This window comes from Perissodus microlepis, chromosome 19, assembly GCF_051167445.1.
Source record: "Perissodus microlepis isolate ML-2025 ecotype Zambia chromosome 19, ASM5116744v1, whole genome shotgun sequence".
Classification (NCBI taxonomy): Eukaryota; Metazoa; Chordata; class Actinopteri; order Cichliformes; family Cichlidae; genus Perissodus; species Perissodus microlepis.
In genome coordinates, this window is record NC_140479.1 from 29,279,385 (window position 1) to 29,856,100 (window position 576,716).

Here is a 576,716-nt window from a genome sequence, read left to right on the forward strand (position 1 = left end):
GAGAGAGCAGATTTCTCCTGTTTTGGCTTCCCTTCATTGGCTTCCTGTTAAATCCAGAATTCAAAATCCTGCTCCTCACATACAAGGTCTTAAATAATCAGGCCCCATCTTATCTTAATGACCTTGTAGTACCATATCACCCTATTAGAGCACTTCGCTCTCGCTCTGCAGGCCTACTTGTTGTTCCTAGAGTATTTAAAAGTAGAATGGGAGGCAGAGCCTTCAGTTTTCAGGCCCCTCTTCTGTGGAACCAGCTTCCAGTTTGGATTCGGGAGACAGACACTATCTCTACTTTTAAGATTAGGCTTAAAACTTTCCTTTTTGCTAAAGCATATAGTTAGGGCTGGACCAGGTGACCCTGAATCCTCCCTTAGTTATGCTGCAATAGACGTAGGCTGCCGGGGGATTCCCATGATGCATTGAGTTTTTCCTTTCCAGTCACCTTTCTCACTCACTATGTATTAATAGACCTCTCTGCATTGAATCATATCTGTTATTAACCTCTGTCTCTCTTCCACAGCATGTCTTTATCCTGTCTTCCTTCTCTCACCCCAACCAATCACAGCAGATGGCCCCGCCCCTCCCTGAGCCTGGTTCTGCCGGAGGTTTCTTCCTGTTAAAAGGGAGTTTTTCCTTCCCACTGTCGCCAAAGTGCTTGCTCATAGGGGGTCATATGATTGTTGGGTTTTTCTCTGTATCTATGAAGCGCCTTGAGGCGACTTTTGTTGTGATTTGGCGCTATATAAATAAAATTGAATTGAATTGAATTCACTGTTCAGTTTACTTTTTTTGCATCCTGTGATTATCATGATGATTTTTATACTTACAGCGTGTTGTATATTTGTACAAAACAATGAGCGGTAAGCAATTAAAACTCACTTCAGGCTAAAGAAGAATTTAAGCAAATATAGTTTAAAAAAAACTGGAAAAAGCAATGTGCGGAAAAATCAACAACGGAGTCTGCTGTGGTCCCTGAGCGGTACATGCTATTGGCCTCGAAGCATAAATGCTCCTTGAAACATATCACCTCCTGCGGTATCTTTCTTCTCACCCTCCCTGTAGCCTCCGTATAAGCAAATCCTAAGAGGAGCAAACTGCCCACTCTCTTTAAGGGGAAAAAGTAGAACAGTGAAAAACAGAATGGGGTTGTGTTTCTATTTTTATTTATATATTTATTCATTGGGCATGATCCTTCCCACGAGTATCAGTCTTCTTTTTTTTTTGCATACTGCACAGACACATTTTTTGGATTAAAGTGTCCCTGAGATGCTGTAAAATGCCGCAAAATAAGCTTGAAGAGGCAAAACAACTCCCCGAAGAGAACCCCAAAAATTTGTTTGTCATCCAGAATGTGGGCTTCGACGCTCGGGGATGGAGGGAGGGAGGGAGGGGGCAAGCTATCAGCTATCAGTATGTACTGTAGAGTGCGAATATTCTCCAGAACTTGTGGAGTGTAACTTTTGTCTGGTCTAATTCGGTGATTTTGGGTGTGTGACAAATTTCCTTCAGATTAAAAAAAAACTAGGCTGTGTCTTAAAAATAATAATAGTACATGTCTGAAGCGCCAATCAGACCCACTGTCCTCAAAACCCAGATCAAAATAGATTTTCTTTGTTCTGTTTTTGTTTTTGTTTTTTTTGTTTTTTTTATTAAAAAAAAAGAAAGAAAAAGGGACCAACATGAGCACATTAGACAGCAGGTAGCCTCAAACAGCTCACGCTGGCTGCAAGATGGTCTCTTCATTTTACCATTAGGAGACAGACACCGTGAGTCAGCCTGGCTCTGTTTTCACCGCTGCTCCTTCTGCCTCCGTGGGGGCCCTTAAAAAGATTTTCTCAGCTGCCTCACTGATTCTCGTTTAAGTTGATTGTGGTAGTTACTCTTTTTTTTTTTTTTTCTTGGAGGTGTGTGTGTGTGTGTGTATGTGCGTGTGGGGGGATAACCTACTTTCAGAAAAGTGTGGTTATGGTCTACCCACCGATGCAGGCTATGCACCATTTTACGCGGGGTTGTTGTTTCCATTTTATGGCAGTAACGAAATAGCCTATCGATTTAAGTTGTCCTATTTCAACTTTGGTCAAGATTGGATTTTTTAAACGAGCTGGGTTGGGCATCTCCGGCAGCCCGCCTGGGAGCTGAGGATCACAGCGGGGACTGACTCTCGGGTCGGAGTGCGCAAAGCAGCGCGCCAGTGATTCAGCCGCAGTTTCCAGACGGCGCGCAGGTGGAGGCGACGAGGAGAGGAAGCAGCAGCTCAGGACGTGCTGATGAACCGCACGGGGATGTTCAATACGCACACGATTTGTTCCACGTAAAGACCGAACTGCTTCTTTTTTTTCTTCTTCTCCCTCCGCGGTGTGATTTTGGTAGCGGTGTCTTGGTCTGGCTCAGCTGTAACCCATTTCCCCTCCAAGATAAAAGTTTGCCTGCTAAAAAAAAGAAAAAAAAGGAAAATGATGTTCTGGTCCGCTAATGTTTTTTCACGCAGTGTTGTGGATTCCGGCGTCAGCGTAAGTGGACAGTCATCACTTGAGAAATAGCTGCGATTTTTTTTCCGCTCTTAATTTCAGTGCCAGTTTCAACAAAAACAGCGGGCTTTTATTCTCCGCACATCATCTCTCGCCCAGGATTGCATCCGTTTGAATTAATGTCGCACTCCACAATGGACTTCCTCGGACTGTACTTTTTACAGCTGGCTCTCATCGGTAAGTTGATCAACACTTGAACAATTGATTGTGGTCGAAACCAATGCGCCGTCCTGTGACTGCCCACTGCAGCTCGCATTCGGCTTGATTTTATTTTATTCTATTATTCTGTTGTTACTAGCTTTTGTTAAGTCTTTCTTAGTGCGAATGATCTTTAAAGGTCCATATTCGCTTGCTTGTGTCAAAGTTGCATCATGAGATCATTCTTTTGTTTTTTTAACCCCTTTGCAGAATAAGCCGGTTTGTTAATGAGATACACGGATGCACGACAGGGTCACAAAAAGAGGAGAGATTGTGATTTTCTTTTAAAGACCACACAGAAAGCCCGCAAGTAACATCCTATGTGTGACTGGGGAGTGATGAAACAGCGGGACTCTGACAGGCTGCTCACATTTTCTCCATTCGAGAGATGCTCGCTTGTGTTTTTTCGCAGTCTTATTTTGTTCTTTTTTCTTTTTCCCACCCTGCGGGCAGAAATCACCTTTGTGCATCCCATGTATTTAAACCGTTTCCCAGCACCGGCAGATGGATGTGATGATAGATTACCAAAGAAAAGATAAAGATGCCACCAAGCTGCCGCTGCTGCTGTTATCCAGCTTCGCTGCGAAAATGCCAATGCAGACAAGTGTATGCCAAACTGTTGGCGTGCGCGCCCGCATGTGCCACTTCTCACGGCTCGGTGAGCGTGCGTGTTGGAGGAAAGGGCATGGTGGTGGGGGGTTCCGCGCTTGTGCACCTGCCTTTGTGTTGTCAGTGCGTGAATAGGGAGGAAAAAACAACGTGGTGGTGGTTTGCTTGCGTGCATGCGTGCGTGGTGGCAGGAGAGGAGTGTGTGTGAGCGCGCACACGCTTGAAACAAGCCAGTCAAACAGGGTGTGCGTGATCACATCAAACGCTGAAATCATGAGCAATGACCACCAGCACTGCAGACGCACACTCGCACACACGCACGCACACATGGACACTCAGCTTTTTTCCATTCCTCCACACTTACTTGGGCCAGGTGGTGCAAGTCAGTTTCAGTGCCAGCTTTGTTTTGTGTTTGCCAAACGCAAGAGTAGACACCCTGAGTTTTTTTTTATTGCATTCTATTGTGAAAAAAATATTATATGGAGGGAAAAAAAACTTCCTGCAGAACGAATGCTGGCTGGAAACAGGATGTACAGACGGAGGGATTTGTGTTTGTTAGATTTATAGCCTCAGTGTTGACAGCTCTCCATCCCGCAGTTCATTTCCTTTTTGCTGCAGATGTGATTTCAGCCACACTCCTGGTGCACTGACAGCAGCCTTATACACTGGGAGTGAACTGGAAACTCGGGTCCTAGACAAGAGCTTCCACCACCATGAATCCTTAACAAACACTTTCAGCGGTGCTAATACCCCCCGCCCCCCTTGCTGTCTTCCTTCACTTTTCCCATCATATGTAAAACCTGTGTCACCACACTGCTGTCAGTCAAGATATGAGCAGGGTGGGTAACTGGAAGCAATATGTGCTCGGTGGAATAGTCACTCCTCGTCTTTTCTCTGCAGATATTCTCACCTTGTCAAAAAGATGTGTCAAAACGGCAGAGTCACTTAGCCGGGGCCTCGTGATCCCGTCCATCAGCCACACAGGGAGAGACGGAGGGGAGATGAAAGGCAGGAAAAGCAGTTTATGCTTAGAAAAGGGGAAGGAAGGTGGCTGGTTTGAATCCTGAGGCGTAGACTGGCTTAACTGAACTTAAGAAAACCAGCAGACTTTATGAGGATTTTTTCTTTTTTTCAGTTTAAGAGGACACATCGGCTATGTGGGATTGCATGCAGCTTTTTTCCTGGGGCTCCCTTGCATATAAAAGCATGCTTCTCTACAACTTGCTGGGCCAAACCTGAGCTTTAAAAGCTGCCTGTGGTGTCCAGGGCTGTACTAATATCTTTCCAATCTAATGAATGTTTCTCTCTTACGAAGCGTGCTGTGTGAAGTGGATGTATGCAAGATTAGTGTGCTGTGTTTTTGCATTTTGTTAACTTTGCAGGGCTAAACTCGCGGCATAAAAAACGACGGGGGGAGAAACAAGCATCTATTTACTTCGGCTTTAAATTAGCATATTTACCGCTCAGTCTTGTGATGCTTCACTGATTATCTGCCCGCACAGCTCTGAACATTTTGCAATCATTACTGCAATTAGTTGACCAGGTTTATCTGCATATTATTCTTCTCTAAGTGGTGTGGAGCAAATGAACATGCCCTGCCTTGCCATTTCTGACATGGGAGAGGGTTTGTAGTGCTTAGCATACTGTGTGGTCTAATCTTTTATACATGGTAGTGCTTAGCTGGCAAATAATAATGATGGTAAACTCGAGTGGCTATGTTTTTGCCTAACATGTGTTTGTAGCGACTGATTCTCGCAGCGGTGGAGGAAACTATAGATAAGATGTGTCAAGGTGAAGGGGCTGGCTGGGAGGACAGTGTCACATCCTGTAAACAGAACCAGCAGATTAAGAGGAAGGGCATCCATCCACTGGCACTTTGTTTTATCAGCCTGCTTTGTCTAATGGCTGATTAAGTTGAATCTTTTTTAGTACAGTAGCTGTCATAGTGTTAGTCAGCTCCACAAAAAGAATAAGATAAGAATTTGCATACATAAAAAACTATTTCTGAAAGTAATGCAAAGCCACAAGATATTATTGATTTGCTAAATGTTGGTAATTTGTGGGAATTAATAATTTTCCTCATCACAACAGGAATATCTGCTATTAAAAAATATTGAAAGTTGCCTGAAACTCATCAATAAGAATGATGAGCAGCATGAGAACGTTTGACCTTCTACAACAAAAGCATGTTGTAAATAGCTCAGTGGGTGTAGGTTAGTCGGTGGTTGTGCTAGTAGATTACCCGTTAAAGCAGAAAGACACTGGAACTGTATAGCTAATATATGCTTTTTAATATTTATTAATTACAAGTAATGTTATTTTTGCAGTCTTGACATTGCATGTGACAGATTTTCATAGTCTAACACAGGCCTAGTCAACACTCCATATAAAGTGCAGAAACATAAATGAAACATCAACTTAAGCTTTGTATGCCGTGACAGTTTTATTTAGTTTTAACAGCAAGGACTTGGCCATTGTCCAATGTGGATATCACTTTGGTTTGTCCCTTTCTCCCTCCCTCTACCTGCCGAAACAGCACCCTCTCTGGGGACCTGCTGATTGCAGTGCTAATGTAACAGTGTTTGTCAAACAGTGTCCTTATAATTCATCAATCTAATTAAAAAGCAAATCAGTGTCCCAATAATAATCGTCAAGCGTTGATGGTAAACAACAGAGCAAAGTATAGATCTCACTGCCTTGTCCCTGATTAAGTTTACTCATTTATCTCATTCCAGCACATTAGTAACTGGTGGTCCTGGTTTTTGATAGATGAGATCAGGCAGTAGACTCTGTGTGGACTTTGACATTGTGAGGAGGAGGAAGAGGGCCTGGAGAGGTGGAGGTATGCTCTGGAGAGAAGAGGGAAGAAAGTGAGGAGAAGCGAGACAGAATATATGTGTGTTAATGGGAGGGAGACAGGTGGAAAGGTGAAGATGCAAGAAGGAGATATAGTGAAGGTGAAGCCATCCAAAGCAATGGATGGTGCTCAAGAGAGGTGAAGAAGAGAGTGCAGGCAGGGTGGATGAGTGTAGACAAGTGTCAGGGTGATTTGTCTCACAAGGATAGCAGCAAGAGTAAAAGAGAAGCTTGACAAGGCGGTAGTGAGACCTGCTGACATGTATGGTTTGGAGACACTAATGCTGACAAAAAAAAGGAGCTTTTCATTAGGAATGACCAGAATGAAGAAGATTAGAAATGAGTACATCAGCGAGACAGCTTAGGTTGAGGAGTTTGGAGACAAAGGTGGAGAAACAAGTCTGAGATGGTTTGGTCATGTAAAGAGGAGGGACGGTGCATATAATGGACAAAGAATTTTGAGCTGCCAGGCAGGAGGAAAAGATGTAGTGAAGGAGAATAAGCAGCGGGTGATATAGAGGCAGATGATCCACTGTGGTGACCCCCAAAACGGATCATCTGAAAGAAGAAAAAAATGGTCATGATTTTTTGATCTTGTGGCCACACACTACTAATTTCGTGGCGGCAATCTTGTGATCACTCAGTAACATTTGATTTCCAGACATAGGTGGCCTGGGGACTCTCACAAAATGTTCAAATGTTTGATTCTGAAATTGTAGCATGGAATTAGATCTGTCATAATCACACAGTCTCACAATAAACACAGCAACCGATAATATTTAACTGTGTTTACGCCATCAGCCGTTCTGTACTGTAGCTAATCACGGTTGTTGATCGTGTCAGCCTTTCAAATCACTGATTGGAACAAAACACACATTTTGATTTTATATTTTGAGTGTTCTAGATCAAAGTTTCCCAAAAGTAATTACAGCGTTGAGGCTACTGAAAGTAAACCTGCTGATTTCCATTTCTTGCTTGGTAATTATTTACTGATTAACTTTCCAGTCCACTTGAACAGATTTTTTTAAAGTAGTGCTTCCTTACCTCAGATTAGTATTCACAGCCATTATAATGTGATCATGGGGACGTAAGGAGGAGCACTGCAAGATACAATAAGTTTTTATGCTGTCTTGCCTTTTTTATAATTGATTTATTTTTTGCTAATCGCAATCAGTCTAAAAGATGTTGCCTTAAAAAGACTTTGAAGTTACAGGCACGTATAAGAACTCTCAGTTATGAAAAGTTACCCTTTTAGATTAAATAATAGAGCTGGAAATGAGCACAACAGGTCCAGCGTCTCTACATGTGAGAGTGTGTTTTGTGTAAAGAAACAGGTTCCTCTGCTTTTTCTGATCTGTGTGATTACTGAATGTAAGGAGGAGGTGGAGACTTTAAGTATCAAAGCTGTCAAAGGTAGTAATTCACCTTGAACCTCTTATGTATGTTGGCCTTTTATTAGGAGATCTGAATAGAAGTAAACAACTTACCCACCTTCTTTGAGAATTGTCATTATAGTATTTCCACTGTCAGTTATATCATTATATCGAGGGCTACACCGGTCTCTGGACATCACACCCTACATTCAGTGACTGCCTTTGTTTCAGTATTAAATAAATTCTATAAAAGGAAAGCTGAAAAGAAGCCATGCTGTAGGAGGACAGAATTCTAGCCCAGATTATTAACACCCTACAGCTGCTGTTCAAGCCTTTGCCTGATTGGTCTCCCAGAAGCAATGAAAGGGAGCAACATGTGTGCTCAAAAAAGTAAATCAGTCACATACTTAGTACTGTGCCCGTGCCGACTGAAGTTGCACACAAAATTGGAAAAACTGTTATTGTTGTGTTTGTGCCTCTCTGATGAATGCATGCCCGTTATTCTTTCTACTTTTAGTGGTGGTTTGGTCTCCACAGTACCTTCCCTCATCCCAGGCAAGCAGGGATACATGGGTGCATTAACATTTATTAGACCAAATGCTTGTCAAACATGCTAGTTGCTAAACGTGAGCCCTGCAGCCAAACGGTCTTTTATGGCACAGCGTTGGTGGCTGTTTGCGTTGCTCTCCACCTTTCCAGACAAATTATGGGAATTGAACGTACTAGGAGGCAAACATGCTCCAATAACCATTTTGTGGCCCACTGATACTGTTTTTTCTTTTCTTTTTCTTTTGCAGTCTGATTTTTTTTTTCTAAAAACTGTGCCTGACAGCACATATAAACAAAAAATCAACTTACCTTCAATGCAACAATTTTATTTTCTTGGTTTCCTTGAAATTCCTCCCAAACTGCAGTAAGTTACTGGATCTTCACTCACTTAAACAACTGAAAATAAAGTGCTCCTTCACTTGAAAGAGGTATAAAGAACTAAATGAAAATGAGTTACTGTACAGCCATCTTTACCTGACATGTCTGACCTTAACAAACAAAAGCAAGTGCAACAGATTTTTCTTTAACTGTTCTGACCTGTGATCTATGGGTGGCTGTAGCTCAGGTGGCAGAGCAGGTCAGCCACTAATCAGAAGGTCGGTGGTTCGATCCCAGCCTGCCTCCTGGCTGCATGCCAAATATCCTTGGGCAAGATACTAACCCCGTGTTTGCCTACTGGTGGTGGTCAGAGGGCCCGGTGGCACCTGTGTCCGGCAGCCTCGCCTCTGTCAGTGCGCCCCAGGGCAGCTGTGGCTACAATGTAGTGAATGGGTGAATGACTGAATGTAGTGTAAAGCGCTTTGGGGTCCTATGGACTAGAAAAGCGCTATACAAATGCAGGCCATTTACCATCCTTACTGCTCATACTGACACTGCTGGCTTGCGGCTGGTTCTTAGCTCCAGATGGTGCTAGCTTTGGTACTCTTTGTTAGTTTCTTTAAATCTTCCACATTCGGCTAGGTGAGGGTGATTTTTTGCATACATGAAATGGACCATCTCAACATATGGGAAGCTGACTGGATGGTCCGGGCTGAGGATACTGAACATCATCCAATTCTGGTCCCTGGCTCGTCGATCGTTGCAGCTCTAATTGGAGGCTCTAGGGCTGTGCTTGCCCGCTGTCCATCGATGCTTAGATTGAATGCTGTGTGGCTGAAAATTTAGCATGAATAGGAAAGTAAGAAGTGTGAAAAACAACAAAAATCAATTCAACAATCAATATCAAATTTCAGATCTGCTAAAAAGATGTTTTATGTATATGGTCTTTTACATGATGGGGCTAAGCTAAGACCAGCACAGACTGTTGGTTATTCCACATGTAGATGGGGCAAAGCTCTGTGCAGCACCTCTGCACAGCAGCCAGTTTCTTAAACAGTTAACGAAAAGTTTTGTTTAAATGAAAAAACAACAAAAAAGTAAAGAGATGAAATACATTTGAAAAGTTTGTGGGAAAAAGCTGCAGTGCGTCAACACCGTTACTAAAAACCCACGTTGCCGTTTAATTCACAGTTATGTAATGTTGTTAATTATCACACCTGTAATGAAGAGTAAATGTAAAGAGTTTAGCTGTGGGAAACATAATCACAGCTTTTAGAAAGTTTCACAGGACAAATATTCAAGTGTAGAGGGAGAGTGGAAGAGATTCCACAGAAGATAAGCTGAACATTTCACTCCATGCAAATAGCTTCCTAATTATCAACCCACGCTCAGTCTCACACGCAGACACACTGAACGTCCTCCAGTGTATACAAACCAAACTCCTACTGTTGCTGTCAGCAGTTTTTCAAACTAATCACTTTGCTTTGGGTGGGAATGAATAATTTGCTCCCTTCATGTTTAGTAACCTTGCATTGTAACTGCTAATATCGCAGTCATTTCCCCGCGTGCATTTATTCGGACAAATCTGAAGCCCGCCCCTGAAACATGCATAATTCATACTCACCCTCCTCTCTCTCCAGGTCTCTGTAGCTGGCGCGGCATTGCATAGTTTCCCGATTTCCCTTACTTGTAGATACTTCGCTGTGCCTTCAAGTTCCACTGACAGAGAGAAGCGAGAGAATATTGTCGGAGAAATTACAGGAGCAAACACAGCAGAGAGAGGAGGATGTGAATGTGAATAAGCCATGTGACAGCCAGAGCAGGGATTTATTTTTCTGTGAGGATGGAGCTGTTGTTGGGCATCTAACATAGAGGAGATACGTAGTCTCTGTAGAGAGTCTCACCCTAACTGACTTTCTCTTTGGATTCCCGGCACATCGGCTCAGTTCTAAGCCTCAAATTTACTCAGCTGGCCCTTCAAAATCTATTTATACACTTGCGATTGTTTTTCATGCAGAGCACCTGTTGCTCCGCATCCCTAAAGTGGAGATTTAGAGATGGCTTTCCCAAATCTGCACGCTCAATCTTCCCATTTGCAGATACGATTTTTGATGCTCACTCTGTCTTGTGTGATTTATTGGTTTCATTTGTCTAGTTGCTGTGATAATGCTTTGGAGTCACATGGGGGGGGGGGGGGGGGGGGGTGCTTTAGGGACTCTCATTATGACTCAGTGATAGTGACACACTTGGATACTTGTAGGTGTGTTTCATCGATGGTTGACGTTTATCGCCAGCTGTCTTGATGATTTTCTCACTGCTCTCTGCTATCTCTGACAGAAAAAGTATGATTTTAAGAGTATGTGGATGCAGTTACAGGCAATGGAGGTACTGGAGATAAACATTCCCTGAAATAGAATGAATCAAACTCTTGGTAGAGACCAAAATGACTTCTAGTATTAAAACCCTGTCATTTCCATTTGCTTTTGTCGAGGGATGATTATACCACATAGAAAATTACCCTGCCCTTGTGAGCTAAAAGGATATGGCATTTACTTCCACTGTATTCTGTAAGTTTGTAATGAAAAGGCTGCAGGATGGTCCAAGCAGATTGTAAGAAAGCCTAAAAGGCTGCAATTAATCAGAAGGAAAAGGTTTTTTTTTTCCTTAGTTTGAGGGGGTGGCGTTGAGTTGGCAAGGCAGAGAGAATGAGAGGTGGTAATGAAACAAGCTAGCAAGACTCCAAGGCCCTTCATCAAACGCTCACACTACTTAAAGCCTGTAAATGTGTCTGTCAGTGCTTATTTAAGTATAAGGAACTTTAAGTGTCTTATTGCAGCTGGTGCAAACCATTATTCGATCCCATACTATAGAGGCTCTTATCACTCCACAATTTTATTGAGAGAGGTGACAGCCGTTTCAAACATTCTCACATATTCTCATTTCACACAGACAGGGCCAGCAAGAATATATCTGATTATCATGAGGCCTCAGCTTCCATTCCCATGATCCCACACATTAATCATACATGCTGTGCCAGTGTCTGTCTGAAAGACTGAGCATACATATTTATTTTTGTCACTTTTCCAGTGTGAACACAGCACAGACTATAAACACTATAGAGAATATGGTTGTCGCATGGAAAAGGAGCAGGCTACCTTTCTTCTACCTGACAAAAATGGAAATTGGACAATTTAGCATGTTTTTTTGTTTGTTTGTTTTTTTGGTCAGTGGGAAAACTGCTTTCAAGGTGGTGCACTGATCCAACCTGATCCAAAAGTTATCTGCCAACACTGAGTACTGATCCAATAGACTTTCATCCCAACTATGAGGAAGAAACTGGGACTCAAACACCAAACTAAAAAAAAGATTTTAAAAAACTAAAAGTGTTTTAAGTTTTAGAGCTGATATCTCCAAACTGCTGTCGTTTCGCTGTGACACATCTTCCTCCATGCTACTGAACCGAACTGAACTAAATGAATCGTCCCTAGATCGAGCTGTTGTGCAACCAATATCCAGTCCAGCGTCTTAAGCCAGGATCTGACTAATAGAGATGTTAAGAGATGGGAATCACCACAATATGATAATATCGCAATGCTTCACTCACGATATGATATTATTGTGATTCTAAACATTTTGTGATATGATGAACATTGCCATAACACATATTGTGATTTATTGCCTTTTTAAAATGTTTTTCAAACTTTTTTTAGTATCTGTTTAAGATAAACTTATCTCATTTCAGTTATATTTTTATTTATTTAACTGCAAAATTAGATTGTCAAGCATCCGCTGTCACCAAAAATGTTTTCTATAAAACAGTCTGCTATCAGTCTGCAGCTGAATGAGGTCAAGTTGACAATTACACGTAATCTGTTTCTGATCATACAGCAATTAACTGTGAAAACTGTAACTTTGTTAGTGAAAATCACATATCTATTGTTGCCTACATAGACTGAAATTCGCATTTAACAGAAATTTATTTATTTATTACATTTTTTGTCAGTACCCTTTTCTGCCCTATAGCAATATAAGCAGAAAACAACAAGCTGTGCTTAAAGACTAATGGAAACATTTTGCCCCTGTTTGCATTTTTTAATTTAGTGGCGAGTATCTGCAAATTGTAGGCTGTTTACCTTACAATATAAAGCACCTTGAGGTAACTATTGTTGTGATTTGGTGCCACATATAAATACAGTTGAACTGAATCAGTACCTTTGTCAGTCTCTCTTAGACTGACAAAGGTATTGATGGTATGTCAAATGTCACTTCACATCAGACTGCAACTGTTTACAGAAATGTTGGCACCTATTATGCGACCTGTGCAATTGCCTTGAGATCAGAAGTGACACCTTCAACCTCTGGAGATGCAGTTGGTCGCAAAATGTATTAAAAAATACTTCTTTTTTTTTTTGTATATGTAAGAAGGTTGCTGGCCTATTTTTACTAATGTGACTGAGCCATCAGTGTGCTCTGAATTAGTAGAAAGGTTTGTCAAGCTAAGTGTGTCCAGTGTTATTTAGTTGAGCCAATTTGGTGAAAGTTTGTTCAGGTAACATTGTCTCAGGATGGTGCAGTATGAGATGAGGCGTTTTGTTCATAATATTCCAGAATATTTGAATTTAGCTAACAAATATCAGTATTTGCTAATGTTTGTCCCTGTCTTGAAATAATACAAAAAATATGATAAACTGTGCTGTAATTCTGTTTTTTCACTCCTACCAAATATATTAGAAACTTGAAGCCATTTTCTTTTTTCTCATATAGCAGAAATTGTTCACGTCTGACAGCCTGTGTAATGTGAAAGAAGGTGCACATGTACGTTTCATGTGGTTTCAATAACTTTAATACCATAGATTGTCACAGTTGTATGGTATATAGCCATTCGTTTTCTTAACATATACCAGAAACTGCTTGAACCCAAATGTCTTAAATCTTTTTATTCTGTCTGTCGACCGTGTGTCCGCTGAACCACTCAGCCAGCTTTCCCGTAGAGGACATGAGTGCATAATAAGAGTGAACCTCTTTATTATAGACATCAGCTTTACAGCATCACCTGTCAATTAGTGTAGCAATTCAATGACATGTTATTTTAAAAAAAATGAACAGCATAAAATGTCTGTCAAGTGCAGTTAGACCAAAAGTCAGTAGATTTCTCTGTGGTGCTGAAACATAACGCTTGTTAGAACCTGACAGAAAGTTTGTAAGTGGTTAAAAGTTTGGGGAAATGATCAAAAGGCTGAATCCTCTGCTGCCAGGTTTCTGGTTGGTTGGTATGTTTGTTTGGTGTCAAACTCAACTAATCAAAGATGTTTTAAAAAAAACTCTTTCACCCAGCAGCAGCAAATTTGAACTTTGCTGAAACTTGAACTGAAATTTGATCTTAAACGTAATCAATCCACGACTAAGCAAGAAAAAGAAATACATGCGAGACACAAACAAGTACCCAAAGAAAACCAATCTTTATTAATCTTTTCCTACTACAGCCCACATTTAACTCAGGTTGTGTTAAAGAAGTAGCTCTTCCACTTGTCATCTTACGTTTCCCTGTGAACCCCCGGCAAATGAGAGCAGACTGCTTCATCCAGAGCAGCAGGCGAATCGTGACGATATCCTGCACCGGGATCTGAGGAGCTAATTGGTTTCTAATCAGGGCTTCAGTTTCTGTGGTGGCGTTCTGCTCAGTCTGTCGAGATAGAAATAGAGGAAAAGTGTGAAATCGAGATTCAGGAATCAGGTTCAGTGCCAGGCTGTCAACTGACTAAACCATGGAGAGGTGGAAGAGGATGGGGATGTGTAGCAATGGGCCAAATTGCTGCAGGCTATCTAACAAGGCAGTCTCAGATGTGTGCCAAATAGCATTTATGAGGGCTAATGAAAGAGCTTGTAACTCAACACTCTTACAAGGTTTCCACTCTGTTGTCTGCAGCAGGCCACCCAGCTGATTTACACTCATCACATGTGCACATGGAAAAAAAAAAGAGTGATGGGGGGAAATTAAATCAGAAAAATGTTCAATATTTGTTAAAGAGGGAAAAAACTCAAAATAGGACAATCTGTATTTTTCTGCAATCTTTTTCTGCAGCTTGCAAAAACTCTGCAATTTGCAGGGATGACCCTGTGAATAGTCAAGCAAATCATATTAGGGATATGGAACAATTTAAGTATACTAGTAAGTGAAGAAGAAGTTGGTATTTCCGGCGAAGCATAGTTTCATGTAGAATTTATTTCTATAGGTTCGTCATCTCTCTAAATTAGCACTGTGGTTGACCTGAAGTTGGGGTGTTTGAGTGATTAGTACAAATGAGTGCAATAAATACTAAAATAGTATTTGATAAAGTTTGTGTGCATTAGATAATGAGGAGAAGCTACAGTATTTGCAGCACAAAAGGTTTTTCAAGCTAACCTGTAAACATTCACTTAGAAAATGTACAATTCTGTTGCCTACACATTTGTGGATGTGACTGTTGCAGGAAAGGAACTGTGTCTCATTTTTAATCCTTTCTTTTAGAGACTTGAACGTAAACTACTTGCATGTGTGTGTAATGAATGTAAACATGATAGTGCTGTCTGAAACTAGACATGGCAGGTTGTGCACAGACAGATTTAACAACAGCATTTACAAGATTCCTTGAAATAATATTTATTTTAATTTGATTCAGTGTCATTTCTTTAGCTAGTTGTTTTAACACGTATTTTAACAGCTCGATTTGGTCTTGCTTTCCCTTATATTGTCCTTGTGCCTAACTGTGTGCCTAATTCCTGCTTAATGTGCCTTTTAGCACACATGTATCTAAACTATATTCCATATTGGTGTTAAAATGTTAAAATGTTTAGCTAGCTGTTTGCCCACTGGCTGGTAGGTTATGGTGGTCTGGCATCAGTAAGGCTAATGGGATTTTCATTAACCACAATCAGTTGCTCTCTGTCCCTTGCACACTCTCTCCTTTGCAGGGTAAATGTAAATCTGCATGACTGGGATTGGAAAGCATAAAACTCTGTTGGTTCTTCAACATAAGTGACCCCTTTCACAGGGCACAAATAGCTTCACAAACTTTGATAGCTGGGCGGTAAGATGGCAAGGCTAGCAATAAATAATGGAGTTAGGCAGAATGCATAAACAGGGCCACAACGTGTCAGCAATAAAGGAGTTGTGTTTATGGCAGTTTTATCACGTTAAACTGTTCTTTTTAAAATATTAATACGTTTATGTCCTGCAGGCCTTGAGATGGATTCCATGTGAAAATCATATGCAGCTTTTTGCCAGGCTCCATATAAGCTGAGAATAAGACGGGGCAACCCCGTCCTATCTCCGCTCAGTGGATCATCTCCCTTTAACTAAGCTGATAAATCCTGCCTTCAAGGTCTTTTTGTCCTAGCACATCTAAATACTATTTTTTTTTTTTTTAGATTTATGTCAGCAGGGATTTTAGAGTATCTTGATTGACACTCTGCACACAATATAATAAGGAATTAGTAGCTTTTCCTTCTTGTTTCATGTGGTACATGTACCCATTTCACCAGCGGGATCGGAAACTTGATTTGCAGTGTCTCATAAATGGTCAAGGGAGTGGACATATTACATATCATGGGGATTGTGTCTTTCTTGAATTTGAGTTTGTGATTAGCCATTCTGCTGCATTCTAGATGGTGCATAGGGATTAGATGAAACCCTGATCTTTTTGCCTTTTTGCCTTGAATATATTATACGTTGAAGATTAGTTGAACCAATATAACTAAGGTATGGAAGCTTAGTAGCACAAGAATGAATGTAAATAGGATTCTGTGGCGATGAAAGGTACAAAGTGGTCTAATTAAATCCCTCTCGATGTGAATTCAATTTCCCCAGCCCTCACGGCATCCTGTCAGTGACAAGAGAGCTGCTTCTCTTTGTCTTCCTCTGAGCAAATTGCAATTAGGTGGTGGGTGTATGTTGGCTTGCCAGTCAATCACAGTCAAAGCCCATGTTTTAAAGATGATGACAGTGGCAATATATACAGACTCTAATGCTTTTGGAGTCTCTTGTTTAGAACAATAGACAGTTAACAGAGATATTGATTTCTTTTTATATGCTTGTTGAGTAGGAGACTCGGTTCATTTAGAGACTGGCTATTTGCTGCTCTCCCTCATCGCTCTTAGGGTTCCTCAGAAATATCACTCACACAGCTGTTTTGTAGTGTTGCAGTTTCTCCAGGCAATTAACACTAGCGCCTACCGCTAAAGTGATTTTCACGACTTTTGAAACTGAAAATATTTTTTCCACGTTATCGTTATGGATGTCGGTGGTTTTACAGTCTGTCAACAAGGAGCTTTTGTTTTTAATTAATGTAATCTGACAAACTGTAAAAGCAATGAAAGCACCTACTAATGTGGGGGAGAGCAGTCAACACCTACACTCGACTTAATCTGACTGAGCCTTTGGAGCAGGAGTACGTGAAAGAAAGGGAGACCATAGTTCCACACCACTGCTGCCTCAAACCACAGACACACACTTACAGATACACACACAGATTTTCTTCAAATCAAATTACTGATGCCTGTTACGATAGCCAGCGACGGCTCGGCCTCAACCATCATCTGCGTTTGCCTTCAGAGAGCCTCATTTATTTTGAGTAGACTTTTTTTTATGACACGCTCCCTCATGTGGAACACTGAATATAAAATATAAGACCCTTCTGCCTGGTGACTTTGGGCCATGACGAGATCAAACAACAGAGCAAAGGGAAAAGGATTGGAGAGACGGAGAGGTGAAAGGAGAAAAAAAAGAGTGAGGGGAAAATATTGGAAATCTTTTCCAGATGACTGCTGGCTCGCCTTTGTCCCCTTGGTCACTACATGTCTTATCTTTAGTTCCTTTTAACTCAGCCCATCGGCCTTTCCGTGTGATCACGGATCCTTGCCCTGCATGGCTTTAGGCCTCGCTACTGAGCTGCGTGAGGATCACTGAAGCTACTGAAGTGTGACCCAACCTTAGTGCCACTGATCTTAGGTCACTCGCCGTCACGCCAGTGACATTTCACAGATTCCAATTACTTGATAATCTGCTGCATCATTCATCCCCCAGATGAGTCATGTATTAGATTTCTCCCCAGTGCTCAAGTAGCTACATGAAACCCAGCTTTTGGAGGATTCTTAACTTTTTGAACACCATTAAAGTACTGCTACTTTTTTTAGCCTTTTTCTGCTTTACCTAATAGTGCTGCTATCGTGAAGATGAAGGATTATGAGGAGATAGCCTCTGAGGTCAGAACCACTTGACTTACTCAGCTACTGCTTGATGATATCTAAGTAAGGTAATAGACACAGCCTTCCGAAAAGTGAAGCTTGGCCAGCAGCATAGCAGGTTGGTTATCATCAGCTCCTACAAGGTGGCAGATAAAGTAAAAGCCCCTCCTCCCCCGTCAGCTGCCATGACCTCATGTCTGATCAGCAACCCGAACAACCCCGAGGTTACGTGTTCACAGAACAGAACAAGAGGCTGTCCAATCTTGATAACCACTAGATTGGATGAAAGCCATTGAGTCACAGAAGAATACTCTTCTGTGGACGCCAGCTATCACAGGGTTCACGAGGTTTTAGTTCCCATCAATATCGCTTAAGGACTTACACAGTGTACCAGTACTCCAGTGTTCTGGGAGCCAGGTAGTACTACGCTCCCAAGCCGAGGGTGCTAAAAGCCCAAAATGCATTAAAAGACCAAGAGGCTGGCCTAAGACGCGGAGCCAAGAATCTGCCAGGGCCAGAGCCATGATAGATGATGAGGTGTTACGAAGGTTTTATTGAGGCTGTAGCGCAGCTTGTCGTGACAACCAATATGAATGAGATCCTTGGCATCTCTGGGCACTGTCACCCCTCCGGTCCCGTTTTTATTATTACTTATTCACGTACAGCAATAATGTTGGTGTAATTTCTGCTGCTATCAATTTGCAACCTTGGCTCGTAAACAGTGAATTATACAACAAAAAAAGGGGGGATGGCAGCTAATCACCACTACTATGCTGAGGATATTTACAGCCTGCCTTTGCTCCCTGGAACTGTTTTACACCAGTGAAGGGAAGAAAACATATGGAAATATGTGAACACACATCTTGACTGTAGCAGTTCTCTGCTGGTCCTCTTGATTAGTTAAATGATAAATCCACCCTCCCCGCTACTCACAGTATGATGGTATTTGCATACAGTGATTAGAGGGTTTTTTTTATAATCACTGGTGTATTAACCATGCGGTCTTTTTCTAATTTAGCAGGGACTGCTTACAAGAATGTGTATATTGTATGGTAGACAATATGCCATTATGCCGAGGTGTGTTTGTCAATAACATGAATGCTTAATGGAGTGTCTGTTCGCTAACCCCGTCCCAGCCTTCCACTGATGTATTATGTTAAGACAAACTTGTGAGCATGTTTGCCTTTTTACTGTTCAGCTTCTTGTCCTTTAGCTAGTTTTATTAATATAAAGTATACAGTGTGGTTTTGGAGTTTGAGTTTAATGCTTGTTGGGAAATATTGGCTAACTTTACACTGATGGAGTTAAGGCAGATATTAAAATAGCTCTAAGGACTGAAAGAAGTTTTCTAAAGGTCTCTTTAATTTTCCTCACTTATCTGAAGTGTGCTCCAACAAGGAATGGCTGTAGTTCAAAAGGCACAGTAGGGCTTCCATTAATCAAATGAGTTGCTTTTTCAGGTGGGATGCAGGTGTAAATTAGTACAGCTAATGCTGTACTACATAAAAGCTGTTCATCGGCATGGAACTGAGGCAGCAAACCCCTAACTAACAGCCTTGCAAGGCTGGCAACCAATCTAACCATTCAACAACATATCTTTATTTATATGTTTTTATTGTAATATTTGAAAAATAACTTGAGTTGCAGTGGAGTAGAGATATCTTATACATAAATGCAAACACTCAGGTAAGGCGGATGTACAGTCCCTCAAATTTGTACTCAGTTACAGTAAACTTAAACTTACAGTAAATTTACTTCATGGCTCACTACCACTCATTTTCCAGAAACTTCCTTTTAGTAATTGATTTGGGGCGTCAAATCTTTTAACAATATAAAGAGACAAGAATCATTCAGAACATGACATACAGCTGCAGTCTCTGGACAAGCCTCAGCCACAACCTTAGGCTTCAATTTTCATACTGATATTGTCACATTAGGGCTGTTCGATATAACGATATATATCGGATGACGATATAAAAACGTCTATCGTTTCATTTTACGCTATCGTTTGTTTCGTGTTGTCGCAAAATAAATGTTTACGGCAATATTTTTTTTCACTGTTTTGATGGTCACTGTAGTGGCTATATTAATTTCTTAAAGTTCTCTCTTTCTCATATATTTAATATAACCACACTACGGACGGACAAGCGCCTGTTTTTATGCGTTGTCATTAGCAACAACGATGGTAAAACCACCGCGTGTCCGCTTGTTTATTTTCCACATAAACCTTTCACAATAAAGCTCAAGATCCTGTTGAGACTTTTCAAAAATAAACTCAATCACGTGAAAGAATATGCAGAGTATTTACGGATGAGAAGCCAGAAAGAGCCGCCAGGTGCTAAAAAATAAACCTTAGACTCAAACGTTAGAACAGGCTTTTCCCCGCAGCACGCCGTGTAATAAATACTCACAAAGAAAACGGAGGCTGTTACAACTTATGTCCAAAAATGTATTGTTTCATGCATCGGTTAAAACACTCGACTCCGGGTGCACGACGCCCAGCTGGAAACACTTTACGCAAGTCGAGCTGCCCGAGATTCAAAGAAATTACAGAAAATGTTACATTTTTGTGATTTATATCGTTATCGGACGATAGATGTCTTAATATCGGGATATGAGATTTTGGTCATATCGCACAGCCCTAGGTCACATCATCTGTGATAAAACTGGTCAACTGTGATATAAAAGCCTAGTTCCCAAGCCAAAGGAGCTACTGCAACACCTTCCATCAAAGCACACACTGCTGAGTACAACCAGCCATGTGAGGAGTAGATACTAGTAGCTGGTGATGAGCAGAGATGGGCAGTAACATGTTACTGTAATCCGATTACTTTTTCAAGTAACGAGTAATATAAGGGATTACTATTGCAAAAAAGTAATTAGATTACTGTTACTTTCCCATAAGCACGCTGCATTACTGCGTTACTAAGCCGTCGTGATTTTGTTTTTGAGAGTGTCTCATGACAATGACGCAAGCACATGGATGCCCGTAGCAGCAACAGACGTGTGTATATCAAGATTATATCAAGATTAAAACTCATAAAACAATTTTTAAAAAGAGACTTTCCACTTGATTCAAATTTATATCTGGATTATGCATAAAAAATAAAATTGGGCTGAAAGGTCTATTGCTTTATTACGTATTCAGGTTGTGTATCATGTTATTAAAAGAGTAAATAAGTAACAAAGCAACTAATTACATTCGAAAATAAGTAATATATATATATATATATATATATATATATATATGCTCCCTACTGAGCCTGGTTCTGCCGGATGGTTTGTTCCTGTAAAAGGGAGTTTTTCCTCCCTACTATCGCCAAGTGCTTGCTCACGGGGGAGTCCTTACCTTACATACATATAATGCACCTTGAAGCAACTGCTGTTGGGATTTGGCGCTATATAAATAATCTTGAATTGAATTGAATTGCCTATGCTACGTTCGTGTTTATAATTGACTAATGCCGTGTCACTACTATATTGGACTACATTACTGCTGCTGCTGTTGGCACCTTGTGATAGTAGATTCAATATTTGAATCATGTTGTCTGTCATCAATGAAAATAGCTTTTTGGAGAAGAGAGATGGAACATGCCGCTTATTTGGTTTGCACTAATAAATGCTGCTGCCTGTGAGCCACAATCACCGATAAAACATTATTCGGAATTTTATTTTCCTTTTCATCACATGTATCATTATTGCATACTTTTTTGGAATTGCCTTGATATAATTTTGAGGCTATATCGCCCACCCCTGTTGAAGTCCCCTCTTTATAATTTCAGTTCAGGGCATTGTGGTGAGTGTTCTGCTCAGATTAACAACCCAGTTTGTTGCATGAAATGGTTTAGTGATTAAATAGTCCACATAAACTAAAAATTATGTTTTTCTGCTGGCCTGGAATCAAACCAAGGCAGAGCCTTCCACTAGGGGAAACTAGTTTTTTAGGGAAAAGCTAATTTTGACAGGCAGCAGAAAACAGCTGCTTGACACTGTGTGTTTCAGACGGCAAATGGAAATGCTTTCATGGACTCAGTATCAGTTAAATGTTCTGCCAGTCAATGAAAGCATCCCCAGATATATTTAGATAGAATGATTTAGGCCTACTTTATTCACACATTGTTATGGTTCCTGCTTCCATCTATATTTGTGCTGCCGCAGAGACCTAAGGAAGAAATGCACGACTGTCCTCCTTGATCATGTCCGACATTTATGGTCAATCCTATGATCTGGCGCCATGTTCCTATGCACTCCTCGCTTTCTTTAACAGGACAGCTGAAATTTCCCTCTTTGCATATTAAATCCTCTGACCAGAGTACTGTCGCAATAATCCCCAACCGTGTTATTAGGGGCCATTGAGATCTGCTAGCATGTTCAGCTACGCTTGACTGGATGATTCCCATTTATACCTAACTTTCTTATCCTCCCTGCTGTCTGGGAAGACAAGAGCTGCCAGGTTCATCCGTTTGCCTGTCTCCTGACTTGTTAGAAGCCTCTGTCAGCCTTGTTACTGAGCCTACTGATCCATGGCCATAAACCTGTGCAAAGGTGGAGAGGTATTAGCGAACCAGGGCTTTACACAGCTGTTGGATGGGGTGGCTTTAAGCCCAGCATCTCTCTCAATTCATTACTGACACTGTTAGCAAAAGCTGAACTAGTGTCAACCTAAAATAGATAAACAAATGCGTATTTCCTCATGTCTGATTCTTCCTTTTGAGTTTTAAAACCTGTTTTGCGCGCTCTCTTGTATTGACAATGTTGGATTGTATCAGAATCATTTTGTGTAATGACCCCACAGTAATGGCCTATGTGTGCATTGCTCAATAAAAGCAATGAACTGGTACCGTTTCTCAGCCCTATAATCTCCAGCTGTCCTCTAGTACTGCTTTATTGCATCCACGTCTGCTGGCTTTAATATCCTGGTTTGTTAAATCAGTACATTTCACTGCTGGCTATGCTGATTTGTTTCCAGCGGTTGTTGTAATTACCCCTGGTGGAATCAGTTTTGTTGGTGATGTTTACCAGACAAAAACACTGGAAAAACAATTTACCCGAGGAGATGAAGATGTATTTGACCTCATGGGAAATCTTTACTAGATCAACACCATTAATTACTGACAAAAGATTCCCGTTCGATATGTGTGTAAAGCCAATACGTGTTAAGGACGGTGTGCGCATGTGACTTATTTATATTTAATGAAGCCTGAAAAGTGGAAAAAAAAAATGTTTATTTTTCAAAGGTGTGTTTTTTAATATTTATTCACGATCTTTGCTTTACTTCCTTTATTTTTTTTTCTCACTTTGATAAACCCATCTGGACATTTCTTTGTAACAGCTCGTGTGTGATTAATTTCACTCTCCTCACTGCACACTTCATCAAATAGATGTTACCTGTAGCTGGTACAGTTTTATCTCTTTGCTCAGTGACTTTCATTAACAGCAGGTAATGTTTGCGAACAAAGATGCAGCTTCCAGTGTTTATTCCCTCATCTCCCGATGCTCTTGCGAATGGAAAGCACACCCATTGTGGCCACCTGCTCTGAAAATAGCTGGTGTAAAACCTCAAGCCATAAGTCAGCTGGCACAGTGGCAGAAACTGAATTGTTTCAAAATGCAAAGTACGTTGAACGGTGCGGGGAAAAGGCAAGAAAGTGTGAAGATGCATGAAACACTACATTTTGGCTTTTTGGCTCAGAGTCCCATGAGAAATATCCCCCACTGGCCATCATTCTTCATGCACTAGAGATATGCACAGAGACAAAAATAGAGGAGATGGGACACTGAAATAGTGAATTCAGCACCAAATGAAAGAGCTGAGAGAAGGATTAAAAGGTGACGCAGAGGGTGAAAAGGACACAAAGAAACAGCGAGATGAAGAAAGAGAAAGTTGAGAGAAAGTGGACAAGATTAATTAACTTATTTCCAAAAACAGATCCCATTAAAGTTACTGTCAGCACTCACTGACTTGTTCTCACTGAGGCTGAATACTTTATGAGCTGTGTTTTTAGGTTCTGCCACATGAACCTAAAAACCGGGCATTATCTGCATGCTGTTTGCTGTTTTCTTTTATGGCTTTCCTGAGCTTGCTCCAGCAGCGGTCAGGTATCTGTTGCTACACTATTACAGAGCGCAGCAGATAGCAAAATGGCAGGTAGATCTGTAAACAGAACATCTGAGTGATTCAGTATAGCAGGCAGGTGTATAATACCAAAGAGCAATGGAGTCAGAGAGGAGGAGGTGGCGTGCGGGGTGAGAGGCCAGCTGCTGGGAGACAGCAATGAAAGATTGATCAAGGAGGCAGATGCCTTTTCAAGGTGAGATCTCAGTTCTGAGGGAGGGTGGGACCTCATCCTCACCTCCTCACCTCCTCAGTTCAGATTTTTTTCTTCTCTTTTCAGTACTCTGGGAGAAAGAAGATCTCAGAGAAGAGAATAAAGCTGAGCTGGAGCAGCGGGAAGTCTCAGATTAGGAGAGTGGGCTGTTGTTTTTTTACCTGGTGGACTCTAGTAATACTCTAACACCTTCCCATAGTAGTTTTTTAATCATTTTCTCTTTAAAACTTGTTTTATTAGTTTTAATCTTTTAATTTCATGCACATTGCATCAAGCAAAAATGAAATTATATGCAAAAGTGTTTGACATGAAGAAATTTGTTTAACATTTAAACGTATTTTCTGCATATTCCAGCATATAAAATACCATATAACTTTTGTGTTTACACGTCTGTTGCTGCCGGACGTCGCATGTTCGTACCTCATTGTCAGGAGACACTCTCACAAACAAAATCACGGTTTAGTAACGCAGTAACGCAGCATGCTTATGGGAAAGTAGCAGTAATCTAATTACTTTTTTGCAATAGTAATCCATTACTTCACTAAATACTTTTAAAAAGTTATCGGATTATGCGTTACTGCCTCTGATCTCTGATCATGATACACGATACATATCGCGATATGTTTGAATAACCTCCAAAAACAAATGTTTTTTTTAACCATATAGTCACTCAAATTCCATATATACTATAAACAAAATCAGAATGAACTGAAATGTTTTTTTAACCATCAGTTGTGCACAGAGATTTTTCCAAAATGACACTACTGTCGCAGTAAGTCTCTTTCTGTGGTCAACACTGACCTTTAACGAAAGATCATAGCAACAAAAAAGGACATCAAGCAAAAATTCATGAGACAAAATAAAGCAATTAAAATTGAAAAGGTGCTCTTTTGTAATTATAACATATAAAAATTGTAAAATAAAAAATGTGATGACCTCAAATTACAAACACATATGTCTAGATAATGACTATTAAAAAAGCTGACCAAGAACAGTCACAGGGATCACAGCTGGTTAATTTAATGTTTTTTTTGGTGTGTGGGGAGATGTTGACATGCAGAGTTTAAGAAAATATCCCCCATACTATTAGACCACCATCAGCACCCTAAACTGTTTATACGAGGCAGGACAGAACTTCTTCTGTTTTTCCAATTTTGGTTAGTTCAGGTAATTGTACCATCACGTTAGCTGGCAGGAGTGACATCTGGTGTGGTCTTCTGCTGCTGTAGCCCATTTGTTTTTACATTTGAAGTTTTGTGCGTTCAGAGATGCTCTTCTGCACACTCTGGTTTGTAACAAGTTGTTATTTGAGTTACCTTTGCCTTCCTTTCAGCTTGAAGCAGCAGCCTGGTTCTGCTCTGACCTCTGGCATCAAACAACCACTCAGAACAGCTGCTCTCTTTTTTTCAGTCCATTGTGTGTACACCCTGGAGATAGTACTGTGGGAAAATCCCAGTAGGTGAGCAAATTCCAAAATACTCAGACCATCCTGTCTGGCACCAAGAACCATATATTATATAAATCTTTTTTTTTTTTTTTTGTATTTTTCAAAGCAGCCATGGCCCGCTGAGGCTTTTTAAACATTTGTAGAACTCTATTATATCTGTCAGCATCATCAAGCACAATGACAATAGAGCCTCTGGGTGTGAATCTTCACCTTCCTTCATATTTACTGCAGCACCATTTGATCTTTTACAGCTTCCTTCAGTCCCCTGCACTGCTTCTCATTTAAAACCATGTGGGGGTTTGATCTCACTGTGACAAAGCTTTTCTGACACTTAAAAGGGCATCTCACCACTGTTCAGCTCTCACATGCATTCCTAATAGTGAGAATGATAGTTAGCAGTAAGTGCTAATTTCACATAATTGATTTTTCCACTCGGTTCCATTTAACACAATCTAAAAACCTTAATTGGACTCTATGTCAGTCTGCACATTGTTTTTCACTTCCTACTATGTTCCCTTTAGAGCTTCGGAGGGAACATATATAATGGATCACGACAAAGAAGCTGGATGCAAGAACCAGGTGCATCTGTGGTTATCAGTTTGCAGGTTCAACTCAGGCAAGTGTGGTTGGAGAGAGCAAGTTAAGAATTTTATATATTCCCTGTCGTGCTTCCAAGGTGCCTTTAATCAAACCTCTTAGACTAAAAATATTCTTTAGGCCTTTTTAAATGTTAAGTGTTAAAAACTCGTCTCTGATTGCCAGGAGATTCCAGGAGTTGGTTCCTAACAAACGGTTATAATTCACCCGCCCCACAACCACCACATAACTTTAGTGATTTATTACTTCTTCTACAATTCCAACTTCTAAAGAACGAGTCTGGACTTGTTGCTTGCTTTTTTCTGATAATGTTATTAATATCTGTCAGCGCCAGGGCTAGTTTATTTCCAGTAAACTACAGCCTTACAACAACTATCCTCTGGCCATTGTGGGTATTCTTGGTTACTGAGACTACTACTACAGAAAAGGCTGTGTACTGTTAGAATAGCATTGAAAACAGAAAATGATTAGGGTCATAGTTAAATAGTTAGAAACTTACCAGAAGGCACCACGTGACTCCACACCACCACTGCACACTCTTGTGTTCTCCTCTACATGTGCTTCTAGACAAGGTTGAGAGTTTTGTAAACAACGGACTTGGAGATGCTCTCCTTCACAAATGTGAGGTTGTGATGACACCACTTATAACATTCCCAAGATAGGTTTTTCACTGCATTAAAGTTTGTGAAAATAAATAAAAACATTTTCATGGCACCACATATCTGAAAAAATGTAATTTAAAAAAAACCCCACACAGATACTGATATACTGTATATGTACAATAGAACAAAATATCAATACAGCCATAGGGTTGGACAATATTGTGATGAGGTAGACCAGGTCATCTACTAATTGGAAGGATGGTGGTTCAATCCTTGGCTGCTCCAGCCAAAGTATCCTTGGGCAAGATACTGATCTCATGAAGTTGCTCCTGATGCGCTCATTTGAGTTTGAGTGTTTGATAAAAAGCAATAGGTGAATAAAGTGCTTTGAGTGCTCCAAGGAAAGGGAGTGGGAGAACGCAATATAAGAACCAGTCCATTTACCATAGTTGTGGTCTATGTGCTGTTTATTAATTAGGTCTACTGAGTCTTCATCGTGTGTTTCACGAGGTTGGTGCTTTGGGGATGCAGCTATGTGTGAGTTGGTGGTAGGCTCATCGACAGCCCTGTGTAACGATCTATTGAAATGCTGTAAAATGTACGCAGGCTATGCATGTTTTCCTATAGCATTACAGTTCTGAAAAATAAGTTCAGCTTTAATAAAAACAGTGTTTCTCCGTGAAAAGATAATCATGGAAAAAATATCAGCTACACATGTCCTAAGCATATGCTGGTACACAGGAAAGTTATTTAAGTGGTAATGAAACACGGACACCATTTTTCCTGGAAAAGCAAACATATCTCCAACAACCACAAAGCTTTGCAACCATGAACATGAGCAGCAGTGCGCTGGCTGCTGCTCAAGCCAGATTTGCAAAATATCTTGCTGATAATTATGACCACTGACATGATTATGCCTTTAAGTATTCACAGGCAAAGCGCTAACAAAATGTCAATAGTAAGCTAATTTGCTTTTAACCTTTTAAATCTCAGAGGGGTACCTGCTTGAAAATGACAGGCCTAAAAAGAATGGATTATTTCTCTACAATTACAAACTCTGTGTAAACCATCTTGGTATCAAAATAAGCTAACGCATGTGAGACTTAATAATAGGTGTAAGCATTACAGCAGATGCTACGGTATCAAAGTAACTGAGGATGGAAGACAGAAAAGTTGAAATTTCTTAGGTATTGAATAGCAAAAATTAGCCGTACTTGTCAGACAAATACACAACAGTTTACTGGTGCGTAAACAGGCAAAGAAGGCAGAAAATAGTGATTCATGATGGGAAACTGCTCTTGAAGCACACTGGGAGATGGAGCAGTGCAGGAAATGTGGTTTTATTGCGGTGGATTTTTTTAGGAAGCGAGACCGCAAAGGTAAGACAGAATTCATGCTAATATTTTTCAAAATTGAAGCATAATTTTGGTCTTTTTTTGCTGCTGCTTCAGTGAATTTTGGTTGGATCCGAGATCTGTGCTTTCAGCAGAGATATTGTTTGGCGACGTACATGCCATCGGGGTGAACAGGTGACTATGTACTGTGTGTTTAAATCTTTTCATGGCATCTGTTTAACTGATGCACAGCTTGTGTAATCACGTCCCCCCTTTACATTGGGATTCAAGAGGTTAATGCAAAATATAGGGTGGCAGAGCATGAAAGAAGATTGTCATAATTAAAAGTTTTCACCCTGTGTATTTCTCAAGGATGTCTCCTCTCCGGTAACTTGGGAAATACTAGCTTCCTGATCTCTTGCTAGCGGTTATGTTTGTGATTAGCATACTTTGCATATAAATATATAAGGTTTTGGAATATTTGTTGACTTTTAATTGCCTGAAAACAGTATAAATACATAATTTTTATACACTAGTATCTGAACATTATTGTGTAAAGTTTCTTGCAGCTGAGAAACATGTGTCTGTGATGAGTAAGGACAGACATTCCCATCAATAGCACATTACTACACAGAGTCAGTGTGCATAGAATCTTAATAGACATGTGTATATGCATAGTACTACATACTATATAAATCATACACATTAAAATACACAATAAATCACAGAAGCACACTTTTAAATAGCTGCCAAAATGAGTAATGGTGTGACACTGCTACAGAAAAAAGGCTTTTAATTTACACCCTGCAGAAGCTTCACACGCGGTGTGTTCACCGCAGTCTAAAAGGGCATCCAGCATTGCAGACGACTCTGTGGGAGATCAAAGATGTACTTTTTGTGACATGGATGGGGAGGTAGTCTTGGATTTTTTTCATTTTCATTTGTCCCTTCTTTCTGACATAACCCCCCCCCCCCCCCCCCCCAAAAAAAAAATAAAAAAAATAAAAAATAAAGATACTGTACAAAGAATTTTTTCTGTGTGAAATTTTGACATAATGTAATTATTTCAGATGTATGAAATTGTAACTGAAATTGGACAGAAACAAAAAAGCACCCTTACTGGTTTCTTTCCAACATGTATCCCGTGGATATAATCCCGAGGACTGCTGAAAAATCTAGCAGGTGCAGTAGTGATTATCGAGCCTCCTTATGCCACAAGTGGTTATGTATCCAAGGAGGAGTACATGTCATGGTGTTGTAGGACCTGTGAAATCCACTACGCATCTTGGTTTAAAGTTCAGAGAAACAGCTGTTAACAAGGAAACAAGCATTTTCGTTCCTCCAGAAACAGTTACCTGCATGGAGAAAGGCGAATAAATCGACCTTAATGCAATTGTCTCACTTTCTGCTTAGTCATATGTGCTCAAGGAATTTATATTTATACTGCAGATGGTTAAAGCTGTTGTATCTAAATGGAATAGATTCAGTTTTAATTCAATTCAATGTAATTTTTCATTTTCATTTTGTTTTTTACTTTATTTATATGGTTTTGCAAGTTATGCATTTTACATAAATTAAGCACGTTCTTGCATTCGAGCCAACACAAAGTGTGAAACTGGTGTTACACAGGATAATTTTATTTGCTTGATGAATAGGGGTGAATGGGGTAAACGTGTAGACTCTGTAGCTCTGACTTTGGACACTCATGGTAAATCTCTGGTTCACTCCTGTTTTTATCACTTGAGAAACATTGCTAAGCTGAGTCCCTCTGTGTCACGCTCTGAATTGGAAATTGTCATACATGCATTTGTTGCATCTCGTTTGGATTATTGTAATTCTTTGTTTACTTATTTATGTAAAGCCTCCTTGGAACGTCTGCAGGTTTTTCAGAACGCTGCTGCAAGGCTCCTGTCCAAGTCATCCAAGTACTTGCATGTTGCACCCCTGCTGATCCAGCTGCACTGGCACCATCCCCGCACCAACATACATCACTGATCTTTTACATCCATACATGCACAGCAGGTCCCTGAGGTCATGAGATCAAGGTTTGTCGGTTGTCCTTCGTATGAGGGTGAAAACTGAAGGTGGCCCTCAGACTCTGGGACTCTTGAGATCTGTGGACTCAGTGGTCTCTTTGTGATTTTTATCTTGAAAGGTGCTTTACAAATAAAAATTTACTTACTTAGACATATGGATAACATGAAGCAGCCTAAAAAATACATTTTTGCTATAATTTTAAGCTAAGTTTGTTCTAGCTTCGTGTTACTGTAGGCAGTTTACCTTACATTATAAAGTGCCTTGAAGCGACTGTTGTTGTGATTTAGAATAGAATTGAATAGAATAGAATAGCTATGGGCAAAGGAGGGCTCAATCCAGCCAACTGAGTTGTTTTACCCACCCAAACCAGCCAGTAGTCTGCTGATCGTCTACAAAACCTCCCCCTGCAGAGCCATTTAGACTTGAGGTACAAGCACACAAAGAAGCAGACTGCTGTGAGTTTTAGATGGTACAGAGATCCCAAGAAATAGCCAGTATAAACTTATACACATGGACCTATACACAGTCCATGTTAAAAAAAAGAAAACTATAGTATCCACTATGTCTGTGAAGGTTCTCAGTCATCCAGGTCATCATAGTCAAAGGAGCTTGCAAAGAAAAGCGTCTGGACTTCTTTAAGTTACTTGAAGACGTTTCACCTCTCATCCGAGAAGCTTCTTCAGTTCTAAGGTCAAATGGTGGAGAGTCCCAGATATAAACCCAGTGGGAGTTTCCCCCCACAGAGGGACAAAAGGACCCCCTGATGATCTTCTAATCGCCTGAGCCAAGGTGTGAAACTGGGTGTGGGTCCCAATCAGCCAGAGTTTCGGGTGTGTTCATTGTGAAACCTGGCCCCACCTTATCATGCGAATTCCTGAGGTCAGATGGCCCAGGATGTGAGTGGGCGTTAAGGCGTCTGGGAAGGGATCTCAAAACTGGATTATAGATGGCAGAGAGTTGGTGTCGTAAACCCCCGCCTCTGTTCAAAGATGGTCGCTCACAGTGGACATAGATGCTTCTTTCACTCCTCTTTCAAACCATCTGTCCTCTCTGTCCAAAATGTGAACATTGGCATCCTCGAAAGAGTGACCTTTGACCTTTAGATGCAGATGGACTGCTGAGTCTTGTCCTGTGGAGGTGGCTCTTCTATGTTGTGCCATGCGCTTGTGAAGTGGCTGTTTGGTCTTTTTCCTGGACTGCGCTGTGCACATTGAAGAGAACGGCAACCTCAACATCAAAGTTTACCAGAAGCCCACACACACGGACCAGTACCTCCTCTTTGACTCCCATCACCCTCTGGAACACAAACTTGGAGTAATTAGGACCCTACACCACCGGGCAGAACATGTTCCCTCTAACCCTGAAGGGAAAAAGAAGGAACACATGCATGTAAAGGAAGACACATGCAAAGGAACACACTCAAAACGTGCGGCTATCCTAAATGGGCGTTCTTAAAGTCAGCAAAGAGGCACAGAAAAGAGGATCAGACACCAGCGAGGGAGGATAAGAAGGACAGACGCAACAACATTGTCATCCCCTATGTAGCCGGTGTATCAGAAAAACTTAGGAGAGTTTTCTCCACGCATGACATCCCGGTGCATTTCAGACCCAGCAACACGCTCAGACAAAAACTGGTTCACCCGAAAGACAAAACGCCAAAACACAGACTTAACAATGTGGTGTATGCTGTACAGTGCAGCGAGGAATGCCCAGACCTCTACATCGGAGAGACCAAACAGCCACTTCACAAGCGCATGGCACAACACAGAAGAGCCACCTCCACAGGACAAGACTCAGCAGTCCATCTGCATCTTAAGGATAAAGGACACTCTTTCGAGGATGCCAATGTTCACATTTTGGACAGAGAGGACAGATGGTTTGAAAGAGGAGTGAAAGAAGCATCTATGTCCACTGTGAGCGACCATCTTTGAACAGAGGCGGGGCTTAACGACACCAACTCTCTGCCATCTATAATCCAGTTTTGAGATCCCTTCCCAGACGCCTTAACGCCCACTCACATCCTGGGCCATCTGACCTCAGGAATTCGCATGATAAGGTGGGGCCAGGTTTCACAATGAACACACCCGAAACTCTGGCTGATTGGGACCCACACCCAGTTTCACACCTTGGCTCAGGCGATTAGAGGATCATCAGGGGGTCCTTTTGTCCCTCTGTGGGGGGATACTCCCACTAGGTTTATATCTGGGACTCTCCACCATTTGACCTTAGAACTGAAGAAGCTTCTCGGATGAGAGGTGAAACGTCTTCAAGTAACTTAAAGAAGTCCAGACGCTTTTCTTTGGAAGCTCCTTTGACTATAGTATCCACTAACTCCAGATGAATCAGTATAGCATTGTTGGTTATTGTTTATGACAATATTCTCTGCTTTCAATATTTCTGTCTAGTTTAGATTCACCTGCTGTTCCTGTGTTCTCAGGTTAACACATTTGATGTGTGGATCATTACCTGTCTTTTCTGGTTGGTAAAAATGGTGATTACTTCTGTTAAACCTATCTGAGAGTTTCACGTATTTGCATCTTTTTTTGACTGGCTGCACTGAGAGATGGATGCACATTATGGTGTTGAATCTTGATTTTTCAATTGTCTTGTGTGCTTTTACTCACAGACTGCATCAAACGAGAACCCTAACAACAGGAAAATAAGCTCCATATGAGCACTTTCGGTATCATGACATTTCCTGGTGGCCTGGTGGTGATACTGTATCTCCACATACACTCTCTGCTCTCCAAATAATATCAATGACATGCAGGTGCGCAACTCAGAGACATTCACTGCGAATAAATGTGCAGATGTTAGAACAGCGACAGATGTTCAGTGACATCACACAGCTGCTACACTGGAACAATTTAATGGTTTTTTTTTAATATTAGCTTAGTCAATTTGTCTTCTTATCTTTTTCATGGATAAGGCACAAAAACTCTCATCTCAGAGATGTCAGCATCCGACGGTGAACTCAAACCAGAAAACCTAAGATCACTTAGTCAGCTATTCTCAGTTCCTCGTTTCACCCAAGTTGGCCACAAGGATTGATAAAGAAAACTGTACTCAGATACTAATCAATACTAAAAATTAAAACCTTAACGATACCACCAATAGTATCTTTGCCTCATCCAGTTGATGAATAACTTCAAACGGCCTTGTGACACGTAGGCTCAAAGCCCCTCCCTCACTACCAGCTAGCATAATCCATGCATCCATCTTCTTCTGCTTATCTGGGTCCGGGTCGCGGGGGCAGCACACTAAGCAGAGAAGCCCAGACCTCCCTCTCCCTGTCCACCTCCTCCAGCTTGTCTGGGGGAACACCAAAGCGTTCCCAGGCCAGCCAAGAGATCTGGGTCTGCCCCGGATCATTTATTAGTAACGCGTTTCTGCTGTCTTTAGTATCTATCACTCAGTGACTGCCTAATCTGATGCAGTTTTCATGAAATCAAAAGGTAAAAATAGTTTGATCCCAGCAATGCAATTTTTTTAAAAGAAAAAGGTCAAATAAATATTACAGTTACACTTGTGGCGTTTGTCTGATGATGACTAATCTGGTATGATACTGCACTCTGTCTCACAGTGGAAGTGCTAGAATTTTAAAAACCTTTAATCTCTTGGCTTACTACAGTCTGTTATGAACGAGTGAGGATTTGCAGTTGTAGCTCGTCAGATGGTGGAGAGATGAGACATCTGAAGGACAAACGATGGAGGTGGGTGGTGTTTTGAAGACACCACAGCACCTCTGGAGCTTAAGGTGTGTTTCATGATGAAGATTAACTCTCCTGTGACTGCATCTATTCTGGAAATGTAATCTCTTTGTCACTTTCACAAACGAAACTTATACTGTACGCGTCTTGTGAAAGCAGTGTTTAGTCTCTTTCGCTCAACATGCAGCGTTACCATGGTTACTCACTGTATATCACAGCTATTCATCTTTGAGTTTAAAGTTAAAGCTACAGTTTATAGTATATTCAATTTTTTTTCTAATGGCGTGTCCATCCTCCTATCATTGTCCCTCCGGTTGTGCTGTGTAAGAATTCTCTTCTTCTCCACTATATCATAATACGTGTACCTCTATCCTTCCCTGCCTGAAGTTAGAGTACAGTTAATCTCACCCTTCCCCTCTTCTGCCTTATATTTTGAGACGCTTTATCTTTCTCTTTCAACTTACAGTATAGGAGCCAAATTCCAAACCTCTCTCCAAGTATAAGCTTAATCTTTCCATCAACCCTTTCCTCTCTATGCACTTCTTCCCTAATTTGCAACAGAGTTAATGTTAAACTACCCAAAAAGAAGAAGACTCATAGCCTTCTGTTAGAAGTGTAAATGTGCCGAAAAGTACTTTTGCAGGAGGGTTTAAGAAGGATGAGTGGGGTTAAAGGGTTGGATTTTAATCTTATCCACGTCAGTGCTGCTATATTTCCATTTGGTTGCTGTGCTACACTGTGAGTGTCACTCACTGATTAACTGATCCGGATAAGGCTCAAGTGGTTTTACATTAACAGGACAGCGTTTGATAAACAGTTTTTCACCTTGTTGACATGAACGAAAGGCTCTAAAGTACTCACCGCATGCTACTCTTCATCTAAAATTATTGTAAATTGTCAATCAGTTTTTTATTTTACTAAAACGTAATCAACAATTCATGGTAGCTTAACTGAGAGGAGACAAATATGGCTGCTGTTCTGGTTCCATTTCCATCAAGCCTGTGCTGGGTTGACTGTTGGGGACAAAGCAGCTTGGATTGTTAGAATGTGCGGTGCTGTAATATAAAAATGATAAAGCCGGTATGGAGTAGCAGAGTGGAAGAATGGTGTATGAACCAAAGAAGAATACATTCACACAATAACGTATACATTTCTTCATACAGCAGGACAGTAATCAAATATCAAACATTGTAACTGCTTTATTTTAATAACAGAAGATGGTGTTTCTTATACACTGACTGCGTATAAAAGATGACCTGTCACCCATTGGTTGGTGAAGTCCCACTGGGAGCCTTACTGTGAGTGTTTTCATTGACCATGTTGGTGATTTGAACATATGGCTACCCCTCCCCAACTCTCTGGTCCTGGTGGAGTACACTTACTCATTGAGAATAGCCTGATCTGGTTCTCTGTCTGTTATGGTTGGGTCTTACCTTTAAAATATGAAGGATCTTGAAAAGACAGCTGTGTTGAACTTGGGCTATAAATTTAGTTCAGCTGAATTTAAACTGGACGAGACAATCGGAGGATGAAAGGGTGATGGTAGCAGCTTGTCAGCTGGGAGAAATGTTGGGATCGTTACTCAAAAAAAAGCAATGTGTTACATATTACAGTAAGACAGTAATTCGTTACACTACTCGCTACTTTACTTTCTGTCATTCTTCTGGGTCGGTGACCCCGTGTTTTTGATTTTTTTTACTCTTATTTTTGATATTATGAATTATGACCGTTTGTGTTTTGGTTTCCCAGTGTTTATTCTGTGCTCCCTCTGTTTTCCGTCGTCTCTGCCTGTGTATGCCTGTGTATCCCCTGTAATGCAGTCAGGTCTCTGTGTTAAGCCCGTGTCTCTTAGTCTGTCTTTGTGTTTGTGTTTCCTGTTTTATTTTGAAAGTCCGCATCTGATCTCAGTGTGTTCAGCTTATGCTTCCTTGTCTCATCAGTTCTGATTTCCCCCAGCTGTGTTCTCCTTCTGTGTCTCATTCCCCTCGTTACTTCCCAGTGTATTTAAACCCTGTGTTTCTCTGAGTCAGTGTTGTGTTGTCCCTCATGCTGTGTGGATCTCCCTGTGGCTCACTGTGAGTTTAGTTGGTAAGTTTGCTTTTGTATGACTTTCCCCTGCCAGTGAATAAAGCTGAGTTCTTTGTGTTTAAACCTCGTGCCTGCATTTTGGGTCCAACTCCTGCCTGCCACACTGCAATTCATGACACGTTCGTGTTACTCTATCAAATGACATGAAATGTATTGTCATAAAATTACCAGTTCCCCACACAAATCCATATCCTAATGAAGACACACACAGAATCTTTTTCTATTTACAGATGAAAACAGGCAAAATAACAGAAAGCCAATACCAAGGGACTTCAAAGCAATCGCCACAGTGATTCTGCTGTAGGATTGATAAAAATGGATGCTGCAATGCCACAAGGCTGACTGCTTATCGCTGCCGTTATTACCTGTTCAGGATCAGGCTCAGGCTCTGGTCTGGGATTTTTGACAGCTTTAATATGATTCTGGGTTCTTTGCTAGCTTTGTGTTGGCATGCTGTCTGTGCAGATGCTTGTGCTCTTTTGCTTCCATGCAACAGAAATAAAATTAAAGCCTGCGGGCCAGAATCAGCCCGACAAAGACTCCCATCTAACCCATCTGCCCCACTGGACTGCTGGAAACTGAAGGAGGGCATACATTTTAGACTTTTAATTGCAGTTTTCACAAGTTTTACAGCTTCTCCTAATGATAACTTCTCCCATGGCCGTACTACATCTAATACCACAAGTTTTCTTTTTCTGTTAATTAACCAAAAAATTCAGTTTTATAATTACAGCACAGTCTGCACAATGTGCTACCAGGACAAACAAAAAGGAAATTTGTTTGTTTGATGTTTTTATTTTTCTTTGCTATCCGTACAGATATTTGAAGAACATTTGTGTCACAAGTAACAACATAATTGTCACGGTAATGTAATCACTGAGTTTAACACAGCAACACACTACATTCCTGCATTACTGAAGAATGTAATGTGATCACAGTAATGCGATTAGGCCTACCTTAAGTCATACACTACTTTTACACCTCCTTTCCGATCGGGACAATTAATTTTAAAAAGTCTACATTATGTTGAGCTGAGTAAGAGTTGAATCCAGCAGCTGATCATCACATCATTACGACGATGTTTAAGATTAAGAGATCCTTAAGGTTATTTTCTTCCAGACTATCTTTTTGCAACCAGAGGAGTCAGAAGTGTCTTACATGCCAGTTGAAGTCACTGCTGCCTTGGTCTTACTTTTCATGCATGGATACTGTATCAATCTTTTATGTACAATTTGTCCTCTGCTGTGCAGAACAGTCTGAAAGTTACAGTTTAACACTCAAATATTCATCTATGGATGCTGTCACATTTTAAACAACTAATAAAACTTTTCCAGTGAGAGAATTTAAGAAGCCAGAGTAAAGTCAGTTTAGTGCATGATGTCAAATTTAAGGTTACCATGAAGGTCAAAGTAAGAACATTCATCCAGTGATACAATCTGAAATGCCGCATTTTGTCTCTCTCTGGTGTCACGCAGAAATAAAGTTGTATTTACTCACCATCTATAACTTTTTCTCTATCTTGTGCCCTCTCTGTCACTTGAACCTTGTGTCCATCTTTCTCTATTCCATTTTCTCCTTCAACTTTTTTACCTCTGTTCCCTCTGTTCCCTCACAATGACAATATTATTTACAGTTGTTTGAGTTCATATCGTTGACCCTCCCAGCAGTGATAAGGTTATGGGCTTTCTGTGCTGGTGGCTGGTTGCCCACCCCCACCAGAACACACACAGACGAAGACACACAAACACTCACGCACAACTGCTCGAGCATCGGCTGTGAATCATGGTCTGACCTGGAGAACAGGGGACGGACCTGTAATTAAGGCCTGGTGCTATCATTCCTCTTCTCACCTTTGGTCCCCTCCACCTTCTTCCTCTTTGTCTTTCTCTTCCTTCCTCTCTCAGTGCCTTTTCTTTCTATTTCCCCATGTTCCATTCTTTCCTGTCAAATTGTCTTTTCCTCATTTTTCCTTCCCCCTTAAACCCTTTCTGAGATTTGTATTTATGCAAATAACAGACTGGCAGTTTTATCAGGCAAAATTGCAGGCTGGCTATTGTAGCCGAGTTTCATTCTTCCTCACTGAGATGCGCAGGCTCATCCCGTTTGCCCAGATGAAATTGAAGCGTTGGACACTAGCAGGGGATCTTTTATTGTCATCATTACTCTAAGCAGCCACTGAGAGGGAATTGAGATGTGAGAAGAGCATTGTAATTTATGGGTAATGAAGTTCTTCGAGTGGTTACCTCCTGTTGCTTCCCGGTGCCTGGTTTTGTGTCACATTTTATCCAGACTATTGCAGCACTGCACACTCCATAAACATTCCCAGTAGCTCTTCCTACATATACATATGAAAGAGATTCAAACACCCCACAAGTCTGGAATTTACACAGAAGACCTCCCGAGATGGTTGACCTCTCCCCTGCAGCCTCACCGTGTGAAGTTTACTCACATTTAAAGTGGAAAACTTTGGATATAAAAGCTGTTTTTAACTGTTGGACATCAAGGAGGTTTAGAGCCCTGCTCCATGTTCGAGTGCACCTCAGTAGAAGTCATAGAGAGGATGCTTTCTTTGTGTTAATGCCTCTCTTCCCTTCCTTCACTTGCATCTCGTCCTTGCCTCTTAGCTCCTCCCAGCTGGAATATGTGCTGCAAAATAAGAATACCTTTTTTCTACAATGTTAATCTTAAGCTACATCACTTAGCTATGACCAAGAGCTGAAAAATAAAGGCAGTGGGTACCACCGGAGCTTTGGCTCATAAAATGTTTTGTGGGAGGTTTTTTTTGTTATTTTTTGTAACTCGTCCATCTGGATACTGAAATTAGTGGCTTGGGCACTATGACTGACAGGTTTCCAACACAGCCAGCTGGAGGCGATCAGTGTCTGCTGTCTGCTCACCTCCACTACTTTGAGTCATTAACTGGGCCTCTATACTGTGCTTATATTGGTCCCTTTTGGAGCCTTTTTAATGGATTATCTAATTATCATTATTATAACTTGTTGTCTAGAATAGACCGTGCAAGAAATATTTGGTTCAGTTCTGGTGAGTGAAATATTATGGTTTTATTCTTAAACAGACAACATGTGTTTTTGCACATTGCACCTGCACTTGTTTGTAGATGTACTTTGGTGATCAGGCTACTAAACATAGCTTCTGACTCCAAAAACCCAGTGTGGGAGCAGCCAAACCACTGATGTCTGAAGCTTCAGAATACAGAGTACCAAAAGTAATCGGTGGCATCCCTGTGGGTCCTTTTTTTATATACTGTGGTTATGGCATGATGCAAAGCTGGATCAACTGTCAAGTGAAGTTGATTTTAATAATTTCTTAATATGTCTTTTAAATCTTCTAAGTTACGTATGGATCAGTTCTTTTATTTCCATTATAATTTCTTAGGCTTTATAACTGTGGCTTTACGTCAAGCTGCTACATCTTGAAATCATTTTTCCTTTTGCATGTTCTCCCTGTGTCTGTGTAGATTTCCTCCAGGTGCTTCAGCTTCCTCCCACATCCAAAGATGAGCATGTTAGGTTAATTGGCCATAGATGTGGTTGGGCATGTGAATGCCGGTCTATTTGTGTGTGTGTGTGTGTGTGTGTGTGTGTGTGTGTGTGTGTGTGTGTGTGTGTGTGTGTGTGTGTGGTAGCCCTGGACTGATACACTGGCATCTTTTCCTGGGTCTACCCTGCCTCTAACAAAATGCCAGGTTCCATGTAGCCTGCACAGTTGGTCACAGCTTGTGTTCGTGTTTCGCACAGAAAGCCCGTGCATGCTTGAGCATCAGCACAATTGTCTGCGCCAACTGTAGCATGAGCATGAAAATGCCCTTAAATAATCAAATGCCTTTGACTGAAATATGGTCTCAAGAAACAGATGAAATTGAGAAATTGGTTGCTGTGAAATTGTATTGTCTTTTTTTTTGTCTTTTGGATATATGCAGACTTTCAAATGACACTAATCCAGTAGTGAATTCATAATAAAATCCTACACTTAGTGTAACTCCTTTGCGCTGCTCTTGTGGTGCTCGGCCTACGAGCAAGTGCATAATCTGCACTCTTCATTATTTAAAAAAAAGAGTGACATCATTTACATATCAGAATGTCAACAGGGTATTTGCATATTTTTCATGAACTCTGCTCAATTAATGACTTTGCTGTGAGGCTGTAATAGGAAAGACCCCCTGCTTAATATTGATATGTGTTAGGCCATTATTCTACTGAGCACAGCCAGTCAGCCATGCTTAATCATCAAGTCAATTCAAATATTTATATTTGTAGCTTGATGGTGGGACATGGGTACACGCCTAATGCTTTTTCAATATGGTTCAGTGTGACTGATCGGGCAGTGGATTGGATGATGACTGTGTGCTGATGGAAATTATTCAACATGTATCAAAGTTGGCAAGTCAACAGGAGAGGTTTAAATAAATAAGCTATTCCCCGCAGCCCCCGGTGCCTACTCCGAGTCTGTGTGTAGGTGGACGGCTTGTGAGGGAGATGGTGCGTATGTGCGTGTGTGTGTGTTTGCGTGGGCAGGCAGGCCGCTCATTAGCATATTCACTTCAGAAATTCAGAACTAAAGATGGCATCCGTGAACCTGCTTTCGCTCTTAATCACACCTAGAAAGTGTGCACACACACGCATTCCTCAGCATGCATGCAAACACAAAAGCCACACAGCCTGTCAACACAGAGACACTCCTTAAATCACACACTCTTAACACAGACACTACATGCACACTTATACACATCTTTGCCACACTCAAACTCTCTCTCACTCATATTCGCGTTTCACATTAGAGTCCCCAAGTGTGCTGTTTGATAAATCTTCCCCTTAAGTCTATTATCCATGGAATACTCTGGTGGCACGAAAAAGCTGCTTTGAAGTCTTCCACCCTCTTCCTGCTTATTCTTCAGTATGAAAACACAGATGACGCTCTGCAACTCAGCTGCCTACACGCAGCAGATGCACAATATTCTGCTTGAAGAGTTCACTTCCAAAGTGCAAGATATGCATTTTGGAAATCGTTCAAAGGCGTGTTATCTACCGGTGCAAGGGAAAAAAAAGTGCACAATTTGTTTTGTTTGTTTGCTAACAGACATTTTGTAAGAGTGGGTGTTATCGTGCTACTTGAAACTCTTATTGAAGGAAGGCTTATAATGCTTCTTCCAAGGCAAGGAGCTTGCAAGGCTGCATAGTGTAGTTCATAAAGGCTCGTTTTGGCCACTATCAGAAGTGCTGTTCTTAGCACCAACCAGAAAGTGTGTAAAACAGAAAAGAATTTAAATTTTTTGATTGAATCTTGATTGAATTGAACTTCACCTTATATGTTTTGCTACATTGGTGGATGTAATATATTCCAAATACTTTGCTCTTCAGTACAGTTTGGGGGTACTGGTACAATTGGCAAATACTGTTTTCTCAAATACATGTACTTGACAGCTTAAGTTACTTTGTCCACACAATACAGAATCAAACAGTAAATGTCTAGTAACCCTCAAGGGTAAACCTGATTAGCAATCTAAACACCTAAATTTAGCTAACAAATCATTTAAAAGTGCCAATTATAACTTAGTTTTAATTTAAAGAACACAAATGGCTCTTTTAAACTGTATATGACCCAACAAAGTTTGTATATTTAGATTTTCTGCATTGTTTTCCCATTATCTCTTTCTCCATCAGCTCTTTCCTCCCTCATCTTCACCTTACCCTCCTCCTCCACACCTGAAGCCTCATCTCCCAAACTGAAATCAACTCTATAATAAAAGAAACCATACGTAAATATGGTTATTCATCCAGATATTGGCGCTTTTACATTTTGCTAGCAGATTAAACATACGAACCTGAAGAGCTGGCCAAAAGCCAGCTATAACAACGTTAGCTGTTATAAGCTAACGTTATGCTAGCTAACATTAGCAAATCACACGTTACATCTGATAAACAGTGTGATTACATTCTCACATTGTATTAGAGTTTATTAGATAATTGCCTCAGTCTGACAATATTAGAGCCACTTCTAAGAAAGTTTTGGTAAAGACCTCGATACCTGTCACATTGCTCACATTGTGCACCACAGGTAATGTAATCACACAGCCATATCCATTTATGGCTGGCAACAGCAGATATGACCTTTTTTTTTTTTTTTTTTGCCTGTCCCGTTTGGCTCTTTTGCCATCAGAATTATTGTCTAAAGGCAAAGAAAGATGCCCAACGGATTTACTTTACCAAATTGACCATCCCAGCCTTGCCGTAATGGTCCATTTGATTCACCTTTTATTGTTTATTTTATTTTCACTTGCTGAATACGGGACAGACTTGACTGGGGGAAAGAAGGGGAGAAAGAAAGAGGGAAAGAGAAACAGCTGAGAAGAGGGACGGGGGAGAAGGGCAAAAAACAAAAACCAACAGAATGGGCAGAAAAAAAAAATGCATCTATCGATCACCTGGATCACCTGTTGAGAAAGAAAAAAGAAAACAAGCAGAAGAGAACAAGAGTAATAGAATAAACAACATCACAATGATATATGGGAATATGACAGTAAATACTAAATATTAAACATTATTGTGCAGCACATAAGATCAACAGAACACAGTGTGCTTTGAGGTAGGAGCCAAAAGGGGTGTAGTTTGTGTGTGTGAGCACCCGTGTGTACACCTGTGAGCATGGACGCGCTTGTTTTTAAAAGGTTCCTTCATGTAATGATCTGCTAGAGGGTGTGGGGGGGCCACAGCCCCGTCCTCCAGGGCATGAAGCAGGTATGGAGGAGATCAAAACTCCAGACATCCAGAGGCCCCCAGAACACAAGAGACCAAGGAAGACCAACAGAGGGGCAGCCGCGCCACTGTCCCAGAAAGAGCTGAGGAGAGTCCCAGATGAGGGGTCACTCAGCAGCCGCGGAGCAGAAGCCAGGGGGGGTTGCAGTGACGTGCCCGTGAGCTCCGCCGGCAGCCAGCTGTGCCTGAGTGACCGAGCCCCAGGCTGAGAGGCCGAGGGCACCCCACCCCCGAAGTGGCCCGAGCGAGCCCCAGGCTCCAGGCCCCGACAAGCAGCCACCAAGGAGTGAGCCGGTGTGTACCTGGACGCCCATCCCCGGACACAAAGAACCACCAACGCACCGATGTCTGAGGGCGTCTGCCACTGGCAGGGGAAGTGGTGGTGGGGGGAGATAGGCCTCCAAACCTTGGAGGGCCTGAGATGTCCCCAGAGAGGTGGCGTCTGATACCCAACCTGACATATAGACACAGACATACAGGCACACACAGATACAAACATCCATTCCCACCCTCATGCTCTCATATGCACTTACTCCACACTCAACCAACGTGGAGACAAACATAAAGAGACGCTGTACACACGATCACACTCCCCAAGCGTACTCTATGAACCGGGTCTAGGTACCCTTGCCCCTGGAGGGGGGAACTGCACCCAGACCCAGGTGGTGTAACCCTTTTCCCTGCGGTGGGGAGAGGCAGACCGCCCCGACTCCGCAGCAGCAGGGAGGCCCCACATTCCAGACCACAGTCGGATGGCCAACTCCTCCTTCTAGCCCCCCTGCTCCAGCAGGCCGCAGAGAACGGGGGTGAGAGAAGACTCCAAACCTCCCTCCACCCGCTCATTGTAGTGTTGATGCATGTGTGTTCTAAGGTGCATTTAAAACCCAGGAGGGCATGGAGCTACCTGCCAGGGAGCAGCAGGTAAGCGCATAGCCCCTCCTGATAGCCCTCAGTGTCTACGTGTATTTAAAATTGAGAGGTGGGCAACGACGCCAGGGGTGAGGTGTACACCCTGATGGTCTTTTGGAGTCCGTGTAGCGTGCCCACCCCCAAGATCCTATATGTATGTGTAATGAGAGTGTGAGTAATGTGAATGTCTAAGTTGTGGGATAAAATTGAGGCAGAGGCAGCCAGAAGGGGACAGAGGGGGGGGGGTGCCTCCCCTGCACCCTGGTGACACACCTTTACCCCAAGGCCCTGCATGTGTGGGTGGTTGTGGTGGAGCGGGAAGACGGAGGCAGCTGGAGATGGGGAGGGAAGGAAGGGAGGGGCAAGTGACCCCTCCCTGGGGCCAGCTCCCCCGCTGACCCCAGTAGGCACCCCCATACTCCGCGACCCGCCAGGGAAAGGGGGCCCAGGCCCATCCAGACCGGGACCCAGTGCAGCAGCGCCGCCCGGCCCCACAGAGCCCGGGACAGCCCACCCAACCCCACCACAGAGAAAACTGCACCCACCCCACCATCCACTCACCTTCCAGACTACACAAGACAATAGACGCCCAGGCTGAGATCTTCCTCCACCTCTCCTGTATCTCCCCCTCCTGCAGAGAGAGTTCCCGAAGAGAGGAAAGCTCCTGCAAGATGTGACAACCTCCCTCACCAGTTGAAGAGCCCCCCAGGTGGCTCGACGCACCGGCGGCACCCTGCGCCAGGGCCGGGCCCCCATGCACCCACCCGCCCACAACCCCGGCAACACACCAACCAGGACCCAAGCCCCTGAGGCCTGGCCAGGGCCCCAGCCCAGAGACGGAGCGCCCCCAGAAGCTCACGCCCATCCCGGACCCACCCAGGGGCAGCCAGGCTACCAGGTCAGTAACCCACGTCCGTCAGCACAGACCCTCCCCTAGCCCCGCTGCATGCAGCCACGAGGAAACCGTCACCTGAGAGCCAACAGAGCCCCTAATTGGACATGACCGCTACCCCGGGTTGAGCCCCCCAAGAAAGATGCCTCCAGGGAACCCCCCGACGCCCTAAGCCTGTCCCTACCCCCACACCAATCACAACAGTGAAGGCGGGACCAAACTATGACTCCCCACCCCCACTAGGTGATGGAGCTGATCAAAGGAGCCCAGAGCAATTGATCTGATGTGGTGGCAGAGGCTGTATCAAGACTAATGTAATCTAATAGATGATTTCTATATTGGTTAGAATTAAGATTATTTTTATTTTTCCAGTTCATGAGGACTGTTTTCTTGGCTATGCATAGGGCAGTGAAAACCATATGGGCTATATTCTTTTCTGTAGTGACATTATCTAAGCTGCCCAACAAACACACTAAAGGGGAAGTTGGAATGTTACATTTCAGACACTTCGATAAGTCTTCACATATCTCGCGCCAAAACTTCTGAACTGGTGGACAGAACCAAAGAGCGTGGCTATAATTGTCCGGTGAGTTGGTTTGACAGTGTGAGCAGTTGTTGGTAGACGTAAAGCCCATCTTGAACATCCGATGACCTGTATAGTGCACTCTGTGTAGTATTTTGTATTGAATTAATTGAAGACTGGGATTTCTGATTAGATGAAAGGTTTTTAAATATATCTGAGACCAGAAGTTTTGGTCTAAGTTAACAGATAAATCTGCTTCCCATTTTGCAATAGGAAGTGATATTGATTCATCTGTTTTAGAAAACATTCTGTATATTTTGGATAGTAATTTGGGGGTTTTAAGAGTAAGAAATTGAACCACACTTGGTGGTGTTTGTAGTTCAACTTGACCCGGTTTAAATTTCTTTTTTACTATGGATTTAATTTGTTGATATTCTAAAAATCTTTTCTTGTTGATCCCATATTGTGTAACTAGTCCGTCAAATGAAATAAATTCTGTTCCTTCTAGTATATGTTCTAAATATTTGATTCCTTTACCACTCCAATCTGAAAAGTTTATCATATTATTGTTTTGTAATATGTCAGGGTTGTTCCAGATAGGTGTACGTTTGCATGGGATTAATGAAGACTCCGTCAATTTTAGAAACTCCCACCATGCTGTCAGAGAAGAGCTGATGTTGACGCTTTTGAAGCATTCATGTCGTTGGATGTTTGAGCTGATAAATGGTAGATCTGAAATCTCTAGATTATTGCAAAGTGCTTGTTCTACATCTAGCCAAGGTTCATCTAAGAGGGTATGTTTTAGCCATCCTGAGATAAACTGAAGCCTGTTGGCTAAGAAGTAGTGCTGAAAGTTAGGTAGCTCTAATCCTCCTTTATCCTTGGTCTTTTGTAGTGTTTTTAAGCTGATACGTGGGGGTTTATTTTTCCAAAGGAATTTGGACATACATGAATCTAGAGATCTGAACCAATCTTGTGGCGGTTTAGTTGGGATCATTGAGAATAAATAATTTATTTTTGGTAAGACCATCATTTTTATAGCGGCAACCCTTCCCATGAGTGATATGGGTAGACATTTCCACCTAGCCAGATCACCTTCTACCTTCTTTAAAAGTGGGATATGGTTTAATTTAGTTAGATCTGCAAGCTTGGGAGAAACATTAATACCTAAATATTTTATATTTCCCGATTGCAGTGGTGCAGAAGAGGAATTATGGAGGGAGCAATTAATCGGTAGGACTGTAGATTTTGACCAGTTAATTGAGTAATCTGATATTCTTGCAAAAGAGTTTATCAATTCAATCACCCCAGAGATATTGGTTTGTGAGTTTTGGAGAAAGAGTAACACATCATCCGCATAAAGGCTGATTTTATGTTCCACGTTCTTGCATTTTATGCCCTTAATTACTGAATTCTGTCTAATTGCTGCTGCTAGTGGTTCAATAAAAATTGCAAACAGTGAAGGGGAGAGTGGGCATCCCTGCCTGGTGCCCCTCAAGAGACAGAAGCTGGAGGATGTCTGGTCATTTGTTCTGACACAAGCTGTTGGGGAATTATGACCCAACAGCTTGACCTTTAACTTCAACTTTGGTGTACGATACATTTGCCAAAGTTCACACTGTGGGGATAAAGGAGCCCTAACAGAGGCTAACCGTGGCTAATGGTGCCACTAACAGAAGCTAACACCAATTCCAGCCCTTACCAAGAGAAAATTTCAGGATATCATGAGCTAAGTTGACTTGTCAACTTGTATTGAACTGTACAGTCTCCTCAAGAGTAAACAGATGTGAATGCTTCACACCAAGCATTTTGACAAATGAGGTATACAGCAGAAAGACATGCTTCACTTAACTACGGATGAACTGCAGCCATTATGGGATATATACATCACTACAAAAACTGTATCAACAATTAAAGTCCAGTGACCCAATTTTTTATTATTCTCGTGAAAACATTATGATTCTTATAGTTGTGGCAGAACAGTTCAATGGTGGTGAATACTACACATATGCTTAGCCCCCAAATTAATATTCATATTAATCTGCTGTTTTTAATGCTAAAATTCTGATCCTTGTTTTAGATTAGGCTTTACTCATTTATTACGTTTTTAACAACATGTCTTTATTGCTGCAAGAATCCAGGAAACAACATAAAAACTCTGTAACAACTCCTGCTGGCAGTTTCTAAGTGTCCTCAATGATAAAATAAATTTTACAGCCGAATTTGCAGTTTCAGCTTTCTAGTCTTCTAATTTCTGGTAAATCCATAAAAATTGCTTTCGTTTTTATTTTATAGCACTCATGTAAATTAGGTGTGTGAGTAAACTTAATAACTGAGAGGAATAATAGTCAAAACCACAATAATTGCCCACAGGTAAATAAGAGAAGAAAATAGCTCCTCTCAGGAGATTTTGTAGCCAGTCAGGAACAAAACCTCTCAAATCTACAAACTTTGTTTCACGGTTTTTTCCCTGCAGGAAAAACAAAGACCTTTCTACAAAAATAGGATAATAAATAGGAGTGTGTGCCTTTGAAATATGTTCTCATTGATGTGAAAGTTAAACACATTGTGGGTAACATTTTCTTTTATCGTACTTTCTATTGTTTCAAAGTTAATTAACCAAAATTCTCGAATATCACTCCAAATATGTTCTCAAGGGAGTCCTCTTCGTTGCTCAGCCGTATAAGGACTTTTGGGCTGAGTTAAAGCACAGAGTTAAAAGTGGTGCTTTCCACAGATACTTGACTGTTGCGCAGCTGAAAGGGAACACACAGATAGAAGCTAATTTTTGTTCTCTTGTGCTACCAACCAGCAGGATCTATGTTTAATGGAGGCAAACAGGCACTTGGACAGAAACAGAGACACTGATATGATGAAAGCTTTTTTACCACTTGGCACAGCGTGGGGGATACAACGTCACAGTGAATTTAAAATATAATGATATCTCCCTGATGTTTTATGTGGCAAATGCGGGAATGGTGGGCATAAAAGAACACTTATTTGTCATTGTTGAATAATTAACATCACCGTCTTGTTAGAAAAAAACCTTTTGTTGTCTTCTCACCGACTCGGAGGCAATCTAAGCCACCAGACCTCCCATTGGCACTGAGTGCATTAAGCGAATGCTCTTCCACTGCTGAAATTGAGCAAGTCACTCAGGCATGCTGATATCTCTATGAGTTAGATGTGTAGTTTTGCCTTTGCGCTCGTATAGCAGGGCATCAGCTAACGTTTAGGCCAAGTTATATGAAAACATGTCCACAGACAGCTGCTGACTTGAACTTAAAACTGTAGACTTACATTGGCTTATATACAAACCGCAATTGGGTTCAGGCACACATTCTTGCATGGATGCTGCTGAAAAAGAAGAAGAAAAGCCACTTTGTTTTTATTTTTTGGCTGGATGACATAAAAAGCCAAAAAAGAGAAAGTAGTGCTTGTGATAAGTGACCAAGAAACCAGCCAAGAATTTTCCATCACCTGAACAAACAGATAAATGACTGTGAAACCCGTTAATTGGTGTGAGAGGTAATAGTTGTTTTCACTCACACTGCCTACAGTACATATGGTTTAGAACACACAGTTTTCTACCTGTAGAGATAACATTTTTATTCACAGCTTGTATTGCATTACAGTTTTACCATGTCTCATTTGAGTAAGAAATGGCACTAGTATGAATATTTGGCTTGTAGAAAAACATTTTTTAAAGTCAAGTATTCGTATTACATTCGAAGTAACCTATAAGAAGGACGATGTATATGACATGTGTATATATTTTTTTAATGTAGCGTAATAAAAAGTTTAGATCTAAGTAAATGTACAGACTGGTATGAGGGGCCGTACAAGCCAAAATTCATTCTTTCACTCTCACATACATATATTCTTCTTTCACATACATATACTTTCCCTCTCACATAGTTTTATTTTAATTTTTATATTTAGATATTTTTATTCTCATGTTTACACATATTTAACACACACATTGCAATATTGTGCTCTCTTATACATGTATTTTAATGTACATATTTACAAATTTTGACTCTAACATACATGCATTTTCATTTATGCATTCCTACATTTTGCTCTCATTTACATGCATTCAATATGCATTTAATCTCACAAATAATATATGTATGTAAGAAGAGAATGCATACATGTCTGAAGAAAATATATGTATGCAAGAGAATAATGTATGTGAATGAAAGAGTATAGTGGAAGTAAAGAATGAATTTTGGCCCCTCATAGACTGGTTGTACCTGGTAGACTAAGGAGCCTCAAAAAAGCCTAAACATTTAGCCTTTTTGGATTTCTAATCATAATTTGAATAGAAATAGCAGCTGCACTGACAAAGCTCTGACACTGCACCTTGTAGCATTCTCACCGACCTCATTAACCCGCCGCAGATATTACACAGACATTTCAGAAAGTAAAAATACTACCTATTTCTTCTTTTAAAAGACTTGGCACCCAATCTTTATAAATGGCAGAGATCTTCATTTGCAATAAAGCTGCTCAAGTGAAACCCAGCTAACCTCGGGGACTGTGGAAATACCTAATCTGTTCAGCTTGGGCTGCTGGATCAACTTTTGTAACCCCCACAGCTCAGTGAGTCGAGTCCCCTTTTGTTTTAGTACATTTCCTCCTTGAGCTCCAGTACATCAAGATCAGGAGTGTGAGTACAGGTTAGGGCCACGGCTCCATCCCAGGACTTAGTCTGAGCCCTCATGGTCATTAAAATTTAAATAGAAGTCACTATCAAAGCTCAAGCTCTCTGTCACATTGAAAATGGTTGTGCACCAGAAGAACATAAGGATTTATACTAAAAGCGTTTAAGGTCATCCACTCATCGTGGTCAGCTTGAAGGAATATGGTATCCCTGCAATGCTGTACATCCCACTATGTCTTTGTAATGCCAAATGACTTTTAGTCCCCCATCAGATTTCCCTGTTGGCTGCAAGGGCCCTTTTCCAGAGATATGCTGTGGAAATAAGGGCATGGTTTGCAGGCAGTGGGGCAAAACGCAACAGACAAATAGCACAGACAAGGAGCACCTTGTACAGACGGACCGGACATGCAAACAGGTAAACAGGAAAGGGTAAGAAGTCATATAGAGGACATGTCAGAGACGGTTTAGCTGACAGATTTATCCACAATGACTTTCATTGAGTTTTCCAACCCAAATAAACTTAAATTCTTTGATCAACAATATGACAAGCCATCAAAGAAAAAGACCTCAAAGGTCAAAGCAGCAGCATGAATATAGATGTAATAAATATTCCCATGTCCCTCAAAGTGCTGCATACTAAAATAATGGAGTGAAGAAAAGTTAAGGTGCAGTTATATGGCAGAGAGAGTTTTTCTTCAACGCACTAAAACAAGCTAATATTAGATAGAGTTATTCACATTTCCATCTCAGTAAGCCTTGGCTAATATGTAAGGTAGATGTAGTGGATTCAAACTAGACAGACTGAAATCCCTTGGGGCAAAAACACATGTACAAATAGGTGTACAGGATTAAAGAAAGGCAAACATACAGGCATGAAGAGAGGAGACAAACAGCAGGATGGACAGTGCCCAGAAGAGGAGATAGATGGGATAGACTGACAAACTTAAAGACAGTGTGATAAGACTCTGAGGAAAACACACACGCATAGAGACAGACAGCAGACAGCCTGGTCTTTTCATGGCTCATTCTGCAAGAGATCAGGGGAGGGAAACGGCCTCTCAGCAGATGGAATATTTATCATGTCTGGCTCTGGATTCGGTACGCAGTCACAGCTGAGAAGCAGTGAGACGGCTGGGACAGATCTGGGCTGCACAACACACACCGAGCGGATTGGGACATGCCGCGACTTGGGCTTGCCGTGCCCATGATGGTGATGAAGGCCTTGTCACCAACCTGTCACTCGCCAGCCGCATTCAGCTCAGCCAGGCCCTCAGCCAGAGACGGCACAAAATGGCCCACTAATGAATACAAGAGAGTGCTTAGCGGTTTGCTAGCTGCCAGGTACAAGTTGCAAGCAAAGCTAGTTAAAGGGGTTTTGTGTGTGTGTGTGTGTGTGTGTGTGTGTCTTTTAACACACACACGAACCTGTGGGCATTGCTGCAACTCTCTCTTGCTTCCTGTCATCTAGTGTAAGTGGAGTCTGTTGACAGCTGAAGTAGGAAAAATGTCAACATAGACATGCATGATATCAAGACAACAAAAATGACCCACTAAAGTAAACAAACACAAACAAAACAACTCACTAATGGCATCTCAGATGTACAAGTGACAAAGCTACAAAATGTGAAAGTTTGCCTACAAGTAGGTGTCATTTAAGCTGCTGTCATTTCCTTGAGTTTTTGACAAAAAGGGGCTCTGTTATTTCAGAATTGTGTGCAAACTTTTAGCGGTACAAAAACTTCCCTGATTTGAAGTCACATTGTGTAACCTGACAATGATAGAAGTTTTATAACCTCAAGGCCAACCCACACTTATACTACTCACTAAAGCTTGAGTGATGCATTGTTAGTCATCTGTCTTGTGGAGAAGATAAGACTCCATTGTAAACAATGTGTCTATCCATGCTTACTCCGAGGGACATGCGTTACAGTATATGGAGTTTAATAATACCTGTAGACGTTCTTTGTTTTCTTTCTTTTGCCTTAACTGTCATCCCTGTAATCACCCAATTTTCCTGCCTTTTATACTCTGTAAAAACACACACACACAACAACAACAACAACAACAACAACAACAACAACATTCTGCTCATTTTCAGCCATGATATTATCCATTTTAATGGATGTTTATGGGATTTTCCATAAATTGTCAAAATCCACGGATGATTAAAAATATCGAAAAATATCCAGAAAAAAATTAACACTGAAAATTAATTTGCATTAAAAAAGTATGATAATGCTAAACTATTGGTATTTACAAAGAGAGCATAGTGACCTGAATCCATGCAGATTGTTGCGGCTCACTCTGTTTCATATGTATTGTATGTATTGAGAGTTCCTTACATAAAGATGCAAAATATATTAAGGGGAATTTTTTTAATCAGGCATGCTAACTAATTAACCAACCTTTGCCACGTGCGGTTTACTACAAATTGCACCAAAATTGACACCAGAAAAAGCGTGCCTTATTTTGAGATATATATATTGCACAGCGCAACTTTTGTACATCGCCCATAAAACTATGCAGACCTGTATTTGGGGTTTGGGGTTTACTCATATTCAGTTGAGTAAACCTGCCCCACGGTCCTGTTAATGTGTATTTGCACATTTTTTTCAGTGTAATTTATGATTTAGTAAACGAATTACAAATATTGCTCAAGACTTGTGTCCCACTATAAAGCTATAGAGCGGTGATGACGGGATAAAAAGAGGATAAAGACGTGACTTGGCAGATCTCTGCTGGTGAGAAACTCCAAAGTAATGCGTCCCTATAGTAATGGGTAGCTACTGTGTTTTTTAACCACAACTTTGGAATCATATGATATTAAGCATGCATTGATGTATTCAGAGGGAGGTCCCAAATTAGGCCTTAAAATCCTATTCTGAGATTACAAGTTGCCAGCTTTTGGGCTATATGGACCTATTTGGGAAGTTAGTAAGGAGTCTGGCAGCTGATTTATTTGGATCGGTTATGGTTTCTGAAGCCTGATTAGAGTGAGTGAGTGCAGTCTAGCTGGAACTGATGAATGAATGGCAAATTCCGAGTTTGGATGGGAATTCTGTGTAACTAGTCTAAAACAGGACTAGTTGTTGTTGTAGGCTTTTTAACCTCTTCAGGGGTTAAACCTGTTTTAGTCGTGCTTTCTCATGCCCAGTAATTTGAGTCACAGCCAAAATCCATCAAAACAAACAAAGCAGCCTCACAGATCTGCCAGTGTGGCTATATACAGTCAGTCGTGACCTGCTAAATAGCCCCATTGGTGACATTACTGTGTTTTTATTATGAAAGTATCACCTGTTGAAAGGATTTTTATTAAGCTATTAGACTTCTAGCAAAAATAAAGAGGGACAAGTAAACTTACTTTACTATGAGATTGATTTCTAAATACAGCATGAGTTATCCAAAGTTTAGATAGTTAACTAAGTTAACCAATTTATCTAAGTTGACAATGACTGCAGAATGGCAATCAAACATAATTTATATAAAAAGAGAATATAATGTTCATTGTATATTTTATGTGACTGGAAGTTGGGAATCAGTCAGTCGTCACACTGCTGATGGATTATTTAGTGTAATTTAATTTTCAATTGAATTCAGTTTCGTTTGTACAGCACCAAATCACAATAACAGTCACCTCAGGGCACTTTATATTGTAAGGTAGACCCTACAATAATACAGCACCTGTTCTGGTGTTGGTTTAAGCAGTGAATCTTTAGACAAAATAGGTTAATTGACTTACTCTGTCATTTAATTTAATTTGAAATAACAATAAAACAGAGAAACTGAAATAAATCTCAGCGAAACATGATGCAATATTTCTCACAGGAATAAAGGATTTCCAATTTGATGCTGTCAGAGTGGAGTGTTATGATCTTTTACCTTTGTTAAACAGGGAAATGAAATGTTCACAAAGCTGCACTGCAGAATTGAAACAACTCTTTCAAAGCATCAGTGCCTCTCAACAGGTTTTCTAAGCCAGACAACAGCACTTGTGGAGATAAGTTCCATGCCACGTTAGGACTTAAGGATAAAGCAGCAGTGTTCTTGAGAGACATTTCTCATGTAATGATTTCTTGCCCCAGAATCCAATTTAAACAAAGGAATTTAGTGATCCATTTCCTGGAGTTAAGATAAGAAGAACAGTTTAACATGGTGGCTAACGGCTCTTGTAACTTGAGCTCATTTGCAGCCAGACAGCATCTCCTGCTCCTGCTCTCCCTCCGTACTCACCATCTCCTCCTCCTCTTCCGTCCTTACCCCTTTTCTTCTCTTTCCTCCAGGGCTGTGGGCTAGCAGAGGCTGCACTGGTCAGCCAAATCAGTCCAATTAGAGAGGCTCATTTGGGGCTGTTGGAGGAGCTCAGGTGCTCTACTGGGGTGGTAAATCTCTATTAAAACCACAGCCTTTACTGTCCTCTTCATATTAATACCTACCCTTCCCAGCTTTCAGTGTCATCAAGGTGATCAAATCCAGCCCTTCCCTTTTTGTTTCTGTTCACTCTCCTTCCACTGTTTCCTGTATAAATAGGGCATCTCCGTGCCAGCAGTCTACCTCCACCCAGAGGCAAAGAGCACTGGTTAGCAGACTAAGTCTGGGCCAGCTTGCTTATGTGGATTATCCATCATCCTGTCAATGCTTTTAATTCAACGCAGTGCAGACGCCTTTAAGGGGACTTGACCTGAATAAGTTGTTGTTTGTATTTTGATGTAAAGGTCATTCCATTTACTAATGATGCACTGAGGGACTGTGATTGGTGCTAGCCTTGCTGTCCAGGGGTTCAGAGGGCAGGTGTGCTCTGGCGGGGTGCCCTGTTTCAGACAGCTGGGTTCAGCAAAATAGAAGCATAACACAGCAGCAACCCGGCTTACCGAGCACATATGTATCTATTTGTTGGAAAAGTAACCAACACAGGAATCTCAAAGAGTGTTTCCCTACAACACCTAAAAATCAATACTATAATCGCAACAAAAGAGCATCCAGGAGTCAAAAGAAGATAAAAATAAAAAGAGCACAATACAGAACTTGTGTGTGTGCTTGGGTGACTGAGTGGCCCTTGGTCTGTGTCGCAGGAATGTGCGAGCACGTATATGTGGATTTGCGCTACCCGAAGTGCATACATATAAATCTGCAGCAACAGATCCTCTGTGCATAAACATAAGATCACTGAGTGTTTTGTGAATATTTTATTTGCCTTTATGATCATGGGTATGTAAATAAGAATCCAAGGATTCTTACGAGCCCTCGGTGTAATCGCAGGAGAGATGACCTGATCTGAAGGGAGGGGAATTACAATAGAGGAGCCGAGGCGTCAGGTACAGCTAACAAGGCCAGCGCTGCCAGCTATGCAGATTGTGCACCATCACTCGTCCTCCGCAGGGAACCCGCCCACCCCATAAGACGATGACTGCAGAATGTTTAAGGCAAACTGACAGTTCATTATATCAGTGACAGACATCTATCTCTCACACCTATACACTCTCTAGCACTTACGTTGCTTAGTATTCAGTGTAATGCGAGCAAGAGGGATTTTCAAGGTGCTCTAATTGCATGACGGCTGTAATATAGCTGGATTTATGATTTATAATCCTCAATCAGTTTCTCAATCAGTTTACTAAAGTTTCTAAAAAAGTTTGAACTGGGTTCAGACTTACTGTGTGTAGGTTGTTATAAACTGTCTATGCCTGTTTTTAATTACAAGCAAAACTTATAAATATGTCTATTTACAAAATATACGTAATGTGCTGTGCATAGTTGCTGTAGAAGGAACTCCAGCAATTTAGTCACTTTAGTCACACAGTTGGGAACTAGAATAGAAAAGTTAAAGCACCTGAGGTTTAAGATGACCTTTTTATACATTTAAAGATAATTAAAACAAAGAATTTGTACATTGTTATCATACAATTCAGTGTCACTTTTTAAAAAATGTTGACATGTGAACCTTTAAAGTGGTAATATGGTCATTGTAATATCAACAGTAAGTCATGATCAGAAAACCTGCTTTAGTGCATTGTTGTGTTACCATACTCATACATACATACTCATCTATTTACATTTATTATTATTAGATAAAAAAAAATCTCATTTCCAAGAGAGACCTGGCATGACATTTGAGGGCTTGGTTCACTAAAACTTTGAGTAGAACACTGGAGTGATATATGACTCATTTGCCCAGAGGCCGAAATGTCTTCACTCTCATCTCACCACCTACTCAACAGATAAACTCCAGTGATAGTTTATATAGTTTGTATAATGTATTCATTATACAAACTATATATACATTCATTCAGCAGTTTTTGGGAAGGCTGCTAGACATTTATTTCAGTAATTCCATCTCATAATTATGTAAATGTTTTCATTCATTTTGCTACGTGGTTTTGTGTAGTCCAAACACAGCCTTATTAAGATATTCAAAAATATAAATTATTCATACAGTGTAAACAGTTTTTCAACACTAAATTATCTTCAGGTCCAGAAATAAGTTGTTAGTGGTTCCTTAATGATTTCTAATAGTCTGTTGCTCCCAGTTTAGTATAAATTTGAAATTAAAAGCAGATTCTACTGTAAATTTAAGGCATTACAAAAGATGTACTTTCAACTGCAAGGTGAGAAACTGACATTTTCTTATATAAAATAATGGGCAGTTTTGACTCGCTAGAAGAAAAATAATTTGTATAAAACAAAACAATATCTTAAATACAGTTTATTCACTATCAGACACAGCTTCTTATAGAGGCAAAACGTGTTTGTCAGTTATAGAACGACCAAAAATAATTATTAGCGGTCAAAGCGCTCTCCTGGACATTGCAATGCTCATATTGTCAGGATTTCACACTTAAACAGACAGTCAGCTTTACAGGTACCAGAATTCATCTCAGAAGGTAAGTTACTTAAGAAACTTAGCTTTGTGCACTTTTTGGCAAATCCATTGATATATTTGAAACTTTGTTTTAGATACATAACATGCATTAACATAAAAATGGCACGTATATGTTAATATCAAAATTCATACTGTTTGTGCTGCAAACAGTATGAACAGTTTCTAAGTCAGGTAGCCAACTTATATATTTTTTGAATTTAAAAAAATCATTTATTATATTTGGTGCCAAGCATTCAGACACTGCACACATAAGTGAAAGTATGATTGTTCATTTATTTTATTTTACATGATGATACATTACAGCTTATATCATGATGCTGTTGAAAAATCTAGGCTAATTAACACGGTCATTAAAAAAAAGATTTTTTTTTAATCTCATTGGAGCACTTAGGCGCACTGGAGGGATTAGTGTACTACAAGCCTTATTTTAAGGGCACGATTGCATTTTCAAGGGCGAAAATCACATTACGAGAAGTGACTCAGGGAAAAGTCTTGTCCCCGATGTACCAGGCGATGGTGCAGCAAACCTCTGAATATTTCTGAGTCCTTTGGCTGTGTAGAGATTTGTAATGTTTTGTCAAGAAAACAGTTTATCGACGGCGAAATACCCGGCCGATCACACAGCTCCTTGCTCACTGGAATTGTGTTTCTATCTCATCCTGAGATCCCGCGGTGAAAAGGTACTGTTATGTAAAGTGTGACTGCCCAGCTATATCCATGCCCACACACTATCCATCTAGTCTCTGCACACCTACCCAGCCGTGCCAATTTATCTACCCATCTCTCCTTCCACCCATCCATTTTACTCTCTGTAGCTTCTCTGATCTGCTACCCTATCATAATCAGCCAGCCCTCAAAGGCAAGGGAGGGTTTTTTATCTCAATCAACCATGCTCTCCTCCACTATCACTGACACCATCTATGGACCTCCTCTGCAAAATTAGATGCCGTATTTTATGTATGTATTCCCAGCCCCTGCTGACATAACCACCTGCTGACCCACGATCAGACCCATCAGCTTGGCCATGCCTTTGCTTTCAACCACTGTGCTTTGATGAGATTATTTGTATTTGAGAACAACATGTAATTTCCTGGTTAGGCACAGAGGAGTATATTTCACCTGGCTTCAGGGTAAACACAGCACAGCTTGATAGTCCAGTCCAGTTGAAGATACTTCCAATGTGAGAAGACAGTTATGTCTTAGAACTGAAGGTGTGGGGGTGTTTTTGCATAGGAGTTTGTTTTTCTAAAAATAATTTCATTGCTTTAATTATTTTCTTGGATAGTTCAGTAGCGAATAAGCGAAAACATGTAAATAAGATGAGCTTAAGTGTTTCTAGTAAGTAAGTATTCTGCACAAATCTCCCTCCTGAACAACGATGAAATGTAATACTCCTTCTAGTCCCAGTAAGACAACAAGCAAACACATTTTTTTAAAAGAACCTATTTATTTAACTTTTGGGTCACTGGTTAGCGAATGTATGTAGTCAGTTAATTTTTAGCAATAAAGTACGTGTGCTATTACTTGAATCTACAGTATGTAAGACTGTCTGTCCCTGTCTGTATCTCTGTGTCTGTGTCTAATCCATGGCTGTGGGAGAGCGACAGGGACACTGTACATCTGAGAGTTTCTGGGAGATAATTGGGACCTTTTCTCAGGTGATTACCATTCAGAAGGAGTTAGGATCAAAGCGAGGGCACCCTGGCAGCTGAGGAGAGAGGCCACGGCTGCCTTCAGTAATCTTTTCAGATAAAACGCCCCCCCCGCCTCCCTGCAGGGCTCCGACTGTCCCAGTCTTTACCTGACTGTTCATCACTGTCAACGCAGACCCACGTTAGACTTGTCGATTCAACTAGATTTCAAAGATAAGATAAGGATTGCGTGATGTAGGAGCAAATTTTAGCTTGAATAAGTCATGTATGAGCCAGTTAAATATATGACTATTTATTACTTAAAGGAGTTTGAGTTCAGGAAGTAGCCCTGTGCACAGGAATGTTATAACTTGTGATTTTTCTAGTTATTAAGAGCATCTTTTAAAGACATTATTATCCAAAATGCAAGATTACACCTGATGGATACGATGTATTCATTATTCCACAAGCTACATATCATAATGGTAAAAACATCTGTTAATAAAACCGGTCAAAAGTAATTGGTGATAAGCTTGGTTCTGCAAAATTTGTGAGAAGGGAAAATCTTTTCATTTGTCGTACAAAGAAGATCAAACAGCCAGGCATTTGGGGGTTTTTTTTCACTGATACCGTCTGGGTTACCCAATACTACTTGTATATCATCAAAAACATTCATTAAATTCAAATATGTAACTGTAGCTGTCATGTTGTTGTTGAATAGCACTCATTATAAAAATAAGTGTATTTAGCGGGACAACCTGCTGGAGTTTCTAGGTGAGGTGATTAAAATGGCGATGTGAATTGTGCGGCATGGCAAGGTGTGTTTGATTTGTACAAGGGTTAGCTGTCAGGTAGTAATTGGAAAGCATTGTGCAGTCACTTAATGTTTTTATAATTTCTCAACACAGCACTGCTGTTGTTGTTGGACATAAAGATACCTAAGGAAGAGACAGAGCTTTGTTCCCACGCTGCTTCAGTAATGTTGAAGTCTGGGCTCTGCGGAGGCCAATCCATGACTGATAGTGTTCCATTGTATGTTTCTACTGCATTGGCAGTGTGTTGGGAATTATTGTCACGAAGATGAATAACATAAGCTGTTGCAGTGTTGCCGTTACACCACTGCAGTACATGGTGTGAGAGCCTCCACCATGTTTTGCAGATGCTGTAGGCACTTGCTGTTGTACCTCTCTCCTGACCTGCTCTGCATATATTGACAACAATTGGAACCAAAGATTTTTGTTTTGAATTATCACTCCTCGATACCTGTTGCCACTGATTTGCACTCATGTTCTTGTGTAATTCTGCATGCCTCAGCCTTTTCTCCCTATTCGTTCCTTCCTTCCACTGAGACCATTTTGGACGAGGCTTCTGGAAACAGTATCACGTGAAAGGGCAGATTTATCGCTCAGGTCCTGTGTTAAGTCTTTGCTGATTTATTGTCCTATTTCTTAAGGACATGACTTTCTGATACTGGTTATCTGCTGCAGAGGCCTACCTTATCTTCGTCTGTCCTCCACCTGTCCAGTTTCCTCAATGTTTTTAAGGACACACTGCACACCATGCTGACAGAGTTTAGCTTTTTGGGAATTAACTTGTTGGTGCTATTTTATATCTGTCGAACTGTGTTACAGAAGAAATGGGAACAAATTATGTGCTTTTGTGACAGATTGCTACAAACAAATGCAGGTAAGGAACTCCCCAAAGGTTGATTCTGTTCTTCAGACTGAAGAAGTCACTTGGATGAGTGACGAAACATTTCTCCCATTGAAAAGGTTACGTTCTAGCATGTAACACATGTTCATGCCCAGATAACACCAATAAAAATGTTGTACTTCCGCTCCTGATATAAATTAGCCACTGAAACTTAAATGTAAAAATTGGAAAAACGTTGCATATAGTGTGAATCCTCTGGCTGATTTTATAGTAGCAACTATACGGATGAAGTGTTGTGATAGGGCATATTGTGTTTTATGGAGGTCGTTATCACAATGGCGCACTTTGGTTCAAACCCTGATTCTGTCTCTCTACAGCACATTCATCATTAATCCCATTCTGCTCTAAAGTTATTGTGGCATTATGTGATGCTGGATAGAAGGTCAGCCTTGGGGTTAGTTGCATGCTGTCATACACTATGGAGATAAAGTGATATAGTGCTTCCACAAGTTTATTTCAGAATTCTATGATAACCACAAAAAGTGAGTATCTTTACCTTTATGTCTGCAGTAACATGGTTTTCTATTGTTAAGAATCAAAGTAAAATGAACAAAAAGGATATGAAGTTTTATTCCGCTTGTCAAATCATCTTTAATTACGTAATTTTCAATAGTGTTACAAAATAATGACTGCTCAAATGACTGATTTAATTAGGATAGTCATAATTACAGCACAGAATTCATCAATTTATCACAACTTCAATAACAGACACATTGATATGCATGATTTCTTCAGCCTGTCCATACAGAGACGTCACAGATGGAAGTAATTCCAAAATGCGATTCCGCCTCAAAGGCATTTTGTCCTTTTCCTTTATTTGAAAAGACAAGTTGAGTGTTTTTTCGCCAGCTGGTTACATATGAGATAACGCTGCCGCAGAAACATATCAACACTTAGAGGCCACCGGGACATTTCCAGTCTTCATGTCTTTTTCATTCTTATCCTCTTCCAGTGTGTCTAGTCACGTACGTAAAGCAGGCAGCACTATGAATGTAAATGCATGTAGACCTTATCTCAAGGCATGCCCCATCGAGAGACCTTTGGCAAAGCGAGGGAACCAGGCTGCATTATTCACAGCCACAAATGAAACTGTACCCCCATGAGAGATAGCAAACCCAGGAGAGAACACACACACTTGACCTGGCCTTCTGTTCATGCTGTTTTCACATCTTTCGGCCCCTATGAATCCCTGCAACACTGTAGAGGTGCATACTGAGCAACCAGCCATATCCCCCGTGGACTGGCTCCAGGCAGCTTGAATTAGCAATGGGAAACGTTTGTTTCAAAACACCGTGATAGATATCGGTGAAAAAAAGTTGCCACTAAAAGACGCAACCATTTCCTGAAATGTGTCAAATGCCCTTGACGTGGTGAAGATTCTCTGACACGCAGGGTGCCAATGAAAAATGTTTGCTATAAAGTTTCTGCCAGTGGCTTAAAAGCTTGTATTTACATTGCCATAAACCAAAACAACAACAACAACAGTTGATTGTGATCCCATTTTGTTGTGTTTCTAGGAAGAATGGCTACTTTTGAAGCCAATTCATTTGTATTCTTCTCTTTTAGTTTTTAGAACACAAATAAGGCAACGTGTCACTGAAACAACCTGCAGGGGTAGACACCAAAGAGATGAGATTTTCTTTTATCAAATTGTTTGTTGTTGTGTTTTCAGTTGCAGTTGCCTTTAATTATACTACTTAACATTTCATGGTTAACTTGTGAGTTTTTGCTCAAAAGGATACCATTATTGCTGCACCTGAACAAATACTTATGATACCATTCAGTACCAAAATATCAGATTTTTTTATGCGGTAACGTGCTTAACTGTAGGCAACATATGTACAGAGGTGCCAGTACCTCGAGAACTGAAAGGGGCAGCAAGTGTTCTAGTCTATCTTTACATGCTAGAAGAAGGTCCACAAGCATAGAAAAAACTGCAAATGGAAGATGGTGACAAGTGTCAAAATATCTGTCTTTCAAGTCATTCATAAGAAAGAGCCGTTCAGGGTGAAGCATTTAAAAGACCAGCATCCACATTTGCTCAAAGAATTGAAGTTCACTAAGTTTAGGTTGACAGTAGTAACATCCAAAGTGTTATCTCAATCTTCTTGCAATGAAATACACGTTAACATTTTCTTTGTGACAGCTGACAGTGTTCCACAGGCTGAAACATTAGCAATGTTTGCAATTGCTAACATTAAATGCTTAAGCTAACATAATGTAACTGCAACATTAGCAGGCTACTCAACCATTTATGCTAGCCTTCATGTTGAAGTACGTGGGGTCTTGACGATAGTAATTCTACTAGTATTGGCACCAACTTCTAACTTTTCTTGTATTGTGATGTTGCTATCCTGAATGTAAGTCCAGGTAGTTAAAGTAAAGAACAAGTTACTGAGTTTGTAGTTAATAAGCTATAAGTAAAAAAGTCAGTCAATGTGTGTGTGAATAAATGAGTGTGTAAATAACAGAGTTAGCGAGAAGTTGACTGAATGAGCGAGAGGAAGTAACGGTGATAAGTAGAGCAATTTAAAAGACATTTCTCGTTTGTCTATATTGCCTCCAGAAGGGAGGCCAGTAACCCTCCAGGCTTTTGCCCTGGGCTAGGATATCCTGCTGCACCGTGGCCGTTCAGGGATGCAAGGACAGCAGTGACAATCCTCAGGTGAATGCAGAGCCCAAGCTTTAGTCAATAAATCACTGGCTGTGACTGATGTGCTTGACCATCGAACCCAAGTGTTTGAAAACGTGGCACTTTTTCTATAGAGTCACGGTCTGACCATTCTTGTCTCAAGAGTATCGGTAAGATAAATCTCAGCATTTTGCTTGCCCGATTTGCTCTACTGTAGCCGACACATTCATGCGTTAGATTTGGGTGTTGATTTCACTTAGTGAAAGAGTTGTCTTTACCATTTAGCGATGAAAGCGTGAATGGGTTAATTTGCCTTAAAAACCTCACTATCCCAGTACTATGAAATAAATTCTGGGTTTCACTGGAAACTTTTGTGTTCTCTCTTGTTTTCACAAAAAGTTTTTACCACTACAAACATATGCAATTCTAAAATTAATGGATTTGAACAAAATCTACTTTTTTTGCCATGACATTAGCAACATAACTATTCAATTCATTTTTTTAAAATTCTTTTTTTTTTCATATAATAGCAAATCGTACCAGCAGTCGCTTCTAGGCACATTATAGTAAAGACCAAGGCCCTCTCTCGCTCTGGGTAATAGATCCTTTTCAGGACAGCGGAACAGTGAGTGAATTTGTCACACATCTAATACAACTAATAATTTAACATGCATTACTGGGCATGTGGCAGGTTTGAAATAGGCAACAGCTGTCTGCTTAGTTTAAGTTCGGCTAATTTGAGTTAGTGAACTGGATCACCTTTATTGCTGTGTCTGGCATGTTGATGTGTTTGGAGCATTTTAATGCTGTTGTCTAACAAATAATGTGCGTTGCTGCGTGGTGCAGCCCATCCAAAAAACTCTGTGCTCCAGTTCTGGTAAGTGAAATTCTATTCGTTGAAATTACTGTATATACAGTCGCTGGTTCTAACGTAGTGGAATCAACAGCACAATGCTGCACGGCATAAATGAGAACTGACAGCATGTTGATTGTGCTGGGTGTTCCATCTCTGGCCTGAATATGCAGCTAGCACAGAGTTACAGTAATCTTCTGCAGAAACCTATGAATCTCCTTTCATCTTTAATGCATGTATTCATCAGTACATATGCACTGTATGTGACCAGATGGCTCGCGTGTGTGTCTGAGGAGTGTCATTTCCACCCGCTCGCTCTGTTTCTGTCTCGTCACAAAAAAATAAAAAATATGATCACTTCAACAGAAGAATACTAAGTGTTGAGTATCATGTGTGGGGGGAAAGGATTTGAATTGCAAAGAGGTAGGAATTATAAATAAGAAGTGACAGTGACACTGGCAGGGAATGGCTTGAATGCTTGAAACATTTGGATTTGTAATTACATCTCCTTTGCAATTCAAATCATTTCTCTTGCACAGTCTATGACTTTCTGCCACCTTTTCAGCATTGAGACCCATTAATGTCCATTTCTGGAGTGCTACTTTAGGCTGTTTGCACAGTTTTGGGTCCCAAGGTGTGAAGTTTCATACACTTCAGCAGCTTGAAGCCAGGCCTGCAAGGAAGTTATTGATTTGCAGCAACTACCAGTAACAGATTGAAATGGACCTAGCCCTGCCTGTGAGCGCTAATTCTCCTTCCAACTCACCTGAATCTGATTTTCCGTGTTTCTCGTGCTGCTGTGGTTGAGCAGTACAATGTAGAAATTATTCCTTTTGAATAAACATGACTCACCGGTATGTAATTTATTAATAATATAATACACGATAACATTTAAAGTAAGAGGATCAACATTCAACTCTGCTGCTTTCTGAAGCTTTTAACTTTTAACTAATTGTTTTAGATTTTTGGGATGCAAATTTTCTCTTTGACCCGACAGGTGGCTGTTTTCAACAAGGGAAAAGACTGATAAATGGATTCACACCCACAATGTGCCAACAGTAAAGTGTTAGTGACATACCAAGCAACGTAAAACACTGATTATTTTGCAGAGGCCAAAGCTGGCCTGAAAGTAGTAGAAAACATTTACCCAATAACCTTTACTAAAACCTTAATTTGTTAGGTATGCTAACAATCAGCCCATCGTGATAACTAAACCTCGACTTGAGAGACTAAATAATCACCGTCTTCCTGTCCTGGAAGTAGCTGCCTGGCAACTAATTTAGCAGAACTGTGGTGCCAGCATATAGAGTTGCCTCATAATGGGAAAAAATCAAATACAGAGCATGACCTTTGAAGGTAGATGAGAAGAAATATCTTTATGGCTTGTAATTCTGGAAGTTAGTTGTTTGGTTTGTAAATGAGGATTAGCAGCCCTCCAAATGCTATCAAATGACATTCATCAAAAGTATCAAAAGAAAGAAAATCCACTTATCCATCAGCGTGACCTTTGCTGAGGTCACACTGATGGCAGAAAATAATTTAACTCGCACTTGCATAAGTTTTGACTGTACTCAGTGGCACCTCAGGCTTCTGTCTGCAGCTGTGTCAATATGAAGCAAGCTGCTGTTGCAGATGAGTGCTTTCAGCAAACTCACCCTAGAAGAAAATTTCTGGAAAAATAAATGGTTTACTCAGTTCAAGACAGAAACTGAGCATAATGTATGAAGGCACATGATGCCGTTCGTCATTGTTTACGAGACATGTCCTCCCCCCAAATCAAGATCTGATAAGTCAGTCCTGACCTACAGGATATTTTATCACAGCCACTCGAGCTGGTTGATGCTTATGATGATACATGCCTGTTAGTATTTCATATTCCTCATCATTACACCGGCCTTACAAGCCATCATTTATGAGATATTACCCAGTTTAAGCTGTAAGAGAGAGGATGCCTGTATTCAAAGCCAACTCTGAATTTTTGTAGATCCAGTGTGACAGCTCACCAAAATAAAAGCTTCAAATGACAACATGAGTAATTATATAATTTATATATATATAAATTATATATATATATAATTTATTATATATATATATATATATATATATATATATATATATATATATATATATACACACACACACACACCTATGTGCAAAAATCCATGTACACACATGCCCCATATTTATTTATTTGTCCAGAGTCCCTCATTAGTAACTGATGTTACACTTGCATCACATACACAGATTCCTTCACTCCACAGCTGCAGCTGACAGGCCAGCGGTCTGTGTCATTGTCATCATTGCAGTCCATGGCAGGCCACTTCAGTGTGTGATGAGTGTAAATCCTGCATCAGCGCTGACTCCTCTCACAGGCCTGCCACTGCTGGCACACGGTGTCACTCCTCATCATGTCCCCAGACGGACAGCTCACCACTTTTCCTTGTCCCGCTGCCATCCACCAACTGCCTGGCAGCTTTTAATCTGACCCCCTCCCCCCTGTTGGTGTGCAGGGATAGTGGTAAGTAACTAATTACTCCAGTGAAATTACCTTTTGTCTGTGTATTAATCCTCCTGACCTGCTGTGGGCAAAGCTACGGACTATCATTGATCTCGGAATAATGTGATGCTGGATTAACTTTGATTATTTTTTTAAAAAAAGGTCAAACCTTAAAATGTTAACATTCATTTGGTGTCATCAGCTAACATCATGCATCAAAACAGTAGTTTTAAATTGAAGATAAAAATCAACTTTGCTATTGCTCAGATGTTTCACACATAGCAGGTTTGAAAAACACTAAGATAGTTTTAAACATTTGGACATTCTATTTTAATGCCTGAAGGTATGGCACTGTTTGTCTGTCCATCATTTCACTCCAGACTAAACTAGTTGATGGCTTAATATGAGCCACCCATGACTTCCAGAGGTTGAAATCTAATGGGTTTTGTGATCCCCTAACTTTTCATCTGCAGACAGGTCAGAATGCCCGTAAAATATCTCAATATCTCCGGGATGGATCGGAGCAAAAACTAGCACAAACATTCATAGTTCCCATAGCATGCATCTAAATGACTTCGGGCATCCTTTGATTTTCACCTTTCCCTCTAGTGCCATTACTTTGACATTACTATTTCTCCAATAAAATATCTCCTTACCACTACTTCACTGCCATGAAATTTCATACAGAACAGACATTCATGGCACCCTCAGGATGACTTTGGATTAACTTTTGCGATCACTCACTTTCTGTTTAGCAGTTACTGGTGTGCACTTCAGTGTTTACACTCCTTAATGTAAATTCATACAGTTGGTGTTTTCACGCTGAGCGTATGGCAGCATTCAATGCACTTCAAGTATGCAGAATGTGTATGTATAACAAGGAAAATGATGGCCGGTTTGATGCTGCATATGCTAACGCTGACGCTCAGTTCTGGCCTTAAATAGTTTTCATCTGACCGAATTTCTAGTCACAAAGAAGAGCATACACAATTACTGCTGATGCCAATGGTACTGCTAGTTTCCTAGCAAATCGTAGCAGCTTTTCATTGACGTGAAATGTGATGTGCTGTTGTTATGCCATATTAATTTGTCATTACCACTGTGGAGCAATTTTGTATTATGTAAAATAGGGGGCTTAACAACTTGCAAAAGAACTGTAGCTAGCACAACAATCAGCACTGTCTCAAAATAATTGCTTTACACAGACAAGTATGGGAATTGGTGTACTATCCATCCATCCATCCATCCATCCATCCATCCATCTTCTTCTGCTTATCCAGGGCCGGGTCGTGGGGGCAGCAGCCTAAGCAGAGAAGCCCAGACCTCCCTCTCCCCAGCCACCTCCTCCAGCTTATCTGGGGGAACACCAAGGCGTTCCCAGGCCAGCCAAGAGATATAATCTCTCCAGTGTGTCCTTGGTCTGCCCCGGGGCCTCCTCCCGGTGGGACATGCCCGGAACACCTCACCCAGGAGGCATCCTTGTCAGATGCCCGAACCACCTCAGCTGGCTCCTTTCGATGTGGAGGAGCAGTGGCTCTACTCTGAGCCCCTCCCGGATGGCTGAACTTCTCACCCCATCTCTAAGGGAGAGGCCAGCCACCCTTCGGAGGAAGCTTATTTCTGCCGCTTGTATCCGCGATCTCGTTCTTTCGGTCACTACCCACAGCTCGTGGCCATAGGTGAGCGTAGGGACGTAGATCGACCGGTAAATTGAGAGCTCTCTCTCTCTTCACCACGACGGACCGGTGCAGCACCAATCTGTCGATCTCCGGCTCCCTTCTCCCATCACTCGCGAACAAGACCCCGAGATACTTGAACTCCTCCACTTGGGGCAGGAACTCATCCCCGACCCGGAGTGGGCACTCCACCCTTTTCCGGCTGAGAGCCATGGCCTCAGATTTGGAGGTGCTGATCCTCATTCCCGCTGCTTCACACTCGGCTGCGAACCGTTCCAGTGCGAACTGGAGGCCATCACCCAATGAAGCCAACAGTTGGTGTACTATAAGGACATATAATGATGATTATCAACAAATAAAAAAGACAATTTCTTTTTCTTTTTTTTGGTTTATGGTCAAATATCAAGGAGAAACTAATGACAGAAAATGTTAACCTGCAAAAAATAGGTTAACTATGTCACTGCAGGCAAAGGAGCTTGCAAAGAAAAGCGTCTGGACTTCTTTAAGTTGCTTGAAGACGTTTCACCTCTCATCCGAGAAGCTTCTTCAGTTCTAAGGTCAAATGGTGGAGAGTCCCAGATATAAACCTAGTGGGAGTATCCCCCCACATAGGGACAAAAGGACCCCCTGATGATCCTCTAATCGCCTGAGCCAAGGTGTGAAACTGGGTGTGGGTCCCAATCAGCCAGAGTTTCGGGTGTGTTCATTGTGAAACCTGGCCCCACCTTATCATGCGAATTCCTGAGGTCAGATGGCCCAGGATGTGAGTGGGCGTTAAGGCATCTGGGGAGGATCTCAAAACTGGATTATAGATGGCAGAGAGTTGGTGTCGTAAACCCCCGCCTCTGTTCAAAGATGGTCGCTCACAGTGGACATAGATGGCTTCTTTCACTCCTCTTTCAAACCATCTGTCCTCTCTGTCCAAAATGTGAACATCCTCGAAAGAGTGTCCTTTATCCTTAAGATGCAGATGGACTGCTGAGTCTTGTCCTGTGGAGGTGGCTCTTCTGTGTTGTGCCATGCGCTTGTGAAGTGGCTGTTTGGTCTCTCCAATGTAGAGGTCTGGGCATTCCTCGCTGCACTGTACAGCATGTACACGTACAGTACATGTACAGTACATGTACAGCATGTACTGTACGGATGAGAGGTGAAACGTCTTCAAGTAACTTAAAGAAGTCCAGACGCTTTTCTTTGCAAGCTCCTTTGACTACGATGACCTGGATGACTGAGAACCTTCACAGACATATGTCATTGCAGGTATGTCAGATTTCTGAGCATGTAGTACACAACTGTCTTTGAATAATTTCCTACCTCTAAAAGCTGATTTTAGAGGTACACGCTGGAAGCAATTCATCTCAATATGGCAACCAGGAACCATAGAAAGTGAATGACATTTCAAGCACATTATTCATAGATCAGCGATAGTCTGTAGAAATAACCACTGGTGACTGCAAAAGAAAGCGCACGTCCACTGTGGAAGCTGCTTTACAGTCTTCTCTGTAATCACAGGTTGTTTCTGTATAAGGGTTTCTAAAGATTTCATTTTCCTTCTTCTTTTTTGATAATGAAGCTTTTCATTTCGACTTACTAGCCGAGAGTAATAATGTAATAAAGTCTTTTGTATCCGGAGAAGACAAAAACATTGTAACTCACCTCCTCAGCATTTTCTATCTGGTCTCAAGACAGAATTAGTGCACATTATTAACACTGTATACTAGTCACTTTGTGTTAAGGCCTTTACTTCTCTTTCATATACCTATCTTGCCTCTGTTAGTGATTTCTCAAACTGTCCCATCTGATTTCCCAAAAGAGCCTTTGTGCAAACCACCTTCATTTTATTGTGAGCTGATGGCGTCAGTGCTCAGATGTTTCATGGAAACCAGGTCGCTGAATTCTCTGAGGAATGCACACACACGCGCACGCACACACACACACACGTATTCACATATACCTACACATGGTTTAAGGAGTCTATTTTAATGGGAATTCATCAAGCACTTATTTTTAGTTGAGGGCAGTCACTTTACTGGTAACACAGCATAGTACCTGCTGCCAGCTCACAGCAGTAGGATTCCTTTATCCATATTGCAAAGCAAGATGTTTGTGGGAATCTCTCAAAAGATAATTGATTATTCACCATCTGTTACTGAAGTCTTATCACAGGAATCTGTGGCAAACCAGACTGTGATGCAGGGTTTTTGGACTCATACAGAGTCAGACAAAGATAAATGTTTAGTAAAACTTAAAACTCCTCTTTTAAATCCTTCAAAAAGTAATTGTCCCTCTATAGTTCACATTTGGTGTCTATGTCTTAGCTGTTGACATTTTTTCCATGTTTATGGTGCAGTGCTCTAAAATACATTCAAATTTGTTTTAACTGCAACTTGAACTTGTAAATTAAGCATTAGTCAATGTTAACCAATCAATTTTTTTCTTCCAGATGTGCACGTGTTACAGAGACACTGTACACGATGAGTCACTCACAGTCTGGTATTTTATGTCTCCACTGTTTGTTTAATTTCTCTTGCATTGTCATGTTACCTTCATTCCAACATGGTTTTCTTTGCAATTAATTTCCGAAGTTTAAATCATGCGCACAGAGAAACTCCTCAGTAAAATAGACAAGTGATAGAAATTAGTCATTAAATTTCAGGGGTAAAGTGGTTACTTGCATGAAATCAAGTGTATTGTTTACCTTGGTTCAAAATCTTTTTTTTGCACTAGACATTTATGGGAAATGGAGTGCAGTAATTGGTGGACAAACTAAATATGGCTGTTCCTGAAGTGAGTCAACAGCGATTTGCAGGAGAAGCACAGTAATGCTTAGCTGACTTGAAATGGTCATCTGTCCAAACTGTGCTTGTTTTTGCAAAACTAAATGACCAGGCATGCACTGGTCTACTGCCAAACTGCTTCAGAAATAAATTTAGACAAACTTTATGGATTTTGTGGCGCTAAAACTGATGCTTAAAAGTATTGGTTGGATCTAATCTTCATCATACACTACTAGGTCAGTTTCAAGAGCACAAATTCTTCACTGGAACCAGATTAAAATACAGAATTAGGCAAAAATGGTCAATGTAAGGGTACCTGCTAATTTTCAGTTACTCTTCCAAAACTGTTTTGATTACACTTGAGGAAGTTGAAACAATGAAATACAACTGTAAAATTTCAAATTTGTCATATTATCTGCAGTTGAGCTTTGGATGTTTACTCTGACTGTGGATTTGGTAACAGGAACTTTTTAAATAGTTTTTTTTAAGCATATTAAAATATCCTACAAATAATGCATTTTATTTTGTTTTGCAATAAGCTGTTGAAAGTCCTGTGATTAATCAAAGTTTTTCCAGTGAAATACCTGTACAGTAACCTTTCCTTGTCATTGGTTGGCTTCCTACAGTGAGCCGGCACTGTCTCATAAATAAATTAAACAACTTGACATCGATAGACTGTCTATGTCTTTTTGTAATGGCAATGTTAATTAATGAATAGGGATGGAAATGAGAATTGATAAGAATTTAATGATTTCAATTCCACTGTCGATATCACTCATCAATTTGATTCTCATTGGGTCCTCACCGCTTTGAGAGTCACCACCATCTCTAAGCAACATATCAGAGACATTACATTCATGCAAATTAATTGCTCTGTGGTCAAATGTTTGTGCATGTTGGAGGCATTTCCCATCTTTGTTGTGATGTGTGTTGGGGTCATTATTTCATAAAAAGTAATAAAGTTGCTATTATTAAGTAACCATAAACAGAAGAGAAGACATAAGCATAACAGCTATCTTAATAGTGTACACATTTTATATATTTATGTAGAGAGAGAGAGAGAGCAAGAGAGACGCGCCTCCCCCACGAGGACTGTATCAGAAACATCGGATGCTGAAAGTCTTTTGTAACTCAGTTGGTAGCTGTCTTTTTTGTTTTATATATCGGAAAAACGAACTGAGAGTTATGAGTGACAGAAAAAGCATGGAAACAATCTGTTAGAGGGAGTAGCACAAGATCCCTCCAGCAGTGGTCTGATCGATCCGCATTAAAGAGGTCTTAAAAGGGGATTAAACAGGGGATATGGTGATATGTTAATTTTGTTCTGTTTTCTTTTTAAAAACTGTTCAGTTGTTTATGTTGATACAAATGCTCAACACATCTAAGTGCAATCAAACTTGCATGCCTCTTCACAGAGAGAATATGTGTAACTTCTGTTACAGTTCATGTAACGTGGGTGTTTTACCAAAGCGAGCCAAGAAGTGGGCTTTAAAACCAGAATTTTCAGCACCTGCGAGCACAGAGTAATTGAGTCATTAGTTTTGATCAAGGACCCTATCAGCCTCTTGCAGATATATTACGGCCATTTTGTAGCAAAAGTAAAGAGTAAGTTAAATTCTCTTGGTTTTATTCTTTAAATCTGTTTCCCTCGAGGTTACTAAGTAGAAAAAAATTCCTCTCGCACTGAAAGAAATTAAGTAGCACTTTGAATTGAACTGAAAAGGAAATGGAATTAAACATAACTGACTGCAACTGAGTGTGGCTAATAAAAAGAATTATCAAATTAAAATGTTTTTAATCACACTCCCTCTAATTCTATGTTATTCCATATAATCCATGACCTTCCAGCCACAATCAAATGGCAGTATTACCTTATTCACTCAACCCTTCACATCGGCACTAAATCCCATTGATATGTACAAGGAAGCATCAATTACATTTTGTCTTTTCATTTAATCCCGCCGGGTACACGAGCCGTTAATGTTTAAATCAAAATCAATACATAACTTAATCATTCAAACTCATTTCTAATTTGTTTGTCACAATCGATTGCTTTGGCCTGAGCGTGCTGTCTGCCCCTCTCCCCGTCAATTAAGGTGTGATGTGAGCAGACTGTAGCTGCTGGATCGCAGGGACAGCGGGAGGTTTATGACCAGCCCTGCTGACATTATGATCTATCAAATGTTATGACCTTGGGGATATTAAGTAGAACTAATAAAGAAGTAGTACAAGTAGAAATGAAATGACAGGAATGATTTCTCATTCCACGCACAGTGCTTGTTCAGGGGAATATAATTAGAGCATGGGTGATCCTCATCTGCATAGGTACATTTTTATTATGAAAATATCATTTTAAAACAAATTCTTCCACGTGCAGTATTGCAGCTGCTATAAAGTCTCAATCTCATATATAATACATGCATTCTCTTTGTAGTCCTAGACTAAATCTGCTTGATGACTGAAGGAGCACCCATAGGAGCGCTTAAAAACCACTGCAGGGGTGATATCAAAGAAATAGTTTGATTGCTCAAACAGACTGGTTGATTCAGATTCTAGTCATAACCTTTGACATTAACTAGTAATTTGTAAGAGTGTTGCAAAAACCGCCTTGAAGAGAATGGAATATTGACCTGGCAGATACAGTAATTTACCCTGAATGAAAAGCCTTTTATAATAAGTTACTAGAATTAGCTTCGATTCTTAGAATAGCAGCTGACTTTAAAAACTACAACTGAAAGCTGCAGCATCTTGACGGCAGATGAAACAAATGTGATATCATAACAGCGTCTCATATAAAAATCTGTGTTTTTATTGACAGCACTCATTCTTCCATGTTTGCTGTTCCCATGTGAAAACACTGTGTCAGCAATGATTAACCGATGCAGCAATTATGGCTTACATAAAGCTATGCCATGACAACGTCAAAAACAAATCTGTACCATATGCATTGGTGAAGTGCTGCTCAGAGGACACAGCAGCAAATTTTTTTCATGTCATGTACTTGCAACGTGTCAAGCTAATTTCAAACTCATCCTTTATTAGTTCCCCTGAAACAAATTAAATGAAAACCTGCCTACGTCATTCATATTCACAGATGTTAAGGTATTTCCTTCCAGCAGCTTGGGAATCAAGAAAAACGAACTGCGATGTCAGTGTTTTGAAGGCTTTGAGGGCTTTAAGTGGTACTAAGTTAGAAAAACAGGAAGAAATAGTCACCTCCTCTTTGTAATCAGGGGGGATTTTTACAAGAAAAATGGCTTACTATTACAAGAATAAACGAATTGCTGTCAAGGTATCTCCAATTGCAACTGCAACTCCAAATTTGGTTATTTGGAGACTTTAATTAAATGATTTTATCCTCTGCCATTCAAGAAAAGCCTATGGATATGACTTTATCAAAATCTATTCCTAAGCACCCTGGATAAACTCACCTGAATAGAAAGCCCTTTTTTTGAATGGCTGACACTGCTGAATTCAAGACGATTGCTTGATAGTGATAGTGACACGTACTGCCTGCTCAACTCTCACCCCGTCTTCTACCGACTTCATTTCCCCTTCTGAGATATGTAGAGGTCTGCCTGCATACAAGGTGGAAGTAATTTTCTTGGAATATGGTCATAAATCTAGCCAAGCACCGAAGCTTTCTGAAGAATGCAGGGTTTATCAGTAAAATAAGGACTGATCGTTTATCTTAACTTCAGCAGAACACGCCGCACACTGTGATGAGGCTGATTGTGTTAGAACTCACAGCAGATTTAAAGCTCATAAACACTATCATCATCACGAAATCAGGAAGAAAGTCATTAGCCAGCATTGCAGTGATTCACTTTGTATATTCACACTGTTGCACATTATTGAGATATGAGCCCATTGTGCCAAATGTGAACTTATATCCCCTGAACTTTACCTTCACAAAATATATTGAGTGTCTTAAGTTCCTTTGATATATTTCTCTGTCTTTTCATAATAATAAAATGTTTCATCTTCTTAAACACTCCATCAACTTAACCTGCAGTACAAGTGCAGTTGGTGGTGTACCATCTGGAGAAGTCTCTTTCAAACTACATGAGAAATTTGTTAAAAGAACTATTATTATAAAATTGACAAAGCAAACTTGTGAGATGTTCTATTTTTTTTTCTATTGAGTTTCCTCAACAGAAAGAAAAAGAAAGTAAGACAAAAAAAAACAAAACAAAACTGAATTATTGTCTAAAGTTTTTGCCTTCAATGACTGAATCACTTCTCTACTATAAAAAGTATGAGATTGTAATGTTTTGGCTTTGAGTGGGTGTACAATAGTGGAAAACCCTCTGCTTTTTAATATCGTTCGTAAAACCAAATAGATTTTTTCACAAGTTATTTTAACGATATTAATTATTCCCATTAAAAGGTTTCTTTTGTTTTAGTTTGAAAAGTTATCAAAACGCAACATGGTTTAACGCCATACTATAATAAAACGTGTGTGTGTGTACTTGTTTAGAAATATTTGTGGAGACCAAAAATTGGAATGTTACTATACTTGTGGGGACCAACAGCCACTTGTGAGGACAAAATTGCCTGTTCTCACAAGTTTGAAGGCATTTTTGAGACTCAAAATGTGATTTTAGTGTCAGGGTTATGATTAGATTATGATTAGGTTTAGGCTAAGTGTTAGAATTAGGCATTCATTTTTGATAGTTAGAGTTGAGGTAAGCGGCTGGGAAAAGCATTATGTCCTCACTAAGATATCAAAACGAGAATGTGTGTGTGTGTGTGTGCGCGCGCATAATCCTGCTGTAGATTTTTTTCTTGCTTTAAGAGGGTTATTGCCTACAGGCCTAGAGAACAGTCGGTGAACCCCAGGTAACCTCTGGTTGCTAGGGGAAACATATCTTACAAGATGAGTGGTTGCTGGATGTTCCTGCCTGTTGCTAGGTGAAATCAGTCAAAAAGACATGGCTGCAGCAAAAACCTTGTGATTGCTTTCGTCCATAGTTTGCATGGAAGAAGCTGACTTTAGCAGCAAGTAGTTGGTGAGTGTTTGCAGAGAAGTTGGAATCTTCCATTCAACCTACAGGCGACCAACACAATATGCTAACAGCCAAAGCAATTGCAAGCAGGTTTTTTGTGCAACAAAATTCACTTCTTTGGAAGCAACTTCAGCTAGGGAACAACTCACCAATAGGTTCCCTAGAAAGTGGAGATTTTTCAGTTTGGGGATTTGGATATTTGTTTTTTGTTAAATGTTTTTCCTAAAATTGTGTTAAAATATAGAACCATCTGAGCTTCAGCGCTCTGCAAACATGTTGCGTAAAGTAGTAATCATTATGCTGACCCCTCTTTTTTGCCAACTGAGCAACTTTGTTGATAGGTTTAGTGACTGTTGGTAGTGATTTTTGTTTTTTAAACCAGCCAATAAATTTTCTCTGGCAACCCCGCTACCTGGTTGTGAGAGTGAAGTGCACAGCACTCAGATTGAGGTTGCAGACTACATGAAAGCAAAATTATACATAGAAGGACAAAATAAGAAAGACATTCTGACTATTTCACTTGTAAATATTTCACAGCCATTAAGAAGATTTTGACAAAGTGTATAAAGTACAACCATCTCCCAACCAGACCTACCAATTTGTAGCTCAAAAAACTGTATTCACATAAAACTATTTGGTCTTTTGTACATATATATATATATATATATATATATATATATATATATATATATATATATATATATATATATATATATATATTTTAGTATTGATCTCTGCGATTTAGAAAGACTAAATGACTCACTTACGGATGATACCTACTACAGCATGTTCTTTAATTGGAGACACATCTTTTTAGAGGCTTTACAATGATGTGTTGCCTGAACCTTTACAGATAAAACATTCCGTGTCTCTCTTTTCACTTCTAACAACCCCAGAACCCATCTGCATTCAGAAGGTGATGGAGCGATATGGCAAGTGAACTTAGAAGCAGTCTGGCAGGGGCAATGAGCAGCGGCCTTCATCTTTGAGTGGAATCGATTGCTTGTACAAGTCAAGGGAAATGAAAGCGATCTGACCACCTTTGGATTGGGTAGATCACTCATAGACAGAATCATAACAAGAGAGAGAGCTTATGGCATGAGTGTGTGTTTGTGTTTCAGATTGATCAGGTGTACGTGCATGGTTATGGGGAGAGATTTACTGGTTGAGCATAAAATGTTTTGAAATATGTAAATAAGATATCACATTTCTGATTGAAGTCATTTTAAGATTGTTGGATTGTGCGGGATAAGTGTGTGCATGACCAATCGAATTCACAGAAGTAAATGATTGCATCAGCATTCTTAATACTGTGAAATTAAAATTGTTAGCATGCATCAGCCTAGGAGCCGTTTGGGTTATCAAGCAGTGTTTGAAATCCCATATCATAATGGGAAGACCTCCCCACTTTGTGTGAGGATTTGCCAGATATGAAGTGGTGAGACAGAGGGATGTTTGATTCTCTCCCAAGCACTCTCTAATTTGACTTCCTCGCTTTTATGTACACAGTTCAATGAAAACACTATGGAAGCATTGAATGAATGAATGAATATCTTTATTCGAGCAACCGAATAATAATAAAGTTATTGTAATGTACAATTGTAATATACAATTACACACACAATAAAAAAAAAAAAAAAAAAACAAGTTTAGCTCGAAAAGGAGTGGGATGAAGACAAGCTTTTTAACTCCCACCCCTACAATCTTATCTGAGTTTTAAATTTTGTAGTTACGCAGTACATTTAAATATTTGTGACATACAATTACAATTATAAAATTATCACATTGTCATAATTACAACATACAGTAGTGTAAATATTAAGCATCAGTAATACAGTCTTTGTTACCACCGTTGAGTATCACAGTCATCACCATCATGGTCATTACATCCTCTCCATATATTATTTATATTTTAGCTATGAAAATATCAATGAAGTTTGCTTCCATTGTATAGTAGTAACTTTATCAATTTTACTTTTGAGAATTAATTCTGGTCTACTGTTTCCTAATAATGGAGATAGCAGTAATAACAACAGCATAAGACAATATCAACAGTGTCCATTTCAACTCTACAAGATAATTGTTTATATAAGTATTTGTTGTTAACATTCTATATATAAACAAAGAAGAAAGAAAGAGAAACAGAAGGTTGTTTGAAAGAGACCATTCATTTTTATTTAAATAATTCTAGGTGAACAGTTGAGTACAAATTCAACTAATATGGGTAATTTACTCAAATACATGCATCCTCTTAGTTTTAAGTTGTGTAATAACCATTCTTTAAAGATAGCAGCAGTGTAGTACAGATGTAGAGCTTTAAAAGTGCATTGACAATAGCATTGTAGTGTCCCTTACCAACAGTATAAAAAAAAGTTAAGTTAACCATTAGTCAGTTGTTTATTTTTTTATTTGTTGTGATAATATATGTCTAAGATGTCATTAAATGGGCTTTGATTTAAATGTGATTTACAACAGATCGGTTATTAAAAACAGAAAGCCCTTGAGCATTTTACAGGCTCTGCAATTTTCTCCTTGGACTCTAATAGCAGTCAGCACATCGTGATAGGTCCTTTAATTTTCCCTGCCTTTTAGTAAGCTAGAGCTTATTCTGGTTTATAAGTCGTTTTTAAAAATTGATTTAAAGATTATTTATACATAGAGTGTACACAGACTATGTAAAAGATGTGTTTACAAGTGGAAATTAACAGATCGCTGTCTGTTAACGTCTCTGCAATGAATACTCACCAGCCACTATATTGAATCTAACACATTTGTTGGTGCCAAACAGGCTGATCTGTGTTTCAGAAACTGCTAATCTACTGGGATTTTCCAGGGTTTACAAACAATGGCCTTAAAAAAAACATAGAAACTATGCACTATATGCTCTGACCTTTGTTGTTGTCAAAGGTCAGACTGCTTCAATGTGAATGCAACAGTCATTCAAATAACAGTTAGTTACAACCAAACTATACAGAAGAGCATCTCTGAACAAGCATGTTATGTTGACAAAGATGTACAGCAACAGAAGACCATACCAGCTCAAAAGAGCTCACTTAGCACAGGGTTAGTAAAATTAGACAATGGAAGACCAAAAAATATTGTGAGGTCTGATGAGTCTTTATTTTTCTGCAACATTCAGATAAGTGTCCAAATTTGGCATAATCAACACTATCCTGCCTTCTGTCAGTGGTTCAGGCTACTGCTGGGGATGAAACGATGTGGGAGATATTTTCTTAGTACAGGTTAGTACCAGCTGAGAGTCTGTTTGAGTGTTGTTGCTGACCACGTCCATCCCTTATGCCTACACTGTGCCCATCTTCTGAATCATCTGTTTCATGTCACAAAACTCAAATCATTTCAAACTGGTTTCTTGAAAATTATATACTCAAATGGCCTCACCAGATCTCATCTTTGTGATGTGGTGGAATGTGATATTCACATCTTGGATGTGCAGCCAACACATCTGCAGCAGCTAAGTGATGCTATCACATTAATATGGAACAAAATCCCTGAGGAATCTCTCCAGCACCAAAGTATAACCTGATATTATCAAGGTACCTGCAAGAGTGGCCAGTATGTGCATTTTGCAGACTTAAAAGACCCAAGCTTGATTCAGCAACACCACCTGCTGAGCTGCTTTGCACAGTCTGCTACATGTGCTGCTGGCTGTGCTGACAGCATAAACAAACTAATAAATATAATGACCAATATCGGATGTATCTGTGATAGAAGGAGCTCTATTTTTTCAGCCACGGTATGAGATTATGGTTAGCACGCTCTGTGTTAAAAATTAAAAAATTTGTCCCTGAACTAGGCACTACTGTTTCTGCTGACTGGTATTTACTGCAGATTGATGCTGACTGAGTAAAAATGAATGAGAACAGTTTAAAAGGTTCTCTTTTTTTGGAGGATTGTAATGTGATCAGCGCTGAAAAGGAATCTGCAAATGCCTGCTAAGATACCTGCGAATAAAGAGATGAACTAGATAATCTAAAGAGGGGCAAGTAATTCAATTAGGTCTCCCTGGACATCAAATTAGTACCTATAAGTGGGTGAGCTACATTATAAAAGTACATTTTGAGCCTTTTTCATTTTAATGACGAGCCAAAAACTAAGAAGAGTCACAAGTGGTAGTTTAAAGCAATTCAAAGTACTATTCAAACATGGCTAATGCTTCCAGAGCTCAATTTAAGGAACTATTAGAGCTGAAAGGAGTGCCATCTATGACCGGGTTAGTGGAGGGCCAGAGATTTAACAGAACTAGACAGAGGTGGGGGTAGTAAGGGCAGCCAGGGTGGCTTTGCTGGAAATGGAGGCCATAGATCTGTTTGTTTGGGGATTAGGCTGGGATTAGGCCTCTAATTCCCTTCCCTCGTGTGCATAATTGAAAAATGTGCCTCATCTAAGGAAGACGAGAGGCCGCAGTCTGAGCCCCTTGCATCGCTTGATTTTGAGGTTGTCGAGCTCTGAGCGAAGAGGAGGAACTTTTAACAAAGACTTTCAGTCAAACCAACGTCCACAATTGATTTCTGCTCAGCTGCACAGAGTCGGTCTGTCCTTCCATCCATGTCTGTGAAGGATGAGCTCTCTGACTGCAGCAACAAAGCGACAGACAGCAGCATCTAACCAGCTTTTTGTTCCTTGGCTCTGAGGAGAGAGCGGCTGTCATTGCAGTCTGTAATAGAGAGCCTGTCCCCTTGGATTCTTTGTGTTTTATCCCCACATTTCTGCACCCTTTCTTTCCCGCTGGATTCTTCTGGACTAAGCACAAGCATCTGCTGGAAATTTCCTGTGTGGTTTTTGTTTTTTGCAGCGCATGATGCAATGCAGAACGGTATAACTGTGCAATTGTATGGCTAATGCCGAGCTGTACACGGATTCAAGAACAAGGACTCCACTCGCAGAGTGAAAATCCATTGTAATTGTGTTTTATATCCCACTGCTCTTTGGATACACGTGGCACTGAATGACGACATTGCACAGTGGATGATGAAGAGACCAGAGATGTATTACTATAAATCACATCAGATGGTACTGTAGAGCGCCATGTGACTTGCACAGAAAAGGTATATTTTAGAAGATCTCACCTCCTACTAGATGGAGGGTAATATGTTTGAAATACCATAAATCCAACCAGACTGTCCAGACTTTAGTGAGAAATGTTGGGTTTATCCACGATTTCTCTCTTTTTATGTCAGCATAGTCAAATGTGTCCTGGAATCATTTCTGCCTTTTATCTTAACTCCTGACAATACACACCAAGCACTTGCTTGCAGATTGAGCCGTCGCGTTTTCTCGTGCTGTCGAAAGCACAGGGTACACTGATAACAGATATGATTACACTTTGACATCTAAATGTTTCTCATCTCAGGCCCAAATAGACTCACTCATCTCTGGTCTGCAGCCGAGCATGAGCTCTACCCGCAAACATATTCTTCTCAGATCTTTCTTAAAAAACTCTCTGTCCCTGAGAACATGGAGCTAGTTTAATTTTGAAAATACTTGGGTTTAGTAGTCAGCAGTATTTTAAAAAGGTAGAAAATTCTGTCTGTTTAAATATTAACACTTTCCCTTCCTTCAACTATTTTCATGGTGCCTGTGAGCCAACAGTGCTCTATACCCACAGTAAAAGCCTCTTTGCAGGCACCCTCTTGTGAATTTATAGCTTTAACCAAATGAATATAAAGCCGGTGGTTGTTGAAGGAGTGTGTGTGTGTGAGCCCGGCAAACTTTCCCAGTATGAATAAAGGTTAAGGCACTTAAACTGAATTAGGCTGAAAAAGAATTAAAATACATTTTTAATACTTTTGGGAATCCCAGACGCAAAGCACAATCGATCATATCGTACCACTTGGCCAGCCAAGATAAGGAAGGTGTTACTAAGACACTTGATCTCCTCTACTTGTGAATTAGGCTGTTAAATGTTGCATTTGTCTTCGCTCAGAGCTAATTAAATACACGCATCTGCCCAGTGAACCACAGACATTTAATTGAAATGCAGATTTGAAAAAGTAAGTCTGTTAGAATGGCAGGACTGTTTTCACCTTTTAAAAGAGTGTGAAAGTGTGTGATTAGATAAGAGCGAGAGATGACCTTTTTGAGTTTACCCATACACCTTAATTAAAATTCATCCTCCAAGGCCAAATGACTTTTCTCATTTAGTTGATGATGTATTCTGTTGAAAGGAAGGCAAATTAAATTTGACCAGCGCTACATTTAGCCAGTGAACAGTAAGCGCAGTGTAGGAAGGTTTTATGTGTCGACACAAAGTTATGAGGACTCTTAATTTGGTATGAGCTCATTGTTAACCACCGAGTGCACAACCTAGCTTTATAGTAGTAGCTTTATAAAACAAGTGGAAAAGTGTAATTTAAAAAAAAATGTAATTAATGAATTATCTATTTCCTGTCCACCAACCCCTGAGAAATATCTCCCTTAATTGCTAAATACTTCAGCGGGATAGTTTAACATAAAAGGATTCTGAAGACCGTTACAATGGTTAGAGTGACCCAAAACATTAAAATTACCAGGTATATTTTATTTATCAGTCACATTTTATATACTACATTCATATTGTTTGAAAAAATAGAAACATGTTAAAACAGCAAATAGTATTCATTTTAAAAACATTTTTTTCTTTATCTTTGCTATTTTAAACACCTGCAGGTTTTCCAGCTTCTGATTATTCAGTGATCTGTACAGCTGCCCTAACAATGTTCTCCAGTTGTCTTTTTTGCTATCAAAATTTAACAGTTAATAACTACTAATACTATTATTAATAATATTAATAAAATCTCAAAAGACCAAGCAGTAAACAGTGTAGTCTGTACATGTGCTCTTGGGCTTTAGTACTGCCATGATTTATGGCCTCTTCATTCCTAAAAACAAAGGTTTCCTCAAGCTTCTTCAGGTTCCCCAACTCTAACTACTGTATGTCAGTTTTGTTGCTTAATACGGTTAGTTTGAAAAATCTTTACACATTTTGCCTTCATTCAATGAAAGCCTTTAGAGTGATGACAATAAATAACATGAAAAGGAGAGAGAGAGAGAATGATGGGATGAAGCAAAGGTCACCTGACAGATTCGAATTGTGGATATTATGGATACATGTCTGGGAGTTTGTGGAGTGCAGGAGACACTATTCTCAACTGGGTGCAGATAAGTGTGACCTTCACACGTGATCAGAATTGAATACATTTCACATTTCTGTTTCAAAATATTGTGCCCTTCTTTGAAATGTTCTGGGGGAAGGATTGTACATCATACATCTTTACTTACTTACATAAAAAATAAGAATTAGGTGCACAAGTTTGAATTCACAACCTCAAGCTCATACAAGCTGTTGATCATGGTAATAAAGGCATAAATATAGCCTTTGTTACCATGATCAATCCACATGAAACACTACTGTTCTGCAAATATGAACACTTCAAAAAATCCTTATAAACAAGCATTGGTGACAGTGGAAAGAAAAATTGAAGAGGGAACATAAGAACAAAGATTACAAACAATATGACATTTCCTGTTTATCCAAAGCTGACCTCAGCACATTGCTTTATTTAACTGATGTAAATAGGAATAATACAGACATAATTCATATACGCTGTTTTTCTAGTGAAGAAAAAGCCCTGGTGTTTCTAAAAAGATTACTTACAAGTACCAAACATGGAAACATTAAGGCTTCCCTTTTGAAATGCAGCCTTTCTAAATCCCTTTGATAATGACACCCTTTCACTTTCTAAGGAAGATAATTAAATGTTTAATTTCTAACTGACTTCTGTTCTTGCCAGATGAAAATATATGAGTTGCATGGGTGACTGTATATAACCTCCATGCAGTACAGCTGCAGGTTTTCGATGTGCATATTATGGTCTTATCAAGCCGATGACAATAGACACGCTGCATTACGGTGGCTGCAGGGAGGCTGTAACTGGAATGGACAAGGTCAAGTGTGGCACTCCCAGTTTTAAAGAGAACATAGTGTGTTTTCTCCTAGCCTAACTATGACGGCAACACAAAGTGACATGTGTTCATAATACTGGGGCCATGCTTCCAGATAAGTATGAGGCTATGCATCAAAAAATTACCTGTACGTGTTTTCCTAGCGAGCAAATGAGGAGACGTGAAGTGTCTTAGCTGAGAAAACATGTTTACCAGTCGTGGGAAATGAGAGGAGTAAATTTCACGAGAGAGCGCAAGTTTGTAAATATGTTTACTCATGGAACTAAGCTACTCTGATAAGGGTTTGTCCTGAAATGCAGTGGAAGGCAATGGGGACCCCAGGCCTATTGGCACTTTGGCATCAGGGGTCACTCAAAGTGGACTTTTCTGAGTCCTAAGGGTGATGTGAAATGAGCACAAACAACCAGTCCGTGTACACAATTGTATGGCGCACTAGGGTTAAGATAAGCATCTCACATGAGATACACGGGAATCTAATATTTCGCTGTTAGGCTAATTAGTATTCTAAGAAAAGGTGTTGTGACGCAAAGGCTCAGTTAATTTGCATTATTCATCAGGACTCTGCATACTTGCTGTGGGAAGCCTCCGTGTGTTTGTCTAGAGCCCATGGGAAACGCCTCACAAGGAGTTCCTGTTGAGCAGAAACTTTTTTGCTTGCAACCCCAAAAAACAAAGTGCTGTCTTTTCAAAAAAAAAAAAAATCAGCCAACTTAGATGCTCTTGTCTAAAATGGTGAACTTACTTGACTACCGGTAGATCAGAGAGACTGTCACATCACCAAAAGGTCAAAGATGTCCTCGAGCAACCTAGCTAATCCTTTTCCTGTCAGTGTGCATAAGACTCTCACCTAATATGGATGTACTTTCTTTTTCCAGCCTTAACACTGTAACACAGGTTTAGAGGCAGCACTGTATATATCACCTCTGGAAAAGCTTTTCCCTTATAATGCCCCTTTCTTACCATTAATAGCAAAACTCAGTATAATCAATCAGATTAGTTGACAGGTGTTTATCATCATCTTGTTTTATCATCTGCTTGTTTGTTTGGTTTTAATAGTTATTCTATTCAAAGATAATTTTGCCAATTCTACAGGAAGCTGTATCTAAATATTTTTTGATATGTAAAAAAACCTGTTAACCATTTTTAACTTGTGTTTCAAATTTTCAGCAGAACTTTGTGTACTAAATGACATTGTTGTAGTGGTAAACATGGCTTTGGCATTCAGCAGAAGTATCATGCGTCAAATTGATTTTGTGAGTAAAGAAAGGCTTTCTGCAGTGTGAACCTGTGGCTAGACTGAAGGTTTCTTAGGGGGCAGTGGATGGATCTCTGAAACATCTTGTGGAAAGTGGATCAGTTGTATCCAAAGCACAATCAGGCAAGCAAAAAGTGACCGCCCTATCAGAAGATCAATACATCAAGCTTCGTTCACTGAGAGATAGAAAAACAACTTTGGTGCAGAATTTGCTTTTTGAAGATAGCAACACTCCAATTAAGAGTCCTGTGAAAAGAAGGGCCTGTCTCTGGGGATAAGCAGACTTTGTGCTCTCAGGGGATAAGCGGTGTCTCCTCTAAACCAATTCTCAGGAGGGAACAAAGCCTCAGACATACCAGCATTTTACAGTGGCTGACTCAAAGTCCTATTTACCGATGATCCGAGTAACATAAGCATGTATGTAAGGAGACAAACAAGAGAGAATGATACCTGCATACATAGATCAAACACAAAGAAAAATACAGCCATGGGTATATACGATGTGGTAAAGTCTTCTGTGCTGGGACACCTGCACCAAATTAAGCGTCCAAATGACCTCACCTTTGGAAGAGGTACTCGAAGACAAAAAAAGGTCAAGGATTGTCCTGAACTTTCTACTGAGTTTAACCCCACTGAGCATCCACAGTCCCACCAATGTAATTGAGCATTGCGTGGCACATCTGATATACAGGTTTACTTTTGTCCATGATGCGCTTACCATCAGGGTCATCCTTCACATGAAAACCAAAATAGTTCCAAACGCCAGATCTGAATGAGGGTGGGGGAGGTTCAATTTCGGCTAGCGCTGAGGCAGTTGCCATGTTGCAACGAGCTTAGCTTCTGTCTCGCTAGCTTGCGCTGCGCTCAGTGGCTCTGCGCTCGACAGTGCAGCCTAGGCGGAGTAGTGGAACGCAGATCCACTGAGCGCTCAACACAGACAGCATCATCAGAAGAAAAGTTGATAAAATAAATTAAAAATTTTGTATTGTTCGATACATATGTGTACCGAACCGAAAGCACTGTATCGAACGGTTCAATATCAATATGAGTATTGTTGCACCCCTAATATATATATACTATATACTATATACTATTGTTAAGGTTCAATGCAGGGGACTCAAACGCGGGACTCCTGAATCAGCTGAACACAAGGATTTATTTACAGAGTTCACCAGGTGAATATACAGAGAGTGCCGGGCAGTGCTATATACAACAATGTGAGGGACGGGGCTCCAGGCAAATCCAAGGGGGATCGCTCTCCAACTCTCCACATACACGACTGCAGTTCCTTTCTTCACACTTGACACACGTGGTAGACAACGATCCAGCGAAGAACAGCAGTCACCTCCTGGCTTAAATGCCGTTCACCTTGATGGGCATCAGGTGTGTTCTTTTCTGTGGGCGTGGGCCAACGGCGTGAACCCACAATGAGTTCCGCCCCGGCGACAGAGAGGAGGAGAGAGAGAGCGCGAGAGAGAGAAAAGAAAGAAAAAGGCCGATCAGCGTCTCGCCGATCCCCCAGCCCGTGACAATTATGTACTGCATTTAACATGCTAATGTTCATATCAGATAGTATTATGTACCCCAGATATTTTAATAATTACATTCATTGGTTTGGGAATATTGTCTATTGAAGCGTCAACCCTCTCTGAAGTAAACCAGTATAACAGTGTATCATTTCAGAGCCCGGTATTATCATATGCTTTCTTATTGTAATTTGTAAGTACATTTCTCAGTCCTTTGAGAATTTCTTACCCTGTCTGTGGACCACGGTGCATTGATAGTATTAGCCTTATTGTTCAGCGTTAGAGTTGTCAGCTCTAAAAGTATCCTCCAACAATAACTTCATCTGTGGGGATCCGAATCTGTAAATATACAGACAGCGGTGTGGCTTAAGTGGAGAAGAAAACAGCATAAACTTTAAACAGACCACGCATGAGCTTTATGAGTGTACCAGCAAGTCATTTTACTTCTTCATCGTTGCCTTTTCCTTTCAACAAAATTGCTCTCTCTGTGCTGTCTGCACTATCAGCAGAGTAAAGAGTGCAAACCGTAACTTTGTCAATTCTGGGGCCAAAACCACCAGTTACTTATTTGCCCACCAACCAAACTCTGTTTATCTGTTGTGCAGCAATTTTGAGATGTACTCAATCTCAGGTCAGTAATAACGCTGTTCCAGGCTGACTCACAAAAAGAAAAAGAAAAGAAAAAAGCCTGTGCGCTGCCTTGTGATGCATAAAATCTGTACATTTCTTGAGGGGAGGATTTTTAGCTAAAATCCAATAGATTCTGCTAGATTGTGATTCAGTGAATCATGATGTGCCGGATACCATAGCAGAACACAATCTTCTCGTTGTCATATTGTAAACAGATGGGGAAAGGGGATGAAACATGACGCGGCATCAATAAGCACAAAACAGCCTATTTTAGACTTGCATTTTCGTGGCTCTGCATGGTCTCTGCATTGCAGGACCCCATTGTGCTGCAGATGGGTAGAAATAAACAAGCAAGATCGCGATTGTTTATAATGACGTTTCTCTCAAGAGATTCCGAATGGAGTCATTCCACTGTGATGCTTTTCTACCAGGGATTTAGATATGCCTGTTTCTTTCTTTCTTTCTTTTAAACCAGGAGGTATTAAAAGTAATTATGCCAATAAGATAAACATAATTAGCACAGCATGAAACTTCATTCCTTTTCCTGTGAATTTTCCAACCCTAATTATGGCTCAACAGTTTTTTAGGCCTGTTCCAAATAAACATACGCACTGTTGGAGTTAATGTCTATCTATTTCGCTTAACAAGTCTTTATTTACATTTTAGTCATCATCAGTTATCACCGAGTTACTCTGTACTTGGAAAGAAGGCTTTAAGGAGGGCTATTTAGCTTCACTGTGTATTCATTAGATCTACATCAAACTTCATGCAACTCTTTAGCCCTCAATCTTTGCTTATATTGTCCTCTAACTTCTGATTTGCGGTACACTCGACATTGTTACGTGGCTGCTTCTTGGGCTTTTTCACAGTTGTCAAAAGTACGCGGATGGTTTCCAAACTTCCCTCTCTAGCTGCCTCTCGGTGGTGACAGCCAACAATGTTCCATCATATCGGTGACTCCCTCGCAGAATCAAGTCAAGTCAAATCTATTTATAAAGTGCTTTTAACAACCAGGTTTGTCCCAAAGCGCTTCACAAAAGGAGAAGAAATGACAGAGAACAAATAAAAATGAATAAAATGCAAAAAGGATGATGGTCGGACGGGAGATGGTGGAAGATTGAGGATGGCATCTGGTAATATCAGGCAGATTGTATACGTACACCTGTATATGCATGTGTGTGGGTGTGGGATGACTAGAAAAAAGGGTGTTATAGACACAAAAAGCTACATGCAGAGGGATTTGTCATTTGTCTCCTAGCAACCATAGCTGTCCTCATCTTGCAGGTTTATATGGGAGAAATCCTCACCTTCATCTTGGCTTTGCTCCTTTTGATTTTTGGTGGCTCACAGATTAGAAAAGCACAGATAAGCAATAAACTACCGTATTCCAACTGTGAGTGTGATGTACATCGGGACTACATGCATGTGTGGGTTTTAATCTCTGCAGCATTCATCTGAACATAATTTACTTTCATGTTTTTATCAAACAGCAGCTTAGCTAATATACAGCATTTCTGTTTGTAGTAGGCCAGTTTCCACATACAACAAACATAAGATGCAGTTTTATCACGTGTTGAAAATAGGATAAAAAGTGAATTCAATGTCTTTAATGTTGTAGGAAATGAAACCAGTTCAAAATAAATGACCAGAAACGAGAATTTCAGGAGCAGGACAACATTGCACACACTTCCAGTTGGGCGTCTATAAATGCCTTCCTGTCCTACATGCCAGTTTGTTCTTGTTTTCATGCCCCACCCTCCCCCTTTCTCAGTTTCTCACTTCCTCTTGTTAATCCCAGGGGTGCTGTCTGGCCCGGGTTCTCACTGAGTCCTTCCCCAAATCACAGTCTCTAGCCTAGATCTTTGCTCACTCCTGCCATTCTCTTTCAGTAAACATTGTTAAATTATATTTGAGGTCGCTCTTTGCTGGTGAAGTTCCAGTTAGAAAATATAGATTCATGCTGATGTTTACAGAAGATTCTTTTAATACTTTGTCCTTATTCTTTAGTCTGGCCTCTAAGTTCAAGAGGCAGTGTGGCTGGGACACTGTAAGCACTGTGGCATCGTCACCATCGGCATCTGCAGACACTAAGAGGCAGTTTCTATTTGGTTGAAGTGGGGATGGGGTCAGCAGTGACATCTGTGACAGAATGCAAATTCTGTCTGTTGCACTGCATTGAAAGTGAATGCTACCACTGAGTGCAAATTAGATGTGCAAAATTATAACTGCAAATGTGGTGATCTTCTACAGCTATAACTACTGTGTCTCAGTTTCATACATGACGTGGCTTACGTTCGTCCATCCTTTAATGCCTTTACTGTGCATGTGAACTGGTGCAAGCCAGTTTCAACTTTGCTGCATAACAATTTTCCAGATGGTTCATAAAGAAATAGGCTTTTGCAAGATTTACTTGCAGGATATAATAAAACTGATCTTGATTCAGACTTGATCTGCTCTTAGAGAAAACGGCATCCAGTCCTGATAAACTTATTAACACTGTATCAATATTTAAGTGTGATCAGTGTTGGTCAAGTTACTTGAAAAAAGTAATCAGTAACTAATTACTGATTACTTCCCCAAAAAAGTAATCCCGTTACTTTACTGATTACTTATTTTCAAAAGTAATTAATTACTTAGTTACTTAGTTACTTTTTAAAAACACGATTTACAACCTGAATAGGTGATAAAGCGATAGATCTTTCAGCCCAATTCTACTTTTTCTGCATAATCCATCATACAAAATGTAATCAAATGGAAAAGTCTCTTTTTAAAACTTGTTTTATTAGTTTTAATCTTTTAACTTTATGCATCAAGCAAAAATTTAATTACATGCACCATTCTCTGACTTGAATAAATTAGTTTAACATTTAAACCTATTTTCTGCACATTCCAGCACATAAAATAAAATATTTTTTGTGTTTACACTCAGTCTTTCAAATAGATGCAAGTAAAACACAGCAGAAAGTAAATAAAATCAAAGACTCAGCGGTCCTGTTGCTCTATTTTCACCTGTAAAGCAGGAGTGGGGTAGGCGGAGGTTTACCCTGGTGCCAGTGTGGCGCAGCGGTCAGTGGAAGAATCCGCGAGTTTCTCTGTGAGTTTCCTATTACGTCGTTGCGCACTCGGAGCTTGTTTAGGGGTTTTTTCGGTGTAAAAAGAAGTTTTCTTCCCACTAATGTTTTTGTCACTTTTTATGGAATCAAACTCAAAGTAAGGTCAGTGCTTCCACGCTTTAAACGCTGCACGCTCATACTCTCTCCGTACTCGATATATGATCCATTGTTGATCTGCACACAGCTGTTGTCACGAACGTCGCACTCGCTTACGTCACTGTCATGAGACATTCTCGCAAAAAAATCACGGTTTTAGTAACGCAGTAACGCAGCGTTCCTACGGGAAAGTAACGGTAATCTAATTACTGTTTTTGCAATAGTAATCCCTTACTTTACTCGTTACTTGAAAAAAGTAATCAGATTACAGTAACGCGTTACAAGTAACGCGTTACTGCCCATCTCTGAGTGTGATGCTGTAAACGCCCATAAAGAAATGAATACAGAAGCATGCACAGTGTTGTTAATTTCTTTTTTTTATTTATGGGGTTGAATAAACTTTTAAATTCTTTATATCGGCTTTGTGCAAAAAAGGGTAGAGGTACTTGAGGGTGTTAGCAGTAGTGAAACAAGAGAGAGGAGAGTGCACGGGGTTTGCAGTATTCGGAGACATGTATCCATTTACAACATCGGCATTTCTTCCAGCTCACAGGCTTCTGGAAAAATTAAGACAAGGGGGAGAAAGAAGAAAAGGTGTTCATAGTGGCGCCCCAGTGCTGCGGTGCTGCTGCCTCAGCCCCGTGTGTCACTCCAAGTGTCAGCCTGATTAATGAGCCTGTGGCTCCCAGGAGTCCATATCATAGGGACAACACAGATCAATACGCTATGAAAACTAGTTCCAGAGGTCCCTGTTCATGGCCTCTGTAGGTTCGTCTGTGATGTCAGGTGACTGAAACATGCGAACAATAATTCTGCATGTTTTTAATGTTGCCTCAGACGTAGCAGTTTAAATCAGTCATAGATAAAACAGCAGCTAAAAATCCCAGGAGGCATCAAACATGTGCTGTGGCTTGATTGATATTAAACTCACAGTACAGCGTTTGAGTGCACGCTTCTAAACCGAAGTGCCCTGCGGCAGTATCTTGGCTCGTTCTCAAGACAAGATAGTGAGCTCTTAAGAAGCGTCTCTGTGTGTGATTTAGACTCTTTACTCTCACTGTCTTGTTGCATCTTTTTTAATGAACTTTTTCTGGTGTTTGTATCAATATCCTGGCCTGTAAAGACAAAGCATCGAAGGTCTAGCCGGGGTTTTAATTGCTTTGGCAGGAGCACAAGTCTGTCTCCTGCTCAGATTTGGGACCAAGTCGGGGTCGATAGCTCACAGTCGATATTGCTTTGTGTCAAGGAGAGAAGGGGGGAGGGTGACAGTGTCGGTATTTACGACCCTGTATTGGAAAACGATTTTAAACAAGAGAATGATTGTTGATATTGAACATCCATGCATTCTAAATGGGGCAATTTTATTCCTGCTATTTCGGGGACAGTAAGTGATGCCGGTTTACTTCCTCCTCACTGTAAAAACCTGTTTTGCTGCAGGCTGCGGTCAATGGACTCTCGCTGCATCACATTCATCACATTTATTTTGAGCTTTCCTGAAAACCCATAGGGGTGAAACTGATAACATTTTCTGCGTGCTCTTCCCTGAGTATCCGTAAAAGTTCCGTGCCCATAAAAATTCAAGGAACTTCAATCAGTTTTCGCTCCTAAAATTTCCAGAGTGACAAAGATTTAAGTTTCTAAACTGTGCTCGGGTGTTTGAAATCATCACAAAACTCAAGCAGGCTGAACATTTTCTCGTCTTGGAAAAAAAAGAATGAAATTGCTCTTTCTTTATTTCTTTTCTCAGCTTTTTCTCTCTGTAAATAATCTTTCTGTGTTTGCTGTTGTTGTGTTAAGGCTCCTTACGCCTGCTTGATGGAAACTTTGATTCTGCTTTCAAAGTTTGTGTGAAGGAAAGAGCCGGTCAGTAATACAGTTTAACACTGTTTAATTTTCAGGCAATCTGAAATATATAAAATATACATATTGCTTTGTTTTCTAAGTAGTATTCTCTCATCTGTCTTCACACACATAGAAACTTGAGTGACATCTTATTCTTAATCCATAGGGTTTAAGATGATGTTGACCCATCTTTTCCAGCTATAAAAGCTTCAAGTCATCTGGGAAGGCTTTCCACAATGTTTATGGGTGTGTTTATGGGGCACTCACCAATGTGCATCAGATACTGATGTTCAACAAAAAGGACTAGCTTACAGTCTCTGCTCTAATTCATGCTAAAGGTGTTCTGTTGGGTTGAGGTCAGGACTCTGTGCAGGCCAGTCAAGTTCTTCCACACCAAACTCACTCATGCATGTCTTTATGCACCTTACTTTGTGCACTAGTGTGCAGTCATGTTGGAACAGAAAGGGGTCATCCCTAAACTACTCCCGCAAAGCATGAAATTGTCCAAAATGTCTTGGCAGGGTGAAGCATTAAGGGTTTTTTTTTTTTACTGGAACTAAGGGACCAAGCGCAACTCCTGAAAAAAAAACCCTACACTAAAATATCCGTCCACCAACCTTACACTTGGCACAGTGCAGTCAGACAAGCATGGTTCTCCTACCAGCCGTCAAACTTGAACACTTCCATCCAATTGCCAGACAGAGAAGCACGATTCGTCACTTCAGAAAACACATCTTCACTGCTCTATAGACCAGTACTACACTACTGCATCTGACACTTTGCATTATGCTTGGTGATGTAAGGCTTGGATGCAGCTGTTCAGCAATGAAACTCATTCTATAAAGCCCTCTATGCACTGTTCTTAAGCTAATCTGAAGTCTACGTGAAATTCGCAGGTATGTAGCGAGGCTCAAAATTTGAATCACTGTTGTTTTTACTAGCAAAAATCATCAACCATAGCAATCAATCAACCAACTGTACAGGTGACTTTTGCCAGGCCTGTGGTATTTCTTCCACTTCGTTCGTGTACAGAACTTAGCAACAGAATGATATATACATGATACTCGCAAGCTACATAGTAACTTGTAAGTATCAAGAGGACAATTTGAACTAATTCATTTGCCTATGATCATATACTACTTTTCCTTTATGTTCATGGTTAACTTAAAAATACCTTTCTATATCCCAAATTGCACAGATAGTCAAAGCCAAACAAAACTGACAGAGTCCCAACGGCAGAGAGTCCACATGCCCGTTCATGTGGAATGGCAGCCTCTGTGACATGAACACCAGGACACAAACCTTGCCCAACCTTTTCAATTTAAGCGCCTGATGTAAAATGATCTGAAATGCCATACAGAATGGCACCTCAGCACTACAAATGCTTATTACAGGGACATTACATCATGTATAAATCTATATGAGTTAAACGCATGTCGGTTCAGGGGCTGTAAAGATACACACACGCTCGAGCCATTTTCTGCTCAGCACAATCTCACCACAACGTTTGCCTCTGACCATTTAGATCGAAGTTACATATCCCTGAATTATATAAGTGTAGAAAAAGTTGCTTGCCCATGGGACTCCTTTGAATAAGCCCATGGCATGGCCTCATAGTAAAAATATTAACTTTAAGCTTTATTCGGGTCAGCGGCAACTAACATCCTTTCTGGGGCTGGGATGTGCATGTGTGCATGTGTGTATGTGTGAGGGGGAAGATAAATAAATAAACATGCATGGAGCACTTTTAAGAGCTTATTTCAGTCAAATCTTTTGGGAACATTTTATCAGACTTCCCTACTCACTCTTGTAAATTAAGTGCATTAAATCAGTTATTTTCCATTGGAGCTGAAAGTGCAAAGGTTCTAATATACTTTGCAAGAAAAAAATGCATGGCGGCACAAAGCCTTTGTCTACACTTTTTCAGAAAGTTTGCCTCCACTATTACACAAAATGTTTGGTCTCAAAGATAAGCTCTTATGAAAAACCACTGTTCTTCATATAGTTTCCACAATAAATGGAGAACATTTGTCACAGCGAGCAGGCCAATATAGCTCTATATTTCCTTTTTGTGAAAAAAAAAAACTAAACAAATTCTTATACAGCAGCTCTCTTGTGTTATGTATGAGCACAGCAGGATCACAGCCCCCAGACTCTTCCTCTGTATGCTGTATGTGCTAGTAATATGTGGTTATATATGGAAATACTATGGCAGCAAAAACACACACAATAGAGCATTCAGGCGTTCAAGGAGGAGAGAGAGAGATCGGTTGGAAGAAAAGAGCTAAATTTGTTTAAAAAAAATATGAAGATGCAGAAATGAAGTTTGTTTGGCAGATTCTGATGAGAAGCGACATCATAAAACCGAGTCCCAGATAAAAGTAAGAGATAGTGACTGGACCCTGGAGTCCGTAGATGGCTGATAGAGACTTTGGATGAGACACCCTGAGCAAGGGTGACAAGGGGGGGGGGGGGATTCACAATAGACAGCTGGAAAGGCAGAGTGACAGATCACACATTTTAAGAAGTGTCAACAAAAACAGATAGTTTTTTAGGCTTAAGTAAAGATGTAATCTTGATTGACGTAATTTTGATCACGTTGGATAACATAAGTGACAGAGAAAGTAGAGCAGCAACAACGGCCCATATCACCGACATCCTTGTTATCCTTATTTCTCCGGCGGTGTCAGTAATCCGTGCAGGAATATTAAAGCAGCTTCTTATAACCTCAGCTCCTTCCTCATATCAAGCAGACTCGTGCATTTCCTGCAGCTGTAAAAAAAAAAAAAAAAGAATCCATGTAACTTTTGTCTGTTTATCCATTGTCACTGCATGAGCAATAACTGCTGGCCTCTTACGATGCAACACAAAGGCTACAGGCTAAAACATCAGAGAAATCTAAAGCATTAAATATGGCATTCAAACCCTTGGAGTCGTTAATCCTCACATATTTCCACCCCGAGATCTACTTTACTTACGGGCTATGAAGAGTGAAGTATGCAGAGTGGCCAAGAAGAGTGAATACAGGAATATAGAAACAGTCTTTGTGTGTGTGTGTGTGTGTGTGTGTGTGTGTGTGTGTGTGTGTGTGTGTGTTCCTTTGGAGTTATGATTTGTCAATTCCTCCGTGAGACATAGTTTAATCATTTTTTACAAACCTATACATGCAGAAAATAAGGGGGGCTTATAAGGGTCAATAAAATAAAATAAAAACACAGACAGCTTCGTAACAGAGAATCGAAACTGCAGACCTTGCTAAACAACACAAGCACAGCTTGGCTCTGTGGGATAATCGCCTCCAGTCTGCTCTCTGTGTTGACACACAGCACAGAGGAGTCGATGTGGGAGAGGGTGTCGGTGTCCAGGGTTCCGCTTTCTTACTTCACCTCGGAGCCAGAGCTTGATCCAATCTGCCTTTCCCACTGAGCCGTCGTGAGGCAGCTGGCATTTTATTCAAAATTGATTCCTCATTGTGATATGAATTTAAAAATTGATATTCACAAGGGACGTTAAAGGTTCAATTTTCACATTAATTTACTCTTTAAAATGAAATATTTACTTTTCTAGTTTTTGTCCTCTTCTTTGGAAAAGAGCTGAAGTATTTTATTTCTGGCTTGGTCTTCTATGTCCCCTTGGCAAAGTCCAGCAAAAAGAGACCCAGGATGAAAATATCCACTTACGATTAAAACATTCACGTGCAAAACTCCTTTTTTTTCCGCTCTTGGTAATGGCAGAGCTCCTCCGCATGCAGATGGGACCTCGTAATTCCAAGCTCGTGAATTGCTTCCATGAGGCATCTGCATACATAAACTAAAGCTGCATTCACAATAGAAAAGATAATCAAAGTTTTATCTGTTTGTGGTGTACAGAAGGCAATCTTTACTGTTTAAACAGAAGGAAATGATTGACTCAATGAGGGTTTTCATAGCGGAGAGTTTGGGGTCATATTTGGGTGGAAGATTAAAAAAAGAAAAGGGCATAAGAGTTATTTGTACTCATCTATGAAAGGATCAAATGTGCATTGAGTTGTTAAAACCTAATGTTTCTGCTTTAATTCTTCTAACAACCGTTTACCACCAAATAACAGGTGTTTTCTCTCGTGCTACGTTTATCTGTCCAAAAGTTCCCAATCACTGTTATACACTAAAGAGGATGTTTTGGCAAAAGTGTTCTTGTAAACCGCACGGGAACTGGGTATTAAACCCCCACATCTTTACGGTAATTCAACATCAAAGACAGATCAGCTGGAATTTGAAAGCACCGAGTGGGTGTGAAAGGACTTTAAATACAAGCATAAAATATAAATGATAAAATAAGACATTGTAATGCGTAAAGACACGACAGTAATCGCTGAATACAAGTGTTTTTGCAGTTAGTGGATCGCTGACTCAACACAGATCCTGACAAACACCAAACTGTTTTCCAGAGCAAAGCCAGCACTACCAGTGCTCTTAAAAGCTCACTTGATATATGTGCACAGCTGCTCCGCAGATTACATACTGTTGCTGCTTAAGTGTTTCATATGCAAGTTAGTGAAACAAACCTTATTTCTTCGTTCATATATTATTATAATAATAATAAACCTATCTTGCTTTTTGTCCAGTTTTATAAACTTTACTTAATAATATCCAAATAATTTCAAAAAGACAAAACTTAAGCAGGAAATTAAGTCATCTTGTAGAAAACATAAGCAACTAACTAACTACTAAAAATAAGAATTATTTAACACTAAATGGATTAAAAAACTAAAAAGTGTTACATATGCATATTTTAAGTCCCAGTTCTACCAGACTGTATATAAAAGATGGACACAGATTCCTTGTCTGAAAAGTGAAGCTGATGCAACCGTGCAATAAACATGTACTTATGTAATGGCCATCAGGTGCAAATCAAATTCAATTTAGTTGTATTCATTTAGTCCCAAATAACAACACTAGTCACTTCAAGAGTAGTAGTAGAGTACTACAGTATTTGATTGAAAACCACAACAATCACATGACCCCTCTATGAGCAAGCACTTAGCAACTATGGGAAGGAAAAACTCCCTTTTAACAGGAAGACACATCCGGCAGAACCAGGCTCTGGAGGAGCGGTTATCTGCCACAACAGGTTTGGGATGACAGGACAAAAGACATGGTGTGGAAGAGAGCCAGAGATGAATAATAACTAATGATTAAATGCAGGGTGCTGTAAAAACACATAGTGAGTGTTTAAGATCCCTGGTGTCCAAAAGGAGTCTGGTTGTATAGTCTATGGGAAAACAACACTTTCTTCGTAACTTCAATAAACACTTTCCTTATGAGTCTATGGTTTCATTAGCTCACTAGTCTTAATACAACATGTGGCTCATTTTGTAAATTATTGATCTCAATAGGATCAGACAAGGAGGATAACAGAATTGGGCTTTGAGGTGGGTCTACTTTGTGACATATAAATTGTACGGGTGTGACAAGTCCCTTAGTTTCTCAGTCCGATCCACATTTCAGTCAAAACATGAAGATGATGATGACATCAGAAACGTTCAGTTTTCAGACAGCAACAATGTACCAGTGTCTGCAGACAACCACAGCACACCTTGATATACGGTAATAGTTTATGGGACGTCACATAAGGGCCAATAAAACAAGCCAAGTGCCGCAGAAAATATATACAGCAGGGCTGCTATACAGGAAGTTGATGTTAAAAGAGAAAAGCGCAGACTTTTTACTGGAGTTCCTTAAATGCACTTCTACAATTTTGCTGCCTTTTTTTTCAAAAGCACACATTTGATTGGGAAACAAGACTTTTCATAGGCTCTGAGTAAAGTAAGGCAGCTCTGCATGCTGTGCCCTGCCTGACTTAAGCTACAGCAGCAGCTCTGCGCCACCTACACACTCACCTCCGAGCCAAGAAAGAGCTCACTTCCAATTCCTCTCCTGTGCTGCGTGTCGAGTCAGCGTGGACCCGTTTCTCTCCTGCTAGTGAATAGTTAGAGCACAGCACTCAGGCCAAGGGAGCTGTTACCTCGCCTGACAGAGGGAGTTTCATCATTATTCGATCCATAAGAGAGGATTTTGTCACAACAGCGACAGCAAACGCTGCTCCAGTGAATATCGTTAGCACTGCTTTGGTCTGAGTTTCACTGTGCACTTCCACAGAGCATGTTGTCTGTTATGGGCACAGATTTAAAGGCTGTCATCCAAATTCATTCACACTCCAGGTGTCTTAAGCATGGTTGGAAAAATATACTCTGTAACACATTTTAAATGCGCTTACTTTAGAGTCTTCAAATTAGCTCTCTAACTGGACAGGAGAGACTGGGTAGCCACATTTTTCTTTTTAATTACATGGGCAGGAATATAGTAGTTAATTATTGGAGGGTTTTTGTTTTGTGCTTTTGCTGCAGTGTTCTTCATATGTACGTAGCCTTGATTGCCCAGATCATTTTGTTTGTTTCCCAATAGATTAAAATTGCTGCAAACAAAAGCCTGAACTAATCAATCCTGTATGTAACATTACACATATGGGACCTGACACGCTTGCCATCTCTATTTATTTTTCTATTTAAATTTAGCCCTGATATGGGCACAAAAAATAATAACTTCAAAATAACCTCATTTTCTTTAGGTAAACATCAGGTCAAAGTTCAAAGGGATTCAGTTTACAGCGCTGTAACGCAGGAACAGGAACAATCTTCCACTTTGGATACTACAACGACCAAATGTTTGATGCCTTTGCTTGTGGAAGCGCAGGAATGATTAATCAGTTATTGAAACCGCCTTGATTAATATTTAGCGTTTGATTAGGTAAACCAATTAATCAGCTAATCATATCAGTAGCAACAAATTACCCGTGTAACAAGAAAAGAGAGGGGAACTTTCCTCCACGGGGACCGTGCAACATGAGTGTACTTTCTATTTAAACCACTATACAGGGAGTGCAGAATTATTAGGCAAGTTGTATTTTTGAGGAATAATTTTATTATTGAACAACAACCATGTTCTCAATGAACCCAAAAAACTCATTAATATCAAAGCTGAATGTTTTTGGAAGTAGTTTTTAGTTTGTTTTTAGTTTTAGCTATTTTAGGGGGATATCTGTGTGTGCAGGTGACTATTACTGTGCAGAATTATTAGGCAACTGAACAAAAAACAAATATATACCCATTTCAATGATTTATTTTTACCAGTGAAACCAATATAACATCTCCACATTCACAAATATACATTTCTGACATTCAAAAACAAAACAAAAACAAATCAGCGACCAATATAGCCACCTTTCTTTGCAAGGACACTCAAAAGCCTGCCATCCATGGATTCTGTCAGTGTTTTGATCTGTTCACCATCAACATTGCGTGCAGCAGCAACCACAGCCTCCCAGACACTGTTCAGAGAGGTGTACTGTTTTCCCTCCTTGTAAATCTCACATTTGATGATGGACCACAGGTTCTCAATGGGGTTCAGATCAGGTGAACAAGGAGGCCATGTCATTAGTTTTTCTTCTTTTATACCCTTTCTTGCCAGCCACGCTGTGGAGTACTTGGACGCGTGTGATGGAGCATTGTCCTGCATGAAAATCATGTTTTTCTTGAAGGATGCAGACTTCTTCCTGTACCACTGCTTGAAGAAGGTGTCTTCCAGAAACTGGCAGTAGGACTGGGAGTTGAGCTTGACTCCATCCTCAACCCCAAAAGGCCCCACAAGCTCATCTTTGATGATACCAGCCCAAACCAGTACTCCACCTCCACCTTGCTGGCGTCTGAGTCGGACTGGAGCTCTCTGCCCTTTACCAATCCAGCCACGGGCCCATCCATCTGGCCCATCAAGACTCACTCTCATTTCATCAGTCCATAAAACCTTAGAAAAACCAGTCTTGAGATATTTCTTGGCCCAGTCTTGACGTTTCAGCTTGTGTGTCTTGTTCAGTGGTGGTCGTCTTTCAGCCTTTCTTACCTTGGCCATGTCTCTGAGTATTGCACACCTTGTGCTTTTGGGCACTCCAGTGATGTTGCAGCTCTGAAATATGGCCAAACTGGTGACAAGTGGCATCTTGGCAGCTGCACGCTTGACTTTTCTCAGTTCATGGGCAGTTATTTGGCGCCTTGGTTTTTCCACACGCTTCTTGCGACCCTGTTGACTATTTTGAATGAAACGCTTGATTGTTCGATGATCACGCTTCAGAAGCTTTGCAATTTTGAGACTGCTGCATCCCTCTGCAAGATATCTCACTATTTTTGACTTTTCTGAGCCTGTCAAGTCCTTCCTTTGACCCATTTTGCCAAAGGAAAGGACGTTGCCTAATAATTATGCACACCTGATATAGGGTGTTGATGTCATTAGACCACACCCCTTCTCATTACAGAGATGCACATCACCTAATATGCTTAATTGGTAGTAGGCTTTTGAGCCTATACAGCTTGGAGTAAGACAACATGCATGAAGAGGATGGTGTGGACAAAATACTCATTTGCCTAATAATTCTGCACTCCCTGTATTTATTTTAGTTGAAGCATTTAATGTCTCGTGCTGTACCTTAACTGTTCACAAAATGGTCTTTTTTGCCCTCGCAACAAGCAATTTGTGGATGAAGCCCCGGTGCAGATGGAAGCCCTCAGCGTGTTTTTTATGAGTGAACATGGAGAAGCTTCTGTGTGTGTTCCAGACCTGGCAGTCTACAACAGGCACTTCAAATTGCTTCTGACACAAAGAGAGCCTAGCTAGTCATTTGTGTCTGACTTGATCTGTCTCTGTGGGGCTCGTGCATTATTCGTGTCTGTGGGTTTCTGTGTCTGCGCTCCTTGTGAGTGTGCACATACAGACTAGCAGGACAAAGTATTGGCTGGGTCCAGGCTTGTATCAGGTCAGCTTGCCCCTCTCACAGTGTCCCTCCTCATTAAAAAGATGCCTCAGGCTCCAAACTCGTGACCACAGACCTAAACTGAGAAAGCTCTCCTTGACGTGACAAGGACCGCATTAATACTGCGACTCCACTCACTGGACTACATTTGCAGGACAATACTGACATCACTAGCACTAGTTGAAAAAAAGGGGGAAAAAAGCAGAGTTAAAATTGTCCAAAATTCTATTTCAAAGTCACTCTTCCAGAGAGACATCAAATCCAGCCAAAGCTCAAAGCTATTCCATTGGATGCTGCCATGAGATTCAAAATGATGATCTGCTCATGCAGAATGATATTGCCCTGAAAGTGTAACAGAGCATAAGGTAGCTGGAGTGAGACAGAAGCACAATCTGTCAATACACATTATCATTTCATGCTGATCTCATATGGAACACAACGCTCTCCTACCTTAGATAAGGGGACGCCAGAGTCATCGGTGCGTCTTTTAATCTGCTGCCTTCCATAATGAAATATCAGCTCACCACCTTCCTCATCACGGGTCATGTCCCAAGGAGTGTGTGCGACCACAGAGCCTTTGCCAAGTGCTTACATCAAAAGCCCTTCCTATTTTTATCTTTTGGAATGACATTGTTAATTAGCGGGCATCCACAATCAGTAATTAATGCAGAGTAGATTCTTGGCCCATAAGAGAACGGAAACGATAACTCAGTAATGACGCCACCATCAAAATGGCTCAAAACCATTTTTCACTGTGCAATAGATCCATTTGCCAGTTTCAAGGTTAGTTTTTCCACTCGTCCAAAACTCTTTTTTTTCTCTGATTTTAATTGTCTGCTGACCTTTACCCTGCAGGTTAAAATATACGTTTGGAGAGCTCTTTGTAGAAGTTATAATTGGGGGTCGGTGATGCAGTCACAGCCCGTCCCTGCAATCAGTGTGTCCTCGCTGCGTTACCTTATCTGACCCAGGCACATGTACAGGCAGGGGCAGGCACTCACTTTATACAAAAATCAGACAGAAAAGCTAAACACGACCAGCTACGTGAACGAACACACACACACACGGCATACTCCGTCAGTTGCACTGAATTTAAAAGTGAAACACAGCACTCACAAGCCGACATCTATATGTACTCAGTCATTTTCGAGCCTGCAGCAGGGAGTATTAAATCCATTTCACACCAGGCACGAAGATCTGCAACTTTCAAATATAATTATTTTGTAGCGTGTAATGGAAGATTGCACACTAATGCAGAAGGTTGGTGAGGCACAAAAAGTGACTGAATACAAAAAAATAAAATCCCTCAGATCCTGAAACTAAAAGCCAGGACTCGCAGATTACATGCAACTTTGGCTGGTAACATGCTACTAGTTAGTAATTATGGAGGGTCACAAGTGCCAAAATGAATTAAATAAATACATCATTAAATAATTAATCAAATGTGCCATCAATTAATAAAAGTAATCAATTAATTGAATATATGGATAATAAATTAAAAATCAGTTCATTTTATTTAAGCAATGTAATCAATTATTTATTCATTAATTTCCGATGTTCAATGATTAATGACATATTTAAGGAGTTGTTTAATAACTTATTAGTTATTTAATAATGTATTTACTTCATTCATTTTGGCACTTATGGCTCTCCGTAAGTACTGACTAATGGCTATTTTCAATAGCGAGTAACTGAACTGATCTGCTACTGTGTACTGTATCTTAAATTATTGGTGAACATGAATTAAAAGGATATGAACCCTAACCTACTAACTAGCCCGTCACACATAGTCAGACCTATCACACGAAAAATGGCCAGGCTCGTCTTTGTGGTATGGGTGGGAACAGCAGTAAATAGTAACATGCACACAGCAGAAGTGAAGAACCACTGGGACGTTTATACCAACACTCTCAACTCAAACTGGCTCAAACGATGGTGAATACAATGCCAGTTCTGAGTACTACGCTAGTGAGTGCAGTGTGTAGTCACTGGGACTAATGTTAAGCCTGCTGCTGGAATGTTAATACCTTTAAATCACAGTCTGCCTGCCTGATTATCTGACTATCCCTTTTTTTCCATCTTATATGTACTACTTAAAAAACACAATGCATGGCATTACAGAAGCTTTGCAGACTTTCAGAAAGAAACTTTGTCTGAAACTGGCTGGGTTTGTGTTAGTTTTGTTCAGTGTATCGCATGTTCCTTTAATTGAGGAATAGGGTTGTCACAGCTTGAAAGTACTGTGAAAAATTCCATTTTCAATACCACATGAGCAACAAATGACAAAAATTAAGTCCTCAATCTGGGACTTTTTAGACTCAAATATGTGTGTTATGCTGTTAAATTAACACTGTCCCTTACAATAGACATTACAGACGAGCAGAGCTGATAGCATTTGGCCACCTTGCTACTGAGGAATTTTGCACATGCTGAAGTGAATGCTTAAGCTACGCATAGGAAGCACTGAGTGGCTACATTTTTCAAGAGCCTTGTTTGTGTGAGCACCAGGTTCAGCACCATGGACAGCGCACCAGGGCATATCATCCTATCAACAAGGACGTGTCGGACTGAGAGGAATTGAATTTTTGTGATTAAAAGATGGTGGCACTGTACAATTGCTGTCTGTTTTGTTTTGTTTTGGGGGGGTTGGGGGGGGGGGGGGTGCTTCTATTGCTTCTAAGTGCCTCACACAACACAAACCAACAGAGATACACAAAATAAGCTGCCTATTGCCCACATGAGCGACGTGGCAGGGTACTGATAAGCAACACATTAGATGAAAAGACCCAGCTTTAAAGGATTGCCAAGTGCAGCTCAGGGTTTATTGGGTCAGAATATTTACTATGCTACATCATTAAGTGTGGGAGTAGCATTTCCAGCATGGCCTCAAACGGTGCTTCTGACATTTGAAAATAGTGCTTTTATACCAATGACACACGCGTTACCTCGTAACTACTCACTCATTGTTATCAAAGGTGCTTTCTCAGGGGGCAATAGAACACGAGAAATTGCCGTGACAATCAGACTACCGCTTTGTTATTGCGTTCACGTTGGCTGATTGCTCCTTGAGAATGTTGAGTCTCTTGTTTTGTTTTGCTCTCATCATCACCAGTAATGAGTGTCCCATCATCATTATTTTTGTTTGACACAGGTAGTGTTGTATTGGTTCCTAAAAGTGGTTAGCTTGTTGTTTTTCCACACAGATGAAAGAGATTTTTTTTTATGAGGTCTTATGTTTGTTGATTAACAACACCCTTCCCTCCTAAAATAATCCACCCTTTAGCAAATTTGTCACAATATATATTTAAAAACACTGACAGGGGGAACGGAAATTGCCATTAAAATTGTTCTGACATGTTAAGGCTTCAGCTCCACAAGACCTCTTAAAGTGTCCCAGCAACAAGGTTCAGCAGATCTTTCAAGTCTTGGAAGTTGTGAGGTGGGCCACCAGGGAATGGGCTTGTTTTCCTCGCACATCCCACAGACGTAAACACTATGTGATGTTTTTCAAACTACTCTTGAGCAGTTTATGTGGCAGGGTGCATTATCCTGCTATCTTGCCCACTGCTGTCATCAAGAATGACGTCTGTGGTCTGCAGGAGGAGGAGGCACGTGTCAAAGGATCATCAGCATGAATGCCAGGGCTTAAGGCTTTGCAGCAGAACATTGCCGAGAGCTTTACACTGCCGTGCCGCCATCTCACCTGATGATGGATGTAAAAGAAAATATGATTCATTGCATCTTCTTTCATGGTCTTTCATGGTCCAGTTCTGACACTCAGAAGCCCATTATAAGGCACTTTTGACGCCAGACAGGGGTCAGCATGGCAGCTATGCACACACATATAGGAAGCTATATGCTGTGACATCTTTTTTTTCCATTAAGCTGTTTCCCAGTCTGGGAACCCTTTAAGTGTGTTTTTGTGTGTGTTCTCATTTGAGGAAATATTTCTTTATGCTTTACATGTGACACACACGTATGGTAACGTTTTTACTGCGGTACCAAGTTTGAACAATGAAGGATTTTAAGGTCAGATTCTAATGAAGCATCGTGGCAGAGTGGCACTCCCAACAAAGACAGGAAATATGGTGTCTGGGATCAGGTGGAGATGTGAAGGAGAGTCTGGAAGGCAGAGTCAAAGAATATCATTGAGTCCTAAAGAAAAGGGGACTGATTCACAGAAGATTATTGGATCTGGGAGACGACAACAGAACCGAAGCAGGAGTGATGAAACGAATAGAATTGCACGAAGAGCTGAAATATAAAGCAGTGCAGGCAGACCTTTACTAGACTTGTGCAAAAGCCATAGATTGTTTTTAATCCAATTTTCTTTAAACTAGTCAGTAAGTGTTAATGCCCTGCATAGACGCACCTATGTTCATGATGTATTTCCCAATTTCTCTTTTTCTCCTTTAATTTGTTCATTTGGATCTGTTAATTTGCAAACCAGGATGTGACATAACATGGTCAGAGCAGCCAAGGCATAAATGAACTATGTAAGAAGCAAAAGCTAATTGCAGATGAAATTCCTCATGTGGATAAAATGAATTTTCAAGCCTTGTAAAAATCTGGTTCAGATAATCAGTGCACTGGCACCGATGCTTCAACGCAAGAGCAAGACACACTAGCCTTGGGCTGCCTAGGTAACCTTGTTAATTAACCTGATGGCCCCACAAGATGATAAATGATGAGCCTTTGGTAAAAAAAAAAAAATGTTTTAAAAAAATTAATAAGTAGTTCCCTGCTTCTCTCTCTCTCTCAAGTTACTCTGAACAAAGCATCGGAGAAGCTTTGTTTCTGTTGTTCTGCCCACTTGGGATTAACTCAAACAATAAAATTATTTCCACCTGCACAAAAAGACAAAAAAACAATTTTTACACAAATGTTTGTGTAAGAGCGTGCTCGCACAAAAATGCTGTAAACAGAAAAACGCAAGGAGGATGCTGACAGGAAAGAGGCGCATTTGTAATCCTCAGCAACAAAACTGTGGATGCAGACAGGTAGCAACATGTGCGCACACACACACAACTATGTTTTCTGGCTCGACCCTAGTTAATGCAGACGTAGGGTGTCCCGGGGAGATGAAGCGAAGAGGTGAGGTATCAGCGGAGAGCATGTTCAGGGCATGTGAGGAACACCGAGGCGTATTTGTGTATTTTGGCTGTGACGTTTCATTTTTCTGTGCATGAAAAAAAAACAGAAGAAGAAGCAAAAAAATGAAACGATAATAAGAATGTTCGGTTGTGTGCAACACACAAGAGACTGGGTACGAGTGTGCTGTGTTTGATGTTTATTTGCAATCTGCACATAGTGTGTGTGTGTGCAAGCGGAGAAACAGCAGCTCTGTTCATTTCGGTGTCTGTGTGTATTCACAGCTTCATGTGTTCTTATAACAAAAAGAAGAAGAGATAGGCGATGATGCAGGAAGGAGGAGGGGAGTGCAGCTATTTTGGCATGTGTATTTAGAAAGTGAGAGAACATAGGGTTTTTTCTTTTCTTTAATGCTTCCTCCTGTGCTCCAATCAGACTTTATAGCACCTTGTCTCTGGAGGACGGTGAGGATATAGCAGTTCATGAGAATAAAAATATCATTAGAGAAATATGAAAACCTTTATGTAAGAAAGCAACATTATATCGCCTTAAAATGTGCCAAATGCCAGTGGGAACAATAGTTATAATAGAGAAGCATTGAAAGGTGGATGCAAGGAAGAAAAATAACGGCAACAGGGTAGACTGTAATACCTCTGCCTATGGATTCCCATCCATACTGATCATGAACCACACCAAATGTGCAAAGCATCTTTTTGTTTTTCACAGACAGAGGTTGGAGACAGGGTGTCATAATAAAATTTCTTTTGGAAACTCTTGACTTTGCCTGTGCTGTGCTCAGAAAGTGTTTGGGGCTTGTTATAAATGGGAACCCAAGAACAACAGCAGCTCTGACGGAGACCGATGCTTCCTGAGCTTTGCTTTAGCACTCAGGGCAGATAAGGAATTGTAAAACCTTGGTGCGGCAGGTGTTCGGGAAGACTGTTGAGGTTGTCTTTCAGGCGCCTTCTGAGATTTTCTAGACAGCCATTCTATCACTTTATAAAAGGGATGAAATCCAGGCTTTTAGCCACATGTGGCAAGAACTGATCATCAGAACAGTGGATGTCGTTGAACAAGAAAAGTCCCTGCTTGGGAAAAAAACAAAGCCATTAGAAATGGAAAAAATATGGGAATAATTATTTCATAACAGTTACTATGCTCATCAGTGGCAGCAAACTAACAGTAGACAGGCTTACAAAAATCCCAGGGACAACTTCCTTGAATTGTCCAGAAGGTGCCAAAAGAATGACTGGTACTTCTGCACCAAGTAGTCTACTAATATGCCTTTCTCTCAAATGTTTTATTCATAACAATAAATGATGTGGTCAAAAGTTCTCACAATCTGTTGCTCATAACCCCCCAAGATCATCTTCACATGTACCTCTTGTCAGCAACCTCGTAGGGTGTTTAGAGTTCACTTGAAATTTGGACTGTGAGAGCGAAACATTAAAAGCAAAAATTGCTCCGAGTAATTATACTTATAAGTATTTTATCTGTATTTTTTATTTTATTTGTAGAAATAAGGTTCTGTCCCAACATTCCATATGTTACAGCAATCCACAGTAAAGTCTACAAGTGTTAAAGCCAAAAAGCAGTAAGGATTGTAAGGTCAGAAGACAGCACCCAGACAAAAGATGAAACAAATAGCCTTATTTCCCCAGATTGCTCTCTAACTGAGAAAATTGGCAACAATTACATCTGGACTGACACTTCATGGATTTCCTGGCACTACAAAAAATATCCACTTCAAGAAAACACTGTCTGTTCAATCTGTCCTCTCTCGGCATTTTACTCACGAGCTGACATCATTTTAAGAGTATTTTTCTACCAGCATCGTGGTCTGCAACAGAACATCTGTTGGACTTAACATAAGTTCCTTCTTTGTACCAGGCTTTCTCAATCAACATGAACAAGAAGAAGCTGAACAAGCATGTTCGGCTTCTTCTTCCCGAGCAGCACATTAACTTAACAAACAAACAAAAAACATAGGATGTCTTGTTGACAGCTATTGTGTGCACAGGATCATTGGCACTTTCCACAACACACTCCTGCTTATGACTTTGGCTTGAAATATTTGGTGGACTGAGGTGATGAGGTGAGGTTATCCACGTTATTTGATGGATAGAGCATTGGACGTATAATATTGTTGGTTGATCAACAGCTAGAAATTCATTCTATAGTTTTTCATAGGATAAATATTCATGCTAGGATGGACTAATCTTCCCTTTGTTATCAGCTAGTTATGAATGCAACTTCTATTTCAGTTGAAAGAAATAAGTCTGATCATTCTAATTTTCCCTTTCCCGCTTAGGATCAAACTCTGGTTCATCGAGTGCCACATAGTCTTACCTTTGCAGTTGAAGCTATTACTTGCAGCATTGCAAATGATGTGGGGGAATTTCCATTATTTATTAGGCAGTATTCTGATTGGCTGAAGGATAACTTGGAGCGACACCACTTGCCAGTTAGAGCAGGCTGTCATGAATGATGCAAATCGTATTCAAATAGCTACCAAAACAGGCTGCTGGAGGACTGAGAAGAATCAGCAGGGCTCTAGACTAACTTTTTGCCATGGGCGTACCGGTACGCCTAACTTTAAAAAGTTAGGCGTACCGGCACAAAAGTTAGGCGCACACAAATTTTATAATAATTTATATAATATAATGTGTTTTTCTGGATACACTGTGCTTTTTCAGCATTCAAAGATTGATGACACCGTGTCAGAGCACTGGCTATGAATTTCAGAAGGATCAGGCCTTAACTTAACAGAAAAGTTAGCAATAGTTCTTTTCCTATTACAGCTACATCCACTTCTGTCGTGCCTAGGCTGCTCACTAGGGCTGGGTATCATCACTGATTTCTATAATCCGTTCGATTCCGGTTTTCAAAGTCCCGATTCGATTCAACTTAGCCTCAGACAGTCATTATAATTCTGATCATTTATCAGTACTGACTTCATCAGAATTGTGAACATCGCAGCAGATGCCTTTGTGTGAAAGTAACTGAGAATAAAACACAGAAAAACATGAAGGAGATTTTCCTGGTCTGGCTTTTTATAGCAGATAACCTTAAAAATATTCTACAATGTTCTGCATATAAAGTTTAAATTTCTTCAGTATTGAACAACAGAAAAATAGGCTTTCTTGTCCGAGGTCATTTAAGTGAAAAAAAGACAAGAAAAAGACAGCAGCCAACGGCGCTGTAAACAACGGTAGACTGGTGGGTAATAAGCGAATGAATAATACAGAAAACAGAGATCGGAGACGGGAAACTGTTCTTGAAGTACAGAGAGAGAGAAAGAGAGCTAGCTGTGCGTGGAGTGTGATTTTAATAGTGTGGAAGCATAACAGCAAAACTCATGACGACATTGATCAAATGTGAAGCGCAGTTTGCTGCTTCTTTTGCTGCTGGCTCGGTGAATTTTGGTTGGAGAGAGACAAAACCTGCAGCTCAGAATCAGCGCAAAAAGACGTAAACACTGCACGGACCGGACGCATCAGAATCGCTAAGCTCCGACAGCGTGTCCGTCTACGGGCCGTCGGGTGAGAAAGCCGAGAAAGACAAAGTTGATTCTGATGCGTCGGGTCCGTTCTGTGTTTCCGTCTTTGTGTGGAATCCGTGTACCTGCTCTCATTTGCTGTTTGGTTGTTGTTGAAATGGTTTTGTGAGCTTTGATCTGAGAATCTGGCGTTTCTGGCAAAACACAGTTATATTTAAAAGTCGATTCAGGATTTAATGAATTGATATCGCTTTATTCAAGCTACTCACCTCCCACTTCCACCTGCACTTTCAACTGGACCACGGCCAATCAGAGAGGTCCCGCCCCTTACTATCTCTGATTGGTTTAGTCCACGATAGGGGCATAATGTGTGTCTGTTGTTGACCACAGGGAAGGTTGCAGATTTTTTTTTTTTTTTTTTTTTTTGCTACCTGAACAGTTGGTCGCACAGGTGCAACCAAATATTTTTTTTTAGTCGCACCACTGAAAAATTTGGTCGTATTTTCGACCAAATTGGTCGCACTCTAGAGCGACGATCAGGGATATGGGGAATATCAAAGTTTTGGTGAATAGATTTGGGATATATAAGAGACTGTATTTAACATACCTTTTAGTCTGTAAAGTTGAGAAAACTCAATATAAAGGTAGCTTTTTGAGTTTTCTCAAGTTTTGACTGTTGTTGATTTTAGCTAGATTTAGTTCTGGCAACTCCAGTTTTGTTGTTCTCCCAATTACAATAATCTTGTTAGGTTAAAAGTTTTTGGTTTGGGGCTGATTATTACACCAGACACCCTTCCTGCAACCCTCCCATTTATCCAGGCTTAGGACAGGACCAACAAGGACTAACAAGGACGAGGCATTATTTTCTTCTCTGTCTGACTGTACTTGTAGATTTCTGTGTAGACTTAACAAGAGGCACAATTCTGATATAAAATCCCCAAAGAATCGTAAACAATAAGAGCTTAAATGTGTTGTTTTTGCTGTTTAACTAAGTGGTCTCCCTGGTGTTGTAAGTTGGTTATCATAGCTGGAAAGGATTCAGCATAAGATAGTCTTTGAACTTGGCATCACTTCTCTAGTGGCTGAACAGCCAATTTGGACCAAACACTCAGTAGTCCAAGGATTCACTTTTTCAGATCCATCGAAAAAAAAAAAATACTGACCAACACTGGACATCTAAAAACTTTGTGTGGGAAAAGGGAATGGAGATTCTTTGCTCTCCCACAAAGACCTCACACTGTCTACAGCTGAATTTGCTGCTCAGTCCTCAGTTCTCCAAAACTCACCTTTGCTCTATTACCTTTTTTTAAAAGTCACCCCCAATTTTTTGTACTGGCCTTTCAAAAAGAAGACTTCTAAAAACAAAATAACTTACCATTGCTTTCATTTCTTCTGTTTGGCCACCTACAGAAAAAGTAGTTGACAAACACTGTCTGGCTTTTCTGGGGATTTTCACAGAATCACATAGTCCTCATCATCAACAGACTGAGTTTGCTCAGCTGGCTTGGACCTGGACACTTCAGACTTTCCATGTAAGAGCAAATACATTTACCCTGAAATGTGGTTGAGGGAAAACAGGTAAAATGCTCAAGTCTACCACTGGGCTTCAACAGTTTGCTTGATTCCTACCTTAAAGTGCCAAACGCTGTCAATTCTATTACATATTATTCTTCTCTGTGTGAATGTGTGTGAATGGGTGGATGAATGGGTGGATGACTGGATGTGTAAAGCGCTTTGGGGTCCTTAGGGACTAATAAAGCGCTATACAAATACAGACCATTTACCATTTACCATTTCTCTCATGCTGTATCTGTAATTCATATTTAAATAAAAACCCACATTCATTATTATAATATTAGTATCAGTACTTTTTGAAGTACTGAGCCTTTTTTCCATATCTTTTCAAACTCTGATCTTGTAATCTAACTTTAGCATAATAATAATTAAATTCTTTCACATCATTCCTATCACTGAAGCTCAGTCTAAAATCAATTTAATATTATCTTGCAAAACATAAATGTCTTGGCAAAAAGCATGATCTTTATATTAAAGGGGTAAAGTTACTTTCTCACTGGAAAAAATGGATTTTTTTTTTTGCTACTTTTTTCCGTATACTTTCTGGGTAAATGATACAGATTTGAATTCAAAGAAGACAGAAAAATAGAGAAAAAAGAGCAAAAATGCCCAACTTTCATTTGCATGTTTTTTTCTGAAACAGCTGTGGAATAATATTGACATTCTTTGGGATGGATTAGTCACTGAGGAATCTGGGAAGAGCATTAGTATTCTGCAACATAGCCAGAGTACTTTGGATCGTCTCTAAATTTCATCATGCATTGCAAGTTGTTGTGCAGGGAGAACTTAATACAAACTAAAATTATGCTAACATGCTTATATTCTTTTGGGGGGTTTTTTACTGCTATGCGGACATTAATGCAAGCATGTTGGATCTTTGACACTGACGTGTCCATGCATTTATGGGAAGAATATTGCATTTTTGGCAGAACTGGTGGGGAGGAGAGAGGGCATTATTAGTAGCTGTGAAAAAAAGAGCAACAACAGAGCAGAAAAGCCCCAGCAGACACTGTGAGTCATCTCGGTTAAAAAGTGTTCAGGGAGGCACGGTTAGCTAATAGGGAGCTACAATACAATAACAAAAGCATTGTCCCTTGGTAGTGCTGTCAAAGATTTACCAAACAATTCAAGAGGCTGTTATCCTTAATAAGATTCATGATATTGTCTTATAGCAAGTTACTCAGCTGTAGCGCGACTGATGAAGCAAAAGATATTTTTTTCTAGTCAAATCAGACGAAGAAGAAAAAAACTACAAGCAGCATGGAGACTGCATCAGCTCAAATAGAGAAAACAAACTTCAGTCATCAGTTACAGGTCCAGATCTTTGTTACGTCAGTGTTTGAAACTTGTAGCTGGAACATTTAGCAAAGAGTGGAATGCTTGCTTTATACTGAGTTAAAGACTGGGCAGTTGTTTTTGGTGGGGTTTTTTATATGGTGATATTGGGAATAGTCTTTCTAAACAGTATGTAAAGAAAGCTTTTTTTGCTACCTCTTGGGCAAGTTCAATAAGATAAATTAAGTTTCATACACAATGTCTATTTACTTTCATGGCCCACAAGTGTGGCACCAATAAGTCTTATTGCTTTATATCACTATTTTGGAACAGCAGCAGCACTGACAGCAGCTGACTTGTTTTTCCATCATTGATGTTTTTCCAGCAAGCTGTATATGGCAGCTAAAGCTTCACTAATGTTTTTGATGGCTACAGTATCTTCATTCAGACACTTGTGTTAGTAGACTGCTCACATACTAGTGCTTGAGCTTCCATAGGGTAGAGCTGTGTGAAGTTAAACACAATGCAGTTATTGTAAAAAATGAAAATGGCTGTTAGCTAGCTAGCACTGGCATTTCTATTAACATAAGTGCTTTTTAAAGGCTGGAAGTTAGTCGATGGTCCATCTCATTCTGCTATAGCAGAGGATGAGGGGAGAGGCTTTTATACAGAACTTTTTGCCAGTTATGATACTGGATTATTCATAGTACAACGAGTACACACAACACACTGCAGATAAAATAATTATTGAACACGTTAGCAATTTAAAATATATTTGTAAAGGTGTTATTGGCATACAGTTCTTACCAGATGACAGTAAAAACCCATCCAATCCACACATGCAAAGAAATCAAACCATAATGTCCATAAATTAAGTAATGTGCAATGACAAGGGGAGAAAAGTATTGAACACATGAAGAACAGGAGGTGCAAAAAGGCATGGAAAGTCATGACACCAGCCAGAATCTGTCAGTAATTAGAAAGCAATCCTGCCAATGAGTGCAAATTCATATCAGCTGGTTCAGTCCCGACTGACAGCCTATAAAAGGTGTCACACAAGAAACATCTCATGATGAGTAAAACTAGTGAGCTCGAGCAAAAATGTTGATTGTATATTGAGATTGATTACAGAAGAATTTCTGAACTACTGACGGTTCCATTGAGCACATATGGGACCATAATCCAGAAGTAGAAAGAACATTATTTCACCAAAAACCAGCCACGACCAGGTGCTCCCTACAAGATTTCAGACAGAAGAGATAAAAACATTATAAGAAGAGTTGTCCAAGAGCCAAGAACCTCTTGTGGAGAGCTACAAAAACACCTGAAATCAGCAGGTACAAGGCAAAACTCCATTTCTGAAGATAAAGCATGGTGAAGCACAACATTTAGACAAGCCTGTGACATATAATCTGAGCACCATGTTTGGAGGTCAAAAGGCACTGCATATCACCCCAAAAACACCAGACCACCAGTGAAGTTTGGAGGTGGGGCTGTTTTTAAGTATAAGGCACTGGCACTCTTTGTGTAATTGAAGGAGGAATAAACGGAAAAATGTTTTGAGACATTCTCAATAAAAAAAATCTGCTGTCATCTGCCAGGATGATGAAGCTGAAAAGAGGGTGGATGTTTCAGCAAGGCGATGATCCCAAACACACAACCAAGGAAACTCTTTCATTTGGTTTCAGAGAAAGAAAATAAAGCTGCTAGAATGGCCCAGCCAATCACCTGCCCTGAAAATTTATAGAAAGAACTAAAGCTCAGAGTTCACAGAAGGAGCCCACGAAACCTTCAGGATTTGAAGACTGCGTGTGGAAGGTGTCAAAATCACACTTGAGCGATGTATGTGACTAGATTCGCGACTGTAGTGTTGCACTTTGCAAAAGGATGAGCATATACAACATGATATCATCCATTATATTTGTAACTCTGTCTGTGGAAGCCGCAGCTTTATGTCCACTTTCATCCTGATTTTCTGCCTGATAGCTACCTGTGTGAGGACTCCTGTCAGCCAAAGGAGCTACACCCCGAACTTAGTGAGTTATACAGAAATCACATGTTATAAAGACTATTAGCTACTGAGATTGTGAACATGTCTTGTACCGCATAAACTAATTTTTCTCTCTGAACTTAGTCACTTTAACACCAGATTCTATGGGAACTAACCTTTTGGAGCCTCTAAGCTATTTAAGGAACTGCAGCTCAACTGCAGATCAAACACTGTATTTCTAGAAAAAATAAATAAATAAAAAAGAAGAAAATGAAAAACCTGAAGATGGAAAAACAAAATTAGAAGATGTAAAAAGCTCAGAGCACAGGGAAATTAAAAAGGATTCCTTCCCCTGTAACAGACAGCGAGTGGTCTCTACTCGGATTCTCTCATTAGGAAATCCTAACATGATTCTGGTTCAAGCGCACAGCATGTTTTGAATACTACATCATTTTATTATTGGCTTGGCTGTCCTCCACACCCTTTAATCATAATCATGGACGTCAGTTATTAAGCATTTCTCAGCTCCCTTCATGTGACATAAGAGAACGCGACGCTTTTGATGGAGCTCATAGATTTTTAAAGGATACTGGCTAGCGGCTGATGGCAGTGATTCATTCTTTGCACTGTGAATTGACACGTGACGTGCTTTCCACGGTTGTTTTCAAGTCGTGGTCCACTGTGCCGCCATTTAAAACACGATCATTTTCCCCCCCTTATTGCTAATGTGAGCACTTCCATGCTTTCCCTGTCAAAAAAAAAAAACATTGTTAATTCTTCGTGTCGGTTTTTGTTTCCGGCTCTAAGAATAAAGTCAAATTGGCCCGACATCACAGGAATGACAAGCGAATTCAGTGTTGTGTTTGTCTGCTTCTTCATTTTCTTTCCATAAAAAAAAACGTTTATTTACTAAAATGTTTCTCTGATTTCAGAATCTTCTCCTTGAACTGTACCAGGTGTGTTTTAGCGCAAGCCGGGTAGGGGGCCATGACAGGAAGAATGTGGGGAAAGCATGGCGTGAAAGAGGGAATCAGTGGAAAAGCAGGAAGAGAAACAAAAAAGCAGAGAGAGAGAGAGAGAGAGAGGGTGCCCAAATAGTTTATTTACCTCGGTGGGGTAAACAGGAAGGGATATAGGATGGAACGAATTTGAATGACAAGGCAACTGATTTCTCCTAATTGGTTTTGACTGTCTGTCTTTGAACTGCCGGTGCACCGCGGCTCTGTTTCCAGGCAAACCGTTATCTCTGGCAATCTGGAGTGCTGCTTAATTCCTCAGACAAATATCAAACCTCTCTCCACACTGGATTAGTTGCAGTTTAATAAGATTCGCACTGCCACTGCTCACAGGAGCTCTCCCCCACCCCCAACCGCCCCCACCATACTTGAAACCAATTGCAAGGAAAACTCTGCTTTAAGTTTCCTCTCTGCTCCACCTTCTAAACCAGAACACCCACACACAGCCACACAAACACACACGCACGCACCACCCACGAATCCAGCCCTCACCTGCAGTTCAAACGCACTCGCGTGAGAGAAGCAAAGCGAAGCAACTCCAAATGTGTTTAAATATTGTTTCTCCTCACCTCCAGTGAAGGAATATCGCCACGGGGATGAGGTAATGTTGCGCGTTTCCAATGCGAATCTGACTTTTTAGGGGTTTCTTAGAGCGAGTGAAACATCTTGACATAAGGCAGATTCCTCCACTTTCCTAGGTACCATCTTTTGATCCAAGAAAACTCTCGAGCAGAGCTGATTTGCATCAAAAACGATGACATTATCTCACCCTGCAGTTCTTTTTTTTCTCTCCCCACCGCCCCGTGTGTTACATAAGATAAATCAGATTTTAAGATTCTATAGTGAAATAACTGATTTGGTGAGGAGGGAGGTGGGTTCTTTTGTTGTTGTTGTTGTTGTTGTTGTTGTTGTTGTTGTTTGGCACAATAAGTTCTGCCTGTCAAGACCTCAGCAAAAATGAGCTCTTCACTTGAGTGGCAGATGCTTTCTCTCAGCAGCATCCACAAACATCCAAAACCCATAGCAACAAGCTTCTTGCCTCGCTGTCTACGTTTTTTATTGACAGGCCGCCGCTGGATTAGCTGATTCCTCGGCACAGTTGAGACGTATCCAGACGGGCACGTGGCAGTTAACCCATTTTCTCCACGAGTGTGGAAGGCTTCAGCCAAAGAAGTTGTAACCTTTTGTTTTATCTGAATCGACCCCCGAGATCCATCCAGGGAGAGTGACAGTCTGAGTCAAACAGGGATGAGCAATTCTGACAGTTTTGTGGGTTAGTCTAAAACTAACCCACAGTTAGTGAGATGGAATTAAAATTTATTAAGCTGTAACTGGCCTGTATGTCTCATTTAGGCCTTAAATTTTCACTTTGGTGTATGCAAACATGAAAAGTTGATATTTTATAGCTGCACCATTCCCTAAAATTCAAGTGTTCTCGGTGCATCGAGATGTTTTAGATGCTTTTCACCAAAATCCAGGCTGACATGTATGCAGTGTTTAAAACTTCAGGATATCCACAACAGTTAAAAATGAACTTTTGTGGAGAAACCCCGAAGCAGTGTGGCTAGAGCACAAATTCAGCAAGTCCCAGGTTCAGTTACTTCAATATGCGCCACTTTCTCTCCTTACATTTCCCTTTCTTCTCTGCAGCTATGAAATAAAGACACAAAATGTCACTAAAAGACAATATTTTAAGTCTTTTTTTTTTTATTTTTTTTGCAGAAAGTGTTGAGGTGGCATTGTTGGTCACTACATTACTGTGGTCCAATCTTTGGGAATCTGAATCTCGACATCTGTCATTCTCCTCTTCAGTCGCCATGGTGACATGAATAAAATAAAACTATTTGATTGATTGCTAAAGAATTTGGTGCTGTACTCTTAAGTTTCCTTGCACCATCGTCCAATTGAAAGTTTCAGCTCTCGCAGTACTTTTGCTTACGAGCCTGACAAACTTATGACATCCGTGTTAGCAGTTAGCATGATAATAATTAACTATTTGCATAAGACAGTGGAGATGTCTAACCTCATATCCTGTTGTTCCTCTGCAAATTTGCATTGTCAGCAGACAAACATTAGCATTTGCAGCTTAAGATAGTTTACATGGCAAAAATAAATTACTGATCCTTTCATTAATGAGCCCAATTAGAGGCAAAAACGGGCTATCACCACTGTACACTCTTATTTAGCTCTTTATTTTTTAGCATTTTTCACTCACTTCTAGCTTTTCTTTTCTTTTTTTACTCTAATAATAAGATGTTTCATTTAATGTTACATGCACTGTATATTTTTAATATTAAGCAGGAACTCTTAGACAGCTGGAAATAAATATTGTCCTTAGGGGAATAAAGCTTGCATGTTATTAGTGCCACATGAAATAAAAAGGCAGACGGTAAAAATGTTGTCCCCCCACAACTAATACAGCTCCTCTCTGGGCCAATCTGTAACAAATATGACACTTTGTTTTGACTGGAGCTGAAACGCTTCAGTGTAATTTAGAACACGTCAGAATGTATTGGTGAGATACAAGTTTCATCAAAACCTAGTCAGTGGCACCAGATGGATTTCATGTGACATGTGTATGCATTCATGAATAACATAGCGCACCCCTCAGGTTTATGAATGTAATTTTTTTTGTTGTTTTTTTCACTGGCAAGAGGAATCGTTGACCGTGTTTGATGGCTGCTGACGAGGGATGCGAAAATGTAATCCAATTATTAAATTCAGCTCAATTGCTTTGTCTTAGAGATGAACCAGCGAGTCATAAATACTTCGCATTTATTTACAGCAGTTTGTTTTGATTTGCTTAAAGGAGCAAACCCATCAGCTACGCACGTCAAAGTGAGCTCTCTCATCACGGGGGGAGCATATAAAACGTTATGAATCCCCACTGTAAGTCTGGAGAGCTTTAACTACTCTAGCGCACAAATTAGCCGTGAACATTTTTTGATTATCCCTCATGATATTGTGCCAACAAGTTTCACATTATGGGACACAGGCACAAGTGGACTTTTATCAGGAGCTTCACTCATACTAAAGACTGAAGGTCATCCTCTGTTGCGAGTGCGTACTAAATTAGCTTTTAATTTGAAAGTAATGCATTCACAAAGTAGCAAAACAGCTTTGTCGGGGAGTACAGAAAATGAGCCAATGAGATCAATAATTAAACAAACACGGGGATAGTAGCTACACCTGTATAAACAGGAGGGCAAAATATGTTGGTTGACCTTTTGTCTGTTAACTCTCTAACCTCAAAGTAAGTAAGTCAAAGTCTTTTGTCTGATGCGTTTCCACCTTTGATAACCTCCGATTAGCAAAGCAAAAACTGGTTAATACAACTGTCAGTACGTGAAAAAAATAACAAAGACAAAACAGATTACACGTCTCTCTCTCGAGAATCCATCACGACTCTAACCTGTCCTCTCCCTTGTCTCACAGGAATCCCACGTATGGCCCTGTCTGTGGGTGGGAGGGACTGTCTGCGTGCTGGTGACACCTGTTCCAGCGATGACACCTGTAGCCCGCGACTGCGCACCCTCAGGCAGTGTGTGGCAGGGGACGGCAGCGTGAAACTGGGGCCCGGGGCGCGAAACCAGTGTGAGAACGCCATGACGGCACTTCTGTCCACCCCTCTGCATGGCTGCCAATGTAAACGAGGCATGAAGAAGGAGAAGAACTGCCTGAGTATCTACTGGAGTCTGCATCAATCTGTGCTGCATGGTAAGATTTGCATTAGTCCCAAGGTCACCAGTAGGTGGACCAGGATCCAGATTAGGACTCAGAATCTGTTTCAAAAACTGTGAATTTAATCATTATTTTATTATTCATTATTAATATCCTTGTAACTATATATAGTTACAGTGAACTATTGATTATGTAGACCATGCTACTTAAAACGTATTGCTTTGAATCATACTAAATGTGGAACTTTATGATACTTTTGAAACCATTTTTTGAGGACAGTTTCTCTAACTGGATTTCCTTCAGTTGAGTAGCATTAAAAGAGGCGGGCAGAAGTCGGGGTATCATGTCACTGCGATTATCAAGTGTGTGCCACCCAGTACACATGAATTAGACTTCCACCTCCAGATGGCTTGACAGTAGATTCCAGGCTGAAATGAAAAGAGTCATTATTGTGTCGAAAACTGAGCATTGTGTGTGTGTGTATTGATAATAGCAAAAACGCAGCAATGAATTTTGTTCACTCAAATTTAGCTTTTCTTCGCTCAAAATAAATTTCTCCTCAAAATGCAACACTTGTACTTGCACATTTTTTTTACGTGCGCTCAGAATAGTGGCACAAAAATAACACCATAAAAATCCAGAGGCCCTGTAAAATGCGTATGCTTTTACATTCAGATCAAATGGAAAAAGCTCAACTCTAGAACAAAGCTGACAACAATGTAAATATAAACCAATCAGTGTCTGTAGAAAACATTTATGAGGTCAATTTCATGCAACACGTAGACAAAACAACACGCATGCTTTCAAGCAACCACGCCTCTGTGGTGCATTTTATGTAATGGAGTGTTGGTCAACCAAACATTACTAAAACATCAGTTTATCTACAGCAGTTGTTCCTCCCCAATAAATATTTATTCATTACATTTCAAGTTCAGAACTAATAATAAATATTTCTTTTTCTAACTGCATGTACTTTATATTTAAACATCGCTTCATCGCTATTTAAACATCAATAACATTTTATGTCATAGATAGATATATGAACTTCTGTTACGGTTACCCACTTAATTCACCAGGAACACCTTGCTAGTATGCGATTGGACCGACTTTTACCCTCAGAAGTGCCTTAAATCGATTCAACAAGGTGCTGGAAACATTCCTCACAGATTTGAAACCATATTGACATGATGGCATCACGCAGTTCCTGCAGGTCTTTCAGCTGCACATGATATGAACCTCCAGTTCCACCATGTCCCAAACATGCTCTACTGCAGTGTTTCCCAACCTTTTGGAGCCATGGCACTTATTTCACATTAGAAAAGTCACACAGCACACCACCAAGTGTCACAAAAAAGCATTTTTCCCTGCCACCAGGCATAGCGGAATTGGATCAGTTTGTCCCCAGCAGAGATGGGCAGTAACGCGTTACTTGTAACGCGTTACTTGTAACGCGTTACTGTAATCTGATTACTTTTTTCAAGTAACGAGTAAAGTAAGGGATTACTATTGCAAAAACGGTAATTAGATTACTGTTACTTTCCCGTAGGAACGCTGCGTTACCGCGTTACTAAAACCGTGATTTTTTTGCGAGAATGTCTCATGACAGTGACGTAAGCAAGTGCGACGTTCGTGACAACAGCTGTGTGCAGATCAACAATGGATCATATATCGAGGAGAGAGTATGAGCGTGCAGCGTTTAAAGCGTGGAAGTACTGACCTTACTTTGAGTTTGATTCCATAAAAAGTGACAAAAACATCAGTGTCTGTTGTGCGTGGGAAGAAAACTTCTTTTTACAGCGAAAAAAACCCCTAAACAAGCACCGAGTGCGCAACCACTGACCGCTGCAGCTCACCTGCACCAGGGTAAACCTCCGCCTACCCCACTCCTGCTTTACAGGTGAAAATAGAGCAAAAGGACCGCTGAGTCTTTGATTTTATTTATTTTCTGCTGTGTTTTACTTGCATCTATTTGAAAGACTGAGTGTAAACACACACAAAAAAATTATTTTATGTGCTGGAATGTGCAGAAAATAGGTTTAAATGTTAAACTAATTTCTTCCAGTCAGAGAATGGTGCATATAATTTAATTTTTGCTTGATGCATAAAGTTAAAAGGTTAAAACTAATAAAACAAGTTTTAAAAAGAGACTTTTCCATTTGATTACATTTTGTATGATGGATTGTGCAGAAAAAGTAGAATTGGGCTGAAAGATCTATCGCTTTATCACCTATTCAGGTTGTAAATCGTGTTTTTAAAAAGTAACTAAGTAATTAAGTAATTAATTACTTTTGAAAATAAGTAATCAGTAAAGTAACGGGATTACTTTTTGGGGGAAGTAATCAGTAATTAGTTACTGATTACTTTTTTCAAGTAACTTGACCAACACTGGTCCCCAGTGTACCTTCTTTGCTTTCTTCTGACCACTACTCATGCTAGGGCCTTCATCTGGGTTGGAATTTTCTTCAGGACCCAGGACAGATTGGCTACTTTTTCTTTTCAAATATTTAGGTATTGCTATTATGCAACTGGCAGTTGGCAACCCATTTAATTAGAGCAGGTAGTTGTACTGCCCTCTAGTGGAAGAGAATGTAATTGCTTTGCACATTACGCCAGTCACTTAGAGTGCTTATCAGGTGGAACCAGGTAATCTTCCACGGCACGCACAGTGGTTGGGAATCACTGCTCTACTGGACTGAGATCTGGTCACTCTTCATCAGATAATCAGATTAAGACAATTTGACCTTTGTGACATGGCACAGTCAGGGTCAGCAGGAATACTTAGGTGGCACGTGAACGATGCTAAAGATGTCTAAAGTGGGCCAATAAAACCATTACACCACCAACAGCAACCTGAACCACTGATTAGATTTTCAGCCAAAGGTTACCATGTCCTTTAGGCCAACATCTGATCCTACGGTTCCAGTGTCACAGCAGAAATCAAGACTCATCCGACCAGATGTGGTAAAACACGATTGTTGTTGTTTTCACTTTATGGTTTTAACTTGTGGAAGCAGCAGTAATCTGTGCTCAGTGACAGATGTTTCCAAAAATGTTCCTGAGTCCATGCAGCGATATCTAAGATATAGTAAAGCACTATACAAATACAGGCCATTTACCATTTACCATCTACTAAAGAATCTTCACACAAGGATCTGAAGATCACAGTTATTCAAAGATTTGCTCCTTTTTCTCCTTGTGTGAAGATTTCTAGCTGGTTTCTCTGGATCTTTGAGAGACTTTACATTCCACAGATGACAGAATCCAAAAATTATTTGGACTAGTTGCACTTATGAGTCACTTCACTGAGTTAAGAACCCATCCATCCATCCATCCATCCATCCACCTTCTTCCGCTTATCCGGGGCCAGGTCAAGCAGCCTAAGCAGAGAAGCCCAGACCTCCCTCTCCCCAGCCACCTCCTCTCACAAAACAGCCTCCACCAAGGCGTTCCCAGGCCAGTCGAGAGATATAATGTCTCCAGCATGTCCTGGGTCTGCCCCGGGGCCTCCTCCCGAACCATCCTAAGTGAATTTTGTACTACTCATCTGCACCTATAGTCCTGTCTCAACTTTGTCTCTTTCCTTCCTTGTGTCCTTTCCTTGTTTTCCCTGTTCCATTTACCCTATTTTATTCTTTTAGAGTTTTTTATTTGTCTGTTTACCTTTGATTTGAATTTTTAGCTTGTTGTTATCTTTCATGGGTCTTAAATCTCTTTTTTTTCTCTGTGCCTGACTGCTTTCATGATGTCCTGCTTTTGAATCGGCTGAAGAATGTTTCTAAACCATAATACATTTTTTTACAGTCCGTGTTGCAAGCATCACACTACAAGAAAATCCTTCTTTTGTAAACATGAGATTTTGTCATGTTGCCTTTTTACTATTTTCATTGAAATTTTCCATTTAAATATAATTCAGGGCAGCTGAGCTATGGCATTAAGCCTTACATTGTGTGATGGTCTAATAAAGTTGTTGAGCACTGTGTGGTTGATTTTCTAGCAACTTCTGTAACTAGCTCATTTCTAATAGCCTGTGGTAATTTACACAAATGTGAGGGGTTTGCATGTTTTGCAGCTTTGTGCACATCTATAGCTTTTATGAGTAACACTACATCCTTCAACAGTGTTACACGCTGGGATTTAGGATTTTGCAAAAATGAAATCTACATTTTAAAAAGAAGAAAAGCCATTTAGCTAACTACTCTCTTTCCTCTGTGTTGGCAGGACTCAGCCTGGTGGAGAGCTACCCATATGAACCAGAGGAGAGGGGCACTGACTACGTTCGTCTGGCCTCCATCGCTGCAGGTAATGAAATGAGCAGTTACTGCCTGGCCAGGGGGGGAAAAAGTCATTTAAGTAAGTTAAGTATCTATTTTTAAGAACAAAAAAAGGCTAAGTGGGTTATACTATACTACGTGTCAGAGTAATAACAGATCATGTTGTGATTCTCCGTTGTTTTGACAGAGCAGATATGCAGGTGGTTTTGTGAAGCATTTGATGAGTAACAGTCTCACTTTGCTTCTGTCTTGCCTCCGAGCCTGTGGGCAAGCTGCAGGGTTGGTATGTGCTGCTGTTAGCCCCCAAGGCACAGATTAATTACCTATTTACTTAATGCAGCTGGAAGCAGCAAAGCTGCGGAAAGCCAGAGTGTGAAGTAACGACAGAAACAGAAGAAAAGAAAAGAGGTTACATGGAGAAAGAGACAGAGGAGGCGAGAAAAAGAAAATGGCAGAGCTGTTGACTCATATAAAAAACACTTTGTTTTCTTCTGGAGGAATGGAAAAGACAGAGGCTGCACAAAACTGACAAGTTGCTTTTTTCCACTGCAGAGGACGTGAAGTTAAGTGTTTTGTGTTTTTCTGACAACAGTTATACTCAGAGAGTCTGTGAATCTTAAGTAATGACTGAAATGAAGTGATTTCTATGGAAGGTATTCATGCATTACAGCAGAGTATAATGATAGTTGTCATGATATACTATCAGGAAGAACCTAATGCACCTTTTCCAGCATAAACCCAACAGGTCAACGAGAAAATGAACCAAATTGTCTTGAAAGAAGAAGAAACAAAAGGAAAATTGGTGGGTTTAAAAATTACCACCACAAAATAAGCACATGTTAGAAATGTTAAATATGCACTGCTGAGTAAAAGGAACACGTTTTAATCAAAGTCCAGCATCAAATCTATTAAACCTTTGTGATATTGATGTGGTCAGTTAAGTAGCAGAGGGGATTGTTAATCAGTTTCCACTGCTTTGGTGTTAATGACATTAACAAGAGGTGAACTAGAGTGGCAACAATGAGACAACCCACAAAATCTGACTCTTTTTTTTAAACTAGTTTTGCATTTTGGCTAGACTCAGTGTCACTGCTGTTAGCTTGAGGTGATACCTGGCCCTTACAGAGGTTACACAGGTAGTCCAACCCTTCCAGGATGACACATCAATATGTGCCATCTGCTGTGTCTCCCAGCACAGTCTCAAGAGCATGGACTAGATTCCAGCAGGCAGGCAGTTAATCTAGGAGAGCTAGACAGGGACGTAGAAGGTCCTTAACCCATTACCAAGACCGGTATCTGCTCCTTTGTGCAAGAAAGAACAGGATTAGCACTGACAGAGCTACAAAATGACCTCCAGCAGGACACTGATGTGAATGCCTCTGACCAAACAATCAGAAAAAGACTTCATGAGGGTGACCTGAAGGCCCAGCGTCCTCTAGTGGGCCCTGTGCTCACTGCTCAGCACGGTGGTGTCTGATTGGCATTTGCCAGAGAGTAGAAGATTCACCACTGGTGTCCTGTGCTTTTCACAGATGAGAGCAGGTTCAGCCTGAGCACATGTGACAGATGTGAAAGGGTCTGACGAAGCCAGAGGGAACGTTTGACTAACCTCTACAGGTTAGTCAACAGCACCCTGACTGCCATCAGGTATTAGGATGAAACTGTCAGACGCTACACTGGTGCAGTGGGTCCTGATTCCCTCATCAGGAATGACATTGCCCGGCCTCATGTGGCAAAAGTATGCAGGAAGCTACTGGAGGATGAAGAAACCTCCAGAGACTTTATGTTTCTGTCCATCCAGGTTACCCCTCAGAGTGTTCAGAGAGCTCAGTGATGTCCTGATCCAGATCTGGGAGGAGATCCCACAGGACACCATCCATTGTTTCATTAGGAGCATGCTCTGACATTGTTAGGCATGCATGTGGGGGCCAAACAAACTACTGAGTACAGTTTTGAGTTGCTGCAATAAAATTTTGGCAAACTAAACTTCCTTGCTTTGATAGTTTCCATTTCATTTAACCGATGTGGCGTTCTTTTGTTCCTAACTCAGTCCATATCAATATTGATATCTGGCATGATTTTTGTTTCCCATTGAGATCTGATGTATTTTTCAAGTGTTACTTTAATTCTTTTGAGCCCAGTACATTAATATAAATATTAGAAGTCTCTATGTTTTTACACAATTTTGTACTATTTAGGTATGTGGCGTGTACACTTTAGTCATGTACAGAGGTAAGGTGAGGTGAGGAGTGGAGTGGAAGCACTCTGTGCCACAGGAGGTTTCTTCTTCCCACAAGCTGTAATATTTATTGTATTTATCATGGGATTTAAAGGTAGTTCTATATTTTGGCATCCGGTAATACCAATGAGGGATCAGTGTCAAATACCAATTTCATGTTTCCAAACCTGAACTAATGCAAGTTGACACTGGTAAACTGTACATCCTCTTTTCATGGATGGGAAAGCATTTAACGGTGAGATGAGGGCAGTTCAGGCCATAGTTTGCATAACAGCCTTAAAGGTAAATTCAGGTTATGTAACAGGTAACAATGCAACTGAATACAGAGATGCAGAGCATGGCTTTTCCTCTAAATGGAGCTTTAGAGTGCAGACCACAGAGCATACAAGCTGGTTTAAGATTATAAGAACACTATACTAAATAATTACTACCTCCTGTGAATGCAGTGACTTGTATAAAGTAAAAAAAAGTATCAAATCTATACTGTAACCAGACATGTACTCCCCCACAGCAGAGCTACTCTGCACAGCTTCTCTCATTTTCAAGGATCTTCCCACAACATCCCAGCCAGCTTTTTTCAAACCCACTAAGGATCTCAGCAGTGCATTATAGTGGCGATATCAGCTCAGCACCATTCATGGCTCCCAGAAATGCATAGTGCATGCTGTAACATTCACCTTCATCTCCTTAACCAATTCATTTTCTTCGGGCTTGTTGTGCATAATTTAGTGAGATCACAGATTAGGCAAATTGGATAAACCGCGCTCACCTGTTTGCACAAAACTGTGTTTGCATCTGTAAAGACTGTAAAGAAATGCACACAAAAACCATAAGAAATACCAAACAATTCAGGTTTAGTGCTTGTCACCTTTTACGCGTGATCACATACATATGCTGCTTTTTTAAAACGAAACCTCTCATTCTGGGCTGACGTGAATTACAACAGCACCAGGCCCGCACTGTAACCGCCTTCTGGTAAATCTCGCTCCAGTACCTCCACAAGGGGTCATAGTTGACATCCGTGCCGTGCATCTCGACAAGTCAACTGCCAAAACAACAAAGACGTGATTAATGGATGTTTTTCCGCCCTTATAGCATTGCTCCTCAGACAGAGTAATGACCCTTTTTGAAGATGCAAGTCAGAGTCCCAGCTCATCATATTTAGCAAAGTATTCAAATAACAGAACAGTTCACCCTTTAACAATTAATCAGTTAACTAAAGTCAACTCGGTGATGCTGAGAAAAGGCTTTCTGTTGAAGCGCAGCAGATGTAGGGCAACAAGAAAGAAACTTTTTTTAATGCGTCGTTGACCCGAGTGTGAACAGTCCTTTTGTCCTCACAGTGAAGCTTCAAGTTTGTCACAAGCTTTGTAAAGTCAGTCAGCCTTTTAGATACAAAATGGAACAAGAAGCACTCTGAGATCACAGGCGTGACAGATGATTACTTTGATTATTAAACATTATGTAGGAGTAGGTAATGGATAACAGGCAGTGATTTGTAAATAACTGGACATGAATACCTTGAGCCTATTATATACTATTATAATACAGGATATTTCTTACTAACAAGGCAGCTCATTCTCTGTGTCTTGACAAAGGTTTCTTTAAAGATATAAACACATTTTGGGGTCAACTTGAAAGAAATGGGAAATGTAAAACTGAGGTCAGAGGTCAAATTTGACCTGATATTTGGATGCTAACTATAGTGTGAATCCCCGTACACCGGTATCATTTCCTAAATCCTGCCAATATACACAAAGCAGAAGACGTTTAAACACAGTTTTCAAAGTAAAAGACATTTTATTAAAGTTTGACCTTATTTGACCTCGACGAAGAGAGAAGAGGTCAGAGTTTCAGAATCCCTATATTCCCTATATACCTATTTATTGTTAATACAAATCTATGTGTAAATACTGTAAATAGGATTCTTATCACTCTGACCTCCAGATCAATCTAAAGACCTTGAAGGTCAGAGATCAAATGTGGCATGTTATTTTAAATCTTTATATGGTACTTTCTATGTGTTGACATTACACACCTCATCTGTGAGAATCATAGTTTCTAAGTTATGAGGCTTTTTGTCTGTTTTCCACCAATAAATCCTTAAGTTGACCTTGAAGACGTTGGTGGATTTACGCCAAAGTTGAATGGCTTGTTAATATGACCCCACTCTACACCCCTACAAAGTTTTATCAGAATCCATTATAAACTTTTTGGAGATTATGTATCGGAATTTCAGGAGCGGGACCACGCCTCCAAACACGCTCCCTCCGGCTCTCATCTACGTGCTCCCAGTTCTGCAAGCTGTCATTCTCGTTTACATGCCCCTCCCTCCCTCCCCTTTCAATTCTTTAACTTCTTCACTTCTATTTAGTACATGTGGATCTGCCAGGCCTGGGAGCTTCGAGGCCTTCCCCAAACCGCAGCTCAATTCATGTCCAAGCGTTCACCTTTACCACTAAAATGCTGTCAAGTCTAAAATGAGGACGTGGGCCCAGTGAGTGAATTGAGCTATTATGTTTACAGAAAGTGACATGCAAGCACTCATACGCTACCAAAAAACATAACCTCCTTAGCAAAGGTAAGAAGAAAATGCTTGTGTTGTGTTTCCATCCAGATCAACTGAACAGGCATTGTTATACTGTGTAATATTTCAAGGTGGTCTTTAAAAAGGCTTCTGTTTGTGGGATGTTTGTGTAATAAGGATCTGACCACGTTCAGAGACACTGGTGGCTTTAAAGGGAGAGAAAGCGAGAAAGCTCACCGCAGAACAAAAACAGTTGAGAAGTTTCACGTAGCATAATCCACTCTTTCTTTCACATCCTTTAAACTACAGACATTTCCACGTCACTTTTTCAAGCATGCAGTTTGCGATTGTGTTTTTTTTTCCTTTTCTTTTTTTGGACACACATTTTTTTGATTTTCATAGACAAATGCTGGAGTTTTCCTTTAAGGCTTAGGTACGCTCAGTTGCTTTCTATTTTTCAAATCCATTGTGCTAGAAGGATGGTGCCAAAACAGCTGAATGTGTCACTGTCCAAACACAGAGAGACTGGCACCACGTAATTAAAATTTAGACGCGTAATCCTGAACATTACAGAATCTGGTGTGAGACTGGATAATAATCCTCGGTGTGCTCAATCTACAGTCGGCCTGGTGGCAGCGCCGGGCCGTGGGTAACTTATGGATGCGAGTGCATGACACATAAGTGTGCTGCATGCTCAGCGGGCCTCCTTTGAATAAATAACAGGTTACAAAACCATGGCGTGAAGGATTTCACACTCAAGCGTGTGGGAATATTCTCCTCCCCAAGTATGCAGACACTGGATCCAGTTTTCCAACCTGCACTCCACCCTTGCCCTCCGCTGGCTACTTGGTTAAGCTGGGAATAACCTGTGCTTTGCGATGGGTTGTTTGCCTTCTCTCTGAGGCCATTCATATTTTATATGACAGCTTGGTGAGAGTCAAACTCACCAGGAGACGCAACTACAGGCACTTTACAAACTAATGAGCAGCACTATCTGCCAGAGGAGCTGAGCGTCATCATGGCCGTATTGACTGGAAGGTCGCTTGGGAAAAAAAACACACACGCACACATATAATGATGGATTGGGAAATAATACAATGGGGAAAAAAAGGTGCTTATGAAAGGGGTTTCCACTGCCTCCACAGAAGGTGGCTCATTACTCGAGAAGTCAGCAGGAGCATGGGCACTGAGGGAGGCAGAGATGGACAAAGTTGAGGAAGAAAGGATGGGAGAGAGAGCTAAGCAGGGGAAGGGACGAGACAGATGGAGTGGGGGCGATAGCGGCATCGTGGGTGGCAGGCACATAGCGAGGGAGGATTGCGGCGAGGGAAGGAGGGAGTCAGGTGAGTGAGGAATGGGCCCAGATGTAGGGAGGGAGTGCTGGAGAGATGGATAGATGGATGAAGGGGGGAAGGAACAGTAATTACAGGCCTTGTTGTGCGGCTGGAGAGATGGAGGAGCAGCTTTTTCAGCACTGCCACTCTGCATTAACCCAGCAGAATGAAATATTCAGCCATTAGGCCTTGGCTGAAACACATCCAGTGCCCGCACTCATACAACATTTAGACACCATTCATGTTCTATTCATTACAGGGAGGCCTATTACATACAATCATCATTTTGGTTTATTTTCTTCTTCAAGACATGTGTTGTTTTATTTTGTTTTGTTTTGTTTTTTTGTTGTTTTTTTGTTTTTTTGTTTTGTTTTGTTTTGTTTGGGGTTTTTTTGTTTGTTTTGTTTTGTTTTGTTTTGTTTTGTTTGGGGTTTTTTTGCACTTGTAAATGCAACTCTGCATCCGAGTGTAGAGGTGAGGGCCGGCGAGTCGATCCTAACTCCAATTAGTGCTTCAAATCATTTGTAAACATTGCTTGAGATTTGATTTTCTGCACACGAGGATGTAAGCCTTTCTGCTGCTCACTTGTGTCTTCTTTCTTCCTTTCAGAGTCTGAAGTGACGACAGTGAACCGCTGCCTGGACGCTGCCAAGGCGTGTAACATAGATGAGACGTGTCAGAAGCTTCGTACGGAGTACGTCTCCTCCTGCATCCAGCCGTCTGCCCGCTCGGGGCCGTGCAATCGAGCAAAGTGCAACAAGGCGCTGAGGAAGTTCTTCGACCGCGTCCCCCCTGAATACACCAATGAGCTGCTGTTCTGTCCCTGCACCGACACGGCCTGCGCAGAGCGCCGCAGGCAAACCATCGTGCCGTCCTGCTCCTACGAAGACAAGGAAAAGCCCAACTGTTTGGCTCAGCTGCGGATCTGCAAGGCAGACTATGTGTGCAGGTAGAAATGTGAAAGAAAGAAATCTGGTCTTACATGCTGCCTCCTGCTAAAAACATTTCACACATAATTTCTAGAGTTGACGTCACTTTTCTCACTAAACTGAGAATTATTTTCAGCAGCTGCAGCTTCTATTAAAGGCTCACAAAAGGTCTTTTTCCATATTTTGACCTAAAAGTAAAATCACTTTGTTAAATGTTTCATGTCATGGTTATCACATCCTGCTCAGACGCTTATTCAGAACACTTGAAATAACTAATCCAGGACAACGGAAACACGGACTGATTCAGAAGGTGCCCGTTCCTTAAAATGATGCTCAAAGACTTAAAACTGAGATAAATGTTATCTGACGTGTAGAAGCTGAAAGTAAACTCCCACTTAAATGGAGAAACAGGCTTTAAAGACTGTATCAGCTTATCGAGCTCTTTTGTTAAACTTGTTGGTAAACACTCGCCTGAGGTTACTGACACATCGCAGATCTTCTTTGATCTGCCGGCTCTTGAGGAGGCTCTTGCCTTGTCGTACGCTTTTAACACCAGCTTTTTTTTTTTCTCTTTGACTTTCTGCTTTTTACGCTGAAAATTTTAAAGCTGGATTCATTTTAAACGCCTGGGCTCCTGAATAACATAACAATCACACAGTAACCGAGCGAGGACATGAGAAGAATAATGCGACCGGTAGTTTCTTACATGGAAATTGTAGCCATTAATTTTTGACCACTAGCTGAAAGACAAGCTGCACATAAAAGAGATTTGCTAAAGTGTTAGCAAACAGTCCCCCCACACACATCAAGCAGACATAGAGCAGTTTTATTATTTATGATCATTAGCATCAATATAATTAAAGTTTGGTGTTTAGGCTCCAAGGCCAGTGCACCCAGAAAAAGTGTTGCATGCAGAAATCTGAGGGTGTGGAGCGGACGGGTGGATGTCGAGGTGGTGGAGGGGTTAAATCAGTGAAAGTTTGAAGCCAAATTTGCAGTGTGGTTAAAGACAACCTTCAACCACTCACCTAAAAAGAAAACAAGACAGTTAAAATAGGATAAAGTAACACCTGATTTATTGTACTGCTCAAAAGGTTTGGGGCTACTTAGGGAGGTCTTTGTTTTTGAAGGAAGCCACTTTTGTTTAGATTTATGATATAACTGAATTGAACAGACGTATGGTAAAGAACAATTGGAGATTCATGGAAATCCTTCAGTGTTTTCAGTGCAGCATGGACATAGATGCAACTATCCCTGCTCAGTTAGCCGAACGCAACTGTATCCTGTTAAAAGGCTAATTGATTATTATAAGAAAAAAGCCATTATCATCTTCTAGTTGGGTGCCGAAAACATCACCTGCTGTGGTTTCAGTTAGTGTCATGATACCCAAACAAACAAGTAATGAACCCAGTAAAAAAAACAACTCACATAACGATGTATAATGTTCCCTTTACATAACTGGAAAAACTGGCTCTTACTAGAAAAGACAAGCGAGAGGCTGTGGTGGGAAAACTGAGCAAGAACAAAGGCACGTCAGAGTCTCCAGTTTGACAAACAGACCCTTTATAGGTTCTCAACTGGCAGCTTTATTAAATGGCGGCTGCAAAACACCAGTCGCAATGTCAGCAGTGAAGAGGTAACTCCAGGATGCCGGTTGTCTAGGCAGAGTTCCAAAGAAAAAGCAATAACTGAGAGCGGCCAATAAAAGGCAAAAAGATAAAGACGGGCAAAAGGCGCACAGACGACGGAATATTGGACGAAAACAGGCTCGCCAAGTTTGATTCCGACTACAGTTTACTTCATAACTACCTCTACAGTTGGTGCATTTGGTCAACACTGAGCAATAACAGCCAGTCTTATTGACGACTGAGGGAACAGAGCCATGCTTTATTCACCGCCTTTGCCAGAGTACACGAGGTGTTGAGTGTAAACTGTAAGGGTTTACTGTCCCATTAGTGACTAAGCTGACGAGTTTGCTGACAGGTGACAAGCTAAGTTGCAAGTTGTGTCAAGTTGATTTATTTTTTCTGACCGAGTACAAGATGTGGCGTCATCGTCACCGCTGTCTGGTTTAATTTGAAGTGCTCTGTTGATGGTGGCCTCGCTCGCTGACTTTCCCTCAGGACAATAAATAGCGTCGTGTATATCTTGGAAGATATGTCTGGCTAGGGTGATATGTTCATTTAGATTTAATTAGTCAGTTGTGTTTAATTAATGCAATTGTTATACTCATTAACTGTGTTTAATTAGCTCAATTAAATTCTGCATTCATTTTCCGAGTGAAGCAGCCATGTGAAATAGTCATTATTGAAACAGTCTTTCTCACTGGGGTTTTCCTGGCAAGTTGCTTGGAAAAATGTTTATTATCAGCAGTGAAGACATCGTCAGGATCAGAAAATAGTTTGTAGAAAAAGTGACCCTCCTCGCATGGTGAGTCATCTGAGAAAGCTTAGTTATTCGGCGTTTATGTCCCCATGTATGTGACTACCAAAGGATTTCATTCAAATTTAAATGGGTTGTAAAGCGTCCAGTCAGAAAACTAACAATGCCTTATGAGGTCATTAGGATTCATAGGGTGTGTTTCTCCCAGGAACACGGAGTTCTCAGAAGCATCCAGTCAGCCTCCTCTTACTGACAGCAAATGGTCGCCAGCATTTAATCTAGTTCCTCTTCAAATGTCAGGAAGACAAAGGGCTTCATCTGTCACGGCTATCGATCAGGCATTATTCTCCACTGCCGCCCCGACGGATAGAGCATCTCAAGGCCCCTGCACGGCCCACCAATCGTGCACCAGTCAGCCGGCATTAACTGGCTGCCTGCGGAGGATGCCTTCACTTAGCGCACAGCCTATGAGTTTTACGCACATCATTACAATGACATGACAAATGAGGGCAAAGTGGAGAGTTGTGGTGCCCTGAGGGGATCCCGTCGCAAATGCCAGTCGGCGGGGGCCAATGATGCAATATGATGGCCTCGATAGCCTCGCACGATGACGGTGATGAGGTTGGATGTCTGTGCGGCTGGCAGGAAAGGTAAGGCAGGAAGGCAAAGCTGCTGTGGGAGGAAGTATTTATATGAAAGATCCATATTTGTCTAATCTCCTCGTGGCCAGGCCTGCCAGACAGCACCCACAGTATTAAGAGAGCAGAGCTAAGGCCTATCTTTGCCCCTCATTGACTCTTTACAGCCTGGCAGCTTTCCAAGAGACGACTGCCAGGGAGAAGGAAAAAAAAGAAAGAAAGAATAAAGGGGGATGAATGTCACCATGGGTGACTGGAGTAGGGTTGAAGTGCTGTAGAGCGGGAGATCTTGAAGGGCAGAGGGAGTTGTTACGGGAGCACAAGCAGGTAGATGAGCGTGGTGGTTTTCAAACCCACATTCTGGGGTTAGATGAGAGAAAGCACCAGCGCTGGCCACCACTCATTGACATGATGTGTGCAGCAGCCAAGCACAAGTAAATGATGGATGGCATGTTATTGCTCCCACAGGTCTCGCTGGGCACAGTTCCAGCATGATTGCCAGCCCTCCGAGCAGAGTGCCAGTGGCTGCAAGCAGGAGAACTACGGGCAATGTCTGCTCGCATACACCGGCCTGATAGGTAAGAACTAAATCTTTCTGCACCACCTCCGGCTCGCCCACCTTCGGTGATAGATTGGGAACAAAAGATTTTCGAGGGAGGAAGGCCAAGAGCAGCCAAGTGCGCTGAACAGGGCTCAAAAGAATGAATCAAGGATTGTGATGAGGAGCGCGCTTTAGGAATCGATGAAGTGCTGATTAATGTGGCTACAGCGTGCCCAGCCAAATCGTTGGCATTATAAGTAGTGCAATTACAACTATTGACCGCTGTTTTGAGAGAATTATCCCTGACGTGACAATGAGCGGGACTGGGTAGAGGCGCAGAACACGGCCTATTGTGCTTCGGATAAAAACTTAACAAAGGATCACATAATGCACAAAAGGTTGTTAAAAAGCACTCAGTTCAAACATGTCATTATTGGACAACAATACCCAAGTGAAGTACTGCAAAAAGAAGGGTGTGGGGGGGGGGTTGTTGGAAAGTGAAGTAGACAGATAAAGGAAGACAGAGACAGAAAGCTGTGCAGCACAGATTGGCCATTGTAGACAACTCAAGACGAAGTGAAACTCTGAGGTGCTGTTGTTTGGAAGTCCCAGAAAAATCAATAGAGGTAAATCAGAACTTTTTTTTGTTTTGTTTTGCCACACTGCCTCGAAGTGCAGCGATTTTATCCTCACCCTTTTTAAAAAATACAAACTAGAAGGCTTCCCGGGGAATGACTTTCCAATCATTTCCCACTGAACGGTTGAAAAGATTCAAAATGAAAAGAAAGAATCTGACGGCGCCTGAATTTTGTGTCTCAGGCCGCTGCTCTTATCAGAGTTTGCCAGGCTGGCGCATGTGGTGGATGCGCATGTTTGGGGAGTTCATAAGTGTAAAAGAAAACCTAAACAACTGCTGCGGTACTTGGACGCTTGGATCTGTTGTACCATCAACAAAGTAGGAAGGTTGCAAGAGATCAAGAGGATAAGCTAGCAGCGATGCACTGTATGTATGATAAATTCACCCACGATGAAAATCACATTTTTGAATAATCACCAGTTACACAGACAGAGTATTTTTAGCTGTGTGTTTGCTATTTTCAAACCGAGACATAATACAGTAAGATTTCTTTGCCTGACTCGGTCCCAGCTGGTGTCAGGCTGCGGCACTAACTAACCTGCCCGTCTGCGTCCCCGTGCGCATTCACTCCGTTTTCATCCATTCCTCTTTTTAAATTCCTCTCACTTTCCCTCTCAATGAATACATTTACATACGCACTAATAACTCAGTCTTAACATGATTAGGGCAATGCCAGGACGATAGAAATTGCCATGTAAATGCCTTTATTTGATTATTGTAATCAGAGTAAGGTCATAATCAGGCTAAGGGTAACAAGATTAAATCAGCCAGAATTCAGCTCGAATGACATCAAACTTCTCAGTCAGACAACTTTTTGGGGGGTTTTCTTTGGAAACTGCAGTTTTTATGAGGCGCTTACGAGCAGAGTGTAGCACGGGGAGACGGGTGGAATAGCTTGAATAACAAAAAAGATGTTAAATATTCCACACAGTTCGGCTAAATCAAAGATATAGCTTCCTTTTTATGCGAGCTCGCTTAAGGTCAGATTCAATCACTGCATCGTAAAGATAGTAATGTGAGGAGATGTGTTGGCTCAGTACGCCTGTAAACATACAGAAATGTGTTGTTTTCCACCTCTCCTGCCCTCAACAGGAAGCACAATAACTCCCAACTACCTTGACAACTCCACCTCCAATGTGGGACCCTGGTGCTCCTGCGCAGCGAGTGGCAACCACAGGGAACAATGCAGCGACTTTCTCACTTTTTTCCATGACAACATCTGCCTGAGTAAGTAACAACTGCAGAGAGAAAGAGAGAGAGAGAGACCTCTGGCAACAGAGAAGCAATTACAACCCAGACTAAGAACCAGAGCAAGTGCGAGAATTAAGAAAGTCTAGTTGTGAACAGAATAATCTGTGACGCTTTTATTGTGGTGCAAAAATCCCTTTGATGTTCTGCAACCCACACGGGAGTCAGGCTGTTTTGTACATAGATGAGAAACAGAGCAGACAGAGGGGTGGTCATTATTTTACTTACTTACTTACTTACTTGCGTTTTCACTTGAACTGTGTTGAAGTGAAAATATACACTTTACTGGGTACACCTCTTACGGCCCTTAAAAACAAATATCAGATTAGCCAATCACATTGCAGCAACTCAACACTTTGAGTTGCTGCAATGTCAAGATGACCTGCTGAAGTTCAAACTGAGTATCAGAATGATGATTTTGAGTGATTTTGAACATGACATGGTTGTCGGTGCCAGACAGGCTGGTCAGGCTGAGTGTTTCAGAATCTGCTGATCGACAGGGATTTGCCCACCCAATGATGTATAGGGTTTAAAGAAAATGGTCTGAAAACGAGAAGGTATCTAGTCAGAGTTAGTTCTCTGGGTGAAAATGCCCTGTTGATGCTAGAGGTCAGAGAAGACTATTTCAAGCTGATAGGAAAGCTACAATAACTCAAATAACTAGGTGTTTCAACCAGGATATATATCTCTGAATGCACAACTGGTAAAACCTTGAAACAGATCGCCTACCGCAGTAGAAAACTACACTGGGTGTTATTGCTGTCAGCAGAGAAAGGGTAACTGAAGCTATAATTTGCTCAGGCTCACCAAACCCGAACAATAGACGCACGGAAAATGTTTGCTGGTCTGAGTCTTAATTTCTGTGACGATATTCACGTGGTGGGGTCAGAATCTGGTTTAAACAGCAGGAACACATGGATCCATCCTGCTATGTATCCGTGGTTCTTGCTACTGGTGGTGTAATGATCTGGTGAATAACTTCTTGGCACACTTTAGGTGACTTAGTGCCAATCAAAATCCCATAGTGTACCTGAGTACTGCTGCTGATCATGTCCATCCCCTTATGAACACAATGTACCAATAAAGACATTCCTGAACATGACAATGAGTTCACTGTATTCAAATAGATGGTCACCAGTTGTCAGTCCAATAGAGCTGAGATCTGATGATGAAATTGTGTGACGCTATCATGTTAATATGATCGGCATCGGCAGTTCTGATAATGCATTTACTTTTCTGTTGGATGGTCCATTTAAAATTGACCATTAACTTGGTAACACACTGCCAGCTATTATCCACTGCCCGCTCCTTCTTTGGGACTTAAAACAAATGGGCCTTTCAAACTGCAGCCAACCAGCAGACCAGAGCTACTTTTATGGTGCAGAGCACAATTCAAAATTTTATATAAAAATGTGGCAATTTGGATCAGAAATAGCAACCTGCCAAAAGTTGTGTCATCAAATTATGGCTGCGTAATTGTGTGATTTTCTTTTCTAGAAGAGTAATATTTTGGGGAGAAAAACAAATTTAAAGTCTTAATTTGTAGGTTTACTAGAAAAAAATATGCACTACTACTGTGCTGTACATGTAATTTGTAATTTGTTTGTTCTCACAAATTTGTGACTTTAATCTCTGAGAATTTTTATATTGTAAATTTGGCACCTGTAAGAATAACAAGGGTTTTTGTTTTTTTTTTGGTCCTCTTAAATTTGTGAGTCATTCCTGGTTATTTTCAAACATAAAATCTGAATCATCCAGCCTTTAATAGTGGAAATTATTGTTAGATTATTACCCTCAATTGTGCTGCTAAACATCACTTTGCTTTTACCGTGTTTGAAAAGGATTCTTGGGAAAGCTCGTTCTAGTGACACATCAGTGACAAAGTAAAAAGCCGCTCCTTCCCCCTTGTTATTGGTTCAGTCAATAGTCATTTATTTATTTTCACAATTAAACTGTCAGATAAACAGCACTGTGAATTATGGCAGCGGTAGGCCAGTGACACTAATGAAACACTACAGCTGGTGGCACAAAGTAATGGGTTAACACAAATATCACATATGTTTGTTTATGCAACTCGCAGGGAGTTTTATCACGCCAGAAAACAAACATAACAATAATAGCATGTTTTCTTAATTGCAGTGCATTCTGCTGATAAACTGCAGCTGGTGTTACGTTAGAATTATCCACCAATCCGGTGTAATCTTTTATTCATCCAGCAACGACAACAAAACGGCTATGATGATACGGGATCATCCCTCCGAATGAATGATGGCACCAGTGACAGAAGAATGACATTCGTGACAAAGTAATGCAAACTGTAGCTGCTGGTGTCTCACACACACACACACACACACACACACACTGGGATTTATTTGGGGTTATTATATTTTTTCTAACAACAAAAGCAGACATGTTCTTACAAAGCTGTCAGCGTGAATAACAACATCAGTGACAAACCACAGACGCCAGACGTTGGACTGTGTGACTGTAGTGACACTACAAAGAAAACTGCAACTGATATTCAGGGTCAGTTTATACATATGTTCAACTGTGACAGAACAGCCAAGTACCAAACTCTCATCAGATGTCAGACAAACGGCCTCTTACCACTGATTTAACACTACAGCAACACAAACCCTGCCACGAGTGATCCGATGATGTCGGCTTGTTAACTGTGCTGCTGTTACTGCAGCATCTCACCCTCTGCTCGTCTGCCTTCACACGATTGCTCTATATTTCCTGGCTTTTGGTCTTAAGTGTGAAATTTACATCAACACCTATGATTAAAGCCTGCAAATGAACTCGTTTCAGACTGCACAGCTTTCCACACACCTGTTTATTCTTTACACTGGACAATAAAGCAGAAATACACACTTGATTTTTCATGTCAGGGAATAATAAAAGGATTTAATAGCTGGTCAAAGATAGTGAGATGAGCCATACGCTAGATTGGGGGGGGGGGGGGGGGGGTAGTATTTCTGTCACAATTTTTTCAAACTTTTCAAACTCTGCTTGACCAGCTGACGATTCCCAGAAACAATTAATATAACCATGATGTGTATAAAAAGCTATACAGCAGTAGACCCAGAGTCAGCAGATGTTCACCAAGTAACTCTGCAATTTTGGATGCTTAATAAGACAAAGTATGAAGATTCAAACAAACCTTGTTAACAGAAAACAATGTACACTGTGGCTCAGTAGTTTTAAAAAACAGGCCTTTGGATATTTATTAAAATCCGTCCATTTGCTTCTGCTTATCTTTTTTAGGGAGCCTGTCTCAGCTGTCTTAGGGCAAGAGGCAGGGTACACCCTGGACAGGTCGCCAGTCTGTCGCAGGGCTCCCACATTCACTCCTATGGGCAATTAAGTGTTTCCAATGAACCTATCCCCACTAACTGCATGTCTTTGGACTGTGGGAGGAAGCCAGAATACCCGGGGAGAACATGCAAACTCCACACAGAAAGACCCCGGCCTGATGGTGGAATTGAACTGTGCTAACCACCGTGCCACCATGTTGCCCTTTATTAAAATCTCGCTTTAAAACTCAAAGTTACCAATTCTCCATAGAATGAATTAGATTGCAGGTAAGACCTGGCTGATGGATGTCTTGCTGTCCAGTGAAACTCCTCACGGGTATCCTGCAGTCAGGAGTTAGACTTGCTATGGCAGCTCCCGTGTGCTGTTTACAGTAAGCTCCTTAAAGACCCAGAAAAACAGAGCTTAGAGTCACTGGCCTCATTTTCCTGCATCTTGGCCAAAAGTGGAAACAGCTTGAGTGAACGGCTGAAGTCAAACATTCTACATGTGATGATAAGGATTAACAAGTTTCTAATGGGAAAGGACCAGCAGTGCATGTCACACTCATCTCAGCTGGAATTTAGTTGCTCTTCTAATACTCGGGCAGACAACACCTCTTTTTTGGGGGGAGAAAGTGTCCGTAATGAATTGACAAAGTGAGTTTGGATTGGATCCAATAATCGGGGAAATGAATGCGCCCTGGGAGAGTTCCTCATTGTTTGCTTTCTCCCATGTTTCTTGTATAATCACAGCGTGTAAAGAATTGTTATTCGTTTTGAGTACAGGGGAAGACTCTCCTGTCTTCAGTGATCGTTCAGTTTTACAAATGGACAGTGACATCGTCATCATCATCATCGGTTAAATAAATCCTCCTTGTCTTTTTTGTGTGTAAATTTCTTGCAGCTGAATCCACCGTTATTTTGCGCACAACCCCGCCCTTGTGCTGGGGCCTGCTTGCTGAGACAGGACTTCAGATGGCCTTTGATGACTTTGTAATTGAGCCTAATTTGGTTTCCTGCCTCCGAACTAATGAGGCGGACAGAGAGAATAGTGGCAGGGAAGAATACAGTTGTTTGCAGACAGGGGAGGGGGAAACCGCTGGGGAAAAAAGCCTTCCCTGTATGGAGCGAGCTCAGTCAGGTTTTAAAAACAGCTGTCACCCCACCTTACTTCCTCATCACGGCAGTAATAGTCGCATCACTATGCAGAGCAGCAGCTCTGGACCTCTTCATTCTGTGCGTGGCAGGGGAAAAAAAGAGAGGACAGATGGAGGTGAAGCTAATTTTATTTCTGCAATTATGTAAAATCTTTTCTGGAACTTGAATTGGTATTATAACAGGGAAAAGTGAGGGTGGCCAACAATACGTTGGGGAGTTTGGGGACAGAACCGGGGCATGCATAGGATGGGCTGTGCATTAATGCCCCAGGGAACCTGTGAAGTCAGTAAAAGAGGAAAAAAAGCCCTCAGGAGGAAACTTAAAAGTGGAAGAGATGGCTGTGCTTAAACAGCCGTGGCCAAACATTTACAAAGAAACTGTCACAACAGCTTACCACTAAAGATATCAATTGGCACTTCATCTCTGCGTGATGGCGGGTGGTGAGGCATGGTGGCGAGCAGCTGGAGTTGCATCCTTCGCTTCTCTCATCCGTCACCCTGCCATGGAATTGCTGTGCGCTGCCGAACCCTAACTGCACACTTTGAGCGCACTGGCACACTTTCCCACCTGTCCTACCGATGCTAATGACCCACAGCACCATTAGTATGGTAGTCCACAGCCATATATGTATATATAGCCTCAAATGGGATCAGTATTTGATTTCTTCTCACTGTCAATTCATTGAGATTCTGTTGCAACATGCATTCCCTAATTAGCTGCAGGGCTAAAGGAACAAGCAGGTCACCCTTCCAGCAACTCCAGTGCTCGATGCTGATGCTCAAGTCAAGGCTCTGCATTGACTGCTGCAGAATTTTATTTGCAGAGACAAACTATCTCAGGAGGAACGATCAATTTGTTTATGATCCTGTGAGAAATCAATGTCTGTGCGTCACACGCTGATACTCCGCTGAAGACTCTGAATTCACATCACTGAAATTCAGTGAGTCGCTTCTGGGTTTTTTCCCCCTCAGGAACAGCTGGAAAATGAGGGTTTTTCATGTCTCATGCTCACATTCATCTTACAGTATAAGCTATGGTTATTAATTGATGGATCTGACAGTCATGTCTTTATTTTGAGCATATTATAATTGAAGTGACTTTCATGAAAACGTAATTGCTGCTGAGTAACCCATTAGCCAAATGAGAATGAATGCCTATAGAATATTAATTCATTATATGGTCATAATTCATTCTGGTTGCTATAAATCCAACAACTTGATGTAATGAGTTTCCTTATAAATCCAGCAGACAGTAAATTGTACACAGGAAATATAATGTGATATTCCTCGCAGTCACAGGCTTCTTATGGTCCTTTTAAATAATCAGTGATCATTTTGTCAAACCTTTACAGAAAGGTGACAGATTTTTGAGGGTCTTAAATACATTAAAGGAAACCAGTTCATAGTCCAGTATCCATGTCTGCCTTCTCTGACTTTCTCCACCGTCCTGCTCTGTGTCAACGCTCTGCTAACCAAACATTTCTGTCTGTATTTTACGCGCCTGTAATTTTACTGCATACTTCTGGTAGACAGTGAAGGTAGGAAATGTTATCTGTTTCAATCACTCGAGTATTCAAACAGAAATATCAACAGCATCTGTTTGATTGAATTACATCCAAATTTGAACATCTGTTTCCTATGCTCCTGCGAAAAGAGAAAAAGAGCTCAAAATTTTTCTAGTCATTATAAATTTGCCGACAAGAGATTTTAATGACAATGGATGGCAGGCAGTAGTCTGTGGAAGTACACATTTGTATATTTGTGTGGAAAAGTACGTTTTCACACGACTCCATAGCCCTCTGTCAAACTAAGTACACCCCGTGACTCAGTAGCTTGTAGAAGCACCTTTAGTACTACTAACTTGAAGTCGTTTTTTGAAGTAATTGATATTTTTATCAGTTTATCTTTGTGGCTCACTCTTCTTTACAGCATTGCTTCACTTATTGAAGTTTACAGGTATTAATTTATACACGGTGCTCTCAAGATTTGATGTTTTCCAGGTATTATATAGTGGATACAGGGTGGTGATACTTTTTCTGCAGTAATAATTCAATCACTTGTTGACAAAATTACCAACACCACTGGTTGAATGTCGCCATAAACCATGACAGAGCCTCCACCATGTTTTGGAGTTGCACCTTCCTGGCCTCCTCCTTGCATATTGACGACCTGTTTCCACTGATTTTCAGTACAGTTCTTGTGTAATTTAACATATCTGCATTTGCCATCCTTCCACTGAGACCTTTTCTGATGGTGCTTTAGCAAATAATAGATTAACTGAAAGGCCAGATGCATCTCTCAGGTCACGTGTCGGGTCTTTCATAGATTTTTTTTTCCTGCTGGTTTTAAAAAATGAAAATTCATTTATGCAATTCATGTAAATCTGTATCTAAATCTTAGATTCTGATAGTATTATGACTCATTGTTTGCTGCATGAGGAGCTGATTTAGGCTTTGGACAGTCAGAATCTTTTGCATGCTAGAGCTGTATAGAGGTGGCATTGTGCCTATACTGAGTCTCCCTTTTCAACCAACCAACACATTAAGGGACATAATGTTTTAAGACCTGCTGTGTTTAATGACACTAAAAAAACCTTCGCATTTCCCGTTTTAAACATTATGATTGTTAGCGCATCATTTTCAGCATCTTTTCTTTGCTGGATGGATAACTTCTCACGTCTGAAGTCGCTGAAAACGTGATGTTAACATCCAGTATCTGGCTCTTCAGATGTTAAATGTTCCACTTAATGTGAGCTAGTTAAAAACGCTGTGTGACATTCGACATTTATACAGTACAAATAAATATACAGTACTTCAGAATCCCAACCATCTATCAAACACACTTTAAAAGCTTACAGCTATAAGAAAATGCTACCATTACAATTTTGATCAAATCTGCATTTGAACTGACACAAGCTGGTGGTGGTGGTGTCAGTGGATGACAAAAACATTTGGGTCATCCTGTAATCGGAAATCTTTGGGGCACGATACCAAACCCCCATACTGATAAAGATAATATGAAATCAAATCACTTTGTGGGCGAGGATGGTTTGAATTGTAAAGTGCTTTTGGTGGTCGATAAGACAAAAAAGCATCAAAGACCTTTTTACTTTTCTTTTTTGTGCTTTTGTTAAACATAATTGCTCACTGTTGCTGCCGGCTAACGCATAAAAACCTATTTAACCTCACCACTGTGTGGTGATTGGATGTTATGACTCAGCTGCTATTCTGTGTTTAGTCATTACTTCACATTCCCAACTTGCGATGCCGTATGCAGAGGACGCTGCACTTCAGTGTATTCTCAAGTGGGACTGAGGCAAGTTTAATTATGCCGTATAGAGAAACTTTGCACAGCGTTGGCCCTTCGTTCTCCTCTCAAGTGTTAAGTGCGGGGCCAGTAACCACCCATGCCAATCAATGAACCCTCCTGTTCTTACTAATCAACAACTACCCCTCTGCTCTTTCATAACATTGTCATACAAGTCACAACAGGTGTGTCCTTTATTAAAAACAAATGTTGTCCAATCAGTTTGTGCATTAAAACCCCACCGTCTAACACACTCATCTATTTCTAACATTTCACAATGAGATTCATTTCCACATTTCACTTGTAGTACTGCAGTGGAGCACTTTCAGCATGTATTGTGATGGTTTGTGTGCGTTGGCGCTCCACCGCCCATGACCCTGTGTGGTGCTCTTATTTTACTAAAGAGAGAATCCTGCCAGGTTGAGAGAGTCTGAGAGTGTATGTCCTTGGTTTTTACTGAGTGAATGAAAGCACTGGAAAATATGAAAATCCTGCTGCATAATTTTGTCTAATTTGACCTTACTTTAAAATCAATCACTGTGCATAAAATCAAACATTGTACATATAAAGTCCGTCTTGATTATACATTGCACAAGGCATGAATTTAGACAAAGCATATAGGACTTCTAGTTCCAGGACTAGATCCGTTGTTAAGTACAACTCAGAAGGATTTAAGGCTCTGGGTTGTTGCTTAAGATGCCTGATTAAGTGAAACCAAAAAGTTGGAGCTGGTATATGTTTGGAAGGAGAATCAAAAAACTCAAAATGTATATGAAGCAGAAACGTTGAGTCAACAAAGAAAAATGCTGTAAATCAAATTTTCTCTCAATGAATTCAACACACACAGCCGCACCATTCAAGCTAAGACAACTCCTAGCTGGTTCCAACCATTGCTGCAGGAGGTGTTTTCAGTCCTCCAGACACTTGGGGTCACATGTGCATATGCATTCTGTGCACAAGCCTCATTTCCACTCCCATCTCTGGCCTCAAAATAAATGTAGAGACTCCGTCTGCCTATTATTTGGATTGTTTGTGCCACAAGTTATAAAACACAGCAATGAAAACAATAAAGAAGATGTGCAAGTCTGTGTAAATTCAGAGAAAACAAATGAGTGCTACAAAAGAGAGGCTAAAAAGTACGTCCGTTCACACAAGGGAAGCATTAAGTATGGCTTCAGCTATTTATAGTGTCGCAGTTACCAATAATAATGATAACAACAGTGGCCTCATACAATTTAGTGAACACTAAATTCTTTGCAGTGAAGTCCACGTGGATAAATTAAGCATATTAATATAAGTAAGTGTGTTTGCAAGTATAAAAATAATATATATAAGAAACTCAAGCCCTGAATACTTGTTTGTTTAATTTTCATGTTAAATTCTGTTTTAAATTTCTAGTTCCAGACTTTCAGACCTGACTCTCTCGAAAAAGCATGTGTGCGATCTGACTTGTGTGTGTAGTCTGCACACTGTTTCTGTCATAAATACTTTGTGTGGTAGAAAGAACATGCATGTGTCTTTTTTGTGCACTTACATCATTTATATATCCAGTCCCAGAACAACAAAGGTGATTATTACACTTATTAGAAGACACAAGCACAACTCTTATTATGCACTGCTGCTCAAGATCTGCCTTACATTCAGCTTCTCCGGCTATTTTCTACATAATACGACTCCTTCTCACAGACACGGTATTTTTTGCCTCATACTTAACCACCGTTCTCTCCACATGCACCATAATTTGTTCCTAACTGTCAGTTTCACTTACACGCACCATAACTTCCTAACTACCAGTCCCTTCTTTTTTAGTCAGCTGTCTCACACGAACAGCTTTACCAAGGTGATAATTGTGTAGTGTGGATACTTTTTGGCCTTGCAAACCTGCACTGCAACCAGTAGCAACACATTATTTATTTATTTTGCAATGATTTCCTTATAATAAACAGTGAATATTGTGAGATTTATGGATACATCTTTATTTTGGAGAAAACCAGCAGGAAAACCAGTACACTAGAATAGCAAAGTGGTAGCTAAGAGACTTAGCAACCAGGCATGCTTGCAGGGAATTAATTAATTATTATTTTATAACATAATTATAGTTCTCATTTTGCTGTTATATGTTCCTGCATTACATCTGACTTGCTGGAGCCCTTGCCTCACAGATTGATGTAATTAAAACCAAAGCCTCCATCTGTATCTCAGGCATTTTTCCATAGTTTGTTTACGTCTCTTACATAAAAATGTGAGTTTTGGCTCACACGTTCTTTCTTTCTGTCTTGTTTAAGAGCAGACAGAGCACAAGTTTGCTTTTTTTATCGCCTGAGGAATAACATACTGAAACTGATTCCCCAGGTGTGAATAACACAGGTAGCTCCTTACACTGGTGACCCAGCACAGAACCAAGATGTGTAAATTTGAAAACTGAACCGTGGCTGAAGCATTCACTGCTTATTTAGGGACATTTTACACGTTTCTTTCTAAACTACTAAGGTTTTCCTTCCTGTGTGTGGTAGCTGCTTCTTCTTTCTTTTTTGTGTGTTGAACTGCCAAATCCAGGGTGAAATTAATGCTTCAGCTCAACAAGCCTGATGAGTCACAATGCAAAGTTGACCACCTTGCAATTTTGGGCCTCTTGTACGTAGTTGTAAAGTGGACAATCACAATCAAAAGAGTTATGCAGGAGAAAAAAGCAAAAGAACACTTGAGGTGATGACTCATGTAAAAATGATCAAAGTCTCCTGATTTTTCAGCATGAATGTATCTATTAAGCTTCCAGTCGTGTCAGTGTATCTGCGGCTGCTCTTTTGTTCCAGAAAATGCCATTCAGGCCTTTGGAAACGGATCGGATGTGAAAACGGGCGCCAGTCAGCCTGGAGTGTCCAGTCCAGCAACGGACAACCATAGCCCACACTTGGCAACCACTGCCCCGGGCATCGCTATGGAAACAGAGCAGAACATTCTGCGAGCACAGATACCTACTCAGGTGAGACGAGAGGGAAGACTGAAAATATGATGTACGGCCTTCTCCAAACACACGCGCTAATGGAGACGGCCTCTCCGAGAGTCGGGTCATAAAGCCACAGATATCTTTAATTGTTTGTTTTAACTTAGTGGGAGCGACAGATGGATGAGATTTACACAGTCTGGATAATTTACACAGCACCGGGTCACAGAGAAGTTGAGATGAAGAGAGTTTATTTGGCATCTTGTGCAGAAAATTCACTTCTTTATTTGAGCGTCTAAATTCTAGGTGTCCTCAGTGGGTCAAGAGGCATCAAGAACAAAAATCAAGAAGCTTTTCTTTGCCTTTTAAACTCACTTGTGTGCTTGCTTTTACTTAACAGAATCTCTGGAAAAACTGCCCCTTTCCCCTATATGCCTGAAATTTGGCTGCTGATAGTAACTGGCACTGAGTAAAGATATTTTTAATGTCTAAATATGAAGTTTTGCAGGAAATATGAGCCCAATAAAAGATAAAGCATGCTCATGCTGCGGTTTCTATATTATATGTGCTTTATTGACTCATTAAGTCAATACACTAACCGGGCTCTCCAGCTCAGCGGAGACTAACCAGGGGGTACGAGTGAACTAAAGCATCTTTAACATTCGCTTTAACTTTATTGATTGCAGTGTTGTCATTAGATCGATTGAGCACATAGCCAAGCAAAAAGCAAAACAAAAGAACACACGGAGAGTAAATGATATAAATTGATTTAAACAAAGGTAAACAAATGAAACTGGAGCACAAAATACCAAACCTACGGATGACATAGTGTGCAAAAAGTAATGTGAATCAAAGTATCTATACCTAAATAATTATGTTCTTAAAATATGTCAAAAAGACATTTTTTGAAATGTAATGTTGTTTAGGAATTAGTAAAAAAAAACAAAAAAAAACTAATTTGCAACTAAAACAAAATGAAACTCAGAAAGTGCAAGAACATGTCAGATTAAAACAAACATTTGGTTAATTGGTAATTCTTTGTTGATACATTTTTCACTTCCACATAGATAAAAACATTTAATAGCATTAATCCTGACAAACAGGTCAGCCATGGTGAAAAAAAGGAAAGTACATCAAGGTTTTAGTTAATAAGACTAAAAAAATCGACTGGTAAAATCATCATTTAGTAAACACAACTTCAGATGAACAATAACACATGAAGTATTACAAAATGTCCTTAATTATTTAACAAAAACTGAGGGAAAAATACAAAAGCAGTGCGTGGAAATCTAAGTACACCTTTACTGTTTCCATAGGAATTAAAGAGTAAGTAGAAGCTAGTGCTGCTAATCAAATGCACTTGATTAATTCCACTCACCACTTTTTACTCTCCAAGTGTTTCCACAGAAACACAGTGTGTCATTGAATTTTTCTATTCTCCCTAGTCTGTTTTTCTTATCTTGCTACGCTTTCTTTATTTTCTCTTTTCCCCTCACCCCCTAACCATTTGAGTGACAGCATTGGTCTTGGAGAAGCAGTGTTCATTCTCTACTCATCTCGTACTCTACAGCCCTCAGTTAGCATGTCAGATGTTGAAGTTTGTGACAGTAAAACTAGAAAAAGACTGAACAAGTACAAATTATGAACACAGCACAGCTTAGGTTTGCAAAGTTGCATCTGAAGAAACCACAGAGGAGATGTATATACAGCACATCAGGAAAAACACCTTGTGCCATCAGTAAAGCACGGTGGTGGAGTGGGCGTGATTTGGGTTTATTTTGCAGCCGCATAGTAAGACCTGAACTCCTCTGAATGCTAAGGTTAGTTAAATTTATAGCTAAACATTGGTCCAAATTTGGTCATGCAACAAGACAATGACACCGAGCATAGCAGCAAATCTGCAAAAGAATAGCTGAGAAAGAAAAACATGTTGCAATGTGAAAGACTTCACCCTGTTTGTTGTGCTATTGTGGGAAGTAGCAACGAAGATTAGGCCAAAATCCCTCTGCAATCATGTGGGAGACTGAAAAAGTCATACAGAAAAAAATAAGTTATTTGACTGATTCAAGCAGATTTTTGGGGTTTAGTTTTTGTTGAATAAACAGTAACAGTGTAATGTGTCCTGTGCTGTTTTTCTTAGTTTGTATTCAGACAATTTCAGAACATGCTAAGGACCAGCTGATTTTTATTATGTCCTGATATGTGAAACTTAAAATTGAAGGATATCATGACTGAATCACTGTATGTTTTTTAAAGACTTATGAGTTTAAAAAAGTCTGTAGATACCCATTGTTGTTTTTACATACCAACTGTATAGCACACAAACACAGCAGAATGACTTTCCAGCTCTAGAAATCCGACCATCCAAGGAGCACATAACTGTGAGGTTTGAGTTGTCGCTGGCTTTGGAGTGTCCAGGATGGTTTTCCTTTCGTGCTGTGTGTACACCATCAGCCTGAACATACAGAAACTGCTTCTTCATTCACACCATTACCAGGTTCTGTAAACCCCATTAACAAAGCCCATACAATGCAGTCATAAAGCAAACAACTACTGAATTCTGTTGGACATAAATTTTAATGTGAACAGCCTGTTTTGCATTAAACATGCACACAGTATTGCAGATTTTAATAATGAGGAGAAATTTATAAATTATGTAATTTACATCAGGGAAAAGAAATTTGTTCCATGCATTATGCTCCAAATAGGAACCCAAAAAAATAATGCTGATAACATAATTGACAGTCTGGCAACAGATATAAATAAACTTGACAAGCTAAGTAGGCCACTTACTTAGTTCCAGGGGAAAAGCTGCAGAAAAATGGCCAAAACCCAAATTATATCTTTTTGCCCCGAGTCCTCTGAACCGTGTGCCCCACATGCAATTGTTTCAACAGTCGGTATCATCCTTTCACCGCAGCAGAGCTAACAGTACGGTAAAGAGACTCTGTTGAACATAAACGTTTTGTCACCTGATAGTCGAATGTCAAATGAGGTTTGGATAACATACGACTGACTTGACACCAGTCAAAGTTAATTGAATCTGTAAATTAATTCTGGACAGCTGCCTCAGAGTCGTAACAGCAGATATGACCAAACAATATCCTGTCACATTGTTTTTAAACTGTCAAGCAATACAGCTCCAGTCTTTAGTACCTCACAAATGAGGTACGAGAGGTAGGAGTGGGGGGAAAACACGCAATTTCTAATTAAATATTTTGATTGACGCATTTTCATCCTGTTTGTTTGTTTGATTAAATTCAAAATGCTCATTTTCAAGTAGGAAGTTGTGATTTCATTATCCAATTTCTTTTTAATACATAGTTTCATACATATTGGTGACACAGTTTATCTGTTATAAGCTCACTAATGGCCTGATGGATGTTGAAAGGTTAAAACTTGTTTAATTTAAATGTAATAGTATTTTACCCCAAGATGAGTTATTTGTTTCAGGGTCACGGTGGGGCTTGGATTTAATGTGTGCTGTCATAAGGCTGGGTATTCGTGGATCGGGTGCCGAGTATATCACAGGGCTAACGCAGAGAGACAGACACACGCTCACATTTCCACCCACAGCCAATTTAGAATCACCAATCAGCCTAACATGCATGTCTGTGGACTGTGGGAGGAAGCCGGAGGGAACCCACACAAGCTCAAGGAGAATATCAAGAGAATGAAGGGGAAAAAATGATGCTGATGATTGAAGAGTTTACTCTGAATACGTCTGCAGCCAAAAAAAAGCCATCTCTTGCTGTGAAATTGCATCAGGTTGATAAGTGGCTATGTCCTTGGCATTGCTTATCTTATTTTTCAACTGTGGATGTGGAAAATTTGGCCATTATAACCACATAGTTGGTCATAAAATTGCTGAAGATATGTTTCAACAGATTTTGTTGTATTCCTGTTAAACATAAATGGATGCTTCAGACACAGGTTTACATGTTTTCTTTCAGGTAAATGAGAACGACAGATTGTGGGACGATGACGGCGACTCCACTCTTCCCTCTCCGGGCCTTTTGGACCACGGAGCTGAGCCCGTCTGCCTCTCCATGCCGCTGCTCAGCCTGGGCTTGCTGTTCTTCCTGCTCTCCAGTCTGTAAGAGGCCTCGGTTTGCCCGGCCTCCAAAGACAAATGTCAAGATCCAAGGGGGAGGGGTTGGGGCACCAGATGAAAAAAACACAGCCTAAAAACAGCCATTTTGTATGTGTCACGTGACGGTGAGGGAAAGGGTCAGCTTCGTCTTACCCTACTCCCCTCTCCCTTTCTGTCACAAAAATCACTTAATCTCTATTTGTGAATCATGACTGAGAGCAGATGTGTTGTGCAGCCCACACCCTTGCGAAGACCACCTGAGTGTGTACCACTACAGTGCCATGGGAGGGGGGAGGGGATCAAGAGGAAGTACACAACTCATTCCCTGCTTCACACCTGCCCAAACATAAACTTTTCCACACAACACACACACACATATAAGCAGACTTCACTTCATCTGAAAATAACATCCAAACGGTGAAAACGGCCAGCGAGATCAGAAGGTGTACAGCAAAAGACACTGATGACCCAGTGGAGGAAAACTCTTAAATATATACATATGAAACAGCACAATTGTTTTCTTTTCTTTTGTTCTTGAACATTCCTTGATGTAAAAGAAAAATACTCAATGTTAAGACTTTTCTCGCAGATGAACTGTGATAACGTGTTACACGAAATTTAAGCTGGAGTGTGTGTGTGTGTGTGTGTGTGTGTGTGTGTGTGTGCTCAGCTTCGCTCTTTATTTCTTCGAAACGCACATTTTAAATTTCTAACTGTTGTTTTGCTACCTGGGATGTTAGATGGAAGCACATTGAGTCAAATCGCAGTGAAAATTCTTTGATCGTTGTCGTGCTCTGTGTTTCAGGTATGAAGAGTTCATTTCCAAAACAAAGAATATATAAATATATATAAATATATCTAAAATACGAAATTTAAGTTTAAAATTTAACATTCAAAGAAGATAGAAGTGTATTATGTCATCACACAAGGACCTACTTTAATGTACTTTGTACATGTTTTTTCAAATGGTGGATACCTCACTTTGGAAGGGGACTCTTCATATAGTCATTCATTAAGCTTTAAGTGTGAAGGCCTACAAAATATCTTGGATCTGTTCCTTTTATAGAACTTTAAAAAAGGCACAATCATGTGAAGTGGAAAGAGGTTGAGACAAGTTTATATTTTTTCAAAAGTAAGTGGACTTTGTTGCAGAAAACACAGATGTGTATTGACAAGTTTGGGACCATTCGTGCTTTGCTGGTAAAGAGGGATACGGTTGGCTTTAGTCGGTGGACATTTGAATGGATGGTTGGATGCATCTGTCTTTGTGGGATGGAAGCAGTAACTCGCCTGCTACCTGCAGGGAATCTACGTTCAGCGTGGGACGGTGAAGAATTTGCACTGTAAAAGCACAGCTCTGCGTGGTGGAGCGGACATGTCTACAGGAGGCGCTCGAGAGTAGAAATATATTGCGGGGTGTAGGGACAACCTTCAGTACTGCCATAGAATACAGTTTATTCACCTGCATTGCTAAACAATGCTGATTTTTACACAATGAAAATCAGCTGCGATGAGGAAATGATGGACCTAAGAAACTCCAGATAAGGACGTTCTACTTTGCCGGGCGAATTCTACGAGGACACAAGTGATGCTCATGTCATTTCAGTGTGTTTTAACAGGTGTGGGGAAACAGTTGTACTATCTTAAAGAACCAGTTCACTCAAATCACAAATATTCTCACTCTCAAAAAATCACATGGATATATAGAAGACCGCTTTAGTGAAAATAGTGCAGCCCATTTATATGCACTTAGCTTAAAGCAGGGACAGCACACATCCCTGCCCTTCAGGTGTGTAGCTTTGAATAGCCAGAAGGCGGGAAGTAAAGGAGGAGCTGCAGTGGAGGTGTGTTGCAAAGCGGCTTGCAGAGGCACTGCAGCCAGGATTACTAGCTGAGCTCGACTTAGCGGTCTGCCAGAATTAATGCGATGCTCGGTTTTGGTTTTATTTTCGCAGCTTTTAGAAGAGAATACTCACTGGTCGGTTCGTTATGGATACCTGTCAAAATCCATTTCAATCCAGTATAACAGCTCTGCGATAACTCTACTTTTACAAACATGTCTTCATTTTCTGTTTTTCTAGATGTTTTCAAAAACGTTTACTATGAGGGTAAAAGAGGGTGTTGGGTGAAATATCATCTGCATTACATTATTAAAAGTATACCTAGTATAGTCTGGCCCCTGGAAGACGTTTTAATTTAAATTACATATAATTGTCATTTAGGGATATTGTGGCTCTTAAGGAAATGTGTTTATAAGCAAATGCAGTGAAATTCTTCACTGCATTTACCAGCTGGTCGGTATGTTTGCCAGTTGTTTACAGCCGAGCAGTTAGGGTACAAAGACTTTAGAAGGCAGTTTCTGGTAAAAGTCAGCTCAAACAGAAAATGCTTAAAAGCTCGTGCACAGTCATCAGACATTTCTCTCCCCAATATGCTAAACATTGTGTTGCCGACAGCAGTTTCAGAGAAAGATATAGGTACTCAAACTGTACTACAGTGGATTTATTAATGGTTAAAAAACTATTTGCTGCTTTTACTGATTTCTTAAAGATGAACTAGAAGCCAAAAATATCTTATAGATGGGCAGATCTCACAGAGCATGTCAATTGGCGCTTTAGCAGCTTGGGATTCACTGAGAAGAACCCTCCCATGGATTGTGAATAAGCAGTATATAAATGGATTTTGGTAAAGCTGCCTTGCAGCCCTTTCCCTAAAGACAGGTAGTCAAACTGTCAGTGAAGGAGTCCTACTAATGTAAAGTGTCCTACTGAGGAAGCATTTACTATAACTCAAAAGTTCCTGTTTTAGTGGAATATGATTAACTAAGTATCAGTAAACGTTACATTAACAATTAAGTTAAATTAAAATGTGTTTTTATTCTTCAAATTAGCAAAATGTTTTGTAAAAAAAAGTCGTATAATTATATATTATATATGCAGAGGCCCCGTTAATGAATTCAGTGGAAATGGAGCAACAAACAGAAAATGTATCTGTTTGGTGTTGTTTTAATCTGGGATTATCCACAGTAACTAATGACGACTAACTGCTGATGGAAGGACACATTCCTGTGGAGTTTGCAGAGGATAAAAAGATGTGCCCAGTGCTCACACAAGAAATCACCTCTCTGCATTCAAGTGGTGTGTTTGTTTTGTCGTTTGGGTGAACTGGCACTTTTGTTTTCGCATAAGAAAAATCACCTTCATCTATGTACGTTTCGACACATCAGCGAGTCTGAGGGCCCCGTTGGTTTGCACAAAGCCTCTGTCTCATATCATGATGTGTCACCAGCTGAGCGCCCTGTTTTGATTTGTCCTGTGTTTTATCAGTCAGCGTGCATCGCGGTGCCGTGAGGTGACCGACCAACCTGCTCCCTGTTCGTCTGCGCTGGCAGAATCCCTGATGTGACATGTGTCACTTCCAGAAATAAAGATGACATTGTAAATGGAGGTGAATTCTGACCACTTTCTTGTAAAAGGGGGGAGAGACTTTTTTTCACCTGTCTAGAAATTTCTGGGTCCCTTGACAAGATGTGACTGTTGACCTCGATCTGAGTTCAGCTCTCTGTATTCCCCCTTAGCATCCAGTTAAAAATCCATGTTTCATCACACACAGGGCGTGATTTGTAAAGATGTTATAGTACAGTGTATATACTACATGGTGAATACCATATATATGATGTCTATAAAATTCATACCTTGAGTAAAAATAAAAAAGGATTTTATCCAAAGTTTTGCTTTTGATATGTCAGAGAAAATCACCAAGGAGCTAATTCTGACATGAAAACTTTACAAAGCACAACTTTGAGCCCAAACTTGAGCATCAGGAAACTTTAATAAATGAGACCCCTGGTGTAAATAAACCTAGAGCAAATTGGTGTTTCTTCTAAACTACTCTATACCTTAAGGCTATAATGCAAGGATGTGTTTGTGAGGCAGCTGAGGTGAGGCACACTGCAGCTGGAAATCGCCACAGAAACACTCAATGCTGTGGTTTTTGGAAAATCAGCAATCCACACACAAAAAAAGCCTGACAGTAGCCAAATATAACTAGAAATCACCTCACAACATCTTCTGAAAGTTGCTGTTTGGCTAAAGAAAAAGACTTAGCCCATCATCCTTCCTAATTGAGACTCCAGCTGCACGTGTGCGCCACCTGTGCTTTGCATATTGCGGCTGTAATTGGCGCCGTTCTCCATGTTTTGGGTCAACAGCTATGTGGGACAGACCTCCTGCTGTCCCACATACTGGAGCTGTTAGTTCTGTGGCTGCTGCTGCTAGTGCTGAAGGATGATAAAAAGCTAAAATTCTGACCACCAACGGCAGCCAAGTACTGCACGACGTCCTAAACTGACTTCTGAAGTTCAGAAACAAATATCTGAGTGTTTACTGACTTGTGACACTTTATGGCTACTTAAACTCAACTGTAGAATTATTACATTTAAAGAGATCAAAATAGGCTCAAAACAAACTAAATGCTGAGTGAAGAAACAGATTCTCTTAAATCGGAGGTCAGCAAGCTGTTAATTTGTTGCCACTGGACCATAAAATCCATAATGAAATATCAAAATAGTCAAAATCTTGCTTCTGTTGAAGTCACTGATTTATATTTCTAATAATGATGGCTCACGTGGTTCAGACAGGTCTGTCTCAGAAGCTGCTGTATAGGACTTTCACCAGGGAGAGGTGGCTTCATATCCTGTTTTGAGTCCTGTCAAAATGTCATTCAAAAGATTCTAGAAGCATCTTTCAGCATAAACACTTCAGGTTGAGCCTCTTTCTTTAGTACGGCTTTCAGTGTCTCACATCATTGTGGATGAATTTTGGCCCACTGTTTAGTTTACTGAAGTTTGCAAACATTCATCTATACCAGAGGTAGGGAACGTTAGTCCTCAAGAGCCGGTGTCCTGCAGGTTTCAGATCTCACCCTGGGTCACCACACCTGAATCAAATGATTAGTTCATTACCAGGCATCTGGAGAACTTCAAGACATGTTGAGGAGCTAATTTAGCCATTTAAATCAGCTGTGTTGGATCAAGGACACATCTAAATCAGTTGAAGTCTGGGCTTTGACCTTCATTCTTTTACTCCAGACATTCTGCTGTAGATTAGCTGCTGTGCTCAGGATCATTGTAAGACACAATTTCTGTCAGACGGAAGGCCTCACATGTGACTTTAGATTACTTTAATATACATGGTCAACTCAGTGACTATAAGGTGCTCAGGACCTGTGGCTGCAAAACGAGTCCAAACCATTACTTCTCTCCTACTGTGTTGAAAATTACCGTAGGATGTTTGTGCTGATATGCTGTGTTTTCACCAAATGTGGTGCAATGCATGTTGACCGAACATCTCTACTTTTGAAGTACTTGAGATACTTGAGGTACTTGAAGTAAACTGTGTTGGCAGATTCTTTTTAAAGAGGAGAGTGTTTCTCCTTGCCATATTTCAAAAATAAGCCATACTTGAACATGAACTTTAACATGCAACGTGCTAACTGAGGCCTGTAGAGTCTGAGATGTAAGTTTGGGGTTTTTGCAGTTTCTGAGCGTTGCAAAGTCTGAGCTCAGGATGAAGATCTAGTGAAGATTGGAGCGTTGTGCTGACGCAAACCTGAATGCTTCAGTCCAGAAATGTGTCAAAACATCTTCTTTTACAGAAGCGCTCACACTTGCTGATAAGCAATTAATCAAGTGCTTTTGATTAGCAGGACCTGGCTGCTACTTACCATTTTAAACCCTATTGAACCAGTAATGTGGAGGCATTGTAGGGAAGAAGGCTTTGAAGGTGGAGAGCTATGTTTATTTCGAATTTTTGCAATTTTTCCACATTAAAAAGTTTGTTTGCTTGAGGCATGTGCATACGCAGACACTTCCAAACACTTTCAGCATATTAGTTACAAGACAAAACAGCATCATAAAGACAAACAAGCCCATGATCAACGTGAGCTGCTTCCCACTGGTCACAGAGTTGTTTCTACTCATTTCATGATGACACATTTCTGCTTGTAGCTGCTGTTATGTGTAGGTTTTTCTGTCATATCACAAAGGGCAAATTTTACCAACCAGACGTCACAGATCTTAGAAAATTCCTCTCATCCACTGTTGCAGACATATTACTTTACAGGCATTTTGCGATACTGGTAACATCTTGGACAAGCTATCATATTAAAGGCCTTTTGTTTGGGAGCTACAGCGCATGAGCAAACAGGGATTTTCCTCACATGATGGATTTACTGCAGATTGTTAATGAGAGAAGTCCTTTAACATAACAAGAGGGTGCAGGGGGAGGGTGGGTATCAGCATCAGTCAGAATCTGACAAGCCAGCATAAAGAAGGAAACTAAAGACGGACTGATGGAAGAAACGTCCCTGAGAAACATTTACTAATTGTCATAATGTGTCAGAACGACACACGAGAAGAAGGGGAAAAAAGACGTCTGTGACTGAAAAACACAAATGCAGCATTTCTGAGAATTCCATCTCACCGTGTAACCTTTGTTCAGCAAATTTGAAACACGACGGGAGGATTTTTTTTTTCTTCCCCCCCCCCAGACGTTATTGTCCCTGACAGCTCTGCTGAAAAACCAGCCGAATCAAACCTGAGGAAAGATAATTACATTAGACTGTTTGATGAAAGCAATAAAGTCTGGATGACCCGAAAATGGGCAGACGCATGTAAAGTCTGCAAACAATATCTGCTTACTCGGAATTAGACTCAGATGATGATGAGGAGGAGAGGGAGGAGGAGGAGAGGGGAGGATGGTTTCATAAACAGCATTGCTGTAATGTGAAGGAGGAAAAAAGAACGAGAGGAAAAGTCTGGATGATAAAAAGTCTTATTATCATCCAGCTGCTACAGAGCAGAGTGTGCAGCCTGTCATAATGATCAGGATGGATTTAGTCAAAGACTTGGAATCAAAGGACAGCACCTAATCATCTGTTTACACCGTATAGGAGCTCCTCGGGCGGAGAGAGAACAGGGTCGGAGCAGGTAGAGGGGAGAGAAAGGTAGGGAAGGAGAGGGAGGGAGGGAGAAGAGAAACAGAGTGAGAGATGAATAGATAGGGGGGCAGAAAGGAGGTGCATTGGAGAATAGAAGAGAGAAAGGAATTAAGTGAGTGGGACTGGGAACATTTAGGAAGCGAAAGAGGGAGAAAAGAGAAGGAATAAATAGAAATAAATCAGAGAGGGAACGGCAAAAGAGGACAACGAGAAAAAAAGGATTAAGAGAGAGGCAAGAGAAGACCGAAACAACGAGGAGAACAGACGTGACAGGGATTAAAAACAAGAGTAGGTGAGAGAGAGAAAGAGAGAGATGGAAAGGTGAGATGACAGGAAGGAAGGTAGTGGGAGGAAGAGGGGGAAGAGTGAGAGAAACTGAAAAGGAGATAAAAAAAAAGAGAGAGAGAGCGAGGAAAGGATTTAAGGGAAGGAAAGATTAGAGAAAAGCGAGAAGAAAGGAGCATCAAAGCAAAGAGGGGTGCCAGCAATCAGGGAAAGAGGAGATATGAGCAGGAGAGTTGAGAAATGACAGATGAACATAAGTGTGTGGTGTATGGAGGAAAATAATTAGGAAGGGAAAGAATCAAAGAAAGATGGACAGCAAAAAGGAGGGGAGACAGACATGAGAAGAGAAGGAGAAAGGAAGGGAGGGGAAAGACAAACAAAAAGGGGAAGGATGTGAAAGATGAGACGAGGGATCTGTGTGTGAAAGGGAATATGGGAGGAATGAAAAAAGAGGACAGAGGAGAAGAGAGAGACGAATGGAACTGGGAAAGAAGGGGAAATGGGGAGAAAGATGCAGGGAATGTGGAGATGAAAGAGAAGAAAATAGAAAGGAGGAGTATGGAAAGAAGAAAGGAAAAGAAGGAGAGAGGAAAAAGTTGAGGGATCAAAGACAGAAATAGATGAGAAGAGGAAAGGGACACAAAATAAGGGACATGGAACGTCTGCATCTAAAAAGGGGGTGGCAACAGCAAAAAAAACAAGCAAAAAAATGGGTTAAATGAGAAGAGTGGATGAACAACACATGAGGGGGGAAAGGAAGAAACATGAAGATGGGCCATGACTCAAAAAAGAAAAAAAAACAGATCAGGAAGGAAGTGAAAAGAGGAGAGTGAGAGATGGCAACAAAAGGAGACATGAAGTGAGTGAGAGGGAGGGAGGGAGTGGCAGACACAGAGATTAAAGGGAGAGAAAGAATAAAGGAGAGATGGAGAAAGACTGGTGATGAATAATTGCTGGTGAGAACACAGCAGCTCAGCGACACTCAGCCTCTCCTGCCGCCGCTTACCTCGAGGGCTTGGAAACATCAACCGCGACATTAAAAATAGGAGTGATTATTTGAAAACAGGCCCGGGGAAAAGTGTATTTACAAATAATAATTCTCAACATTTGTTTTTGTCTTACTTGAAGCAGCAGATGGGAGGGGTGGATCACAATCTGACAACTGAACGTGGGGAAAACTTTTTGTCTTTCTAAAGCGACACTTTTAACCCACAGACAGACATCGTGACACCTAAACAAGTAAAACAAGTCAAGACTAGGAACAGTAACAAATCTGTGTTACAATAAGTCGAAGTTTATGGAGCAGAGTGACATGAAAGGCTGTTATGATGGATTTTCTTTGCAATTCCAGTTACTAGTGCCTGCTTACTTTTGCCACATGGGGCCAGGCAATGCTGTGCACCAGGAGGAACCCAGGACCCACTGCACCAGTGTAGTCTGACACTGGTGCAGTGGGTCCTGGGTTCTTCCTGGGTTCCTCTGAGAAGGTCTGAAAAGGACTTCACACCAATACCTACGGGTAGTGTCTAGCACCGCCTTAAAACAGGATGGTTCTTGGGCTCGATTCCACCATCTGTCCAGGATCTTTCTGTGTGAAGTTTCCATGTTTGCACATCTGCATGGGCTCCCTCCCACAGTCCAAAGACATCTAGTTGGTTAGGTTAACTGGTGAGAAAAGCAGAAGGGCAGAAGGGGCCCGTGGGGGCCCTAATTCTTCTATGTTGTGGCAAATGCCAATCGGGCTCACTGTCGAGCCACCAAGTCTGTTTCTGATCATTTTGGAGACATCAGCATCGGTGTCCTGCTGGAGGTCATTTTGTAGCTCATCATGAGTTAAGGACCTTCTGCGGCCCTGTCTGCTGGAATCTTCTCCATGCTCTTGAGACTGTGCTGGGAGACACAGCAGATCTTTTGGCACTGATTGATGAGCCATGATGTACTACAGTCAGAAAAAATGTCAATTTTTTCACCTGCAAAACCACAGCTTTTGAGGTCGTCCCACTGTTACCCCTCTAGTGCCCCTGCTGTTAATGTCATTAACAGCAAAGCAGCTGAAACTGATGAACAACCCCCCTCAGGCTCATTTATTTTTTATAAGAAAGTAGGAGAAAATCCAAACTGTCAAAGGAAAAATAATGAAAAAGTGGCGCAGTGGCCTTTAGTTCGCTCTTTCAGCCTTGCTTGGTTCGCTGCATTAATGATTTTATCATTTACATGGTGCCTTCTTTTATTCCTTAGCTTTGAGTGCAAATACCAGCACACCATGGACTCTGAGAACAGGTTAGATTTAAAAACTCAAACACTTCTTCAAACACGTATTGTGGATTTCTGTTGCAGCTTACTGTTAATAGGCCACAAGGCACTTAATGTTCTCTGTCTTTTTAAAGCAAATAGCAGCAGAGGGTGGAAGTGAAAGGAAATAAAAATGGACCAGGCCACCTGGGCCAGACTGGACTTCAACTGGCTCTCCACCAAATTACTGACAAGGCGGCGCAGTGGGGGTCTGATTTGCGGTAAAGTAGGCTGATTGGACATTCCTGCCGTTTGTATCATAGGTTTATTATCACAGCGCGTGCTGTGTTGCTTTGTAATTTCATTTGGAAATGATTGGCGATGCTTGCGGAGAATGTTGGAATATTTCCAGTGATTTAGCAAAGGGACGAGGACTCGTTATCTGGAGAAAAGGTGAGTAAACGCTGTTAAAAGCCAAAGCACATCACAAAGCAGAAGCAGGGAGGAACATACAGCATACTGTACATTACTACTCAGACAGCGCTACAGACACAACCTTTAAAACACGAATATCTCACTTTAATTTGCGAGAGGATGCGCGAGCTGTGTACTAAAGTCATCTTTCCAGGAAAACGGAATATTCTTGCATGAAAGAAACAAACTGAAGGGAAAAAATGCTCCAAATCCAACCACTTCAGAAAGGACTGATAGATAAATGCACGCTGACAAACACAAATGCACATATGCACATCTTACACGTTATCTAAAAAAAACCTGTTGCATTACAGGCTGAAAAACAGCGAAAAAGTTCCCATCTTTAAATTACTGTGTGTTTGGGATACAGGTTCATCATCCTGTCAGTGGCAGCTCTGCCTCAACAACTGGTCAAGGTGTACTGCCTGTAGGTCATTATCAGTCTGCACTACCACCTCAGAGCCCCCTTTACCTCCAACTAATAGGACAGAGCATGCAACATGCACATTATATGCCATGCTCAAGTATTTTCAAGCACTGAAATCTGTCCTTTAATTGTAAAGTGGTCACTTTATTACCAGGTCTTGTCCCACCGAGAGCTACATTATGATGCATTTGTGCACCTGAGTAAGTGTTGGAGTCGTTAACAATGCCTGGAGGTATAGCTTGTTTCTCCAACCAAGTTCTTGCCACGATGACTTATGGAACACATTGTTTATTAATAGGAAGCCGACTTCACCCCGATTATTTGGTTTGCACAGGCACGAATGCATTCACCACATTTCCACAGGCTTAGTGGGTATTGCAGGTTTTTATATTAGCTGCTTCGAAGCTCCAAAGTCCCCTCTTCTGGGAGCTGACGAAGTCCTGATTTGGAGTTGGGTGAGGTCCGATGATCCTGCTGTAACTGGAAATCCTAGCCATGTGAAATCATTAGTGCGACCTTTTGGGAGGTTTCTTTTCAGGGTGAATCCCACCTTGCCAATAAATACAGCACACAACCAGATTTTCTGCACTGTCTGCGGAACAAAGGTTGTTTGTTAAAATAAACAAATAAATTCAGATTTATTTACCTTTTCTTGTGTTCCTAAACACACCAGGCTCTCCAGAACATGCACCTATTTTTGGAGTTTTACGCTGTAACTCAAGGTCTGCGTTCAAGTCAAATGATGATGGTGCTATATTTTAAAAAGCCCGATGGATCACCGAGCATTATAGATGCCCTCTGTCCACTAGCAACAGTCCCAAAGTGCCAGAAGCCATCAGAATTATTCAAAAAAAAAAAATCAGTTGACAACTTATAAAAATTGTTCTTTTATTCTTTATACATTATGCATGTACAATCTTAAATATATTCCATGTATTGAAGTAATAGAAGTACCTAGCATCCAAACCTTGAGTCAGTTGAAGTTCTGGTCAGTGCACTTTGTATTCTGTGGGATTTCATTCAAAAACCCGAAGTCTTATCTCAAAGAGACTCACCCTGTGTGAAAGAGGACAAAATTGGCTTAATCTCAATTTAAAATTGTGCTTGCTTTTGTTCAGGACAAGTATTGTGCTGTGGTTAACCAGCATATGTTGTCTTACAACGTACAGACATGGTAAAAAGAAAGCATGGCTCCTGTCAACTCTAAGCTTTTACCTAACAGGGGAATATTTTACAATCCAGGGCAGCATTAACCTTAAAATGACAACCTGAAACAAACACCACGAGACATTTGACACCGTGTCGTTATTTATTTATTATTTTAAAAACATAAGCCAAACTTGAGAACCAACTATTGGAAAACCTGTGGATCGATTCAAATATCTATAGCAGGGGTCCCCAATCCCAGTCCACGAGGGCCGGTGTCCCTGCAGGTTTTAGATGTGTCTTTGATCCATCACAGCTGATTTACATGGATAAATGACCTTCTCAACATGTCTTCAGTTCTCCAGAGGCCTGGTAATGAACTAATCATGTGATTCAGGTGTGTTGACCCAGGGTGAGATCTAAAACCTGCAGGGACACCGGCCCTCGTGGACTGGGATTGGGGACCCCTGATCTATAGTATCAATACCAACGCTGGAGCAATACTAGCACGGTAGGATTAATACTTTGTTTCTATCCTCTAACTTCAGTAAGTGAAGCCCACAAACCGTCTTTAGGTTATGTGTTGGCTACAGTGGTCCTGTGTTTACTTGGTATTGGATCAATACCAACATTTACAGTATTGCACAGCACTAACATACATTTTTTAAAACCATCTTTTTGCACCGATACCTTGAATTGTTTTCTGTATGACTTTTCCAAACTCCTGCATCACTGCAGAGGAATTTTGACCTACTTTTGTTTACAACGGTGAACTTTGCCGTTCGCGTGCATTTGTTGATGCACAGCTCTCCTACAGTCCTGCCACAGCACTTCAATCAGGTTAAAGTCTGGACTTTGGCCATTTGAACAACTTGATTCATTTCTTTTTCAGCCATTCTGTTGTAGATCTGCTGCTGTGCTTGGGATCATTGCATGATAGTGGTTGGGCCAAGCTTTAGCTGTCAGACAGATGGCCTCACGTCTGAATACTTTGGTATACAGAGGAGCTCATTGTTGACAAAATGACTGCAAGGTGCCAAGAACCTGTGGCTGCTAAACAAACCCAAATCGTCATCCATCCACCACCGTGCTCGACAGTTGGTACGAGGTGTTTGTGTCGATATGCTGCGTTTGGTTTTCCATATAAACAGCGCTGTGCGTTGCCTCTACTGTAATCAAAAGAAGTGTTGTAGTGTGTTCAAATATAACGTTGCAAACCCCGTATTAAGCAGCAGGTAGGAAAGTATTTTAAAATTTCAGAACTTAGAACAGGAGTGGAGATGGAATTTTGTAATTTTACAGCACAGGAGGAACCCCGCCTTCACTCTGATCCATCCCTAAGCTGATTTGTCATATTTTCCACTGCTTTTAAATTCATCCTGCTGTAAACATACATTTTTCAATACCGGCTCCTTTCATTGCGAGGCGAACATTACATCCTCTAGGGGATGCAAAAGGGGCTTGTTTTGGAATTACAGCATCAAAGACAATCGTTTCAAGTTGAGTGTACTTACTTGAAAGACATCTTAGCCGAATTTGTGCACAGTCTGAAGCACCATCCCTCTGGCACCGAACGAGCACATTCAAATAAGCGTTGCAGGAGAATTCCAAAATTAATTATTCGTAGATATCGAGACAAACAGCAATGGCTGGATTTCCACATTTAATAATAGACAAAAAACTGTTCTGTCATTCTTTTATGTACATCAATAATTACAAGGTCAGTAAGCTATTATCCTCAAGTTTTACATGTAGTTGTCATCAGCTTCTAGTAATGCTTGTTCATCCTACTCTGCTGTCTTACATACAAAATATGCACTGTAGTCACATTTTTAAAAGCCGAGAGAGGTTCGCCATAAATGATTTTTTTAAACCATTCAACAAATATCATTCACAATACTTTCTCATTATTTACAAAAGAAAAGCAACTGCTAAATTATACATATTAACAGCCTACTTCCTCAAGATATATAATGCCTCTATACAAAAAGGAAGGAGGAGCAAAAACTAGAGGGGGTAATGCCTGAATTTACAATGACCTTATTCAGATGCTTTAACCTAGGTGTTACAGCATTTTAAGTACAGGTTAATGCTGCTAGTGTCTACTTGTGAATATTAGGAACGTTTCCAGTTACTAAACACACTTCATGAACATGTATCTGCTGTACATTTCTACCAGCGAATACAGAGATTAATAAAGTGAAATAAGGCCACTGTAAAGTTTCAGTGTTACCCTAGTAAAGTTTGAGGCGTGGAAAGCAGAGCAAAATAGAGAAAGCTGCCCATCTATTCGAATCAAAAACCAAAAAAAAAAATGGACAGGTAAACAGGGCAGTGACAGTGTACACGCTTTAAACGTTTCCCTTTGCAAACTTCCACACTCCCTCTGAGATATTTTGAGCTGCTCAGGAGCACTTCACACCCTGGTAACACCGAATGGTAGCGGGAGGTAATCGGCTGGAAAATCTGAACTTTAGGATCCAGGAATCTCGTAATGCGACATCAGCAGAGTGCCCACGCTAAAGTTCATGTTTACCAACAGGGCTGGGCTTTAACGCGTTTAGACCAAGGGGAGAAAGTCAACAGATTTAGCTTCGGCCTGCCCACGTTGACGTTAAAACGGAGTGTATTGTGCTCTTAGGTTTTGATTTGTCGCATCAATTTGGTCTTACAAAAAACACAGGACACATACTGGAGCTGGATTTCTGACTTTTTAAAAAAAGGCATTTCATATATATTCTCATGCATCCACCACCGTTCCCGCCATGCTGGCACAGATTCCTCAACACATCATAGCGAGGAAAAAAAGCCAGTGATTCCACGTTTGACCGTTGAAAACAAAAAGCAGTTTTCCTGCAGCTTTACAACCTTCCTCCAAGCAATATTTAATACTAATCCACCAAACAAAATAGGGCACACTGAGGCCATCTTCCAGCTCTGTAGAGGTATAATCATTTACTATTTAAGGATGGCAAGACTAAATTAGCAAATGCAGGCCCTTTTCCCCCATAGATGCTTTACAATAAATGCCTTACAGATAGATTCAAACTATTATATTCCAAGTAAAGGGTTTGATTAAAATGTGACTCCAAAAGTCTAAATGAGAGGGGACGAAAATGAATGTGCAGGTATGTTTCTTAGTAATTTGAAAGGACGGTTATGTTTGACTGGTTTTAATCTGGGATGGTTAAATATTTTTCCTGTTGCTGCCAAAAATTATTTTAGCAGAAATTTGAATGATCACGTTTTGTATTTACACTTGAAAATTTTCCGCTACAAATACATAACATTTTTTGAGTACAGTTTCCAGTTTTGCGCTTAAATGACTGCTAGCTTATCCTAATTGCACAGACACCAGAGTAGCTCCATCCCCACTGGTCTACAGGTGGAAAACTTTCTGTAAAGCATCGACTGCAGGACGCAATCGATTTCCATCATGAGCCATGTTTAAAGGTACCCTGTAGGGTTTTTTTTTTTTTATCATTAATGCTACGCATCAGCAATTTTTTTTTTTTTTTTTTTTTTTTTTTTTTTAAATTGTACACAAACACGTCCGTCCCAGTGATTTGATGCTAATCCACTGGGGAAAAACAAAAGAAAAAAAAGCAGCAATGCATCAGAGCAAAAACATGCCGTGCAGGTTAGCACATTTAAAGGTGCAATATGTATAGATTTAATTATTCCAAAGAAGTGTATACATCACACATATCTACCGAATTTGGCATGCTAACCTGCCAACACTGACCCGTACTTTTACACAATTGCACTTTGCACTAAAGTATCCAGTCTGCACTCGGCACAGCATCAGAGAAAAAAAACAAAAAAAAAACTTTTCTTTTATACGGACACTGAAGATCGGGAACTTTGAGCAGCAGACGGCAGACATGAGCACTGTTTGTGCCTCATTGTGAAACTAAGAAACAAAAACAAGGCTGCTTAGGATCCAAACTAGCTGCTAACGCTAATGCTAATGCAAAAACACTGACCTTCCCTCTGCCACCCTAGAGTAAGGTGTTCTACATATTGCACCTTTAAAATTTGGCTTTGCAAAAGAAAAAGTAAAATCCTTCAGTATGTTTGCAAGCCGTCAAAGGTACATGTGATGCATCTGAGGAATACCGACTAAAAATCCAAGGTGGTGCTTTTAACACTAACGAAAGGCGACTAAATGCAGACAGAAGACCACAAAAAGTGGCTAATCTCAAAAAATAGTTATTAGTTGTTCATTTATAAGATACAGGCTACGTCCACACGTACACGGGTATTTTTGAAAACGCAGATTTTTCTATGCGTTTGCACCTTTCATCCACACGTAAACGGCGTTTTCGGTCACTGAAAACGGAGGTTTTTAAAAACGCCTGCCAGGGTGGATATTTTCGGAAACTTTGTTTTTGCATTTATGTGTGGACGAGGAAAACGGAGAAAATGCAGCGTCAAAGATGTGCGCCTATTTTGACGTCACACTGTGTGCCACGTTTTTGTTTCGGTGAAATGAATTTCTGCCATGGTGGACTTAGACAAAATACTGTTAATTTTACTCTCTGCAGTGTTTAAATGCTTGCATATACACACTGTCCCTACACACATAGGACTCAGTTCTGCTTCTATGCGCAATCTTTGTTTACTATTTCCCACCCAGGCTTCTAGACTTCTGATTGGCCAACATTTCTACACGGTTAGGAATATATCGCCACCTGTTGCTTTGGCATGTTCCTAGCAGCGTTTTCCTTCAATTTTGCATTTACGTGTGGACGGGATTATTTTTTTAAACAAAAACGGAAAATCTCCGTTTTCAAAAATACCCGTATACGTAGCCACAATGTAGCTGAGATGAAAACAGCAAGACCTTTTTGTCCATCAGTCATCATTGGGGGGAGATGAGGTTATCATGGGGCGACCTAACTGGACAACAGTAGCTGCAGCTGGGCGTAGCTTCACCCTGCTGAGTGCAAATGCGTTTGCTGCTCGGCATGGCTGAAGCACACTAAGTAGGGCTTTTAAAGCATTAGTTGGCTGAATGGACTTCTCTTCAAGTTCTGTAGAGCTAAATATGCTTTGAATGCGCGCACAGGCCAAATTTATCCAATTACAGCATACAGTCTGGGCCACAAGCCCAGAATTATGAACCCGACAAACTGCAATTAGCCAAGACCAAGAATGAGGCATCGTGCTCTAATGATACATGAAACATGTCGTTACATTTATTATTAACGTGATAAAAGTAATGACATGCTTTAGATATCAGGTCATACTGTCCAGCCCTACCATTAAGCTGTAAGTCAGTCCTGTCCTAACAGGTGCAAATGCACAACTCTGAGTCTGTACACGCCAACACAGTCCTGAGAAGACGCCTGATCGGCAAAACAAAATTAATGAAAACAGCCGTGTGGGTGGACCAGGGATGAACTGCCCTGGATAAATGTTGAAACTGCAATATTACTTCTAAATTTATCTAATTGCTGAATGCTTGGGACTTGTGTAGGAGTCCGGTGTGAGGCTGCTGACAACAAACATGTTTACAGATAAACAGGTTTCATATACATGTCAAAAATCTGGAAAAACTTTAGTCTCGTTTGAGTTTCTTAAGCCAATCATAGCACAGAGGTTAAAGACAAAAACACAAACATTCAACATTATCTCAAAGACATCAGTATCCGGCACAGGATCCGTGTCGTTTGAACCATCAAGCAGAAGAAGATCACAGTGGGCTGACTGGGCATGCAGAGCTCACATCTTCTTTACAAGCTCAGTGTCTTTCTTAAAAAAGGAAAAAAAAAACTTCAAAGTGACAACTCGCTCTTTAATGGTCTGAACCCATCATCCCACAGTTCCTCTGCCGTCTGCATTAACCACCGCACCGCCCTGTCACCCACGGCCAAAGAAAGAAAGTGGCGACAAACCGTCCCCGGTGAGTTACAGTTTACAGATTTACCTTGGCTGCACAGATTTTACATTCATTTATAGAAAACAAAACAAACAATCGTTATGAAATTATTACTGCAGTACAGTCGAAGCAGTTGTACACCACACTCGTTTGGAGAGAGTCAATGCAACAAAATCATATTTGCAATGATGAAAACGACTGCCGTTGTAGGTTTTGTCACTGGAGAGTTCAGTAAAGCGATTGAGCATCGTGAACAGCTAGTGTTTTATGTTAAACAGAAACAGGCCTGCTGCGGAGTGAAAACGTTAACCTGCAGAGAAATCAAAAACGCAAAGGTGCTGGCAGATCTCAGAGCTGCTGACGCTGCAGAGGAAAGACAGATGTAGTTCATGTACCGTTCAGGCATTTTAGTGTTGGGAGCACATCGCCACCTTTGATGGCGGTTAATGGGAGTTTGCGAGCTGCGTGTCTGTCGTGTCTCTGCCACACTTTTGCCTCACAGTTTATGGTAAAGTCTCACTTTTAAGCCAAATCTCACACAAAGCGTAATTTTCTTCTTCCAATGGCCAACACAGCACATTTTATCAGAGTTTCTTGAACTGAACTCCACCTTCAAATGGTTGGAGGTGAAAGAACTCCTTCATTCTGAGACAGGGTGGTAGGTGTTTTCAAAGGGACTGAAAAAGTACTAAATAAAAATACTCTGTGGAACTCAGAAGGACTCTTTGTGATCATCACATTCATGTAATAATAGTTGGTTATTACCAAAACGCCCTACAACATCCAGAGCCTCAGCTTAATATAAATAATAATAATTAATATTATTTTATTCTGTAAAAACAACCCAACAAAACATCAAACTACCCATGTTGGGTAAAAAAACAAACCCTTTATTCTAGCAGAGGAAAATTGATAAAGACTGCAGGTGAAGCACTTTGATTCCTCAAAGCACGAGCACGAACGGAGCCGGCTTCTCCGCGCCGTGACGCTCGCCAAGCGGAGTCACGAGCGCACACGGCACTCTATAATTACAGAATGTCAGCTTTGTTCATGCTTTCTGTTCTGACCTTTTCCCAGTGCTAAAAGTGTGCCCTTTAACCAGGCGGTGTGAAGTTCTAGTATGCTGAGCACATGTGAGAGCCAGGAACTAAACACAACGAGCTCTTTAGGGTAGAATGCAAACTATTAAATTGTTCTATTGCTGCACTTCCCAGAGAGCGGGAAGTTTACAACCTTACGAGACTGCAGGAGACGCACCATATTTCCTATAGGTTGATACACCAACAAATGTGTCATAGGCTTCAAAGTGCTGCAGTGTACAACTTATATCCTGTAAATGTGAACAAAGAAAGAAAAACTACAGCAAAAAATGGCACAAACCCAAATTTGATGCTTTAGTTGTGACAGCTCTGTTTTAATCTACCAATCTCAGTTTTTCTGTGTTTGCCTTGGGGTTTTTTATTCTGCATTTTCCCTCATTTTCCCACTTGAAGTAATGCTGCTTTAAAAGCAGGACCGATATTTTAGATGTAGACTGTAGTCAAGTGCAGGGAAAAGCAGCTGAGGGACCAGACGACAACATAATTTCAAGAGACAATTTTTTTTCTTTCAGAATAAATAACCAGGGTCTTCTGTGACATGGAGGCCAATTCAAAAGTCCATTTTTAAAAAACGATGCTCTTAAAGAAACAGGCACTGACTCATGCATTCTGGCTGCTAACAAAAGTAAAAAACACTGCACTTTACCATTTAAACGCTGGGGTTTAGCAGCTCCACTGTAGCCGCATCAATAAGGGCACAGACGTCGCTGCTGTATGGGCTAATTGGGCGGTTGTAGATAGATCACAGATGTGGAACAATCGCAATCGAATGGCACAATAAGAGCGGCGGAGATGCTGGTATCCCGGGGGTAGGAGGGATGCATTGCATTTCGGGAAATGAGAGCAGTAATTAGAAGGTATGGATTTCTTAGGCAACAGTCTCAGAGCTCAACAGTTGCCCTGGCAGCGGTCACTAACATCAGCCAAATCACTTCAGTCAATCAGAGTCACGTGATCTATAGGAAGCCTGTGTCACAATGGTTTCGAGGACAATTTTTAATTGCCAGAGGTCTCCCCCCACCCCACCACTACTACTAGCTCTGTGTGTGTGTGTGTGTGAGTCTTGCATACTGCCATTGGCTTTCATTAGAACTGGAAGAGTAATTAGCTGGAAAAGTTTCAATTGCACTGGCGATCCAGCAGCCAGCCGGCCAGCACGGGTGAGGCATTGCAGCGGTCTTGCCTCGTGCGGCGAACGGCTCGGCAGCCAAATGGCCAGAGACAGAGAGACGAAGCTCCAGACAGGCCGCAAGAGTGGGCAGCGGGAGAAGACACATAGGCCGATTGAAATGTCACACACTCTTTAAATGGGCTCTGGCTACACAGGCAACCTCCTACAGTGGATCCTCATTAAAGGAAGACTGAACATGCTGTTAGCTTGCTCGGAGGCCAAACTGTGCAGGACTCCAGTGACAACAGCCCTCAGTGCTGAGCTGTGAACATGACAGCAGGTGACAATGGGCTACAAATGGGTACAAGGGCTTGCTGAAGTGTGTGTTATGCGTTTTTGTGTGTGCATGTCCAACTGAGCGTCTCCAGTTTTGTTCCTGCCTCTGAAATAACACAATCAAAAGAAAGAACAACAATAACTTAAATAAAATGCGAACATAGACGGTCGCAAAGTCTCTGGATTTTTTTTGTTTTGCTTTTTTGTTTTGTCAAAAACTACGAGACAAGGATCTCTTCTAGCAGCAAGCCGTGGCCGCCTCGACTAACGAGGTGGTGTCGACAAATGTAAAATGTTTCATTGAGGGGGAGGGGAGGGGTCAGCACCTGCTCTGTCCCTTCCTTCCTTCCTCCCTCCCTCCCCCCTCTCTGTGTCTAGTTTCTGTCGATCAGTTCGAGGGGACTCCAAGCATCAAAGTTCCTGTAGGAGGAAAGGAAGGGGGAGACCTCTGAGGCTGCAGTCTGCCAGATGTCTCGACCCCCTTTACCAAAACGTTCAAGTCCTGCGTCCCAGCATGCACCTCTCCCTGCCAGAACGGAGCTGGTGGGAGTCTCTGAAGGATGGGGCTGAGGCGAGGGGAGGGTGGGGGAGGCTGATGGGAGAGCTTTTGGTGTTGGGATGGTAGAAGAGGACAGGGGATGCAGTCAGATGCAGGTGGATGGCTGTGCTGTGGGCTGCTGTTTACGGTTCCTCAGTCCGCCAGACTTCTCCTTGTACCCCACACACATCTGCTGAGATACATCGACCAGCGCGCTGGCCACGGCCAAACCTGCACACACACAGGAGGACTCATTTAGTTAAAGTAAAAGATATAAAACTACAAACATGAATTACTTTTATTACGCTTTTCCTTATTTTCTGTCATATCAACCTGTGAACTTTGTATAACATATAAAACATGTCCAAAGTTTCAAACATGTGCAAATAATCACACTGCTCCACAAAAGACAAGGGATGATGTAATATGATCAGGGGTGCACATGCGCTGTCAAAATAACAGCGCATGTGCACCTGCGCTCCACTTATGTGCACCCCTGAATATGATCACGTCAAGCACAGAGCTTTTTTTTTTGTTTTTGCGAGAGGCAGCCAATCAGAAGACAACTTAAAAAAACTAAAAAACACAGTGTGACCTTTAAGACAGAGGATAAACTGTGATGTTAGCACTTTTAACCTCCAAGAATACAAATGTGGAGCTGGGAATGAGGATAAATGATCAAGTTTAAAGTAGAAACTGACCCATAAATAAGGAAATCGATGCATATAAGTTAAATTAGATGGAGAGAAGTTAAATGCTAAGCCATGTTAAAATGGTGAGGAGATCGTTTATAATTAAGAAAAAAAATTAAGACACTGAAATGTATGCACTGGTAACAGTCTCAAAAACCCAGCATTAATTAGGCTACACTTGCAATATGAGGCTGACTCTTAATGCAGTAACTGTAATGTGGGGAAAGCTGCTGATGTGTGGAAAGTAAAACACACAACTTCCAACTCACAACCACGTACACAAACGTGCAGAGCTGGCAATCATTAACTTACACCACACTTCATCAACATTTAATAACATTCTCTGAGCCATGAAATACCAGTAAACTCCATTTATCACCAATATTAGATGCATTTACTGCAATCAAGTAAACACTGAAGGCATAAAAAGAGAAAGCGGCTGCGCTAGGGATCGCATGCTGAGAAATCATACAGATACTACTAGTTTCTTACTGATTGAAAAAGAAAAAAAAAAAAGCAGGATGGCTCAAATCACCTAAATGAGCCGAAGATAGAAATCAGTGATAATCTGTGGTGGTGATATCCTTTTGGTTGCTATGAAATGAGCTACAGAGTGCTGTGAGGCTGGGATGCTGAAAAACTGAAAGCAGTTTAAAGATCTGATAGCAACACGGCCAGATGGGGAACAAGTTAAAAGCATTATAACGAACAGTAGACCCCCCCCCCCAGGGCACGAGGAGATGGGAGGAACACGGCTAACATGGTCTCAATAAAAGCTGCCCAAGGGAAAGCTCCATCGAGAGCCGCGGCAGTTTTGTTATGACAAAAGGACAATGTGGTAATTAATAAGGGCCTTAGGCATGCTGATGGTCTGGGGACTGCAACTGTGGGAGGCAAAGAGCTATACAACACAGAGGAGGAACAAAATACTGAAAGAAAGGCGAGTTGAATTATTGAGACAGTAAAAGAAAGACAGCAGGAAAGAAAAACTAAGAAAAGGTAAGGGAAGCAGCACTTGGGTCTTATCAGAGGATCTTGAAAAGAAAGATAAGGAAAACAGATGAAGCATGGGTGGGAATGTAAAGACAGCAAGTGACAGAGCAGAGGATGAAAGAAAGTAATGGACTCAATTCTCAGTGCAGTCAGAAGTTGGGCAAAAAAAAAGGAGGAGGAAGGGAAAGAAGGGAGCAGAGGGAAACAGGAAAAACACTAGATTGGACTTTAAAGCAACGAGGATGAGAAGAGGATAGAGAGGAATCAAGCACAGAATGAGTCTGCATGGATATAGCTGCAGTATGCTTCCTAACACACCAAGTAGATGAAGGTAGGAAAGCTACAAGCAGTCTTCATTTCGCCACAGGAAGAGGAAAAAGAAGGAGGGAGTGAAGAGCAGTAACTGAGGAAAACCAGGAATAGCACTGCTGCTTTCAAGCTGCAGCGTTTTTAAAAATTAATACATCCACATCAAAACGATGGTGCTACATAAAGTAATTACTGTAAACATGTTAGACCACTGTCGAGATGGATGTGCATGATTTTGCTGAGACTAAAAATCACACAATCCCCAAGTAGCACTCAGAGGTGTGGTTGGTTCTGCGAGTAATTTACAACTGTTGTGCTGTTTTCCAAACACAGGCACAGTCAGCTGATGTCCAGAAACAGGCAGCTAGTGAGGTCGGGTTAATTGGTGATTCTAAATTGCACATAGGTGTGAATGAGAGTGCGAATGCCCCGTGAGAGGCTGGCGACTGGTCCAAAGTGCACGCAGCTGAATTTGAGTAGGTCCACCACTAAAATCAGTCATGTGGTCAAGTAGAGCTCATGAGATCACTGTGAAACCTTGAGTGCTCTCCATGGTCCTGAAATCACAATGGTTCAATTTGAGTGTAATTAAATTTAAGGTTTAATGTTGGTTTGTTTTTTAAGTTTGTTAACGTAAAGGTATTGACCAGACTGACGTCCATCCAAGGCTTGATTATTTTCAGGATGGGGTCCAAAATCCACATCGCGATCCCTCCGTTCTCTCCTTTCTCCAACTGCTAAAAACTAAAGAGTGGCTGGAAGGTTTTGCTGCCGCAAGTGAGCTAATACAGGGCGCAATACATGCTTTTTTCCAGCGTTAAATATCAGTGCAAATAGCACGTCACAAATCAGTTTGCGTGCTAAATATTCTCTCCTTCCTATATTTTGAAAAAGGAACAGCAAGAAATCTCTAAATTCCTCATTTTTATGTCATCTTCTCACTGTGCTCTGTTCCTAAATGCTGATAGTGCTTTTTTCCCTCCCACCAAAACCCAAATCTGGTCCTTGCATCCTAATTTTTTTTTATTTACATATATAGGCCTGGGGGGAAAAAATAGATGCGTGAGCTCTCAATTATTTTTTATCCATGTATATTAAATGCATTAACTTGGAAGCATTTTGCAGGTTTATCCTGTACAAATATTAAATAAAAATGTAACTAATCTATAGATTAAGAATCAAGATCACCAGTTTCATTTTCTTAAAACTGGAGCTGGTGTGTGTGCGTATACACTGGAGGCTGTATACGCACACACACCAAAGTCAGTGTTGGATAACAAAAGAAAGAGGAAGTGAACCACGTTGAAAAAAGACTGAAAGGCTCAAAATTGTCATGGACCGACTAAGACCAAAGCTACAGCACATAACAGAGGGGGGAGGAAGTCAGATCAAGGAAAGATGATGTAAAAAAGTGAGGCTCAATCAAACAAACAAGTCAGGAAAGAAAAACAAGTGAAGGATTTTAAAGGCTGCGTCTTACCAGACTGTCCTGGAGGAGGGATTCCGCCGGTGCCCCTGGGTAACCGTACAAAGATGGAGAGCACGGCGGCTTTGTTGCCAAAGCAAGGCTCGAGGGCGATGGGTTTTGGGACGGACTGTGGAAAGAAAATGGGAAAAGAAGAAAAAAGTATACATCACAAGGCTCTCAAATCCTGGTGAACACACACCATTTTCAAAGCCGTGGATAACAGAGGCTTTACTGTTACTGTTCTTGTTTGTGTCAGCAACATGCACAGAAACACAAAAAACCCACCTTTCTATCCCGTGCTGAGATGCAACTACTGATCTGCAGGCACAAATTGCCCACCCCTCCAACCTTCAAAATCCCCAACTGAGCACAATTTCATGACAATGCCGCATGTGTGCAGCGTTGGCAATGAGTGGCTATCAAGCGAAGACGCCTGAATGGAGATTTGGGTCGGCAGTGCGCTCCGGTCGCTGCAGGCCGTCTGACACGCCTGACTCTCTAATACCAATATCTCCTTTTTAGCAGCGACTCATCCATATGTGGGGGATGAGTCCCCCCCCCCTCCACCCTGTAAACACTGTCTGGATCTGCTGCTGATGCTAGCCTCGTACAATATTTATAGTTTTACCTCGACAGAGGATATGGATATGGAGAACGCCACCATCTTGCCTGCATACAGATAACTTCCTGTGTCTCTCTGGCTTTGTGTTTTGAATTCCTGAGCCGGACAAAAATTGGGCCATGGCATGGCTTCACACACTACTGACACTGCCTCTCAATGTGCTCAAAACCTTCCAAAACAGACAAGTTGAGATCCTTCCCATGGCAGCCTTTATACTCTGGAGAGTTGAGTTTAACTCCCCGAGTGGGAATGCAGCTAAAGTGACACACGCACGCACATACAGCACTAGGCACACACTCATTTTGCCTTTTCACTCACAAATTCATCACAGCTTGTCTCTCTCTCACACACACACACACACACACACAGGCACAGTAAGTATACACATGGGGAGCAGGGCAGTAATGATATTCAGGCTCTGACCCATTTTACACATTTATTCTCTGCTCCGTCTCTCTGAGGCTTACCTTTCATACCAGCAGGATACACAGGCTGTCTCGCAGGTAGCTAGGGAAGTGGCACAAAGACCTGGATGCCTCTGGGTGTCTGTATGTATGTGTGTGTGTGTGTCTGAGTAGGGATTCAGTTCAGCTGGTGCTGTAACAGAAGGGAGTCTGTATTTGTTTATGCCCGCACACATGTGTGTCTGTCTGTTTATGGCACGTGTGCTTTCGGAGGTGTGCCTGTGCAATTGGCCGTGCTCAGGTACAACCTGACAGAGAAGGGCATTTTATGCCCCGTTATGTGCACTGTATACAGTACGCCTTAGTGGATACCATCATGCCTTCCAGACACTCAATAAATGTGCTGGTGATTTTACACGTCGGCCTCATGCATGGATAAACCATCATATCAGTTTTTCTCTAAAAGCAATGACTGCAATTTGACTGGGTAGGACACTCTGGCACTCCCGTAACATTTTCACACAGCTGTACCCTCTTATGGGAGATGTCCCAAGACGGGGTTCTAGCACGCAAGAGATCGCAATGCTTCGCAGCACTGGACGCTTGATGGACAGGCCACTAGGGCGGTGTCGTAACAGATACGGCCTCGTGCAACCATGCAAATGCAAACCCTGCTCCTAGATTTTGGGCAAAAACCAACATGGCGGCCTGCTTGCAAACTTTCTCTTACATTTAACAGTCATTTTTACTATTTTTGTCCAGCAAAATGCACCTCTAAAAATTACACCATTTAATGCAAGAAATAAGTTAGTATTCCAAGATGCATTCAGCCAAAGCCTATGTTCATATAACAACTGGCTAAACAGAAAAACTGGCTTTACACTTTGTGCTGCGTGTGCATAACACCAAATGTGTGTATATAAGAGCTCGCAACACTTTCTCCTCTCACATTTACACACACACAGCATTAAAGCCCTTCCTGAGAACTGATGGGGGGGGGGGGGGCAAAGTGGGATGGATGTGCCCTCTGGAAACACTGCAGTCGAACCAGCAGCAGCAAATAAATTCCCAGACACTAAAGCTGTGGCCTGCTTCTCAACTCTGACATGCAATAAATAAATTACTGTAACAGAGGCACGGCTTTGAGAAATTAATCTGACTAATGTAGACAAAGAGGCCCAAAGATAATAGGATGGGTCACTGCTTTGTTTTGCATTCTCTTCTCCTTCAGCCTCCTTCTTCGCCTCCACCCCACTCTTGTAAAGATATTTTTAAAAGGCTAAAATCACGGAGAGTTTATGCTTTACAATCCATATAGAGTGCCACAGCGTCTCCTTCATGACCTCTGACCCAGACAAGGGAAAACTTCACAACAGCTTATCACGGAGAAGACAGAGCTCCTTCTTCCATGTAATGTTCTCTATTAAAAAGGAAAAAAAACACTCTTTCACTCCCTCGCTTTTGCTATTTGTTTGTCTTTTAAATCGCTTGCCTCGTTGGTGCTCACTGTCACATTTCAACATCAACCCCAAGTTGTAAAAGAACATGTAAACACTGAATGACGTGTAATTATTTGAAATATAATAAACACAAACAAACAAAACTGTTCCAAAGAAGAAAGTCAGTGTCAACCAAAACAGCCATGTTTTCACAAAACATGTTTTTTTTAACATGTTTTCAACAAAGCAATCAAAAAGACCACAAATGAAACATTCTGACCATGCTCGAATTTGTTTGCAGTAAATCAAAGTGTTTACACTGACATCTACGGTGGCCCTGAAAGGTCAAATGCACTACACCAACAAATAGAAAAAAATGCTGAAAAATCTCACAAAAGACAAGCAAAGTGTTTTTGGGAGACGATAATGTGACGTAACAGCTGTAGAAGTGACAAGGTAACAGCTAATAACAAAAATCTACTGTAGTATATAATATGTAGTATTATATGAATAGAAACATGACCTGCGCTTTCTCTCTCTCTGCTTTTTTTAAACACGTCTCAGTGCAATACTTTGCATGTTTTGGTTTATGCCACTTTCACAGCTGTTCAGTGACGCTATTGTCTCCCCAAAACTACTGTAGTGTTTTTGTTTTTATGTACTTTGTGTTTTATCCAACTTCCTGTGTTTTATTCATCTTTTGTGTATCTTTAACATTTTCTTTGTGTTTTATTCCATTTCTGTTGTTTACTGTTGTTTTCTGTGTGTTTGACATCTGAGGGCTACCACAGCAATCACATAACGCAGCCCTTTTATATGTTTGCATTTAATAAGATTTTTCTTACAAACGAGCACTAAATGCCTCACTAAACGTGAAAAAAATTATTTCCGAAACTCTTAAACAGTCTTGCCTCCCAACATCTGTGGTTACTGGGGAAACTGTAAGTGTGCTACTCTTCATCCCATGTGAGACACGAGGCTGCTAAACTGTGCAAGCTGTCAAGTTTCTGACACTCGTGTCTGAAATGACACGTGTGAACCAATCAGTTTATCTTCAAGGAATTCCCCTTACACATATTACACTATTGATAGGCACAGCTCTTTCTCTCTTTCCTTTCAGTGAGTTCACGAAAACAGAGGCTGAGCAAGAATAGAAAAAAGCACGAGTCCTTCTCTAAGAGTGGATTTCAATGGCAAATACAGACGAATTCACAGCACAGATATCATGTTTAATGCATGTGTATGATGACCTTGTCAGCTAGTGTTCTGATTTTTGAAATAAATAAATACAAATCAGGTCTCACTTTGATTACTATCAATTCTCTGGAGCACCTCAAACACTGTATTTGGCCTCAAGAAAAACTTTAACAAACACAACAAAGCCAAATAATAATAATAATAATAATACTGATGATGATGATGATGATGATGGTAATAGAAAAAGAAAATATCCAATTAAGGTTTTTACAGAGAACGAAAAAAAAATAGATTTAAATGAAGTACACATTAATTTACTTTTTGTGAAGGTTGCTGTGGGACGCAGTCAGAGGTGTCTATAGCGCTCCAAAGGCACTTTAGAAAAGCAAAATTAAAGACTCACAAGAGAGGTGGCAGAGAACCAGATAAAAGCATCCTATTTTTCATTTGATTAAAGTAAAAGCCAATATTTTCCCCCAAGGCAACAAAGAGAAGAAGAAAAAAACCCCAACCTTAATATCCCTTACAGCTTTGTGTGATAAATGAGTGATGACTCAATAACGAGATAAGACAACAAAGCACTCACTATAAGGATCATTTCTTCCCATTTTCAAAATCACGGTGCCAGAACATCATTATATTCTGCTGACACGGATTGCTAAAAAAATGGGAATAAAAATACCGACAACTGACAACCAATACAACATAAGGTAGAGCAATACCACACTTGGCTAAGTTTGCTCTTCGATGCCTTGGTACAAGAAAAGATGAAACAATTATTTTGGCCATGCCAGAAGCACTTCAACTAGGCTGGGTTTGCTCCAGTCCACGGGCCTGTTTTCGCCTCGGGCAGAATGGATTTCTCATCCAATATTTTTACAACTGAAAAATAAGTGGCGCCGTGATGACTCGAGCACATCTGTATTCTGTGTAAAAATAAATAAACAAAAAAAGAAAGAAGAAAAAGACTGGCAGCTTTTAATTTCACAGCTTAGAGTCCAAGTCCAATTTCCACCGCAGCAGCTGCGAGCTGCTCTTGGGTTGTGACTTGTTTTCGTGTCGTTTCTCATTTTATAACACCAGTATCTCATACTCAGACCGAAGAGGGAGTAGGCACTGCGAATAAGTGTGGTATTGGAAGAGACTCGCTATCAGACTGATGTGAGATGTGACAATGGGATCATTTTGATTTCAACAGGCCTTGTTTCATTGTCAATTGCGGTGTTCATCAGCACTGCATCCAGTGTACAACCTCAATTTCAACTTGACGCTACTAGGCAGGTGCTTCACTTTCTATTTTTGAGAAAAACAAAACAGGAAAAACCCAAAACCCCAAAACAAACAAACACACCTAATTTATCTTCCACAACATACATTTTATTTTGTCCTATGCAGAAATTAAGGGATGGGGGGGGGGATCAAAAAAACAACACCTTGAAAAATTCAATTATCCATCCTTTCACACTCTTTGAGCGTGCTTTGTCTTTGCCTAAGATGTTCCCCAAAGGAGGTGTCTTTTTCTGTGGTCTTCTTCAGAAGCTGCATGTTAATAACATTCCCCAGCAGATGCCTTTGTTATATGGTGTTGAAGCGCTCTCCCCCAACTCCGCCGGCTCCCCCTTGCTCAACCTCCCTCACCAGCCGCCACTCTGGAGAGTTATCTAGAGTGGCCAGACAGAGCGGCAAAAGGTTTTGTTAAATTACCTCCAGTAATTAGCCCAGCAGGAAGAATTGCCCACACACACACAAAAACACACATACGTGCACATTGATGTGGGCATACAAAGCAGCCGCATGCTGCTCCGCTTTCATCCACTGCATTCGTTTCTACTTTAGCAGCAGCCAGGGGACAGTTTTCCCCTAGCAGCAACAAGAGCAAGCCAGTCTCCCTGTTGTGGTGACTCACCAGGTACAGCCGCACCACTGAGCCAACTTTGAGTTTTTAGTGAGTTGGTTTCTTTCCACCAAAAATCATTTGGCACCCTGTAATGGCAACATATGGTGATGGATTTGAACTAAATCCTCCAGAGAAGTTTATATAAGTGAGGTACTGTGCAAAAGCCTCCAACCACACATATTTCTTTACGTTTTGCTGGGCAAATAGGCAATATGTGCAGCAATTTACTGAAATATGCAATTATAAATGGAAAAAGCATGTAAGTATACTAATTAAAATACCTGCCCCGTTCCCAGTGTAACATTTACATGTTTTCAAATCACCAAACTGGTTTTAATATTAGACCACAATGAAAATGAGTAAATAGAAAAAAATCTTGATGGACATTCAAAGCTCTTCTTTGAACTTTGGATGCCTTTTGTTCGGTTCTCTGTCAAGTTGATCCCACTGAGCTTCAAAAATGTTCAAGTACAATCCGTGACTGATAATGTTCCATTCTGTGTTTCCAAAAAATGCTTTTACTGCACTTACAGTCAGATCATTGTCATCCAGAAAAATAAATATTGCTTGGTGGAGCCAATTTGGATGTTTTTTTTTCAGCATTCATAACTCAAAAAGATTCCCAGCATCCCTGGCTGAAATGCAGCCCCAAACCATGATACAGCCTCCACTGTGTTTTACAGATGGCTGTAGACACTCACTGATGTACCTCACTGCTGACCTCCTCCATACATACATGAACCAAGTTTAAATTTGGTTTAAATTTGAATTTGAACCAAAACATGCAAGTATAGGATCTGTTGCCACTAATTTTCAGTCCAGTTCTGGTCTAATTTAGAGTACCTCAGCCTTTTCTCGCTATTTAACTTCATTTGGCAAACAGTAGATGGATCAACTCTCAGGTCCTGTGTCACGTCTTTGCTGGATTTCTTATTTTTGTCATCTAAAGTAGCCATACCAACATTTTTGGCTAACAGTGCTTTGAGAATCACAATTTCATGCTTATCAGGGAGTGTTATGTTTATATTTAAAGATCCAGTTTAGATTTTCTAAAGATACACCATGAATTAGATGCCTTTTTTTTGTTTTTTTTTGCTCGATCCACATTGTCGGTGTTAAGTGGCCTAAACAAACTCTGAAAATGTGCAAGGTGCAAGGACTAAACTGAAAATGAATGAAAAAGCAGCCAATATCCAAAGAAGCAATTTGAAATACCTTCTGAAAGCCTGGAGAATTACAACTCTAGACCACCTGCAAAAACATATTACATGAACATCTGGCTCCTTGGCAGCAAAACATAAAGAAATGAGGGGCGGGTCAAGACTTCTGCACAGTACTTTACATTTGAGCAAGCCTTAACTCCAACTAAAACAAGACTGATGTGAAATCACATTACAGAGAGCGCAACCCCAGTTGTCAGTGAAGTGTATGTGCAGTAATGCCAACCGCATGCTAATTTTATTTGAAGACTAAAGACAGCGGAAGAGAACAATGGCTGTCATCTTTAATACAAACGCACGCACAAGCTCAAACAAACCGAGGTATCTAATGTGCTGGCCAAAACAAACAAAAGGCACATACTTTTCTTCTAGTGCTCCCTCATCTTTCAGCCCATTTCTGTTTGTTGGTTTTTACATAAGTGCCAGAACAGAAACACTGATTACTGACAAAACAACATAAAACACCTCAGGAAATATAACCTCAGACATCAAAAATGTGTAATTGCATGTAATTGTAATTGAATCTGGGAGGAAAGGTCCTTTTTTTTCCATTTCACAATGAAATACAGAAAGGACCTAAAAATGAGGTACACAATGAATATCTTGTCTTTCATAAAGAAAATACCAAAAACAAACCCTAGCAAATAAAAATGACTGAGCACTGATCTGCACTGATTGATTTTGCCTCATTAAGACAGAATTTGACGACCTTCTCTGTACCTTTAAGGGCAAGTATTGATAACTCAGTATATCTCAACAAAGATGTGGGTCGATGACCATTAGATTCCAGGTTATTTGAAGGGTAGCTAAATAACTTCTGATGCACAACCAGTCATTTTGTCCTATAATCAGGCCTGAAATGTGGCAGACTCCACTCTGATCAGAAAACACTACTCCTAGTAGGGTTTTAATAGGTAAAGACACCAACATTAGTAGAATACGCCTGACCTGCAGCTTAGAATGACATATCATAAACATGTTAGATAAAACAATACTTTTCCCTCCGAATAGCAAACACTTTTTTTTGCCTCACATGTCCTGATTTCCTCTCTTCACACAGTATCTATGAATAAAAGCAGAGCAGAAGGCGTCACAAAGGTAATCATCTGCCTGCTATGCTGGGACCGCAGGCTCCATTTGGCAGGAGCTGAGTGAATATATCTCATCGGCGGAGCAAGTTTGGACTTCCCATCGTGACTATAAACAACTTTAATGATCTTGAGCTTGCTGTGCGGCGCCTGGCCTCCCGTATACTCTGACTGTGGGCCTTAATACACAACTGTAGCATCCTGATAAAACAGCATGGAAACAAGGGGAAGAACCTGCTCCGAGTCGCTCAATCTGAGCTGGGAGGAGATAGGATAGCGCACACTCACTGTCTGAGCAGGTTAAGGCACAGAAAGCTGAGGAGGAAGATCTAAATTGGATCTCTGCTCCTGGGCTGCTCCTGCCCTGATGGAGAGGAGGAGAGCAGGCAGGGAAGAATAGAAGAAACAGGGAAAAAAAGACCAGGAAGAAGAAAAGGTAATGCAGAGCAGGAAGAGGTCTGATTCTGCAGCATCTTTTCTTTCTCCGCCACAGCGACACACAGGAGTGCACACAGAATGCACATAAACACACACAATAAAGGGAAAAAAAACAGATAAGGCCAATAGAAAATCTAGTAAATTAGAGGAGAACACTACAGTGAAGTAAGGATGTCAGACAGGGCACAAGAGCGACAAAAAGAAAAGATACAAAGCAGAGGACAGAATGAGTCAAAATGGAGAAAAAAGTGAAAATAAAGAGGACGATAGGAGGACAAAACTGGAGGAAAAATATAAGAAGACAAGAACAGAAGAAGCAATATAAATAAAGAAATGGGAAAATATACTGAATAGATTTGAATAAATGACATGAGAAGAGAAATGACAAATGGAAGCCAACAAGAAAAGAGTAAAAGTAGAGACGAGAACCACTGCTGGGTAAATGGGAAAAAAGGAAAAAATCAAAATGTAGAAAATGCAAGAATGCATTAAAAGGGGAGAGAGGGCATAAAACAGAAAAGTGGAAGAGGCTAACCAAGGAAATTACAATGAAGAGCAGACAAAGGAAAGACAAAATAAGATAATAAAAGCCCGAGATTAACAGAAGAGATGAAAACAGGACATTAAAAAATGACAAGAAAGGGCAAATGATAAAGCAAAGAAAGCAAAATGAATAAAATGAAGATAAAAGAGAAAAAAAAAAACAGTAAAAGATGGTAAATTACAAAGAAGTTAAAAGAAGGAGAGAAGAAGAAAGAGGGACGAAGAAGGAGGCAGTAGGGAAGGGAATATTTAAAGGAAAGAAAAGATGAGAAGAGGAGAGAAGAAGTGAGGACAGAGGAGCAGAGATGTGAAGAGGCGGCATAGTTTCTGTTCAAGCAGGGGTTTGATTAGCTGCTGATCTTCCCGAGGGGCCCCGCAGCCTTTGCTAGAAGTAACCTTGTGCTCATGATCCAAGCCCCTTGAGATGCATGGACCCTGTCAGAGCCGAGGGGCCCTGAGCTAGCCTGCTGCACAGTCCTATAATTCTGAGCTGCATCTGCATTCAGGGGTCATTCATCACAAAGCGCACAGTCACAGGTATACCTGCCTGCGGCTCTGTGCCGTTGTATACTAAACTGCAATTTCTATAAGTGCACGATTCCTACTTTTAAATGTTTTCTGCTACTGCATCTATTCTCGGCATCTGCATTTAAATCCACTCCGACTTCTCCTGCCGGCACGTTAAACTCCTCTCTATAATGAAGTCTTCTAAACCTCCATCTCTACCTCACCTTGACCTTTATGTTTAAATCTACCCTTCTACTACTTTCAGCACTTTCTCTCTACACAGATTTCTTTTCACCGTACCTATAATTCAGAATGTTGTGTGTGTGTTTGGAGGGGTGGCGGGGATGTTTTCACTCAAAAAACCGTCAGGATAATCAAGTCACGACTCTGTCTGAAGTATTCGGTTCCCACATGTAGCATGCAACAGGAGATGGTCTGCATCAGCGGGAATCTCACTAGTGGAAATATGCCCTTTGAGTTATTTGAGAGTGTGCAAGTAGCAGGATGCAACCCTTTGGTAACAGTAAAAACACTGAATCATTACCAGTGGCCTCATATAGGCACAAATTGGTGCAATCTCACATCGCACAGACTCTGCAACAGAGCTACCGAAGTCGCTATACCGAAGTCCACTGAGCGATGGTCAAACTGAAATGGACGGTTGCATTCTAGCATAAGTATCTGTCACGGCTGAAGTGCATGCATGTGCAAAAAAATGGCTGTGCAGTCACTTGCCAGAGTACTCAAAACTGCCTTTAAGGTAGTTCCCGAATGAAATCTTTACCAGTTTTTATGCTGCACTCCAAATATGAACGAGGAAACTTGCTACTTTATTTTCTGCTTGTCCATCAAACACACTGATGCACTAAAACAAGTGTGTTTTCTAAGAGGAAGATTATGATTTTATTGTTACCCCCTAATTGTTTCATTATCTTCATGTCTGCAAACACTTTGCGTGAGAAGGTGTCAATTTTTTTTAATCAAATGAAGAATATCTCAATGTGGGATGTAAGTACTGTCTTAATCAGCAGAACCGTATTTTTGTCTGCATGTATTTAACTCCTGGGTTAACTCAATTCATTTCCATTAGAATTCACAGGCTACCCACATAACCTGGAAATAACAGGTATAATGTGCTGTGTTACTCATTGGCAGCCCACATTCAACATCATCCAACCCTCGCACTGTCCCGGCAAATGCACACTGCATTGACCCTCATTAGATGTACTAGACCTGTAAGGCACTTCAAACTCTTCTTCATAAGAGAGCTCAATTTGGCCTTCTTGGCTTGCTGAAAACTAATGAGATCTCCTTAAAAAAAACATTCTTCAGAGCCAACATTGACGTAAAGCAGATGACGTGCAGTATATCTCTCCCTGAGCATAATCAAAAAAGCAGCCAAAAGACACAAGACTGAGCTCCCACTTGAGGGCAGATGAGTGACACGGGCAAAGATAGATGGAACTTCCCTGCCTGCGGTAACCGTCAACCCAGACAAGAGAAGTAGATCTCTGGGGTTCTGTGTTGATTGCTTTAAGGAAAAGGTTGCGCTAACCTTGACGTTTCCTCCTATGAGGTCAGGCGGCTCCTCCTCAGTCTCCAAGGCGACGTTGATGGTGGCAAAAGGCCGGCTGGCCATCTGCTGCATCTCCCTCAGCAGTTGCTAAGAAAAAGGAAGGAGAGTAATGCGAAGGTCAGTGACAGATAAATACCATCTACTGTCCATTCTCCAGACAACTGCCCATCAGGAGGTGGGCTTTTTTTATTTTTAAAAATGACTTTTCACACACACAACCCAGCTAGCAGAAAACATTTAGATCGTTCACTGAAGTAAAAGAGTGAGAAGTCCACTTTGACCGCCATTCATTTAATTTGTATCCACTTGGTTGAACAGCCACGATCTGTGTACGTCTCTGTGTGTATTCTTTAGTTGTGTGAAGTTTGATTTCACACTCGGGGGGTCTTTTCGAACAGTGGTTCGTGCGTTTTGTTCAGTGAGCAAATTGTAGCCACCCAGCAATACAAAATTGGAAACTGTCAATCTAAACACTGAGGTGAAACATAGGTACGACAGTAACAAATAACAGCTAACCCTAGCACTGCTCACCAAGCTGTGAGTATTTCACTATGGAGCTGAATTTAACCAGTACAGAGGTTCTCATTTTCTTCCATGCAGTGAAATAAAGGTTAGCACAATGACTTTACGCTAAATCATTCATTCAACTATTTTCACTTTGTAGTCATCTCCTGTATATATAAAGCACCTTGAGGCCACTGTTGTTGTGATTTGGTGCTATACCAATTGAATTGAATTGAATTGAATCCTGGTAATCCATCCTACAGTCCTGCAAATCAATCAATGCGTGTTTGACTGATCTCCATTTATCTCATGAACATCCACCTGTGAGTGTGACACCTTTGAATTTGGCAGATAGTGTGGATTAAACCTTTATTGACTGTGACATCCACCTTAATGCTGACATGTCTGTGACAGCAGACACTGAATCAGGTTTTAAAGTTCATGTGACGAATATCTGAGAAGCTTATTTCAACATTAAGCAGGCAGGGAGACACATTAATCAATCACACACAAATACAAGAACAAGACTGACTTTGAGAGAAATATCTGCCTCTTTTAAATACATCACTATTGCACCATCTGGTTTCTAACTGTAATTGTCTGCTGCCTGGTGGATGGCCTGAACTTTTGTCCAGCGTGATTCTGTGTTTAATCAGAGTTGCATCCATCGATTCATTTGTAAATATAAATGTTAAATCAGTGGATCCTTAAGTATGGAAAGAATTTATTACCCAGACCCGCAGGCTGATTTGATCAATGACTTTTAATATTAAGAACTATTCAACCCAAAGGCAGATTTTATAAAATCTTTAAACTGACATATAATGTATTTAATGAGGCAAGAAGCCTGTAGCCTAAACTATTTGTAAAGTTTGCCCAATTAGAAGGTTTCTAACAAGCTTTGTTATCCTTCAGTATAATTTATACGTAAAACCTGCAGAATACTGCAGGTAGTGAAAAGCATTTCTAAATTTCCCCGTATAGTTGTCAGAAGCACAAATTGTATGATGGTAGCCATCACTGACAAGTAGAATACCTTAAAAGTGCAGTTGAGGAACTTTTTCAGTAACTTTTCTCCACTGCAAAACAGAGGAACAGGCTCATTTTCTTCTGATTTATAGCATGGACCTTGGCCAAAGGGAAAGGAGGAGGGAGGTGATTATGAGGAATAGGAGGAGAAAAGGGACAAGAAACAGAAGCTAAAGAATGAGAGCAGACAAGGAAATAAGGAGGATTGCAATAAGAGGAAGTAGGGAAGGTGAAAGATGGGAAGTGTAGCGGTGCGAAAGATGCAGAGTGTGAGCAGCAGAAAGGTAGGTCAAAGCAAGGAGAGATACAGATCAAGAGGTTGAGGAAAGCCAGAGACAACAGTAAACAAGGTGATGCACCCATGTCTTCGACTGTCAAAGCAGCCAAAGCGCTACGAGTGCAGAAACAAACGGCCTCGACTGTCAAGGAACCGGGACCTGAACCCCGGCAGCAAAACCAGTGAAAGAAAAACACCTGTAGCTGTCGTAAGAGCAGGAACAACATCGGCAGAAATGAGGCAAAATAATATTAATAATGATAAAAAAACATTTGTTTGAAATGTATTTGTTATATACAGGATATAATAAGTCAAACACCTACAACATAGCTTTGTGTGTGTGGAGTTAGAACTTTGGCTTCTGTCTCATTACAGTGGGTTCTTCAAAAAAAAAAAAACCAAAGGTGCAAGTAAAGGGCAGGACTGAGATTCAACTAGAAAGCGCACACAGAGTAGAAATCACACATGGCGCTGGTGTGACAGGAGGATGCTGATCCTTCTGTGAACCCCTCAACAGCTTTCAATTAATATGCCGAGTGTTTTCATCCTCTCTGAGGATGTTGATTCTCGTTATTGGCATTGTTAGCGTTTTCTCCCTAAATGTGACGCCTTATAATGAGATTCTTAACACAGGATACAGAAATTGCTTGAGGGAAAGTCTCTCTTTCTTTGTATAGTAAAGCCAAATGAAGAAAAACGGGGTCTAAATATAATGTCCTGGATTCTCTTTGTGGCGCAAGCCAGCTCATTAAATTCTCGTATGCGTCTGTGGATGCGTGCCCATATCCAAACAGCTGGGCTAGGAGGAGCTTTTTTTTTTTTTTTGGGGGGGGGGGGGGGGGGGGGGGGGGGGGAGAGAGCTGCATCTTATAAGGTAATAGTTTTATCTTAAAATGGTAAAAAAAAAAAATTTGGAAATATTAGCATATGCCATTTAATAAATGAGACTAACAATGTCCTACTCTCTACTTAATTTTTTAGCTCTAACCAGGAATCAGTTACCTAAAGAAAGAAACAACAGCTCCACTGATTCTGTCATGTTGAGTTTCTCAACCCATCACCTACCCCACAGCTCGTGTTTTACTGTCTATTTTCTTGTATCCGTCTTATCACAGGTAGCTTCTCAATTGAAGACGAGCAGAAAGAAAGTAGGAAGCTGTGACTTGCAGCCTGGAAATATTGTAGCAATTAATCCCCCAATAAACCATAACCTGTCCTATTTCCACTTTCCAAAGTTATTATACGCAACACAAAAAACAAGACAAGATGCTAATAAGTGAGCTTTACAAAAACTAGCAAGTAGATTTTCTCCTTTATTAACATTTTACAGAGCCAGGGTTTCAAATATTTATGAAAAAGCCCATTTCAAACCGTCGCCTACTGCTAACTTTATATTAAAAAGACACACCTCCGTAATATATCTTTCTCATGTAACATTTACAGTCAGTCAGGGAGCAGCTGACGAATGAACAGAAAGGTTACACAATTGTGACAAGTCTTAAGAAATGCATCAAAGAAGAAAAAGAAGTGCAATTTTCTCATCTTTGTGTTTTTTTCCCATTGAGTTCATAAGTCTGTTTTTGACAAAAAAAATTTCTTGTCATTTTGTATTATTATAACAGGTTTTACAAATGTTTAGTTTGTCATAAAAAAATTAGCTGGTACGTATTAAAAAACTCAGTTTAATATGTAACACAAATGAGTGCAAACACACACACACACACACACACCATATGGTGAGAACATGTGCTTTTTCAGAAGTACTCTGTGAAATGACTGCAGACGGTTTAATCTCATCTGATAGACACAACCTAACAGTTACCTGGATCCTGCCTTCATGAATGACTCATCGTTTTCCTTTTTTTCCCTCACATTTCCCAACTGCCCACACGGTCATTCACGTTTTATGAATCGACAGTGTTGGCGCAGCTCGTTTATCATACGAGTTATCAAACAGCTTTGTTAAGAGAACTTAAAAATAGTTCTGGCAACAGGAAGTTTGCATATTAGCAAATTAGTAAAAACATTAAACTGCTTAACAAAAGGCGGTAATAAAAGGACATTTTATGGAGGAGGTACTGCATCGAGGAGGGGGGTTTATAAAAAGCTGGCAGCTCTAACAGAAAGAAACCAAATCAATCATGACAAGCTAAACTGCAAGCAGATCCTATAAATAGAAATGGTGTGCCGTATGATCGCAGACTGACGCCCATAAAGTATGCATGAATCCAAACACAAAAGCAGATAGTTGCCTCGTTACCATGAACACAAATAAAAAGAACAGGCTTAAGCATCTGATGTGCCCAGTCTTAGTTTTCCCACTCTTCACTGCCACTGCAGCAGCCACAGCGCAAGAACAAATGAGAACACAAACGAGCAACTCATTGTGCCGAGTCGCGATTTGTCATGATTAGATATCACGCTGTGTGAAACATCTGAGAGCCAAAATATGTAGCCTTTGTGGGTGTGATGAATGGCGGGGTCCGTGGCGACGCAACATGCGGAGAGGTGCAGAATTTTTCACATTTCACCACGTGTGTTTAGGCGTGTTACAGGTGCAGATGCCTGTGCACATTATGAGCAGTGACAGGCAGATTCACTTTTGTTTTCTCGCTTCCTTTTTTTTGCAAAAAACAATCATTAAATCATGTACACAATATTAGGCAAGTGTTTTTAATGTGGCTGATCGCAATAATGGCATGGCTCTTGTAACCTGCTGTCAAACTGTAACAGGAATAAAAAATTAAAGGTAGGAAAATATTCTGGATTTGGTAAATGGATCAAATTTCTAAAAAGAAATAAAATGCTAAATCAAAAATGTGAATAATTTAAGGCAAGGCAAGTTTATTTGTATAGCACAATTCAACAACAAGGTGATTCAAAGTGCTTTACAGAGACATTAGAAACAAAAACAAATAAAAAGCATGATTTAAAATTGATTAAAACAAGCAGACAAACAAACTAACTAATTAACAAACAAACAAACAAAACAGATAAAATCAGAACAATAGATAAAATCAGTAGTTAAAATGTACGTTTTGAAATTTAACCTTAAAAGTGTGGATTTGGTGCTTTATTCAAATGCCGCTGAGAACAGGTGAGTCTTCAACCTGGATTTAAATAAACTGAGTGTTTCAGCTGATCTGAGGCTTTCTGGGAGTTTGTTCCAGATATATGGAGCATAAAAGCTGAATGCAGCTTCTCCGTGTCTGGTTCTGACTCTGGGAACTGATAAAAGACCGGATCCAGATGACCTGAGGGACCTGGAAGGTTCATCCTGGGTCAGGAGGTCACTGATGTATTTTGGTCCTAAACCATTCAGAGCTTTATAGACCAGCATCAGAACTTTAAAGTCTGTCCTCTGACGGACAGGCAGCCAGTGTAAAGACCTCAGAGCTGGACTGATGTGGTCCACTTTTTTGGTCTTAGTGAGGACTCGAGCAGCAGAGTTCTGAATGAGCTGTAGTTGTCTGACTGATTTTTTAGGTAGACCTGTAAAGATGCTGTTACAGTAATCCAGCCTGCTAAAGATGAATGCATGGACTAGTTTTTCCAGGTCCTGTTGAGACATCAGATCTTTTATCCTTGATATATTCTTGAGGTGACAGTAAGCTGACTTTGTTATTGTCTTAATGTGTTTTTCTAAGTGTAGGTCTGCATCCATCACTACACCCAAATTTCTCGCCTGGTTTGTGGTTTTTAGGTGTATAGATTGAAGTTCTCTGGTGACCTGTAATCGTTTTTCTTTGGCACCAAAGACTATTACGTCAGTTTTGTTTTTGTTTAGCTGGAGAAAATTGTGGCACAACCAGTCATTAATTTCCTCAATGCATTTACCAAGAGCCTGTACAGGGCCTCGGTCTCCTGGTGACATTGTGATATATATTTGTGTGTCATCTGCATAGCTGTGATAGTTTATTTTGTTGTTCTTTATCATCTGTGCCAGTGGGAGCATGTAAATGTTAAACAGAAGGGGTCCCAAGATGGAACCTTGGGGAACTCCACATGTGATGCTTGTCTGCTCAGATGTGAAGTTACCTGTTGATACAAAGTATTTCCTGTTTTCTAAGTATGTTTTGAACCAGTTTAGTACAGTTCCTGAAAGACCTGTCCAGTCCTCCAGTCGTTTGAGTAATATGTTGTGGTCAGCTGTATCAAATGCTGCACTGAGATCCAGTAAAACTAAGACTGACATTTTTCCACTGTCTGTATTCAGACATGTGTCATTAAACACTTTGGTCAGAGCGGTTTCAGTGCTGTGGTTCTGTCTAAAACCTGACTGGAAGGCATCATAGCAGTTATTCTGTTTAAGAAGTAATTGAGCTGGTGAGAAACTGCTTTTTCAATGATCTTACTTAAAAATGGGAGATTTGAGATCAGCCTGTAGTTGTTCATTTGTGTCTTGTCAAGATTGTCCTTTTTCAGTATAGGTTTGATTACAGCAGTTTTTAGTGGTTCTGGAAACACAGCTGACATTAAAGAAAAGCAGACGATCTGTAACAGGTCTGACTCCAAAGTCTTTGAGACCTTTTTGAAAAAGCTTGTTGGCAGGACATCTAAACAGCAGGAGGAGGAGTTCAGCTGACCTAAGATGTCCTCCAGGTCTTTGCTGTTAACAGGGTCAAACTGTTTCATGGTGTTTAAACAGTTTTTCGGTGGACACAGTACATATCCTGAATCTGCTGTTGATGTACCAATTGCTTGTCTAATCTTTTGGATTTTTTCTGTGAAGAATTTGGCGAAGTCATTGCAGGCCATGGTTGAATGAAGTTCAGCTGCCACTGACACAGGAGGGTTTGTTAGCCTGTCAACTGTAGAAAATAAGACCCGAGCATTATGACTGTTTTTGGTGATGATGTCAGAGAAGTAGGACCTCCTTGCACTCCTCAGTTGTAAATTATAATTGTGAAGTTTCTCTTTATAGATGTCATAATGAACCTGGAGGTTTGTTTTTCTCCATCTGCGCTCAGCTTTCCTACACTCTCTTTTTTCCATTTTTCACCAGTGTGGAGTTTCTCCATGGAGACTTCTTCCTTCCAGAGATAACCTTCACCTTAATGGGAGCAATAGTGTCCATTACATTTAACATGTTAGCATTGAAGCTATTGACGAGCTCATTGACTGACCCTCTGGACAGGTCAGGTGTTAATGGGAAGACCTGGTTAAAGATCTCACTACTGTGTTCAGTTATACACCGTTTTGTGATCACTGCTGTTGATATATTTGTGTGGGCTGAGATTTTACTTTCAAAGAAAACACAGTAATGATCAGACAGGCCCACATCAGACACAGTAACCTCTGAAATGCTCAGGCCCTTGGAGATCAGTAGGTCAAGAGTGTGTCCTCTATTATGTGTGGCCTCTGTTACATGCTGAGTCAGCCCAAAGTTGCCCAGAGTGTTACTCAGGTCTTTAGTCCCTTTGTCCTGAGGGTTGTCCACATGGATGTTAAAATCCCCAACAATAATTACACAGTCGAAATCAACACAGACCACAGACAGCAGTTCACTGAGGTCATTAACAAAGTCTGTGCAGTGTTTGGGAGGCCTGTAAACATTAAGAAACACAACTTTGGATGGGGCCTTCGGCTGTAAAGCCACATATTCAAAAGACTGAAAACTTCCAGGAGATAGCTGCTTACATTGAAATGATTCATTAAATAAGACAGCAACCCCTCCTCCTCTCCTGCTCACCCTGGCCTCACTGATAAAACTGTAGTTAGGAGGGGTCGTCTCGATGAGAACAGCTCCACTGTTACTTTGGTCCAACCAAGTTTCAGTTAAAAACATAAAATCAAGGCTGTGCTCGGTGATTAAATCATTAATTAAAAATGTTTTCCCAGCTAAAGATCTAACATTTAATAAAGCCAACTTAAGTGTTTTAGAGGCATTACTTGTCCCCTCGTGTTTGGGAGCAGTCTGTGGCACACAAGGTATGTTTACTATGTTTAAAGGTCTTTTAGAGTGCAGCTCTCTGTGTTTTGACCAGGCCACATGACTCCTTCTGTCACCTGAAAGTACAGAGATTTTAAAACCTTCTAGTAAACAGGGTCCCAGCTTCTCCTGGGAAAAGTCACCACTGCCATAATCCTCGCAGCCCGGACCCTCCACACCTCACACATCAGACTGCGGAGACAGAGCATGAAGGTGGTAAGGAGGAACTAAGGGGGGCGGGGCTGGGCAATGTGACCTCGATTGCTCTGTTGAGGGCGGGGCTCGATGGCGAACCTTTGGCTGCTCTGGTGGGGGGTTTATGGGGGACAAAAAGGGATTGGGCCAGGGGGTAGATCTGAACAGTGAGACACAGTCACAGCTTATCTGTCTAAGATGTTACAAAAAAAGAAAAATAATTTTCTATTAGATTCTCATTTATCCTGTCCCCATGCTGGGGATAATTTATTTGTAAAAAAGGGAATATTAAAATCACTTCTGCTGTTGTGTTTGGAGACTCATCCTGCTTCAGTGTGAAGCTGCAGGTATTAAATATACTCGCAAGGAATGACTACAAAACAGCTGAAGGCAATACTCGCTTCAGCTCAGACCTGGATTATATTCACTGTGGACATCTCAGTTTGCAATAGATGTAAAACTGTGCAGCGCAGTAAAACAAACACAACAACTACTTTGTCCTGTGTAGAAAACCTGAGTTTAGCCTATAAGTGTATGTTGGTCAAGCAACTAGAGCAGAGATGGAAGATAAAGAAGAATGATTATAGATTAAAAAGGTGAGCAGCTGATCCAGCGGCTGAGAGTTGTGATAGGCTCCGCCCCCCGCAACGCTGAACTGGATAGGCGGTTCTGAAAATGGACGGATGGGGACGCATTTTGACGGTTGCACCAATTTTGTCCTCTCATCTGCTCGTTGTGACAGAGTTTCAGGATGAGCGAGGGTCACACAGCTTCTTTACTCATACTCGATGCCTTCTGAAGTGCAGGTAATATTTAGAGGTATTTCCTGACAGCTGCACAAGTCCAGCTAGAAATTTTGTCTTTGAAATGGGAACATTTTAGGTTTAATTAGAATGAAGAGAATGTGATCCCATTATTGGCGACAAATCAGTGAGCGATGGAAAAAATTACCTAAACCAATGAGAGACAGCCCATTAAGGAGTGAATGACACTATATTTCCCTCATGATAACCATGTATTGTTGTTAACAGAGCCAACTGTGTGCCAATTAGCCATTTAATTTAGAGTGTGTGCGCGTGTTGTTTTTTTTTGTTTTGCGATTGTTGTTCTTGAGATTAGTGAGAGTGTCTTCTGGCTAACATAGAAAGCATTATCCAACAGTGTTCTGTCAATGGTGGGAGAAACCAGAGCTCCTTGTTTTAACAAACCTCTGCAAACTCCACAAATAGAAAAAAAAAAATCAATTCTATTATACACTAGGGCTGCCATAATCGATGATGTTTACTGTAAAAATTAGTTGAAATGTCTGTGACAAGGGTGTGGTCTCTGGCTCTGCAGCAGGCTCAAGGCCAGTGCAGGCTGATGGGGCAGGTGGAGATGATTGTGCTAACGAGGTCTCCTTCCTTTTAGTGACCTGAGATGAGAGAGCTTGGAGTGTGCAGCTGCAAAGCTGACTGCCTGGAAAAGACCTTGTTGCCAAACCACAAAGTAACATTTCTGTGTGTGAAATAAAAATGAAAAGCAGTCACCTGAACACTGTGTGGGGTCCACAGTGTCATATTCATGTAACTGCAATACACTCATATCATTGATCAGTCAACTATCACAATAATTGTTAGTTGCAGCCATACTGTACACTCACTGGCCACTTTATATGTTCTTGTTAATGCAAATGTCTAGTAAACCAGTCACACGGCATTGACTCACAACATTTAGGCATATACTGTAGACATGGTTAAGATGACCTGCTCAAGTTCAAATCGGGCATCAGAACAAGGAAGAAAGATGATAAAAGTGACTTTGAACGTGGCGTGGTTGTTGGTGCAACACAGGCCGCTCCAAATATTTCAGAAAGTGCTGATCTGCTGGGATTTTCCCCACACCACCATCTTTAGGGTTTGTAGAGTAAGGTCCAAAAAAAGAAACCATCTAGTGAGTGGCAGTGAAAATGCCTTGTTGATACAAGAAGTCAAGGGAGAATGGTCAGACTGCTTAGGGCTGGTAAGAAGGCAGCAGTAACTCAAATAACCACTGAATATAACAGAGTTATGCAGACCAGCATCCCTGAATGCACAACAAGAGAAACCTTGAAGCAGATTGTGTCAGCTAAGAACACCTTCAGGGTATGGCGAATCATGGATGTGCAGCTGACAAATCTGCAGTAAATATATGATGCCATCATGTGAATATGGACCAAAACCTCTGAGGAATGTTCCCAGCAATTTGTTGAATCTGTGCCATGAAGCATGAAGGGAGTTCTGAAAGCAAAAGGGTTCTAGCATGGTACTAGCAAGGTGTGCCTAAGAGAGTGGCTAATGAGTGTGCATCAACTACTTAAAGCTAATCAAACATGGCCAAGTTAAAAATGTAATACCCCCCTGCTCTCACACTTAAAGTAGTTCTGCATTCTGAATCAACATCATTCATACTGATGCAACTGGCTGAACCAGGCAGCAACATCATAGTCTGGATCTGCGTAGTAAACAGCATGCAGAGAAAGTGAGAATCTGCATGCAGACAACATCCTTTTTCATAAGCACAGCACACCTTGAACAGCACAAAGCAGCAGAATTGATTTACTGGATAAAAAGCAGATGGAGGAGCATATGAATGTTGCAGTAAACAAACTTTATTCAGTCCACCTCCCTCAACCTACCTGCAAACACCCTGGTCTCATGTCTAAGATGCAGGTAACCTTTGTTTAAAAATTCACATTTAGCTCAAATTATGTGGTTTTATTATTATATTCACAATTAGAATTTTCTATTGTACCCCTGGGAACTTTGCACAATTTATGGCCCTCACTACTGAGCAATGAGCTGCTGCAACTCAAAGGATTTTTATCTAAATTTGAGAATGACAGCAGGGACAAAAGGCTCGTGTTCAAGGACAATCAGACTTCTACAAGTTTAATCAATTCAGATTTAAAACACATTTTGTTGGAAAATAGAATTTTAAAAAAATATCCTTTAGAAATAGACTATTAAAGCTTAGTTAGGGTTTAAGAGGGCAGTTTGTATGACCAGTTTTTGTCAAAACAAAAGTATTCACCAATCATCATCTGAAATATTCAGGGTTTTTTTTTTTTTAATCTTTTAAATGAACGAGCTTTAATTATGTTTTGACATGATGAAAGTAATATTCAGTCTTCACTGCTTTGCTTTGTATTTGCACTTGTTTTGCTAATGACTAACAAAGACTTGATCTGTGAGCTGCAAGAATTGTGGTTTTATGACTTCATTACTGTCACCGAGCTCAAATGATGACCAAAAAGTAGTACTGTCAATGTATACAGACCCTTAATGGACTATTGGCATAATTTTGTTCTTCCAAATCGTGTCTTTTGTGTCATCTTCCACTGCTCTGGTTCTGCCGGAGGATTCTTCTTGTTAAAAGTTTTTCCTTCCCACTGTTGCTATGTGTTTGCTCATAGCTAGGAGTTTTCTCTCGATTAGTCTCTCTATTTAAGTTATTACAATATAAGGTAACTATTAGGCAACTATTGTTGGGATTTGAAGCTATATAAATAAAACTGAATCTAATTACATTTGATACATTTTTTTAAAAATTATTCATTTTGATCCTCCACCTAAATCTATTTTCTCTGACCTCTGAAGAGTTTCCCCTTTTTTTTGTTGGGGGTTTTTTGATTGTTTTTTTGTCCCATGCCCCCCTCTCTAACCTATAATCAGGTTAAGCAGAAAGCAGAATATGCAGAATACCCATCCAGGAAGGAGTCCTATAGAAGATATAATTTGCTGAAATCTTATTATGTGCTGCGAGTAGGCAGCCGCTGTACAGCAAACACTCAGCACTCCAAAGATAACCAGACGCCAGAGGAGTTACAGTGCAAGTCGCTTACTTCTTAAATTGGCTCTTAGTTTTCTGCAGGGCAGTTAGTGTGTGTGTGTGGATGGGAGCAATATCTGACTATGGAAGAGAAAACTATGCATATATAAACCTAGTTATAGGATGAGTGCACAGAGGTGGGCACGCACAGGCATGGATGCAGACAGGTTGGAGATACGTGCACATGAGCAGTCATGTATGTGTGCGTATTTTCTCAGCTGCAAATGAATTATCTCAAGCACACAGAGGGAATTTCATTCCAAAGGGACAACTGAGTAAAGCAACAGGCACTAGGATGAGTGTAAGACCTGCAAGTACGGAAACAATTATTCATCAGCTGGTCACCAACAATTCAGTTTACAAGATGCATGTCAGTTATTACTAATCATTTACTAAGCAAGGTGCAATAACTAAACAGTTATTGGTTAGATTTCTTGTAAGTTAGTAGGACAAAGCAGGGTACAACATTAACTCAGAAGTGAGTATTTTCCAGCCAAAATCAATATTCTAGTGATTAAACATATGCAGAATTGTACAAAACCTCTGACCACCCCTCATTTCTATTTTTCGCTAGTAAACGGTAAATGCTTGCAGTGAGAAAGCAAAGATATATTCTGTATAATTCTAACAAGCTTGAAAACCAACATTTCTCATGACCACTTTTATTCTCAACACAGCCTGAACTCTTTCAGGCCGTGTTGAGCTGTGTTTATAATTTCTTTAAGTAGTCATCAGTAATAGAGTAGTTCTCCAGGCTTCTTGAACGACATTCAAAGCTCCTCCTTGGATGTTGGCTGTCATTTGTTCCATTCACTGTCAAGATGATCCCACACTCCCTCAATAATGTTGAGGTCCAGGCGACTGCAACAATTAACAATTATGATTAGAAACAAAAGATTCAAACCTAGATTCCCCACTCCATAAGACTTGCTTGCATTGATTTTCATCATATTTTTTGTCTTATTTGGTATACCTCAGCCTTTTCCCCGTTTCCCTTCATTACAAATGGCTTCTTGACAGCCACCCTTCCAAAAACAATTTCTGATGAGAAATCGGTCCTGCGTCAGATCTTTTCCTATTTCTTAAGGATATGGCTTTCATGTATTTTTCATCTGCTGTAGAAAGTTTTTGGCCTACCACTTCTTCTTTTGTCCCCCCACAGGTCCTGTTTCCCCATTATTTGCACATCATGCCAAATTTAAAAAGTATTATATTATCCCTCTCAAACTACATTATCTTTGGCATTTTCCATAGAATCAGCAAAAGAAATGGGAACGATGTATATGATTTTGCAAAAAGCTGTTAGTAGCAAAGCTCTGAAAGACTTTCAGAAAGCCTGAAGAACTATTGCTCAAGACTACAAGAGTCTGGTGTCTTGAAAGCAAAGTACAGATTTTTCCATAGTACTGTAGTTACTTTACCCTCCGTTTCTATCAATGATTCTATCCAGCAAGGGAATTTATGTCCAATATTCACTTTCTTTTAGCCTTCTTTTGATGAGAAGTGTGGCTTTTTAGGTGCTCCCACTAACCCCACTCTCTAGTTGCCAGGTTTGTTTCCTTCTCTGTACTCCTCTTGTAATATATTGTGGATGTTTTTTTCTTTTTCTGAAAGCTACAGCGAGAAGCACCACTAATAAGAGGCATGAGAGTGAACTAAAAGACTAAATTAGCAGGCTAATGAATTAAAAAGACAGACACTTCTTAAAGCTAAGGGAAACCAATGAAATGGGCTATAATTGCATTTGGATTCCAGTGAGCAAAACCCTTTTCACACTGCACAGACACTTGAACAATTGTTCGCATGCAAATAGGGAGAAGTTTTTAAAATAATCTGTTGGCTGACCAATATTGTTAAAAGATGGTAATTGCATCTCTGGAACAAAACTGTCGATTCAGAAACACTTGTATTTGCTCGATCACACACACGGGCGTGCAGAAACTATCTGAGGGAATTGTGTTTGAGCATTTTCAAAGTGAGCAGTACTGTGCCAAAGAGATTGAGCGCGTCAGCAGAGCATGCACATATGGGAGGGAGGGGGCAATAGGAAAAAAAATAAAAGGAGGATGCGGGAGAGGAATAGAAAGAGGGAAATTAGACTAAAAAGAAATTTTTAAGCCTGTTGGTGAAGCAGAAGTGAAGTGAACGTAGAGGAGGAGGGAGGTGAAGTGAGGTGAAAGACAAAGGTGTACAAAGTGTTTGCCCCTGGGAAGAGATGGAGGGGATGGAGTGTTAGATCGCTCGAGTGCAGAGAACGTACACACAGGCACACACACTGTGTACAATCACAGATGCACATACAGTACACATGCCGCACATCTTAGAGCACTACACCAAACCGTTTATTTATTGATGCGTCTGTTTAAAAAAAGAAGAAGAAGAAGAAACGCAGATACAGAGAGAGTTCTCAATCATCCTGCGGAATCACTGAAGGAAAACTGCAGTGAGCGGCATGCGGGGGAGGGGAGGGAGAGGGAAGAAGAGGAGGGAGGAAGGAAAGTAGAAAGCGGGCAAGGGGATTTCTTTAGCAACGCAGGAATGTTAGCTACTTGCTGCTTCTCTCTCTCGCTTCATCGTTCCATCTCTCCGGTGGTGAGGTGGGGGGGTAGAAGATGCACGCTGTGAATACTGACATGGGAGAAGGCTTTGATCCCTCTACATCTTTCTCTCTTTTCCTTTTTCCTGCTACCCAACTCTTCCTTGTTCCTCACTCCTGGCCTCCCACTGTCTATGTTCTTCTCCTCTTTGTCCATCGCATTCAAATAATCCTAAGTTAGTGTTTGCTTGGTATACTGTTAAAAACTGCACTGCTTCATACAGCGTGCACCATCAAAAAGGAACAGCCTTTCAGATTATAAATAAATAAAAGAGAAAAGGAAACTGAAAAGACACCTGAGATATGAAATGGAAAGAAGAGGTTAATGTGTTGGAAGCATTGGAAACCTTCAAAAGAATCAAAGGGCTGAGATTCAGTGAAAGAGCATTTAACCAATTGATAAAGGAACCACACACACACCAGATCTGTTCGAAACAGCTCATGTGAACTCTCATGGTGAGGTGCTGAAACCGGACCAAAATCACAAAAATTTGTTAAACTGCAAAACACTGACTACTGCAATGAAGGGGGCAGCATTTGATACAAGTCTGCAATAAATAAAGCTCTAAGCCAAGTTTACCTGTCAAAATGCATACAGTCACGTGCAAAAGTCTTGAGCCACACAACATTTCTTTTTTATTTTCCGTCCAACGAGCTAGACTTTCTTGTAATCCCCCCTCCCCAGACACTGGCTACTTTTCCACTCATTTTCCCTTCCGTCCTTGTACCTGACCATTTTCAGAGGAATACTGACCTATGAATTGTTCAAATATAAAATGCACCTAGCTCGAGGTTTGAACCAGCACCGTGTCTAGATGCAACTGACAGCTTAGCAATGAACCAATTTTTTAGGTATTTTCTTCCTAACGACGAAAACGCATACAAATCAGCAAGGTGTTTTCCAAAGAGCTATTTGTTGACAATTATTATCTGAACGTGGTGTGCAGTGTCTCCTTCTAAAAATCTGAGGAAACCATACTGCTAGGGGACAAAAGAAGTAGCAGACCTAAAACAAAAAACATTGTACAGCAGATGAACTGTGGTCCTTCAGTTAATCCATCTACTGTTTACTAAAGCCTCCACAGAAGTGGTCTCAGTGGAACATTAGCTGTCAAGAAGCCATTCTTAACGAAGGGAAACACCGAGAATTACACAAGAACTGGACTGAAAATCAGTGGCAACAGGCCTTACTCAGTGATGAATCCAAATGTGACATTTTTGTATCAAATCGTTGTCAGTGGTGTGGTTCAAAATATTTTTTGATCTGTGTATAAGCAGAGGATTGGCAGTTCTGGGAATATAGTATATCAAGGTGGCTGAGTAACAACGGGCCCAGCTCCAGCATGCCTCTGTTCTTTTTACATATTAGATTTGACCAGTAAACAACCAAATCAATAAAGCCAAGTACACCATTTAAATCAGCACGACTTGTTTTCTCTGGCCAATCTCTTTACAACTTGGCTGGCACTAAATGGGAACTTGTGTGGTTTTTGGCGTGGAATGTTAGATTTGATTATGTATTAGGATTTGTTTTGCACTGCAGCGTTAACTCTGTTCTTAACTGTTTGCAAACAGAGCAGCTAATTGGCCAGATTATAACAGGTCTCGTTCAAATGTAAGCAAATGTTTAATCGCAGCTAATATTTAACCTATGAGAGGCCAGCGTCTGTGGTCAGCATAAGCAATTAAAGCATCTTAAAAAAAATATAGTATTATAATGTCGAAATGCTGTACTGCGCAAGGCTAAATTGTCAGGGAAATGAAATCATTTTATTTGTAGCACTTTCAGCTCAGAGGACAAAGTACTTTGAGCAGACATAAATAAAAACTACCAATATAAATGAACAACACAATAATAGCCTAACACATGACTAAAAGCAAACCAAAACACCATATGGCTGGAAAAAGCAATCTGATTAGCTTCACTACATCACATCATCTGACAGCTATGGCACACACAACAACGCACTGAAGGGACAGGGGAAGCAGTCGGTGCGCAGAAGTGACTTTCAGGGAGAGAACGGGAATAGTGGCATAGACAGGAAACAGGTGAGCAGAGATTTCCCAATATAGAAACAGGACGTGTCATGTTAGGAAATTATACCTTAATACAGATGCAGCAATCTCTGTGCAAAGATGTGCTGTAGAGGGGGAGAGCATCCGAGGTGACGCACAGCTCTCTGTTTAATGAACATCCTTACTTCAGAATCCACAGTACGTATTAAAGTTGCTGACTTTAGGATGACTAGAGTAAACCGAGGTGCCTTGGAGGTTAAAACAAAGACTGCACAAAGATGGAGGAGCTGAGACAGATGCAGGAGGAAGAAACAGATAAAAGTAAAGAAAGCAAAGACAGCCTGTAATAAGATGAAACAGAATTGAAAAAGTGCAGGAGTGGCGCTTTGACAGAGGTTCTGGGCTTGTACCAGTGCCATGATGGATGGCTGAGGGGTGGGAGGGGGTGCTAGATGTTATTAGATCAAATGGGGGTCAACCACAATGTAGTAGGGTTGAGATGCTAAGACAGCCTGTATATTGTGAGCAATAAGACACTGGCACTGATCCAAACTCTAATTATACGCACCATCTCTGCAGAATTAAGATTAGGAGGATTTAGAAGTGTCTCGGGAACACTGACAGACAAAAAAGCCTCGTGTTCACACGAACAGTCAGATTTCCTACATACGCAGAAAATGAAAATGACATGAGGGCAAAATCTGCACTGACACAGAATACACTGCTGAAATACAATTCAGTCAACCCACACACACACTGATCTGGTATTCATTCGCTTGCACCCGAACACTGTAGAAACAAACGTTATCTGTTCACGAATGCAGAATATGCCCCCGGACTCATGCAGGACTTGTACAAACACACAAATGTATTATTAGTACTCTTTCACTTCTGCACACACAGTCTATCATTTGCATGCTAGTGATTTTCCTTTTAAAAACCAAAGCTAATATTTGCTCTGGAGTTGGCACGGACAGCTAAAGCAGGAGTCTTCTAACACTGTTGCAGAGATAGCTGGCTGCCAGCGCTGCAGCTCTGCTCTTGATTCTTTTTCATCACATTTTGATGAATCCGCATCCTGTCAAGTGCAAAGAAAGTCTTAGATTGACTATGTGGAGGATACCCATTAACGAGACCTTTCCTTTAAGCGGGATGTACGTTTTCCTAAATATTCTCATAATCCTCTTTGAGTGACCGTGACTCATCCTTACCCTCTCTCACCCTCATCTTTCTCTCCACCTCTCACTTCAGGATTGATCACCTCTGAAGTAGGCCTTTTGTTCTGTGCGGTGGTGCAGCGAACATTGACCTCAGGAGAGAAAAGGAGATGGAAGACATCTCTCAAAGAATCTTAAAGCATCTCTCTAGTTAATCTACAGAGGCCTTGCAGTGCTTTAAGGAAGAGCACAGTTGATGTTGCTGCCTCAGTACTCACACAACAGATTTTTCTTACATGTCCGCTCGCCCCCGGTTCGCTGCATCATAATGTGCAGTCAAAATAATGTCAATTACTTGTTGAAAACGTTATGAAGTATGTGCCAAGAAGCACTCTCTGAGACTGGAAAATTGAGAGAATGAGCAAAAAGGTGCAGAGACCTGTAGTTCATCAAATGGTCAGCGGAGGTTGGCTCTGAAAGCGAGTCAATCTGCATAGACTCTTGTGTCAAACATAGAAGAGAAATCATTTTTATTTTACATCTTTGTGAAGAAACAGTTCCGCATACAAAATCCCAAAAGGAGTCAAATTTTAGATAACTATCTTTGGAGATAAAACCCCCCCGTGAAACTATAAGATTAAAATTAGTATTTAATGCATTTTAAGTACCCTATAACAACCATGGACGGGCTCCCTCCATTTCGCCCGCAATGGACTGCTGACACGATACGGAGGTCAGTTATTGAGGAAAACCTAAACGTCTGTGTCAGTAAGAGCTGCTGATTTAGCTGCTGTTAGCGGTAAGTGGGTCCGACTCTGGCAATTATGCTAGCTGACATGACGTTAGCTTAGAACTAGCTGCGGGTGTTGCTATTATTGGCTCATTGTCAGCTTTTCAGAGACAGAAGGGTCGCGTGTCTGATCTGTTAACAATAAGTAACTGTGCAATAAATAAGCACGAGAGGAGACGAATGAAAAAGAGAAAGAGGTGATGAAAGTCTATCATATACAGATTAAGCTAACTTAAAGCTAACTTGTGACTTACATATCAATAGTTTCAAAGTATTTAATGGATTTCTCCTCTATTATGAAATTCTTGGGAAACTGGAGCATTGTAATCAAATTCTATTGGGATATAGAGGGTTAAAAATCAAAGTAATTTATATGAGTGTCTTTCAAATCAACCAAGCTAGCATTAGCTTAAAAGTCTCCAGCTCTACAGCCACATTCAAATATGGTCATACCTGGTTTAAATAAGGGGGGGAAAAGCTGATAAAAGCAAAAAGACAGATTGAAGGCAATGAAACCATCCAATGACATCTCAGTGGCTCAGGCCAGCCATTACATACAGCATATGTTTTTAACAGTTTACTACTTGAGGTCCATAAAAATAACATTGGTTTCCTATCGTTTCATTTTAAACATGCTGCAGGCAGTTGGATTCAAACTTGTTTCTGTGAAGAGTTTATAACTTGTATGGTATAAAATTCATTATCAGTAGTTTCAAGTTAGTCTTCTGATTAGATGATCAGGGGCAGGTCTGCAGTGCTTTCTCTGAACCGTTATTCCATATTTAGAGGTGAATCAAACAACACTGTTCAGTTACGTATAGGCAGCGAGCCTTGAATGTGAGATGTGAAACAAACAAGTGGAGAACATTAGATGGCATTTGCAGGGGTATGAATGAACATAATATATATCTATGTAGGCAAATTGAAAGTATTAGGATTTATAACAAATGTTTGGGGTGAAAAAAGGACACATGGATGCTAAAAGTTGTATGTGTAATAAAGTTTGTGCAGAGTTTCATTCAAAAACCCACCTGTTAAAGAGGAGATTGGGTACAGGACATATATATATGCATATGCAGCATTTGTTATAGTATGATGCTATTTATCATAACCTAATTCCTTTTGATGTTAAATGTTTATGCTGTCTCACAAACCTAGAACAGCGCTGCTTTTCAAAAAGCAGTTTCCAGAGTTTCCAGTTATGTCTGGAGATATTTTTGTATTTGCTGGTAAATGACTGTAATTAACATAACTCAGTATTACAGCTTTAACCCACTAGGAGACTAGTCTGGGACTTTTACATCATCTGCTCATGGAGAAACACAAGGCTGCACGGCAGCAGAGAGGGAAAACGTGGTTCGGGGGTGGGGGCTCTCAGCTAAGAAGCTGCTAGAGGCAGCTCTGAAGAATGCCGCCTGGGGTACTGGCAACGTGCGAGACGAAAGAAGAGAACGAGTAAGTGTGAAGAATGGTGGCATGAGAGCGGTCGGGCTGAGCAGAGAGTGTGCCAGTTGGGGTCACCTTGAGCAATCCATCTCCCCACCTCCAGCAGGGATGCAGACTGCAGGAGCGGGGAGGACTGAACAGGTTTCCCCCCCTTAATAGCATTCTGCAGAGAGTGAGACAAGGCGATGCCTTCTCCCTCTCTGAACTTGTCCGGCATGAATATGGCCACAGCTGAACTGCTGGAAGGTGAGATAACCGGACACCCCTGACAGCTGAGACAAACAACGCGAGACAACACTAGCCGAGACAAACAACACAATTCTGTCAACACTGTAGCTGAAATGAGCTTTCATTCTGTAAAAAAAAGGGAAAAGGTGAAACTTTGGCTTCTTTGTCTTCACAAGGCTACGTTTGCTACATGAAGGGAAATAGAGCCTTTTATTTCTTTTTTTCCCCATTCTGTTAGTAGTCAACGGTGAGGAGACAAACACTCTTACAACAGAAAGAGCTATTAAACTAAAGTAGATTTATCACCTACGCAATCCTTAATGTTTCAGGAGCACGACACTCTCCCCGGAGAATCACGTGTCAATCTGCTATGATGTCAGCTGTTCACACTACATGTGTTTCTGTTTTTTCAGAGACAGGAGGAAGTAGCATGAGGAGAGACAATTTTTTCCTCGTGTGCACACCAAAAAGCAAGGAAATAAAGGGGGGGGGGGGACATTTTTAACCCAAAGGATTGTTACAGTAGTCGTATGAAGAATGCCCTCTGTATTTCCTAAAGCTGAGATACACTTCTGGAGCACAATCCCAGAGCATTTCACTCTACCACAGAGCCATAACAATGACCATGGCCTCAAAAGTCTGCCTTCAAGGGCACAATTATTCTTACTGAGAGCAGGCACGGTTGAATCCATTTTCAAGGGTACACAAAAGTAATACTAATCTACCTCTGTGTTCAAACAACGTAACAGACTTTCTTTCATCAAGAACACAGTGATTGACATGGAGGCCTTTCGCTCCTTTATTGTTTAAGTCACAAAGCTTATGCTGTTTGGAGTCTCCACAAATTACACAGAAATGATTCTACACTAAGCTACCTGAGCAGAAATCTTTAATCTTCAACCTGCCACTGACAAAAAAGTTCAGGTGGTCAAGTTTACACTGCAAAGCTGCATTTGCAAAGAGCTGTTCAGGTCAGCCACTATTCACTCCATCAGCCTTTGGAGTGGCCTAATGCTTTAATCTGAAATGAATTTCATTACCTATAAAATACCAGTTAGCACCATAGTGAGCAGGTAGTAGCTGGGGACCAGCATGACAGTAAAAACACGTTCAAACCAAAATAATAAATAAAGTAATTTCACTTGACTTCTTTTTGTCCATTCTCCTTTATCTCTGTCATAATTTGGTTCCCAAACCCTCTGCTTTTAATTTCAGTTACTGCCACATGAAGAGAGGAATCCAAATTACAAACTGAAAAGTCGTTGTTGGTTAAACATTACCAGTGGATCTTTTCCAAAGCACTGCAGGTGATCTGTACTGGAGGTTCCACCAGTTAAACTACTGATCGGGCTAATTAAACACTTTAAACATTATTGACCAAGTCAGTGGATTACAGGAGTGATGCAGATGTTGAGCTGTGGATGTGCTGCTAATTCCTCCGCCTGATCCTTGCGGGGGGGTTTAACAGATGCAAGTTTGCTGGATTTTAAAGTTCTCATCCAAGTTGAACTGAAATTGCTCCATTTATCCTGAATGTCTGGGCTGATGATAAAAAAAGCTGAGCTGATTATTAATCATCTCTGCTTGTCCCCAGGCTATGTTAGTCCTGCACTAATAATGTTTAGCTGGATCAAACTCCAGCTAAACACTGCCACACTGCCAGCAACAGAAAAACATCTTTTTACAACTTGGGAGCGTTTACATTTCATTCCAAAATTCTCACCACAAACCTGTTTTTATATTATAATAAACTATGATGTAGCTGGTGGCCTGTAGCCTGGCTATATCTCAAAAGGATAAACCAGATGTACAGATGCCGCATCTTATACAACAGATTAGGGCTGGGCCATATCATACCGTTCACGGTAATACCGGTATAATGTTAGGCAACGATAGGAAAATGAAATATCGCGATAGAATATGAGTAAAACGCGCATGCGCAGTGCCTTTGTTTTCATACGCACATGGCCGATTGTTGAGTGAAACAGATGAACCAGAATTGGTTTGTAAAAATGGTGCAACTTCAGTGATGTGGAACTGGTTTGGTGTTTGTCCGTCAGATACACGACAAAGCACATTTTTTTGCAGAACATGCAAGCAGCCGTCGTTATTGTCGTATTTGTCGGACTAAGATGCTCTTAAATCTGGGAGTAATCTGGGTCCTAAACTCCGTATGTTTCAGGTCAAACGAACACTGCAGCATCACTGAGAGTTAAAAACTGTCTCATTTCTTTCATCTTTAATAAAACGATCAGCATTGCTGCTTTACCAGGTGTAACTATGAAGTTTAACTTCCAGGCATCCATGAAAACAAAATTTATTACATTTAACGGCGTTAGACGTTAGCAGGAAGCTAGCGGAAGTTAGCTCGCTAGTTTCGCTAGTTACCTAAGCATGATATTGCATGTTCTGACTGAGATTTCTGAAAAAATTCAAACGTACAGCTCTGCTATCACGTCCAACATAAATGAAGACAGGAAACTAAACAGCAGTGACGTTTGTAGGGTTACTGAAGTTGGGCTAGCTTCTATATAATGATGTGCTACGTGACCGCTAGCGACACAGCTATGTTAGCATAACATAAACAGTGAAGCTGCAGGATGAACGCTAACACTTTTCCACTTATAAAAGTTAACGTGAGGGTTCCTGATAGTTAGAGACAAATGCAATCGCATGGCAGGATGCTGTAAACGGACCAAACTTCAGTCAGGAGAACAACTGAGATAATCCATCCACATTACGAGGTTAGTCATTAATATACTGCAACAACATGGGAATAGAGCAGCTGCCAGAGAATTCAACATTAATGAATCAATGGTACAGAAGTGGAGGAAGCAAGAAGAATGAGTTGAATAAAGTTTGATTTATCTGACTGCTTTGTTTCGCTTAATGTGCCTTATAATCCCGTGAACCTTATGGTCCGAAAAATACGTACTGCACACTGCAGTTTAATGTTGCAAAGAACCTCTTTTTAACTTCAGTGGATATTATACATGGTTATGCTCAGGATATGTCAGCACATTTCTACTGGAAATGCCTTTTGGTTAAACTTTAAGCAAGGAATTTGCATTTGCACTGTTACATTTTTATAAAGCTTTAATGTACATAAAAACCAGCTTCTTGTTTAAGTGAAAATAAATGGAAGGTTGTCTTTTTGCGCTAGTAATGTTGTGGAGTTGTATTTTGTCTCGCATCAATTATATCGTCAGTTATATCGTTATCGCAATTTTTCAAATATATATCGTGATAAATATTTTTGGCCATATCGCCCTGCTCTACAACAGATTTCAGCTCAGTTTTCAATGAGAGAAAGCCTTCACTTTAATAATAAACACCAACATCAGCATTAGAAATGAATATTCTTGCTGAAGCGGAACAAGATAAGAGGCTGTTCACCTTAAACCGCTAACCTTTTGCACAGGTGCCACAAAACAATAATGAGCTGAGCACAATTACTGAGAGCAGGCAGCCCAGGGTGTCTCAATAATCTCCTGCTCAGCATAAGCAAAACAGGACTAAATGTGCCCCAAACAAAATGTGAACCCATAACTTTGACAGATTGATTCAAATTTCTTGGAACAAATATGAGCAACACACAGAAAAGTAATATTTATGGAGCTGATTTCCTGCCAAAAATGAAAGAAAACATGTTTTCCAAATGCCTGATGATTCATCATCAAACTGTGCAAAACATCACTAACAAATTAATGCATTTAGTTTCGCACATACAAAACGCAGCTATTAAGATTAATAGAACAACAATGCTTCATAAAGGAATGCAGAATTTATAAAATAAACTGTATTTTTTTTAGAGAAAAAATACGACTTTGTGCACAACCAGTGTGCTGTGAAGGTCCCAAAAAGAGCAGATATTAAACACTCAAACACAGCGATAATTCCAGTCTGTCAGCATTAGCAGTGAATAATAGCGACGGACAAATGAAAAATTAGCAAGATAAACAAGAATGCCCGCTCATGTTGACGTTGGCGTTGAAGAGTTGCACTTCTAACTTCTGTGGGGGTAACGCACGTGTTTGGAACAACATTAACAACTAGATTATCTGGGAAAAGAGCTTAAACATGTGAATATCAGAAAATTGGATTTTTAAATCAATAAATATTTATCACAGTTGCAAAATTCTGATGCAGACTTCATGTTTTTAAAGATATTTTTGATATTTCTGATTGCTTTCCAACATTACAACTACATGGCTGACTTGAATGTTTCTCCTCAGCAGAGACTGCATATGTAATGTGGACAGTGTAAGAGTACATAATTAAGTTTTATTAGCTTGGTCTTCATTTATTACACACTAATTATTGGATGCAAACATGTGGCACATTAAGTTGAAGCTCTGTGTATTAAAGCACCGTCAGGGGATGCGCACAGATACTCTCTGGATCGCGTTGTGGACTGCTCCTGGCGTGCAGAAGCGAAGAGGCTCCAAGCTACAGTGCATTCCCATGATTCTAAAATTATAATATATTACAGAGCATCATCGGGAAGTGCTTTGTAAAGGGGTAACAGCTGCAAGGTAAAGGTGGAAAGATTGTTTTTTTCCTTTCTTCCTTGCTCATGTGTGAACCGCATTCACATCTAGCCATCTGCTTCTGGGCCTGGGTGTGTATGTGTGGGAGCTGCCATGCTAGCGGAGAGGATCCGATTTATCATTACAGATGATTCTGGAAACAAAACCGATGTGTGGAGCCTACGTGGCTCCTTGATATCTTCATTGTATTCCAGGTTTCTGCCTATTCAAATGATACATGTGCCAATCTACTGCGCTTTCACACCGAACCATCTGCTGCAGACCTTTTTTCGCACGCGAGGCCGGCGTGTACGAGTCAACGCAGGAGTCGGTGAGAGTGGAGCGAAGGTGGTGAGTGTCTGAGACTGTGGGCTTGTGTGACCGCGCATGTATAACAACGAGTTGTTTTGAAAGCTTCTAACAATGACTGCATGACTGATTATGGAGATGCAATTTACAAACTTCCTGATGATGTTGTACACTAGACTGAGTTTCATTACAGACTGAACTGCCAACACACACCTTTGTGTTCTGCTTGATGTGCAGGACTGGGTTCAGAAACCTAGTTCTATATCATAAAAATGCAGAAAGCCGCCTTAGTTTACTGCAAAGAAATAGAATAGATTTTATGCATATTTCTTAAGGAATGATGTTGGTATTTCATTGTTAGCCTGCACTGCGGTACATGTACAACAAAACACAATCATGCAGTGCACTGAAAGAAAAATGACAACTGTGATATCTGGGATTTCATTCCGTCATCCAAAGCATTCCTACTCGGTAATTTGGGAAGTTACATAGAGTTTAATATGGTTTTAATGACAGTGATGAATGCCAGTATTTATTTAGCCAACACTGATGTGTAATTTTTAAACTGTGTGACAACTACGATGTAATTAAAAGTAGCCACAATAGTAGTGTTTTGTTGTTAAGCTCCCTATATATTACCTTTGCAGCAAGTATGAACGAATGATTTTCCTTCCTAAGCGACAACTGCATAGAGCGGTTTTATGGATTTTCAATACATTCTGAGGTCCTTTGTTTGTACAGTAGCAGGGTGACTGCTGATATTCAACGTGCTACGTGGCCTTAACCTCTTAAATGTCCCTCTCTGTTAAATTATACTGCAAGTCTGTGTGTGGGTGAGTGTGTGTGTTTGTGTATTCATGCACAATTCTGAAGACAAAGTGAAAGAGAGTACACAAGTGTGCTCACGTTGAAGTGCATGAAGCAGCACAGGCGCAGGGATTGCTGAAAGCTTCAGACAGAGTCAGCGAAGGCGTCTGTAAAAGGTCACCGTTCTCTCCATCAACAGAGTTTGGAATGGACGGGGGCGGACCGGAGAGGAGAGGACAGGGCAAAAGGAGGGGGCCCAGTGGAAAAAGTCACCCACCCAAAAATGTGGGTCAGCAGTTTGCTGTGACTAAGGGCACAGCCATAAGGAGACAGCCAGGGAACCATTTAACAACCTTATTGCTGGCTCTTCATCCTCACGCCTGGCATGAGATGGCAAGGAAAGGTCCCACGCGAGCCGTGCTTCAGACTTTAATAGTGTGCAAATATGTCAGGTGGGGAACTATGCACATGTTAGGCTAGACAGGTAAGGAAAAGGTTTAGGAATGAATCTGAAACTATTTATACTTCACACTTTTCTTGTTTTATCTGCCAGCAGTTCATTTTAAATTAACCTAATTTTGTACTGCTTCAGTGAAAACGTGACATACTGTGTGAGAGGAATCAGGAACAAATCTGACAAATCCCGTTAGATTTTTCTGAACATTACTATAAAAGTGCTTAAGATGACTACAGGCACTTAAACCTAAGCTAGGTATTTAAACTTTAGAAATACTCTTTAGCTCACAGCCATCATTGCATGAAAATTTACATAAATGTTGTAGGATGTAATTACCTGAAGCCCAAGGTCAAAATCTATACAGGTGTGCAAAAATTATAGCCGGCTACACTCTTGGGTATCTCAGGTAAAACTTTTGATGTGAAGCAAAAAATCTGAACGCCTGAAACTTTATGCACACAGTTTTGAACCTTTCTTATACATTTTGAATGCCACATTTGTTGCTTTTTCACATCTCAACTCACAGGTAATATCCTTCAATAAAACGAGTGAAAAGTCTTACATAAGAGATCATAGCTTTTTCACATCGTCACCTCTGGTTAAGGTCTCAGACCTCGTCTCTGATCTGCTTTTTAAAAAAATAGACTTTCATGTGTGGACGGCGTACTTTCCCACTTACCGAATCATCAAAGAGATGAGGGAAACCGTGGCCATTTCAAGCAAGAAAATATGTTTATGTTTAACCTGAGTTAGGTAACCTTTGATGCTAAAATATTAGGTTTAAATGTTGTAGCCTATTTAGCAGCTGCAGTTCATTTTATGATGGGGCCTGAGCCTCGACGCCTTGACTGACATCCTTTTTTGTTTTTTCATAGTTGAGAAGAGGTAGTAGTGGGAGGGCAGCTTAATGGCTGATAATAAATATGTGAAGGTATCTAGGAGACATTTATCCCATTCCTGCTCCCTCCCTGCCTTCTTCCTGCAGGCAGCCTGCGTCTTGCGTAATGTAAATGTGGAACACAGCACAAATGATCAGGGACATTATCACATTCTGCATTTCTGTCAATACCTCAGGGTGCAATACGCGTCTAATATATGTCAAGTTATATGTGATATATATCCGAGTAAGTGCGACAGTGGATGTTGGATAAATTCACACTTTGTCATCAGGAGGATATTTTTGGGAAGCTACAGTGGAGGAGGAGGATCTCCAGGGGAATATAACTGTATGAGATCCCAGTGATGGTGAAAAAGAGAATACTGGGAAAACTGACAATGAACATCAAAGGCTCACTCTATATGCATTACAATGCCATTCAAAAGGGGCTCCATCTCTGAACATATGACTCAACTCTTACGCAGCCAGGTGCAGAAAATTCTGTCTTTCAACCCTCCCATTCTGGCCTAAAATCTCTGCTACAATCTAGCGAAATTAGATATTCTGTCCTTAGGCAAAGAAGGGGAAAGTGGCACCATTATTACAGTATTTTGCATCATGATATATTACCCTTTCAATAGATCTGCTTGCTGGATTTTCGCTTTAATTAGCCAGCTTGCTAAAAGAATAGAAAAAAAAGAGAAGAAACAACTTTAATCATTTGTGTCTGTCACAGGCCTGCGTAAGCTGTGCCTGAAACCTGTCTGTGACGCTGTAATTGTTGGCCGCTCAAAAGAGAAAACTGTAACTCTCATTTTAGCACTCTGTCGCTTCGATTAGCTTTAGGACAGTAAATATAGACATAGCGCAAAAAGATAAAAGTGAGAATCAATTTAGAACTACAGCCATTTAAGTCCTGCTGTTGCTAAAACGTTACCACAGGAATAATCAACTTGCATTAACAGCGTTGCTCAAGCACTGCTTATTCTGACTAAAATGCCAGAGCCCGCTATGTTACCGGCTGTGGTGGGGTCCATCTAATGCCATCTGGCAGCTCCAGCTTCCTTCAAAGGAACTGTCAGGTCTCAAAGGAAGGCTTTGATTTAGATTCAGACACTACAGACCACACACCGCAAGCACGCACATGTATGCAAACAGATGCAGGGTGCAGACACACATGAGGAAAGAAATCCATCGCAATACTTTGAAACGTGCACAAACAAGCCACACGCAGTGACCAACAGGTGGAACCGACATTCTTAGCAGGTGTCAGCCTACGCCTACATAACAACAACTTCAGTCCTCGAGTCATTAATACTCCTGGCACCAAATTAACACCTGGATGCCTTCCAAATGAAAAAGTTGAATTTTGCAACTGCGAAATTATAGTTTGTCATGCTAAAGAATAAAAAGAAATACTCTGTTTCTGCTAAAATGTTCCCTTTTTGTAACCTTTACATATAACCTCTATTAATATCTCCTAATATACATTTTTATTAAAGTTTTTGGATGGGGTTAATAAAAATCTTCTTAACAAACACATTTTTAAGAATAAATGTAACGTTTCAAAGTCAGTTTCACTCAACAAACATGTCATTCTAAAAAAGCTGATTTCAATCCCTGTGCCAACAGCCACATCTTTAAAAAGAAAGGGGGAAAAAGTCTCACAGTGACATTTGCATTATAGGGCTCGCGCTGACACCGTTATCCCGAGCGACTTACAATGCCTGTGACAGCACAATGAGCTTAAACTCCTTAAAGTCAAATGACAAGCAGCCAGCGGTGGGAAATAAAAGGACTCGAGGCCATCGGCTTAAACTCCTCTGACCCTGCAATGACCACATAAAATGCAACGGCCACCACTTTCCACTGCGTCGGGCCTAAGTGGGGTGAACGTGGGCATAATTAGATGCAAATGTGTGTCACTGTACAGCTGATGCAAGCACCAAGTAACATGGAGGAATCAAGGATAAATGTGAAAGCCAAGCCTTGAGGGACAGTGCTGAAAAGAACAGAACGGTCTCGATGTCAAGGAAACGAACGGCTGTAACGGAGACAGTCGACCTCTTGGAAAAACATGATTAGCTTTCTGTTTGCGTGAATTGTGTGTCACGCTGTGTTCACATGGAACATTAGCATGCATGAAAGCAGGTTGCCTGTGCTGCTAGATTAAGTCACATTTGATGGAAATTCGTCATCTTTGGTTTGTTTATACGATACTCCTTATGAACACTAGATGAAGATAAGTGGCAAGAATTTAGGAGATGGTGAGTGTGTGTATGAGCAGCATAAAGTGAACTCCACGAGTGAACAGAACATGTCCAAACATTTTTAATTTAAATAAATAAACAAATAATAATGACATTTCTATCCTTACTATTCTGAGTGGTTTTGTAGAGAGGTGGGTATTAGATCCCAAACCTGTTGAGCATTTCCCAATCCTAATTCAGTTGACATCTGTGCTTGACATCTGTGCTAGGAAGAGCTCACTATATAACTAATGTTTTGGGGGGTGGTTTATAAAAAGGCCGCTGAGCCAGTGATGTCATAGCTAAATTTGTGATTCTGCCTGGCAACAACAACTATCTTTATAAATTGGCTCGTCTTTCCTGCAGATTCTTCACAGACGAAGTATGACTCGGGTGAGATGATACTCGGGGTATCATCTCACAGCATTTTACCAAAATGTGACTTCACAACTAGCACTACTAAGTTGTTGTTGTTTTTTTGCTTTGGGCTTATATAATGAGGTTGTTTTTTGTTTTTTGTTTTGTTTTGGGGGGAGAGAGAGAGAAAAAGAAAACAACTGTATAGTGTTTACCATCTTCCATTAACTACTGATTGGTAAAATATCTGTAATAGGGTTATTTAACTGTGGTAAAAAAAATGAGATTAACTGCTAATATAGATGAATAGAAAAGAACAATTATTAATAACAAGAATACCTGGCATTTAATAAAAATGTGTACTGTATAATGGGCATAATTTATCCAGTTAACCTATCATGAATAGATGACTGGCAAAATACATCATCATAATATGGCTCTTTCAGAGTTATGGACAAGTTAAAAAAAAGTTAAAAGCTTGTCACTGTTCAAAATTAAGGGAGCGCTTTTATAACTGTTGGTCAAGGTTTTTAAATGTATTCAGATGATGAAGTACAAAGGAGACGTGATACACTGAGATTCTTACAAAAAACCAAAGTTCAAAGGTCATATTTGTGACATCTGAGTGAATGGGGAGAGATTTTCAACATTAGTTTCTTTCGTTACATAAAACCTGCATGTATTGAATCACAAGTCACGACTCATTACAAAAAAAGTCGATCTTTTATTATATCTATAAATAAATATTTTATATTTATAATTTATATTTCAGCTATGCATTTTCACATTACTGCAGTTTCATTAACAGATTAATTAAAAGCATTACCACGATGGCCATCTCTGCTTATTCTGCTACAGCACACAAAAAAAGAGCTAAAACTGACCTGGGGGCATCATCTGACACAACCAACGTCGAAAAGGAATATGGTAGAGGCATGTATCGCCTCTACCATATTTGACAGCTGATCTGTTATGCTTTGGATGCAAAATAGTCCCTCTTAGTTAGGGTGTGCCACAAGGCTCAATTTCGGGTCCAGTCTTGTTTGCACTTCACATGTTGACACTGGGGTCTATTTTTTCCCAGCATAAACTTTTATTTCACTGATTTGCATATGACTTGCAGATTTATTTGACTTTGTGAGTTAATACATTGACAGTGCTCTGGATCCTTTATCTTCCCATTATAAGACAAATGTTAAAAACCTCATTGTGTACCTTGATGGTTACTTTAAACTGTGCAGGCAGGTATGCAGCAGTCCATTTTCCCCATCACTTTGACATGAGCCCAGGTTTATTCTACAAAAGTGAAACATTTTAGTGAAACCTACAAGCTTTTTCAGGTGTTGGGGAGTTTAGCACAGGCCACAGTTTTCAGGTGGCCACCAATCCTCTTAACAAAGTTCCACTTTTAATTTTGTGTAAAGGTTAGAGTGTACAGCGTCCAGATGGACAACTGTGGTTTTATGATGAAGAGAGGGCAGAGCGGGTGCAGGTAAAAGGGGGATGATAAGAGGCACAATAGGTGAGGCTGATTACAGCACTTTCGGACGATGTTACAGGCAAAAGGCACTTCAACCGACACGACGAGTGTAAAAAGCACAGACCAAAAGTTCACATTAAGCACAACATTAGCATGTATGCTCTTAGACACTGACACATATGCACTCGCACACACGCACATAAAATGCAGAAACACAGTGCCACCAGTACACAACCTTTCAGCCACTCATTCAAAGGGTGGTCCAAACCATTCTGGAAGCACACGTGAAAAAGCATTTTGTCATTTTCCCAGCGAGGCAGTATTCAACATGCAAAAAGTGCACTGACTTGTCATACTTCTCACATCGCGTTAGTACTCCACATGCAGAAAGCAAATGCAATGCTTGGCAATCTGTCTGAACAGCTAGTCAGGCCAGACTGTTAGTTAAGCATTTGTTGAGTCTTAATCATGCAAACACGAGCTTACAGAGAGAGATGTGACAAGTTAAAAGCAATCTGAATTCTTGCTGATAATTAACTAGTAAGCCATCCAACTCTTCCTCAGCTAGCTAGTGAAGGTTTATTTATATGTCTGATGTTTAACAATGATTTTGAAAACGTATTCATTTAATCCTTCTAACTGTAGAGATTACTTGTTGCTTAACAGGACACTGATGACTTCGCAATGACTTGTAACTTGCAGCATGACTGCACATTTTCATTAGTCTTAGCAGTTACTTTAAACCAAAAGGACCATTGCAATCAACACGTGATGATATGTTATATGTTATAATGATATAAAACCCAAGGTTAATTGAAATATGAGTGACTACACAAGTCAAGTTTAAAAATGCATTACACCCAAGATGCTTTTAATATTCTCTCCTGATTATTTCTGCATCCTGAGGAGACAGGGGCAAGCATGACTCTAAATACTGGAGTCATAATACTGCTAATACCTGCTGCTTTATGAAAGACCACTGATGAATGTCTGCCTCAATACATTAACAACAACCAAACACTTAATGGTTGCAGGGCTGTTGTGATTCAAATGACTTAGTGTGCACATTGATAATACCAGAAGGAGCCAAGAGTTTAGCGTTGCCTGAAAGTTGCCTGTAGTGTCGATTGCTTTAACTCTTTCCCCTATAAAGACGACCTCCCCTGTATCCTTCATGATCTATTTTTACAGCTCAGTATGTATATCAATACAGATATGGTTTGACAACCTCTAGAATAGTTTCTAGAGGATCCTGACCTCAGTCCAACACAAGAGTGGAGACCACGAACCAGTCCATCATCAGTTTCTGACCTCACAAATCCACTTCTGGAACAATGTCCAGAAATTCCCATAAACACTCTTCTAAACCACGTGGAAAGCCTTCCCAGAAGAGTTGGGCCGACATAATAAAACTATGGATTAAGAACGGGACGTCCCTCAAGTTTATATGTGTGTGAAGACGGATGAGGGAATACTTCTGGCAATATAGTGCATGACAGAATCAATGCAATCACACTTCTTTGTGATTGTGGACAAAAACAAACTTGATATATTTATTCCACTCGAAAGTCCACAAAAGCAACTTTTACAGCAGCAATAACTTTAACCAGAGATGAGTTGATGTGATTGTGGCAGCTTAAAATCAATTGTAAGCATGGAGTCACACGCTTACCTCACGCCGCCGTGACGCCCAGCAGCTCTGTTTGATCTTCCAAACTACAGCGGCCACCAGGAGCAGGGACAGGAAGCAGCTGACGGTGGAAAAGACAGAGGAAGAGATGAGTCCAAAATATATTAAAAAAATAAATTAAAAAAAATAAATGAAGAGATGAGAAGACAAAACCTATAAGCTTTTGTCTTCTCATCAAAAGCTATAAGGATGGTTTGATGTTAACTTTATAGGAAAGAAGTATTTGACTACGAGTTTTATTTTCTGTCACCGATAAATATATTAACAAACAGATTTTTGACATCAAACATATACATGTGTGCATTTTAAACTGACAGCAAGTAGGGGAGGAAAATAAAGCAAAATAAAACAAGGTGATGCCAGCCCACACTGAACAGCATTAAAGAGCGACAGGTCTGAAACTCGAAGGGTAAGATTAATTATCATAAGCGATGAATCTGCCACAATACGCACAACCTTTGAAGTCAATTTGACACATCACTGCAGCCTTTTCCATCTGTACTGGAAATCCAGGAAAACTGCTTGACAAATATGGGCAGCTGACAAAGTTACACAAATTTTCATTTTACTGGAATTAGTCCTTTTTTACAAGATCAAAAGAATCAAAACGATACATTCTCAGCTATAGAAAAAGAGCTGATGATGTCACTTCTTAACGGGATACAAAGTGATCGTGCTAAACGTCAAAAGAAACAAGCTAAAAAAACAAAAGGTTAGCAAAAAAAAAATGGATGTACACTTTGCGCTTTTCTTCAGATTGTTTAGGAGGGTGGTCACACATGATGATTTTCTGCTTAAATACCTTTAAACAACACACACACACACACACACACACACACACACACACACACACACACACACACACACACACACACACACACACACACCATTCCATTTTATGCCCTCGAGCTCCAAGTGTTGGCATCAAGCACCATCTTTGTCATCCTGTTATGTTTCTGTTCTGTTTTACTCTACACTCGCTTCCTTTCATTCTTCAGCACTTTGTGAAATGTTTTTCATGTTTTTCTTGAACACATAATGTGTTTTTCTTGGTTGATTTCAAGAACCGCCCTCCCCCCTCAACACACGCGCACACAAACACACACAAATAAAATATACAAAGAATCAAAACGCTTAGTGCTATTTACGCTCTACAGAAAAACATCTTGAGGTGATGATGATTGTGGTGACATGTCTGGGTGACATGGTTTGTTAGCATCAGTGTGTGTGTGCGTCTGCTCTCCCCGGCTTCCAGACGTGTACTTAGACAAGATGGAGTGAGTGTGCGTGTGCGCGCGCGCGTGAACACGTCAGGGACAACATCTTTAGCACTCAGCTTCACTCTCAGCCTGTCACGGCTCTTGCTGATCTTGAGTCAAAGCTATCAGAAGTACGATGGCAAAATGCCTAAATATGAGTGATTCGTGACACAGTTTCCTCCAGGACGGGAGAAAAAGACAAAAAAAACAAAACATCTAGCCTTAAGAAAAGAGATACGTGAGATTAAATATTAAGTCTCATGTAATTTATTTTCATATATGGGTCAATTTAAAAGTCCACATAGGTTAGAACTTTAAAAAAAGGAGCATACTCTGGTGTTTTGTCCTAGCTAAAGGCATTTCTATCAGAGACACAAAGCTGGCAAGCTTCATGGCACTATGTGTCACATCTAATTTAAAAAGACACAACAGTACAAAGTGAAGCCGTGTTTCCAGTTTATACCGTGGTATATCGGCCTCCAGGTCTCTATATACTGCAGTATTCAACACAAGACTGAGTCCTCAATGATTAATGGGCTCAGAGCTAACTGTCTGAAAGACTGAAAACTACTGGCTTTGACTTTCATAAATACATTTATGCTTTATTGTCTCAAGTGTAGTTTTTTTTCTATTGTTTATTGCATAAAGAATATTTGTGAATAAACTTTCTGGGCTTTGAAGTGGATTTAATTAGTCCACATTGAAGCGTAACTTCTTCAGACACGAGGGCCTTCCAGTCAGACCCCTCGCAGGGTTTTCTCCAACGTTCTACCACTTTTTCCATCTAAATGCCTTTGCCTATTTTAATAGTGGCTGTGAAGCGTCAGATCTTCATTCATCGCTCCCGACCCCATCCGAGCCCATCCGAGCCCCCGCCCACCCTGTGTGACTCTGTAAGTGCCATTTATTTTAAAAGAAGAAAAAAAAAGATTCCCTTATCTCTCTGGGCTGAAGAAGCCCCTTAAGAGATCCATCCGTTCAGCCATCTTATTGATCTGGCTTCCTGCTCATTGCTTTAAAAGCAACACGGTGCTGATGAATGACTTGCATGAATAGATATCGGCTTCACATCAAAGGCTTCCCTGCTCAGCAGGGTGGGAGGGAAAAGGAGAGAGAAACAAAGGACAAGAAGAGAAGGAAAGACAATGATGAAGAAAATGGACAGTGATGGTGAAAGACAACATGAAACACAGACAGATTGGAAAGTGTAAGCTGAAGTCTAAACAACGGACAAAGTTTAGAGTTAAGGAGGAGAAAATGGAGCAAGAGACAAAGACCGAAGGAATCGAAAGTAACACCGGAGAGACAAACACTAAGAAGCAGACGGAGACAGACACAGAGAAATGTGCTTCATTTGATCTCAACCTCTGCAAGGGAAGCTGGGAAAGTTAGTCAAGCTTCAGCTCCCACCTCAACCCATACGTCACACCAGCATCTCTCACTTTCAATGAAAATAAAAAAGAGCATTCACCAGCAGATGCTGCCTCACCAAAGCCACCTGTGACGATCGCACTTCACCTTCACTAACGTCTCAATAAAAGCAACTCTGAGCCAACGGATTACGGATTTCGGGGGTTATATTTATGCGAATTCCTGTACAGTTAGAAGATGGTGATCTAAACGGAGCATCTGTTTGCCTTTGTGTAGCAGACTCCAGCAATACCCTTAACAAAATGACACAAAGTACCGAACACATGAAAAACAAAACAAAACAAAACATCAGACAACTGATAGTGGGGTAAACTTAACCCTACTAAGCTACAGATACAAACTTACATTACTGCACCCTTCAGGTTCAACGGTGCACACATACACATTACGTACAAGGAAGTTTATGTTGCCCTAACAACACAGTTGCATTAACATTACTGTTTCTTGTGTCAAGATTAATTCAAATCAGCACAGACTGCTACTTCCTGTGAGATCTGTCTCGGTTATTTTCAAGCTTTTTAAGAGCACCGAGCTAGCCAGGTTAAGCAGGTTGAAGAGAATCACTCTGATGGCATGTTCAAGGGAGGTTCCCTCTACTGAAAAATACCTAATGGGGAAAAGATCTAAATCAACTTTGTAGCTGGAACTCACCAGTACGATTTCTTTTATCCAGTTTCCTCAGATATCTAACGTGTAATGAAAAGTGACTGAATCAAAGTTCAAAAGTTTACGAAGGAAAAAATACTGACTCTCTAAACACATTAAATGATTATTTCAGTTTCCCGAAAACAGAACCGTTTGAATTTAATTAGTGCGATGAGCAAAAAGTCACTTTAAAACAAGACCCGAAACTAATTAACAACATTTTACCAAATATTCAGGTTAAAATCACCAGTTTCATCAAACTCATCGTATTCAGTTGTAATTAAGTTGAATTTTAAAAACAGCAGAAAGTATTGTTCTGACACTGACAGTGATTTATGGAACAGACTGTAAACTACAGCTCCAAAAACATAAAATAAAATGTTTTAAAAAGATCATTTGGTATGGATTCTTATGATATTTGATACCATGTTAGTGAATGTCCAGTACTAGTACTTAAAATTTGCTTGATGATCTGAAATTTTTTTATGAAAAATGTGCAACAAACTAAGAAATCAAGAAGAGGGAAAACACCCTATGTCAGATGTTTAGAAAGAGTGTCAGCATGCCATTATTCACATTTTCTGGATGCTAATAATGCTTTTCCTACTTTAAACAAGATTAATTTCAGGCAAAAATATCAGACAGACATTTATTCTAGAGTAAAAGATTACTTATATCGCAGTTTTACCTTCGAATGCATTCTAAAATGAGAATATCGTGAGCACATTTCAATGTTGTTCCATTTAGAAATGTGGAATTTTCTCACTTCTAGCTTGAATTTAAAAAAGTTTAGCTGCTCAGTCCATAATAAGGCAGTCCAAAGTTTGATGACATAACAGGAGACGCTAAAACGCTGGCAAAAAAAGAATACTGTGTGCAAAGCTCTTGAGTGTCTCGGGTAAAAAAAAAAAAGATGGATGCCGTCTATTTTAAGTGGCAGAGTGGAAAGCGGAAAAAGAGCCAGGCGAAGTGTATTATAGCCATCGGCTGCTGAGGCCAGAGAGGTGAGCTCTGACGTGTCATTGGCTAACCTGACAGCAAGACAACAGCCACAGGGCAAACACCAGCACACTGGTTCTGTTGTCCACAGCCAGCTGAATACTAATCCTGCAGTCTGCCTCCTGCTGGCTTTTACTCCGGGGTGGGAAATGAAACCTGCTCACTAGCCAAACAGCATTTCATTTTCGCTATGACTGAGAAGTTTTGTCCGCTGAACCACACACACTAATCAGCAGTTGCTCAGAGGTCCTATTCTGCCATGCACTTGTCGCCACTAAACCCTGCAGCGCTGCGGGTGATGGGACCCTTCAAAGAAAGGCTAACCTACCTGAAATAAAATGAGGACCTGAACATGTCACAGAATACAAATTTGGGTATAATCTGTGCAGCTCCAGATCATTTCTTTACTCTCTGCTCTAACAATGGAAGCAGCGGTTATTTTCGGTACGAGGGCAAAACCAAATACGGTCTAAGAAAGCAGAACGAGAAGCATGCAACCAAAGCCGTGGGCTGCACTTGTTTCTGGACTGGGAGGGGTACGGGCCTCGTTTATTGAGGACCCTGAGCTTATTGCTGACTTTTACAGGAGGCACCCTGATAAGCCCAGAGGGCGTCGGGGGCCGTCCGTTGAGGGGGGGGTACTATTAGGAGTTGGTGGGGTTTCTCTGGTGTGGTGTCACGGGGTCTGCTTCTGTTTTCAGCACAGGTAGACGGGGCGGTGTGTCACGGGATGCTGACACACCGGCGGTGCATGCGTGTCAGCCCCTCCCCTGGTTTCCTTCTGTTTATTTATCAGCATACATATCTCATCCCGTGTAAACAAGTTTGACACTGTAAATAAAGAGCACTCCCTGCATTTTCTGCGCTTCTGTGTGTTCTGCCATAGAGTCCGTTCACTCAGCATAACAGTTTCACACAGCCCTGTTGACTTCCCCAATGCGAATTATGAATTAATTAATTAATTGATAATTAAACTGGCCACCCTCAGTTATTGTTTCATCTCTTAGAGCTTGTTATGATGACAGGGTGAAGCTAATTAGAATTGTGCTTCTTTGAAACTGGAAGTTCAATAAGAGGATGATTAATCGTGCAGTGGAAATAATCATTTAATGTTGTACGTTTGGCCACTGGGGCTGCAATGTGAGGGCTGATATTTACTGAAAATACCAAAGCACAGAACTTGCTAAATGCAAGTTTGGGAGTGTCGTACCATCTGCCTGAGATGTCATTCGGGTTAAGGTGGTAGCGACAAACTCAAGGATGAAAACAAAAATCTTCTTAGGGAATAGGATTTAGAAATTGATTAATGGAAAGGGAAGAGATTTCCTTTGAAAAAACCTACGCAGTTTGAGTTTTTGCACCATCGAACCTCACCAGGTAATAAACTGTAGAAATGAGAGCTATTCAACAAGTCGCATTATATTTCAGACAATCCTGAGCTGAGGCCTGCAGCATGAAAACTCCAATTCCACATCATCTTTTGTACTGCGAGCTTTTTTGCTTTTGCTTGTATAACCCTGCCAAAACTCATTGTTATGGGAAAAAAAGCAGCCCTGAACGCAAACGTGCTAGACGTAGAGGAAGGGGGTAGACACGAGGCTGATCAGATGGGGAGGAGAAACAAACAAACAAAAACGTTGCCCTCCTCTTGGGACTTTTTCCCTCGTGTCGTGGCCTCGGTCACATTCCTCGTACCCTCCTCCCAACTCATTACAGGTGAGGGAAAGTGGTGAGGAGGAGGAGGAGTGGAGGCTTTGAGTCAAATCTACTGATCTCAGTGATTTATTATTAATGGGACGCAGAGGGGCTTTCAGCTTCTCACAGACACACCAGGAGGGATTTGCCACAAGGTGCTTCTTGCACTCTATCTGCTGCATCTTACACTTGTATCGCTCTCGCTCCTCACTGATGACCTGGCCTAGATGAATATCGATGCAAAGATCGCTAAGAAAGCAAGAGAGGGGTGGGAAGAAGGGGCGAGAAGTTAAGAAAACAATGCTGTGAGGAAAGGAGGCAGAGGTGAAGATGAAGAGAAGGTTAGAAATGTGGAGATAACGCAGACAGAAGAAGAGAAGACAGTAATGCAGTGAGGTAAACAGGCAGTTTTGCAGCAGCCCACGTTCAGAATATGAGAAGGCAGAAATCCAGAAACGGAAAGAAAGTGAGGACTAAAAAGCTCGGAGAGGAGAGAGAGTGGGGGGGGTGGTTCTGGCACAGCACAGGCAGCAGCACCTGCTGAGCGCCGGGGGAGGCCCCTTAGGACAGACAGGCCAGGTTTGGATGCGTGTTCAGTATCTCTCTCTTTTTCAGGTGTTCCTAAAGGGTGAAAGTGAATCTGCCTGTCAGTGCACACCACAAGAAGTAATCTGTGGGAAAACACAACACTGGGTCTGAACCAGTGTTAGTGTGTGTTTAGAGAAACACAAGGAAGCAGCTGGTTTCCAAACTGTTTAAAACCATACAGGCACTTTTGCTTTTTTCTTTTATTGATAAAAGAATGTAGACCATACAGCATCTTGACAGTATATAAATGGCCTGTATCTGTATAGTGCTTTACTCAGTCCCTATGGACCCCAAAGTGCTTTACACTACATTCAGTCATTCACACACTGGTGATGGCAGCTACATTGTAGCCACAGCTGCACTGACAGAGACGAGGCTGCCCGACACTGGTGCCACCGGGCCCTCTGACCACCACCAGAAGGCAAGTGTCTTGACCAAGGACACAACGACCGAGGCTGTCCGAGCTGGGGCTCGAACCGGCAACCTTCCGATTACAAGACGAACACCCAACTCTTGAGCCACGATCGCCCCATATAAGCAACCTTAGTCTGTTTAACTGTTTGATATTAGTTAGAATTAGAATCTCCAGAAGTCAATTTTGTTCATCTAGACGTAGCGTTTTCAGTGGGAGAAACGTTTCGTCACTCATCCAAGTGACTTTTTCAGTCTCAGCTGACACCTGGATGAGCGTGCATCAAGACAAGTAAATCTCCAAAAGTTGATTCTGTTCATCGGACCGGAGCGTTTTTCAGCCTAACAGATGAGTCTGGACAGAGGAGGTCTGTTCCTTCCAGGACTGCCTGGGGAAACAGATGAGAGGAGCTTTAAACAAGGTAGATATACCAGACAGGAACCATCTAGTAATGCAAATAATCAATACCAATTTCACCTAAATTGCTGTACAGTTTTTACAGAACTCTGTGCAATCCTGTGATAAACTAAGCACAACCCTGCTACTTGCATAGGAATTAAGAGGGGGAGTCGCAGGCATGCTGCTAATAAAATGCTCATAAGAAACTTTTAGCAAGTTCATAACTGCATTAGTTTCAGTGGTGTGCGGCTCCGAAGCATTCAGATGCTTTAACACAATGCCACTATCTTCCAACGAGTCAAGAGTCTCTACGGGCCTCTACAAAACATCTGGACAGATCCCGTTCGAACAGACAAGAACAAAGTGGAAATGTTGGGCATTGCACAGAGCCATGTATGGTGTTGTCACTTTATCGAGCATTGTGGTGGAGGGGTGAAGATTTGGGTTTGCAATCGCAGGACCTCGACACTTTGCAGTCACTGAATGGAGCTCCTCTGTACCAGCTGTCTCAATCACACAATCAAAGTGAAAACATCAACCAGACTGAAACACTGGGACTAAATCTCTCACAGTAATGTGAGAGATTGATAAAGTTATACAGAAAGCAGCTACTGAATCATGGGGTGTACTATGAAAACTCGTACAGAGCGGCACTTATTTGTTTTTAAAAAAAACGAAAACATTTAAAATAAATTACATTTATGAGTAAAAACTATAACATGACATCTTCCAGCAAAACAAACATAAATTCATTTAAGGTAAAATTACAATTTGTACTATTCCAACTGCCATTAAAAGTTTTTTACATTCATGCAAATATGTGAACGAATTGAGTATTAACATAAAACATTAATGTGAATATGAATTAATATTAAATTAGATTCAATTAAATTAGGCAACTCACCTGGTAGTGGAAGGGCTTTAATTTCGTCTGATCCCTTTGGTGACTTTCCATTTGAATTAATGTCATTAGAAGGCGCATTTCAAGTGACGCTAGAAAATGCTCTTGATTGGTTTGCAGTATAGAAATGGTTAGTGTTTGCCTGATTATTTTTCTAGACATTAGTTTAACATTTTTGTTTATACAATTATTTTTCTTCCTCAAAAACATGACTGGTTGGAGGGTTTCGATAGAAAAGAAAAAAATGAATTACTCCATCGCTCATTTTCAAACTTAAAGCAGAAAGCAGCCTTTGGCCCGCCGCCTACATTGTTAGAAAATGAGGGAGAAATTATTAAATCATGTGGGTAAAGATTTTGCCCACTGAGGTCCAAAGACACATATCTGACCCCGGATATTTCTGCTATATTAATATAGCTGAATATTCATAAAGGGCCTTATTACTCAGCTCAATAATTTCAAAAGTTTGCATGACCCAAGTTCTGTTTTTGCACTGCAGACTCTTCCACAATCTGTGCTTCTGTCAATCATCCATCACCCGTCCTGTCAATGCGACGCGAGACGCTCATCCAGATGGACATTTGTGTACAAACACAAACATGTGTCAGAGGGAGAGCCGAGTGCACGCTCTGCACGGTGCATATCCCTGTTGGGGTCAATGTCACATTCTTTTCCGACCAATTACAGTGATCGAATCTGAAGACAGAAATGCTCTGGGCTCCACACTGAAGCCAATGAGGACAAATGTCACAGGATAATAATGGAGAATGATTTGTCTTAAGTTAACGGGCTGCAGCTTAAATTGACATTTGGATTTGATGATATTGACCCAACTCCGTGCGCGTGCAGTCATCCGCGCTCCCGTCTGAAGCTTTAAAGACGCAGCAGACAAAAAGCGCAGCCACTCGTTGCATTGTGAGGTTTGAAGGACAATCACTCAGCTCGGAGGGCACATAGCGCTAGTGAGCAGCCAGCTGCCTCATATATGAACAAAGAGTGCTTCTGAGTGCGTGTGAGTGTGTTTAAGTGTGAAAGACTGAGCGCGTGCTTTGAGAGTTTCTGTGCCAGCGTCCAAACCTGCAGATGTGTTTGAGAGGCTCAATAGTGAGATGATGATCACAAAAACAGAATCATTTGTGATGTGCTGCAATCCACTTCCAGCTGCAAACATATGCAAATCAAAGTCTGGAGCCAACAAAGAGAACCCTGAGAGAGAGTGTGCGTGCGTGCGTGGTTGCGTCCATAGTTAAGAGGATAGTCTTGCTTTTATTTCTTTCTGTGGCTCGCTAAACGCTGGCCACCAAAAAACACAGAAACAACAGAAATATGACGAGTTATCAAATAATACATCAACACACTTAACTCCAATTATGTGCAAGTAGGTGCTGCTGACTACAACACACATGCACGCATGGATCATACATTTGAGGTCCACTTCATTTTAGAGGAGTTCTTGAGATGAAAGAAGAAAGGTGTGTTTTGTTTTGTTTGCACATGGCGTCAAACAAAACATTAATAAAATATTAATAAAACTGATCACTGAATACTGAAAACACAGAACTTTAGGTGCAAGAAAGGCAAGAGTGTTATTTTAGCATTGACAATGGAGGGGGAGAAAAAATAAGAAAAAAGCAGAAGGGAAGAAAGAAGAGACAAACTGGTGTGCGACTGGGACAGGCTCAGCACAGAGCCAGTGGTGAAATGCAAAGATTAGATTGCTGCGGCTTCAGCAGAAGAGAGGAAAGGCGCGACGGGGAGGGCAGAGGGAGCAGGAGAGAGTTAGTTGACTGTGGGAGCTGGTGCGACACGCAAGGTTGAGATACTGACCGAAGAGACCTGGGATTGACGACACAAATCACCTCTCTGCTTTAATCAGGTAAATGGTTTAGAACAAGGTCAGCGGGTGCAAATAACACTGCTGCCCACTTTCTGCTGCTGCATGCTGATTGTGGTAGTGCTGAAAGTCGAGATCTCGCAGTTGTTCTGAATTACTTCTGGTTGATTTTGATTTCTAGTGTTAAGATATTCGTCCAGGAAAGCAAACAAAACCTAAGGAAGCTGTCAGCTGGTGACTTGACAGAGGTACATCTGTAAAGACATAACGTTTCTGATGTAGAGGAAGAAAAAAGAGAGAGAGAAAAAAAAAAAACAGCCCCGAGTGAAAGCTCATCTTCACTCTGATGTGCATTTTCAGTCAAACTCGTCTGTCTCGCAGGAGAGAATTTAAGTCTCCTTGGTGGCAGTGGCATGATTCATTCAGCACCCACACATCCACCCAGACTTGGCCCAGGGTGGGCAGCCTGCTGGTACCCAGTCTTTTAATGCCTCAGTCCCAAGCAAATTACATTTCCCCTCTGTTAAGAAACAAATCGCTAATCATTTTAAATGCACAACCATGCTAACACACTGCAAAGTGAGGTGAAATGGGATTTTTAAAATGTGTTTTGCGATATTAATAATTAATCTCTCCGAGCATGACATGTCGCATGGGTGACTCCGTGTTGCTGACTCACATAAGCTCCATGTGGATCTGTCATCCTTGCTGCTGCACCGTTATGTTGGCAAACATTTTTAAAGTTGGGAATTTCTGTGGTGCTTTCAAAGACGGCTTTTCTTGTTAACACGCAGATACAGATTAGTCATTCTCAATACGTTCTAAGGCAAATCTTACTCTGAACGACACTACTGCAGGCTGTGGGCTGATGTGCATTAGGTGCTCTAATGAGTATTTTCAGTAACAGGGCATTTGTCATTCTAGCAATTTGTTAAGGTTATCTGGAGACATTTGCCCTGCTGCTTTACGAAGCTGCACTGGTTTGACGGACACTTTGTTGCAGTTTGTTGTCCTCCTGAAGAGAGACATTGGCACCAATCAGTCATACACAGGGGCATGGCCATGCAAACTGAAATGATAGCTGTCCTTTTATAATTCTAAGACTTTACCGTTCTCAAACATCCCTTAACTAGCCGATGTACTACTGCGGTTTCCAGCAGTGCCAAGATAATTGGAAATGATTTTGCTTTTATTCCTGTAGTAATTAAATAGCCTTTGTGCCATTACCAAAGTGGATTGATAAAGATATTTGATTAAATACCACTAATGACTTATAATTAATGATTTCATGAATTGGGCAGCTTGGCAGCACAGTGGTTAACGCTGTTGCCTCACAGCAGGAAGGTCCTGGGTTTGAATCCACCCTACTTGTTCTCCTTGTGCATGCATTCAGCTTTCTCCCCTTTTATGGTGAATTTAAACTTAAAAAACAAAAACAAGGACATGTCCAGGTGACTTTACAGTAACAGTATAAATATGAACATGTCACTCACTGCTGTGCCGAATCATTTTTAGACAACAATGCAAGTCTGTAGGACAGAAACAGCTTGCGTCACTCTGCACAGACAAAAGCTGATAAAAGAATTTGTTATTAAAAATACCAAATATTGCCAGTCTTGTCTATTAATGTTGCTAAGTGGGCGGTTGTATCAGTGTTTTACACCTTCTAGAGCTCAAGTTTGAAAATTCTTGCATTTGTTAAGCTATTAAAGCAGCAATGAAACCCACCACAAACCTCCTTTCACTGGGGCTCTCATAGCTGGCAGTGATTTCAGAGCAAACACCATATTTTAATATGTGAAACACATGATTAGCCCCACTTAACACGCCAGGTTTCCTGTCATTTACAAAATTTGTAATGTGTTTACCTCGAGCCGGATTTCCAATGGAAAGAACCAAATGTCACTTTCCAAAGATAAGTGTGTCTTAACAAGCAATAACAAATTAGATTTGGAGCCAGGTGCTGTTGATTTTACTAGATTTGACAGGTACTTAAGATATCAATAGTAAGAAAAATGTGAACAGGTTAAACACGACGATGATTGTCTGCTCGCTCAAATATTATTTGTAACACAAAAGATGAGCTCAAAGCAGCGATTATTAGCTATACCTACACTCAGTGACTTCGTGAACTTATTCATATGCAGCGAAGGGAGCAAAGCACTCTTAGCACCAGGGTTTTAGCCTCCACTGGGAACAGCCATGTGCTAAAATATATGCAAGAAACAGTGCCGGATAGAGGTGCCCACCAGATAGCCCAAGTTATTTTAATATTAGCTGTCAAGCAACAGAGATGTGTCTGTAGTCTCCCCCAAGGGGAGCCAAATTTTCTAGGACATCAGGCCTCAGTGCCGCACTGACCATTATGAGGTTAAGTCGAGTTTTTTGGTTTTTCTTTAAGAAGTAAACACCGCGCCGGGTGGACGTGCAGTCAGTGTTCTAGAACATTTTCTTCTGTTACTTTCTCGTCTCCACAGGAACGAAAATAAAAAGCAGCTCCCAGAGTAGAACAAGTGCGATCTCACTGCAGGTTAAACAAGTTGAATGTTGTCTCAAACACTTGACAGTTTCATTGCCGTGCCTTGACCTTGTTCTTTATGCCAGATTGTAGTTACTTCAAAACACCATCTCTCTCTTGTTTAGCCCACACTGCTGCGAGCTGTAGGACTCAGTGCTAACGCTGAAATATCTGCATCTGGCTGAACAGGATATTAAACTGGTTTTATGTCATTTTGCTTATTATCTATTCAAGTACCATCAATTCCCCAAGACACAGATGTAACCTCTGTGGGTCTTACTTCTGTACACACCTTTGCTAAAGGTTTCCTTTGTATATAAGATAAAGTATAAAGAAAAAAACTTTTTGCTTTCCTTTTGCAGGAGTGAGAAATGTAGGTTATATGATGTATAGTGTCAGACTTCCAAATAAAAAGAAGCCAAAACTGCACTAATGTTTCCATGACAAATGTGCTCCCGTGTGCAAATGTTAAAATGTTGCAAATTTTTTTGTGACAGTTCTTTAGCCTCTTCTACTCAACCAGTTTGGTAGCCAAGAAATTTGTCATTCAGGTCACTATTACTTCAAAGACTGCTTGCTTTAGCAGCAGCCAAGTTTAAAATTAAAAACATGACAGCTAGGGAGAAAGTGAGAATACATTTTCATTGCATTTCCAAAAAAAAAAGAAGTTTTTGTGAAATTTCACATTCTCCAGGGCTTTTCCAGGCCTGGAAGAAAACACTCAATTTGCACAGCTAGAGACAACATTCATATTTGTTAAACATTCATGAAAGGAAAAAAAAGCTTAAACTTATTCAGAAATGTTGGAGAAGACCCTGACACTGCTCGATCTGAAACGTTTGGGGGGGGTTGTCTGCTTTAAAGAGCCTAGGAAGCCTAAAGGTGAGAAAGCGCTGGAAGACTGGACGCGAGTATGTGGATGCATCTGTTTGCTGTTAACGCTGATGTTTAATGCATCTCTTCTGTTCTGCTCTGTGGCTGGAGAACGCTCGTGGGGGTATCTGTGCTGGCACTGCAGATAACAGAATGGCACTACCTTCATCTGTCCCCACAGGGAACATGGCAGCGAGAGGAGCAAGAAAGAGAGATTAAGACACCGAGAAAGACTGAGTGAAGGAGAGCAAACAATTTTCACGTTAATTAGCATCCCTCTCCTCCCCCGCAACGTACACAATGCAGAACCCACAGAACGGGAAGCAAACAGGGACACGGCTGCTGCGAGCTTGCTAACTTTAGGTCTCCTCATCTTGTGCTGAATCAGTGGCAGGCGGCAAAACACATCAAAAAGGACAGCGCTGTGGGATTAAGAGCAAGTCAGAGGGAGTGGTGGGAGGCTAGGAGTAAAAAAAAAAAAAAAAACACAAGCCAGGGGAAGGTGGGGAGGGCTGTGGAGACAGGCGAGGGAAAACTAGGCAAGGGACAGAGGGAAAAAATGAAGGAGGCAAACAGAAGGGGAAGATGGGAGAGCCAGACATGAAAGGAGAAAGACAGAGGAGAACATGGTGGGAAGGTGGGAAATGGGGAGGATAAGAAAGAGGCAGGGGACAAGAAAAGCAGGGGACAGGGAAAAAAGAAAAGAGCAGCTAGAAGGAAGGCGGGGGAATATAAAAAATGATGAATGAAGGAGAGACAGAAAGGGGAAGAGTAGAGAAATAGGGAGCACAACGGGAAGATGGTTCTGTTTATGAATCGCTGTGACTCTGCTTCCTACACACAGCTGCTTTGCTGACATGCAAACACCCAAATGCTGACGCATGTCAATAAACGTACCAGCATCACAATCCAGTAACCGCGGGGTTTCTAAGTGAAAGCAGAGGAAGTGAGGTGCACAATGCCATCCTACTGCCTTTAATGGCAAACGCATCCAAAATAAACCTCAGGAGAGAAAGGCTGTTTATTCAGCTGATGCTGAAACACGTTGTCGAACAGCCGGTCAGAAAAATAAAAAAAGGATCCATCAAAGCAGCTTGATCAAATCTATCCTCCTTTACATGGCTGCCGGATCAATAAAAACAGTACGACTCGGAACAGTTGGCAATTTCTTCAACGCAATGTGGCGAGCACACAAACATGAAAAGAGTCCTACAATTCTCCTCTGGGTTGGAGGCGCGCAAACACAAACTCGCACGCTGGGTACTCGAGAGAAATACCATACATGCAGTCGAGCATGCAAGGACACAGTTGTGTATCCAATTTTTGTTCCATCTCATTTTTGAATCGATAACACATTACAGCAGTTTCTGAAGAAGTCGAGCACAGACTCGGGGATTCGTCCAAGCCGAACATATGCACATTTTTAGACCTGCCAGGGAAAAAAACCAAAACAAACTGCATCTCCATCATTACAAAGTAGCGCATCACTGTGCCAACAATACTCCAGAAATTCATTTTAAATTCCAGTCAAGACATAGAGGTGAGTCACTCAAACATAACAGATACATCACAGGAAGATGTGTGCAAACTCATGTGCAAGACGGCAAAAAACAGTTCCGTCTCCGTGCCATCGTACATTTTAACATCTGAGTCAACACGGCATCATAAACTGCAGAAGTAAGCCGATACAGGGGTTACTGTATGTGCCTGACTTCAAAGCAAAGCAAACATTATGAATGTGGAATTAACTCTGATTCTAACGATGCTTCTTTTGAATTTTACGCTCATGTATCTTTTAAGTGAGTAGCTGCCATACAAACATGAGCATGTAGCTGCAGTTTAAGATAGCATCAACAGAATATCTTCAATTCTTCAAATGACTGAGGTCATCTCCACTTCTTGTAGGAGTGTCTTAAGGCATATACTAAGGGTGATCTCACACTAGCCACGGCTGCCTTGCACTGTGCTTTCATATAACTGCCCCCAGTCCCTACGGGCCCCGCTGTCCTGCGATGCCCTTACCGGTCCAGGCCAGAGCGCCACAGTTTGTCTCAACGTCTCTACTCCACTCTCGAGCTCACAGCTTCTTTCTCACAGAAACATACTTTTAAAATAACCTTGCATTGCATAATGAGGTTCATCACGTTACATATTTTGTGGGTTATTTGGGGAAGTGGTGCTACGCTGTTTCTCTAACATTTGTTAATTGCTTAACACAGTGATTAACAGGAGGGTCAAACGAACACACACACAAATAGCACATTTTACTAACACGTTTGCCACAAAATAATGTTTTTACACTGTACGTCAGGCTGTGCAAGGCACAGCAGAATCAAAAATGGCTGGTATAAAAAGGGGAAAGCAACTTTGGTAATCCATCACCATCGTTCACGTTGAACACAGGCACATGTATGTACACATTAAGGGTGAGTGCAGCAACATTAACGCCCAGGTATCTCTGGTGGAGGAGCGGGCGAGTTGACAGGGGAGGGCCACTTACCTGAAGAACGTGACGAAGAACTGCACCAGATCCATGAAGTTACTGTGCTGGGAGAAGGCAATCTGTTAAAACAGGAAACAGAGGGCACAGGAGTGAGTCAGAAATCTGCTTTAATAGGGGAGATTTTGAAGCAGGTCAGCGTTATACATTCAAAAAAATAAATAAATCAAGCTTTATACCAGCGCTGACCTTGCAGATCTGAGGAGAGCAGGAGGGATGCTCCTGCTCTCACTATGCATGTTTGCATTGCATACTGTGAACCATCTATATGATCAACACTTTACAGTGTGTCTAAAACATTTATTATTATTATTATTATTATTATTATTATTATTATTATTATCAGTGACATTTCTCCTTCGCTGAGGCTACCCATACACGGCTATCCCCAACTGCTGGGAGGTTGCCAGTCGGTTGGCTTATCTGTGCTCCCGACTACACGCCTGTCAGAGACAACGACCCAGCCGCCGGACCTCTCAGCTGCCCACAGCCTGCACAAAAAAAAGCATTCCTGCACATGTGGGCAGAAATATTCACTATGTAATCATCACAAGAGCAATTGTGCTAACATAATCCTGTCTTAATAAAGGTTGCCAGGGGTAACATTGGCAGTGAGGTACCAACTCCCCAATGCCCCCTCCTCTTCTTACGCCTACAACTCCACCCCCCCACCCCCAAGCAAAATGCCTTACATCCACCTGTTCCTACAACAACACAACACTGCCTCTATCTGGCAAACCAGAGGTAATGTAGCTGCTGCCATGTTTCTGTTATGTGGGAACTTGAACCAAAACTCCTCACTGCTTATAATTTGTATGAAAAGCTGGTGTAGCATATATATATATATATAAATAAATAAAATAAAAAAAAAAAAACACAAACCACCTATCATACTCAGATTAGCCCATGAATATGCAATAGGTGGGGGAAAAAAAACAGACAGGTCAGATTGCAAAAATATCTACAGTGTCTTTACACCAGACCTCAACCAGGCCAAAGGCACCGGGCTTTACAGTGAGGTGACAGGGGGTGTGGGGTGCTGTGGGATCGGCCTGGGGTCTAATTTACTTGTGGAGTCAGCGCCATCTGGATTGCTAATGTGTTGCCGTTGATTACTATTGAGCACAGATTCCTCAGTGTAATCATTGTGCTCCAGACTGTTGAACACTGAAGATAAGTTCAGGGTACCAGTATAGTCAGGGAAAAGTTTTAAAACGATGACATCAGCACAGATCGGGACAGGCGACCAACACTGGAGCAGTTTAGGAATTAACCACAGAGTACTATAATGGACAATATGTGCCACTAATGCTTTAAAAATCAGTGATTTGATGTTTATCCAGGTACAAATAGGCCACTGACTGTGAGCCTTCAACAAGAAATGTACGCTTTCTACAACAAATGTCTTCTTTTTCCTGTGCATCACCAGTCCCCCTTCATTTCAAACCATTATCAGTCAATAGACCGGACCCCTACCAGCATCTTTTTCCAAAGCATAACCACTCCAAGCCCCGTCTGGATTTCACAAAACCTACCCAGGAAAGTTATACAAGCTGACTCAGAATGACCTGAAATGCACTCCCCCAAAGTACGGTAGGTTGACTCGGGACCAGTGTTGGTCAAGTTACTTGAAAAAAGTAATCAGTAACTAATTACTGATTACTTACCCAAAAAAGTAATCCCGTTACTTTACTGATTACTTATTTTCAAAAGTAGTTAATTACTTAGTTACTTTTTAAAAACACGATTTACAACCTGAATAGGTGATAAAGTGATAGATCTGTCAGGCCAATTCTACTTTTTCAGCATAATCCATCATACAAAATGTAATCAAATGGAAAAGTCTCTTTTTAAAACTTGTTTTATTAGTTTTAATCTTTTAACTTTATGCATCAAGCAAAACTGTAATTATATGCACCATTCTCTGACTGGAAGAAATTAGTTTAACATTTAAACCTATTTTCTGCACATTCCAGCACATAAAATAAAATATTTTTTGTGTTTACACTCAGTCTTTCAAATTACGGAGCCCCGGAGGGGACATGGGAGAAAAAAAAATTAAGACGGAGTTTTGCGAGCTCTCGCAAAACAAACTCGGGATCTCGCAAAACTTTTGCGAGATCTCGCAAAACAAACTCGGGATCTCGCAAAAGTTTTAGCCGCATTCTTCCCGTTAGCTCGAAGCTAACGGGAGGTCGAGACCTACTACAGCCGGGAGGAACACCGCTTTCCCGGCACATCGTGCCTCGACCTCCCGGTCGGCTTCGAGCCGGCGTCCGAAGAATGCGGCTAAAACTTTTGCGAGATCTCGCAAAAGTTTTGTTTTCGCTAATGTTTTTGTCACTTTTTACGGAATCAAACTCAAAGTAAGGTCAGTACTTCCACGCTTTAAACGCTGCACGCTCATACTCTCTCCTGCACTCGATATATGATCCATTGTTGATCTGCACACAGCTGTTGTCACGAACGTGGCACTCGCTTACGTCACTGTCATGAGACATTCTTGCAAAAAAATCACGGTTTTAGTAACGCAGTAACGCAGCGTTCCTACGGGAAAGTAACGGTAATCTAATTACCGTTTTTGCAATAGTAATCCCTTACTTTACTCGTTACTTGAAAAAAGTAATCAGATTACAGTAACGCGTTACTGCCCATCTCTGCTCGGGACTGACAAAAAAACCCAAAAAAAACCAAAACAAAAAAAAAAAACCTCACTCAAAGTGGGTCTTGTCACATATCTATTAACTTGGGACCCTGCGGAAACACCCTGTACTCCTGCACTTAGCATCCTGCAACCTTCCTGGGGAGGTTATGAGCTAAAGTTCCCCTCGTTATCACCCATTTCCTTCATATCTCTAGAACCGTACATGCGATTGGCACGTGGGTGGTAATGTTTGATTTGGGGTACAACTATTCAACCTACAAAAAGTTCTATACAGGCTGATTACTTCCAGCTATTCATACTTAGTGTAATTCTGTCTAGTTACTTTTATGGATGAAATAACTATGGATGCCTTAAGACAGCGGTCCCCAACCCCCGGGCCTCGGACCGGTACCGGGCCGCGAGAGTTGAGGCTCAGGTGTGAAATGTATGGGTTTCAGGGTTTTTATCGGTTTTCAGCGTTATTTTGTTATCGTTTTGATTGTTAACTCGGTTTCCCTGGGTCTTTTCAGATGTGTTATGAATAAATCTTCTTTTTTTCGGTACCGGTACTAGTTTTATTTTGTTGTATTTGTTGTATTTATCCGCAACACATTAAAGGCCGGTCTGTGAAAATATTGTCGGGCATAAACCGGTCCGTGGCGCAAAAAAGGTTGGAGACCGCTGCCTTAAGATATGGAATCAGAACGATGCCACCTTGAAACGAAACCGAAAAAAATATTGAAACCGAAAAAAAATATTGTAACTGAAATAAATGTACTGAAAAATCTTGTATTGAAACCGGAAAAAAAAAATTGATAGTGAAAAACAATTAATTGAAACTGTAATTTTTTTGTTTTTGCTTACATTTTTTTTTCGGTTTCAATCCATTTTTCAGTTTCCCTCTGCTGGCACTGTTTTGGCGTCCGGGGGCGCGCTGGGATTCCGACCCGCATGTATTTGCATATATTATAATGCTGACCAATGACTGGAGAAAACACTGACGACCTGGCTGCTCGGAAATGGCAGATGCTGATAGGTCCAGCGTTTACATTACCGACTATTTCAAAGTGACAGCCTGAGGTGTTCTTCAGAACAGGAGGACCTGAGGCCCCACCGCATTATTTTTGGTAAATTAAATGTGTTTTTTAAGATAATCCGTAATTTAGCTACCTAGCTAGCTACCTAGCTAGCTACCTAGCTAGCTGAGATGAGCACTCGGCTGTCGGGGAAACTTGTTTTGTAAAGGTCGTTTAGCTAACCCGTGCAGGTGAATGAATTTACCCTGACTAAAGAAATCAAGAGAAACGCACCGGGCTGCTCAGTGACTAACCACGGTTACTGTACTTTTATTATGAGTATTATACTGTAAGAGCAACAGGCTGGACTCTGCTTCTGCTCCTGTGCAGAGCTGATTATTAAATATGTGCAAACAGCAGCATGTTTTCTGTCGCTTTCCACATGTGGAACGACATTAACGCCAACTTTTAAAAACCTGGCACTTCAGTAACCCCTCATTAGTCAATAGCTACGGATTAAATAGCAAAGCCCGATACTTATGTACTGAAACCAACTACTTCCGCTTAAGTTAAAATGTTACATTTTTCCTCTGATTATTTTTTTAGCATTTTTTTTTTTTACTGAGTTTGTTACAAATATTCAGGTTAAAAAACTGTCCAAATTATTTTTAACGAGTTATGTTCACAAAGTCACATGTGCAGTACTCTGTACAGCTTGCATCCTTTAGGACAGCGGTCCCCAACCCCCGGGCCTCGGACCGGTACCGGGCCGCAAGAGTTGAGGCTCAGGTGTGAAATGTATGGTTTTCAGGGTTTTTATCGGTTTTTAGCGTTATTTTGTTATCGTTTTTATCGTTAACTCGGTTTTCCTGGGTCTTTTCACGTGTTATGAATAAATCTTCTTTTTTTCGGTACCGGTACTGGTTTTATTTTGTTGTATTTATCCGCGACACCTTAAAGGCCGGTCCATGAAAATATTGTCGGGCATAAACTGGTCCGTGGCGCAAAAAAGGTTGGAGACCGCTGCTTTAGGACAAATAATTTGAAACATATCTCTTGTTCAATATTAAGCTGATAACACCTCCGTATGTTGTGACCAGGATGCAGCAGCAGACTGAACCTCGACTGAAACCTGCTCCATCATCTCATCTTTGCAGATGTCCATTTATAAAGCATCAACAACTCAAAGGTAAACATATTAGAAAATGTGTTAGTATATAAGGCCTTTAAAACAAATAAAAATAAACAGCTGTCGGCAGAACTGTAGGACTGAACAACTTCAGATCCCGAGTGTGTGAGGACAGAGAAGGATCAGCTCTATTTCAGATTTGAGAGATAAACTTTATATTTCAGTTTGTGATGATTCTGTTCTGTTTGTGATTACAGGAGCTGTCCTCAGATTCAGACCTCAGCACCACCCAGTGACAGCAGACAGATCATCCTATATCTTCAATCTTTGTAGTAACTCCAAAATTAACTGAAGAAAACAGTACAAAGGTTAAATTACCACATGTGCTGTCAGTGAAAGCTGCAGCTGTTTTATTGATAAATTTAAAGACAAAAAGTCAAAAGGATTAATCACCCCTGTAACTGTGTCACTATACATCAGCATTAACAGGACCTCAGTTTGGTGTTTCAGGAAACTGCTGATCTCAGACCTGCAGAGGTTCTGTTTTAAACACTGAATGTACTCAGCTACATGAAGAGCACATGATGTTTTCTCTGACACAGTTAGAGAAAACCTGATTAAAGTCAAAGGTTGTTACTTGTATTTGAACTAAAAACTTGTGATCTGGAATTCTTTCACTGTTTGTTGACAATAGTGTGTTATTTATCATAAAGTAATTCAGAGTCATTCATACCAGAGTAACCAGAGAGCACAACATATATTTAACTTTCTACAGGACTTAAAGCTATTATATTATGTAAAAGTCCAGACCCTCTGAGGATTATCTGAGTACTTCTAACATTACACAAAGCAAAGGTCTCCATCAGTGTTCATGAAATGCTGGGTTTATCCTTCTTGATCCCGGCGATGAGTTTCAGTCTTCCTGGTGTTTCTGAAATGATGCCTCTCACTGTAGGTCAACAGAACATCTGGCACAGCACAGCTGTAATGAAAGAAATTGAAGTTTTGAAAAAAATCTTGGAAATGCCCTATATGTGAGAAGCAGATTTTGTATTTGTATTGTATTTACTTTTCTTTTGCCAATCAAGATAACTAGAAGTATAATTTTCACCATACAATTACTGACCTTGTCAACTCCTGCACTGTCTGTTTTGGGCTCTGGGCTCGTCCTTCCCAGCGCTCATGAGACTGCTTTGCTTCACTGTGGTATGAGGCGCCAACCCGTTGACAGTGTTGGGAAGGCTAATTTTAAAATGTATTCCACCAAAGATTATAGAAGTAATGTATCCTGAATACTTTACAACTACATGAATGTACTATTGCTGTGTGATTTATTACTATTACTGAAGGTTACTCTCCACACCAACACCAACTAGATGTTAAAATCTTAATATAAATGAGTAACAGGTGGACATTAGGTAAGGCTGCACTTTTTGCAACGATCTTGTGTAGAAAACTATTCCGTGCGTATATAAAACAGGTCCGCGGCTCTGAACCGTAGTAAAGGGACCTCTGGCTAATACGTCGGGTTCGTGTCGGGCTCGTAGCTGAAAACTAGCTTTACTTTGTTGTCTGGGTCGACTTTGCTAGCAGAGACAGAGAGAGGCGTTGAAAGGCTGCTCCAACGGAACTTATTGTTTCAGAGGAAAACACGAACACAGCGTACAGTCGAGTCTTAACAGCTTATTTACAGCTGGGCTCGTCAGGCTCTCTGTTTAGCTGCAGTGGTTATTATTATATTTACATGCTTCCAGCTCCCGTTTCTGCTTGGTGACAGCTCGTACTTTTCCTTTCTCTCCCTCCTTGCTCACAGACACATCACGGGTATGGCAGTCCATTCTCCCTGCAGCACGGACTACACTGCCCAAGAGGCTACATTGTTTAGGGCGATGCCTGTAACACTCTGCCTGTTGCCTTCATATTAAATCATTTTTGTATAATAATTTTTAGAGGCTCTTAATGCGTGTTTTGTTTGGGTTTCCACCGGCGTGGAATTACCAAAAATAGAGAGACCATAGCCTAACATATGAAACAGGAAAATACCGCCATGTAATCCATTTATTTCAACAAACTAACTATTCTCAATATCACCTATTGAACGGTAACTGTAACGGATACATTTACTCATATTTTGTATTTTAAATACGTAACGCCGGTGCATGTATTACGTTACTCCCCAACACTGCCTGTTGATGAGATCTTGTGCCGCTCCTAAAACACCGGCCTCCAACTCCTAAAGAGACACGGGTGTCCCTAAATTTAGCAAATATTAGCTTCAGGCTAGCTTGCTACGACGAATAGGCTAACACCAGCTGTAGCTAAAAAAAAAACTAAACTAATGTCCAGTCCAGTGGGACAGCAAGGAAAGATGACAAAAAATGATTACTTACTTGCGGTTTGGAGCAGAGGCGGAGCCAGACATTTGAAACACCCGGGGCTTAGCCCTAAAGGGTAGTATGCATGTGGGATTTTTTTTTCTTTTGGGGGGGTGGTGGAGAAATGACTGAAAGATTAATTGGCCCTGTTTTGAGTTTTGTTCAAAAAAAGAATGACTTCATATAGGGAAAAATATATATCATATACAGGACACCTTAAACTAGTTTTTTAATTAAGCAGCAAGGCAGAACAAAGTCAGGGCTGCATCAAGACACGAGGACTAAACCCCAATTCAACCAGACCCAGAACTGATCCGGAATTAAAACAGGACTACAACAGTTCAAAATCAGGACTACTGAGGACTTAACCAAGACAGAACCAGAATCAGAACTAGATGATAGTAGCACTAAAAATCATCATAGACCTGCACTACACTTTTTTTTAATTCTACCAAAGTCCAGATTCAGAAAAGTTTATATAATTATTTAGCCTTGTTGTTCAAACAAGCCTGCAAAACTTAATAAATGTAGAATTTGAAAAATAACAAACCTAAAAAGAAACACTAGGTACAGATACATGAGGACCTATGATACGGTGATACTTTTGGTAAACGACCATTTGACTAACATGTGTGTCTCACCTGCTCTTGTTCATCTCTGTTCTGTCCTCATTCTCTCTCTCCCTCTCTGCTCCTCTCTCCCTCTTTGTGCTGACAATCATCAAATATACAGTTGAAACCAGATATTTACAAACTCTTCAGATCAAAACACAAACACTTTTTTAATGGTAACATCAAATCAGACTAAATGTTTATTTTTTTTAGATTGATAAATATAAAAACATATTTGTTAACTTTAAGAGTAAAGAGAGAAACTGTCTGTATTTCTTAATTGCAAATGGCACCAAATTGTATTCAAACTGAGCCACACTTATGGAGCTGCACAATTCTTCTCCTGGTGTTTTGGTTGACATCTCTGGATGTTCCCATGTCAAAGAAACAGGCTCTGTGTTTTGCCTTATATGCATCCACAGCTGTGCCACCAGTTTACTCACATGGACTCTACTAACCAATCAGAAGCTTCTTCAGCTCAGAATGGAATCGTCTGGAGTTTCTTATTGATTAACAATAAACTTAGTGTATATGTACTCCTACATTTGATCAAAGTGATACAATTAGAAACTCTGTCTCTCTTTATCTGACATTTAACTAATTCAAAAGATATTTCAATATTTATTTATCCAAAACAAAACAAGTTTACTCTAAATTGATGTTGTACAGTAAAAAAATGTTCTTGTGTTTTCCATAAAGTGTATATAAATATCTGGTTTAAACTGTGAATATACTGCTGTGTGTTGAAATTCCTCTTGTTTTGCATAGAAATATACTGAACAACATACAAAGCATAATATATAAAATACTACCAGAGTTTTTTCTTTGAAAGGAGCTCCTTATGTCCATTCTTGTATATCAGTACATTACTGAAACCGATTTATTTAGCTGTGGAGGGAAACAACTGAAAATATGAAATAAACACACATGTAAGCTGAGGCTCTCTAAAGAAACAGCGTTGTTGTTGTTCAGCTTTTCATTTCGCCATTTGTTGATTCACTTGAAGAGCGAGTAACGTAATATGGGCCAAGTGATCAGTTTGATATCAATCTTTCGTGATACACCGTCATATTTACATTATTTGTACAGTACGAATGATTTTCTTTGCTACCTGGTCGAACTTTAGTTCTCCTCTGTCTGCCTGGCTCTGTTTCTCTAACAGCGCACTCGCAGTAGTGATGGGTCGGTCGCGAACGAAATGGCTCTTAGAGCCGGGTCTTTGAAGTGAACGACGCGAGCCGGCTCCTTATCACGAGCCGTGTTTTTTTTTTTTGTTTTTTTTTTCCTTCTTCTTCTTCTTTCTCTCACCCTCTCTCTCGCACTTTTTTTCCGCTTCACTCAGCATGCGAGCCTTGTGCTTTACGCTGGGAAGAGGGGGGAGGGGCGGTAGCAGTAGCACAGGAACAGAGCAGGAGGGAGGGAGAGAGAGAGAGAGAGAGCCAGGGACAACAACGTCACATTAGAAAGGTATAGTAATCATCCACAACTATTTTCAGTTGCAGATGATAAAGGATTCAGAAAGTTTATTCATGCAGGTCCATATGACAGAATATGCATGTTCTTTTTGTTTTCATATTATAATTTATATTTAATTGTGTTGTGGTTTGCAGTGTTTTGTGTTGTTTCACTTTAAATTTGTAAAAGGAAAAAGCTGAAAATTTAAATAGTTAAAAGTTGAAATGTGAATAGTTGAGTTTTGTATTATATGATTTATTTATTACATTTTATGTGGAGTGAATAAATAAAAGTGTATTTATGGTGGCCCCTACAGACAAAGCACATACAAACTTCAAATCACGTACGAACCCTGAAGCACGTACAAACTCCAAAACGCGTAAAAACTCCGAAGCACATAAAAACTCAAAACACGTACAAAAGACAACAGAATTGCTCCAGGATGCTAGGGGGCAGTGTTGAACTTTTGTTACCTAGTGGCTACACAAGCCAGCAAGTACCAACGACCGGATTTGGTGTGTGGTAGTAACAGGTAAATGAACTTTTTTTTATTATTATTATTTGACTATATATGAATGCTTGTGTATAAATACACAAACAATACACATATGCTTTCATGCTTTCAATTGTGTAATTTAAGTGATCTAGGTAGCTCTGTTTTGGAAGTTCAGAGCTACCTAGATCACTTATGCTAGAAATGCTAGAAATGTGTTTTGGAGTTTGTATGTGCTTTTTGGAGTTTGTACGTGTTTTGTCTCTAGGGGCCACCGCATATATTTATATATAAACATATAAATAAAACCACAATTCCTTTTGTGCATAATTTTTATATTATTGTTAATAATAAATTAATTAAAGCAACAAAACAACCTGAAGAGCCGGTTCGGAGCCGAAAACCGGCTCTTTTTAGTGAGCCGAACCGAAAGAGTCAGTTCTCTAAAAAGAGCCGGAAATCCCATCACTAACTCGCAGGCAGCAGCTGCCCCGCCCCGCTTAGTGTCTGAGCTCGGATCATACCAATATTAGGGGGGATTTACGCACAGTCGTAAATGCCCACAGTGTGCACTATGTGCTTCGAATATTGTGTGTAGTTTTTTGTTTTATACAGTTGTCAGCCAAGCATCTAACTATGAAAAAATTACACTCCAAAAGACCCCGGGCTTCTGAAAAAACAACCCGGGCTTAAGCCCAGTAAGCCACCCCCCCGCTCCGCCACTGGTTTGGAGGGTCAAGCTCCAAAGACGGGAAGAGAGAAAGATGGCAGCTTGGTCAGCACTAGTGGCCTCTATAATGTATGCAAATACATGCGGGCCGGAATCCCCGCCTCCCCCCAGCGCGCCCCCGGACGCCAAAACAGTGCCAGCAGATTGAAACTGAAAAACAAAATTGTAAGCGAAAACAAAAAAATTACAGTTTCAATTAATTGTTTTTCACTATCAATTTTTTTTTCGGTTTCAATACAAGATTTTTCAGTACATTTATTTCAGTTACAATTTTTTTTTTCGGTTTCAATATTTTTTTAGGTTTCGTTTCAAGGTGGCATCGTTCTGATTCCAAACTAAGAGACCAAATGTTTGAATATGCTGTTTGTCTGTTCATTAAAATGTTTGCCAATCTTTGGCAGGACACATGAACGCTTCATTTTAACTAAAAGTACAAGACTATGTTTAACTTACTGCAGTGTAATATATGTGATTTTGACATTACACAATGCAGCATTGTCAAACTCTTAGGCTTAAAATTCATCCATGCATCTTCAATAAAAACCCTGCGGAGACATTTCAGGAAATTATTCCATTTTTAAAGAAGCCAATTAGGTTATTTGCAATTAAGAGAAAAATGTTTGGAGGAAATATTTTACTTCCTCATCCTCATGAATGTAAAGTGGGGGTAAAAATGAAAGGCTGAGAGAAAACGCACCGGAGAGCTTATGAACCTGCGAATTGCAGGAATTCTTTAAAGAGCAAAGCATAGAATTATCAAAGAAGCCCTGTCGGTCGGGGCACTGAAACCCAGCATGCCTTATGACAATGTCCTAACAAAGCCGTCGTATTTTTTTTCTTTTTCGTTGATTAGAGATTCATAATTCTCTGCCCCCACCCCATCAAAGACAACGGCAATTTGTCCAGCACAAGAAAAAGCAGCGACATAACTCCATGCCATTAGTGCTTCGACTCAATTATGAACAGTGTGAGGAGGCTGTGGCACTGGGAAGATGTGCGATAACAGTTATTGTAGCGGCTAATCTCAAGTGTCAGCAATGTGCGGTTCTCTGTCAGTGACAGGCAGGCTGAAGGTGGCAGCAGGCGGCCTGGGCGACACTCTAGTTATGTGCCCAGCAGAGGGTGAATCTTTAGGGGTTGTAAAGGATCTCACAGGAGGGTCTGTCAGCCTGCCCCTGGGCATTAGGATTGGAAATATTCTGCCTTAATGGATTCTGACAGCTGCTTGAAGTATATTGGAGTTTTGAAGGAAAGTGTCGTTATCATTGCGAGGGATGCCTGCTCAACAGGTTCTGCTATAAAGGAAGGGGTCTGAGAGAAAAGTCATTTTAAATGTGCTGGACCGTGTAGAACTTTGGATTCTATCGTGCTGCTGTGAACTACATCTGAAAACAAACCAGCTGTTGATTGTGACAAGTGGTCGATCAGATCGTCAAACTTACACGAATGTTGTGTAGTAAATGAAAGAAATCTATCAACACAAACAATAAATGTAGAAAATTGCAGAAAAGTTTATGGTAGAAATTACAAACACAGGAGAGTAATTTACATTAATTCACCAAAAACTCCTCAAAGACAGAAATTGACAGGAGATAAGAAAGTTCCTGTTTTTTTCACTGTGTTTTAACTAGAGATGGCACGATACCACTTTTTTATGTCCGATACCGATATCATAAATTTGGATATCTGCCGATACCGATATGAATCCGATATAGTTTTTTAATCAATAAAACTGTTTTTTTTTTTTATATCTTGCTGCATTTTGTATAAGTTCATACTCAAGTTTAAAAACAAACACTAAAGCTATTCTGTTATACCTGTATGCAAAAAATACCCTGCACCCAAAATATTTCATAGTTCAGCAACACTGATCAATCTAATAAACTTAAACCTGCTCCATCCTCCCTATTCTTGTATTTTAAAGAGTAAGCAACCTAACTAATAGGGTTGCAAACTCCCAGCAAAAAAATAAAAAATAGGGAACCACCCTCCACCTCATGATGCTTAATCGACGTAATCAACTTTAATTCGGTGCAGTGTGAAAAAAAAAATGCACAGAAATAAATTAGTTTTCAAGAATAATTAAATAGATTCAACATCTTTCTTCAACAATAAACAAACAAGAGAGACAGACTCACGACAGAAAAGCCGATCAGCTGATCATTAATCAGTTTCATGATTGAAGTAGCAGCAGGAGAGAGAGGGAGAGAGAGGCAGTCGCTCCATATATCGGTTGTTAAGCTTAAGGCTGGAATGCTTTACAAACACTCAGAGATGAACTTACACACTTGCTTTACTTCTCTCTGGGATCACTTCATCGGAGATGAAATGCCGGTTTGGTAGCGAGGCTCCAAGTGCTCAACCAGACCGCTGACAGGTCCAGCACGCCACAACCGCTCTATCACGTGACGCATACTGCTCCGACGTGCTACGCTTATGAGCCGAGTTACGCCATGTCGCAAGTTTTGTGAGGTGCTTTTGTGATATTTAATGGATCGGATTACATTTTTTTATTTCTCTCCGATATCCGATCCAGTAATTTAGGTCAGTATCGGACCGATACCGATACGTAATATCGGATCGGTCCATCTCTAGTTTTAACTGTTGTTCATCTATTACTTAATTTGGTGTAGTATGAATGGCAATAGGTGTTGTCACATTTTCCAAAGATGGGGGTCAAAGTGGGCCACATTGGAGTCTTTGCTGGGCCGATTCTGGCCCCAGGGCCTTATGTTTGACAACCCTGGTGTATACAAATGATGTATGATGATGTTGGTGAACTCTGGACTTTTGCTGTAACAGTACTGGAGGGTTTTCTCTCTTTCCATTTTTTGGTGTGAAATGACTTAACCATCTAATGAATCTGACATCTTCTGAGGAACAATCAAGAGTCCAGCGCTTTGTGTTTGTGACCAAATACTTGGAGAAGTAATGATACTCCCATCAAACTCAGACTGATTTAATCCTGATACAGGGGCAAAAACAACACCACAAAAAAACCCGTCACCAACAAAACAACACTATACCTGCTAAACCTCAGCATGGCAGCTCTGTCATTGCAGCCATACACTGCAGAAAAAGTTACATTTTTCTCAAAACAGCACAGTCAAAGTGAAGCCTCAAAGGTCAGTAAACAGTTTTACTTTACTGTATTGAGCAAGTTAGATTAGCTGGAAAATGATGAGTAGCTGGCTGATTTTCAAATGTACAGTAAACAACAAAACCTGTAAGTAAAATCTGTGCAAACTTACTTCAGTGTCAAATCTTTTAAAATGTTTCTGTGCCAAAACAAAGGAGTACTGCCATTTTATGAACAAGCACGATCCTTTAGAATGACTAAACTGATAAACAGACACCAAAATGGAAAGTCGAGGCAACAACAATGTGATTTAAAAAAAGGGAAAGCTAAAAAAGTAAAAAGCCTAAAAGATGACTCCAAGTCACATGAACATCTGGCAGGATAATCTCCAGCATACTGCCAAAATGACAGATTTTAAAAAGAAGTAAAGCTTCTGAGCTGAACAGGAATATCTTCAAAAACATTGGGCATATTTTAAAGAGAAACACAGAGCCACACCTCCGATCACGCCAGGAGGAACTTAAAAAGGAAGAAAGAATCTAACGATTAGTCTTTAAATCTAAATTAAGACTAAATTACCTGCTTTACAAACTAGAAATGAGTTATGCAATTACTGCAAGGTGACGCAATTATGAATTTCTGTAAGTGGATTCTTAAGGAAAGTACTTACTCCTGTTATCTTAGTGCATCTCAGATTAAGGTGTTAAACATGTAGATTTTTTTAAAGGTAGAATACTTTCATATATAACCACTATATTAATGTGCATGGTATCTTTTTAAGTTTTCATTTTCCTTTAGTTTTTATACAGTAATAATTTTATGTTGTATCAGTCACTGCAAAAACCACTGCTTCTGTTTTCCAACCTCTCTGCGATCGCTATCAAGACACACCCACCAGGCAGCGAGGCATGGCCCAGATAAACACTACACGGGTCCGTACAGATATGCAGAGCAGCAGTCAGCTGATAGCTACAGATGCTGCTACTCTACGGCGGGGTATTAAATTGCAGGCCGTTGTAATCTCTACCATATCATGACATGTTCACTAAGGCACGGAACAGGAGATCACAGGTCTTTAATGTAATTAGTCTGGGATTTGTGTTTCATTACAAACATCATTAAAATCTGATCTATTCTTCATCAGGAAAAAAGGGAGAAAAGAGGTGTGTGAGAACTCCGGGCTTACTAATCTCCCTGCAACTGATTCTGCTTTGATGATCCGAGCAGCTCGACGGTTGATGAACTCATCACGGAATTCACTCCGACCACTGGGAAAGATCTCATTTGGTAAATGAGACTAATTACAACGGGGTGTGTCCTGTAATCCAATTCAGGGCTTTTACAAGTTTTTGATCTGATGTGAAGAAATGTGTAATAATTCCAAAAAGCTTGAACTCAACCGTGTGTTCGGACAAAGTGGAGCGAAGGTAAAACGAGCAAAAAACAAATTCCCTTCAAAATGATGCGCCTGCTGTTCGGGCGCCACTTCCAATCCTGTGAAAGCAAACAGAAGCAACCTTGAGGTGGCGTGTGAAGAGAGGGAGCAAGAGAAAGACAGAGAGCCCTGTATAGCTCAGAGAGAGAGCTTAGCTTTGCGCACTCTGAATGCAGCATGTGTTTCAACTTAACATTCCACTTTGCCCTTGCTCTTTCTAAGTTGCTGTTTATGAACCATTTTCCAGCATGCCGATCTCTGCCTGCCAACACCGGAGGACCTGCCGCCTACGGTTCCACACACAAGCGCGCTCACGTATCCAAGTGTCACACTGCAGCAGACCGCTGAATGCGAGGAGAGCGAGAAAAGGCAAAGAAAAAATCAAGAACTATTAGTCAGAAGAAGTGGTTTAAAAAAAACAAAAAACAAAAAAAAAAAACAGAAATTGTTACCTCGCTGATGAAGATAAAACTCCACGAGTGCAAAGTAGGGGGCCCAACCCAAAAAACACAGCAACAGACCTGTGTTTTAGTTTCAAAATAGCGGTGATCTTCTACATGATCCCACCCAGGACGCCAGAAGGTGAGGTGGACCTAAAGAGGCCGAGTGGGGTGTGGGGGGAGCTAAGTCAGCTAAGCTCTCTGCTCTGCTGTGGAGCTGCACCTCCTGAGGCTGGTTGGCAGCAGTTTGGGTGTTCTAAAGCTGAAAGAACTAAAAGCCCTCACAAGGCAGGATATGGTAGATGGAGGCAGGATTTTATTTTTTTCCTCCCCTACAGGAGGAGGGCGAGAGGTGGGGGAAGAAGCTTGCAAGGGGGGCAACCACTGAAAATCATTCCCAGAACTGTTTGGAGAGGCACACAGTCGGGCACAGAAAGCCAGGCCCAGAGTGCCTCTCCCCCTCCAGCAGCGCGCAGTCCTGGCAGAACATTCATTTATTACACCAACAGGTTGTATTGATGCAGGAGTTTATACCACCCTGCACAAACACCCATGTACACACGGCACATTTTCAGATGTAATTTCCTGAAATGCTTTATTAGAACTCTACGAATCTACACAGAAAACAAGCCACATCCTACATCAGTGACAACTACACGTGTAAGGATGTCGATACAAAGCTGTATGAGGCATTTCAAACTCAACACAGTCGTTAAGCATAAGGCAGCTGAGTACAGCTGCATTTTAATCAGGGCCGAGTCTGTGTTACAATGTTACTTGAATCAAAGCCGCTGAGTACTGAGACGTAAAGTGTTGTATTGATTACCATTTTGCTAACTATGACAGCAATAAAGCCAATAAGAACTCATTTCAGGTGACAAGAAAAGGCAACGCAGCTCCATTACATGCTGCACAATAACAAAAACGAGCAAAAATTAAACACCACTGCTGTTTTGTCTGTACAGTCAAACCAAGCTGGTTTAATTTTAATAATTCAGAGGCCTGGAACAAAGTCAGCAAACTTTCCTCTGTCCTGGTGACAGAGGAAATTTCAAATTGACATAGATAATTGTTCTAAAAGTTAAAAAAAACTGCAGCAACCACTACAACACACAGCTAACACATAAATTACAACTCTATAAAGGTGTCTTTGGCTTTTAAAGTGTCATGTTTGTATGTTGTTTTAGAATGCGGGTACTGCTCATCTCAGAGTTGTCTAAGGAGCTTGGAAAGAAAAGCCTCTGGACTTATTTAAGTGTCTTAAAGACGTTTCACCTCTTATCCGAGAAGCTTCTTCAGTTCTAAGAGCAACAGGTGGAGAGCCCCGGATTTAAGCCCTATGGGAGTGTCCCCAACAGGGTCATGGACGCCCTGTATTGATCCGCTACGTCAGCGGTCCCCAACCCCCGGGCCGAGTCATTTAGCACTGGGCCACGAGAGTTTAGGCTTGGGTGTGAAATTTATGGTTTCTGGGGTTTTATCGTTAACTTGGTTAACTTGGTTAACTCATATTGCAGTTGTGTCTTATTTTGAAAGAAATATTCACACGTTACCATAGCGACCAAAAGAGTGTTAAGGGGCAGAGAGGAGGATGTTACTTTCAATGTTGTTGGCGCATTTCAGGAGGACGCTGCTAATAAAGTTACACAATTGCAAATTCACGTTTATTATTATATTTACAAAATACCAGTGAATTTGACTTAAAGCTACATTTGGTAAACTCGTCCCCTTTTTCATATATGTGACACAGAAACAAAGCAACCTTCCCCATTAATTCTACTTCCCACACTTTGTCATACACCAAGCTTCTCATTTTAACACTTTTAAATTCATATCTAACATTCTTTTCACTTTCATCAAACCAGTGAATGAATGCTGATTCTTAGATGTCACATGAATGACTTACTCTGTCTGGCAGAAGTAAATGTGCCCAGATAAGAGCACTCCATAAACTGACAATCGATCACGCTTCTTTGGCATTTGAGTCATCAATACATGTCAGTTTTTATGTAAATGTATTGCTCACAGTGGAGCTTTATCATAATATAGAGTTACAAATTGAACAGAATTTTAGTATTGCATTAATCTGTAGTGAGCCTGTCTTTACCTGCCTGCTTTACAAATATGTATGGTAACAAAAACGGATCAGTTATCGTTTAGCGTACGAGTTGCTTACTTGGATCTTGATGGGCCACGTGAAGTTACTGACGTAGACGAAGAAAGTAATGTTGGGGCTGTTTCGGAAATCAAAGTTCTCATTGGAAAAGCTTTCTTTGAACTCTTTAATGTTGCTCCGAGAGACGATGGGGATCTCCTCTCCGGCCTGGGTGCCCGCTGGGAGACACAAACAAGGGACAGAGATGGAGGGAGAAAATAGAAATACAGAAAATAGAAATAACAGGATGATAAAGAAAAGAGGAGAAGAAAGGGGAAAGGGAAGAGGCAGGAATACAGGACAAAAATGTCAAATCATACAAAAGTTATAGATGATGGAGGAAATTATTTAAAAAAAAGAAAAAAACAAAACAAGACAAAAAGAAAAGGAGAATTTCTCATTTCTGCTCCAGTGTCTGGTGGAATCTTATTGACACAACAAATGTGAAATATCTGCATTACTTCACATTTGTAAATCTCCTGGTGCAGAAACTACTACAATGGAAAGACAGGTGACTTTTCATATCCTTTTTTTAAACAGCTGTGAACATGGTGACAAAAAAAAAAAAACCTTGTTATTAACTTGTTATTACATGAATATAAAACCAGTCATCTTCACTTTCTTTGTCTGAGAAAATCAGTAATATTTATCATTTTAAGCCTTAATTTAAACACTTGAGTGCATATTTCAATCACTGGCCAATCATTATCTCATTGACTAATTCGTTGAGCAGCACTAACAAGGGGCTTTGTTGAGACTTACCGGTGAAGCTGGTGGCCCAGGTTACATTCAGATTGAAGTTCTTGGAGGCATTTATGAACATGTCTAGATCTCGGTTTGGCTGAGGACAGAAACACGGACAAGTCATCATCATCAGTTTACTGGTGTCATTTTCCCCATGTGCCCCATAGCGGTCGAACCGCAATTCAGTGAAGATGGGCGAGTCAGTTTTTTACTGCAACCACCAGAGTAAACGAAAAACAAACTGCTCGTAACACACAGACCAGGAAAGCCCTTACGTTTTACTGTAACTGCAGAGCAGCGACTTTGTTCACTCCTCCGGTATCACTTTGTAGCTGCACAAGCAGTTACTGTATTGCAGACCAGAGCAAATTTGCAGAGCTAATGGGAGGCCGAATTAACAAATCAAATGTTTGAATAAGCACCGCAGCTGAACACGGTATGTATCACATTCACTGTAAGTGAAGCTCAAATAATGTCAAACAGATGTAAGCTGAGATGTAATTGATGTTTACTCACTAACTGAAAGCCGGCGTTCATGAATCAATTATTTATTAAAGAAAAAAAGACAACAATTAACATTTCAACAGCGTCATCGAAGCCGGCTGAAGCTGGACGGCGAGAAATCCAGATGTCTTCACTATTTATTGTTACACATGTGCGTCACAGATGTTATCATCGCTTTGTCTTGAATTTGAAATGTTCTGCTCGATTCTACATTTTGTAAACGATCTTTTGGTTTCTGATTTACTAAATAACTGCGGAACAACTCAAACAGCTAAAAATTCAACTTCACCACAAGTTTCCTGGATTTGATAAATATATATCGAAATATGTTGTGATTTGCTGTAAGAGTTGAGCTTCCCCTGTAGCTGATTGTGCATTTGTAAATCTTCAGTAGAAGCTTTGTCAGGGGAAAAATACCATCTGGAACATTTAATCAGATGCTTATGTTTCAATTTTGGCCCCAGATGCTGCAGCCAGGTAAACACGACCGGACAAGCTTTTGTTTGCCGTAAAAACATCTGTGTGACTGACTCTCTGATGAGTGGCCACATTACTCTTCGCTCTGATGACGAGCTTATCAGCGAGGAAACCTTCCTGCAGGGAACATAGTAAACCAGTCGACTCAGTTTGTTGAGTGATTATTAAATACAGATTCTTATTTTATTTTGAAGTTAGTTTTGGCGTCACCGTGCTTCCTGCCTGTCCAGTACAATCAGTGTGCATGTAAACTACTGAACTACCATCTAAGTAATCCCTAAAATGACAAAGAAGTGAGCCTATTTGTTCGACAACAACTGTAAACTTTCTAATCCTCACAGAAGTGACAGCTGCTGTGGCGGTGGGGTGCTCACTGTTAGACACATACCTCCTCAGGTGTGGCCACAAAGTTGATAGCCGTGTAGTAGCGGTCGTCTTCCTGCGACAGGCTGAAGGTGAACTGGTAGTCGATGAGGAGCGTGTCTGTTTGAAGCCAGTGAGCCAGCGTGGGAGGAATGTGGTGGGGATTACAAAAAGAAGCAGAAGAACAACTCAATCAGTCTAGTTTGAAAGTCACACAAGAACATGGTTTCAGACAGGGCTCCGGGCGGGAAATTACTCCCATTCTTTCCCCGTTTCAAACATTAGATTCGAGACCTGAAGATTTTGGAGCGTGCTCTGTGATGAAGGTCAGGACAGAGGATGGGTTACATGACAGCGTGTCAGCTAGCGGTAAATTACAGCTGAAGGTCACTTTCAGGACAGCGCAACAAAACACAAGACGGACGCATTCAGACGCCAGGGGTTATTCTGCAGTTACAGTTCCACTCAAATAATCTGGATAAAAGCGATTTAGATGGGGCCACATCCCAAAAATAAGTAAACATAAAATAATCCCACCTCAAATAATTTCCAAAGTCAAACAAAAAGTTCAACTTCAGTCAAAAATCAATTTAAACAGCTGGATCACGTACTTGGAAAAATTGGAGGGTTTTATTTGTTAGTTTGTTTCCTCTCCATACAGCAAGGGTAACACTGATCAAAAGCTTTATAGATATTTGAATAATAGTACATGGTGCTGTCATTAAAAAACACTAACGTAATTAACATCTAATGTACAGAAAACATTCCCAACTGCTTCAACTTCACATTAAAAGGAATGTAACCGGCAGACATGAGTTTATTTTTATTATTAGGTAGTAACAGGAAATGCAGCTTGTGTCAGGAACTGAGCGCTTGCCACTACTGTTCCCCACGAACGCACATACAAAACAACAGTCCCTGCTGGCATTTTTTTGACAGCAGGTCGTTTTGAAATATTACAGGGAGTAATGGGACAAGAAGGAGCAGCCACAGTGAGCTGGCAGTCACTGGCAGCACGCCTCTAAGCTCCCAGCAAGGTAACCGAACACAGAGGGGACATAGACTCATATTGTGCGAAACAGAAAATCAGATCACCGTGGCTCACGGGCTGATTGAAAATTCCCAATTACAAATTACTGCCCGACTTCTTTATTAAAGTTGCAGTGTGTTTGGATGACGGGGGCGTTTGCTACAACCACAAATAGCAACAGCTGCTACCAAAAATAAGCCGTGTTTGAACAACCACGGGGTACACTAGCTGTTAAATTCCATTATAGATTAATAATCTGATGAGGAATGAATTTACAGTTGATTGATTTTTAACAAACTATCCAATTACTCACCCAATTAATTCAGGGTAAATATGGATAACACTTAATGTTCCTGCTCATTTATGGCTTAGAAACATTTTCACACCTTAGCAGAATACACGGTAATAGAAACATAAATACCTTTTTTTTTTTAAAGCAGCACAATGGATGACCTAGTTCCTCCATCAGTGTGAAAATTTAACACTATACAGTCCAACATGATTTATAGCTTGTTTGGGTTAGAAAGTACTGATGATTAGACAAACGTGACATCACTTTAGCCTCCATAATCATCAGATAATGGTAAATGGTCTGTATTTGTATAGCGCTTTACTTGGTCCTAAGGACCCCAAAGCGCTTTACACTATACACAATCATCCACCCATTCACACACACATTCACACACTGGTGATAGCAAGCTACAGTGTAGCCACAGCCACCCTGGGGCGCACTGACAGAGAGTGCCCCAGATTAAAAATGGCAGGACTGCTGTACTGCAATCTGTCTGCAAAATGACTTCTCACAGGTGGAAAAAGAGCAAGACGGTCCTTTATAAGCTTACCTGCATTTTTTTTGGCAATTTCATCTGCGTCTCACTTTCAATTCTTTCCACCTGCGACTTGTTTAAAAGAGCAGCTCTGGCTCCGGATGTTATTTTTTAAACATCAAACTGCTTTGATTTAGGAGCCGTGTTGCTGTCTTGCCACTGACATGAACAGGGAAGAGATTCAGACCTCATAGTGCTCTCTTAATGTGACACCGCACACGCACGCACACACAAACCCCTTTCCTGACGTTAGTAATTGTAATTCCACTTACAATAGCATGTTCCTTTGAGGGGGTTGCCTTGGTAGCGGTTCTCGACTTCACACCTGAAGAGAGGCGAGGGAAAGATGAACAGGGATGGTAGAAAAGTCAGAAAGAAAGGAAAGAGGGAAGAGCGGAAGACAGAGAGAAGTGTTAACCTTCAGTCAGGAAGTAACTCAACAAATCAACAAATTGATTTACTCTGCCTTACAGAAACCTGGTTGCAGCAGGATGATTATGTTAGTTTAAATGAATCAACACCCCCGAGTCATTCTAACTACCAGAAACCTCGAAGCACAGGCCGAGGGGGAGGTGTGGCAGCAATTTTTCACACCAGCCTATTAATTAATGAAAGACCAAGACAGACTTTTAATTCATTTGAAAGCCTGATGCTTAACATTGTCCACCCCAGCTGTGAAACTCAGAAACCAGTCTTACTTGTTATCATCTATCGTCCACCTGGGCCTTACACAGAGTTTCTGTCTGATTTCTCAGACTTTATATCTAATTTAGTTCTGAGCTCAAATAAAATAATTATTGTGGGTGATTTTAACATCCATGTAGATGCTAAAAATGACAGCCTCAACATGGCATTTAGTCTGTTATTAGACTCAATCGGCTTCTCTCAAAATGTAAAAGAACCCACCCACCACTTTAATCACACTCTAGATCTTGTTTTAACATATGGCATAGAAACTGAACATTTAACAGTTTCCTGAAAACCCTCTCCTGTCTGATCATTTCCTGATAACATTTACAATAATTGATTACACAGTGGTGGAGAGTAGATTTTATCAAAGTAGATGTCTTTCTGAAAGCGCTGTAACTAAGTTTAAGAATATAATCCACCCACTGTTATCATCTTCAATGCCCTGTACCAACACAGAGCAGAGCAGCTATCTGAACGCTACTCCAACAGAGGTCGATTATCTTGTTAATAATTTCACCTCCTCACTACGTACGACTCTGGATACTGTAGCTCCAGTGAAAACTAAGGTCTCTAATCAGAAGTACCTGACTCCGTGGTATAATTCTCAAACACGTACCCTAAAGCAGATGACTCGTAATCTGGAGAGGAAATGGCGTGTCACAAATTTAGAGGATCATCATTTAGCCTGGAGAAATAGTTTGCTGCTTTATAAGAAAGCCCTCCGCAAAGCCAGAACATCTTACTATTCATCACTGATTGAAGAAAATAAGAACAACCCCAGGTTTCTCTTCAGCTCTGTAGCCAGGCTGACAAAGAGTCAGAGCTCTGTTGAGCCAACCATCCCTTTAACGTTAACTAGTAATGACTTCATGAACTTCTTCACAAATAAAATTTTTATCATTAGAGAAAAAATTACCAGTAATCATCCCACAGATGTAATATTATCTACAGCTACTCTTAGTACCATTGATGTTAAGTTAGACTCTTTTTCTCCAATTGATCTTTCTGAGTTAACTTCAATAATTACTTCCTCCAAACCATCAACGTGTCTTTTAGACCCCATTCCTACAAAACTGCTCAAAGAAGTCCTGCCATTGATTAATTCTTCGATCTTAAATATGATCAACCTATCTCTAATAATCGGCTATGTACCACAGGCCTTCAAGCTGGCTGTAGTTAAACCTTTACTCAAAAAGCATCTCTAGACCCAGCAGTCTTAGCTAATTATAGGCCAATCTCCAACCTTCCTTTCATATCAAACATCCTTGAAAGAGTAGTTGTCAAACAGCTAACAGATCATCTGCAGAGGAATGGTTTATTTGAAGAGTTTCAGTCAGGTTTCAGAGCTCATCACAGCACAGAAACAGCTTTAGTGAAGGTTACAAATGATCTTCTTATGGCCTCTGACAGTGGACTCATCTCTGTGCTTGTCCTGCTAGACCTCAGTGCAGCGTTCGATACTGTCGACCATAATATCCTATTAGAGCGATTAGAACATGCTGTAGGTATTACAGGTACTGTGCTGCAGTGGTTTGTATCATATCTATCTAATAGACTCCAATTTGTGCATGTAAATGGAGAGTCCTCTTCACACACTGAGGTTAATTATGGAGTTCCACAGGGTTCAGTGCTAGGACCAATTCTGTTTACATTATACATGCTTCCCTTAGGCAGCATCATTAGAAGACATAGCATACATTTTCACTGCTATGCAGATGACACCCAGCTCTATCTGTCCATGAAGCCAGATAACACACACCAATGAGTTAAACTGCAGGAATGTCTTAAAGACATAAAGACCTGGATGGCCGCTAACTTTCTGCTTCTTAATTCAGATCAAACTGAGGTTATTGTACTCGGCCCTGAAAATCTTAGAAATATGGTATCTAACCAGATTCATACTCTGGATGGCATTACCTTGGCCTCCAGTAACGCTGTGAGGAACCTTGGAGTCATTTTTGACCAGGACATGTCCTTCAACGCACATATTAAACAAATATGTAAGACTGCTTTCTTCCATTTGCGCAACATCTCTAAAATTAGAAATATCCTGTCTCAGAGTGACGCTGAAAAACTAGTTCATGCATTTATTACTTCCAGGCTGGACGACTGTAATTCATTATTATCAGAAAGTCCTAAAAACTCACTGAAAAGCCTTCAGCTAATCCAAAATGCTGCAGCAAGAGTCCTGACAGGGACTAGAAGGAGAGAGCATATTTCTCCTGTTTTGGCTTCCCTTCATTGGCTTCCTGTTAAGTCCAGAATTGAATTCAAAATCCTGCTCCTCACATACAAGGACTTAAATAATCAGGCCCCATCTTATCTTAATGACCTTGTAGTACCATATCACCCTATTAGAGCACTTCGCTCTCGCTCTGCAGGCCTACTTGTTGTTCCTAGAGTATTTAAAAGTAGAATGGGAGGCAGAGCCTTCAGTTTTCAGGCCCCTCTTCTGTGGAACCAGCTTCCAGTTTGGATTCGGGAGACAGAAACTATCTCTACTTTTAAGATTAGGCTTCAAACTTTCCTTTTTGCTAAAGCATATAGTTAGGGCTGGACCAGGTGACCCTGAATCCTCCCTTAGTTATGCTGCAATAGACGTAGGCTGCCGGGGGATTCCCATGATGCATTGAGTTTTTCCTTTCCAGTCACCTTTCTCACTCACTATGTATTAATAGACCTCTCTGCATTGAATCATATCTGTTATTAACCTCTGTCTCTCTTCCACAGCATGTCTTTATCCTGTCTTCCTTCTCTCACCCCAACCGGTCGCAGCAGATGGCCCCGCCCCTCCCTGAGCCTGGTTCTGCCGGAGGTTTCTTCCTGTTAAAAGGGAGTTTTTCCTTCCCACTGTCGCCAAAGTGCTTGCTCATAGGGGGTCATATGATTGTTGGGTTTCTCTCTGTATCTATGAAGCGCCTTGAGGCGACTTTTGTTGTGATTTGGCGCTATATAAATAAAATTGAATTGAATTGAATTAACACCACAGTGTAAAAGAATAAAAAAAAAAAAAAGATTAAAAGGAGACCGAGTGAGCGTGATGGGAATTCACAGGAAACGTGTGCCTACAAAATCTTTAAAGAAATTTAATAAGGCAGAAAAAGGCCTCATTTTCATACTGATGACCAATCATTTGTGAAACCTTATCTCAACTTTTTAAATGGATTTTGGAAAACCCTCTGATAATGAAGTCCAGGGTTAAGACAAGTACTAAAAATATAGCTGCAGGCGCTAATGAACAGCTGCTGCTGCGCTGTGCCATGGTTAGAGTTTTTCATTTTGAAATCTCAACGTGTGGCTTTACAGGTCTGGAAAATAACATTTCAGGGGAGGAAAAAAACCCACTGAAGTTCATGTGGTTCAGCAATTTTGCACATAAAGGTTGTTGATTACTGGAAACCCCACCCTCGTTCTTAGGTTAGCTCAACAACTGACAAATACATGTATGCTGTAAATTTTTGGAGAAGTTGACTAAATCATTAAAACGAATTCACATTTTTACTCATCACTGAATGTTGTTTTCACGGTACACAGACTGCAGAAGCCTTGATGCCTGTGATTGACCAGTTACCAGCTTTGATCCCCAAAGTGCTAAACTACAAGCCCGTACTATCACAAAGGACCATCTTCAAGAAAAAATTCCTAGAAAAGTTAAAAAATGCTATTTGAGGGTTTGCTATAGACCGGTACCACTATTGTGCCGTCAGATTCTCTGGATGTAACACATAATGGATCTGCTGGACAGAGACAAACTAGAAAATAAAGTCTACGGTACCCCACAAGCAATCTGAATTCTAGGGGTGCAAAATATTACAGTAAAGACTTCAGACATCGCATGAGTGAAAAAGAGGACAGAGAGACAGGCGAGCATCATGAAATGTGAAACTCACAGGTGGCATCTGTCTCCTTTGATGCCCTTGGTGGTACAGAAGCACTTGCCATTGTTAGGGTTGCACATGCTTGCGTGGCCATTACACTTGCAGGCTGAAAAAATAAATAAATAGATAAATAAATTATTTTACTTATCATTGCAGCAACCACACACAAGACTTGTACAGTAGAGTGAATATATTACACATATATAAACAATCTAATGACTGATTAACTTGATTCAGCACATTCATAACCTATAAGACCTACAGACTCCATTAATGGCCTCTTCCTGTATTAAACCATTTTGCCCTGCGTGATAATAGTGAAGCTCTGTTTTTCATCTTGTCACTTCCAGCTTGGTGGTCAGGATGAGGATTCAAAGTCTGACGCTAATATTTCATTGGACCGCCTCTGCTGCATTAAGTCTTCTCATGTACATCCCAAAGATTCTCAGTGGGGTTAAAGTCTGCGCTCTGTGCTGGCTAATCCATGTGTGACAATGTCTCATGCTCTCTGAACCAAACAATGTGAGGATGATGAATTCTGACATTGTCATCCTGGAATATGTCCGTGATATCTTGGATGAAAAAAAAGAATCCATCGTGCAGTATATCCAGGTGGTCCAGCTGACCCTGCATAATAACACCGTCCCCACAGGCTGTGAGCATGAGGGGTGGTTCACCTCGTCGGCTTCACTTCTTACCCTGATGGACAAACCACTATGGAAAAGGTCAATTTAATTCAATTCAATTTATATATTGCTAAATCACAACAGTCACCTCAAGGAGCTTTATATTGTAAGGCAAAGACACTACAATAATACAAATGACTGCATGATCTTTTCCATTGCTCTAGTGTCCAGTCTTCAAGCTTACTGGCAAACTGAACCAGATTAATATAACAGGTTTTCTTAAGGCTACACAGCTGTTTAGTCCCCGTCCTTTGAGTTCTCATAATATTGCGCAAGTGAAAAAGCTCTTATTTTAACTATTAAACACAGTTATGAGTTCTACAGTTGATTTTTTTACAATATGACTGAATGTTTAACATATCTCTGATAACAATCATTCCAGATGAATCATTACTGTCAGTGCATATAAAAATATTCTGCACAAACAGCATCCAGCACATTATTTAGTTCATTTAAACCCGGGTTGTCAAACATGCGTCCCACGAGCCAGAACAGGCCCTTTACAGGTCAAACCTGGACAAATGGATGGGAAACAGCAAAGATTTAGGATATAGTTTTTACCTTTAGACTGTTTTGCACCAGGAAGTATAGATTTTGCTTTATGTGTTGTTGCCCAAACAGTACTTGCATTAGAGCCAGAGGCCAGAATTACCGTCAGTTTTATGAATTTATTTATGTGACAAATACATTACCCTTGGTCTGCCATACACCAAAGTAAGGTGGTGAAGCCATACATGAACATACATGTATGTGCAACTCTAACATCTGGGCTTTAAAAAAAATAAAGCATTGCACAGCACCACCTCTCAGCTTCCCCATGCTGTTTAAAGCTCATACTGAGAGCCATGACCATGACTTAACATCTAATTCTTACATCTTTTTAAGCTAGTTTGTGGCCAATAATTTGCAACGGTGGCTACGCAACGGTTTTTCCCACCACTATCATCGGATTGTGTTTGGAAGGTGTACGAAGCACGTGAGTCCAGGATTTGAAATCTAACTGAAAAGCTCAAAGATTCCCATGAGGCCGCTGCACCTAGAGACTCAAAAAAAGGCCTCATCCTCTGAAACTATGTTAACTACACGGGCACACCAGCAGCCATGGCAATCTGGCCCATCACATCGCAACGAGGCAGCACTCTCCAGGAGAAGAACAACTTTCCATCCCCCAAGAGAGAACGGTCTTGTATGTGAACACGTGTGATATGTCTATTAGGCTTGGTGATTTTTAAAAGACCCATTTTAAGGTGCCTGCACAAACGTTAATGCGCATCATCCTTTATATTAATTCATCATCATTTATCATTCTTAAAATGACTCACCCCCTTGGTAGAAACAGCTGTGAAATACATACAAGTCTGCTAACAGTGGGGGGCTTGGAAGAAAAGAGCCACCTTATGATTTATCATCATTTAGTCACACGTGTCATCTTGATTATTTGATAATAATCTCCATTTTGAGGCACTGACTGTGTACTTTTTACTTGTCCACATAATGCCTCTTGAGTCAAACCAATTAGCTGTGAAGTAAAGCATGCCTTTAATGTCCCCGAGGGGGCACGCTGACAAGATAGCGATGCTGAATGGAGACAGGACAGGTTATTGATTGACTGTCACAGACGCAGAACTTAATAAATATATGTACATACCAGAGGGAGGCATAAAAAGTAAAAAAAAAAAAAAAAAAAAAATCACACAACATACACTGTGGCTGTAATATACCGGTAATCTAAATTAACCTGTCGAAGGAATAGACAATTGATTTGTTGTCCGACTGACTGACTGTCAGCATTAGCTGTAAAGGAGTAAATCTTTAATATCCCTGGGAAGGCTTTACGGTGCAGCGAGGAATCAGGAAAATGGCTGACATAAAAATGGACTGTAAAATACTGACAAGTTAAATGAAGCCTCGTGCCGAAATACCGACTGGCTGATTTAGCGTCGCACCGAACGGCCCACGGATACTCACGCTGGCAGCTGCCCCCGTTGGTCGGATCTCCGTAGAAGCCGGAGATGCAGCTCTCGCAGTGTCGGCCGGTTGTCAGGTCCTCGCACTTCTCACAGATGCTTTCGTTGACACACTGGCTGTGACCATTACACTGACAAGCTGCAAAAGAGTAAACAAACATACTGCATAAACATCACACCCCGAGACGAGAGGGGGGTACGATAAAGAAAGAACATGAAGGAATGAGTAATTATTCTGAGCAGAGAAATTTATGTAAATTTATGTAAAATAAACGTCCAGAGCTGTTTGTTGTCCAGTGCTCGAGTGTGTCATAAGAGGCATCAGAGCAGCCAGAAGTCTCTTTAAAGCAGCGTTTCAATCATTTTAGATGAGAAGATCACTATAGTTATTAAGCTAAGTGAGTATTTCCTTCAAATGCAAGTCCGCCAGTCTGTACCACATAATGAGGAACAATTATAAACCAAAGTGACAATACAGAAACACATTTTCCCAAAATGCAACATAAACACATACTTTCTTTGGATGCCTATTGCCTGATAAATTCACATTTAGGTTTTTGTTACAATGCAGATTTAACAGACAACCATTTTTGTAATCCCCGCAACATGTGTGTGTGAAATTAATTTGCATGAATGTCAATTAAAAACTCATGTCACATAACTAATATCTTAGATTACGTTCCTACCTGGGCAGTGAATGAAGGACCAGTTGTACTTTGATTCGCTCGGGCACATGCTGGCGTTGAGGGCTGGCTGAGGATTGGCGGGCAGACCAGGAAGGGTGGAAGGGGCCGGGACAGAGGTCTGGAAGGGCCCGCGGTAGGAACCCTCGATGCACTGACCTTTGCCCGTGTTACTGGGGTCAGTGCACCAACCGCAGCCCGGCTGATCCAGACACTGCCCGCACGTTCTGTATCCAGAACAGTTCTCTGCTGAAGTGAAACACAACGCAGCACCAGGTGATTAAAAAGGTATTTATATTTCTGAATGTTTTGGCTGTAAAAAATAAAAACGGCTTTTAAAAATGATTCTGTGTTGGTAGGTACAAACAAAGCCATCAGTGTTTCAACAATCAGAGCTCTGAATTCCCGACATACTCAGAAAATTGTGCTTATATGCGAATAAAAGCGTGATCATTTTTGAGTTAGCTTAAAATAAAGCTAAGACACTGGAACTGGAGGGAAATGGCTATAATATAATCTCCTCACACATTACAGGTTACATCATGTTAGCTCTCGACCTTTAGCAGGGTCGTGCCAGCTGGTTTCACCGGATTTCACTCTTTAAATCAAAGCTAGCCTCTTTGCTTTTAGCTTCAAAGTGGACAGCTGGATTGATCTTCACATCTATAGCCCGGCAAGAATGTGGTTGTCAAAAAATGTCAAACAGTTTCTTCAGAAAAACTGAATGTGTGTTCTATTCAAAAAAAAAAAATCTGGCTTAATTTCCACTTAATTTGGAAAGGAAGAGAGTTTCAAAAGCTATCTATAAGCTGGATAACCATTTAACATGTAATCATCATCAGTCAACATGGCACAATTACCACATAAAGACAATTCAAGACCCATGAATGTGTGCCTTTAATTTCCATCTCTCGCCCCATGAGCAGTTCATCCATCGATGGCTATAATAACTTGATTCACCTGCTAGGTTTCATAAAAGAAAATTGTTCTCTGCTGCAAAGACGAAATCCAAAAAGTACCAGGTTTCAAACTATCAAACCAGATTATTGATCCCCATCGCCATTCAGTGGAGGGCTACAATTTTATTTGTTCGGCTAAATGGAGGTTAACCCCCCCCATTTAACAGTCCAAAGTTGCTCTGCTCTACAGACCAATAATCAACTAGCCTTTTTTGTAAGTTTGGTGAAGATCTCCAGAGCGGCATATGCTTGAATGATTGAGTATATTAACTGCAGCTACAGTACTACATACACAGATTTCAGATTTATGCTTTATTTTCTGCCGGGTTTTCCTTGTTTCTTAAATTGCAACTAATGAATTGTGACTGAAGGGCTGGTAGTTATACATGTAGGTGCTTGCAGCTTCAGCGCTTTAAATGAAATGCTGCAACGGTTTCAAGTGTCGGGCTCTTCTTCTAGAGTGTTTTGCTATGGCAGCAGCTGCAATTTGTTCAAAGTAAGTAGGAGAATGACTGGGCAGCCGGCATGAGCTGGCAACTCTTAAAAGTAAACCTTTTACGTGCAATCAATGGGATTTTAAATGAGAGACGCAGAGATCGAGGAGATCAGTGATGCACCGCTGATCGGACTCCAAAAAAGAATCCAAAACATTTACGAATTGCAGCAGCAAAGACGACGGTAAGGGTGCCCAATTTTACTGCTCCCTACATTTAGAGTCACTCTCCCCCAGCAGTGATAAATAAGGTCTTTAAAATGTTACACTCTCTTCTTCTAACTCATCTACGCATTTTTTTTTGTTTGCCACTTTATGATTTTATGACTGATTAAAAAATAATAAATAATAATAAATCTGTCAAATCAGACAGGAAATATGGGAAACACCAGGCAATTTGCACCCATATGGCACGCTCAATAACCACCCTAAAATTGCACTAATTTTTTTGTTCCCCATGTTCACCAACATGCTGTGCTCTGACTAACATAAATTAGTCATTAAGTGGAGCAATTAAATGCTCCCCTTGAAATTCAATTCATTACATATTTCATCCTAAGAAATAACTCTGTTAAATAAAGTATTACTAAAAGGAGATTAAGAATTTAAACTGTGAAGGGCAACATTAAATGGCTAAAGGTTTTAAAACTTGGTTTTAGCCGGGAACCCTCAATCCCACTTTAACGTGGTTAGCTGGTTTCTCGTCTTGATTGTTTGGTCATGAAATGACCCTCAGGCCAAGGCTGTACTGCTTGCTAAAAGTCCTTGGGCAAAAAAGGGAGGAACAGTGAAACTATTGAGGAGCTATACTTTTATAGCATGTAGGCAGATGAAATAAAATCGAATTGCAATAACGGGAAAATGATCTCTTACGTGGACAAGTGTTCATGGTGTACCACTCCATACACTGGCCAAAGGGGAAGGAGGCTACATAGGCGTTGGAGTCGACGCACTGCTTCATGTTGCTGCACCACATGCACTCTGAGCTGCTGCTGCTGGTGCATTCGCTGCAGGTGGTTCTCATGGCGCAGGGTGTCCGGCACTGCTTGGCACTGTGGTTGGCTGTAAAATGCAACAAACTCTTTTAGCACAGATGCCTCTGTGGGACATCAGCCTCTGCTGAACTCCAGGGCATTATAAACCAACAGGTATAAGTCTCTTAAGCTCATTTTAAAGGGTGAGAAATGAACACCAGTGAATTTTAAAAGGTGTCATTGTTACAGCAAGAGGTATAATGAGCCTCATAGCTATTCACAAATCCATTTAGGCCTCCATCTGCCTTTTTGTGTACCCAGTATCAGCCTAATGACAGCCTCATCAGGCAGACATGAGGCATCTGCAGCAAAAATGAGCATCAGGCATGACAATCTACTTGTGCAGCCTCAACTAGCACGGATAGAAAGGTTACAGAGGAAAAAGCCCTTTCTCTTAGCTAGTTCTTAGACATGGCATTACTCATGCATGCAACTTCTTTTTTCTGTTATGTAAAAATACATGTGCATTAACAGACTTTAAAATATAAACAGTGAGCTCACCTGGTCGTTCGCACAGGCTGCCATTCACCGGGCTTATGCAGGTTTGAGCTTTCAGTCCGGTGGCTGCCGGCTCGGCCAGGTAGCCGCAAAACCCGGCGTCGCTTGGCTCACCCGGCAGCCATTGCAGGGTGGTGTTGGTGAACGGCGACATGTCCTCCCAGCACCAGTAGGACACGTTGATTTTCCTGAGCCCTACCCACGGCGTCACAGTGGCCTTGTACTGTAAACACCAAACCAAAGGAGGATTTTACACAATGGCGCTTTGCTCTGATCGAATTTGGTAACAGATTGCTGCCAGATTTTTCTGGAAAACATCTCAAACTTAAGCGTCAGTTACACTTATGCTGAAGATTAAATCAGTTTACCTAAATCAATTCCAAAAAACATGTTTTTACTACAACAAAGAGAAAATGTCAGTGCAGCTTTTCATTCGTACTGACGTGCAACACACTGCACCAGGCGCAGTGGCAATAAAGGCAGCTTTACCTCAGTTGACTTGAGAAGCTCCGTTATCCAACTCATCTCTAATCAATGGTTTTAATATTGCAATAGTAGCAAACAAAAAGACTTTTCTCTCTCTCGCAGGCATGAGAGGGATAACTGTACCTTTGAGATCGAATACAATCGCCATTTCTCGGATTGATTAAACCTGCCTGGAAACCGTTGGAACTACTGAACTGGATGTACACCATCAATACAACAAGGGAGCCTGTTCTCAAATCTCTGCGCCCGTATCATTGAAAACCAATGTTATTCCAGAGCGGTTAAGCTTCCATTATTCTCTACCCTTAAGCACAAAGATTACCGAAAAGCAACCACCAGAACAAATTTAGACCAGCAGGGGAAATCTACACGATTTCATTAGAATGGATGAAAGACACTTCTTTAATTCCAGCCTGACTTTGTGATTTAGTCCCCTTTTGTCTTATTTAGCTTCAGCATTAGATTTGCCGTGTGGTGGCTGCAAGGCACTTTGCAGGATCGCTTTTTTTGCATGGGTGGCCTACGTTAAAGGAGGCAGTATTTGCATTTGGTATGTAATTAGAAACTACAAAGAGCTATGTAACTTTTTTCTTTTCTTTTCTCTTTTCTTTGTAGGGACTTTCCTGATATTACAAAATACTTTTTGTATTATCTACACATCTTCTTCTCGTCTATTTATGAATGAAATGATTGATTTCTTAATGGTTTAATGTGCAAAATGTAATAAAATCATTTCATGTCAAACATTTCAAAATAAGGGGGAAAAAATCAGATAATTCTACTATTGGAGAAGATAAAACTTCTGTTAAATCTTCTGCTTAACTTGGTAAGATGTACAAATTTTTACAAACCTAAGGAAGTTTAACCCCAACCAACTAAAAAGCTGAATTCAGACTTTACAACCCGATACCCAACAGTGCGTCCGTCCATATCTGCGGATACGTGAACAGAATAAAGACGGCAGCTTGCGATGGTTGATTGATCGCAGGGATAGATTTTTGTGCATGTGCTCTAATGGAGCGAGTAAGAGATGTCTGAGCTCTGAGGAAGAGATCTGTTAATGGGAGATTTGTTTCACGCTTAATGGTTCAAAAATCACACACACGCACACACACGCACACACACGCACACACACACACACAGAATCCACCCAGAGCTCATTCAGATTAAGAAGGAAAAGAGAAGATTTCAAAAGCTACTGAAAAGACAGCCAAGGGCAAAAACTAGAGAAAGTGCACAAGAGTCCATTTATGCTCATCAATCAGAGAAAAACATGAGAAATAAAAATCTTTTTTACAGTGGACTTCAGATGTGCTGGTCTTTTGAACCCGTGTGTAACTGTTATTGATTTAGTCTTCTAATGTGTCCACATCCGCTTACTTCAACAAGACAGTATATCAAGGAAGGCTCTTTGTAGACGACATCATTAGTTGTCCAAGTAGTGTATCATTCTTCAGTCTTTGCCTGATTTGATCTTTTTGCTGTAATTATCCATTTTTATCTCCGGCACTCTCAGCGCATCTCAAGTCTTATCGGTATCTTTCTCTCTGCTGGTCTGATGACCCAATTTCCCCAAGGAGAATATCACATTTTCTCTAATCCGATAATTAATATCCTGGCTACTTCCCCCTCCAATCGCCCCCTTCTCCTTACCACCACGCTCATTATCTGCAGCTCCTTCAGGACAAAGTCCACCTTCTTTTGTGTGGTCAGAGAGGCCAGGACGGCGTTGTGGTTCCTGCAGGTCAGCTTGGCGTTATCGTACGAGTCCTTGGTCGTGATGAATTTCAGACAAGAGTTGCCCACCAGGTGCCAGCTTTCACCACACACGTTCTCTGCAGCGGAGAGAGTAGACGTCAATACTTCTGACACACCTTGTAGGCTAATATGCAAGCTGACTGTATATCCACTGGAAAAACTGGCCACCTTCAGTTTATGTATGTCAGAAGTAGTACAGGTATTATAATAAAAATACAGAACTTTTTAAAAAGCAGTTGTCTCCGTCTTGTAGACATGCAAAGTTTCAAACACGTCCGTCAATGCCTCATCAGGTAACTTGTAAACTAAAACCAAGAATATTTCTGCTGTGTTTTTAATTTTATTCTTTGTTCATTTTCCAAGTTCACAACTGATTTTGTAAAATTTGTAATTTTTCTTCACAAATCTAGTTTTTCATTTTTTTATTTTAGTTAAAAAGGTTTTACTTTCCAGTTTAGTTTTAGTTGACTGTAATATTTTTAGTCTATACTTCTGTCATTCACCAAAACAGAGCTTTCATCACTGTGTAGCATGTGGCTAATTATTTTTAATAGATTTCAGAGGGGGCAGCACGGTGGCTCGGTGGTTAGCACTGCTGCCTCACAGAAAGAAGTTCAATTCCAGCATCAGCCCAGGGTCTTTCTGTTAGTGGGGATTCATAGGCAACTCTAAATTGCCCATAGGTGTGAATGGTTGTCTGTCTCTGTGTGTCAGCCCTGTGACAGACTGGCAACCTGTTCAGGGCGTACCCTGGCTCTCGCCCTAAAACAGCTGGGATAGGCTCCAGCGCAGAGAATGGATGGATGGAGATTTCAGAAGTAATTACGTAAATCTATTTAGTTTCTCACAAAATAAATAAATAAATAAAAAAATTGTAGAGAAACATGCGTAGGAGTGACTTTCCTTCTGACAGACTTTATCTGATAAATCAACAGTTAACTTGGGTTTGATAAATAGAGATAAAATTGGTGAATAAAGGTTCAGCACTTCCTGCTTATCTGTGCTGTATATCAATATTTGACTATTTAACTTCTGTTACCAGTTTTGCATCTCTAGGTTTCAGAAACTAAGTATGATTCGTGTTGCCTTTTGCCTGTGTGTGTGTGTGTGTGTGTGTGTGTGTGTGTGTGTGTGTGTGTTGTTGTAATCTTTTCAAATTAAAACTGCTTTATTTCTTCCAAGCATCCCTGTTACCTGGCAGTGAGATGCACTCTTGGTTGCGAGAATCCCACTGACAGTTTTGGTCCACAGCACAGCTCTTGCAGCTTGTTTTCTTGTTGCACACGTACGACGGGTTGTCCTTGGGGCAAACTTCATACTCGGCTATGGCCCCCTGAGAAAAGAAACCCGAAAACAACAGACATCAACACTTTGGACTCTAAACTGCAAAACAATTACATTTCATGATGCGTAAATGATATTCATTCAGATGAAACAAAAACAACAAAACAAAAAAAAGGAAACATTTTTTATTAGTCACGCAGAATAAAGGGGAACAGATACAGGGAGTGCAGAATTATTAGGCAAATGAGTATTTTGTCCACACCATCCTCTTCATGCATGTTGTCTTACTCCAAGCTGTATAGGCTCGAAAGCCTACTACCAATTAAGCATATTAGGTGATGTGCATCTCTGTAATGAGAAGGGGTGTGGTCTAATGACATCAACACCCTATATCAGGTGTGCATAATTATTAGGCAACGTCCTTTCCTTTGGCAAAATGGGTCAAAAGAAGGACTTGACAGGCTCAGAAAAGTCAAAAATAGTGAGATATCTTGCAGAGGGATGCAGCAGTCTCAAAATTGCAAAGCTTCTGAAGCGCGATCATCGAACAATCAAGCGTTTCATTCAAAATAGTCAACAAGGTCGCAAGAAGCGTGTGGAAAAACCAAGGCGCAAAATAACTGCCCATGAACTGAGAAAAGTCAAGCGTGCAGCTGCCAAGATGCCACTTGCCACCAGTTTGGCCATATTTCAGAGCTGCAACATCACTGGAGTGCCCAAAAGCACAAGGTGTGCAATACTCAGAGACATGGCCAAGGTAAGAAAGGCTGAAAGACGACCACCACTGAACAAGACACACAAGCTGAAACGTCAAGACTGGGCCAAGAAATATCTCAAGACTGGTTTTTCTAAGGTTTTATGGACTGATGAAATGAGAGTGAGTCTTGATGGGCCAGATGGATGGGCCCGTGGCTGGATTGGTAAAGGGCAGAGAGCTCCAGTCCGACTCAGACGCCAGCAAGGTGGAGGTGGAGTACTGGTTTGGGCTGGTATCATCAAAGATGAGCTTGTGGGGCCTTTTGGGGTTGAGGATGGAGTCAAGCTCAACTCCCAGTCCTACTGCCAGTTTCTGGAAGACACCTTCTTCAAGCAGTGGTACAGGAAGAAGTCTGCATCCTTCAAGAAAAACATGATTTTCATGCAGGACAATGCTCCATCACACGCGTCCAAGTACTCCACAGCGTGGCTGGCAAGAAAGGGTATAAAAGAAGAAAAACTAATGACATGGCCTCCTTGTTCACCTGATCTGAACCCCATTGAGAACCTGTGGTCCATCATCAAATGTCAGATTTACAAGGAGGGAAAACAGTACACCTCTCTGAACAGTGTCTGGGAGGCTGTGGTTGCTGCTGCACGCAATGTTGATGGTGAACAGATCAAAACACTGACAGAATCCATGGATGGCAGGCTTTTGAGTGTCCTTGCAAAGAAAGGTGGCTATATTGGTCGCTGATTTGTTTTTGTTTTGTTTTTGAATGTCAGAAATGTATATTTGTGAATGTGGAGATGTTATATTGGTTTCACTGGTAAAAATAAATCATTGAAATGGGTATATATTTGTTTTTTGTTAAGTTGCCTAATAATTCTGCACAGTAATAGTCACCTGCACACACAGATATCCCCCTAAAATAGCTAAAACTAAAAACAAACTAAAAACTACTTCCAGAAACATTCAGCTTTGATATTAATGAGTTTTTTGGGTTCATTGAGAACATGGTTGTTGTTCAATAATAACATTATTCCTCAAAAATACAACTTGCCTAATAATTCTGCACTCCCTGTATGTGAGGACCAGACAGATCTTTTCAAATTCGTTCAAAAAGATTTAAACTTCGGATGCACTGAAAAAAAAAAAAAAAAAAAAAAAAAAAAAAAAAATATCAAAGTCTTCTTTTTCCTACAACACAGCTATTTGAATTTAAATATTCAATTATTTAATAACTGAAGTCAGAGATATTGAGATTCATTTCTCACATATTGTGCAGATAAGAGTGCTGAAAGAGACATTTGAACTGTGCGAGCCTGCCGGCGGCTAACAGAGGAGTAATCTGATCATAGATTGACAAACCAGATCCAGCAAACATGAAAATGTTTCATTAGTTGTCACACAAAGCACTGAATTCTGCTCAAGTCTATCCATTTAGTAGACATGGCTGATTATGTTAGTAATAGTATATTTGCTTGCACAGAAAGTCCTTTTTTTTTCTTATTAAACAAGAATTTTATCTTAGAAATGTTTCTTCTTTCTTCCCCCCACATTACTTACATTAAACAATCCACTTACATGTTATATAAACCTTTAAATTAGCCTACATCTTGCTGCTCAGGTCCCTAATGAAACACATTATATTATGTTATAAATATGGACTCACGACAAACTAAAAAACATTACTCGACATACCTGCTTCAATAAAAAGGAAGAAAATATTAATGTTGACCTTCTTATTATGAATAAATACATTGTGGTAATCATACAATGAAAGAATGGATGAAACGTTTTTACTTGTCGAAGCTGAGATACCACCGCAGCACAGATCAGCATCACTATTTGATGAAACGCATTTTTGGGCTCCGCTAGTGCTGGGTTGAACTAAGAGCCTTAATTCCATACTGACAGTGACAGCATCACACAGCTGCTGTGAACCTCTTGTTCCACCTCACTCCAAAGATGTTCCATTGGACTGAGATCTGATGACTGCGGAGGCCGCTTGAGTACACTGGATTGAGATCATTTCAGGTTTGTGACATGGTGTGATATCCTGCTGGAAGCAGCCATCAGATGATGAGTACACTGTAGTCATAAAGGGACCACATCGTGTGCACATGATTATAATCAGAAACCATACTCTGGTAAGGCTTTGGCATCCACACAATATTCACTTGCTATGAATGAACCTAAAGCGTGCCAAGAAAATATCAACAACACCATTACGCCACACCACCGTGGTTTTAACGACTGGTTATTTGAGTTACCGTTGCTGTTCTATCAGATCGAAGCAGTGTGGCCACTGTTCTCTGACTTCAGGCATCAACAAGGTATTTTTGCCCAAACTGCTGCTCACTGGATCTTTTACATACAAGCATGCCATTCAAAGTCCCTCAAATCACTCAAACACACTCACACCCTTATGCTCACTTTGAATTTCTGCAGGTCACTTTGATCATGTCTAAAATGCCTAAATGCATTGAGTAGCTTGCAGTTATATTGACAGACTAAGATATTTGCATTACCTAGCAGCTGAACAGGTGCAGTGAGTGTACATTTTTTTTTTTTTTTTTGTGTCCCGTTTGGATCTTTATCCATCAGAATTGTTGTCTTAAGGCCAAGAAAGATGCCAAGCGGATTTATTTTACCAAGTGGATCATCATGGCCTTGCCATATTGGTCCATTTGATTGACCTTTATTATAATTATGTATTTATTTTATTTTCGGTTGCTACAAACGGGACAGACGTGACTGGGGGATAGGACAGGGAGAAAGAATGAAAGAAAGAGAGGGAGAGAAAGAAAACCAAAGGGGAGAAGAGACGGTGAGAAGGGGGGGAAGAAAGGAAAAAACAAACAAACAAACAAAACGCCTGGATCACCTGTATGGAGAAAAAAAACAGAAGAGAAAGCAAACAACAAAGAGCAACATAATAAAAACAGCACCATCACAATAAACTAGCTAGCAGTAGATAACAGTAGATACTAAATAATAAACGATATTGTGCAGCACGCAAGATAGACAGCGCACAATGTGAGGCAGCAGCCAAGAAAGGTGTAGTCCGCGTCTGTGAACACCCGTGTGTACACCTGTGTGCATACCTGTGTGGATCAGCATGCTTGTATTCCAAAGGTTTCTCCATGTAACGATCTGCTAGGGAGTGTGGGGAGCCATAGCCCCGTCCACCAGGGTATGAAGCAGGTATGGAGGAGATCCAGGCCCCAGATATCCAGAGGCCCCAGAGTACAAGGACCCGAGGAGGACCACCAAAGGGGGGGGGAACCGTGCCACCCTCCTGGGAAGAGCTGAGTAGAGCCCCAAACGAGAGGTCACCCCGCAGCTACGGAGCAGAGGCCAGAGGGGGTTGCAGTGGCGTGCCCGCGGGCTCCGCCGGCAGCCAGCTGTGCCAGAGAGGACCGAGCTTCAGGCCCAGAGGCCAGAGGCCTGAGGGCATCCCACCCCCCGGAAGGAGCCCAGCCGGGCCACAGGCGCCCGGCCCCGCCAATCGGCCACCAGGAGTGAGCCGGTACATGCATGAGCTCCCAGCCCCAGATGACAAGGACCACCAACACACCAACGTCTAAGGGCATCAGCCACCGGCAGGGAGTGTGGTGAGGGGAGATAGGCCTCCGTACTTTAGAGGGCCTGAGATGTTCCCAGAGAGGTTGAGTCTAAGACCCAACCTGACATATAGACACAGACAAACAGGCACACGCGGACACAGACGTGCATTCCCACCCCCATATGCACAACCAAAGTGAGTGTACATTATAACAGAGCTGCAAGACGGAAAGGTGTGTGTAGGGTGCTACTGACCATCACAGAAAATCCCCAAAAAGGTTTGTTTGCACGCATACATGGAGCGTCCTATTCTGGAGCATTGTTGCATGGCAGTGAGTGTAGACTCAAAAAAGTAATTTGCCATTAACATAATGTAAGCACTCAGATTTTGGGGGTCGGGGTTATTTGGATTTCTTTTAAGGACACATGGGCTGGACTGAGACAGGCTGTATTTTTCCCTCTCATGTGTGTTTTAAGATGAAGTAACCTTTGGAGAAAAATGAAAAGAAGTTTGTGTAGTCCATTGAAAGCAACAAAAAGTTGCCAAAATTAGTGAAGCTGCACTGGAATTGGCTCCGGGAAACAACTGTGTCTGAGCATTCATTATTCTGTGCTTCAAAGAGCCTCTGACTGCTCAAGATCATAACAACACTACCTATTCATGTATTACAATAAGTTGCAAAATTGCACTCGGCTTGCGTGGCAACAAAATGTTAGTTGGCAAAGTTTGCTGAAGTGAAAACACATCCACGCATGTAAACATCAGATTTGGAAGTTCTGCAGCTTGCAGAAAAACCACTGGTGTCCAACAAAACCATTACTTTGTGTGTTTAATGTCCAACAAAGTGTTTTTTTCTCCCCCAAGCAATGAGGTGACTGCAGGCAGTAAGCCCAGCAGGCCCCTTCTCTACAACCTGATATATCCTGCTTTCTGGATCCTCCCAGGCTTATAAGAAGCACCTCTTCAGCTCCTATATGTAACACAGTTAGATGTGATGTCCCCAAATGCTCTGGGCAGGGTGGAGAGCAAGTTTTCTTACCGATGCAGAGGTGCAGTTACTTCCAAGAGACACGCATTGGCTCGAACACCACTGGCAGCCGTTGGTGTTGGCAGTGCAGCTGTAACAGTCGGTATACTGGTCACATCTCTCAGCATCACCGTCTGCAAAACGTAGAACAGGGTGCACATTATTTTTTTTAATTTATAAGAACAGAGACAGAAATCTTCCAGTCAGTTCAAAAGTCAAAGCAACCAGTAACTCTGTTTCTGCCATTAACCACAGCTCAGTCAAAACATTTGCGGTCTCTTTCGGGGTATCCAGTGTTGACTGCCAGATCGCATCCCTTGTATTTAATGTGCCGGAAAGAGATGCCATGAAGCGGTTTCCATCTGCCAGCACTGCTGTAGAAGCAAGACCGGAAAATAAGACAGCCGTGCTGAGGAGAAAGGCGGATGTTTCTGGGTTTTCCTTTTTGTGTGACAACTGACAAACAAACGGAAGACAACTCTCAACAGGAACCAGAGAGAGAAGGCTGGACTGTCCTTCGCGATTACCTCACTGACACGCACGCTCACATGTAAGAAACTGTGTGTGGGTGCATCAGTGTCACGAGCGTTAGTGTTGGGGGATGTTTAGAATTAGAAATCAAAATGTAATGAACCCTCAATGCAATTAAAAACCAAACAAACACGTTTGCACATCACACAAAATGTAAACAAAAACAGAATCCAGGATTTCATTTAGTAGAGCAGCGGTCCCCAACCCCCGGGCCTTGGACCGGTACCGGTCCGTGAGTCGTTTGGTACCGGGCCGCGAGAGTTGAGGCTCAGGTGTGAAATGTATAGTTTTCAGGGTTTTTAATCGGTTTTATTTTGTTATCGTTTTGATCGTTTACTCTGTTTTCCTGGGTCTTTTCACGTGTGTTATGAATAAAGCTTCTTTTTCTCGGTACCGGTACTAGTTTTATTTTGTTGTATTTATCCGCGACACTTTAAAGGCCGGTCCGTGAAAATATTGTCGGGCATAAACCGGTCCGTGGCGCAAAAAAGGTTGGAGACCGCTGTAGTAGAGAACACAGAAACCATAACGAGTGTTGAAACTGGGAAAATGTCCTACTAAATATTAGCTAATTTTGAGCAGCAATACATCTTTAAAAAGTTGGGACGGAGGCAAAAAAAAAAAAAAAAAAAAAGACTGGTAAAAAGTAAAGTGGTCCTAAAATGAAACAGCCGGTGGGACATTTTGCAACTAATTAATTGAATTAGCACCAGGTCAATTCCTGTTTTTACTGCCAGAGTTTCTCAGAAGGTGGGCAGAGGTTCTCCAATTAGCAAAAAACTGTCAACAACAATCAGAATGTTCTCAACATAAGATTGTGAAGTCCTTGAATATCTCATCATCTACATAATATGCTTGCACTAGTGCACCAGTGGCCAGTCGTGCTCCCGTATGCATTTCCCCCAGCTCCAGTTCTAGAGAGAGTGTGTCGACAGCAGCTCTCTCTGATTCTAGTGGCCCCTTGATGGCCAACAAAGTCATGGCATGTGGATATAATGAGTCTTTTAGCACCAAGGCCTTGGCAGTTTCATCTCTGAAGGGACCTCCTCTCTCAGGTGGGAGGAGAAGTGGTTCATCCGCGCCCGGATCTGGCGCCTTCATGCTTACCTGCTGAGAGGTCTAATGTGATAGATAAGGGTCTGCCCCCAAGCATAGTAGCAACAATCTAGAGTGCTAGGGCCTCAACCAAACCTTCAAGCAATGGTGCTAGGACCGGCGCAAACCTCCATTCCAGTGGTCTATTCTGGATATTTTGACATTGCTGCAGGAGATTCAGCAATATCTGCTTATCTTATTGGTTTTGGTTGGGTGACACCAGTTGCACATCTCCTTGTCATAAGTTTTTATAAAAGGATTTGCCGCCTGAGACCCGTGGTTAGGTTCAGCGTCCCTGCATGGGTCTTTGGTGCTGGAGCCCCCTTGTGGACCCCTTTGAACCCACCGAGTCAATGTATACAAAATTTCTTTCATATAAGACTGCATTGGTTCTCCCATTGGCTTCTGAAAAGCGAGTAGGTGACCTTCACGCTCTGTCTGTGCATCCCTCCTGCACACAGTTCTCTCCTGATGGCCTCAGGGTCGTATTGTGCCCGAATGCGGCATGTTTACCCAAGGTCAATCCTGCATCTTATAGCTCAATGGAATTTGAGCATCTGAGCTTTTGCTCCTCTTCTTTTGCATCTAAGAAGCAGAAGAGGATGCACGTGTGCTATGTACAAACATTAAGAGCACTCAGAATGTGCTTTTATGAGACCAGTCGTTGTCTGCTTCGCTAATCCGACTACAGGTAGACCCCCTGTTTAAACAGAGGCTGCCCCACTGGATTATAGAGGCTATCTCACTGGCATACAGCACCAAGGATCCCGCTTTGTCCCGCTTCTTTGTGCTGGGTCTACTGCACACTGGTGATGCTGGTGGTCCGACTCCAGTTTGATGGCTGCTCTATGGGGTGCATATATATGTTCCATACTTATGTGTTGTACCGAGTGCATCGACTGAAAGGGAACAAACAGTTATATCTATAACTTCTCTTCCCTGAAGGAGAGGATCGAGCTACAACACAAGGTTGCCCCGCTGCACAGCTTGGATCAGTTAACAGTGACTATCAAACTGAGGGATGACAGAGGCTATAGGTGCAGCCAGGGGCCGTGCGCATGTCTTCACAGGTCATCCACCGTAAAGGCGTGAATAGAGGTTTCTTTAGCCAGGACACGCGGGGCATAATATCCCATACTTATGTGTTGCACCTCATTCCTCTCCTTCAGGGAACAGAGGTTATAGGTATAACTGTTTGTTTCTGGATGATGCATGAGGGCCATATTTTCCCCATTCCAAAACTTACCACATATACACAAACACGCACAATCACACACAGAGGAAAACACCCAGGTGACATATTTTTTCGCACATTTTCACTCTTTGATGTGAGGAACTGTGTTGGCAGCCCATGACAAACAAGCCGTTTCTGGCAGCGTATACATCTCATCGGACATCAGTGAAGCGAATGCAGATGAGTTCTGCACACACTGAAGGAAAGCATCGAGAACCCCAAATTATCTTGGATTAGCTTCACGTGTCACGTCCATGCCCATGTGGCATTTCAATGCAACTGCAGCGTCACCTACATGATCTCATGTTGCAGGAGGGCTGCTGCTGCTGTTCAGTGCCGATAACGTCGCTTTCCCAAGGCAGACAGGCCTCCTGGGTGGCGTTCCACACGCAGTGAATTCCTGGCCAGGCCTGGCTGCAGGACGTCGGGCTGGAAAAGGCCGAGCAGCTGGGCGAGGTGTACGTGAGGACATCGCTGAGCAGTAGACTGTTAAAGCCACCGAACACGTACATAACGCTGCAGGAGAACACAAGAAAAGAATTAGAGGACTACAGGCGAAATAGATGTTAGGAGGGAAGGGATTCAGGAAGTAAGACAAGTGAATTTCCTCCTTACTATTTTGCCCAATTTCAACCCTTTTTGCACACTCTAAGTGATCCTCCTGTTCTCTGGGCTTCAACCTGCCTCTTAAGTCTGCTGAATCCCCAACAAGCGCTCTCTTCCTGTGCAGATGGACCTGACAGGACCCCCTACTGTGCGCGTGTTAGAGTGCATTTTGATGATGGGTCCAGGTCGTTTCTGAACATGTTTCTCCACTGGCCTATGTTCAGCTAGTGGGATTACTCTGCGAGCGTGGGCCTAAGCGTATGCATGCTCTCAGACTCATCCACCAATTACCCATTCACAGGCTGCCCGGCCGGGTAGATGGGTAATTTGCACAAGTCTGATCAAAAGCCCCCCCCCCACCGGATCATGGAGGGCACACTTCAAACTGCACGCTGAGGACACCCTGCTGAGTGCCTAGATCGGGAGGAGGAGAACATGGTAGTCTTGCAGGGGACTACATCAGTTAACCACTTTCTTTTCTTCTCATTTAAAAGATGTGAGTCATTGTAGAGAAAAAGTCTTACGGATAGTGAAAGCGTGTGTTTTCCCTCCCAATCATTTTCTTTCAAAAATATTATGAAAACTGTTTTTTAACAGAGAATTTAAAGAAAGTCATTGAGATAGCAAGACACAGTTCAAAGGAAAGACTGTGCCAGGTTTTTTTGGGGGGCCCTGAAAGCAAATGCAGATCCTTTACTTTAAAGTTCAGACCAAAGGATGCTTGTAGAGTTTTGCTGTAGTACTTAAGTTAATGTGGAGCAGGTACATCAGTCTCTGTCTTCAATATAACAACTCAAACCTGATATTTAGGACTACAGCAGAAGAGCGTGTTTTTTTAAACCTTATTACGGCTTCTCGTAAACTTGCTTATCGTCATTTTGCTTCATACATTTAAGAAAAATAACGCTCAGTTTGACTGCTGTGAACTTTTGATTGCGCTGAACTCGAACAGTTAATGAATGCATGAACAAACTTTGAACTGCTGCCAAGGAAGTGGAGTCATGAGTAATATAAGAACTGCCCCAAACAGGGGCAGTGATTAATGTTAATATTTAATGTCTTCTATACAACAGGATGTATAATTTAATATGGATCGCAGCGTCTTGCTCTGCTGGCAGAGCAGATCATATTTAGTGATGAGTCATCGCTTCTGCTCGCAGCACCATCCCCATCACAATCTATTCATATTGCAGACTGATAATGAAATGTCATGTATGGATCCACACAGCTTTTCCCAAGGCAGCAAGGGTTTGATTTTTCCCTGTGATGCACTGTTTGCTCGTTTTCCTTTGCTTCAAGTGTTTCCCCTTTGTCCTCGCTCTGTGCTGCCATAGTGCAAGACCATTTCCTTATGCTACACCATAAATTCAACACAATTTAAGAAGCAAAAATAACCCCACGTGCGTTGCAATTGTCCCCTATCAAGCAAAGGACGTGTATTTGACAGGTTTAAGCCAACAAAGGAACTCTTTTTGAGGACTTCCTTTTATCAGAAAGTCTGCTGCCAATACTTGAAAATCTCTTGTTCTATTCTCAACTCTCACTCTGAATGCCAAAGCATCCATTCATGAATTCAGCTTCTCTTTCTTAACAATCCTTTTTAATCGTTTTTCGACAACAAACAGCAGCTTTCTATGTTTTTGCGTTCCTCATTTCCTCTCTGCTAGCCTCTGCTGAAGTTTTGTGGTTGTTCCATCATCCATCTAACAAGTCCACAGCGATCATAAATAAAACAAACAGGAAAGGAATCGAGTGAAGAAGAAAAATCATACAGGAGCTCATGTTTGATGAGATTCATATATGTACTGCAGAGGATTTTCCACTTTTAATCCGGTGAGTTTTCAATTACATAATTAATTAAAGATTACCCATCACTGAAGATTGCAGAGTGTCCGAAGCGGTTGACATCGTGGTACAGGTCCGGTCGAGGTAAGACTGTCCACTCATCACATGCTGCAATGAAAAGAAGACAGAAGTTAAACTCTTCACCTGCTCCCACTCGTTATAACATACATGTCTTCAGCTGTGGCAAACTCTGCTGACACGCTCTGGGTGGTTAGCGAGGCTCATCTTCTCGTGTCAGACAAGCTAATGGCCGAAGTGACTGAGACACTGATCACAGGTAGAGGAATGCCATAGCTGAATGTAAAGGCAGGTAAAAGGTGCAGGAGGGGACAGAGAGTCAGTGATGGTTTTGTTTGACCCACATAAGCAGACATAAGTGACCAATTTCCAACAGTCTGATGGTTCAAACGAAGTCTGAACTGGTATCCCTGGATTTGACTTGCATGTCTCCAAGCCTGGCCTTTCCATTTTTGGTGGTGGAAACTGCAATGGGGTGTTTTGAACCTGCGACACACTAACAAGTTATTCTGGGTCCTTTCTGCAATTTGCAGGTGAAAGAATTCACAATCTGTTAAACGATTAGGCTCTCAGAAAGCTTCAGACCCACAGATTTTGCATATTCATATGCAGATCTGTCAGTCTGAAGTTACACATATGGATGTTGTTATCCGAACTAGTGCTACCCAACTTGTTTGTCTAGTAACTAATAAAATGAAGCAAGGGCAACTTGTGACTCAACTGTCACCGAACTGAAAAAGGAGAAATGTTTCTATTCTTACTGCAACTTACCTACAGTTTGAAATTCAGCCACTGGAAAGCCGCTGTGATGTCATGACCTCTAAATGTCTATATTGGTGTTTAGCAGGTAAATGAATAACTGAATGGTTTGATTCCTTTATGTTTGTTTTAATGGAAAGCAGCAGCAGTAAGTGCAGCTATAAAACCTTAATGAAAAAAAAAAAGAATGAGCTTGAAAGTCAAAGCCTAAAGAAGCCAGCACAGTGACTGTGGTAAATCACATTCACACGGTACAATGCAGTGCAAGTCATCATAGTCTCCCAGAGGAGATGGACGGACATCTGTGAGAGCTCCACATTCACGAGCAGACAGTGCCCTCTGGTGTCACAGGATGGCACTGCTGCTGGTGTGGTGCATTGCCCCTCACGGTGGTTATTTTCCAACACGATTTACCAATGTCAGGACAGTGGACAGCTCTTGAATTCTATGCTCCAATTGAGTTTAGCTTGTTAAGGAGAGACGATTAGTTCTCGACGCGGGGCCATCTTGACTCTAATTACCACTGCGGCTGCTGACACCGACCCTACAGCTGGCTGGTGCTGGAGTAATATAGTGAGCTAGTACTTTCTGTCCAATTACAAAATCATAGAGAAGATGAGGAGTGGCAGGCAGAGGTCAGAAACAAGGAGGGGAGGGGTTGGTGGGCTTAAAGTTTATTAAATCTAAAAGTTTGGCTCGAATAATCTCTGGGGAAATCCCAAAAACAATTTGTCGCCAGGGTCAGACGAGCTAGTCTCATTTCGCCAGGCAAGACACAGCATGCGGTAACTTAAACATATGTGGCACACGTTGCCTCATCATCTGTTCTTCATACCACAAAGGGATGTCTTAGTCCGAACCTGCAATTCTCGAGAACAAAAGCTGGGAGAGATTGGAGGACGTGTGTGTGTGTGTGTGTGTGTGTGTGTGTGTGTGTGTGTGTGTGTGTGTGTGTGTGTGTGTGTGCCCCTGAGAGATAGTTTCACTGCTTGTCAATCATGATGGAAATGACACAGCAAACCCTCACATGTCCCGGGGCAATTTTCAGCCTCCGGAGAGAGTGAAGTCTCTCATTAATGAGCAGCTTGCGACGGCACTGCGGAAGAAGGCAGACTCAATTTACGACAGCGTTTATAGGCAGTTAACAAAATGAGGAAGCCGGGATGGTTTGTGACAAAGCTGTGTTAGCTTACATTAGGACAAAGAGGAGAACTTCAAACAGGATTATAATTAGTTCTCCAAAATCAACTCGGATCTCAGTATTTTACTTGTAAAAGGAAAGAGAAATCTGATTTTCTACTCTGCCAGCAGTCTGCACAGGGGCTCTGCTGTCAAGTAATAATTTACAAACCTAAGGTATCCCGAGGAATTGCAACATAGCATTCAGAAAAGAGACTGCATGAATAAACACGAATAAATATAGTTTATGTCCCCAAAGCTATGAATAGGAATGCCCACCCTGCTTTACCGACACCCTGAAATCCTCACAGAGCAGCTTGGAGGGGAAGGTCTATGAAATTGGACTTGCTAGTTTTCCCAGGTTTTCCTTTATGTCACTAATTTGTATGAGAAGTGCACATCAGACACACCAATTAAAAATTGATTTAATATCATAACTCCCTCACAGCAGGTAGGTTGGAGCAGCAGTCCCCAGCCTTTGCATCACGGACCGGTTTAATGTCAGACAATATTTTCACTGACTGGCCTTTAAGGTGTCGCGGATAAATACAACAAAATAAAATGATACGACCAAGACAAAAACTGTGGTATTTTGTAAATATAATATTAAATGCAAATTCACTGTATAATTGTGTAACTTTATTAGCAGCGTCCTCCTGAAATGCACCAACAACATTGAGAGTAACATCCTCCTCTCTCTGGTCGCTATGGTATCACGTAAATATTTCTTTCAAAATAATACATACAACTACAACACAGGAAAAGACCCAGGGAAACCGAGTTAGTGATGAAAACCCTGAAAACCATAAATTTCACACCCAAGCCTCAACTCTCGCAGTGAAGTACCAAACGACTCCGTCCGCAGCCCCGCGCACCGCTGGGTTAGAGGATTGGATCTTACTGGGGGCAACTTCCCGTTTTGTCCAGGAAAGCCCGTTAAAGCCACTCAAAAGGAGTGGCTCTTTAAAGGTCCCGTGGAAACAGACTACCAAATAAACTCTTTCTTCCTATATCTAATTATTTAGACACAAAAACAGGTGTTTATTCTTCTTGTAAGCTGAAGATGCCTCTTCCGAACCACCTTTATTTTTGCAACACGAAAAGCAAACTGCAGTAAACACCTTTGTGTGCCTTCCAGTACAATCACTGGTAAACCAGTATGGCGGCGTCTGAGAAAAATCCCAGACGACAATTAACTACATATCTCAGGTGTTTAAGAAAAAACAAAACAAAACCTGCTCGTGCTCACCCTTCCAGGGGCGGGGCTAACACCACGGACTTCCTAATACCGTCATGTTGAAATGAGCAAAAGGAAAGAGATAGATGCTTCCAAATACTTAGGCGATATTATTTCAAGAGCCCGAACTTCAAGAAACAAACTAACTGTCTGGGCAAACGGACAAAGTTTGCATCCCTAGCCAAGGCAAATTCCCAATTTTCACCTTTTAAAGATGATCCAGAGCCACATCAAAACTTTATGGATCGTTTCTTTTTTTCCCCTTCTTCCTATGCTCCCCCTTTGCAGGTAGTTTTAATGAAATATCGTTTGCAGTTTTGCAGTTTTTGATCTTGCTGACAAACAGAGTGCGTATCGTGTACTTCTGCCAGAGCTCTCGCCTTAGCGGAGGAGTAATTCCAAGCGCGAACTCATTCGACTGGTGAGTTAAAGCAACGTGTTTCTTCTGAAACGGTGAAAATCAAAAGCTATCTGGAGGAAAAATAAATATTTTGAAATCAAAACCCCACAGGATTCAGCTTTTCCAAAGCATTAAGAATTATAAAGAACAGGATTGTTATGCACATAAATAAAGTGAAGTCAAAAAGCACCTTCACTCTCTCAGTTAGCTTTAATTTCTCTCTTTTTATACCAAGATCCAGCATAATAATACTAGTGTGAATATGACAAAAACACCACAGTGCCGGAAAGCTTAACAACATCTCATTATGAGTATTTATTTATTCTTTTTTTCCAGTTATGAATAGAAGCTGTGTTTTTATTGAGTCTGCAAATCAAGTTGCAAAAATCTGACCTTCTGTTGCTCCAGTGGAGCTTCCTAGTGACAACAAGAAGCCTGCCGCTGTACTAAGCAGCTCCCAGGTATGAATGCATGTAGATGGGTGACGGCAAAGAGCCTTAGTGAAAGGAAAAAGGCTGTGTGTGTGTGTGTGTGTGTGTGTGTGTGTGTGTGTGTGTGTGTGCGCGCGCGCGCGTGCGTGTGCGTGTGTTACTGACCTAAATTGTAGGCCAAGAAGTCAGATGAGAAGCACTTGGCGCCGTGGCTCATGGAGGTGTCGTTGTGGGTATTTCCACCAAACACCAGCATCATCCCACTAACCATCACTGCTGTGTGGAGGTACCGGAAGAAGCCGCTGTCTCTCAGAATGGTCCTGCACAGCCACAGTTTGGATTGTTGTTAAGCACTTGAACGCCACACGGCCCTTATTTTCAGAGCACCAGCGAGTTTCATTTTAAAATGTCGTCACGTGAACGCTTTTTGTGACTCAAGAGAGTTAAGTTTGTTTTCCATACACATGCAAACTTTGCCTTAATTACTGAATGTTGAACCCTGGCTTGTTCAAAGATGCTTCATCCTCAGAGTGCAACCTGACATGTGAAGGCTGCGCGGCACTTCTGTGACTAATTCTATCAAAATAAGGCGAAATCTCTGCAAGGTCAAAGTGCTGATTACCAAAATAGTTTTTAAAAAGGTATCAGCTGAAGAAAAGGGGAAGTCAGTAAAAGAAGGCAGTGCATTTAAGTTATTACTGTAATGTAAATGGCATTTAAGTACCTGCATATCCTTACAGTGAAAGGTTTGGAAAGTGATAATTAAAAATAATTTGGGGGCTTATCAGGTCGACATATTTTCCGCAGTTGCTGGCCAGCTTCAGATGTGTTCATGCTACTTAAAAAACTTTTGCGGTACAGCGTGCACGCAGGCAGGACACGTCATGCACATTTGCTAGCTGTAAATGCTCCAGACTGCTACCTGGGATTTTCACACACCCACACATTCACATCATGCCGACTTTGTACTCAGGTGGTAGTTTGACTGCATATTTCCGATCCAACTGCTTGTACTCTCGCACGCAACTGTGCTGGGTATGATCAGAGCTGCAGTACATGTGTGAAAACCCTGCTACTGTAGCATTTAAGCAAGCATATTTCATAACAAAACTCGGATACAACAGAAAACCTCTCACCATTTCCTCTTGCCCACATCAAACTTGTAAAGGTCTCCTGCTAGGCCATACTTGTTGGCGCTGAAGGCTTTGTAGCCTCCGTGGATGTAGATGGCTCTGGTGCTGGGGTCAAACACACTGCTGTGGCCATAGCCCCCCTGGACCAGGGCACCATCTGTAGACACGATGCTCCATGTGTTCTTGGCTGGAGGGTCACATAATAGTATTTTACTGGACAATTAAAATCTAAATTCAAGTTTTCACAATGTAATGAAATACTCAAATACAAGATTTTTTACTAGAGATCATTACTGCTGGGCTTTGCAGTGTGTGAAAGACGTATCAGACTGCCATCACTTCTTATTGCTGATAGCTCAGGTAAAGATAACATCCAAATTTAAAATGTGCTCTTGTCCATCAGCCACAGCAGCAATTAAATTCACCCCGTTTTCTCAGGCAGATTGCGTCTCAGATGACAACGAGACCTCTTAAGCATCTTCACTCTCTTTTCATAAACATGTATATTTTTAGTTTAGTTTGACCACATTCTCACAAGTGCCTAAAACCTACCAATGTTGTACTCTTGCACCTGGCTGATGTAACCGTACAGAGGACAGTGCCCGAACAGAACTAGCATGGTGGGACCGTCCCCCTCGTGGACAGGAGGCACAATGTGGGCAGAGTGTCCCACCACGGCGTACTGCTCCTTGGCCCTGGGGTTTAAAAGGACCCAGGTCTGATTCTGGATGTGGAAAACCCACAGCTGGCTGGAGACATTTCCTGTAGCATCGATCTTTCCGCCATACATGTAGATCTTACCCTGGAGGGAACAAAGAGTGAAGCAGGATTATATGCACACTCCAAAGACTTTTTTGCAGAATTTTGCTAACAAATTAAGTTAAACTTTCTTATAATTCATTGGAATAACTCACGGCAACAACACTACAGAGTCTGCATCGCTTGCATGTTACATATAAGAAGAATTATTGTAATCCAGCAAATTGATGACTATTTTCATGTCTTGTTTGATATAACAAAATAACACAATACGCCTACTGCCGTTTCGCCTTCTCCTATGAATAAGCTGAAGATGGCCTTGAGGTCACACAGAATAATGGCTCTTCAAATTAAGAGCAGGCCATTTGACAGTGTTGGCTCCAGACTAAAAGTAGACATGATGAACATTTACGTAAGTTAGGAATTTTATTTTAATGCAGGAGCCAGCTTAGCTCAATCATATGACACGTGGCCAGAGTAAAAGGCCCATGTTCAAGTCCGGCTTATGGCCCTTTGCTGTGTGTCTTCCACTTCTCTCTCTCCCCACCTACCAATCTGTAGTCACTGTTTTATTATCACATAAAGGCCAAAACATTGTTTTTTTAATGCATCATATAATTTTAACGAAACAGACCTTTTGAGGCATCATGTGCAGTTTTCTATAAATCCGTTATGAATAATGTCCTGAGAGTATGACGTCATGGTACATGACGTGTAAATTAAAATGATTTAAATTCTGTCTGTTAATCATCAATGGACCTCCTCCTCTTGTTATTATTCCACCAGGAGTCCCTAAAAGTCTTTTTGCAGAGAGGAAACTGCCTCACTTCTGCATAAAAACACCCTGAGATTTATTTATATCTAAGCTGCAGATAACAAAAGGTTATCTAAAAGGCATAAAGAAAGAATAGGGAGGTTGTAAGTTCTGTAAAATGCACCGCAGTACGAAGATGTAGATAAGAGCATACACTCACTTTGTGCTTTCAACGACTTTAGCTTCACATACCTCGTGCAGGGCTAGCGAGTGGCCGTATCGTGGTGTGACAGTGTTGACGGAGGGGTCGAGGCTCATCCATGTCTTGCTGCTGACGTTATACCTGCAGGGACGAAGAAGCGGTTTTGCTCAGATTTACAGGATTTCCCAGCTCGCTTTAAAATTGTATATGAACGTGTCTGTTCAAAGTCTTTCACAAAGCAACCAAACAAAGCACAGCAAAGATTCTATTAATCACTTGACTCGCTGCATGAGATTATGCATTTAGCTGATTTAAAGTGTGATTGTAAATGCCGGCCCTGCAGCAAACAGATTAGAGTTACTGCCTCGCTGCTTTTGCCTCTGCCAGCCTTTTAAGTTCCAGTTTTACATCAATCTCTCCTTCTGTTCCTGAGTTATGTTGTTGTAGTACTGGCCAAACAATGTTTTTGCAGCACGTAAGGGCATCGCAGCAAGACGGCCTTCGGAATATAAACTGATCGCTTCATTCAATCCCACGATATTTGTTTGGAGTCTTGTCACGGTTCGTGACATTTTGAGTTTTGAAGAAACCAAATGTTGAATTCAAATCATTTTTTGTCATATAGAGCTAAATTACAACATCACTTTAAGGGACTTTTACTGTAAAGTAAAGGCTATTAGATGAGCAAGCAAACATAAGGCTTCAAGTCTTCACATGTTAATGTGCTTTGATTTAATAAATCTCCAAAATTCGACAGTATTTGAGGAATGTGTGCATGTTTAGGCAACCTGGTAGTTCAGTGTTTTAGGACCTGTGCTTTGGAAACTAAAGGGTCATAATAAATAAATAATTAAAATAAGATTGCGGCACCTTTGAAAGATAAAAGTGTATAACAAATATCTGGATCGCCAAGGCCTGACAGTAGGCCAGCAATCAAAGTGGATCTTATGTTCAGGTAAAACAGTAAGAAAGCATTGTTACACTGGGTACAAGGTAACTGGTTACACTTAGGGGGATTATAGATGTGTTCTAATTAAATTAAATAGGTTGTGCAAGGCAGACAAAATGATCATTTATAGTTTCACATGACCTAAGTTTAGGGGAAAAAAAGAAGAAAAAAAAAAAAACACCTTGGCTTACAGGCAATCTAATAAACCAAAACTTGAGCCGAGGGCATGTGTGTGATTGTCCTGGGTGGAGTTCAGGGTGATAACTTTGAGCCAGTGCTGTAATTTTATGGTTTTAATTACATGCCGTCTGTGCCCAAGACACACTGTCTGTACGGAGCTGTGTTCTTCTTCATGTCGATTTTCAGGAGGCAGGAAGTCCTGTGGCTTCTTCCTGACAGCCAAGTACAGCTTTAGCCCGCAGTACACTGGGCATAAGTTTTAAATATTCTCCAAAAACGACACTGTGTTTGAAAAGAACAAACCCTGCAGTCGCATAGCAACAAGGAGAACCAGTGTCTCGCAGCTCTTTTGGACGAGAGCTGCAGCCAATGCCTACAAATCAAAGTGAAGACGTTCGCTGGGGGGGTCAACTTACGCTTTGACCATGTGATAGTCGGAGGCGTTAAAGACGTAACCTCCGATGACCCACATGACGCCCAGCTCAACTACAGCCTTGTGGGAAGCCCTGGCCAGCCCGGCCTCAGTGTACTCCTCTCGGCTCCAAAAAGAGGAATTGGCAGGAACCGAGACGGAGCAGTCAGGACCTGAGAGGGGAGGGAAAAACCACAGAGTTAAGGCTCCACAGGAAACTCGGCGATGTAGGAGGCTTGGTTAACTCAGGTCATTCCTTTAATTTCTACTTTTACAGGGACATAAAAAATATGACTGTACTGAAATAAAATCAGCATGAAGCAAGAAGCAGAAAACAAATTTGTTTGCTTGTTTGTGAAAAAGTCTTCACATTAAGAGGATAAAACTTCCAAGGATTTTATTCATTTAGAGCCAAGGAAAAGAAATTGGGGACATGCAGAAGAATATATTTTTCCCACATTTACTCACGTCTAGTTATTTATTTGACGGTAACAGTGTGACTGTGCTTTAAAAGAGTTCTCCTTACGTGCTAATTTTTTGCCAAAACCTCTGCTTCAATCTACCTGATTGTGATAGAGAAAGAGGCTAAAGCAGGCGTGCTGCCATAAACTAGATCATAAAGTTAGTTGCAGAGTTCAGAAAAACACTGACGTGATGCAGACGTTTTAGCTAATGGTGGAGACTATTCTTTAAGGAAACCATAACTATTAAAGCTTCATTGTTTTCACTAAAATAAATCTTTAAAAAGACAGATGGCTGTGGCCAGAGCTGCCTTCCTCTGTTTATGGACGAGAACAATATAGCCACCATAAACCGGAATCGCTCCTGAATGAAGGGAAAAGTTTTCTGGCAAACAGAGACCAGGACAGGAATACAAAGATTGGCCTTTTCCTGTCAATCCTGCAGGCAGCGGCCGGGTCAGAGGGCTCTTTGATGACCCTTTTCATCTACAGTCTGTCCATCCTACCCGATGAGATGAATCCTCATCAGAATAACACATTAACCAACCATTTAGCGCACATCGCTCTACCGCACAGCACAAACAGGATGTTCACCGCTGGACTAAAACATTACAAATGCGATCGTGTGCCAGGAAAGGAAGTTCTCTGCTTCACTCCGACAATCAAGGTCACTTTACCTGTTCTGCTTTTTGTTCAGCAGCTAAATGAGTCCCCAGTAGCTAATATTCTCAAACCTCTTCCTGCAGTGCTTAAATAACATTACTTTCACACCACAGTGGCATTTCCATAAATAAAAACAAACACGGTGTTACCACCTTTAAAAACATGTTACTTTTTAAGTCTATGAGTCTGTGAAAGAGCGATTAAAGTCCGGGGTGGCTTGACTAAACAAGCATCTGTCTCTGCTTTTTGCACTGCCTGGTGTAGAAAATGAGTTAATTTGGAAGCTGGCAGCATAAAGTACACCAAGAGTGCTATTCCTCTGCTAAAACACCATGACAGGGTAATAAAGGCTAAAGAAAAACGCCAGTCTGTTTCTCAACTCCCTCAGCTTTGGTAATTAGATTGTGAGCACACTGTGCTGCGGATATAACTGCGGTTAAATTAAGCCGTTGTCTCTGCTTGTGCAAAGCAGCGCAGTGGAGCTGTTTAAGAACTAACAGAGCGGTTAGAGGGGCCATATGGTCCGGCACAAAAAGCATACAGCGGTGTCGGGTCATGACCGAATAAAATAAGTGAATAGTCATGACTCGACCAGAACTATGAGGAAGCTGATCGTGCTAAAAGTTCATTTCAAGTCCATCGGGTGACGGCAGATGGATGCCATGGGGGCTGCAGAAACCTCAATAACAGCGCGGGAGGCTTAAAGCTTAAAGAGGACCCGGTTTGAATCACCAGATAAACAGGCAAAATCTGGACGGATGAAAGAAAACACTCTCTTTGCTAAACCTCCAACTGCTCTGCTGGAGCTGCTCAGTGCTCGACTGCACTGAGGTTTCCTCTAATTTACACTGAGTTTGCTTTTAGAAATCAACACAAAGTCCTGATATGGTTAAAAAAAAAAAAAGGTTAGAAAAATACATAAATCAGAATTAACTGGTACCTTAAAAGTCTCAGCATTTAGGCCAAAGACGGTCTTTTCATTACCTATAACAGGCTAAACTACTGTCATGCAGACCAGTGAAACTCTCCTTTCTCACAGTCTGAAGTTTAGCTCAGTATTTAACTAACTATACTACTAAGTATTTAACCAAGAAGTTTAATTACTTTGGTGTAGTATGAACAGCCATGGGGGAAGTCTTTATCCGTCCTTCTCAATATCCAAAGCTGTCCAGTGAACCGGAGTCTTTGGGTCAATTCTGGCCCCTGGGCCTTATGTTTGACACCCCCGATTTAGGCTAGATATCTCCTTAAAATGTTGATTTATACTGAGACTGTACAAAAACCAGCCTTCTTCAGTTAATGGGGGGGTTGGGTGACCAAAGAGAGAACTAAACAACAATAATCCTGCTGTGATTTGTTCATTAAGATCTAAACACAGTTATGGCCGCTTTTATTAAATGAGTGTGACAGTCTGGGTACCTGATCACACCTGACGGACATACTGTTAAGTTTATTGTCACTGTTCATTGTTGACTGCCAGTCAAAGGCTTATTTTAGTCCCTTGGGAGGATTTGGGTTGTATGAGAAAGCTGAGGCCAACTTGCTGTGGATAGTAACACCAGGGGTCCGTTCTTCGTACCTCGCTTACTACATCCAAGATCAAATGACACATCCAAGATCAAATCATTCCGGTTCTCCGAACAAACCTGTTGTTGACGATTAGTACAGCTGGATGAAGTAATGTGAGATCACTGGGTGGCTTAAAAGGGGCTACGCGTCGATAGTAGAAACATTGATCGGCAACCCTTTGATTGGTCGGCGAAAATGTCGAAGGAGCGCGCTCAGTATTTTTCGGCAGCAGAGCAAGAACTCTTGATTGAGGGATTTCAGGAGTTTCAGAGTTTAATTAAAACGCAAGGGAACACTGCAAAGGCTGCAAAAGCAAGGAGAGAGGGCTGGCAGAAAGTTGCTGACAAATTAAACTCGTAAGTAATTTAATAATAATAATAATAATAATAATAATAATAATGGATTGGATTCATATAGCGCTTTTCGGGGCCCTCAAAGTGCTTTACAATGCCACTATTCATTCACTCTCACATTCACACACTGGTGGAGGCAGCTACAGTTGTAGCCACAGCTGCCCTGGGGCAGACTGACAGAAGCGAGGCTACCATATCGCACCATCGGCCCCTCTGGCCAACACCAGTAGGCAGTAGGGTAAATTTATTATATTATATTACATTATATCCTCTTTCACATTAGAGCCACAACAGGACCCACTAGAACATGGGAACAAGTAAAAGTGAAATATAAGAATATTCTACAGAATGGTAATATTTATCACTTATATTGCTTTTAGTCTCTTGAAAAGAGACCCTGAAATAATCTGTTTGTTTGTATAACAGCAACCAAGAAAAGGGCAGAGCAAAAAAAGACAGGTGGTGGTCCTGCACCCCCTGGTCAACAAGTCGGTTAAGTAAATAATACCCTCACGGGAAAATCGATATCTCTCTATGAGCACACTGTCGCGCTGAGCTAAAGGATCCTGTCTATCCCGCAATATACGCTGAATTCTGAAAACTCTCCTTATCAATCTTGCACCTTCCGCAATGGGTTGCTCGCGTACAAACGGACAGGACATGGCTGCGACAGACTTCCCAAATCCACCTTCGCTTTTATAGCCGTGGTCTCTCATCTTGATTACACGAAGTGATTTACTATTACTACTCTAAAATATGAATTACATCTGACATAATCAAATACATGAAATAGAATGATTAATAGTACATTTCCCTTTTTTTAGGAAATTACCTGTATGTATCTGTATGAAATCAATAAAAGAATCAAATACTGCATTATCTTTAGTTACACTGATAATATTTATTTATGGAAAAACAGTGGAAAAATATCGCTGTTGCTTTGGTGTAAATGTAGCAGACATACCTGAGTGGCCGCGATCTAATCCTGTTTACATAAAGTAAGCCTGCTCCCAAGCAGGTTTACGCTTACGGATCTGTTGCTATGACAGCAAGTCCCGGATGAGCTTCGGAGAACCGAACGATCCAAGATCACGCGAAATCGTCAACAATCAAATCCAGCTAACTTACTTAGCGAGGTACGAAGAACGGACCCCAGCAAAGCATATGTGAAAATGAAGTCGCACATCTGCTAAAGTGTTCCCGCCAAGCTGCCAGCCCTACCTTGCCACCCAGCCGTACAGACGCAGGTCTTGTCCTTGCAACTGCCTCTTTCAGGTTCCCCGCAGTCAGCCAGGCAGTACGGGATGTCACAGGCTTCCCCCTTCCAGTAATTGTCGCACTCGCAGTACACAGAAGAAGTGGAGTTCCCCACATGACACTCTCCATGGCCAGAGCAGTTGTTAGGACAGGTGTTCACTCTTGGAAGGTAGAAAGAGAAGGAAACAGTCAGAGAGAGAACCTGGAATTTCGATCTAAAAACCCTGAATAAAACATCAGGAAACCCTTTCAGCAACTGCATTACTTCTGATTCTGTGGCCTCTGTCTCCAGGCTTAAAGCTAAAATATGCAACACCCCCCTCAAGAAAGCAGAATGTATTGTTATTGGCATCGTCCTTCCCTCATCGGGTGGTCAAGCACCTGTCTCAACACTTGTCAGTCATCTCAGAGGGATATCTACACTCAAACAGCACTGAGCTAGAAGCGGAGGTAAAGGAAGTTTCCCCAGGCACTGCAGAGCAGATGGCAAACACACTCAGTCTGCAGTAGAACTGTAACACTGGTGCTCTCAATGTCAAACTGGCTCCTTATATTATAACAGCTCAATGACAGTTTGAGGCAACTCTTCAGTCACATCAAAATATGAATTAGTTAGGAATCAGCACTCACTCCATCCACTAAAAGTAAGCAAGTATCTCATACTGTGGCAGCTGGCTGCTGAGGAATAGATGCAAATGCCTGTCCTGTGGTGCAGAGGTATACAGTTATAACTGGATATTAGTATGCATGCTGCAGGCCAGTGTATTAACAAATAATGAACGAGAATATAGTTTTAATAAGATAAACATCTGTCTTCATTTGAAGCATTACAGGTGTACACCGAAGCCTAGGGATACCACACTGTGTTGTGTGGCCAGCAGAGGCTTAAACAGATTAAATGCATCTGTACAACACAGCTGCAGATCAGTGAAATAAGCACCAAGCTCCTGCACAAACACCATATCACAAAATGAGACACTACTTAAAACACTGCTCTACTAACTGGAGACAAATAAATAAAAACAGGAAGACTTGGTCCTAAGCGTAAACAAACAAGTATTACCAATCAAAGCTGGACACAGAGGCATTCGTTTCTTTCCTCCTGCAAACACACTTGTTGAGAGCGACGACACAAGAGGCGCTCGTGATTCTTTCATGTTCCTGCGGTGCCAGATGGTTTGATGTTTCGGCTCCTCCACCTCTCCCAGACACCAAGGACTGCAGGTGGGGGGGTTGGAAAGGGGGGCACTTTGCTTTCATCCAACTGTCCTCAGCACAACATCAGTCCCGTTGCTATGGCGACTGTAGCAGGGGTCTACTGTGCCATTTACAATTGTTTACAATGTTTAAAGCATTTTCCCCCCCCTTATAAATTTGAAGTTTAGTAATGATGAACCCATATATGGATATGTTACTTATGCTAAACCTTCTGTCTGGAATAAAAAGAAGGCATATATAAGAAGATTTTTGCTTTGTAGACAGAGGCATCCACAATATGAATATCTGTAATGGCTCGTGTCAAACAAGGGGTAAAGAGTAAGGTTAGTCATGAACGTGGATCCACAATCTAATTTTATAATTTTGTCACAGCTGTTTGTTTTCTGCATTATCGGCTGTTTGCTGATGTGTTGATCAAACCTTTTTAGGTGTTTGGCCTCTGCTCTGCCTCAGGTATTTCAGGTTATAATATTTAATCATGCAATGTAGCATAGTTACTATAAGCAATACAGAAACTCAACTCTGGACCTGCACACAGCGTCGATACCAGACTGCAGAGCAAAGAGCCGCATCATTACACTACATCAAATGGAGCCATTAAAAGCATGTTAAAGAGGAGTGAAATGAACTGCTGGCATAGGCCCAAAGTACTGACAGAGGCAAAGAGCGGCCTTAAAAGTTCACTCCTTTTACTTATGTATAATAATATTTGCAGTACTTTCAGCTTAAATTAGTGCAACTCTAGGAAACCAAACAGAGTTAGAGCATAAGATAAAAGATATAAAAGTCAGCCAGGGTGCTGCATCAGCATGGATGTCCCCGGCAGATATGCTGAACACAGAGGTGAGCTGAGAGGAAAGCAGTTCAGTTTACAAGCCAATCCAAGCTCCAACCCTCACCGACAGCTATGAGACAGCTAAAGAAGAAGTAAACATGCAAGAGATCCCGCATCTGACTCTGCTTAGACAAGCAGAGGAAACTAGGCGGATTAAAATGGGCATTCAAGCTTTTTAATTACTTATCTCCATTACTTTTATTTATTTTTTGTAACAAATTCATTATAAATTCCACAAACGACTGCAATGCCACATATATGGAGACAGTTTAAGATGAAAAATAAATCAAATGGGCACCACCATAGCTCACCTGGTTGAGCAGGAAACCCATACACTGAAGGCCTACAGCAGTTCCTCTGTGTTATTTCTCCCCTCCCACCCTCCTGTAAACCCTTTGTACTAGTCTAACAGTCTAATAAAAGGTTAAAATGCCAATAATAAATCTTAAGCTTAAATAAAATCAATGGTTGCATTACATGATGAGATGTTCAGCGGCTAATAACACGCGTGTTAGTATGGCCACTCTATCCGTCCAGTCCCTGAAAAGCAGGGAGGAACCACATATTCGTTACACAAACAAAAAGACAGAAAAAGTGCCACAGTGTGTCTGAACAATTACAGGAGTACTGATGCTGCAACAACATACTGCAGCAAATGGACGGCAGTAACCTGACGTGATCCTCCGCTAAAATGCTCTCCACCAATCGAGCCAGCACACCGGCTGAATCATGTAGCAAGTGAGAGGTTTGTATGCATCATCGTGTCCCAAGGAAGGGTGTGAAGTGGGCCCTTCACCTAAATTAATCTCAGCCAGTGAAACAGAAATGATTTGCACAGAGGCTCTGCTGTCAGGGCTCAGTATCCAGGCATTTGTCATTTAGTAGATACTTTCTATCGAGTGACTGACAACACGAACGCATTTGCAGACCCCGAGAGTTGCAAACCCTGAGGCATGACAGGACTGCACAGTCAGCTCAGAGGATTATGAACAAGTCGATATGCGGGAGCTGCCACTCCAGCTAAAATATCAAATATGAAGAAGAAGAAAAAAATGACAGACGAAGCCAACAACACATCTAGTTTCTGTATTTGTTTTGTGGTCTGGCCAGTCAGCGGAGAAACCTCAACTTCCCTGAAGCGAAAACCGAATCCTTGTTTGTTTAAAAATAAATAAGAAAATGTAGGATGTGGTACTTTGTTTTTTCAGAGATTCTCTCACCGGTAGGAAATGTTGAAGCCGGTCAGGTTGTAGGCAGCATCGCTGAAGAAGTGCAACAGGGCGTAGCCAGATTGAGACACCACCTCCGGGACGGTCTCATTCCCATATCGCTCAGGAACAATCAGACCGCTACAATAATAACCCAAAAGAAGAGTTTAAGGTGTTTTTATTACCATTTATACTCAAGTGTGTTCCAAGCCTGTCACATATTTGAAGCTTTACCTGAAAGCCGCCAGAAGGGGCGCATAGATGGAGTCGCCATCGTACACGTAGAGGTGGTCCCAGCTGCATTCAGTAGCAAAGTGGTTGAACCGTAATCGCAGAATAGTGTTGGGCCTGTAAAACACAGACAAGTTCTCAGACCTCACAGCTACATACATGTCAAACCTTATGCCGAGCAGTCGAAGACAGACCAGCCTGAACAGATAGCCGCTCTTTTTCAGATATCTGTGTCTTTGAGCAGAGGTCGGGAGCTGCTCGCAAGATTTTTAGGTTAGACCCAAACTTGTCTGAGCGCAAACCTTCGCCAAGGAAGCTCACTTTTTTCACCTTTTACATATTCGTCTGGTTTTCTTTGTTCTTTTAAAATGTACTTTAAGTTGCAGTGCAGTAAAAATCAGATAAGTACAGCATGACAGATGTTTACTTTGATTACACAAACATTATGTAGGTGAAGGAGGTAATGGATAAGAGGTATTAATCTGCAAATAACTGGGCATGAATTATTTCAGCCCATTATATAATATTATACCACAGTATAGTTCTAACTAACGAGGCAGCTCATTCTCTGTCTTAAAAATACTTTCTTAATGTTATATTTATAATCCCCGTGTATCAGTACCACTTCCTAAATGTTGCCAATCTAAACAAAGGCAGCAGCATTAAAGCAGTTTTGAAGATAAGACGTTTGACCTGATTTGAACTTGTAGAAGAGGTCAGAAGTCCAAAGTAACAGGATATTTAATTCCCATATATCGGCCCCTGTATGCCTATATGGTGTCAATACAAAACATGGTTTTAAAGAGTTCTACATTCCGTTATTTTCACTTTGACCTTGAAGGAGAAGTCGAGAAGAGGTCAAACATGACATGATGTTTTAAATCTTTATACAATGCTTTCTATATACGCACACACACACACACACGCACACAGGGTATTCACATCCCTAGCCACTTACCCTAAACCTAACAATAACCCAATTGTAACCCTGACACTAAAACCACATTTTGAGTCTCAAAAATGCCTTCAAACTAGTGGGGACCTGGATTTTTGTCCCCATAAGGGGTGTTGGTCCCCACAAGTATAGTGAACTTCCAACTTATGTTATCAGTCTATTCAAATATGGCTCACATCCACCAAGGTCAAATGATTGATTTATTGGTCAAAAATTAACATGAACTATGATTCTTACACTCGAGTCTGTCTGTGTGTGTGATTGAGCGTGTATTTATATCTTTGTGGGGACCAAGAGCTCTACATGCTTACAAAGTTTTCTCAGAATTCACCCAAAACGCTAAGCTATCGTGTTTACAGACAGACAGAATGGCACGCACACAAACGCTGGTGGTAACAAGGCCTGTGGCGTGTCCAGTTAAAGAGCTTTGTACCTGCATTATGTTTACAGAAGCATGCAGCATTACTATCCTCAGTGCTGTGATCCCATTGCAAGATAACTATGGGTTTGTGTTGAGGCTAGCCTCAAAAATCACAGCATCGACATACCAAATGTAAATTCGCTAAAGACAAAAAAAAAAAAAAACAGGGTAACAGCAGCATTATAATCTTAAATGCATCAAAAACCTGGAATGGACTACTTAACAAGCACAAGCTGAAGGTTTTGGCACGCCGCTCACAGTGTCCTGAATTACATGTCATAAAAAAACAAAAAAGTTGCCAGACAACAAAAGAGAAGTGCATTCAAGGCCACCGGACAAAAATTAACTAAACAAGAATCGTGTGACTCTTCTGGCTACAGAAAATCTCTGCAAGCTAAGATACTCAGAAAAATGGCTGTAAGTCCTGAAGAAGTAGCGCTTTGGGAACTTTGCACACTGTTATTCAAAACTGTAAAAGACAGAAATAAAGAATCAATCTTGCTTACAATTAACGAAATGCACAGTCTTCAATTTTAAGCCCTCTGGAAATCATCTCCTGTCTTTGGTTTTCACACTAAGAGAACATTTGACCAGAGGTGCCCCAACGTTTCCACTCCATTGCACTTAATTGTGTTTGGAAACAAACAGTTTCTCCAGGAAATGTGTAATTTTTTATTAGATAGGAGCTACTGTAAGGTTTTGCTTGGTTTTGATTTTTACATAGTTTTATTATGTGCAATAAAACAATATTTCCTTGTTGACTGGGTCACATTTAGCTTTGCACTCTTCCAACAGCTGAACTTGTGGAATGATACTTTCAGGACAATAAAAGGTGGATAATTAACTGGGTGATATGGTAGAAACAGTCACCACCTACAGCAACATTTTTACTAGCGTTTGTGTGTGGCCAACCACACCTTTATATTTGAATCACATTGCAGTGTTCTGCACAAATGGGCTATGTTTTCCGTATCAAGTGTAAAAACCGTACTGCGGCGTGCATCCCAGTTATTTAGTCTACCAGCAAAACACGATTACATCAAGCGAATTATATGGCAGACAAGTTTCGCTGTTGCACAATGTGTGCTACAGAGACAGTGAATAAACCAAGTATTTGTGGCCGGGTGTTTTTATGCACGGGCAGTGTTCAGCAAAACAGGAAAAAACAAGCTGGCTTAATCTGATTTTGGTTGAAGACATTCATGAGACCCTTTAAAAAACAAAAAAAAACAAACTTTGCTCTAAATTTGGGGAAACATGGCTAAATGAAATCATTCAAAAGAGGAGGGAAGAAGACAAAGACCCATTCAGTGCATCTACGATGAGAAACTGAGACATACAGGATGTGTTATGAATAGTCACATTTTTCTCTTTATAATTATATTTATTAGAGTGAAGCGATGGCTCCTCCTTAATGACCTAGCAGACAAACTGGGGAATGGCAGCAGCCCCTGGGGTTCGAGTACAGAGGACTTGTGACCGGTAAATTGTTAATCTAATGTAAGCCTTTATTTTAGTAGGAAGCACTGGGACCCCTTTGAGCAAGGCATCGAGCAAAGCCACATTTTAGTAGTTATTTCATTGGCTTTCAGGAGATAAAGTCACTTCAAGCCACTAGAAATGGATTCGATACACTTAGCTGCAGACGCAGCTTTTGAAGGTTCAAAGTGAGAGCATATCTGAAGCCCATAAAACCTCTTCAACAGTATTCTTGTCAGTGTGACGCATATAGCGCATATGTCACTACATTAAGCTCTTGTTGAAGATGGGCTGAAGTCTCAAGATGGCATATAAAATGAGCCATCAGTATGTAATGAAACACTGGACGGCAGGGTGACATGGTGATTAGAGAAGCCATCCGGGAAAACGAAGGTCAGGAGTTCAAAACCATGTAAGATGTGCACGGCGAGCAGAAGCGCGATCTCCTGAGCCTTACGTGTTCGTTCTTAGTTAGCCCCGCCTTCCCCCGAATGAGCGTGCTGGCTATCTGCCTGGAATGTAAATGCAAGCGGCGGGTTTAAAGTTTGGATAAGCTCGAAGCCAAAAAATAAATAAAATAAAAAAAAATCAAGAATCGTCGCTTTAAATCGATACTCGGTGGCGTGGATGTGCTGACTAAAACGATAGAGAAAGGAGGCTATTGGATTTGTTACACTTGCTTTGCCATTCATTTTTATCCACATTACCAGGGCTGGAGCACAGCAGGAGTCTGCAATGTATACTGTGCACAAACTAATCATTATAAATCCCGCCTGCAATATTGAGTTGCGGCCTCAGTTTTCACATCCCATCAGTCTCAACGTTTTTAGGGTTCCTTCCCACTGTTCCCACTGTTTTCCCCCAATGGCAAAAGCTGATGATCAATAGGATTGTGCCAGTTTTCCCAATGGGTTTTTTGTTTGTTTTTTTAATCCAGGATGATATAATATATTCAAAGCTGTTAAACTTCAATAGAAAAAGTACTCCTATTGCTAGTGCTATTTAAGACGTGGAACAAATGTGTTCTGAGCTAATTAATTCGGCGCCTCTGAAGAAGAACTTGCTTTCCCATGGCGTTGTCTGTACTTACTGTCCCTCAATGAGCCAGGTGCACTTGGTCTTGTATTTGTAGTTTCCTGGACCGTCAGTCAGATAACCAGAGGGCCCCGTCAATCTGAAAGGAACAGGAAAAAGAGAGAGAGGTCCAAGGTTACTGGTGAACATGTAACTTTTTAGTAGCTGACATTTAGCTGAAAGCGCGGCTGCGCCCATGTACAGCCTCACGGGGCTCCTAGGACAGCTGTATGCTTGTCCTGGAATTTGATTACTTAGGAAAACCTGCAGCTGAAAGACTTTGTGGAAAACTTCAATTGAAAAGAAGATTGCTTATCAAACAATTACTTCCATTTCTGGCTTTTAAAATGTGAGGATTGATGTTTTTATATTGTTATAACTTTAACATGTTTGGAATTTGCTGTGAACATTTTGCTGGTGGACTTTTAACATCAGGGACTCGGGATGGGCCTGGTAATAGTTCACAGATAATCGTTTTATGATTGCTTTGTCTCCAAAATCCTAATTCTTTGCAAGAGAAAACATTATTCTTTACATCTTTTTTTAAGACTCAATCCCTCTAGCAGCTCTCCTTTATCCTGTTGCCAACTAGTTGCAAATAACCTTTCCGTTTTGTAGCATTATTACACAACTTTCGCAGCCTTTTGCTGCCTTGTTCTCAACTTGGGAGAACAAGGCAGTCTTTAAAAGTTTGTATAGGAAAAGTACCATATGTAGATGTACAATTAAAAAAAGTGCAGTGCTAATATGTAAATAAGGCTTGCAATATCGATCCCATATGTCGGTCCGTTTCATGCATGCATGACACACTCACAGCAGCACAGACAAATACTCACTCACACACTAACACATTCTAACATGTCATTAGCGTGGAAGGTCTTGACTGTGAGTGAGGATACAATGCTCTCCAAAGTAAACTGTTTGTAGGAGGAGAATTTTAAAGAAGCTAAAAAACATAGGACAGCAAAGACAAAGCAAAGACAGCAAATTATTGTCCGAGGCCAACACCATGAGGGGCATGCACAAGCACTAATGGTACAGTATGGCATACGGCCTGTTATTGCCAATTCAATTGCAGTCTCATGACGCAGCACCGGTCGGGAGATGAATTACGCAAGGGACACTTAGATGCATACAGACATTGTATCATTACTGATGCAGGTCTCAAGGTGCGAGGAGTCTGCCAACACACCCAGTCGCTCTCTTGTTCCAAAACAGTCGCTCAGCAACATTTCACACCGACGTCTGCTGAGGAAGCTGCAGAGAACACACTGCTCCCGTGTGCAGTTAAAGAAGCGATTTAAAGATGTCTGCGGCACAAGTGGAACATTTTAAAAAGCGTTTTTAGCAAAATTAATCAATCGATACAAGCTGAGCAGTTTGACATTTTGCTACAGGTCCGAACTTGTGTCTTATAATATGAGTGATTTTTTTTAATTTCATGTCTTTTTTTAAATGGAAAATAGAAGTATTTATATCCTTTCACTTAAAAAAACAAACCAAAAAACAGGATGTTCTCCTTTCAGTGTGACGTTTTTGTGGGGTTTTTTAATAATCATCTCTATATTGAGAGCTTCTGGGGAGATCCCATATTGCACAACTCAGGTTTGTTTGTAGCTAGGCAACAAGAAGTGCTGCACGTTACTGAAGACTTAAGCCTGCTCCAATTACTGCTGAGGTGCAGGCCTATAGTCCCAGCTGTGTGAATTGGAGGCTCATGGTCCAAGGCTAAGGGTGTTGTTAAGGGCGGTTAACAGGCCAAATGCATGACACTATATGACAACAATGCTCTTTGTGCTGTCGCTGCAACTTGTGGATGAAAGTTTTTAACAGAACAGCAAATCTTGGCTTGATTTTTTTACACTGAGTCCATGCTGAATGTTGATGGCTCACCGATTCCTTTAAGAGAATACTTTCAACACATATGCTGAGACTTGTGGCAGGTTTGCAAACGTGTACACCATGTTTGTAATTACAGATCAGCCAGCGATAATAAAGCCAGGCCAACAGGGACTTTCAGCTTTTGCAGCAAGCAGACAAACATCACTCTCACAGGGCAGAAGCTAAGAAAGTCATGAACTCAACACACTGATGCATGTGCAGTTAACATACTGTACTGCTGCTACAACACAATTATCATACTTACAAGGTAAACAATATTTTAAAAAAACAACAACAACAGGAACAGATCTGCAACCAAAGGGAAACTCATCAACCTTACAGTCGAACAACATTAGAGGAAGTCAAGGGTGACACTTCAGTAACCGAGTGATAGGACTGGCTTTGTGTTAGGCCTCAACTCTAAATGAGCAAATTCAGTAGTTTCAGCTGGGCTCGTCAGAAATCCAGCAGCATCAACAAGTATCTGCTCCAGAAGTAAGAGTGGCCTCTAACCAGCTTGAAACTAATTCTAACAGCAACTGAGGGCCAACATATATACTAGGATTAAGCTGCACAATTAATTGGATTTTAGGTCTGATCACTATTTTGGCTTCCAATAATTAAATGAGCATGATCGAGCATGCTTTTGCTGTTTTAAAACACAAAGCAAATCAAATGCACTCTAAATCGCTGCCCAGCCACATGCATGCATGGGCCAATCACAGTCACTCCCACACTGCACAGCAAAGTTTCTGGACAAGTATATAACAAATGCAAATGTGTGGCACAACAGAAGGCAAAGAGCTTGCCCCTTGAAGCAGATCATTACTGTTGTTTGGAAATACTTCAGATTTAGTGCACGTGAGGTAACCAAGAAGAAATCATATCCAAAGAGTGCTGCGCGTCTGCACCCCAAAGCAACACAAGTAACACATCTGAAGGCCTGAAAGACACTAATTTGGAGTCTAGCTGATGCATGAACTTTGCTACGAGTTTTAGTCACATTCATCATGTAGGTTCAGTCGAGTGAAAAACCTTATATTATTATTTGTCTGCAAAATTTAGGATAATCCAAAAGTAAAAGCAGTGCTCCTCTGATTCATTTTGTCTTACAACGATTTATATAGATCTGAAGATGTGTTATGTTTACATTTTTGTCATAAACTTAATGAATAATCGTGACAAATAATCGTAATCTTTGATTAATTAGGAAAACGTCTCTCTAAATAGGATCACCGGCTATTCAGCTAGCAACCAAATATGCTAACAAAGAGAGAAAATTCTAAATTTAAATATTGTTTAAAAGCATTTCAAAGTATTTGGTGAATAAACAAATAAATACTGATTCACTGGCTGTGATGTAACATTTTCATATATTTTTTTATCCTATTAGATGCTTCTGTGAAAGCGACATACCCAGAATTAGGTTACACATTTACAGCTTATCAGCTGCACCCTCTGAGTTTGTATTATGTTGGGACATGGAAAGGGTAATTTAGGACGCGACTGTGTACCTAAAGCATACCTGGGAGCAAAACACTGAACTGAACTGAACTGGTAGTTGTTTCACTATAAATTCCTTGTTTTTGTTAAAGCTTATAATATACAAAATGAGCTGGTAAACTGCAACAAAAATATATATTTTCAAATGATATTTTTAACTTTAAAGTGGTGTAAAAGTATAAAAACAATATTGAGGCTCTTTAAGCCCTTAGGCACATTATAGCATCTAGTTATATTAGAAATAACAACACCTTATCTTTACTTTCAGACAAAATACACCCTGATTTTAAGATAAAAATCCCTTAGTGTCTGTGCTTTTTGCTAGTGGCAAAAATTGATATTAGATAAAATGCTTCATTTCACAGTCTATTCTAATACAAATGGTATTCGTGCAGCTGAGCCAAGTGGTCTGCAAAAGGCAAAGTGGTGCAGCTTGAGAGCAAAGCAAACAACTGCTTATTCAAAGGCGACAACAGTCCTGTTTCAGTGGTACAGCCTGGAGAGGCACGCTCAGAGCATGCTCAGACAGAGTGTAAATGCTACAGAGGCAAAAGGCCTTTCCCTCCAGACTCTGTGGGGAGAGAAGAAAGCGGCCTGTATGAGATTTTAAATCGATCACAGAATATTAGAGGGGCGATGTCACATTTTCACTGGTGGTCATGATTTAAAAATTTGATATGACATTGAATGTCATCGGGAAGAAATTTACCACGACATTTAAAGAAGACAAAAATCAGTAGCGCAGCAGTGTGGCCATTAGATAACTGGAGGAGAGGTGGCTTTTGTAAAGAGGGGCTAATCGACTAATATTTAAGCTACACAAGAGACTGAACAGTGAAACTAAAATGATCAACAACTAACACTAAGATATACACATACATCAGCAGTGCATTAATGGAAGGGACTCTTTTTAAAGTTGTTGTTTCTTTCCCATACCTGGAAACAAAATCCTAATAGATATACATTTGAATGAATAGATTCATTCAGTCACTAACACATAAAAGGACACACTGGGCAGTTTAGATCATGACAGCTCATAAAACCGATGGGAGAACAAAAAAGGAAAAAAAGAAAAAACGGTTTCATTTATTACAAAGCAGTTCTAAACATTTATTAAGAACATTTCAAAGGAGCTCTTTAACACACAATCAACTATTAATCTGTCGTTTCAGCAGTTCCATTACTGTCATTATTTGATGAGAAAGCTTAGCGTGAGAACGAGTGAAAAACCAAAGGACTACAGCAGGAGTTTAGGAAACTAAAACAAAGCACAGTCACTCATATCTCTCTCATTTTGCTTTTATTAGATACGTGTAGTAGAGCAAGATGTGAGGAATGTGGGGAAAGCCTACGTAATATATTCCCCAACTACTCGGCTATCAGTTCACCCAAATTACATTAAAGCATTTCCAGAAGCCACTTTAAAGTTGAGAAACAAGCAAGAACTCCCGAACACTGAGGGGGTGGCACTATGAGAGCACTTAGGATTCAACATGCGCTCTTTACATAAAATTATTAAAAAATAAGCAGGCAATTGAGACACTTCCAGGTTCCACATTAATTGCAACCAAAACTGGTAGTCAAACCAGTGCCAGAACATGAACAGGCATCAGACTCTCAGACTCTTTATGCACCACCCCGTCCTGCTGCGTATGAAAACTGGTTGGGAATCCCCATTCTATGAAAAAAAAATTAAATCAATTATCTCCGCAAGAGTTTTATGTCATGCTAATAAAAATGTACATTTGTGTCTAAGAGTCTTCAAACCAACAGGCGTGAAGCAGCCTTTTGTAGACACTATGTGATAGAGATCAGCCTCATGGCTACAGTCGTTAATATGACAAGCAAGGATTGTAGCTACAACTTACAGTTATAACTGTCACTTTATTAGTTTTTAAAGCTTTTTCAAGCTTCTCTAACACAGTGAGCCTGCATCCTAGTTTAACAGCTCCAGTCAGGCAGGAGAGGAAGAACATCCATCCATCAGCTAATGAACTGATCTTCCCAATCTCTTGCTCCACTCGTTTCCTGTCAACTATTTGCTTTCATCTATTAAATAAAACCATACAATTAGCAAAATGTACCCTAGAAGCAATTTACAGTGGCTGAAGGTCCCAGGTGAGCAAACAACAGCATAAAAGTAGAAATCTGCAGCCATTACAGTACTCAGAAAGGAGGCGAATCTGTCTCTGAGAACAATCTTTAAAAGCACCTTAACGAGATTCTGGAGAAGTCAAGTGTTCAGAATTAAACCAGTCCTGTCTCATGACCTTTCATGCAAACAAAGATCCTACAATTTTTTATTGCTCTTGTCTGATGAAACTACTTTGACTGTTTGGCCGTAATGGCGATCATATTGGTTGGAGAAGAAAAGAGTTTGCAAGTATAGGAACACCAACCCAGCATGGTGGAGGTGCTATCAAGCTGTGGGCTGCTTGTTGTGGGACTTGGGGAGAAATTTAATTTGAGCGGAAAAAGGTTTTTAATGTGTTTGAAATCTAAAATTCTGATAAATATTTATAAGATACTTCACATTAAAATTTCCCCGCCGTGGAATCAATAAAGTCTGATCTTATCTTTTCTTAAACAGCATCAACAGTTATGGGGGGTTACAAAACCTTTCCAAAGACTTTCAAAGAAAATTTAATTCACTAACAGTCATTACCAACTGACAGGTCCCTCCTGATTCCAAAGGTGGAACATAAGCAGATGTCCACATGTAAGATGTGAATTGTCGGAGAAGAAATTATTAGAAATAAGAAGTTAAAGGTTTGTGATAAAGTCTCAAGCTAAAGATAAAGACTCTTTTTTTTTTTTTATTATCCATTTGCTTTAATCCTCTGTGGACCTCGCACACCCAGGGGCGTATAGTACAATCATTGAACAATAGATTTTAAAGACAGCAAGCATTTGTAATTGAATGTTTTAATTTCAAATATGAAGAATTAAATAAGGAACCTGTGCTTTGTTAGTGGCTATCACAAAGCCCTAAACTCAGATAGAAATTTAAAACGAAGAAGAAGGTGGCTGCCTGAAACTTTGAAGTCAACACTACCAAAGGTTAACAAAATGTACATAAACTGGTGATGCAGTAGGATTATTATTAAAGTTTCCCTGACCCAAAACAGGGGAATAACAGAATTAAATATCCATGGAAAACTAAGTTAAACTATAATTAGGAAAATGGGAAATGAGTAGTCTCAAGTTCTTCAATAGTCCTTCAAGGCTTCTTGAAGAACATTCAAAGCTCTTCTTTGGATGTTGGCTGCATTTGTTCTGTTCTCTGTAAAGATGACCGAACACTGCTACAATAATGTTCAGGTCCTTGCTCTAGGGAGGTCAATCCATAAATAAACCATTGACAATCGGATGCTTACCCAATAGTATGGCATGGATCACCAGAATCTGTCTTCTTAGATCCATCAAGTTCAACAAGATCCTCAACACCAATGACTGTAATGCAGCCCCAAACCATGACAGAGCATCCAGTGTTTTTTACAGATGGCTGCAAACAGTCATTATTGTAACACAATCGACACATGTTGAAACTTCAAATTGCGATCAATTATTCTGCAAGACCTGTTGATAAGATAAGATAAGATAAGATAAGATAAGATAAGATAAGATAAGATAAGATAAGATAAGATAAGATAAGATAAGATCACACGTGGGAAATTTGTTTTGTCACAGCAGGAAGTGGACAGTGCAAAAGTTATATAGAAAAAAATTAGAATACAATAAGAATAAAATAGTGTACACAGCTGTACAGAATAGAATAAAATAATATATACAGTAGAATAAATAGAATAAAATATACAATAGGATAAAAATAGAATACAAATGCTTTATACAACTGAGTAAAAATACAACTTTGTCAGAAAAAGAGTATTGCACTTAGTGTTATTGCACATGTGTGGATGTGTGTGTTTGATCAGTTGGAAGTCCAGTTCTTGTGTCATTATGCATACCTCAGTCTTTTCTCCCATCTTACTTTCAGTTTATTTGCCGTAGACAGATTTTTAGGCCTTCTTTTGTCCTCCACTAGTCCAGCTTCCTCCATATATTTAAGAATAAACAGTACACCTTGTAGAGATATGCTAAGCATGCAGCTAATTATTGTTTAGGAATCACTTTGTTGGTGCAAAAATAATATTCTGTCTCGGTCAAACCGTTATCTTTGGGATTTTTCAGAGATTTATGTAATGAAATTTGAATTAATTTTGCGTTTTTTTTCCCCAGAAGGCTGCTAGTAACAAAGCACCTAAAGATACAAATCAAGTTTTCTGTCATGTGCAGACAACAGTAGTGCGTCCCTTGTTTTGGGTGGTTTCTTAATACTTGGGTTATTCATAAGTCAGCATTAAGTGGCTCCAAAAATAAAATCCCCTGAAAATGTCCATGAACAAGAACTGGACTGAAAATGAGAGAAAAGGATGTGCAAAGAAAAACCCAGAAAGCCTGGAGACCTAATGTTAAGACCACTCTAAAACAAAAGAAATGAGGGGTGCTTCAAGGCTTTTGCACAGTAGTGTATATCAAAAGAACAACAACAACGACCCCCTTCTTCATGTTGATTTTTGGCCCTCAAAGCTAGAATAGGGACTCCATTTTGGCACACCCCTGCCACAGAAAGCTGCTTTTACCAGCATTCACCAAGCCTTGTATGGCAGCATTGTCTGTATGCTAAACACGGCCTCAGACCACAGGCTCTCCGTGAAAAACTATCAGCACTTTGACCGTGTTAACAAAGTAACACAGCGCCGATTCCAAGCAAATCTGGAATCACAGCAGCAGTACGTTTACCGTTCCACTTCAAGATGAGTAGCCTAGGGTGATGTGGCTTCAGTATCACTTTTAATGCGGGACCCACTGACACAGCTGAACATTACACTGTACGAGAGTGGCCTGTTCTGCTATTAGCGAAGTTCACGGTCAGACAAGCAGCACCACAACCAGTCTGGCAGCACTGTGAAGCAAAGAGAGATCTCCGTTTTTTTCCACTTATCAGCAGTTTTTAGCTATGGTCACTTACATGCCAGGATGAAGCTTTTAAAAGAAGCTGGAAAAGACAAACGTAGCAGCCTTAGAAAAAAACGGATTAACTTTAATGAGCCCCGTAGGGAGGTTCATCCTAGCAGTTGACCCCCTGGGTTGCATTAAAGCAGTCCTGAAAAAGAACCTAAAGCTTTGGTATTTTGATCAAGGGCGACTGAAAGAGTATGTCTTATACTTTTAATGCATGCCAGTCAACCACCACCCTACAATAAAAGAGTGTGGCGTACAAATAAAGATCTAAATAAAAGCCAAACATTGGGTTTGTCAGCTGTTTAGGACAAAATAAGCAAATTCCATTGACTTTAGCCTCTTCTCTATTACACATTACTAACTAATGAGAGAAAAATCATTAATATTAATAAACAGAGTTTAACTCCATTCAAACCCAGCGTTCTTAGAGCCGGGTACCCTGAATGCAGCTGGTGGTCAGCGATGATTTCCCACACTGATAGACTGTCGAGGCTGATACTCGAGTGCAACAGAATCACAGTTTTTATTCACAGCCAAGATGAGCCATTTCACCCAGAGACCACTTAAGCCCAGTGTTCTGAAACATTAGAAGCTCAGCAGCCATTCAGCCTCCATTTCACCTGCTCAGATGTGCTCACCAATCGGCTGCACTAATGTGGAAATTGTTCCAGCTTCCCTTCCCTTCATCATGACCGACTTGTGAGCACGCATAACACAGCAGGCCTCCCGTTGGCTCTGCTTTATGACCTGGCAAGGCTGATCACAAGCAGAGGCAGCATGACACAGTATTAAATAAAAGTGAGAAAATGCTCTGGACTCCCTTTACGAAAAAAGAGAAGAAAATCCGCTGCCTACAGGGTGGACCCGACTCACACGTTCTTAGCTGCACAGACACGCTAGCTCATCAGAACAAGATCACCTTGCTTAACAGCGAAAAGAAAGAAAGCAGAAGTGTAAAATTACTTCAAGAGGTCACATTTGAGCTCTGTCAAGGAAAAAAATAATTTGGGGAACAAGATGTTTTTCTAATTCGGTGCTTGCTAAATGTCATAGTTGAAGGATGAGCAGAAGGGCGCGATGCTATGGAAAGTGATCAATAATATAGTCGTGACTGATTCCGAGTGAAACTGTCATCAAGTACTGCGGGATAATTTCCAGATCAGAGGACAAACTCCAGTAATGCAAAGTGACAGTAAAATGGGAACGGAGGACGGGCACAGCGGTGATAATTGCCAGTTTACAACTTTTGAAAATGTACAGCTTTGGCATTCACACACACTCGCACACAAACTAGTGGCACTCATGGTTTAAATCAGAGTTAAAGAAAGCCAACACGGATGTGGGCAGATACAAGGGGGGTGTGGGGGGTGAGTGAGAGATGATGCAATAATGGGTTTATCAAGTGGTACCTTCCTCCCACCTCTCACTAACCTGGGCAGCTCAGCTATAAAAGCACAAAGTGCTTCAGTGCCACCCCCTCCCCCCCATCCCATCCCATACTTTGACCCTGAGCTGCTGCTGTCCTGGCATCAGCACACACTATCAGTTATCTGAACGTTTCAGTGGGCCAAACATCATGCAGGCAGCTTTTCAAAGAGTCCCGTGAAGCTGAAGAATGCAAAGCGTCTCACCTACTGGCCTGAAAAAGTGGGACACTACCAACAGAACAGTCTGGTTTAGTCAGAGATAAATTACTTGGTTAGACTGAAAAAAAAATAGAGGCTAGCAGAGAGTGCACTGTGGTTACAAGTCAAAATGGTTTTGGGGGGCAGAAAATACATAAAAATAGATGACATGTCTGTCTGTGCTGTCAGATTTTCTAAAGAATAATGTCAGACTACAGAGGAAACATGCAGCCCGGCTAATCCTCATGGTTCTGTCCTGTCTGATAGGTGATCTTAGTCAAGAAATGGTGTGTACGAAAACAGGCTGATGATCTGCGTGAATGAGTGGCAAGCTGTGACACCAATTCGGATTAAAAAGCTCTGAAGCTCAATGTTGGTCAAATGTTAAATACCACATTCACACAGGCATAGCCGTCCAACCCACACACTTGAACCATTCAGCAAACACATGCTGCATTTAAACAAGGAGGACTGCGGCCTTTGGGGGGGAACCGCTTCGCTTGTAGCTGGGGCAGAGGTAGTAGCAGACCGGTACTTGAACGCCTCGAGTGTGGGCTGCTCGCCATCTCCAGACAAGGACTGTCAGGTCTGAATTAGCAAACATTTGGCGCAAAACAAGGCAGACGTAGACTCCACATTCAGCTTATGTCACTGCTAACAGTAGGCTATAATCTGCCAGTGTGTTTTACATTACCTGAATCGCCCTCCGCAGTGCTGGCATTGGTCCCCAACCCAGCTGGGGAAACATACACATTCGCCAGTGGCGGTGTTACACTGGCCGTTCATACACGGCTTATCGCACTCCTTGGCCTCGGTGAAGCCAGGCAAGCCGGACAGCAGCCCGATAACCGAGAGAAGGAGCGCGGTGGTCAGCATCAGCAAGCTCCGGTCCCGACCAGAGCCCGAGCAGGCCCGCCGCGTCGCCCCGTACATTCTCTCACAAAAGATGGCTGCTAGAGGCAGGCGCTCCGCTGACTTCGGAGGTAGCGAGCCGACGAGCTACCTGTTGATGTAGTTCCGTTTATTGGACCAGAGGTACGGTTTCCCTGGAGGGAAGGTTTAGTGTCTTCGCCGAACCTGGTTTCTGCCGGTTAGTTGGTTTACATCTTTCCAGTGGTTGTGTTTCCCAGCGCCGCACCAAGCCGCATATTTACGTCCAGAAGTGACGTCACGACAACGGAAATGCGCAACGGAAGGAGGCAGAGCGCGCAGGGCTTTAAACTTTTATGTTGGAAGACAGGAAAAGTCCTTTCGTTTTCTCAGACAGCTCCTTAGCAGCTTTCTCTTTTATTTTTTTCTCTAAAATAATCACCGTCGTCCGTTTGCTGCTCGTGTTCTAAGCGTAGTTCGATGTTTATTTTGATATTTTTAATACAAAATAATAATATATAAGAAATATGACCTCCTTCCTCCGCTCCCACTACAGGACATAGTTCACATAAAATCAGACTATTTACGATTTAAATGTTTATGCTCTTGAGAACAGCAGCTGTTGACATTAAATTCATATCGTGGGTTTATTTATTCATTTCATTTTAAATCAGATAATTGTGTACCAGATAAGCCTTTACAATATTGCCTCTTAAATTTTATGATTTTATGGACATATTCTAAGCTTAAATTAAGTTAGCCTATTTGGCTATTTAGCTTAAACTTTATAGTCATGCGTCACTGAATATGAGGAAAAGTGTATACCACTATGACTGTTATAGTACTATAACTAGACTTTCCATGATGCTTTGCACACACAACAGGACACCGTTTTTAGTTATAACTTGTGACACTAAGACTCGTGAGAACTATTAACCTTGAATTCTAATCCGAGATGCAGAATCTCACAAATCATCTTACATGTTGTGGTAGAGAGAGGACGCTGATGCAAGACACTGAAGGCAGAATCCTAAACCATAAGTGAGCCTTTGTATATCTGATAAATGGTCCCAAACAAAATGCAAAAGTTTCACTTGGATTTTTAATCCAAAGAAAAAGAAGTCCAAAAGAAATTTAAAGACCAGATGGGCAGAATGCCTCCTGCAAGCTCTGCTTTATGATCTAGACACACCATAATACTTCCACTTAAGCTTCTCCATTCTTTCTCTGTGTCCAAACAGCTGTACTTTTCATCTCTCATAATCTTTCTCTCGGCTGTCCTTCATGTTCTTCTGTCTATAACCTCTTCTCTCTTTTCTTCTCCCTACCTCTGCCATGCTCATTCTGTACAGTGTGGCTCTCTTTGAGTTTCTTGGTGATACTTCTCTCTCCAGTTCTTGACACTTGGAAACCTTGTGATAACTTTGTATGTCCATCCCCTGCTTCCTGATCATCAACAATTCTCTTTCTGAGACTAACCTGATTTGTTTTTGGCACGGTACTTTCTCAGTGACAGCTAAAAAGCCTTGCTGAAGTTTTTATTGGAAGATAACCTCCAGTTTTAACTTGATTTTACAAGCGTTGAGGATTACAAAGTTAAAGCACATCGTTATCCCTATCTGTAAGTGGCTGATTACATCAAGTTACGCCAAAAAGAGGGCCTTCCCTTTATACACAATTTGATATAAGGGTTATCTTCAAGGTGTTCGTCCTGTATCAACACTGTATTATATGGAATGACCTGGTAAATTTTGTTTGTTTTTTTAATCCTGTCCTGTCTGGCAGCTTTTGCAATTAAGATTTATGATGAATGCACTGTTGTGCCAAACACATTGTGTTTTTCCAAGATCAGCTGTATAAATCTCTATATGCTCCTCTTTTTCATGTATTTCTTTTATCTCTTTATTTATTCATTTCTATTTGTGTTATTTCAGTTATTACATTATGTGGCATACTATGACGATGTCTAAAGAAGGGCAGGCAGGAGAGAGAGAAAAAAGATGGGAGGAGAAAATAGGGGAAAATATAACAAAAGGATAGAGTACAAATAGAAATGTTTCCCCAACTGCTGGACCTCTAAGAAAAAACAAAGATGAATAACCTGGAACACAAAAATATGAAAACGCACAGATACATATATCCACATATATTTAAAACCACTCAAGGTCACTTTATATCTCAATTGTAAATTGTAAAATTTTAGACTGTTAAAATGATCCCTTTTTACCTCAAAGCGTATATTTACTCCCCTTACCTCAGTCTCAAAGTGTATATTTATTCTTACTCTTCCTATATTTATTGTTGTTCTTTTGCACTGCTGTAACTGGAGCCTCTCTATATACTGTACTGTATATAGCAGAGATGACAAAGTTTATTTTGACTTTGACTCTCCTTGTGGTGTGTGTGTGTGTCTTTGTCACAAATGTACTCGATAATGAGGTTGGGAAGCCACAATAACGCCCTCCAGGGGTCAGAGGCAGACTGAGCTGGATCCAGGAGGCCATCCGCAGCCCCCAAGTTTAGTGAAGAGCAGAGGCCACACATCTTGGTGATGTTTAAATTTTGAGAACGTGTAGTGTCACCTTATGCCACACAGAACGTTACGTCACTGGGATGGTTGGTTGGTTGTGGCTCATAGATTTACATTCATTTATTTTAGCTAACTAATGAGAGAATCATTAACTGAGGGGATCACTTTTGTGCTGCCCGTCTGTAACAATGAGTTTTACACTAAGAAACAGAGGATATACTGTCCACTTTCACCGTCTCTTTAGCTGTAATTGTCTCTTTGGTCAGCTGCACTGAAACGGGAAATTCCAGCTGTTTGCTGTAATGTTCAGGTTTGTAAAGCACTTTATAAAAAAACAAATAAAGTGTGAATGAGCATCATGAAATATTTCAGATGTCATACAGTTTTGTCTGTCTCAGCTTTTAAGGCTATACTGAATTCATCTTTATTGATTTACAGCCTTGCTGGCGCTTACTTTGATATAATACTCTCATCACTCTTACTCACTCTCACTTTGTAAAATGTATGAATGCACATTATTAGGTGAGCTCTGTCACATTGTAATCTTCTATTTCAGTGCATCATATACATGTGAGAAGTAAGAGACAGCAAAATGATTTATAGGCCTGCTGCCTCAAGAAATATTCCTGTTTGTGTCTGAATTTCTTAGCAGTCATCCCGACTGATGAACAGGTGATTGTTATTTAAAAAAAAAAAAAAAAAAAAAAAAACAACCCCCCCAACACACTGACCCAGAGACTCCAGACGAAGGACACAAAACGTTACAAACGGTATAGAACAGTTTATTAAATTTAGACTTTTAAGAAGTCATCATATTCCAATGCACTCCATCGAATGAAGCGCATTCGTAATAACACCAACCCCAAAAGGATTGATCACGGCATCAAAAACATAAATAAAGCAAATGAACATATTTACAATTTAACATGGGAGTTGTGCACAAGAACACGCAACTACATGTCTAGGAGGAGAGATCAGACGCCGAGGAGAAGGGTCTGACTTTTCAACGAAACCATCCGGACGCCTGGAGTGGAAGGAGGAGAAACACGATTTAACAAAGCGTGAGAGAAGACCTACAGTGTAATCACATTTTCTTGGATTGACAGAAAAGAGGGAAAAGCGCAGAACCTCTCACAATACTCTATAATGCTGTTTTCAGTATTAATGGCATAAAGATGACAAGCCATCTCCTGCTGTAGGTGATTACAGTCCCCATCCTTGTCCATGAATAATCACAGTTCACTCTGGAATTAAAACAGGGGACGAAACGTTTTCTCCGCTAGAAGAATTTGCCCTGAATCTAATGTCTGAATCAGATATGGAACACTTAGTCTACAAAAGGTGTGAAGAAAGAACACCTTCTTTATACAGTCCTTAACAAAGCAATTTCCACCTCTGTCGTGGTAGGTTAAAGTTCGTTTTAATCATCGTAGAGAGAATTGGATTTGGACATGAATGGCTCGTCTTCAGTGAGCTGAGTGGATGGATGAGCAAACATCACTATGACTTCCTGTAACAGTCAGGATTTTACAGTAATCAAAAACCCTGAAGATAATCAAAAAACTGTGCTTTAAAAAGAAAAAAGAAAAAGACAAGAGCCTTAAAAAAGTACAATCATTGAAAGCATGTTACAATTAGTGAGTGTGTGTAGTTACAAATGGGTCATGTGATTCAGCACTTCTAATGCACATAAAAAAAATGTGGATCACATAACCAACATCAGGTCCAGGTCCCCCAGTACACAGTGTAGAGGGGTATCGACAGTATCGACTTATTAGCTAAATGCTATTTTTCTGCATCACAGGAGGGCTGCAGACCTCAGTATTTGTGTTTTTGTGCTTCACTGGGAACACCAGCTGGATGGGGTCGGAGCACAGTAGCACAATTCCGAAAACGTGAGGCGAGTTATCCGTCGAAGAAAAGTACACTTAACTGACTTTCAAATGGCACTCTGGTTCATGCAGATTCTCCTCCGGCAAACCCCTTCCACTTGGGTCCCCTAACGTGTGAAAACAAACACTGAGAATAATTTCAAAGAGGCAACCACCATCATCTCGTCTCTGGAGGTCACGCAGTAACATTCAGCTATCAGAGATCGTCTCCTCTTTGTTTCCTCTCTCACAGTATATCACACTATCTTACAGTAGCTTAATGAAAAAGCCATTTACAAGCAACAATATGTACAAGATTGGTCTTAGAAAGCATATAAACAGGGTTTTCTCTTCAGTTCTGTACAGAGAGCAAAGAGGAGGTGTTAGAAAATGATTGAGCACCTCAGAGTCATTGTGTAGAATTTACACACAAAAAAAACTTTGTCCAATTACTGGCTTTAAGATAAACTCACATTCACCCCTTCATTTTCCTAACAGGTACATACAAAAGGACAAGAGCCACAGGCTCAGCATTCATTCAGAAGGGGCCAAAGGCCCTTTCTAAAGGCAAGTCATATCTGATGGAAAGGACTCATAAACTCTTTCTATGCAACACATCGCCTTCTCACATTAAAAAAACAAAACAAAAACAGGGAAAAAAAAGTGGTCTCTTTTTTTTGGTCTCCCGTATCAGGCATGTTGGGTGTCAGAACACCAATTAGTGCTCGTACTAGTGACCAGTACAAATCACTAGTAAATAGGATGATCAAGCATCAAAGGCCCCTTTGGAGTGTCCTCTTGGTTTGATACCTGAGGTGTAGTGTGAGTGAGTGAACACTGGCTGAACGTTGGGAGGAAGCAGCATGTTCTTAGCACGTGCGTCATGTCAGAGTCAGGAGAACAGCAACGCTTTAGGATAATCACAGGTAAACACTGCGAAATAAATCACAAGCCGAGTCTACTCCGAGCTGTCTGGATACAGTAAACGCTGCCCGTCAGGTAATCAGGGCCGTTTTAAAATAGCCACTGATAATTATTCGCAAGTACTAAGTACCACTCGAGCCAAGCCTGGCAGTGAGCGTTACAGAACGGCTGTCGCTTTTAAAATATCCCTTCATTTGTAAGCAAGATTAAAATTGGAAGCCTAGGCAACAAAATGTAACGGCATGTGTATTTACTAAGAAACGTAGCTGTGCAGGATTTGTGCCTCACTACCGTAAAGAGAGCGCGACGCTATCCAGCACATCTGCTGTTCTTAGTGTTCAATGTGATTGTGTCCGAAGCGCAATGGGATGGCAGGGCACCGAGGGGTTTCAGTAGGGTGGCAGACCACAAGGTGGGGGTGGGGGTCACATGTTGTAAGGTTTTCAGTTAGTTGATGTCTGGCGTGAGGGGCGGCCCATCGAAGAGGCGCTGTAAGTGCGGGAGCGCTGCCTCACGGCCAATCGGCAAGGCAGCTCGAGCTCCTGGAAGAGGGGCATCCCTGTGATATCAGCCGCCTCGGGACGCTTGTTGGGGTTCGGTGACAGCATGCTGTGGACCATGGCCAGCTAAACAGGGAGGAAACAGACAGTAAAAATCTGTCAGATAACATTATCATCCATTTCTTCAACTGCTTTGCTCATAAAAACATTAGAATAATACAATACTAAATGAAATAATTAAACAACAACAACAACAACAACTTAAATACTACGCTCAGAACTACTACTAGCACAGCGAGATACTCAGGTAAGAAGTAATTTCCAGTGTCAGAGAATCACAGTTTATGCTCTGGGATTATGTTAATCTGATTACAAAGAAAACAGGTAAACAAGATCATAGGACCGCACAAACAACAAATTACAGCCTCAGTTTGTAGTTCGGTGGTCAGTCCCATGCTTAATACAGAGCAGTAATTTAAAAAAAAATGCTCATCTGTGTATTTGATTAAATAAGTCATTCTAATTGTAATTTGAGTATTAATATAAATCAGCAAATGAGTCAAGCTGCTTTTAACTTTTCAGTGTGCAAACTGATTTTCATTTATTTTATAGTCTATTTAAATCGGTGACTGAGCTATAATCCTGCATGGATTGTGCATACAGAAGACTTTCACTTAAACACTTGTAACAACATTCCCTTGGATTCTTTCGTTGATTAATTTTGACAGCTTCCTCTGTTATGATGCAAATATATTGCAAGCTGGATTGTTTCGAATTTGCCAACATTTCTGGCACTTAATAGACACTCTGGCGGTGTTGGATTTTGCTGATGTCATCCTTTGGGGGTTGCGTCAGGAAAGAGCATCCAGCGTGAAAATCTGCCAAATCAAACATGGGGAGCGACCCGCTGTTGCGACCCCTTGTGAATAAGGAATTAGACAAAAGTAACTTTTATGTGTTTGGAAGCAAATAAGCTCAGACAACAGAATCTTTTTTAGGCTTTTGAAACTGAAGCACTGCTAAAGTTAGGGCTCCTAATATTATTATAGAGAGCTCAAATTATGAATTGGAGTCCTGCTGGCACCACTGATGAGAAGAAACCTCCCAATCCTGTATATCTTACATTTCTGGCTCAGATGCAGTGCATATTTACAGCCACTAGGTGGAAGCAGATAGCAACTCACCTCCTGAACATTGTTTTTGGAGAAAACCTCTGGGAAGCGCAGTACTCTCACTTCTGTCAGTGTCTGGAAGAAAGGATGTAAACACCTGTGAGCCGAGCTGTGCTAATGGCTTACCAGGTCCTTTGTTGCTGAGACAAAGACTTCATGGCTACTAAGAAACTGCCTGTGCATGCCTCACGTGAGCACTCGTGGGTAAAGTCAACACATAAACGGCAACGACGAGAGAAATAACAATAATCAGCAATCGTGAATTCTTGATTTCTCAACACATAATGACATTGTAGGAGGCAGGAAGATAAACGGCCTCACTAGCTTACACACAATTGGCCAGCTGGGCTTCTTACTGAAGCCAAAATGAGATCATTTCATTTCAATCCGAATCATCCGGTCATTGAATCATTTCTTACGTTTTTCACAAGTTCCATAACACATTTTATTCAATCCTTCATAGGTGCTGCAGCTCAGTAAGAACAAGTAAATAAGATGAACAGTAAATGTTTTTCATTATTTTTTAAGCTCAAAATTGTTTTTGGATGTTGAGATGTTTAACAGGATCCAGACAGCAAATATGCACAATTTGCAAAGGAACTCAAACCAGTTTTAGATCATGTTAAATACAAATTAACCCTACAATAATATTAATCTCTTGGTTGTTAAGGAAACCTAATTACAATGTAATTCACAACCCTTTTACAGATCCTAAAATAAAGTAATAATAAGCCAGGTTTATAAGGATATGTGTTTTCTGACTCACCCTCACTCTCTCCATCTGAGTCCTGAAAGGATACAGCAACTCAAACAGGATCAGACCCAGAGAGTATATATCCACTTTATGAGAGTAGGAGTTTCCAGAGAGCTGCAAGGACAAAAAGGAAAGCACATAATTAGTCCTGACTGCAGAAGCAGGAAGCCAAGACCTAAATGTTGTTGTTTTTTTTCTTTAATGAACGGCGTTTCCTCACCTGCTCTGGGCTCATGTAGAGTTTGGTGCCGACCTGGCCCGTGTGGCGGGTGAGGAGTGGGGCAGGCGTGAGGGCGCTCGGTTCATCTTCATCTTCCTCCTGGTCCATTGCCGTCACCAGGCCGAAGTCTCCCACTTTCACTACGTCGTCCATGGTGAAGAAGATGTTGGAGGGCTGCAGGAGCAGCAGTTACAGGTTACATCACGCGCGCCACACAAAGAATGACGACAGCAGAGTGGTTTACAAAACTACTTCACATGCTGCCCATAAAACAAACACAGTAACACACAACACTCTAATCCAGCCAAGTCTGAAGGAAAGTTTTGCTTCCCTAACTGAAGCTGCAATCAGGATATTTTTTACCTGTGTTTAATATACACAGCAAAATCACAGAACTTAGATGTGCACACACGCACAGACAATGTGTACATGTTCACCTTGAGGTCCCTGTGCATAAGCCCCTTGCTGTGCAGGAAGTCAACAGCTTCAGCAATCTGCAAGAAGATGTCCAGACACTGGTTGTGCTCCCTTTGCTCCAGCAGGCAGCGCTGAGCCATCCAGTCCTTCAGGTTCTCCTTCCGACAGAGCTGCATCTGGATGTACAGGTAGACCTGGGGACGGGGCGAGAGGATTCACCACAAAACAATTTCACACTGCACTCTTAAAAACAGTGGATATATCGTTAAAAAAAAACAAGAACCCAAAACTATTCACAAACCTTAGGTGAAGGTTGAACCCGTGGATTTGGAGGTGTTGTGGGGAGAGCCAGGGCGAGCGAGGTTGGCCGAGGAGGAGAGGAAGAGACGGGGGGGACAGATTCCTGTTGTCTGGTGTGTGACGAGGACGAACTGTTCTTCTCCGTCACCGTGCCAGGACTGGCTGGGCCAGAGGCAGAGTCCGTGTCTGCGTCGGCATCTCGATCGCAGCCCGAATCCTCGAACACAATATCAAAGGAAGAGGAAGTGCAGTCACTGGGACCGCGGGGAGGGCAGAGCTCGAAAGAGTGGGGGGTGTCTGACACGTCAGGGTCGGCCTGGCTGTCCCTCTCAGACATTAGGCTGTCGTGGCCCAGCAGCGGGGGGAAGGACAGGTTGGTGCCAAAGCCCACAATGCTGCCTGTGCTGCTGGAAAACAGCACATGATCTTTGGCTGATGCTTCATGAGCATCTCCTTGAGGGTTGAGGACAGGGGACACTGAGCTGGACACGGGCACTTTGACTGACAGAGCCTCCATGTGATCGAGGAAGCTCATTGGCCAGTCAGTGGTACTGAAAGAGAAAAAGGATTGTTGTTTCTCCCAATATTGATGCAAGACAAACAGAAGACATGTGTGCCAATCATTTCAGCAGTTAAATAAGGACGTGTGAACAACAGGCAGAAGGTGCTTTCAATGTAGTTCTTTCAGATTTTTGTCATGTGAGCTGTAAAAACAGCACAGTAGTAATATTACATGTGTAGTGCACGGGGACATGGTTCTAATCAATACATATCCACCAAAGCAATTGAAAGCAGCACACAGCAGACATCAAATTAAATTTTAAATATTCAATTTTAATGCGCACAAGATTTTTTTATCCCGTGGCATTTTAACATCTGTGAATCAAATTAGCCAAGTGGGATAAAGATGTGTGGTGCACCATTTGTCACACATGTCACTAATTAATGATTCCAGAGGGGACAGCTAGATTTTCATTGGATGTCCGCACGCTGGTTCGGCCAGCTGAGCTACAAAAGGTTTAAAAACACCTGGCTCACCTTGCATCTTTCAGCCACCTCTGGTCCATTTCCTCCTGCCAGCCCTCAGGAGGGCTCTCTTGCCAGGCGTTGAAGTAGCGAATGATCCCCGGGTGCTCCAGCTTTGCTAAAGCCTTCACCTCTCGCATCACCTTCTCCCGGGCCAGCTCCCTGAACGACAGAAAAACAAAAAAAAAAAACCCCACTGAGGTTGTAATAACCCACAAGTCTCCACCAAAGGTTGAATAAGCACAGCAGGCTTGAAAATAATTAGCCCCTTTCACACGAGGATCAAACTATAATGCCACTTTTGCTTATTTATGTAGAACCAGGCAAAGATGGTGTAAAGCAAACCCAGATAGTGTTTCAGCAATCGGGGGGGAAAGGAGCCACTGTGGCAACCACGGTGCCTCTGCTGTTGACTAAAAAGGTACAACAACAATGGCTCCCCATTCTTTTTAAAGTGAACAGGCAATGCAGGTGGAACAGTCCCGGCTGGAACAGACTGTGTGAAGGAGACTAACACCTGAGCTTTGTTGCATCAGTGAACAACAGGACTAAAAGAAAAACACACACAGAGCTACTGCAGCTAAACATTTATTACCCATACTTGTCAGCATAAATTATAGCGCACAGATAATATTTGTTCTGAAATGTCAGCTTCCTCTGCATGGGTTTCTGTGTTTAGACCAGTGGGCTGCTGCTTACATAACTCAGTTTAACAGCTTTAGAGAAAACAGAGCTAAAGGAAGAGCTAATAGCCTCCAGCTAAGGAAGTCTGGCGCAGCCTAGCGAGAGATGCGCTACCTATTGGGCAAGCGGATTCTTTTGATGGCGTAGTTGCAGTCGTCCACTTTGTTGCGAGCTTCAAACACGACGCCAAAACCCCCGCGGCCGAGGCACTGCACTGGCTCAAAGTCTGTCAGGTACCTGAGGAGAGACACTTTGGTTAGCAGTGTGGAAAGACGACTCGCGGCCCTCCAAGTGCTTTACAATTATCATCTGGATCTCTGATAATTTAAAAAAGACCAAGAAGGAGGCCTATTCCCAATTATCAGAGAGGAAATTACAACCAGTGTGTAAGATAAGTGCTTTGTTTTTTCACTGCCTTGGCCACACTCCGCTTTAAGGTCAGCAAAAATACATTTCTACAAACCAAAGAGAAACTTTAAACTTCATGACTTTCTGGCAGGTTTACTTCCCACTTAATCTCTTAAAGAGAAGACATTATTTGCAGTTGCAGAAGTTTTCAAAAGCAAGCATAGCTTGCCTTTAAACTAAAGCAACAGCTGTCACAGTGTTGCATATTACATGTATCTCACGGTTTGGCACGTCAAACAGTTCCAGCAAGGATCATTATAAAGTTCTTTTTATGCAAAATCATTGTGTTTACTGCTGCGTAAGACACAGGCGCACACCGACTCCATCCCCTCCACCCTGTCAAAACATCCCTGCTCGGTTTGCTCAGGGGGATTAAAAGGCTCTTATTAGGATGTGTGTGGGCAGCATGCGATTCAAGCCTCGGGTCCTGATCCCAATCTGCCTCCTAATGATCCTGACTCATGCCCGCCGCAGCTGCTGCAACACCCGCCGGTTTTATTTAAGGAAAGTTGTTCGGCAAAAGTGATTTGCATGGACTGCAGAAGAAGCAGCAGCAGCAGCTTTGAAGGAAGGGGAGGGGGTGGGGTGGGGTGTTTGTCATTTTCGGGTGGATCAAAAAGAAGAGAATGTGCAAGTGGTGACACCAAGAGGACAGAAATTTGCAGATTAAAATCAGTTTTTCACTTCTGTTCCAGGAGGGTGAGGCTCACAGATGTAAACACGCAAAAACCCTCATCGATCACACTGCGGGAGGGCAGCGGCAGCCCATAAATTACGGCTCCTGATCATATTTAGAAATTCTGACAATGTCCTGACAGTGATGTAAAACGACACTCTGACCCTGAGGCAGATGCTGCTGTTGTAGGGTGCGGTCTGAGGGGACCGAGGCCATTTTCATTTGATGCCAAACAGCTGAGTTACCCAATCATGAACTACTACGATTCATATCGCCCATCTCTGCCTTGTCCTATCAAGGCAGGTTGGAAGACCACTGGTCACCATGGTAACAGAGCCGAATCTGTAGCTACACCTTGAAAAAGTGATGCTGGCATCTGACTGAACTGTAAAGAGCACACCCGGCACATTGCTAAGTGAAGTTCTCCCGAATCATTGCAAATATTTTTGACACGGGACACGTTTTGTTTAACGCCGCGCCTTACCTGGACACATATTCGCTGGAACGGGTCTCCATGGCAACCGGCTCTTTGGATTCCACAACTTCAAGGTCAAACTTGCTGTCTGTCTGGCACTGTGTCTCCGACTCTTTCCGTTGCTTTTAGGGACAGGAGGATGACAAAAACGACACGTTACAAACACGACAAACAACAAACAAACAACAAACAAACAACAAGTTAACTTGTTTGTGGCGTATTGGGCAAGAAACACTTAAAGATTTAACAGTCACAAGAAAAAGAGGGTGGAAATGTATACAGCTAACCCCTATAAACATGAAAACAAAAAGAAGTATCCCACATAGACACTAGATCCTGTTTCTTGCTTTCGGATAGCATGGATGGGGATCGTGAGTGAGCAGCTGGGTTCAGGTGTTAAAAGTTCGACTGGGATCAAATCAGGCCTGGCAGAGAAACATTCATAGAGTAATCAATGACGTGTTGACTGCAAGCTTAGGGTCACTGTTCTGTTTAAAGGTGAGTTTCGAGTCAGGTACGAGGCCCCACTAAAGCAAAACTAGTTTTCTTTCTTGAAAGTATCGCTGCCCTTTGCACAGTTTAGCTTCAGTTTTCCTGTCATTTCTGCAGAAAAACAGCCGTGAAGCACATTGCTGCCACCACTGGGTTTACCTGCTGTGCTACTGTTGATGAACTGGTTCAGATTGACAGAATTGAGGTCAGTCACATTTTCAATCTTGTGTCTTTCCACCATGACAAAATCCCTGCCACTCACCGCAGCACTCCAACAATCATTAAAAAATCCTGATTGGTGGAGTGCTGCAGTGATGATTGTCCTTCTGATTTTTCTCACATTTTCACATAGGATCACTGGAGTTCAGACAAAGTGACCTTCAATTTCTCCATGAACTCTTTTACCAAGGCTCTTCTCCCCCACTGCTTATTTTTTATCCTTTTAAATATTCCTCTTGGGATCTTTAATCCAGCTGAAACTGCATTGCAGCATTTCCCAGATCTGTGTGATGACACAAAGCTGTCCATTAGCTCAGCAGGCTTTTTGCATCTGTGAGCCTATTAGACAGGAAGGTATCTGACATCCAACGAACTGAATTTCCACAAGTCTACCTCAATAAACATACAGTGATTCAGAGAAATTAAAAGGGAAGTTAATCTTTTTTAGATTTCATAAGGAAGTCTGAACACTTTCTGATCACACAGTAAAACTAACAGTATCCTGTTTTTGTTTGAAACTAACTTTTTAAGCAATCAAGCTATCCATCCTCCAGCCCCTGGGAACCCTGAACTAGATAAGTGGAAGAACATGGATAGATGGATGTTTCCTGATGAAGAAATCATTTTGTCATCCATACCAGCTCATTATTGCAACAGTAGTTGTGAAAAAAATTGAGACAAAAGGTCTAAAATGTTACAAACATTACACGGCAAACATAATGACCAGTAGGCACCGTCGGTGCGGCGTTAATGTTGCGGACTGTGTCTTGGCTCTTACCCTCACGTAGGCCACAGGAGCAGGAGGGTGGAAAAACTTGCGTACAATGTAAGTGGTGGTGGCAATGCAAAAGATGATGGTGCCCAGAATCTCCTTCCACCAGGGTAATAGCAGCACAGGATCCTTTCTTCTTCGATTCTCACCTCCTGCCCCGTTTCCATTTATGAGACTTATGGCGGTGTCACGCTTCTCTCGGTAACGCTTGCTGTAGGGGAAGTAGTAGCCATTGTCTGGAGCAAGAAGAAGCAAAAATCCTTCAGTCCACTTCAAATCATTTCAACTTTAACAGCTAGAATGTGCGTACGGAGTAACATTGCACAATTAAACTCTTACCGTATGGATACTGGAGGATGGACAAGGCTCCATTGCTGTATTCGTCATGGGAGAACTTGTCGTTATTTAGACACTTGTCGAATTCATCAGAGCCGACCAGAGCTGGTGTCCGAGATGGAGAATCTGCATCAAGGACAAGATGAATAACTTCTTGTATCTCACAAGAAAGACTGATCAATATGGAATAAAAGGTTTTGGACGATGAAGAATGAAGGGCAAAGCTTTGGGCTACAGGGAGCATGGTGATAGACTGTGTCCACGTGACATCAAATACTTCTTGGAACATGGTGTAACTTTGTGCTTAAAGATGGGCTTTGGCCGTTCTGCCCTGACTCTGCATGTAATCATGAACTTAGTCCCTTTGGTGCTGCAAACTTACGTATTAGAGGCTTCCATTTGACAGTGGGTAGTGGAATTATGTCCTTCTCTGAACCGATGGCTTTGGAGGGAAATTTTTCCGTGATTTTTACCGATGACTGAAGGTAGAGCTGCCCCTGAAACATCCCTAAAAAAACCCAACAGTCAACACAGTTATCCACAATCACTGGTTCCTAACCCTTACAGGAATAGTGAAGCGTCTGTATACATGTGTAAGAAGTTACCTAGGTAAACACTGGACTCTGCAGATTCCCGCGCTTTCTCTGGATCTTCGTCTTCCTCGTCTTCCTCCGTTTCGGACTGGCTGCTGTAGGTGGTGTCGTCGAACAGGCTGATTGGCGTAACTTTACCACCACCCACCAGCCAAGCTGAGGCGATGGGAGTGCAGAACTACACGACACACGTGAGAATGAGTAGAAATACTTTAATGAGCTCCACAGTCAAAGTCACGAAGCACTGAACTCCATTAAAGCACTAAAACGCGCTAATAAATAAGTGACCAGAGGATTTATTTTAAGCATCTAACCTGATGTTCCCAGACCAGCTGTGCATCAGGCCCGGTGCTGAAAGCCATGACCTTCCAATCAGGAACAGACACTTTGATAACTAGGTCCAAATGCTGGTTTTGATTCTGGTGGTTCTCGGCCTGCCGTTTCTCTGTTGGCTCATCAGCGATGACCCACTGACTCTCCTTCCAGCTGTCACCATTTGCTAGCTCGCCCTCCAGGAAGTTAATTCCAGGCTGCATCTCCGGAACGAGTTTCAGCTCAAAGTTTCCGACACTAAAGTTCCACCTTGCACAAACAGCGAAGATGCACGATTTAAATAAAAATCCCTGCCTTATACATTTCTGGTCTTTCATGTTTCATGTTACCCTGTGGTTTCCTTCTACTTACTACTACTTGTTGTTCACTACTGTTAGTGACTAAATGGCCAACTTTGTTAATAAAAACAACGTCAGTAGCTGCTCTGTGAATTAGCTTTGATTGACTCACTTCTCCATCCCCGATCGAGGCCTGATGGCTCGCACAGTCTTTTGAGTCCTCTGCAGCAGGAGCACATCTTCGGTCTCCACCTCATCCTCTTCCCAGCGACTGCAGCCCCCCGCAGAGCAGATGTACCGAAGCTGAGGAAAGCAACAGGGGGGGAAATTACAAAAGTCGGTTATCCTACTGCGCCGGACTGGTTAGTATGCTAATAGATTTGACACGTGTTAACCTGTCCTATCAGGTTGTTCTTGAAATTGTTTCACAGACCTTGCCACTGTAGGCCCCCAGGCCATAGGTGGTGAGGGATTTCCCCCCGACCAGGACTGTGTCCTCTCCAATGCGATATGACGACTCCAGCAGGGACTCGACGCTGAAAGGCACTGCCTCCATGCTCTCTCTGTCCCGGTTCCACTGAAACAAGGCACCATCCAGGGAAGGTATTACCATCTTATTGCCAAACACCTGCAACAACAAAAAACAAACAAAAGAACAAAACAAAACGCAGAGTCAGGTTAGTTTTGGTTTCTAGAAGAAGACCGCTCTAAATAAAATAAGAGGAACTTCTGAAAACAGAAAAGATCTGGCAATGACTTATATTGATATTTTTTAAAATAAGCATCTTAAATTCAGTCTCTAAATTGCCAGGTCAGCGTCGCTAAACAAAATCAAAACTGGGACAATGTTTATATTTGTTATGAGTTTGGCAACAAAATAACTGCCTGTGAGCCCCCACAAGTGGCTGCTGTATAAAACCACAATGAGCGACAATTTATCAAAACGCCACTACCAATAAAACAAACTAAAAAAAAAAAATTCATAGGGGTTATATGTATAAATTTTGTTTGTTTGTTTTTTTACAGATACTATAAAAGCTCTAGAGCTGCTGCATAAGTTACCAGCACTCCTCTAACACTGCGTTTCAATGCCACACAGACAAATCACTAAAAAACAAAATGATTCATTAAGAATGTTGTTTTTTTGGCCCACGCAGTTTTCCTTTCGTACACACGGCTGTTTTAAACTAGCAGTTTTTATGTATTTCTTCATTTCTTTTCTCCCAGCTTAAAAAGACAATCCTTAAAAAACACAAAAACACTTTGCCACACAGACAGCGCTGGTCGACACACATCCACCCACACAGCAGCAGCTCCGGCCTCCACACGCTTGGACTCAATCCACAGACGTGGAACCATTATACAACTCAAAGCCGGAGTAATTAACTCAAATCTTTATAAAAGTGTGCTACCCTCAACTCTGTGTGTGTGTGTGTGTGTGTGTGTGTGTGTGTGTGTGTGTGTGTGTGTGTGTGTGTGTGTGTGTGTGTGTGTTCTATTAGGTGCTGGTTCAACAAGGATGACATCATTGCCAAAACCCTGAGCCTAATCCTGATTTAACCTCTGCAGATTTAGCTGTCAAAAGAGAGTCTTTTTCATTCGATGTCCAACTTGTGACTCACTTCTATCAACAAACTCATGAGTGACATAACAGCAGTTTTGGGTCCAATTCTTGGCCTTGTTGATGCTAAACAGGTGCTATTGAGGTTAAAACTGCAACCAATCAGTCAGTAGCCTTGCTTCGGAAATCCTATCAGACTCGAAAAAAGTCAGAGCTTTGTGGCGGATTAAGAAAAATGCCAGCGGGGAGCAACGTGTGGCAGTTTGATTTATTAGAGAGCACAGGCAGGAGAAGCGGTGATGTCATCTTTTCTTTCAGAGGGAGGGGTTGGTTTAGACACAAGATGGGGATAAATTTAGCAAGTGAAAGGAGGAAGGGTTAGCAATCTGACCATCACATCACACCACACTGGTACTACTGAGGAGCTTTACAGCCGGGGGTGGGGGGTATTCTTATAGCCGTGGATGAGTCATCCTGCTCCCGATGGTTTAATCCATCTCTCTGATCCAGCCCAGTTAGCTTCATCTCAGCTGTTCATCTTGTCAATGTCCTCTAAGTCAGAAACACGGTCCCCATATGTACTCTGAGTGACTGTCCTACAAACCACGAGCTCAGCAAATTACTGAAAGTCAATCACATTATCATTATCTCAGACTTATTGTAAAACTTTCTCCTGTGGCTTTTACTTGTAAATAACTTTTTTAAAAAGTGCTTAAGCATATTCTTTTCTGCATTATCACAGTAAATTTAGCTTTAAGGACCCAGCTGAGATGCCTAATTATTGTTTAGAAATGTAATTATTTATTTAACTAATATTTAACAGGGCTTAAAAATCATTAGATCTCAAGTGGTATAGTTTTGGAGCTCCTTCAGGGTTCCTTTATCAAGTATCACTGAGTGTGCACCTTGTGTTTCACTCACTTTATGCACCATGCTACATTTAATCATTTGTTATTATTCATCTCTGGCTGCCAGAGGTTCCTTCCTGCTAAAAGGGAGTTTTTCTTTCCCACTGTCGCCAAAGGGTTTGCTCATAGGGGCCATCTGATTGTTGGGGTTTTCAGTGTTTTCTCAGTATTAGGTGTAAGGTGTTATAGGGTCTTGGTCTAATAATCTAAAGTGCATTGAGGCAACTGTTGTTGTGATTTGGCACTATATAAATAAAATTTAATTGAACTGAATCAGGAGTTTTGTGGTGTGATTTACTTTGACAACTCCCTAATGATGAATGGCACTTAAAGCTGGCAGTTAAACGATTAAGACGAGTTGAGCTGAGTTCTTAAGGTATTTACAGCTAAGTGACTTTGCTAACAGCTCTCTTTTTATTACTGGGGTATGCTGCCTACAATGATCCTTCTGTCTGAAACTGTACATTTTAATGTATTTGTAATTTTTTTTTAAATACGCTTTCATTATTTAATTTGGAAATATTCAGATTTAGATGAACACACGATGTTGATAAGGGAAGCTTCCTACAAACCAGCTGGCAGTGTCACAAATTTTGATGTTTTTGGCAACAGACCCGCATAACATTATCAGAGATTCATGGTATTACTCACCACTCAGTCGACCTTGATATATATTTGTTAGGAAAATTTGCCAAATAAAATCTGAGCCATAAGGATTACAGAGATCTCGCTATAACTCACAATATGTTTGATTGAAATAACAGTCTGTCGCTCTACAGTTGAAATTAGATTATTCGAAAAGTAAAAATAGCTTTAAGGATGGGAAAGTAATTTTATAATCTGTGCCAACCCTTATTTGATTATATGATCACCAAAGTATAAAGATATCAAGTGATGCTTATGAATTGTGTAAGATCAACATCCCACCTCCACAATCTGTTTTGTTCCCATGTCTTTGTCTGCTGTGTTTGCCCTGGTCTATTTTTGTGAGAGAGCTTCAGTATCTTTTATAGTCAAACTATTGGTTATTAAAATAACAAGGTCTTAGATTAAATGCATTTAATTTGTAGGATGTGATAAAATATTCAAGAGTTAACTTAAAAAAAAATAATTAAAAAAAACCCTGACTTCTCAGCACAAACGTTTTCCTTCTCTTTGTGCCTCATTTACTATGAATTTTAAGAGCTTATTAATCTTTAAAGAGCTATAAGACAGACTCATTCAGGAAAAATACGCACCATTACTGAGAGACCAGAGCCATTCACTTATTTAAGATACTCATCTGCTGGCTAAAAGAAACATCCACTGCACGCCTCCAGCGTGCTCAAATTATAGTTATCATTTTTCTTTATATAACCACTTCTTCATGAAGGCATTCATCCAAATGTGCTTGATGATTATTTGATGTCACTGATCATACCACCATATTCCACCCCTGGGGCGTGGGGGGCAGATTAAGGGTGGGGGGGGTGAGTGTGGGGAGCCGTAATGTGCGCAATTGTTTGTGTGTGTAAGCTGCTGCCTACGCTCCGGTGAGCCTGTCAAACAGTGTCCCCTCTTACCCACCGCTAATATGCCATGTTTGGTCCACGAGGCTACTGCTCTACTTCACGGTGGCAGACGGACCGCGCGAGAGAAGCGCTAACACCGGGGGTTCAGATAAAACACACGAAGCAAAACAATCAAAACTAAATCAGAGCAGCTGGAAGGCGGCTCTGGGAGATTTATTGCGAGTATTCGTCCCCGTGTTGTAATCAATCAAATTCTCCCAATTCATTCACTCGCACTGCATGCCAGCAGAGAGAGAGAGAGAGAGAGAGAGAGAGAGAGAGAGAGAGAGAGAGAGAGAGAGAGAGAGAGAGAGAGAGAGAGAGAGAGAGAGAGAGAGAGAGAGAGAGAGAGAGAGTGTGTGTGTGTGTGTGTGTGTGTGTGTTGGAGTGAGCGTGTGTCTATTATGTGATGACATCATCTCTGGTCTGAGGCATTACCTCACCTCCCTAATCACCCAACCTCTTCTTTCTTCATTCCTTTAGCCCCACCCCCCTGTGTGAGTCACTCCACATTGGCACAGACTCTACTGTCTAATGTGCGCACACACACACACACACACACACACACACTTGAACCCCCCTCTAAGCTCGGGGGTACCTTTGCTTTTGAAGTGATGGCTGCTTTTTCTGCAGACAATGCTGTTTGTGGCTCTGTCCCTCATTTATTACTTAAAGAAAAAAAAAAGACACACTCTACAAGATGCAGCAGGCGACTGGCTGTTTCCGGCCCGGTGTGTGGAGGCCAGCCAATAGTATAGCATGAGACCCAACCCCCCCAGCCTCTGATCACTGAGCAGAGTGGTGTCTCAGGGACCCGGCAAGCACCACCGAAACTGTTGCTTACCGCTCAGCAGGCAGGCAGGTGGGGGGTGGGGGGATAAAGGTTGCAGGAGCAACTGGCAATGCTTCCCACCTGCCTTTGCCCTCACCCACACCCCCTCACCCCAGGGTAAGAGAGAGAGGAATCACAGGTAAACAAGAACAGAGAGGGTAAGGCTGGATTAAAACTTATAAAGTATATTAGAAAAAACAAACAACACCAACACACACACACACACACACACACACACACAAACAAATGAAAAACAAAACAAAAACACAAACAGCCCACACTCGACAGATCACAACAAGTGACGTCACATCGCAGCAAGTCACCGAGTTCAGAGCTGACAGGCATCTCTCCTCGTTCCGCTCCGTCAGCCAAATGAAAGCCAACAGGTGAAAAAAGAAAGCACACAAACACACACCATACTCCATCACAACAGAAGCACACTGGAAGATGACAGGAGGATGTTACATGTGTGCATGCCCATGAATTTCACGACACTTCTTATGAAGTGTCAACATACTGTTATAGTGAGTGTAACTGCTTTTAATTCTTTATATTTAGAAAAGTTTGCATCCATTTATGAGAGAACTAAAAGCCTTTGTAACTGTGCAACTCATTTAATGTTGTAAACAATACATGTTAAAGCAAATTAACATCATACATCGTCAACCCAGCTGGAAAACATTCTTTACATAGTTGGCCAGTTTCTGAGTTTTAAAAGTGAATAATAAACAATTTCAATTTAAAATTTAAATTTAAAAATTGATTCTCCTCAGCGTGCAGAGAACCATGCAGGACATCGAGTCATTTAAATTTAAAAGGTTTGATTCCGATGACGCTGGTGGAGAAGCTATCTTATGCATACTGTACATGCTGTATGTGCATCACAGAATCTCTAGAGGTTCTCCACACTTGCAAGAATCCCAGATTTTGAAAGAAAATGGTAATGAAGCTCGATTCATTTTCCAAATCTCACAGACGGCACGTTTTAACCACATGCCCACGAGATGCTCGAGTCTAAAGGCTGCCTTTGAAATGCAACCCAGCATTATAGCAGCTGATTTCAGTGATTAGTTCCCTTCTTCTAATTGTAGCTTTACTAATCAATGAAGTCAGCAGCTGTAGCTATAAAAGCTGGAACAAAAAAAAATACAATTAAGCATGTGTCATTCAGACTTTTCAGGCTGAATGACACATGCTTGAGTATCACTTCACCCTTCATTATGGAAGGTCCTTAAATATTTGAATGAAAGTCTCCCACAGTGAGTAACTCTGAATTGCTATTTTGGGACTGCAGCTGCTTATTTTACACTTTCATTTTATACACACTGTTGCACCAGTTGTATTTCCTTTATTATTTGGTGAATAAATACATATATATATCTGTGCTATACACCACATAATCAAAGAAATTTCTAGGAAACATTTAAAGCAAACTGCAACGCGACCCCTAGAAAAACAGGATATCAGAAATGTTTTAAACTTAATGAACTACGTCTGGATCGCTCGGTTATTGTTACCTCAGTAATGAAGCAGTCAGAGTTCCTTACATTCAGACATGCTCTACCAGCACCAGCAGACTAACATTAAACTGATCTCAGCAGCCACCCAGACCCTTGTTAGTATCAGAGGCTTTTTCCCTGAGGCAAATCTCTCGCAGAGAGCGAGTCCACATCAAAGTGAACCATGGGCATGTTTCTAGCATGCAACACTCTGGTCTCGCTCTGGGCTCCACTTCACTTTCAGCACGTCTGTGTGGGCGGTTTAAGCTTCAGTATACATGTAGAGGCGAGGGTCTTGCTGTGCTTGTATGTGTAAACTACTACAGTCAACAAAGAGGCTAATCCTCCAGGCGAATCAGCTACTCTCAGATTTACGCGGGGGTGTGAAGCATGTCTGGTGTCTATTGCGCTGTGTGTGTGTGTGTGTGTACATATGAAATGTATGTAAGCAACAACAACCCTTGCTTGACTGTTTAAAGTGCAGAGAGTTCAATTACTAGTCTTGGAGTCTGCAGAGAGAGAGAGCCAGGAGGGACAGTGTTTGTTTTGAGGAAGAGACAGAGATGAGACTGCATCCTTAACCTCCCCCTGACATGTAGATTTTGGAAATCATCTTTTAGTAGATATTAATAACACAAACAAAGGTGTTTTAACCTGTGCAAGTGGCTTAAGTTGACCTTTGCTTATTCCTTAAGCCTGGTATTTAAATTTTAATTCCTGCAGTGGCATTTAGTCAGACTAAAGGTAAATTTTCCACTGAAATGAAAAGAAAGTAGGGAAACAAAGACATGGATTTACCTCAGGTTTGCTGAGGCTGGAGGACACTAAGGAACCTGAACCGACATCTAGGTCCCACTGCTTCCTGCCCTGGTTGTGAGGATCTAAAGCAGAGATCCGTCCATCCAGGGTACTGATGATTACCAGAGACCTGTGGATAGAACATACACATACTTTGAAATACTTTCCAAATGAGGGTTCATAGAGCTATCACCGCACATCAACACAAGGGCGCCGATATACCGCTGTTGAAAAGACTGCTTAAGGCTCGTCTGTGCACTCATGAGCACTCTGCGAGCTGATTTTAAATTTCAAAAGACATTAAAGCCGACGTTGCCCTTTAATGCAGTCCTATCAGTGTGTGTGTGGGGGGGTGTTATTCTAACCCCTTCACAGATAAGACACTAAAGGGCAAACTGTGAAGGGGTGTCTTCTCTTTTCTAGTCTGCACTTGTTTAGGAATCAAGGTGACCTTCAACAGCAGCTAACAGCACATCTGTGCCATGACAAACCCCTTTGTTTTAGTTTTTGGGGGGTGGGGGGCATACTAACTACAGAGGATGATCACCATATGTACCACACACACTGTGACTGTGTGAAACCATGAATTTTCAGTTATGGTTTATCATATCTATCAAGTATGTCAAAGGGGCTAAAGGCTTTCACCAATAGGAGAGAAGATTTTATAAATTATTGTTATGATAGTATTGTAATCCTCCCCCAGCTCTATAGCTATACCAAATTACTTTATCTAAGGTAAGAAAAATAATAATAAAAGTACTTTTATTCCCCATTGATGTGCAAACACAGCAATATTCAATAACAACTCTGTTTTCTTTTTCTTCTCATTTTCCTAGTAACAGCCTGACTGAAACATTATTGAGACATCCCGCCCCACCCCTCCACTCGGTTCTTAGGTCTTCTGCCGCATTGCTTGTCAATCATGTCCAGAGCTCCGGTGGGGGCTACATCCCAGCTATTGATCTGTATCTGTCTCGAGGAGCTGCTGTCAACAGGGCATTTAGCTTTATTTAACTGGTGAGGGTCTGCTGTGTACACATGCAGTTTCTGAGAACCCACTGCTCTCACATCCACACAGCTGGGACCCAGGCAGCTTCCCTCTGTTGGCCACCAGAGCACACTGGGATTTCAACCATCTCCCTCAAGGGCAACTAGACAGGAGTTGCTGAGGGAAACTAGTGAATACAATATTACAATATTATGTGTTCACTTTCCCGTGTTGCGCTGTCACATCCAGTTTGGTTCATTTACATGCACAGTGACATCTATCAACTAGTTTGAGTACATTTAATAATAGCATCATCCACTGCATCTATCACTTAGACTGCTAATGATTGGCCATAATGCCTTATTGATTTCTGCTATCGAACAGTCTTCAGTCATGAAGGGGAAGGAGCATGTTGGAGGATGTTAAAGCTTTTGGACAACTTACAAATTGATTGTTTCTGAGAGTGCAAATCAATTTTAGGAAGGTTTCTCTTCTGTTACGCTGCAGTCGCTGACACATTCACGGGGAGCTGCACGCGCTGCTGTGGAACAGCAAGACTGCAAGTCTGCATAAAAATGCAAATAAGATCACTTAACAGTAATGGGCCATGTGTCTTTCAGGCCTATCGAAGCCAAGATTATCTCCCCCAAATCTGCTCCGAGCATTATCAGCTTCGCCACTTGTGCTCAAGAGTAGCGTAGTGAGAAAAACATTGTTTTTTTCCCTTTTCTTTCTTTTTTTTTTTTTTTTTTAAATCCTCCAAGCCACCAATAAAAACAGAGCGCTAAAGCCCGCTCTCACTCTCTCAATTGGCTGCGAGACCCTGCCAAAAATATTTGGCTGATTGGTTGTTGCTAAGCAGTCGACTCTCTGAGAAGGCGGAAGCTTTCGGCGGCCTTCGCTCGGCCAGACCCGCCCCCCCCACCACCACCACGGAGTCATGCTGTGAATGTAGAAAGTGATGAAGAAGTCGCTCAAGTTCAACTTCAGAGATGGAAGAAGAGTAATCAGGAGATATAAGAATTTCACTCGGTGAGGGAGATCAAAGGCTTTTGTGGACTCTTTGTACTCCAGATAAAGGATAAGAATGAGTAGATTTGAGGGTGCGGGCTGGGGGAGGCACTTAATTTTACAACTTAGGTACCAGGATAGACATGGAGAAAACGAGCTGTGGGGGAGGGAGCAGCTACGAAAATAGCAGTTAACCAAAAACTGTGACACAAAACAAATAGCCCTACTGTATCATTTAGAGCTGGAGGCAATTTATTTTCCACGTCTGAGCCCTGAGACGCTGCAGCACTGCTCATCACCAAAGGGATAACATGTAGCCTGTGGGGCTGCTGCTGCCAGCTGTGACAGATGCAGGCGGTGGAGACACTGAAGAGTATGTTTGAATGGAGACTGAGCAAAATAACATTTTAAAAAAAAGGAGAAAAAGGGGAAAGAGAGTGTTGTGAGGCTGCCAACACACTGGGGGTTGTTAGTGTCCTCGCCTGTAATGTTGTCAAAAGTGTCATAATAGTCCTGACCGCTTCTTCAATCACAGAGCGTATGGCGGAGCAGGGAGCCAATTAGCCTCGCTCTCACCAGACTCTACTCCTCAGAGACGCTCGGCCTCAGTCTGCTCACACCGGCAAAGCTGAGCTGCTGGTAAACACACTCCCATTGAAGGAAACAACCAGGATGTTTACACAGGCTGAGTCTCCAAGGATGCGAGGAACCGCCGAACCGGGCCAATCCCAGCAAGCCTGCCGTGTCCCGGCAGCCAATGGAAGCTCTGCTTTTCCCTGCTCGTTTAGCCAATGGGTGGCGAGCTCTGCGGACTTCGAGCCAATGGCGGAGCACGGGATGCTTGTAACCATGCAACAGCAAAGCAGCCCGGGCTGTGGAGTTCTGCTGCCGCGCTGCTGCTGCTCAGCCGAACTCACAGCCACTGAGAGGCAGAGCAAAAAAAAAAAATATGAGAGCATGGGGAGCACGTGGTGAGAAAGTTATGGATGCAGCTCTGAGCCGGCCGCACCCAATACCAACACAGCTGCACCAGCAGGAGGAAAGGAAAAAAAATGGGTCATGTGCATTCCTTTAAACAGTGCACTGTCTGTCGGGCAACGCCACAGAAGAGCTCTAAATATGACATCGTCGATTACCACGGCAATGCAAGCAGAGCTGGCCGCTTCAAAAGAGACCGCAAATTCCATCTTTAGGGTGTCGCAAATGTGCTTGACATGACATCAAAATGCCACTTACCCTAAGGTGACATCTGTCATGAACGGTCACATAACACCAGAGCTTAATCACAGATTAATGTGATCTGAAGGTTTACATAACTGTCCCCTGGACCTGCTAAATAAACAAGTGATCATGTTTGTAGGTCTTTGTCCCAGCAGGAGAAAGCCTTTAGTGGCCTCAAGTGGAAAAGCTGTGGCGAATAGTTGGCCATACATGCATGGCGAGTGCAGCACAGAGAGCAAAGGGTGTGGTTTTTTAACAGAAAAAAACAACTTCTAGTACAAGCATAAAAACACACACACACCATTTTAAAGTGTCACTATCTCTCTCCTCCTCTTTTCTCTCCTGCACAAGTGCGCTCTTCTCTCCAGCCTCACACGTGGTAAAATATAAACTCTATGGCGCCACGCTCCTGCCGCCCGATTGGCTGGGGCGCAGCTCCGCTCCGCGGATGTGATTCGTTGTTGCTAAGCAGTGAGGAGCTGTTGAGAGTGAAAACAAGACAGCGTGGTCCTGCTAACTACCAGCCAACTCTGGAGTTTTCATCCTCCCCTCCCTCCTTTTCTCGCTCCCGTTCTCTCAGAGTATCGCACCTTTTTTTTTTGCCTCTGCCCCACCCATACTGCAGTGCTGCTAGACGGGGGTCCTGCCGACTTACCGAAATAGCCACTGACCTAATAAATTCACTCATTCTGATAATCGGATTCGAACAACACTGCTGTCAAGCAGTCACACGTTCAAAAGACCGTTTACAGTTTCTACCTCTGTACATGTGAGCATCTTCTATGATCTCGGACTGTGTTCATCAAGTGCAGAGAAATTCAGGAGGTCAGACACAAAGACTCTAAAGGTCAGCATTAAAAAGCACCAGGCAGCACTTAAAAAACAAAACATGGTTACATAAGGAACAGACAATGAGGATAAAACAGGTAAAAAGATCTTATATAAGCTCGTTTAAAGCCACTGTGAGCTTGGTAAGTGGAGTTATATATTCAGACCTCTGCAGGAAAACAAGTGCCGGGTTTAAAGAAGCCAGTTTTGAGCGATCAATTACGAGCTTCTCCAGTGATGGAGTTCAATCAGCTTCATCGCGACCTGTTATTTTTGGGGACAGTAGTGTCTATTATTAAAACGCACTCAGCAGCTCCCTGGTTACACAGAGCAGACTAAAGATACAATGTGAGGAAAACGAAAAAAATAAAAACTCTTCACTTCATGCTTTACCTAACTATAGCCAGACCCGTGCAGTCAACTCAAATTCTGAGCACCAGCCCGTCTACGACGCAATTGGCCGCCAAGTCGCCCAGCTTGGCCGATTGGCTGTTGCTAAGCAGTAGGCTGGTGGGAGCCAGCCTGCGAGCACGGCGGCCCAGAAGAGCTGTTGCAGCTACGGGGCCCTGAGGGTGGGTGGGGCGGGGAGGGGGCAGTCGGGGGAGCACGTTCAAACAAAGCTGCTGTCCTCTCACCTCCAAGTGCTCCCGAAGGTGCTGAAGGGCCCCGTGGACCACTTGCTGGCAGAGGCTTTAAACTTGGCAGGGCAAACACACACACGGTTCGCACATATACACACACTAAAGGGTTAAATCCTATATGTACACATATACGTGCGCCGAGACAGACGTAAACACCACGTCTCCAGGGTGATGTTTACGGCACGAGGATGAAAGCGTTAAAGGTGAAGCGACAGCCGACACAACAGCAGGCTCGTCGCACGCTGAATGCCGGATCAAAGCAAACATCTACAATATTTATAGATTACAGGATAGAGAAGTGGAAGGAGGGGCTTTTATAAATGACAGAAATTGAAAAACGCTGACATCTGAGCGCTGACTGGTTTTCAAGAGTTTGCCTTTGAAGTGCTCGACTCCCAAATCTCAATCAGAAGTAGAAGAAAGAAGAAAACAACAACAACAAAAAGAAAAGCAGGTCTTTACTTGAGATCTATTATACTTTATATAAAATGGGATCCAGATGTGAGAGTTATGATGTTCTTAACAGAGCACTAAAGTTACTGGGATGCTTGAAAAGTAGAAAGAGTGGTTAAATCCAGAGCAGTACAGGGTGCCACTTACTGCCACAGGGTCTGTTTGACTTGGAAAGGTAAAGTCAAGCAGGTAAAAGTCCCAAAAGGACATTCATTTTAACCAAATACAAGTTCACTGTCGCCATTATAAATATAAGCAACACATTTCAAACAACTTCCTTTAAAAACAGGCAATTTCCACGCTTCCTGAAAATGTGTTTTCTGACATTTAAGGCGCCTCTTATTTGTTTATTTTTTAGTTAAATTAGCCCCTTTACAAGAGAAACCTACCTAAAAATCACTCTTTTTTGTTTCTTGTGACATTTCTAAAGTTCAGCAACAACTCTGTAGGCGGACAGATGGAAATGGAGCACTCGGCAGTGTATATACTCAAGGGATGACATTAAAAAGCAGCGTGTGTGTGAGGATAAGGGGAGGGTGTCAGAGAAGAAGCAGGGGGAGACTTAAATTCAAGGGCGAGAGACAAAGAGAATAAATGCAAAGGAGAGACTGGTGTGGTCGGGCTTGCTGCGCTGCAACCCCGGAAAAACAAAACCTTACAAACAACAACTACTAAAGTCAAGAGACCATTAGTCCACAACTTCTAAACATACTGCTCAAAAGACTTATTTATATAAGGTGATAAAAAAACAGAAAAGAAAAAAGCCGGTAGTTTGTGGCGATACAGCCTGTAAATATGTAAGAGAGCAAACAGAAAGCAAGTAGAGAGAGTGACACGGCAGGGAGAAAGCGAGCAGTGGAAGGGTGTGACCAGCACCAGGGTGAACGCTCAGTTTTCCTGCAGCAGCTGAGGTGGCTGGCAGGGGAATATTCTGCTTCTACCTGTTAATTACGTTCATCTTGATATTGTACGGCAGATGCCAGGCAGGAGCTTTTGTGTTGCCCTCGTGCCACGAGTTTACCCTGGTAAAACTGTGGCTTTGTGCAGGGTGTAAAAAAAAAAAAAAAAAAAAAGAGTGCGGCAGTACTCTGAAAGATTTTGGGAAATCTTTCATTTTTCCCAACCAAGTAACTACACCTCTTGACTTGAGTATGGTGGGACAGACTACACAGCATGCCAAGTTGCTCCCTGCTGTGAAAGAGCATTGTTTATATAGCACCTCGAACACCCAGGGCTAACACGCAGTGCTTCGGGTCTTGTCAGAAAACTTTAAAGTGAGCCTGGGGTGTAAAAAAGGTTGGCAGAAAATTGGCGGCACGCTGCGTTTCAGCCGTCAAGTAGATACAATGGCAGCAAGCTCGAACATTAAGGTGATGAAACGACACCGCTCTTCTTCAAAAGGTTCGACTCTAACAAGGTTTTCGATGTTATGACTCCCTCAGGAAAACAGACAGCGTATTCAGAATAATACATAGGGAATAATTTATTACAGGACCTCAGGACCTTGGATACCTAAAGCAAGAAAGGGTGCTGATATAATCCTGATTCAAGGAGCTATATTACACTCAAAAAGTGGGTGTAATGGACTTGTAAAGGTAAAAATAAGATGAAAGAACAGAAAAGGAACACACTGCGCCAAACATCTAAGGTGGGCGTCAAACCTACTGTTTACCAAGGAAGACAAAATCAATGCCCTCCCCACTGTGAGATGCAGCGAGAACTGCATCTCACTTTGGGCAGCAGCAGCAGCAGCAGTAATCTAACAGGACTGGGTAAACATGTGGTCTGTGTCAGACTGTAAACTTTTCACTGGCGGCATCCAGGGGACTTTCTCAGCAGTGCCGCATGCCTTTTCAAGGTGTTATGTGAAAATGTAACTGCGCTAAACACGTTAGAGTTGTATTTTATGTCTGAGGTTAAAGCACTGACATGCAGCATGGTCTCAGGTGTGTCTGAGACCCCCCCCCCTCCCACAGCAGCAGCAAGGTGTAGCAAACCTGAGCTCCTTCTGTCAAACAAACAACAGCTTGTCATTTTGCATACTTCTACATGTATCTTCTCCGGGGCCACTTTGCTACAGCTTTAAACCGCTAAGATCAACACAAACGCTTTATGCAAAGTGTCCAACTCAACGGTTAAGAGCATAATAAACAGACTGGTGCATGTAAATGTGATGCAGATTATCTGCAGACAGGAGGGGGACGTCACCAGTTACCACTGTTATCCTGCTCTATCGTTTTATAATAAACGAATCTTGCATTTTAAATCTGCAAAGTAAGCAGCAGCTGCATCTTCACTTGGAACATAAATTCCATTCAATGTAACTTGGGGCTGCTTTCAGATCGCTTTTCGGATTAACTCAACCGGGCTTAGGACAGCAGAGCGCATGTGCTCATAGTTGCCTGTATTTCTCCGCAGAGAGAATCAAAAGTTCCAGCGAACCCCAAAAAGCAACCATGGCATTTCAGCTCATAACGTGTTCCCCTTTCGCGGTTGGAAATAACAACAGACTATAGAAAAGCCACTTTCTCCATAAACTGCAAGAAGCTATTCGTCGTACACCAAACTTTCCTGTCAGTTATCTGGAGCGCGTTTTGCCCTGACATGTAACCCAAATGTTAGCAACTTACCTAAAACTGCCGACACCAGATAAATACATTAAAACAGCTAGCTCTAGTTAGCGGGGCATTAGCGCGTCTGCTACGGTGTGCGTCCATTATCGGACACGAAGCCAAACTCGCTCACAAACACTTCATTTTCCTGTTCTGCGCTGTGACACTCCACTTAACCTTTCTGTCGCATTATTTTCTTGGCACCGTTTGTAAGGCTGCCTATTATAACACGCAGTAAAACGAGGTTTATGAGCAAAGTGGACACAAACAAATACTTCCCCAGCAACTTCGGAATGCGCCGCTTCGGCGGAGGAATACTAAACAAGAAGTATCGCTTGACAAAAAAAGTAGTAAGTTTAAAATGACTTTACAAATACATTGGGGGAGGGAGGCGTTACTAGTTTGTGTGTTTGTTATTTTAGGGGTCGTCTTTATTTTGTAGGCGCTAGAGTGGTGGTGCGATATAATTAATGTGTAGTTACTTACTATCAGTTGGCAGCTGTTTTTATAATTACCTCGTCTTTCTGACGCTTCCGTTACTTTCTCCATGTGATTCGTCTGCCTCTGACCCATTGTCGTCGTCCTCCACGGTAACGTCTGCTCCAATGACCGAGGTGCCTACGTTTTCCAAGCCACGCTTCATGACTCCTGCACCATCTTGCCCCGCGGTCGAACCTGAACCCCCGGTTGTGGACTGCGGCACCCTCCCGATGGTGGAGCCCTGAGCTTGCGAAGTCCCAAATCCGATAAGCGCTTTCAGCAACAAGAGGAGCACCAGGGAAATGCTCACGTTTCCAAAGTGAAACCCCCTTTCCATTTGTGAGACTGGCACATTAGTGATTAGATTTACATGCCACTGGCCTTGTAAATCTTAACATAAAAAAACTTAAGGTCCAAAAAACTGCAGTTAAAACAGAAAACAAAGCTGTGTCTTCTAAAACGCCCTTTTCGGAGATGTTCTTTAAGTAAACATAAACAGCCACTGGGAAACCATGTTATTGCCTTTATACTGGGCTCGACTTGCCTTGGTAACGCTGAATCCCGCCTTGTTTCTACACTAGGATTGGTTAGTGGAATCCCCGAGTTTGTTAAAAATTTATGTATCCGCCTCTCGTTGGATAATTTGCTGTCAATCATCTAGACTCGCACACTAAGCAGAATACTATTGCACTACCCATCTGTCACTTAAAGAGGTGGGCTCAGGAAGTCCCAGCCTCCCAAACAGTGTACTGCATTGGCTAATCCGCTGTCTGTCACAGCCACGCAGGCGCATTGACGGCTGCCCGACGACCGGAGCAAAAGGTGACGCAAAAATGTCCTCGATGGCGAATTCCGTAGCGGGTCTGTGATTGGTCCGAGTTGACGTCCTCTGACCAATAACACAGGTTGGTCTGACAGGCAGGGCCGTTATTGGTCAGTTTGCGTCCTGGGTGACTGAATGGAACAACTAGATTCGACATTTAGGCTGTCATTCATGAATTGTTGTCAAGACAGCCAACATGAAAGCATCAACGTGGCTTCAGTATAGAAGATCGGTGCAGTTCCTGGTCCTGGTCACGAGTTATCGTTCTCAGTTTCATTTAAACAGAGATAACAATGACATAATGTCTATAACTCAAGTCACAGGAGAAAAGCTCAAAGCTCTCCATGACATTACAGAACATTTGTGTGTGTTATAAATATATATATTACACAAGTTATTATAAACATGTCAAAGCATTTACAGTTGCTCAATATACAAAAGACGAATTTAGCTATTTATTGTACACAAGGGTGTTAGCTCATAATCTGTATATAGAACATTTTGTTGTGCTGGCATTAAACTACCTTAAGCACACCAAGCAGGTTGAATATCTAGCGCCTCCCTGTGGTCAAAAAGGAGGGTGGTACTTTCCTGCACTCTGCACAACCTCGAGCACAGCTCGTTGTTATATTCATTCCAATGTGCCTACTGGCTAAACTGCTCCACCGAGGACACCATCTCCTCTGCTCTTTACTGAAGCCTGCACACCTGGAGAACACCACTGAGCACTTTGCTGTTCACACTGATGACTGACACATGACCACCAACCACACTATGAAGTTTGCGGGCAATGCAACAGCGGTGGGCTTCATCAGGGATGACCACCTGGCTTACAGAGAGGAGGTGTAACAGTTGGTGTGGAGTCAACAACCTGATCCTGAACATCAGACTTCAGGAAGAACAAACCCAGCGACGCTTTGTTTCATCAACACAGCTGATGAGGAGGCGGTCAGCAGCACCACATCAGGGATGATATCACCTACTCTGTGAACATTGTGTCACTGGTCAAGAGGGCACAACATTAGGCTGCACTTCCTGCGCAGGATGACGAGAGCCCCTCTAGTCCCACCCATCCACACTACATTCTAGAGCGGTACCATAGAGGGCATTTTGACCAGCTGCATCTATGTGTGGAGTGGATGCTGCAGTACCTCTGATTGGAAGACTGAAGAGAGGCGAGGATGGTGGAAGAAAATCACTGAGGCTCGTCTTCCCTCCATTTAAGACACTGCACCCAAGCGCTGCTTGTTTCGAGGCACAGACATCATCACTGCATCCTCATCCCTCTTTCATGCTCTGTTGTCCCTACCCTTGCATGTTATAGGATTTCTGCTGCTATACAATTTTAACACATTTTAACATGGTTTTTGTATTTCACAATGTTTCACCAACTAATGAAATTTTGTTCATTGTATACCTGTTGTACAGTGACTGACAAGGTCAAAGTCAAATAATGTTCAGAAATCACACTTATTGGTACTGATATCTTAATATTTTAACTATTATTCAATTTGTTATTAGCTTTAAATAAAGGGAAATAAGTGTCAACAAGTATGCTCACACTAAATCACAAAAAAATAAAACAAGACATTGAGTTATAATTTTGGTCCTGTATTGGTTGACAAAGAAATTAGAACCTTTGCAGCAAAAATAATAATCACAGTCAACTGGTAAAGAAAAGAATGGGAAAAAATACCATGCTGGTGCAAAAATATTCCAAACACTTCACAGTGGCTTTTAAACATATTTGCCAACTGACTGCATTTGCATGACTTGATCTTGAATTTCGCAGCTCTGCCCATGTCCAGAGTCTCTCAGAGTTTTACATTAAAACAAACACAAACACACATTCACAAAAATAAAACCACAGTGTAAGGCGTAGTAAAGTCGAAGGAATGGCTGAATTTGAAAACCATAAGAACAACATGTGATGGCTGATACAGGCAGAGACAGTAACTTGGCCACAAAATAACATAAGGGATCATTTCTTCAAGGGACAGACACCATGCTATAAACTGAACTACGAAGATGTACAGTTTCACCAACACTGACAACGCTTTTGTCTTAAAACTAATATATTTTAAAGGCATTCAACTATGAAAATGTATTAACTTTTGCTACTTGAATCATAAAGAACATTCTATTACTTTGGTATTACAAGACAAAATGTACTCATGGTTCTAGTGAAACTTACATAATCTACAGCACGCCAAAGTTAAATAGCATGGCTGTCTACCATCATTACCTACTTCAAGTTATGTTAGTGGGAGGCGTTCAGTGTCCAGATGACTCGTGTAAAGGATAAGTAACAGTCATGCAGGTGACATACAGGCACAAAAAGAACAGAGACAGAGGAAGGAGATGCGTACGTGCATTAGTTTGGGTTTTTTCCTGGACAAACAGTGAGGCTGAGGACTTTAACCTTCAATGATTAGTCTAACTTTACAGGAACAGTTGTGAAACCTCAGAGGAAACCACACATATTTCCCAATCTGTCTTCATTCAGGACAGGAAATCAGATAGCTGCTTCCTACCAACCAGTGAAATGAACACTTACACCTGCAGCTCTGCTAAAGTAACTTTACAGTAGTGTGACACAGTGGACTCGAAATGCAGAGATTTTATACTTGTTATACACCTCAACAAGGGTGGCCTCTAGTCTGTAATCTGTAACCTGCAGTCATGGAAATACATCAACACAGTGTCACAATATTGATGTATTTACAGTGATACAATACACCGATATAGTGTCACTGAAAGGTACAGGGTAAGCTTGTGTTGTTTTGTCATGTTAGGCTTCTTCAACAAGGAAACTTGCATTACACTCCACCTTTATATTGTGCATCTTTGTGACACATTACCAGAGGCTTCATAGCTGCACTAGATCATTTTATGCCTCTTGCTGCTTAAATTGGGATATTCATTAGTAGTTCTTGCCATCCCTCCAAAAGCAGGGAGACTAGTGCTGACTGCTTACAGGTTTTTTTTGATTTTGTCGGCCTAGCAGATGTTTTGAGAGATATATATATATAGATATAGAGATATATAGATATAGATAGATATATATATATATATATATATATATATATAGATATATATAGATAGATATATATATATAATTTTTTTTTTTTTTTAAATGTGCCTTTAAAAAGGTCTTCTTTCTTTAAATCTCAAGGCACTCCTTAATCTGGCTGTGCAGCACTGTAGTGGTTCACCTTAATACTTCAGAATCACAACTCTGCAGAGACTCAGTCAAACCCGCTAACTGCAGAAGAGCCAAAATTCCCAGTGTGACCGGGAAGCCAAACTGGGGACATTACAGGCTAAGAAAGAAGATGCGACGCACTTGATTTTACTCATCAGGCACTTTAAAACTCTGAAGCACCACCAGCAGGATGAGAAAACCAAGTGATCCTCAGATTTAGATCCTAGTGAGATGTGTGAAAACTGCCTTGCTTTGCAGGAGGCGCAGCTCAACCCAAACAGTACGGCACCTGGAGGAAATCAAGACTATGGCACTTGTGGGAGCGGTGAGGTCATTCGGAAAGATGACCAGAGAGAGATTGTGTCGATTGTGGAAAACTCAGTTGACCGCAGGATCTCGAACCTGCACGCTTCCGTCCTCCATGCCAAAGTAGGCCCTTTCGGCCATCCCTACGAAGAGCCCGGTCTCTACCACACCTGTAAGCACACAGAGACAGGCTGAGCACTCTGAACACTGATGGATGGACCAATATACTTACAGCAACAATGCGACACGCCCCAAGCTCCTCACCCGGGATCATCTTGATTGCAGTGTTCACTTCCTTCCAGTTCTGAGCATGCTCAAACTTCCAGTCCAGGATGAAGTTGCTATTATCAGTGACCACAGGACCCTGAAAGCCACAAATACATAACCCAGTCACTCCAGCAAAGTACGGGAACACACGCAAAGCTTGTTATCTTGGGTGCTGGAAATATAATTATTCTCCTTAGCAGTTTACAAAACACTTGAGTGTGGTCTGCCACATGTAATTACTAAGTGATCGTGCGCGATTATAAAGGAAGTTTTAATTAAATAACAGCATGTCTGATTGTCAAGGATCTGTGAGTAAACAAACTGTCCCACTCATTAGCACTCAAAACAGTTTCCAGGCTCAACAGCATAAAAAAGGGAAAAACAAAAAAAGAGCAATGAAAACATTAAGAGCTCCCGTCTCTCGCTGGATGTTGTTCATTTGAAAGAACCGAGTAGGAGGCAAATCATTAAAGTCTGCAGAGTGTTAATGAGGCAGTTACGGCGCCTGTGCCCTCCGCTTTCAGTGTAAACTTTCCTCAGTTTCACACAGTTGTCACAAGCCTCTAATGAAGCCGACTCACGAGGCCACGCAGTTAGTTAATTGCACTGGATTGACACTACAGGCACTGCAGCCAATGAGCTGGTCCACAGCAACATGTGAGCAGTCTTCACTAGGTCTTCCTCAAAGTTACTCAAAAACCGTTTAACCATGTGCTCCTCGCTTCACCAAGTTCAGTAAATGACGTATAGAAAATGTAAAGTCCCGGTTATTGTTTGTGGGTTCAACTCCTTCATGTGAAGGCCAGCGTAATGCTTCACTGTCACTGATGAGGCAGTATCACCATCCATCATCACATCCTTCAATTTGGACACACTTAAAGATAAAAATACTAGTAGGTAGGATAAGTGAAATGAGATGATGGTAAAAAATCACCTTTTACACTGAGGCCAGCTACACAGGCAACATCAGGCTGATATACACGGCAGCATTTTTGATTCTGTTTTATGGGAAGGGTTAAAATGTTGCTAATCAAAGTAGAAAATGGGGATCAGTGACTGCGGTGTAGCACCTATGGAAGTCTGGTCGGGACAAACAACAGGCACAAGTCCCCAGAAGCAAACAAAGGTTATTAACCAATATGCTGCCACTGAAATGTCTCTTTTATGCACAGCCTATGGCTAAATTTAAACTTAAATTCTTTTTAACTGTTGATTAACGCTAAAAGTTCAATGGTACGTTTGAGAACCACTGAATGAAAATCCAAGAGGAAAACCAAAGCAAAGCTGTGAACAATGAAACAAAGAGGTGCAGCTGAGATGTCACAGATGTTAAGAGTCAGTCCACTTACTGCTTTGCTGACAGCCATTCTTAAGTTAGCCTCGCCTCCAAAACGCTTGGCTATTGTTCTGGAGACGGGAACATGCGCCATGGGGATAACCTCAACGGGAACTCCTTTCTTCCACTGTTGGCCCAGAGCTTTGGAGTCCTTCCTGGAGTTGTGGAGAAAGGGAACGAATCAAATCTGGACGAATGATCCTCACATAGATACAGATCAGTCTAAAACCAGTTTTTATTTTAGTAAAAGAAAATGAATACAAATATTTAATACTTAAAGTGTCTTATTTGGTACCCGATGTGGCTGTGATAGCTGATGTGGCATCAGCGAGTGTCAGTTTACTTAGAATGAAAGGACACATTTGCATCACTGGTTCAAAGCTGTGATAAAACTGGTGCTGTCTTGGAATTACAAGCACTCGTACACTGTAACGCTACAAACACACTTTCCTATCATATTGAACCGTCTGCCAAAACATAACGATTAACACCTCAACAGATCTCTATGAGAATTCTATGATATTTTAATAAACAGTAGGATTACATGGTTCCTGAGGCCAAAGTCACCAGGATTTAAACTTGTCCCAAGATTTTTAATAGATGCATGTTGGGTAAGAATTTGAAAATCTTACATCTCCTCATTCAAGTTAAATTTGCAAACGTGGGTTTCCACACCACTCACCTGTCTGGCAGGGTGGCCAGACCACATCACCCTAAAAAGCCCAAGTGTGCACCTTTAATTATACCCAGATAGTCAAGATCTTCATATTAATAATTTTTCATGTCCTGTACATCCTAAAGGTCAGGTCAGGTTTATATGGTGGATGTTTGGAATCATGCACAGGTTAAGTCCAGTGCAGTTCGTTTTTTCTGTTGTAACAGAGTAATTTCATCAACCCTGGTTAAAAAAAAAAAGTACACTGCTGAGCAATGTTCCCTGTAATGTTTCATGTGTCTGAGCGAACACACAAACTCCCTGAGCGTCCCTTGGACCACTGTGAGCCACATCAGACGTGTGCACTGTGGTCACGCCAGCATCCAAGTTACATGTTTATTAAAATAATCAAATTACAGCATTTACATTTATGTTAGACTACTTTTAATTAACTGCTTTAGCCCACTTACAATGAAAATAATAAAAAAAAATAATCTTGTTGATGACCTGTGTAGGATGTTAACACTATTGGAAGTAAAAATAACTTGAACTCCAATTTTGAAAACACAACTTTCTTTCTTTTTAAATAAAGCTCTGACTTGTATTATGAGTCTGTGGTCTGGGAGAGAGTCCTGTAACTCTGTCTGCAAAATACAGTAAATAATGACCAATGTTGGGCAGTTAATTATATAGTTACTTCTTCAAAAAAGTAACTGAGTTTTGCAAACAAAGTTTTTTGCAGCTGTTTACCTAAAAATGCAGCCAAGGCGTTTTTTTAAATAAACATTTCAAACTATTTACAGAACAATCAGCTGTTCTGCATCAAATTTGATGCCACACAAATTATTTGTGTCACTCCAAAAAATAATTTCTGTCCACTATGAGATGAAGGAGAACAACAGCCTGATACCTGCAGGCCTGACAGCAGCAGATGTATCACTGCTGTAACACCTGTAACATTCAGTTGTTCCGTTTGTCCTGCTCACATCTCCAATGGTTGTACACGTTGTCATTAACGTGGCTTCACTCCACATCAGCCGCTTTGCTAGCTAAAACACCGGTGTCGGCACATAAGGACGCTGTCATAGCCTGTCAACCACGTTGATTAGTTGCGTATATACGAATGTGAATCACATAATTGGCTGGACTATGGGATAAGGTGGCATCTTCTAATCCCATACGGGAGCAGCCAGTCACTTACTGACTAACACTGCAAAACAGAATTGTTAACGTTTTAATTTTAATTTCAATTCAGCTTAGATTTTTTTTCTGTGCGCAACACAGATTTTCTGTGCACAGAGAGCGTGCCAGCAGTGCGCAATTGCGCAGCTTAGAGGGAACATTGCTGCTGAGCTACCCGCTTTCATTTCCTTATATTTTGCTAGGAAAATGGAAACATACAACAAAACAGCATGTCAACACAGCCTTAACTCTTAGGCAAGATAGGCCATGTTTAAAAGCTCAATGGTTATCACCTGGATGGTACAAACATCATCAGCGATTCAGCTAAAGAAACAGGAATAAAATGTCTAAAGATACCATTTAAAACAGATTCTTTGCCAAGTTGCCTGTTATGTGTAGAGAACTCTGGTTCATCTCATAAGCAAATATATAAATCACTAAAGTTTGACCATTTTTCCTGGTTATAGTTGTCTAATATATAAAGCTATTACAGTCTTTACATGTGCTTAGAAACAAGCAACAACTCCAGGGCACACATGGAAATCTGTGTTCTGCTACTTCAATACGTAACACTACACCTCTGAATGACCACACTTTCTCTAACATCTGACATTTAGGTTCACTGATACACACCTGTAATCGGCAATTACAACAAAATGTTTAGCACAGCCAGCTACAATCTTCTCCTGAGTCAGGCAGCCACTGGTGAAGAAGAAGAAGAGGATGAATGAGAGAAAACAGGACAGATGCTGCTTGCAATCAGACATCTGTACTGTACTCACCCTCCACCTTTTATCAGCGCGAGGTCTTCGTCCACTTCATCTGCTCCGTCAATTGCCACGTCCAGCTGCAAAAGCAAAGGCGGCGATTTTTTTATGCAAGCAGACCACTGAGCACAGATACCGGTATATACAAAAGAAACTCCTGAACCATTCCCTAAATGTAGAAAATGCTATAGTCAGCTCTCCCAATCATGTTTTATCTATTTGGTTGGGTTTTGCCCCTTTTTTTTTTTTTTTTTTTATTGATAGTAAGTAGAGATAGACAGGAAATCAGGGCTTTCAGATTGATTTCCAATGAGCTCATCATACCTCGGGGTGCCTGTCCAGATCTGACAGAGTGAGGCCATGCTGTAGAATCAGCTGACGAGCCTGTGGGACAAAAAACAAAAGAAAAGCAGAGGAAAGAAAAACAGTTTTAAGTAAGGGGAAATGATGTTTCAAAGCCATATTGCTCCACACTGTTGTGAAATATGCAAACCAACCTGGAAGGAGGTGGGAACACAAACAATATTGAGTTTCTCCTGACGCACTCTCTCAGCTAGAAGAGAGAGGGATAAAACACAAGGGCCATTAGTGCTTCTATTTTATGAATTCTAATAAAGACCCAAATGGTGCTGCATTTAGGAATTTGCTTGTGTTGTTAAGACAGAAAAAACTGTGCTGTGTCATAACTGGAGCAGAGCTTCAAATCCTCCTGTAGAGCTCAAAGCTGGTGTATTATCTTGTGACGTACAGTCAAAGGTTAGGTTTCCCTCACCTAATCTATCCACAGCGTAGACGATAGTTGACCCGCTGCCCACACCAACAACCTGATTATTCTAGAAAAACACAAATAACGTCAAACAAATGCAGTGAGGCTAAATATCCTGAGGATGTGTGGAGAAAAACAAACAACACCAAAAGATGCATAAGAGTTTAATTTACTGCAGTCATAATAACAATGATCATATCATGAACCTACTTTGTTAGGAATGCTGAGTGTTTAATTCATGTATTGGCATACTAAAAATGACTAAAACACAAGATACCAAGATTTATGAATTATTATGTCTATTTTTTTATGTTTAAGGACAACAGATGGAAATTAGCCTTTGGCTATAATCTGGCATGTTTACATTCATGTAATTTTTTTTTTTTTTTTTTACATTTATGTTCATTAACATGCACTGTCCTAAATAAATAAATAAATTTTAGGTTTCAGCAGGTAGAAAGCTCTCTCCTGTCTCATCTAAGCCTCTCCCACTAGAAGAGCCCAGACACGTGCACGTGCTTCAGACCTGCTGGTTTGGGCTCTTCTGTTCGAGTCTTTTATTGACTATGTGCACGTTAGCATATGCTACTTCCGATGCGGAAACTCCTGTGGGGAGCTTTGTTTCCGGTGTCCTATTCGCGTCTGGTTTACGGTCCAAAACAAGTTAAGCAAATGAATGAATCAAGCGGCGATTTACATTTCTATATATGTCTTGGACATTTACCCAATATATCTGTAAATGATGTTCATCGACTTGTCGATATTTTTTCCCCGGCGCCTCAGAGCAAAAGAGATTCAAATGTTATATTTCTCAGCCGTCCCTCGTTTATCGCGGGTGTTATGTTCTAAAAATAACCAGCGATAGGTGAAATCAAGTAGCCAATTTTATTTTTTGACGGTGCAAAACGTTTCGTGGACATCCAGTACTCCACTTCAGAGTCACACTGCTAGCATCGATGCAGCGATTCTGTACTGTACAGGAGATCGTCTGCAGCGATCAGGACGCAGGACACAATGTGACGTTAAAAAAAAAAAAAAAAAAAAAAAAAAAAAAAAAAGCATGCAAACTTGCACTAAAAAATCCGCGTAACAGCGAGGTGAAAGGTGAACCGTGTTATAGCGAGGGACCGCTGTAATTTTGAAGGTAAGTCACAACATACCCTTTGTAAATACTAATGTATAGAAACCGTTACCAGCAATCATTCATTTTTTGTGTGGCTTTTTTCACGGTTTGTTAACATGCTGTGTAGGTGTGTACTTGACTAGCTGATATCGACATAACGGGGAAACATCTGGTTTGACTATTCTTCACCTGTAGTTTGAATGCTGAACATTTGCCTGTTTAAATCATAAGACCAGTCACTATACAGAGATGTGCTTCTGAATGTGGACGATGTGTCTTCTGCTGCAGTGATGCAGTTCTGCTTGTGTTGAGTGATGTAAACAACTGATCGATCGAAACTCTTTAAACGTCAAAATTGATCATTAGATTTTTTTATGACACAACAGCGGTGAGTGTTCCCACCTTCTGCTCTTTGTAACTTAACGCAATCTTTCCGTTTTCGAGTTTTGGACATGATTGTGGAGTATATCTTCGCAGTAGCAATTGACCGCAAAGTAAAGCTACCGGAAATGCACAACCCCACATCCGGTCTCAAACCAGGAAGTTAGCATTGTCTCGTGCACATAGTCAATTCAACCCAACGTGCAGACAGCTCACTTCTTAAGCAGACTTGTTTGCTCTATATTGCTCAGCAGCGTTTTGCTTCATGAGATTGATTTTCTAAACCCTGAACACAGAGGCGAGGGGAGGTGCAGGAGTGTACATACAAATCGTAATTGCACAACAGTAAAAGGTTATTATGGACGCCCCTCATCATCATCATCGGCCCAAATGGATACCGTAGAGACTTTAATGTGACATTTGGTGAGCGGTCATAATGTGGTTACTGGTTAGTTCATTTAGAAATGTACGCATGGGGCAGTCACCTTTACAGTTCTCAGACTTATGCCGTGTTAAATCAGCAGTGTACGGCTCTGTCAAATACAGCGACCGCTTAGCTAGCGGCTTACTATATGTTGTAACATGCACTGCTTAATGCTAAGCAAAGTTAGCTAGCTATCGCAGCTAATTCGCTTCCAAACCGTGCAAGTTACATAATGGTAACAAATAACTAAGCTGGTCTTCTAGCTGTATATTTAGCCAACTTTGCTAGCACGCTGTTATCTAAACACGCAGATAAGACTATATACTGCTGTTTCAAATCCTGTTTATAGTAAGCGACAAACTAGCAGAGAGTGAACGGTAACAGAACCTGCTGTACCTGAATGTGGTTATCCACGGCGGCGTAAGCAGCTAGCTTCTTCGCCTCCTCTGCCATGTTAGCTGCAGACTGACTGAAAAGACACACGTGCTTATAGTTATTGGGAACCGCCAGCCTCCGTGATGCTAGACACACAAATCCAGCTGCGTGTTTCTTGAAGGAGACCCACCCCTGAAGTGTCATGACCCGGCCCACAAGACACGGAGGCAGACAGGTCCACCAAAGACAGCGCGGACAGCTTTCCCCTCAAACAACATAGATCTGCAGTATAAGTCATAAACCCCGCCTCCTCCATGTTAGTGGATAAAATAGTTTGTTTCAAATATTCAGGTTAAAAACGAATCTGAATTCACGTTAATGGTCACAAAGTTACATGTGCAGCACTCTGGACAGCTTACATCCTTTAAGAGAAATAATTTGTAGCATTATTATTTGTTTTTCAGTACTCAGGCAGCAGCTTTAACATTGCTGTATGTCGGTGACCACAATGCAGGAGCAGACTGAACCAGGACTACAAACCTGCTCCATCTTCTCATCTCTGGAGATTTCCATTTACAAAGCACCAACAACTCAAAGGTAAATATTATATTGGAAAATCTGTTTATATATGTTGTTTATATAGTATTTATGGTATATAAGGCTTTGTCCTTTTTCAGTAAGCAGCTCATATGTCAGTAGAACTGAAAGAATGCAAGAGTAGAACTCTGTGAGGACCAAGAAGGATCAGCTTTATTTCATATTTGAGAGATAAACTTTACATTTCAGTTTGTGATGATTCTGTTCTCTTCGTGATTACAGGAGCTCCCCTCAGACTCAGACCTCTGCACCACCCAGTGAAAGCAGACCGATCATCCAACATGTTCATGTAAACTCCAGAATTAACTGATCAAAAAACAGTACAAAGGTTAAAGTACCACATGTGCTGTCAGTGAAAGCTGCAGCTGTTTTATTGATAAAGTTAAAGAGAAACAGTCAAAAGGATTAATCACCCATGTAACCGTGTGTGTCACTACATATCAGCAGTTTGGTGTTTCAGAAAGCTGCTGATCTGAGACCTGCAGAGGTTCTGTTTTAAACACTGAATGCACTCAGACACAGGAAGAGCACATGAGATTTTCTCTGACACAATTAAATAAAACCTGATGAAGGTTAACTAAAAACTGCTGAGCTGGAATTCTTTCACTGTGTTTTTTTTTTTTTGCCAATAGTGTGTTATTTACCACAAAGTAATTCAGAGTCATTCATACCAGTGACCAGAGAGGATAATATATTTGTTATTATATATATTTCTACAGGACTGAATATAATATCTTTATGTAAAAGTTCAGTTCAAGTATTTATAACATTAAACAAACCAAAGGTCTCTTCTGGAGTGGGCCTACAGTGGAGTTCTGAAGATTTCCCTGTAAGGGAGCTGGTGGTGAAGATCATGAGGTCCTCCTTGATCCCTGTGATGAACTTCAGTTCTTCTGATGTTTCTGAAATGATGCCTCTCTCAGTGGGTCAACAGAACATCTGGATTTCTCCAAACCTCTAGACCCAGGAAACCCAGCTTGGTCCTGATGGTCTCCCTCACCAGTTTCTCCCATGGTGGGTGTAGCTGGTAATAATTATGTGGACTCTATTATTAAATGAAAAGAACAAATTACAATACACTACTGAAACGTTCTGCTGCTGTTTTTAAAGTTTTCATGTTTCCAGGCTGTAGAGGGCTCTGAAGATTTAAGCAGTTTTAGATCCATTACACTCACAGTCTTCTGTTCAAATCTCAAAGGACAGCATTACATTTTTGATATTAACGGTAACTCTGGGTCTCTGTGGAGTATGCAGCTGATGTCATCTGTATAAAAATGGATAACAAAAACTAAGGAATCATTCAAAAATACAGACTTTGCGGTCACGTCCAGCGGGCATGTGGGTGGGAGCGTGACGCGTACCTTTAATAACCCCACAGAGCTGATCACCTGCACTGCCAGGTTTCTTCTGACTTAGAGATCTGTGGTCATCTGCGCAGGTGCAGTGCAGCAGAGACAATGTTATACTCTAAAAATTGATATTTTTTTCTGCCTATACATCAGTTCGATATATACAAATATTTATTAAAACACGTAATTACTCATTCAGTAATTATGGTACCAGTACACACAGGATCCCCTTTCAGTGAAGTTGGGAATATAAAAACTGTCCTGAAGGCGGCGCTGTAAATACATCTACTGGTTAAAGAGCGGTTGAAGGGTTTTATCCCCATGCGAGGATGAATGTCAGTAACATTTATAATAGCGTTTACGCTGAGGTTTGTTTCAATGGAAGGATGATACTTAATGCACCAACAATGCCTATTAATTCCCCACAGAGCAGGAAATTTATAGGTAAAATAACAGCCAACTTAATATTTTTGGAAACGTGTTAACATACATAAAAATCTCTCTCTGTAATTTATATATGTAGGAGTGGGTTTTTATTTTTATTAAAACAAAAGATTGTGACAAAAAAATTAGAAACATAAGTAGAAATAGATGCATGTTTGCAGTATGGAGCTGTATTTCACACACGGTCCTACAGCTGCATTACTTGGCAGTACCCAGAAGTTATTTTGAGTTGATTACCTTCTTACTTCCACAGCAGATTAGCATACTGAAAATACACTGCATTCTTTATGTAACCATGTGGCACATAATGTCTTGACCTTTTGTAATATCCTCTAAATGAACAAGGCTGCTGAGGGGAACGTTTTGTCCTGGTAGTGGCCGTAGATAAATGGTCAAGGTGGTCAATAACATTAGAAGGAACCTTTGTCTAAAGGGCACTAATATAAATATCAAACATTACGACAATCTGATCACCAATTCACAGTGAGCACAAGCACACACTTATTTACATCACTACTACTTTTTATTTGGCAAACAGCTTGAGATAATCTCTCTTTTTCAGTGTAGAGTGTGTGTATATATATATATACACACACACACTATAGTAAACCAACACATTCTGTTTTGATAACCATTTTTTCTCATTTTACATCTTACAGCTTACAAATATAGCTGATCTTTTTGACAAAATTACAGATTCTGTTTGACACCTAAATTAGTATGCTATATAAAAATCCACACATCATACATTCATGATTAGAAAAAGTAGGCTATATGAAATCAGAAAAGAGGGGTGGTTAACCTAAACAAAACATCACAGTACGCAATTTCAAACAAATCCAATTAGGAGGAAGGGGAAGTCAAGGTTTCACAAACGGAGTAGTATCTTTCATCCCAAATCCAATATCAAGTCCTCTGAGAGAAGTTTGCTGCTATTCCAAAATGATCAGTACAGTGAGGATATCAAGGAACAACAACAGTACTGTCACATAAGAAGAAGAATCAGTAAATCTCAGTCCAAAGTTAGAAACTAATACCTTGCGTTGGATTATAATGGATAGTTAATAAAAACTAAACTTTGCATTGCAAACTGTACATATTCCTTCATACCTCACAATCTCATCCTGCTTTCACCAGTGCTGTCTTAAGGCTTAGTCCAAGGATTATGCAAATGCTTGCAGGCTTTTATGCCTTGCTATCTCAGCATGAGACATCCATCTGCTTAAATTGGACATCTTTCTCACATCTGTAAGACAAAGTTGAACAGAAGTGCGGGAGCTGCCATTTGGATATTGGGAAAGCAACAAAATCTGCCACTGTGGATGCCTCTTTGACAGGCAAATATATGTATATATATATATATATTTATTTATTTATTTTATTTTTTCCTCTTGATGTGTAACGTAATCAAATCAGCGCAGAGCAGCGTTTGTACCATGAGGATGGACTGAAAAGGTGCTGTTGTAAAAATACAGCTGGCCTGTCATTGCTTCAGTGATGGGTCCGCCTTTGCTGGTTCACCCCAATATCACCGGTGAAGTTCTGCTTTATACACAGTATTGCTAAATATTGAGCATTGCATTCGTTTTAATGAGAAGTTACTGTTTGACTTGCTACTTTTTTTTCTCATGTAGGATACATGTCCATTGGCATCACATTGTATTAAAAACCCAGGTGACATGCTTTAAGCAAACCAGTGCTTAGAATCTTTTTTTTCTTTTTGAGCTGTAGATAACAAGATTAATCTCTCCAGACACCTGGATTATTACATGACAACATCTGCAAGCACTGATCTAATCATAACATCTAAATAGAAAACAAGACTGGGTTATTCTAAAACTCATTTTTGAACACTTGATCACAGGAAAAAAATGCATTTTGTTCAGTCCAAAGCTCTCAGATGCTTTGTTTTGTTTTTTTTAACCTGACTTTACTAGCAATGCACCAGAACTGTGACATGGAACTGGAAGGGACTTTGATATGTAAACTGTGGGAGAGTCATATGTGAGACACACTCGGAATACAACATTTGGTATCTGTGGGATGAAAAAGAGCAAAAAGAGAAGTACAGGTCAGGGTAAACACACAAAATGATCATTCTCCACTTGACAAACGGTCATCATGATAAATAAATAATCCTAGATTTGAACAATAATAAGTTTTATATACTGCCATAATATATTCTAATATATTCATAATTTCATAAAGACTTTACTATATGATTTGGTTTGTGCTGTCTTTCTAAATAATTACATATAATATATACCCGTGGAATGTATTTTTTAAAATTCATCTGAGCACTTAAATTCCACCTTAAAAATTCGGTTTTCTAAGACCCGGCGGAAAGCTAGATGATGGCGCACACACGCACACACAGACGCACACGCACACACACCTTAATGAATACTAACGTTTTTGGAATGACTTAGAATCAAAACATGTAAGGACGCACGTGTCCTACACAGATAAAAGGGAGGATCACAGCTAAAAGGTGTAGGAATGTGAAGGTTTTAACACTGCACAATGATTAAGGTAAAGATTTTCTTTACAGTGGCCTAAACGCGGTATTACTTCCATGTAAGTGGTCCATGGAAAAGATTTTCAATACTTAACACAGGGTACAGATGGCAAACCTCCCTGTATGGCAGTGTAAAAACACAATGTGAGTGCAAAGTGTCAAAAATAGATAATGTTCATACTGACATTGTGCCATTACACCTTTCTAATTAATACGCAATTTCCACTGGCAGCAGGTTTATTACTTGAGCAGTATTAGTGAATACTTGAAGCAGTTGCCCACAGGTTAAAACACAGATGTACACACTGCAGTAGGATATTGTAAAGTGTTACCATAGAAAAGTAAAAGGTGTGAATGGAGAAGATGGAGGTATATGGCACTGAACAATCTGAGAGGGTCAAACAGAAGTGAAACAGGGAGTTCTGGATGGTCCTGTTTTATGTTTCTTTTTTTTTCTCCTTCCTTTTTTTCGGTAGAATTTCCCCTTCAGAGAGATGCTGTCCGTTTAATGTTTGGAAAATATTTCCCACGACTCTCGTCCCTCTTCACATGACTTGCCACTTTTCCAGTGTTTCACCTAAAAGAATGTTCTTATCGGATACAAAAATCAAAACAGTCGATATATATTTCCTTTTTGCTTTCCATACAGTTTTGCATTGAAAAATATGTTTTTGTTAATTTTCTTTTTTTTCTTTTTTTTTTTGTTTAAATTCCAGATGTCTTTATGTGGATCCAGAGCTTATTCCATCTGTAGCTACATGTGTTGGGCATCCATTATGTCCAAGTATTTGGCCTCAATGATATGAGGGAGCACGTTGTTCCTAAACACAGAGCAGAGATAATTCATGTCAGTTGGTGCTTGTTAGAGCAGAAAGAAAACATAAGAAGAAAATAAACCCCAAAGCCTTTACAGTGTCTGACTTTACCAGATAAAACTGACCGCCTTCTTATCAGTGCTACCAGTGATCAAGAGCGCATTTCTACAGTGGCTAATTTATGAGCCCCCAAACTTTAAAAGATGCACTTTATGGTTTCAGGATATTATTATTTTATACACATTTACCTTCATGGTGATTAAATGTCAACATTTGCACTATAAAATCAGACTGAAAAAAGAATGACTGAGAATTTTCCCTCTATATTTTTAACTCATTAATGTAACCTGATTTTTATTACAATCCAGTTGGAAAAACAAAGTTGGAGGGAACCAAAACAAACAAGTGAAAGGGGGAATATTGAATTAGCTCGTACCCAGTAACATGAAGCACAACTTTGCTGAATATCAATGCTGTGTCGTGTCTCCAGCATATGTGTACAGGGCAGCTGTTTGCTAATGTGACAATGTCATGTTTACAGCTTGCCACACTGCCCTGGAATACTTCTTCCCCACACAAAAATGTACTAATGCAGGTTACCTCATGAAAAATGTATTTTTTCAGTGTATTTATCCACTGTGATCATCTAATAAATAATTGAAACTTTGTTTTTTAAATTCAGGTATTTCCAGTAGGCTTGTATGCTGTGCTTTAGTTCTGCATCTGATCATTATGGTAAAAGCCTCCATACAATGTGTTTCAGAGTTTTATCAATCTGATCAATATTTGGGTATCGTTCAGTCAGACGTTGCAGTTTTTTTCCATTCCACATTAAATGTTAAAGTTTAAAAATAGAATGAAGATAATCCATCATCTTGTCTAATTTATTCCCCATAATAGCGCTTTTTAGAGAGATATGAAGATTTTTGAAAGAAAAAAAGACAGCAGAAACCAGACTTCACTGTAATTTAAAGCTTTTTTCATCTAGAGGGCAGATTTAGGTCAGACACAGCTCTTGTTATTACCCGTGTGGTGCTGAATGTCACCCTGGTTTAAAGCACTCGAGAAAACAATTTTACGGGACAAAGTGGTCACAGTCGTACCTGATTGGGATTAGGAGGATCATGACCAGAGGGAAGATCATTTTCATGTACGGTATCGGGTACATGCCAAATGTACACAGCACCAGCAGCTGCATCATCTGCAGGAAGGTGAAGTAGTGGATCTTCCTCTGGGGCACTTTGCGGATGTAGTGGGTAGGTGGGTAAGACGTCTGCAGGAGGTGAGAGGATCAAGACAGATTAAAAAACAATCTCCCCTGTGGCTCTTCTTCACTGTCCTCAGGTCTCCTGCAAACTTAAAGGAATGACTAAGGGAAGTGGGCAACCCACACGCATTTAAGAAGTGCACTCTGGATTTTAAATCACAACGAACATTTAGCATTCATTCCTACAACGTACAATAACTGCATTTATAGTATCTCCTGTGTGACTGTATACCACAATAACATTGATTGTTGGTAGGACATGCAGTCCCAGTCGAGCTGCAGCAAAAACTAATTTAGCTCCACCAACTGATCTGGTGTCAGGTACTAATCTTATAACAAAGAGCAAATAAATAAAAAAAAAAAAGACTGACAATGTACTGACAAATCTGCATCTTCTAAAGCTTGGTTGGTACCTGTACACTCAGTAAATTGGAATTATCTACAGGTGAGGACAGAAAATGTATTTATGTGAAGAAGAAAACAGACAAAGATCTGGATTTCATACGAAGCAAAAAAAAAAAATGTGGTCATTAAATTGAACAATGTTTATATGAGATTTTTTAAGGTTTGGTTTTACTTTTATTTAATTAATACATTTATTTTATTTTCAGTTTAATCTTTGCATAATTGTTTATGTACATGAGCATAAATGCTTCTACAACACTAAGATTTACACTTATGCAGGCTTTCTAGACAGCGAAACCTGTAAATTTTGAGTCATTTCCTCATATTGTCATTAGGAGGCGCCAGTGTGTGACATTACCAAGCGTAGGGAAAAATGGCAAGCCTTGCTTTACATCTTTACTGAGAGAGAAGGAAGGTTAAATCGGACACACAGGATAAAACACTCAAGACAAACAATCAGCATTCTCTTTTAGTATTGTTATGTGTTTGATACACTATACTAGAATAAAAATGTTAATTTATCAGCTTATCTGTCTTAATTCACTAAACACTACCCACAATATACGAGCACAAAAATTATATTTGCAAATACCATTTCACTCGTGTCTGGTCCTCCAGCACCGGGCACACAGTCAACCGTTTGATCTGCAGAGCCCTGCTATCGACATATGGACACGGACACACACATTTATTCAACTGTTACTTCCACCACACACTTTCTGACCTGCTCCTTCAGAAGGAGAGCCATTCGGTCGCACATCTGGTTTCCGTCGATGGAGGTGAGGGCGATGTAGAGAAAGAGGCCATAGAGGACAGGTTTGGGTATCCACTGCAGCGGGAGAGGCAACAGCAACACTGATATGCCAATGAAGATGTTGGCAGCCAGAGACGTCAGACGGGTCTCCTTAACCTGGACGATACTGAGGAAACGCACACAATAACATACAAATGAATGGTTACTGGAAAGCCCACAATTGATTCATACAATGCAACAGACAATGCATTTTCTGGGATTTTGTTATCAGTATTGCAGCATATTTTTTTCATTTGAAAAATCAGGAATTTTCCAGACCCACTTCCCAGAGTTTAAGGGGCCTGAGCAGTGGGGAAAAGACATGCTATATTTTTTTTCCCAATATCTCATTATCAGATCCTGTTATTTTTAAAACCACAAAAAGGATGAAGATTTTTGCTATTGCTGATAACTCTCTTCTTACAGATTAAAAATATTAACCACTCTTTTTGAACAATAAAATAACAAAAATGATCAGCACTTATGAGTCACCTGTGTGATAATAAGAACATCTCTTCATCCGCATCATGAACAAACACAAGTTTCAATTAATAAAATACAAATAAGCTTTTTGCCAGAGTATAGTTGATTTAAACATCTGCAGAGTTGTTTGGAAAAAGTAAGGAAAGCCCTAGGCTAATGACATCTACAAAAGCTAATTGAAGTCAGGCACCAGCAATCCTGCACTCCAATTAATGGAACATGATTGGAGGTGTCAGCTAGACTTAAAAAACATGTGAGCATTTTGAATTTGCTATTTAAAAATGCATCTGCTTTGCAAAGTGAAATATGACAAAGATTACTTTTGATTTGTATAAAGCTGGAAAAGTATTTAGTATTAATCAGTCTACAATTAGACAAACCATGTCTACTGTTCCTGGAAATGACTCTCCAATCAGATGATCTCTGTTCATAATTCTGACGTTCATGTGTCACAGTTCAGGGCTGCACTGACCATGGGATGTTCATAGCAGGACAGCGCAGAAGAGGGGGAAAAAAAATCATGCACACCCATCAATGAGCAACACGATGCTCTGGGAAAAGGTTTAGTGGCCTGATGAGGGCTGAACTGTTTTTGGAGAAGAACCTGCACAATTATATATGTTATCTGAAGTTGAAAATGGACCTCACCATCATTTTAAGGAAACAATCAATTTCCCAACATTTCAGGTCAACTGTCCAAATGATGATGACATCCCTTTTTATTGGAGTTGTTAATTCAGACTCTAGACACTGATGTTAAAAAAAAGGTTGTTATATCATCATATACATTTTCTTTCTGCTGCATGCAACAGGAGGGATTGCATCTGTGACCTTGGAATGACCTCATTTGGACTCTCAACCTGTGGAGCTGAAACCTCACATTTTTCTCATTGTGTAATTTTTATTTATTTTACCTTGTATTTATCTTATTCTTGAGTCTTTTTAATTTAATGTCACCTGTTCAGGACTAGTAAGAACCTCCTAATAAAGATGCAATAAAATACTTTATGTAGTACACCTTCAAAAACACTGGAAATCACAGCCGTTCATAAACAGTCAGTGATACTAATATTCAAAATTTCCTAGGAAATTTCCAGACATATACACACCTTCAAAATTCCTGAAATGGCACACTTTTCTCCAGCTTATATCTCTAATTAAATCTTCTGAACTTATATAAGGCTGTCCCCCCTAGTCTCCATTAATCATACTCAACTACTTTCTTAATCCCGAATATATGCAAACTGTAATTTTGCACATATCTGTGTGGCCAGAATGATGAACATAATCCTCTCATCTATTAAAAACTCCCTCACCTCTTCCACCCCGAGGGAAAATCTTTAGTTACATAGTAATCACGCAATCAGGGAAGAACAGGATACAGTAGCTCGGATACAACTCAAAATTACAGTCGCCACACGCTCTGAAGATGAGCTTTAATTAAGAATCTGATTAGCACTGGAAGTGAGAGGGTGGGTAACTCACGTCTCGTAGAGGTGCCCCCCCTCAACGCGCTGCTCCACAAAAGCCAGCTGGCGCACATGGAGGGTGGAGTGGGGGAAGGCGGCATGCATCCAGGGCAACCCCAGCACTGACATTAGGATGTTAATGAGCCCAGAGAGCATTAGGTCCCAGTGATATGCAGTACCCTTCAGCAATCTGAGGAGCAACGCAACCATTACAGTCAACAGCATAATGCAGCACAAAAACAGGTTAAAGCTGCCTCTAAAACCATAAAGGGACAAATTACATGTAAGAAAGTAACAGAGTACATTTACCATAAGTTCTATAAATAGGTTTAAAGGCACGCACAAGAAAACTGCCATACACAAATTTTTAGAAGTCCACGTGACAGTAGTCTGCCTGTACACTCTACAACTACTAGTACACTTCTGCTAAAACCAAAAAGGGCATCTTTCTCCTAAGGTCAGTGATGCCCTTCGACAAACCTCACTCACGTTTCACTAACTTTTTCCCATTAAACATAAAATAAAAAATCCTGTACATTTTTGTGGATTCGTTCTCTTTTCTTTTTTTACAGAATGAAAAGCACAAACAATATGTCACTGATGATGACATCATAAGCCGAGCATGACATTACAGTAATGTTACACAAAAACAAGGCTGCGACCTTTGTGATGCCACCAAACTTTTTTTTTGCCCCTGTTAGTGAGGGATCACTGCAATGCATCATCTCTGAGGTGGTATGAGGGGGACTGTGTGTGTGTGTGTGTGTGTGTGTGTGTGTGTGTGTGTGTGTGTGTTGGTAGCCTAAAACTGTAAATATGCTGCCTGAAGGCAGACAGCAGCAGTGTTGTAAAGAAATATGAACACACTGATCACTAGTCGTGCCTCCTGCTCTGTGCCCTTGCATATGACATTGGCACCGCTGCATACTGTAAATTACAGTGCATAGGAAACTTTAGGTCATCAAGCATAAATCTAAGTGAAAGAGGATTTTATTGGTGAAGAAGCCTTTAGCTTTATTTTCATTTATATCCACTCAACAACCATATATATAACTTTGTAAGTTGGGATCATGCTGAGAGCCTGTAAAGTCTTTATTCATTTTCAAAATGTCGCCATATTTTTTAAAGTAACACGACTGATGGAATCAAATATCTGTGCGGGTGGGGGAAAAAAGTTCAAATGCTTCAAAAAAGATGTAAAGCAAATAAAGGAATGGACCAGAAAAAATAACACAAAGAACAAAGCTGCAGCAGAAATAGCTTCAGCTGTTTGGGACTCTTTTATTAATGACATATGAAGGAAAACATGAGGTATAAACAAAGTGAATTCTGTTTACCACTCTTTTTCATCTCACAATGAGTCCCATTTTTAGATATCTTTAATTTTTTTTCTGAATTTTGAGGACTAGTGGATATCTGCCCTCTGGGGAATTCTTCCATATTTGCATTTCCAATGCAAATTTAGAAGAACTGGGTAAAAGCTCACATTGTGTTTTGGCTCTGAGGCTTCTTCAGAGCTCTCTGACTGTGACAATTTGACTCAGATGTCAAATTTCTGGCTCAGTTCTTCCACCCTCCCCAACAGACTGGAAAATATCCGGTTGAAGCAAATTCCAAAGTGGAGGAGTGGATCTCTAAAAGTCTGACAGCATTCCGAATGGTCACAGGAAGAGTGCTAAGCAAATACTAGAATCAACTCAACTTTCCCCTTGGTGTTGTTAAGCTATTTTCAGTGAAGAGAGTTTTGCAATCATATCTCTTAGATGTCCAACGTCTGCTCAGCATATAAGGATTTACCTGTTTTCTGGTGCGTTCGTCAGTGAAACGACGATGTTCTGGTCGATGAAGATAAGGAGGGCCAGGAGAAAGCCGAGTCCCATGGCGCTGACAACGTTCATGGGCGACAGCCGCTCAAATGGTGCCACGTTGAAGATGGGCCGGTTATGAACTTTAAACACTGGAACTGTTTCAAAGGAAGAAAACGAAACAAAAAAATAACAACCACGAGTTTAAGTTTATATTACAAAACGATGCCTTAAACCTCCATCATAACTCATATTTAACTTTAGCCTGGGACATGAGAAACATCTGCTTCCAACAAGATTCTTGTATGTGTGAATGTACTGAAATTCATTAAGCATATTCTCAAGAAAAGAGCTGTGTAAAATTCATTAGCATTACTCCCATCTCATCACATTCAATCATTACAAACACGACTGTCTCTTAAACTCCTGTAATGACTCATGTTTTTTTCACACCAATAATCATACGAGAGGCTGGATTTTTTTCAAATGCTGAACATCTTTTTTGGCACACTCTCCTGTCAAAGGCGGTTGAATTAAGTGCAGTTGGTTAAATTTAGGAAGGAATGACAATACAATAATGTCTCTATTATCTTATGACTTATTGTCTCTGGAGGTAAAGCACTTATATTTAAATTCATTTGAGGGTTTGGCACTGATCTCTTTGTTTCTATGTCGACCTCTAGAGAACAGCTGCTGCCTTGGCAACAATGAATGGGGACACAAAATGATGCTAAACAATAGAGGATAAAAATTGAAAATCTCCAATGTGTTTTGGCCTGTGCCTTGATTGGGGAACATAAAAAGACAATAAAGGCGTTAAATAAGAGGGGCCTCGCAGTTAGAAAACATGTTTTGGAAATAAAAAGGTTCTAAGTTTGGGAGTATCTTCAAGTAAGTTTAGGATATCTTCAAATTCCTTAAATGGAGCTCAAACAATACCACAGTATGTCACAAAGTAAGAGATTGAGCAATCACTGTGTTTACACTTAGGTTGCTTCAACAATTTTATTTCATAATTGTGTAAAAATGTTAAATGTCTATTCCTGACAAACAAGACACTCAAAAAAGCTCTCAAGAGTAAATTATTAAAACATATATTTATAGATGCATTCAAGAAACGATTTAATGTTTCAGTTATCTTCTATTAAAATGCCGTGACAGACTATAGAGATAAATAAAGTTTTCACAGGCCTTCATAGGAATTAAGAGGATAAGTAGTAGCATGGTGCTGCAAATCACATGCACTTGATTATTGATCATCCGCATGTGCGAGCTCCTCTCTAAAAGCACAAGTTTCGACAGTTTGCAGGTCTGGAGTATTCATGTGTTTGTTAACACAATGCAACAATCCTCCCATGAGTGGCCGTCCCAGCAAATTCACCCCAAGGTCAGACTGCAAGACTGCAGAGATACTATTAAAAGCAAAGAGCTACACTGCAGACTCTTCAGTGTAGCTGAAGAGTCTGTAATATTTCTTAATGTTAAATATTAAAGTTAATGACAGTACAATTAGAAAAATAATGAAACCTCTTATTTCTAAAAAGAGCATGGTAGCACAGGTTAAGAATAATGCACAGCGCCTGTTTTGGCAAAAACCACAACGTATCAGGACAAATACCTTCTACCAACTTTCTAGTATGGTGACAGAGTGCTGATGATTTGGGCTTGTTTTGCAGTCACTAGACCTGGGCAGTTTACAGTTACTGAGTCAACCATGAACTCTGTAGTGGACTGTATCCTTATGTTAAATATGAAGCTGTCTGTCTGCAGACTAAAACTTGGCCAAACAGTCTCACTCGACAGGATGGTCATCTCAACAATACCAGCAAATCTACAACAGAAAAAGAAAAGAAAAGAATCCTAGTATTTCAATGGTCCCTGACACAACCTGACTGAAACGCTATAGTGAGACTTGAAGGGGGTTGTTGCCATTGCACATTGTACTTTTTTGATGACAAATATAGGTTGTTTTCTCAGGCTTATATTATATTATATTATTGTGGAGTGTGCATGTGATGTGTTGGTTGTCTGTTTGTTTGTTTGTACAGACATACTGCAAATCAATTTCCCGTTAGGGACAATAAAGTTACCAAAGTAAAGTTACCAAAGAAGAGAGCTACCTACAAACCCCAATGAAGTGAAACAGCCCTAAAAAGAAGACTGAGCCAAAATTTCTCCACAACAGCGCGAGAGAAGTCAAAGTAAACAATTACTATAAGTTATTGCTGTTGAAGGTGGTTCTAAAAGCCAGAGAATCATGGGGTGCACTTAGTTTTTCACAGAATTGCATAGAGTCCTGTGAACACTCACTTTATCACATGATTATGTAGTAATTTGAAATGGAATTTGTGTGGGCATTCAAGGTTCCTGAAAAAAAAGAGTTTTAAGAACATGAATCTCCCCTTACTAAAAAGAAAAAAAACATGTACAAGGTTTAATAAATACAAAATTACTGAGAAAAGAGAAAACTAGTTAACCACTAACCAAGTATTAGGGACAGTTTCAAGACAGTTTTTTTTATTTTGGGGTCTCTTTTGAATGAAGTGGGCATTATATAGCTGTCGAGCTATACCGCAAGTCTTCCACTAATCACACAGACAATTGATGGTTTAGTTCTTGACTACTCGCGGTAACATCCTTGACCAAGACAATGAACCTCTATCGCTTTGCGTGTGTGAGAATTGCAAGATACGTTTACTCCACCTGTGTCAATGACTTGAATTTACTGGTACAGGCCAAAGTCACAACACCTTCTCCAAAATAAAAGTGTTAGAAATAGGGTGAAAAAAGTGCTGCACGTGGTCACATGTTTCAAACATTTTTAGTTTTAAAACAGTTTTAAAGTATGAAACACACTATATTATACTGCATAGTATTATTTATAATGAACATCTCAAATGCACTCTACAACTGCAATAAATAAATTATATTAACACTACCAAGCAATAAATGATACTGACGTTCAATGTCACTGAAAATGTAGGAGCCGATGAAGGAGAACATGAGCACTGAGATTGGCAGGGCACAGTCCGACAGCACCTCCCTCACTTTGGCATGCAGGAACGGACTTGAAGAGAGAGAGGGAGAAAGGAGAAGGGAGTGGGGAGGGAGAGACAAATAATAGAGGAATACAATTACTGTGGACAAGACAAGGACAATGGCTGCAATCCTGACACTGCTTAAGTACCTTGGTCCGCCTTTTGCTTACACAATTGAATCGAGCTTTGAGGTTGATTTGATTACTGGGAGCAATCAGAAGTAGAATATTAATGCTTATTAAATCACAGGCTGGAACAGAAGCTTCGACTGAAAAGTGAGCTTTGTAAGAGCTGTCTGGAAAGTTCCTGTAAGCTCTGTCACTCCTGCAATCTTTAGAGTCAAGGCCCTACTCAGCGGTATTCATGCTAGCAGGCAGTGCTCCCATCCAAACACAATTTAAACTTCTCCAGTGATTTATGTTAAGACTGCTGCAGCACTGCAGTGCTGCACATACCTCCTTTTGAACTGGTAGAGAGTATAGCCCATCCATAATGTCCCGAGCATCAGCAGGAGGCAGAGGACAGGTCTCTCTCGACTGCACTGGATGAAGGATTCAGTAAGTGCAAACCCCGCGACCACCTCACTCCTGTTTCCCCCCAGCAGGTCTCCACCTTGAGGAAAGTCCCCTATGCTTCTGTTGGCCAGTGTTGGAGCGTGGTAGTACCTATGAAAGACTGAAATCACATTCACAGTGTTTAGCTATAAACAGTGTTGGGGAGTAATGAAATACATGTTCTGGGGTTACGTATTTAAAATACAAAATATGAGTAACTGTATTCCATTACAGTTACCGATTAAATTGGTGATAATTAGAATACAATTACTTTGTTGAAATAAATGTATTACACAGCTGCCTTTTCCTGTTTCATATTTTAGGCTATGCCCTCTCTATCCCCTCTCTAATTTTTGTAATACCACGCACTGCCGGAAACCCAAACAAAAGAGGCTCTAATGCAAGCGTCCCGTTATTGTTGGTGGTGTCAGTTACACAATGGACCTGGAGCCAGCACAACAGAGCCAGCAGTGCACGGGCAGGAATGCGTTTCTTACTTGGAAATTCCAACACCACTTCACATTTAAAGAACAAAGCGATGGGCGAAATCTGACCGTGCAACACAAACTCTGTTTATCAGCAACCATCTGGAAGTCAGTTCGTTTTTAAAAACAAACGTTAGCCTACTGCAACTACCTTGTTTTAGTTGTGGTAGCTACCTGGGTTATGTGCTACTTCAGTATCGTCGATGTACTATTGCTGTGTGATTTATTACTATTAATGAAGGCTGCATTACAATCTGGTAGCTGCAAATAATCATATGCAGATACAGAAATAGTTTTCTATACAAGATCACGGCAAAAAGTGCAGTCTTACCCAATGTCCACCCTACTGTTACTCATTTTATATTAAGATTTAAAAATCGAGTTCGTATTGCTTTCAGAACTGCACAAGATTTTTTGCTGCTAGCAGGTTGTTAATGCTATCCATTATGTCTAACAGTCTGCGGACCATGAACTAACCTCAGCTAATGCCAGCTAACAATGTTAGCTCGGTGGCGAGTAGCCTTCAGTAATAGAAATAAATCACACAGCAACAGTGCATTCATGTAGTTGTAAAAAGCATGACAATATATCAAGTAATCCAAAATATTCAGAATACATTACTCACATTGAGTAACGTAACGGAATACGTTACAAACTACATTTTGGGCATGCATTCTGTAATCTGTATTGGAATACATTTTAAAAGTAACCTTTGCAACACTGGCTATAAAATGCATCGTTAGTGCCTACAGACTCCATGTGAACCATCAGAGATACAATGAACGGACAATAATAAGTATGCTGCCAAAGTCTGGTATAGTAAATGACGCAATATCACAGATCTCAAATGAAATCCAAAACTTACAACTGACATATTTATAATCCTTTAAAAAAATATTGATTGGATTCCTATTAAACAGGAAAATCTTGAAATCTTTCAAGAAGCCTTGTATATAACCTTACCAAAGCTGCAAAAAGTGTCCATCATGCTCAGGTTGCATTGTTCATGTTGCAGTCAACACAGAAAAGGCAAAGAAACAAGTCTTTTAATAATGCTTAAATCTTTCATGAAGAGACATGCGAGAGTAACTGTCAGTACTGCTGGGGATAAAACTTTGAAAGTGAGATAAATCTCATCTGAGTTATGCCTCTACACTGAATGCCCATCAATCAGGCTGTAAAATACTCACTCAAGGTGCTATTTTTCTTGTATGTTTGGGTGTTTGATGCCAGTGTTCTCTGTCCAACCACTAAATGAATCAGTAACCTTTGTGATAATCTAAACTAATCAAATTTAGCAGAATAGGCCGAGTCTGGATTAGGGGTGAAATGATGGAGAAACAGCACAGAATACATTATCTACACCTGCTTTAACAAACTCTACCTAGTTTGCTTAAATCAGTCTTTGCACCCATGTAAGGACTGCAGAATAAATAGCTCACCAACTGTAATGTGTGGCTAAAGGCTGGGAATTTAAACTCAGTGGAGATGGTTTTCCTGCCATTGTGACTTGTGCACAACTTTGTGCACAACTTTGTCTCTATTAATTTCATAATGAGTGCAACATAATACCTTCTAACATCACTTTTGAGGAATAGTGTGCGAGATGACTAGCTCCCTCCACAGGTCGTTTCATCAAACAGGGATAAAGTTACAGGCTAGGCGAGGTTGTACAGGTGACTAGATACAGCCCCAAACTGTATTCATTTGTGTTAGTGGAAAATATTTTGGAGGAACAGTGTCAGCAAAATAGCATAGGTTAATGTTATGGTAATGGCATATGAGCTCGGAGCGTATTTTACAAATGGCTTCTGAAAATTGAACTACTGCACTGGCAATCTACAAAACAGGAGAACACTGCATTCAAAATAAATTACATTCAGCTATCGTCATCTCATTTTTGTGAAATTAAATTGTGTAAAATATTTATGATATGGGACCATAAAAGCTGGGGTGGTATAATATAGCTGCAGATGGGGTTCAAAATCTGGACTGATTAATTTCTAAAGCCTCTCAATCTGCTGACCCACAACAGTAACAAATGACCTCGTATGGTATTTCTGTCTCCCTACTAGTTTAAAAGGTAATATTTCTCAACTCTTGGCCAAACATATGCTTGTTTATCTAAATTTACTAATTGAGATCATATTATTATATTACCCGTGGTTCACTAGTAAGTCATTTGGCAGGTGACTGTCTAACACTCTTTTGGTCTTTTATGTTTTGCTGTCAGGGTATTAAATATAAGTCATTAGCTGTTATTATGAAAGAATTCTATCTGGCTTCACTATCACAATAAACACAGTTTGTTTCTTGATAAGTATTAGATTTTAAGAGGTGCAGAGGACTGCAGAAGGAATATACAAACACTGGAAGAAACTATTTGACAGTTTTTAATTAAAAGGACTAAATGATTAGTTGAAGAGATCTTATGACTCTCAGCTGCCCACTTAAATGATAATCTCAAAATTCACTTACACATAATAATGTGTATGTATGTGGCAGTGAAGGCTTTTATCTTCTTTATCTTTCGGGGCTTAGAAATCACATCAGACACGAGCTTGCAGCAGATTCGACAGCAGGTGTGTTGAGTTAGCCGACTACTTGATTTGATTTTCACCACAGAAAGGCAACGTGTAAACAACTCACAGAAAAAAAAGATCTTTCTCGTGTGTGTCATGAACTTACTTTTGACTGTGCCTTTCACAGCATCAACCACAAAAGCAATGGAAATGAACAGGGCAATGACCTCCTCTGTTGACCTAAACACATTACACAATTAAGACCGTTGTAAGACAGTAAAAACTAATATAAATACATATAAATAAAAAGGACACCCATAATAAAAAAAAACCCCACATCAGAAGGAAATGAAAATTAATGAATTAACAAACATATTTTCAGAATAAAGTGTGCATTACTGTTTTCTTATAATTGATACTTTTTTACACCCTTGTGTTTTTAGGGTACGTAAAGGGTTTTCTTGTATTAGCTGCATTAGTCCAATTAGAGATCATAAGTGGCACAGCTGTGGTTACCAAGTTTCTTTATTAACCCGGGATTTCATAGAGAGCTCAAATAGAACGGCTGTTTGTCGGCTTGTTTGAACCTCCTTCCATAGAAAATGCAGCGACTACTTCAGTCAAGAGGAACACGCCACAGAGCTCGACTATGACACAAACACGCATTGTCTAAAGGCAAGACTGGAATGTCGCAAACATTGTTAATGTTATAAATTCATTAGTTAAATATTTATTTCAACACAGAACACACTCTCAGCATTATCATTTAACCTTAAGGTTCCACATTAGAGCTTGTAAATACTTCAAATGGAAGCTCAGGAATACTCAGGAAGTCCATTTAAGTCTGACACTGACCAATAATGAAGAATAACCCTCCATGGAAATTACTTTAATCTCTGGCCAACATGAAGTGAATTTCACTGCCTATATAAGACACTCTGTGATAAATACATACAGAGTAATTCATTTTCTAATCTCCATTAGCTGATATACTGGCAGTATGACACCAACTTTGCAATAAAATACAACTATAATGCATCACCAACTAAATGGATGTGGTTCCTAAGATAACACAGCAGCAGGATTTACAGGTCAGTATCATAAAACCAGCCGAACAGCAAATTGCTGCAAGTCCCATAATGAGAGTTGGCGCTGTTAGCCAAGTACCGAGTGGGAAGTGCATTACAGCTGGTAGGTGTTTGAATGCATGCTGGTCTGGCAGAATTTGAGTATAAATATGTTTATTAATCAAAATTATGGACTCTTATTTATGGAAATTTCAATGCAAGATATTTCCCAATCTGTGAACCAAAACAAAACTAAAAACTGTGTTCCAAATTTACTCAAACTGTGTAACACATACTTTTTTCAAATTAACCAGAGTTGCACTGATTGCAATGTTATGCCACACATGCCTGTAGAGTAAATATAAACTACCTTTAAAATAAGTAAATGGAGCACATAGCAGTTAAAACTACTTAAAAATACTAGAATATAAAAATAATAATACATTTCAAACATTGATTGTGTGCATTCTTTAAAAACATCCGGCTGTCCCAAAAAGTTTTCTGTTGTTACAAGACAATTTAAAACATTTTTCTATATGACAGAAAGCAACCAAAATAACAGGAAACTCAAAGTGATTAAAAAATTGGACTTTAAAAATTAAAGTACTCCAACATATAAAATCAGGAATATGAAGGACACCTTTTGAAGAGCTTCATGAGCAGACTGACATTGAAGATTCCTCCCAGGATGAGAAAGAGGCAGTTCCACAACCCAATGCAGGCGTAGAAAGCTGGGAAATCCAGGTTGTAGTCGTCACAGATTCCTCGGATCACTGTGTTCCAGTTGCACATGTGCACATGTAAACAGACAGACAAATAAACCACATATAATAAATACACATTATGAAACTAAGTAACACAATTGCTATGCTAATTTTGTGATAGTGAGAAAAAATGTTACTAAAGAACTTCATTACAGATTTCTCTCCCAGCAAAGACTGACTTGTACACACACAAGTACAGACACATAAACAATGACTGGAAAAATTTTTAATTCATTCAAACATGAAAGGACAAAAAGAACTGTAATAGGTTTGTTAAAACCATAACAATTTAGTTGTAATCTTGAGCAGATTTGTACGCAGATGAGTTACAGCTTTACAAACAAGCCATTGTTCTGCTCAGACAGGCTGCTGGAAATGTGCTATAATTATGCCCATGAGAATGCGCATAGCACAGTTCTAACCCATTTACTTCAAAGATCATCACACCACAAACCTAACAAACAGCCTTGGTATTAAAACTACATCTTGGCATCGGAGTTGCTGCTTTTCCTCATCATGGCCTGATACTGCAGCTTCCAGCCGTCAAGATCGTTTAAATTCCAACCAACAAAACATCGCTGTTGGGTAAAAACCATGTAACAGTTTATGCGCTGTCTCTCTCTGAACTGAACCTAAAGTTTACATGTTTGTGAATGCGATGAGTGACTCTCCTGACCCGCAGGCCCCTGGAACCAATCATTACATAACCACAGTGCGCAAAAAAAAAAAAAAAAGTTCTGCTCCTCATTCTTGAAAAAAAGAAACAAGTTTTTGAAGATTTGTGCTTTTTGCTTGACTGCACCAGGAACACTCATTAAGGGCACATGTGTGAGCTAACAGCTTAATTACTCTAGTGGTACCGCTTTCTGGTAAAAGCAAGAGCAGATGAGGACACAAGAGTTTTTGGCTGGTGTTCGACATGGTTGGGTGCTTCTTTTTCTTGATTTTTGACGTAATCTTCTTAGTACTCCACCCACTCCCAGCCTTCCATTCAAGCTGGCTGTCAGCAGAAACTGTGAAAAGATAAGTGCATCTTGATTGAGATGAGCTGAATGACAGCGGGGAAGCCTACCGCTGATGAAAATGGCGAGGGGAGCTGTGGTTAGAGGGATGACTAGAGGAGAGCCGGCAAACAACGAGTAGATGACCCCACCGATACTCTGGCCAATGATGGTCTTCCGAACATCTGGAGAGAGATGACACACAGAGAACACACAGCGTGAAGCTCTGATTAATGTGCATGAGTGACTGCTAGGGTTCCTTTGAAGCTGAAGTAAGTTACATATTCATTTTTCAGATAAGATACGTTAACTTTGGAAATAATATGTATATTTTTTCCTTTTCGTTTTTTAAACAAAACAGCTAACGTGATGCCTTTTCCACCCCCACTGAGTACATAATTATGTGAATATTTTCCAAACAAGAGGTTTCAATGTTTCACTGTTTTACTATGTGTATGGTCACCTGAAACTTGCAAGTACTTTTGAACAATCATCAGCTCACAACTATATGTTCTTAAGCTCAGACTTAAAACAGAAAAAAGTGAAGGTCAAACATACAAGAGAAAAAAAGAACAGTAAGCATACTTAGTAAGGAAAGTGCTTACTCATATAGCACAATGAATAAAGGAGAATTACTACTAGATTTTGGCACTACTTACAGAGACCAAAAGTAGCTCTTTCTGGTCTTATCCAACAGTATTGTGCAACAGTCTTGAGCCACTACTCATTTGTTTAGATTTTTCTCTCAAGGAGCTAGAATTTCTTGTGATTTAAAAAAAAGTGGTCTTACAAATTGGCACCATTGAGTCTATTCTGTATTTCCCCATATGTCTGCATGTTTCGATAAATTACTGTAACTTTTTCCAATTTTCCTAGCGAAATATAAAGAAATAAGAGGTAGAGCTCAAGACTTTTGCACACTAATGTGTTACTATTTAATCTCAGTGCATTCATTAGCCATGTTATCAGCTAGAAGGTAAAGAAAGTCGCTGAATCACATTTTTCTGAGCTAAAAACGTAAAAACTGGGTATTGTGAATTTTAAACAGGTGCTAATATTTGCTTATTACTTGTCAACTACGGAAATAAGGAACTGTTTTGTTTATTTTGAAATGTCCAGTAGTGGAAAGTTATAAAATTACATTTTTCAAAGTGATTGGCTGTTTATGTTCTCTAAATATTTTTGTACAAAAGGAAGATTATTTTCAGTTAAATTAATTTTATTTATTTAGCACAAATTCACAACAGTCACCTCATGGCATTTTACATTGTTGGGTAAATGCCCTAAAATACTAGACTTGCTAAACATGTCATAGGTCTGTTGTGGGTGTGTGTGTGGGCTGTTTATTGCTTTGTGTGTGTACTGAACTGTTTGACATTCTTTGTTAAAACTTCATTAAAATTATTTAAAAAAAACGTGTACTGCGTTTCATAATACTGCCTCAAGGAATTGTTTATTATGTAAAAAAGTGTTTTTATGTGTGAAAATACCCCATATACATGAAATGGAGATTATCATATAGATATGATTCAAAACATTGCAGTATATTCTAATCTATGTAGTAAAATACTGTGGTCAGTGGTTTTGCACTGAGGTCTAGCAGGACAAGCATAGAGATGACAGAGACCAAAAGAAGATCATTGGTAACCTTCATTAATGCTGCTTCTGTGTTATAATGAACTCTAAATCCTGACAAAAACTCTTCTTTCTATTTTTAAACTTTTATTTTTCAACAGTTATTTTCTTAAACAATTGATAAAATAGCTGTTTTTACACCCAGCACTTGATACTGACATGGAAAAATTTGCAGGAGCTCAAGAATCCCAATCTGAGAAAAGCATTCATGTTTCTAGATTTAAGTACATGTTCATACCGATCTCGCCACGTGTGCTCTCATCATTGAGGGAGCCGAAAGCAATGGCAGGGAGGAGGATGGCAATGTAGAGGAAGATGGCTGTGGTCATGTACTTCAGCAGGGTTTTATTACTGCCAACTATACCTGAGGGGAGACAAACACAAACACATGAGTCATATTCACCTCATAATGGAGCGGAGGAGGCTCAACACTTTCATCTCAAAACGGCAAGAACATTAGCACAGTTCATCATTCAGTGCCTCTACATCTATAAACACCCAGTTCATACAGTAAAAATATTCTACAGAGGATTACGCTACCTGCTGCCCTTTTAAAATATGAGTCATTTGTTTTGGTTTCGTGTCATCCATCATTTTGCAAGAGCAGTTACCCAAATGATGGATAACTCATTTTGGAATAAAACACTTTAATTGGGCTCTAATGTGATCACAACAATTTTGGTCCTGTGACCTTCATCAGATAATCATTCTCTGATGACGCTCACAAGACAGAAATATCTTGATTTTGTTACTGCCCAGTCAATGTGTTTGGTTGATGTGACACGAGGAAAGACTGAAAGAAAACAGCTGAAGAGGAAATGCTCCTAGAAAACTCTCTTTACTCTGTCTGCTTTTCTTTACAACAGACAACAATATTGAATTACACAGATTAATCTAAAATATTTCTACACAAGCTATTCTAGCAACTAATTAGCTAACATTAAAATGAAAAATATTCAACACGGAGTAAGATGTACATTTATTTGACTTGAGACACAAAAGCTCTTTCATGTTTGGCAGCAGTGTGACTTGATGAGTCGATAAAACCACCAGCTGGATGTGTTTGCAATGAGAATGTATAGTATGCGACGTGTGTGAAAGTCTCGTGTCTGATGACTGAATACTGGACATATGGAAACATATGAGAGCAGTAAGGCATCCGAGATTTTATGTCATTTTAGCAGGAGATGACCCTAGACGTGACACAGATGCAGCACAGATGTAACTGAGGCAAAGGGTGACAGACAAATGAGGAGCTGCCAGAAGTACCACAGTGTGCCATAACAAGCAAGATGATTCATTTTCACTACAAGTTCAGGTCCAGCCTACCATCTGTGAAGTCAGAGGGGTAGAAAGGCAGCCTGCGGCAAAAGTCCTCATAAATTCCCCGGCCAGCTTTGAAGAAATCTTTACACTGTGAAGATAAGACAAAAGATTACTTTTTAAAAATGAGAAATAGTCTCACTGATGGAGTCCCACCTGCACCACCTTTAGACAGGAGAATTACGTATCACACTGTAGAACAAGAGCAAAGGAATCAACGCTGTGATATAAAATGAAATAATGTTGAACAAACCAACATATGTTCCACATTATAGAAGAAAAAGCCACTCTATGGCTTGATGACGACATACTAGCGGCAGTATCTTCACGATGATGTGAGCTGGGATGTTTTCCAATGAGAACTGTACCTTTTTACAACTCAAAGTATCAGACACTTAGATGAAGATGCCTCTTATACGGACCACTCGAAGAAAGGAAGACAAAGAGTTTCCCTGCTGCAGAGTTTAAGTTCATTAGAGTTACCAGCTTTAGAAAGCAGCAATTAACAGCAACTCAGATTAGTGCCAGGAGTTCAAATAGCAGATACATCTCAGCACCAGCTGCTTAGAGGAAAACCTGCTGCACAGACGCCACTATTGAGGAAGAACAATGATAAGAATTTGGCTCAGTCAAGGAGCACAAGGAGTAGAAATCTTTTTTTTTTTTTTTCCATCCTAGTCCGATTACGATGTCAACTAGGCGAATCTTTGGTATCTGACATTAAAGAAAAGATGGTGGCATAGGGGTCCATTAACACTGTTGGTGAATTTTTCAAAAAGACAACACAAGCAAGAGGGCAGTCACAAAGATCTACTGGAAAACTTTTTATTATCTGGGTTGATTTTAGAAGGATTACCATTTGTGGTCAAACGACTAAAATCGGCCAACACACAACCCCAGGGAGATAGGAATATGTTGTGTGGCTGTTGATTTACAGGTCCAGGCTGGTTACCTAATGGCCAGATACTGTTTTTAATGAAGAAGCAAAACTGATGGAGTGACTTTTTCTCTGTCTAATCTGGATTTGGGTGCACAGTAAGATCACTGTATCACATGTAGGTCGTTCTGCCAGTATTATTTTCCCTGTCTATAGGAGGCATCACCCCAAAGTAACTGAAACTAAACGGACATGAGCATTTCAATTAAACCCATAATCTTAAATTATGTCCCTCTTGATGCATATGGCTCTGTTTTGCTTTTAGGCATTTTGCTAATTTAGTCTGCCTTATCCACAGTGACCTTGAAGAGTAATAAAAGCCAGAGGCTGTATCCAGCTCTGAAACCTCGTTTTATTTTAAACACGCATTGCAGTGGACAATGACACATTTAGATTAAAAGTTGCACATTTGATGATTCAGCTAAGACGCTGGTGATTCCACTGGGGGAGCTTTGAAAGATCATTTGAGTCATGACCATTAATGGCGTAGTTCTTAAAAATCATATAATCTAAAACATAGCAAGTACAGCAGCATATTTGGATTTGGATGTGCATTTAATGGGATCCCCGTGTCTCCAAAAATGACTGGGAAAGACAGAGAGACGACAGCATCAGTGACGGAGAGAAGACTCAGTATAATTTTACACAAGACAGGAAGAAAATGGTTATAAAGAGCCATGTGATTTAAAAGGAGACGTGAAGTGTTTCATTTTAAAAGATGAGCTTTCAGGTTACACCAGACAGGGAGTAAATGTGTAGCCCTGATTAAGCTTATTAAGCAAATTATCCAATTACCCAGTGTTTCATTTTCTTGTTGAACATAGTATTACGCAATGAAGTGGAACGGATGATGATAGGGGGTGGGTGAGTGGGAAAAGCTCCCAGGAAAATCATTCTGGCCTCATTTGTCATCCTAAAAAGTTTGGATGGTCTATGACAGATCAAAGGTATTTACATCACATGTAAACAACTTTTTTTCTCCAAGCTGGCTAGTTTTATCTACACATGCTTGCTCAACAATGACTGTTCATTCATTAAATCCCTATACATCATGGAATTATTTATTATTGCAAGGAACAATGTGTGTGTTTGTGTGTGTGGGGGGGGGGGTGAGGGGATTGCAATCACCAACTTTTGGCTCAAGTTCGATAAACAAAAGTCTCAGAGAGGAATTACCGTCCACCTGTTTGCCATTCGTTCTGATGGAGTGAGGCAACAGAAAGGAAAAACATAAAAACACAGCAGCAATTTGACCTTTTTTCTTAAAGTACCGGAAAGTGGTTTGCTGTTGCGGGTGGTCCAGTGTCAATTTTGGATGTGGAACAAGGAGAAGGCGGACTGGCTGGCTTTTTTCCTGTAATTTTCTTTCTTATTTTATCATTTTCCGTTTCCTCTTTATTCCACCTGCTCCCCCTCCCCCATCACTTCTTTCCCTTTTCACTCCATCTGTCTTTCCCCATATAGCCCTCTGTCTCTGAGTGGCACTGAGCCTTTCAAGCCCTGGGATAAACACCTAACAAAATCCTTTGCTGTATAAAACAAACAAACAAAAAAAACAAGGGGAAATGTCTAGGAGCTGTGGCATGCCAGTGGCAACATTAGGAAGAGATGTTGGTCCGTGGCATTGAGCAGAGCCCCTCTGGAGGTATGTGTGCACATGTGTGTGTGTGTGCCGGCGAGCACATGCACATGTAACTAAGGCGTGGGGAGTTCTGACAGGACTGTGAGAGATGTAAGGTCATTTACCCACTGAGGAGGCCTGGCAGGAGTTGATGCTGATTGATTAGGGGGAGAGAAAAGATTGAAGAGTCAAGCCAGTCGAGCGAGGAGGAGAGGAGGAGTGAAGGGGGAGGAGGAAATGGTGCTGAAGGTTGACGAAGGGAGAGAAAGAAAGAAATACAAGAGAAATAAAAAAACAAACAAACACAATTGTACTGTATGTGCGCAGTTCTCTGTTCTATACACAATCATAAGGATGTGAGATGATCAAGAAATAAGTGAAAGGTAAGGGGGGATGAGGCAAACGGAGAAAAGGAAGAAGACTTCAAATATAACATCATCACAAGTTCTAACCAATCACAGGTACCATTTCAGGGCACCAAGCACGACTCGTAATGCCTTCACATCACTTCAAAATGTGCGGAAACGTGTCTAATCACCAAGCACTGACACACACTCGCACACTCATAAATTTTCCTTGCTGACCTTGAGGGGTTTATGACTGCGAGGGTCAGTCTCCTCCTTCCCCAGAGCCGTTGGCTTCTGGTTGGCTGCCGTGAGCTGGTGCCTTTGGAACACCAATGCTTCCTTAAACTCCTCCTGTGTCTTTGTCTCCAGGAGCTTCTGCCTGAAGGAGATGTCGGAGAAGAGGGTGGCGAATGTGCGACCCAGCTCCATCGCCGTCTTGGTACTTTTCTACGAAAAAAAAATGCAAATCACGAATACCTCCTACATTTCTTTGCTGATCATCCGTTTGTTCTATACAGTTGTTTGTATACCGATCAATCACTACATGTGTAACTGCCCGTTTTAAAAAATATATAGGTAAATAGAAAGGCAAAGGTGGGCGAGGGGTGGGAGCATACTGTCTTTAACTAGGTTATTTTAAAACTGTGTTTGCAACATACCAAATATTAGAATTAATACCAGCTGCAGAGGTGTTATCGATATGTTTTTCTGTGACCCGGGGCCTGCACTGCAGATATACAAAACTTCAACATCTCTTTTACAAAGGAGAGACTTTTTCATACTAAAGAAATACTTTTTAATTGCAAAACATATTTAAGTATTTAAGGTCAATAGTTTGCCCATGCCAACTGGGAAAATGTGCTTGTAGAAATTGATGAGCACCCTGCTGCCAACATAAATCTCAGAGGGCAGCATGTCAGACAGGCAAAAAGCTAGAGGAGTTTCTTTGAGGGTAACATTACATGAAACAGTTAATGAAAACAGAACTTTTTTTTTTTTTTAAACAAAGGTCATGTCTTCATACCATATTCAGTCTGGTTAAAGAGAGGAAGGAAAAACAGGGGAAATAGTTTCTAGACAGCTCTGTAAATGGTGGTTGATGGAAACGGTCCATTCTTACACATGCTAGATCACATACATTTGCCAACCAAAGGAATTTCTATCATCATTACCATCATGCCCCTTCAAAGATTTTTCTCTGAGAAGCATTCACCATCAAGGATAATTGAGGCATAATAATGCTTTATGTTTACTTGGGGCTTAGATTAATGTCTCTGAAAATACCATTAGTGGTTCTGATTGCTGCCAATAAGACTGGCAAGGAGGGTGCTGTAGGCACCACTGAAAGAAATAAACATAAATGAGGGTTCATGGGAAAAGAGATAGAAACAAGCAAATACAGGGAGTGCAGAATTATTAGGCAAGTTGTATTTTTGAGGAATAATGTTATTATTGAACAACAACCATGTTCTCAATGAACCCAAAAAACTCATTAATATCAAAGCTGAATGTTTCTGGAAGTAGTTTTTAGTTTGTTTTTAGTTTTAGCTATTTTAGGGGGATATCTGTGTGTGCAGGTGACTATTACTGTGCAGAATTATTAGGCAACTTAACAAAAAACAAATATATACCCATTTCAATGATTTATTTTTACCAGTGACACCAATATAACATCTCCACATTCACAAATATACATTTCTGACATTCAAAAACAAAAACAAATCAGCGACCAATATAGCCACCTTTCTTTGCAAGGACACTCAAAAGCCTGCCATCCATGGATTCTGTCAGTGTTTTGATCTGTTCACCATCAACATTGCGTGCAGCAGCAACCACAGCCTCCCAGACACTGTTCAGAGAGGTGTACTGTTTTCCCTCCTTGTAAATCTCACACTTGATGATGGACCACAGGTTCTCAATGGGGTTCAGATCAGGTGAACAAGGAGGCCATGTCATTAGTTTTTCTTCTTTTATACCCTTTCTTGCCAGCCACGCTGTGGAGTACTTGGACGCGTGTGATGGAGCATTGTCCTGCATGAAAATCATGTTTTTCTTGAAGGATGCAGACTTCTTCCTGTACCGCTGCTTGAAGAAGGTGTCTTCCAGAAACTGGCAGTAGGACTGGGAGTTGAGCTTGACTCCATCCTCAACCCCAAAAGGCCCCACAAGCTCATCTTTGATGATACCAGCCCAAACCAGTACTCCACCTCCACCTTGCTGGCGTCTGAGTCGGACTGGAGCTCTCTGCCCTTTACCAATCCAGCCACGGGCCCATCCATCTGGCCCATCAAGACTCACTCTCATTTCATCAGTCCATAAAACCTTAGAAAAACCAGTCTTGAGATATTTCTTGGCCCAGTCTTGACGTTTCAGCTTGTGTGTCTTGTTCAGTGGTGGTCGTCTTTCAGCCTTTCTTACCTTGGCCATGTCTCTGAGTATTGCACACCTTGTGCTTTTGGGCACTCCAGTGATGTTGCAGCTCTGAAATATGGCCAAACTGGTGGCAAGTGGCATCTTGGCAGCTGCACGCTTGACTTTTCTCAGTTCATGGGCAGTTATTTTGCGCCTTGGTTTTTCCACACGCTTCTTGCGACCCTGTTGACTATTTTGAATGAAACGCTTGATTGTTCGATGATCACGCTTCAGAAGCTTTGCAATTTTGAGACTGCTGCATCCCTCTGCAAGATATCTCACTATTTTTGACTTTTCTGAGCCTGTCAAGTCCTTCTTTTGACCCATTTTGCCAAAGGAAAGGACGTTGCCTAATAATTATGCACACCTGATATAGGGTGTTGATGTCATTAGACCACACCCCTTCTCATTACAGAGATGCACATCACCTAATATGCTTAATTGGTAGTAGGCTTTCGAGCCTATACAGCTTGGAGTAAGACAACATGCATGAAGAGGATGATGTGGACAAAATACTCATTTGCCTAATAATTCTGCACTCCCTGTATACAGAAAACATAATGCAACAAGCTGAAGCATAACCGATAACCAGGTTTCCTCTTCCTCGACTGACCACCTACCCAGTGGTGAAAATTACATACTTGGGAGGATACCAAAGTAAAAGTGAGGAAAGCATGAAATCTCTCTTCTTCCCAGCAGGATGGGGGTTGGGAAGTAGAGGGGTTTCACCTGGTTTGGGGCAACAATCAGAGTCAACTGAAGGAGGGAGTGAAGTGTGTGTATGTGAGTCGAAAGCTGAGGATGAAGCAGTGGAGGACAGAAGGGATGAGCGGGTTGATGGGAAGGAGAAAGAGTTCATGGTTTTGATGGGAGGGAGGGACATTACAGGATATGTGTCTCTCCAGAAGCTCTTCAGAGCTGAAGAAAAACAGCAAACACAAACACAACAGTGACCCAAAAAGTTCAGCGCGCTTGCCCACACAAGATACAGAGAGGCCCTTGAACTGATTTCAGTTCAGGAGTCAATTTGGCCATTTAGCAGTTCTGACATTATATCTGTCAGTGTTTCAGATATTTTCAGATACATATCTAAATATATGTATATAAAGCAGAAATACACAGATTTATATCTTCACAAATAACAACCATATAGACCCTAAACATCATGCGGCCTAACCAATATTTAATTTGTGGTGCTACAATTATGTAACATTATATAATAATATATAATAGATTTGTGGTTTCTTCTGCTTTGCATTTTGAATTAAAATAGCAGAAAAGCCTTTAAAGCCAATCTGTGCATTTTTTGTACAAAAAAAACAAACAAACAATAAAGATGAGAACTAAGTGATATTACTGATTTTATAATTTTATTCAAAAATGAATTTGCTTTGAATTCTTTTTTAACCTAACTGGACAGGTTGACAGGAAGCTCACAATAAGTGATTTTGCAAGAGCAGAACAATAAAACAGATTTTTAATTACCAGGAAAAATATTTTGTTAAATCACACTGGGCTACAAGTGAACATGAAATGAAATAATCAAAATAAATAAATGAAATAGGAACTAATTAACAAGTGACTAACCAGCGAAGACATAAATCTCATGTATCATTCCCTATGCCTGTGGGTTAGTTACCATTTTGAGAGGGGCCAGTATCAGGATGACATAGCGGACCTCGCAACAGTTCTCCCCCCAGTTTTGTGGCCTCTCCAGGCGGGAGATGCACACATGACGTTTCTGGAGATGCTTCACGTTGCAGCTGCAGCACAGAGGGAAAAGAAGGAGGTTTTATAAATGTCAACACCTCACTTCACCGTCAGCGCCCTCTTTCTCGACAGCAACACTTAGACAATATTCAAATATGCCAGGTGAGCTTGCATTCGCTTCAGCCACAGTATAGGAATGCATGTGAACATACATACATAATATTTAAATATCACATCATGCATATTTAAACATGGTCAGTGTAAAAAGGATTTTTAAAGATTCATATAATTTCCATGCTCAGAAAACCACTCAGTGATCCTTCCTGGCTTATCATCCTCAAAGACGGCACTCCCATGTGGTAATGTTTGATCATAATATGACGGGTATCACTCAAAACTTTGCATTTCTGTTTATTTTACTTGCCCCCTTTCCTCTAAGAAGGAAAGTATACAAACCACACCAGTGAAAACACCACCTAGTTCCCAAGATCCCTACCTTACTAAATTTTCACCTCTCAATCCTAGTCTCAGTCGCCTGAGGTTACTTCTTCCTTCTATCCTTACAAATGTCTTTTTCACAGATCTAAATCCAAATGTCACTTGAGTCACTAGTCCCAGTAAAACACTAGCCAATTGAACAGTCTTTGTTACTGAAACTCCTGCCATCTGTTCCCCCCAAAATGAACACACTTTCAAAGTCTCTTAGATCTTTTCCTCTTGGCATCTTGATACAAAATCAGAATATGCTTAGCATTTTTAGACCTGCAACAGAGAATGATTGGATATTAACTGCCTAATTGTAACAAGCGGCACACACATGGAAGCATCTGCATTTCTGTGTTTCACCGTTTGTTCATTTACACTTTTTTCCCCCTGATTTGTTACTCGTTTGTATTATTGACATTTATGCACAGCTGACCCTGGATACATTTTTTTAAAAGAAATTATATATTATTTCAGTTGTACTTGATTTGGTGATGATGTCATCCTTTCCTTTGCATTACGTTTACCACCAGGAAGCCTGTTAACATGACACGAGAAGAAAAAAAATATCCACCTGCAGTGACTGAATGCTCCAGAGTGCACTTTGCAATTGTTCTCTGCTTCTTCAGCGTGGAGATGACCACCAATTTGAAAGGTAGGGAAGTAAGTGCAAGTAATTTACTAACTTGCACATTCAGTCAGATAATCGACTACAGGACAGAGCAGAGAAGGCTGTGTTGCAACACAGGTAGGGTAAGTTCATTCTCTATGAAGGACACCATACCCCGGCAGCTGTATTCAGCACTTACTGTAATATGCTAAAATCAAAATCTTGTTTTCAATGTGAGTAGTAATGTATGTAACATAAAATACACCTATAATCTATAGTGATGATGAGCGTGAATGTGAAAAATAATCAATTTATAAATACATAAAAGCATAAATGAGTAATAAGAGAAAGCATCTTATAACACATTATTAAAATTACAACTCTTTCTCTCGGCTCCCTCACACACATGTACATACACACATATATTTTGCTTACAGGATGCAAAGCCAGGACTGCTGGTACTGGACCCCTGTGGCGGTTGCTGTAACTCCCTGGATCGTCTCTGAAAGCAGGTGAACTGCAGACCAAAAAGTCAGAAGTCAAACAAATGATCTGAGATCAAGTGTCACATATTCTAAGCCCCCCTGAAAAGTGTTTAACTCATGTGTGTGTGTCTTAGAAATCCATGTCATCCCTTGAGAGTAGCTGACTGTAACAGTGTTAAACTCTATAAAAACACGTCACCACATTAATAGGAGTACCTACTGTTTAAGTTTACAAAATTCATGCATTTGAAAACACAAATTAGCTTAGATTTCATTTTTTAATATGGCCCAAAAGGCATCATTTAAAAGCCTAAAAACATTCAATTGAAATCTTGTGCCTTTTCTGCTGCGCCAAACCTCTCGATGTGTCGTCTACATCAGAAGTGTCTAACAAGCTCGCCTTCTGGTTTAGACAGTATCGCCAGGCTGCGCTGTGTGCACCACGACAAGCTAATAAGGGTGTCCAACCAACCTTAGAAAACACCACGCTCATGTTCACAGATTAAAAAAAACATTTCATTATGCTGCCATGTTTACAGAGCACAAATCATTAAACATGGGCAACTGGGGGCACTGCTGAAGCCAGCTCATTGCTTCCTAATAAGAGGAATCTCCCTTCCGCTGTCTCCCGCTGAGAGTGATGAATAATAGTGTTTTGGGGGACATTCTTCAGCAGCCCCGAATATCCCAAACCCCTCTAGAAGATTCAGTATGTTTTGCTTCGCAACATCCTCTTCAACTCATTAGTACTGAGAAAATTACAGGGTGGAAATGTTTTGTATCGTAAGCAGCGGGGACGATCATTTCCATATCATTCTGATTTTCCCTGCCAGTGGTTTTTCCTCTCTCTTATTCCATCTGTCTTTGTCTTTCTCTCCATCACTCTTCTTTTCTCTCCCTCTGCCTTGCCGTCTCATCAATAAAGTATCCTCCATTCATGCCAGAAAATGATGGGCGTCACCATGACAACAGTATCACAGTGCTCAAGGAGTGAGAGAGCCAGGAGGGGAGAAATGGGGGGGGGGGCAGAAAGATACACAAAAAGAGAGAGAGAGAGCACGCATGTAGATAAAGAATAAGGGGGAAAAGAAGTCTTTAGAGAAAGAGAATGACAAGGATGAAAATGAAACCAGCACGTGGTGAAGAAGAGCGAGAAAGAGGTGTAGGAAAAGGAAAAACAAGGGGCAAAGAGAGAAAAAAGAAAGAAAAGAGAACAAGAGAGATGATGCATGCAGCAAGAAGGCATTAAACTCTGAAAGAAGAAAATGAAAGCAAGAAAAATAAAGCCAAGGGAATAAAAATAAGTCATACAAAAAGTAAGACTTAAACGAAATGACAAGAAGCGCTTGAGACAGAGGGAGGAAAAAGGGACGGAGAAGTAGAGGAGATGGACTGGGATTCAATTCAATTAATAGCAGTAAGCCTGACAGCCATGTAATAATCAAAAACCATCCAATTTCTCATTGACGTCAGGGATGAGAAGAGGAGAGAGAGACAGACAGAAAGAGAACAAAAGAAAGATTAAAAGATAAAGAAAGGGGGACGAGGATAAAAGCAAGAAGAGAGAGGTAACAGAAGAGCAAAAGACAAGAAAAACAGAGGTAAATGTGTGTAGTGAGGTTATCTGTTGTCCTCTATATCGACAGACTACGTTGTCAATGTCATGCTAAAAGAAGAGAAGCTAATGGCTAAATCTTCTAGCTGCAAGCCTCAATATCACATCCACTTCAGTGTGTTTTGTTTTGTTAGATGCATATGCCTTTTCCAACTGAGAGGCTGCTGCAGTGTAGGAGGAACGGTCATTTTTAGAGTTAAATGCAACAACAGCTAAAAGTATAAAAGCTCTATACAATTATGAGCAATGCAAGTGGTCAATGAGGTGCCTTAAAGAAGGCATTTTTATGATAAACGCATTAAAATAGAAGATTGTGTAACGTCTATGACTTTGATCCAGTAATGACCTAAACTGATGATCTGCAAAAGTTCATATATTAGAATAATCCACAGCTTTACTACCAGCTATGTAATGAGTGACAGCCAGTCAGAAGGTGTACACTGCACTCCCTTTTCAGCAGACTGTGACACAGAATTAAATATGACCAGAAAGGCAAGCGATGGCAGGTCACTCAGTGCAAACCAAAATGAATGGGGAGCAAAATGCGATGTCATAGTTCGTTCAGTTTGTTGATTATCTCGTAGAAGCAGAAAAAAAAAAGATTAAGTGTAGTGCAAGGGAATAAGTCGTGTCTTATGTCACCAGCTCAGGTGATGACAGGACGAAGAGAACAAGTATTTGTGAGTGATCGCTGACATGATCAGGAGAGAGACTAATTAAGAGATGTACATTTGATACTTGTCAGTTATGTGAAGATTTCTGCACGGTTTCATCAGCTTTTGCTATGCAAACACTTCTATTTCCACACAGAAAAGAAAAAAACCCCCACTGATTCTTACACGCAGCATATCAAATGTTACAAACTTCAATGGAAAATGATGAAAAAATATGAGGAAGGCAAGACCGGATGGCTGGATTGGTCCCTTTGATCTTTCTGTATTCTTGGTGAATTCTTTAACTGTGTTATTCACAGTTTGGTTGGAGGGAGAAAAACAGATTGCAATTTCTGCAAATCACATGAGGATAAAGCCGTCTGTCATAAATAAGGGAGCGAGGAATCAATAAATATGCTAAACCAGTGAAAAAGATGTGATATTCATATTTTTTTCGGTTTATGTGACAGAAAATCTGCAGAGATGTGCAGGTACAAAAACGCACCGATTCATTAGTTTCCCAGTTGATGTCTGAAAACGGCACAAGATCTTTTGGCAAGGTGACTCCTTGCATTACGCTCAGAGGTGACCTCCAGAAAGCCTCCTCTGTCTATGATGCCTAAAAGATTAACTGTGGTCTTAGCCACTGGTAGACTCGCATCATACATACACAAAACCCCTCAGTCACACACACTAACACACAAAGAGAAAACGATTGGTTTCCTTCAAAGAGTGTGAATGTTGCAAAGGGCACTATGAAGGAGGTGATTAAAACATATAGGTATCCATCACAGCCAATCACAAGGCACAAATGCTATGGTCACATGGTGAGGAAGGGGCCACTAGGACTGGGTCAATAGTGAAACTTCATATTTAGAGAGATTTAAATTGCAGTGACTTCTTTGGATAGAAACAAATTAAATGTGCAGTAAAATAATTAGTTATATAATTAGCTTATTAATTTAAAAAAAATACCTGAATATAAAACCCCTGAAAAATAGGTCATTTTTTCCTAGCAAGGACATATTGTCTATTCTAAACTAAAAAATTTTAATTATTTTGATTTTATGCTTTAACCTCGTAAGACCCAAACTCTTTCATGGTATGCATTTTTAATTTCTCTTTGATATTTGGGCATATTTTTACCTGATTTTTGTTTCGAAGAAAAATGAGAGCCACATATGAGGATATTCGTTTTAAATTTTGATAAAACAGAGGCAGTATATTGTCCTCGTAAGTGGATATCAGGCCCTTGTAGAGCAAAATTTAGTATTTTGGTCTAGACAACCCAAAATGTGATGTCCACATATGTGGACACCAGGTCCTAGGAGGTTAAATCTCATTCAGATGTATGAATTATTCGATCACTTTACAGAACTATCAGTTTTCTTTTTACACAGAACTGATAACTGCTGGTTGGACCCAGCGTTGACTTGAGGGGCCAATGAAGAGGCATCGATATCTGCGACACGGGGTTTTGCTGGTGTCTCTAATCATTTGATGACTCAATGGATCGACCCAGTCCTGAGCACGGAGAGGAACACAAACGGAATACTGATGGTGATTGGTACAGGAGCAAACCACTGATTGCAGCCTCACGGCGGCTGATGCTGACATTTTCATCCAATTAGCACAGCTTACCGTCATCAAAGAAAACGAAACTTTGAGACTTGTCTGCATGGGGAGAAGGAGGAAGAAAAACCAAGAGGAGAGACAAAGAGTCAGTTCAGTCACCTTTTCTGGGCAACAGGCTAGCAGTTTTCAGCAAGAAAATGACACGCATACACACACTTTCCTACCGAGCAGGCACACACATAAATATCTCTACTGAACAGAAGCTTCATTTCCTGCCCTCCTTTACCTCATACATATTAAATATCATTTTCCAGAGAAAATCTCGTCTTTGTTAGGCACAGAGAGATCCCATCTTGATTACTGTCTACAGGCTATTAACAAAAATTGGATTTTATCTCCGATAACGGTCGTGTGTTCAGCTGGTCCAAGAAGCCCAAAGACGTCACTGATGAGATCAAGATGAGAAAACTGGCATGTATGGCCACCATATATCATGATAAGTAAAGTGGTTAAATTAATGGTTTCAATTTAGTATTCTGATCTTTCCTGAAAAATGTGCCACAATGAAAACTCATGTGTCTTGCTGTGATATAATAAGGGTAAAACAAAGTCCAAAGGAAAAGGATAGCAGCATTCATGGCAGTACTCTCAGGTTAAAAACACGAATCTGTGCAAAATATGTTCTTCGCAAACACAAAAAAAAACAGACAAGCAGTAATAATCCCCTCCTGGTTGAACAGATGGTCAAGTATTTCTGAATTTCTGAAGAGTTTAAGGGTGACAAAACTCACAGCGTACACAGATGGAGATATACATTTAAATAAGGCACTTACAAAAAAAAAAAGAAAAAAAAGAGAGACCTACCCTAAGCTTTCATACTTAAAATAATAAATATGTTGCAGTCTAAATTCAACTGGCAGAAAATAAAAAATACAACAACACAGGAGGATTATGCAAATCGAGACCAAGTAAAGAGCCAGCAAGATCGATCAAAGGTGACAGCAATTTAGGGAGAAATTATGCTACAGTCATCACAGACAGGGCACACAATCAGCAGCACACAGAGCACTATGGCTATGAACAACATCACAGAGGAAGAGGGGAAAATATATTTATACATTATCATACAAAACACTGTCAGTTATTCTGTGGTAGCTGATCATCATTTTGGTCAGCATCCTAAAATCATTTAGTTCTTCAAGTACTCCTAGTTTGTCAAAAAATTATATATTACTTTTAAATTTTGGTGTACATATTAAAAGCGGAAGTAATATTATCATGCGTTGCATCATTGTCAGCGTTGTTCATTATTCCTCTGCACAATCCCGCTCTCCATCGCTGAATCCCAAGACAAAAGCAAAGCAAAAAAATAAAAAACAGCTCAAGTTGGCCTCCAAAAAAAACCACTCCTCTGTACAAGTAGGAGCAGGACTAATTATCTCTGTGGGCTTTCATCTTTTTCATTTCTGTAATTCTCTGTTCCTTCGGTGCCTGTTATAATCTTGCCCTGTTCTCTTTATCTCACAGCTGTACAGTATTACACTCCAAATGAGCTGGTCCGCTCGCCAGCCATAATACCCCACTGTGGCAGAGGGAACCTTGATATGGCAGAAATTAATACCTGAAGAGATATGTCCCGTTGATAACATACTTACGTGCAATATGAATGTATTCCCCCAGGAAAAGCCTTTGTTCCTTCCCAAGAGATATTTTTTCCCCTCAGCGCTGACACGAGTGTTTCACTGGTGAATTCAGGGATTCTACCAGCAATGTGGGAATTCAAACTTTGTTTGAAATGCACCGCTGAACCACTGCCATTGTTATTAATTTATAGGACGACCAAATCAAAGAGGTGAGTGAAATCCACAGACTACTTGGTAAACATTGTGTAATGCATACTTGAAAGACTAAACTAATTATGAACATTTCTGTATGTTCACATCCTTCTTTGAGAATATTATAGTAGCTTCTGTAAAGTTTTCGTGTAAATGTTTTCTGAATAGCTTCACTATGCTTATTATTAATGATCCCCACAGTTCAGTCTATTATTACCCTATTCCGTCTGCTGCAACTGATGCGTCCCTGCTGCGTGATGAGTTTCAGCCTATTTTTAAAATAGTATTTTGTGTCGCATAATAAAACAAAGAAATTATTGATTATTCGTTGTTTAATTCATAAATAACTTCAAAAAGAATGTAATATCGACTGCTGCTACTCTGTTTTCACAATCAAGCATCACTTGAACAAAATGTCATCCATTCATTTATGTATTTTTTTCATTGATTTTAGAAGCGCACAGCCCAGACTTGCAGAGGAATCATTTTTGTCAAGCTGACAGCCATAAAAAAAAGGGAAACAAAAAGGGAAAAAAACCTTCCTTAGCCTCTTTGTGGGATATTCTTGAAGAGCAAAACTGAAAAAGCAGCTGCAGCGACCACAGCTTGAGAGTCTTGGAAAGCCATTTGAAAAACTAAGTGAGTGATCGATGACAGAAGTCAATTATCACCTTGCGGATCTGTCAGAGGCGGCTCTGCAGGGTGAGCGTCACACACCGCCCACCTCTGACTATCCATCAACAACTGCAGACACCAGCCCAGCCAGACAGGAAAACACTGGACACCGAGTACATGACAGGAAGCCCTTACACTATGATTACCTCCACATGCTCTTACAGTGGTGAAATCCCACTTATATTTACTCCTATGTCGGCACGGCATTAAATCGAATGTACTGAGAGAAACCATTTTCCGCGATTCTTCACGACTTTAACTAGATAGAAAGAAAAGTTTCATTTGCCAAACAATTACTTTTGTGAATGTGTTCTGTACAGCTTGCGGCAGAAATGCAATGCTTCAACAATAGCTACATATTATTATGTAAGAGGGCGGATTTCTCTTGCTCTAATGGGCTGAAGAGATTCGCCTTAACCAAGAGGCTTTGCTACTCAGCCAAGAGGACCTGTGCTGAGGGGACTAAACTAATGTGACCGGGATCTGTAAGCTGACAAATGGGCACCAAACCTAGAAACATGGGTACATTTACCAATTGCATTCATGCATTACAATATAATATTTTAGGTACAACCGTTACTGCACATACTTTCAGGTCAAAATAGAAAATGTTTAAAAATGTTTAAATGTATGTGAGACCTAATAAAGCTGTTACTTTTTTGCTTTTGCTTCCCCAATTAATTCTGCACTTCGAAACTGTAGCCTTCCCTTTAATATTTAATTGCTTTAATATTCAGGAAAAAAAAGTGAAAACGATAAAGCTAAACTACCTAAAAATAAAAAGAACATTGGTGTCTGTGTGTGCAGTATATGGTGGTGTGTTGAAGTGTAAAACATCCACTTTTCGCCATGCTGAGTGCTATTTTTGTCCACCTAAAAAAGCTGTGGGTCAAATTGGCATCTTTGGTACAAACATCAAAAACTTTCCTTTGGGTATTCAAAGCTCCTTGAACCATTCTCAAGTCTATCTGACAATTCTGCTGCAGAGCCTGAGGTACAGCTTATTTATTTATTTTATTTTAGGTAGGTGATGACATGTGCAGACGTCAGATGTTTTTAGGTCAAGTGTCAGATGCTATGGGTCCTGGTCTGATTGTGGTTAGGCACACATAATGCATTGTACTTCTCCATCTTGTGGTTTGCATATCTCTGTATCAACTGTATCTCAAAACAAATTAGACAACATATGACTGTGTTTACATGCATGTCGACAGAATCCTTGCTCACCGTTGACCTCCTGTGCTCCTGCATCTGTGAAAAGCATGCTCATCACCTCCTCGAAGTTGCACCCGGGCTCTAAAGCATGGCTGTCCTGGCCCACGTGGTGCAACATTCTCTTCAGAACATCGTCCAGGGACGCAGCTGTCTCATCCAGCAAGATGCTGGCCCTCGCCAGGAAGCCATCCAGGTCACGGTGTGCCCGAACCTCCTCCTCAAAATTCATCAGCTTCACATACTGTGGAAAAATAATAATTCTTTCAAGTCTGAAATAGTTCTAAACGAGATCCCGTGTTGAGAATGCAAATAAGTTCAATTATAAAAGAAAAGAAAACAGTGTCAAAATGCATCTACCCTAGTTTCTGCAGAATTGTACCCAAAGGAAAAAAACTAGATTTAGCTTTAATGTTTATATGGCAGGGTTTATTCTCCTAAGGCAATTTTCAGTTTCAACTTTATTTAAATAGCATCCAACCACAAATTATGTGAGTGCACTTTACCAAGAAAGCTTGAAAATTGTCAAGGTAAACTGAATATCAGGGTAAATCCAGGCTATAAAACTGAGCTAAGCGTTTATATTATTTTAAATATATACATGTTGACTCCAATTATTAGATACATTTTATTTAATATCTTAAGATATAAATAGATTAGATATTATATCTAGAAATTTAATGTTTATCAAATTACATTTTTGAAAATCAAGAATACAATAAATAAGCCTTTAAGGTGATTTTAGTTGTTAAAAAAAACAAAACTGTATAACTATAAAACTGTTACAAACTGTTACTTTAAAGACAAACTGCTAAACCCCAATTCATTTTAGAATTAGATCACATTTCTTACCTATTTCCGAATGAGGGCAGATCTAAGATCTTACTGACTTTTGGATTGCAGTCAAATATAAAAGAACCCTAATAGGTTTGAGTTTATTGCCTTAAATCCTTCTGAGCTCTTCAAAATAGCAGAACATTGCCAACAATCAAAATTTTATCAAAACTGTACTAGTGCTGTCCACGATTCAGCTCAAGGGAGACAGCTGGACAAAGAAACCAACACAGCTCCATTAAGAGCCCAGACACCCACCAGTCATTGATTGTGTGATTGACAGAAATTCTGAAGATGAGTGGATTTCCTGCTGTTTCTTTTAAGCACCAAGCAGAAAGTCTCCGTGCTCTTTACAGAAAAAACATGTATAGGTATTTCTGCAAAGAGCTCTCTATATAAATTTGATTTTGTTTTGTTTGTGCAATCACAGAAAGCATTGGTCCTGGGGCTCTTATGCAACTCGAATGAAATGATTAAAAAAGTTAGAAACAAATCGAGCTCATTTTGCACTTTTTAAAAGAATTTATAAAGCGAGTCATACAGGGCAAAATGTGTGGTCCAGTAGTTCATGTGTTAAAGGTTATATTTTAAATTGCTCATGAAGGAAGTGAAAAATACCCACCTGCAAGCACAAGCATAAATGAAAATCTATTTATGGACCATTGCAAATAAAAAAGATCCATAACAAAATTCTTGGCTAGGACTTAAGGACGGGAACATGTGAAATTAATAAAAAGCAGAGGGAGAGAGCAAACAAACAGAACTGTGATACAGAATGAGGAGATTAGAGAAAAGAACCAGGCAAGCTGTTGGTAGGAATGAGGCACAACAAACCGAAATCTCTGACAGGCTCATAATGGGGAAGACTGACTCTTGACAGGTTTGGTCACCAGTTCAAACTAATACCCCCTCAGGGTTGCTTTAAACCCTTTTATCTAATTGGCACAGAGACATCTGTTTACTGCATCACTAATGATTTACAAACCTGTAGTAATAGTAATCTTATTCCCCTAAATTTTGTAAAAATACCATTTTTCCATGTAACATATGTGCCTCAATTGTGGGACTCCTGCACAAAACAATGCTGATGATAAGTGGCTACATTTGTGGTCCAAACTTTACATGCACTTATCATGGGCATGAATGACACAGTAACGTGGGGGTTTTAATAATTTCTTTCAACTGTTCTACTTCCAGGGTGGAATGCTTGTACAGCGTACATCTTTAAAAGATGTAAAATGCGAATTTCATCCAATTTGCATGTGGTCAAAACATGCAGGCTCAAATATATACATACACTCACTTAAATCTTTTCATAAGAAGTGCTGAAGGTTTTACTCCAGGTCTCACCTTCACAAGGCCAAGAACTATTAAATTCTTGTTAGGGACTAAGATTCACTACAACTGGTAGTTTCTCTTTGCAAACATAAAAATGATTTGTTTGACAGCAGCCTGGAAATAGAACAGTTCAAAGAAATCATTAAAAGTCACAAATTACCATGACACTGATGCCCATGATGAGTACACATACTCTATGTGCCACAACTGCATCCTGCTACTACTACATTCACTGTGTGGTTCTCATCAGCCCATAATTTTAACAGAAATCCATCAACTTACCAAAACTGATTCGTGAAGGGAACTGGTGAAGATTATCATTCTCCGCTTTGAAATTTGTGTCTAAGCATTCATGTGAATAATATTAAGATGTACCACCATTGTTCAGATTGTTCAGAACAAACCCACCACCCCATGGCAGCAGCACTGTACAGCAGCTATGGTCCTCCCCAGCATGACAGCATGACAAAGCACGATGTCCCACCACAAAACTACTCAAGGGTGGCTTGAGGACGTCAAAAACGTGCTCCGAGTATTGACCTGGTCGATGTATCGACAGATCCCTGCTATGAAAATATGGACTAACAAGACTGCTGCCAACTTTTAACTGGGGACAAACAAAATGAATCAGGTAATTCTTTTAATCAAAACATGAAATTAAGGTTTTGGGGTTTGAGTCCTTTACAAAGAGGGCTCATGATGCCACATGAATGAAAACGTCTGGCTTTAATCCAGTGCAAAAATAAAGTTTGCTGGAATTCGAAAAGAATTATGCACAAATAGATGAATGGTAAAAACAAAGGTCCTCAGGCTAGCCATCACATCTACAGGATCATCAAGCACAATAAAACCATTACAGATGTTTCATTTAGACCCTCTATAGCTGGAGAGCAATTCTTAATATCCCAAACTGCCTCAGCAAATAATAATTGCAATTTCCTTCCTGCAAGATCCATATGTGCATTATTTAGGTATTTTATGTTTAAAATGATTGCAATAATTCATAATTGCATAATTTACTTTAGCCCATCACAACATGTAGCTATTGTACAGGTATAACACTGCCACATTTCTCTAAGCAAAACCCCAAAACTAACCCGTAACAATACAAGTGAGCCAGCAGTAAAGATGCATGAAAAGATTAACACTAGCAGTTTTACAGAAAATATTCAATATAGCAGAGCTATTCATTTGTCAAGCACATCTTACACAGATTGGATTGGTTTTACAAATCTTGGTGTTCTTTGAGTGTGCTCAGTGGAACTGTGGGCTGTTAAAACACATAGGAAAATAAACGCAGCACGTTTTGGTTCCATATAGAATGAGACTAAATATTAAACCAATCAGGAAAAGATGTTTATTCTTTAATTTACTGCCCAAACCTACTTTAATAAAAAAAAAATCATCTCTGTACCTTTATGCACAGCCAGCAGTGGGTAAGCAGGTATTTCAAACGCCTTCTTCTCTTTGCTACTTTACTTGGCAAATATTGTAGAGATTGTAGAGATTATTCTGTCAAGTTGTTCCTCATTCAGTTTGACAACTGAGATTTTGGTCCTGTGTATATTCATAGAGGTCTACATACACTAGGTTTAAAATTTTAGATCATATTTGTTTTTCTTTCTTGATAAAAGCACTGGGTGCATTATATGTTACTGACCTGTACTGCTAAATTACTGAGCCCTTAACTGCAAAAAAATCAGGCGTGATCCCAGAACCGAATGGTTAGGGGGCATACTACAATTCACAGAGGCCCAAGTTTAATTCCTGGCTTGCAGCACCATTTGCTACATATCACTCCTCTGTTTTTACATTTTGTCTCTCTGCTCCATCATAATTTTAAAGAGGCATAAAATGGCCAAGTGCAGTGGTTAGTTCTGTTGCTTCAGAACAAGAACGTTCTCAGTTTGAATCTTCAGGTCATTTTGGGGCCTTTCTGTGCAGGGCTTGCATGCTCTCCTCGTCTCTGCAAGTATTTTCTCTGGATGCTTCAGCTTCCTCTCTCAGTCCAAAGACATGTAGATTAAATCAACTGGTGAATTTAACATAGGTGTGGATGTAAGCATGACAGATTGACTCTCTACATTAGACGTGTGATCGGCTGGTGACTTGCTCCGGGTTTAATCTGCCTCTGACTCTATACTCTGCAGCCCTGACAGATGGTTAAAAAGGTCAAATAGATATAATAAATAAACAGTAATATCAGACTTCTAGTTGATAAATATTCATCCTTACCCTTCTTGATGTATTGAGTAACACACAGCCAGAATCGTCAGTTTCTGAGAAAGAAATAAAAAGCGATATAATTAGGCACTCAAAGTGTACATCAATAAAGACTTGACATGTGTTTATATTAAACAGATTTATCTACAATAAGGGTGAACACGTATATATCTGCTCAAAGGGCTTGAACCCATAAGTGCACTCTGCAATTGATCATCACAAATGAAAAATGAAAACGCAAACTGCTTTAAAAGATTAGAGCCAACATTATGTAGTTCTAGCAAAATATTTTACTTTATATACTTAACCTCCTAAGACCTGAACTCTTCCATAGCATGCATTTTTAATTTCTCTTTGATATTTGGGCTGATTGGGGACCGATGAATGTAAAAACAAAGAATTACCAATTTTTTTTTTTTACCTTATTTTTGTTTTTAAGAAAAATAAGAGCCACATATGAGGATATTTGTTTAAAATGATAGAACAGTAGCAGTATAATGTCCTCGTAAGAGGATATCAGGCCCATGTAGAGCAAAATTGGGTGTTTTGGTCTAAATAACCCAAAATGTGATGTCCACATATGTGGACGCAGGTCCTAGGAAGTTAAAAAAAACTAAGAAATTACAGAACTGACAGCAGACTTTGTTTTGAACCATTTCGTCTTCAGTGTCTTAAACTCCCGGGCCACCAAATATCAATATTTGCTTCGTTTGAATAGACTATGTTAAAGTTTTAACAGCACTATGGTCATTATAATGTTCTGTATTTTCAGGACAGGCATTAATTCTGAAATCACAAGTAACAGCCACTTGAAGAAAAACAGCCTGAGACCCCTTATTTCTAAAAGTGATGAAAATGTCAAGAGGCATGTCTTTAAATGCTCTCATTGAATAAGGATTGAAAATTGTCTTCTGATAAGGCTTTAATACGCGCATGTGGAGCTAAGGCAAGAGCTCAGATAAAGTACAAAGGTTTGGATTTTCCCAGTGTTGGGAAGAGGGAAAAACCTTTTATGTTAGAAAACAATATAGGGACAAACGGAGGGAATGTGGTTTTCAACACACTCCCGTCCCTTAACTAGCAGACTGTCAGTACTCTGCTGACTCTCATAAAACAGTCCGCCACCACAGATACATAACACGGTTATCGCCGTTTACTGTGGGGACAACATTATTAGGTTACCATGGGCTTTCCTCCTCTGCTCCACGTGATGCATACTGTCGACTCAGTCTGGAAATCAATCAGTGCTTTAACTCCTCCCTCCAGCAACAAAGAAGCAAGAACACCCCCCCGACACACACGCGCGCACATACACTTTGACAAGCCAATAAGCCTTAGGAAAGTGCCAGGATATTATAAATAATCCTGCGACGAGTGAACGCGTTTGAGTGTGAGTCTGCAGAAAAGGGTGAGGGGCTTTGATCGAAACACCAAACACCTTGCCACAAAAACCCTGCAGGCAGTGTAGGAAAAAAAAAGAGCTCCAACCCCTGCCTTTCTGTCTCTGATGAGACTATAGCAGAGGGCACGTGTCATGTGCAGTGGATTTGGTTCATCAAAGCCGCACAATCAAAAAGCACACGGCCAAGCTGATCTGTTCCCTTAGGGGAAAGGAAGCTCCGGCTCTAATTGCTGTCAGGCTGTAGCTGTAAGGAGATATTCAAATATTCATATTAAGATTACCTTGTCCCCGATGATCACCTCCTTCTAATGGACTCTGTATGTCTCAATATAGCTTAAAGTAATCCAGAAGAATTTCATTTTCTTTGGATTAGGTAAAAGAAGTGTTAAAATGTGTCCTTTATTTGAGCAATGTGCCACTATGACTGAGGATACCAGATTAACAACCTTGTACTTAGGCTAAGGTTGGGGATCTTCCATACTCTGCCTTAAACATCCAGTGTTTTTGCACCAGATGAAACTATAAACCTAAAAAGGATTCATGGATTACATCTGCATCTGGCAGATTTTACCCACAGGTCAACAATCTTACAGATTAAAATGAAAAATATTCATTATTTAACTTCTTGAGTTTTGAACAAGAACACTTGGCATCAAACTGGAAATTAGTATCAGATGTTACTCTTAGTTGAGTGTCTAAAAATGTATTTCTCGCAGAGTTTCCTTTAAGAAACCTCATGGAAGCAGTGACAGTCAATAAAGAGGTGGAAAACAAGTGGGACAATAAGATTTGATTATAGTGTAAAGGTACAACAGTATTTTTAGCTGTTGGCTTCAAAGGCATTCAACAGTCCCTTTCAAAAGCAATTATAATCCTTCAAACAAATATGACCAGTACCTATTTAAGAGGCTTTGTTGCAGGTATTTATATTTAATACCTGAAAAAAACTGAAAAATAATATAAACCTAAAACGGCGCCTTAAACATTAACCTAAGAAAACTAACGTTCTTGCATGTATGTCATTACTGTTAATACCACATGAGTCAGCGTCTCAGGCAGGTCTTACTCTTTCTGTTTATCACACACCCCAAAGGTTTTTTCTTAGGTTTATGTCCAATTCCTACCCAGGTCTTAAAAGAAGTTGCACTATTACTTCTGTATAAAAGTATTAACTGTAAAAAGATTAGACTGACTACCTTAAGACCGTCTATACCCAAGTTAGAAAACATAGCATTACCTCTGGACTCTTTTTGCAGATATCTCATCCTTAAATAGTCAAATCTTTGTAGTAAAAAGAAAAGAGGGGGGAAAAAAGTATTTTTGTCAATCCCTTCTCCACACTCATCATATATTCATGAAACTAACTTCGCTCCAGGTTATCAAGGTCAAGTCAGGACCTTGGTAAAAACCAAAATGTCTTTTCCAGCGTGAAAGACGGCTGTCCTTCCTCGTGACTTTTCCACATCAGCATTCAGCCAAATTGATTGAAGTGAAATGGAACTGAGCCCAGCGCTGGCTGAAAAATGTATAATCAAGATATCAATTGTATTTATGGAGGGCATTTGACAGCTTTATGACGAAGAGAGAAGAATGGATGAGATCATGTCAAAGCGATATAATAACAGAAGGAGACAAACAAACAAGTCTGTATTACTGTGATACAACAGTACTGGTAACCTCTTCATTTTCATATCTTTAATATTCCCTTCAATAACCACCATCAGTCACCTTTTTTGATGTTGCTACAGCCACGTTGAGACAGTGAGCCCTCTTCAGATACTTTCAGTGACAGTATATACTGACAGACTGGGCAGATAACTAACACGACTAACACTATTCTCACTGGGGGGCTGTAGCTATATGCTAAAGTCAGAATAATGGCACAGCAGATATATAATAGGTTTGTTTTTCTTGTTTATTGTTCCAGTTTAGCGTGCCAGCATTTCCTAATTAGCAATAACTCACAACTTACAGATGATGAAACCAAGGTACTGGACATATTTATAATGTGGGCTTGACACAAAGCCACAGGAACACCCGAATTCTTAAACCAACTTGAATCTACTGACAGATTGACGAGTCCCTCTTTGGTTTACTCTCCCTGAGGCACTGCTCAGTAAAGAATCACTTTTTGTACAAGAAAAAAAAAGATGGTAACTTTTGAAAACACCCACCTATTTTCAAAAACTCAGACACTCAAACTTCTAAATCTATTTATTTGTTTTAGCTGAACTTTGTTTAAACCTTACTCTACTTTTTCAATGAAAAGGGAGTCTGTGGAATTTGGCCCCTTCTCTTACATTAGAGATAATGGAGCGGATCATTCAGTTTGTAGTACAAGGAGGAATAGTACCTCAGAACCGACAGAAAGTGCACTCTCTTTTTACCATATCAGGACATTCATTACCAGGAATCAGTATTAGAAACAACAGCACACAATGTCAGCTGTTGTTTGGGTTTTTTTGTTTTGTTTTGCAAAAACTATGAATTGAAGAAAATGAAACAACTTGTAGAACCACCTTTAACAGCAATAACTTGAAGTAATGGTTTTCTGTGTGACTATCGGTCTCTGCAAAGTCATGAAGCAAGTTTAACCCACCCTTCCTGCTTCAGTTTTTTGAAGTTTGCAGACATTTGTTTATACACAGATCTCTGCACACCCGTTCTGTTGTAGATTTGGTGCTGTGCTTGGGTCACTGTCCCGCTGATTGACCCAATTTGGTCAACCTTTAGCTCTGCAATGCTTTGGTATACAGAGTTCTTCTTGGTGCTCAAGGTGCTCAGGCCCTGTGGCTGCAAAACAAACCCAAACCCCATCCACCAGATGCCTGTAGATAACTTCAGTGTTTGCAGTTTCACTGAGCGTTGTCTGACCTTGGAGTGGGTTTGCTTGGACATACAGTTCTGGGAAGATCAGCAGCTGTCTTGAATGTTTTTCTTGAGAATATTTTTTTTAGTTGGTGATATCTTTCTTTCTTGGTTTTGTATAAATGCACATTTGAATACTCCAGGAGTGCAAACTGCCAAAGCGTCTTTATAGAGGCAGTCACTGCTGCTGCTGATTAATTCGAGTGCCATCAAATATCAGCACTTGGCTCACTACACATTTTCTGTATTTTGGCTTAATTTTTGCTAAATAAATAATGACACAGTGTAATATGTCACGTTTTGTTATTCATTTGACGTTTTATTTATGTTGTGGTGGACCACTGGAGGGCTCCACTCACACCCAGTTCTCAGGAAGTGTTGTTGCTGTGTTTTGGAGGGAAAGTGTTCAGTTGTGTGGTGATGAGCAATAAACGAGCAGTGTTAATCGAGAGCTCTTGTGTCGTCTGTGTTTACCTCCACATTGGTGACCCCTGACTCGAACATGCTGCAGTCCGATGGTGGCACCGACTCCGCTCTGGATGCATCAGCAGCCGCCAGCCCTCTGCCTCCGGCTGCAGCTACGTTTGCTGTGGCGCTCGAGCTGCCGGACTTTTGGCTTCACAATCCCCCGTCGTGGTTCGTGCACGTGGAGGCTCAGTTCGCCCTTCGTGGCATCTCGGCTGACGACACGAAATATCACCATGTGGTGGCTTCTCTCGACCCGCTAGCCACCCGTCGTGCGTTGACTCTCCTCCGGGACCCACCCACCCAAGGGAAGTACGCCGCCCTTAAGGAGCTGTTTCTTCGGCGCTATGCCCTCTCCGAGAAGCTCCTCTCCCTCTCAGGCCTGGGTGGCGGTACGGCTCTCGAACTGATGGAGCACATGCTATCCTTTCTCGGACCGGACGACGGGGGATTCCTCTTCGCCCACATCTTCCTCCGACAGCTGCCGGCGGCCGTGAGAGCCGGCCTCGCCAACTCTCCGCTTCTGGGCACGAAGGATTATCGCTCCCTGGCTGAGGACGCGGATCGTATTCTCCTGGCTACCCGCACTTTCCACGATCACGACCTAGTTCCAGCCTCGCCGGCGGCGCCTTCCACTTCCCCGCTGACCTGCCACGACGTACCCGATCCTTCGCTGACGGCAAAGATCGCGGCACAGCGACACCACGGACGGGACCTCTGTTTCTACCATCAGCGTTTTGGCGCCGGAGCGCGCCGCTGCCTGCCGCCTTGCGCTTTTCCGACCCTGGGACATGGACCCTGCCAGCGCGCTGTAGCGGCCGCGACCGATGGCGACAAAGAAAAACTGCTCTTCATAGAAGACTCGCGCTCTGGGAGACGTTTCCTGGTCGACTCCGGCTCCCAGAAGAGCCTCCTTCCCCCGTCCGGAGCCGACAGTTTGGCAGCGGGCTGTGGACCGCAGCTTATTGCGGCTAATGGCTCTCCCATCGCAACGTTCGGGGAAAGGTCCGTGACTGTTTGTTTTCATGGTCGGGATTTCCAATGGACCTTTGTTGTTGCCGCTAGCTCTGTACCTATTTTGGGCGCCGATTTTCTTTGTGCCCACGGACTGCTGGTCGACGTCGCTAACAGACGCTTAATCGATGCACTGTCTTTTTCTTCAATACCCTGTTTCACTCGCGCCATCGAGCCCCTGAATCGGGCTAATTTAGTGACTTCAGGGAATATTTTTCAGCGTTTGCTCATGGAGTTCCTTTCACTGACTGTTCCTAATTTCTTGAACACGGCAACGAAGCACGGGGTTGAACATTATATTTCGACGGTTGGTCCCCCGGTGTTCGCACGCGCGCGCCGCCTCGACCCCGCGAAACTCTCCGTCGCTCGGGAAGAGTTTGCCGCAATGGAGCGCCTCGGCATAGTGCAGCGCTCGAATAGTGCCTGGGCTTCTCCGCTACACATGGTGCCCAAGTCTGACGGTCGGTGGCGGCCGTGTGGGGATTTTCGCCGTTTGAATAATGTCACGGAGAACGACCGTTACCCCATTCCCCACATCCAGGATTTTTCCGCCCACCTCGCCAGCACCTCGATTTTTTCTAAAATTGACTTGGTGCGGGGGTATCACCAGGTTCCCGTGCGCGCCGAAGACGTCCCCAAAACTGCCGTTATTACCCCTTTCGGCCTGTTTGAATTTTTGCGCATGCCGTTCGGCCTGAAAGGCGCCGCCCAGACTTTTCAGCGGTTGATGGACTCTGTTTTGCGCGGGCTGCCTTTCGTCTTCGTGTACCTTGATGATATATTGGTGGCCAGCTGCTCTGAGAGTCAGCACGCGTCCCATCTGCATCAGGTTTTCCAGCGCTTGGCGGCACACGGCCTGATCGTCAACCCCTCCAAGTGCCAGTTCGGCTTGCCGGTTCTGGATTTCTTGGGCCACCGCATTTCCGCTGACCGTGTGGTTCCGTTGCCAGACAAGGTCCGGGCCGTTTCGGCTTTTCCGCGTCCTGCGTCCGTTAAAGCGCTGCAGGAGTTCTTGGGGATGGTCAATTTCTACAACCGCTTTCTCCCCAGAGCTGCGCACCTGCTGCAGCCTCTCTATGCTGCCTTGAAGGGTAAAACAGCTAAGGACCCGATTGATTGGCTCCCTGAACGCATCCAGGCATTTTCTGGGGCCAAGACCGCGCTGGCAAACGCCGCCCTGCTGGCCCACCCGTTTCCGTCGGCGGAGATTGCGTTGACCTCCGACGCGTCGGACGTGGCAGTGGGCGCAGTGTTAGAACAGCGGGTCTCCGGTGTCTGGCAACCGCTCGCTTTTTTTAGTCGCACGCTTAGGGACAGTGAGCGCAAATATAGCGTTTTTGACGGGGAGTTGCTGGCCCTACACCTCGCGACACGGCATTTTCGTTTTTTCCTCAAGGGTCGGAGCTTCACCGCGTACGTCGATCATAAACCTTTGACATTCGCGATGTCCAAGGTCTCTGAACCGTGGAGCGGGCGCCAGCAGCGCCAGTTGGCAGCCATTTCCGAGTTCACAACTGACCTTCAGCACGTGGCTGGTAAGTCCAACTGCGTGACTGACTGTCTATCCCGCGTGCTGGTTTCTCCTGTTTATGTTGGCATAGACTTTGAGGCTATGGCCGCTGACCAACAGGCCGACCCGGACGTCCTTGCCCTTCGGTCTGCGCAAACGGGCCTTGTACTGGAGGACAGACCCGTGTGGAACGGCGGGCCTAGCCTGCTTTGCGATGTTTCCACCAGCCGTCCACGCCCTGTAGTTCCCCTTTCATGGCGTCGTCGCGTTTTCGACTCCGTACACGCCCTCTCTCATCCAGGCGTCCGGGCCTCGGTCAAGCTGGTCAGCTCTAGGTTCGTTTGGCCGGGCCTTCGTAAATCGGTGAAAGACTGGGGAGCCGCGTGCATCCCATGCCACCGTGCTAAGATCCATATGCACACACAGGCGCCCCTCGAATCCTTCCGCGTTCCAGGGAGGCGTTTTGATCACGTGCATGTGGATCTGGTTGGCCCTCTGCCGCAGTCACAAGGTTTCACGCACCTTTTGACTGTAGTGGACCGCACAACCCGCTGGCCTGAGGCAGTGCCTCTGGCGTCCACTACAGCAGCAGCAGTGGCCAGGGCATTTTTGTCAACGTGGGTTTCGCGTTTCGGTCCCCCCGCCGACATCACCTCAGACAGGGGCCCCCAGTTCGTTTCCGAGCTTTGGTCTGCCATGGCTGACGGCCTGGGGGTCAAGGTCCACCGAACCACTGCGTACCACCCGCAGGCCAACGGGATGTGCGAACGTTTCCACCGGTCGCTTAAGGCCGCATTCCGTGCTTCTCTCACAGATGGCAACTGGGTTGACCGCCTTCCATGGGTTTTACTGGGGTTGCACTGCGCAGTTAAAGAAGGCCTTGGGGTTTCCCCGGCTGAACTTGTCCTTGGTCAGCCCCTCCGGGTCCCCGGGGAATTCTTGCCTGAGAGCCCACCCCCGTGCTTCGCTCCCTCTGTGCTGTCTCTCCGTCCCCCAAGAGACTCGTTTTCTCTTCCTGGCCCAGTGCACCATTGTGTGCCCGACACCTTTGTTCCGAGGTCGTTGGACTCTTCGCAGTTTGTTTTTGTCAGGCATGACGCTCATAGGCCTCCGCTGCGTCCACTGTATGACGGCCCCTTTAGGGTTATTCAACCGGGCCGGAAGCATTTCCTTTTGGATTTTGGGGGTCGGCAGGAGGCTGTTTCTATTGACAGACTTAAACCAGCACATGTGCTTCTGGATGACCAGGTGGTGCCGGCTCAGGACCCCCGCCGTGGCCGCCCGCCTTCCACTGGACTGGACAACCCTGCTTCTTCCTCTGGGAGCGCCCCCCCACCTGGCGGGGCCCGAGCTATCTTCAGTTTTTCCTGACCGCCCATGCCAGCCTGGCCCTCAGGCTCGTTTCCCCTCCGCCAGCTCTCCACCTCCCCGGTTCAGCCGTTCTGGGCGTTTAATTAAAGCAAGGGTTCTGGACTAGGGGATGACCCTACTGGGTGTTCGGGGGGGGCATGTGTGGTGGACCACTGGAGGGCTCCACTCACACCCAGTTCTCAGGAAGTGTTGTTGCTGTGTTTTGGAGGGAAAGTGTTCAGTTGTGTGGTGATGAGCAATAAATGAGCAGTGTTAATCGAGAGCTCTCGTGTCGTCTGTGTTTACCTCCACAATGTAATTTTAAGAAACGGGTTATTTGTCTTGTGTCTTGGTATGTAAAACCTCAGAACTGATAAAGGGTTTTACTGATAAAGGCCACGTTTGTCAGTAATGTTCTGAAACCAGGCATGAATCAAGAAAAGGGAAATAAAAATGAAAATAGAAACCCCTCCTCCTGCAGCTCTTGCTCTTTTGAGATTAAGCACAGCACATGCCTGTGCCCGTGCTTAATACACCTAAAAATAAGAGGACTTTTTCATTGTTGACCTTTGGCCTCACATGGAATTTAAACCCCACTCTCCAAGATCAAGATCCTCAGCTTAATTCATTGTGCTGCCACATCCAACTTTCTTTCTGACTTTCATGCTCATTATACTGCTTTCTGCTACTCATCTCATCTGGTCTAAAGACTGATTGGTAGGAAGGCAGAAAAGGTCTAGTTAAATATATATAAAAACATAATGGTGAATATGGTGGAGTTAAACACAACTGAATGCTGTCCTAGAAAACGGGCTGGAAAGATACATTTGAAACAAACATTTTCTCATGAATTAATTAAACAGACAGATGTTTTTAAAATTAGATTAAGATAGGAGCTGCTGTCTCTTGGTATGACGTAATCACTGAGTTATTTGCTTTTCCAAACCACTGCTTATTCAGGCAGACAGGATGTGATTAAAAGTCTTAGTCAGTCTTAGATTAATTTGACATGGTGGACATATTCCACAGTGGTCTGCTGATGCAGTATAATAAAATAACATGATAATTTGTGACACAAATTAAAAGCAAAAATAAGATGCAAACAACTAATGATACTGGGATCAAATGTATGTGACAGCTACACTTGTGAGGCTGGGGGCAGCCAGGAACGAAAACAAAACACTCTAATCAGCATTCAGCTGTGCTGTCAATGAGTAATGCACTGAAAATCTGTGAGCAGGAACTGCTGTGCATGACAAACATTCTGCACCTGCAGGTGAGAATTTTGACAGCAGCGAGATTTCAACATATTACAGCTGTATAGAGAGAGAGGAATATTACACAAATCACTGGAGCTCAGGATGGGAACATACTCACTGAGATTAAGGATGAGCAGGAAGACAATTACATAACTTGAGATTATATCAATTCATCCTACCCTTCCATAGACTTAGCTATACTTAACTGTAGCATCTACCCCCTTGCAATATTTCTTGGATGTTTGGGAAGGCTGTCAGCAGTTTTATAATTTACTGAAGACACTGGATATAAAGTTAATTTTTTCAATCAATTCCATAAATGCTTCCTGTTTTGTTCATCCTGATAGTTCATTAGTCTGGAACTGACTGTCACACTGGCGTATAGACAGATACAAAACCGCTAATTGAGGTGAGTAAAAATGAGGTATTTTATGCTTTTATTTTAGGCCTGACATAAATACAAGCTGTTCAACGTGAAGAAGAGCATTATCACAGCCGTTTTGTTTTTCTAACTTGTCCCCAGCTTGCACCACAGCTCTCTTGTCAGATGCCTTAAGTGTTACTATGTATGGAGACCCAGCCTAAGTGGCATGGTCACCTGTGGTCACCTGTCACATTCAAAGCAAATGGGCATCTCTGTCTTTCCTCCTCTCCCTATGGTGCACCTGGGACTGTTACCATGGCAACAATAACCTGGGTTGACCCACTGGGATTGTGGTGATGGGGTCAAAACCATCTGCACCTGCAGCTGAGTAGCTGTCCATCAAGTCAACACCATCATGCCACCGGTCTGTGGAAGGGCAGCGCCCACCAGAACTCCACAGAAATTATTGAAATGTTTCTCACGCGGCTTTATTCAACAGGTTTTCTTTTTCTTCCTTCCTATATGATGCTGTATTGATTATGATTATGCTGACTGGAAGACAGTGGTCTCCTTTAAAAAACCCACCTATCCAAGTTTATTTATTTCATGTAAACTTCAACTTTCATGTAAATGTTTAGCTTAAAAGATGAAAAAAATGTTCCTTGTCATAAAATGCTAATAGGTAATATGTATTATATATGTATGTACTCTGTATCTGACAGTTTATGGATGTAATTCCTTATGCATGTAGCATTTTCAAGTCCTAGGCAAAGTTTGACAGCACCAGATTCAGAATGAGTTTGATGCTGGTGACTGTATAAACAACATTAGTCAGTGAGACAAGATGTTAATCCTTATGAAGCTTAATTCTCTCTCATTTTCTACTGTATGTCCACCTGTATCCATATCAACTTACTAACAACTTCAACAACATATTGGCATTCACATAGATTCATGTGTCCGGCCAGTTTAGCACGTGTCATGATTGCTATAAGAATCACTTTAGCTGCTGTTAGTTGTCTATGTTTTTAGAAGGTGGTCTCCGACTCTGTTTTTTGCTATCTGGTGCTGGAAAAATGGCACACAGCTTTTTTTTCTAAAACATGATGCTTGTTGCAGCTGGTAATGATGCTGATGTGAGTGACGCAGACACCAAAAGTAAACTAATGGCTGCAAAACTAAAAGAGAAAGCTCAGCTGAACACGAGCAGAAACTATTGCAGGGGACTGCAGATTATCCTGGGATTTGCCTGTGGGTTCAGTATATTCGAATCTTATATGTACAGTATTGTTTAAACCTAACAAAAGTGTTAAATTAATCTTTGATGAGGTTTAAGTTAATCTTTAGCATTTTCTTTCTAACAGTTTGTTTTACAGATTAAACAAAAGATCAAGCTTTCAGCTTTTCTATAAAACCAAAGAATTATTTCTATTTATGGATTCTATCGCCTTTAATTTCCAACTCACTTAAAAATCCTTCTCAGTGGCTTCATCAAGTTTATTTTTCTTCCTCCTTGTCCAGACTGCATACTCTAACCCCTGCTGCCCTCTCACTTTCTTTCCCCCTCTCTCTCTCTGTGTACTGACCTGGCCCAGGGCTGATCTGGTTGTCATAGAGGTGGATGTCATCTCCGCAGGCGATCGGCGAATCTTGTCCCTCCTCTCGGCCCTCGCTGCCCTCCTCCTGCTCCACCTCCCGCTGCTCTGGGGACACAACAGCACAGGGTCACCTCCTGGACTTCACCGGCTACCAGGCAGGGTAGCAAACTGACTTTAATTATTGTTGTTATCCTCAGCCAAAGTCACAAAATCCAACAGTCAAATTTATTTTAGTGCTTTGTAGATGTTTATGGCACACTTCCAAAATGAGGAATAAATAAAAGAATGTGAAAGGAATAAATAAAATTTCTGAGTTTTTCACAAAATAAATCTAGTCCAACTTAAAACAAAAATCACTCAAAAAAAAAAAAAAAAAAAGAAAAAAAAAAAAAGGTAAAGCTTTAGACAGTGACAGGAAATTATTACAGCAATTATGCTACTCTGTGACAACTCATCTGACAGTCAGTGAACCATCCAGACTCTGTAATAAACATCTGCTGCTTAAAACAAAAACCCTGAAAATTATAAGAAAATATTGCTCAAGTGTCACCTGAAGTATGACTAGAGAGCTTCTTTCTTCCAGACAGTCTCTTTCATTGTCAGATGATATGATTGAGAATGACAGTGTGTTCAAGTGAAAAACAGAAAAAAATTGTCTAGATATTATTAGACATAACTAGTCTAAGACATAACAGTGTTTTAAGGTGTAATATACACCTTAAAACACTGACATGTATACATACTGTCAGTCTAAATACCAAATACTTCTCCTCCCTCTGCATTTTTTAAAATAGGCAAACTATGGACCTAAAATTTGTGTCGGTGTACGTTAAGAGATGAATCTAATCATTTTCGGATGGACAATGTCCAAAATATCCAGACTTAGTCAAACAAAACCAATGTACAGGATGTGCCCTTTAAGGTGCAAAAGCTGAAATTTGTTTTTTCAGCTCATGATTCCTCTCCTGTTCATATGAATACATAAGAGTAGTGTTTTAATGTCAATGGAAGCAGCAACAACAACTAAAAGGTGCTTTCAATTAGTGTAACGCACAAATAGCTGCAAGCAGCGGTCCTTTATGCCTAAAAACCTAAAAATGCCACAAATTGTCAAAGAATATTAAGAAAATTAAGCTGTTAGACAAGTGAGACATGACAAGTCTTTTATGAATCAGCAGGTAAACGCTGTTTTTTGCAGGGTTTCGGTGTGTAACGGTCAGGACTTTGCATGTTGGAAAGCATCACAGGACTGAGCCTGGAGCTTGTTTGGATGACTCATTCCTTTCCCTCTTCCCGAGACAGCGGCCCCCTTAAATCCAAAGCTCCAGTAACTGGTGGGCTCCCAAATATCATTCAGCGATCGGCTCGATGCGACAAGAACAATATCTCACTTGCTCTTTATCTGCTGACCTTATATGTGAGGAGCCCCAAATTTCAGTTCATTCAGTTTGTCTTGCATCAGGATCAACCCTCAGCATTTGACATTATTTGAACTTCACTGTGTAGTTGCCTTCCCTGCATCCCTCTGTGCCTCAGACTTACCAGCTGGGCTCTGACTTTCAAATCACCTTGGAGGAGAGAAGCAACTGCTAACCTGCAAGCATTAAATTAGAGGGTTAAAAAATGGAATGGCATTAATTTTAGGGAAATGTATTAAAACATATTTAGAAACTAATGCATGAAAAATATTACAATCTCTCCATGTAGCAATCATGTAATTTATCTTTATATAACATTTAACTAGAACTCCAAGTATGCAAAACGTCACAATTAGAGCTTCTTGTATTAAAAATAAATAAACTATGATTGAAATAAACGAACCACTACTTCCTAAATGTAAAGCTATGCTGCCCTGCAGAACTTTGATCGGTGAATACAACATCTAGAAAGAACAAGAGCTAAGGGACGAGGAATGGTGAAAACGTTAAACGATTGATGTGCATCCTTCAAACGGTGTGCAGGGTTTTGCTGCTGCCTTTGAGACGCCGTGGGACATAAAGAAACAACAATCACACGGTAGCATGTTCGGATCATTAAAAGAAAGTTTGGAACTTTCTTGCTTCGTGTTTGGAGAATTACTCAAAAAAGACACATAACTGCCATGTTTGATGAATAACACCGCTGTGTCTCAGTAACCTGTTCACTTCTAACACCACAGCAAAGAACTAAATGGCACAGATAGCATATGCACAGCAGAGCTGTTTCTGCAGTACAAGACACACTTCAAATATTGTTTACTGTGCGACCGTGATTCACCCTTTAATTGCAAAGTTCACAACAAGAGCACTGACGTTCCAGACCAACCTTTGCTAATGAACCACTAAAGATAACAATGGTTTGTAATGCCTACTTGCCAACAGTATTGTAATTACATTAATATCTGATAAAAGGTCGCATAATAAAGACATTTATGTTGAGCTGCAGCAGGGGGTCTAATTGGGGGGAATAATTGGCTGGGGGAGACTGGGAGATCCAATGCAAGTGTATTCTGTCTTGACTGCCTGTGCTGCACATACTAATTGGGAGCTTCTCCTTGGCTTGAAGGTAATGAAACTGCCGTTATCATAACAGTTGGATCAAAGTTTGTTGTTTATATCCAAATGGAGGAGAGTGTGTAAGCTGGGAGAGGTTTGGGTTGTTTTTTTGTTTTTAATTTTACGTGTGCTGCAGCTCCAATCTTTAAATCACATCTTTCACTCTAAATATACCTTACACAATACACATTACTGGTAGGAAGATGTTCAAAGACGTTGATGACAGCGGCTATATTCACTTTGAGGATTAGGCTTATAGGTTCCATGCTTTTCTTTCCATTTTTAATACACAGTGGAAGAGGAACAAATGTTGAAAATTTTGTCCTTGTGCTGGTGGTTCACACTCACCCATTTCTTGAAAGAAGTATCCATTCTTGGACATCCCAGAGGGAGGCGCCTCTGTGAGAGCAAAACAGAGAAAGACGGTAATTACTGACCTGAATCTAGGCAACGGTAACAGGCCCGGCAGGGAGCAATTACTCGTTATTATTTTTACACAGCAATTGCTGGTATGAGAAATGTTATGAATACAAATATGCATCATTTTCAGACCTCTTTGTCATTTAGGGTTATTATACATGGAAAAGATCTATGCATTTAAAGGTAAAACACAAAGTAATCCACGGATTATTTGCTTACTAGCAAAAGTATTTGTTCTGTAATGGCCGCTAGAAGATGTAACAATGACTTCTTATAACACACTGCATGCGGACACGTAAATAACCCAGGAAGGCCTAAAATATGTTTGTCCTTGACATGAACTTTATCCTAACGAGTGCGGTCTATTTATTGTAAAGATGATCCACCCAGTCATCAAATGTTTATTTTTTAATTAAACTATAGCTCTGCAGTATTCACAGTTAAAAAAAAAAAAAAAAAAAAATCACATTTAGCTCTTAATGAGCCCATCTATTCATTCTCTCGATAAAAAAAAAGCCCTGTCCATCTAGGTCAGCTGTCTCCTGAATGTCTATCCCTTGCATTTGGTACTTTATTAATCATTAAGTACCAAACCAATGTCCTATTATTTTGCATCTTGCTTTCAAGAAACAGCAGGTATTAATACATTTATGGTACCCACAGGATGAAAAATACAGCAGCGTTACATTAAATGAAATTCCACGCATCACTAGGAAATATTTTAGAGTTGCAATTTTGATCTTGACATCTTTTGTTGATGGTTATACGTACGGATTGTTATAAAGCACACTCGGTGTACATTTACATTTTAATTCAGTTGGAACACATATAGCAGGCTGAAAGCTGCATAAGAAAAAATACGCTGCTAGACGCCAGAAATAAAATACGCTGTATAAAAGTGAATGAGGGAAACACTTTTGTTTGCCTACTGCAAGGAGAGCCATGAATGCAAATGTGGTACAGATGAAACAAATATTACCATTTGGGTATGGGTGTGGGATCTGAGGAATAGAAATAACAAAAATTTGTAAAACTTATTTTAGGTATTGTACAGACTTGAGAAGGTTTAAAAATGCTTATTTTGACCATGAGGGATGGTGTATATTGTCAAAACTGATAATCAAGGGGAAATGCTAGCAGATGAGCTGTGAAATGTGTGGCAAGAGTTGCAGTTGCAGACTTTTTGTTGCTCTGTCACCGAGCTGTCAGACAAAAATGTAATTAAAAAAAAAAAAAAAAATTCCAACCCCCAAAAACTCCCACAAAACAAAAAAACAACCCTTCTATAACACATCAGTTTCATTATTTTCCCATTACTTAATTGCCTCATCAGCACAAACTTGATACATGTGTATCTCTGTTTCTTGTGTACGTCGATCAACTTGCAATGAGACCTTGTAATATAAGATTTTGATAGCAAAATGTTCCACTCAGTGCAGGACAATGATCAGACTAAAAGTGAGCATAAATTGGATGACCATGTAGTTCAACCAGAGGGCAAAGAGTTCCCCTAAGGAAGAAACATTATCAGTAAAACGCAAGGGCTTCCTTCATTACATCTAAAACATGTTAACAGGCAGTGATTATGAGCAGTGCACATCCTTTCATCAGCAAAGGTCTTGACTTTTCTAATACATTCAGCGATAATCCACATTGAGTTTCGCTTCCAGGCCAGCACTCATTTTGCATTGGTGGTGTGCAGCATTTTTTAAAATGGTGGATATCTCATTTTGGAATTAAACTTAATCTGGTGAAGAGCTCCACTACAAATGCACTGAGGGAATTTAGAGTACAACATTTCAGAGTGTTTGTCACGCGGCCCTGTGGATGTGTGCAGCATGCGGATTGCGCAGAAAAAAAGAGTGAGATATGGAGCAGGGATACTTTGAAGGTTATTGAGACATTGTGAAGGAAGAGAGGTGGCCCTGCCATGCTACCAGACTTCAGTGAGGCTCTTATTGAGCATTAAGCAAACATGTTTACATACTCATCCCATAACCACAGATCAACGGCACGTCGCACGGGTAGTTTTCTGATTTGACTGCTAAAAAAATCACAGCATCCTGGACAAAGGGACACACACTGGGAAAGAAATTGCACAAATACTCACAGATGTGCACAAGCACATACACAACCACTTTCACACAGACAAAAAAAAAAAATCATTATAAAAGAACCGAGTGCCTCTTTTAACATGGCGACTGTCATAGAAGAGGGAAGTAAAGACTTACAACAGCTTTCTCTTCTGGAAAGGATTCTTTGATGTGACAACATCTAGCATACAAATACAGCATGCAACTTTAATTACACAAAATGCTCTTTCACTCTTGGGATAGGACACACAAAGCAAAACAATTTCAGAGATAAAAGACCCAGGGATTCATTTATCCTCAAAACAATCAACTTTTTTTTAATCCATACAGGTTCCTGCCTCAGTCTGCTACACATGCATACATTCAATCTTCTGAAGATTTCACCTCCTGCACTTTGACTGATATGGTTAATGCTGTGTTGATTTTTTTTTCATGATTTCAAATAGTTTCTAAACCAACCTTTACCTGTTGAAAACATACAAAAGACCACTGATACATTTTTATACCTTTAAAGTGCAGTGAAGCTACAGTACTGTGCAAAAGTTTTAGGCAGATGAGAAAAAAATGCTGTCAACACAGAATGCTTTCAAAAATGGGAGTGTTAATCCTTTATTTACAATCAACAAAATGCAGCAAATGAACAAAAGAGAAATGGAATGAATAAAATCAATATTCGGTGTGACCACCCTTTGCCTTCTTCTAGGTACACTTGCACACAGTTTTGAAGGAAATCGGTTGCCGGGTTGTTCCAAACATCTTGGGGAATCAACCACAGATCGTCTGCGAATGTAGGCTTCCTCACATCCTTCTGTCTCTTCATTAATCCCAGACACACTCGATGATGTGTGGGGGCCATACTATCACTTCTAGTACTTCTTGTTCTTCTTTACGCTGAAGATAGTTCTTAATGACTTTGGCTGCATGTTTGGGGTCGTTGTCCTGCTGCAGAATATATTTGGGGCCAATAAACAATCATTTCTGGAAGCATTCTTTGTTTGCAGCATTTTTTCCCACACCTGCCTAAAACTTTTGCACAGTACTGTAAATGGTTGGAAATCATGGCTCAAGTTGACCAGATAAAGCTTTGACTCTCAATTATTTCATTTAAAGCATGTGTCTAACTATCTGGACTCTTGCTTCACCTACTAAGAAATAGTCACCAACACAGTATAGCTGACAGATTAACTAGTGGGTCTGTATTTTCAATAGTCATGCTGGTATTGGCATTCATAAAGGCAGATAAATGAAAATTTAAAAAGTAAAAAAGACGCTGGAGAATCACCCTTCAGCCATGTTATGAGTGTCGAAACTGCATAATTTATCCACCCGAAGGCAATCTGCAACTTCCCTGTTGGCAAAATATGTGCAGAAACACAACAATGAGCTGATCTAAGCAAAGCGTAAAAGCAAGTAAGCAATTACACAGAACGAATGTTAAGGAAATCTTATTATATTCTGTATGTCTGAAAGAAAAAATATCAGATGTATACATTGGTCGCTAGCACATACACCCTCTTAAATCTACAGCCCTTGTCCTTTTTTTATGTTTTGCTTTGCTAATAATCGTTATTTGCTTTTCGAGTGTTGGCAGGCATATAGATTCTTGTTTACATGCGGACAGAGCCACAGCGATAGCTACCCAGTATTTGTGTCATGCTAAGCTACTCTTGCACTTGTATACTGCTTCAAAATTTATGCCATGCAGCTGGTTGTATGATAAATGTAATACACATAAAATGTCTTTTTAAGAAGATATTTACACATTTCCCATAACTTTTCATAACAAAAAAATACAAAAAAATAATTAGCTCCCTGTACTTCCTTAGAAAACCTGCATGATTAAAACCTATCGGTTACTAATGTAAGATATTTTTGTGATTTCTTATAACTGTCACTGCACAAGAAAAAAGAAGAAAAATCGGTTGTGACAAGTCTGCTTATCAGAACATTTTTGGTTGTGCTTCATTCTGATGCATAAAAGAAGTCAGCAGAAGCAAGTTTGTAAAACTAAACACCCTAGTGGTATTTATTCTCCAGGCTTTCTTTCTAACACTTTATCCTCAAGCATTAGGGGGAAAAAAATCAGTTCTGTCATCTGAGTTTTTTGTGCTAAAGAAAAAAATGTATGTGGCATAATTCACCAACATCCTGCTACTGAACTATCCTCTGCTACTCCAGGGTATGTGTTGGATTGTTATGGCAGTCATGCAAACATTATTTTTCTCATCTTTGTACACAACACACACATATGCATCATCCCCATGCAGCCCGTTTATCTGCAGCTATTGCATCAAACATATCTTGAATAGCAGACGACGAACATGGATGCACTGAAATATGTAGCTTTTATATTTTTGCATAGCCAGCTTTATTTCAGCTTAACTGTGACATCTGTTATTTATTTCTACTGTTTAGTCATTTTACATGTGCAGCAAAATAAACCCTGTAAACACAGACATGCTCACCGCTCAGCAGCCTGAGGTGGTGCTAGTGTTCCTGCGTCATAATCTGCTCCGATCCAAATCATTTTTCTTTTACTTGTCTTCGCACATGCGTCTCTCTCCTAGCTATAACGAAGATAATGATGATGATGATGATAATGTAACTATCATTATGGCTTCATTAACCTTCTTTTAGCCATAAAACAACAAGCCTTTTTATAAAAACGTGACGTTAGTCTCATAACTGAGTAAGTACAAGTCATAGGTGTCTAATAAAAATGGGAAAATTCATCCGATATCACTGTATCTCTAAATTATGCACAATGACATCAGTGTACTAAAGACCAGCTACAGCAATGTATAATACCTAGAGGTTAGAAGGGTGAAAGGGTGACTGATATACATCCTACTTGGAAGCTTAGTGTTTCTCATGGTTTCACCTGGCATTCAGTCCTAGATTTGTTTCTTGCATTTTTTGTGTTTTTTCCCCCCAACTTTGTACAGTGGACCCCGACTTACGAAATTAATTCGTTCCCAAGGGTCTTTCGTAAGTCAAACATTTTCGTAAGTTGAAGCACCCATCGCGCCTTTTGAGTGAACGATAGGCTATAGGCTAAGTGCTAACTAACGACGTAACAACAATACGTCGTTCAAGTGGAACAGCGAAGCGCAAGTACGAACGCCAAGGGGGTTGTTTATATTTTTATGCAGTGTCTGGCTTCACTCCAATAATATGATCAATGGCAGAAAACCCTGTAATATATTATAGTTGAAATTAGTAGCACTAAGGCCATCTATAACAAAAACGATTCATGAAATGCATATCAGCACAGACAGAGATGTTTAGAAAATTACTGAACAAAGCCAAATCTTTTTTTTCTGTATCCTGGAGGGCTGCTCTGTTGACTGCTCTTTTATTTATGTGTCACATCATGCCAGCCTCCTGTGGATGCTGTGCTTCTCTGAACTGTGTCTTACTCTGAGTGTTGTGATCAGGAGCAGCATCATGAAGATTCATGTGCTCTGCTTGTATTGAGCTGTTTGGCACTGACAGATGCAGGAAGAGATTTAGAAGGATTGGAGGGAATGCACGTTATCCATGTTGCCGGCTTTGCTAGATCAATGAAAATACACCAAGAAGATTTCTCTGTTGTGAGACACTAAACTTCCCTTCATGATCAAATAGAGGGCTTTGTATCCAAATATAACCCTGTTTCCCCAGACAGCTGAAATCTTGTGTAAAATGTAAAGAAAAATGAAACCTCAGTAATAAGAAAATAATTTAAACACTTTCATGTTTGACTATTTTCAGTTAAAGACAACTAAAGCTGAGAAATAAGATGACAGATATGTGATCAATTTGAATATGACACCAGAAAAATGTTTAAATCTTTACAGAATACATGTCCCAAAATGTATTTTGTAACATATTCTGTTGTTACTCAATGAGAGTAATGTATTCTGAATACTTTGGATTACTTAATATATTATCATGCTTTTTACAATTATATGAATGTACTATTGCTGTGTGATTCTTTACTATTACTGAAGAATACTCTCCATACCAATACCAACTAGATTTTTAAATCTTAATATAAAATGAGTAACAGTAGGGTGGACATTAGGCAAGGCTGCACTTTTTGCAGCGATCTTGTATAGAAAACTATTCTGCGTGTATATAAAACAGGTCCGCGGCTCCGAACCGTAGTAAAGGGGCCTCTGGCTAATACGTCGGGTTCGTGTCGGGCTCGTAGCGGAAAAATAGCTTTACTTTGCTGTCTGGGTCAACTTTGCTAGCGGCAGGCATTAGAGTCTCTTAATGCGTGTTTTGTTCCGGCATGGAATTATCAAAAATAGAGAGGGCATAGCCTAACATATGAAACAGGAAAAGGCCGCCGTGTAATCCCTTCATTTCAACAAAGTAACTGTATTCTGAATACCACCTTTTTAAACGGTAACTGTGATGGAATACAGTTACTCATATTTTGTATTTTAAATACGTAACGCCTGCACATGTATTCCATTACTCCCCAACACTGTCTATGCATTGTAGTAGGGCTTTACCTTGCATGCATGGATGCACCAACAAATTTGTTTCCATGAATTTTTAAAAGTGCATGCAGTGATTACATACAGAAGTGTTTTAGTACTGTCTGAGGCCCTAAAGATCATGGATATTCAATACTGTTTTCAGACTCTTATTTAGAGGAAGTTATCTGAATTCCTGCACTCTTAATAATATTATGTAAAGCAGATGACAAAATTATTTCTTTGCAATTTTAAATTGTTGCATATTTCTCCAGCACCCACTCATCTTTACTTTTGAAAAACAGAAAGAATGATGTCTCTTTTCTATGTGAATTTTTAAAATAGGGAATTATTCAGTTAGATATACGGGTAAACTGATTTGCACAGCCTTTTTTGTTGATTTATATTTTTATGCAGTGTCTGGCTTCGGTATATCTTTAACTCTAATAATATGATCAATGGCAGAAAACCCTGCAATATATTATAGTTGAAATTAGTAGCACTAAGGCCATCTACAACTAATCTATAAATTTGAATTATTTGTTATCATGAGCTGAAGACACACACGTGCTGTCAGATGCAACTGATTTAGAGCGAGTGGTCCTTTAGGGACAGGTTTATTAGTCGTCATAAAGGTTATTTTATTGTCAAAGAACATGAAAGTGATATATTTAATTTGTGTCAACTCAGACCGATAAGTAAAGGTCACTGAAAAAAAGATGAAAAAATGCAGCAGGTTCATTCACTGCCCGATTCCATGTATGACTTCCTCATTTTGCACTTTCATAAACAACATTAGTTTCATAATCATGAAATGTCTAACGTGTGATGTCTTAAAAATAAAAATGCTAAATATATTTAGGGATATTTTAGAGACTGAGGCTGATCTGAAACCTAAACAGGCTCAATTCCCTGTCCCCCCAAACTGGTGGCGGCAGATGGCTGGTTGTGCCAGAGGTTTCTTCCTGTCAAAAAGGAGTAGTCCTTCCCACTGTCACTAAGTGGTTGCTCATAGGGGGTGGCCTGATTGTTGGGGACTTTACCCTGAAGTATAAAACACAGGTTGTTGTGATGTGGTGCAAAATGAATGAAACTGAACTGAATTCAGCTGTCAAACTGTATACCACTACAGAACAACAATACATAGTAAATTATTATATGTACACAACTTCTTACTATAATGATCATAGTTTATGTACATATGCACCCCATCTCCTCCTTAAAAGGTGGGCCAACCTAAAAGAAACTTCGTCACACAAAGATTTATTATGTTCATTTAATCTTTTCTCTGCAAATGCAACGTTATGCTCTCCATTTCCGGGTCTTACGTGTCTCACATATAATGTATGTTTAACAAATTCTGTATCCAAGTAGAATTTTGTTCCCATCATCACTAAATACAGAATAAAGCACCACAGGCCTGGCTAGTATTATATAGGCACAAAGAAAAAAATGGAGGTGTCTGTATGTGTATTTGGTGGTTTGTAGTTCTATGGTACTGAGTGCCAGTCACTGACAAAATATAAGCTCTAGAACAACAATTATAGCAGATGTGTCTTAACTTTGAGCTTTGTATATCAAATGTTGATATTAACATGAAAATATTCCTTCTTTCCAAAAATTACATTACTTATGAAAATGAATAATAAAACTACTCTATATGATGAGAAGGTATGTCAAGATAAAATTAAGCATGTAGCTGGTGAAAAACTGCTGTTTGTTTTGTAGTCGAGAGTGAAAAGAGTAAAAACAGTTTCATTTCACCAAAAAGGCAGAGAGTATAACAAGACGCCAAAGACCTTCCTAGAAAATACCACAGCAGATACAAAGCAGCAAGAACTGTTCTGAACAAGTGTAGATTTGTGAGGACAATGTAGAAAAACATGTCTAACTGATAACCTTGATAAGTCTGAAACAAATGCGTCAGTGCTCAGCACACTAAGATCAGTTAACAAATAAGGCATTCGTGGGTTACTTAATACATCCCACTCCTGACCGAGAAGCAAAACAAGGGTCGGCGGTGATATATCAGAAGAAATTCTGAAATGCTTGCTGGGTGATAGGAGACAGTTTTGCAGAGTGACAAAACAAAACAGGAACTGTTTGGCCACATGGATCACTGGTTTGTCTGGCATAAGAATAGCCTGGAGCAGCCTTCTTAGGCTGCAGATTTCGATCCCAAAGAACATCTTTGGTGGGATTTAAGGAGAGCATTTGCAGCACGGAAGCCATCAACTTCAATAAGATGGAAGCTTTTGGAAGGGAACAAAAGGCAAAGACTTCACAAGAGAGACGTCTGAAACTTGTCTTACCAAAAAACGCTCATTAGAGGTCAATCAAGGTCTATGGAGGTAAAAAGGTGCTTCAGGAGTGCTGAGGTTGGGAGCTGAATACCAGTGCATGGGGCGTTTTTTTTTGTTTTTTTTTAAACTTAAACTCAAAATGTCAGCTTATGTTATTAAAATTGCTGTTGCTATGCATGAATACATATTACGTCTCCATTTACCGAGACTTCATGCATATTTTTATTTAGTCTATACACATCAACATGATACATATTAAGGTGAGAGGATTTGAATACTATTGCCCCTCTGCACAGTGTATATAGAGATCTGGAACATAATATGAATGCATGTTTTTGTTTTGCAAGTTTATCTTTTCATCAAAGCATCAAAACTGTTACCAGAACACAAAAATGCACAGAAACAGACCTAATTTCCACAAGCCCAAACTGCTGTTTTAAATACTATTTTCAGTATGGCCACATTTATAATTGGTGTTAGTGTGCATTAAATATATACAAACAGTGCTTAAACAGAAGTGACTTTCAAAACCACTCTCACAGGAAGAGAAACATAAAAAAAAATATGCCTGATAACATTCTTCAGAAATCAGGAAGCTGTCGACTTGCAAGCAGGAAGTCAGATCTGGTTAGCACAGTATCACACATACGCCTCATCACTTTCATTGATCTGCTGCATGTGCATTTGTTTGTGTATGCGAGTGTCTTGTTTAGAGTCAGTGCTTTCATCATTGCCCAGCATACACATGAGGGAAATATCTGTCAGTCAGCTGAGTTTACATGTCACAAACCCACAAGCGAGGCAACATCTGCTCTGCTTGACACTCGATATAACATCTTATATGTCAAATGACAAGCTCTCTCTTTCTGATAAACCGAGACCTTGGACTGATACTAGCTATCTAAAAAAAAAAGAAGAAAAAAAAGATGGCAGGCAGCTGCTTGTTGCCTTTGCGATTGTGGGTTAGCATCAGATTGAGGACGACTGACAGAGTAAGTAACAGCTGTCTGACAGAGACAGACAGAGGGGGTTTCAGCAGGGAAAATTTTTTTACTTGCGATCCTCTTATGATTTTTATCACCAGAACAACAAATATCCCTGTGGGTTTTAAATCAAAACACCAGCCGACCTTTACTACGTCTTTGAATTCTCTTTTTAGATCTGGTTTTTAAAGAGAAAAAAAAAAAAAGTGAAAGGAACGTAACTTCCCACCATCCTTTCGAGGACAAAACATTTCTTAAGGTAAATTCACGAGATGACTTTATAATTTCCATGTTCTAAGATGAACCCCTGTGGCTATATGCATGTGCACACAGTTAGTAAGATCTACTCTTATCAAGTCACAGAGCACCATTACAGCTGAAAACTGCGGGAAACCCAGCTCTTCCCTACCAGGCATGACAAACTCACAGAGAGAACAAAGCTTGTTTCAGTAAACAAAGCCTACTGAGAATTCTCCAAGAAGAGCTGCAAATGCTCTTTGCTCAAAAAACAATTGGGCAAGAAAAATATTGCAACTATATGCTATAGGTTTACAATTTCCTGGGTGGTTGGTGTGCAAACCAAAGCAAAAGAAGAAAAAAACCCTGAGGGAACAGGTTTGTGTAATTTCTTTTCTTTTTTTCCCCCTTTAACCCAAGTCACAAGTGCCATCCTACTGAAGTGTGACACAATCTAAAAGAGGCTAAAGCAGGATGAATATATTGTTAGTAAGAAAAGTATCAGCAGGTGAAGTCGGGTGGAGCTTAAATAATGCCCATTACCATTAATCCCCTTTTAAAAGAAGCACCAGCAGCAGGACACAAATGCTAATATGAAGCAATCCCCAAAGCTTGAAGAGTTGAATTAACATTTCATGAGAGATAAGTTCAAGTCTGCAATTTTACATAACATCATTACCGCTTCACATTTACTTTGTTCCATTTATACTCACTCAATTCATGCCCCAACTGTTTTAGTTCACTCGTATTTCATTATATTTACATGTGCACAATAGTGACATACTGAGGGGCAACAGGCTGGCTACTCAATGGCAGAAATACATTATTACTCTAGCAGGGAGAAGGTAGGCAGTGCACCACTAAAAGGAAGGAGATACAAACACATCTTAAGATGCCTCCATATGTTGGCTACAGGTATTTAATCAACTGCAAGGGACTGATGCATTCTCCGCACAGTTGTGCATGACTTTATAGGTAAGGATCACTCGTTATTCTAATCTGGTACAGATGCAGCCTTTATTCCTGTCTTGATGTGAATTCAAAATGCTTCAAGACAAGAGGAAGTCAACTTATACGACCCTTTATGTGTCTATAAACTGAGGCAACCCTTTTGTCCATATAAACTGAGCTAACATTCCTCTACATGTAGGTTGATATATTGTACAGCTGTGTGCTGCAGGTACATGCAAAACAAATGCCAGAACCCCCAGGAGGGACAACCCTGGAATTTACGGGAGAGGTGAGGCTGAAAGTCTTAAGTGAAGAGGGCAAGAGATTAAAAGGAGCTCCTGCTGCGTTAATATGGGACTCTACGAGGCCTGGGCCAGCACAGGAGAGGAGGCCGGGCCTTTTGTTGGCTAATTGTGCCCACAGGCTCTTCTGGCACCCGTCCTCTGGATCTGTGGTCGCTGAGAGAGTCCAGGCAGAGAGGGAATTCCTCCCGACGCTCTACTCCGGGCAAACAAGCTTGATCATATACACATTTTAAACAACATGCCAACATTTTCCCTCTCTGTTTTTAAATTTTCAACAAATTAAAAAAACTTAAGCCAGCAGACTTTTTACATACACATTGTAAATGACAATTTCCTGTATATGCTGGCATTTTGCTTTCCAAGAGAAGTGGTGGCATGTAGGTAAGAAAACACAATGATGCAATTTGTATTTTTAAACCATACTGGAAGCATAAACTTTGATGTATCTCTTTATTTCATTAAGGTGAAGTTCATTTCAATATGAGCCCTTAGTTGTCAGGTAGACTTTTATTTTAGTAACACAGGGAACAGTTTCATGACATTCTTTGAAATTTCACTTATGAACTTTCTCAATCTACTCTTCTACAGCTCCCATATGTTTCTTATATAGACTATAGATGACCCCATTGAAACAAAGGGCTGAAAGCAGTCAGTGAAGCTAACTTTGCATATGGCAGCGCCTAAGAGTACAGCACTAGTGTGCTCATTCAAACACCATCATTCTATTTCAAATGGTGGTCTTTGACAGCAAACTGCAGTTTCAGTGGCTATATTAGTAATGTGAGAAGCCACCGCAGCATTCTACAAGGAGTATAAGCGGCTGCAGTAAACACAGAGCCATTTAAGACAACTACAAGGCATAGAGGAGTTTCCAACCAAATGTCATTTGTGTGACGTAATATGTGAAGAAACATGATTTGTCTTGATAATTAAACTCATCGCAACTTTACAAGGTCACAGTCAAGTTCAATCCCAGCTCCATCAGGACAGGTCCTTTCTGGTCTCTCACCAGATTCACACACTCACACTGTGAGTGCAATATTCCACTCAGCTGTCAGCTTCACTCGTCAACAAAAGCCTTCATGCAGTTTTCCCACACAGGAGCCACAAACCGAGTCAATAAAATCTTTCCAGAGGGAACGCATTTACTGTATATGTAAGGTTGCAATTTTCAATGAATTTTCAAAATCTGAATATTTATCCCGGTGGGGGATAAATTAAGGTTAAGGTTTTCTGTGTTATATTAAAGTAATACAACACAAACAATGTAAGGATCTAAGTCAATATTTAGACTGAATGTCTAATCATTTCACCACATATATATTATGGAGGAGATTTCATAATTACGTGTTTACCAGTACTGATTCAGCAAGCTTCTACTGCACAGCTGTCCAGGCGGTATCCTGGATAAATCACATTATTTGATGTTTTTGTCCAATGGACCTTGAAATACAATGAGTCACATCAGAAGAAAAAAAATCTATTTTTTCTTTTGGTTTCCTTGAAATCTCGTTATTCAAACTGAAGGATATAATGGTCTTCATGTTTCCATCAAGCTCTCTCTGTTGTGTTTCACCAAGTCATGCTCCTCTAAGAAAATAAATAAATAAATTCAAAGGCATTTCAGTTGCTACACTGACAAGTGATCGAAAAAAAAAAAATCACAACTATCACATTTAAGTTTGAAGACTTCTTTCTGTATCTTCTTGCAGCTCTAGATCCAGATTTCTTCACGTCAAGTTATACTTTTCTAAATAGCTGCAGACAGCTGTGTCCTCAGGCTCTTGTCTGACGTTGATGATGTCACAACAGACCCTTGACTGCGAGGCTCGCTACAGCCAAGCTGTCTGGCAAGCAGGTGGACTGTGGCTGTGTTGATGCTGGACAGCACTGTGCGTGGGTGCACTCAGCCATATGCTCTTGATGTGCGTGTGTCTTTATATGTATCTGTTTCAGCACCTTTTCACATTAATAAATTAACATCTATAAATTGTCTTTTTGCTTTGGGGAATCTACAGGTGTTTTCATTTTGTGTATGTGTGTGTATAAGTGACTCGCCTCGAGTACCATTTGTTCACATGTAAATTTAGCAAAAGAAAATGTTGAAAGCAGAGTTACTTCAGGCTGATTTGCAGCAAAACAAAATGTTCAAGAAACATTTCCTGTGTTTAGAAATAAAGAAAATAACCTGACGAAGCTAGCAACAACAAAATACAATTTTGCAAATGAAAACTCAATTAAATTTATTTTGAATAATTAGTAGTATTAATTGAGTTTTCTCACACACACACACACACACACGCACACTTGAATTGAATATTTAACTCTTGGTGTAAGGTCTGTGGACTGAAAAGCTGTGTAGTAATCCTCTGGTCCTTTCACCAGAGAGGGATTGATGGTTACAGTGAGCTGGCTGGTGTGGGTTCACGTACTCTGCGGCGTGGCAGAACAAGACATCGTGACTGAGGTTAGGCACAGGAAGAATCTACAGTCTAAACCTCTCCACCATTTCATCATTATTTCACCTCGTTTCCTCTTTCTGTCCATCCACCATTTGTTGCTACATCTCATTTTCCATTTTCACATCTTTCTCTCTCCTTTTCTTTCTTCTCTGCATTTTCACCTGATTTCCTGGTATAGGATTAAGCTCAGGTGCTGCAGCACAGACACCCTGTGTGTGTTTATAGGAAGCCAGGCAGTGAATGAGCAAGTTAGTGACTGAGGATGTAGTTCCAATATATAAACAAACACACACACACACACACACACACACACCCACCAGCCAACCACTCGCTACAGAAATTGGCTGCCTCGATTTTCATAGAAGGGGGGAATGAGAAAAAAAAAAAAAAAAAAAGCCAGTGCTCGGGGATTCCTGCTAATTGCTTGCACATTCCCTTCTTCCTCTGGCTCGATTAAAGCCAGGCCACCATGTCCCTTTCAAGTCTGCTGTTCTCCACACAGCCATGTAGGCTGCTCAAGCCTTCCCACTATCCGACAGCATATCTCATCGCCTTTCATTTGTGGTGTTCCCCCACGGAACTACTCTGACAGTTTCAGACTTAATCAACGTGAAGCAGCAAAAGAGAAAAAGTCCATTATATTATATATGCAACATGCTTTCAGTTTACTTACATCAAGTCTCTTCATGTTCACACAGTATTGTGTGAAATAATATTATTATTATATTTTGGATATTTTACCTACAATTAACATACACTTGGCATTTTAGTGGGTAAAGTGTAAAATTGAATGGCTGTTTTAATTAAATAAGCCTTTAAAGCTGTCCGTTCACCCCCCCCGGTGAGAATCAAACCACTAACCTGAGCAGTGTCAGTGGCCTGCCCTGCTCTGCTCACTAGCTGTCTCTTTGCTTAGCTCAATTGCATCCTGCAACACATTGACAGAATTTACATTATGCAACCTTGGATCCGCATTGTTCTCCTCAATATTTTTTATGCCATTACTCACTTCTAGCCATCTCATTTAATCCTCCATCTGACACTCAATGTAGATTGGGTTTGTGTAGTCCTCTGTACGTTTTATTTCTTTAGCTTTCTTCATTGCAATGCTGTGAGACCTTTTGCTCTTCTCATTTTCTTGTTATGCTTCTATACGTCTCTGAACAAGTGCTTGCCATTAAGTAACTGTCCAAGTTTACTTACAGCTTAGGCAGATCCAGCTATAGATACTATATGTGCAAAAATAACGACGCAATTTTGGTGCTGCAGCACCCGGCCTTTATGACTTATACGGTTGCATGCGGCAAGGACAAAAAGGACATTAGACACAGGGTGAAGGAAGTGTGCAAAAGAATTCCAAGTGTAATCTCTGCATTTAACAGCTGTATGCAAACAGCAGCATGGCACAACTAACCTCAGCATGAACAGGAAGGAGGAAACTATCTGCAGTACTCATCGTGACGCAACCTATTTCTGCAGGTCTCTATACATCCTGTCTCAGCTGTGTGGGTCATACATGACAGGACATGCGTTTGTGTGTGTGCACATGTATGGGTATCATTCAAATTATAATATAGTGAAAATAAACATTTAATCTAGCTTCCTTGCAAGCCTACAATACAGCTTTGCGTATATAATGCTACTTTTTAGCATGCTGATGTTTTTGCTCACTCACATCAAAAGGGAAGGTTTACAATCAATGTTCAGGAATTCATCAACATGGGTATCTTTAGTAATTATTCCAAGATGTCTTTGTTGGAGAAGGGGCGTACATATCAAGAGGAGGGGAGGCGCAGTATAGCAGCATTTCTACAAGTTGGTTCTGTTTTGTTTGCTGGTTTTAAATTAAATTCACTGCAAAGGAGAAAATACCCTGCACAGTACAAGCTGATGTGCTGCGAAGCCTGTGCCGTCTTGGTTGAATATACAAAAGTGATAATAAATGGGAACTGAAATAAATGCCTCGGCCGTGCTCAGTACTGCTTCCTGTGTTTATAACCTGAAAATATCTCTGCATATGCAGAATGTGCAGGCAGTGGTACCAGAAGGGTTTGTTCCCGAAGTCATACTGTTATTACTCATACTATTATTAGTTGTAACAGTATGAGTAGTGTTAACTAATCATGTTTTAGTGAGCTTTGACTACATGCAGGGAAATGAAAAATGAAAAAAAGCTTTGGCCAGAATGTTGTTGCATTTTGCTAGCGTGTATCTGCATTCTTGCCCGACTCTAAACAAAGACCAGCACTTGTGACAAGGGGTCTTGGCCTGGATATCGATTATCTGTTAGTCTGAAAACTGCTAGATTGTCTGTGTTATGACATGTGGACTAATCCTCTGTTTTCCGTGTATGTGTGTACAGTCTGAAGACTGTCAGCACCAACACCAAAGATGGGAGGAGACTGCCAGTTCTGTTTTTTCTATTTTCGAAATTAAAAAAAAGAAACAGCTCTATACAAATATGTGGGAGATGATGGCAGCTGACAACTGGCTTTTTTCTGAGTTAAAAGCATCTATTGTGTTTTGAATGAGATTAAGTCATGCCCTCTGTGTTAAAAGTGGATCAAATCTGCACTAAAGAGCCGTTAATATCGTCTTTGACTTTCACTCTCTGAAAGCCACTTATACATCATCATGAATCCAAACATGCAATCTGCTACTAAAAACAAAGAATACTTGAGTAGAGAAACAAGGGCTTTACATCCATTTTTGAGAATAAAATGAGACTTCCCCATAATTGCCAACGCCTGCGAGACTTCCCGCCTTTATAATCAGGGTTAAAAATATCTCCAAATGGTATAAGTAGATTCAGCTTCACTTGATATGCAGCACACTAGTATTTACACCCATTTTTATCTGAACATTGAAAAAAACTCTTAAGAGATCTTTTTCATACTTCCACATCTGGGCTGCTATAAAGCAGTGAGGACATGTGAAATTAAAAGATCTGCAATTGTAACATGAAAAATACCATGTTGGGACTACAGGGCTTTTTTTTTGTACAGTGCTAATGAAGCTAATAGACACAGCTGCCTAAATAGCTTGTAAATACCACATTAAGGTCCTCCCTAATGTGGAATTTACAAGCTAGCAGACTAGATTTAGTTCATGTAGCATGTTGTGCCTACTATAAAAAACATAACGAAATTCAAAGCTTCAAAGCATCAGTCAAAAATCTCAATTTGACTCAGATTCTTTATATTTGATATATTTATTTATATATATTTGAAAAATGATAGTGAATGATCATATCTTATCATATCTGATGGCTTATATTTTGATTTGTGGAGGTGAGGGCTGGACTAATAGACTAGATTTTGTTAACAAGCATAGTAAGGTTGCTTTATTCACTACTGTTTGGCTCGACGCTTTTAAGATATATACGAGTACTTGAGTGTTTTATTTGTCCTTTTCAGGTCTCGTAATCCAATTTAGTGAACTGATGTTTGGCTAACAACATCACTAAAGTGAGTAATTTAATTTAGATGTTAAAAGGAATGCAACAGAGCTTGTGTTAAAGTATCAATATGTTCTGCTCCTTAGACCTTAAGTCCACATTTGAAAATATACGTCCTATAACTTAGCTTAGTCCTGACCTTAAAGGACAAAATTCAAAGAAGGCTGTCAACAACAAAAGAAGAATTTGGTCGGTTGCTGTTAAACACTTCCACAAAGGCAAGTCAAGGTAAAATTACATCATCAGTGTTGCCTCACTGTTAAAAACTTATTGCAAGCTAGACCATTGGTCTTGTTGGAGGATACCACTAAATTCTTTTTTGTTTCTTTTTTTGCCTTTTTTAAACCACAAGGTCTAGTTTAAATGGGTATTTAGCATTTAATTTAATACCCATTATGCTGTAGAAAATGTAATGGCCAAGAGGTGTGAGGTGTGCACCTGATTAATTTGAAAACGCAGTAAGGTGCTAGGCCACACCTGGTACCACATCTCATTTTGTAATGTTGGTCTGAAAATAGCAAGCTTTGTTAAAGAATAAAAAAAAATAAAAATCTCACAAAAGCCACACAGATTAAAATTGCAAGAAAATATAAAATCTGCAATACAGATTTTAAAGTTATTCATTTTTCTCTGATTGTTTCCAAATTGCAAAAATATCCATTATAGCATTTTCTAATCTCAATCTAAGTATAGTAAATGTCAGCAGTGAAGTTCTCTTAGCTTTCTTAATACTACTTTTAATGGCAAACAGAGTTTTTTAGCTTTCTATTTTCCAGTTATATATTATTTCCATTTCATTTTGATCTTTGTTTTTAATATTTAGCTTTTATTAGTCTTTGAAATTACAAAGAGTGTAAGGTAATTTGTCAAGGACAAAGATTAAGAAATGACAATAGATATTAGAATACAACACCTGAAGACAGCTGACCAACAGTGATGTATATATTTTAGTATAAATAAAAAATATCATCTTCTTCCCCCAAATATGCACACCTACCCATTGTACAATTCTGCAAACGTGGCTGCATATTTTATGGAATTTAACATGCACGTAAAAGGAGTGCATATACGTGTGTGTGTGTGTGTGTGTGTGTGTGTGTGTGTGTGTGTGTGTGTGTGTGTATATAAACTAACAAATGTATGTAGATGCATGTAGATAAGATGAATTGTGTATATAATTATGTGGAGTGCGTGAACATTTTCTGACATAACTGGTATGTGAGTGTACTTTAATGTGTGCAAATACACCGAGCGTGCGTGAATTTTCAAACGATGCCTATGTGTGACAGCGCTGCATGTGTGGCTGTCTTGTCGTGTCTTGCAAGGACGTGTTTTTGTGACATTTCAGTGCTTGTGCGTATTAGTATTTGTATGTGTGGTACTGTATAATAATTTGTATGTGTGTGTCAATGCGTGTTTCTCCTCTGCCCAGATGGCTGTGCTCAGAGGCTGGAGCTTCTGAGATCTGTTGCCAGCGGTGAATACTGATCAGAGATCACTGTCACATCTACAGCACAAACACGCACGCATGCACACAGGAACACGTCATCCATCTTCTTCCCCACACACCTCCACTTCCACATGGTCGAACTACTAATTCACACATCCACTGTGTGTCCTCCATGCTGATATCTTCTGGCACTGCAGGTCACGGATGCAACACTGATTATCTGACTCTGTCCCACCTGAAGATCGACACGCTACCAGCATGACTCGAGGTTGAGTTTTGAGTCACGGTTATTTGTGTTAAAATGAACTGTTTAAAAACACAGCAGACATGAGCATTTCCCTGTGAACGCTGGACTTACAGGTCTTAATAATTTGTTTTGCAAATCAACTGCAACGTTTTTATTCATTCAAAACAAGTCACATATTAATGATGTACTTAATTTATCCTAATGCAAATATGCTGAGCTTCTGTTCTAAATTACGCCAACATATTTTAAGCTTGCGCTGGCTGAAATGATGCTTGTAATTTACTAACAAAAACATTTATTTAGTATTCCAAAAGTCACATAAGAAACAGAGGATTATTTTCAATGGAACTTGCATACTGCATGCATATTGCTTTTGCTTGAAGAGTAGCATGTTGGGTTGTCTCAACCACTGTATTGGTCATGGACCAAATTATTAACTGAAAAAAGTCTACAGAATACCTTTTAATAAAAATACTTTTCAACTGCTGTTCTTTTTGTGCAAATCAAAGTATTCCTGCACAAATTTAAAAATAAAAAAACAACTATAATACATTTCAATTTATATCACCATCATATCCGTCATCATTGCACCATTCTGCATGCTGTTAGACTGCACTCCTACAAGCTGCAGGAATTTGTTAGCGTGTGATGAACAGGGAACAAAAATCAGTGAGGTTAAGCTATGCCTCAGTATTGAAACCCACTGCAATATGTCCACACTGTGCAATTACATTTGGACGTTCTGTGGTAATTTACTACTCCATAAAGTAAAAATTAATTTCTGAACTCTTTTATATAACCGTTTTTTTCAACTGTCAGCAGTTTGCCACTGATAATGACACAATCTGGGGGCTTACCCCAAACTACGCAGCAATAGAGCTTTGTTAATGCTCATATAAGACAAAAGCAATATAAAGGTCTGCAGTCAGCTTCAGACGAACATTATTTTGGACTCCATGTTCCTGTTAAGTATGCTGAGTTTTGCTGCATGGAACAGCTTGCTCTGCTTTATTCAAAAATACAGAGGGCAGTAAAGTGAGTGTTGAAAGGAAGAAAGAAAAATCCTCTGGAAAGGTAATTTTTGAGTCACCGGTGGAGCTAAATATCTGCTGTCAGATTTCTGAACATGTACCTTTTTGACAGCATTTTTGATTCCCGACAGAGATCAGTAATGCTACCAAATTTTTTATAAATGTACAGTTATGTTTAGAGGGGTTTTGTTTTATTAAAATCTGCTGTTAAAGCCAAGGTTACATTACACAACACACAAACACAAAAGTAATTTCACATAAGCCATTACTATAGCAGACATTTCTCCTATTAATATCCGCAATTTTTAAAAACCTCTCCCTAGTAAGAAATCTTTTGAATACCTTTATGTTCACACCACCAAATTCTTCTGCTGTAAGAATCAAATCTGCCCTCTCTGCCTCTAATCAGCTCCCAGGCAAATGGATGCAAATTATTTTTTAGAGGACAAGCCACAGCAGTGTCCATCACACCCCAGCACATACTCAGGGATGTAGTTAGTGTGCAAAAAGCATGATGTTCACTCGTGTACGCACAAACACATATGTAGACACAAAACACATCTGAACTGTGAAAAACACAAAAATGAGCGCCCCCCCCCCCAAAAAAACCCAAACAAAACCAACACAGCTATATAAATGCATTCTTACAAAATACTGTAGACTACAAACAAAAACACACTGATATACACACTAACACACAGATTCCCCCACTTGTATTATCCTCAAAACATCCTATTCTCTCTCTCTCTAACACACACACACACACACACACACACACACACACAGCATCCTGCTCCGTCTTCCCAGACAAAATGAAAGTGAAGCGGCAGCCGCATCACACCTCCAAATGGGCTATGGACTCTCAGAGGACTTTCAGTGAGGAGAGAACTCGCTGCTCTCCTGTGGCTGTCACCAACACTAATCTGTCATTCTTTATCTCACACACATAAACACGCGTTTCAAAAGAGGCAAAAAAGAGAAAGAAAAACACATGCAGGCACTACACATGGATCCATGCACACACGCACACATGAATGCAAATGCACACAGTCTTACAATCATGAGCCCCACCAGTGCAACACTGAGAAAGTGCATTGTGATCCCAGGTTTCCTCTGCATGCCTTCTGTACATGCTCGACAGGTACACTGGCTTTCTATGGGTGGGTTTGCAATGCGATTGTTTCTCAAGGTTCAGTTCCTTAACTGATAATATACGACACAGGAACCTCTTGTGCCGCATACCAGACATAAACAAGTACAAGACAGATACCCCCCCACAAATGCATACCAATACAAAAAGGCAACAAAAAAAACCAACATCTGCGATCGGTCTTCCAAAACCCCTCCTCCCCTCAGAAGAAAATAAAAATTGGATTTCTGTCACAAGTGGAACATTGCCACATTCCTAAGTACACAGAAAGGGCAAACACGAAAACAAGTATGTACAGTAGAGCACATGCACAAAAACATCTGCCATCCCTCAGAGCAGAGGTGGAAGTGGGCTGCACATGTTTTGCACAAGGGGTTCTCAGGTTTCACTAGGTAGGGAACCCCAAGGTTCTCCCAGTGAACGATGTGTCGTGCACAGCTGAGAAGCAGCTTTTGGAGCTTTGATCCACTTACCCGAAGGCACAAAATGAAGAACTTTGTTGGTCTCCATAGCTGAGCAAGTGGTGGCGAATGCACACTTCCTCTCTCCAACCGCCCCCCCTCCCCCCAAGTCAACCCATCATGGTTGTGTTATCCTGTGCTGATGAGTGTGAGATCACCTCTGCTCCCTTGCTCTGCTCTGTTTCTGACTGCCTCTCAGACACATGCAGTGACTCAGCCCCACTCTGCCTGCCTACTCACTCACTTGTCTGGGTCCTAGTGCCTTCTTCTTTACTGCTTTACACCAGGCCCACCAGTCAGCGGCGTACGGCAGGGCATCATGCTGCAAGGCAAACCCAACATCAGGACACACCTCCTCAGCACAGTTCTCTAAACAATAACACGCAACAAGCCATCTTGTCAGCCATTTGTCCCTACACTTTCACAGAGCTTAAAATTCCCAAACTAGTTTCATTATGAATGTGAGATATTGCTTCACACTGACGTATGCATGTTCACTCACAGTGGCTGGTGTTATTAAACCAACAGTGGAACAGTGATGCAACAAAACCATCATGCATTTTTGCTGTGTGATCATTTTGATAAACAAGCCAGTATTAAAGCTTGCTGCTATATTTGTTTTCCTCAGTTTTTCACTAACAATAAAGTATATTAAAATCAGCTATAGCTATACAGACACTAGTATCTATGGGGAACCCTGGGGAATTGCCCACCAGAACCCACATTTATAAATCCCTTTCTGTCAACATGCTAAAACCGCTTTTTGCCAGTTCCAGTTTTCCTTCCAAGACATATAATTAAAAGCATATAGAAACAACAATACAATTTAACTTTTCCCCCAGTGCAAAATATTATTTTCATAATAAGTACAACTGTAATTACAGGATCTTCTCTTACTAAAACACCTGAAAAATAAAGGGCTCCGCTACTGGAAAGAGGTACAAATAAATGAAAAATAAATCAAAATGATTTGCATTTCCAGTACTTTTAGACCATGTCTTTAACCTCTCAGTCTTTTTTATAATATTATAGTTTTATGATCTGGTAAAATATTCTGTTCTTTTGTTGATATTTTTTATTTTGTGATTGGTCATATAGTGTTTAACGCATTAGCTGATGCTAGTGTAAGTAAAGCCAGACGACAACTAAAAAAAACATATGTAAAGACAGCCTTCTAAAGGTCAAGCTGAGTTCTAACTAATAATTTGTATATATTTTCCATGTTTTGAAGCAAAATACTATTCAGACATCAATGAATGATCATACTTATATATCTTCTATTTGTGTTTTCATTTACCAATATCAGCTTGCAAACCTGAACGCATATTACGATTTTTAACATATCTGATCACATGCAAATGTACTGAGGTAGTTAAAAAAAAGTTAAAAAAAAAAATCACCATACAGATTTGCAAATGATTCTCTTTATTTGTATAAACTGTATCTCTTAAAGTTTTTCATGCCCATCTCTGTCTTTGCATGTTTTCAATAAGTAGCTGCACTGTGTTTTAGCATTTTCTTCTATAGTTGACAATCTCAGTTGCTACCCTGATCACATTTGACTCACAATTAATTTTGCCTTGGTGTGAAAGAAACATGATGGCACAGATGTGACGATATTGGGAGTCAGAAGAAGAAAGCAATTGTGATAAAACAGCTGAAGAACAAAAACTAGGTGCTTGTGGCTAGATAAAAAGACAGAGCCTGGGACCAGATTTGTGTTCACACCTCTTCATTCAGCAGCCGTCATCTTTGTCCAGAAAACAAGCTCCTGCTAAGAGTATGTGACCTTTCAGATCCCTGTTCAGCTGTAGATACTATAATGCAAAAACTAAAAATATGCAAATTTAATCAAGTTTTTTTATTTAAAGAACACAAACTGAAGACGTGCGTGCACATTTCAATTTAAAAGGCAGTCAACCAAGCTCATTCCTTTCTTTTTATGAGTTGTTTTCACTCATGAGATTGTCCTGACAAGTTGCATACAGCTGATCTTGCAAGATAAAATCCTACTACTTACAAAAAAAACCCAACCAAACAAAAAAAACTAAACATACATTGATTTCGATGAGGCTGCTGCCTCGGTTAAGTACAGCCTCCAAGAGACAGGACAACTTCTTGCTCATAGGACTCAAGCTAAAGTCACAGTGAAACAAATAAGGACTATTGATAATCACATGGACCCACATAGCAAAATTGGTATGGCCCGGATCTGGCCCACACAATGTGCTTACACATGGCCTACATACTGCAAGAATGACGGCCCTTTGGTGGCCCAGATCTGGTTTGCCAGATGTGGCCCACACATAGGCGAGCACAAGGCCAGTTGCAGGCACTGGTGGTCCTGTGCTGGCCCATGTGTGGATTACCTCTGCTAAACCTGATCTGGGCCATTCTTTGCGTTATGTGGGCCATGTGTAAGTTGTGTGCAGCGACGGTCCAGTTGTAGACACACTGCTGGCCCCGTGCTGGCCCAGAACAGTTTCAGCTCTGGCCCCAGATGTCAGCCTAATGTGTACCTTAATCAAACCATGTAATAACAACATGTGTCAGAACATGCAAAAGTTTTATAGTATTAGAACATGGCATTTGGGTCTTCTAACTAAAATAGGAAAATAGGAACAAAAATAGTGCCATCATTGCCAGACCTGGCCCACATCTGGTTGACATACACCCTGCCATGACACCAGTCAGTCAGAAGTGCCAGCTTGATGCCAGATCCGGGCCAGACCTGTTTTCTATGGGCCTGGGCCACATGAACCAAACCACAATCGAGCCAGATGTGGCATGCCATCACATAAACAGTGCCACCTATGCCAGGCCTGGCCCATATCTGGTACATGTCTTATCATGCCAGAAGTCAGCCAGCAGTGCCGACTTGATACCAGATCCGGGCCAGACCTCCTTGCTATGTGGGGAGTCACATGGAATACAGCAGGTTAAAAACGATTGACTTCATTGGATGTCATCGTTCACATATCCACCCTAATTGAGGTAAACTGTTTAGTTGTGCTAATCCCACATGTATTGATTTTTAAGCTTACACTATTGCTTTTCACTATATACAAATGTATGGCAGGTAACAGAATTAATGCACATAACATGAAACAGAAAAAGAAACATTTTTAAATAATTTAATGAGCAACTGAACTGAATTGAAAGTCTTGTTCAAAGTCTCTTTTCATCCCTGTGAACTTATCATTGTAACAAATGTAACAATGCTTATTAAAACTAGGATTTTTAATAAGGAAAAAAAGAGGTACAAGGAAAAAAACATTTAACTTCATTTTAATTTTATTAATCTGACAGAAACTACTGAATAATAATAATAATAAAAAAAAAGAATTCTTACCGTGATGTAAATGTTCTTTGAAAGGTCATTCATTTGCATAAGTCTGCAAGTACAACATCCCTATGTGTGGTATTGCCAATGGGTCTGTTTTGCATAAGAACTGTTACACACAGTTAGGGCAAATGCATCACTTTGTGAGCCAGAGCCCTTTCTCCCCAGAGGATAATTCGTGTTCTCACCAAACCCGTGTAGCACAGGTGTAAAGACGTGTATTCTACTTAAACATCAATGTGCACAGCTACCTTACAGGCCTATTTTTTGGTTATCAGTAAGAGCATATAAATGAAAGCCTACAGTACATAAAAATAAGCTGGTAGTATTTGGTACTTACAGCACCATGAAGACTTGCCCTCTTCCTGATTTATCAGTTTTTTACCATTTTGTTACACTTGCATGTTTCCAATGAAACAAATTTTAATATCAGACAAAGATAACCTGAGTAAATCCAAAATACCATTTTTAAATGGTTTCATTTATTAATGGAGGGGAAAAAAGCTATCCAAACTTACATGACCCAATGTGGGAAAAAAAAAAAAAGTAACTGATTGTGCCAGCATGAACCGCAATAAAGTATTTGTGATGATTGGCAATGAGTCTTTCACATCAATAGGGAGGAATTTTGACCCATTTTTCTTTGCAGAATTGTTTTATTTTAGCCACTTTGGAAGGTTTCAGCATGAACAGCCTTTTTGTGGTCATGCCAAATCACCCCAACATGATTTAAATCCGGACTTTAACAAGGCCGCTCCAAAACCATTTCAAAACATTCATTTTGTATTTTGAGCCAATCAGATGTGGACTTGCTGGTGTGTTTTGGATCATTGTCCTGCTGCATAACACAGCTTGCGCTTGTGCTTCATGGTACAAACCGATGGCCGGACATTCTCCTTCAGGATTTTGTGGTAGAGAGCAGAATTCATGGTTGTATCAATTACAGTTAGTTGTCCAGGTGCTGAACCAGCAAAGTAAGTCCAGACTATCCCACTACTACCACTATATTTGACTGCTGATATGATGTGGTTGGTTTTAAGACAGACATAACAGGACTCAAACCTTCCAAAATTTCAACTTTTGTCTGGTCAATCCTGGGAATATTTTCCCAAAAGTCTTGGGGATCATCAAGATGTTTATTTTGGCAACTGCGAGACGAGCCTTTGTATTTGTGTTAAAATCAGCAGTGATTTTTGCCCTGGAACTCACCCAAAGATACCAAATATGCTTAGTCTCCTTCTTATTGCTGTATCATGAACACTGACCATACCTAAGACAAGTGAGGCCTGCAGGACTTTAGATGTTGTGGCGTCTTTTGTAACATCCTGGATCTTTTGTTGTTGCACTCTTGGAGTATGGCATTAAGTGTTGCTTTTTGCTATCTATGTTTTTTCCCCACAGGTTCAATTTGAGTGATTTCTTGATTAAATGGGTCTGGAAGTAATCAGGCCTTTGTGTCGCTAGTGAACTCTGCTTAAAAAAAAAAAGAAAAAAAAAAGAAAAAGAAAAAAGCTAATCATAGTTAATTCATGATTTAACAACAAGGGGGGATTACCCTTTTTTTTTTTTTAGCATAAGGCCAGGTAGGTTTGTATAGCCGTTTTTCCCTTAATAATTGAAAAGCATTCGAAAACCGTGTCTTGTATTCGATGTATTCGATGATCTGAACCACTGAAGTGTGCCTAAAATGCGAAAATGTATGAAATCAGGAAAGAATCAGGAATACTTTTTTCATGGCACTGTATATGTCCTTGAAATGATCAAAAGTTTGAAGGTTCGATTTAGATTTGCTCCCATCTTTGTCGCCAAAGTCAAATCTCATTAACATGGTGCCTCCTGGGTGCACCTGGGGCGTTTTGGGTAAAATTAGATCAAATGAGTGGAAAGAAAAGAAAATATTTTAGATTAAGAAACAAACACCTGAAAACACAAAATCCATTTTTAGAGTTTTATTCTTGCTTTTCAGCTTCTCTGTTCTTACAATTGGTGAACCCATTTTGATGTTGAGGGTCAGCTTTGTGCCTACAGCCACAATGTGATATAGGTCATGTCAGACTTGTCCCACGAGTTTTCTACAGGCCATGTTTTCTGCTTATTTGTTTTTGTAGTTCTTATGTAGTTCAGCAAACTTCTAACAGCTACACACCAATAAAGTTGCACTTCAAAATACAATGGGTAAAAAAATCTAAACCTTTAATATGACTTATAACCTGTACAATTCAACTGAACAAACACCCTTTTATAACTGGGGAGAAATGTTAAGACTAGTTTTTAGCACACACCTGTCATCAGTTCCAGTGAGTTCATAAAAATCAAATAAAGTTAAATTGTTGCAGGAAGGACATTTACTCAGACATTTTAGTCGCCTAGGTCAGCGGTCCCCAACCTTTTGTGCGCCATGAACCGTTTATGTCTGACAATATTTTCACGGACCGGCCTTTAAGGTGTCGTGGATAAATACAACAAAATAAAACTAGTACCAGTACCCAAAAAGAAGAAGATTTATTCATAACACACAGGAAAAGACCCAGGGAACCGGAGTTACTGATAAAAAACATAATGCTAAAAACTGATAAAAACCCTGAAAAGCATAAATTTCACACCCAAGCCTCAACTCTTGCGGCCCGGTACCAAACGACTCACCGGTCCGTAGCCCGGGGGTTGGCGACCGCTGACCTAGACGAAACGTTGCGGTCCCCAAGATCAAAGGGAAAGTTATGTTAGGAAAATGATACAAAAGAAATTGTCAGGCATTGGAGATAAGATGGAACACAGTGAAGACAGTCACGTGGAGAAAATATGGCACAACAGTGATATTACCAAGAACTGGAATCCAGAAGTTGCAGAAATTTTTTTGCAAGACCTCGTTATGTACTACATGCGACAATACATGCGACATTCTTCATATGTCAGACTATGGGGTGGGATGGCAAGACAGAAAGAATAGAACCCAATAGAATAGAACTGAATAGACTCAAATACCAACTGTGAAACTCTGTGGTGGCAGCATCATGGAGTTTTAGTCAAAGTGGTGGCCTTTATGAACAATTCCAAACCGTCACATCTGGCACAAAACATTAACCCCTCTACTAGAAAGCTGACGACAATGATGAATTTCCCGTTTGGGCACAACAACAACCTAAAGCATATATTGTAATTAACAAAGGAATGGCTTCACCAGAAGAATCTTAAAGTTTCAGAATGGCTAGCCCCAAGGCAAATGAAAATATGTGGGGTGCCCAAAAGAGGCCTATCATCAGAGAAGTCCTTGCAATCTGAGATTTGGCATGCTTGTGCAAGGGAGAGTGGGAAACTGTGGCTAAGTTAAGATGTGCATAACCCAAAAAGACTAAATACAGCATCAAAGTCAAAAGAAACTTTCAAACTAATTATTTTGTGAGACTTCTGAAATGATTGATCTCCGTCTTATTTTATTACATCTGGGAAAACTGCCATTTTAAGAGAGGTTTGCAGGATTTTTAAATCCAATTTTGAAGCCCAGCTGATATTGGATTGATAATACCGATACTCGATACCAATACTGATTATAACATTTGACGATTTAAAAACCTGATATCAGCCAATATTTATTTTCTTCTGTCGAGAAACATGAATCAAACAGACTTGCCAACCATTTTTTAAGTGGAGTTATGACTTATTTATGTTCTGCCTGATTCTGCTCAGATCAGCTGGTGGTTGTGTTTGTGGCCTTCGAAACACGTGTTACCAACAGAATAAATTGCACTCCCTCTGGTGGACAAGCTATGCGATACTGATAGACCGGAAAATGGCCATTATCGACTCTACTCCTAGTCAAACTTTTAAAAAAGAATTTAACAGGCTGGCAGGAATCTCAGTGCCATTTTGTTAGACGCTTGCTGCTAGCCTCTTGTTGCAAACTGATTTTGACACTCACTCCACCCGACCTCCAATCTCCTTTTCACCTCATGGTATTTAAACTCATTGTCCTTCACTACCACTGCTCCTTCCATCTTTACCTTTCCACCTGCTACTCTCTAATTCACACACATATATATTTTGTCTTGCTTCTAATGACTTTGGTTCCTCTTCTCTCCAGGGCATACCTCTACCCGACCACGCTCTCTTCCACCTGCTCCCTACTCTCACTACAGATTACATCATCTGCAGTATCATACTCCATGAAGACTCCTGCTTGACCCCATATGTCAACCTCGCCATCAATATCATAAATCAGGGGGGGCTCCGAGCCAATCCCTGATGCAATCCCTACCACCATCTTGAACCAGTCTTTCACTCCAAATGCACACCTCACCACTGAGTCATACATGTCCGTCACCAGCCTCACATACTTCTCCACCACTCCTGAAATCTTCATATCACATTTCCCAACTTTGCCACCCCTCTCCTTGCTGCCTCCTGTCTATTTTTTTTTTTAAATCTCCTGACTATCCCCATTTCTCTTTGCTTACCTCTTCCTTTGAATGCTTTCCTCATTCTACCACAAAGTCTTCTCGTCTTCTTTCATTTGTCCAGAGGATACACCAAACAGCTTCTTGGCAGTTTCTTCTCACCACTGCAGCTGTACTTTTCTATAAATCTGGTAACTCTTCCCTACCACTCAAAGTCTGTGTCAACTCCTCACTGAACTCTGCTCAGTTGTTCTCTTTCTTCAGCTTTTAACATTTAATCATCGTCTCTGTCTGGACGTGCTTCCTTTTCTTGATTTCCAAAGTCATCCCACAGACAAGCATCCAATGGTGCCTACCTACTTTGCTGTGAAAAAGTATTTGCCCCCTTCCCAATTTCTTCATTTTTTGCCTATTTGTCATATGTTTTAGATCAAACTAATGGAAATACTAAACAGAGAGTGTATTCTGTATTTAATTGGGCTGTTTTTAAATGATGATTTAATCTAAAGGGAAAACAGCCCTCCAAACCTTACTGGCTCTATGTGAAAAAATAATTGCGCACTAAACTTAATCACTGGTTGTGCCACCCTTGCCATCAAGAAGGGCAATCAAGATTTGCAGTAACATGCAAAGGTGGGGAGTCTTTCGTGTCGCTGAGGAAGAATTTGGCCCACTTTACTTTCCTCCACTCTTACACAGCATGTCTCACCATTTCCCCTACAAACCATTTCTATCTTTAATACTAAATTCACTACCATCTGTTCTTAGATAAACCAGATAACCTAAACCCACTACCTGCATGTCTTAGGACAATGGGAGGAAGCTTGAGAACCCAGAGAGAACCCAGGCAGACACGTGGAGAACATGCAAACTCCAATGACTGGAGAAAACGGTCTTATATACTGGGACACACGGACACACAGAGCAGGAAAGAGTCCACAGTAAAGGGAGTGAAAGAAAACATTTGCATTTACCGTAGTGATCTGAAGGGTATCAAATGTTGGCAATTGATTTTGGTAAACTGTCAAACTAATATACAGTTGGTATAAGTATCTGCCTTCCTCCTGCAAATGTGAACATGGTTGCCTAAAGGCATTTATGGAAAACCAGTTCTCAAAAATTCATATGCTTTCATTTCGTATTTGTGTGGTTCAAATGTGCACAGTTTGTACTGCATTTACTCATTTTATTTCTGCAGTTTTTTTAATGTGTTACATTTCAGTTTCTATATTTCTTTTCCAGGTGTTTTGACATTTTTTTTGTACTTTGGGACAAAATTTCACACCAATAATACTTACTATAATTATAGTATACTTATATATAGTATAGTACAGTATAGCATATGCATTGTTATAGTGTAAAAGAAGCTGTTGTCAGCTCTTCTTCCTCTCACTCTCTCAGGTTATACCCTAGTTTCCAGCGGAGAGGTTGAAGTCAGGTCCAGTTCTCATTTCTGCTCAGAGTCACACATCTAGCAAAAATACTGTCTCGCTTTACCAGCTAATTGGCATGAAAAGGTAGTTCCACCACACACCTAGAATGGGAACTCTCTGTGCAAGCCCTATCATCTGAAACTACAAATTTGTTTCATTTTTTTCACACAGAGAAGCATATGAAATGACCTGCAGCTACTCTCTGGGTAGTCATCAGCTGGTGCTATGACGATGAAGGTGGAAATGGCCTTCAGTAAGCTCACAGCTTGGTGTCTGTGTGTGCACGTGCATGTGCGCGTGTGTGTAATAGTGAGAGATGAATCACCATGTGTGAACCGCTTTAACCACTAAAAAGCAATAAGGTGAACAGAGTGAGTTTAGTGGTTAGGACTCCCAGCTCGTAACCACATGTACCTTTCAGCTGGCCTCTGCCAGAAAGCCATACCTACTAATCAAGTGTGAATTACAAGACACCGGCACTGCAAACAAACAACAAAGCGAATCCAAATGGCAGAATATTTAGAAGGTAGGAAACAGGTTAAAGCCGTTGTTACATGTGACAGTTTGTTCTGGATCCCAGTTGTGGGGTTTCTAACAATATTGAGATAATCAATGAAACGTATCTACCCTGAACTATATTGTAATATGCTTTCATCGGACAAAAACAAACAGTTAAGAGCATGCGGCATACACCTTATCTAAACAACAGAGCCGGAGCTGACTTAAGGTTTAACAAGTCCCACAGTGTAAACAGCAGAATGTCAACACAGTGGTTGTTTCATAAAGAAATATTTAACATGAGCTGAATAGCCTGAAGAGCAAAGAATTACAGTGGGAATAATGTTATTGTTGGTATATCCATTATATCAAAAAGAAAGCCACAAAAACTCAAGCTCAAATAAATGACAAGATATTAAACTTGGCGTTCAGTGTCTTCATGAAGGACACTTTGGCACATAGGAGTGACCAGGGATCCAACCTCCACCTTTCTGATTAGCTGATAACCTGCTTTACCTCTTGGCTGCCTTGCACTTTGGTGCATCATGGTACTTCAGCATCTCTGGTACCGGTCGGTTACAGAGGAGACATGGTGTTGGTGATGTTGTCTAAATTCACTCACAGACCTCTGCCTTGTATACAAGCTTTATAGTATCTCAGTATCTCAGCCAGACACCTTGTGAAAAATCTGCTGGTATCTTGTTGAATTCAGCTGGCTAAACCCACAAAGAACCATGAATATGAGAAACAGCAGGACAAATTATGTGACTTATTTCTAAGTAATTTTCCCCATGCTGCACCACTATATCCAATCTAAGGGTTCCGCCACCAGACAAATCCCCCTTTAACCCCTGAGAATATCCCCAATAAAATGGCATCTAGACTACTGTCCTATCCTATCCTAGGCTATAGTAAATTGGAGGTTTTCCTTCTTGTTGCCCCAAGTGGATGAAATTCGATTTTTATTTGTTTTTGCTCTTGAAACCGACAATTTCTCCTGAGGAGACTCCACACTCTCACAATGTCCCAAATTAGCAAGAGTGACATTCTGGTGTCTGTGTTTTCATGCTCCCAACTGCAGGAGAGTGTCAGCTTGGAAACTGTTTTCTCTGAAAGCCTTAACCTAAAAAAAAACTACACAGGCATAGTCCTCAGATCAATCCATCAAGTAGAAATGACTTCTGCATAAATTATGCACATCTATAGGGAAGAAGATCATAGAGGTCTCTTATTAAGCTGAATTTGATTCCTTCCATTTCACAGAGTTCCCCTCAGATGAGTTTGCAATGTTCGAGTTTTTCCCAGTCGGCCCACTGCCTTGGACTGTGCGACTGCCTTTGTGCGTCTTTCTGCTTCCTATTGGTGCAAAACCCACTGAATTACCAGCTTTCTTCTCTATGTGGGTTCAGCCTTATGCTATGTTGGTCGACCAGTTGCTACAAACTATATCTCCATATCAAAGAGCAGATTTTGCTTGCTGATTGGACTTCGATGGAGTCCATTTTTAAGTTGTACCAAGCCCAAAACAGAATATGCAAGTACATAGCATCGCACAATGAAAGCATACCCTTGCCTGCACTTTTGAAACATATTTAAAATGCTTCAATTGCTAACAGGGTGTGATAATAGTTCACTCACATTCCCATGGCCCTGTCGCTGGTTTACCAATGTTCCTTCCCAGTCATCGGGCCATCACATTTTGGTCCTTGTCAGACTCACTCAAATAATTCCAGGATAACTGTAGAACCACTTTAAATTTAAAATACATGAATACAGCCAACAGTAAATACATGAGGTTCCATTATAGTTGCTCTCCCCGTGGTGGAAACCAGACACTATGACTGCTTTTCCTAGATGCTGCTTTGACTACATCATTGGTGGGTGGAGGGAGATCATAGACCAAGAGAGTCCTGTCACCAGGACTCTCTTGGTCCTGTCACCAGACAGCCATTTTCAGTAGGTGAATCTACAAGAACGTTTCAGCTGCTACATTGTTAGCATAAGATTTGGGTGCCAAATTAAGTGAATGATGGTGGAAAAACTGAAAATATTTTTGTGTAAAAGTTCTTTAAATGGTCTGTTTTTTTTAAGGGTTAAAGGCTTTGTTACCTTTTGGATGTGCACACTTTTGTTTGAATCTCAAAAATCTGTTAATTTGTGCACATAAATTTTAGTTTATGTATGACCATTTTGCTAGATACTGGAATATGCACACATACTAAGAAAGCCAGGCTGAAATCCTGTGACAACTGATTTGTAGTCTAGTATTGCACATGCTGCTGCATTTTATGCTGTGTCCTTTTGTCCTTGTGCCAGATGTCAGGATGTGGTGTACGACTCATTAGGATGCCAACTTGCCTCTGCACGGGGGTTAACGTTTTTCACTTGGCTTTTTAAAGCCTGATGGAAGATCCTGCTTTATAGAAGTCACAGGGTAAGATAGCTGCATCTGCAATAGTGTAGAAATAATGGTAATACTGCATAGCAAGTAATGATTCGCAAACAGCAACAGCTATTGCCTCGCAACAGCTATTGCCTCAATGAGTCATCAATCAGTGAGGGAATCCTGCTCCCTCCTTTTGACTGGGAACAACCATCATTAGCAGCTGTGTGTGTGTCTACTGTAAGTATGCGTGTGCTTGTGCATTAACCACACCTCAGTGTCTGCATGTGTAGGCGCTGATCTTGTCTTTCTGTCTATGTGTAGGAGTCTATTTTGCCTTTCTGTTTGTATGAGTCTATTATCTAGTGTGGTTGTCAGCTTTTCCATGTGTGTTTATTAGGGGAGGTCCCTTTCTTTGTTGTTGTTTTTATGCTGGATGGCACAGGAAGAGAGACAGACAGTAATATTCATAATAACACTCGGGAATAAAGAACATTGCTGAAGGAAATGGAGAGAGAAAGAAGGCGAGGAAGACAAAGAAGATGAGGGTAGCAGCTGGTTCTCGTTACTCTGCTGCCCATACACTTCACTGCAGGAGCTATCAGTATATACAGTAGGCTCCAGCAATTCCCTCTCTATGGATACAAGTGTGTGTGTGTGTGTGTGTGTGTGTGTGTGTGTGTGTGTGTGTGTGTGTGTGTGTGTCAACGTTCAGTAGCTGAAAGCATTGCCAGGGGGATGAGGTTATATTTCAGGTCACAAACTAGCTAGAGATTTAATTTGAAGAAGAACAACTTGATTATGTTCTCTCAGGCAAAAGCAGCTTAAGGAAATATAACTAAGATGACACAGGTGAACACACACGAGCACATGTACACACACACAATGCATCCCACACTGACTTGACTTGCTTGGGTTGCACAGGGATTTGGCAACTCATTTGAGCTTTTTTAAAACATACGTTTATCCAAAAGAACTTTGTCTTCCACATTTTTTTTGAAGTTCAATCACTAATAATCAGCCAGACCTACAAAATAGCCAGGATGCTGTTGTGGCAGTCTTTGATATCGTCTTGAGTCTATCACCCTGCAGCCCGACAGACTCTAGCATCACTGCAGGAGGCAATGGTTCTTCTTAAACCTCGACTAAACTTTCCACATCTGCGAGTCCGTTATGGTTCAAGTGACGCATATTTTGTCATCAGATGGTGAATGTGAAGGAGTTTGTTTTTTTGTGACTGTACAGACTGAACTGTGGAGAATTCACATTACAGTGCACCAATTATAGACATCCCATGTTGCGGACTTCAGTATAGTATAGTGCCAGGTCTTCAGTTGTCCATGTCAGTCTAACTAGAACCTGCAGCAGGTGGAGAATTGTTTCATATGGCTGAACACCAGCCTCACCAAGGTTGCAGAACAAGCACTAATCATAACCCCACCACACAACAAGAGACTCACTGGAAAGCCAGTTGAATATTATTTATTTGGCATCATGTATCTGGCAATTAAAATATTTACTAAGGAGCACTTAATAAAAGGTACCGTTTACTGTGCATGAGTCCATGCAGAGACATACCCCAATACTGCAACAAATAAAATTCAAATCTGCAGGTAACACTACAGTGTTATCTGCATGCCCGAATTAATCCCAGCCATCTTCATTCAGCTCCTCTCTTTAGAGCTCACCACAGCAGATCATCTGCATCCATCTCACCCTATACCTAGCATCCTCTTTTTTCAGACCAATCCTCTGCATATCCTCGTTAACTACATCTATGAACCTTTGTGGCCTTCCTCCTGCCTTGCAGTTCCATCTTCAACACCCTTCATCCACTATCCGCTCCTTCCTCCAATAACTTTGCTTAACTAACTTTGACTGCAAACTGCTCAACCTCAGCTTTTTATACACACACACACACACACACACACACATATATATGTGACCAAATCACAGCATTAGTCACTTCAAGCCACTTTATGCTGAGAGAAAACAACAGGTATCAGAAAACCACGACAGTGCGAAGGAAAAACTCCCTCCCTGATGTATCCATTTATAATTCTGCCCTCCTGGTCACTCCCAACACCTATCCAGTCTTTCTGTCACCACCACAGTCTCCAAACTATACACATGTCCTTTCAATCTTGCTGTGGTCACAAAATACCCCAGACACTTTTCTCCACCCGCTTACTCCATCCTGCCTGAACTCTCCTCTTCACCTCTCTTGTACACTGTCAGTTGCTTTGGATGGCTGACTGCAGGTATTTAAACGTATCCTCTATTCATTACATCTGCTCCTTCCATCTTTACCCCCCCAATTTGCACACATCTATTCTCTGTCTTCATTCATTCCTGTACTTCCACCTGCTCCAGACTAGATGGACACTGACTGTTGCACTAGATGGCTGCCACTCCCATACAATGATGCAGGTGGGAGTCTCTTGTTTAACCGAGATTCTTCTTTCATGCCGTTGTCTGCAGATGGAGGTTCTGTCTCTAATTCTGCAGTCTTTACCTTATAAAATAAAGCACCTTGAGACAGCTGATGTTGCTCTACATAAATAAAAGTGAACTAACACAAATGGGTCCAGTAATACATCAAGTGAGGGTAAGATGCAGCTTAGAAGCTGACTTGCAACCTTGCACTGCAAAGGCTGATATGATCAGAGACAGGCAGTATATAGTTTGATAATATCATCTATGGAGGACGGGAGAGAGCAGTTCAGGGAAATAACTTGAAGGAAATCACCTTCCAAGATCAACAGGAAGGAGTGAAAAACAAAATCCAAAACCCAGAAAAGTAGAGGCTAGGAAGACGCAAAAGAGAGGGAGACAACATATCTGAAGGAGCTTTTAGAGTGACATCAGGAGCTGGGTATCATAGATGAGGAGAGCAGAGCAGATTTTCAATCATGGGAGGTGAAAAGGAGAGAGGACATAGTTTTTCACTGCAACCTCTGTGAGTACACACAGTGTGCACTCGAGGAGAAAGCACTGAGCGTGAGGCTGCCAAAGAAGAATTGAACATGCAAAAAGCCAACTAAGTGTTCTACAAAAAGATTTATACTCAGCCCTGGACAGCCAGGGACCCCACACTACACAGTGGTGGAGCTGAAATTGGGTGAAATATAAGTTGCTTTGAAGAACAAAGTAATTCTGAATGAATAGTACACAGTTTTGAATATGTTCAATTCAGAAGAACATTATTCAAGAAAGGTCTCTTTAAAAAATTTCAAAGTATTAAGAAGGTATGTATCCAGGGCTGCGAAAGACCTCCACTTTTTCAGGCTCGACTTAGGAGAAAGCCTTTGGCTGTGTCCTGCACAAGTCCATCTTATTCCTTGGACTTCTTACTGTAGATCCTACGTATTAAAGTTCTACAATGACTTTAAACCTTTCAGAAGCATTCTGTGCACTTCTCTTTCCTCGAAGCTACAAAGAGAGTTGTGAGAATAGAGAAAAAACCTCTCTCCTGAGAAAGAGTCCTTTAATAAGGGTCACTCAATCTGAGGCACAAAGAGCTTCTCCAGTATTTGGTGCATTTAAACCAAGTGTTTTATAGCAATAAAGTTTACCAAAAAAAAAAAAAAGGTAATGTGCACTCAAAAACTCTTCAGATTTGAAACTACTTTTTCCAACTTAGAAAAGGAGCATTTTGCTATTGATTTCGCCCCAGTCAACCCATCTGAGTATGATTAATGCTTTCCAAACAGAACCATTTATTTCATCTGGTTAACATTTCTGTATTCTTTTAACAACACTATCCATCTGTCTGTCTGTCAGTCTATAGATAGGAGAAAACACAATTATTGCAATGTCAATTTTTTCCAAATGTATTCCAACTTCATCTATATGATTTGTTTTTGATTAAATCTCTAGAAAATGTTTTATACTGGCTAATAAAGCTGAACTCTTAAAAACACATCAAAACCAAACATTGTAAGCACTGTAAATGCAAGCACTACCAATTTGTCCTCAAGTGAAAATAAATATACTGCCTACTTATTGAATCACACAAAAGATAAAGATAGGCTAAAAGTTTTGGTAGTGACAAAAATATTTGTGTGTCACATGCTTTGTCACTTCAACATTCAAAGACCTTTACAGGGTCTGTATAGTAAGATTGCAGAAAGGCAAAAATCAAAAACAAACAACAAAACACTCAGACACTAAAAATTACTATTGCGTCAGTAAAGCTCCAATTTTAGCAAAATTAACACAGTAAACAATTATCATAAAGGCTAAACTGCCTGATGCAAACATTAGTGTTAGCTGTTTAACTGTTCCTAATCACTCTATAGCCACAGTAGTTGTCTATAGAGCAGGGCGATATGACCAAAAATATTTATCACAATATACATTTGAAAATTTGCGATAACAATATAACTGATGATATAACTGACACTAGACAAAATACTTTACAACTCCACAACTTTATTAGTGCAAAAAAACCCAGAACATCACTGTATTTTCACTTAAACAAGCAGCTGTTTTTTTTATGTGCATTAAAGTTATATAAAAACGTAACAGTGCAAATTCCTCGCTGACAGTTTAACCAAAAGGCATTTCCAGTGGAAACTGGCCGACATATTCTCAGCATAACCACGTATAATATCCGCAAAACTTAAAAAGAGGTTAAACACACACAATACGGTAACATTATGTTGAAGCAAGTACGTATCACTCCGCGAGGCTCCGCCTACGATAGCCGTAATGCTCCGACAATCCATCAAGCGGTGCAGGTTCATAGCTTAGCAAAGTCGTACTGAAACATTTGACAGATTTTCGAGCGCCGTGTACATAAAGTCGTTTTGAGGTCAGTAAACACAACCAGAGTTCATACATAAGGCTCACGGGATTATAAGGGGCTCTGTCGATTTTCAGAAAAATCAAAGGATTGATTTTAAGTGTGCCGTATTTTCCAAACAACACGGTAATAACGACGGCCCGCTAGCATGCGCTACCAAAAATAGTGCTTTGTTGTGTATCTGACGGACGAAAGCTAAACCAGTTCCACACCACTGAAGTTGCAGCATTTTTACAAACCAATTGTGGTTCATCCGTTTCATTCAACGCTTTCGCCCTTCTCATTCTCCGTCACCATGCTTTTTCCGCCATGTGCGTATGAAAACAAAGGTACTGCGCATGCGCGTTTTACCCAAATTCTGTCGCGATATTTCATTTTCTTATCGTTGCCCAACATTATACCGGTATTACTGTGAACGGTATGATATGGCCCAGTCCTAGTTATCTTTATTGCACCAACCTATTGTTCTAATCTTAATTTTTAAAAAAGACATAGCTCATAATTTCATTTTCTCTACGATACTGAAAATAGTATTGAGTATGTTCATGGTACTGGCATTGAGAGTGAAATTATGTAGTATTACAGTCCCAATCAAATGTTTAAGACCACTTGAAAAATGGCAAAAATCATATTTTGCATGTTTGGATCTTAACAAGGTTCCAAGTAGAGCTTCAACATGCAACAAGAGGAAATGGGAGTGAAAAAACATTTTGAGCATGCAATTTATTGAAAACAATGGTTAAACTTAAACAGGCTGTTTTTTGGAGGACCACACCTCCAAAAAAAAAACAAACAAAAAAACCCCCCAAAACAAAACAAAACAAAACAAACAAAAAAAAAAAACCAAAAAACTGTAACCCCCCCCCCCCCCCCCCCCCCAAAAAAAACAAAAACAAAACAAAAAAAAAAAAACATAAATCAAAGTTCCAAACATGAACTCAGTAATGAGTAGCTCCACCGTTATTGTTGATCTGTTCAAAAATTCATTGTGGCATGTTTGATGCAAGTGTTTCCATGAAGTGAGTGGCAACATTTCTCCAAGTGGTGAAGACGGTCACATGAAGGGCATCTACTGTCTGAAACTGTTGTCTATTTTTGTAAACTTCCCTTGCCATCCACCCCCAAAAGGTACTCAATTGGATTTAGATCAGGGGAACACACAGGGGGGCCCAAAAGAGTGTTATTCTATGTTATTCTCCTGGAAGAAGTCCATTGTCCTGCGAGCTTTGTGTACTGTAGCGTTGTCCTGTAGAAAAACCCAGTCATTACCACACTGACAAGGGCCCTCAGTCATGAGGGATGCTCTCTGCAACATCTGGACATAGCCAGCGGACATTTGACGCCCCTGCACCTCCTGAAGCTCCATTGTTCCACTGAAGGAAAAAGCACCCCAGACCATTATGGTGCCCCCTCCACTGTGGCACGTAGAGAACATCTCAGGTGGGCTCTGCTTGTCACGCCAGTAATGTTGGAAACCATCAGGACCATCAAGGTTAAAATTTTTCTCATCAGAGAATAAAACTTTCTTCCACTTTTCAATGTCCCATGTTTGGTGCTCTCTTGTCCAAACGGTCCAAACGGTCAGTTCTGTGGTGTTCAAGGCGACGAGGCCTTTGAAGACGTTTTTTGTTGTTAGTCTCAGATGCCGCCCGATGGTTATGGGGCTACAGTCGGCACCAGTAACGGCCTTAATTTGGGTCGAGGATCGACCAGTTTGATGGATAGCCAATTGGATCCTCTGGTTCAGTGCTGGTGAAATATTTTTGGGTCTTTCTCTTGACTTTTCTGTTCCATAACCCTCAGGATCATTTAAGAAATTCCAAATCACTGTCTTACCACTGTCCTACCTCAGCAGTGATGGCGTGCTGTGAGAGACCCTGATTATGCAACTCAACCCGACCACGTTCAAAAAGGGAACCTTTTTTTGCCACCAGAACTTCATGACAGCGTGACTACCTGACTGAAAAAGACCATGAATCCACATTTTTGCACAGATTTGGCCTTTTAAAGGCACGGGGTCCTAAACTTTTGATCAGCTGTCAAACAGCCTGTTTCAGTTCAATCGCTCTTTTCAATAAATTGCATGTTGAAAATATGTTTTGTCTCACTCCCATTTCTTCTTGTAGCATGTTGAAGCTCTACTTGGAACCTTGTTAAGATCCAACCATACAAAATATGATTTTTTGCCATTTTTCAAGTGGTCTTAAACTTTTGATCGGGACTGACAATCCCACTGCAAATTACACCTTTACATAAATAACTAAATAAATAACATGGTGCAGAGCCCTACTGCAAGTAAGTTGGATTTCCTGTGTCTCTGTATGTTTTGTTATGTTCAAATTTTTTTAGATAATTGCAGTACTTTATCTGGCCTCATACAACTCTTAGACTCTACAATAGAGTTGGAGACCATTTATTATTTCAAAGGGAAAATATTTTTGAATTACCAAAAGGTATTCTTGGTGCGGTCGGCAGGTTGCCAGCATGACATCTTCAACAAATTGTTTTGATGATCAGACATTAAGTGGTGCAAGATTATGCAAACTGCTAAATGCAAGGATACTTCAGTATCTGGGGCTGTGGACCTTCATGTAAGATAGCGGGCCAAGGCTACATTAGCCATTACTAGCAATGCACACCGGAGAAAATAGTTGGCTGTCAAGTCACATTCTAAAGAACAGTGTACTCTTTTTAAGAATGTGGCAAATTAAAGAAAAAGAAGAAGTCTTTTTAAAACGAAGAAGAAGAAGAAGTATTTTTAAAACGATGAAGAAGAAGAAGTATTTTTAAAACGAAGAAGAAGAAGTAGAAGTTTTTTGGGGTTTTTCTCTTAAGTAGAAGAAGAACTATTTTTAAAACTCACTCAATTTTAAAGAGGTACTAGATGAGGTATTCTGAGTGTATCAAGTCAGTATATAACTTTATAATACCTTAACCTAATACATAATAAATCTAGACATAATCACAGTACATGAGACAATACTGACATTATTATCTGACTCCATTATACCTCTTGATTACTCATATTGTCAAAATGATCAGCACAAAAGTGATTAACTAATGAATGCTGGGTAGCCATCAGCGAGACGGAATCAGCCCAATAATAGCCTTCACCCAGGCACTTTGAGCAGCAACAAATCCCTCCCCTCCACCATTAATGTAAGCTGTCCTGGAAACCTGAATGACATAACTGACAAAATTGTAAAATAACAAGTGTAGTGCAACAAGCACAGAGGGAATGTTTCGACTCATTGAATTGAAGAAGGCTGGCTAAGCACACACACACTTACTAGCACCTTTTTGCTTGCAGCCACAGTCTCCCGTATGCAATGGTCTCTTCTGCTCAAAGGTAAGCGTTTCCTATTGATTTTTACTACATAGACCTTCGCAGTGGCTGAAGTGATTAAACCAGCAAGCCTGTAACCCCTTCACTCATAATATTTATATTAATATTCATACTACTGACCAAAAGAAAAATCATCAACAAAGAAAGAAAAGAAAGCTGATACATCACAACCTTAAAAAAAAAAAAAAAAAAAAAAAGAGAAAAAAAAAGGTACAAGATACATTTTTCCTTAAATGCTTGAGTATGATTTGGATATTGCAAGCAGCATACAGAGTCTTTTTCATGTGTGAATAAATGCACAGTGACAATTATATGACCATTATTTTCTTATTTTTATATTAAAAACGATTTCCTAGTGATACAGGAGCACATACACACTGCCCTCTGCTGGAAACTGTAGAGGCTGAAAAAAACATCTACTATTGTCAGTTTTCTAAATATATTTCTATTCTGCAGTGTTTTCTCAGACACTGTTTGTATTTTAAAATGTTTAAAATCTATTAGAAGGCATACATGTATTTATGTGCAGTATCCTGTACAGTATCTGTCTGTAACAAATGAAGTATTGTGTGATCCAGATGCACAAATGTGCAGAGAGGAGAAGCAACACTGAACAGAAGATTGTAGAGGTGCCCTTTAACTCCAAATTTCCCCTACATATTTCCCTCTTCACTGTGATACTCTGTACCCACGCACACACACACACACACACACACAGGAAATGTTTTTGTCTTTATATTTCCAAAAGCCCTTATGGGGAAGCAATGCTGACACAGACACTTTTTAACTTTGAAGTAAGTGAGGTAAATGGTCAAATCAGCAGCATGGATTGTCCTGCCTCACTTTAAACTGCTCCCTTTAAAAGAAAATCCAACAAATTTATTTGCATATTATAAAAGGGAATAAAATACTAATGCAGTCATGTGAGTCATAATATTCCCTGAACATTACTAGTGGTTGGGTGAGTCATATTTCGCCCTATCCTAAAGCCAAAATGACAAAAGAGTACATGTGCTGAATGTGATATGTGCTTAAAGAATGTGTCAAAGCTATTTTGGGTGGTAGGAATTTATAATTGCATCATACTCATGATTCAAGATCCAGTGTGCAAAATTGCTTCATTTTATCAGCTGAACTACAGTCTCCTACTTTGTGCTATTAATATTTTGCAAGACTGCATGTCACATTATCAAAATAGATTAAACTGTCTCATTTTGAAATCAAGCCCTTCCCTTTGCTTGTCCTGAAAGACTTCAGGGAGAGAGAAAAAAGTCACTCTGCAGCAAGCTTTAAAATTCTGTGCACCTACAGAGCACATTAAAACGCTACAATAAACCGCAAAGGGCACCTTGTTGCATTGTGCTCCAAGCAGGAAGACAGCAAAGACGCAGTTAGTGGACAAACACTGGGTGGGATTTCCTTTCCTCTTGGCCGCTGCCTTACATTGTCTGTTTCCATATGCTTGCCAAGGGCCGCAGACATGGACAATAACAAATTGTGTCTGTTTTGAAACTACAGACAGACACACAAAGATATTCAAACAAAATAAATGCTCTCCATCATGTGCGTGCATTCTGACTAGGATTGCAGCCAAGGTAAATCAATTTCTAACACTTATCTTCAACATCGACGGTTCAAATGTTAACCTGGCTGGTGCGCGCCTTAATGTTAGCTCTTTAACTATTAGCAATTACCCTGTAGCCACGCGAGTTGTATATTGAAATTACCATTATGTTAAAATCTTTATTTAAAAAAAAAAAAAAAAGGACACGCCTCTTAATTTTGTCAAGAAACATGTAGTATTGAAAATGGCATTGGGTATCAAGCATTTTTATAGGTATCGATATTGAGCGTGAAATTCTAATATGGTGACAACCCTGCTCCAAACTTAAACAATCATACTGTACAATACAATAATCATAGTTTTACAAGTGTTTATTAATACTCACAATTGTATATTTAAAATCTGTATAGTTTTCAGCCCTAAGTGATAATATAATTATTTTTTGTGAGCTTATACAAGAATTATGTTTCTGCAATAGCCACATAATGTTTGTTATACCAATATGTCTGGTAAGACTGTGCTGAATTTGGCAGAAGAGCTAAAAATTTCAGCGGTATAACTGTAAGTCATTTTGTAACAAATTTTTAATTAACCAATCTGCCAACAGATTTTTTACTTTTAAAATGTATAAAATGTCCAAAAAATAGTAAATAATATCCATCCTATTTCACCGGAATTCAAACAAATGATTAATTATCAAAATTACTGATATTTTCTGCAATTATACTCATGTTCATCACTATACATGTGATGACCAAATTATATTTCCAAAATCATTAAGCAGCAGCTGTAGTTGAGTGTTTAAGTGGTCCAGACTGTTGAAATCCTGTGGAAAGCAGTTTCATCCATGTCCTGTTGTATGTTTGCTTACATTGTAAATATAACTACAGTATATTTACAATCATACTTTTTTTAAAATGGACTGTCAATCAGCAGTCCATTTCCAAACATTTCACTTATTACATAATTGTCTAATATATAAAGTAAATATATTGCCTTGTTCAACATATGCTCAGCCAATCCCTTGTTGGTAATCTACAGGTGGATATGTATACTGGATGTATATGATTGGTTTCTATGTTTTTCTCTACTCGAAACATTTTTCCACACAAACATCTACACTGCAATATATTTTTTGATGAGCCTAATGAAGGCTACAGCCTGAAATACATTGGTCATGTAATAAAGTGGTTATTCAGAAGCATTGCTAAAGTTTCAACCTCTTAACATACAGAGTAGGGCTGTACGATATGACCAAAATCTCATATCCCCATATAAGACATCTATCGTCCCGATAACGATATAAATCACAAAAATTTTACATTTTCTGTAAATTCTGTGAATCTCGGGCAGCTCGACTTGCGTAAAGTGTTTCCAGCTGGGCGTCGTGTAGCTGGAGTCGAGTGTTTTAACTGATGCATGAAACTATATATTTTTAGACATAAGTTGTAACAGCCTCCGTTTTCTTTGTGAGTATTTATTACACGGCGTGCTGCGGGGAAAAGCCTGTTCTAACGTTTGAGTCTAAGGTTTATTTTTTAGCACCTGGCGGCTCTTTCTGGCTTCTCATCCGTAAATACTCTGCATATTCTTTCACGTGATTCAGTTTATTTTGAAAAGTCTCAACAGGATCTTGAGCTTTATTGAGAAAAGTTTATGTGGACAATAAACAAGCGGACACGCGGTGGTTTTACCATCGTTGTTGCTAACGACAACGCATAAAAACAGGCGCTTGTCCGTCCGTAGTGTGGTTATATTAAATATATGAGAAAGAGAGAACTTTAAGAAATTAATATAGCCACTACAGTGACCATCGAAACAGTGAAAAAAAATATTGCCGTAAACATTTATTTTGCGACACCACGAAACAAACGATAGCGTAAAATGAAACGATAGACGTTTTTATATCGTCATCCGATATATATCGTTATATCGAACAGCCCTAATACAGAGATACAAAACACAGAAATTTTTCTTTTACAGACAAGTTTGGTAGAATAGTGACTGTCAGGTGATACTACAATGTGTCCTTATCACATGATATTTAAGGCTGTATAAGGAGGTTTCAGCTGGCACAGCTGGCCCATGCAATGCCATCAGAAGGTCCCACAGAGAGTGTGGCTCTAATCATGCATGTATTAACAAACCTGCGGTGAATGGAACCCACTGAACAAATGCGGTTACCTGCTAAAGCTAAACAATTATGGCTATTCCTTGGACATTACATGTATGTAGTATAAACCATTAAAAAAATAAGTAATGAAAACAACAAAGATGAACTGCTAGTTGCTGATCACTATAATTTCTCAGTTACAGGTTTCACAGACTCCTGATGTCCTTCATGCAGTTACGTATTTGTAGCCTAAACATTTTAAACAAGTCTATATCAATTTAACCCCCACACAATAATGTGCCCAATTAACCTGACAAATAAAGGGCTTCCAAAGGCAGCTGAGGGAGCTGGAAGTTAACTGACTGTCCACACTTGCTGAGGTGATTGATTAATAGCTTCACCAGGAGCTACTTGATTCCAGTGCAGTTCTGCCAGACAGCAGCTAATGAATGTCACTTAACAAACAATTAACACTGTTGACCAAATTCCCGTGCGTCCATGAATACACCACTGACCTAATTTGAAGTCAGAATAAAGATGGAGAAAGAGTTTTAGGCCCTCAGATAATAGTTCAAATAATGTTTGTTACTTTATATTTTTAGAGAGAAATTATTAAATTCTGCATCCATCCAAGGGCATTAATAGTTACTGACTAATATTCAGTTGTTAGTTTTGAAAATATGTTTTTAATGTAGTCCAGAATATTTACAAAAAGCAAACAGTATTTTACATCTTTCCTAAATCAGACATCTATGTGACAGTGAAGGGAACTAAAATGTAAGACTAATAAAATTTTGTCATGGTATATACAGTCTTTAAAGAATTTTGTTAAGAAAAAGGATAAAGGCTTCCTCCTGGCTAATTCAATGAATTAAATACAAAAATAAAGAAAATGTATTACATAGATAAAAACTGCCATAAAGCTGCCCTGCTCCTAGAAGCCTAGAATAACCACAGCTGTTTAAGATTATCAGAAGAGACAAGCAGCCATGAAAGTAAAAGAACTGACAAGGGGGCATGTATAAAGCTGATAATCTTGTTTCAATACAATATTGCGCTGGAAAACCTTGAGTACTGGGATGAATATCGATGTTACTTTGACACGTACCACCCACGCAAACATTGCGGCAAAACAAGCACACTCCAGCAGCCCCATGAAAAATAAAACGCCTCTTCCCTGCAGGACAAAGATTCCTGCTCCAAACTCTCCACATCGCAGTCTGATCAAGCAACCACCAAATGCAATGCAACAAGCCTGATGAACAGGGGACCCACCCCACAGCCCAAAGAACCCCCCGTCAAGGCCCAGTAAAACCAGACACCTTCATACAAGCCCCCAACGATTAAAATTGTTTTAGCAGCACAACAAATATTAGGCAAGGGGTATAGGTAGTATATTCAACCACAAAACACCAATATTCAGTGAACACTACACTTTTTTCCTCTTAATGTGACCTGTACTGTACTAACAGGGTTATGGGTGTATTCTCGGGAGCAGGTCAACATGTAGAGCATGGTGTTAACAGCATCAGAGAGAGAGGCTCAGATCCCACTGGAAACAAAACAACATGTATGCACACTCAAGTCTGGGAGGAGCTCAGAGTGAAAGTGCCAGCCGGATAGCATATATATATATATAAAAAAGTGGTAATCCTGATAAAAACAGACCGTTACACAATACAGACTGGATGATGTGGGGGAAAAAAATGCTTGTTTGGGAAAATTCAAGGTCAAACCAATGTCTTTTTTTTTTAAAAAATAAGGCTTTGAACTTAGACGTTTCTCAACTATAAAGCTTCTGTTTTTCAATAGCCAATTAATATTACAAGATAAGGCAAAGGAGGGTTCAAAAGGCTAATTGTGTGTCTTTCTGTGAATTGTTCCATTTACAAGCACCTTGATTTTATGATGTAAGAACTGCAGTACTAAAAGAAGACCTAAAATTCAACATACTGCAAGCCTACACATAGAAAAACAGTTTTATCTTTCCCCATTTATGTTGTTGTTATTATTATTATTATTATTATCATCATCACCATCATCATCATCATCATCATCATGGTTAATTTTCACATGGTGATTATTTAACATGATTACTCATTAAAAGTTGCCTTTAGCTGTTATTTTTGTGTTGTCATTAGCTGGCCTAATTGTTGTAGTTTTTATCTAAAAATGTATCAATTAAAAAAAAAGAAAAAAGCAGGGTGACTGGCTTGCAGAGGAAACCCAGCATAACAAACCTAGAGCAAAATGTCATGAACTCAAGCTAGGCGATCAAAACTGTATTCTCTGTCAGTATGTGATGCACTTTGGCTAACTGTTTTGACAGATTGCATGTGTTTCCTCCTTTACATGTAAAAGGCTTGGTACACTTGAAATGAGCACACTCAGCATTTGCTGCAGTTAAGCGTAATCACTCTTAAACAGCCCTCGTGCAAACTCTCAAAGAGAGAGATCTCTCTTGCAAACAGGAAACAGATTATGCATCACTGACAAATTTGCAAATCAGAAACAAAAATGTGCAAAGATGTGCAAGACTACATTCATGAAACAGTAATAAATATGAATTGTATACTGCAATTTCTCCAGTGTCAGGTCTACAACCAGAAATCTTTTTAATACTCCACGATGAGAGGAGACAAAGCCACTGGATGCAGAGATCTACCAATCAAACTTTATTATAGCTCTGACTGACCGATTCACACCACTTTTAAATTAATAGGATTTATTTCTCTGTCTGAGGAAGAAACTGAGTGTTTGAAGCCAGAGTATCCACACAGAACCCATGTAAGCACGAGAGAACACACAAACACACAGGAAGAGCCCATCCTGCCAGTGGATTTAAATCCTGCTGTGAAGCACCAGTTCGAACAACCACCACCATGTCGCTTTGACGTAAAAAGGAAACCTACTTAAACAACCCTTATTTCTACCAGCATCTTTCCGGTTGCAGAAATAAATCGCTTTCTTTTTCTTGGCCCAAAAAGTTGATTCTGTCTATCTGGTCTAGTGTTTTCAGTGGAAGAAATGTCTCCAGTCTCAGCTGACTGCAGGTTCCCCAACTTTATAAACAGCATATTTGCATAATGACTGAAACTAGCAACACTGACAAACAATGGGGTGTGAGGTCCGTTTCTGGATTATTTATATGCAAATTATCATTACCATGAGTACCAGTTACACAGAGTTGGGGAACGGCTGCAATCACAGCATTGTAAGATGGTGAAAGATGTATCCTTAGGCCCCTTACTCGATTTAGGGATGGCCTCTTTGACTCCCCGCTCGAACCAGCGGGGCTGAGAGTGGTCCTTTTTTTGAGTTTGGGGTCATCCTGTAACCTCTTACGAACGACCTCAACTGATTCAGTGGCTGGAACACAAGTGAAGAGAGATGTAACATCGTACAAAACCATTGTTTCATCTGCCTCCATAATGACATCTCTCACCTTCTCAACAAAATCCAAAGTGTTCTGGATGTGGGGTTTAGAGCTGCCTACCAACGGGTTGAAGCCAGAAACCTTGAGATGTTATAGGTGACCAAGTTGATCGTGCAGATTTAGGTATACAGATTTGTCTTAAAGGTACACCCTGTTTATGTATTTTCGATCATCATCAGTGGTAGTTGATCAATGGTCAAGAAAACTTCTATATTAGTGATCAAGAAACTGACCTCACAGTATATTGTTCATCAGTGGTGCTAGTTTCAGTCATTATGTAAGTCTACAGTGCATTAGGTTGGGGAAACATTGAGTTACCAAATTAATCTGTCCCATAGATTAGCCCATTTCCACTGATACCCAATCCAACTTTCTGAGTCAGGATCAAACCGATATACAAACCAGTCAGATAGATGTATCCCTACATAGATAACAAAGGAACTACTCGAGAGACCACAATGTACCTAGGTATACCTAGGTAATGCTTGGACTGAGTACAAGAAACCTACAACTTAACACTGCGTAGATAGAGTGCTTGCTACTACTCAAGGGTAACAGGATGCTGATAACCATCACCAGGAATACAATGCGGCTGTGAAGGCAAAGTCCAAGGCCACTGCAGAAGCCACATCAAGGGAGGCATTATCTGTACTAACAGAGTGCATTGTCCACAATGCTGTTCATGGTTCACAGCCATCATTGTTCAATCTCAAAAGGTAAGTGACCATCAACCACCTCATATACAAGATGGAATAATTTATGAAACTCTACTGATAAAAATTAAAAACAACACTGATTTAAACGAATTTCCTCGAAACCCTTTTCTGATCACACGCATGTTTATCTGCAATGCTTAAGTTTCTCCACTGTATCAAAATGGCAACAATTTAACTCAAATTTAATTCTGAAAAAGAGGACAAGGTCACAAAGTAGCATAGCAACAAAGAGAGGAAGGAGGGCAGCACGGTACAGTCATACTGTCAGTTTCCCCTGACAGTATGACTGAGGTTCACGCAGACAACCCTGTGGATCTCTTCAGCCACAACAAGGATGCTCTGGGTTATATCCAAGTCTGAAGCATCACATGTGGACTTGAACAGGGCAGACTCTTCCACTGAAAGCTGCTACCCATGCACAAGTTTAAGAGGTATTACAACAGAGCAATATCAGCTGGGAGTGGTGCACAAGTACATGAGAAAATGAGAAATGTGAAAATCAGCCAAATTTGAAGCAGGTTAGGTCAATTTTTAATTCATGATGTCTCACCTAGTACAAATATGATGTCAGGCTGTATGCCAGGAGTGAACAAGACATCCACTCATTGATCCATTTCACCAGGATCAATGGCTAGAAGATTGGAATGTCATTCAAACTGGATATATCCAGTGGATGGTGGCAAAGAGAGGGAAGATGTTAAGAGCTCCAAATAGACAAGCTGCCACTGGCCAACCACACATACTGATGGTTGGAAAAGAGCGGAAGACTAGATGGATGGAGAAAATCCACAAGACAACAGAGGAGCATGACAAGGTTGCAATAACAGTGGACACATCACAATTTAAGATCAAAGTTGTTATAAAAGCTCGCTAACTCCAACTACATCTGAGAACCCTGTCTGAAAAAACACAGCCTTAGGAACATCTAAAGTGTGTAAAATCCTCAAACTCCCTTAAGATCAGTTGCTCTGCTGGAGGATGGAGGATCAGAGCTTGAGAAAAAACATAATACCTCTCACATGGTGTTGTAATTTTAAAAAGGTCACAAAATCAGTGAATGACTCTAAAATGTACTTAAATCATCTTATCAGTGTGCCTCACCATTGAACTTGCTTAAAATCTTAATGATGTAGAAGGTAAGGCTGATTCTGCTGTTCTATATTCTTGAAGACTGAATGAAATAAATATCAGTGTTTATGGTTGCAGATATTAGACGCCATATTTCGCTTTTGTTAGACTTAAAGATGCTTCTTTGCACGTGTTTTGGTGCCAATGACAGTACTTGCTTGTGTGTTCAGCATGTACTCCATCCATTTATAATGAGTTCTGCTAAGAACTGAGGAAGCCAATTGTATTTACACATATAATAATTCCCCCCCAGCCTAAACCATGTCTTACAATGACAGTACAGGTAGTTGTTATGACTCATTTAATTAAAACAATTATTATTGTTAATTATACACACCTGTCAGGACTGAAGCCAAAACATATTACTAGTGTGTTTAAGAGGAAGACTTGTACCACACTCTTTAAGTTGGCCATCCGCTTGCCTTGTTTTTAACTCCGGTGCATAACAAGTGACTAAAATAAGAAATACAGTCCTTATATAAGGTGAACTATCACGACAGGTCACCTGTGAGGGAAAACATTAGCAAAAAAGTTTTATATTTCCACATCTTACCTTTAGTAAAACGATTCACTGACGCCGCCCTCACCTTTCCATCGTCCTTAACAGTTTTCATAATGTTCCCGGTCTCCAGAAAATGTCGAGAATATATTCTTTTCTTCTTCCTCCTCTTTTTAAAATAAAGAAACCGAGCAATAACGAAAGGTTTGACTTTGTTTTCTCCGGTCGCTACATTTAAAGAACTAGAGAAAGTGTCATCAATTAATTAACGGTGGTCGTCAGGTGCTGATGACCGCACGCGCCCGCCGAGTGCCTGAACACCGGCCCCGCCCACCGCTCGCGCTGCGGTGAGGACTGTCACATAACAGTATCCAGAGCGGGAAAAAGCTGACTGGCTACAGTGTTCCAATTTACTGAAACCAGTCATTGAATGCGACACCTGCTGCCCCCTGATACAGCGCGGATTTTAGATTTTATACTGTGTTTCGATTACACAGCAGAAAAATGACAACTGCATAATGTAAAACCTCTTATCATTTTTACTGATTGACAGTTTGTTTGTTTTTTAACTAAATTATAAATAGAAAATAAGGAGCGGGAGGGGGGCGTACTGAATATTATTAGCATTTTTGTATCACAGTCTAATTATGTATTATTTTATATTTAAAAATAGCAAGCCAGAGAGCAGAAATACAGACAACTTCCTCGAAAATCATCTACTTTGTAAAAGAGTAGGTAATGATTACTTACTTACTGACTGTTATTACTCTTACTAAATAGTTACATTTTATTTATATAGCACCAAAGCACAACAACAGTCTCCTCCTGGTGGTTTATACTGTAAAGTAGAGACCCTACAGAGAGAAAGCCCCCAAAAAACAACAATCCACATACCATCTAGGTCATAGGTGTCAAACTCTGGCCCGCAGCCTAATTATATTTGGCCAGCGAAGCCATACCAAATTACTATTAGAGCTGGCCTACTGGTATTATACAGCTAATATATATATTGTTTAGTATTAAGCTTTGCTTGTTCCATATTCAGTTTTTCAGCAAAACTTCTTTGAGTCCATAAGAAAAGATTCATTCTTATATTTAGAGGAAGATTTTTTTTTCAATAAATATTAACGTTAGCCCGCGACTTTGTTCCAGTTTTGAATTTTGGCCCACTGTGTATTTGAGTTTGACACCCCTGATCTAGGTCATGCTTCTGGTAGCGTTTGCATGCATGGGTTTCTGTCTGTGTGGTCTGTGTTATTAACATATAGAAACTACCGTTTAAAATATGTCACATTTGACCTTTGACTTTTGACCTTGAAATCAACATTACTTTGATTTCAAGGTCAAAGTAATATTAAGGTTATGTAGAGTTCCTTACGTGACCTTGGTAATCTGACCTCTACTTGAAGGTCAAATAATCCATGTCCAGGTATTTACAAATCAGTACCTCTGATCCATTATCTGCTTCAACATAATGTTTGTGTAATCAAAGTAAACATCTGCCACGCTGCCCTAATCGGATTTTTACTGCCCTAGAAAATTATTAAAGTAGGCTTAAAAAGAACAAAGAAACAAAATGATTATATAGAAAATACAGTATTATTCCCTTAAAAGTAAATAACGCCCAGAGAGTGAGCTGCCTTGGCAGAGGTTTATGCTCTGTGAGTGCTTCTTGTTCGGTGCTGTTATACGCTGGACTTTGGTTAATTGTATAACCTACTGAACTGATTTGCCCCCAGTATTTGTATCAGTAGTTTTCCATAGCTTCTATGGTATTATCACAGAAGGGCTTATTGCCCATTGATGTTTTTTGGATTTTTTTCAAACTAGACATTGTTACAACAAAATTAGAATACATAACTGACTCATTATTAATATTATTTTTAGAAGCCAGCTGTCCAGATTATGTGGTTTTTACACCACATTTACCAGCTGTTAAAATGCAGAATTGCTATCAGCTGAGTACTCTGAGTTCTTAGCTGCAGCTGGTAAGTTATATTGCTCTGCAAAGTTTTTTAATTATTTCCTGTCAAGACCCCTCAGGTAGATGCGCTATATAAAGCACTTATTAGAACACATTCACAAAGGTGAACATAACAGAGACCCTTTGTGATCAAGCATTTGTTTGAACATCATAATACACCCTTTCTTGGGTTTGCAATAGAAACTAAAGCCCTAAGTTAGAAATTGTTTTTGTCATATTGGACTTAGGTTGTCACTCTGGCTGCTGCATCACCACAGCCTTGCCACAACTATGACTAAATCGGTCTTTTAGAGTCTAAAAATAGCATAAAAGAGAGGTCTCTTGTCCACGTGGGATTTATAGCAACTGATTTTTGTCTTCACCTCCTGCGGGGTGCAACACTCTCACTCGTTCTTGATCTTCTGAAACAGAACACGTGTCGAAAGCTACATGTGGAATAACTAGAAAGACAACTGAGCACATTGCCGTGATTGGCACCGAGTTAGTTATAGAATTGATTATTGAGGGCTTCCGCAGTTTCTTAGATCACGTAACAGCAAAGGCTAACATTTGTTTGATATGTTTGAAGAATACAAACCCAGTCAGTCCCTTAGATCTCATCGTAACAGCTTTTTTTTGCCTGCGGTCATAACCGAGCTGCACACACCCACGACCCCCTAATGCAGTACCATAACTTTCAAGTCAAATTTGTGTTCTTTTTAATTCCCCTGCTTTTGTGTTATTTGATCCACTACATTTCTTATGGCGTTTATTTCTCCATGTATGTGTGTGGGGGGTCTTTGGTTATAATTTCAAATTTCAGTATTATCACAGAGACCATTTGGGGCTTTCAAAGTTCTGTGTAGTGGAAACTGTCATTGATCTCGAGACAGTACCTATGGGGAGGGCTGTATCAGCCGGAATAAAGTTTTAGATGTTAATTAATGCCCATTTGGACTGAAAGCACACAGTTTATTACACTGCAGAAGAATCACACACAAACCTCCTGCACACAAAAGCGAGTGGGATACATCTCTTCTTTTTCAGCCTGTGGTTATTTCCTTCATTTCTCTGCTGCGTCAAACATCTCTCCCACCAGTGCGTCTCACCTCTCTCTGAGGTGGAGAGAAACCCCCACCGCACCCAATCCCGCTCCTCCACTCTCCCTAATAAGCCAGGAAGAGATTCCTTGGCAGACTGCTGTTCCAGATGGCATTATTACTCTGCACTTTCCCAGTCATCTGGCCCGGGATCCAGCACTGGCAGAGGTGGCGGTCCCTTTGCTCTGCCTGCGCGTCAATATCAACACCAACATATGGCAGTGTTATATAACACTGTATCTGCTGGGTGATATGTTTCTGTGATAATCCAACAAGTTCTCTTTCTTTCTTTCTTTCTTTTTATTTCTGTGGCGGGTTCAATCGCCGTTCAAGGACCACTTCCCTTTTCTGCAGTGTTTATGTACACAGACGAAACGCACTGAAGATGACAGAGTGTTGTGTTGAAAGTAAAAGGTGAGAAAACCTCGATGCTCTCAGCTCCCTTGGCATGAAAACAGCCTGAAGCCTATACTTGAAAAGCACAAAATTGGTTTAGCTTAAAAGTTCAAAGCGTCCATGATGTATATACCAGATGATACACGGACTGCGCTTTTATTAAAATGCATGGCAGGCTGACTCTTGCTGCTGCATCCTTTTCTTTAGTTCAATTTACCCCTTCACTCAGCTTCATCTCCACCATGTTTTTGATAGCGTTGGGGTGTGTGCGTGCCACTGAACATGATAGCTCGAAAAGTTTTGAATGTGTTCTCATAAAACTTTGTAGGGGTGTAGAGTAGGGTCATGTTAACAACCCATTAACATTTGGCTTACATCTACCAAGGTCAACTTAGTGATTAATAGGTCAAAAATATACAAAAACCTTGAGAACATTGAAACTATAATTCTTACAAGTGTGGTGAGTATTGTCAACATATAGAGAGTACCATATAAAGAGGCAAAATATTATGTCACATTTGACCTCTGACCTCTGTGTAAGAGTCAATAGGTTGATCTGAAGGTCAAAGTGACAATCCTATATAGAGCTATTTAAAAATAAATTTTTATATTTCTTACTGCCATTCTTTGTTTTTAAAACATAATGGGAAAATGGGATATTGTTCCAAACTGGGATGCTAAAGAGCACAGTACTTTGGACCTCTGGTCTCAAGGTCAATTAGACTCAAATTGTCATAGAAAGTCTTTTATCTATAAAATTAGATAAAAGCAACATTAAGGAAATTATTTATGAGGATTTTAAAAAAATCACATTATAGTTTGCATCCAAATATCAGGTCACATTTGATTTCTGGCCTTTCTCTTTTACATTTCACATCTGCCAAGTAGGTCAATATATTAAAATAGGTTCACAAATACCAAAAAACTGCACTACAAACATCTAAATGGGCATTTAAAATGAAATAAATATATACAAAATACAAATACTATTCCTTTAAAAGTAAATATTGCACATAAAGTGAGCTGTCTTGGCTGACTTTTGCACTCGCAGTGTTTCTTGGCTCTTATGCAGAAACGTTTTGTTAGACTAATGACTTTCTGGTGTTCCCACATCAATTGCACAGATATTTTTTTAATGTAGTAATTTTTTTCTTTCAATTTTTCTTTTAATTTTTGTTCAAATTGCTGGTTAAAATAGTTTCCTTTGGTCCTGAAAGTGAAAAAAAAAACAAGGAAGTTACTTCATGAGTCAACAAATGAGTCTAATATCTCACATTAAATCACACCTTATCATTTTCACATACAAAGAAGATAATAACTTGGAGAGTAGCAAGATTTAGAAGTGGAAGAAAAACTGTTACCTTCAAAACCGATCAGACAGATAAAGGCTGATACAGATCTTATCCAACTGTTGTCTAAAAGGTGAATAAGAAATATTTCCAAAATATTTTCCCCACCTGTCTGAGGACCTGTTGCCTTTTCCTTGTCTCCTTAACTGTGAAAACACAGCTATTTGTGCTTATGTGCACTAGAAGCAGTTTTGTAACGTCTTCAATGCTGATGTCAACGTTATTTTATGCCAACTCTCTGAATCCTGCCCCTTTGTCACAATCAGCACATGCTCAAACATTAACCCTTCCACCTGCCTGTTCAACAGGATCCAAACATTAACACTGTACAAACCTGCATATTCAAAATTCACACGGATACACGTGCACAGACTGACACAGATGTCCAGTAATTTACACTCACTTGTGTGTCCAGATATGCCGGCGGTGGTGGCGGTGTTATTAGCAAAAGCACGTACCAAACACACACAAGCACATCCAAACATACATTTGTAAGCTTTACAAGCGCTTACAAATACACACACAGACGTCACACACTTCTCAGTTGGGGCTCTCTCTATTGGCTGGTCTTAACTGCTTTGTAGTATTTTTAGGCCTGTTATTCTGGGGCCTGTCCTGGCAGGCCAATAGGAGAATATATAAGCCTCCCACCCTGCAACTGGGGACCACAGAGAACACACAGTGGAAACATCTCTGGTCAATACTCCGGCAAACATCCGGCAGGCTTTTGAAATCCTCTCAGGGTGAGTATAAGCCTCACTAACATATAGGGATGTAGGAGCAGTTAAGCCTACACAGAATGGGTTTCCCCTCCTGCCCTTTTAAGTGTAAATCAGGCATAAATCAGTATTTTGAGAGCTATTTTCATCCATGTTTTTATTTATTAAAAAAAAAGGTACTATTCTTAAAAACTCGAGCACACCTAATTATTTTAGGAGAATAGATTAACTTTGATAGGGGCTAGCTTTACTGTCATCTGAAAGCTTTGCTTGAAGGGGTCAGGGTTAACTGCTACGCAGTGCACACAGCTGATAGGACCTGGTGAGGGACACTTGAGCAGGGCAGATACATGCCACATGGCTTCAAACCAGGTCATCTGGCTGAAGGACAGCCGCTGTGCCAGCCTGCTGCCCTGTCAAGAATAAGCAGTTTTTCCCATACGTTGCTTATTTTAAAGAGATGAATACGGCCATCAGTGTGAAGGTTCATCACGTACAGGAAGTTACGGGGTCATGTAATATGACGAAAGATTTATTTCTGCTTTTAGCTGCGACAGTGATTAATGATTTTAGCTTTTGCATTAATTTGGTTATGAATAGACATGATATAATTGCCAATTCATCTCTGTCTTACACACAGTGCACTGCACTGTATAGAATAAGCTTTCTGCTTCTGTCTTCTGAACAGCTTGCGCACGAGGGATCCCTCAGCAGTTGTGTGTCTCACTCTAAGCAGAACAAGATACTGAGTCACTATCTGCTCATGAGATTAAGCTAAAAATATCTTACAGATAATAACTGAATTTTACATTTTATCCACCTTGTCTCTGGACAGGATACCATGCATCCAGCATAATGTCCGCTGAAGTTGCAATTCAAAAGTTTTCTTTCCCGTTTGCCTGTGCTGCACACCTTTCTCAGGAAAACGATGTGACCCGGAAGGGATGCATACAGGTGAAAACCCTGGAGCTTCGTGAGCTTCAGGACAATCCTGTTTTAAGCAATCCGAGCTCAGTTAGGGTTATAGGAGCTCAGGCACACAATGAGAAGCAGGCACAGGAGAGTCTACCAGAGCTTCCTCCTGGACAAGACGTGGCAGCAGCACAGGTCCTGGTCTGTGGTGAAGCCTCCAAGAGTACTGTGCTCTCCAGGCAGTGTGTGTTTGAGAAACTGATAGTGGAGAGCGAGGACCAGCGTCCCGCTGCAAAGAGACAACTGTCGTCTGAGAGCGCGGCTAGAACCATCACGGTGGTGAAAAAGAGTGCTGTGAGGAAGGAGGCAGATGAACCAAGACACTTGCAGCAAAAAGCACAGCTGGGACAGAGGCCGAGAGCGTGTGCTTCAGTAACAGTGACGAGAAAGCACAGAAAGGACCTCTTCACCAGCTCAGACGTGTTCCACAGGGTTGACTCACATGCTGTGAGGGCTGGAGCAGAGGTCAGAAGTACTTTTGTGTGTGTGTGGGTTTTTTTTTTTAAGTGTCTGCAAATCTATCTGCCATTTAGTGCTTAATCTTAGTGCTTTAGCTTCAGCTGTGAGTCACACTAGAACACTTTCCATATGCCAAGATGAACAGAACTGCAGTTCAGTCAGTTTCAGTATTTGGTTAGTTCAACACTAGAGCGACACAGAGACACAAAGCTGTAAAACTATAAGGAATTAAGTCATTTTGTGAGTTTGTGAGTCCATCTTTGCCTATGTTAGTTACCTTTAAAAAGCTGTGATTTCTAACAGTGCATATCGTTGTGTTTGTTTTGGAGCTGAAAGAAAAGTGCGTGTACAATGTGAAAACAATTGTACAAAGCATCACAAAGGAAGCCAGAACTGAGCTGGAGAAACTTCGTGCCATCTGGGTGTGGCTGTGCCACAACATCGGTAACTACAGCCCACACAAGCCCACTACTAGGTTTCGCTAATGAGACATATTTTTGAGTTTAAGGTGGCGAATCCATCTATGTTCAGCAGCATTCACTCATACAGGTGTCATTCATCCTACTGTGAATAAAAGGAAGGTTGCTTTCACAGAGTATGATGTGAGCGGGTACCTTGGCCACTCAGAGAAGCTGAGTTCACCAGAGGAGGTGATTGCGGCTGGCCGCGGTGTTTGCTGCAGCTACTCCAACCTTTGTAAGGAGATGTGCAGGTAAACAACAACACCTCCGAAAACAGCTGTTGTTGATTTGTGATCGCCAGTTTATTAACTGCTGTATTAAAGGCCTTCTGAGTTTATGAACTCGAGTTTGAGGACATGCGATATAAAAACAAAAAGCCATGAGCATGTTGTTTGGTTTGTGTTTACAGAGAGGTGGGCATCGAGTGCCAAGAAGTGCCAGGCCACAGTAAGGGCATAGGATACCGCCAGGGCCAAAGCCTGAAGCATGTGAAATCTGATCACCTGTGGAACGCTGTGCTTCTGGGAGGACAGTGGTTCCTATTGGATGCCTGCTGGGGAGCGGGCCGAGTAGATATGGAACATGAAAGCTTTGTGAAAAGGTGTGAAAAGGAAATGATTTCAACACATTCACTATTTAGCGGTTAGGTTGCTGCAAACAATACCACAATGACACAGTGGTACGACAATAATGACTGAAGTTTAACAGCTGCTTATTTGAATAATCCCATGACAGGCAGCAGGTTGAGTCTAAAACCAGCACGCTGTCTCTATCTGTTCCTTCAAGGTTTGATGATTTCTATTTCCTAACGGACCCAGAGGAGTTCATCGATTCACACTTCCCTGATGAGGAGAAATGGCAGCTCCTAGACATACCCATCTCCCTGGAAGAGTTTGAGAGAAGGGCCTTCAAGACCTCAGCCTTCTTCAGTATGGGGCTTAGGCTGATTCGGCCACATCACTGTCACATTGTCACAGGTTACCTAACAACTTTTTTGTTTTGTTCTTCTGGTCAGCTTTCTTTTTTTTTGGTTTAGTCTTATTGTTGAATGTCATTATGTTTTAATCAAGAATGCACTCATATTTATTGTTAACATCTATCTTCAAGTACGTTAAAAAAACAAAAACAAACCCTCTCTTGTATTTTCTGCTCAGATAATGGTGAGGCAAGTGTGTCCCTTGGCTTCTCAAAGCCAACAACCTTTACCTATGAGATCACGCAGCACCAAGACCTCCTCCACTGTGGCGCTTCAGAGCAGAAAGAGTCTATCAACTCTTCATTCGGTATCCTAACTGTCTCCCATCGGAGCATGAAGTTGCAACTCCTGCCACCCGCAAGTGGAATGTACGATGTGAAGGTGTTTGCTAGACCCGAGGCAGCTGCCACGCCTCTGGTTTGGGTTTGCTCCTTCACAGTCGAGTGTCCTACCCCCAGAGCGATGGAAGAGATCCCAGAGAACCCCTTCTTGTCTTGGGGGCTGCAGCCAGTTGCAGGATCACTTGGAGTCACAAGCGGCAGCCAGAGCAGCGAGGTTGCTGAGGTGGACAAAGGTGTCTTTGATTTGGTGCTGAAGACCTCCAGGCCTCTGATGATGCTGTGCGAACTGGTTCACCCAGAGATGGATGCTGCCATAGCCAAACGCTGCCTGGCTACTCAGATTAAACCAGACACCCTGACGTGCCACGTCCTCTGCCCTTTACATGGCTTCTACCGGCTGTCGGTGTTTGTGCGGGATTATGAGAAAACGGAAGTCAAGTTCCAGAACACTGCAAACTTCCTGTTGCACTGCAGAGGGAAGGTGGTTAGTCCTCATGAGCTCTTCCCTCCTAACCTGGGCTCAGCATGTGGCCCAGGGACCCGGACGTCAGAGGCGGGACTGTCCAAATTCAGTCATACAACAGCAGTGGTGATTACCCAGCAAGGCAAATGCAACATCACCTTCCACAACCATTGCGACCTTGAGCTTCACACTGTGCTCAGCAAAGAAGAGAACAAATCAGGAGCTTTTCCACTTTCCCGCTACTTGTTCTGCACATACACAGACACAAAAGTGACAGTGAGCATCAGCCTGCCTGATACTGGGGTATATCGGCTGGGCCTCTACGCTAGGGTAACCCCTGGTGGAGATTTTAACCCCATGTGTGACTTTATCCTAAGGAACATCTGCGATCAGCCGGGGATCCCTTTCCCTTGTGTCTATTCTGCCTGGAGCAAAGGCTGCGTTCTCTTCGAGCCTCGTGTGGGCCTGCTGGAGCCCGCCTCATGGGTTCGCTTCAGGGTACGGGTTCCAGGGACCCAGAGGGTAAGCGTGGTGGGAGAGACACGGACTGACCTGAAACTTAATAAAAGCAGAATCTGGGAGGGTGACGTTTTCAGTGGAAATGCTCTTCAGGTACTAAAACTGGCTGTCTCCTTGGGGGACTCCAGTGACATGGCTGTTTTGATGACCTTTGACATCAAGCAGCAGGACAAAGAAGTGTGAAATCAAAATTGGGGGGGGGGGGGGGGGGCTACCGAAGCAAATCGCACTCAGAATACTTGCAAATAATTCAAACTGTGAGCTCAGATCTTCTATGTTTATCTGTATTAACAAAGTGCAGATGGAGGTATGTTAAAGCTTGTCAAAATGAAGCATACAGTAACAGGTACAACACTGGAGATTTTCTACATTTCTATATTTATTCAAGTGCATGCACAAGTCTTGAAAGTAGACAAAAAAGAACAAAATTAAATAAATAGCATGGAATAAGAATTAGACTTGGTCATTTGGTTATTGGGAGAAATGGTCAAATAGTGCATATCTGTGAGCGTAAATCAAGAGTAACTGGAGACACTGATCTGTTAATAACTGACTTTCACTAAACATATTAGGGAAGTGACTCAAACCACAAATTATAATTCAGAGTATGCCAAAGGCAGATTCAACAACAATGTTCAACAACCCTTTAGAGGAGAGGTTTACCTGCACTCCAAGAATGAAAGCTGTGATAGCTTGTGAGGCCCCAATGGGACCCTGGGTAGCTCCTTAGTGACAGAAAGACTCTCTCACAATGGCTAATGGTCATGTTGCTCATCTCAATCATTTCACCAAGAACACATTGAAAAAATGGTGTGCAAGATGGGCAAGTAGAAAGCTACTGTTCTCCAAAAAGCACAATGGTGCTGTACAGGCCTTGGTGCCCTCTGCCACTGTAAGTTGGATAAGCAGTTTAGTCATTTAAATCTTTTAAATGAGAAGCATTGTGTTTGGACAGAACCTTTTCCATCTGTGAAACATGGTGGTAGTGTCATGGGACTCCTTGCTGCATCTGGATCAGGACAGTTCTTGATTAAAGCTACAATGAACAATGAATTTTTAAAAAACGACAACAACCCAACAACACAGAGATAATTAGCTATTCAGCAAGACAATATCAAAAGTATCTAAAAGAACAGTAGAAGAAGAACAAAAACATATTTTCAATCAAAATTTTTTAACTTTAACAGAAATAATTTTTAAGAAAGAGCGACCCAAGCAGGGAAACTTACCAAATATCGCAGTCGAATGAGCTACAATTCTTCAAATCCAAACAGGTATAAATATTTAAGAGTTCGGTTCTCCAAACACAAAAGATACTGAAAGAAAAAATGTAATTTTTTCCCCCTTCCAGATAGTCAGTAAAAGATCAAAAGTTTTTGTGGGCCATTAGTTTAAGTGGGTTTTCGCCATCTAGTTTTCAGATTTCTAAGTCTAAAAATGTTTTGGCTATATTTATACAGAAAAAAAAATGTTCTAAAGGTTTGCAAGCTTTTCTTTCTCTTTCCTGTAACTCTATAAGAATTGATCTTAAATTATGTTCTTGCAACTGTATAAGCATTGCAGCAGTGTAGTATTATAAATACAATCGCAAACCAACATGACATTTTTATTTGAAAGCTATTATTTGATGCAGGCAGTATTCGTCACCAGCAAACCTTCAAGCTTGACAATGGTGCTCAGCTGTGGTGCTCAGCCGTGATATTAAACTGATCAAGAGAGCTGTGTGTATTATTATTGTTGTTATGAGAAACAAAACTTCATTATGAAATGACGGTTGTCAAAAACTGTGCAATAAATATATACAGTGATGATGGTATGTCTTTTGTTTTCTGCAGTCACAGTCACGCAACGTTGCAATTTAAGTCTCCAAATTATGTTAATTATGCAATAAAGGCCTGTCAATGGTCGTTTTACAATTGTCTTACTTACACTGATTTACCTGGTAGCTTCTGGAATACCTGTCACAAGTTCTCAAGATTTATTGTGAAGATTTGCTTCACAGGAGTTCTAAATTAAGACAGCTATTACTTTACTGGCCTTAAAGTACAAACAAAAATAAATTCCATAGAATTTCACTTTGTAAAATTGAAAACATCTAGCACAGTGGTCCATTGTTGTAGAGACCTGGACCCACTCAGCAGGCTTTGGCAGACACCAGCAAGAGCGATGAGCGTTTACATGTGGCCCTCATAATAGGCCACAAATAGCCTCAGTTCAGTGCCTCGGTAAAAATACAACAATAGAATGGGTGGGGAGGAAAAAAAGAGCAACTAATGGTGGAAGAGATATGGCTAGAGCGTGTTTTGAGTGTGCTAAGTGTATCTGGGCGGGTAGTCTTGCCTTGAGTCGCTGGGGAGAAACTGGCGGCACAGTGGTGGCAGAAGAGAGGCGAGGAAACACTGATGTCAGAGGTTAGCCATGTGGACGAATGTATCTGCCTGGCAACAATACAAGGACACACAGACTATCTTCACACAGCATGAGGAAATAAAGGGATCTGTGGGGCAAGATTCCTCTTGTTCTCTCTGTGCTATTCCAGCCGTCATTTCTCAAGTCCATCACACATAAGAGTGCGACGTAACTCAGACCTTCAACCTCCTAAGACCTGAACTCTTTCATGGCATGCATTTTTATTTTTTTGCTATTTGGGACCTGATGAATGTAAAAACAAAGAATTATCTTTTTACCTGATGTAGTTTCGGAGAAGAGGACATCAGGCCCTTGTAGAGCAAAATTTAGTATTGTGGTCTAAACAACCCAAAATGTGATGTCCACATATGTGGACGCCAGGTCCTAGAAGGTTAAATTCCTACATGTTGAATGAAATGATAAAGACAACAAACTCATTAAACTTATAAATATTTAATGTATTACGTGGTGCAATAAATACAACAATTAGTTTATAAAAGCATCAGTCACAGGAAGAAAAACAGAAGTTACAGTAGTTTTGTGCAAATGCAATTTGTTTTTGCTCACTTTCTGTGAACACTCTTAAAACAAGACGTGGAAGTCAGTTTGGCACTTCACAATACAAAGTTATTTTTTCCCCTTTCACTTTGGACGGCCTGTATAGGGAAGAAAAAGATTGAGCCCTTTGCTGAGATCTAATTCTGCCATCATGAAATCAAATGTTTGCCAACTTGAATCGCAACTGTTCCTTAACATAAATTACAACATCCTCATTTTGTATGCGGCCGTGCAGCCTGTTGCTATGTAGCTACAGACCCAAGACATTAACCACAACTTCACCTCCATCTTTTTCTTTAAGACTTGAGTTTGTAAGGGCAAATATGTAACCTCGGGCACAGAAATAATAATAACTACACCTGAAAGAACTCCTCGCCATCTGTAAGGACTGAGGAGTGAAGAGCATGTGCTCAAATTTAACCTTCTCGGAACAGAACGCCTCAAACAATTAGTATCAACGGACCCCGAGGCCTGAGAAATATTTGGTCAGTCAAAAATCCATTTGCGAGCTGCATTTTTTCTAATAAGCGCAAAAACACCATAAAAAGATCCACTTCCACTTTTAGAGGGTGGCCCCTTTTTTGAACACTGGAGCCAAACTAGAAAAGAACAGAAAAACCTTTAACACTGCATTATCACACTGCAGTATGAGAACGTCACATTTCCGTCCTTCCCAAATAACCAATTAACACCAAACTTTGTTTTTTTGTCCTATAACTTCAGCTACAAAATAGCTAGTCTCCACATACAGGATGAAGACACCAGAGTGCTCAGTCTGCCAGAGAGCTACGTAGCAGTCACACTGAGAGGCTTGTGGAGGGCTCTCTGGGGGTCCCATGTGCAAGAAAGAAGGGACCACCCAACTTTAGTCACAAACTAAATCCTCCTTTTTGCTTATTTCATAGGGGTGGGGCATACTCTGATGCAAAGCTTTACATTTTTGTATCCCAGCTTGTGCTAGGCACGTATCCTAAAAACATATGAATACAATTTTCTAGATCTTAAAAGAACTGAGACAAAAATGTACGTTTCATTTAAAAGACCAAATGAACTTGAACGAAAGACACAAAAGAAATGTAAGTGTGAACATAAATCAGAGTTGCTGTGGTGCCCTGCCCCTTTTACACCATATTTTTGGTTTGTTAGTGAGAATACCTGAATTATCCTGAGCCAGCCAGCGGCCTCCCTGTGTGTGACCTTGACTACTTTACCCTCTGGCTTAGTAAAAACACATTGCTTTAAAGAACGACTCCATGGATTCCTTTCACCAACACTGCTGAAGGACAGATCCTCGCCTGACAACACCTCCTCCCCTGGTGAAAGGGAGAGGGATGGAGTTCTGAATGCAGCTTTAATCTCTGCTTTTCTTAGCTGTAGCCAAGGCACTGCTGGATCTGAGAAACCTGATGTCTCACAACTTATCAGATTCTCAAGTTTGTTTGTTTTTTCTACAAAAAATTTGCATCTGCTTTTGCTTTTTGAAGCTTGTGCGAAAGGAAATGTTTTGTTTTGCACCTTGAATGCTCAATTCATGGTCTTACAAAAATACTATTTGTTGCTTAGAGGTCATTCAAATTCTCAGCAGATATGTAAAATAAATGCGATTATTTTCTCTTTGCTGTACCAGTTTGGTGAAAGGCAATTGTGTCAGAATATATGTCGTGGTATATTCACGTGACATCTCAAACATGCAAAATAGTGTAGACACATTTGTAGCAGTAATTATAGCGTACACTGTTAGTAGTGCTTTCATTTAAAAGTCACAAACATCTTACATAACCCTCACCTCTTTAAGGACCACTTTATGATCTCTTAGCCAATTAAGGTTACAACATCTCTGCTCTTGGACATAAAGCAGCTTTCAAAATGGTCTCCCATACATATTCCCAACAACTATTTCACTGTCAGTCAAGGCAACTCTCTGCAGTATTACATAACTACAGAATGACGGCAACTGTTGTTGCAAACAGACGGCTTAGAGTGCATCTCTGAAACGCTAAAAAGAACATCCAGCTTAAACGATAGTTATCATTTTGTCACCAGAGGATTTAAGTTATATATTATCCCACTCCATTAAAAGAAGCACTGTAATCTGTGTGCATTTTGTTATCCGTCATTTGTAAGCAGAGGTAATACCCCCCTGCCTCCCCTCCAAGGGGCATTTAATGTTGCACCAAGCCCTTGACTTGTTTTGTGAGCACTTGAAAGTGAGTGAAAATCAGAGACTGAGAATTTAGCAGCTCATTTGTTTCCTCAGTTATGTCCTTAAAGAGCTTTTTGAGGGTACTGTAAGTAGAATATATAAAAAGACAAAGAACAATTGCACTTCTTCATAGAATAAAAGAGAAGAACATCAGGAGAGGAGCTAATGGAATGACTAACTTGGGGTGAGCTCCTCCCTTCCTTGTGAGCCCCCCTTTTTTCTGGCTATCTGGAACATGTCAGAGCAACACATGTTAGAAGATGTACTTCACCGCTAGGTTATGTGCTATTTTAAAACTACGCATGATCGCTCCACACCTAGCACACCTAAGACTATATGGCTTGTTCAGGTCAAAGTGGATGGATGGGGCTAGCAGTGCTGGATCACTTAAATCTGCACAGACAGAGAGGTCACCTGGGGAAAAACCCCCAAAACTTGCTAATGATGTAATCACACTGTTTTTGTCTGAAAAGGAAAAAAGCACCGTCAGACAGTTATCCAAAATATGACAGCCAGAATTATGAAGGGTACCCATAACACACTGAGGTCACCACTGATCTAAAAATATGTTTTTAAAGGAGATTATAACAGCAAATGTTCACCTCACTAGCAAGCGTGCCCTCCATTTGAGGAAACTTTTGATTGTAGACTTGAAACGTAGACTGAACAGAAACATTTTTCCTCACTTATCCGTAAATCTCAGAGTTCTCACTGATTACAGACATTTTTTTTGGTACAGCAGCCACTGCAATATATCATGCAATTATAGCTGCAGCACTGTTTCTTAAAAGCATATTAGTGAACTGGATTGCACTAATATACTACACTGCTAACCCCATAATGAATGAAAGCCACTGAATCTCCAGATACTGAAGCAGGGTTCCTACACATTCTGCACCTCAAAATTTCATATCTTTTTGACGCTGTTATACTGAAATACTTGTTCAGTATAAATATTATAGATTAGTGGCTCTTTAAATATGCAGCTGTCGCAGCTTTTCCCAGAGAAATGACTGCCTATTAAACACATTTTCTTACAGGTCACAGAATTTCCAAACCCGTGTAGGAACCCTGATAAAAGGAAGACGTGCATAAAACATTAGTGTGACACACAATCGCAGAGCAAACAGTGGAATAACTCATTTAAACAAGACTGTAAGTCTGAGTCTCTGCAACATCACACCACTGATACAAAGCCTTATACCTTTTACTAATCGCTTTACTCATGTTAACCCTAATCTAGCCAATATTTAATAAAGCAGTATTTTCCCCCACTTTATTTCATTTTCCCTGTCCTCCCCAAATGCTGCCACTCAAAAGAATCAGGGGGATGTGTGAATTTTCAGCAAATAGTGGCACAATGAATGATCCACTTCTGGCTGTCTAAACGTTTTGTGTCTATTATCATGTGCTGGTGTAAACTAACTAACATTACAACAAACAGAACACAGGGCTATGATGAAGTTTGTGGAGGACCTCGGTAACCCCAGTAATTCAATACGTTTCATGACAGCCTCAGCTGTTTTACAACACTTTGCTGCTGGAATTGAAATCTGGTTAATTGCACTTTCGTAAGATTCCCTTGACATGTCTTAAAATAAAGCACTGGGACGGTCTATAGCTATGCGATTAATGGCATCATTCATCAGTTGTCTGTTGCCAACAGGCTGTCCAATGTTTACAGCTCAATGATCAAGTCTTCCTCTGCTGCTGTGTGGCTTGCAGACAAGCTAACAGGTGGACCATGGATTGGGTGACAACAGAGGAGGAGCGATTCTTGAGAAACCCCACCAGGGAGCCCACCAGAATCACACGGCTATCCACGCCTGCCCAGAAATAGAGGCATTAATTTGCCAACTGCGATAAACAGAAACGCACAAGGAGTGTGTGGCCCTTCCCTTCAATTGTGAAAGTCGCATAGCTTGCAGACTCAGTGGTATAATCATACTGGTTTAAAGGTGGAGATTTGTGTGGTGCTTGTTCAGATTTGTCTACAGCTGTGAGCAAATTGCATCTCTTGACAAACATGTCTTAATCTAAATTAGCTACCATAACAATGAAACCCAACTCACCAAAGTGCTAATGCTAGCGTAGTCTAAAGCATAGCAAACAGCCATACGATTACATAACCACCTTTTCATTGATGATTGAAGGCTCCAAATAAGAAATAAAATGATAAAGTAAATAAGAAAGGACTTCCAGCAGAAGCAGCTTGTGAAGATACATGATGTGTGACCACACACTGACTGCTCTAGTGGAGTGTTCAGCACATATCCCCTTTGCCCTCCCTCACCCCCCACAGTGGTTCCCTTACAAGGTAAATAAGACAGATGGAGTGAACATACAGGAAGATTCTATCACGGCTCAAAGAGGTCGGGCTGTCCCTGCGACTCCAGCTGACAGTTGAATTGCTCTATCTCCTTGTTGGCCTCAGCGATATACTCTTTAATGAATTCCTCCATGTCTAGGGTAGCAGCAATGTAAGGAAAACTGCAACACATGCACTCCACACAGCAGTATATAAAGATGCATCTCAGTATTCTTCACTGTTCTTCTGTGTCAAAATGTCAGTCAGTCAAATCAAACTGACTCATGACTATTTCAGACTTTTGTTCTCAAGCCTTAATGACAGGGACATACAGTTTTACAGTAACCCTTGTGAAAAGGATACTGGGATGGAAGTTTGTTTTATCTCCAAAGATGTCAACATATTGATAACCATTGTAGAAGTAGCCTGGTGGAAGAGGTTCCAAATGTCTGGTCATCTAAACAGAAACATACGATATCAGGTTCAGTCAAGATTATTGATAAAAGCCACAAGTCCCTCATCTAGCCCAATATTTAAGAATTAGCAAAACCTGATAAATAAAGACCAGACCACAAAAAAGAACAATGGCACCCATATTTAACATCAGTTAGAAAACTGTCTCTATCAGCAAATGTTAATGGTAACCATTTTTGTGCATTCATTGTTTATCAGATGTGTGTATAATCCTTTGATTTCATAAATGTGGTTAATGCATCCTAATTTGTAAAATGTTTTGATTTTATTTAGAAACTTACACATCTTTGTTTAAAACTGCTACAACTTTTGATGACGCAGTGATAAAATCAAACTCCAAAGATGAGCAATGATTTTGTTCTGGAAACAAAAAACTGGTAAACATGAAATTATGTAAAAAATATATAAACGTGAACACACTGGCATGTATGTAGATCAAAAAAAGAGGGCGTGCTTTCATCTTTAGTTTCTACAGTCTGCAGCATAGGTGTCAAAGTACTCCTGCCTTTGAGTATTTCTGCTTGTTTAGAGCCTTTTATGAAATATTATGTATTGCATGACAATTATCATCAATTATACCTATAGTCCCTATAGTTCTGAGCATGTTAGAAAGTGGAGACTCACGTGGATGCTCTTGATTTCTTGTGGTGAAAGGGTACTTTTGGTCTTCTTAGTTTTCTTTGCCTGCTTCTGTAAACGTAAGAAAAATCAAAGAAAGAAATAACACGTTATTTTTTAAAAACCTGACTGATGTTGTGTGATAACATGGCTATACATGAGTGTCAGTGTTCAGTGTCTACCTGCTTGGCGCACAGTCTTAACCAGTCCTTCAGTCCATCCTCAGTGAGACCAACACCATCAAAGAATAGGAAACAGGAGGTGTTGGTCTCTTTGGGACCCTGACTCAGAGGGTCACTGTTGTCTTCAGGGACAATTCTCAGGTTCCCACTCAGTGCATTGTAGCTCACTTCCATCAGCTGGTCTGAGTCTGGAGGTTTCACAGATGAAGCAGCTCAGATTTGAGTCTCAGTCAAGTTCACACCTTGTCTAACACCTGCTACAGCAGCTTCATATGTTACCAGCATGCTGTTGGTGGAGTGTTAATGTTTTAACATCCATACAGGGCTTCTGTTCCCAAAACGGCTCACAGAACCCGTGTGTACAAAACCAGATAAAAGCAAGATAAATACGTCCCACTTCAACAATACGTGTTGGATGTATATCAGCTAAATCGAAAAACTCAAACAAAATAACTACATGGATGTAAATGATACACTACCCAATAGGCAGCTACTAAAATATACATTAAGGGAAAGTCGGAGTCTCAGGCACCACACTGGTTTCATACTCTATCCTCCCAACTATACAAATATATTCACACTCGCTGAACATCTCCTCACAGGCACCTGCACTTTCTCCTCATGCAACAACTCTACACACGTCTTAAAATAAAAAATAACAAAAAGAGTGAGAAAATTATGTGAAGCAAACCAAACTAGTGGAATATGGGCTGAGTTCTAAGCACCAGACACCAGAGCAACAACCAAGCAAAATTCCTACCGTCAGGAGCTTCTTTCCTGCCTTGAGAGAAACCTTTTGTCTAATGATTCCCCAAACTGGGAAATGCAAATGTAGATTAAAATATTTCCCAAGGAAAGAAGTCACATTTGTTTTTTGTCATGTTTTTCATAAGCAAGTTCTTCAAAGTAGGATCTGAAATTTTCAAAAGTTAGCAGAAGTATATTTTATAAAGAGTAAAATCAAAGGGAAAAATATGTGAATCCTACCAGAAAATCTGACTTTTCCCCAAACATTGTACATATTTCCTTGGAAGGGGCTTGGCCGTAGCGATGACTTGATTGCTGCAGAAAAACAATGAGAGTTTGATCATTTAGTATTGTCGAGCAAATTATGTAAAGTGAAAATTTCCTAGAAAGCAAGTTTGTGACAAGACTCTAAAGCCATCCTTTGGGAGTACAGATGACTTCAAAGCAACGGCTGATAATTACTTGAACACCTCCATATTCGGAGGGAAGGCAGCTCATGTAATCACAACCAAATCCTTCCATCTCATATCTAGAGAGTCTGTCACGAGGCAGGGGGCTTCTTTCCATCTCACCTTTACAGTGGGTGACAAATAGAGGCCTCTCTAGGGGCCGGTTAAAAGCCACGCGCTGCTGGGTGAGGACCAGAGTCCCAGAACCAGAGCAGAAGCGCCCTTTGCACCTGGAACACAGAACACGTGAAAGTTAAATCTAGACCAAGCCAAATGTTTGTGCTACATTTTGTCTTTGGCTGGAAAGCTGTTTACTCAACCAGCTGCTCACAGTGAAGAGGCCAGTGTATGTGATTTGCTGCTAAAGTGCAAGACAAATTTCTAATTGCAGATTCTTTTAACAGCAGGTATAAACAAAACAAACATTTCTCGCTCCTTGATATGAGGGCATCTAAGAAGAATCCCAAACACACCCCAATATACACAAACTGTACAAATTAAAGGCTGAAGATGAGCAAATTAAAACGGGCCAGACTCTGGCCAGATACTGTGTATGATCTGAGAGGAGGATTTAGCAGCAGTTCATATTAGGCTGAGCATTGAGGCATGAAGACTGGCTGGACATAGTCCAAAGGAAAAGAGACCCCTCTGTGTACATGGCAACTGCATGGCCAACAGCTTGTTACTGTGCTGCCAGGAGGCAACTGGTGATAGAACACGAGATGCCCTGAGGGGCTTCATGCCAATCAGCTGCCGATACACACACCACTGTAGCTGAGCAGCAATTAAACTGCAGGGAGGCAGGACTGAGGAAAGCTGAAGCAGGAATCAATCTGTCATTCAGCAGCCAAGAGGTTGTGTGTTGACACAGGAGGACATATGGGTGCCTTACCATCCAGGGTAGAGGACGTAACGGGCTCTCAGCATCTGTGGCTCATTGAAGCTGCTCTCAGACAATATCAGATTCATATCTTCATCCCTAATTAGGGAGAAAAATAATAATAAAAAATATATATTTAACATTTAATATTCTACTGTACCAGTAATCTGTCTGTAAGTGTTTGCATTTTGAACACCAAATGTGACAAAGGAGTACTCTGATCTGTAGCAGACTGTCAATCACAACGATAAAATATTAAGTATAGCATGCATTGGGGAGTGTTCATTACACATTCAGGAGTTAACTGAGCCGTGCTCTGACCCAGAAGATTTAAACATAGACTCAGAGAGTGGAATAAAATGTAGCCTAGAGTGAATATTTTAGGCAAAGATAAAAGCAGTGAAATGACTGTTTGCAGCATTGATCATGATTCTGTGGGCGCCTACCTGGTGACAGCTCCTCTCTCTGCCAGTATGAAGGCAGCAGTGGGGTTGGCAGAGCGTACCAACTGCTGAACATGCTGCATGAGAGGGTGCTTCTTCTCTGCTGTCAGCCCAGTGAACACCACTGTACTCACAATACCTGACATACAACAAGGCACAAAAAGAGAATGAAAATTCCACAAGAAAATGGATCACTTTCCCAAAAAATACAGAATCTCCTCAGTTTTGTCCCTGCTGAAATACCGTATTTCACACTACATTTAATTTATTGTCCATGCCACTGCTTTTTTTCTGCCTGAAAGCAGAATATGCATTTTGATCACCTCACATGAGCTGACTGATATAAAAGGGAACTACATATTTTTTCCCTTCACAGTTTTTCCTCCGCACTGCCCCAAATTAGGATCCAGTAACAAAGATGGGAAATATGATGACAGTAAAGCCAAAAATGTGAAAGTTTTCACTTGAGAATGTGAAATGGAAAGTAAACCATCTCAAACATACAGTAATGTTTGCACCAATGAGGTGTGAAATGTTTTTATAGCTCTGACTGTATGTAACAACATCTCTAAAAAACATTATTTAAAACTTACTATGTCACAAAATAAACTGTATTAGTATTGTTGCTATTTTTACCTCCATCACTGAGTTGTATTTACAAAACACTTTAATTAAATGAAATTGTTTTATTTATATAGTGCCAAATCACAACAGCATTCATCTGAAGGCGCTTTAGGTTGTAAAGAAAAGATACTACAATAACACAGAGAAAACCCCAACAATCAAAAGACCCCCTATGAGCAAGCACTTGGTGACACTGGGAAGGAAAAACTACCTGTTACCTAGGCAACAAGAGCCTTTTATGTCCATTAAGTGGTGATGTGTCAGCTAGAAAGTGATGCACAACGAGCATATCGTTTTATATAAATGGTGCTTAAGAACTAAAAGTTTTTACCTCCATATTTTTTATAAAGCATCTTACATGTCAGCAACTCTAAGGTAAAGAGCATCATATTTCATAAGTCAACACTTTCTAGTACAAACAATACAAAACTTTGGTTAATTGATAAATGGTCTGTAACAATTCATAATGCAGCTACAGGCCGATAAAGAAGAGTCTAACTTTGCTGTAAACAAAAAAAAATTCTAACTATCTATCGACATGGTCCTTTCTCAGCATTAAACATACTGTGCTGCTGGACAGGTGAATGAAAGCGCAGTGAAACAGACTAGACTAACCTTGGCTGAGCTGCTCCAACAGCTTAGGAAAAGCAAACCTAAAAAACAAAATGACAAGAAGAAATGAGAGAGGAGAACTACAGTTAAATATTAAACATATTCTAGAAACTACCTAATGCAAATGTTATTTTTGACTTGAGACGCTCACTGCTGCACTATAGGTTCCATACTAAACAACACACAAGAGGTGTATTTAAATGTATTCACTTTTCTGCCCTCTTTATTTTGCCCATGTCCTGTGTCACCACATCATCCTTAATAAGAGCTCTATTTCTGATTAATGAATGCATGCCATCGTTGAGCAGCAATAAACAGACTAATTCCACATTATGGGCCTTGGCCATAACGTATGACATCAGGACTTTGACTGGCAATGGACCAATGGAACATCTTTCTGTAAATTAATTAATTAAAATTCATTGTAACAATGTATCCTGAGTTTTCATATCGATCTGTGTTATACACCACTTTCTGAAGTCTCCTTACAACCACTACCCTTCTTTGGGAGCCTGCAGGCTTGGGGATCAGCAATTTGAAAGGCATTTATCTTTCCTGTCCTGACGTAATGAACTGTCTGCATCCATCACAAAGAATAGATCATGACTGACTGATGAGCTTCTCTGAGGGGGGGTTGCTGGCCACACATGTGGATCTGGGGGATTAAAGGGCTATGCTGAAGCGGGTGACAGGCAGGTCAGACCTAAGCTGGGCTAACCGTATCCAATTAGCGCCATAGTAGGGGTCCACAGACCTCCATACAATCTGTGGCAACAGACAGGGACAGGAGGCTTGATGAAGATGCCTCAATTGGAAAAGTCACTGCTAACTGCATTGTTAGCTAAATTCTTATTACACATTTTCCACTCCTGAACTAAGTAGGTACTGTGTTTAACTGAAAGGTCATCACTGCATGATTAATGCATGCAATTCAAGACATATTTCATATTAAGCCTAGCTTGTGACACAAGCACAGACAATTTTTAGAATTTTGCTCATGCACATCTCCACAGTGGAGACAAACAACATCTAACTGAAGTACAGACTTTAAGATTTACTTTAAGGGGTTTACCAAAGTTTTATATATAGTCCCAGATTTTCATAGACTCAGATTTAGGTGCACAACTGACTGACAGGCACTTTCATGGTCATGAGAGGCCTAATCGCTCGTTAATTCATGACAAATGAAACAAATAAAATATCTGGAGCTGATTCAGTTTTGAACTTGTAGCTGGTAACTGTTCACTGCAACTCTCAGCATGAGGTCCAAAGAGATCTTTGCAAGAGGACGGACTCATAAGGTTTAAAATAAAAAATAAAGCTATAAGAGACATAACAAACACTTTAAAAATGGCAAAATTACAATCTGGTGTATTCTTATAAAGAACGAAAGCATTGACCAGCTCAGCAACAACAAAAGACATGAAAGAAAACAGAAGACAACTAAAGTCCATGATTACATAATTCATCACATGGTTCAGACCCCTCACGACACCTCACAACTCAATAACACTCACGAGGAGGCAGACATGCTACTGATAAAGTCTATGATCCAGAGATGCCTTCCTGAATGTAATTACAGTGGATTCATAAAAAGGTGCAAACCACTGGTTACACTCAAGAAGCCCTTAACAGAAAAATTCTTTGGACAGGTGAAACCAGCATTAACCTGTATCAGAATGATGGGAAGACAAAACTGTGGAGCAGGAGAGAAACAGCTCATGACCGGAAACATACCACATCATGTGTCAAACATGGTGGAGACAATATTATAACATGGGCCTTTGGAATTAAGTCTCTAGTCAAAAGCATGCTATAAAACAAATCAAGACTTTCCTGAATATAATGATGAAAAACAATTACTGTATTTAAAACAGTAAAATTTGTGCAATTAGTTTTCAGCCTCTGAAAATGTTTTTTTTTTTGCATAAAAATGACTTTAATTCCTAACCAGTACATGGAATTTATATGTGTAGTTAACATTTGTCAAGCTTAGTACCCAGAATCTAGTTATTATAGCTTAACTAACAAAGGATTTGTTATATAACGTCTATTGATTTTTTAAATGAAAGTTCTGATGAAGACAGATGATGGCACAAAGCATGCAAAGACTACACCCTTTAGACTGGCCTTGTGTGTATGAAAGCATCAGGGGCTTGGCCAAGCTTGGCCTGCTTTGGAAAAACAGCCTATCAACCGGAGTAGTATGCCATATTGTGTTGAGCTGCTCAGTAAATCTATGACAGTGAGAAGCTCTGTAAACACCATCTAAAGCCTGTAACAAAAGGAGAGTGAGATTAAATGTAGAGCTGATCCTCTCTGTAAAAAGGGACCCAGCCTTGAGTTTTAATAGCTAAAAGTGTCATGTAACCTTTTCCTGGAAACCTCCAGCACTTTAACAATTTATGAGCATCTCCTGTCTGTAATTATCTGGCCTGTCCATATGTTGCTTGAAAATATACCTGAGTGAAACCCTTAATACTGGTGCGTTTGACCTCACTGAAACTCTTAAACTTTGCACAACAAACTGAAATGTGTGTCATTTCAGAAATAATCTTTGTTGGTAGCAAATTACTTTATTGCACATCTGCTCATGTGCTAGAAAAATCTATGGTGGACACGCGTGTTTCAGGAAACTAAGCACACAGAGAGGTGAATGGCAAACTATACAACAAAAGTAATATATAATTTTTCATCGTTAAACTGGATCAATGAATTGACTTTAACTGCTGTGAAGCTGGGCTGACTGCACTTGCAGTCCTCTGCATTTTTCAGAGTCATGGTGATTTACTTACCACTAGTTACTATAATCCAAAATTGTTTTATATCTTAAAAATAGCAGAGAGAAATATCTCAAATCGTACCTGTGCTCGATAAAGGAGGTGAGAGGGTTCACACAGGCAGTAACTGCACCAATTGTGAAGCATGCCTGAACAACTGGGTCAGGATGGAAGAGCACAGCCTGGACCACATCTAGAACATCTGTATATCTGTAAGTAGGAACATTCACAAATGTAAACAATATTGATCTATTCTATACTCAGCATCCTGTATGTTTTAATAGTTTCATATTCTAAGCTCTTTTATATTAGATGAATACATCTTTAATATTAAAAGGTACAAGTCTTATGACTGGTCTTCTTTAGGTCTAAAGCACAAATTAGTCTTAACTGCTCATTTTTTCTTACCCCGGTGTGAGCACCAACAGACGGGGTTTGCCTCTTGTACCTCTTTGGCTCTCCAAGAAGCTGGACAAATACTTTTGGAGATGAGAAGCTGAGAAACTTTCCGGAGCAGTCTCATAAACCACCCACCTGTGAGTGCAATAATTGAGAAACTTGTGTATATTTGGTTGTGTTATAAGTCTGGTATTTACTGTGTTACTTGAGAAATTTTGTACCTTTCACATTTGTGGTTTAGCTGGACTGAGAAGTTGCAAAGTATCTTCTTATGGCTTCCTGGCAGTCCAGTGATGATGGTGATGACAACCTTTTCACACATTAAAAAAGCCCACATCAGATATTCATTAAATCAGCTTTATTATAATTAAACTAGGTGCTAGATAAGAAAGCAATCAGAAAATGATTTACTATGTCTACAATCTTTAAAGAGAGAGAGAGAGAGAGAGAGAGAGAGAGAGAGAGAGAGAGAGAGAGAGAGAGAGAGAGGGAGAGAGAGAGGGAGAGAGAGAAGGATTCACTGCATCCTAAGACAACATACTCACCTTGTCTCCCTGACAAGGGGGTATATTCCTAAGCTCTGCAGAGGGAAAGAGCATCCCCAGGTGGTCATACATAATGGGCTCTTGACCAATGCTACTAAGAGCAAAATGCTGAAGAAACCTGGTACAGGCCAGAATACAGGAATCAGTGAACAGAAATGTGGTTGACACAGACCGACATGCCTAGACAAACCTATGATTGCATTTACTGTATTGTGTTTACATGCCATTACTGTCTAAAGAAAACAGCAATTGAAATTACACTGATAATGCAAAATAACACTATGGACATAAATAAAGGAAAAAGAATGCATTTCTTATTTTGGCTCTTTGATCATATATACTCTGTGTCAGCATAACAGACCTAAGAAGTGTAGATGGTCAACACTGATTGAAACAGTGAAACACAGGCTTAAAAGCTATTTTGGGAGTGCATACTCATGATTAAGCAACACCTAGCATCAGGTTTTACTACTTGTTTGATCCAGTTCTGGAGCACTCTGTTGCTGCGTGTGTACTAACATTTCCTGTCCTGGCAGCTGACAGTATGAAGTCTTCAGGCTGCCTCTGCGTTTGGCCATTGGTGGCTCCTGACTGTCGTGCAGCTTCTGCAGCTTGGTGTGCCTGAAAGAGGAAAACAGAATGTCTACCCTGAAACAAATCTACTTATCCGTCTACCTACTCAAATGATCATACTTCACAATAGCTGAAACTGGCAAAGCAAGCACTGTTTGCTTACATATTTTTCTGGTTCCACGTCAGGTTGTCTTGGTCCAAGAATTGCAGAGCGAGTCCACAGCTTTTCCACACAGACAAAACCTACAAAAATAAGATAACAGGTTTATACAAGTACAACCGTGGCTTTAATGGGAATAATATAAAGAGAAAGGGGGCTAAAACACATTTTAGTATATAGTAGACAAATAAATAATGACATTCTTGTGCCAACAAGAGAAGTGTTAATTGGATATTCTTAAAAATTAATTAATTAAAATGATAAATTCACCAGAAAAAACAAACAAACAAACTTAATGGACAAACTTGCTAATGAGATTTTACCCCTCTCACCTTAGAGTAGAAGGCCCTCTGGCTCTTAGACCTTGGAAGTAGAGCAAAGACCAAACACCTATCAGAGCTGTGGAGGGGGAATGGAAGGTGGGGGAGCAAGCTGTCCTCATACTCTACAAACAGAGAAGCCACAGTGCTGGAGTCCTGGTGATAAAATGACACCCAAAACACAAGAAGTAGGAATGAGAAATCCAATATAATATGTTTTATCATACTTTTACATGGAAGGTACTGAAACTCTGAATTTTAACTGTTAAACAGATGTTGCACAGACATATATAGGTGTGTAAAGATGAACTATCATATGAGAGCTAAAAATGTAGCTCTCATATAATAAAACGAGTAGTTTTATGCATACCGGATTGTAAAACTTGACTTTGCTGATGTGATCCTTGGAAATAGTAATGCTTCCATATTGAGAATGGATAAACAGTCCCTCAGAAAAGAAAATGATCTTTCCTGAAATCAAAATTTGAATAAACATTTTGAATGATTGCAGGAAAATCAAAATAGAAAATGCTAAATTCCTCCCAGGTTTTTCAACAATGCTCACCTTCTTCAGGAGCTGAGAGGTGGCTGCTGGACAACACATATGCAGCATCTGCTGCAGTCAGAACTTTTCCCAAACAAGTACCATCGTCATCCTGTTTAAAACAAATAATGTAGATCATCAGGTTGTACATGAAGGACATAGACAAGCAACCTGTAGTGCTATGAGCAGAGGCTTTGGAACCTACCTTAGTGAGCTGCTGAGCTTGTTCAGACTGCTTGACATCAGATTCCATCTGAAAACAAAATGACAAAAAAAAATCAAAAGTCAAAGAAAATGCTATGTTTATATCACAGATTCAGCATAGGTCTGTCAGATTACTCCAAATATTGGTTCTGATTTCTACATTCAGTACCACACATACCAGCCAGCAGGCGTAGCGAGGCACTGTTGCAGTCAAGATGGTGTAGCAGCTGTCTGAGGACACAGTGCCATCTACAGGAGTAGAACCAGACATGTTTAACGTGGGGAAACAAAAAACAAGCCAAAGAATGACAAACACAAGATGCACAACAAACACAATCCATGGCACTGGAAATAAGATATTTTTGTACTACTGTGATGACTGTAGATGACTTTCGGCTTTTTATGTTTGCAGTGATTTGCAGTGGATTTGTAATGTTAATTATGTATATCAAACTTCGTTTGCAGATTGAAGCAATCCATTCAAATCTAATCTGTACTGTACCTCTCTGTTGAATGCTGATACTGGACTCCAAGAAGGATTCAGAGAAGACTACAGATCCCAGTTCCCCCCTGTCCCACTGCAGGTCTGGGATGTCATGGACAATCAGGGAAGCCTTAAGGAACATAGAATTATTGCAAATGTAGAACATTGTGTACACAAATAATTTTATCAAAAACCTTTGATCAAACAAGTTATAATGTGCTTCTCTAACTTACTGTTTTTATTACGTAGCGGCTGTCTTCATTAGTGAGAGGAATTATCCTGAAAACAAATAAGAAAAAAAGTTTTAAGAAAGCATCAATTTGGGATATAGTTTTCAGATAACACAATGAAAACACTGTTCACTGACTTCACCATATTTGAATGCTTAAACAGAGGTTCGGGGCAATACTTCAAAATGTTCACTATCATCGTGATCTATATTGCAAAAAAAAAAAGGGCCATAACGATAATCCATAACACTGACCTACTTCCTGATAATATTCTAAAACTGCTATTTAAAGGAGATGGAGAACACAATTTGAGGGGGAGTTAAATTCAAATAATTTTTGTGGAGTTTTTTTGCATCTGTATTTGGAGTAAAGCTGTGGAACAGACTGAGTGATGAACTGAAGCAAAGTCCAAAAGCAAGGTACAGGGAGGAAGAAGGGCTTTTATTGGGTGTTCCCACCCACAACTTAACCTATATGTGTGTACATGTGCATGTATAGGTATGTGCATAATTTGGCAAAAGAAGGATTTATGTTAGGACAGGACATAAACAGGAAGTAAAGAGCTGACTATTAGTTACTAAATATGTTAAATTATTTACTGATTATTATTTTCCTCATGTTTTTTGTCCTTTTGTTTGTATTTCTGTATATCTACAAATCTTTGTATATTAAGCCACAAGCAAATTTGAGAACGTGCGGATAACACCCACATTCCTTGCTTATTCACTGCTTGAATGGTGAATTCACATTTGGACCTGTAGAGAGCAAACACAAGAGCAAAGGGATATAACATATACTTTAAACCTTTGATCAAGGTCTGACACAGTTGATGATTGAAAAAAAAAGTAATCAATTGCTACCTGAGAAAACTGCGATACTGGCTTAAATTCATCGAGTCCAATGACATCAGAAAGGTGTTCTCAGCCACATCCTTAGCCTACAAAGGATTACACAGTGAACAACTGTATATGCTAGAGTACATGCTGTAAAGCCACTGCTAAAATCTGTGTACTTTTTCTCTAACCTTGGTAGCGCTGGTGGTACAGGAGTAGCATTTGATTCCCGACAGAACTGCTTGAATGGCAGCTGAATAAATCTGTGACAAAACTCTGAAGAAAAAGAAAAGTTTTCGTTAGATATTCTCAAACGTTTGACACCCAACAGCTTAAAGGGAAATGAAAGATTAAAAATTAAACACTTACAAGACGTCTGTCTTCTTTTGCTCTGTGTTCTGATTTCCTGTGAAAAATACAAGGGGAAAATGTTATTACTGCTTTAACTATGGGTTAATATATCATATATTGCAGTCTCTGAAGTACTAAGGACAACAAAGTAAATATAAGATGTTCTAAATATGCAACAGATGAATAGACACAAGTAAAGTCACACAATAAACTTCACCAAGATATGGGTTGTGGGTAGTCCCAAAGAAATAGGTCCGAGCGCAGGCTAGAGGTCCTTTGGGAGCCACACACTGGAGAATCTAATGGGGTAAAAGGTGTTTTGTATGAATGACATGAACAGCAGAACGCTCCCACTTTACAAACAACACAAGTAACATTGTTGAGACCCAGAATTTGCAAACTGACCTACATCTCTTATTTACAGGAGGACATAGTAACAGACTTAGTGCTCCCGATGACTTATCAAAATGCTGCCCAGTAGATGGTGCTGCAGCTAATTTTTTCTCTTTTAATTGAGTAATTTTTTTTATAGCACATTCATTAGAAGTGGAAAAAAATCCACTCCATTTGAAATAGTGGAGTCTTAACAGAGGTCTTTGAACCTAATAATCACTTTGGCATTTGTCCAGTCATTACCAAATGTTTTATAGTAATGGGTGTAGATGTAGGGTTATATTATTTATTGATGATTTAAATTTCTGCTTCGTACTTGCTCTCTGCTCTACCCCAGAGAAGTTATTATCCTTCACTATGCTGCTGTTCCTCACCATGTGTCTGGCTGCAGAACCTTGAGGCCCTGTGTTGCGGACCTGATGACTCTCTGAGGGAAAGTTGAATAAATAGTTCTCCAGATCTTCTAAGGCAGAGTGTTTCCCAAACAACACATAGGGCTGCTGACATTTACTGAAATAAAGAAATGTTTCACTGAGCAAAGGTGTGTGTTTATTTCATTCCACGCCAACAAGACCACAGATAAACATCATTTCAATATTTACACACGAGTGAATATAAAGAATACCTTTTATCTGTGATTTTGCTTGAGATCAGTCCATGAAGGTAATAGGAACGGAATGCCTGCAGATTGTTGAGAATACACTTTATGTATACACAGAAGTAGGTACACTCTACTTCTGTTAGACCGATAAAACCCCCCTGCTGTCTGCAAATACTCTTTGCATTTGTTATAAACTGCATAACATTTGTGCAGACAATCTTTTTTCAGCTGCTACTCTTTGCAACAGAACTGGCAACAAAGTCTGATTAGTCATTCAATATTATGACTAATTATTATGACAATATTAAATAATATTTAATATTATTTGTCTTTTCACTGTGTAAAAAAAAGCAGTTGATGTCTCTTTTTTTGGAAAAAGTATATCCAGAAAAAAATTCAGAACAATTGAAATTACTCCAAATATCACACAGCAGTTATTCTAGTTTTGTGAGGATATGAAGGTATAACTGTACCTCCCCTGCTTGTGCTTCAGAGAGCTCCAAGATAGAAAGATGACTTTCCAGGTCCATGCCCGAGAAGAAGCCATTCCACTGTTTCTCAAAGTTTACCAGGTCCTAAAACAAAACCAACAGCACTCAGGTAATACTACATATCTCTTTACATACAGTACCGTGGAGTCCCTCATTCCTTTGTTTTTCTTGGAAAATGGGAAATAGGTGCAGGGATTTAATAAAACATAGTTTCTAGAATTCTAATGAGCTTGAAAGTCAATATTTGGTATGACCAGCTTTATTATTCAAAACAGCATAAACTCTCTTAAACAAGCTTTCCTATAATATGCTAAAGTAATCTTTAGCAATAGTCCTCAGGATTCTTGAAGGAAAGACTTCTGTCCTGTTTCTCTGTCAAAATGATCCCACTGCTTCAATAATGTTGAGGTCCAGAATTTGGGGAGGCCAATACATGAGTGATCATTTTCCAGTGTGTGGTTTTCTACCCAGTTATGCTTTCTTAGGATTATTCACGTCCTGAATAATAAAACTGTCACCAAGCTGTCATCTAGACACTTTCTAAATGTTAATGCATGGCGGATCAAAATCTGGCTGTGCTTTTCAGCATTCATAACATGATCAGTTTTGGTAAGATCCCAACACCACTGGCTGACATTCAGTGCTAAACCATGACAGGGGTTCCAGATGTTTTTACAGATAGTTGTAGAAACTCACTGTTGTATCTCTCGCTCTACATACAGTATAGACAACAATTTTAACCAACAATTTCATTTGTACTCATCACATATAAGAACTGTTGACACCGTTTTTCAGTCTAGTTCTTGCACATTTTATGAGTTTTTGACAGCCACTCTTCAATCAAGATCATTTCTGATGAGGTTTCAGTGAACACTAGATGGATCAACTAAAGGACTGGATTCATCTGTCAGGTCCTGTGTCAGGTGTTTGCTGATATGACTTTCAAATACTGTTATCAGCCATAGAGTTTTTTAGACCTACCATTTCTTCTTTTGTCCTCTACTTGTCCAGTATCCTCATTTTTTAAGGGACAATGTCCCCAGTTAATACGTCTTTGGCTAATAGCGCTGTAGGAATCACTTTGTTGGATCAAAAAAATTTTTTTTGCTTGTCAATCTGTTATTTTTTTTATATTTTTTGTAGATTCAGTTAAGGAAATCAGCACAAATTATGTGTTCCCATGATAGGCTGTTAGTAAAAAAGTGGCTAAAGATACAATTGGAAATTGAATTGGTGGTTATTAATTGAACTGAAAAAGTGAAAAAGCAGCCAATGTCAAGAAAAAACCTTTGAACGATTGCTGAAGACCACGTCAGCAATTACAAGAAAGTCTAGCAAAATACAGATTGAAACCATTTCACAGTACTGTGCTTACTATGACTTATAGTTACCAAATAATGATTTATATATTAATGGCTAGTCCAAAAAAATGATTCCTAATAGCGGCACTGGATGTTTGGCAATTTAAAAAAAACTTCAGATGTCAGATGATGAAGTACTGTAAGCCTCGCCACTAAAAGTAACAAGAAACTTTCAAATTTGGTAAAGCGGACAGAAAATTAAACTCATTGTTACCTCTGTGAGGACATTATCCAGCGACACTGGGTCGAGTCTGTTGTAAACCTGCCACAGATTCTCACTCATGTCCATTAGCTGCATAAGTAGAGATACATAAAACAAATAAACAAACAAACAAACAAAAAGAAGCATAGGATCCCAAGAACTTTCTACATATTGTTGTTTCTTTTGCTGTTAGGCTTTACCTTGTATTTCATGGTAAAAAAGCTTCCTCCACCAATGCCTTCCAGAGCAAAAGCTTGAAGCAGAGGCCATTTTTCCACCATAAACATATCGAACTTCTGGATTTGTCCTAAAATTAACAGAAACTAACTAAGTTTAACTAGGTTTTGTTAATTGGGAGGTCTCATTTCAGAAGTAGATGAAACTAACACAACAACATGAATTACAGTTTAAGAAGACATTTTAATTTCTTTGAAAGACACAAGTAGTAAATGATGGGGAAATTAAAATGTAAAAACATGTACCTTGCGAGCTGTAAGGTACTCCAATGTGACAACAGTCCTGCACCATTGCAACAAAACTGGAGATTTTAAATTCTTCTGCTGCTTCTTCATCTTCATACTGTAAGTGGAAGGAAAAGACGACAGTAAATGTAAGCTTTAGAATAGAATAACAGAATTACAAACACTGCTGCAAAGAAACACATTTTAAAGGAAAATCCTCTTGTCATTGATGACAATAAATGTGCTATCATTGTGCAGTCAATGAGTTAAACATGCAACCTGTTAAACCTAAGTACTTCTTATTTAATCGGCTAAACAGGAACTGTAATAAAGTGAGAGGTATAGTTTTTTTTCTCCTTCTTCTTCTTATTTATCTATTTATTTTTACCTCTGTTTCTGTCATGCAGTACAGGTGTAGGTTTCTCCAGTGGGACACATAGGGCAACAGGTAACTGTAGTTCAGTGGGTTGCAGTACAGGTGAACACAGTCCACCTTAATCAGCAGGATTACATCTGACACAAGGACAAGTGATGTGTCAACGCTGATAAAAACTAAAGCATGCACAAAAATATGACATGCATATGGAGACCCACACTCACCATCCAGCATTTCTTCAGGAAATTCCTCAAGGCCATGCTCCAGATTCACCTGGTTTTGTTCATATAGTCCATAGAACAAGTATTTTGCCAGCTCAGTGCACCCCTCATTATATCTGCTATCAATTCCTAAAATAGAGAAAAATACAATAAATAAAGTTTATGGCTTTAGAGTGTCCAGAGAAAATATTCAATTCACTTTCTATTCTGCTTAACAAACTTTGTTTTAGCCTTAACAACTAACACATCAAAGTTTCTGACTTAACATACCGAGAGAGCACAGGATGCCATCAGGAATGGCAGTGCCACTTCCACAGAGCAGAGCCTGAACTTGACGCAGACGACAGCAACTGAAAAGCATGATAATAAAACCCCCCATAAATAAGTACAAAGTCATGGCTTTCATGGTTATTGATGACGCATTTTAGATAGAAAAGTAATTCTTCTTTTTGGAAAGATAGAGCTTTTGTTATGCCAAATTTACGGAAGCTAATGAAGTTGCATGTTATTGGCAATTTGAGCCCATTTAATTGCAGACTGATATCAGACTGACTGTTGTGTGGCTTTCCTGACAGTATGCTTGATAATCTCATTTTGTGGCAAAAATAAAAAATAAAAATAAGATAAAAACAAAGTGAGTTGACTTCATTTTACTATTAAAAAACGCTATTGTCAAAGTTTATCTTTGAGGACATAACTTGCAGTTGAAAACAGGTCATAAATTACAATATACGTTATTGCAATATTCAGCATATCGCAAAACGTTAAAAATCGCCACAATATGCTATCGTGAGTAGTATTGTAATAATATCGTGTTGTGGGGTGTCTGGTGAGTCCTACCTCTAGAAATAATATAGTTGTAACACAGGTTCACCTGATAAAATACCCAATAGTATCAAGCATTAACTTATTTAATAGGATTCATTTAGATAATTTTAGAATTCTTCGTTTACGTCACTGTTAAAATTGTAACAACATAAACTGCCTCTACTGGGATGCATTGAATGGTAGCAAAACTATTATGCAGCTTGACCAGATGTTTTTATTAATAAAAAATATAAACTTCAGCTGGTTTGAAACGTTGATAATGTGGGCATTACTATACGCTATTCAGTCAAAATTAATAACGATAACTGGCGTTGATACGTCGACTAGTAATGGAGAGTGGTTCTGTCTAGCGTTAGCTACGTTAGCATAGCAGCTACGGTGAAGCATTTTCTAACAAAACACAACTCGATTCAAACATCACCTCACGGCTGGGTTGATTCCAGAGAATTTCCCGTTAACTTTCCTTATACTGGACATTGTAATTGTTGTCACCGTTCACACAAAACCGACAAAGCGTTGCGTATTTTTCCGTATCGGGTCGTGTAACTACATTTTCTTCTCCATCACCCTGGAGAGTGTCTACAGAAGATAGCATAGCAACGGAGCGAACGATTTCAATAATTGGGGGGGGGGGGGGGGGGGGGTTACTAAACCAGCATATAAGTACTTCCGGGCAAATTTTACAATATAAGATTATGATTTGATTTACTCCCGACACAGTTTTATAGTATTTCGCGTCGTGTCGGACACACCAATCCATTATAAGAAATAAAATTTTCGGGTTTTAACAGACGATGCCCCCGTTTTCATGTCTTAGTACGGTCTTGTTTTGGGCCGTTTTGACAGCAGCTGGCAGTTTCACGCCGCTCCTAGTGATGCTGCAATCCTTCTGCGATCACGTACGGGGGAAAACAGCTGCATACTGTAGTGTGTCTTTATTCTAACGTGACGTGTTATAATATAGCTATGCGGTATTACTGCTCATTCAATGGTTTCTTGGGGATTTTTTTCCTTGGAATTTTTATTAGTAGTAATTCATCGGAGATGAAGTGTTAACAGGCTGTTGAACCACAGTATATTTGGCATGCCATGACTCCAAAGTAAACTTATGTTTCTTGACGGTCTGCAGTGTGGCTGATTCAGCTGTTATCCAGATTTAAAAAAAAAACAAAAACAATTACCGGATGTCTTGCAGACTGGCTCCATGGTGCAGAGGGCAGTAAATGATTAAAGTAGGAAAGGGAAACCGGATCAGGCAAGCTGATTATGTGTTTGCAAATTCCCATAATGGTTCCATTTAAAATGTTCACCTTGTGCAGACACTGACATTATGAGCGCTTCCATCTTAGGCGGAAACACGTTATCTTAGGCCTGTTATGTTAAGGTCAAGTCTTTACTGAATTTTAAAGTTTAGCATGGAAAACTGCTTTGTGCACAAAATTATTTGAAGTAATGCTTTTTTTCTTTTGTATTCTCAAACCTAAAGTGAAGCACAAGGAAGATACATGTTCATCCAGGCGTGAACGGTGGAATGCACTTCCTTGACAGTTGAACTTGTAGTGCCACATGTTGTAATCCAGAAGCATCCTGTTTTACCTTTTACCTGTTTTACCTTTTTCCTTTATAATGCTTGTTTCAGAGCCTGAGTGTCTAGTTTCAGGTGTTATCTTGAGCTGACAAGGATCTTAGTGCAGACTTGCTGGAGCACCTGCAAAAGACATGGCTAGCAGTGAGTAATCGTATTTTTCTTTTACTATGCGGTCAAATCAGTGACTAAATAGTTTACAAAGCAATGCAAATTATTTTAAACATTCAATTCAATTCAATTCAATTTTATTTATATAGCGCCAAATCACAACAAAAGTCGCCTCAAGGCGCTTCATAGATACAGAGAAAAACCCAACAATCATATGACCCCCTATGAGCAAGCACTTTGGCGACAGTGGGAAGGAAAAACTCCCTTTTAACAGGAAGAAACCTCCGGCAGAACCAGGCTCAGGGAGGGGCGGGGCCATCTGCTGCGACCGGTTGGGGTGAGAGAAGGAAGACAGGATAAAAGACATGCTGTGGAAGAGAGACAGAGGTTAATAACAGATATGATTCAATGCAGAGAGGTCTATTAATACATAGTGAGTGAGAAAGGTGACTGGAAAGGAAAAACTCAATGCATCATGGGAATCCCCCGGCAGCCTACGTCTATTGCAGCATAACTAAGGGAGGATTCAGGGTCACCTGGTCCAGCCCTAACTATATGCTTTAGCAAAAAGGAAAGTTTGAAGCCTAATCTTAAAAGTAGAGATAGTTTCTGTCTCCTGAATCCAAACTGGAAGCTGGTTCCACAGAAGAGGGGCCTGAAAACTGAAGGCTCTGCCTCCCATTCTACTTTTAAATACTCTAGGAACAACAAGTAGGCCTGCAGAGCGAGAGCGAAGTGCTCTAATAGGGTGATATGGTACTACAAGGTCATTAAGATAAGATGGGGCCTGATTGTTTAAAACCTTGTATGTGAGGAGCAGGATTTTGAATTCAATTCTGGACTTAACAGGAAGCCAATGAAGGGAAGCCAAAACAGGAGAAATATGCTCTCTCTTTCTAGTCCCTGTCAGGACTCTTGCTGCAGCATTTTGGATTAGCTGAAGGCTTTTCAGTGAGTTTTTTGGACATCCTGATAATAATGAATTACAGTCGTCCAGCCTGGAAGTAATAAATGCATGAACTAGTTTTTCAGCGTCACTCTGAGACAGGATATTTCTAACTTTAGAGATGTTGCACAAATGGAAGAAAGCAGTCTTACATATTTGTTTAATATGTGCGTTGAAGGACATGTCCTGGTCAAAAATGACTCCAAGGTTCCTCACAGCGTTACTGGAGGCCAAGGTAATGCCATCCAGAGTATGAATCTGGTTAGATACCATATTTCTAAGATTTTCAGGGCCGAGTACAATAACCTCAGTTTTATCTGAATTAAGAAGCAGAAAGTTAGCGGCCATCCAGGTCTTTATGTCTTTAAGACATTCCTGCAGTTTAACTCATTGGTGTGTGTTATCTGGCTTCATGGACAGATAGAGCTGGGTGTCATCTGCATAGCAGTGTAAATGTATGCTATGTCTTCTAATGATGCTGCCTAAGGGAAGCATGTATAATGTAAACAGAATTGGTCCTAGCACTGAACCCTGTGGAACTCCATAATTAACCTCAGTGTGTGAAGAGGACTCTCCATTTACATGCACAAACTGGAGTCTATTAGATAGATATGATACAAACCACTGCAGTGCAGTACCTGTAATACCTACAGCATGTTCTAATCGCTCTAATAGGATATTATGGTCGACAGTATCGAACGCTGCACTGAGGTCTAGCAGGACAAGCACAGAGATGAGTCCACTGTCAGAGGCCATAAGAAGATCATTTGTAACCTTCACTAAAGCTGTTTCTGTGCTGTGATGAGCTCTGAAACCTGACTGAAACTCTTCAAATAAACCATTCCTCTGCAGATGATCTGTTAGCTGTTTGACAACTACTCTTTCAAGGATTTTTGATATGAAAGGAAGGTTGGAGATTGGCCTATAATTAGCTAAGACTGCTGGGTCTAGAGATGCTTTTTGAGTAAAGGTTTAACTACAGCCAGCTTGAAGGCCTGTGGTACACAGCTGATTATTAGAGATAGGTTGATCATATTTAAGATCGAAGAATTAATTAATGGCAGGACTTCTTTGAGCAGTTTTGTAGGAATGGGGTCTAAAAGACACGTTGATGGTTTGGAGGAAGTAATTATTGAAGTTAACTCAGAAAGATCAATTGGAGAAAAAGAGTCTAACTTAACATCAATGGTACTAAGAGTAGCTGTAGATAATATTACATCTGTGGGATGATTACTGGTAATTTTTTCTCTAATGATAAAAATTTTATTTGTGAAGAAGTTCATGAAGTCATTACTAGTTAACGTTAAAGGGATGGTTGGCTCAACAGAGCTCTGACTGTTTGTCAGCCTGGCTACAGAGCTGAAGAGAAACCTGGGGTTGTTCTTATTTTCTTCAATCAGTGATGAATAGTAAGATGTTCTGGCTTTGCGGAGGGCTTTCTTATAAAGCAGCAAACTATTTCTCCAGGCTAAATGATGATCCTCTAAATTTGTGACACGCCATTTCCTCTCCAGATTACGAGTCATCTGCTTTAGGGTACGTGTTTGAGAATTATACCACGGAGTCAGGTACTTCTGATTAGAGACCTTAGTTTTCACTGGAGCTACAGTATCCAGAGTCGTACGTAGTGAGGAGGTGAAATTATTAACAAGATAATCGACCTCTGTTGGGGTAGCGTTCAGATAGCTGCTCTGCTCTGTGTTGGTACAGGGCATTGAAGATGATAACAGTGGGTGGATTATATTCTTAAACTTAGTTACAGCGCTTTCAGAAAGACATCTACTTTGATAAAATCTACTCTCCACCGCTGTGTAATCAATTATTGTAAATGTAAATGTTATCAGGAAATGATCAGACAGGAGAGGGTTTTCAGGAAACACTGTTAAATGTTCAGTTTCTATGCCATATGTTAAAACAAGATCTAGAGTGTGATTAAAGTGGTGAGTGGGTTCTTTTACATTTCGAGAGAAGCCGATTGAGTCTAATAACAGACTAAATGCCATGTTGAGGCTGTCATTTTTAGCATCTACATGGATGTTAAAATCACCCACAATAATTATTTTATCTGAGCTCAGAACTAAATTAGATATAAAGTCTGAGAAATCAGACAGAAACTCTGTGTAAGGCCCAGGTGGACGATAGATGATAACAAGTAAGACTGGTTTCTGAGTTTCACAGCTGGGGTGGACAATGTTAAGCATCAGGCTTTCAAATGAATTAAAAGTCTGTCTTGGTCTTTCATTAATTAATAGGCTGATCCTAAGGATGTGTTGGGTTGTGTACTTATAAGTTGTTATTGTTTTGTTTGACAGACAATCTAACAGATATAAGACAGATGATGGTGGTCATATCAATGATGGAAGAATGGTCTGCTCTGAAATCTCTGGCTCAGGATAGCTCTGAGGATGAAAGTCACAAGTTAAGTTTTAGATCTGTGGGATCAAACCAAGTCTGTGATTTGACTGTGGAGGATCGTTCGATCAGCTTGCACTATGCAGAGTTAAAGGAAAACATGACAGAGGAGAGCATCTGTGAGACAATCGATAGCTGTTTCAAGTCTTGCACAGAGGAAATCAGAACATTTCTGTTGCTGATCCAAGGTGGCTGTTACACAATGAGAGAACAAAGACTGACAGGGATCCTTCAGGCCCACTTTGGAGCTGAGGCTTTAAAATACTTAATTGTCCTCTCTGTGGAAGATGGAAAGGTTGTTGACACATTAAATGACGCCCTGCTAGATTTGATAAATGTATGTGACGGCAAGTACTGCCGGGTTAGGTCCTCTGCTCCGGGTGGCGGGCTGCACGCCCTGCTCGAGATGGTTGACTACCTGATGACTGAAAATGGCGTCACAGGTTACACTGAAAGCATGCTAAGTGAATCCATGAAACGTAGGACAGAAGACTCGGCCATGAACATGCTGAAAAGGAAAGTACGCGAGGCAGAAGAGAAGGAGCAAGCTTTCATGCAGCTACTTCAACAACAGGAGCAGAGAAGAGCCAGGGAGCTGGAGGAGCTGAAAGAAAAGCACGATGAGGAAAGAAAGAAGGAGGGAGCTGAACAAAAGCAGTATGAGGCAAAAAGAGAGAACCTTGAGGAGGCTGTAAGAAGCCACAGAGCCATGTTGCAACTTCAGATCAGTGCCCCTGACGGTAAGAGCTATTTCCATTTGTTCTGGTGTTTTAAAACTAAAGTTGTCAAGATGAATAAAAATACAGACCTATAACTTCCCTGTACACCAAAAAGTGGTGAATACATCGTCCAGCATCTACTGGAAGAGGTAAAAGTGATGTTAATTGCCCCTAGGGGGTGATAGAGTTACATTTTTATATGGATATTGTTATAATCTTTAGTGTTAAAAATTCAGTTTGACACATTTAAAACCAGAAGAACATGATATAGACCCCAACAGGGGAAATGGCCCTCCACAAGTTATAGATATTATAATATAGGGGCTGTAGCTAGTGTGTAATCATATTTTCAACATTTTCACAAGAGTTGTATGGTCTAATTTTCTGTAGGTGTTTTCTAACAGTCATTTTCATTTTTGGCTTTCAGATGATGAAAAGAATAAGATCTCTGTGATCTTGCTGGGTCTCAGTGGCAGCGGTAAGTCTTCTGCTCTGAATGTAATCCTAGAGAGAGCAGGTAGCCAGTACTCAGTTAACGGATCCACTCATGAACCGGCCCTACCAACCGTATCTTGCAAGAGAAAGGAGGTATATGCAGCAGGGAGGAAGCTCATCCTCGTCGACACCCCTGAGCTGTGGGACGAAGACGGGGTGGAGAATGTAGAGCTGGTGAAGGACTGCCTGGCTCTGGCCGTACCTGGGCCCCATGTTTTCCTGCTGGTGCTCCAGGTGGGACGCTTCACCCAGGGAGAGTGCGAGATGTTCAGACACCTCCAGAAGATCTTTGGATGAGAATTCGCAGAGCATGCCATCGTGTTGTTCGTTCAATTCGACAACAACAAGTGCAGGCCTCAGAAAATCAACAACTATGTTGCTGGTGCTCATTCAGCCCTGCAGGATTTTGTCTGGAAGTGCGGGAGCCATTATTACAGGGAGTGCAGAATTATTAGGCAAGTTGTATTTTTGAGGAATAATGTTATTATTGAACAACAACCATGTTCTCAATGAACCCAAAAAACTCATTAATATCAAAGCTGAATGTTTTTGGAAGTAGTTTTTAGTTTGTTTTTAGTTTTAGCTATTTTAGGGGGATATCTGTGTGTGCAGGTGACTATTACTGTGCAGAATTATTAGGCAACTTAACAAAAAACAAATATATACCCATTTCAATTATTTATTTTTACCAGTGAAACCAATATAACATCTCCACATTCACAAATATACATTTCTGACATTCAAAAACAAAACAAAAACAAATCAGCGACCAATATAGCCACCTTTCTTTGCAAGGACACTCAAAAGCCTGCCATCCATGGATTCTGTCAGTGTTTTGATCTGTTCACCATCAACATTGCGTGCAGCAGCAACCACAGCCTCCCAGACACTGTTCAGAGAGGTGTACTGTTTTCCCTCCTTGTAAATCTCACATTTGATGATGGACCACAGGTTCTCAATGGGGTCCAGATCAGGTGAACAAGGAGGCCATGTCATTAGTTTTTCTTCTTTTATACCCTTTCTTGCCAGCCACGCTGTGGAGTACTTGGACGCGTGTGATGGAGCATTGTCCTGCATGAAAATCATGTTTTTCTTGAAGGATGCAGACTTCTTCCTGTACCACTGCTTGAAGAAGGTGTCTTCCAGAAACTGGCAGTAGGACTGGGAGTTGAGCTTGACTCCATCCTCAACCTGAAAAGGCCCCACAAGCTCATCTTTGATGATACCAGCCCAAACCAGTACTCCACCTCCACCTTGCTGGCGTCTGAGTCGGACTGGAGCTCTCTGCCCTTTACCAATCCAGCCACGGGCCCATCCATCTGGCCCATCAAGACTCACTCTCATTTCATCAGTCCATAAAACCTTAGAAAGACCAGTCTTGAGATATTTCTTGGCCCAGTCTTGACGTTTCAGCTTGTGTGTCTTGTTCAGTGGTGGTCGTCTTTCAGCCTTTCTTACCTTGGCCATGTCTCTGAGTATTGCACACCTTGTGCTTTTGGGCACTCCAGTGATGTTGCAGCTCTGAAATATGGCCAAACTGGTGGCAAGTGGCATCTTGGCAGCTGCACGCTTGACTTTTCTCAGTTCATGGGCAGTTATTTTGCGCCTTGGTTTTTCCACACGCTTCTTGCGACCCTGTTGACTATTTTGAATGAAACGCTTGATTGTTCGATGATCACGCTTCAGAAGCTTTGCAATTTTGAGACTGCTGCATCCCTCTGCAAGATATCTCACTATTTTTGACTTTTCTGAGCCTGTCAAGTCCTTCTTTTGACCCATTTTGCCAAAGGAAAGGACGTTGCCTAATAATTATGCACACCTGATATAGGGTGTTGATGTCATTAGACCACACCCCTTCTCATTACAGAGATGCACATCACCTAATATGCTTAATTGGTAGTAGGCTTTCGAGCCTATACAGCTTGGAGTAAGACAACATGCATGAAGAGGATGACGTGGACAAAATACTCATTTGCCTAATAATTCTGCACTCCCTGTATGAGCTGAACATTATAAAATCCCAGAATGCTTTGAGCTATCCTCAGGTGAAAGATTTGCTGTCCGGGATCAGTAAACTGGTTGCCTCACACGGAGGACACCCCCACATAGTGAAGAGATTTTCTTTGCAGGAGCTGCAGGAACGAAACAAAGTGATTGAAGAGAGGAAGGAGCACTGGAAGTGAACTACTTATTAAGAGAAAATTAACTTCTCTTTCTTATAAAAAGGGGAACACTGCAGATGGAAAAGCAGTATAATGATGTACCCTAGAGCCTTGAACCTTTCTTAAACTTCCTGTTTGGTAAAACAAAATGTGTTAGTGTAGATGTTTTTAATTGGATTGAATTACATTAAACATTTGTTTCCTTTATTTGGTACTCATGTGGTAGCATGGTTTGCTTTTGAAGGTTGAATCACTTGCAGAAAATGTCCTTGTAATCTTTCTTATTGTCTTTATAACCTTTGTATTCTAAGTTAACTAGCTATGAATACCTTTAAATGACTGTTAAGATGTACTGTCTTTTAGAAACGTGAGCCTCTTGGTAGAACACAATGGCAGGGGTGATGCTGTGGATTTGATCAAGCTAAACAAATCAGTGGAGCATGTTGGGAACTACTCACATACCTGCTTGTCTGCACAGACCAGTGAAAGGAGGAAAAGAAAAAGTGCATGTGCTCTTTTTATTTGCTTTTGGACTTCCTCACCACTGGTATGAAGACTGGAAAGTTTATGAGATCTGTTGTTGTTGTTGTTGTTGTTGTTGTTATCTTGATTGCCTGAGACTTGAAGACAATTTTACAAATGTTTCCACTTGCCAATAAGCTGACACACATGTATTAAAATTACAACAGTGATGCATAAATTGTTTAGATGACATCTTGGTGTTGTGTTCCAACATTGTAAACTTTGGCTTTTAATCATATTTTCAGTTAGTCTGATCTATTATTGTTTGTCTTTCTACTCACAAAGTACATTTGGAACTTTATTGCCAATAGCACAACTTACAGGTAGTATTAAACAAAACTAAACAAGAGGAAAAGGCACCGACTGACTTTCAGGGTTGGCTTCATTTGAAATATAGTTTAGCTACAAACAGATAAATGAACTGTAGATAGAACAAAGCTTTTATCCCCAAAAAGTTCGGAATGGATCATAATCATAATTAAGGTAGACAACAATGATAAGTGTCCATCTTCTTATAAGTTAAAGTAATTAAAGCTGTATAATATATCTGGCATTTTCTGATATCTCTGTCACTCACTTTTTAAAAAGATATGTTTTATTGTTGGAATACGTAGATGAAATCATAATTCAATATTGGTTGGATCCTTTTTCAGAATGCCACAGTCAGTGTGTTTTGTGATGTGATGTCTAATTTTTAGATGTCTATACATAAGTCACCTAGGAGTAAGCCAATTATTTTTTCCTGGAGTAGATAATGTGAACACGTTTCCATCAAATAATTGGTTTATTCTTAACTTTTGGAAATATCAAGTGTCCCCCCTCTAACAAGTATAGAGGGGGGACACTTGATATTTCCTAGTGAACAGTAGGCATGGTCCATGACCTTCTACTTTCCCCTTTAATTGCATGCACTGCATTCCATACCTGCAGTGTTTGTTTAACCCGTGTATTACGTAAATTTTCCTCTGAGACTGTTGACTAAGACATTGTACTGTAGATATTAATATTCCTGGCATTCCTAGAGTTCTGTTTAACAGAACCAATCTCTTCATCTCTACTACTGTTCTGAGCTGGGATGCCCAGTAATACAATCTTATTTTAGGTAGAATCAAACCTCCTATCTCTTTAGTTTTCATCAATAATTTCCAAATTAAAGCCAAATGTTTGGTGTCCTACTCTATCTATCTATCTATCTATCTATCTATCTATCTATCTATCTATCTATCTATCTATCTATCTATCTATCTATCTATCTATCTATCTATCTATCTATCTATCTATCTATCACAGCTGTTGCTTTTCTGCAAGGTACAGGTATAACACGAGACATGTACTATGTTTTTATTAATTCCATAATACAGCAAAGTGCTAAATTATGTGATTGTTATTATGATGCTAGAGAGGGTAAAATGGAGGCAGACAATTCTCTATGGCGACGCCCATAGAGGGAGCAATCAGGAGCAGTAGAAAAAAATAAAGACGTTTACATATGTTTTTGTCATTTGCCACACATTGATGAACTGCTCCTACAGACATGCATTAATCATATATGTATATATAAAAAACACTGTGACAGATGCATAGTCAGCTGTAGCTAAAAACTTGAATGTAACGTCTGCTTTCATTTATGCGCTCTGGTCTTCTGCTGCGGCTGGCTGTGGATTCATGATGTTGTCAATCCATTGAGTGTAGTGAGAGATGATAGTATAAATTCCAGGCTTTTTTGTTTGGCCGCACTTTTTTCCGCCATTTGAGGTGATGCCCACCACAACGCCATTATAGAGCAGAGGACCTCCAGAGTCCCCCTGAATGACCACAACAAAGAAGCAGGAAAAAAAAAGCACAAGTTTAGGATCAGTAATACAATCTAAGCCAGCTGTCTAACAACTGTTTTCACGTTTCACCATTGATGTTAAGTAGAATAAAAGGAAGTAAAACTTACATCACAACTGTCCTCATTCTTATGTGGTTGGTCACAGGGGTTTGCGCATACTTTATGTGCACATATCATGTTAGTGGTGAACTTTCTACCAAAGTAGTCGCTGCGTCTGCACCGAGCTGGGCTAATCACCTCGACAGTCACCTCTTTGAGTTTATCTGGTCTGGTCCCCAGGTTGTCAACCGATCCCCAGCCAGCTGTTTCGACCTCGTTACCGGTGTCGGGGTTTGTGCCTCCAGCACGCAGAAATTCCACCGCTTTAACCGCTTCGGAAATGTTAAATGGACGATCCAGCTGCAAAAGCCCCCACAGATAATGATTCCAAATATATCACTGTTTTGGTTTACTATTATAGACTCTTGTTTCTGAGTATTCAGATAGTATAAGGGCATAGCATATGCACTTACCTTAATTAAAGCAATGTCATTGTCATAATTACTTGGGTCAAAATCTTGGTGATTGTGAAGTTCCAAAATGTCAAAGATTTGCTTTGTCTCTTCAGGTTCACTCAGAGAATGGACACCGAGCACCACCTTCCTTCCATCTGGTCTTAAAAAAGAGCACAATAGTGTTATATTATTGAATAATCATCAAGAAAAATAATTATCTACTACATAAAAGCAAACTCTAAATGCTCTTGTAGAGCCATTGAGCAAATTTAAACATGAAACTTGAACAAGCACATGAGAGATTATTGCCCAAGCAAATACAAACAAACACAATCCAAACAGCACCAGCTCTAAATGGAAAATATCATGCTAATATGATTCTGATCTTGCACTTGTTTCCATACATTTGTTACACTGTAAAAAATGTTGCCTTACCCGTTAGGTAGACAGTGCACTGCAGTCATCACCCACTGATCTGCTACCACAAAGCCTCCGCATTCATGTTTCAGATTCTCCCCTTCTGGCACCTGGATGGAAGCCATGTAGGGCCGAGAATGCGGCGCTGCCTCCCTGCCACCGATTATGCCCGCACCTGAGATGAAGAAGCATATTTTTCTTTTACAGATGCGCAAAATATTAATAGCAGAAAAATAACATCTGAAATGTTGCACCAAAAAACACAGATAAAGCAGCACAAACGTACTCTCTGAAATGAGGGCGACAACAAAAACAGCAGCACCCACAAGCACCTTTGACACCATGATGTCGCTTTAACTGACACAGAACGAGCATGTGTGCTGTTTTTAAAGGCTTTCATTTGGAACAAAGGAAGCCAATATTACGCAAAGCACAAGGGGGAGTCAGACCATCCTCCCATTCTCTGTTTCCTGGAATGAAAAACAGGAAAACATAAAACATGTTCTTGAGGTCGTTACTTTGTTGCATGGCTTTTATTTTTTTGCCATTGTTTTTGCTTGGAATTCCTATGTGTGACTTTTCCTGATACAGTCATATTATTGAGTTGATCTTTAAATGAAGATGAGCAAAGTATGTAGTATATAGTAGCAGTAATTTTTAAAACTCATGCTTTAATTGGCTTCTTATGACTTCAGGTTCATAAACACAACACTCAGAAGAAAACATCATGTTCCTCTTTGATTTCTGTAAGAGATGCAGGAAAATATGGCGAGAAAATGCATTGCAAAGCAGTTTTTGAGGCAGGAATTCCAGCATGTGTTGAAAATATGCGCAAAGCTTCGGCATCTTGGCTCAGACTTTAAACAAAAGACACAATTCGTAATTTACGCCCTTACCAAGGAAATCCTATATGCAGAGGCACAGTATTGCAAAATATAAATCAGAAACAGAATGGATGAAATATCTTTGTAGGTTTGAAGATGCTTCGATGATTTAAAACTTTGTTTCTCAACTTTGAAATTTACGACATGGTGAGCTGAGTAGTGCTGCTTTCAATGAAAAAACTTTTTTGCAAAAAAACTTGGCTGTACTGTGTTTAGAATGACAGTCTAGGCCATTTCCAGTACATTTTGACTCAACTCACAGTTAAAATAAAAAGTCTGTACCATCAGCACCTAAGAAGACATTAACCCTCTCCAAACTTTAACAGAAAGGTAACAGTAGATTGATAGTGATAGTGAAACTCAGGAACGTGATACTGCTATTTACAGTAAAAGCCACTTGCAAAGGTATGTAATTGTGTCTTTGTGTGATGTATGATGCCGCCTAAAATCAGCAGAAGCACAATCACTTCGATGTTGTCCCTGTCAACACATGGTTCACATCAGGATGTCATCTGACACAGAGGTTTGTGTACTGTGCACACAGAGAACTAATTGTAGTTTTCTTAACAAATCCCCTCATATATCAGATATAATTAGGTGTTTTGCTGTGATTGTTGTCAGACATGGGCCCACTGAGGCAAATTCCTAACGATGACATGGCAAAAAAGTATTGAATCCTTGATCTTAATATTACTCTTATATTTCTAGTTGTATTTAATTGTTTTTTTTTTCTTTGCATACTTGTCCAGGCTCTCGGTTGCTTAAATTTAAACTCCTACTGGGTGGAGTTTGGACAGAATTTTCCTGCTCCGAACGTCTGGGAATGTTTCTAGTTGGCTGATTTGGGGGGAGACAGTCAGGCATTATAGACAGGGAAATATACTGAGGTTTTTCGTTTCAGCAAAGGTCTTTAGGACCTGGTAATTAGGTTGTAGTCTGTGTCCCCTCAAGCTTATTATGTATCATTACTCCTTAGTCAGCAGCCTGTGTCTATGATCTTCACTGGACTCTATGCCTTATGCTCGAAAAGAACATATTGATTTTTACAATTAATAAAGGATGCATATGAATAAATGTCTTCATATTTACACTGTAAGTTTCTTTGACTAAGCATACCCTATCTGCCACATTTATCTACTGTAAAGGGAATTGTTTTGTGATTGTAGGTGTAGTAGTAGAGCTTTGTGGGTCTGGGCCTTGGACAACATCTGCTATTCAAAAGGTCATATATTTATCATCACGCTCTGTGATCCCATTAGACATTTCCTCTGGAGGAAGTATTTACAAAGTGTGCAGCTGGATGAGACTAAAATATATATTCATATATGAAAATCTAAATAAAGTTTCACATATATGTAAAACTGCACACTTGATGTAAATGTAACTGTAACAGCTTGTACTCCAGACCAGGGTATTCGAGTGGCCTGTCACTAATTTGAAAAATTATAAATACATTAAAAACTTTTGGCAATCTACAACTCCAACTCCAAAAACAACGGGATGCTGTGCAAAATGAAAAAAATAAAATAAAAATAAAACAGAATGCAATGACTTGCAAATTTCATAACCCCATTTTTAATTTACCATAAAACACAGAAAGCACATGAAATGCTTAAACTGAGGTTTAACGATAAAAATAATACTAATAATATGATAATTTTGAATTTGATGGCACCAACAAGTCTGAAAACAGTTGAACAGCGATGTTTACCATTACATCTCTTCTACTTTTAACAACAGTCCATAAACATCTGTGAACTGAGGAGAGACCAGGGTCTGGTCCCATTTTTGTCTAGTATAAGATTCTCACTGCTCAAGCCTGAGACTTCTCAAAACTTGAAGCATAAATAGAGTAGATGTAGTAACAGGTTTGCAAGGTCTTTCCTGACATCATCACCTGGAACTGGGGCATGTTGTGTTAAACCTTGTATATACCTTTCACTCTTACCTCTTGACTGTGTATATTTCTTCTGTCTTTAGTATTTTGATTTTTTAAATTTTACTTCTGCACAGTTTTCATGGAGTACCCATAATTTCATTGTACATGAACAATGACAATTAAGGGCTGTTCTATTCTTCCTTAAAAATAATTTATATGATAAAATAATAATGTAGAAAATAATGTGCTGGTGACACCTTTTTGCTACCTGGAGCAAAGACAATTTGGTTTATTGCGTTAAATTTTGAGAATCCGTGTTGAAGTGTCGCGATTTACCACTATTGACACACAGAGGGAGACAATGTAACAGTTTGTTACTTTTTTACAATTGTAGGCCTGCACTGCCCTCTGCAGGTACAAGCAAAAACTACACGACCATGTTTTAGAAAAACAGAGACGCTCATCAGTGAGGATAAAAAAGTTTCATATTTGGCTGGAAGCGTGAATGTGTTACCAAATGTTCATTTTAGGTTCTGAAGCACTTACAGTAAATGTAAAAATGTAATGAATGTTAAACAGTAAATTACATGAACAAATGTCTTGCCATATCTAAAATGTTAGTGTCTATTGACTGAACAGGATGACAATTTTATATCATTAAGGCTATTTTCTCTGAAATAGACCTATTATGGTAATTAAAGTGCTTACAAATGCTTACTAAGAGTTTCTTTTCCTTATGTCTTCGGGATCTGACTGAAGAGTGATCACGTGGGTTCATTACTGTAAAGTGGGGAAATAGCATGCATGGAGGATTTTTTCTCTCTCCTTATAACATTTTCCTGCTCCTCACCAATCAAGTCATGAGTCATATTCTCCCAATTACAAGTTAGGAAGGATATAATAGTTAGAAATTACAGGTTAAAACTGACTACCCACCTTGGATGATGATGAGTTAATTTAGCTACAGAAATGTTTGGTATATCTGCAGAATCTGTGAGTAATTCACCCAACAACATTCTGAATATTAAAAAAAATTATATCACCACCTGATTTGGTTATTGGACGTGCAATACATTTAATGTAATTCAATAGTTGCATATTTACCAATTTATGGTTACTACAGAATAAAAAGATTATTAGACTTTAATTAGCTTTGAAGAATTGTTCCAGTATTTTGATTGTCAGCCATGAATTGTTGCTGTTGCGATGGAGACGAATTACAACTACAACTGTAGCCTCGAGCAATCGAGCCCACCCATCCAGGTATGCAGTGTGTGTATATGTGTGTGTGTGTATGTGCAGACATCTATATCTGATCGTCCGTGTGTGTGGTCTGGCACTGAACCAGTTATCAGAGGTAAATTACGCTCCAGTCATTTTCAACTTTATGTTTTCTAATGTTTCATTTCTCTCCCTCTCTTTCTCTCTCTCTGCTTCCCTTGCTTGCTCATTCCACCTCTGCCTCTCATTCTCAGACACTGACTCAGCGTGCCTGTCAGTCTCAGTCTGTCTGGCAGGCTTTTCTTTCAATCAGTCAGTCAGTCAGTCAGTCAGTTTGACTGTCTGTTTATGTCTTTGATCTCTCCTTGCTATCGGCCTCATGGGTAGCATGTTATTTTCTTTTGGCTTTTGAGCTTCTTTTTTTTTTTATTATAAAACATACAGACAACATTACACAATTCCACATTAGAAATGCAAATAAAACCAGAATAAAATCAACTACTGTCAGTAAATCTGCCTCATAGTACTAACTCTGCTTGTAATATTCATAAATATCCTATGTGAAGTACAGAAATAAAAACTGCTATCACTTTCAAGGTAATACTACAGAATGGATCTTTAAAGCAGCAAACTGTCCCACAACATGTAATCACTGGTGTCACACACATTAATGTCACTTGACACCCTGTGTTAATGTGTTATGCTTTGTTTTAAACTAGTGCTTGATTTACAGGTCGATCACGAGCACAGAATCCAAGACACAAAAGAAACAGAACAAACATAATCATCCGACATATATGATTCTTACAAAAGTGAACTTGTATTGTTTTCACACATAACATGAAACACTATGGCAACTGCATTTGTATAGTAAAAATAAACTGCCAACATCAATAAGAAAAATTTGACTAGACATTGAATGAAAAACACTTCTGTTTGAATACCTGCAGTATAAGTAATCTGACATGTTACTGTGAAGGCTTGTTTTCTGGCTTGAATATTGAACTGCTGCCTGTTGCTGAGGGGAGCCGTCCTACTGCTGTCTGACTCAAGTTTGAATCTACACAAAGTTAGGATTCCTCTATCAGCTGGCGTGAGTGTGGCTATGGCAAAAGGCTGCGGAGAATAAATAAATCTGTTTCAGCTCTGTTGACACAGATACCACCTCATGCCCGCATTTAATTTAGATCTAAGCTCCTGGGGTGCTGGTGTCGCAAACTGGTTGTGCAGGCTAAATGTAGTGGCCTAGGTTTGATTCTGATGCAAGGCCCTTGTTGTGTGTCATACGCCAGCGGTCCCCAACCCCCGGGCCACGGACTGGTACCGGTCTGTGAGTTGTTTGGTACCGGGCCGCGAGAGTTGAAGCTCGTGTGTGAAATTATTGGTTTTTATAGTTATTTTTTAAATCGTTTTTATCGTTAACTCAGTTTTCCTGGGTCTTTTCCCGTGTGTTATTAATAAAGCTTCTTTTTTTGGTACAGGTACTGGTTTTATTTTGTTGTATTTATCCGCGACACCTTAAAGGCCGGTCTGTGAAAATATTGTTGGACATAAATTGCTCCATGGCGCAAAAAAGGTTGGGGACCGCTGCCTTATACCACCCCCAGTGTCTCTCTTTCTCTGTTTTCCTGGCTCTTTTTCACGGCACTACTGACTTAAGGTGAAAAGTCCCCCAAAGCCTGGTTTTGCCAGTAGTTTCTTCCTGTTAAAAGGGAGTTCTTCCTTCCCACTGTTGCCAAGTGTTTGCTCACTGGGGGTTGTGAGATCGTTGGCCTTTCCTTGTCTTGTTTGCTTAACTGTATAAAGTTCCTTGAAGTGACTGCTGTTGTGATTGGACTCTATATAAATAAAACTGAATTGAATTGAACAGAATCATCACCTTACAAAGACACCAGCCAGTGACATAAGATGACTATAGGCCTTAATTTTGTACTGACTAGTGTGGGGGGCGGTTTTTTTTTAGGTGATTTTGCAGAAGAACTACACTTTGTAGGTGCAGTTGTTGGTAGAAATGCCAACTGAACATCAGTGACAGGAAAGATTAACAGTAACTTTGACCAAAGTCATTTTTCCTTTGTTAAAAGTAATTGTGCCTGCATCTATCCATGAATGAATTAAACATATAACATCCTGTACCCTAGTAGTATAACCCCCACCAAAAAATAAAAAATAAATTAGTAAGATACGGAGCCTAGTGGCTCAAAAAGATAACATAAATGACAAGTGTCAGGAATGAAATCGACATCTTCTCTTCACGTTTCTCTTTTAAAAGCTTTACAACAAAATGCACGTGCTTTGGTACGTGACTTATTCTCCGAGTCAGCTGCAGCATTCTTTCATGAAAGTTGTAAATCTTTTTAAAAGTGTGGACTCTCCACCCGGGACTGTCTCTCTCTCCTTGTTTTTCTTTGTTTCTCCAGTCGAACGGAGGTCTTCTGCTCTGCACTGGCATCGCTCCAGAAGAGGGGGATTACTGTTAAACATGTATAATCTCTCCTGTTTCCTCCATCAGACCAGGCCCATCTGATGGGAGCTGGTGTTTAGAAGGGGCTCCACAGGACGAGATACTCTTTAACTGTAATCTCTCTAATCTCGCTTCTTACTGCAGGCCGGGTCCCACAGGACTGTCATCTTTACATTTTGTAACTCACTGTCATATTTCTTCTAAAGCCATTTGACAGAGCCTGTATTTTTAGTTGAGAAAATATAATCATTTTTTTCAAATGCAAACTCATAAAAAGTAATTATGGTATTTTTTTTTCAATGCAGTGTATACTTAATGACAATAAATCTTCAGTTAATAGGTTTGGGGAGTTTTGCAAAAAAGGTCACACAAGCTATTTAGGCACTTTTCAGAGGATTTGTGTCTTTTCTAATGAAGCGTCTGTCATATTTAGCTATAAAAATGCATTATCTACAAAACAGACTGCTTACAATTCAAATAAATGCTTCTGATTCTGATGCATTCTTTGAAATAAATGTAAATTTTTTTCATAAATCTCTCTGTTACAGTAAAATGAAATATGCACATTAAGTAATTAATGGTGCTTAAGATGTCAGGATACAAATGGTGTTTACAAATGCTAACTAGATGTATATATATTCATCTAAAGGTAAATTAATTTAAGGGGTTTTTTTTCCATCTAATTTGTTTTTGCACATTTACATTTTCTATTCTAGAGAGGATGAAACTGAGGGTCAGATGTTTGTTTATCTATATATGTCTGTGAATGTGTTTCCCAGCATTTTCCCATCAAAAGCTAAATCCTGTAATCTGACAGTTTATCAGTCTGTATGACCGTGCATTACTTTGCATTTGTATAATCATACCTGCCAGTTAGACCTTGAAAGAAAGGCGACTACAAGTTTGAGGGTGTCTTTGACTGTGTGAGGACAATCTTCTCAGGAACGGTCAAATATCTACAATTATTTACCTTCTTTTCCCAGTAAACGTGTGTGAATGTGCGTCAGTACCTCCATGTTTCCCAGGAGAACACTGAATCCTGTAAATCTGACATTTCTCTTCCTGGTGTTGGTCCCAGGAGGATCAGCGGGAGATTCCACCTTTCCCACATTGCTCCTTGATCCACCTGACTCCTCCTCGCCTCAGCCGTAAGCCTGGCTTTTGTACCCATCTGTGTGCAGCGCTCAGTTTGTTTGTACATCCAGACATCAGGGTGAGAATGTGCGACAGTCCCACAAAATTGAGAACCAGGAGCTCACATTCCCACAAGGGAATAAATGTGTCTTGAAACACATTCATAAAGAAGCTCGAGCAGGATATATGTGTAATTACAGTGAGGGGTTCAATATTAATCCCTAAATAAGCAACTCAACTTAGAAAAAAAAATCTCAGGAAAAAAATGATATTATCTCAAGGTCAAGGAATGTACGAACTATGAAAAGAAAGAAAAAGAAAAAAGCCCCCTAAAAAACTTAATGGTTGAGATTGCTTCCTGAAATAGGTCCCTCCTCAGTAAAACAAATGTGACAAAAACACTAGTTTGAATTTAACAGAAAAAGAGACAATTAAACCTGTTTGATGTTCTCTGTGAGTCCAAAAAAAATGAAAGAACAGAAAACGGAAAAAGAAAAAAATGTTTTGGATGAAAAAAATCTTTCTTTCATGATGGAAATAACACTTTATGAGAGAAATATCACCTATTCTTGTGAAATTCTGCAACAGAACACACACCAAGACAAATAATTGATGAACTGATCAACTGAAACTATTTTGACATTTAATCTGTTGATATTTTTTTGGTTGCAAAGTCCTAAATTTTCCCTTATTTTAGCTTTTCACTTCACTGAATTGTGTCTTTTTTGATTTGTCATTCTTTGGTACAAAAAGGTCCTTTAAGGGTCCTATTAATCACTTATGAATTTAACTGAAATTTAACTGAGTGAAAAGCTCAGATTGTCCGGCTCAGGCAGAAACTTCTCTGATCTTTCAGTTCTGCGACAGATCAGCATTTTTGTAAATGTGTGTTGGGTTTTTTTGACAATAGAAATACAATTCTGTTAAAAAAAAGCAAGATTACCGCCGTGAGGACTTAACAAAATAACAACAAAACAGATAACAAAGGCAAAAAAACAGTAAGTGAAAAAAGGAGGGAACCAAAGAAAATATGAGCACGCAGACACACACAGCGAGGATGATCTATGACCGCAATCCTCGTCTGAACATGCAGGAAAAGTGAGGTTTTCAGATGCTGTAATTTACGCAGATTCAGATTCTGATCCTGATCCTGATCCAGATCATTTTGGCAGAATATGGGACCACCTGCACTTCAGCTCATGTGAGCAGCTTCCAAACTCCTGAGAGGAAAGACATGAATCTGGTATTTTACAAAAGCGTGAGATCTGAGCCCAGCACCAGCTCTCAGTGCTCCTCTGACACTCTGATATCTCCAGTGTGTTTGTAGACGTGTCTGTTACTGGGTAGAGGTATTCAGAGGATTTAAAATAACTGTCAGGGCAATGGAAGATCAATGCATATTGGAGGCTGTCAGCGGGATTGAAAGAATGCATGTGCAAAGCAGGTGTCGGAGTAAAGATGCAATGAGTTGAAGTAGTGACGATGGAGGAGCTTAAATACCTGGGGGCAACCATCGAAAGCGACGGACAGCACACAAGAAAAAGGAACGCAGTGAGGGTGGAGTGTCGGGGTGATTTGTGGCAGAAGGATAGCAGTAAGATTTACAAGATGGTAGCGAGACTGTGATGTATGGTTTGGAGAGAGCAGCACCCACAAAACACAGTAGGCCGAGCTGGAGGTGGCAGATTTGAAGATGCTTAAATCTGGGAGAGACCAGGATTAGAAATGAGTAGATCAAAGGGACAGTTCAGGTCGGGTGGTTTGGAAACAAGGTTAGAGAAGAGATGGTTTGGACATGTCTGCAAATGTCCAAACCATCTCAACTCTGTGGATATATGCCAGGTAAGAAGAAGACCACAGAAAAGGTTTGTGGATCTAGTGAAGGAGGACATGCAGAGGGCTGTTGTGACAGAAGAGGATGCTAGGGATAGGCGATAGAGATAGAGGCAGATGATCTGCTGTGACGACCCCTAAAGAGAGCAGCTCTGGCTTATTGATGTATGAATTTCAGCCCTCTATAATGTTGGCAGTATAGAGAATAAAGCACCTTGTCTGGCACAAAATATGAGAAAGATTTTATTATGATAACTTAAAGGTACAAAATAATAATAGTCTATTAATATAAACTATTATTATCCATGTTAGAGCAGATAAAATATGATATAATGGACTGAATAAAATCCAGACGCGTGCAAGGGGGGTTGGAGGAGCTGGGTGAAGCTAAATTACTATGAAATTATAAGTCTAAAATATTAAATGGCAAATGTGGGACTATTCGGCCTGTTGAGAGTAACGTCTGAAGAATTTATGTCACATCTCTACTGCTCTGTCTTTTTTTCCGGTTACTTCGGTACAGTTTATGGAAGCTAACATCTAACACTCAGTTAAACAATAGCAGAAAAAACCCCAACACACTTGCTGGTTGGTGAAAATCACATTAAAATATCCATAAAAGTCTACAAAAGTAGACTTATGTATATGAAATTTTACAATAATATTGCAATATGAACACTCTCGTCTCTCTTGACTTTATAAATTGCATGCACATTTGCAGCTATACCAATTTTTCTTTTTAATTTCACTTTATTTCCCCCCTTTGCTTAATCATTGTGGGTTTGAAGACCATTAATCTAACAGCTGGATATGTTTTATTTTATTTATTTATTAAAATGCCAAAGAAAATCACTTGGAGCTTGTGGGGACCTTGCTGATTTAAAAAAAAAAAAAACACACTGGGCAAGTCTCGACTGACAGGCCATCCATTTAAAGTTGCCACATCAGTAGCGACTTACGCAGACACATCTGTGCACAGTTTGACTGGCACAGATGTTGACCGTGCGTCTTTGAAGTGCAGGGTGTGACGGGGTGCGTCCTTTGAAGCTGCTGCAAGTGAGTGTTGGAAGCAGACGCTGGACAATCACAGGAGAGAGGGAATAGCTGCATGGGTGACCTGCGGGCACTGACCCTTCCAACCATTTCCACACAAGACTGAGAGTCACTCAACGGGGGGAGACACTGACTAAATCTGCTGATCTTTGATCCTGGTTTCAGACGCTCTCGCACGCTCAAACACACCCAACGGACAAAATAAGTAAGATTGTGACTATCTGATGATGAGTGCCAGAAAACAGTCAAATTGTGTACTTCTTAATCCTACAGGATACAACTGATGCCAAAAAACTGTTTGAAAATACAGTGTGACCCTCTGGCAATTGCACACACTCATTTACACAAACTCACACACACAAACATCAGATCTGACGATTCAGATTCAACTTGGAGTGGGTGTCATCTGCTGTGCCCATTCACAGCCACAGCAATGAAAACAAAATGCTGAATCTGAAGGATCCGTGCTGTCAGTCTGATTAAAAAAAGGGTCTCTTTTCATTTCAAGGTGTGTAAACAACCGGGGAATCTTGGACTAATTTGTTGAACATAGTTACAGTTGTCAAGGTAAAACCTGCCCCATTTGAAGCTCCTCTTTCTGCAGTGTTTATGTTGGAAGTGGTTGATTCCTCTGCCTCTGGCGTATTATGGCTAGACAGGGTCGATTGTCAATAACTGTCACCCACAGAGGAGAGGAAGAAACGGGGCTCATTTGCCTTTGCCTGCCGTGTAATTAGCCCTAAAACAAAATGCTTTGTGCTGAAATGCAGAAACTGGCACCCCTGCCAAGCAAACATAACATCACCTGGCCAAAGAAAACATCGATGTGTGGCATGATGGAACATAATCACCTTTTTCCTACTCACGAGGCATGCAAATAGTGCAGATCTCCAACGCAAAAGTGCTATTACGAGCTAATTAAAAAAGACCTGAATTATGAAATCCATTCTGCAATGTTGTCTCCTGGTGTGTACTGGTTTGTCCAGACACAGCGAGGGGGAAAAAATCCACCTGTTCCCCCCAGGGCTCAATGCTAAACAAGCCCTCCTGGAAAGGAGGAGAGGCCTGCAATCCAAACTGGTAACAGATATATGTGAATATTAAAAGCACTTCATTTTACCCCCTCCCGTATACAAAACCCCCCAAAAAACAATTGCGCCATTGTGCTTGGTGCCAAGTTGTGTTTTCCTCGGTGGTTATTACTCATGGGAGTGATAAATACAGCCCTCTAAGTGGCTTCCCTCTGGATTTCCCGCAAACAGGACATCTCTGCCAGATTCTTCCATGCTTACTCGATCAGCGAAACACACCTATAACAATTTACACATGCAGCGTTAATGCTTTGATAGTAGTTGTTATAGGCTGCGCTCCGGTTGTTGAACTTCAAATAGATGATGTGTTAATTCTGACTTGCAAGGTTTTTATTCTGTTATAAAAAAAAATAATAACAACATATGCCATGTTGTCAAAAGACGGTGCAGACGTTGCGGTCCTTGAAACGTTTAACTCTTTAATTCTGACTTCATTACACAGCAATCAAACACCATAACAGCTAATCAACGCAAACCAGAGAGATCACAATGATTCCACCTGCCTTACTTTACAGGATCATAATTAAGCATCCAGTCAGTCATAACTCCAGAAAACAGTGGCAGGATTGTTCAGCAACATCACCACAAGGAATTTAACCCCATTTACACAGACAAATCACTGAAATCCCCACCAAATAAAACAAATCCAAGAGTGGCTTTTGATTATTGTGATGCCACAAGACTGTTTTTGACTAATTATTTCAAGGCAAACCACCAGGCTGTCGGACGTAAATTATGAGCAGCCGAGCAATTTGCATCTCCAGCGAGTGGAATAATACTGAGGTTAGTGAGCTGTTGTTGGACAAATGAGTTAAGGGATGCCTAACCTAAGTTTTGAGCTGATGTGTCTACGTGACGGCTATATTCGTTTTTTTTTGTTTTTTTTTTTTTTTTTTTTTTTTTACAAATATTCAGTATTTCATTTCAATCCAGACCAAAAAAGTCACTTTGAAATTTAATTAGGACTTCACTTTGTTATTCCCGAGTTTAACTGGAATTTTTTGAATTTGAAGCAGCCTGATTCATAAATAAATACCTGTGCAACAAATTGCATTCTTTTTCATAATTTAAATATTACGGTAATTCTCGATAACAACATCATATCTGACTGGATATCACTATAATGGCACATAATATGCATGGGCACATGAGCATCAGTATCATTATAATAATAATAATAATGATAACACACGTCTGCATTGGCAAAAAATAATAGTATAATAATGTAATAAAAACTTATAATTCCTTCTCATTTTAAAGTTACAGTCTCTAAAATTTCACCATTAGACGCTCTTGTTGTTTCGCCAGTTTGTTGCTAGCTGTGCAGAAACGGGAGGTCTGCACGTCTAATCTGCTCACAATAAGTAACTGTGACAATATCAGGAATACACAAGCATGTTTATTGTTACTAATTAATGGATAGTTACTGTAGGCTACATCTCAAAAGGCAATGTTGAAGTTCTGATTTAACACTGAATACAACCGACTGAGCAGCAAATAAAACAAAAGGTGTGTGTATCTGTGACAGAGTGATAATCAGTGATGACAAATTTTCAATCTAAACTAACCTAAATCAAACTTGTCTGTCTTCTACTGGTCTACTGATGGCTATCTTAGCTTGCATCTTCTAGGACCTGTTTGCTCAAGCCTTCTTCGAGCTTGTCAGCAAGCACAGGAAACTCCTCCCATCTTCTCTTACCCCACTTTTGTCTCCTACTCACTCTCCCCATTCATCACCATCACCGCTGCCTTCCCCGCCTCACTCACCTCCCCAAACGCCAGTTTGATTTATGGGCTAGCTGTGCTACCTGGCCCAAGACGACAGGCTATTTCCATTACTGCTGGGATTCTCTGTAATAATGGGATCTGAAATAATGGCATAGCACGGAGGCCAGCTGTCTTGTCCCAGCTGAGCAACAACAACAGACCTCCAGAGAGCGAAAATATTCATACACTTTGCTTGAACACTTGATGTTGTTGCATTTATCGGTGGAAACACGTGTTTTCAACTATGTTCTACCTCGAGCGATGCACTGTTTTGTAATCTCGATCTATAATTTATGTTTGAGTCATAAAATTCAAATCCACCACACACAGTTGCTTACGCAGGCAAGCAGCTAGAAACTTGTTCACATCTGCCCAGAACAATTCGCTTCTGCATACAAACATATAAACAACATGGCAGTTCTTGGAATATATTTAAAATGTGTGTAAGAGGGTGTGAGTGATCCCAGAGGAGTGACTCCGACCTGAGAGACTTTCATGGCTCCACCTCCACTGAAACGTCGCGTCTGTCAGCAGAACAGACAAAGTGTCCGGCCTCTTTGATTCTGGGCTCAGAGTTGTTTTTGAATCCCCTGGGTCAGCATTGCATCACTTCCCCTCTGAGGTAGTCTCAGACGAAAAGTGTCACTCGCTTGTTGTTATCTGAGTCGCTCTGACAAAGGCAAGTTCACACATTACTTGAAAGCTTGGTGCCTCTAACAGTTTGATGAAGGGTTACCTAAAATGACTTTAGCTTTAAAGTTCAAGAGACAGCGCTGCTTTTTTTCCACACAGATGTTGTTGTGGAAACCAGAATAATTATTTATTAAGGCAAATACTTTTTCATGTCACAGTAACTTTAATTGGAAATGAAAGAAAAAGGCTTTAAAAATACATGATTTTCAGGAGAGGTTTTTAAAGAAGCTTTAGCCACCTGGATGCTGGCAATGTGTTGATAAGCACTTACATAGTGCAGAAGCCAGTTGATGACGAATAAGACTGCACAGCTGACTATGCTTATCAGTCATACAAGCACAATGACAAACTTCTCTTTTAGCTTCAAAATCAATTTAAAGGACTGGTAAGTCATCCTTTGAGTTTACTTAATAGAACAATATACACATAAATATACATTGATGCATTCCTATAAGCTTAGAATTGTTCCATCAAAAAATATGTAGGTGTGGGCACCACTTTGCGGAAAACACCTTGTTGACCCACAATCTTGAATGCAGTGACCAAGATGGACACTTCGCCTAATAGCTTTAGAAGCAATTGCATGTAGCTTGAGACTGGTCACAAAAGCAGTACACCAAAGGCGGAGGAACTTAGAAAATGTAGTTGGGAAGGACAGGGACAACACAACCAGCATCTGGATACAATCTCATACTCTTCCTCACCTAAAGCCTCATGTCCTCCCATCAGGGTTCCAACGCCAACAAAAACGTGCACAAATACGTTTATTTATTCTCAAGACAGTCACATTTACTTACTGTCAGCAGATTAATAAAACACAGTGCTTCTGTCTCCAGACAACTGCCAAGAACTGGCTAAACAACAACAGCTGGTTATAAGCTAACATTATGCTAGCTAATGTTAGCCTAAAGGGCCCAAAAACACGCTTTTATTTGCTAAGTATCCAAGTCCAACAATATCAGAGCTACTTAAATAAAAGTTTCGCTATCACCTGCTAATAGCAGCTAACAGTGGTAAAAACAGCAGTGCTTACTGACAGAAAGTTCAGGAAAGCCTCAACCAATCACCTCATCATCGCCGTCATCAGTTAGAAGTGAGCTTCAACGACTCATCGAGTCATATCAGACTCCCTTCAGAAAGTTTTACAGCTTTCTCCAGAGTAAATAGGTCAGCAGACTGGCAGCCCACATTCACTACAAATGTACGGTAGCCAGAGTTGTTTGTCCTACAGCGGCCACTGTAGCTAGATTTTAAATAAGGACAGATCATTGGAAGGAACTGAACAGAGTTTTTGATATACAAAATTTTAGTATTTGGTGATTACACTCAAATGACCCATCACGGCAGAGTAAAATGTCTAGACGCTGATGGTGGTGAAGATAAGATGGAGGGTTGGATGGAGTGACTTGCATGAGGGGAGGAAGCAGGCTGCATTTAGCAGTCTGCAAGGGTAACATGAGAGTTTTATTTAAAGTACGCAGAGTGGAGGCTGATTGGCTTGAAGAAGGGCGGGTAGAAAGATGATTGGTTTATGATTGATGACGATGATTAAGTCTTACAGACTGGGAAAGTGAAACTGATGGAAACAGCCAAATTACCAGGGAAAGCAGACAGATGAGTAAATAAAGATCTTCCTTATTAAACTTATGTATTAGCTTCATTATGCACTTCAATTGGGAGGTGTAAAAGACAGAATTCAGTTGAGCGCAATCTGCAGTCTACTGACATCTAGTGGTTAGGTTTTCCACACTATAACTTTAAGAAATGAGTACTTTGGGTAATAGCAAAAAGAGTATAACTTTGAGTGTTTTTGACAGTATCCCAGTTTTTTTTTTTTTTTAAGAAAAAGCAAAAACCAAAAAAAGACTTCATTAGGAAGTGTAAGATGAATTGACAGATGTTTGGCCTGGGCTGCTGGAAACAATGCCACACACCAACCTTTTAACTCAGCTCATGCATAAAAAACTTGGCAGCAATCAACTGTAGACCGCAACCCACAATGAATCACAGCAGTTAATGCCGAATTAATAATGGGAAGTTGTTTATGACCTCGAAAAGGTAGATGACTTATTATTGTCATCAGGCTGCTGACAGACGATCTGTCTGCTCTGTCTAGCTCTCCATTCATACAACATTCATTAGCAACTGAAGCATTTGTAAACACACTAAGTGTAAAGGTAACCTGAGATCACAGCAGGTTTCATTAAACAGGTAGACTGTTGTACGTGTACAAATTGCAGTTGTAGTACCTCGGTTTGATTCCTTAGTAGTTCTATACACACCAGTGATCCACACCATGCACATTGTGTGGGCATTCATATGGATGTTACTTTGGTTATACCTGGTACCTATGGCTATGCTATAAGAAGGAAAAAACACCTAACACCATGGCACACTCCCTGAGGTCTATGTTTCACGCTCTGATGAGGCAGACCTGTTTTAAGGGAGATCTACATAATGTTAGGGAGTTGGTTTTAATCTTTTGCTGATCTGTGGACTTTCCCTCCTTCTTTAATTTCTATATCAAAGACTGAGTTGACATGATAATATCAGCTTGCTAGTGTATTGCATAACCCATTAGGGTCAAAGAGTTCTAAGTGATAATGTGAATTAAAGGTCCTTGATTAATTACATGTCAAAAATTATGCAACATGGATCTAAGTTACAAAGAAAAACAGTAACAGCATTTTCATAATGAGTCTGGTTTCAATCATAATTATCAATAAAAAGTCCTGTGCAGAACAGTGTTGGTCAAGTTACTTGAAAAAAGTAATCAGTAACTAATTACTGATTACGTTCCCAAAAAAGTAATCCTGTTACTTTACTGATTACTTATTTTCAAAATAATTAATTACTTAGTTACTTAGTTACTGTTTAAAAACACGATCTACAACCTGAATAGGTGATAAAGCGATAGATCTTTCAGCCCAATTCTACTTTTTCTGCATAATCCATCATACAAAATGTAATCAAACGACCTAAGAGAGACAGAGGGAGGCTGCACCACCTATCCAAATCGCGATTGATGGTCTGAATTAAAGGGGTGTAGTTCAGACTATACATTTCTTTTAGATTCGGTGAAATCTTTACTCCTAAATAAGTGAAACCGGAGGGAGACCAACGAAAAGGCTGAGAAATGTTTGGATCAACCTCATTTAGAACAGAGAGGGGCATAGCCTCACTTTTAGAAAAATTGATCTTGTAGCCTGAGAAGGAGCCGTATTGGGAAATTAACGCAACTAATCTAGGAATTGAATGAGCAGGAGAATTTAGAAAAATTAAGACGTCATCTGCATAAAGTGAAATCTTATGTTGAGAATTGTTCAAACAGAGTCCTTCAATAGCAGCATCCTTCCTAATGGCTGTGGCAAGGGGTTCCATAGCCAGGGCGAATAACAAAGGGCTCAGCGGACAGCCCTGCCGACTGCCACGTTCGATACTGAAATTGTCCGACCTATAACCATTGGTAATCACTGCCGAAAGAGGGGAAGTATAAAGGATCTGGATCCATTTAACAAAGTTGGCGTAGGTTATTGGTACGTATCAAAGTGATACATTGCTCAAGGCTTCAAACTGCCTCTGCCAGCTTGCAAAAGAAAATGTGATTCATAAACCAGGCTGTCCTCTCTCTATGGTCCAGTTCTGCTGCTCATGTGGCTATTATAGGTGCATAACAAGCCAGCATTAACATCCAGTATATGCTACAGTAGCTCTCTTGGTTTGGACCACATGGGCCATCCTGTGGTTCACATATACTGAACAGCTACCTACCACCAGTTGCCTTTTTTAGACTGCTTTTTGTAGACGCCACAGCATGCTGCAGACTGAATAATAACAGAATTTAGCTCATGTTAAAATCTGTTATATTGTCATACTTAGCTTTTTCCTACACACCAGTGTTGGATTAATTTGCCGTCTAATATATATATATATATACACCTCATCCCTTGATAGGTGCCATCATAATAACATAATCAGTGTTATTCACTTCAGCTGACAGTGGTTTTAATGTTGTGGGTGAACTGTGTTTACTTACCACAGAGTCCAGGAAGCAGCTATTCTGCAGCTTTCAGTCACATCACATGATTTACCTCATGTTTAGATTTCAGTCTTCAAAACCTACAAAAATCTGTTTTCAGCTGCAAGCTGTAGACACAATCAGGAACATATTGCTACGTAGCATTTCTGGTTCAGTTGTATCTTTTGTTGTCTCAGATGCATATTCTGTGAACGGGTGTAAAGTGTAGCGTTTCCTCTAGCTCAGGTCATCTTTACCTTCCTCAGGCTTCTTTAAAGCCAGGCTCGGTGAGGCCCACCTGGCAGCGGAAGGCAGGCTGGAGTTGGAGGGGGTTGGTGGTGGGGCGGGGAAGCGTTGTGGGTGTTCTGCAGCGTCTGGGCTGGACCAGGCTCGTGCTGTCGGGTGTGTGTTGTGTAACCCAAAGCCGCGGATGGATCGCCCCACCCCCACATGAGCTGTCAACTGACTTACTGACTGAATTAATTAAATTAATTCCCACTGTGACAGTTTCCTTTATGAGGCAAAAATAAATGCTATATCGTCAAACTGGAATCACAGAGAAACAAGAGACTGCTGTGCGTGAGTTAAAAGACTTGTTTCTTTTGCCTCAATAGTTTATAAAAGCAGCACTTCGGAAATACAGAGACAAACACACGAGCAACAAAACCCCAAACCTGATGTTGTTGTCATTTCTTTTCCCCCCAGTTAGATTATACTTAGTGTAATCTAACCTATAAAGACTTTATTACTCATAAAAAAGGTGTACCTGTAAATTAGAAGGTGTTCAGCTGGATTTATCCTTCATTACATACAGGTGTGTGAGTGAAACCAGAGATGCAAGTGGGTTTAAGAGTGCTTCTTTTTGCCACATAAACTCTGCACGGGAAATTTGATGCATGCAAAAACAGTTGCATAGATGCAGATTTTACTTGCAGCTCTTTTGCATCCCCTCCTTTTTCCCCAGATGAGACTCTCTCACGCGCTCAAACAGGCGATGGTTGTACAGTTGTACTGAAGAGAGAAGGAGGGGATAATTTAAAGGTGAATTAGGGCCTTTTATACTGATACCATATTGTCAACATGGCCTGTAAAACCTCCTCCTTCACTCCTCTTCCCTCCCTTCCCTTCCCTGCCATTCTTTCCTCAGTTCCTCTTTATTTGTTCTAATTCCAGGGACCGGCTGGGTCTTGCCTGGATTTGGAGAGTGCTTGGTTTCAAAGGGTAATTGACACCTTACCTGTAATTTCATGGTTTCACTCCACCTGCCTTTGATGTCTGGGTCTCAGTTGGGGTTGGGATGCGTAGGAAAGAGGCGATGTCATTTTGCTGCTGTAAGCTCCACCGCGAGTCTCTTCCAGCTTGCCTGGGTTTTTTTTTTTTTTCTGAACATGAATGGCATCTCATGCAAACCCGGTTTATTAAAGCAAGGCGTGAGGGACGGGGAGGGGCTGGGGTGCTTTTCTTGTGGTGACAAATAGGCCTATAGATTTGTCAAGACTGACTAAGAGACAGAGGGATAAGAGATGACTCAGTGGTAGAGATGATGACTTCTTCAGTTTAAGTGCATCAGATGAAAACCACATGAAAATCTGTGGTAACTTTTGTGGAATTTAAAGAAGAAAAATTGGACTCACTGTAAAGGTCCTGATATAATTGTTCTTATTTTACCCCGTTCATGCGTATAGGGAGCTAAGAGGAAGTCAAACAGCTTAACAAGGCAGCATCTTGTTGTGCATGGTCTCTTCCCAAAGTACATACTGTGTGGGACACCTCGTAACAGAAGCTTTGCAGTATTTTTTTGTCCACTTATTAATTATCGTCATGATTAATTAATAAAAAAATACCAGTGTTAAGTTATTCTTAGTGGCTACGGTTTATATTAATGCTGTCATATTTGTTGTTGTAATATTTATTATAATTTTTTGGCTTTTTGCTGGAAGTTGGCATAAATAATATCCTCTCTCTCTCTCTCCTTTTTAAACGTTATTAGTTAGTATTAATTAGTAGTTAGCAGAAAACTAAACCGTAGAAATATTCTGTTAAAATACAAAAAGAGTCTCGTCAACCAGTTTTTTTTTGTCCTGTGGCAAATGTCAGTTACTACAGTCTGCTAATCCCACGCTGTTATCTCTTAAATCTACTCGATTATGAATGAAAAAAAGCTGAATGACTTATGCATTATGCCTCACTCCTGACTGCATGCTCTCACATGCACGCTGACAGGATGAAAACTGGTTAGATCACACATTTGAATCATCTTTTTTGTTTGTATGCAGCAAATAATAATAATAATAATAATAATAATAATAATGATGATGATGATGATGATATTCATGATTTTTTTTACATGAGGGATAAAAGAAAGTGCAAAGTGTACAGTTTGTGCTCGAAGCTTGAGAGCTGCTAAAAGAGCCGTTAGATAGAACATTAACTGAATTAATGGAACTTTTATTTTCTTTTTCTACGTTGGGGAAATGTGTCTCGTTAGCACAGCAGAGATGCGCCGTGCAGGGGTGAGAGGAAGGCTACCTGCAGATCCAGGCGAGCAGCAGTGAGTGATGAGAAGGGAGTGACAGGAAAATTGCATTTGTGCAACCATGAATCATTACAAACAACCCTTTAAAAGGCACCCCTCACTGTAATTACCTCCTCTGCGATGCTCTATTACGGGGTACTTTATTACCTTCTATTACTTTGCTGTGCTTGCCTTGGCAGATGTAGACCTCACACTGACTAACAAAGCCTGGCAGGTGAATCTACAAGACTTTATCTGTTTGAGGGCAAAAATAGAGACACACACACACAAAAAGAGCGGTATGGAAACAACCTTTAAAGTCAGATTGTGTAACTGGCTCTGATAAATTATGTTATTTAAGGTAACTGAGCTGTCCATGCGCTCATACAATGCTAGTTTTTTGGAGTGTAAAACTGCACTAATCGATCTGTAATGACTGTGGAGCACATTTACTAATGGCTATGACTATCTGTATTTATTAAAGAGGCCAGAGTGTCAGTTTTGTCATTGAAAGGCATGGACACAGGTGTTTTTGCAGCTGGCCTTATTGTGTATTCCGGTTTCAGAGCAAAAGGTTTTGGAAGTGGAAAGTATTTAAATGATTTGCAATTTACTGTAAATTATAAATGAATGCTGGAAAAATAAAAGCATGCCATATTTTGCACCCAGCGTAGTTTTTATAGTTTCCATTAGGGGTGTTAATTTATTTGGAAATGGAGTGGGAGTTTATCGGAAGGACTGCATAAATGGATCAAAGCTGTGAGCCCAGGGCCTCGAGCTTTGGCTGTGCCATGTAACGGCTCACTGGAGTGAACTTTGGAGGGTGAAGGAAAAAATCCCAATGCAAAAAGTAAAAAGTATATGAGTTAGGATTGTCAATGTTTCACATGCTTAGTCACTTAGTTGCTTAGTCACTGTCTTTCAAAATGCAACAATTGCTGAGACTGCATGTTAGATCAATATGTGAATATCACAATATAGAATATTGACTTTAATCAATGTATGCTGCCTCACACACACACAAGCACACGCACACATACACAAAAAGAAGTAATGATGCATGCATTTACTTAGCAGGTGAAAAAGTAACAGTAACTTTGGCTGTTACTTTGTTTCCACCAGCTAATTTGCACTGGTTAAATTCAGGTAGTTAGTAAAATGAGCTAGCTGTGGTTTTGCTTAGAAATGAATCCATGGTTAGTAGATCTGTTAAAACTATTGGCTCCCCTATAAAAGGGGACTTATATATAGTGTTAAATCTACAGTGTAGGCCCATCATAACAATTCAGAAACCCTAAGCTGTAAGTTGATACCTCTAGAAGTGTAACTGCACATTGCTTTGGTGCAACTGTGGTCATTCAGGTATTAATGCTGGTCGCTTGTGTGGGCTACATCTTAGGAACTACTTGAATTCCCCGCTTAAGCACAAACTAAAGTTAACTGCTGCAGATGTATTGCATTAATTCTGTGGTAACTTTGGCAATTATAAAAACAAATTTAAAATAACAATCTCCAAGTCACCTGCAAATTAAGGACATCTTAGGAACCATAGTCAAGGTGCTAAATATACATATTTTTAATTATGAATTTTTTTTGTTCATTCAAACATTGCTTTTGTCAAAAACTATGTGGAGGTAATCTGGACCCAGTGCTTCCTGAAGTACCCACCACATATTCGATTGTTGTATGGACACTTTTTTAGGAAGCACGCTATGAAGCGGTTATCAGAAAATTTGGATTTGAACTGGAAGTCCAGTGTCTCCACTGGCCCCAATACTACAGACAGAACATCAGGCGATAGTTTGCTTTGGATTATTTGAAGCTGTGCTTTTGGCCCATTGCTCTGTTGCAGGTGGAAATTAGTGTCTGTCTAGCACCACAACATACATGCACACACCTGTATGTACATCATCATTATTGAGTGCCCCTTTATATGCACAAGGAGTGCTAAGGGTGTGCAGTTTTTATGCCTTAACAACAAGCTATTTGGAGAATTCAATGCTTTATCAGAAGGTTTTCCTTATTTTTTATCTTTAGTACAGTTTCTGCAACAAAACATTTTGGATTTAGGGAAACTTTAGGCTGTTTTTAGTAAGTATCATCTGTGTTATTACTGCAGTAGTTATGTCAAGTAGTTATGGCAAGCCCGTCCTAAATGTTGTGAATAGGAACTGTACTATGCGCTCTTCAATTGTTAACAATAGAGCTGATGAACCGTCCCAATGAGCAGAGACAGACTAAGCTGATCACAGAAAAGTAGATCAGTGCAGCGAGAGGTCAAGAGGTGGAGGTGGGAGTAGAGGGGGAAATAAAAGACAAGCGAATGAATGAATGAAAATATATTGGTCATCCTGAGTTCAGCCCCTATTTGCCTGCTCTGAGTCTCAGCTGTGGGCTGCTTCACTGCATCTCTGCCCAGGCTCTGCTTTGCTGTTGGGCAGAAATCCAGTTTTCTGTCCAAATTACCAGCTCTGCTGCACGGAAGAAGGCCTGCAGGGTGAGAAGATCTCATCCTCCACCCCCCTGTCTGAACCCCTTGCTGGCCCGGTGTGAAGCTGACGGAGCGTCGCGGATGGCCCTGTATTGCACCTGCGCTGGGGGCTTTCCAGTTCTTCCCTCATTTGGTTCACACACACACACACACACACAGAACCCACGGAGCATAACCCTGTTTGCCTCTATGTGTGTTTGAGTCAGGTGGCCTACAAATAGCTGTCTTTCTAAAAAGCACACACTTGTTATGGAGAACTGTGCTGGATAGTGAGACGTAAGCATTTTGTTATTAAAAAGTGATATATGGTGCATCTTATAGTTAAACACTACACTTTACTGTTTTTCTCAATAGTGTCAAATGTAACATGGTGGGCACTCAACACCATTTACAAAACGTGAGGTTATCCTTGAAATACTCGATGACTGCTGATGAAGTCACCCAGGATAAAACTGCAAACAAGCACACTCGTCTTCTGTGTTCACAGCGTGCTGTGTATCAGTCTTTACGTTAGCGCTCTTACTAAAATATTCCCTACTGTGTGTACGAACTATCACGTGAAGGTTTGGAGTACTGGGGGTGTCATAGCTATGGGATGCCTTCTTGGTCTGGGTGATTGTCCTGGCCTTGCCTCAGGGTTGAGGGTTGTGTTTACCTCATAACAAAAAGCAACAAGGTTTTGATGCACTGCCAGAGTGCTACTGTGTAAACTGTAAACAACACACACACACACACACACACACACACACACACACACACACACACACACACACACACACACACACACAGTCAGCTATCAATGATAGGACATTTTGTTAACTTCCATTTAATGTGGAAACCCTAAATCATCCCAACTCTAACTGGAACCCCAGAAACAACAACTTGCCTCATTAGGGTTGGGTCTGGGCCACATGAGGACTACTGCTCCCACTCTCTATGTAAAATCTGAGTGAACTAATTGTCGGAGCCATTTTCTGTTTGCAGTTATTTGTCTTTAAACTTTTGACAATCAACTTCTGCTTTTTTGTTTTGGTTTAACAATTATGAGCAGCAGGAAAAACAGAAAAAGTAGAGCAGCTTCAGGTCCTGCCAGTTAGCAATGATTTAAGGGTGACCATGCAATCCTGCAGCCTGTTGCATATGTCTTTATAGTTTCACATCAGTTTTAGGTGTAAACTACATTATCAGTAGATAAAAATAACTTTAGATCTTGAATTTAGATCATATACTGAAGGCATGTGTCATTAGATTTCTTACTAAAGCAACTCCTGTTGTTATAACTTACTGATAATTGAACTTACTGACAAAAACTGAATTATTTAAAACAGTGAATAATTAATTTTGAAGGTTTACTAATTTTCTATAAGGATGATCTTAGAAATAAATAAAAGCAGTTTAGAAATGCTTGGTGAGAAAAAAGTTAAGTATAAGTTAATTTTCATATAAATTTTAGTTAGGTTTACTGTTACTTTTAGATACATGAAATATCAATAAAATAACACACAAAAAAGATTGAACTACCATATTGAACTTAAAATATATTTAATTTGAAGCATATTAAAATATTTAAAAAACATTAAATGATAATAACAATAACTGATTTTATTTTTCAAGGGAAATGTTGTTACATCATACACAAAAACCAGTGCATTAAGATGAGTTGTCATTGATGAAAGCATATAATCAATTCGGTTATGCCTCTCTGAGACCTCCTAAAATGATCTTTTAGCGTTACTCCAGACAGCTACTCCTCATCTTTCCCTCCAAAAAATATGCGATTTCAGACAGCTGGTATGGCCGAGAGCCTGACCAGAAGCTCAGCTGTGACCCGTGAGCAGACGTTCAGAGCGGTGAACTATGACAAATGTGGAAGAAAAAAAACCTCAGAACCAGTGAACCTCCAACACAACTACATCCATGCACACACATTCAAACTCATCAGGAATGATGCCCACTTACAGTCCCCTCCATTCTTACACACACTACTGCAAACTCATACACACATCCCACACCAACCTCACTGAATGCCTCTCTAGCCCCAGCTTTTTGCCATGGAGGTTGATTCCGCCCTCTGGATGAACTTTTCCTGAGGACCCTGGGCTCAGAGGTGGTGGCTGGATTAGAGGTTGGAGGCTGGTAGGGTGGGTGAGTGTGTGCACATGTTTGTGCGTGCATGTGTGTAAGTAGAAGAAGGATCTTGATAGATAGACACAGATTGCGGCGTATAAAAAACCTTTTTGTAGCAATTTATTCTTTTGCTTTTAATTACACACATTTTGCTAATGCAAACCTGTTTTTATTAAAGTTAATAAATTTTACTCAAAATGTGAAAAAATTGTGGTCAAAGTGAAGAAAACTTAATAAAGTAAAGAAGAAGTTTATCCCCACTCCAACATCTAACCACAAGCCAGACTCACATAGTAACTACAGGAACTCACCTGCCTGGACTCCCCCTGTTGCACCTGTTCACACCTCAGTCCCAGCATTCCACCAAGCGCGCGCACACACACAGACTCTCTTAAAAAACTCTTGATATCTTGCAAAATAAAATCCTAAAATCTATCACTATTTAGCTTTCCAGCAGGATAAATCAACAGACCTCACATTTGATTTACCTACTTGTATATCAGTTCTGCGGCAGGAGTTCAGAATTGACTCCTGGTAACAAATGAGTGCTTGACAATCTTCAACGACTGTGAAACATGTATATCCCCAACATAAAATACAGCTCTGCTTTCTCCCTGCCAAGTCTTTGTGCAAGTATTAGCGCCTCAGACGGTCTGCAGTGCCAAGGCCTCGTCTAACCCCCTGATTTTCCGCCTGGAGGTGTCGAGACATGTACGGGAGCTGTTATATGGTTGAGGAAAGCTCCTCTCCATTGAGGCAGGCCCAGAGACTTCTTATCTAAAATGTTTTTAACAAAGGTTTTGCTAAATAAGTAACTACACCATTTGATTACAAATAAACAACATTTGTGATATTTATTACGAATGTGTGAAAGCAGCACAGCGCAGTTTTGTACGTTTGTGGTTGAACTGTGGGTGTTGAAACGTGAAATGGAAGAAGTAAAGAAAAAAAAAGTGTCATGTTTGGCAAGCTAACCTGTTAGACCAACCTGAGAAAACAAAATATCGTAGTAGACCAAACCTCTGAGCACCCCACAATGAAAAGATGCTCCCAATGCAGGATTGCCATTTCCCTTCATGCTGATTTTTATGTATTTTGTCATGCACCACGTGCCCAACTCTTTGCAATGTGGCATACAAAAACAAAGATTAAAAAAATGTATCAAAAATAAATCCAGAAGGTAAAGACAGACGGAAAAATACACATTCCAGAATACTTTCTGGATAAACTTGAGGTGGTAAAATATGCAATGAATAAAATCTTCATTTACAAGTCTAGTATCAGCATTTTTCTAACAGGCGCTCTGCTCTTTTAGGACGAGGTAGAAAGTCATATTTTTGTCAAAGCAGAGTGGCTGAACCAAAGGTGTGACAGTTTGTTTTCACTGTTTCCTAGGGGGTAGCGAGAGTGAGTTCACCTCTCCTTGATCTCCTCCTTCTGTTTACTTCTCCCTCTCCTCCCACCTCCTCCCTCTGTGAGCCAAGGCATGGGCAACCAGGGCCTTGAGGTCCAGCCAATAACAATAGCAGGACTGTGATGTTCTGAGTACCAGTCCTTCACAATGGCCATGTCCATGTTGATTAGCGTGGGGTGGCTGTGGAACCCGGTCCGGCTGGGGCTAATAGCTTATTACGCAGTGTAAAATGACAGTGTGATCTGGGGAGGTGCCAGAAAAATGGGCCCAATTAAAGGAGAAAAGAGAAAAGAAGGGAGTGTGTGTGTGTGGAAGGGGTGGAGGTGGGAGTATTAGGGAGGGGGTGAGGACGAGGGCAACGATGTGCATTCCACTGAGCTTTTGGTCCAATTTGCCCATGACGGGTTCCCTAGGGACTGACACCCTCCTCCACTGAAAATATTTGAGTATCCTGTTGTTCCAAAACACACCTAAAATAAACCCCAAACACACTCGCAAACTATGTTACCGCTGCACATTTTGGGGTAAACAATGCTGTTTACTTGTTGATACAGTCTGAGAAATGGGACATGGAGAATATGTTATTGACACCACTACAAGAGTTGTACAGCGAATGTGGCTGTGCAGTTAATAACACCCTAGTTTAAGCTGGTGTGATGAGTTTGAATATTAGTAGCAGTGTCATGTTTAACCACAAATTGGTCTCAGACAGCAGACCGGCAGCAGCTTTACAGATTTTATTGTAAAAGTGGAATCGGTATTCAGAAAGCAAGCAAGTGGTGTGAAAGGGAGTTCTTTCAATAGGAATGGGACTGTAGCTTCTGCTGGAGATGAGGGGAGAGTGTCCAAAGTAAGTTTGATAAGGTCTTGCAGAATTTGTAAATCGATTTGAGACCTTACGTATTTGTATCATGAGCAAACACCTTACGTATTTGTATCATGAGCAAACACCTTACGTATTTGTATCATGAGCAAACACCTTACGTATTTGTATCATGAGCAAACACCTTACGTATTTGTACCCCTCACCTGGTTCTGCTGGAGGTTTCATCCTGTGAAAAGGGAGTTTTTCTTTCTCACTGTCACAAAGTGCTTGCTCAAAGGGGGCCATCTGATTGTTGGGTCTTTCACTGTATTATTGTAGGGTCTTGACCTTACAATGTAAAACATGTTGAGGTTACTGCACAATATAAACTGAACTGGTATGCATTTGCCAACAGAGACCCTCCAGCGAAGGGTTTTCAACGAACACAAACATCCTCCCATCCAGTTTTCAAAGATTCCAATTGCACATTGCTTCATGCGGATGATGCTGTGCATCGATTGAGTGCTGATTGGTTGAGAAATATGCCTGAACAGAAAAGAAGGGGCAGCAGAGTTGGGAGATGTTCAGTAAAGACAGAAGTACAGACAGTGGCTGCAATGGGCACTTTTAATTGTTATTAATGCTCAGTTTGATTTCAGCTTTTAAGATGATGGACCAACAACAGCACAAGAGTAGTAACACATATTTTTGACTCTACCCTCATCTGACAATAGACAGAGGGCTAGAAGTGGATGGTTTGACTTCAGACATGTGGGATGATAGTGATGATTCTCATAGAAGCAGACAATTTAAAACAGTCTGCAGATGAACTGATTGATTTCTATATTTCAAAAGGACCAATAAATCTATGAGAGAGTTTCTGGGAGGAGTATGTTAAAAAAAATGTCCTTGGAGCCAAGCCTTCTGACCTGGGGAGCACTGCGAGGCTGAGGGGTTCCCCTTTTGTTTGTCAAACCGTGGTTCTGAGGAGGGCGGCCTTAGCCTTTTTCCATACTCAGTGGCAGCAACATAGATGGAGCTGGATGGATGAAAATATCTTCCTCTCGTTCTTGAGCTGGAAACAAAGGCTGGTAACCAAGGCAGGCTTCAAAAGGAGAGAGTCCAGTACCTGTAGAGGTCAATGTATTATTGGCATACTCAATCCAGGGCAAATGTGAACTCCAAGTTGTTGGGCTGGAGGGAACAACACAACGCAATGCAGTTTCAAGTTCATCCATCAGTCCTTCTATCTAGTGACTGGATTGAATGAAAACCAGAGGCAAGACTACCTCTAGTACCCAGAGGTGAGCTATGTCAATTTCTATGGAAATCCTAGGTAGGACTAATTAGAAATATATTGCTTTAGAGATTGAGATTTAGAGATTGATGATTAGTTCGACTGTGTTGCATTCTGAGGGAGGTAAGTCGGAAACAAAATCTAAGCTATTTGTGAACAAGGGTGACTCCAACAGATAGGTTGTAACAGACCTGTGGCTGGGAACTGGTTTTATTTCTGGTACAAACAGAGAAGGCTAAACATTACTACTTAGCATCTTTCTCAAAAGTTGAAAACCAAAAGGAACATTTTAGAACAGCAGGTTTGCGGTAGCAGGTAAAATTTGCTGCGTGGACCAAGTGGATGACTTGTGATCATACTGAAGAAGGCATATAAAGGCGGTTGGTGGGACCAGAGCCAAGATCTGCTTCAGCAAACTGAGACTGGCAAATGACATGCTCCTCCTATCATGAAACCCAGGATACAAGAGGCAGGTAAGATTGTTTCTCATGGGGATGGACTAGACTGGATGGAGAACTGCTTAGAGAGAGCACTGACCTAAATGATTCAAAATAACACTGTGCCTTTTTTAAAAAAATGTATTCATCATGTTGGAATTGTTGTAGACTGGCAAAACATTTTTGAGAGCCAGAAGGCATCATTTGATCCCGGCACACTGACTGTGGCCACTTTCCAAAAAGCCCAACAAAATGCCTTTGGATTCTTTTGATTCGGATTTTTCACCTCATAAATAGAAAACAGAAAGACCACAAATCACCAGTCACCTTGCTGTGAGTGAAGTGTGAGGAAAACGCAATTAATTCTCAATATTTTAAGGGATTTACAGGCTAGCCTCAACAATATCCAACCAAGAGCTGAAATTATTTTGTTTACACATGACTAAGCTAAAATATGATACCTGTGTTGAAAAACCAAGCTATTAACTTTAAGTACTTTTTAACGTTTAGACACATGCCTGTTGTGAGTAACTTCACACCTACTCACTGGGTAGGCCTTGCTGCTGTATTTACAGTTTGTTGAATGTTCCCTGTTTCGGATTAAAATAAATAAATAAAAGTGACCAAAAAGTTAAACAGTCATTAAAAAAGTATCTTTAGTTCAACTGGTTTTGTATATACTTATATAAGACTAAAGCCTTTAGTACAATCACCACCAGTGTGTAGTATTGGTAAGAAGAGCTATCCAAACGTTCCCAAACCCTCACAGCATTTGGTTAGGTCACCAAACAGCTTAGTAGTGAAGTTAAAGTGCATCCCCACTGGTGAGTGGACAGACTGGAAAAAAGCTGTTGCAACAAAGTGTTGCTAAAGTTTTTCTCAATGGGATGTGGATTCCGTCAGTTCAATGTTTAAGCTCCAGGAGGAAGAACAACAGAAGGGGTTAATGTAATCCATTACATTGGTGGGGGCCTCTAATAACTGGTCTCTCTCTGCGTCTCCATTGGCCCGCGGAGTTTCCATTGTGCTGGCCGGTGCAGGTGTGGGACATGCTTTGTTGATCATAATCCCCTCGGCAAGGGGAGAGGCTTAGAGTGTGTTTGACGTACCCCACCGGCAGGCCCTTTGCTCCTCGGCCGCCGAGCAGCCACCGTCTCCAGCGGCCACTCATGGGATCCGACAGGCGGAAAAATAATGAACAACATCTCAACCCGGAGCTGACCTGGCTCCAATTCACCAGCTCCACACGAGGGGTAAACGAACCACTTAATTGAGCCTTCCAGGATCAAATCATGCCCAAGACCCCCCCAAGCCACCCTACTATTTCAACCCTCCCCACCTTCCCACTTCTACAGTACGCAGCCCACCAAGATTTGTTTTTCTACACATGCCAAAACTATTATTCTCCTTTATATTTTAGAATTAAAAGTCAGAATGGTGTTCACAGGTAACGTAACTTGAAGCATTTACTCCCAGATTGAGTGGTGCATGGCTTCTTCTTTAAAATGTTCTCTCTTTCTGCACAATTATGACCAAAAACATCATCAAATATAAAAAAAACACCAAAAAATTGACTTTGTTATCACTTTATTGAAGAAAAGCACCTGTAACCTTCTATAGTTGCTAAAGACAAGCCAGAGAGCAACAAAAAAAGAGCACAATAATTTGTGCTGTCCATCACATTATTTTTTCCTTTATTTAATCTTATTTGTTAAATTGACTATTTATCTCCACAGGACTGTAGATGATCATAATAACGAAGTAATAAAATTGTTTTTTAAAGGGCACTGATGCTTCACAGACATGGTTTGACCTTTACATCAAATTGAAGTTAAGGAGTAAGGTCCAATTATAAAATACTTGACCTAATAGCATGAAAGAGTTGCTATTGTCAGACATGGGGAAAACCTGTTTTGTTTTCGTGGATCATTCCGGGACATTGACAGTCCCGTGTCCTGAAATGAGCCACCGGCCCGACGCAGCATCACTCTGCTGTGCTTATTTAACATCGCAGTCAGGGATCCTTGATGAAGTTGATCTCCGGCCCTTCCTGTGAAACATGCTGACGAGACTGAACAGTTGCTTTCTGTGCTCCCTCTAAGATGTTTCTCATTAGCGAGGTGTCACCTCTTCCCTGTCCATTATCAGAGGAACAATTTGGGTTTGGGGAGAGGAGAGGGGGGGTGTCTTGTGGGGTCGTTTCGGGACTTGAATTCGGCCTACACTGTACAGTCACTCACTGATCGAAATAGCACCAGCAGTCTAGTATTTAACCTGCTTCCCAGCTGGCCCAACAATGCTGCTTTTCAAATGTCACCCAATAGGGCCGCGCGAATGCCAAATTAGGACGAGGTGCCCGATGTTCCAGGCACAAAAGAAGGTGATCAAACAGAGCCTGGGTCAGTGGATCCTCTCTAATTGAAAAGTTCACACTTGGCAGCAGGAATGCTCATTCACGGACAGCTCTGGAGAAGTCCACCAGGATGGGAAAAGCGCCGGAACCGTCTGCTCGATGTACATTGACATCGAAGGTCAGATCTAGGTAATCTGACTGTCACTCAGGAGTCACCGCAGCGCTGGAGAGGAGCGCAGAAGAAGAAACACGTTTGAGATGATCGGGGGCATGAACAACGTGCTAACTGATCCTTGCTTTTACAGATTAGATCACACTGGAATGACTCTTTGGCTACGAAGCTGCAATCGTGAAAAGCTACATTAATAGGGCTTAATTAGTAGGTCAGATTATTATTAATGAAACAAGGGTCACACAAGTGCATGGCATGAGGTGAAATGCTTTTAAACAATGTTCTATTATTACATTATGACAATATTTTTTCCCCTTTAATTATGTTTGGATCCTCTAAATAGAAACGATACGCCCTCCCACCCCCACGCCCTCCCCAGCAGTCTGCAACCATTCTCATAACCGAGGGCCAAAAGAAAAAAGACGCAAATCCGAGATAATAAGGAAGTACAGTCATGTCAATTTCACGGCACAGTGCTTAAGTACCTGGACACATGCATGGTGTGAATTATAAACAGTGAAAACTAAATAAATCATCACATCATTGTCCCTAATCTGCACAATGGGTGGCAAATATTTGCAGAGGGAATTTCTCGTTGCATCGTTTCTTAGCAGGAACAAAGGAACATGGCCTCCTCTCAGTTTGGGACAAACACTGCTGGAGAATGGAGACAAAGAGATACTTAAGGGGGATATCTTCACCTCTCTTCAGAGAGTCCCTAATTGATACATGGGGACCGGCATAAAGGACAGAGCACAATGGCTCTATTGTTTCACGTATTCTTTCTGTATGAAGTCGTCTGTAAACTGCTGAGTCTTTGGACCGGCTCCAACCTTGAACTTTCTTTCTTAATTTTGGTCAGAACTGAGCACAGCTCGTCTCTGCCTGTGGAGCATATTTAGTATTAGAAGTAGGCGCAAAAATATTAATCTGCTGTTCCCTTTGAAGTGGTAAATGTTGCAAACGTGACAGGAGAAAGGAAAAGTTGCACACAGAGCAGGCTGTAAATTTAAAACAAAGCATGTTTTCGTATCATGAGGGTACAAGTTTAATCTCTTTGTAATGCTGTACAGAAATATTGACAGAACAATAATATAGAAAAAAACATACTTCAGAAATGTACGTGTTGAAAGTTTCGAGGAATAATTTTCCTCAGAGAAACATTTCGTTTAACTCCTTACTGGAAACTTAACTCTCCGTGTTTTGACTTCCTCTAGATGAATATCGCAATCTGGAGATCAGCTGACACTTTAGCCTTGTCAGTAATTCACTGGAGGTCTTTCACTAGAAGTTTGAAGTTGTCTCACTTTTCCTTATAATTAGTACAAAACTGCATGTGAAAGTATCCGTGTGAACTTTTCTTATTTTTAGGAACAATTTTTGTTTTGGTGTCATTTTATTTTATTTTTTTACGAACACCATTAGCAGTGGCAGATAGAGGCAGGAGGCCCATAAGCAGGCAAACTACCTGGTACTAAAATTGTCTTCTGAGAGCAAAAACCACCCGACAAACACTAATCGCTGATCTGAAAGTAAGAAAAATGGACTAAACAGAATAAAAGAGCCGTGCTGTAAACTTGACTTTAAACCACTACACTCAAGCCATAGATTCTTGTTAAACTCTGAGTACGAGCAGAATATTTATAAAAGCTGGAAAAGGAACTTGAAAAGACCCACACAATAAAAATAATATGTAAATAATAGGTGAACATGACAAACTAAAAAAAATGTTCATAGTATTTTTTTTATGCAAGTTGTTTGACTTTACAACTGATTATTAAATTAAAGTAAATTTATGGGGAATACATTTAAATTACAATGAAGACCTGAATGCACCTCATGCCCTGTTTAAAAGGATGCATGACAATACAGTAAATGGTAAATGGCCTGCATTTGTATAGCGCTTTTCTAGTCCATAGGACCCCAAAGCTTTACAGTAGATAGCACCCAGCATTTATTTGTGATGGCAGATGAATCTGCTTATGTGCTGAATATAACGTATAAAGAAAAACAAAGGCAACAGAAGATACATGAGCCATTCAGTGATTGTCACATTGAATCCTGAGTGAAACCATAGTATAGGATATAGCTTTAGTGTACAGATCTGGGAGTTTAGTGAGAGCATTTCTTCTGCGTTTTGCAAAGCTAATATTCTGCTTTAACCAAACTATGTTCAGACAACAGTAGATAAAAAAAGCCTATTTGCATAAATAGCATAAATAGTCACCAACTACTTTTATAATTTACAAAAATACATATTTATAAAGCACACGCGTATTTAAATGAGCCTTAGTGCTGCGGTTTTAGTCAACATGGAGATATTAAAAAAATAAGGCAAGCCCCGTTTAAGTTTACTTGTCTGTGAAATCAGTTATTATGTGTCTAAATATACAAAGAAACCTGTCGTAGTATTGGGCACTTTCATGTCATGTGATTGTTGTTTTGAGGTAATGGCGGTCTCACGAAGGCAACTTTGGCAGATTTGCATTGACTGCGACTCAACTATGTGATCTGATAGAAGAATTTGGCTGCTCCGGAGAAAAATGGGCCACACTTGGCAAATGCATGTTTACATCTTGAGCGGTTTTATCTAAAAAGCAAAAGTAACATATTCAAAAAATAAAAAATAAAATAAAGATTTTCAAAAAATGCAGTTTTCAGTGGCAGTCTTTTTTTAAAAACCACTGAGAGCTTTGATATAGTCATGAAAAAGAAGAAAAAAGAGAAGTGCTTCATTTTTGTTACACTTTCAGGCTGACCTTTCCACCGTTTGAATGTTAAAAGTTAAATTAACTTAAAAAATATTTCGTGTTCTTTAATCTGTCTGGCATGTTGATCGGTGAAGGAAGTGTTGTGTTCTTTTATGTGGTGGAGTGCAACCCAGCCTGTACTTAGATCTCGCTGCAGAAATAAATGCATGCAAGCATGCGTTTGAGTCATAGAGCAAAAATAAGTCCCTGCAACAGTGTGACGCTGTGGTTAAAGCAGGTCCTATAGCTCAGTGCCTTCCCTGGGATAGATCAAGCTGTTGACACTGAAACTGTTATAGAAGTGACTGTTGAACTGTCCGCTCTGCCCGCCGCCAAACGTGTTGTAGTACACTCCACGGTTAAAATGCAAGCTCTCGCTGTGCTCTGATGGCCCCGTGTCCTGCCCGCTGTGGTTGGGGTGGTATGGGCTCAGGGCGGTTATGTTCCTGTTTGAGAGCTCGTTCACCAGTCCAAGGGACCCCTGTCGGCTGGGGCCCCCCGAGCTGAGCGTGGACATATTGCTGTAAAAGTTATTGAAACAAGGAGCAGAGGAGGCCAGTCCAGGCGGGGACGCAGATGCGGATGTTTTGTGGTTCTCGCTCATCACTTCCATCTCTGGGGAGGAAGGCCCCAGGAGCTGAGGACTGTCTGAGGGTTTCAGTGGGGCGGCCGCTGTCGGCCTACCATCCTCAACCTTTGTGGCACCCACAGCTGCTGCTGCTGCTCCTCCTGCGCTGCTCTGATCCGATCGTCTTTTCCTTTTCCTGCGGAAATTTCCGTTGTCAAACATCTTCTCACAGTTTGGATCCAACGTCCAGTAGTTCCCCTTCCCTGCAAGTGGAAATGAGAGACACATCACATCTGAATTACTTCAGTTTTGTAATATTGAAACATTACCTGATCAGAATTTGTCTGACTAAATAAAATCCTAAATTTCTTTCTGATGCCATTTTTTAAAGCTTCCCATCAAACTTTACAGTACAAATCAAAGCAATGTGAATGAACCATAAAAGAAATGATCTATAAGAGACGTCTGTGTCACGGAAGCTAAGATCCAATAGGTAAAAATGTACTGTATTATACTGCCATCCCTAGTTTCCTATTATCTGCACTACTGGACACTTGGGAGTTCTCTTGGCACCTCTTCCTGAGCTGACTGTCTTTCTAGTCTAGACTGAAGTACAGGTTAGAATAAAAAACAACATTCCAGTCATAGTGTACAATACAAGCACTGCTTTAAAAATACTACAATAGACTACTGAAGGTAGGCAGAGGAACATAAACTGTACTACATTATTGTATACAGTCTGCTCATATTTATCCGTCTGTCTATATGAAGTAGTGCTACTTGTTTTCCATTGCAATATGAAAAGCACATACCTGGCCTGATCATATTGACTTATTGGCAGTAAAAAAAACACTTTACAAAGCATCAAACAGGGTTTTACGCACATATCTGCTTAGGCACTGTAAAATGAAGTTATTTAACTATTCATATTATTTTTTTTAAAAGTTTACATTTTGATTGATTGAACGAAATTTTCTATTTAACTGATCACCACTGAGCCCTCCCGATGAGTAAACTCCGTGTATTAAACGCCTCAACACTTTTGATGTACTAATAACGTTTTCTGTGATGCGTTCACGGTACCTGGATCGTCCTCGTCCCTCGGCACTTTTTTGAAACAGTCGTTGAGAGACAGGTTGTGCCGGATAGAGTTTTGCCAGCCCGCTTTGCTCTTCTTATAGAAGGGGAAATTGTCAGCCACGTACTGGTAAATCTGACTTAGGGTCAGCTTCTTCTCGTGCGCATTCTGGATGGCCATGGCGATGAGCGCCGAGTAGGAGTAGGGTGGACGGACCAACTTCAGCAGCTCCTCCTGGCTGGCGATGGACAGCCAGCCCAGGTCGGGCCCGCCGAATCCAGGTGAGTTTGTTATGAACTGCCGCTGCGAGCCGTAGGAGGGCGGGATGAACGACGGGTTGTTGCCGTGCAGGTATGAAGCGGACGAGTTGACGCTCGGCCCGTTGAGCCACAGGTAGGGATTTGGAGACGACGCGTAGTCCCCGAGGCCGTAGCCAGCGGGCCTTTGCGCACCTTGGAGGCTCGGCTGGTGGTACATGCTGCTGAAGTTGTCGCAGTAGACAGCAGCCGCCATATCCGGGGCCTCCTGGGCGCCTTTGGGTGGGAGAGAACCGACGGTAGGGGAGGTGTGGTGGTGCTGGTGATGGGACTGAGGATCGATGGAGTTCATCACTCCCTGCGGGAAATCCTAAAAAGAAATGCTGAAGCGATTCAGGTGTCCTCTCCCCGGTGGTGCGCGCACAGCAGCAACAAGTGTCAGGGAGGATGGAGGAGTTTGGGGAGTTTTAATAGTATAAACCCTTGACAGGAGCCACATGCGAGCGCTTTTCCCAACAGCCAATAAACACACACGGTGAGTAAACGGGGGGTGTGGTCACGCTCTAGCTCATTCATCAGAGAGTGGGTCAGTGGTTCTCAAAATGTTTCCCCTCCTAAAACCTCCCGGAGAGACACAACAGACACCCGCTGGGTTCAGATTTTCTCCGAGGGGTGGAAGCTGTGATCATTTAGCCTCAGTCAACAAACAGCGAACGTGGCTCAGACTGTAATAATCGCTTTTAGATGGGATTTCCTGGCCTGCTCACTTAGACCTGCACTAGAATTTACTTTTTTCAAGCCACCGAATGTCCCTTCTCCCCCCCTTCCTTCACTAATATTAAGTACTGTAAACGTTATTTTGGTTGGATTGTAAATACCGAGAGCTGACAGCAGATCTTTGGGCAGGCAAACCCATCACCCGCAGCCATCCAGATTTCTGCCACGTTACCTGTAACCACTCAGCAATCCACATTATGGGCAGCTGTGCAGTTAGAGACATCCCCTGAATGAGATGATTGGTTTTAAGTGATTTTAATTAACAAAAGTCTAACAATTAGTCATTATAAATGCAGGAAATGAATAAAGTGTTTTGTAGTATCCATTAGCTGAATATGCAGTCATGGGGACTATTAAACCTCTCTTCATCTCCAATCAATGAGACTCTTTTCAGGTACTTGAAAAAAGTATCCCTTAGCCACGCTGAAGTGCCAGAGCAAGTGTGTGGTTAAAGGATGGTAGTCATTATGTTTTCTATGTGTTTTTACTTGGATTTATTTATTTATTTAAAAAAAAAGCAGTGTTACTGAAAGATAGTTTGCTTTTCAAATCAGTGCATTTCAGTATCTCATAGCTCATAAGACAATGGGAGTATCCACACACCAAAACTCTTAATATTTTGATAAAGCAAATCATGCAGGATTAATATTTAATGTTTGATCTTCCGGGAAATGAGATGAAAACCTAAAGTAGATTAAAGGAACTGCAGTGGATTAAATCCTTCAAGTACGGCAGCTCCTTGGTGTGAGCAGTAGCACTAGTATTGTATCTGTAAAAACCTTATTTCCAATATCCTAAATTTATTTTGTACATTTACTCCTACATACTGACGTGGTGTTTATTTTTTTGAAAACACGAAACATGGTGAACTTTGACTCAAGGATCCTCATCAAAATAAAACAAAACTTAACCCTTAAACCCAGATTTAAGCACTTCAGTGTGGTTCTGATGGAAATGGAAGCAAAGGCACAGACACACAAACTGTGTGTACTGTGTATATGTACCACATATACATAGATTAAATATATGTAAATACATGTTTATGACTCTGTCCCTGACCCTACTGTAATACTGTTTTTTTTTTACAATAAAGAGATCCCTGTGAGGAGCAGTGATTTGAGCGCCCACAATGTGAATATATATTCAGAGGGAAAAAAACTCAGCTTGCACACCTGCAGTAAGTCATTTTAATAAATAACACTACTTTCGATATGCATTCTCATAGCGCTCTTTGCTTTATTTTATTAAGGTTTTTGTGATGCTTCACCGTTTATCTCTAAATTAACTGTTCGTGTCTAACTTTTATTCACTCATCTGATGTGAAATTCATGAATTAGATCCTAGTATGTAAGAAAATGATGCTCTAAGATTTTCATATACTCCAGTTAATATGATTTGTGAAGCTTGAAGAATAACACTTCCCAAAGAGGACTTCCTGTTATTGTTCATGTGCCTTGTAAAAGCTGCAATTAAACTGCACCTATTAATATTGTGAACTGTCAAGAAGTCTCAAGCGAAAATTGCTCGGCGGCACAAACATTATTGCCCTTAGGCAAGAAATAACAAATCTGTTTGTTTGAAGAGTTTTTAAAGTTGGTTTTGTGGGTAATTAAGGTGTCTGGAGAACATTCGGTTATTTGTTTTGTCTTTTAGTCAAAGTTGATGAAATTTCTTTCATTTTTCAAAATAAAAGATCAGTATATTTTGAACCTGGAGATTAATAAATAACAATAAAAGATTTTTTCTGGAAAAAAAAAATCAGTGTGATTGTGAGTTTATAGGACTTTAAATCTTGTTTTTTGGGTGTTAATAAATGGATTAAACCCCTAGTCTTGTTACTTTTGCTGCTATTGCTTCAAATCCCTCTGTGAAAGTTAAAGGTCGACTTCATTCAGTATATTAAAAACAAAAAAGTTTTTCTCTATAGTGACACTGCCATACACAAATTATATTTCTCTGAGTCATTAAGAGATTTTGTTTGTTTTATTATAATTTCATATAGTAGTCACTACATCAAGAATTACAAACCTTTTTCTATAAAAAAATAGCATTAAACCAAACTATTCTGAAAGGACTTTTACTTTATGAATGCTTATGCATGCCCTGGCTTCGGACCATCAATCAAAAATAATCTTATACATGTTTTCACACAGGAAAACTTCACCATAAGTATTCCACAGCCATGGGAAAGTTTTGATACCTTCCAGAAGGGGGGAAAAAAAGAGATGTTCGATGAGTTTAGATAACATGTCATGAAAGATGAGCTTAAAGTAGAAATTTGTGTTTACAATATTGAACACCGAGGTGCGCCGTATATATGAAACATGTAGCAGGAGGACATGAGGGGCCAAAATGATAAAAAAAACACAGCACACACAGTGGGAGCTGCTTTGAGGATAATGAGATGGCAGCTTTTGTGGTGCTTGAGGAGGATTAAGTCCAACAAGTGTTCACAACTTGACTGATGAGAGAGCTCCACCTACCAACTCTCTGCTAAACTAAAACACACCAAACTGAAATGTAGTGTGAACATAAAGATATCATCTAAATAAGACCCCCCTCCTCACCTCGCCAATTGTGGCTTATCATGAAGATCATTTCTGGGGTGTAATTATTATTTGGACACAAGCATAAACATCATTATCTACATATTACTGGCTTTAAGTAATAATTTTCTTCTTCTGAACACACTGGGAATACTTTTTTTTAAGGTGATGCTAAATAATGTTTGTAATTATTTTAAATGTTTTTAAACTATTATTACAGTCAAAGGAAATATTAAGTAAACTAAGTTAAACAGAAAATAATAAAGAATATTGTCTTTTTCACCTCTTTATTTCATTGTTTTATGTATACCTCTACATAAGTGTGTGTGTGTGTGCTCTCCATCTCCAAAAGCACATTACACTTAACACCCTCCACCCCCAAAAACACATAAAAACCCCCCAATTTGTTCATGGGAATGATTTTAGCTGTTATTTCTTAGAGGATGTTGTCGTCATGACATTGCAGGTCTGCGGGTTATATGTAGCTGAAGCTGGGAAAGATAATGGTGTGGTACTGAAACAAACTTTAACTGAGACTGGGCTGCGTGTGTGTTTTTTTTTTTTTTAAATGTTTTAAAAATTTTACAACTTTTTAAGCCATTTATGTATTAGCTCATGCATTTCTTTTATTATTAAAGTGGGAGAGACATTAGTAGGCCTGCGTAACTTTATAGCTACTCTGTTTAAACAAAGGCAATGATAATCAGTGATAATAAATTTTTTTCTCTACATTGTTTCAGTTTTGTTGGTAATAAAGTGAATTTTTTTTTGTTATATTTGTTGTATAATTACATATAATACAACAAATATAATATATTTGTTGTATAATATAAACCCCAGGCAACCACTGGCTGTGTGTTCCTGAATACTCACCACCCACTGAGTCTCAGTAGTTCTTATTCAGTGGGTGTCTGAATAAGAAATATAATAATACTAATAATGTGAATTGTTTTTGCAGTTTTTTAGGGTATTTTTTTGAATCAGCTCTGCAAACACGGATAGCAAAGTAATAAATTTAAAGACCACAGCAAGATCACTGTTTGTTTCTGCAGTCCTGGTTCCTTTCTTTCTGCCACCGGCTCAGATCGTTGAGAGAAGAATCACTTGTGGAGCCACACTGCCACCTTGAGATGCCATTTTTCTATGGCAAAGATAAAAAAAATAACCTCTTCCTCGACTGTTTAGAGTTTTCTGTAGGATATCATACTCGCCACTAGATGGAGGCAGCACATTGCTCAATGTAGAGACTGAAGCCACAGCACAGAGTATGTGGCACCCACAGAAGAGAGTCATACTGCTGTAAATGTCTTTAAATGAAAGCTCTAAAGAGCTGATGAACTCTTTAAAACTGTGACCTACATGGAAAAATCATTCCATGTGAACTTTAATGACTTCTTCTGACTTTGAAGCACATAGAGCATGCTTTCCACATCAACAATTCTTCCAATCAAGAGTCCAGCTTAAGACTAATTATATCCAAGATACCCTGCCTCATGATGTTAAAACAAAACATTTGACATAAATGTTTCTTTAACCGGAGCCTGTCTGCATTTTTCTGGAATCCCGACAGTGTTACATTTCTTCTTGGAGAGGAACTTTCTAATAAAGTGGAGTCAGACCCCTTCTGAGCCCCGCTGTGATTACTTTGGTTGGTATTGACACATTATTTGCCAACACTTCCCTGTTTTTTCTGCATCTGAGACTGAGGTTTTTCTCTAATGCAGCTTTTCCACTGGGATCCAGGCCGCAGAGTAATTGTCCGCGCAGCACCAGGAGTCGCTCTGTCTGACTGTAATTCTATAATATCGGGGTTGGCTATGACAATAATCCCTGGGCTCATCACACGTCGCCAAAACTGTTTCACAAACTCAAATGTATGTATGAGAATCTGAGATTGTGGAAAAGGGAAGACTCGCTGGCTCTGAAGCTTCTGTCAGCAGAGTCTTTTAAAGAAGAAAGCTTTCTGTGAACACACAGCATCTTGGCTTCACGAATGGTGCTTTTGCTTTCTGAACTAAAGAACCCAAAAGATGGAAAGCAGAAAATGTGGATCTGCGGCATAACTGTGGTCACGTGAACGCCTATTTGTCATCCGTTACTGAGTATATTATCATTTCTGAACTAATTTAACTTTGGCTCCCCATATAGCACAAAAAAATTAAGGAAATGAAGAAAAGAGGACAAAATTTTAAGCTCCCAACAACAGAAGAGGGATCATTAGGTTGCTGCATTGCTACCAATACATATGTCTGGTTTGTATTACTTTTATTCAAATATCTCCATATATTCACTGTGTCTGTGGGTGTATGATACAAACTGGGATAAGGATGGTAATAGAACAACATAACAGGATGAAGGATACAAAAAAATGGGCAGATGGTGTTCTGCTGTGCCCGGCTTTTGCAGCTTCACAACATGGCGTCAAAGTATTTCGCTATTAAATCATTAAAGAAATGTTCAAAGACGAGAGAAAGCATAAATAGTTCACAACTTCCATGCTGATATCATGTACAGTATGCGAGTTATTACAGCACAGAACCATGGCTCTTGCTCAGAATTGCGTCTGAATAATACATTTTACATCGGCTTGTTTTAGCAATACTGAAAGAGGTTGCACTCAAAGACAGACACATTTCACAAACAGCTGAAAGGATGGCATTTTAATGCTACATTTCATATTTAACACACATGTAATTACAGACAAAAGACAAAAACAGGAACAAGACCAGACAAGATTTTTCTTTTTTGTTGCTCTGTTGTCTATCTTGTTTTCTCATGACAAGTTGAGAGTTTGTGTACACTGCTGTCAGCAGACTGCTAAATTTAACCAATAAATAAACCAGAGTCAAGTGTCATTTTCAAACTGAGGCGAGGATGCAACTTATAGAGAAGTGATAACTCAAAAACACATCGCTATTTCTTTGTCATCAACCCTGTAAAGCGAGAATGATGAAACAATTGCCAGAAAATTGATTTTTTTGTTGTTGTTGTTCATACTGGAGTGTTTATTGTGTTTAGCAGTTTGAATGTAAGAGTTCGAATTAGGCTGAGAGATAGGGTGAAGGGTTCAGCCATCAGGAAGGGGCTCAGATTAGAGCCGCTGCTCCTCCACATTGAAAGGAGTCAGTCGAGGTGGTTCGAGGATCTGACAAGGATACCTCCTGGGTGAGGAGTTCCAGGCATATCAGACTGGGAGGAGGCCCCAGGGCAGACCCAGGGCTTCTCCCCTTAGGCTGCTGCCCCCGAGACCCAGCCCCAGATAAATGGAAACAGATGGATGGATGGATGGAGTTCGAATTAGTATAACAATAGGGACAAAAAATCACACTCATGGTGCCGAGGTTTTAAAAACTAACATATTAAATATATGAGACACTTTTGAAAATGCATGATGGGGACCCGATCATATGTAGCTGAAAAATACGCTGACTGTTGTTGGCTACCTGTTCACAACAGAAAAAGACATGAAACCACGATAGTCTGCTTTTAGCTTGCTCTGGTTTTTTGCTTTTGCCGGTAAGTCGAAGCAAAACATGTTATGTTAAAGAAAGAATATAACTTACACATGTGCAGGTTTATTTTTCCACCAAGCCAAAACTAAGGCCACCTAATACAGTCCTGCAGTGAGTTAACATATGGGAATCTCAAATCTACCCAAGGGTTATTCTTTGTGTCAGAAGTCTGCATTAGGAGGCGGTTGGATTAATGGAAGATGCGATCAGACAACATCCAACAAGAAGGGAACCAGACAAGAGTTTGGTCTCCTTATTGACTATGCCTTTCAACTTGTTCATCACTTGGCTTTAGCCTCACACATTAAATTATGTGATATAAACATATAAGGGCCAGATTTGCTAAGAGTGCAGAGACAAGACTGCTTGTAAGAGGTGGAAATTGATGCTGTTGCATATGCATTTATGGGAGTTCCTTTCTCAAGGCACAAAATCTAAGGAGGCAGATATTTAAACTAATATCCTAAAGTTTGCAACATGCAGTCTTTACATTTATGATCTTTTCCCCCATGAACTTAAAGGCACTTCTACATTGGCTTGATTTTATAGACCAGGAAGCTATGTGCATCTTTGATATACAGTATTTCTCTTTATTACTTTGTTCAAAACGGTTATACATCCCAAGGCGTTGCTACCCAGGTTCCCATTGCATGTGTTTCAGACACTTGGGAACTGTTAAACTTGTAAAAAACAATTGTGCCAAACAGATACACAATGTGAAGCTGGTGGGTTATTACAATGTAACAACCTGGGAGTAAGAAGATATTGGACAAGTGACCCGTTTTACCACTTAGAGATGGAAACCTTAGCACATAAAGATGAAGTTTAGAGCTTGAGAATTCCTTTACTTCCCAAAGATGAAGTTGTCATAGCATGTAACATTTGTAGGTGGTCTGATGATGAATGGCAGTGATTTATAATCCTTTACTGTAATAATAGGGGCTAAACATGGAAAATGAATGGATAAACCACACTCTTGGGGAATTATACAGTTAATGAATGATTAATGTGTGGTTGTAATTTTTTTCTCCCATCACAGAATAGTTGTACTGTATATAATCAATAAAATCTTCACATAAACAGGTAAACTTGTCAGACTTTAAGGCTTTACCGCTGCTGGTTTAGGGGGAGGCTGAGCCGCGAATCTGTGGATGCAAGACTTATTTACTCCTGTTTCAGAGACAGTCGGGCCCATTCAGTGACTGCACAATCTCCACCATTTAGCTACAGTCTATTTCTGTGGTATATTTATACCCATGTATCAGGCCCCATAAATCTACCTGTGTTAGGCTGAGCAGGATCATTTCCACAGGAAGCCTGTGGAAATAAACATTTGCACACATTAAGTGTATGTTGCATTCCTCTTTGTGCCAAACACATGGACAGACTTACATGTGAAGGCCAACCGATAACAACACGTATACACATAGACACAGAAAGCATTCATAGTGGGCGGTAATAACATAGTGCTGCTTTTAGGAGGCCGGCCACAGTTCTGTGGGCTGAGAGGGCACATACAGGAGATGTTATTGCACTATATGTTTATAACGCTGCCATGGAAAAATAAGAGGCTCAGCCACAGGCATTTCCTCAGTTCCTCTCTCTCTTCAGTCACCCCTCCAAACCAGCACTGGGGGAAGGCAGTAAGCATTTAGATGAGGGCTGAGCATATGTCACACTTCATCATTTTCAAAAATAGGCATTCTAATTGTTTCTTTTTGCTTTTGCATATATTTAATCACAAACCCCATTCACCGCCCAGCTCTAGTTTCTACCCAACTCAGCTATTTGTTATGTCTCTTGCTGAGATTCTTCCCTGAAATTGTCTTATTTACTTGAGATGTGGATTTAGTGTAACGTTAGAAACATGGGACTTCAGACATAAATATTTTAGATAGACTATCTGGTGCATTTATTGTTTGGTTTGACCCTCATATTGCCCAATGATGACCGCTTAAATTGCAGACCACCAAGTGCTTTACGTTTATCTCACTGCTGACCTGTTTGAAAGTTGCTGTAAATTTTAAAAAATCTAAATGAATTGGGTTTTTTTTTACTCTTTCTAAATGTTTTCAAACCCATGTAATGGTCATGGAAGTAGCAGTCCCTGTAACTAAGGTTGTGACAAAAAACAATGTTTACCCTAAATTAGGTACATATCTTTCTTCACAACCTGTTCTAATGAGTCATTATTCAAATTTCTTTAATTTACTGAAGAAAACCTATAGAAATATAAAGTATAAAAGTTTCTTGCAGTTACTCTAGGAGCACGTAGGGAAAATAGAAGGTCCTTAACCCATCTTCGGGGGCCACTATCTGCTCCTTTGTGCAAGGAGGAACAGGATGAGTACTGCCAGAGCTACAAAATGACCTCCAGCAGGCCACTGATGGGAATGTCTCTGATCAAGTCAGACCCTGTGATGGTGCAGTGGGTAAGGGTTCCTCCTGGTCGCGACAATGCCCGGCATCATGTAGCAAGAGTATGCAGAATGAAGGAATTGATACTGGCCTCCATGCTCGCCTGACCTAAGTCCAACAGAGTTAGATCGATCCAGTCCCACCAGGCTACACCTCAGACTGTTCAAGAGCTCAGTGATGCTCTGGTCCAGATCTGCGTAGTGTTTTGGATGTCGTTATAGGCTTAATATTCCTGGTTAAGCCACAAAGGAAACCAATTCTGATATTCGATGTGAATTTTAGTCATTTTAAGAGTACTATTGAAACAAACTAGCATGTTACAGTATAAAGTCACCTGAATCACGATGATCTGATTTTAATTGGCAAAAGGTTGATGGTGGTGATTAGTCTTTCCAGACACTCAATTTATTTAAATTCTGTATTTGGAGCTCGTTATGTTGCCATTTTTTTTAAAAGACAGAGACAAACTAATTTTCAAAATGTTAAGGCCAAATGCGGAACATAACAAGGCATCACTAAGCACTTCCTTCAGTCCAACTTTCATTTCTTTTCCAATCACATCTCTATTAAACAGAACATTCAAGGACAAAGGAAGCACAGGAAATGAAACTGATTCTACTGTTGCCCCATGTCGCTCTAAATGATAGTGTCAGCCTGTAATATAAATGTAAATAACAGCTGAAATCATGTCGCGTCTAATTATTTTCAGACACAGCCATCTTCTGTTCATCTTCTGCAACTCTGAAACCAGCTTTCTGTTTGTGATCCAAACGATAATTAAGCCTTGGAGCACGGCGGTGAATGTTTGGTCTCACTCAGCCCGGCTTTAAAGAGAATGCTCCTTTTGGATGCTGCACTATGAGCATATATGGGCCTTAAAAAAACCCAGAACTCTAGCTACTCATGCCTCTGATGTGCCATCCAACTTTAAAATACAGCTTTGCGAGCTCGGTCTTCTTCAAAGCCTTCTTTTTCTTTGCTCTTTTCCTCCCTCCTTTGGTTTTTTCTTTTTTTTTTTTTGCCCCCTTCTGCCAGCTCCAGCTCTGCTCTGCCTTCTGCTTGAACATGATGTGTAGAACTGAGTAAAGAAGTCAGGTGAAAAGGCTGAAAGGAAGTGCAGCTAATACATGAAACAAGCCACTATTGCATAAGTTAAAAAGTAGCTATAGCTGAGAGAAAAATACTGAGAACCTGCCATAAAATGAGACACTGAGCGAATGGTGGTCTGTGTGTTGATCACCATTCTGTTTAACATTCGCTGCAAGCAATCAGTGTGAAAAAAACACCGCTTTCATTCTCTTTGACTCAGAGGCCTAATGGCTTTTTTAGTAATGACTTTGTGTCTTCAGCGGCACAAACATCATTAACCCGGGCCATTGTTATTCTAATCTCTCTCTGTCAGTGGTCTGAGAGGCAGAGCCCCTGTCCTGCTGAAACAGTTTCCTCATTGTGAACCCGGCGAATGGGGGGAGATAGAGGTATTTTAGCTGCTGCCACCTGAGTGTGCATCAGCAGCCAGGAAGCCTTACATTTAGGGTGGTCCAATCCACCATCTCCCAACCGCGTCCTTCTGGCTCTCGTCTTTATGTGATCCTAATTCTAGCTCCCCATCCTGCCTCCCTCCAGCCCCCTTTCCCCCTTCTCTCCACACAGCCTCTCTCACAAAAAGCCCCTCACACGATGAACAAAGTTTCACTGGCCCTCGTTTGTTGACTTATCTGGCATGGCAGCAGTTTGCCTTTCAAAAAAAAAAAGAAAAAGAAAAGAAAAACTTGTCCGGCTAGTTTTTGGGAGGTGGTGGACTGTTGTCGCTTAGTCGGACACAGAGGAAGACCTTCTGCCGCCTCTTCCATGACTTCAGCAGGTGCAGAGACAAACCTCAATGACATCTTTGTATCGGATGGAAGATTTCGGGTTGTTTTTAATGGCTCTCCTGGCCCAAGTCACGTCCTCCACGTTTGCCTTTGTGGAAACTGAACGTGAGACATTAGCAGTGACAGAACCCAGAGGGGGCAACCATATATCCTCAAGTGACACAGACACCAAAGGTAGTTGATTTTTGGCCTCCGTGGCTGCCTGTCACGCTGCATTTCTCACCAACTGCTCTTTACTGGCTGTACTTATTCATGTTGGTTCAGTGCTGCCTCCAAGCCTAGTGTACAATAGAAACTCACAATAAGTCCCTTTTCAGTCCATTAGGCTCCAGGATAAAGCATCTCTGAACTCATTTATCTTACTATTAACCAGGGAAGACCTATTATTGATGTAAAGAAAAACCCCATTACTGAACCATTGTTGGCTTAAAGTTTACTGCATCCCAGATCATCACAGGTAAACATTCAAGCTGTGCAGTCGGGCAGTTGAATGGTGGAAACGACAACAAAGTGATTTCCGTTGCTGGCAGTTCTTAGAAAAGCACCCCAGATTTATGTCCACTGGGAGTTATCCAGAGTCTGCATCCACCTCTAACCACATGTTGCTATCAGATGTGACTATTCCATGATGTAATTCTCTCTGTTTGCTTATTTAAATGCAGTTTATCCCCCCCAGTGCTTGGAGTTTGTACATTATTGTGCCCACAAAAACATTTTCATATTTATGGCCAGGGTAAACTTGAAACAAGCCAGTTCATACAAACTATCTATTCACATTTCCGAGTGTTTATAGCTACAGTTTATAACACCAAATTCAAAGGAAACCTAACAGCCTCCAGCTACAGGAGGGGGCACGATGTGTCGTACGTATGGTGGGAACAGTTCAAACTTCTAAGTGGGGAAAAAGAGGAAGCATGTTCACTCCCTGCTTAATATCTCAGCTGTGTGCACTTAATCATTTGCTATATGAGGTAAGGTTTAGGTCAGGTCACAAGTTACTGTGGTTACTGAGATCAGATGATTTGAGGAGGGAGTTAAGATGTTGAACTTTGATCTTTACCAAATGTTTGTTGTCTGTAGGAGTAGGTATCAATGTGCAACGCTCATACATTATTAAAGGTACAGTGTGTAAAATCTCACCACTAGATGTCAGTAGATTGCAGTAATTCTGACGTGATTTGTTCAAGATATCCTGCACGTTTCTATTTTCTTTCTTTCTTTCTGAAGTGGATCTAACATTGCTGGACTCAGACAATTAGCAAATAACATCTCGTACTATGTGAGTATATAATCAAGCTGTTTATCAGGGGGGAAAGTGTGATTTTTAGGACACTTGAGCTAACATAACCTAGCATGAAGTTAGATCATAAGCACATGTTAAACTGCAGGAATGTCTTAGAGACATAAAGACCTGGATGGCCGCTAACTTTCTGCTTCTTAATTCAGATCAAACTGAGGTTATTGTACTCGGCCCTGAAAATCTTAGAAATATGGTATCTAAGCAGATTCTTACTCTGGATGGCATTACCTTGGCCTCCAGTAACGCTGTGAGGAACCTTGGAGTCATTTTTGACCAGGACATGTCCTTCAACGCACATATTAAACAAATATGTAAGACTGCTTTCTTCCATTTGTGCAATATGTATAAAATTAGAAATATCCTGTCTCAGAGTGAAGCTGGAAAAACTAGTTCATGCATTTATTACTTCCAGGCTGGACGACTGTAATTCTTTATTCTCAGGAAGTCCAAAAAACTCACTGAAAAGCCTTCAGCTAATCCAAAATGCTGCAGCAAGAGTCCTGACAGGGACTAGAAGGAGAGAGCATATTTCTCCTGTTTTGGCTTCCCTTCATTGGCTTCCTGTTAAACCCAGAATTGAATTCAAAATCCTGCTTCTCACATACAAGGTTTTGAATAATCAGGCCCCATCTTATCTTAATGACCTTGTAGTACCATATCACCCTATTAGAGCACTTCGCTCTCGCTCTGCAGGCCTACTTGTTGTTCCTAGAGTATTTAAAAGTAGAATGGGAGGCAGAGCCTTCAGTTTTCAGGCCCCTCTTCTGTGGAACCAGCTTCCAGTTTGGATTCGGGAGACAGACACTATCTCTACTTTCAAGATTAGGCTTAAAAGGAACCCCGACTATTATGACAAGCTACTCTAAATATGTTACAAATTATCTCCACTACATAAAAACATACTTAAGAATAACTAAAAATTTTTTGTTATTCATTAAATCTTTGTTGTTTAATTTTTTTTAATTTTTTAATTTTTTATTTTGGAGCCGTGGGAGCGGCCATGTTTTTTCTGGCACGATGACATGTATTGGTTGTCATCAGTATAGGCACTTTTGTTCAGCTAACCTGTTTTGTTTTTTGTATTATAGCAATGGTGTTATTTAACTTGCCTATTAGTAACCTGGTTATGACTTTGTAGACCAGCACTATACCGGTCATGGAGGCTAACAAGGGCTGCCCAAAGAACATCTGGATTAAGACATACGGCTTCAAAGTTTTGGTGCACTGTGTTGCATGGAGAATCGTAATTTTTCATAATTTCACTGTATAATAAAAAATAGAATTCTATTAGTGTTTTTATCATGTGCATATGCGTTACCATGGATAGCTGCTGCCATAAAATGGAGCTCTTTACAACAAACACTCTCAGTAGCCGCATAGACACCAGCAGTTTTCCCTGACTCTTGCGTCCTCGTGTGACAGATTGTTTTCATCTTCATCTAAACTAAGTACTGGTTGACTATTTTCATCCTCTCTCTCGGTTTGCTCTGGTTCAAACTGGAAAGGTCGAACAGAAGCCATTTCCAATGCGCTGCTAATTATGAACCCAATGCGGTGCAACCATGTGACGTCACTACCCAGAGTGCATTGAGAAGTAAATAACAAAGGTGGCCTACTGGTAAATCGGTTTTATATAAAATGTAAAAGGAAAACATTTGGCGTATTTTAATACCACATATATATTATTGAAAACACAATGCATATTTTAGCGCAAACATGTCTTAATAGCCGGGGTTCCTTTTAAAACCTTCCTTGTTGCTAAAGCATATAGTTAGGGCTGGATCAGGTGACCCTGAATCCTCCCTTAGTTATGCTGCAATAGGCGAACACTACTGGGGGATTCCCATGATGCATTGAGTTTTCAGTCACCTTTCTCACTCAACATGTGTTAATAAACCTCTCTGCACTGAATCATACTTCTTATTAATCTCTGTCTCTCTTCCACAGCATGTCTTCTATCCTGTCTTCCTTCTCTCACCCCAACCGGTCGCAGCAGATGGCCCCGCCCCTCCCTGAGCCTGGTACCGCTGGAGGTTTCTTCCTGTTAAAAGGGAGTTTTTCCTTCCCACTGTCGCCAAAGTGCTTGCTCACAGGGAGTCATATGATTGTTGGGTTTTTTCTCCTGTAGGGTCTACCTTAGAATGTAAGGCGCCTTGAGGCGACTGTTGTTGTGATTTGGTGCTGTATAAATACATTTGAATTGCATTGAACATGTTCTTGTTGTTTAGCCGGCTTGTTGTGAGCTGTATGGAGATTGGATGGCTGCATGTCTAATCTGTTGAGAATAAGTATTTCCGACAATATCAGAAATAGATGAAAATGCTGTTTTCTCTTTCCTTCACCTTTTCACTTCTTTGGTAAAAATCTTCTTCTTCTTCTACATATTTTGAGTCTGAAGGTGCAGACATTAATTCAAATTTCCCTCCACAGCCCATGAACACCTATGAGCTCTGTGTTCAAGATGGCGGGACAACATGACAACTTCCAACAATCTGTTCCTGTGTATTTTTCATGAATTCATTCTAAGTTTATGAGAATGAGAATATTTTCTATTAGCTTTTAAACGTCACTTACATTTCACTGACAGCAGCCCAAACCACTGTGGCTAAAATTACAAGGCAAAGAGCTCTGGATAGTGTAAAGGAAAGTGAACAAATGCACTATAAAGTGGATTTCTTAGCTAAATTAACTGTGAAAAAAATATTTATTCATTATCAAATATTGATTTATCGGCCCTGGATCAGACGGATGGATCAATGAATGGATACCATCTAATTAGTGATCATGTTTGAGGCTGTGACTCCCCATCTCTCTGTAATCATGCATATTATTGGCATGTCTTTTCTATCATTCACAGAGTGAAAATGCTGCACATTTGTTATGCATGGTGATTCTGAGCCTCACGATCAGCCACCATTAACCGTTCAATCAGACTCCCAAAGCGTGGACGGTGTGAGGCTTTATTATTTCTGGATTCTGTCCCATGACCAGAGTGTTTGCAGACTGCAGTGGATTTCATGGAGCTCACAAACGGTGACCTCAAACAATGTGGGGTTCTGTAGTGATTCTGGGGCCTAAGCAAGCCCAGCTGCACCCACCTGCTAATAGCTTTACTGGCCTGGCCCAGTGCTCTGACCTCCTACATTGCAAAAAAACCATCCCAAGCATTAGATTGTATATTTGTCTGTACGGTGATATGGTCAAAAAGCCTAATTTCAAATTTCCAAATCTTTATTTAGTATTTAGGAAGTACAAATTTAATCTAAAATCATCTACAATTTGCTAAAAAACTCACAATTCCAAAAATATCTTCAATCCTAGAAATCCTCACTGTGATTAACTTATTGTTTCTGCTGGCCTTGTTACACCAACAAACTAGTTCCTTCCTTTTTACTGATATTAATGATATCAATCACTGCAATCACCTATAATTTCTTCTTTTGTTTTCGTCCTTGTTGAAGGAGGAAAACAGCGCGGCACCCAAAATTGCAGCAGCTACACCTGCCACAGCGACGCCTCCAATCGCAGCTGCTGTTTGACCCTATGGCGATCGTGGCTCAAGAGTTGGGAGTTCGCCTTGTAATTGGAAGGTTGCCGGTTCGAGCCCCGGCTTGGACAGTCTTGGTCGTTGTGTCCTTGGGCAAGACACTTCACCCGTTGCCTACTGGTGGTGGTCAGAGGGCCTGGTTGCGCCAGTGTCCGGCAGCCTCGCCTCTGTCAGTGCGCCCCAGGGTGGCTGTGGCTACAATGTAGCTGCCATCACCAATGTGTGGGTGGATGACTGGTTGTGTAAAGCGCTTTGGGGTCCTTAGGGACGAGTAAAGTGCTATATAAATACAGGCCATTTACCATTTATGGAAAAAAACACAATAAAGAGAAAAGCAGTGGTGCTGGTTGTTGAAGGGAAAGCAGTTATTGCATTGTTGTAGATGTTGTATTTCAGTGCTGACTTCCACAAGGCTGCAATAATAGACAGTAAAAACAAAATAAAAAATAATGACCATGTTTACATTCATTAAAAATTGAGCGGCTGCCATGTTGCATTTTCTGATTGAACACCATGAAAAATAAGTTTTTTTTAATGCATTTCAGAGAGCTTTTTATGGCAGCGAAGGTGACAAAACGGGTTGACTAAGCAAGCTTTTTTTGGAACTTGCAAATCAGCTAATCTGCCTTTTGATACATAATCAAAATTTATTCAGCACCACATCTGCTTCTAATCATTCATAATAGATTGTGTTACATCTTTGTATCTTTACAATGAATGAGGCGCTTAGATGATAAACACATCCAGCGCAGGTGCAGACAAACTAAAGATAAAATCATTTCTCACTGAAACAGCAATAAAGTGTTACTGTTGCTCTTCACTGTTGGTTTAAGCCATGTTCAGCTTAACACAAGAGAATTCACAACCCATTTGATCTCACAGACTTTTCTTTTAGGTAGATCTATAAAAAATCCCTCACCTGTCGGGACTCTGGCTTTCCATAACGTAGCTCTGTGACAAAGTGTTCACAATTCTGAGTAGCGATACAGTAAGGCAGCTCTCGACCGAGCATCCTGCAGGCATCCCTCACAATGGCAAGAGGCTCACGAGGACTGTACTCATCATCCAGAAGATTATTGACCTCAAATTCGCTGGAGCCGACAACTTCCCAGATCTTCTGACGCCTCACCTGCGCCTTACCGCTGTCTAGTAACGTCAGCAGCTCACCGAAGTATCCCAACTCACCACCTGGATGTGCTTTTTTGGAAGAGGAAAAAGGAGGTCAGAGAGACACTAAAGCAAGATCCGTGAATTATGTAGGGCACGTTAATGTGTGTTGGGTTTTGTACAAGAATGTAACACTCACTCGGAGGCAGTAAATGAACAACTTCATTTCCTCCAATGTAGACAGCCCAGTGTTTATATGCCCCCCGAGAGATCTCGATAAGGTCCCCTGGCTTTGGCTCTTTGTCAAACTGAAAATAATGAGAAAAGGCAGCACTCAGTATAAACAGACAAGTGAGCTAGTAAAAGCTGACTAGAGGAAGAACGAAAATCATAACGAGGTGAAAATATGAGTCGCCTAGTAATTTTCAGATACTGTAATAATGTATAATATATCAAAGTTGTTTGAATCTCTTTGCTGTGGCAAAGAAAAAGGTTAGTATAAATTCAGAATTTTCATATATCAAAAAATAATTAAAATTTGACCGAGTAAAAGCACACAACATACCAATGTAGTCACAAAGGCACAAAAATGCGGACTTAAGTAATAGTAAAAGCAAGGAGAGGATCACTCACCAGTGTTGGTGCCATGGCTTCACCTCTTCAGTCAGCTGGTGGGCACGACTGGTAGCGAATTTACTCTGACTGGTACTGAAACTTAGCTTACATTTCAGATGGAGAAGTGCTAATATGCAAAGACAGATTAGATAAGCGCATTGGTAAATACCACATGGAGGCTACATGGCCTAAATTTGCAAATCATTAACTAGAAAAGCCAATGAGACTGTTGCTGTTAAGCAGCTGCCAAGCAGCGCGCAGTGCGAGAAAGGGTAAGTTTCATTTCTTGTGAACTGTTCATTGGATTGAGCCTCCTACAATAAACCAAAGTTCATTGTAAAGAAGGTGAAAATCTACAGCAACAAGATAGAACACCCCAACATCAGACATATACAAGACAAACAACTATTGTAAAGACTTTAAGGTCCGTCTTAGTTCTCAAATTATTTTTACTCATAATTCAAGATAAAAATCAATATCCTGTACATGTCAATCTGGGATTTTATTTAAAAGACCTCTAGCTTGTTGACCTCAAGCTGACGCTGACTCAAAGGAACTAATGAAATGGTATTGTGGAGTAAACTGACTGAATACAGTTGTAAATGTAATGATTTTAGGTGTTTATTTGTGGTTTATGGTCTTTCATGCCTTACAATTTATTGACAAAATAAACATTGTTAACATTGGTGCAAAGTTAGTTTGTTCCATAGTGTGGCAGTTAATGCATTTGCTTGGAAATTTGAAGGTCCCTGATAAAATTCTAGCCCAATGCACAAAACCCCTTTGGGTTTGCATCATGAAGGGCATCCGTTATAAAATTCTGCCAAAGCAAACAGCTGGAGCAACCTGCTGTGCTACTTAAGACAAGGGAATTGCTGAAAGTAGCATTTATTACCTTTAGTGGTGTGGTCTGTTAAACAGCAGCTATATATTAGCATTTATTTGGAGGCAGGTAAGCGTACTAAGAGTCCAACATTATGATCTGTAGAAACTCTTGAGCACTGCGTTCACTAATGTGTCACTAAAATTGACAGTCTACTGTTTCAGATTAATATTATCTGATCAAAGATATTCTGACACAGGGCTAATGTGTTAGCCCTGATAAGGATAAGTGGAACGGATGGATGGATGGCCAAACTAGAAGTACTGAAAACTGCAATTCCTCAAATGGCCACTTGAGGCTGACTCCAAGTGTAATTGACCCCCATGTTAAAATGCCTAACTTCAACCATCTTTAAGTCCAGGTACAGGTTTAGTCTCTAATTTCTCCCTACATAAAACTGATCTCAGCTTGCACACTAGTTATCCTATCCTGATACATCACTGGGCCATTGGTTCAGCTATGTGAAAATGCTACATCCAGATGAACAGAATCAGCTTATTGAATATAATATGGCATGCTATGTTCTTGTAGGAAAGCATATCAAGTGAAACTGAAAGTGTCCAAGTAAAATTTTTATATTTCATTTGTGTGTTACTTTGTCTTAAGGCTCCAAAATGGCAAAGTAGGGAAACTGCAGCTGAGTCATTTCTCCTCTCTCTGGTTTTGCCATTATTAGAAATCTCTTTTTATTGCTTTCCTTTTCTGCATTTTGATGTAAGACCCTTACTGAACAAAATTTTAAACTGCACATGTACAGCAACAGCAGGTGTTTGGTAACATCATCCAGAAGAACCTGGAAAAAAGAAGCTTTGTTTCATTATTATTGTCCGGAAAGCATCCAAGTCAAGAGACCTGGAAGTTAGATTTTTCCCCAGTTCCTCATTAAGTACTTAAAACAGGAAATCCTCAATCAGACCAGCACAGGGAGCTCCCTGGCCTTTTAGCTTTACAGGATGTTTGGAGGAATTCCCCACAGTATGATCAATGCAGCACTTTTTTTTTTTCATTAAATACAGCTGTAATACACTACGTCCTGCACTGTTGCCAAGACGAATTTTTTCAAATTTTTCTTTTGCTGTTCTACTGTCTTCACCTCACTGACAGCAGACAGAAGCCAGAGGAGAGATTTGACACCAGACACTGAACTCCTTCCTCGTCTGTTAGTTCTGGCTTTTAACGCCACACTTGTATACCTCCCATTTATTCTTCTGACCACCATAGGTACCCTATACTTTTGACCTCTGTGCTTTCTCACTGAAAAAAAATCATGTGTTATATACTGGGTTTAATCAGAGCCCGAGGCAGAGAGGAGGGCTCTCATCTTCAACATCTGCCCCCTAATATTCTTCCTAATCCCTCTCTTGTGATGGTCTCATCTTGTGTGACTGATGAGCAGCAGTAAAACCCTCAGTAATCTTCAACCACTGGACTTTTCCCACCTTTCCTCCTGTACAGTCAAACCCTTTTCTCCCAGTGCACACCACTCATGGAAGGTTCACGCAGGCCCTTGTCAGATGTTGGTCTTTGATATGCTAATGCTGCTCTCTTTTTCATGGCTTTTTTAAGTATTGACTGTTAGACTTGCAAGCGCAGCACGATCTTTGGCCTGTTACAGTGAAAGAGGGAGGAGATTTTGTTGGGAGCGGATTGCTAAGTCAGTGATTTGCGCTCCTTTCCCTCACCGAGTCTTAAAAGGAGAAACCACCTCAATCAGCTGCAGAACAATGAACGTTCAGGAATTGGTGGCGATTGCAAGGAGCGGCAATCCCACGGCTGACACGCAAACGTTCACGGTGCACTCGGAGAAAAACTTGTCCCCTTTTGTAAAAGGCTTAAGTTTAAGGTAACTAAAGTGCGTTCTAAAGTGAGCAGACCTTTTTTTGTGCAAATAAAGAAGCACCAAAAACACATGAATGACTTCAGGTCACATACAGGACAAGAGAAAAATGCACATACCGATTTATTTACTTACTAATCAATAACATATGCTGCTGCTTTTAAATCAAACATACTAAATTGGATTACATGGCAGAGAATAATTATAAATATGAGGGTCTTTTTTGAAATTTTGTTCCAGAATTCTGAAAAAACAAATTCAAAACATGTTCTGCAAATAATTGTAACTAAGTATCTACTTTGAAAGGCTAGAGGGATAAAAAAAACAAAAGGGTGCCATAACATCTAAAATCCTTTAGGAGAGTGTAGTCTCCTTGTGGAGAACATTATATTTTAATATAATATATTTTGGAGAAAGAGAGAATTTCAAAATGCCTGTATTTTGGTGTCTCAAATATCATATTAAATTCTGGATTGCAAACTCAGCCTGAGCTACTTTCTTTCTTAACAGACCAAGCTCAGCTGAAGTTGCCTCCTGTGCCCATATTCAACCACAAGTGGATCGTAAATCACGCCGACTGTTTGGCAGAAGCCATGGATCATTGTACAATGGTTAATTAAAGCCAAATCAATTTCAGTGCCAGTGGTCTTTTTTACACTGTTTCTACAGAATGCAGTCCCACGGTGGAGTCAGGAGGAGGAGGATGACGAGGACCATAGCGTTTGCTCAGGGCTAGAAAAGAGGCTGCCACTCATATTTGTACAGAAGACAAAGCCTCGTGGGTTCTCTGGCACTATATGAAAGATGTGTTTTCACAGCGCGTACAGCAAATACAACTGTTTTTTTTTTTCTTTTCTACTCTTTTCCAAAAGCGATGGTCACATTTCAGGAAAATTAGTTCTGTGCCAGTTGCCATGGGGACTGGTCAGCACAGTTGACAGAGGCTAGTTGGGGGTGGCTGGAGGCAGAGTTCACATCTTAGTTTGTTATTGCTATAGTGGCAGCATATTGTGTGTAATTACCCTGCAAGAGAGTTTAGATACTGCAAAGAGAACAATGATGAAAGTGGAAAATTTAAAATATGCATTTCAAATAGTGACACTACTTAAATAAGAGTTTACGAGCTTAAGGTCAGTTCTGCTTTAATCACCTCATTTGTAAAGTTAGATGCGACTTTCTCCTTTGAACTAAGGGCTGAGACTGATTCATCCTGCCTCCATCTACCATGAACAGAATAAATATTTCTTGAAGCTGACTCCAGAGAATTCAAATGTACAGCAAGTATTTTTTTTAAGTTATAAAGTATAGTAAAAAGAGATTACTGTACTCATATATATATAAAAAAATTCCCCACTCGCCCCTGTGGGCGGTCAATCCTTCAAGCTCGGGTCCTCTACCAGAGGCCTGGGAGCTTGAGGGTCCTGCGCAGTATCTTAGCTGTTCCTAGGACTGCGCTCTTCTGGACAGAGATCTCCGATGTTGTTCCCGGGATCTGCTGGAGCCACTCGCCTAGCTTGGGAGTCACCGCACCTAGTGCTCCGATTACCACTGGGACCTTCACCCTCCACATCCTCTTGAGCTCTTCTCTGAGCCCTTGGTATTTCTCCAGCTTCTCGTGTTCCTTCTTCCTGATGTTGCTGTCATTCGGAACCGCTACATCAATCACTACGGCCGTCTTCTCATGTTTGTCTAGCACCACTATGTCTGGTTGGTTAGCCACCACCATTTTGTCCGTCTGTATCTGGAAGTCCCACAGGATCTTAGCTCGGTCATTCTCCACCACCCTTGGGGGCATCTCCCATTTTGACCTCGGGACTTCCAGGTTATACTCGGCACAGATGTTCCTGTACACTATGCCGGCCACTTGGTTATGGCGTTCCATGTATGCCCTGCCTGCTAGCATCTTGCACCCTGCTGTTATGTGCTGGATTGTCTCAGGGGCATCTTTACACAGCCTGCACCTGGGGTCTTGCCTGCTGTGATAGACCCCAGCCTCTATGGATCTTGTACTCAGAGCTTGTTCTTGTGCTGCCATGATTAGTGCCTCTGTGCTGTCTTTCAGTCCAGCTTTGTCCAGCCACTGGTAGGATTTCTGGATATCAGCCACCTCCTCTATCTGCCGGTGGTACATACCGTGCAGGGGCCTGTCCTTCCATGATGGTTCCTCGTCTTCCTCCACTTTCTTGGGTTTCTGCTGCCTGAGGTATTCACTGAGCACGCTGTCAGTTGGGGCCATATATATATATATATATATATATATATATATATATATATATATATATATATATATATATACACACACACTAGGGGTGCAACGATATTTGTATTGATATTGAACCGTTCGATACAGTGCTTTCGGTTCGGTACACATATGTATCGAACAATACAAAATTTTTCATTTATTTTATCAACTTTCCTTCTGACGATGCTGTCTGTGTTGAGCGCTCAGTGGATCTGCGCTCGACAGGGCAGCCTAGGCGGAGTAGTCGAACGCAGATTCAGGGCAAGCTAGCGAGACAGAAGTTAAGCTCTCCTTGCAACATGGCAAATTGAACCTCCCCCACCCTCATTCAGATCTGGCGTTTGGAACTATTTTGGTTTTCATGTGACGTATGACCCTGAAGGTAAGCGCTTCATGGACAAAAGTAAAACAGTATGTTGGATGTGCCACGCAATGCTTAATTACATTGGTGGGAGCTAGTGTGTTAGCAGACAAAAACAACAAGCACACATGCTACAAACTTTACCCGAGTCATTTAGACAGCTGTTAGCACAGGATTCTCCTTATGGGGACCTGATATGTTTAATATGCTGCTGAGAATATAGCCCAGAAGAAGCGTATAGTATAGCTTTTATTTTGGAAAGAGACATTTCTCTGTAATAAACTCTTTTCCAAAGATGAGTGATTCCTCAATCAGATACAGGGCTCGCAAAATCGCTAGCCCGACGTCCCGGGGCTAGCGATTTTTCCAGTCGGGCTACCAAAATCTATCTCTGCCCTGCCCGTCGGGCTATCGTAGGAAGGAAAAATATATGTCAATGCTTTTGCATTCTTTCGGAAATGTAGCTGGGTAATTATGTCATTGGCATCGGTGAGCCACTGTCAATATGTGACATATTGAAATCGCGTTTGAATTTGCGCTTGTTTTTTGCTTTCACTTTGCAATCGCGCGAACTGTGTATAGAGAGCGACAGCACTGATTGGTGAGTGACGATAATTTGCGCACCAATTCCTCTGACATCGTCTTATCAATCGTTAGCTTACTATGCAAACATGACAAGTGAAATCTCCCACAGCTTAAACATGTGAGAGGTTGATCACGCAGAGAATCGCTGAGCGTTATGTGAGTGCGTGTGTAAAAGCAGCAGGATATATATTTGAGTTCTGCTGAGCCAAATAAGACAGGTCAGGGTGAAGAAGTGACAGCCAAAGAAAAGCTTACCACAAAACGGAAAAGTTATGACAAATCAGACTATAAGGCAAAAAGAAAGTGCAGCTTTATGGTTTCATGGACAAAAGAATTTCTGTGGCTGCAATATGACAAGCTAAATAACCAGGGCTGCACATAAGTGGTCCGCAGGTGCGCATTCGGTGTCAAAATAAAAAACACGCACAAGATAAGAAGTTGCAACGCGTGTTTGCGTACATAAGATTTTCAGGAGGAGGACAGACATTTGTTTAGAACTCTTAAAGATGTCGAAGAAGCTCCTTTAAGCAATTACTTTGGTGTTCCCCCACCTCCAAAGAAATGTCAGAAGGAGTCCGAACCACAAAGAACCGCGTATTCTCGGAAAAGTGGTTGCAGGAGGTGAGCTGGCTTCAAACAAATGATGAACGCACAGAGATGTGGTGCAGAATGTGCCGTGAAAATTTAATAAATGACAAATTAAAAAAGCATGAACATTTTTTTTTTGTATCGAAAAAATATCAAACCGTGACACCAAAGTATCGAACCGAACCGAACCGTGAATTTTGTGTATCGTTGCACCCCTAATATATACATACATACATATATATATATATATATATATATACACATATATATATATATACATATATATATATATGTGTTGATTAGCGTGTGATTAAGTCCAAATAATTGATGTATTCTCATAAACTTTGATGCTACTGACTGGCCACATACCTAGTAAGCTTTATAGGTTACTTATAGTTTAAATTCACAAATACCCACTAAAAGTGTTTACCTTTCTCTATATGTCTTTCTCCTTCCCTGCTTCTCTCTCTCCTCCCTTATTTACACCTGATCCTTTTCCTCGTTATCTCAAGCCTCATCTCTTGAACTAAAATCAGGGCTCTAACACATTGAAAAAAATGCATAAACATACTTTATTCCTGATATTGTCACAATTACTTATTGTAAGCAGACTGGCATCTGACAACAAGTTGGCTAAACAACAAAAGCAGCTGGCTAAAAGATAACATTATGCTAGGCTAAAGTGTCCTAAAAAAATCCCACATTCAATCACACAGGTTAATTACATTGTCACATTATATGAGATTTCATTTGTTAATCACCTGAGTCCACTTCAAAGGAATGTTCATAATGCCAGCTAATAGCAGCCAACAGTAGCAAAAACAGCATAGCTTACCAATAGAAAAGTTTAGGATATCCTCAACAACTAATTGAGTATTGTTGTCATCAGAGATATTGGACTGCTTTCACCAAGTTTTACATTCTCCTGCAGAATAAATAGACCTGAATACCTGGCATATTGAAACTATAGCCAAATTGACAGCTAAGGTACAAAGCAGACTGATAGCTATGGCGTTATTTTTGTGCCACTATTCTGAGCGCACGTAAAAAAAAAATTGCAGGTGCAAGTGTTGCATTTTAAGGAGAAATTAATTTTGAGCCAACAAAAACTAAATTTGAGTGAACAAAATTCATTGCTGCGTGCAAAAAAATGTGTTTGCTATTATCCACACACACACACAATAGCAGCCCCTCTCGGTCAGTTTTTGCATTTGCACTCACTCGCAATGTGTTGCTTGCGCTCTCAACATTTCTGCCTGTGCGCGTTCAACTCTTTCTGCACACCGTTATATTTGTGCCACAAAACCAGCCAATCACAGACTTGGATGCAAAAAAAATCTGGTTGGCTGATTTTTTGGTCTCCAATCAGATCGAAATGACGAAATGCAATATCCCAGAATCCATTTCGTCCAAAACTCAAACGAGGCAGTGGCGGAGGAACACAGAGTGGCGGAGTTTGAAATATCACTCTTTCTGGTTCACAAAAAAAACTTTTAAGATATTTTCATGCGAGAATGGTGCTGTGTAAACTTCAAATATCTGCTCGATTAACAAGACATCACGTATTTGCTAAAGTGCTCTAACGTTTTCGGAGATGCCTGAATTATAGGAAAACTTGTGGGGGGGGAGTAATCCTAAATTCCTCTTCTTAAAGGAGGGACAAACATCCAGCAGTAGTTGCATATGTGATGCAAAGTGGGACTGCAACAACTGTAAAAACAAACGCTTCTTATCTGTCCTAACTGCTTCAGCTCTTGCTCTGGCCCTTTCATCTGCCAAGGATTTTTCTGGGATGAGACGTGAGGCGAAAAAAGAAGAGAGAAAAGATGCCAGTTACTGTAGGGTTGTCATCTCTGAAACTCAGATGACATGCCAATGAGCTTGCTGCAGCTCCGGCCAGTGAAACTCAGAGCAGTTAGCAGCATGAGATGATGGGGGAATTGAAAAGAGTTCTTGGCCTTCTTTGCCGACTTCCTGCTCTGGGCCAGTCAACCACAACATCTCATAACACACACACACACACATACACACATATATATATATATATATATATATATATATATATATATATATATATATATATCAGTCAAAAGTTTGGCCACACCTTCTCTTTTAATGTTTTTTCTTTATTTTTACTACTTTCTACATTGTTGATACATAGTGAAGACATCAGATATATGAAGCAAGATATATGACATTATGTAGCAAAAAAAAGATAAATAACTTAGATTCCTCAAAGTAGCCACCCTTTGCTTTGTTGACAGAGCTGCAAACCCTTGGCTTTCTCTCAATGAGCTTCATGATGTAGTTGTTATGGCTGACTAGGGGCGTAACAGTAGTCAACTGAAATGGTTTTCACTTCACAGGTGTTCCTTGTTGGGGTTTATTTGTGGAATTTCTTGCCTTTATGTGGTTGGGACCATCAGTTGTGTTGTGCAGAAGTCAGCTTGGTACACAGCCGACAGCCCTATTTGACAACTGTTAGAATTCATATTATGGCAAGAACCAATCAACTAAGTAAAGAGAAACGACAGTCCATCATTACTTTAAGAACTGAAGGTCATTCAGTCCAGAAAATTGCTAAAACTTTGAATCTGTCCCCAAGTGCAGTCGCAAAACCCTTCAAGTTCTATGACGAAACTGGCTCACATTAAGACGACCCCAGGAAATTCATCCAAGTCACCAGCCTCAGAAATCGCAGAGTTCCAGTAGCAGACACATCTCTACATCAACTGTTCAGAGGAGACTGCACAAATCAGGCCTTTATGGTCAAATAGCTGCAAAGAAACCACTACTAAGGAAAAGCAATAGGCAGAAGAGATTTGTTTGGGCCAAGAAACACAAGGAATGGACATTAGACCAATGAAAATCTGTGCTTTGGTCTGATGAGTTCAAATTTGAGATCTTTGGTTCCAGAAAAGGTGAACTGATGGTCTATACATGCATGGTTCCCATGCATGGAGGAGGAGGTGTGATGGTGTGGGGGTGCTTTTGCTGGTAACACTGTTGGGGATTTATTCAAAACTGAAGGCACACTGAACCAGTGTGGCTACCACAGCATCCTGCAGTGACATGCCATCCAATCCGGTGTGGGTTTAGTTGGACAATCATTTACCTTTCAACAGGACAATGACCCCAAACAGACCTCCAGGCTGTGTAAGGACTATTTGACAAGAAGGAGAGTGATGGAGTGCTGCATCAAATGGCCTGCACTCCACAGTCACCTGATCTAAACCCATCTGAGATGGTTTGTGATGAGATGGACCACATAGTGAAGGCAAAGCAGTAATCAAAGGGTGGCTATTTTGAAGAATCTAAAATATAAAACATGCTTTGAGTTATTTCACACTTTTTCGTTTGCTACGTGATTTCATATGTATTCACTCATTCATTTTGATGCCTTCAGTGAGAATCTACAATAAAATAGTCATGAAAATAAAGAAAAAACATTAAATAAGAAGGTGTGTCCAAAGTTTTGACTGGCAGCATATATATATATATATCTTTTTGTTTGTGTTACGTGCCTCTGTATGTCATTGTTTTCCCTTGGGAGAGTGTCTGTGCTGGAAAAGAGAAGAAGGAAACAAAACTCCTCAAGTTTTTCAGTAAAGTGTCAGGAGCAGCAGACAGCAGGTGGATGATGATTCACAGAGAGAAGCCGCCTTCTGCTCACCCTCTGTGGTCTCCTCTGAGATCTCCTCCATGCGACAGAAAGAAATGGTGGATATTTTCACCAGCAGGCAACAGTTGAAAGGTGACCAACTGCTGGTGACTCATTCAAAACATACTGCTTTTACATGGCTGTGGAGATGGAAATTATGCTCATGTCAATACAGGAGGAGAAATAGTGAAACACTGCTGCGGCCTTTTTCAACTTTCAGGCATGAAAGTAAGAATCTTCTTTATATAAGAAGTCTGTTTTGCTCACAGGAATTTGATCTGCGGTTAGTTCACAAACGTTTTCCCATTTGGTTTGCCGTTTATATGCAGTGGATGGTACTATAGCTCAGTATGGCTTGGAAATAAGGTAACTTTGTTTGTAAGGAAGAAATAGATAGTAGTGGTGAAAATTGACACTGACTAATCATTCAAAGTAACTAATTAAACAAAGACAGACGGTCATGTATTAACTGTATGGCAGAGTTGAAAGGCACGTGGATTTTGCTAAAGTGATTTAAGTCATTTTGATTAATTTAAAAAACTGAGAGAGAAAAAAACATCAGAAATATGCAAACTTCATCGAAATGGAGTTAAAAATCATTTTAAAGAACTATCTGTTATTTCCCTGTAATCTGAGCGTCAAATATCACCTTCTGTCATAGTCACTAACAGAAGGCGTTCTTAGGTATTGGTGGGTTATGGCGGGTGGGGATTTATGCTTAAGTGGGAAATCTACTGTAGTTACATTGTAACCTCACACCCCTCTGAAACCCTGCGCTGTAACTTATGCTTATAAATGTAACTACACGTCTCATCAACACAGGCCACAACTATTGTGGCTGTTCAGCACCATCAATTCCTCCTGTGCATTTCCAGCTGCTTTTCCACTGCAGTTTATTAAATATTTTTACCCTGTACCTTGGATATTTAGATTTTCAACCACTGAACAATATTATTAAAAGGCCTTCTGATTGGTCTCTGACTCAATAGTGGGAAAACAAAGCCAAAAATACAGCAAGAGTCATAAAGAACTGTCTTTGGTGAACGAGGACCTGAGCTCATACCATAAAGAGTCACTCTGGGTGAATCTGAGGAAGACTGAAAGAAAACAGAAGAAAATATTTATTTACTTTTTCTATTGACTATTGCCTGCACTTTGCATGGAGTTAGTTAGACGTGTAATTGATGTGACATTTGTTAGTTATGCTCAGGATGCGCCTCGCTGCACAATAGTTTAATTCCCCTTTGAAAACTCTTAGAAGCAAATCTAAATAAACTATTAATAAAACTCTAAAACCAGAAATCCAAACAGAATTATTTAAGCTCTGAGAGGTTACTGTCAGCACCAACCCACTGACTTAGAGCAGAAGAAAAAATACATTATATTTAATCAAAGAGCAGTGTGTCTTTTTCTACAAATGTTTTTTACTTAAAACTGTGTTAAAGGTGCCATGAAACAAATGATGAAGAAAGTTTTTTTGAGGGATACTACCAATATCATAAATTACCAATATCATCAGTGTATCAGGCTAATGCAATGAAAACCTCTTTATTCAGATTCAACTCAAAGCTTCAAGCATCCCAGAAAGGATCATCCATGTAACTGTAAGTAACAAACTGTGCATAAGAAACAAAAAATGCTGCTTATTTGGTTCAAAGTCATTACCGCTCTTTTTTTGAATTACACAATATTTTTTAATGAAAATTATCTGGATTAATCCAACTTTTTAAAAACACGTGCATCATCATCGCTTTCCTGCAGTGGCGCTGTTGGATCAAGAAAACACACACCACAGCTGCTGATGAAAGCTATTTCCATGTTTGCACTGATGTTTGCACAGATGTGGGAAGAGCACTGGATAGTTTTAGCTACTGTAAACGGCAGTTCAAACATAGA

At 40.6% G+C, this 576,716-nt stretch overlaps 10 protein-coding genes, 1 long non-coding RNA gene and 1 pseudogene across 20 annotated transcripts; 4 read left to right on the top strand and 8 right to left on the bottom strand.

Moving 5' to 3' along the window:
• Positions 1-1,736: 1,736 nt before the first annotated feature.
• On the top strand, positions 1,737-153,599 carry gfra4a (GDNF family receptor alpha 4a). Its single transcript, XM_084914373.1, has 8 exons — positions 1,737-2,705; positions 118,366-118,647; positions 122,830-122,910; positions 129,592-129,931; positions 133,400-133,509; positions 135,202-135,336; positions 145,930-146,099; positions 150,014-153,599. Exons 1-8 carry the CDS (start codon positions 2,648-2,650, stop codon positions 150,158-150,160), a joined length of 1,323 nt encoding a protein of 440 aa, XP_084770499.1. The 5' UTR covers positions 1,737-2,647; the 3' UTR covers positions 150,161-153,599.
• Positions 153,600-163,366: 9,767 nt separating this feature from the next.
• On the bottom strand, positions 163,367-311,792 carry atrn (attractin). Of its 3 annotated transcripts, none has more exons than XM_084914415.1 (29): positions 311,301-311,792; positions 300,589-300,672; positions 296,647-296,760; positions 296,425-296,553; positions 293,116-293,312; positions 288,853-289,021; positions 287,358-287,448; positions 286,145-286,394; positions 285,596-285,779; positions 284,625-284,779; positions 280,459-280,543; positions 278,280-278,500; positions 275,137-275,258; positions 269,740-269,878; positions 268,441-268,622; positions 266,305-266,524; positions 265,643-265,831; positions 263,321-263,563; positions 262,636-262,773; positions 259,994-260,087; positions 255,686-255,738; positions 253,582-253,676; positions 252,231-252,309; positions 251,490-251,647; positions 233,907-233,968; positions 217,835-217,913; positions 185,058-185,165; positions 174,160-174,274; positions 163,367-170,916 (listed from the first exon to the last, which is right to left on the bottom strand). In XM_084914415.1, exons 1-29 carry the CDS (start codon positions 311,537-311,539, stop codon positions 170,792-170,794), a joined length of 4,119 nt encoding a protein of 1,372 aa, XP_084770541.1. In that variant the 5' UTR covers positions 311,540-311,792; the 3' UTR covers positions 163,367-170,791. The 3 variants fall into 3 exon arrangements, with proteins under 3 accessions (XP_084770541.1, XP_084770540.1, XP_084770543.1); XM_084914414.1 differs by having other exon boundaries at positions 263,321-263,566; XM_084914417.1 differs by lacking the exons at positions 163,367-170,916; positions 174,160-174,274; positions 185,058-185,165; positions 217,835-217,913; positions 233,907-233,968 and adding an exon at positions 239,065-239,677 and having other exon boundaries at positions 263,321-263,566.
• A 2,980-nt stretch (positions 311,793-314,772) lies between these two features.
• eif2ak3 (eukaryotic translation initiation factor 2-alpha kinase 3) lies at positions 314,773-342,414 on the bottom strand. Its single transcript, XM_084914903.1, has 18 exons — positions 341,874-342,414; positions 333,605-333,734; positions 326,890-327,084; positions 326,629-326,759; positions 326,160-326,427; positions 325,858-326,023; positions 325,635-325,760; positions 325,256-325,378; positions 324,923-325,152; positions 323,443-323,555; positions 321,989-322,111; positions 321,203-321,352; positions 320,166-320,715; positions 319,885-320,058; positions 319,448-319,621; positions 319,240-319,341; positions 318,486-318,548; positions 314,773-317,427 (listed from the first exon to the last, which is right to left on the bottom strand). Exons 1-18 carry the CDS (start codon positions 342,173-342,175, stop codon positions 317,245-317,247), a joined length of 3,303 nt encoding a protein of 1,100 aa, XP_084771029.1. The 5' UTR covers positions 342,176-342,414; the 3' UTR covers positions 314,773-317,244.
• Positions 342,415-344,251: 1,837 nt separating this feature from the next.
• On the bottom strand, positions 344,252-353,757 carry rpia (ribose 5-phosphate isomerase A (ribose 5-phosphate epimerase)). 4 transcript variants are annotated; one of them, XM_084914910.1, is made up of 10 exons: positions 353,639-353,753; positions 353,470-353,542; positions 351,152-351,212; positions 350,877-350,932; positions 350,704-350,763; positions 350,395-350,459; positions 350,246-350,314; positions 347,789-347,930; positions 346,437-346,536; positions 344,252-346,342 (listed from the first exon to the last, which is right to left on the bottom strand). In XM_084914910.1, exons 1-10 carry the CDS (start codon positions 353,650-353,652, stop codon positions 346,245-346,247), a joined length of 738 nt encoding a protein of 245 aa, XP_084771036.1. In that variant the 5' UTR covers positions 353,653-353,753; the 3' UTR covers positions 344,252-346,244. The 4 variants fall into 4 exon arrangements, with proteins under 4 accessions (XP_084771036.1, XP_084771035.1, XP_084771038.1 ...); XM_084914909.1 differs by having other exon boundaries at positions 353,470-353,754; XM_084914912.1 differs by lacking the exons at positions 350,877-350,932; positions 351,152-351,212 and having other exon boundaries at positions 353,639-353,756.
• LOC146366317 (uncharacterized) lies at positions 352,308-354,629 on the top strand. Its single transcript, XR_014798610.1, has 3 exons — positions 352,308-353,072; positions 353,913-354,045; positions 354,268-354,629. It is a non-coding gene; the product is annotated as an uncharacterized LOC146366317 (long non-coding RNA).
• A 1,710-nt stretch (positions 354,630-356,339) lies between these two features.
• On the bottom strand, positions 356,340-464,620 carry slc4a11 (solute carrier family 4 member 11). 4 transcript variants are annotated; one of them, XM_084914908.1, is made up of 21 exons: positions 464,442-464,599; positions 413,060-413,110; positions 410,166-410,282; positions 398,360-398,403; positions 393,968-394,196; positions 390,297-390,329; positions 386,338-386,419; positions 384,739-384,862; positions 380,925-381,134; positions 377,789-377,873; positions 376,698-376,823; positions 374,896-375,009; positions 373,700-373,832; positions 372,159-372,232; positions 368,887-369,106; positions 368,354-368,460; positions 365,386-365,551; positions 363,605-363,778; positions 361,568-361,763; positions 360,275-360,444; positions 356,340-359,177 (listed from the first exon to the last, which is right to left on the bottom strand). In XM_084914908.1, the coding sequence occupies exons 1-21, from the start codon at positions 464,500-464,502 to the stop codon at positions 359,111-359,113; spliced, it is 2,583 nt and encodes an 860-aa protein (XP_084771034.1). In that variant the 5' UTR covers positions 464,503-464,599; the 3' UTR covers positions 356,340-359,110. The 4 variants fall into 4 exon arrangements, with proteins under 4 accessions (XP_084771034.1, XP_084771031.1, XP_084771032.1 ...); XM_084914905.1 differs by lacking the exon at positions 464,442-464,599 and adding an exon at positions 434,743-434,926; XM_084914906.1 differs by lacking the exon at positions 390,297-390,329 and having other exon boundaries at positions 464,442-464,620.
• A 5,253-nt stretch (positions 464,621-469,873) lies between these two features.
• On the top strand, positions 469,874-474,301 carry ky (kyphoscoliosis peptidase). The gene is made up of 7 exons (XM_084914400.1): positions 469,874-469,938; positions 470,750-471,351; positions 471,675-471,789; positions 471,940-472,057; positions 472,216-472,407; positions 472,593-472,783; positions 472,961-474,301. The coding sequence occupies exons 2-7, from the start codon at positions 470,770-470,772 to the stop codon at positions 474,286-474,288; spliced, it is 2,526 nt and encodes an 841-aa protein (XP_084770526.1). The 5' UTR covers positions 469,874-469,938; positions 470,750-470,769; the 3' UTR covers positions 474,289-474,301.
• Positions 474,302-476,951: 2,650 nt separating this feature from the next.
• On the bottom strand, positions 476,952-499,572 carry dnaaf9 (dynein axonemal assembly factor 9). The gene is made up of 37 exons (XM_084914401.1): positions 499,391-499,572; positions 498,412-498,491; positions 498,145-498,270; positions 497,933-498,057; positions 497,566-497,662; positions 497,284-497,390; positions 497,096-497,173; positions 495,503-495,604; positions 495,054-495,109; positions 494,803-494,938; positions 494,253-494,334; positions 494,054-494,090; positions 493,876-493,960; positions 493,712-493,788; positions 493,562-493,606; positions 492,855-492,900; positions 492,640-492,751; positions 492,316-492,386; positions 492,139-492,186; positions 491,955-492,045; positions 491,760-491,860; positions 491,402-491,545; positions 491,073-491,152; positions 490,856-490,957; positions 490,337-490,454; positions 490,013-490,101; positions 489,801-489,926; positions 489,477-489,602; positions 486,616-486,653; positions 485,380-485,515; positions 484,946-485,032; positions 484,177-484,283; positions 483,845-483,919; positions 482,858-483,045; positions 482,682-482,747; positions 481,947-482,040; positions 476,952-481,739 (listed from the first exon to the last, which is right to left on the bottom strand). Exons 1-37 carry the CDS (start codon positions 499,444-499,446, stop codon positions 481,633-481,635), a joined length of 3,441 nt encoding a protein of 1,146 aa, XP_084770527.1. The 5' UTR covers positions 499,447-499,572; the 3' UTR covers positions 476,952-481,632.
• A 1,116-nt stretch (positions 499,573-500,688) lies between these two features.
• Positions 500,689-508,142, top strand: LOC146366321 (uncharacterized; annotated as a pseudogene).
• A 1,080-nt stretch (positions 508,143-509,222) lies between these two features.
• cfd (complement factor D (adipsin)) lies at positions 509,223-511,063 on the bottom strand. Its single transcript, XM_084914921.1, has 5 exons — positions 510,953-511,063; positions 510,685-510,841; positions 510,268-510,409; positions 509,864-510,154; positions 509,223-509,726 (listed from the first exon to the last, which is right to left on the bottom strand). The coding sequence occupies exons 1-5, from the start codon at positions 511,008-511,010 to the stop codon at positions 509,547-509,549; spliced, it is 828 nt and encodes a 275-aa protein (XP_084771047.1). The 5' UTR covers positions 511,011-511,063; the 3' UTR covers positions 509,223-509,546.
• A 32,288-nt stretch (positions 511,064-543,351) lies between these two features.
• On the bottom strand, positions 543,352-547,388 carry foxi2 (forkhead box I2). The gene is made up of 2 exons (XM_084915773.1): positions 546,716-547,388; positions 543,352-545,895 (listed from the first exon to the last, which is right to left on the bottom strand). The coding sequence occupies exons 1-2, from the start codon at positions 547,317-547,319 to the stop codon at positions 545,306-545,308; spliced, it is 1,194 nt and encodes a 397-aa protein (XP_084771899.1). The 5' UTR covers positions 547,320-547,388; the 3' UTR covers positions 543,352-545,305.
• Positions 547,389-558,088: 10,700 nt separating this feature from the next.
• LOC146366324 (phospholipase A and acyltransferase 4-like) lies at positions 558,089-564,784 on the bottom strand. Of its 2 annotated transcripts, none has more exons than XM_084915503.1 (4): positions 564,682-564,784; positions 564,248-564,356; positions 563,861-564,138; positions 558,089-562,935 (listed from the first exon to the last, which is right to left on the bottom strand). In XM_084915503.1, the coding sequence occupies exons 1-4, from the start codon at positions 564,694-564,696 to the stop codon at positions 562,816-562,818; spliced, it is 522 nt and encodes a 173-aa protein (XP_084771629.1). In that variant the 5' UTR covers positions 564,697-564,784; the 3' UTR covers positions 558,089-562,815. The 2 variants fall into 2 exon arrangements, with proteins under 2 accessions (XP_084771629.1, XP_084771628.1); XM_084915502.1 differs by having other exon boundaries at positions 562,813-563,354.
• Positions 564,785-576,716: the final 11,932 nt, after the last annotated feature.

Bases quoted from the DNA above. Each gene is read 5' to 3' on its own strand.
- gfra4a (XM_084914373.1), top strand. From the start codon at position 2,648: ATGTCGCACTCCACAATGGACTTCCTCGGACTGTACTTTTTACAGCTG. The intron at 129,932-133,399 runs GTAGAAATGTGA...TTGCTCCCACAG, and splicing joins AAGGCAGACTATGTGTGCAG to GTCTCGCTGGGCACAGTTCC. The intron at 135,337-145,929 runs GTAAGTAACAAC...CTTTTGTTCCAG, and splicing joins CCATGACAACATCTGCCTGA to AAAATGCCATTCAGGCCTTT.
- atrn (XM_084914414.1), bottom strand. From the start codon at position 311,539: ATGTACGGGGCGACGCGGCGGGCCTGCTCGGGCTCTGGTCGGGACCGG. The intron at 296,761-300,588 runs GTAAGTACAGAC...TGTGTTTTACAG, and splicing joins ACCTGGCTCATTGAGGGACA to GCCCAACACTATTCTGCGAT. The intron at 233,969-251,489 runs GTAAGCAACTCG...CTGTTTTAACAG, and splicing joins CGTGGCCCATCAAGATCCAA to ATTGCCTTCTCCCAGCACAG.
- eif2ak3 (XM_084914903.1), bottom strand. From the start codon at position 342,175: ATGGAAAGGGGGTTTCACTTTGGAAACGTGAGCATTTCCCTGGTGCTC. The intron at 322,112-323,442 runs GTAAGGCGCGGC...GTCTCTCCTCAG, and splicing joins TCCAGCGAATATGTGTCCAG to GTACCTGACAGACTTTGAGC. The intron at 321,353-321,988 runs GTAGCGCATCTC...TCTGTCGTTCAG, and splicing joins AGAATCCGCTTGCCCAATAG to GGAGCTGGCCCGGGAGAAGG.
- rpia (XM_084914909.1), bottom strand. From the start codon at position 353,652: ATGACACTTCAGGGGTGGGTCTCCTTCAAGAAACACGCAGCTGGATTT. The intron at 350,933-351,151 runs GTGAGGGAAACC...TCTCTCTTCTAG, and splicing joins CTACGCTGTGGATAGATTAG to CTGAGAGAGTGCGTCAGGAG. The intron at 346,343-346,436 runs GTGAGGAGCTTG...GTGTGCTTACAG, and splicing joins TGCAATCAAGATGATCCCGG to GTGTGGTAGAGACCGGGCTC.
- slc4a11 (XM_084914908.1), bottom strand. From the start codon at position 464,502: ATGAAAACTGTTAAGGACGATGGAAAGGTGAGGGCGGCGTCAGTGAAT. The intron at 386,420-390,296 runs GTAAGCTGTGCT...TTTGGTCTGCAG, and splicing joins TTTCGTTTTCTTTGATGACG to TTCACCTGCTTTCAGAGACG. The intron at 360,445-361,567 runs GTCAGAAAGTGT...CACCTCCTGCAG, and splicing joins CTCTCCTTCTGAAGGAGCAG to ACGTCTTACCCACCTACCCA.
- ky (XM_084914400.1), top strand. From the start codon at position 470,770: ATGTCCGCTGAAGTTGCAATTCAAAAGTTTTCTTTCCCGTTTGCCTGT. The intron at 472,058-472,215 runs GTAAACAACAAC...TTGTGTTTACAG, and splicing joins CTTTGTAAGGAGATGTGCAG to AGAGGTGGGCATCGAGTGCC. The intron at 472,408-472,592 runs GTGTGAAAAGGA...TGTTCCTTCAAG, and splicing joins CATGAAAGCTTTGTGAAAAG to GTTTGATGATTTCTATTTCC.
- dnaaf9 (XM_084914401.1), bottom strand. From the start codon at position 499,446: ATGTCCAGTATAAGGAAAGTTAACGGGAAATTCTCTGGAATCAACCCA. The intron at 493,961-494,053 runs GTAAGTGTTTAA...CTTTTTCTTCAG, and splicing joins CAAAAGAAGACAGACGTCTT to AGTTTTGTCACAGATTTATT. The intron at 482,748-482,857 runs GTAGACACTGAA...TTACGTTTACAG, and splicing joins TAAGACTGTGCGCCAAGCAG to AAGCAGGCAAAGAAAACTAA.
- cfd (XM_084914921.1), bottom strand. From the start codon at position 511,010: ATGGTGTCAAAGGTGCTTGTGGGTGCTGCTGTTTTTGTTGTCGCCCTC. The intron at 510,410-510,684 runs GTAAGGCAACAT...CTCTTTTTTAAG, and splicing joins GTGCACTGTCTACCTAACGG to ACCAGATGGAAGGAAGGTGG. The intron at 509,727-509,863 runs GTAAGTTTTACT...GTGGTCATTCAG, and splicing joins AGAATGAGGACAGTTGTGAT to GGGGACTCTGGAGGTCCTCT.
- foxi2 (XM_084915773.1), bottom strand. From the start codon at position 547,319: ATGAACTCCATCGATCCTCAGTCCCATCACCAGCACCACCACACCTCC. The intron at 545,896-546,715 runs GTACCGTGAACG...TTCCACTTGCAG, and splicing joins GAGGGACGAGGACGATCCAG to GGAAGGGGAACTACTGGACG.
- LOC146366324 (XM_084915503.1), bottom strand. The intron at 564,139-564,247 runs GTGAGTGTTACA...CTTCCAAAAAAG, and splicing joins TGTTCATTTACTGCCTCCGA to CACATCCAGGTGGTGAGTTG. The intron at 562,936-563,860 runs GTGAGGGATTTT...CGATCGCCATAG, and splicing joins GAAAGCCAGAGTCCCGACAG to GGTCAAACAGCAGCTGCGAT.